This window comes from Bos indicus, chromosome 10 (genome assembly GCF_029378745.1).
Source record: "Bos indicus isolate NIAB-ARS_2022 breed Sahiwal x Tharparkar chromosome 10, NIAB-ARS_B.indTharparkar_mat_pri_1.0, whole genome shotgun sequence".
NCBI lineage: Eukaryota > Metazoa > Chordata > Mammalia > Artiodactyla > Bovidae > Bos > Bos indicus.
This window is the reverse complement of record NC_091769.1, coordinates 59898004-60358812: the sequence shown is the minus strand read 5'-3', so window position 1 is coordinate 60358812 and position 460809 is coordinate 59898004. Positions and strand designations below refer to the sequence as shown.

The 460809-nt window shown below is 39.7% G+C and overlaps 1 protein-coding gene, 1 long non-coding RNA gene, 1 other non-coding gene and 1 pseudogene across 8 annotated transcripts; 1 reads left to right on the top strand and 3 right to left on the bottom strand.

The window, feature by feature from the left end:
* Positions 1–9168: 9168 nt before the first annotated feature.
* On the bottom strand, positions 9169–9268 carry LOC139185482 (U6 spliceosomal RNA; annotated as a pseudogene).
* Positions 9269–53401: 44133 nt separating this feature from the next.
* On the top strand, positions 53402–106439 carry LOC139185283 (uncharacterized). The gene is made up of 6 exons (XR_011568900.1): positions 53402–53538; positions 95127–95264; positions 98240–98316; positions 101682–101752; positions 102388–102594; positions 106159–106439. It is a non-coding gene; the product is annotated as an uncharacterized lncRNA (long non-coding RNA).
* Positions 100326–442635, bottom strand: ATP8B4 (ATPase phospholipid transporting 8B4 (putative)). 6 transcript variants are annotated; one of them, XM_070797566.1, is made up of 29 exons: positions 389855–389945; positions 388912–389077; positions 377337–377404; positions 343916–343974; positions 306451–306564; positions 303487–303585; positions 298636–298697; positions 245669–245741; positions 237070–237140; positions 231873–231955; positions 220659–220817; positions 212878–212966; positions 211513–211709; positions 202781–202989; positions 198529–198572; positions 191592–191757; positions 181754–181942; positions 171156–171271; positions 166814–166978; positions 165722–165833; positions 161466–161571; positions 151197–151344; positions 148227–148410; positions 147348–147571; positions 121740–121823; positions 115475–115720; positions 110663–110801; positions 107262–107392; positions 100326–102520 (listed from the first exon to the last, which is right to left on the bottom strand). In XM_070797566.1, the coding sequence occupies exons 3-29, from the start codon at positions 377362–377364 to the stop codon at positions 102239–102241; spliced, it is 3579 nt and encodes a 1192-aa protein (XP_070653667.1). In that variant the 5' UTR covers positions 377365–377404; positions 388912–389077; positions 389855–389945; the 3' UTR covers positions 100326–102238. The 6 variants fall into 6 exon arrangements, with proteins under 6 accessions (XP_070653667.1, XP_070653670.1, XP_070653671.1 ...); XM_070797569.1 differs by having other exon boundaries at positions 389006–389077; XM_070797570.1 differs by lacking the exons at positions 388912–389077; positions 389855–389945 and adding an exon at positions 442190–442635.
* TRNAR-GCG (transfer RNA arginine (anticodon GCG)) lies at positions 110212–110283 on the bottom strand. Its single transcript has one exon. It is a non-coding gene; the product is annotated as a tRNA-Arg (tRNA).
* Positions 442636–460809: the final 18174 nt, after the last annotated feature.

Here is a 460809-nt window from a genome sequence, read left to right as displayed (position 1 = left end):
TTTCCTGTAGTTTTGATTTTGGTCAGTCTCCAGTTCATATATATATATGTGTGTGTGTGTGTGTGTAGTCCAGATTTTGCAATTATCATCTAAGGAACAGTTCAATCCACCCAGAGTCTCCACTATTTCTGAAACTGCAACACCCTGTTAAGTATCTTTTAATTTAAAATGATTCCACCTTCCCCCATGCTATTTACCCACGGTAGAAATTGAATCTGAGTTGTAAGTACATGAAAGAATTTATAGTATTTTCTCTTCTTCTGAAAATGTTTTATTCTTTCCTTAATAAAAAATTTTAAATGGAAAGATGACTTCAGCAGTGATGCTGCTTACTTCCTATTACTTGACAAAAGGAGCATGATGTTTTGTTGTTCTACTTTTAATGATATTAAGACTGATTGGCACTTGGTTGGAGATTTTCAACCAGGCCAGGCAGAAATCAGTACCTCAAGGAGGAGTTGAAAGTAGAATGTCTCTCAGTGGGCTGAGTCATTGAAAATGCACAATTGTGGAGCAAAAGAAAAGAAAATAAATTTTGATTTGACATATTATTTTCTGGCTTTTTCTGAGAAACCTGTGAACTCAGGTCAAGTTAGAACAGAAATAAAATGATGCAATTACTAGGAAAGACCCCAGAGAGCCCTTATATAGAAGAATTGTCAGCAACATTATGGAATACTTAGAATCACTGGAGTTTCCTAACAGGAACGGCCTTATTGGACCCCATATTCAGTGCCAAGAATTTCCTACAGGATATGGTTTTACTTTCCTGTGCTGCCTATTCTTTCCTTACTGGTAGGATGACATCAATAATCCCAAAGGTCCCATAGAGCTCTAATAGTCTGTGATTTATAATCACCATCCCTTCCCAACTGAGGCCATATCTTGAGTTAATAGCTGAACTAAACCAAAGCATGGACCTATTCTTTTCTATCCAGTACTCTTTCCACAAAGGAAAAGCTAACCTTTATTGAGTATGCTGAATATTGTACATGCCACATATAATTTAATCCTTACTTAGCCTATCATAAGGCAGGTGGTAACTCCATTTTTAAAATTATGAAATTAAGGCACAGAAAGCTAAACACTTTAGCAAATGCACCTCCAAAGCATATCTTTAATTTTTTTTTAATTTTACATTGGAGTATCATTGATTAACAACAGTGAATTAGTTTAGGGTATACAGAAAGATATTCAGGTATACATATATGTGTGTATATATTTTTCAAAAATTCTTTCTCATTTAGATTATTACAGAATATTGAGCAGAGTTCTTTCTGCTGTACAGTAAGTCCTCCTTGTTTATTTATCTTAAATATCTGTGTATGTGTCAGTATCAAACTCTCAGTCTATCCCTCCCCTTACCTTTCCCTCCTAGTAATCATAAGTTCATTCTCTGTGAGTCTGTTCCTGTTTTGTAAATAAATTCATTTGTATCATTAGTTCTAGACTCCACATATAAGCAATATAATCTGATATTTGTCTTTCTCTGACTTCTCTGATTATGGATGGAGGTTCATGACGTTCTACAGGACACAGGGATCAAGACCATCCCCAAGAAAAAGAAATGCAAAAAAGCAAAATGGATGTCTGAGGAGGCCTTACAAATAGCTGTGAAAAGAAGAGAGGCAAAAAGCAAAGGAAAAAAGGAAGGATATACACATTTGAATGCAGAATTCCAAAGAATACCAAGGAGAGATAAGAAAGCCTTTCTCAGCAATCACTGCAAAGAAATAGAGGAAAACAATAGAATGGCAATGACTAGAGATCTCTTCCAAAAAAATTAGAGATACTAAGAGAGCATTTCATGCAAAGATGGGCTCAATAAAAGACAGAAATGGTATGGACCTAACAGAAGCAGAAGATATTAAGAAGAGATGGCAAGAATACACAGAACTGTACAAAAAAGATCTTCACTACCCAGATAATCATGATGGTGTGATCACTCACCTAGAGCCAGACATCCTGGAATGGGAAGTCAGGAAGGCCTTAGGAAGCATCACTATGAACAAAGCTAGTGAAGGTGATGGAATTCCAGTTGAGCTATTTCAAATCCTAAAAGATAATGCTGTGAAAGTGCTGCATTCAATATGCCAGCAAATTTGGAAAACTCAGCAGTGGCCACAGGACTGGAAAAGGTCAGTTTTCATTCCAATCCCAAAGAAAGGCAATGCCAAGAATGCTCAGACTACCACACAATTGCACTCATCTCACACGCTAGTAAAGTAATGCTCAAAATTCTCCAAGCCAGGCTTCAACAATATGTGAACTGTGAACTTCCAGATGTTCAAGCTGGTTTTAGAAAAGGCAGAGGAACTAGAGATCAAATTGCCACCATCCACTGGATCATAGAAAAAGCAAGAGAGTTCCAAAAAAACATCTATTACTACTTTATTGACTATACCAAAGCCTTTGACTGTGTGGACCACAACAAACTGTGGAAAATTCTGAAAGAGATGGGAATACCAGAGCACCTTACCTGCCTCTTGAGAAATCTGTACGCAGGTCAGGAAGCAACAGTTAGAACTGGACATGGAACAATAGACTGGTTCCAAATGGGAAAAGGAGTATGTCAAGGCTGTTATTGTCACCCTGCTTATTTAACTTCTATGCAGAGTACATCATGAGAAACACTGGGATGGATGAAACAAGCTGGAATCAACATTGCCAGGAGAAATATCAATAACCTCAGATATGCAGATGACACCACCCTTATGGCAGAAAGTGAAGAGGAACTAAAGAGCCTCTTGATGAAAGTGAAAGAGGAGAGTGAAAAAGTTGGCTTAAAACTCAACATTCAGAAAACCAAGATCATGGTATCTGGTCCCATCACTTCATGGCAGATAGATGGAGAAACAGTGGAAACAGTGGCAGACTTTATTTTTGGGGCTCCAAAATTACTGCAGATGGTGACTGTAGCCATGAAATTAAAAGACACTTATCCCTTTGGAGAAAAGTTATGACCAACCTAGATAGCATATTAAAAAGCAGAGACATTACTTTGCCAACAAAGGTCCATCTAGTCAAGGCTATGGTTTTTCCAGTACTCGTGTATAGATGTGAGAGTTGGACTATAAAGAAAGCTGAGCACCTAAGGTTTGATGCTTTTGAACTGTGGTGTTGGAGAAAACTCTTGAGAGTCCCTTGGACTGCAAGGAGATCCAACCAGTCCATCCTAAGGGAAATCAGTCCTGAATATTCATTGGAAGGACTGATGTTGAAGCTGAAACTCCAATACTTTGGCCCCCTGATGCTAAGAGCTGACTCATTTGATAAGACCCTGATGCTGGGAAAGATTGAAGGCAGGAGGAGAAGGGGACGACAGAGGATGAGAAGGTTGGATGGCATCACTGATTCAATGCACATGAGTTTGGGTAAACTCCAGGAATTGGTGATAGACAGGGAGGCCCAGTGTGCTGCGGTCCATGGGGTCGCAAACAGACATGACTGAGTGACTGAACTGAACTGACTTACTTCATGTAGTATGATAATATCCAGATCCATCCATGTTGCTGCAAATGGCATTGTTTCGTTCTTTTTAATGACCCAGTAATATTCCATTGCATATATGTACCTCTTCTTCTTTATCCATTGATCTTTTAAAGGATATTTAGATTGTTTTCATGTCTTCGCTGTTATAAACAGTGCTACCAAGCACACTGAAGTGCATGTATCCTTTCAAAACATGTTTTTCTTCAGGTACATGCCTAGGAGTGGGATTCCTTAATCATATTGTAGCCCTGTGTTTAGGTTTCTGAGGAACCTATTTTCCAAATGCTTGCACCAACTTACATTCCCACTAACAGTGTAGGGGAGTTCCTATGACTCCATACCCTCTCTAGCATTTATTCTTTGTTGACTTTTTTCATGATGACTTTCCTTCATGGTGTGAAGTAATATCACATTATGGCTTTTACTTGCATTTCTGAGCATCCTTTAATGTACCTCTTGGCCGTCTGTGTGTCTTCTTTGGAGAAATGTATATTTAGGTGCTGGTGGTGTTCAGTCGCTCAGTCATGTCCAACGCTATGCAACCCCATGGACTACAGCACCCCAGGCTTTCCTGTGCTTTACTATCTTCCAGAGTTTGCTAAAATTCATGTCCATTGAGTCAGTGATATTGTCTAACCATCTCCTCACCCTCTGCTCCTTTTGCCTGCTGTCATTCCCAATATTAGCATCAAGGTCTTTTCCAATGTGTTGGGTCTTATCAGGAAGCCAAAGTATTGGAGCTTCAGCATCAGCCCTTCAAATGAATATTCAGGGTTGATTTCATTTAGGGTTGACTGGTTTGATCTCCTTGCAGTCCAAGGGAATCTCAAGAGTCATCTTTAGCAGCAGTTTGAAACCATCAATTCTTTGATGCTCAGCCTGCCTTGTTGCTCTTACCCCTTTCCATCAGAGGGCAGACAGACTGAAAACCACAATCACAGGAAACTAACCAATCTGATCACATGGACCACTGCTGCTGCTGCTGCTAAGTCGCTTCAGTCATGTCCGACTCTGTGTGACCCCAATAGACGGCAGCCCACCAGGCTCCCCCGTCCCCGGGATTCTCCAGGCAAGAGCAGTGGAGTGGGTTGTCATTTCCTTCTCCAGTGCATGAAAGTGAAAAGTGAAAGTGAAGTCGCTCAGTTGTGTCCGACCCTCAGTGAGCCCATGGACTGCAGCCTTCCAGGCTCCTCCATCCATGGGATTTTCCAGGCAAGAGTACTGGAGTGGGGTGCCATTGCCTTCTCCACACATGGACCACAGCCTTGTCTAACTCAATGAAACTAGGAGCCATTCCAGGCAGGGCCACCCAAGACAAATGGATTATGGTGGAGAGTTCTGACAAAACATGGTCCATTGGAGAAGGGAATGGCAAACCACTTTAGTACTCTTGCCTTGAGAACCAAATGAACAGTATGAAAAGGCAAAAATTAAGACACTGAAAGATGAACTCCCCAGGTTGGTAGGTGCCCAATATGCTACTGGAGATTAGTGGGAAAATAAGCCCAAAAAGAATGAAGAGATGGAACCAAAGCAAAAACAACACCCAGTTGTGGATGCAACTGGTGATGAAAGTAAAGCCCGATGCTGTAAAGAGAAGTACTGCATAGGAACCTGAAATGTTAGGTCCATGAATCAAGGCAAATTGGAAGTGGTCAAACAGGAGGTGGCAAGGGTAAACATCAATATTTTAGGAATCAACAAATTAAAATGGACTGGAATTGGTGTTTAACTCAAATGACCATTATATCTACTACAGTAGGCAAGAATTCCTTAGAAGAAATGGAGTAGCCATCATAGTCAACAAAAGAGTCCAAAATGCAGTACTTGGATGCAATCTCAAAAATGACAGAATGATCTCTGTTTGTGTCTATGGCAAACCATTCAATATCACAGTATCCAAGTCTATGCCCTGACCAGTAATGCTGAAGAAGCTGAAGTTGAATGGTTATGAAGACCTACAAGACCTTCTAGAACTAACAACAAAAAAGATGTCCTTTTCAATATAGGGGACTGGAATGGAAAAATAGGAAGTTCAAGAAATACCTGGAGTAATAGGCAAATTTGGCCTTGGAGTATGGAATGAAGCAGGGCAAAGGCTAATAGTTTTGCCAAAAGAACACACTGGTCATAGCAAACACCCTCTTCCAACAACACAAGAGAAGACTCTACACATGGACATCACCAGATGGTCAATACTGAAATCATATTGATAATATTCTTTGCAGCCAAAGATAGAGAAGTTCTATACAGTCAGCAAAAACAAGACTAGGAGCTGACTTTGGCTCAGATCATGAACTCCTTATTGCCAAATTCAGACTTAAATTGAAGAAAGTAGGGAAAACTGCTAGACCACTCAGGTATGACCTGAATCAAATCCCTTACAACTATACAGGGGAAGTGACAAATAGATTCAAGGAATTAGATCTGATAGACAGAGTGCTCGATGAACTATGGACAGAGGTTCGTGACATTGTACAGGAGGCAGGGATCAAGACGATCCCCAAGAAAAAGAAATGTAAAAAGGCAAAATGGTTGTCTGAGGAGGCCTTACAAATAGCTATGAATAGAAGAGAAGCAAAAGGCAAAGGAGAAATGGAAAGATATAGGCATCTGAATGCAGAGTTCCAAAGAATAGCAAGGAGAGATAAGAAAGCCTTCCTCAGTGATCAATGCAAAGAAATAGAGGAAAACAATAAAATGGGAAAGTCTAGAGATCACTTCAAGAAAATTAGAATACCAAGAGAGCATTTCATGCAAAGATGAGCTCAATAAAAGACAAAAATGGTATGGACCTAACAGACGCAGAAGATATTAAGAAGAGGTGGCAAGAATACACAGAAGAGCTATACAAAAAAAGATCTTCACGACCCAGATACTCACGATGGTGTGATCACTCACCTAGAACCAGACATCCTGGAATGGGAAGTCAAGTAGGCCTTAGGAAGCATCACTAGGAACAAAGCTAGTGGAGGTGATAGAATTCCAGTTGAGCTATTTCATATCCTAAAAGATAATGCTGTGAAAGTGCTGCATTCAATATGCCAGCAATTTTTGAAAACTCAGCAGTGCCCACAGGACTGGAAAAGGTCAGCTTTCATTCCGATCACAAAGAAAGGCAACGCCAAAGAATGCTCAAGCTACTACACAGTTGCACTCATCTCACACGCTAGTAAAGTAATGCTCAAAATTCTCCACGCCAGGCTACAACAGTACATAAACTCTGAACTTCCAGATGTTCAAGCTGGATTTAGAAAAGGCAGAGGAACCAGAAATCAAATTGCCACCATCCACTGGATCATTGAAAAAGCAAGAGAGTTCCAGAAAAACGTCTATTACTGCTTTATTGACTATGCCAAAGCCTTTGACTGTGTGGACCACAATAAACTGTGGAAAATTCTGAAAGAGATGGGAATACCAGACCACCTGACCTGCCTCTTGAGAAATCTGTATGCAGGTCAGGAAGCAACAGTTAGAACTGGACATGGAACAATAGACTGGTTCCAAATAGGGAAAGGAATACATCAAGGCTGTTAATTGTCACCCTGCTTATTTAACTTCTATGCAGAGTACATCATGAGAAACACTGGGCTGGATGAAGCACAAGCTGGAATCAACATTTCCAGGAGAAATATCAATAACCTCAGATATGCAGATGATACCACCCTTATGGCAGAAAGTGAAGATGAATTAAAAAGCCTCCTGATGAAAGTGAAAGAGGAGAGTGAAAAAGTTGGCTTAAAGCTCAACATTCAGAAAATGAAGATCGTGGCATCTGGTCCCATCAGTTCATGGCAGGTAGATGGGGAAACAATGATAGGCTTTATTTTGGGGGGCTCCAAAATCACTGCGTATTGTGACTGCAGCCCTGATATGAAAAGATGCTCTCTCCTTGGAAAAAAGTTATGACCAACCTCGAGAGCATATTTAAGAAGCAGAGACATTGCCAACAAAGGTCCATCTTGTCAAAGCTATGGTTTTTCCACAGTCATATATGGATGTGAGAGTTGGACTATAAAGAAAGCTGAGTGCCAAAGAATTGATGCTTTTGAACTGTGGTGTTGGAGAAGACTCTTGAGAGTCTCTTTGACTGGAAGGAGATCAAACCAGTCAATCCTAAAGGAAATCAGTCCTGAATATTCATTGGAAGAACTGATGTTGAAGCTGAAACTCCAATACTTTGCCCACCTGATGTGAAAAACTGATTCATTTGAAAAGACCCTGATGCTGGGAAAGAATGAAAGCAGGAGGAGAAGGGGACGACAGAGGATGAGGTGGTTGAATGGCTTCACTGACTCAATGGACAAGAGTTTGAGTAAACTCTGGGAGTTGGTGATGGCCAGGCAGTTTTGGCGTGTTGCAGGCCTTGGAGTCACAAAGAGTGAAACACAAGTGAGCTACTGAACTGAATAGCCTGCTTTATGGTCCAACTCTCACATCTATATATGACTACTGGAAAAACCTATAGCTTGGACTATACAGACCTTTCTAGGTGATGTCTCTGCTTTTTAATACACTGTCTAGGTTTGTCATAGCTTCCCTTCCAAGGAGCAAGCACCTTTTAATTTAATGGCTGCTGCTGCTGCTGCTGCTAAGTCGCTTCAGTCGTGTCCGACTCTGTGCGACCCCAGAGACGGCAGCCCACCAGGCTCCCCCATCCCTGTGATTCTCCAGGCAAGAACACTGGAGTGGGTTGCCATTTCCATCAACAGTGATCTCAGAGTCCAAGAAAATGGAATCTGTCACTGTCTCCACTTTTCCCTCTTCTATTTGCCATGAACTAATGGGACTGGATGCCATGATGTTAGTTTTGTGAATGTTGAGTTTTGTTTGTTTCCAATCTTAAGATATTCCTTTAATGTATTTGAGATTAAATGCTACTTCATTAAAAATTTTATTAAACATAGAGACTCTCTCAATATTAGTCAGAATAAATTGAAGAACATAAGAATTACTTTTGAATCTCTTTAGGTCAAGTAAACAATCTATTTATAAAAACTTTATAAGCATGTGGAAAAGTGTTGGTCAGTCATGTCCAACTCTTTGTGACCCCATGGACTGTAGCCCACCACACTCCTCTGTCCATGGGGTTTCCCAGTCAAGAATACTGGAGTGGGTTTCCATTTCCTTCTCCAGTAGGCATGTGGAGTACAAGAGGAAACTTTGAATATTGCATTTACCAAAACAAAATAGTAAAACTAAATTTAGTGACTGTATTTCAAAATTTTAAATGTCAACCAAACTCATTTAAAAAGCAATTATATGCACCCATGGCTGATTCATGTTGACGGATGGCAAAAACCACCACAATATTGTAAGTAATTATCCTCCAATTAAAATAAATTAATTTTTAAAAAAGCAATCAGCTTAAATGTATAACCTTCAATTGATTCTTCAAAATAAAACCATGGTGTTGTATTCTGCTTCTTAGGTAGAATAGTTTCTTTTAACAAAAAAAGTGCACATAGCAGTATAATGTCTGAAATATTAATTTTGGTAACTTACTTTATGTCACTCTGTTTCTGATATGTAAAATGAGCTTTCTTCTCAGCTCCTTACTTGGAAAGTGTATTTCATGGCTTAAAATTTTTATTTATTTATTTGTTTTAATTGTAGGTTTATTACTTTATAATATTATGATGGTTTTTGCCATACATCAATATGAATTGGCCATAGTAAAATATGGAGTGCTTCACGAATTTGTCTGTCATCCTTGTGCTGGGGCCACACTAATCTTTGTTTCATTCCAGTGTTAGTATGTGTGCTGCCAGAGTACTGAATGTTGTTTTAAGCCAGCTTCTTTGCTCTTCTCTTTTACCTTCATCAAGAGGCTCTTTAGTTCCTCTTCACTTTTTTCCATTAGAGTAGTATCATCTGCATATTAGAGACTGTTGATATTTTCCAGACAATCTTGATTCCAGCTTGTGATTCGTCCAACCTGGCATTTTGCATGATGTACTCTGAATATAAGTTAAACAGGGTGACAATATATAGCCTAGTCTTGGGCATGTGCTGTACGTGCTGAGTCGCCTCCGTCACATCTGACTCTATGTGACCCTATAGACTGTAGCCTGCCAGGCTCCTGTGTCCATGGCATTCTCCAGGCAATACTGGAGTGGATTGCCATGGCCTCCTCCAAGGAATCGTCTTACTATTCCCCTAATTTGAACCAGTCAGTTGTTCCATATAAAATTCTAACTGTTGCTTCTTGACCGGTATACAAGTTTCTCAAGAGACAGGTAAGGTGGTCTGGTATTCCCATCTGTTTCAGAATTTTCCACAGGGTGAAAATTTGTTTGTTGTGAGCCACACAGTCAAAGGCTTTAACATAGTCAATTAAGCAGAGGTAGATGTTTTTCTGGAATTTCCTAGCTCTCTCTATGGTTCAGGGTATGTTGGCAATTTGATCTCTGGTTCCTCCGCCTTTTCTAAATCCAGCTTGTACACCTGGAATTTCTTGGTTCATGTACTACTGAAGCCTGGCTTGAAGGATTTTGAGTATAATCTTACTAGTATGTGAAAGGAGCTCAACTGTACAGTAGTTTGAACATTATTTGACATTGCCCTTCTTTGGAATTGGAAAGAAAACTGCCTTTTTCCAGTTCTGTGGTTACTGCTGAGCTTTCCAAATTTGCTGACATACCGAGTGCAGCACTTTACTGTTAAATCATCTTTTAGGATTTGAAATAGCTGGAATTTTGTCACCTCCACTACCTTTGTTTGTAGTAATAATTTTAAGGCATAACTTGATTTCACACTTCAGGATGTCTGGCTCTAGATGAGTGACCACACCAACATGGTTTTCCGGGTCATTAAGACCTTTTTTTTGGTACAATTCTTCTGTGTATTCTTGCCACCTCTTATTAGTCTCTTTTGGTTCTGTTAGATCCTTATGGCTTCTGTCCTTTATCATGCCTATCCTTGAGTGAAATGTTCCCTTGGTATCAGCTATTTGTACATTTTATTTGTAATTGGAGATTAATTGCAAGTAGGCCACATCATTTTCAATTTGGGGTTGCAAAAGAACCCCATTCTGTGGGTTGTCTTTACATTTTATTTAAGATTTCTTTTGTTGTACAAAAGCTTTTGAGCTTATTAGGTCCCATTTGATTATTTTTGTTATCTTCATTACTCTAGGAAATAGACCACAAAAGATATTGCTACAGTTTATGTCACATAGCCTTTTGCCTATGTTTTCCTTTAAGAGTTTTATAGTATCCATTCCTACATTTAGATGGTTAATCCATTTTGAGCTTACTTTTGTGTATGGTGCTAAGAATGTTCTAAAGTCGTTTTTTTACTTATAGCTGTTCAGTTTTCCAAGCATTTATTGAAGAGACTTTCTTTTCTCTATTTATATTCATGCCTCCTTTATCTTAGATTAATTGACTATAAGTGTATGGATGTATTTCTGGGCTTTCTTTCCTGTTCTATTGATCTGTATTTCTATTTTGTGCCAGTATTATATTGTTTTGATGGCTGTACCTTTGTAGTATTGTCTGAAGTCAAGGATCCTGATTCCTCCAGCTCCATTTTTGTTTCTCAATATTGCTTTGGCTATTTGGGGTCTTTTGTGTTTCCATACAAATTTTAACATTTTTTTGTTCCAGTTTTGTGAAAATTGCCACTGGTAATTGGTAGGGATTGTATTGAATCTGTAGATTGCCTTGGGTAGTATAGTCATTTTGACAATATAAACCATTCCAATCCAAGAAGATATTTTAGTCTTTCCATCTTTCTGTGTCACCTTTCACTTCCTTTATTGGCATCTTAGAGCTTTTGGAGTACAGGTCTTTTGTGTCATTGGAAGTGAAAAATGAAAGTTGCTCAGTCGTGTCTGACTCTTTGTGACCCCATGGACTATACAGTCCATGGAATTCTCCAGGCCAGAATACTGGAGTGGGTAGCCTATCCCTTCTCCAGGGGATCTTCCCAACCGAGGAATCAAACCGGGGTCTCCAGCATTGCAGGCAGATTCTTTTCTAGCTGAGCTACTGGGGAAGCCCCTTTGTGTCCTTAGGTAGGTTGATTCCTAAGTATTTTATTTGTTTTGATGTGATAGTGAGTGGGATTGTTTCTTTAATTTCTCTTTCTGATCTTTCATTTTTAGCATATAAAATGCAATGGATTTATGTGTATTAATTTTGTATCCTACAACTTTATTGAATTCATTGAGCTCTAGTACTTTTCTGGTAGCATCTTTAGGATTTTCTATGTATGGTATCATATCATTTGCAAACAGTGACAGTTTTACTTCTTCTGTTCCAATTTGGATTCTTTTTCTTCTCTGATTGCTGTAGCTATGACTTTCAAACTGTGTTGAATAAGTTGTGAGCATGGACATCCTTGTCTTTTTCCTAATCTTAGAGGAAATGCTTCCAGCTTTTCACATTGAATATAATGTTAGCTGAAGATTTTTCATATACGGGCTTTATTATGTTGAGATATGTTCCCTCCATGCCTACTTTCTGGAGAGTTTTTGTCATAAATGGGTGCTGAGTTTTGTTAAAAACATTTTCTGTATCTATTGAAATGATCATATTCTGTTTATTCTTCAATTTATTGATGTGGTATATCACACTGACTGGGGCTTCCCTGCTGAGTCCCATGGTAAAGAATCTGCCTGCAATGTGGGAGACCTGAGTTTGATCCCTGGGTCAGGAAGATCCCCTGGAGAAGGGAATGGCAACCCACTTCAGCATTCTTGCCTGGAGAATCCCATGGACAGAGGAGCTTGCTGGGCTATAATCCATGGGGAGTCACAGAGTCAGACACAACTGAGCAACTAACACTAACTATTACACTGATTGATTTGCAGATTTTGAAAAATCCTTTCATCCCTGGGATAAATCCCACTTGCCCATGGGTTTTTGTTGTCACCATTTAGTTGCTGAGTCGTGTTGACTCTTTGTGACCCTATGGACTGTAGCCCATCAGGTGAATTCTTTACCACTGAGCCACTAGGGAAGCCCCTGATCATGGGGTATGATCCTTTGAATGTATTGTTGGATTTGGTCTGCTAATATTTTGTTGAGGCTTTCTGTGTCTATGTTCATCAGTGATACTGGCTTATAATTTTCTTTTTTGTAATATCTTTGTCTGATTTTGGTATTGGGGTGATGGTGACTTCATATAATTAGTTTGGGAATGTTCTCCCTTTGCTATTTTTTGGAAATAGTTTGAGAAGGATAGGTGTTATACTTCTCTAAATGTTTGATATTAATAGAATTTGCCTGTGAAGCCATCTGGTCCTGGACTTTTGTTTGTTGGAAGATTTTCTAATTATAGATCAGTTTCAGTACTTGTGATTGGTCTGCTCATATTTTCTATTTCTTCCTGGTTCAGACTTGGAAGGGTGTATTTTTCTAGGAATGTGTTCCTTTCTTCCAGGTTGTCCATTTTGTTCATATACGGTTGCTTGTGGTAGGATCATAAGAGACTTATTATGATCCTTTGTATTTCTGCAATGTTAGTTGTAACTTTTTTCATTCCTAATTTTATTGATTTGAGTCCTCTCCTTTTTTTTCTCCATGAGTCTAGCTAAAGGTTTATCAATTTTGTTCTTAAAGAACCAGCTTTTAGTTTTATTGATCTTTGCTGTTGTCTTCTTTGTTTCGGTTTCATTTATTTCTGCTTTGATCTTTCTTATTTCTTTCCTTCTACTAACTTAATGGGGGCGGTGGGGGCAGTGGGGGCGGTTGTTGTTCTTTCTCCAGGTGTTTTAGGTGTCTGCTCCTTGTTAACGGAATGCTATAAAAATGTCAATGAAGTTTCTGCTCTAATGTCTCATTTAAGGCCTATGTTTCCTTATTGATGTTCTGTCTGGATGATCTGTCTTTTGATGAAAGTGGGCTTTAAAGTCCCCCACTATTATTGTGTTCCTATTGATTTTTCTTCTTATGGCTATTAGTATTTGCCTTATATATTGAGGTGTTCCTATGTTGCTGCTGCTGCTGCTGCTAAGTCGCTTCAGTCGTGTCTGACTCTGTGCAACCCCATAGATGGAACCCTACCAGGCTCCCCTGTCCCTGGGATTCTCAAGGCAAGAACACTGGAGTGGGTTAGGTGCATATATATTTACAGTGTTTATTTCTTCTTGGACTAATCCCATGATCATTATGTAGTGTCCTTATTTGTCTCTTGTAACAGTTTTTATTTTAAAGTCTATTTTGTCTGACATGAGTATTGCTATTCTAGCTTTTTTTTTTTTAATTTCCGTTTGCGTGGAATACATTTTTCCATCCCCTCACTTTCAGTCTGTATGTGTCCATGGATCTGAAGTGAGTCTCTTATAGACAGCATATATACAGGTTTTGTTGTTCTATCCATTCAGCCAGTCTTTGTCTTTTGGTTTTTGTCATGCCAATGTCACACCATTTGTCACTCCAATGAATACTCGCCAGAACTATTGCAGCCAGTGTCTTTGTCCTCACAGTGAGCCACAGCCACTTCCTGCCTCTGCAGAAGGGATATTTGACCCATTTATGTTTAAAGTAATTATTGATATGTATGTTCTTACTGCCATTTTAAAAATTGTTTTGGATTTGTTTTTGTATGCCTTTTTTCTTCCCTTCCTCTTTTGTTCTGTTCTTTTGTAATCTGATGACTAATTTTATTTTATTTTTTTTTCTAATTTTATTTTATTTTTAAACTTTACATAATTGTATTAGTTTTGCCAAATATCAAAATGAATCCGCCACAGGTATACATGTGTTCCCCATCCTGAACCCTCCTCCCTCCTCCCTCCCCATACCATCCCTCTGGGTCGTCCCAGTGCACTAGCCCCAAGCATCCAGTATCGTGCATCGCGAACCTGGACTGGCAACTCGTTTCATACATGATATTTTACATGTTTCAATGCCATTCTCCCAAATCTTCCCACCCTCTCCCTCTCCCACAGAGTCCATAAGACTGTTCTATACATCAGTGTCTCTTTTGCTGTCTCGTACACCGGGTTATTGTTACCATCTTTCTAAATTCCATATATATGCGTTAGTATACTGTATTTATGTTTTTCCTTCTGGCTTACTTCACTCTGTATAATAGGCTCCAGTTTCATCCACCTCATTAGAACTGATTCAAATGTATTCTTTTTAATGGCTGAGTAATACTCCATTGTGTATATGTACCACTGCTTTCTTACCCATTCATCTGCTGATGGACATCTAGGTTGCTTCCATGTCCTGGCTATTATAAACAGTGCTGCGATGAACATTGGGGTACACGTGTCTCTTTCCCTTCTGGTTTCCTCAGTGTGTATGCCCTAATTTTAATTTTGTGTTTGATTCCTTTTCTTTTCTTTGTATGTATCTATTGTAGATTTTCAGATTGTGATTATCATGAGGTTTTGATATAGAAGTCTATATAAACAAGATTGTTTTAAGTTCCTGGTCTTTTAATTTCAAGTGCATTTCCAGTATACTATATTTGTGCTCTTCTCAAATTGCTGATTTTGATATATTTGTGTGCTGATGATTTCCTACCTTTACTGTATGTTTTCCTTTACCATAAAACTTTCCCGTTTATAATTTTGTTGTTTCTAGTTGTAGGCATTTTTTTCCACCTAGAGAAGTTCCTTTGGTGTTTCTTGTAAAGCTGATCTGATGTGGTGTTAAATTCTCTTAGCTTTTGCTTGACTGTAAAACTTTTGACCTCTCTATTGAATCTGAACAAGAGTCTTGTTGGGTAGAATATTCTTGGTTGTAGGTTCTTCCTTTTCATCACTTTAAATTTATCTTGACATTCTGTTCTGGCCTGCAGAGTTTCTGCTGAGAAATCAGTTGATAACCTTATAGGAGTTCCTTTGTAAATTATTTCTTGGTTTTCCTTTGTTTCTTTTAATATTTTCCTTTGTCCTTAATTTTTGTCAGTTTGATTACTATGTGTCTTAGCATGTTCCACCTTGGTAATATCATGCCTGGGTGTCTCTGTGCTTCTTAAACTTTGGTGACTCTTTCCTTTCCCATGTTAGGGAAATTTTTAGCTATTATCGCTTAAAATATTTTCTCAGATTATTTCTCTCTCATTTCCCCTTCTGTGACCCCCTATAATGTGAATGTTGGTGCTTTTAATGTTGATTTCTTAGGCTGTCCTCATTTCTTTTCATTCTGTTTTCTTCTGTTCCATGGCAGTGATTTCCACCATTCTGTCTTCCAGCTCACTTATCCATTCTTCTTTCTCAGTTATTCTGGTGTTGATTCCTTCTAGTATATTTTTCATTTCAGTTATTGTTCATCTCTGTTTGTCATTTAGTTCTTCAAGGTCTTTATTAAACATTTCTTATAAATTTATTTTTGATCTGTGCCTCCATTATTTTTTGAGATCTTGGATCATCATTACTCTGAATTCTTTTCTGGGTAGATTTCCTATCTCTACTTCACTTAGCTATTCTAGGATTTTATCTTGTTCCTTCTTCAGAAACATGCCCTGTGCTGTCTTATTTTGTCTAACTTCCTGTGGTTGCAATTTCCTTTCCTCCAGGTGCAGTGTTGTAGTTATTCTTGTTTCTGCTGTCTGCTCCTTGGTGGATGAGGCTGTCTTAGGGGCTTGTGCAGGCTTCTTAGTGAGCAGGACTGGTTCTTGCCCACTGGTGAGTGGAGCTGGGTCTTATCCCTCTGGTGGGCAGGGCTGTTCTCAGAAAGACTTTAAGCACTCTGTCTGCTGATAGGTGAGGCTGTGTTCCTGCCTTGTTGGTTATTTAGCCTCAAGTGTTCCAGCACTGGAGCCTATAGGCTGTTGTGAGGGACTAAGTCTGAAAGAAAGTGGTGGCCTCAAGGTGGGTTCACACCAATGAGTACTCCCAGAACTATCACTGCCAGTGTCTTTATCCCCACAGTGAGCCACAGCCACTTCCCGCCTCTGCAGGAGACCCTCAACACTAGCAGGTAGGTCTGGCCTAATCTTTTATGAGACCATTGCTTTTTTCCCAAGGTACTTATATGAATGAGACCTTGTGTATTCCCTCCCAGAGTGGAGTTTCTGTTTCCCCGAGTTCTATGGAATTCCTGTGATCAAATCCTACTGCCCTTCAAAGCCAGATTCTTGGAGGCTCCTCCTTCCATGGCCAGACCTCCAGGCTGGGGAGAATTATCTGAGGCTCAGAGCTTTCCCTCTGTCTCATTGTGGCTTTCTCTTTGTCTTTAGGTGTCAGGTATCTTTTTTGGTAGGTTTCGGCTTTTTTTTTTTTTTTTTTTTGGTTGATTGTTGTTCAGTAGTTAGTTGTGATTTTGGTGTTTTCATAGTAAGAGGTAAGCTCATGTCCTTCTGCTCCATCATCTTGTCTCTCCAAGCATCTACTCTCTTTCTTCTTGGTTGGTCCTTTGTCAGCACTTGAAAATAGGTCCTTGAGCACACAGATTTCACATGCATATATTCCCCCAAAATATACACTCTGTATCCTTGGGTGCTGTGTCCTCCCAAAGCATATCTTGAGTGCTTTTATTTTTTCTACCAGTACTGTCACTATCATAATCCAAGCCTATGCCAACTCTCACCTAGATTCTTGTAATCTAACTGCTCTATTTTACATTCACTCTTGCCATCCCTCTCCAGTTTCTCCTCTCAGTAACCAAAGTGACCTCTCAAAAATGTAAACCAAATAATGTCACCTTTCTATTCAGACTCTCCAGTGGATTTTCATTGCACTTAGAATAAAATGTATTAATAGACTCCATACCTTGGCCTTTGAGGTCCTGTGGAACCAGCCTTTATTTTTCTTTCTGATGCTCCCTCTTTCCATGATGTCATAGATGATGCTTATAAAATCCCTGTCTTCATATTCCCTAAACATACTGGTTCTGCTGGGCTCCAACCCTTCACACTGCCCAGCTGTTCCTCTCCAGCATCTTCCCATCTCATTATTCAACTTTCAGCTGGAATATAACCTCAGCAACATCCTTCCTGGCTGTGTAAGCTAAAGAACAAAGTGCCTAACCCCCGCCCGCCCAAGTCCCTGTCTGTGGCATTCATCTGTACTGCTATACTATTTTGTTACCTACACAGTTATCACTATCTGAAATTTTTTTGTTGTTGCTCAGTTGCTAGGTTGTGTCCAACTCCTTGCAACCCCATGTACTGTAGCCTGCCAGGCTGCTCTGTCCATGGATTCACCATATTATTTTTTTTTTGTCTCAACCATATTTTTTTTTGTCTTATCCACTAGAACATATACCCCATATGTTAGTCTAAGTTCCCAAAGAAGCAAGCACCAAGGTGAGATTAGATGTGCAAGGGCTTTAAGTAAGAAAAACGCCCAAGAGGGAAAATGGGAAGGGAACACAGATTTGAGAGAGTCACCAGAACCTGATTCAAGTGTGAACCTGATGGAAGGAGAGAGGGCAAGAAGGGAAGGTTGAAGTGAACTAGACTGCTGTACAGTCTAAGGAATGCTCAGTAAGGCCGTTGATGAGCTCTCAAGTCATAGTTCATCATCTTAAGAATACCATGTCTCCCAAGAATGGACAGTCACAGCCAGTCACAGGCAGAGAGCAGTCCATTCAAACTGTGATCTGCAACAAAGGATGCAGTAGATTTCAGAGTGCAGAATCTGTACTCTGAATCTGTACTTTTCAGAGTATAGAGGTGCTTGGTCAATTATACTACCATATTTGGAGACCTGTAAGGCACGTTTTTATGCCTGCCACACTTTATAAGAGCAAAGACTGCATGTGCTATCCATTCTCAGAGCTTTCATGATAGCTGACACACAGAAGATATTTAAGACATACTTATGGGACAAATAAATGAATAAACAAAAGAATGAAGAATCTTGCCCAAGATCACATAGGTGGAAGAGTTGAATTTGGAAACTAGTTTCTCTAGTTACAGATAACTAAGTGCTTGTTGTTGTTGTTGTTTAGTGGGCCAGTCATGTCCAACTCTTTGTAACCCCATGGACTGTAGTATGCCAGGCCTCCCTGTCCCTCACCATCTCCTAAAGTTGGCCCAAGTTCATGTCCAGTGCATGAGTGATGCCATTCAGCCATCTCATCTTCTGACACCCTCTTCTCCTTCTGCCCTCCGTCTTTCCCAGCATCAGGGACTTTTCCAATGAGTCAGCAGTTCACATCAGGTGACCAAAATACTGGAGCTTCACCTTCAGCATCAGTCCTTCCAATGAGTATTCAGGGTTGATTTCCCCTAAGACTGACCAGTTTGATCTCCTCGTCAAGTCTCTCCTTGACAAGGGGCTCTCAGGAGCCTTCTCTCGCACCACAGTTCAAAGGCGCTGCTACCAGTGTATACTGGTACACTTGTTATACTGTCTCTAAGACTGTTAACTAGAATAAAAGAAAATCAATTATGTACACTTGACCAGACCTTCATGAGATATTTACATCTCTTCTGAAACATTTTGTCCAAATTTTCTATCTATAAGATTTTTTTTTTGTTGGACCTGACAAAAAACAGAAAAGATTGTATCCATCATGCAAAAAAAGTGTTAACTTCCCTCCCTTATACCAAATGTGTTAGATGTACAAAGTGGAATATTGTTTTCTTCAAGCGTAGTTACAAAGTGGAGGGGAGAAAAAAACAGAAGACAATGCTCTTCCAGAAAGATTAAGAGTGGGCATCAACCCTGTTACTCTCAGTAAATGTCATGTAGAGAAAAGCAATGCATTCATGTTACCACTGTGTGATATGATAATCAAAAAGTCTGGAATATTTCTATAAAGGAGTTGAATTTTATCACAAAGGACAAACATCTAACTTGACCATCTTACAAAAATGCTCAAAAACAGAAGACACATCTTAAAACAAGCTTCAATGCATGCAAGGCAAGAAAAATAATAGAAACCACATTAAATATTTTTAAATGTTATACTTTGAAGCTGATAGCTTGAGATCAAAGACAGTGGTAAATTGCTTATCTAAAGTATCTTCTACTCAGAAATCTGGATGGCAAAAATAAACAACTTGGCTCTAGGCCTTAATCATTTTCCCTAAAACCAAAACAGAACAGTACTAGTTGTCCAGAGAGTCCAAAGCAGTAAGCAAGGAAAAGTACACTGGTGGTGCATAAGAGAACTTGGTTCAGGGACTTGTATGATGCAAAAGAGCTGGTTTTCTAAAAATAAATCATTGTTTCAAAACCCCGGAGCCTTCATTCTATGTAGTGACTTGGAACCCAGAGAAAAGAATCTCTCTTTGATTAGCCTTGGATCTTTGTTTTGACCCAAGGATCAGAAGGGCCACAGTACTTGGAGACAGGTGAGAAGAAATGAAGTAGAGAGAGATGATTAGTCATAAAAGAAGAGGTGGAATTTGTGATGGGCAGATAACTGATTTGCATAGGTAGAAATTAGGCAAGTGGGAGATGATTTAACATGGTATGAGAGGGAGAGAGGATGGCAGTCTGAATCTGATGAAGGGTTCTAGTGGAGACAAGGGTGTGAATGCTAATTTTGCACAATGCTGTTGTCTCTAATCTTGGTTTATATGCAAATTCATTGACTTCCACCTCAGAGTTACTAAATCAGGATCTCTAGGAATGGGGGCTGCAAACTTTTTTTTATTTTAGGATCAACAAGTGATTCGCATGGTCATCCAAGTCTGGCTGACTGGTTCAATTTGAATTTAAGGTCTCCAGTTAGTAGGAAATTAATGTCAGCAAATTCCACTGCCAGTATAAATACAGGTAACTGAAACCAGTAAGAATATCCTTGAGCTTACTTTTTTCATTTACTTGAAGACGTCTTTCTGAAATTTGATTTCATGATGTTGCATTCCCATCTCCTTTAAGTGTCATAAAGAAGAGTTTAGAGTCAGACTAGGGGTACAACTAAGTATTTCAAAGGGATGATAAATCAGAAAAGAGATGACTATCAAGCCAAATAAATGAAACTGATTCACATTTTTAACAGTTTCATTGAAATATAATTGACATACAAGCAAATGCATATGTGAGTTTTGACATATGTATACAGCTATAGTGGAGAAGGAAATGGCTACCCACTCCAATATTTTTGCTTGGAGGATCTCATGGACAGAGGAACCTGGCCGGCTACAGTCCCTGGAGTCATAAGAGTCAGACACAACAGTGACTACACCACCACCACCACCACCACAGAACCATCGCCATGATCCAGATAATGAACGTATCTATGACCCCCCACATTTTCGTTAGGTCCCTTTGAAATCTCTTCCTTCCGACTTTCCCTATTCCTCTGTCTTGTCCACAGGCAACAACTGATCTGCTTTCTATCAATTTAGTTTTCATTTTCTAGAACTTTATGTACTTAGAATCACTGAATGATCTCTTGTGTCTGGCATCTCTTACTAAGTATAATTTTAGATTCATCTATATTCCTATTTTATCAATAGTTATTTTCTTTCTGTTTCCTAAGCAGTATGTTATTGTATGGACATTCTAGCTTGTTTATTCACTGGGTGATATGCACTGGGTTGTTTCTGGGTTGGGGCTAGATAGGTCTCTTCATGGACAGGTACTTTCATTTTTCTAGGGTGAATATCTAGAACTACAACTAGATTATATGATAAGTATAACCATCACTTTTTAAGAAACTGTCAAACTATGTTCCAAAGTGATTATACCATTTTATATTCCTGCCAGCAATGTCTGAGTTCCAGTTCCTCCACAAGCCAAATACCCCTTGATCATAATAAATTATCATTTTTATATATAGCTGGATTTCATTTGCTAAAATTTTGTTTAGGATTACTACATCTGTGCTTAGGAGGGATATTGATCTGTAGTTTTGTTTTCTCATTTGTCTGTTTTTCGTGTCAGGATAATGCTGGTCTCATAGGATGAATCAGGAAATGTTTTCTCTATCCAATTTAATTTTCTGTAAGAGTTTGTGTAAATTTGGTATTATTTCTCCATTAAATGTTTAGTAGATTCATCCATAAAGATCATCTGTGCCTGGTATTTTCTTTGTCAGATATTTTCTAAACTATGAATTAAATTTCTTTCATAAAACTAAAGCTACTCAGGTTATTTATTTCTTCCTGAGTAAATTTTGATAGTCTGTATCTTTTGAGGAATTTGTCAACAGTGGCTTTAAAAGGCAGAAAACAGTAAAGCAGCACATTAGAAAATCTGAGATAAAATTATTTTCTATTCTTGGTCAAACAATTAAGCTTGGGCTTCCCTGGTGGCTCAGTGGTGAAGAATCCACCTGCCAGTTCAGGAGACATGGTTTTGATCCCGGATCTGGATAGTTCCCACATGCTACAGAGCAACTAACCCTGTGCACCACAACTATTAAGCCTGTGCTCTGGAGCCTGGGCGAAGCCTGCGTGCCTAGAGCCCATGCTCCGCAACTAAAGGTTAGCTCACTCTTTGTAACTACAGAATAGCCCTGGAGACCCAGAAGAATAAAAAACAAATAATAAGTAAAATTTTTACAAAACAAGCTTGAGGTAGGATAAAAATATTTCAGTCATGCAAGTTCGTACACTCCAGAAGCTATTGAGGGATATGCTCTACCATAAGAGGTTAAATCAAGAGAGGAAGACAAGATAACCCAGAAATGGGGTATCCAGCATAGGAAATGCTAGAAAACTAGTCGAAGTTAGAGCAAAAGGACTCCAGGATGAAGTGAATAAACTACTCATGCTTTTGTCAGTGAGTTCATTTGCTCAGTCATGTCCGACTCTTTGCAATCCCATGGACTGCAGCACACCAGGCCTCCCTGCCCATCACCAACTCCCAGAGTTTACTAAAACTCATGTCCATTGAGTCAGTGATGCCATCCAACCATCTCATCCTCTGTCATTTTTTGACTCTGTCTTCTGTCACGAAAAATAGAATTGAAAGAATTTTTTAGTATCTATTACTATATTGGGGAAAATTAATAAGTACATACATATGTAAAATAGCCAGTGGGAATTTGCTGTATGACTCAGGGGATGCAAAGCTGGTGCTCTGTGATAACCTAGAGGGGTAGGATGTGGAAGGAGGTGGGAGGAGGGTTCAAGAGGGAGGGGACATACATATACTTAAGGCCGATTCATGTTGATGCATGGCAGAAACCATCACAATATTTTAAAGTAGTTATCTTCTAATTAAAATTTTTAAATATTAAAAAATGTATATAGATAACTAAGCAAATAAAAGAATAAAGCAGTAATGGAGAAAAACAAAATTTTATAAAAAGAAATTATCATACTATATCTGCCAAATAATGAACAATATTTATATAGATATAATCCACTAGCACCACCTGTGAAGCCCAGAGCTATAATTGTTCAGTTGCTAAGTCATGTGCAAATCTATGCAACCCCATGGACTGCAGAACATCAGGGTTTCCGGTCCTTCACTGTCTCCCAGAGTTTGCTCAAATTCATGTCCATGGAGTCAATGATGCCATCCAACCATCTCATCCTCTTTTGTCCCCTTCTCCTCCTGCCCTCAATCATTCCCAGCATCAGGGTCTTTTCCAGTGAGTCAGCTCTTTGTATCAGATAGCCAAAGTATTGGAGCTTCAGCATCAGTCTGAATATCATATTCCAGTGAATATTCAGGGTTGATTTCCTTTAGGATTCACTGGTTTTATCTCCCTGCTGTCTAAGGAACTCTCAAGAGTCTTATCCAGCACCAGAGGTTGAAAGCATCAATTCTTCGGTGCTCAGCCTTCTTTATGGTCCAACTCTCATATCCATACATGACTACTGAAAAGACCATATTTTTGACTATATGGACCTTTGTTGGCAAAGTGATGTCTCTGCTTTTTACTACACTATCTGAATTTGTCATAGCTTTTATTCCAATGAGCAAGCATCTTTTAATTTCATGGCTCCAGTCACACTCTGCAATGATGTTGGAGCTGAAAAAAATAAAGTCTGTCACTGTTTCCATTTTCCCCCCATCTATTTGCCATAATGTGATGTCACCAAATACCATGATCTTAGTTTTTTTGAATGTTGAGTTTTAAACCAGCTTTTTCACTCTTTCACCTTCATCAAGAGGCTCTTTAGTTCCTCTGCTTTCTGCCATTGGGGTAGTATCACTTGCATATCTGAGGTTGTTAATATTTCTCCCAGCAATCTTGATTTCAGCTTGTGATTCATCCAGCCTTGTATTTCACATGATATACTCTGCATATAAGTTAAATAAGGGTGACAATATACAGCCTTGATGTACTCCTTTCCCAATTTTGAACTAGTTTGTTGTTCCATGTCTTGTTCTAACTCTTGTTTTTTGATCTGCATACAGGTTTCTCAGGACGCAGGTAAGGAGGTTTGGTATTCCCATCTCTTTAAGAATTTTCCACACTTTGTTGTGATCCATACAGTCAAAGTCTTTAGCATAGTCAATGAAGCAGAAGTAGATGTTTTTCTGGAATTCCCTTACTTTTTCTGTGATCCAATGGATATTAGCAATTCAATCTCTGGTTCCTCTGCCTTTTCTAAATCCAGCTTGTACATATGGAAGTTCTCGGTTCACATAATGTTGAAGCACAACTTGAAGGATATTGAACATTACCTTGCTAGCATATGAAATGAATGTAATAATCTGGTAGTTTGAACATTCTTTGGCATTACCTTTCTTTGGAATTGGAATGAAAACTGACCTTTTCCAGTCCCGTGGCCATGGCTGAGTTTTCCAAATTTGCTGGCATATTGAGTGCAGCACTTTAACTATATCATCTTTTAGGATCTGAAATAGCTCGACTGGAATCCCATCACCTCCAGTAGCTTTGTTCGTAGTAATGCTTCCTAATACCCACTTGGCTTTGCATTCCAGTATGTCTGGCTCTAGGTGAGTGACCAGATCATCATGGTTATCCAGGTCATTAAGACCATTTTTGTATATAGTTCTTCTGTATATTCTTTCCACCTCTTCTTAATCTCTTCTGCTTCTGTTAGGTCCATATCATTTCTGTCCTTTACTGTGCCTATCTTTGCACAAAATGCCCACTTGGTATCTCCAGTTTTCTTGAAAAGATATTTAATCTTTCCCATTCTATTGTTTTCCTCTATTTTTTTGCATTGTTCACTTAAAGCTTTCTTATCTCTCTTTTCTCTCCTCTGGAACTCTTCACTCAGTTGGGTATCTTTCCCTTTCTCCTTTGCCTTTTGCTTCTCTTCTTTTCTCAGTTATTTGTAAGGCATTATTTTGCCTTGCATTTTTTTCCTTTGGGATGGTTTTGGTCACTGCCTCCTGTACAATGTTGCAAACCTCTGTTCATAATCTGTCTCTCATATCTAATTCCTTGAATCTATTTGTCACCTCCATTGTATAATCACAAGGGATGTGATTTAGATCATACCTGAATGGTCTAGTGATTTTCCCTACTTTCTTCCATTTAAGCCTGAAATTTACAATAAGAAGCTGATAATCTGGGCCACAGTCAGTTCCAGGTCTTGTTTTTGCTGACTGTATAGAGCTTCTCCATCTTTGGCTACAAAGAATATTATCAATCTGATTTTGACCATCTGGTGATGTTCATGTGTAAAATCATCTCTTGTGTTGTTGAAAGAGAGTGTTTGCTATGACCAGTGTGTTCTTTTGGCAAAGCTCTGTTAACCTTTTCCCTGCTTCATTTTAATGGCATTAAATTTCTAATGTCAATTATTAAATGGATTGATTCACATAAAGGAATATTAAGTAGAGAAGAAACAGAAAAATTCTCATCTGACATAACTTGAAGTCAACAGATAATTTCTGTAAAGAGTATAAACACAGTATACAGAAAAATGAAGATACATTCCAGAATAGAAAACCAAAAAATAGTACTGGGCATATGTGTATAGCTTGGGACTACATTTTTCCTTTATAATCCTTATAGTACTATTTAACCTTTTAAACCGGAGAAGGCAATGGCAACCCACTCCAGTACTCTTGCCTGGAAAACCTCATGGACGGAGGAGCCTGGTGGGCTGCAGTCCGTGGGGTCACGAAGAGTCGGACACAACTGAGCAACTTCACTTTCACTTTTCACTTTCATGCACTGGAGAAGGAAATGGCAGCCCACTCCAGTGTTCTTGCCTAGAGAATCCCAGGGACAGCAGAGCCTGGTGAGCTGCAGCAGTCTATGGGGTCGCACAGAGTTGGACACGACTGAAGAGACTTAGCAGCAGCAACCTTTTAAACTATGTGCATTATTTTGATAAAAATTAAAATTTTTTCCTAGACTAAAATTATCACTAAATTCCACTACTACTATGGTGACAGGAAATTTTCTAATTAAGTTTTTTTATTGTATCAATACTTACGGATAATAATCCTCATAATGCTTATCGGACAAAGATCACAGTTTCTTAGCTTGTTACTTATGTCAGTTAGATATTGATGGGTAACAAACCATCCCAAGACTTAGTGGCTTAAAACGATTAACATTTCTCACAAGTCAATAGGTCAGTTGGATGCCTCGCCCCCTCATGTGTGTACAATTAGTGAAGGATCAAGTAGGCAGCTCTGCTGACAGAGGCGGCATTATCTCTTGTATTTGGAGTTTGCTGGCTCTTGGATAGTCTAGGATAGCTTTGGCTGGGACAATTGGATTTCTTCCATATAATCTCTTATCCTTTAGCCTATTAGCTGGACTCAGTCTCATAGCAGCCAGCAGGGTTCCAAGAGAGTGGAAAGGATGCAAGGTCTCTTGAATTCCAGGCTCATGATTGTCACAAAATTACTTATGCCTCATTTCATTTGTCAGTACAATTGTAATGCAAGTTCAAATTGAAAGGATAAAAAATAGATTTTATCTTTTGATGAGAAGAGCTGCAAAGTCACATTGCAAAGGGTATGGGTCACAGAGAATTATGACTACTTTTGCACTCAAGTCTCCTTTAACCCTCAAACACCCATTTTCCTTCCTACATGGGTTTCCCAACTCCATATACATTGTGTTAGTCCCTTCAAAATGTATAACAAGAGTACCACATATTTATTTCTCAATAAACTGGTACTTATTTCTCACAATTCTGGAGGCTGGTAAGTCCAAGATCAAGGCTCTAGCAGATCAATTATGAGGTGAGGACATGCCTTCTGGCTTGTAGACAAATCACCTTCTCGTGGTTAATATATAGGTCAATAGACAAGCAGGCTGCCTTCTCTAATTTGGAATAGATTCCTGCCTATATACAATGACTGGGAAGAAAATTAGATAAGCCTCACACTGTGTAAGACCATGACTCTAGGGTGTGTAAATCAAGCAGTTTCAAGGAATATAAGACAAATAAAAGAGAACAATAAAGGAAGGTAGGAGGGAATGAGGGGAGGAAGGAAAAAAAGAACAGAAGGAACGCTACTCCCTCTCTCACCCTCACTATGGATAAGGTCACTCAGTCTCCTTTTGGACCAAAATTATGAATGCTATTCTGGTCTCCCCTACCAAGAGGGTCCTACCTATGTTTCTTATGTTGGAAAATTCTCTTCCCCTGCCTGGGCTCCCCTCTCTTTGGGCCATATCAAAAGGGGTCTGACCTGAAGCACAGTGAAAGACTGCCTCCCCGCTGCATTAGGGAAGGGGTGTCCAGAGGCTTTCCTTCCTTCCTTCCTCATATTCCCTTCTTGTTGCATGAGGTTCTTGGCCCAAGGCACTTTGGACAATCTCATAAAAACTAGAGATGAGACATCCAAAATTCCTTTTATTGATTATTATGAGGAGCTGAATTCCAATCTTCAGAGAAATTTGGCCTTCCTGCCCTCCACTGGCTTCCCTTCAGGACAGAGAGAACCTATTACTGTGTCTCCCAAGCTCCCCTGCCCATCTGCTTTTGTTGAAACAATCTCTCTCGCATCTGTGTTTGATCTGCAATATTGCTCATTTTCTGGTAAAATATTTTAAAGCTTAGATATTTGTTTTTTTAGTGGCTCTTCTGTGAGTTCCATTCATTCTTCCTCTAAAGGTACCATCTTTTCTGTTACTTTTAACTCATGTGGAATTTATGCTGGATTGTGCTGTCACCACCAAAGGTTCTAACAGTCTGTCTTTTCCAATTTAAATGCAGGCTGTCAGTTGCTGAATGGGTTTAAGAGTCTTATGACTAGTAACAAGACCATCCAAATCAATCCCACTCCATAAGAGTAGAATTCTCCACAGCTCTGGTCAGTCTGGAGAGTTGGCACCATCTCAGCGCCCCCACACACACCTTTTTTTTTTTTTATATATTGCTCCAGACTTTTAAAGGGGCATTGCCTGTTTAGTCTAACCCTATACTTTGAGATATTTGAAAATAGTTGTAAAAAATGTGATGAAGATTAAGATGTTTTCAAAGTTTAAAATGTTCTACATGTCTCATAAATGACTTTTCATTCCTGAGTTGAAATATATTGACAGTTAAGAATCAATTGATATAATTAGGGAAAAAAGGAAGAAGAGGGGAGGTGGGCAGAAGATGAATTGTGCTGGCTGTTTGTATTGCCCATGCTGAATACATGAATAAAACAAAACATGATTAGGAAACCAAAAGAGACAGTGAAAAGTAACTTTGGCTCCAAAGCTATTGACCCTTATCTCCCCTTTCAGATGCTGGGTAAGGAAACCACAGAAAACCACATAGGTGATCCATGTCTGCATCTCTACACATTCTTTTCTTAAAGAAGAACCAGGTGTTTAAAATCATATATACATATAGCCTTCTCTCTGAATATTTCACACCACCTAGTAAACTCCCTGTAACTCCCATGCATTTTATTGGCCTCTTCGTATCATTTCCTTTGCATGTCTCTCACTAACCTTCAGGCTCTCCGTGCGGAATCTCTCAGAGTGGTGTGTCCATGTTCCCAGCTAGATGGGGAAAAAAATTAAGCTATATCAACCATAGAAGAATTTTCTGTGAAGTAAATTAAGCTTCATCTCAAAATTCTTCATTTGAATGAACTTTGCCCAAGGTTCTATACCTAATTCTGTATTCTTATTATTTTTCTTGAAAGTGCCCCTTTAAGTCATATAAGATTTAGGTCCCACAAAACCCAGATCTGTCCTAGACTCTACTTACCCCTGGATTTTCTCTTACCCATTAATTCATTTAAAATCAAAGTACAGTTGAAGTGAAAGTGAAAGTCACTCAGTCATGTCTGACTCTTTGCGACACCATGGACTGTAGTCTGCCAGGTTCCTCATTCCATGGAATCCTCCAGGCTGGAATACTGGAGTGGGTAGCTGTTCCCTTCTAAAGAAGTATCAAATTTAGTTTTTTATTTAAGTCTCTCCATCAAACAAAAAATTCATCAAAACTTATTTAAAAGGCATCTTCTTTTTCTTCCTGAGTTCTTCCCACACTTATATATGCTGTTGTATTTTCTTATCAATCAAAAAAAATCTAGCCCCAAACTAAAATCTTTTGGCTTATCCCTGTAACTTTATTGTCTTCCAAGTGGAGGCTTAAGTCAAGCTGGAGGACAGCTCTTAGTCTTTTCCAGTGACTCAGGACACTGCTAGTCTCCAAACAGAAGAATATAGGAAGGTGCCTTTTAAGATGTGTGTCTTTGTAGCTCCTGAAGGGCTGGATACTGTCTGCAATGTATCAGTTCCTTAGGACTCAAGTTTCAAAGTCTTTGGGAACAAAAATGTGGTCCTGATCCTAGTGTCAGTGTTTCTGCCCAGTAGAGAAGGCCCTACATGTGTAGTTTGGGGATAACTCTTGCCAGTGTTTACTCACAAGATGAGTCTTCACATACCTGAGTGAGTGATACCAGGGCAAGGAAACAAGGATAATTGGACAGGGAGTCTTGACCCCACCCCCACCCCCACTACTAACTACCTATGAAAGTGAAAGTGAAGTCGCTCAGTCGTGTCTGATGGTTTGCGACCCCGTGGACTGTAACCTACCAGGCTCCTCCGTCCATGGGATTCTCCAGGCAAGAATACTGGAGTGGGTTGCCATTTCCTTCTCCAGGGGATCTTCCCGACCCAGGGATTGAACCCGGGTCTCCCACCTTGCAGGCAGACCCTTTAACCTCTGAGCCACCAGGGAAGGCCCCTAACTACCTATATTGAGTCTGACAATCAGAGGAGTCAGAGCCTAGGGTTGAGCCTGAAGACCCTTGAATAAGGAGGAAAGTGAAAGAAGCAGATCCTCAGAGCTGTGTGTGGCTCCCTTCATCTGAGCAGCCCAAGTCTTCTCTTCACCTAGAAAAACTTGTAGAGTGCAGCTCCCACCTAATCCTCTCCATCTTAGACCTTTTATTTGGCCTATGCTTTTCACTGCCCCTGCACCCCAGTTGTTTTTTTTTTTTTTAAGAAACTTTGGATATAACCATGTAAAAATCAGGGTTAGGAGCACAGGCCAAGCAGTGCTTGTTTATTATATCTGGGTTTGGTCACTCATTCTGGTCTTGGGTTAACCTCATTAAGCTTCAGTATATTTTATAGATAGAACAGGGTTAGAATTAATATGGTTGTTAGAAACTAAATGAGATGTCTGTAAAGTCCTTAGCAAATAACAGGCCTTCAGTAAATATTAGCTATTGTGGTTTCTGTGATTACTTTTTTGGAAGTCTCCTAAACAAAATGTATCTTCAGGTATTTGACAGGGAAGAGTCAAGTTATATGGGCTTCCCTGGTAGCTCAGACTGTAAAGAATCCACCTGCAATGCAGGAGACCTTGGTTCTGAGTTGGGAAGATCCCCAACTCAGAGGGCATGACAACCCATTCCAATATTCTTTCCTGGAGAATCCCCGTGGACGGAGAAACCTGGCAGGCTACATACAGTTCAGGGTGTCACAAAGAGTCTGACACGACTGAGTGACTAAACACAGCACAGTCAAGTTATATACTGCCGAAGAGGATAGAAAGACATGCCCATTGACTGTACTTGCTATCCTTTTCCTAGACCACTAAGAAGCCCTGAGATGGGGGCAGGATGGGCTGGGAGGGCCAGACACAGACAGAGAAGAAAACGCATAGAAGACAAGTGTCTTGAAAGAATAGGAATCCTCAAGGGTCAGAATGGTCTAGGGATAGAGTTTAGATTGCTGATGACCATTAGTGGAGCATCCTTAATCTATACTGAGCACCATCCTCCGATTCCACAGGAGTTTCTTCCTCCAGATGATTATGATGAATCTCAAAGTGTGGAAGGCAGCAGAGAAAACTGGAGTCCAAAGAACAGGTTCTTCCTATTGGCAGCAGAGTCCTGGGTTAACTAGTCAAGTCAGATAAAATATATCCACTTATTCAAACTAGCAGGTTTATGGCATTTTAAAAATAGAGATTAGTCTATTTCATAAGAGGAAATTGTGAAGTGCTTATTTAATTCAATATAAGTACCACAAACTCTCTTGGCTAGAAGGCAATTTAAAGCCCATTCACTTCACTCCTGTTGTTTGTTAGATGATGTAACTTGAGGTTCAGAAAGGTCAAATGACTTGCTCATGGGTACATTGCAACTTTGACCAGATAGCCAAAATAAAATTAGCTGGGATAGACAAACATTGGCTTGGCTTTTAACTTTTTATTAATTCAAACTTGATCAGTCAAATTGGTTTAGAAATGTAGATACAGATTAAGAAATGCCCATGTGAGTGGAAAGAAAATAAAAAGACTTAGATTGTATTTATACTGCTTTTTCTTCTCTGAAAGATAATGTTTATAAAGACTTATTGATTCATAGACCATAAACTTTGAGAGAAGGTAGTCTTTTTCCCCTTCAGTCTTTTCTCTCTTTAAACATAGGAAAGTAACATGATAAAATACAGATTATTAGTGTCCTACTGTTCCCAGAACTCCCCTCCTCCTCTGTCCTTCAAAGAGCTGCCCATCTCTCCTCACCCCACTCCAATTAGGTTCTAAAGAGGAAGATCTCTTTCTTCCAGAAGAGTAATCAATCTAATTTAAAAAAATCCAAAAAACCAAAAACAAAAAACAAAGGGAAAATGGCCATAGACAGAGGACGAAGTAGAGAAAAAGTCTAGGTGGTGTGGGATGGAGAGGATAAATTTTGTCAAAGAGTTTGAGAAATATGTTTTAAGCTATATGTTTTGATCTTCAATAGAATCCATTTCTAATTACCTCTTTCTCTTTAATTGGACTACACTTCTTCCAAAGGGCACTGGTATAAAACAACCTCTCCTAAAAACGTTTCCCCTAGAATTCCCTTTTTATAAGGGTTACAAGCAATAGTTTGCAGAGGCCAACTTGTACCTGCTCATGAGCACATTATGGGCATCTCTTCTCAGTTCCATTCAGTGGCCTCAGATTGGTAGCTTGAAATTGCCACGGTGGGAGTATTTACACAACAGAAATTGGCAAAGACTACAGATCAGGGCTTTTCTCCTCTTAAAGAGACAGTTTACCAGCCCACCACTAGGGAGAAATATGGATAAAAGAATCCTCCCAATTCCCATGTTTTGATTTTGTTTTTTAATCATGATCGCTGTGTTTTCCCTTTGGACTCTCTCTGCTGAAAATAAATGCTTCTAAAAATATAGTATTGGGAACTGGAAGAAAAGCAATGGAAAACTAACTTCTCGGTTCTTTCAAGTTATAATTCCAGTGTCATTTGTTTGAGTTAACTTAATGTGTTAGAATGTGTCACTAGAGTAACAGAAAAGTAACTATCAATCCAGACACTTCAGTTTTCTTCTTTCAAAGAGAAAAAACAGCCTTTGTTCCAAGGTCACACTCCATACACTAGAACACTAGCAGCTGTTTCATGAGAGGCTAGAAGAATGTTTACAGTTTCATTCAAACCCATCCGTCACCATTACAATAAATACGTGCTATAACAATGGATAAATACCATCACTTTAGCATGTGAAAGATAGCATAGTTTTTCTTCCTTTAATACTTAAATTTATTATTAATATTATAGCACTCTATTAGGAATCTTGGCATCTATAAAATATCTTTTACAAGATTCTTATTTCTTGTTTGTCATAAATACCTAGAAAAAAATAATAAAATAACAGTTCATCTCACTGGAAAAATATACAAGATAAAATTCTGCACCCAATTTCAGTTAACTACAGGTTAAAAACTTGCTTGTATATAAGGTCCCTGTTCTCAAGGTATTTGCAGTCTCCTTGTGGAACTTTTTTTGAGAACTTTTGTTTAGAAATTCCTTAAGAATTGTAACATATTCAGTGCATAGTCTTAGTCATGGCATCTTCATCCTCTTGGGTTAGATTTAACTCATAAGAAGAAAAAATCCAGAGGTCATTTGTCACCAAACCATAAAGTGGGCAATGAAACTGGAAAAGTACCTTTTTTGGTAAAAAGAAGCAGAGAGAAGAATAATAGGACTGTTTTTCTGTCTGACTCATAAACTGGCTCTGTAGGTAACTCAAAACAAGGATTTCTGGAAGAGAACTGGGCAATGCAGCATCAGCAGAATAAGTGGGTATCTTCCACTCATTCATATAACAAGTGTTTGTGGGGAAATTGACAAGGGAGATGGCTCACCGGATGCATACATTTCTTAATTTCCACTAGTTTAGTTGAAAGAAATCACTCTCATTACTATATATCCTATTTTTAAAAATTAGCATCTATTCCTAAATATATATTTCTAAAAATTCTCATATAGCAGGCACTGTATTAAATGCTTTCCATGCATTTATCCAACCTCTGTGAGATAGATATCATTGTTACCTTCAATATATAAATGAAAAAACTGAAGTAGTTACAGCAGCAGCAGCCTGAAATTTGTAACATAAGCCTTTCTGATTCTCAGTCCTGTGCTCTTAACCACGGTTAAGAGATCTTCCTCCTGTCAATACAAGAAAATCACACACTACTTCCATCACTACATGAAAAGCCCCTAGAATGAAGCAGGTGAGAATTGAAATAGGAGTTCAAAAGCAGCAGGCACCTGTGTGGGCTGTGATACAATAGAATTGTGCAGAGGGGGCAAAACTTTGGCCCAACAGGATTGTTGTTGTTTAGTCACTAAGTCGTGTCCGACTCTTGCCATCCCACGTGCTATAGCCCTCCAGGCTCCTCTGTCCGTGGGATTTCCCCGGCAAGAATACTGGAGTGGGTTGCTGTTTCCTTCTCCAGGGGATCTTCCTGATCCAGGGACTGAGCCCCAGTCTCCTGAATTGGCAAATGGATTCTTTCCCACTGAGCCACCAGGGAAGCCCAAACAGGGTTAGGAAAGAGGAAAGAGGACTGGTGGCAGGCAATAGCAAGAACAGGGAAAAGGTTTGAAGGTAAGAACACAAAGATACTTTTGCTTGGGCAGGACACAAAGGAACAGAACAGATCAGGTAGAATGACATCAAAGCAGACAGTTAAGTGACTGTAGGTGAGTGATTGCCCAGGCAAACAGGGTATCTGGGGGAAAGAAAGAAACAAACAGATACCAGCTTTGTTGCTACCTAAACTTAGAGGCAGAAATCAAGAATAGCATCTAGGGCAGAGGTTCTTACCTCAAATTTCCCAGAGAAATTTGAAACATGTCCGAGGCCCATGACCAGATGGTCCCCCATATCAATGAATCCGGATTTCTGGGGACCAAGTCTCACTTTGTTTGTTTGTTTGTTTGGCTCATTTTGCTTTAAATTCCCCCAAAATGAAAGTCACTGGTCTAGTATCTTCAGTCAAACTAGATGAAAACAGATAAGGATGGAGTTCGTGTGTTTGAAACACAAGTTGACCATTTGAGAACTAGGCCACAAAGAGCGAAACAGACTGAAAGGTAGTGAAGATGCAAAAATGAACTGGTACCAAGAGACCAGCTGGGGTAGGAGAGCCACGACACAAGTGTACCCGGTGTGTGAGCGAAAGGTTTGGGTTCAAACCAACTCTGCTCACACCAGTCTGATGGAGAATCACACCAGATGCACAGAGTAGAGTGACTTGATAAAAGGACTCTACCATTTGTTAGCTATGGGACCCAAGCAAGTTACTTGACCTCTGTGAGCCTCGGTGCTCTCACCTGTAATGGGAGGGCTAATCCTGTCTGTCTGTCAGAAATATATTACACACCCTCGCTATAGGAGAAAGATTTTGAGCTGACAGTCCTCTCGGAGATGTCAGCTCTAAAAACAGGTTGAAACGGAATTGAAAGGTGCTCATTCCTGAGAACAAGGAGACAGCCATAGAAAAGTAGATTGCTGCCAGGTGGTAGGAAAGCACAGTCATTTTTTTTGCAGTAATGATAGGGAAAAAGAAGCATGACATTTTTGGAAGGCAATGTGGAAAAATATATCACGAGCCAGAAAGATGTTTATACCATTTTATCCAGTAATCCCACTCTTGGAATTTATCCTAGAGAAATAAATCAACAGAAGAAAAAGAAGCTGCACTGTATAAAGAACTATAATGTTGAAGAATGGAAACAACCTAAATTGCCAAATATAGGTCAATGGCTAAGTAAACTGTTAAACGTCTACTCAATGGAATATTAAAGCTGAGATTCAGGAACTTTGTATCTTATTCATCTTTTAATTTTTAAAAGTTCACCATTAATTATACAAAGAATATTTTAAGACATTCAAAAATACAGAAAAACTAGAGTCCCCTTGACCAAATGACCAATCTTAATTTCCTGTCTAAAGGTGGCCACCGTTAGCAGTTTGGTACAGACTCCCCCAGGCATTTCTTTAGTATATTTACACACATACACATATATACTTAACATATGCATATACACATATCTGGGTTTTCAAGGTGGCTCAGTGGTAAAGAATCTGCCTACCAACGCAGGAGACGCAGGGTTGAGAGACCCCATGAAGAAGGAAATGGAAACCCACTAGAGTATTATTGCCTGGGAAATCCCAAGGACAGAGGAGCTTGGCAGGCTACAGTCCATGGGGTTGCAAAAGAGTCAGACATGACTTACCAACTAAACAACAACAGCAGCAACAACATACACGTGTCTATAAAGCTGTATATTTTGTTTAGAGTGTGTGTTAAGAAAATGCCAATTTGCTGTTCTTGTTTTCTACAACTTTTTTTTCTTTTTATTTATTTTTTAATTGAAGGATAATGCTTTGCAGAATTTTGTTGTTTTCTGTCAAACCTCAACATGAATCAGCCATAGGTATATACATATATTGCCTCCCTTTTGAACCTCCCTCCCATCTCCTTCCCCATCCCACCCCTCTAGGTTGATACAGAGCCCCTGGTTGAGTGTCCTGAACCATACAGCAAATTCCCATTGGCTATCTATTTTACATATGGTAATGTAAGTTTTTAAGTTACTCTCTCCATACATCTGACCCTTGCCTCCCCTCTCCCCATGTCCATAAGTCTATTCTGTTTCTCCATTGCTGCCCTTATCTCCATTGCAGTTAAGTTCTTCAGTACCATTTTTCTAGATTCTGTATATATGCATTAGTATATGATATTTATCTTTCTCTTACTTCATTCTGTATAATAGGCTCCAGGTTCATCCACCTCATTAGAACTGACTCAAATGTGTTCCTTTTTATGGCTGAGTAATACTCCATTGTGTGTATGTACCACAAGTTCTTTACCTATTCATTTGTTGGTGGAGATCTAGGTGGCTTCCATGTTCTAGCTATTGTAAATAGTGCTGCAAAGAACAATGGGGCACGTGTGTCTTTTTCAATTTTGGTTTCCTCAGGGTATATGCCCAGGACTGGGATTGCTGGGTCATATGGTGCTTTTATTCCTAGTTTTTAAAGGAATCTCCATACCTTCTATAACTTTTAAAAAATGTGTTTGTTGGCTTGTTTTCTTACCAACAGCCTTGGAAAGTTTCCATGTCAGTACCGATACAACACATTATTTTTAAGAATGAATGTATCTCAGTTTATCTAACCATTTCCAGGATTGATGAGCAGTTTCGTGGTTTTCAATTATCAAGACTGCAAATGTTACAGTGAACATCCTTGTTTCTGTCTCCCGAAGCACATGTTCCTGAGGGCAGATTTGGATGAGTGAGATTGATAGTGGAATGGAGAGTGTCTGTACATTTCCCATGGTAATAGTTAAATGGATGCACTGGCTTCCTCTTGGCCAGCAAGAGAGGGCAGCTCCCATTATCCTATGCTCAAAACTAAAGTGGGTGTTATCAAACCTTCTAATATTGCCAGTCTGCAAAGTGAACATTGTAATTATCACTTTAATTTGCACTTCCTGACTTCTTGTTAGGGTTAACCTCTCGTCTGGCCAATTATATTTCTTTTTTAGCCTGTTACCCGTTTGTCACTTTTTGCCAGTTTTTCTAATTTATCTTCATTTTGATACTCCTGTCACATATCGGGTCAGTTTTAAGATGAGTGCTAAAATACTGAGTCAAATTATACTAGTAAAAATAATAATTAAATCCTACATGAAAACACATAAAGTATTTATGACATAGTATTAAATTGAAGGGATGGATATAAATTATGTGCAATATGAAATGATACCCATTTGAACATAGGCTGGAAGGGACCACTTAATAACATCAAAGCTTTTGAAATAGCAGTTAACATTTTTGTTTTTGTTTTTTAAAAAAAATTTTAGGAGTTAACATTTTTAAAGGCACATGACAAATGCTAAGTATTGATCAAAATGTTTTACATGTATTAATACCTTTGTTCCTCAGAACAATCCCTGTTAAATTTCTTTGAACTTGCTAGAAATCATAATTTATATAAGTGGCGAAGCCAGGATTTGAAAAAACTGAGAAATCTGACTCCAGAGCTTACATTCTTAACTACTATATTGTACTAATATAACTTTTAAAATTTTTCGTCATTTTCATGTTATAATTTATAATATAAAATACCAATAGAGAGATATTGCAGGGGGGACTTTTTAGTCATCAGTCTTCATGGAGTATATGAACCTTAGTAGTCATCATGGCCTTCTATTTTGCAAGTTGGTAAATTCTAGCCTAACAGTAATGAGTGTAGCCAGGTCCCAGGGAACTGAGCCATATAAACCAAACTCACAAGAGACTGACTAATTTATAAGTCAGAACTATGTCGGTTTTGTTCATTGATACTGAGAGCTTTCATTGCCAAGAGAAATGCAATACTCCCAGCAGTCCAAACTTGCTCTTCCTGCTGGGAAAGTCTAAACTGGAAACCAAATTAAAAAGTTACTCAATGAGAGCCGAGTAAAAGCAATGGGAAATGGATGAGCTTGGCAAGCAGTGTCTTCACAAAGTAGTTACAATGACTTTCAGTCCACAAACACAGGTGTACAAGAAAAGTGACTTTTTAATAATATAATTTTTATTCTTAATCCTCCTACCAAGCTACTGGGAAACTGAACTTCATTTTTCTTTTTCCCCTCTCCTCCCAGTGATTTCTGGAACACTAAGCAAAGCCATTCTGTGGGGATGGGGTAACATTATGTCATATGGTCCTTGATTCTCTACCATCAAGCTACCTAAGTTGCCAGTGAGATATTCTCTGTCACTTCCAGCTGCTGCCCACTGCTTGTGTGCTATTCACAGCAAACAGGAAGCTTTCAACTGCTGCCCAGACCCCTCTCAGGCCCGAGGCTGGCTGTCATTCCATCAGCCATGTTGCCTGTGCAGCCATTCCTGGGATGGTGGGGGTATTCATCCTCTCAATCAGGGACACACTGGCCTTTGTCCTTGCCTTCTCTCTCACTCATTTCTCAGGCAACACCAGGAGAAATGCCTTTCTTGCTGCTGCTAAGTCGCTTCAGTCATGTCTGACTCTGTGTGACCCCATAGACAGCAGCCCACCAGGCTCCCCCGTCCCTGGGACTCTCTAGGCAAGAACACTGGAGTGGGTTGCCATTTCCTTCTCCAATGCATGAAAGTGAAAAGTGGAAGTGAACTCACTCAGTCGAGTCCAACTCTTTGCGACCCCATGGACTGCAGTGCACCAGGCTCCTCGGTCCATGGGATTTTCCAGGCAAGAGTACTGGAGTGAGGTGCCATTGCCTTCTCCGGAATGCCTTTCTTAGGTGCAGTAAATCCTGCCTTCATGAATCTGGCCAATTTCTGTGCTCATTCAGCACTCATTTCCCTGTGACTTAGGCTTGTGTACCTATCCAAGACAGCTATGGGATACTTTCTTCTTGATGTACTGGTGGAGAGCTCCCCTGACATGAGCTCAGAGACAACTGTTAGCTTGGAGTTGGGGTACAAAGCTAGACATCCTATCCAGATCTAGATAGGAAAGAAAGAAAAATGGAAGGAAGTTGGGAGAGAGCAATGGAGGGAGGGAGCAGAAGGAAGGAAGGAAGGAAAAGAGAGAACGTCTCCAGATAGGCTTTCACATAACCTCATTTAGAGATCATCCAAGGCCTTCTCTATTCAGTGTTGGTACTTGGTTGGGTCTTCAGTAGCCACCTGCCCTTTTTCTGATGTTCGTAACAACTGTACAAAACCTCTGTCTTACCACTGTTACTTCTGACAGACATACTGCATTTACTTTCCATCATGTTTTCCTCCTGTTGCTGTCCCTGCAGATGTCCTATAGATAGCCAGGACCATCTTCTCACAGAACAGTTGGCAATGCACAGTGAAATGTCATGTGTTCCTGGTGGCTCAACAGAAGGGGAGCTGGAATAAAGCAATCCTGAGGCCTTGCCCTGAGGACAGGGCCTGCTTCATGGGTTTATACCCTGTGTCATCAAACATACTTGGTTGAATGTTCTGCTATCATTAAGTTCCTAATATTTTAACAAAAGGCCCTGCACTTTCATTTTATGCTGGGCCTCACATATTATACAGCTGATTCAATCAAAAGGTCATCATCTCTAGAGGGAACTTACGAGGTCTGCATTTAGACACTTGTCTCCAGGATTTCTGAGATAGGACGCTGTAGAGAGAAATCAGATTTTAACTGCATTAAGGATTTAGTTAATGGCTAATTTTGGTAAATTTGGTTAAGAAGTATCGATTCAAGTAATTTTTTTCAGTTTCAAAATTCTTTGGTTTTTTGAGTGATTTTAGTAATTATAAAAGTCCTGTTTGTGAGCTTAATGTGCATATCCTCTTCATTTATGGCTATATCCATACTTTTATTGATGGATGTAGCCTCACATATACAAACTGATTAGAATAATAGAATGATTGCAAACTATATGTTGGAATTAATTGAGACAACTGTTTTCAGAATGACTGGTGGTTTACTTGGATGCTGTCTTTCTATAGCCCAAAAGTCTGTGGAAGCCTAACTGGACCAATGCCATGAGCCACCTTAATAAGGTCATTAAATTTCTGTCCCAAGCTGATTTATGGATCAATAGGCACTCTTTACCATAAGCTTCCCATTAGCTGTGGCATCAGCCTGAGAAAGAAGCCTGACACCCAATCTTCAGGCTCCCTAAAATGTGGTTTAGAGAATCCGTTTTATCAGCCAGTCCCATTCCATTCCATCCTGTCATGGTTAATAAAATACCCCAGGAGTTGTAGATAAAATGATAACTTCATGTCACCAAAGAATTATAGTTTTTAAAAATATTTGTATCATTTCCTGTCAAGTGAATAACGACTCAGGCATGGAGACTGCAAATCAATGTATTATCCTGCCTGCTTGGGAGAAAAGGCACCATTCAAACTAATCCCTGTATTTATAGGAATTGACAGACAATTCTGTCTTCAGAGGAGGGTCTATGCAACCTTCCAGAAAACATGGAATGTCTTTCATCACAGAAGGAAGAATGTTGTGATCTATTTCCTGAAATAGTTTATGGCTCTTGGAGATGAGCTCTGGGTACCCAGCCCTTGGCTGACATACAGTGACCTCCCCAATAAGTAGCATCATGTACTGAATGTCTCTTGACACATTATGTATATCATGCATGTATATTGGCCACCAAACCAGGAAGGCCCTATCATCTCATTAGCACTGCTCTTCTTTCCTTACAACTGTTACTTAAATCTGTCAAAAAGAAAATAAGCGTTTTTGTTTTTAACACTTACACAGTCTAGGGTAGAAATGTGTTATGTATTATGGTCTGATGAGTGGTGTCCAATGACAGACTGAATTTAGGGAGTTACAAAATAACAGAAAGAACAGTGGGAGTCTGGAACCCATGGATTCAAGGATTATTACCCTCTGTCATTACCCTCTGTCTGTCCCAGGTATGTGTGCTAAATTGCTTCAGTTGTGTCCAGCTCTTTGTGACCCTGTGGACTATAGCCTGCCAGGCTCCTCTGTCCATGGGATTCTCCAGACAAGAATACCAAGGACAGGTTACCTAACCTCTTTGAGCTTCATTGTTAAAATATTAAAATCAAGGCAAATATCCAAGGGTATAAATGTACTAATACTCAAATTCATATGAACTGCTTCATGGGGTTGTTTTAAGGCTTAAAATAGATTTATCTGCAAAAACATTTGTAAGATAGTTACAAGTGGGTAGTCTTGAAAAAAACTGGTGATACAGAATTAAGACAACCTTGGAAGATTCTGTGTAGATTTTACTCATTCCTAAAACAGCGATACTCAATCTTGGCTGCTTTTACATTTCCCAGTGCCAAGACTGCATTCAGATCAATTAAATCAGAATCTCTTGAATTAGGATTAAGGCATCAGTATTTTTTAAAGTTCTCTAGGTGATTCTAGACAGATAAACTTGAGGATGACTCAAGGAAAAAGAAAACCACTTTCATGGTTTGCTTCCTATAGGCTGACCAAGCAGCTTAACAAATGATTTGATTATAGGCTCCATTAGGCACCTGGGATGCTTCTAGGCACATTGCAATTGCTCAAGAAATTTTTGTTGATAATCCACCCTTATGGCAGAAAGTGAAGAACTAAAGAGCCTCTTGATGAAAGTGAAAGAGGAGAGTGAAAAAGTTGGCTTAAAGCTCAACATTCAGAAAACTAAGATCATGGCATCTGGTCCCATCACTTCATGGCAGATAGATGGGGACACAGTGGAAACAGTGGCTGACTTTATTTTTCTGGACTTCAAAATCACTGCAGATGGTGATTGCATCCATGAAATTAAAAGATGCTTACTCCTTGGAAGGAAAGTTATGACCAACCTAGACAACATATTAAAAAGCAGAGACATTACTTTGCCAACAAAGGTCTGTCTAGTCAAAGCTATGTTTTTTCCAGTGGTCATGTATGGATGTGAGAGTTGGACTATAAAGAAAGCTGAGCGCTGAAGAATTGATGCTTTTGAACTGTGGTGTTGGAGAAGACTCTTGAGAGTCTTCTGCAAGGAGATCCAACCAGTCCATTCTGAAGGAGATCAGCCCTGGGATTTCTTTGGAAGGAGTGATGTTGAAGCTGAAACTCCAATATTTTGGCCACCTGATGCGAAGAGCTGACTCATTTGAAAAGACCCTGATACTGGGAAAGATTAAGGGCAGGAGGAGAAGGGGACAACAGAGGATGAGATGGTTGGATGGCATCACCGACTCAATGGACATGGGTTTTGGTGAACTCCAGAAGTTGGTGATGGGTAGGGAGGCCTGGCGTGCTGCCATTCATGGGGTCGCAAAGAGTTGGACATGACTGAGTGACTGAACTGAACTGAATCCCTCCAAATGACTATGAAGAGAGTTGAAAACTCTTCACATTAAGTCCATATTACAGCAACTTGTCCTTGTTTAGTGAGTTATTTGGGGTAACTTGGCAAAAGATGATAGTGCCTGTCAGAAAAATTAAAATGACTTTGCATGATAAGTCAGGTGGCGTGTTGACCACAACCACATAGAAATGAGTATGAAAGGAGGCAGGAAAGAAAGATGAAGCTGTGCTGGGGGCCCCGGCCAGCACATATGCATACAGCTTTCCTTGCCAGCTTGTGATGTGCAGCAGATGCCTTTGTTGTCTGGCTGATGGTGGAAGATGCCAGAAAAGTGTGAAAAGCCTTATGAATATGTCCTCTGAACATCACTGACAAGCAACTGGACTCCAGCTCTCCCATCTGTCTCCAGCAGAGTAGCCGTCAGCCTTCCAAGTCTGAGAGATTGGCTCTGTGATAAATCACTCAGTGGCCTGGGAAGGTCAAAAGTTTTCTCATGGTAGAGAGGTGCCTATGATGGCTGTGGGAGAGGGACAGGTTCTAGTGAGCCAATAGTCCCACACAGAGAACTAAGTAAAGGCTTAGGAAGGGTAAAACCTAGAGGGACTGATATAGTTGCACTGGGCTAGGAATTTTTTATATGTGATCACATTTAATGCTCAGAGCCATTCTATGAGATGGGTATCTTATTGTCTCTGTTTTTACAGATTCACACAGATTCAGAACTTAAGGTTCTGAAAGCTTAAATGGGTATCTACAGATTGCATGTCTAGGAAGTGACAGAATGGAGGTCTTAACAAAGTCAGTTATCTCTCAGTTTGTGTCTTCTCTATCATAAGGACCTAAGTCATCTAAAGGTGATCAGTCAACTAAGTCATCACTCAAGCCAAGTGAATCTTTGGGGTTTCTACCCATTCATAAGCCTTTCTCTCATCCTTGAGCTGCTACCTATGTTATTTTCATCCCAGAAAGTCAATCAACCTCCTCTGTGTCTGTGTCCTGTTACAGAAAGCCTTGCTACTTAGAGTGTGGTCCAGGAACCAGTAGCATGGCCTGAGAGTGTAGTATTAATACAGGTCAAGCTCCACTGCATTTTAACAAGCTCGCCAAAGGATTCATTAAAATGTACAAACCCTACCCAGAAATCTTTATCTGAAAAGGAGTTTAGATCAGTGATTCTCAAATTTGTATGCATTAGAATTACTTGGTGGTTGGGGGTAAAATGAAGACTTCTAGATCTTTTGCCCAAGGGTTCTAAATTGGGAGCTACTGGGTAGGACACGGGGAATATGTGTGTTTTAACAAAGCAGCCCAGCTGATTCACTAAAAGTGATCTGGGAAGACGGCTGTGATCAACATTGGCTCAGGAAGGTCATCCCCTGCCTTCATTTACAGATGATGAGACTGAGGTCAAGGAGGGGGAGGTGAGGTCATTGGTGATAGAATCAAATGAGAATGACTTCCTTGAAGCAGACTAACCACATCAAGTTCAATACTGTAGGCCTTGGAGAAAATCACTGCCAAGCCTCTGCCCCTTTTCAGGGGGTTTATGATTATATTTCTTTTCCAGTGGTTTATAATTCTGACCCAGATGCAGTTGATCGACTCCTTGATAAGAGAGGAACATTCTGGACATGGTGTTGGAGGAAACAGTGGGAGTCACTGGATCTCACTGAAATCTTTGCTTTCATAGACCCAGTTTTTAAAATTTGTTTTGTTGTAAATGAGTAGGGATTGTTTTGGCAAGGAAGAGTTAAGAAGCACAGAGACCTGAGTGAAATAGTAATATTCACACTTCCATCTGTATGTGCTTACAAATATGTTATCTCATTCAACCTTGGCAGAAACCCTGTGAGGTACCATTTTACAGCCACTGAACTGCAGAGTCAGGGATGGAACCTAGCCCTTTAGCTTCAGGGATCTCTCTGCTGTACAATTATCACCTTCTGGGGAGAGTTAGGAAATTCCACCTACAGACTGTAAGCAGTTGGTGGACCACAGTTTGTAAACCCAAGAGACACAATTAAAATCATGCTTAGGTTGTACTTTTATTACCACGAACATGGAAATTTAATAACATCCTTGGCACTTTATTGCATTCCTTAGGAAGAAAGGCAAGAAAAAAAAACATCTTGGGGTGCTTTTATTCAGAAACAATTCTTTTGGGTTTGACATGACATAGTCTGGAAAGCATAATTTTTGTTAAATCATGCTTCCTCCATTTATTAATCATGATACTGGGCAAGTCTTTCTAATATCTACAAGCTTAGTTTTTCTTATATGTAAAAAGTGTCATTGTGAGAATCATGCAGATACTTTTAATATGTAGTTTGACACAATGCTTAACGTACATATGAGGACACAATGGGACAATAGGAAGTGAACCAGGAAGTGATTTCTCACCAGATACTGACTCTACTGGCACCTTGATCTCCAGAACTCTGAGAAAAAATACCCAGTTTGTGGTACTTTTGTTACAGCAACCCACAAGGAATGAGATACCTTCTTTTATATGAGACATTTCCACAGGCTTTCTTTGTCATTTTTTAGGAACGTAGTCCCTCTCCTTTTTTGTTGTTAGTAGAATGTTCCTCATTTTTTTTTTATTATGTTTCCTTATGGTTAGACTCAGGTCATATATTCTCAGCCAGAACACTGCATAGATGATGATGTATCCTCCTCAAGATATCTCATGGAGCCACAAGATGTCCATCTACAGTAGTCATGTTGATTTTGATTACTCTGACAAGTTGTTCAGGTTCTCCACTATGCAATTACTGTTTTCTCTCCCTCACAACTGACAGGCAATCTGTGGATAGTTTTTTTATTGTTGTTCAGTCCTGTCCAACTCTGCAACCCCATGGACTGCAGAATGCCAGGCTTCCCTGTCCTTCACTATCTCACAGCACTTGCTCAAACTCATGTCCATTGAGTTGATGATGCCATCCAACCACCCCATCCCCTGCCACCCTCTTCTCCTCCTGCCCTCAGTCTTTCCTAGCATCAGGGTCTTTTCCAATGAGTCAGCTATTCGCATCAGGTGACCAAAGTATTGGAGCTTCAGTCTTAGTCCTTTGAATGAATATTAAGGGTTGATTTCCTTTAGAATTCACTGGTTTGCTCTCTTTGCTGTCCAGGGGACTCTCTAGACTCTTTTCCAGCACCATAGTTTGAAAGCATCAATTCTTCAGCGCTCAGCCTTCTTTATGGTCCAACTCCCACATCCATACATGACTACTGGATAAAACCATAGCTTTGATTATATGGACCTTTGTTGGCAAAGTGATATCTCTGCTTTTTTAATATGCTGACTAGATTTGTCATACCTTTCTTTCCAAGGAGCAAGCATCTTTTAATTTCATGGCTGCAGTCACTGTTCACAGTAATTTTGGAGCCCAAGAAAATAAAGTCTGTCACTGTTTCCATTCTTTCCTCATCTATTTGCCATGAAGTGATGGGACTGGATGCCATGATCTTATTTTCTGAATATTGAGGTTTAAGCTAGCTTTTTCACTTTTCTCTTTCACCTTCATCAAGAGGCTCTTTACTTCCTCTTCGCTTTCTGCCATAAGGGTGGTGTCATCTGCATATCTGAAGTTATTGATATTTCTCCTGGCAATCTTGACTCTAGCTTATGAGTCATCCAGCCCATCATTTCACATGATGTACTCTACATATAAGTTAAATAAGCAGGGTGACAATATGCAGCCTTGATATACTCCTTTCCCAATTGGGAACCAGTCTGTTGTTCCATGTCTGATTCTAACTGTTGCTTCTTGATGAGCATACAGGTCTCTCAGGAGGCAGGTAAGGTGGTCTGGTATTCCCATCTCTTGAATTTTCCACAGTTTCTTGTCATCCACAGAGTCAAAGGCTTTAGTATAGTCAACGAAGCAGAAATAGTTGTTTTATTGGAATTCCCTTGCTTTTTCTATGATCCAGTGGGTGTTAGCAATTTGATCTCTGGTTCCTCTGCCTTTTCTAAATCCAGCTTGTATATCTGGAAGTTCTCGGTTCACATACTGTTGAAACCTAGCTTGAAGGATTTTGAGCATTACCTTGCTAGCATGTGAAATGAGTGCAATTGTGTGGTAGTCTGAACATTCTTTGGCATTGCCCTTTATGATTAGAATGAAAAATGATTTTTTCCAGTCCTGTGGCTACTGCTAAGTTTTCCAAATTTGCTGGCATATTGAATGCAGCACTTTAATAGCATCATCTTTTAGAATTTGAAATAACTCAGCTGTGGATGGTTTAAGACTATGCAAATATTCTTCTCTTCATCAAATCTTTCCCACATACTTATTAGTTATTGATGTTTCTTGCCTGATGCACTCTTTACTATGATGATTCAAAAATGTTAATTTTCCAGCTCCCATTCCCTCTCCACATTTATAAGTTGGCTCTCAGTATTTTTTGGTAAGCATGGGCCCTCCATGCTCACTCATATTTATTCATGTATTACTAGTATGGATGCATGGCTTTTAATTTTTTTCAAAAGTTCATCATCAAACTTAAGTATATTGATGATCAAATTATTCCACGTTTGGCCAGTTAGAACCCTTTACAGTTACTACCTTGGTCCTTGTGACATGATCCCTTTTTTTTTTTTAATGCTTTCTTACTTTTAAGAATAGCAAGATGTTCCAGGCTCACATTTTACCTACACTTCCCCATCCCTGGAGTTAGCTATTTATCCAAAGAGCCTTGGTTCCTTTTAATAGATAATGGTATTAGAGACCAGGCTCTGGGTCTTAGGTATGATCATTGCTACTAAGTGGGTCTTTGGTTCTCAGCCATTTCAATAGGCAGAGCTAGGGAATAGTTACATGTAAATATACCTGTACATATACATATACCTACACAAACATGCATATAAACACAATACATAATGACAAATACTCATATGTTTGCTTGTGCATATTATATGCATACACATAATTATAAGAAAACATTGGTTCACACTGATTTCTCCAGTCTCAATTCATACCACTAAAGTTCTTTCTTGCCTTCTCTCATTCTATATTTGCATGTCCCTTCTTCCACAGTAGGAATTCTGACTTTCATCAACATTAACCCATTTGCTCAATCTATAAGGCATCTAAAACAATTTCAGAATTGCTTTGCTCATATTTCTATAATTGAAAAAAGTGCTAAAAAGAGTTCATAATTTGCAATTCTTCTCCACTCCTCATGCTCAGCTTTGGCCGAGATTGTGGGTATATGGTCAAAAAATTGCGTTACTAGCCACTATCCCCATATATGACACCCTAATACGTTAAAGCCCCAAGGATTACAGTAAGGAAATTTATTGGCTAAAGATCTAAATGAATTCAGGGTACCTAAAGAACCCATGGTTTTGATGTGTATTATTATGAGAGACCCACAGGTCTGCTCTATAATGGGGACTGGTGTCCCCATGTCCCCATGTCCTATGTTTCAATTCCTATAAAAAATACAAATGGAATTGATTTGGGCTCAGAGACTAAGAGCCATGCTCCTCCAGATTGGTTTCTCTTTGATGTAGTCAATCCTCCACTATTTGCAGAGTGAACCATAAATTTGGTCTTACTACACTTCTTAAAACCTGCAGGCTACCAACTCATCACCAAAGTGAGAATGTAGCTTCCCATCTCCAAGTTCAGCTTCCAGAGTTGAATCCATGTCCTCTGGACAGAGCCAGTATATTAACTGGCAGACAACTGGAGAAAGCACAGTTTTCCTATAACCATTCGGAATCCCTCCTTTGATGTGGGGTTACAGTTCTCTCCTGCATGCTGTAGTACACACAATTTCATCTGAATGAAATCCAGCTCTGATAACCCTGGGAAGCCACAACATGCCAGGAAAGAGAGATTTATACGGGTAGTTCTTTTCCACAGCAAGAAAATAATCAAGGTAGAAAAGATTGTCATTGAAACAGCAGTGCTTCCAAGAGCCTTCTGCTCTATGTTGGAGGTGGTCCTATTCAGTCTTGACCCCTTTAGTTACAGTCTTCTGTTTGTAATCAGCTCATGATGAATAGAGAGTTAATAAAATAAATGTTAAGTCCTTAATGACAAAGTCCCCGATGTGATTTACATTTCTCTTGACTTTCAAAAGTGACTAGGAAAGGACCATAGAGATAGTGTTGGAGTGTGGCAGAATCAAGTGAGGACTGGGAACAAGGGACTTTGTTCTAAATGCTTATCCCTGGTCTCAGAGCATGAATTTGATTAGTACACCTATCTCAAAATCCTGCCTTTCTTCTCCATATCTTTTTCCACCATTTGTTCCCTCTGTCTCAGAGGCACTTCCTAAGACAGATTCAAACACAAAGTTATGTTTGGCCCACCACTTCTCCTTCCACTTGAATTTCTACAATGTATAAGAATGTGAGCCATGCTCTCCTAGTTCACGTGATCTTTTATACCTGCAAATTACCTGGAACACAATTCATAACCCTCAAATATAAATGTAATGGTCTTGTTCTTCTTTCCAGTTCTAGCTGGCAGTAGCAATTGTAGATTGTGGTAGGCAGTATTGGAAATGCCACTCCTCTTTCCAATGATCTTCACTTTCTGTGTAATTCCCTCAAGTATGATCTGGATTTGAGGACTTGCTTCTAACTCATCAGATCAGATCAGTCGCTCAGTCGTGTCCGACTCTTTGCGACCCCATAAATCGCAGCACGCCAGGCCTCCCTGTCCATCACCAACTCCCAGAGTTCACTCAGACTCACGTCCATTGAGTCAGTGATGCCATCCAGCCATCTCATTCTCTGTCGTCCCTTTCTCCTCCTGCCCCCAATCCCTCCCAGCATCAGAGTCTTTTCCAATGAGTCAACTCTTCACATGAGGTGGCCAAAGTACTGGAGTTTCAGCTTTAGCATCATTCCTCCCAAAGAAATCCCAGGGCTGATCGCCTTCAGAATGGACTGGTTGGATCTCCTTGCAGTCCAAGGGACTCTCAAGAGTCTTCTCCCAAGACCATTCCCATAGAAAAGAAATGCAAAAAAGCAAAATGGCTGTCTGGGGAGGCCTTACAAATAGCTGTGAAAAGAAGAGAAGCAAAAAGCAAAGGAGAAAAGGACAGATATAAGCATCTGAATGCAAAGTTCCAAAGAATAGCAAGAAGACATAAGAAAGCCTTCTTCAGCAATCAATGCAAAGAAATAGAGGAAAACAACAGAATGGGAAAGACTAGGGATCTCTTCAAGAAAATCAGAGATATCAAAGGAACATTTCATGCAAAGATGAGCTCGATAAAGGACAGAAATGGTATGGACCTAACAGAAGCAGAAGATATTAAGAAGAGATGGCAAGAATACACAGAAGAACTGTACAAAAAAGATCTTCATGACCCAGATAATCATGATGGTGTGATCACTGACCTAGAGCCATACATCCTGGAATGTGAAGTCAAGTGGGCCTTAGAAAGCATCACTACGAACAAAGCTAGTGGAGGTGATGGAATTCCAGTTGAGCTATTCCAAATCCTGAAAGATGATGCTGTGAAAGTGCTGCACTCAATATGCCAGCAGATTTGGAAAACTCAGCAGTGGCCACAGGACTGGAAAAGGTCAGTTTTCTAACTCATAGAATACGGCAAAAATGATAAATGTCCCTTCCAAGATTACATTACAAAAGCCTGTAATTTCTGTCTTCTTCTCACTCTCTCACTTGTACCCTCATTTACCCTCTCACCTGTTCACTCTGGTGAAGCCAGCTGCCATGCTGTGAACTACTCTTCGAAGAGATACACAGGCAAAGAATCAAAGGATACCTCTGACCATTAGACACTGGAGAACCAAGGGTCTCAGTCTAACAGATTTAGTTCACAAGGAACTGAATCTTGTCAGCTTGGAAGTAGATATTCTCCAAATAAGCCTTCAGGTAAAACTAATTCCATCCTTGTGAGAGAACCAGAGTGGAGGACCCAACTAAGTCAGTCCCAGGAAAATTATTAATATAAGATAGTAAGTATTGTTTAAGCCACTAAGTCTGGGGATAATTCATTACACAGCAATAGATAACGAATGCACAAATTCTTACTCAGCTGTGCCACAAAGTTAACCTTGCAACACATCAGTTCATCTCACTGGCTCCACCTGCATTCTTTCACCCTCATAAATGAAGCTTATGTCAATCTGTGTACTTCCTTTTTTTTTTTTAATAAACATTTATTTGGCTGCATGGGGTCTTAGCTATAGGACTCAAGATCTTCATCACGTCATGGGGGATCTTTTACTGCAGTGCACAAACTCTCTAGTTGTGGCGCTCAGGCTCAGTGGTTGTGGCCTACAGGCTTAACTGCTCCATGGCATATGGGATCTTATGGGTTCTTAGTTCCCTGACCAGGAATTGAACTGGCATTCCCTGCATTGCAGGGTGGACTGTTAACCACTGGACCACCAGGGAAGTCCTTACTTGCTTTATAATGTCATTCAATTTCCATATTTTCTTGGCCCATTCCATAGGCTACTCTGCCACCATTCAAAATTGTTTTTTCTGTTGCACCTTAATAGCTCATAGCATTTTCTTTTCTTATCATCATTGAGCCTCATCACATTCTTCCATAGCAGATATTCAGTAAATAATTGTGTATTGATTTAAATGTAAATATTCATTTCATATCATTTACTTAAAAGGGTTATTAATACCTATTCTTTGGTGGGTGTTGAGAATGAATTGGTAAGTAAAAATATACTTAAGCCTCATGGAGATTACCATCTAGAGAGGGAGGCTGATATTTGCATTGGTAAATTACATAGCAAATGTGTTAGACATTAAGTTCCCTGAAGGAGAGGTAAAGGTGCTGTAAGAAAGTTAGAAATACTTGTTTTTATCTAGTTTAAGGGAAATCAGGGGAGATGCTCAGAAAAAGTGATAACTGAGTTAAGTTTTCAAAGGTGAGTGGGTATTACTTAGCAAAAGTGAGCAGGAGTTTGGGGATGGAGGGAGGAGGAAAGCATTCTAGACAAAGGGAACAGAATGTGCAAAGTAGTCTTTGAAGTACTTGAAAAGAGTTAGTGAATCTTGATATTGAAAAATAAAGAATGTGATATGAGATGAGTGGAGAGGTAGATGAGGGTCAGACTTGATTCTAATTCTAGGCCAACTTTGGAAAATGGTCATTTCAAGAATATCCAGAAAGTCTCTGAGCTACAACTACATTCTTTTGGTGGCATTACAACCCAGCAGATCTCAAATATGTTTTAGTCCTATTTTAGGGAGTTGTTTTTTGAAGCTTGCTTTGATGGCACCCTTGAGAGAAATCAAGACCATGAAAAAATGAAAAGACAATGGCCCATGACCATAAAGAGTATGTGTTCTAGTTGGGGACTCATCATGGAAAAACAAGCCTCTGAATCACAGTGACACAGTGCACATAAAATAAAACAAGCCCCTAAAATGCCAGTAGAGAACTCAACATTAAATAACCCTAGAGAATAAAGGGGAGATGAATGATGAGTAAATCCCTCTTAGTCTTGGTTCACTCAAAGCCCACTTTCAAGCCTCTCTGACTAGCTAGTGAGTATCAGTCCTTTCAAAGATGTCTATGGTACAGTCTGGATCATAAGAAGAGAGGAATTGATCTCCAAAAATAGGAATGAGACAAGGCTCTGTGAAACTGATTTAAGATGGCAAGTGAAGAACCAAAGATACTTGTAGGAAACTCTGCTGTTTAGTGATACTGGAATAGTTCTGCTCATTTTATTTGGAAATGATAGAGGATGGCAGACACATATGTGACTCATATGCCTGGCACAAGTTGATGGTCAGTAGACACCTGTTGAACAGTTTGGGGAGGGCTCATTCATCATCTAGGAGATCCTCACCCACTGTGAGGATAGAGATTTCCATAGGAGGAATTATATAGCTTATGGACTCAAGGTGTCTTGAAGCCCTGTTTAGGGATTCTGTCTCTCTTTTCCTCCCTGACTTTAAGATGCAGCCAACTTGTATGAATGACCCCTGCAGACTTCCTGTAAGGACAGGTCATATGGGTAGAAGAGACAATGCATGAGCCTGTAAGCCCTACTCATTAACTCTGCTTGCTCTTACGTGTGTTGGGATCTACCTCTTGAACTCACTCCTGAGTACTTGGGCCACCCCAACAGTCTTGAGTGATCCTGCCTGTAGGATTATAGGCTCAAGTCCAATCATCCACAAACCAAAAACTTAAACAGCAAATTCCAAGTGTACCTTACTCTTGAGCAGGGTGGGGGCGGGGGGGGGGGGGTGGTGGGTGGTGGTGGCGGGAACCCACATGGAATTTTTAGGTATATGCAGATTTTCAGTGATCAAAAATGGCTACCATTGGGACTTCCCTGGCAGCCCAGTGGTTAAGATTTCTCCTGCTAATGCAGGGAGTGGGGATTTGATCCCTGGTTGGGGAGCTAAGATCCCACATGCCTTGTGGCCAAAAAAACAAAACATAAAACAGAAGCAATACTGTAACAAATTCAGTAGAGACTTTAAAATGGTCTATATCCAAAAAAAATTTTTTTTAATGGCTACTATTTTAAAGCCCCAATGTCATTTCTTCTGTAAAGCTTTGTGTGAGCTTTATGCCCACTATGCCTCCATCAGATTTTGAACCTACTTCTACTGTTGTTCAGTCACTAAGTCATGTCTGACTCTTTGCAACCCCATGGATGGCAGCACACCAGGCCTCCCTGTCCCTCACTATCTCCTGGAGTTCACCCAAGTTCATGTCCAGTGAATTGGTGATGCTATCCAACCATCACATCCTCTGCCACCCTCTTCTCCTTTTGCCTTCAATCCTTCCCAGCATCATGGTCTTTTCCAGTGAGTCGGCTCTTTGAATCAGGTGGCCAAAGTATTGGAGCTTTAGCTTCAGTCCTTCGAATGCATGCATATTAAGGGTTGATTTCCTTTAGAATTGACTGGTTTGATCTCCTTGCAGTCCAAGGGACTCTCCAAAGTCTTCTCCAGCAGCACAATTCAAAAGCATCGATTCTTCGGTATTCAGCCTTCTTTACAGTCCAACTCTCACATCTGTACCTACTACTGGAAAGACCACAGCTTTGACTATTAGACATTTGTCAGCAAAGTGATGTCTTTCCTTTTTAATATACTGTCTATGTTTGTCATAGCCTTCTATTACAAGCTGAAAATATTATACAGTAGTAACAGGATTTCATGAAATCCTCTTTGAGGGTATTCCCTAGTACTGTGCCTGACACACGGTGGGTCCTCCAGCATTTATAGAATAAATGAATGCACGTTACAGTCATTTTTCTGTGGAAACAAAGCATGGGCTAACTTTAGAGAAAAAAACAGCAATTATGCTAAAGAACTGACTAGGGACTTCTTTCACCTCCCTGTTTGTCTCAGAAGAGGACATTTTTCTGTGAGGCAGGTACTTGGCCTCTTCTGTAGTTGCCACAGTGGCTTGGAGGGCCCCTGGAAGCCAGAACCTTCTCCTTTCCCATGCCCCATCAGAGCACGCTGGTCTGAGCACAGGTCCTGGGGCTCTAGGCACACATTCTGCAAAAATATCTCTCTCTCCAGCATGAGACCCAAGAATGACTGAGCATGACTCAGTGAGAGCCCAGGGAAAGTGAGGGCTGCTGTGGTTTCTCCTCTTCCTGTGGAAAGATCAGTTGATCCTGAGCCTGGGCTTCCCATGGGTGTGGGCTGCTAGCCTGATGCCTCTGCTCTTTTCACTTGGCTCTTTCCTCAGGGCCAGGATGACACCTTAGGGGACTCACATCTGAATCATATCAGGAGGTCAACAGGCAGGAAATGAGAGGTGAGTGCAGATATCCTTTCCCCCAGCTGAATGGATAACAGACCTGGTAGTCATAATAACCAGCAGCCCTTGGGCATGTCCGGTATGCCAGCCACTGTGTGGAGGGCTGCAATGCACAGTAAATGTTCACTCTTCCTGTTATTGAGTGCTTACTCTGTACCAGACACTATTCCAAGAACTTCAGAAGTATTAACTGTTTTAATCCTTAGCACAATCCCATGAGATAGGTTCTGTTATTACCATCACCATTTTACAGGTAAGAAAACCAAAGCAGGGAAAGAGTGATTAACTTGCTCAAGGTCACAGAGCTGCAATATGGTGGAGAGGACTTTGAACTCAGGCAGCCTGGCTTCAGAGCCCATTCAACTACTTAAATATTCAAGTGGTGGCTCAGACGGTAAAGAATCTGCCTGCAGCCCAATCTGCCTAGGTTTGATCCCTGGGTTGGGAAGATCCCCTGGAGGAGGGCATAGCAACCCACTCCAGTGTGCTTGCCTGGAGAATCCCCATGGACAGAGGAGCCTGGTGGGCTACAGTCTATAGGGTCACACAGAGTTGGACATGACTGGGCAACTAAGCATAGCACAGCAAACCTTGCAAAAGTCCTTGCAGTGGTTACTATTCCTCCCATTTTGCAGATGAGGAAGCTGAAGTTCTAAGGTTCTTAAATGACCAGGATGAGATATAGAAGCAATTAACTAGAAAGGACGTGAATTTATTCTGGTTCCAGAGCCTGAGCACATTCCCCAGCATCATGCAGAGCTGAAGCTCAAATTGGTTCTCTAACAGGAAATATTTACAAATTACTAGAAGGGCAGCATGGTTAGGATCTGTTCTTGAGAGATGCCAGGGCTACTGATTTTGTCCCTTTAGGATCTGCTATCCTCAGAATGACTGCTGCTACCACCCACAACAGGCCAAATGTCCCTCCTCAAAACCCTCACAAATAGGTGAGCGGTTCTGGCTCCCGGCTCCAGCCAGCATGTCTCTCTGAAACTCATTTCAGCACCCAGAAAGGAACTCAAGGACCAGGACATAGACTCTATCTGTGCTTCAACTATGGCTCTAAACTCATGCCAAATGAGGGGGTTGCCAAATGAGGACCCCTGCCCCGACCACCACCACCACGTGTGTAGTACTTTCCCTCTAAGTCCCAGTCTCCTCTGTTCTTTATTAAGGAGTGAAAATGGATAGCTGCCTTTTCAGGTGCCTAGTCCAAGTGCAAAATGATTCTAAGGACTAAAATCTGTAATTACTATTTGACAGGCTTGAGCAATGCCTGGTCTGTGGGAGGGTGTCCACAATGAAGATGAGAAGGAGCCACTTACTTACTTCTTGCCGGTGGGGGAACCATACTCTCCTTGATTCCCCTCCAGGCATGTGGTTCAAGTTATCTTGGCCAGTAACAGCAACTGGGGCCCAAGCTGCACTGGGTCCACAGGAAACTTCACAAAGGTTTAGGCATGGAAAGCATTTGGAGCTGTGTCGGTCTCAGCCATGGGGACAAGTGGGGTGCAGCCAGCAACCCCACTCTCAGCTGCCAGAGTGCAGGCAGAGGGCCTGCCTCCTTCCAGAAGGCATTTCCAATAAAGGAGATACATTTCCTTCATTTAGAAAGAAAACAATTCCAGATTGACAATGTCACAGCGTTTTTCAAGAGAAGAAGGAAACCATCTCCAAATGTCCTCAGTGAGCTCCTCTGGTGCATCTATGGATGAGGCTGGCATGGGGAGGGAGGTGTGAATTTACATGGAAAGTGAAAGGAGACCCCACAATTCCACCATCAGAACCTCCCTCCACCAGCTAAACGAGGCTTGTTTGGCTACATCATAGGCTATTAGGGCTTGAGGAGACAAAAAGGGCACTCTCCCTGTTTTGCAGATGAGAACACAAAGCCCAGGGATTCCAAAGAACTCGACCAGCAGTTAGGACAGAGCTGCAGCCAGAACCTGTAACTCCTAATCCCAGTCCAGGGTGTTTTCTGGCATATTCCCTTCCATACAACCATCGCAACTGAACACACATCTACTCATGTGTAGCTGATGCTTGAAAGCAATGGTTCTCAAACTGGATGCATGTTATAAATGCCTGGTGAGCTTTGAAAGAACACCAGTAACACCTAGGAGTCATACCCTGAGACTTGTATTTAGTGGGCCTGGCATGAGGCCCCAACACAGGTATTTCTAAAAGCTCTCCAGATGACATGTACAGGATTGAGAGCCCAAGATTGAGAGCCAGTACTTTAAGGAATATAAAGGTGAAAACAATGTGTTCTCTTTCTTCTAGAAATTCAGAGGGACTGGGGAATATATAAATAACATCCAAGCCCCCATGCAAGATGCTATAGATTGTCTAACAAAAATACAAATCTTGACTAACATTTTTCCGCAGAAGGTTAATCCAAGTAAATACTACTGTTTTTATTCCACCTGAGCAAAGCTTGCTCCCCTTTTCAGGCCAATCTCAAATCACCCCTCCTCCATCAAATGTTTTTAACAAGACCCAAAGACAGTTGGCATACCTCTTCTCTGAACTCCTATACTGCCTACAAACTGTAGGTAAATGACTCAGCACCAAGTTACATTTGATTTCTATTGTTATGCTGTAGTTATCATGAAATGGAAACTTCCATTTCTTCAGTGTATACTAGGTGCCAGCAATTCTGCTTTTTGCTTTCTGTACATTGCCACAAATATTCCCAGGAGCTCCATAAAGAGGGCATCAATATAGCTGTTGCATAGATTGAGAAAGTGAGGCTCAGAAATGTTAAGTATCTTGCCCCAAACCAGCTAGCTAGTAAGGACATATGAAGCTGCAAGCCTTAAAAGTTCTTTCAAATGCATCATTTTATGTTAAATATAAACACTATTCCTTTATTATAACATGTACTACTAATATGTTACTCTGCAAGCTGTAAACTTCTTTGTTCATTCTATTCTTTAATCCTGACTATAGCTCTACCTCTTGAGAAACCTATATGCAGGTCAGGAAGCAACAGTTAGAACTGGACATGCAACAACAGACTGGTTCCAAATAGGAAAAGGAGTACGTCAAGGCTGTATACTGTCACCCTGCTTATTTAACTTATATGCAGAGTACATCATGAGAAACTCTGGGCTGGAAGAAGCACAAGCTGGAATCAAGATTGCCAGGAGAAATATCAGTAACCTCAGATATGCAGATGACACCACCCTTATGGCAGAAAGTGAAGAGGAACTAAAAAGCCTCTTCATGAAAGTGAAAGAGGAGAGTGTAAAACTTGGCTTAAAGCTCAACATTCAGAAAATGAAGATCATGGCATCTGGTCCCATCACTTTATGGGAAATAGATGGGGAAACAGTGGAAACAGTGTCAGATTTTATTTTTGGGGGGGTTCCAAAATCACCGCAGACGGTGACTGCATTCACGAAATTAAAAGACACTCCTTGGAAGGAAAGTTATGACCAACCTAGATAGCATATTGAAAAGCAGAGACATTACTTTGCCAACAAAGGTCCATCTAGTCAAGGCTATGGTGTTTCCAGTGGTCATGTGTGGATGTGAGAGTTGGACTGTGAAGAAAGCTGAGCGCTGAAGAATTGATGGTTTTGAACTGTGGTGTTGGAGAAGACTCTTGAGAGTCCCTTGGACTGCAAGGAGATCCAACCAGTCCATTCTGAAGGAGATCAGCCCTGGGATTTCTTTGGAAGGAATGATGCTAAAGCTGAAACTCCAGTACTTTGGCCACCTCATGCGAAGAGTTGACTCACTGGAAAAGACTCTGATGCTGGGAGGGATTGAGGGCAGGAGGAGAAGGGGACGACAGAGGCTGAATGGCATCGCTGACTCGATGGACATGAGTTTGAGTGAACTCTAGGGGTTGGTGATGGAGAGGGAGGCCTGGCGTGCTGCGATTCATAGGGTTGCAAAGAGTCAGACACAACTGAGCGACTGAACTGAACTGAACTGATAGCTCTGCAGTCAGCTTTATTTGACAAGCAAGGGAATTAAGTCTGAAAAATTAGATAGAAGCTCAGGATCCCATGGCCTAGCCAGAAACCCAACTATTTTGATTGCGAGTGCAGAACTATTTCTACTCCTGTCATATACCATGTGTCAAGCTTTGTTCCTTGTTCACCTAAAGTCCCATAAGGGTAAAGACTGTGTTTTTATGTTTCTCCTGTATTCCCCATATGTACCAGATATGCAGCCTGTGCCTATATTAATTGATTTGCCAAGAAGTAGCAAGCATATCCTCATGAGGCATCCCGTCCCTAAGGACATGAATAACAGAATGCTTGCAGTACTCTGGGGACTGGAAAGAACTGCTGAGGAGGCATGACTGGTTTTTTCTAGTGCTATGACTAAGTCATGTTCTTTTTTTTTTTTTTTTTTAAAAGCCTTCCAGTCACTGTTTATGAAGGTATGATTCTCAACTATCTGCATCAATAGAAACAAAAAACTAATGTGAATTAAGTGACCTGCTTAAGATCATGAAATGAACCAATAGAAGAGAGAAAATTTCCATCTGCCTCCCTCCAAAGTCTCTGATTTGAATCCAAGTCACCTACCTATGGCATAGCAGTGTTTTTCACGTATGAAGTCAGAGCTGACCTCATTTCCCAAAGGATTCCGAGTGGTTTGCAATATGAATAGATACAAGTAAAGATAAAATATAAACAAATGAAGATAACCAAAGATGGAAAAAAGGGGGGAAAAAAGGTCAAGGAAAATATTTTATTAGAGAAGAAACATTGCCTAAAGCCCAAAACACTGCAGTGCATTTAAAATTGATCTTCTTCCATGTGTGGAGTTCAGTTGATGAGGTATTTTTAAGGGCTCAGTAATTCCTCTGGGGCTTTACTCCATGCCAGATATTGACCCAGAAGTATGATTAAAGCAATCAAACTGTAGAATTTATCCCCAGGATGTGATCAACACACTGTATTTATGCATCTGTGGTTAAAAGGGAAATCTGTCCTCCGAGACTCATGTTGCCAAAAGACCACGTCAATGCTTTGTGCAGAACAGAATTTTTATTTCAACAACTCTGAATCATGTCCATTCATTCGTTTAGAAAGTATTGTGACAATAAGTCATCTGCCAGGAACTGGGAAATGCACTAGAAATTCAAAGTCACATAAGACATGGACTCTTTCCCACAGGGCTTCTCAGTCAAGAGGAACAAACAAAATTTATAAGCCTCTCGGCTTATAAATTACCAACACAACTGTAATAAGACTCTAGAGGTGTCTATAAGGGGTGTAAATGCAGGAATGGGGACAACCACTTCACTGAGATTATCTGTTGTTTCTTATCTTCTAACACAATCTAATTACAAGGACACTGGGGTTCTGGGTGGAAGGGGCCATCCTCAGTAAAGCGTTGACTTGCTGAACAGCCCAGTATTTCTGATCTGCATGGATAGGCAGGCAAAAGGCAGCAGTTTCAGCTTAAAAATGATGGCCAGCAGGAAGAAGCTGGAAGAATGTAAAGGAATGCTGTGGCAAATATTTTTATCTAGATTATTGAGGCTGGTTTCTTGGCATGGCATAAGTGTTTTATTCTTGGCAATTCTCCGTATGATAAAGACATGTTCAAAATCAAATTCAACTTTCTAAAATGTTTCTTGAATGCATCCATCCAAGCCACCTATGATCACATTTAAATAAAAAATCTACCATCTTGAGAGAGATAAGAAATGATGTGTATGCAGTTATTAGAACAAAAAAACTGGAACCTAGTGACAAAAGTAATCAAATATCTTAATTCTTTGGATCTCTGGTGAGGACTCAAAAATTGGGAGCAACCTCTTCTGGCTGAAGAAAATGTTAATGGTTATAAAAAATTTAGTACAAATACTGAAGAATTTACAAAGCAACAGTTGCAAAAGCAACGTGCATATGGAACTTACTGTGGGGGGCAGTCCTAAGATGGCAGAGGAATAGGATGGGGAGATCACTTTCTCCCCCACAAATTCATCAAAAGGACGTTTAAATGCTGAGTAAATTTCACAAAACAACTTCTGAATGCCGGCAGAGGACATCAGGCACCCAGAAAAGCAGCCCATTTTCTTCTAAAGGAGATGTTTTATCAATGGTGCTGTATAGAAGGAAAAGTCTTGAGACTACTGTAAAAATAAGACTGAAAACCAGAAGAAGGAGGCTTAAGTCCAAATCCTGAGAACACCAGAGAACTCCTGACTCCAGGGAACATTAATCAATAGGAGCTCATCAAACGCATCCAAACCTACACTGAAACCAAGCACCACCCAAGGGCCAACAAGTTCCAGAGCAAGACATACCATGAAAATTCTCCAGCAACACAGGAACATAGCGCTGAGCTTCAGTATACAGGCTGCCCAAAGTTACTCCAAAACCATTGACATCTCATAACTCATTACTGGACACTTAATTGCACTCCAGAGAGAAGAAATCCAGCTCCACCCACCAGAACACCGACACAAGCTTCTATAACCAAGAAATCTTAACAAGCCACCCGTACAACCCCACCCACAGTGAGGAAACTCCACAATAAACAGAACTCCACAAACTGCCAGAATACAGAAAGGCCACCCCAAACTCAGCAATATAAACAAGATGAAGAGATAGAGGAATACCCAGCAGATAAAGGAACAGGATAAATGCCCACCAAACCAAACAAAAGAGGAAGAGATAGGGAATCTACCTGATAAAGAATTCTGAATAATGATAGTGAAAATGATCCAAAATCTTGAAATCAAAATGGAATCACAGATAAATAGCCTGGAGACAAGGATTGAGAAGATGCAAGAAAGGTTTGACAAGGACCTAGAAGAAATAAAAAAGAGTCAATATATAATGAGTAATGCAATAAATGAGATCAAAAACACTCTGGAGGCAACAAATAGTAGAATAACGGAGGCAGAAGATAGGTTAGTGAAGTGGAAGATAGAATGGTAGAAATAAATGAATCAGAGAGGAAAAAAGAAAAACGAATTAAAAGAAATGAGGACAATCTCAGAGACCTCAAGGACAATATTAAACGCCCCAACATTCGAATCATAGGAGTCCCAGAAGAAGACAAAAAGAAACACCATGAGAAAATACTTGATGATATAATAGTTGAAAACGTCCCTAAAATGGGGAAGGAAATATTCACCCAAGTCCAAGAAACCCAGAGAATCCCAAACAGGATAAACGCAAGGCGAGACACCCTAAGACACATATTAATCAAATTAACAAAGATCAAACACAAAGAAAAAAATATTAAAAGCAGCAAGGGAAAAACAACAAATAATACACAAGGGGATTCCCATAAGGATAACAGCTGATCTTTCAATAGAAACTCTTCAGGTCAGGAGGGAATGGCAAGACATACTTAAAGTGATGAAAGAAAATAACCTACAGCCCAGATTACTGTACCCAGCAAGGATCTCATTCAATTATGAAGGAGAAATCAAAAGCTTTACAGACAAGCAAAAGCTGAGAGAATTCAGCACCACCAAATCAGCTTTCCAACAAATGCTAAAGGATCTTCTCTAGACAGGAAACACAAAAAGGGTGTATAAACTCAAAGCCAAAACAATAAAGTAAATGGCAACAGGATCATACTTATCAATAATTACCTTAAACATAAATGGGTTGAATGCCCCAACCGAAAGACAAAGACTGGCAGAATGGAAACAAAAACAAGACCCCTATATATGTTGTCTACAAGAGACCCACCTCAAAACAAGGGACACATACAGACTGAAAGTGAAGGGCTGGAAAAAGATATTCCACACAAATAGAGACCAAAAGAAAGCAGGAGTAGCAATACTCATATCAGACAAAATAGACTTTAAAACAAAGGCTGTAAAAAGAGACAAAGAAGGACATTACATAATGATCAAAGGATCAATCCAAGAAGAAGATATAACAATTATAAATACATATGCACCCAACATAGGAGCACCACAATATGTAAGACAAATGCTAACAAGTATGAAAGAGGAAATTAACAATAACACAATAATAGTGGGAGATTTTAATACCCAACTCACACCTATGGATAGATCAACTAAACAGAAAATTAACAAGGAAACACAAACTTTAAACGATACAATAGACCAGTTAGACCTAATTGATATCTATAGGACATTTCACCACAAAACAATGAATTTCACCTTTTTCTCAAGCCCACATAGAACCTTCTCCAGGATAGAACACATCCTGGGCCATAAATCTAGCCTTGCTAAATTCAAAAAAATAGAAATCATTCCAAGCATCTTTTCTGACCACAATGCAGTAAGATTAGATCTCAATTACAGGAGAAAAACTATTAAAAATTACAACATATGGAGGCTGAACAACACGCTGCTGAATAACCAACAAATCACAGAAGAAATCAAAAAAGAAAGCAAAATATGCATAGAAACAAATGAAAATGAAAACACAACAACCCAAAACCTGTGGGACACTGTAAAAGCAGTACTAAGGGGAAAGTTCATAGCAATACAGGCATACCTCAAGAAACAAGAAAAAAAATCAAATAAATAACCTAACTCTACACCTAAAGCAACTAGAAAAGGCAGAAATGAAGAACCCCAGGGTTAGTAGAAGGAAAGAAATCTTAAAAATTAGGGCAGAAATAAATGCAAAAGAAACAAGGGAGACCATAGCAAAAATCAACAAAGCCAAAAGCTGGTTCTTTGAAAGAATAAATGAAATTGACAAACCATTGGCCAGACTCATCAAGAAACAAAGGGAGAAAAATCAAATCAATAAAATTAGAAATCAAAATGGAGAGATCACAACAGACAACACAGAAATACAAAGGATTATAGGAGATTACTATCAGCAATTATATACAAATAAAATGGACAACTTGGAAGAAATGGACAAATTCTTAGAAAGTACAACTTTCCAAAACTGAACCAGGAAGAAATAGAAAATCTTAACAGACCCATCACAAGCACAGAAATTGAAACTGTAATCAGAAATCTTCCAGCAAACAAAAGCCCGGGTCTAGATGGCTTCACAGCTGAATTCTACCAAAAATTTAGAGAAGAGCTAACACCTATCCTACTCAAAACTCTTCCAAAAAATTGCAGAGGAAGGTTAACTTCCAAATACATTCTATGAGGCCACCATCACCCTAATACACAAATCTGACAAAGACGCCACAAAATAAGAAAACTACAGGCCAATATCACTGATGAACATAGATGCAGATATCCTTAACAAAATTCTAGCAATCAGAATCCAACAACACATTAAAAAGATCATACACCATGACCAAGTGGGCTTTATCCCAGGGATGCAAGGATTCCTCAATATCCACAAATCAATCAGTGTAATACACCACATTAACAAATTGAAAAATAAAAGCCATATGATTATCTCAATAGATGCAGAGAAAGCCTTTGACAAAATTCAACATCCATTTATGATAAAAACCCTCCAGAAAGCAGGAATAGAAGGAACATACCTCAACATAATAAAAGCTATACATGACAAACCCACAGCAAACATTATCCTCAATGGTGAAAAATTGAAAGCATTTCCCCTAAAGTCAGGAACCAGACAAGGGTGCCCACTTTCACCACTACTATTCAATGTAGTTTTGGAAGTTTTGGCCACAGCAATCAGAGCAGAAAAAGAAATGAAAGGAATCCAAATTGGAAAAGAAGAAGTAAAACTCTCACTCTTTGCAGATGACATGATCTTCTACATAGAAAACCCTAAAGACTCCACCAGAAAATTACTAGAGCTAATCAATGAATATAGTAAAGTTGCAGGATATAAAATCAACACACAGAAATCCCTTGCATTCCTATACAGTAAGAATGAGAAATTAAGAAAACAATCCCATTCACCATTGCAAAGAAAAGAATAAAATACTTAGGAATATATCTACCTAAGAAACTAAAGACCTATATATAGAAAACTATAAAACACTGGTGAAAGAAATCAAAGAAGACACTAATAGGTGGAGAAATATACTGTGTTCATGGATCAGAAGAATCAATATAGTGAAAATGAGTATACTACCCAAAGAAATCTATAGATTCAATGCAATCCCTATCAAGCAACCAACGGTATTTTTCACAGAGCTAGAACAAATAATTTCACAATATGTATGGAAATTCAAAAAACCTCGAATAGCCAAAGAAATCTTGAGAAAGAAGAATGGAACTGGAGGAATCAACCTGCCTGACTTCAGGCTCTAATACAAAGCCACAGTCATCAAGACAGTATGGTATTGGCACAAAGACAGAAATATAGATCAATGGAACAAAATAAAAAGCCCAGAGATAAATTCACGCACCTATGGACACCTTATCTTTGACAAGGAGGCAAGAATATACAATGGAGAAAAGACAATCTCTTTAAAAAGTGGTGTTGGGGAAACTGGTCAACCACTTGTAAAAGAATGAAACTAGAACACTTTCTAACACCATACACAAAAATAAACTCGAAACGGATTAAAGATCTAAACATTGTAAAGATCTAATCTATACAACTCCTAGAGGAGAACATAGGCAAACACTCTCCGACATACATCACAGCAGGATCCTCTATGACCCACCTCCCAGAATATTGGAAATAAAAGCAAAAATAAACAAATGGGACCTAATTAAAATTAAAAGCTTCTGCAGAACAAAGGAAACGATAAGCAAGGTGAAAAGACAGCCTTCAGAATGGGAGAAAATAATAGCAAATGAAGCAACTGACAAAGAATTAATCTGAAAAATAGACAAGCAACTCCTACAGCTCAATTCCAAAAAAATAAACAACCCAATCAAAAAATGGGCCAAAGAATTAAATAGACATTTCTCCAAAGAAGACATACAGATGGCTAACAAACACATGAAAAGATGCTCAACATCACTCATTATCAGAGAAATGCAAATCAAAACCACTATGAGGTACCATTTCACGCCAGTCAGAATGGCTGCGATCCAAAAGTCTACAAGCAATACATGCTGGAGAAGGTGTGGAGAAAAGGGAACACTCTTACACTGTTGGTGGGAATGCAAACTAGTACAGCCACTATGGAGAACAGTGTGGAGATTCCTTAAAAAACTGGAAATAGAACTGCCTTATGATCCAGCAATCCCACTGCTAGGCATACACACCGAGGAAACCAGAATTGAAAGAGACACGTGTACCCACAATGTTCATTGCACCACTGTTTATAATAGCCAGGACATGGAAGCAACCTAGATGTCCATCAGCAGACGAATGGATAAGAAAGCCATGGTACATATACACAATGGAGTATTACTCGGCCATTAAAAAGAATACATTTGAATCAGTTCTAATGAGGTGGATGAAACTGGAGCCTATTATACCGAGTGAAGTAAGCCAGAAAGAAAAACACCAATACAGTATACTAACGCATATATATGGAATTTAGAAAGATGGAGACAGCAAAAGAGACACAGATGTATAGAATAGTCTTTTGGACTCTGTGGGAGAGGGAGAGGGTTGAATGATTTGGGAGAATGGCATTGAAACATGTATAATATCACATGTGAAGCAAATTGCTAGTCCAGGTTCGATGCAGGATACAGGATGCTTGGGGCTGGTGCACTGGGATGACCCAGAGGGATGGTACAGGGACGGAGGTGGGGAGGGGGGTTCAGGCTTGGGAACATATGTACACCCGTGGTGGATTCATGTTGATGTATGACAAAGCCAATACAATATATTTAAAAAAAAAATTGTACCTAAGAACAGATTGGTTTACTAATTTACCTTCTCTAGTCAAAACAATTCATGTTAGAAAAAAATTCAATAAAACAGTTTGTACTTTTTCTGTTAAAAAAAAAAGAAAGAAAAGAGAAATGTAAGCTTAAAAAAAAAAAAAAAGGAGGAACTTACTATGATTGATTCCAGCATATGTGTCTGGAGAACTCCCAAAGCAGAGCTTCATGGAAAATTGATACAAGCCTAATGTTAGCTCAAGGCATATGATAAGTTTTTCCTGTAGAAGCAAAAGCAGGTAAGGTAACTTTTAAAGATACTAATAGAAAATTTATCCTTGCATTAACTCATAGGTTGGAAGTTGGAAAAAAAACAAAACAAAAAAACTTTATCAGTTTGGTTCAGTCACTCAGTTGTGTCCGACTCTTGCGACCCCATGAACAGCACACCAGGCCTCCCTGTCCATCACCAACTCCTGGAGTTCACCCAAACCAATGTCCATCTAGTCGATGATGCCATCCAGCCATCTCATCCTCTGTCATCCCCTTCTCCTCCTGTCCCGAATCCCTCCCAGCATCAGAGTCTTTTCCAATGAGTCAACTCTTTGCGTGAGGTGGCCAGAGTACCAGAGTTTCAACTTTAGCATCATCCCTTCCAAAGAAATCCCAGGGCTGATCTCCTTCAGAATGGACTGATTGGATCTCCTTGCAGTCCAAGGGACTCTCAAGAGTCTTCTCCAACACCACAGTTCAAAAGCATCAATTATTTGGCGCTCAGCTTTCTTTATAGTCCAACTCTCACATCCATACATGACCACAGGAAAAACCATAGCCTTGACTAGATGGACCTTTGTTGGCAAAGTAATGTCTCTGCTTTTGAATATGCTGTCTAGGTTGGTCATAACTTTCCTTCCAAGGAGTATGTGTCTTTTAATTTCATGGCTGCAATCACCATCTGCAATGATTTTGGAGCCCCCAAAAGTAAAGTCAGCCACTGTATCCACTGTTTCCCCATCCATCTGCCATGAAGTGATGGGACCGGATGCCATGATCTTCATTTTCTGAATGTTGAGCTTTAAGCCAACTTTTTCACTCTCCTCTTTCACTTTCATCAAGAGGCTCTTTAGCTCTTTTTCACTTTCTGCCATAAGGGTGGTGTCATCTGCATATCTGAGGTTATTGATAATTCTCCCGGCAATCTTGATTTCAGCTTGTGCTTCCTCCTAGCCCAGCATTTCTCATGATGTACTCTGCATATAAGTTAAATAAGCACGGTGACAATATACAGCCTTGATGTACTCCTTTTCCTATTTGGAACCAGTCTGTTGTTCCATGTCCAGTTCTAACTGTTGCTTCCTGACCTGCATACAGATTTCTCAAGAGGCAGGTCAGGTGGTCTGGTATTCCCATCTCTTTCAGAATTTTCCACAGTTTATTGTGATCCACACAGTCAAAGGCTTTGGCATAGTCAATAAAGCAGAAATATATATTGTTCTGGAACTCTCTTGCTTTTTCGATGATGCATCGGATGCTGGCAATTTTATCTCTAGTTCTTCTGCCTTTCTAAAGCCAGCTTGAACATCTGAAAGTTCACAGTTCATGTATGGCTGAAGCCTGGCTTGGAGAATTTTGAGCATTACTTTACTAGCGTGTGAGATGAGTGCAATTGTGTTTAGTTTGAGCATTCTTTGGCATTGCCTTTCTTTGGGATTGGAATAAAAACTGACCTTTTCCAGTCCTATGGCCACTGCTGAGTTTTCCAAATTTGCTGGCATAATGAGTGCAGCACTTTCACAGTATCATCTTTCAGGATTTGAAATAGCTCAACTGGAATTAAGAATTACTGAATACTAGGTATATCAGGGAATCAGATAAAGTGGAGAATTTTAAAGAGAAGTGTGCACACTGTGACCAAAAACTAAGCTACCAGGAACTAGAAAGGCTGACCCTATGACTTAAGTATCTATGAGAGATAACACTGCATTAAGAGTACAGGCCACAGGGGAACCAGACCCCTGGGGTTAGAATCCCAGATCCTCCACTGTATGTCTCTGGTCAGATGACTGACCGTTCTCTCACTTGAATATGGGGAAAATAATGACACCTACCTCACTAGGTTGTGAAGACTGAGTGACATAATGCCTGTGAGGCTTAGCATAATAACAGCACTTCAGTTCAGTTCAGTTCAGTCGCTCAGTCATGTCCGACTCTCTGCGACCCCATAAATCACAGCACGACAGGCCTTCCTGTCCATCACCAACTCCTAGAGTTCACTCACTCATGTCCATCGAGTCAGCGATGCCATCCAGCCATCTCATCCTCTGTCGTCCCCTTCTCCTCCTGTCCCCAATCCCTCCCAGCATCAGAGTCTTTTCCAATAATTCAACTTTTCGCATGAGGTGGCCAAAGTACTGGAGTTTCAGCTTTAGCATCATTCCCTCCAAAGAAATCCCAGGGCTGATCTCCTTCAGAATGGACTGGTTGGATCTCCTTGCAGTCCAAGGGACTCTCAAGAGTCTTCTCCAACACCACAGTTCAAAAGCATCAATTCTTCGGCGCTCAGCCTTCTTCACAGTCCAACTCTCACATCCATACACGACCACAGGAAAAACCATAGCCTTGACTAGACGGACCTTTTTGGCAAAGTAATGTCGCTGCTTTTGAATATGCTATCTAGGTTGGACATAACTTCCTTCCAAGGAGTAAGTGTCTTTTAATTTCGTGGCTGCAGTCACCATCTGCAGTGATTTTGGAGCCCAAAAAGATAAAATCTGACACTGTTTCCACTGTTTCCCCTGTTTCCCCATCTATTTCCCATGAAGTGATGGGACCGGATGCTATGATCTTCGTTTTCTGAATGTTGAGCTTTAAGCCAACTTTTTCACTCTCCACTTTCACTTTCATCTGGTTACTAATTGTTAAAAAATAATTCAGCTGTTGTATCATAAGCATTCTCTCATATAATTCTCACAACCCTGCGTGGAATGTCCAATGATCCTCATTTTCATGGCTTGGGGCAGGTAGGTGTTAGCTAAACACCCCATGCGTGATGGGCTTTCTAAATGAAAACCGCACCCTGCCTTCTCCCTCCCCTCCTTTTCCTAGGCAGCCAGACTATTCATAATGTAGATAGTCTTTCACTTGTTTCCCCAAAGTCAGTCTTTCCCATGACTCTCTCCCCATCCTTTCCTCCTTTCTAATTCTCCATGATCCTCAAGCCCCTCCTTTTACCATAAAATATATATTTTTTTGTCATTGGCTTTTGTTGATTAACATTTTTTTCAAATTCTATTCTATTCTAAGTTACTATTAGATATTGGGTATAATCCCCTGTGCTATAGAGTAAGTTATTGTTGCCTATCTATTTTATTATGGTAATTTGGGTCTGTTAATCCCATACCCCTAATTTTTCCCTCCCCCACTCCCTCTCACCTCTGGTAACCAAGTTTGTTTACTATGTCTGAGAGTCTGTTTCTGTTTTATATGTGTATTGATTTGTATAATTTTTTAGATTCCACATGTAAGTTGTATCATACAATTTTTGTCTTTCTCTGTTTGACTTATTTCACTAAATATAATATTCCCTAGGTCTATCCATATTGATGCAAACGGTAATATTCCATCTTTTCTGTGGCTGAGTAATATTCCATATCTTCCTAAGTCAGTCATCTATTGATGGGTCTTTGCATTGTTTCCGTGTCTTGGCTCTTGTCAATAGTGCTTCTCTGAATATTTGGGAGCGTGTATCTGTTCAAATTAAAGCTTTACTTTTTCCAGATACATGCTCAGGTATGGGATTGCTGGATCCCATGATAGCTCTAATTTTTAGTTTTTTAAGGAACCCACATATGGTTTTCCACAGTGGCTGCACCATTTTACATTCCACCAATAGTGTGCAAGGGTTCCCTTTTCTCCACACTCTTCTCAACATTTATGATTTCTATATCTTTTGACGATAGCCATTCTGATTGATGTGAAATACATCATTGTGGCTTTTATTTGCATTTCAATAATAATCAGCAGTGTTGCACATCTTTTCATGTGCCTGTTGGCTATCTGTATGCTTCCTTTGAGAAAATGTCTAAGTCTTCTCCCACTTCTTGATTGGGTTCTTGGTTTTTTCAATATTGACTTGTATGAGCTGTTTCTGTATGTCAGATATTAACCCCTTGGTAGCATCAGTTGAAAAAAATTTTCCCATTCTGTAGGCTATCTTGTTGTTGATGATTTCCTTCACTATGCAAAAAATTGTAAGCTTTATTCGGTTCCATTTGTGTATTTCTTTTGCTTTGGAAGAGTGATCTTAGAAATTATTACTACAATTTATGTGAAAGACTGTTTTGCCTATGTTCCTATCTAGGAGTTTTATGGTGTCAAAGCTTACATTTATATCTTTAAGCCATTTTGAGCTTATTTTTATGTATGGCATAAGGGAATGTTTTAATTTCATTGATGTACACATAGCTGCCCAACTGTCCAAATACCATTTGTTAAGGAGACTGTCTTTTCTCCATTGTATATTATTGCCTCCTTTGTCACAAATAAATTGACTAGAGGTGTGTAGGTTTATTTCTGTACTCTAGATCAATGGCACAGAATGGAGAGTGAAGAAATAAACCTACCTGTATATGTATATATGTATATCTTTTTTGTGCCATGCTGTTTTGATTACTGTAGCTTTGTAGTATAGTGTAAAGTCTGCAAGGGTTATACCTCCAGTAGGCTCTTTTCTCTAGTTTGCTTTGGAAATTCTATGTGGCTCCATAGAAATTTTAGGATTATAGTTCTAGTTCTATGAAAAATCTCATGGGTACTTGATTGTTGTTGTTTAGTCACTAGGTCATGTCCAACTCTTTGCCACCCCATGGGCTATAGTATGCCAGGCTTCCCTGTCCTTCACTACCTCCCAGAGTTTGCTCAAATTCATGTCCATTGAGTTGGCGATGCAATCCATCCATCTCATCTCTGTCACCCTCTTCTCCTCCTACTCTCAATATTTCTGAGCATCAGGGTCTTTTCCAATGAGTTGGCTATTCACATCAGGTGGCCATAGTATTGGAGCTTCAGCATCAGTCCTTCCAATGAATATTCAGGGTTGATTTCCTTTAGGATTCATTGGTTTGATCTCCTTGCAGTCCAAGGGACTTCTCCAGTACCACAGTTTAACAGCACTCAGCCTTCTTTATGGTCCAACTCTCACATCCGTACATGACTACTGGAAAAACCACAACTTTGACTAGACAGACTTTTCTCAGCAAAGTGATGTCTCTGCTTTTTAATACACTGTCTAGGTTTGTCATAGCTTTTCTTCCAAGTAGCAAGTATGTTTTAATTTCACGGCTGCAGTCACCATATCCAGTGACTTCGGAGCCCAAGAAAATAAAATCTGCCACTGTTTCCTTTTTTCCCCTTGTATTTGCAATGAAGATGGGACCATATTCCATGATGTTGGTTTTTTGAATGTTGAGACTTAAGCTAGCTTTTTCACTCTCCTCTTTAATCTTCATCAAGAGGCTCTTTAGTTCCTCTTCCCTTTCTGCCATTAGGGTAGTATCATTTGAGTAGCATATCTGAGATTGTTGATATTTCTCCAAGAAATCTTGATTCCAGTTTCATCCAGCCAGGCATTTTGTATGATATACTCTGTATAGAAATTGAATAAGCAGGTGACAATATACAGCCTTGATGTACCCCTTTCCCAGTTTTGAACCAGTCCATTGTTCTATGCCTGGTTCTAACTGTTGCTTCTTGATCTGCATACAGGTTTCTCAGGAGACAGGTAAGGTGGTCTGGTATTTCCATCTCTTTAAAAATTTTCCACAGTTTGTTGTGATCCACACAAAGGCTTTAGCATAGTCAATGAAGCAGAAGTAGATGGGTTTGTTTTTTTTTTTTTTTTTCTGGAACTCTCTTGCTTTTTCTATGATCCAATGGATGTTGGCAAATTGATGTCTGGTTCCTCTGCCTTTTCAAAATCCAGCTTGTACATCTGGAAGTTCTTGGTTCATGTACAGTTGAAGCCTAGACTGAAGGATTATGAGCATTACCTTGCTAGCATGTGAAATGAGTGCAATTTTTGCAGTAGTTTGAACATTCTTTAGCATTGCTCTTCTTTGGGATTGGAATGAAAACTGACCTTTTCCAGTCCTGTGGCCATTGCTGAGTTTTTCAAATTTGCTGGCATATTGAGTGCAGGACTTTCTCAGCATCATCTTTTAAGATTTGAAATCGCTCCACTGGAATTCCATTACCTGTACTAGCTTTGTTTGTAGTTATGCTTCCTAAGGCCCACTTGATTTCCAGGATGTCTGGCTCTAGATGAGTGACAACACCATTGTGGTTATCCAGATCATTACAACCTGTTTTGTTATTTTGATAGGGTTTGTACTAAATCTATAGATTGCTTTGAATAATATCACTAAAATTAAAAATATTAATTTTTCCAATCTAAGAACTGGGATATATTTCAATCCTCTTTAATTCCCTTTACTAATGTTTTATAGTTTTCAGTGTAAATGTCTTTCACCTCCTTCAGTTCAGTTCAGTCGCTCAGTCGTGTCCGACTCTTTGCAACCCCATGAATCGCAGCACGCCAGGCCTCCCTGTCCATCACCAACTCCCAGAGTTCACTCAGACTCACGTCCATCGATTCAGTGATGCCATCCATCCATCTCATCCTCTGTCGTCCCCTTCTCCTCCTGTCCCCAATCCCTCCCAGCATCAGAGTCTTTCCCAATGAGTCAACTCTTCACATGAGGTGGCCAAAGTACTGGAGTTTCAGCTTTAGCATCATTCCCTCCAAAGAAATCCCAGGGCTGATCTCCTTCAGAATGGAGTGGTTGGATCTCCTTGCAGTCCAAGGGACTCTCAAGAGTCTTCTCCAACACCACAGTTCAAAAGCATCAATTCTTTGGCACTCAGCTTTCTTCACAGTCCAACTCTCACATCCATACATGACCACAGGAAAAACCATAGCCTTGACTAGATGGACCTTTGTTGGCAAAGTAATGTCTCTGCTTTTGAATATGCTATCTAGGTTGGTCATAACCTTCCTTCCAAGGAGTAAGCGTCTTTTAATTTCATGGCTGCAGTCACCATCTGCAGTGATTTTGGAGCCCCCAAAAATAAAACCTGACACTGTTTCCCCATCTATTTCCCATGAAGTGATGGGACCAGATGCCATGATCTTCGTTTTCTGAATATTGAGCTTTAAGCCAACTTTTTCACTCTCTACTTTCACTTTCATCAAGAGGCTTTTGAGTTCCTCTTCACTTTCTGCCATAAGGGTGGTGTCATCTGCATTTCTGAGGTTATTGATATTTCTCCCGGCAATCTTGATTCCAGCTTGTGTTTCTTCCAGTCCAGCGTTTCTCATGATGTACTCTGCATATAAGTTAAATAATCAGGGTGACAATATACAGCCTTGACGTACTCCTTTCCCTATTTGGAACCAGTCTGCTGTTCCATGTCCAGTTCTAACTGTTGCTTCCTGATCTGCATGCAGATTAGCTGAGTTTATTTCTAGGTAGTTTTTTTTATCTAATTTTAAATGAGATTTTTGTATATTTTTGCTTTCTGATATCTCACTATGTGTATAAAAATCCAAGATATTTCTGTTTGTTAATTGTATACTACATTGCTTAATTCATTCATTAGTTTCAGTAGTCCTAGGGTGGAGACTTTAGGGTTCTTTACATAGAGTACCATGTCATCTGAAAATAGTGACAATTTTACCTCTTACCTTCCAATTTAGATATTTTTAATTTAATTTTCTCATCTGATTGCTATAGCTAGTATTTCCCATATTGTATTGAATAGAAGTGTTAAGAGTAGGTATCCATGTTTTGGTTCTGAATTTAGTAGGAAGGCTTTCAGCTTTTCACCATTGAGTATTTTGCTGGCTATGCATGCTCATGCTCAGTCGCTCAGTCATGTCCAACTCTTTGCAACCCCATGAACTGTAGCCTGCCAGGCTCCTCTGTCCATGGGATTATCCTGGCAAGAATACTGGTGTGGGTTGATATTTCCTCCTCCAGGGGATCTTCCTGACCTGGAGATTGAACCTGTGTCTCCTAGGGCTCTTGCATTGGCAGGTGGATTCCTTACCACTGAGCCCCCTGGGAAGCCCAGGGGCTGTGGGTTGTCATAAATAGCCTTTGTTATGTTGAGGTATGTTCCCTCTATATCTACTTTGAGATTTTATCATGAATGACTCTTGAATTTTATCAGAGCCTTTTCTGAATCTATTGACATGATCATGTTTTTGTCTATGTTTTTGTTAATGTGGAGTATCACATTGCTTGATTTGCATATGTTGAAACATTCTTGCAACCCTGGAATGAACTCAACTTGATCATGGTGTATATTCTTTTTATGTTTTTTTTGTTTGTTTGTTTTTTGGATTTGGTTTGCTAGTATGTTGTTGAGGATTTTTGCATCTGTTAATATATTCCTCAAAGATATTAGCTTGTAGTTCTCTTTTATGGTAGTGTCTTGGTCTGGTTTTCTAATGATGGCCTTGTAGAATGATTTGGGAATGTTCCCTCTTCTTCAAGTTTTTGGGAATAATTTGAAAAGAATAGGTACAAGTTCTTATTTATATAATTGGTAGAATTCACCAGTGTATCCCTCCAGTCATGGACATTTGTTTACATATTTTTTAAATTACAGATTCTGTTTTACTTCTAGTGATTGGTCTGTTCAGATTATCTGTTTCTTCTTAAATCACTCCTGACAGACTGAAGGTTGCTAAAAATTTGTCCATTTCGTCTAGACTGTCCAGTTTAGCATGTAAGAGTTTGTGGTATTCTCTTGTGATTTTTCGTATTTCTGTGCTGTCAGTTGTTATTTCTCCTTTGTCATTTTAATTTTAATTATTTGGATCCTATGTCTTTTCTTCTTCAGAAACCTTACTAGAAGTTTGTTAATTTTGTCTTTAGAAAAAAACAGCTCTTGGTTTTTATTGATCTTTTCTATTGGTTTTTACCTCTATTTTTAAAAAATTTACTCTCTAATCTTTTTTAGTTTCCTCTACTGACTTTGGGCTTTGTTCTTTTCCTAGTTCTTTTAGATGGTAGGTTATGTTGTTTTACTTCAGACTAGTTTCTTGAGGAAAATCTGTTTCACTATGAATTACTTAGAACTTCTTTTGTTGCATCCTATAAATTTTGTAAAGTTGTATTTTCATTTTCTTTTGTCTCAGGGTATTTCTTGATTTCTTTGATTTCATCAATGTCCATTGGATTTTTCATAGCATGTTGTTTAATCTCCACATATTTGTTCTTTTCTTCTTTTTCTTTCTGTGGTTGATTTTTAGTTTTGTATTTTTGTGATCAGAAGAGATGCTTGAAATAATTTATATTCTCTTAAATTTTGAGGTTTGTTTTGTGTCCCAGTATGGGGTCTATCCTGGAGTACATTCCATGCAGGCTTCAAAAGAATGTGTATTCTGCTTTCTTTTGGATGTGTTGTCCCTGTTGTTGTTCAGTTGCCAAGGCATGTCTGACTCTTTGTGACCCCATGGACTGCAGCATGCCAGGCCTCCCTGTCCCACACCATCTCCCAGAATGTGCCCAAGTTCATGTCCATTGAATCAGGGATGCCCTCCAACCATCTCATCATCTCTCACCCTCTTCTCCTTCTGCCTTCAATCTTTCCCAGCATCAGAGTGTTTTCCAGAGAGTTGGCTTTTAACATCAGGTGGCCAAAGTATTGGGGCTTCAGCTTTAGTATCAGTCATTCATCAGAATCAATTAGTATTCAGGGTTGATTTTCTTTAGGGTTGACTGGTTTGATCTCCTTGATGTCCAAGGAAATCTCAAGAATCTTCTCCAGCACAACAGTTAGACAGCATCAGTTCTTTAGCGCCTTTACTTTCTTTATGGTCCAACTCTCACATCAGTACATGACAACTGGAAAGACCATGGCTTTGACTATGTGGACCTTTGTAGACAGAGTGATGTCTTTGCTTTTTAATACACTGTTTAGGCTTGTCATTGCATTCCTTCCAAGAAGCAATTGTCTTCTTATTTACTGGCTGTAGTAAAATCTGCAGTGATTTTAGAGCCCAAGAAGAGGAAATCTGTCACTGCTTCCACCATTTCCCCTTCTGGATGGGACTGGATGCCAAGATCTTAGTCTTTTTAATGTTGAGTTTTAATCTGGCTTTTTCACTCTCTTCTTTCACCCTCATCAAGAGACTCTTTAGTTCCTCTTCACTTTCTGCCATTAGAGTGGAATTATCTGCATGTCTGAGGTTGTTGACATTTCTTCTGGCAATCTTGATATCAGCTTCTAACTCATCCACCCCAGCATTTTGCATGATGTACTCTGCATGTAATTTAAATAAACAGGTGACAATATACAGCCTTCTCATTCTCCTTTCCCAATTTGGAACCAGTCAGTTGTGTCATGTAATGTTCTAACTGTTGCCTCTTGAACTGCATACAGGTTTCTCAGGAGAAAAGTAAGGTGTTCTGGTATTCCCATCCCTTTAAGAGTTTCCCACAGTTTGTTATGCTCCACACAGTCAAAGGCTATAGTGTAATCAATGAAGCAGAGGTAGATGTTTCTTTGGAATTCCCTTGCTTTCTCTATGATACAGAGAATGTTGGCAATTTGATTTCTGATTCCTCTACCTTTTCTAAACCCAGCTTGTACATCTGGAATTTCTCAATTCAAGTATTGCTGAAACCTCACTTGAAGGATTTTGAGCATAATCTTAAGTGCAATTGTCTAGTAGTTTGAAAGTTCTTTAGCACTGCCCTTCTTGGGAATTGGTATAACGATTGACCTTTTCCAGTCCTGTAGCCACTGCTGGGTTTTCCAAATTTCCTGATGTATTGAGTGCAGCACTTTAATAGCATTAACTTTTAGGATTTTAAATAGCTCTGCTGGAATTCCATCACCTTCACTAGCTTTATTTGCAGGAGTGCTTCCTAAGGTCCACTGACTTCACACTGAAGGGTGTCTGGCTCTAGGTGAGTGGCCATACCACTGTGGTTATCTGGGTCATTAAGATCTTTTTTGTACAGTTCTTATGTATGTTCTTGCCATCACTTCTTGATTTCTTCTACTTCTATTATGTCTTTACGGTTTATATCCTTTATGTGCCCATCTTTGCATGAAATATTCCTTTGATAGCTCCAATTTTCTTGACGAGATTTTTACTCTTTCCCCTTCTGTTGTTTTCCTCTTTTTTTTTTTTTTGCATTGTTCATTGAATAAAGCCTTCTCGTCTCTCATTATTCTCTGGAACTCTGCATTCAGTTGGGGGTACGTTTCCCTTTCCCCTTTTCTTTTCATTTCTCTCCTTTCCTCAGATATTTGTAAAGCCTCCTCAGACAACCATTTTGCCTTTCTGCATTTCTTTTTCTTTGGGGTGATTTTGGTCAGTGCTTCCTGTACAGTGTTATGAACTTCTGTCCATAGTTCTTCAGGCATTCTGTTTACCAGATCTAACCCATTAAATTTATTTGTTACCTCCACTGTATAATCATAGGGGATTTGATTTAGGTCATAACTGAGTGGCCTAGTGGTTTCCCCTGCTTTATTTAGTTTAAGCCTGAATTTTGCTTTAAGGAGCTGATGATCTGAGCCACATTCAGCTCCAGGTCTTGTTTTTGCTGACTGGATAGTCCTTCCCCATCTTTGGCTACAAAGAATGTAATCAGTCTGATTTTGGCATAAACCATCTGGTGATATCCATATGTAAAGTCACCTCTTGTGTTGTTGAAAAAGGGTGTTTGCTATGACCAGTGCATTCTCTTGGCAGAATTTTGTTAGCCTTTGCCCTGGTTCATTTTGTACTCCAAGGCCAAGCTTGCCTGTTATTCCAGGTATCTCTTGGCTTTTTACTTTTGCATTCCAGTCCCCTGTGATGAATAGGACATATTTTTTTGGTCTTCATCCTAGAAGGTCAGGTAGGTCTTCATAGAACTGCTCAACTTCAGCTTTTTCAGCATCAGTGGTTTGGGCATAGACTTGGATTACTGTCATGTTGAATGGTTTGCCTTGAAAACAAACTGAGATCATTCTGTAGTTTTTGAGGTTGCACCCAAGTACTGCATTTCAGGCTTTTTTGCTGATTATGAGAGCTTCTCCATTTCTTCTACAGGATTCTTGCCCACAGTAGTAGATATAATGATCATCTGAATTAAATTTGCCCATTCCCAATCATTTAGTTCACTGATTCCTAAGATACTGATGTTTATTCTTACCATCTCCTGCTTGACCACATCTAATTTATCTTGATTCATGGACCTATCATTCCAGGTTCTTAAGCAACACTGTTTTTTTACAGCATTGGATTTTACTTTCATCACCAGACACATCCACAACTGAGCATTGTTTCACTTAGGCCCAGCCACTTCATTCTTTCTGGAACTATTAGTAATTGTCCTTCACTTTTCCCCAGTAGCATATTGGACACCTTTTGACCTGGGGGGGGTGCTCATCTTTGGGTGTCATATCTCTTTGCCTTTTTAAACAGTTCATGGGGTTCTCATGGCAAGAATACTTGACTGTCTTGCCATTCCTTTCTTCAGTGGACCATGCATTGTCAGAACTCTCCACTCTGACCTGTCTGTCTTGGGTGACACTACGTGGCATGGCTCATAACGTCACTGAGCTACGCAAGCCCCTTCATCATGACAATGCAGTGTTCCATGAAGGCACTTTTGGATGTAGTTTCCTGTAGATATTAATTAAACCCAGCTCATCTATAGTGTCATTTATGGCCTTTGTTGCCTTGTTGAATTTCTGTTTGGATGATCTATTGATGTCAGTGAGGTGTTAAAAATCTCCTATTATTACTGTATTATTGTCTATTTCTCTTATGTCTCTTAGTATTTTATCTATATATGGAGATACTCATGTATTGTGCGCATGCTGTGCTGTGCTTAGTCGCTCAGTCATGTCCAACTCTTTGCAACACCATGGACTGTAGCCCACCAGGCTCCTTTGTCCATGGGAGTTCTCCAGGCAAGAATACATGTTAAAAATTATAATATCTTCTTGTAGTGATCCATTTATAATTATATAATGCCTTTCTTTTTCTTTAGTTAAAGCCTTTGTTTTGAGGTCTATTTTGTCTGATGTGGGTATTGCTACCTCAGCTTTCCTGTTGCTTCCATTTGCATGAAATATTTTTATTCCATCCCATCATTGTCATTCTGGGTGTGGTTTTTACCATGAAATGAGTCACTTACTGGTGGCTTATTGCAGATATTTGGTGTTTTTTTCTTAATACAATCAGCCACTCTGTCTTTTGATCAAAACATTTATTCTGTTGCTATGAGAAGTGATTATTGATTGGTATGTATTTTAGGGCCATTTTGTTTCATGATTCCCTGTGGCTTTTGTACTTTTCTTTGTTCTTCTTTTTTTCTGTTGTGATTTGATGATTTTCTTTTGCAATATGCTTGAGTTACTTTCTTTTGATTTTTATGATTCTATTGTATGTTTTTGATTTGGGTTACCATAGGGTCATGTCAGCAATACGTGAACCATGAAATTCCAGATGTTCAAGCTGGTTTTAGAAAAGGCAGAGGAACCAGAGATCAAATTGCCAACATCTGCTGGATCATGGAAAAAGCAAGAGAGTTCCAGAAAAACATCTATTTCTGCTTTATTGACTATGCCAAAGCCTTTGATTGTGTGGATCACAATAAACAGTGGAAAATTCTGAAAGAGATGGGAATACCAGACCACCTGACCTGCCTCTTGAGAAACCTGTATGCAGGTCAGGAAGCAACAGTTAGAACTGGACATGGAACAACAGACTGGTTCCAAATAGGAAAAGAAGTACATCAAGGCTGTATATTGTCACCGTGCTTATTTAACTTATATGCAGAGTACATCATGAGAAACGCTGGGCTGGAAGAAGCACAAGCTGGAATCAAGATTGCTGGGAGAAATATCAATAACCTCAGATATGCAGATGACACCACCCTTATGGCAGAAAGTGAAGAGGAACTAAAAAGTCTCTTGAGGAGAGTGACAAAATTGGCTTAAAGCTCAACATTCAGAAAACGAAGATCATGGCATCTGGTCCCATCACTTCATGGGAAATAGATGGGGAAACAGTGGAAACAGTGTCAGACTTTATTTTTCTGGGCTCCAAAATCACTGCAGATGGTGACTGCAGCCATGAAATTAAAAGACGCTTACTTCTTGGAAGGAAAGTTATGATCAACCTAGATAGCATATTGAAAAGCAGAGACATTACTTTGCCAACAAAGGTCCATCTAGTCAAGGCTATGGTTTTTCCTGTGGTCATGTATGGATGTGAGAGTTGGACTGTGAAGAAAGCTGAGCGCCGAAGAATTGATGCTTTTGAACTGTGGTGTTGGAGAAGACTCTTGAGAGTCCCTTGGACTGCAAGGAGATCCAACCAGTCCATTCTGAAGGAGATCAGCCCTGGGATTTCTTTGGAGGGAATGATGCTAAAGCTGAACTCCAGTACTTTGGCCACTTCATGCAAAGAGTTGACTCACTGGAAAAGACTCTGATGCTGGGAGGAATTGGGGGCAGGAGGAGAAGGGGACAAAAGAGGATGAGATGGCTGGATGGCATCACCAACTCGATGAACGTGAGTTTGAGTGAACTCCAGGAGTTGGTGATGGACAGGCAGGCCTGGCGTGCTGCAATTCACGGGGTCACAAATAGTCGGACATGACTGAGCAACTGAACTGAACTGAGGGTCATGTATGTTGGTCCATAAATATACCAACTTGCTTTAAACTGATAGTCATTCAAGTTCAAACACGTTCTTGAAGATCTATTGTTAACTGCTCTCCACATTTTGTGTTTTGATGTCCTATTTTATATATTCATGCTTATACTTTTACTGCTTATTGTAGTTATAATCACTTTTAAATTTTTTATATTTTTTAAATGTATGTACTGATTATTTATATAATCTTCATTCCTTACTTTATATCTGCCTTTCCTATAGTGGCTTTTCCTTTCTTATAGATTCTTTCTTCTTTGCTATTTAGAGGGGACACTTAAATATTTATTTTTAGGGTATGTTTAGTATTGCTGAATCCTTTTATCTTTTGCTTGTCTGAGAAATATTTTATCTCTCTTTCTATTCTAAATTATAATATTTCAGAGTAGAGTATCCTATGTTGCAGGGTTTTCCCCTTCAGGGCTTGGGATACATCATGCCACTCCCTTCTGGCCTGCAAAGTTTCTGCAGAGAAATTAGTTGATAACCTTATGAGGGTTCCTTATAAGTGACTCCTTGTTTGTTTCCTGCTGTCTTTAGAATCCTCTTTTATGTCTAACTTTTGCCATATTAATTTTGACATGTTTTGGCATGGGACTGCTTGGTTTGTCTTGTTTGAGACCCTCTGTGCTTCCTGTACCAGGATACATGTTTCCTTTTTTAGGTTTGGGAAGTTTGGGGCCATAATTTTTAATATAATTTTTATTTGGAGTATAGTTGATGTACAGTGTTGTGTTGGTTTCAAGTGTACAGCAAATTGGTTCAGTTATATCCATTCTTTTTCAGATTCTTTTCCCATATAGGCTATTACGGAATTTTGAGTAGAGTTTCCTGTGACATAGAGTAAGTCCTTGTTTATTATCTATTTTATATATAGTAGTGTATATATGTTAATCCTGAATTACTAATTTATCCCCCACAACCTTTCCCCTTTGGTAGTCATAAGTTTGTTTTTGAAGTCTGAGAGTCTATTTCTGTTTTGTAAATAAGTTCATTTGTATAATTTTTTAGATTCCACATAGAAGTGATATCATATGATATTTATTTTTCTCTGTCTGACTTACTTCACTCAGTATGACAATCTCTGGGTCCATCGATGTTGCTACAAATGGCATTATTTCATTCTTTTTTATGGCTGAGTAATATTCAATTATACTTATGTACCACATCTTCCTTATCCATTCCTCTGTCAATAGATATTTAGGTTGCTTCCAGGTCTTGGCTGTTGCAAATAGTGCTGCAATGAATATCAGGGTGCATGCATTTTTTCAAATTATAATTTTCTCCAGATATATGACCTTGAGTGGGATTCCTGGATCTTATGTTATTTCTATTATTAGTTTTTTAAGAAACTGCCATACTGTTATCCATAGTGGTTGTACCAATTTACATTCCCACCAACAGTTTTGAAGGGTTCCCTTTTCTTCACACCCTCTCCAGCATTTATTGTTTGTAGACTTTTGGTGGCCATTCTGACTCGTGTGTATACTTCATTATAGTTTTGATTTCCTTTTCTCTAATAAGTAGCAATGTTGAGCATTTTTCCAATATCACTGATGAATACAGAACCAAAAATCCTCAACAAAATACTAGCAGACCAAATCTAACAATATATTAAAGGATCATACACCATGATCAAGGTGATTTATCTATCCCTGAGATGCAAGGACTTTTCAATATCTGCAAATCAATTTGTGTGACTCACCACAGTAACAGACTGAGGAATAAAAACCATATGAATATTTCAATAGATGCAGAAAATCTTTTGATAAAATTCAATACCCATTTATGAAAAATATTCTCCAGAGAGTCAGCATAAAGAGAACCTACCTCAATATGATAAAGACTATATATGACAAAGAAAACATCATACTCAATGGTGAAAAGCTGAAAGTGTTTTCTCTCAGATCAGGAACAAGACAAGAATGTCCACTCTTGCCACCTTTATTCAACATAGTTTTGAAAATCCTAGCTATTCCAATCAAAGAAGAAAAAGAAATAAAAGGAATCTAAATTGGAAAAGAGGTAAAACTGTCATTGTTTGCAGATGACATGATACTATATACAGAAAATCCTAAAGATGCTGTGAGAAAACCACTAGAGCTCATGAGTGAATTTAGTAAAGATACAGGTACAAAATTAACACACAGAAATCTCTTGCACGTCTACACACAAACAACAGAAGACTAGAAACAGAAACTAAGGAAACAATCCATTTACCATCTCATCAAAAAGAATAAAATATGTAGGAACAAACCTACCTATGGAGGCAAAAGACCTGTACTCTGAAAACTATAAGACACTAATGAAAGAAATTGAAGATGACACAAACAGAAAGATATACCATGTTCATGGATTGGAAGAATCAATATTGTCAAAGTGACTTTACTACCCAAGATTCAATATCATCCCTATCAAATTTCCAATGGCCTTTTTCACAGACCTAGAATATTTTTTAATGTGTATGGAAACACAAATAATCCCAAATAGCCACAGCAATCCTGAGAAAGAAAAATGGAGCTGGAGGAATCAAACTCCCTGACTTCAAACCACACTACAAAGCTACAGTAATCAAAACAGTATGGTATTGGTACCAAAACAGAAATATAGATCAATGGGACAGGATAGAAAGCCTACTAATAAACTCATGCACCTATGGTCAATTAATCTATGACAAAGGAGGCAAGAATGTACAACGGAGAAAAGACAGTCTTTTCAATAAGTGGTGCTGGGAAAACTGGACAGCCATATATAAAGAATGGAATTAGAACATTCTCTAATATATTATACAAAAATAAACTCAAAATGAATTAAAGAGCCAAACATAAGACCAGATACTGAAAAACTCTTAGTTGAAAACAGAGGAGAACATTCTTTGACATCAATTCCAGCAATCTTTTTGGATCCACCTCCTAGAATATTGAAAATAAAAACAAAAATAAACAAATGGGACCTAATTAAACTTAAAAGTTTTTGCACAGCAAAGGAAACAATAAATAAAAAGACAACCCACAGAATTGAGGAAAATATATGCAAATAAAGTGACCATCAAGGAATTACTCTCCAAAACATACAAACAGCTCATGCAGTTTGATATCAAAAAAGCAAACAACCCAATCAAAAAATGAGCAGATCTAAATAAAGATTTCTCCAAAGAATGGATGGCTAAAAAGAACGTAATTTCTTAAATATGTTTTGATACCATTTTCTCTCTTCTCCTGGATTCCCTGTTATGTGTAGGTTGTCATGTTTTATATTAACCTGTAGATCTTGAATGTTGCTTCCTTTTTTTTTTCATTTGTCTTTCTGTCTGCTGTTTTAATTGGCTGATTTCCACTATCCTGTCTTCCAGATCACTGATTCATTCTTTTGTCTCATTTAGTCAGCTATCCATTGCTTCTAGATTGTTTTTTAATCGCAGAAATTAATTTTTTTGTTTGCTTATCCTGATAGTTTCCAATTCCTTGTTTTAATGATCCCTGTTTCTTTCAGTAATCCTTTTAGTTAGCATTTCTATTACCAGCTTTTTGAACTTGGGACCTGATATACTGGTGAGCTTTGTTTATTTGTTCTTGCAGGGGATTTTGCTTGTTCTCTTAATTGGGAGTTGTTCCCCTGCCTTTTAATTTTACTTGACTTTCTCAGTCTCTAGGAATTTAGGAGAAATAGTTAACTATTGTGCTCTTGAAGAGGTGTTTTTATGTGGGAGCATCACTGTGTAGACTGTGTGTGACCAATGTGTTGGATGCAAGACATAGTTTTGATAAGGATACGAGCCATGTCTTCCCTCAGAGTGTGTTGGCCACTATACCCTGATAGGGATGTGGTTGGTATTGGGGTATCTAAAGCCTATGAAGCGTGTGAGGCAGGACTTTTTCTTGCTCCATGGCTGTTGCAACCCTGTCAGGGACCAGATCTGCTCACCAAATGTTGGAGTAGAAATCCTGAAGTTCGGACTTGATCAGGCTCCATTTCCCTTGAATGCCTGCCCTGCCTCAGAGGAGGTGATCACTGAAGCCAGTTGAGGCCCGTGAGCTCACAGAGGACTAATGTGCTACCTGTGTAGCCATCTGTGGTTCCACTAGAACACAGCCCGATCACATCCCTTCTCCCATATGTTCATCTCAGATCTTTTACAAGGCTGTGGTGTAAGGGAGAGGGTCAAAGCACTCACTGGCTGGAAGACGGATCATGGCATGCAGGTTAAGGTATCTCCTGCTGCACCACCGGAGAAAGCACCAACAGTGGCCACCATCGCCCCACCTGGACAACACTCCAGGCTCCCTGGGCTCTCCCTGAGCAGCTAGACCAAGTGTTCCCCCTGGGCCCACCTGGCTCAGACCTCAAGCCAAGTTGCGGCATGGAGTGAGCAGGGCCAGAGCCTTTGTTGGGTTGGAGTGGGGACAGGAGCAGGGACCAAGGTGCACCAGTTCCAGTGCTACTGTAATCATTGACAATGCCTGCTACTGTCCCAACCCAGCTTCACTCCAGGCCCTCGGGCTATCTCTGACTAGCTATACCAAGTCTTTTCCCAGTGCTTGGCTGTCTCAGATCCCACACTAAGTTATGGTGGGGAGTGAACAGGTCCAGGGTGTTTGCCCCGCTTGGATTCAGGAGCATGGTGAGGCAGCAGCCACTAGTGCGAAGTTCTTTCCTCCCTGATTGTTGGCAAGCCAGTACTCACACATTCTTTGCAGGTAAAGTCTCGGCTTCCCCAGTCCTTTTGTTCCAACAGCTCTCTCAACAGCCAAGGAGACTTGTCTCCTCCATGTAGACCACAGGACTGGGAGGCCCAGTCTGTGGTTTCACCTACTCACTCCCCAAGGTGAGGGTTCATCTTTGTGGACCTATTCTCCCTCTTAGATCCCTCCCAGGGACAGAGGTTTAGACTTTATGTCTTTTCGCCATGGTACCCATTTACACAGGCTTCTCTGATGGCTCAGCAGTAAAAGAATCCACCTGCCCAGATCAGGAAGATCCCCTGGAGGAGGGCATAGCAACCCACTCCAATATTCTTGCCTGGAGAATCCCATGGACAGAGGAGCCTGGTGGGCTACAGTCCACAGAATCACAAAGAACTGGACACAACTAAAGTGAAATTAAAAGATGCTTATTCCTTGGAAGGAAAGTTATGACCAACCTAGATAGCATATTCAAAAGCAGAGACATTACTTTGCCAACAAAGGTCCGTCTAGTCAAGGCTATGGTTTTTCCTGTGGTCATGTATGGATGTGAGAGTTGGACTGTGAAGAAGGCTGAGCACCAAAGAATTGATGCTTTTGAACTGTGGTGTTGGAGAAGACTCTTGAGAGTCCCTTGGACTGCAAGGAGATCCAACCAGTCCATTCTGAAGGAGATCAGCGCTGGGATTTCTTTGGAAGGAATGATGCTAAAGCTGAAACTCCAGTACTTTGGCCACCTCATGCGAAGAGTACTCACTGGAAAAGACTCTGATGCTGGGAGGGATTTGGGGGCAGGAGGCGAAGGGGACGACAGAGGATGAGATGGCTGGATGGCATCACTGACTCGATGGACGTGAGTCTGAGTGAACTCTAGGAGTTGGTGATGGACAGGGAGGCCTGGTGTGCTGCGATTCATGGGGTCGCAAAGAGTCGGACACGACTGAGCGACTGAACTGAACTGAAAGTGACTTAGCATGCACCCATTTACATGGAGATCTTTCTCACAGGTTTGGTTGCATAGAAGTTCTGCCAGTTCCCATTAGTTTTTCATGTGGATTGTTCCACATGTTTTGACATATTTTTAATGTCTTTGTGTGGAAAGGTGAGCTCCACATCCTCCTATTCCACCATCTTGATACTGTTCATCAACTTGTTTATGCCAAGGAGACACAGGACTATCCCCACTAAGCACTAGTATTAGGGAAACCACCTTGACTATGTAGATGAGAGCTTGCCAGTCTTTTAACACCCCTCTCATCATCATCTTTGTATTTTAACACCCCTCTCATCATATTTGTCCATATTTTTTCAGCTTCAAAGTAGTCCCTTCCAGATCTTGACAAGGTTCTCAGGGAATATGAAAACATTTTAGAGATTACGGATGATTCCAACTTCCATTATCAGACCACAGATCACTTTAAAGACTACAGTCAGTCAAAAGAACCTGCAGTATAACTCAGAGAAGAGAGGAGGCCAGAAGGAAGAACACCTGTTTTCAAATATTTGAGATGCTATCATGAGGAAGAGACTGACTCAACATATTCTCAAAAGGTGGAAGCAGGCACTGGGTGGTGACTGGGGGTAACCAGATTTCAGGTTGGGAGAAGGGGCCATTTCCTCACAATGGGGCTGTACTCTTAGGGGACTGGCTGCCTTGAGCTAGTGAACATGGCATCCCTGAGAACACTTGGGCAGAGGGTGAATGCCACCTGTAGGCTTATTATGAAGAGGGTTCCTGCATGAAGTAGAAACTATACTATCCTCTGTTAGAATGCAGAAGTGTCACCTGGAACAGTTCTACAGATATTTAGCAGATGTCTGAGATAACGGCAGATGTCTGCCATAGATGTTTAGCAGATCTCTGAGATAACAGAGAGACTATGAAGGCCAACCTGGATAGGGTGTTTGATGGTGAAAAGAGTACAGACTGAGTGAAGGACGATGCTCAAGACAAACTACCCACCTTACAACACTGTCTCAATTATCACTGATATCCAAAGAAACATAGTTCCTCTGGAGCTTCCCAGGTGTCCAGGACTCAGGGAAGGCACTCTACACATTTTCTCCACCCCATGTCTTTTTTTTTTTTTTTTAAACCTGGGAGCCCTCCCATCCAGCAGCAAGTCAACTAAATGCCTCTGACTGCTCTATGGTGCTGTTTTGGAGAAAGTCCTCAGGCCTGGAGGATCAGATAGAAAGCCAAAAGTGAAAGCTAAGCAGCAGTTGATGAGTATATAATTGAGAATAGCCTTTGGGGGTTTAGATCTGATACCCTTGATTTCAGCTTAATGGGTGGATGGACCAAGGAACACCACCACAGTGTAGCTAAAAGGAGGAGGGTTGGGGATACGTGTGGAGTGATAAAGAGCACAAGAGACCTACAGGCAGCTTTGACTGGACACACATATCTCATCTTAGAACTTCTCAGAATGAGCTAATAATAATGATTACTATACAAAATAGCAAGTCAAAGAATTATTCAATGGATCTGGGTTTGCTCCACAGAAATTTGGAGATGTATAGAGCTGTGAAAAGAAGAGAAGTGAAAAGCAAAGGAGAAAAGGACAGATATAAACATCTGAATGCAGAGTTCCAAAGAATAGCAAGAAGAGATAAGAAAGCCTTCTTCAGTGATCAATGCAAAGAAATAGAGGAAAACAATGGAATGGGAAAGACTAGGGATCTCTTCAAGAAAATCAGAGATACCAAAGGAACATTTCATGCAAAGATGGGCTCGATAAAGGACAGAAATGGTATGGACCTAACAGAAGCAGAAGATATTAAGAAGAGATGGCAAGAATACACAGAAGAACTGTACAAAAAAGATCTTCACGACCCAGATAATCATGATGGTGTGATCACTGACCTAGAGCCAGACATCCTGGAATGTGAAGTCAAGTGAGCCTTAGGAAGCATCACTACGAACAAAGCTAGTGGAGGTGATGGAATTCCAGTTGAGCTATTCCAAATCCTGAAAGATGATACTGTGAAAGTGCTGCACTCAATATGCCAGCAAATTTGGAAAACTCAGCAGTGGCCACAGGACTGGAAAAGGTCAGTTTTCATTCCAATCCCAAAGAAAGGCAATGCCAAAGAATGCTCAAACTACCGCACAATTGCACTCATCTCACACGCTAGTACAGTAATGCTCAAAATTCTCCAAGCCAGGCTTCAGCAATACATGAGCTGTGAACTTCCTGATGTTCAAGCTGGTTTTAGAAAAGGCAGAGGAACCAGAGATCAAATTGCCAACATCCGCTGGATCATGGAAAAAGCAAGAGAGTTCCAGAAAAGCATTTATTTCTGCTTTATTGACTATGCCAAAGCCTTTGATTGTGTGGATCACAATAAACTGCGGAAAATTCTGAAAGAGATGGGAATACCAGACCACGTGATCTGCCTCTTGAGAAATTTGTATGCAGGTCAGAAAGCAACAGTTAGAACTGGACATGGAACAATAGACTGGTTCCAAATAGGAAAAGGAGTACGTCAAGGCTGTATACTGTCACCCTGCTTATTTAACTTATATTAAGAGTACATCATGAGAAACGCTGGGCTGGAAGAAACACAAGCTGGAATCAAGACTGCCGGGAGAAATATCAATAACTTCAGATATGCAGATGACACCACCCTTATGGCAGAAAGTGAAGAGGAACTAAAAAGCCTCTTGATGAAAGTGAAAGAGGAGAGTGAAAGAGTTGGCTTAAAGCTCAACATTCAGAAAATGAAGATCATAGCATCCGGTCCCATCACTTCATGGGAAATAGATGGGGAAACAGTGGAAACAGTGTCAGACTTTATTTTTCTGGGCTCCAAAATCACTACAGATGGTGACTGCAGCCATGAAATTAAAAGACGCTTACTCCTTGGAAGGAAGGTTATGACCAACCTAGATAGCATATTCAAAAGCAGAGACATTACTTTGCCAACAAAGGTCCATCTAGTCAAGGCTATGGTTTTTCCTGTGGTCATGTATGCATGTGAGAGTTGGACTGTGAAGAAGGCTGAGCGCCGAAGAATTGATGCTTTTGAACTGTGGTGTTGGAGAAGACTCTTGAGAGTCCCCTGGACTGCAAGGAGATCCAACCAGTCCATTCTGAAGGAGATCAGCCCTGGGATTTCTTTGGAAGGAATGATGCTAAAGCTGAAACTCCAGTACTTTGGCCACCTCATGCGAAGAGTTGACTCGTTGGAAAAGACTCTGATGCTGGGAGGGATTGGGGGCAAAAGGAGAAGGGGATGACAGAGGATGAGATGGCTGGATGGCATCACTGACTCGATGGACGTGAGTCTCAGTGAACTCCAGGAGTTGGTGATGGACAGTGAGGCCTGGCGTGCTGCGATTCATGGGGTCGCAGAGTCGGACACGACTGAGGGACTGATCTGATCTGATCTGATCATATCACATTCTTTTATCTTTCTATATCCAGTTAGGCTAGCTCTCAACCTCTAGTCTTTCCATACATCCCTTTGGCTTCTATAAAAATCTCAGCTCTTACTTGGTCCCAGGAGCCAGGAGAGGGCCTAGTCCTTGGTCCCTAGTGAATGTCATTATTTCCATGGCTCCCATGTCACCTCTGTTGGTGTCTGGCTCTCCCAGCTGGTCACAAACAAAGTTATAGGAACAAACACTATTGCTCTGAAGTCCTGAACCATACTGTGTTTTTTTTTTTTTTTCCTTTTTTTTCAGTTATGTATATATTTAATTTTTTAATTGAAGGATTATTGCTTTGCAATATTGTGTTAGTTTCTGTCATATATCAGCATTAATCAGCCATAGGTATATGTATCTCCCCTGACTCCTGAATCTCCGTCCCACCTCCCTCCCCATCCGACCCCTCTTTTAATCCCCATGTTGAGTTCCCTGCATCATACAGCAAGTTCCCACTATCTGCTTTTCACATGGGAGTGCATATGTTTCCATGCTGCTTCTCCAGCTGTCCCACCCTCTCCTTCCCTCAATCCATGTCCACAAGTCTGTTCTCTATATCTGCATCTCCATTGCTGCCCTGCAAATAGCTTCATTAGTATCAGCTTTCTAGATTCCATATATATATGCATTAATATATTTGTATTTCTCTCTCTGACTTACTTCACTCTGTATAATAAGCCCTAGGCTCGTCCACTTCATTAGAACTGACTCAAATCAAATACATTCCTTTTTATGGCTGAGTAATATTCCATTGTGTGTGTGTGTGTGTGTGTGTGTGTATACACACACACATACCACAGCTTCTTTATCCATTCATCTGTCAATGGACATCTAGGTTGCTTCCATGTCCTGGCTATTGTAAAGAGTGCTTCAATGAACACTGGGGTTCATGTGTCTTTTTCAATTATGGTTTTCTCAGGGTATAGGCCCAGTAATGGGATTATTGAGTCATATGGTACTTTTACTCCTAGTTTTTTAAGGAATTTCCATACTGTCTGTATCAATTTACATTCCCACCCACAGTGCAAGAGGGTTCTCTTTTCTCCACATCCTCTCCAGCATTTATTGTTTGTAGATTTTTTTGATGATGGGCCTTTCTGATCACTGTGAGGTAATACCTCATTGTAGTTTTTATTTTCATTTCTCTAATAATGAGTGACATTGAGCATCTTTTCATGTGTTTGTTAGCCATCTGTATGTCTTCTTTGGAGAAATGTTTGTTTAGGTCTTCTACCCACTTTTTGATTGGGTTTTTTGTTTTTTTGGTATAAGCTACATAATCATTTATAAGATTTTTATTTATAAAAATATTTTACCAATAATGTCAGTAATTCATAAAGATAAGAAACCATTCACAATACCTCAGGATAGTTTGTCATTAATGCTATACAGTTAGAAACTATTCCTGTTGTTCAAAACACATAGCTTTAGGAAATATAAACAATTTTGACCTGCCATATAGTATCTATGAATTACTTAGCTTAGAAATTTTGTTTTTATCTAGTTCAGACCAAGTAAAGTAAAAGTCGTTCAGTCATGTCTGACTCTTGGCAACCCCATGGACTATACAATCCATGGAATTCTCCAGGCCAGAAAACTGGAGTGGGTGGCCTTTCCCTTCTCCAGGGGATCATCCCAACCCAGGGATCAGACCAAGTAGGCACATTATAAATAAAAATAGGTACAGTTTCCATATGTGACTTAGCATGTGATCAGAATAGGGCTGAATGCCAGCCACAGTTAACAGTAGGGAAGCATCAGTCATTCATGCTTCTGTCCATTCTTACTGGTCAGTGTCCTTGCTGAACACATTGATAATGATTTTAATATCTCTCCCAATCACCTAATCATGATCCCAAATTAATTCTTTTTCAATCATTACTTAATAAAAGTGTCATCGTCTCAAGAAAGTAATACAGATTTTATTCAAAAAAGTTTCTGAGGATGTGTTAGAGTCAGTGTAATTCCCATCCAATCTCTGTCCATTAGTTTGTACTTACATATTTATACAGTGCTGCACACTGAGGGGAGCGGCAGAGAGGGGACCAGAAGTAAAATCATCAACATCAGAGAAATATCCTCCTTTCTGCTCATTCAGGAAGACAGGGAACATAGAAATATTTGTAACAAAGATGAAGCGACTACATTTCTCCTTGATCATTACTTCCAAAGTAAGTTCACCATCATATGACTATGCATCCTGATCCAGTAACATATTTTTTTTTATAAACCCAGGGATGCAGTTTATTAAAAATTTAAACTTGCCCTTATAAACTTTACTGGAACCAAACTTGAGATAGCCAGAGATTTCTGGCCAGCTCATCATGATTATTTTTTGAACTCTGGACATTTACGTACGCAGCTCCAAGCTGATTTGCATTTTTCACCAGTTACAGGAATGGATCTGCCAGGAAATTTTGAAACGTGAGGACAGATAGGCCGCTTTCTTGGTTAAATCATAGCTCCAGTCCTACAGATCAGCCCAGCCGGATCCTCCAGATCTTTTGCAATGAGCATTTTTAAACACATGGGTCATTTAATTCTGGCTTCCAGGCAGTTCGGCAAAATGCTTAGGCTACAGAATTGCAAAAGTTTATGAATTCTCACCAAGGAATGAAATGTGACGCAGTAGAGCACAGTGCAGACATTTAATACCAGATGTTAATGTAAAAATTGGAAAACTGTGGCCTCACATAATTATCTGATCCCTGACCCACAAAAGCCATTTACAGTCCAGAAGGCATCATCGTTTCTGGCTTCTTCCACTATTAAACTTTGTGTCTAATTTTTTTAACCTAAAATAGTAATTCTGAGTTATTTAACTGAGGTAACTAGATTGTATAAATCTCAAGGCATTTTGTGCGCATACTAACAGAGTAATATAAGTAAAAATTTTTCCTGGCTGTAAAAACCAGAAGTAAAGCCTTTCTGATTTGTTTTCTAGTAATTTAAAAAAAAAAAATAGTGTCAGGCACATTTTCCTTGTCTATACTCCACCACCATCTATTAATAACTTCATGAAATGCATAAGGGAAAGGTGGAAATCTTGCTAATTTTCATTGAAAAGAGAACACCTGAAATACACATTTCAAAATACATTGAACTTGTTTGCACTGCTTCCTTAATTCTGTATCCTTAAGCAAAATGATTGGTTTAGGAGGATAGACTGTGGAGATATCCCAGATCTCTGAGGAGAGCCTGGTGCCAGAATGAAGAACTGCGGCTAAGAAGCTACAGACTTGCTGTCACTCAGTGAGTTCAGCTCTGTTACTTCCTGTGTGACATTGGACAAAGCACTTAACCTCTCTGTGTCTTAGTTCCCTCTTCCTGAAAGTGAGTTCAGCACGATCACTCTGCCCACCAGACAGGGTTGCTGTGAGGCTCAAAGAATACACAAACTGAAAAATTCTATATAACTATGAAGGAAATAGCTCAAGTTCTGTTGTTTCCACTTGAATCTTGAGGAAACTGGGACCCAAAGAATCTCCTCTAAGCCCAGGGATAAGGTATTGAGAATTTTAAAGAGGCCCTCTTTTGACCTTGCATGAGTGTCTTACTTTTATTTCCTTATACTTTTGATACTAAAAATGGCAGAGAGGAAAGGAGTTGTAAGATCTCAGTGAATCACCAGTAAGAAACTGTGTTCAGCTGACTCAGCCAGAAGCACTACTCTGGGGTTTAGCACCTCTATGAGGTGAGACTGAGAAAAAGCTGGAGATAGGAGGACACCAGGGACTAGAGAGACAGAAGCCAGTGCCAGAGCCAAGCGCTGCCCTCGGGAGAGCATCCAGTTTGATCTTTTCCCCTTTCATTCTTCTATCCTCCCTTCCTCCCTCCCTCTTTCCCATCAAAAACAATTGCAAATACATAGCAGGCAGTACTGGCAGAACCAACTCATAGAATGTGTGAATAAGAAACTGTCTTTGAGACCATGCTGACCAATTTCTCCACTGATGAACTGACCCTAAGGTCTAGGGGAGTTGGGTGGCATGCCCCGCCTCACACCAATCAGTAGCATCACTGCCATAAGAAGTCAGAGCTCCTGACCCATATTCCAATGAAATTTTCTTTTTTTAATTTAATTTTTATTTTGTATTGGAGTATAGTAGATTTACAAAGTGGTATTTCAGGTATACAGCAAAGTGATTCACTTACACATGTACATATATCCATTCTTTTTCAGATTATTTTCCCATATAGATTATTACAGAATACTGAATAGAGTTCCCTGTGCTATACAGTAGGTTTTTACTGATTATCTATTTTATACATGGTTAGTGTGTTTATCAGAGAAGGCAATGGCACCCCACTCCAGTACTCTTGCCTGGAAAATCCCATGGACAGAGGAGCCTCGTAGGCTACAGTCCATGGGGTCGCTAAGAGTCGGACACGACTGAGTGACTTCACTTTCACTTTTCACTTTCATGTATTGGAGAAGGAAATGGCAACCCACTCCAGTGTTCTTGCCTGGAGAATCCCAGGGACGGGGGAGCCTGTTGGGCTGCCGTCTATGGGGTCGCACAGAGTCGGACACGACTGAAGTGACTTAGCATAGCATAGCATAGTGTGTTTATGTTAATCCCAAATTCTTAATTTATCCCCCACAACACACATCTCCCCTTTGGTAAACCATAAGTTTGTTTTCAAGTCTGTGATTCTGTTTCTGTTTTGTAAATAAGTTCATTTATTATTATTTTTTTTTAGATTCCACATACAAGTGATATCATAGACATTTGTCTTTGTCTGACTCACTTCACTTAGTGTCATCATCTCCAGGTCTTTCCATGCTGCTGCAAATGGTGTGACTGCATTCTTTATAATGGCGGACTAACATTTCACTGTATGTATGTACCACATCTCCTCTACAGTGAAGAGTCAGAAGCATTTTCTCTGAGATCAGGAACAGTACCAGGATGTCCACTCTTGCCCTTTTATTCAACATGGTTTTGGAAGTCCTATCTATGGCAATCAGAGAAGAAAAGGAAATAAAAAGAATCCAAACTGGAAAATAAGTAAAACTGTCACTGTTGCAGATGACATGATACTGGACATAGAAAACCCTAAAGATGCTACCAGAACACTACTAGAGTTCACTAATGAAATTTTCTTGACCTCACATTAACTATGCAGGAGGTTTTGTTATTTGTTTTTCAAATACAATCTAATATTTTTTCCTTTGAGGAGTTAAATTCATTTTGCAGGAAGTCATATCACCTTAAGTGATATTTATCTGGAAACTCTTATCTCCCTTCCTCTTTTTCCAGTCCCTTCTTTATCTCTTGCTTTCTTCACCTCTCTCTGTCTTTAGATCATAGATATATATGGGGGCAAATGAGAGAGAGAAAAATAGGAAACACAATTTGGTCTTTTTTTTAATTTTTATTTATTTTTTTTAATTGAAGTAAGTTGATTTACCATATTGTGTTAGTTTCAGGTGACTAGTGATTCAGTTCTTTCTTTTTCTTTATTACAAGATATTGAGTATAATTCCTCTGGTAAGCCATAAATCCTAACTATATATATATATATATATATATATATATATATATATAGCAGTTTGTTCATCCTATACTCATTTGTCCCTGTGCCCCTCCCTCTCCTCTTTGGTAATCATGTTTGTTTTCTATGTCAAAAAATCTGTCTTTTGTATATACATTCATTTGTAATATTTTTTAGATTCCACATATAAGTGATGATATGTAGTATTTGTCTTTCTCTGTCTGACATATTTCCCTAAGCATATTATTATCTAGGTCCATCCATGTTTCTGGAAATAGCAATATTTCATTTTTCTTAGGTTGAGTTGTAATTCATTGTGTGTGTGTGTGTGTGTGTGTGTGTGTGTGTGTGTATGCGACATTTTTTAAGCCAGTCATCTGTTGATGGGGACTTGGGTTGCTTTCATTTCTTGACTATTTTAAGTAGTGCTGCTATGAACATTGGGGTACATGTACCTTTTTTAATTAGAGTTTTTCCCTTTGGGGGCTATATGCCCAGCAGTGGGATTGCTGCAGCCAGAACTAGAGGGCCAAGATCTCAGAGTAGCTTCATGCATTCAAAGAGTCTCATATTCTACACTGTTTTTCTCCCCAGGGCATTTCTCATTTCAAATCATGGGACATGGAAATATGGAAGAAAATGGTGGCCTAGTGCTGTGGTAGTCTCACTGAAGCAGAGCAACCAAACATTCAGGACTTGAGTCATTACTGGAGAAAAGGGAACCAAGGAGAGGTGAGTCTGACTTTCAGCATGCAATTTTTGCTTTGGTGCTTTTTTATGTCTTCTATGTCTTCTCTCTATAAAAAAACATATTCAACCATAAAAAAATGAAATCTTGGAATTTTTATATATATATATACACACACACACACACACCCTGCCACATATTCTTTCTTTCTTCATCTGTTGATGGACACTTAGGTGACTTCCATATCTTGTCAATTGTAAATAATGCTGCTATGAACATTGAAGTGCATGTATCTTTTTGAATTGTGGTTTTCTCTGGATATATGCCTAGGAGTGGGATTGTTGGATCATATGGTAGTTCTATTTTTAGTTTTTTAAGGAAACTCTATACTGTTCTCTCTATAGCGGCTGTACCAATTTACATTCCCACCAGCAGTGTACTTGGGTTCCCTTTTCTCTACACCCTCTCCAGCATCTATTATTTGGAGGATTTTTGATGATGGCCACTCTGACTGGAGTGACATGCATCTTCATTCTGTAATACTTACCAGGGCTTCCCTGGTAGCTCAGCTGGTAAAGAATCTGCCTGCAATGCAGGAGACCCCGGTTTGATTCCTGGGTTGGGAAGATCCTTGGAGAAGGGAACAGCTATCCACTCCAGTATTCTTAGGCTTCTCTGGTGGCTCTGTGGGTAAAGAATCCGCCTGCAATGCGGGAGACCTGGGTTCGATCCCTGAGTTGGGAAGATCCGCTGGAGAAGGGAACTGCTACCCTCTCCAGTACTCTGGCCTGTAGAATCACCAAGGACAGAGGAGCCTGGCATGCTACAGTCCCTGGGGTCTCAGAGAGTCAGACACAACTGAGCAACTTTCACTTCACTCACTCTGACTGGAGTAAGATGATGCTTCATTGTAGCATTAATTTGCATTTCTCTAATACTTAGCAATGTTGAGTATATATTCATAAGCCTTTTGGCCATCTGTATGCCTTCTTTGGAGAAATGTCTATTTAGGTCATTTGCCCATTTTTTGATTGGGCTATTTCTTTGATATCAAGCCACATGAACTATTTGTAAAATTTGGAGACTAATCCCTTGTTGGTCACATGGTTTGAAAATATTCTCTCCCATTCTGTAGGTTATCTCTGTTTTGTTTATGGTTTCTTTTGCTATACCAAAGTTTTTGAGTTTAATTAGGCCCCATTTATTTACTTTTGTTTTTTTCTCCATTAGTCTATGAGATGGATCCAAAAGGATTGCTACCATTTATGTGGAAAAGGTTCTACCTATGTTTTCCTCTAGTAATTTTATAGTATCAGGTCTTACGTTTGGTCTTTACTCCATCTGAGTTTATTTCTGTGTGTGGTGTTAGATAATGCTCTAATTTTATTCTTTTATGCTTGGCTTTCCAGTTTTCCCAGCACAACTTATTGAAGAGACTGTCTTTTCTCCATTATATAATCTTGTCTCCTTTCTCATAGATTGACTATAAGCGTGTGAATTTCTCTCCAAGTTTTCTCTCCAGTTCCATTGATCTCTATATCTGTTTTTGTGCCAATACTGTTTCAGTTACTATAGCTTTGAAGTAGATAGAATGTGAAGTCTGAAAGGATTATACCCACAGTTTCGTTCTTTTTCCTCAGGATTGGGAAATTCTGGGTCTTTTGTGATTCCATATAAATTTAAGGAGTAACTTTAAAAATTTTTTACTTCTATATAATTTTTAAAGGTTATACCCCATTTCTAATTATTAAAAAATATTGGCTATACTCCCCATGCTGTGCAGTATGTGCTTGTAGCCTTTCTTACACCCAATAGTTTGTATTACCCACTCCTCCACCTCTGTATGACTCCTCCGAATCCTCTCCCTGTTGGTAAGCACTAGTTTGTGGTAACCACTATTTGTGAGTATGCCTTTTTTTTGTTATATTCACTAGTTTATTTTTTATATTCCACATATATCATATAGCTTTTGTCTTTGTCTGACTTATTTCACTTAGGATAATGCCCTTTGAGTCCATTCATGTTGCTGCAAATGGCAAATATTCATTCTGAATAGTATTCTATTGTATAAATATATACCACACCATCTTTATCCATTCATTTGTTGATGGACACATAAGTTGCTTCCGTGTCTTAGCAGTTGTAAATAATGCTGCTGTGAACATTGGAGTTCATGTATCTTTTTGAATTAGTGATTTGGGGTTTTCTGTATGTATACTCCAGAGAAGGCAATGGTACCCCACTCCAGTACTCTTGCTTGGAAAATCCCATGGACGGAGGAGCCTGTTAGACTGCAGTCCATGGGGTCGCTAAGAGTCGGACACGACTGAGCGACTTCACTTTCCCTTTTCACTTTCATGCATTGGAGAAGGAAATGGCAACCCACTCCAGTGTTCTTGCCTGGAGAATCCCAGGGACGGGGGAGCCTGGTGGCTGCCGTCTATGGGGTCGCACAGAGTCAGACATGACTGAAGTGACTATACTCAGGAGTGGAATCTCTGGGTCCACATGGTAGTTCTTTCAGTTTTTTGAAAAATCTCCATACTGTTTTCCACAGTGGCAGAAGCAATTTACATTCCCACCTATGGTGTACAAGGATTCCCTTTCATCCACATCCTTGACAACATTTCTTATTTGTAGACTTTTTGATGATAGTCATTCTGACAGATGTAAGATGATATCTCTTGTGGTTTTGATTTGCACTTCTTTAATGATTAGCGATTTTGAGCATTTTTTCATGTGTTTGTTGGCCATCTGCATTTCCTCTTCAGAAAGTTGTCTATTCAGTTCTTCCACCCATTGTTTAATTGGCTTGTATGGTTTTTGATGTTGAATTGTATGAGCTGCTTATATATGTTGGCTATTAAGCCTTTATCAGTCATATCACTTGCAAATATTTTTTCTTAGAAATATTTCTCCTAGGTTATCTTTTTGTCAGTGGTTTCCTTTACTGTGCAAAAGCTTTAAAGTTTAATTAGGTCCCATTTATTTATGTTTGCTTTTATTTCCATTACTCCAGTAGTCGGACACGAGTGAAGTGACTTAGCAGCAGCAGCAGATGAATCCACTTTTTTGAAATCAGGATCTGGTACACTGGTGAGTTCTGTTTCATGGAATTTCTCTTGCTCTTCTTATTGGGAGTGGTTTATGCATTTTCATTTTATTTAACTTTCTCCTAAATTCATAGAGACACAGAAACTTAGCTTTTGTGGTCTTAAAGGGCATTTTTATATGGGAGCATCACTGTGTAGACTGTGATATCTTTGGTGAAAGGGCTGGTTTTAATATGGACACCAGCCACATATTCCTTCAGGGTGTCCTGGCTGTGTTCCCCTTGATAGGGAGTGTGGTTGGCGTTGGAGGGTGTAAAGCCTGTGTTGGGTATGAAGTGGGATTTCCTCTCAGCTCTGTGGCTGTCACCATCCTGTCAGGGGCGGGGCCTGCTCCCCAGGTGATGGGGTAGAAGCCGGGCTGGTTGGGCCCAATCAGGCTCCATTCCCCCTAAGTGTGTGCCCTGCCCCCCACACACTCACAGAGGAATGATGTGCCGCCTGTGAAGGCCTCTGCAGCTCCACTGGGATGCAGCCCAAGGTCACATCCCTTCCCTGTCATGTTAGTCCCAGATCTAGTACAACATGATGATGTGCAGTGGCTGGGGCATTCACCAGTCTGGAGCTGGAGTCGGGGCTTTGTGGCTGCAGGAACTGAGGTGGCTGAGCTGCTGCCAGCGATCTGGGCCGCCTCCGCCTCCATGCTCAGCTGCAGTGTGGAGTGGGTGGAGCTGGAACACTGGGCTGGGAGGCTCACTGTGGCAAACTCTGGCAGCACTGCCCAAGCACACGCTGACAATGACCACTACTGCCTTAACCAGATCACATCCCAGAGCTGTCTCTCTGTAGCTATACAAATGTCACGGCCAGCTGGCCCAGGTCTCATACAAAGCTATGGTGAGGAGTGAGCAGTACTGGGGCGTTTGCCCCATTCAGACTGAGGAATGCAGCAAGGTGGCAGCTGCCAGTACAAGGCTCTGTCTGCCACGATCGGCACACACAGACTCCTTGGTACTGAGTTTGAGCTTCTGCAGCCCTTCTATGTGTCTCAGCAGTTCTGCCATTGGCCAACAGGGCTTGTCTTCTCCATGCTGTTCCCCAGGCCTGGGAAACCCAGACTGTGGCTCGAACCGCTTGCAGCCCTAGATGAGGATCCACCAATGCAGGACTTCTCTCCCTGTCAGACTCTTCTCAGGGGTGGGGGTCCTGACCTTATGCTTTTTTTCTGTCCTACCTTGTTAGGTGGAGATTTGTCTTGCAGCTTTGGCTGTATAGGAGTTCTTCAGTCAGTTTCCAACTAGTTTTCCATGAGAACTATTCTGTATGTAGATGTATTCTTGATGTCTCTGGAGGGGGAGGTGAACGCCACAGTCTCTCATTCTGCCATCTTGAGCTCTCCTTTGGAAAACACAATTTGTAATTGTCTATAAGAGCTCAAAACTTGGACAAAGATTTTAAAAACACAAGTTATCAACTTTAGTCCTAAATATAGAATTATTTTTTCTTTCCAAATAATCTGATAGTTTACATAAAACTAAAATTTTACTATTCCCCAAAATGGCAACCCACTCCAGTGTTCTTGCCTGGAGAATCCCAGGGACGGGGGAGCCTGGTGTGCTGCCATCTCTGGGGTCACACAGAGTCAGACATGACTGAAGTGACTTAGCATAGCATAGCAAAGCATCACCAACACCCTTTCATGCCTTTTTATCTTCAGGTTCAAAATAATCCTTGGCATTTGAAGGACCTTGCAATGGGTGTGTGAGTTTATTTGGATCTCATAGGGCCAAAGTAAACTGATAAATGTGTTTCTCTCACAACTATCCACATTATCTGTTTATAAACAGGCTTATTTAATTTGAACTGAATTTGCAAACATATACCATTCCTAATCTTTCCCATCCGTTAAACATAGGTTGACCTGGTTCATTTTGTTCTTGACTCTGATCCTAAGAATGAGTACACTTTCCCTAAGAGAGAAAAAACAATTAGTTGATCAATGTAACAAAGACTTTCCCGATGAGTTTCCAATAAAGAAACAACACGTCAAACACCAACAGTGCCAAAATATTTACTGAGAGTTTTCAAATCTTTCAAAAATGTTACAAAAAGCAAGCAAACACAGTGAAACTAATGACAAATTAGACACTAAAAACTAACATCTGGATAAATCTACGCAGGCATGCAGGAGAAAAGGGTAAATCTATAAGCATTAACTATGATTAAAGCACTGCATTAGGCTTTTTTATACATATCTCATCTGACCCCATTCAGGAAACCTTATCCCAGACATGGAAATTAAAGCAAAAAAACAAACAAAAAAAAGGATTGTGTGAAAGGATTGTGTGATCCATTAATTTCTTGCTAGCCTATTATCCGTCAAGCTCACCCAAGGGCCATCTGACTCTGTCCAGAAATATAACTTTAATAATTCAATAAAGACCAGATTAAATATTCTATAAAGTTGGAAACTGATTTGTAGAAAATTGATAAAACATGATTTTTGTTTTCTTATAGAGAAATTTACCTTCATGGTTAAAGTTATATAAAAATACCTCCAAGGATATTTCCCTTTAGGATACTTACCAAAGTAAGGCTCTCACTTTACAGTCTCATTTCATCAAGGCCTTTCCCACTGATTACTTAAGTTCCAGTTCTTCACATTTGCTCTTTTCAAACTCTTATTCTGATGATTAGTTAAATGGCACTTAACTAATCATCTATTCACTGAGAATTGTTTTTAATGATTAAAGAATTTGTGCTTTGACAATCCTCAACCAACCATATGAGGTAGGTAGAATATCCTCATTTTACAGAGGAAGAAACTGAGTCCCCGAGGAGGCACATTACCTGCCAGAGGTTACAAAGGTAAGTAACAGAACTGGAGTTTGAACATGAATATGCATGAATTCCTTGTACAGATACTGCACTGGTGACTCACACGTGGACTGAAATCTGGGCTGGTACATCTCCAGAAACTCAACACATATGTTAGAATTACGAGTATGACAGGTGAACAAACTAAACCTGCATACTTAAATAGCGATTAAAGAGATTGTTTGGTTTCAAATCTGAACTTTTCAAAATTGGAAATATCAAAAGTATTTGCAGATACATTAATTACATGAAATACTATCATCACAGTGAAATTTCAGTGCTTTGCCAAGTCCATCAATAGTTATGGATGACACAGAGTAAATAACTACTGAGTTTGTTATAAAAGTCATTGACAAGTACTTAGAATACTTTCTATCTAGAGTCTGTCTTTGACATTTCATGAACATGTCCCTGAGAATTTCTTGAATAAATTTGAACAAGTTGTCAGCCTACCCACTGTAAAGATGTTCAGTCTACTTTGTCTCCAGACTAGTAGAAAAATGTGGAATACCAGCAAGTTTTTCTTCTCTTTAGGCATGAAGGGGATCTGTTGTTCTGACTGAACACACAGGTAGAGATCGAGACTGGAGAGTAACAGGCTGCTGGTAAGTCTGAAAGCACCTTCGTGTACAATGTGCACCTCTAAAATCTTAAACATGTATCTTGGAAATAGCTGACCTTACATATAAGTGTTAATGTGTCACAAGGATGCTTTGCACAGCTGGGATATATACCTTGTGAATGTATCCTTTTATCCAGCTGAAGATCCATTCTCTGTGTATACAGATTTACAAGTGTTTCTCCATAAATGAGATTCTAAAGTACAGATTGATTGGTATCTAGGTTGATAAAAATCTTTGCTAGTATTTTGAGAGTTTTATCCACCAACTCATCAGTTAGGCAGTGCCCTCTGGCCAGGTTGTCAGTAGAGTGCATCTCTATCCAATGTGCACTGGCTGCTGTTTGCCACAGGTTTAGGATAAGTGAGGCCATCTACTCCAGCCTAGCCCCAGACCCCAAACCCTGGAGCCAGCTGATTTCAGCTCCAGCTGAAGTGAAAAGATGATTGTGTGGTTCAAATTCATCTTGACTCACAGTTTCACTGTTTTATCCTGGCTAAAGCTGCTCACTGTGTCTGTGGTTTTCTTACATAAATTTTCAATCCAGCTAGTGCTATTATACAGTGTCTTTTCCAACCCTGACGTTGGGGGTGGATTTTTAGCTCGCATGTTTTTTCCAGATGTGATAAGCTCGCCGTAGCCCTCTTGGTGAGCAAAAGCATATCCAGATCTTCGCGAGCTTGATCTCCGAGTCTGAGGCTTTCGGCTACGCAGGGGCCTTGCCTTCTTTTGAGCCTTCTGCCACTGGCGGATCTGGAGACAAAGGAGACCCAGGGTGAGACGGAGCATCCAAATGACAGACTCCACATAGTGGGCCACTTCCTGAGGTAAAAGCCTTTTCCGTGAAAACAATATCAGTAATAACCAAGTACTCAACTTCATTGCAAAATCAAGTTTTTTCACCTAAAAGCCAGGAAAACTGGATACTGGTCAGTTTTTATTTCTATGAAGAGACTATTAAGCAAACAAAAAGTGTTAAGACAAATTTCAGAATTGTCTCCATCTCATACATCCATCTTAAATGAACAGGAACATATTTTGCACAGAATGATTTTCTAACTTGCACCACCCAAACTCAGTCAGTATAACTTACAGTCCCATTTCCCCCAAGTAAGCCTTTCCTTTCTCTTTCAGAGGTTCTCTGGCTCCAAAAAGTTAGTGGTGACTGGACTAAGAAAATTTAGAAAATGACAGTCATAAATTTCAAACTCTTGTGACAGACCCAAGTACCATGAGATTTGTCATGGTTTTGATTTCTTGTGGGTTTTCTGGTGACCTTTTGAAAAGCTCAACATTGTTTGAGTGGGTTTGTAGCATCTCATTTCCCTGTAATGCTGAGGAGAGAAAAGATCCAAGGTTTGATGCTTAGCACCTTGTTCTCTAGATGAGCTGACTGGCCACTTGGATTCTGACCTTCATGTCAGGAGAAAGCCATCAAGCAGAAAATCATGGTGTGCATAAACATAGGAAGGAATGAGCATCATCTTCCTTCAGCTCATCCATCATTGTCTGGATTTACATCAGAATGAGCTCACAGGGCCAAAGGGAAAGGGCAAACATTAGAGGGGAATGAGTGAGTCATTTCAGAAGGAATCTCTTGGCACTTTGGCCCCAGACCAGGAAGGATTTCATGATAAGGGAATTTCTACATCAGTTCTTCTCAACATCATCAGCCTGGTCACTCGTCTCATCAGTATTTCCCCCTTCCCATGACGTTGGGCTTCCCTGGTGGCTCAGACGGTAAAGCGTCTGCCAGCAGTGCAGGAGACCCGGGTTTGATTCCTGGGTCGGGAAGATCCCCTGGAGAAGGAAACGGCAATCCACTCCAGCACTCTTGCCTGGAAAATCCCATAGATGGAGGAGCCTGATAGGCTACAGTCCATGGGGTCGCAAAGAGTCGGATACGACTGAGCGACTTCACTTCGCTTCATACGTGGCTACAGACGTGTGTCCCCTCTTTCTCCTTTTCTCTTCCTCTCTGGGTCCAGATCTAACAACATTGTGTTGCTTATACTCCTCTTTCCATGAAACACTGAAATATGTTCTGTTAATCCCTTGGCTTAGGTATTTCTAGAATCTATTCTTTCTGTTTTTCTTCTAACTGTACTTTTCAACCCAGCTATTATGAACACCACCTTCCCCTTGTGTTTAATAATGTTACTATTAATATATTTCTACAGATATTTAGAGCCCCTTCACCTCATACCTTATTTGTGTCTCTTTTACTACCCTTTACTTTCCCAAGTCAGTTAATTTCCATCAAGCTTCCCTTTGCCTTGGGAGCAAATGTCCAAAATGCTGCCAGGGGTTACACGGTAGCTCTGTGTTTAGTTTCTTAAGGAACTGCCTTGCTCTTCTCCATAGTGGCTGCACCAATTTACATTCCCACTAATAGTGCCTGAGGGTTCCCTTTTCTCCACACCCTCTCCAGCATTTATTGTTTGTAGACTTTTTGACAATGGTCCCATTGATTGGAGTGAGATGATACTTCATTGTAGTTTTGATTTGCATTTCCCTAATTCTGAGCGATGTTGAGCATATTTTCATGTGCCTTTTGGCCATCTCTATGTCTTCTTTGGAGAAATGTTTATTTAGGTCTTCTGCCCAGTTTTTGATAGGGTGGGTTTGTTTTTTTTTTTTTTTTTATTGAGTCCCATGAGCTATTTGTAAATTTTGGAGACTAATCCCTTATCAGTAGCATCATTTGCAATTTTTTTCTCCCATTCTGTGGGTTGTCTCTTCATTTTGTTTATGGTTTCCTTTGCTGTGCCAAAATTAGATCCCATTTGTTTATTTTTGTTTTATTCCCATTATTCTAGGAGACAAACCAAAAAAAGATATATTGCCGCAACTTAGGTCCAAGGCAAAACATTCTGCCTATGTTTTCCTCTAAGAATTGTATGATATCTGGTCTTACTTTAGGTCTTTAATCCATTTTATTTTTGTGTACGGTGTTAAAGAATGTTTTTTTTTTTTTTTTTTTTTACATGTAGCTGTCCAGTTTTCCCAGAACCATTTATTGAAGAGATTGTCTTTATTCCATTTTACATTCTTGCCTCCTTTGCCACAAATTGACCGTAGGTACATGGGTTTACTTCTGGGCTTTCTATCCTGTTCAGTTGAGCTCTATTTTCGTTTTTGTGCCCATATCATTCTGTTGCTTTATAATGTAGTCTGAAGTCAGGGAGCTTGATTCCTCCAACTCTGTTTTTCTTTCTGAAGACTGCTTTGGCTATTCAAGGTTGGTTGTATCTCTATAAACATTTTAAGATTTTTTTTTGTTCTAGTTCTGTGAAAAATACCATTGGCAATTTGATAAAGATTGTATTGAATCTGTAATTGCCTTGGGTAGTATAGTCATTCTGATAATATTGATTCTTTCAATCCAAGAACATGGTCTCTATTTCCACCTGAACTTGTCATCTTTGGTTTCTTTCATTAGCATCTTATAGTTTTCAGAGTACAGTTCTTCTGCCTTATTAGGTAGGCTGATTCCTAGGTATTTTGTTCTTTTTGATGCAATAGTAAATGGATTGTTTCTGTAATTTCTCTTTATTATCTTTTGTTGTTAGTGTATAGAAATGCAACAGATTTCTGTGTATGAATTTTGTATCTTGCAACTTTACCAAATTCAGTGATGAGCTTTACTACTTCTCTGGTACCATCTTTAGGATTTTCTGTGTATGGTTATCATGTCATTCACAAGCAGTGACAGTTTTACTTCTTCTATGCAGTTGTTGGAATGTAAATTGGTACAGCCACTAAGGAGAATGTACGGATATTCCTTAAGAAACTAAAAATAGAGCTACTATATGACCTTGCAATTCTACTCCTGGGCCTATATCTAGAGAAAACCATATTTGAAATGTTCACGTACCCCAGTGTTCATTGTACTGCTCTTTATAGTAGCTAAGACATGGAAGCAACCTAAATATCCATCAACAGATGAATGGATAGAGAAGATATGGTATATTTATACAATGAAATATTAGTCACTAGAAAGAATGAAATAATGCCATTTGCAGCAACATGGATGGAATCTAGAGATTATCATACTAAGTGAAGTTAGAGAAAGACAAATATGATATCACTATAGGAAGATCTTAAAAAATGATACAAAAGAACTTATTTACAAACAGAAACAGACTCACAGGCTTAGAATATTTAAGTTCATTCTCTAATTATGTTCACAATATTTAAAATGGAACTCTCTTCTTAAATTCCTTTTGAGGTTATTCATTGGTAGTTTATAAAACTAAAAAGATTTTGTGTACTAATATTTTGTATTGTAAATTTATGTATTTGATAACTAGCTGAAGTTATGCTTTAAATTTATATGCGTGCTAAATTGCTTCAGTCATGTCCAACTCTTTGCAACCCCATGATTGCAGCCTGCCAGGCTCTTTGGTCCATGGGATTTTCCCAGGCAAGAATACTGAAGTGGGCTGCCATTTCCTTCTCCAGAGGATCTTCCCCACCCAGGGAGTGAACCCGAGTCACTTACGTCTCCTGCACTGGCATTGACAGGCAGGTTATTTACCACTAACACCACAGCTATAACTATGTGTGTATACTTATCAAAATTACTGTTATCAGAGTGCTTTTTTAAATAATCTGTTCATTGTTTTAACTGTGATGATGTGGATTTATGGTATAGAGGATACTGGATGCTTGGGGCTAGTGCACTGGGACGACCCAGAGGGATGGTATGGGGAGGGAGGAGGGTTCAGGATGGGGAACACATGTATACCTGTGGCGGATTAATTTTGATATTTGGCAAAACTAATACAGTTATGTAAAGTTTTAAAATAAAATATAAATAAATAAATAAATGTGATGTTGACTTCCTATTACTGTTATTTGGTGCATGAATCTTATATCAATGTTTGAATTGTTTATTGGATTGGATTGTTAAGTGTGCAGTTTGCTTTGAGATTGTGGATGCTGTAGGTGCTTCAGAAAGGTAAGTCTATGGTTGGGGTTTGGGTTAAGTTAGGGGTTGGGCGGAAGAATGGAAGGGAAGGATAGACTGGGAGTTTGGAATGGAGATGTATACACTACTATATTTAAAACAGATAACCAACAAGGACTTGTGTAGCACAGGGGAATGCTTCTTAATATTCTGTAATAACCTAAATGGGAAATGAATTTGAAAAAGAATAGATGCATGTATGTAACTGAATCACCTTGCTGTATACCTGAAACAACACTTTAATCAACTATGTGCTAATATAAAAAAATACACAACTTAACTTGTAATTTATGACTCCTCACCCACATTTACTGTCGACAGTGATCTCCATTGGCACTCCCAGTGCTAGTACATTCAGATGTGGGCAGTTCCAGCTACCGCAATGTGATGCTGTGCACCTACCTGTAGGTGTTTGCTGATGAGAACTTCATTAGCTCTTCCCTGGACTTCTTGTCAGGCAGAGGACATGATTCCAAGAGCAAAGAATCAACCCCTCAAGTATCCATCAGTGCTGCAACATACCTGATCACTCAGAGTTGGGAATAAATCCACCTTCAAAAATCTGAACGCCACCACAGGCATAACTGAAGCCACTGTTGTTAAGAGAATAACAAGCCAGGTGCACTTCTGGGTCAAGGAATGTCGTGCATTTCCTATTATTAAAGGAAAATAAACACTGTGGTTATAAATCGAACTGAATTATTGAATTGATTGTTTAGATTTCCTAGAGAGAACACTGGGTATCTTCCCCCAGCATATAGTATGTTCAGTGGTGATAAGAAAAAGGCAAGAACAATGGTCAGATCACCCTTGGGAACGGCTTCATGGCTTGATCACTAGGAGACTGATAGCCAGAGACATGCATTGTCTGATCCAGGTTCAGTCCACCTTCACTGAAGAACAGCATTCTCTCATCCAGTTTCAGGATGCCTCAACTGCAAAGCAGTCATTAAAGCCACATTTACCCTTAAAACTACCATATCAAATGACACAGTAGATGTTCTAGATGCAGGTACAATCGCAAATGATGGTCTTTTCCACTGGCTATGTCATAAAAAGTAAGCTGTATCTATGACAGGATCAACCTTTTAAATCCAGGCAACAGCCTCGAGCAGACATGCTGATCTCTCTAATGTTCCCATGGATAGGAAGTCCTCAAGGTCCCAAGGTGATCAGAGATGCTCCTGGGTTTGTGAAAAGAGCATTCTCCACACTGGGAAACCACTGGTGCAGTCATTCAATATATTAGTTCTAGAGAATAGTGAAGCTCCTTCCCAAGCCTGGAGCCAGTGTTCTTATTTTATACTCACACCTCGTATCCTGGGCTGTTTGCCTAAACACAGCAATAGGGGTCAGTGAGGCAGACAGGAAAATTATACAGAAGATGTCAGCTGTACTTACATTGCCAAAATGAGCCTTTGTTCCTTTTGTTGGTTTTCTAGGGACATGATACATCCAATTATCCCTCCCAATCCTACAGCATTACCACTATTTGAATGGGCTTTAGGTGTGAGGGCTTGGCTACTTATTGGAATGTCTGCATTTTCTTTGTAGGATAGACACTGCCTACCAAAGACCACTTGATTCCAACTGCCTGGGCAGAAATGAGAAACTCCATAAATTAAATATCTCTGAGCTTCTTGAAGCTCAGTACCCACAGCCATGACTGGAAAAAACCCCATCACTTTAAAACCACACTCCTGTTTGCTGCTGGCTACTAAGAAAAAATTTCTTAAACCTCAGTGTTGATCTAACTTTTGAAAAGTCTCATTGGAACTCAGTAATTAATTCCTGGAATGGCATGTGCTTAGCTGGAGAGCGTGGTCACCACATAGACTACTTTCTCCAGTTGAGGCATTCCAGTCTCATTATGTATGTGCGAATGCTCTCTTAGGACTGGAAGTCTTCTGGTCAACACACTGAACTTTCAGATTTGGCACCAAAGAGAAAAGAAAAGGGAAAACTTAAATGTCTCTTTTTTCCCTCCTAGTATGCTTATTATTCACAACCATCATGTTTCTACATGGTTGGAACCTTTTGGTGGACAAAGGATTAACAGTTTATATTAAGTAAGAGTGGTGCAATTTAAATATTTCCAGGTACACAGAGCAAGACAAAAAATTGAATATAATACTCTTAAATGTATATATGCATTTAAATGGAATTACAATCTCAATTACAATTACAATCTTGGAAATGTATAACCCGATAGTTGCTCTTATTTTGCTTTCTCTATGAATCAGTCTTCTAATAATTGTTTTTCTTGACTCAGTTTCTTAACTAATGGATGCAGATCTCAGCCTTACCTAATCGAACTCAAGAAGGTTGTCACTGTGCATCTCTTTTCCACATTTCCAGGATGAACTCAGAAACATCTCTGTTACAGGCTTATTTCACACACACTAGAAATTTTAAAACTTCTTTAAAAAGTCTATTAATAGCCCCACTGTGTAAAACTCAGTGGCCTTTGCTGGGAATCATTTCGAAATATGGGGGGCAATGACAGTATACTCCAAAGGTAGACCAGACATATACTCTTGGTGGACTCAGAATATCAGGGGCTCAAGGGATTTTAGGAGGCCTTTTGCTACCCACCTGCTGTTCAAATCGCTTGCAGTGTCCCCAACCAGTAATCAAGTCACATTTTCTTTAATCATCATTATTCTGGTTAACATTTACTGATAAAGTACTATGTACCAAGCTGCATGCTAAGCATTTTATATGCATTATCTCATTTAACCCTCCCAAATTCCCTATAAAAGTAGGAACTATTAATATCCCCAAGTTTAGAATTGAAGACATTAAGGTATTAAAAGGAAAAGAAACTTGCCTAAGGTCACACATCTTATAAGTGGCAGAGAACCCTGGCTGGCTGGCAACAGAGCCTACACTTTGTGCCACTTACAGCCTACTGTCCAGCCATTTTTAAAAGACTAAATTATACACTGGGCTTCCCAGGTGGCACTAGTAGTAAAGAAAGTGTTAGTTGCTCAGTCTGTCCAGCTCTGTAACCTGCCAGGGTCCTCTGTCCATGGAATTCTCTAGGCAAGAATACTGGAGTGGGTAGCCATTCCCTTCTCCAGGGGCTCTTCCCAATCCAGGGATTGACCAGGTCTCCTGCACTGCTAGGCAGATTCTTTACCATCTGAGCCACTACCCACCTGCCAATGAAGGAGACATAAGAAATGGGGGTTTGATCCCTGGGTCAGGAATGTCCCCTGGAGGAGGACATGGCAACCCATTCCAGTATTCTTGCCCAGAGAATCCCATAGACAGAGGAGCCTGGCAGGCTAGAGTCCATAGCGTTGCAGAGAGTCAGACATGTGACCCCATGGACTATAGCCCACCAGGCTTCTCTGTCCATGATATTTTCCAGGCAAGAGTACTGGAGTGGGTTGCCATTTCTTTCTCCAGAGGATCTTTTCCAGGCAAGAGTACTGGAGTGGGTTGCCATTTCTTTCTCCAGGGGATCTTCCCCACCCAGGGATCAAACCTGGGTCTCCTGCATCGCAGGCAGACGCTTTACCCTCTGAGCCACCAGGGAAGCCCACTTAACACACACACAAATTATACACTTCTTTTCTAAATGAACGTAAGTTCCACAGGTGAACTTTGGCAATAAATGCTGGTTATAATGTGGCATAAAAGGGAGATCCTGGCATTTCTTTCTCTTCCCTCTATCATATACCTGAACTACATGGTTTTCAGGCAGCTCTGATATATATGTGCTATGCCTCTTATTTGAAAAGGGACAGAATACTGCATCTGCACTGTTAGGAAACTGTAAGCCTCCAGCTGTCTGGTTCAGTCAATTCCTAGAGACAGAATTACTGGTCATTCCTAGTCCCACCAAAATGAAGATACATTACAAAGACAAATGACATCTTGATACAAGGCCCCAGCAAATAATATGATTCACTTACCAACAAATGGAAACTGGTTTGGGAAGAGGCCAAAGATGCCATTACTGTGCATTGTAAATAAAATGGAGAAATAAGTGGCTATGCTGCCCCAGATGAAGACATGGTTAATGACAGTCCAATAGCTGGTATCCAAGGCTATCTGTAAATAAAGTCAAATGCCAAGGGGAGATTGTTGAGGATGAAAAGAGCATCATTTTACTGAGTAATGTCTCCTCAGGACACTTCTGTGAAAAGACAATTGTACCTGTCTAGTTAGCAGCCAACCACAGGCTCTACCACTTTCTGCACAACACAGGGGACTGATGTGACACTTCTGGTAGACAACTGACCTTAGGACTTGTACCTGCAGCCATTATATCTAACAATATTGAGTGAACATCAGGAAATAAAATGTTAAACTTTTAAATGAGAAAGCAGAGTGGCTTCTAATTTCAATGCTACTTTCCAAATTGCTCTCTAAATTTGTCTATTGGAAAACTTTTTCATAGTGAGAAACTGCAACATTTTAAGATCTGTGCATATATTTTCATTTCAGCATTTTGACACAGGTATAGTCTGTTTTATACCAATATTCTAGTTCATTTTGATTACCATTTCTGTTAAACTATTCAAATAATAACAAAAATCCTTAATCCACTTTTGGCATCAGGAGTTGGGCTTCATGGTGATCTGGGAGCATGTTCACAAGCCCTTCTCCCGTCCAATAACTTGTTATGGCAGCACAGCTGAAAAAGAGTGATCTGATATGGGCAAACTAAGGAAGCCACTAGTGAATATGAACACTTCAGTTCTCAGAGGAAAAATACGTAGGTTCTGTGAAACTGGGTCATTTGCAGTGATGTGGATGAACCTAGAGTCTGCCATACAGAGTGAAGTGAGTCAGAAAAACAAATACCATATATTAACTTATATATGTGGAATCTAGAAAAATGGTGCTGATGAACCTACTTGCAGGACAGGGACAGAGATGCAGACAGAATGGACACATGGATGTGGGGGAGGAGAGGGTAGGGTGAATTCAGAATAACACTGATATGTATAACACTACACCATGGGTAAAATAGATAGCTAGTGGGAACCTGCTGTATAGCACAGGGAGCTCAGTCAGCTCAGTGCTCTGTGATGACCTTGCAGGGTGGGAGGGAGGCTCAAGAGGGAGTGGGTATATGTATACATATAGCTGATTTATATTATTGTACAGCAGAAAGTAATACAACATTGTAAAGCAGTTTTATTCCAGTTTTTCTAAATAATTTTTTTAAAGTAGGTTCCAGCATCCTTATTTGCATCTCAGAGGTTCCAAATGGTCCAAATGAAAGTTTAGATTTCTAGCAGAGTCTCAGAAAGTCTCAGAGTCACAGATTTCCTGCCTGCCCAAGGGGGCTCTACCTACACAGGAAACAGACTCTTCTGCATTATAGAGGCATACTTCCCCTTCCCACACAAAGTTACTGTCCTTTAAAATGATGCCCCATAAAAAGAGTGTTAGCAGCCTCGATGAAACTGCAGGAGTGCCAAAGGGACAGCCTTTTCTTTCCTCAAGAGGCCTGAGAACAGAGAGCCCTGCCTTCCATACCTCAGCAAAGAAAGACTTGCTGGTTTCCCTGCTCATTCCTCAAGACAGCTGACCAAAATCTCTAGCTCTAACGTTCACCATCTGTCAGTTCATCACCATTAAAAGACACCAAGAGTTTGACCTGTGTAGGTATGAGTAGGCAAAGAAAAATCACAACCAATTTAAGAGGATTTGACTTGGGGAAAAAAAAAGGTAGTTCCTACAATGAAAAAGACAAGCACTATAACAATAATTTTAAAAAGTAATGAGAGCTCTTAAGGAGAAGCAATTAGATAATAGAAAAAAATTCTGGAAGAAAAAAGTGTTATTTCTGAATTTAAAAATTTAATAGAGAAACCAAATAAGAATAGTTACTGATTAGAACTGAATATTCTGTAAAAACAAATGGAAACATCTCATAAGGGCAAAAACTCTAAGAAATGGGAACCATGTGCAAAAACGATATGAGACATGGACGGTAAATCCATAGATGTCCAATCCATAGGCCCAACATTCAAATAATGGCATCCTAAAAAGAGAAAAAGTAGCAATCAAAGAAATGATGAACCCTGCTCTGTGACAGCAGCAAAGATTTTCAGATTGAGAGTGTACTCTAAATTATAGGCAAATCAATGAATGAAGTTACATTCTGGTAATATTTGTGAAGTTCAAGGATAAAAAACATAGCTTCTAGACGGAAGAGATACTATTTACAAAGGAAAGAGAATCAACCTATTACCAAGCCGTTACAGTGAAACAGAGATGTAGTGGAAAATCATTTACAGAATTCCTAAAACACTCTGATTCAAGTATCTTATGCCCATCTAATATATGATTTAACTGTGAAGATAAAGATTTGAACTCAAACATACATCTATGTACTCCTGCAGAAATTACTCATGCTTAGAGAGGAAAACATGTTAATGCCACTCTCAAAATGAGCTTATTCACAAAATTCCTGAAGTTTACTCTGTGCTAAAGACAGCAGTTTCTGATTGAAGCCATGATTTCATGATGGATGCCTTAGCTATGTCAGATACTTTCAATTCACTCTATTGTTTCCTCCTCTGCTACAGAATTGAACACAGGGGACCTAGCCATGGAGCGTTCACAAAGCATCAATATGCTTTATGTAGTTGTGAAACAGACAAACAACTCTGAGCGGAGAAATCTGGTTCTGATTTTGGCTGCTATCTGACTCTGAATTTTGAACTCCCAAGATGTCAAGTGTTAGATGGCTTTGGTATGAACTTAATGATACTCACTTAGATGGACCAAGGAATGGCAGAGATGTCATTTAAAAGCAGTATGTTTACATTTGACTCATTCAGTCTAATAAATATTGAGTCATGAAGAGAAAGTCTGGGGTTTAACAAGATCTTTTGTTGATATAAATAGCTAAGATTTGTAAAAGAGATTATTTATAGGATAGAAAAAGGACTGACCAAAGACAATTCAAACTCTGTAAAAATTAAGCCCTTGATTGATACTTTCCCCCTTAAAACACACACAAAGGCAAAGAACAGAGGTCACACAGCTTGTTGTATCCACCCAGAGGTACAGATTTTAATGGATTAGAAAGCTTTTGTGAACTCTAACTCAATATCTAATAGTATTGTCCACCATTTTCATTAAAAAAGAAATAAAAACAAACTCAAGATGTCCAACGATGATCAATCGATCATCAAAAATCATTTCTACCAGATGGGAATGTAAATTGGTGCAGCCATTATGCAAAACAATATGGCGGTTCCTCAAAAAACTAAAAGTAAAGTTGCCATGTGATTCAGCACTCCCAGTCCCGAGCATGTATCTGGACAAAAGTATAATTCAAAAAGATACAGGTTCCTCAACGTTCACAGCAGCACTGTTTACAGTAATCAAGACATGGAAGCAACCTGAGTGTTCACTGACAGATAAAGGAATTCAGAAGATGTGGCATGCACACACACACGTGCAGACGACACACTGGACGGCTACTCAGCGGTGAAAAGAATGGATAATGCCACTCGCAGCAACGGGGATGGACCCAGAGATCATCATACTAAGCAAAGTAAGTTAGAGAAAACAAATACCATATGATATCACTTATATGTGGAAAATAAATATGATACAAATGAAGAAATTTATGAAACAGAAAGAGACTCACAGACATAGAGATCAGACTTGTGACTGCCAAGGTGGAGGGGGTTTAGGAGAAGGACAGATTAGGATTTGGGATTATCAGATGCAAACTACAATATACAGAATAGATAAACAACATGGTGCTACTGGAAGAGGTATAACATATTCAGTATCCTGTGATAAACCATAATGGAAAAGAATATGAAAAAGAATATATATAAAACTGAATCACTTTGCTGTATAGTAGAAATCAGTACAATTCTGTAATTCAATAAAATAAATTAAAAAAATTATTCCTACCAGAAAAGCTTATATGAAATTGAGATTCAAATGTGCCACACACCTAACATTCAACCTCTTGAATACAGAAATGTACTGCAAAATAAACATTACATCTCACTATAAAACTAGATGCATGAAGCAGGGCACCCAAAGCCAGTGCTCTGGGACAACGTAGAGAGGTGGGGTGGGGAGGGAGGTGGGATGCAGTTCAGGATCGGGGGGACACATTTATGCCTATGACTGACTCATGTTGATATATGGCAAAAACCATCACTATATTGTAAAGTAATTATCCTTTGAGTGAAATAAATTTAAAAAACCTAGAAGTTACTAACTTTTACAGAAATCATGGGAAAGTTTCTATTATCATTAGAAACTTTTTCTCCCAAGAAGAAAACACAAGGAAGAATTAGTATATCAATTCTCTTTACATACAGTGTTCAGTCCCAAGAAGTGCCCAATTTACTGTGAGGTTTCTCCTAATTTGGAGGTTATAGACACAAAATGCTAATCTCCCACATCTGGGGATTTATGTTAAAACTTCCTGTTTCATCTCAGAATGTGTAGTTAAAAAGAAAACCCCCGTATTACAGGGGTCCCCAGCCTGCAGGATCTAATGCCTGATGGTCTGTGGTTGTTGTAATAATACTAGAAATAAATGCACAATAAATATAATGCATTTCTGAAACCATCCCCCCACCACCCTGGCCCGTGGAAAAATTGTCTTCCATGAAACCAGTCCCTGGTGCCAAAATGGTTGAGGACCCTACTAAGATTACTGTCAACAAATGAAGCATGATTTTACAAGATGTAAAGCCATCCAGTTAAGATATTTTCACCAGTAGGGTTACCTGCACGCTGACCACAATGACCAAAGACGTGGCCATGGTCACTGCAAAAGACTGGTAGTCTGCAGTGTGCTGTCCATCTTCTCCAGCCATGTTGTGAAAGGCCCCATAAGGGATGAAGAAAAGGGCTAATGAGGTATAGATTCCATGTGCCATACAGATGAAAAATTCATGCTTGTTAAAAAGTAGATTCAGCTGCCCAGGTCTGTAGAGCTGGGGATAATCCATGCTATTCTGGTCACTAACATCCTGTCAACAGAGAGTTACTTTAGTGGAGGAGGCTCGAGGAGAAGTTAGAGAAACTCTGAATTTCCTGTCTCTGGAAATAGCATGTGCATATCTAAACATGGCCTTCCCAGGTGGCTCAGTGGTAAAGAATCCACCTGCCAATGCAGGAGATCCAGGAGATGAGGGTTCAATCCCTAGGTCAAGAAGGTCCCCTGGAGGAGATAATGGCAACCCACTCCAGTATCCTTGCCTGGAAAACTCCATGGACAGAGGAGCCTGACAGGCTACAGCCCATAGGATCACAAAGAGTTGGACACAATTGGGCATGCATGCACTATCTAAGCATGCCCTAATATGCACTACTCATTACTTTGTTTTCATTCCCACAGTAACCCAAAGGATATTAAAATTATCCCTACTTTATATAGGAGGAACTTGAATCTCCAAGAGAGATTCATGAGAGGCAACACAGCTTTTATAACAGAACCAGAACTTGATTGCATGTGGATATTTGGCTTCACACTGAAGTTTCTTTTCTCTACTCTCCTCAGCTGCGCTTATGCTCCCAGAATTCTAGGACATCCAGTGCAGCCAGCGGGTCCTGGGGTTAGCTGCCAAGGCAGTGACAGGGGGTGCCAGTCAGAAAAGGCCCCCCTGAGTTCCCAACTTCTGGGGGAGGGTGAGCAGGAGGAAAGGAACAGGGAAAGAGGGAACAGAATGTAGATTCCAGGTGCAAGGGAGCTGAGCCTGCAGAAGTGAGAGTTCTACCCAGGGAGGGCTCCACAGGCAGCTACCAGGTGCTTAGGTTAAAGAATTTAGACAGAATGAGAAGGCATCATGTTTGGGCCCAGCCAGGCCCTGGGAGAAGCTAAAGCTGTGCTTCTCAAACTTAATGTGCACACTAATAACCTGGGGAACAGATTGCACTTCAGTAGGTTTGGGGTGGGGCCTGAGACTGCCTTTCCAACAAGCGCCAAAGCAGTGCTGGTGACCACACTGTGAGCGCCACAGCCAAACGCTAGAGCCGGCTCCAAAGCCAGACAATCCTGAGTTCAGACCCCAGCTCTGCTGCGTAACAGGTGTGTAGTCTTAGACCCGTCACTTAACCTGTCTGAGCCTCAGGTTCCTCATCTTCAGAAGTGCAAGCAACACCATCTCCCTCACAGGATCACTGTCATGATGAAATGGGTATGTATTCAGCAGAGTTCTTGCCATAGTTCATATAATTAAAAAACAAGATGCTTCTATAAATAACAACAAGATAATGATAGTAATAGTAACAACAGTGTTACAGTCTCAGAGTCAAGTGGCCTGGTGCTAGGCTGAGGTCTGTCACTGACCGTATAACTTTAGGAGAATGATCTTCTGAGTTTTAGTTTCCTCCTTATACAATAAGCAGTGCCATAGATGGTCACCGAGGCCTTCCAGCATAGCACCCCATGATCGGAAGATCATTTTAAGGGTCAGAGTAGACAAAGCAGAAAAGGATATGGGTAGACACTCAACTTGATGGCAATAAGGGGCCTTATTGTGTATACGGAACTTCCCTGGTGGCTCAGACGGTAAAGTGTCTGCCTGCAAGGCGGCGGACCTGGGTCAGGAAGATCCCCTGGAGAAGGAAATGGCACCCCACTCCAGTACTCTTGCCTGGAAAATCCCATGGACAGAGGAGCCTGGTAGGCTACAGTCCATGGGGTTGCAAAGAGTTGGACACGACTGAGCGACTTCACTTATTGAGTATACAGTTGACCCTTGAACAACATGGGTTTGCAGTAAGTGGGTTCACCTACACACAGAATTTTTCAATAAATATGTACTACCTGATCCACTCTTAGTTGAAACTTTAGATGCAGAACCATGGATATGGAGGGGCAACTCTACAGGTAAAGGAGAATTTTGGACTGTGTTGGGGTATGGGCCAAAGTGAGGGGGACCCCTAACTTTTGTGTTGTTTCAAGGGTCAACTGTATATTTTTTATCTATATCTTTTAGCTCTTAGGTTATTTCCATATCTTATTTACTATCAATAATGCTGCAATGAATATAGGACTGTCTATATCTTTTCAAATTAATGTTTTGGCTTTCTTTGGATAAATACCCAGAAGTGGAATTGCTGGATCACTTGACAGCTCTATTTTTAATTTTTTGCAGGATTTCTATACTGTTTTCCATTCTGTTCACATTTTCTGCTTAATCATAATTCAGTCTTGGTAGGATGTATGTTTCTAGAAATTTATTCATTTCTTTAAATTGTCCAATTTGTTGCTGTATAATATTAGTCTCTTATGATCCTTGTATTTTTGCGGTCAGTTGTAATGTCTTCTGATTTTGAGTCTTCTCTCTTCTCTTCTTGGTGAGTCTACCTAAAGGTTTGTCGACTTTATCTTTCAAGGAACCAGCTTAGTTTCATGGATCTTCTCTATCACTTTCTTAGTCTCTATTTCATTTATTTTTGCTCTAATTGTTGTTTTTCCCTTCCTTCTACCACCTTTGGGCTTTGTGCTGTTCCTAGTTCCTTGAGGTATAAAGGCAGGTTGTTTGAGTCTTTTCATGTTTCTTGAGGTTGGCATTTATTACTATGAACTTCCCTCTTGGAACTGCTTTTATTCTATCCCACAGATTTTGATATCTTATATTCCCATTTTAATTTGTCTCAAGGTATTTTTAAATTTCTTCTTTGATTTCTTCTTTAACCTATTGCTTTTCAGGAGTATGCTGCTTAATCTGCACATATAAGTGAATTTTCCAGCTTTCTTCATGTAAGTAATTTCTAGTTTATACCACTGTGGTTAGAAAAGATACTTGATATGACTTCAATTTGTAAAATGTATTAAGACTTTTCATAGCTTAACAAATGATCTTTTCTTTAAAATGTTTCACATGCACTTCAGAAGAATTTGCATTCTATTGCTTTTGGAGGGAGTATTCTACATTTTTAGAATATATAGATAGATATAGAATATACATATATTAGAATATATATATATAGAATATATAGATATAGAATATATTCTGTATATATTCCTTTTATTCTATATATTATTCTATATATACATGTAATAATGTATGTTCTTTTATATACATGTGTGTGTGTGTGTGTCTACACACACATTAGAAATGTTCCCTGGCAACAGTCATAAAAGTCAGGACACCAGACAGGAGTATGAGATCCTTTCTGGGTCAGGCTGATTACTATAGTCCCATAGGCTCCTTGGAATAAAAGCTATGACCAACCTAGACAACATATTCAAAAGCAGAGACATTACTTTGCTGACAAAGGTCCATCTAGTCAAAGCTATGGTTTTTCCAGTAACCATGTATGGATCTGAGAGCTGGACCATAAAGAAGGCTAAGTGCCAAAGAATTGATGCTTTTAAACTGTGGTGTTGGATAAGACTCTTGAGAGTCCCTTGGACTGCAAGAAGATCAAACCAGTCAATCCTAAAGGAAATAAACTCTGAATATTCACTGGAAGGACTGATGCTAAAGCTTAAGCTCCAATACTTTGGCTACTTGATGCAAAGAACTGATTCATTGGAAAAGACCCTGACGCTGGGAAAGATTGAAGGCAGGAGGAGAAGGGGACGACAGAGGGTGAGACGATTGGATGGCATCACCGACTCAATTGGGATGAGTTTGAACAATCTCTGGGAGTTGGTGAAGGACAGGGAAGCCTGACGTGCTGCAGTCCATGGGGTTGCAAAGAGTCAGACGTGACTGAGTGACTGAACTGAACTGATGGGACCAGGAATGCAAGTTTCTCTGGCTTCCAGAGTTAGGCAGCCAAGAGGTGTCCTCTGGGTGGCAGCCACAAAAATAGTGGCACCAGACACATGTACCAGCACCTGTTCAGGAGATACTGGTGATCTGAAGTCTGGCAAATGGAGCATGCAAGGATGGCACTGACCCTCTGTCCCTGGAGTGTGTTCCAGCAGACTCCGAGATGTGTGTGTTCAGCTGGATGCCTGCTCCCAGGCCGACACTTAATATAAGCTGGTGAGCCTCTGTGACTGGCATGATTTGCTATGTCTGCACTGGGCCCAGGAGCAACTGAGTCTGAGCACATGGGCCCATTCAGAACTATTTCTTAGATTGCTTCAGTCTTGTGGGTCTTGGAACAGGAGCCCCATTGGTTTGGGGGGGCTTATCTCTAGTTGCGGGTTTTAAGAGTTAAGGTGCTCAATGTGGGGTGCATACCCTTCACTCCTAAAGGAAGAACTTCAGGCTTTGAGTTTTCTCCTGGTTGAAGACTGCTGTGCTGAGGGTGGGGGTAGGATTTATGGCAAGATTGTGTCCCAGCCTCTCCAACTCGCTTCCTTGAGTGTGGTTCTCTTCTTGTTTGCTCAGTGTATAGTCTTCACTCAGACAGCCTTTAGGGTTGTTTAAGAGAAAATTTTTCCTTGTGTAGTTGTAGACTGTGTCCACAGCAAGAGGTGAGTTCAGGATCTTCCTTTATCACCATCTTGAACTCTCCCCTTTTTATATTGTTTTCCATATTGCACAATAACCATCTTTTCCCAGAAATTGTTTTATTTTTAATATTTTACCCCACATTCTGGGCAGCTACAAAGCACCAAGAAAAGGAACACTTGTAAACATGGGCACTTGGAAATGAAAGAGCCTAATCCTTTATATCCAATAAAGTCTTCAAGAGTTCATTGCTTTTTGTAGAATTTCACAAAATGAGTTGTTCACAATCTGCCTTTTTTACATACAAGAAGTGAGGCTTACAACTGACTACAAAGCTTCAGAATGGGAGAGCAGAATGAGCTCATAAAGTTAAGATTTATATTTTGCAATAGATGGCTTTGGGCCAGAAAATGAGGCCTAGCAAATGTATCTAACAACAGCCTGGAGAAAATCTGGTCTCCTTAAAAATACTTCAAAAATTTTTTTAAATAATACACTCTAACTGTGCCATGGAAACTCCTCTGGCTAGTCTTTCACTTCCCCATGGGCAGCCAGACTTTTCCCCCATCCAGGAAGTACCCTCCAAGGCCTTGAGTGTGCCAAGGACCTACCATTTTATAATTGATTCCCTCCCTTCGCTCCCCTCAAGCACATTGAGCTAAACTAAAGAAAACTACGCCCTTTCTCTCTCCATGGCTCTGGGGCTCTGTGTCTCCCTCTCCCATTGGCAGGGTGCTCCTCTGGCCTTGAGTTTCTGTTCTGAGTCGTGCTGGGCAGTTTCACCACAGATGCTAGCTCTTTGCACTCCAGCCAGCTCCATGATTTTCTATGTATCCTTACATGGTTCTCTGCACTCTCAGAGGCTAATACAGGATTCCCCAGTGTGTGAACTAGAGAGACTAGTTCTGAGGCATATTGGTCAGTTCTACATGAAAAATAAGTAAGTAAACGTAAGTCCTATGAGTTTGGGAAATTCTGGGCTACAATGTAATTAAAGAGACTATTTCTTGTAGGACCTCTCAGAGCCTTTAGAGAAAATAATGTAGAGTGTGAGTCTTTAAGACGATAGTAATCAAGCTCTGATCCGAGATCTTTTGGGGGAGTTGGAAGGGTTTTTGATCCATATGATACCTATTAAGGTATCGACTCCATTCTTAGGACTCTTTCCATGATTTGCATCTTCTCAGTTCAGTTCAGTTGCTCAGTCATGTCCAACTCTTTGCAACCCCTTGGACTGCAGCACGCCAGGCCTCCCTGTCCATCACCAACTCCCAGAGTTTACTCAAACTCATGTCCATGGAGTTGGTGATGCCATCCAACCATCTCATTCTCTGTCGTCCCCCTCTCCTCCCGCTTTCAATCTTTCCCAGCATCAGGGTCTTTTCAAATGAATCAGTTCTTCATATCAGGTGGCCAAAGTATTGGCGTTTCAGCTTCAGCATGAGTCCTTCCAATGAATACTCAGGACTGATTTCCTTTAGGATGGACTGGTTTGATCTTCTTGCAGTCCAAGGGACTCTCAGGAGTCTTATCCAACACCACAGTTCAAAAGCTTCTACTTAGAAGCTAAAAGCAACTAGAAGGCATCAACAGAGCAAAGTAAGTTACAAAGACAAAGGAAAACACATACCTGGTCAAAAATCCCCATGGCTAAAACAGGCAGCGATGTGTAGACAATGTTAAAAAGTGTAATGAACCACTGGTCATAGACAGTCTGAAATGAAATTAACACATCAGTGAGAAACAGCATGCATAGGTGTGAGAATATTCACTTTTAGGCTCTTGGACTAACTATCTCAATTTTCCTAAAGTGGATGGGAGTTTGGTGTTAGAGTCAGATAGACCTGAATTCTCCCCAGGCTCATTCTCTTATCAGCTTTGCTGCTTTATGGACGCCTAGATCTCTCTAAACTTCAATCTCTTCATCTCTAAAATGAAGTCATACTTTCCTTATAGAATTTCAGTTGGGGAGAAGGGCATCAGACATGTAGAACACCTAACACAGTGCTGGATGCACACAAGCTCTGGCCCCTCTGGGGGGTTATTTCACCCTTTAGGTTTTCAATGTCTTTTAATAAGTCCAATTACCTGAACTGCTAAGCAATAAGCAAAGGATCCATGAACATCTTCAGAGGGAGATACAGAAATGAACCTATCAGCCCCATCCTGTGTTCACATGGAGAACTTTTTTCTTGTGAGTGGTTTAAAGCAAGGTGGGCATGGAGCTAGCTGCTTGCTACACTGGATATAAATCAGACAATAAAAATACCCCTCACACCTACAGACAACAGTTCCTTGCATGAACCTCACTAAAAGTGAGGCATGTGAAATAGTCCTTATGCAGCTGCTGATGCTGCTGCTGCTGCTGCTGCTAAGTTGCTTCAGTCGCGTCCGACTCCGTGTGACCCCATAGACAGCAGCCCACCAGGCTCCCCCATCCCTGGGATTCTCCAGGCAAGAGTACTGGAGTGGGTTGCCATTTCCTTCTCCAATGCATGAAAGTGGAAAGTGAAAGTGAAGTCGCTCAGTCGTGTCCGACTCTTAGCGACCCCATGGACTGCAGCCCACCAGGCTCCTCCGTCCATGGGATTTTCCAGGCAAGAGTACTGGAGTGGGGTGCCATTGCCTTCTCCGAATAGTCCTTATATCTCCTTTGTATTAATAAGTACATAGACATGTAGAAACAGAATGGCAAAAGTATTATAGACCTTATCACAGGCAAAGGGAAAGATGAAAACATAGGTCTCCAGCTCCAGAGACTTCTCTGGTGTTCCAGTGATTAAGAATCTGCCTTGCAATGCAGGGGATGCAGATTCGATCCCTAAGATTCCACATGCCATGCTCCACAACTACTGAGCCCGCATACTCTGGAGCCTGTGTGCCACAACTAGAGAGCCCATATGATGCAACTGCTGAAGCCTGTGCCCTCTAGAGCCTTCGAGCCACACCAGAGAGCCCATGCATCATGATGAAGGATCCCACGTGACACAACTAAGACCTGATGCAGCAAAATAAATATTTTAAAAACAAATAATGGCAAAACCAATACAATATTGTAGAGTTAAAAAATAAAATAAAATAATAAATAAATAAAAACAAATAAAATAAAATATGTCTCCAGCCCCTAACCAATGTCTGTTCTACCACTGTATCATTCATTCATTCAATATTTATTAAGAAACCACTATGTGCCAGGTACCAGGTTCTCAGCGATGATAATTTAACATGATACAATCAGATAAAAATTCCTCATGAAATCTTCACTGTAACAAAAATGATTTTATATAATAAACAAGATATATAGTTGATGAGTAAATGACTGAGTAAGAAAGTAACAAATACTAGGGTAGAAAGAGGGTAGGAAATATGGAAGGGTTGTAAGGTGATTGGAGAGGGTATCACTAAAGTAACATTTGAGGAAAAAAATCTGAAGAAAATTAAGGATCAAAATATGCAGCTTTCTGGGACATGAACATTTCACATGGCAAGTAGATCACATGAAAAATCTGTGAGGCAAGAAAGTATCTGGCAGGTTCAGAGGACAGCAAGACAGCCCATTTGGCTGGAGCAGAGCACCCTACATGGAGTATCATGAATTTCAAAGAAATAATTACAGGAGGATCCTATAGAGGTAACTATGGATTGTTCCCTAAATAAAAGATGACGGCATTAGAGGATTTTGAGCACAGGAACATCATGATTTGTACTTTAACCTGATTCTCTGGATTCTGTGCTGAGAACAGACTAAAGAGGCACAATTGTGGAAGTTGGGAAACCAATTAGGAGGCTAGTGCAGTGCTCCAGCTGAGAGACGACGGTGACTGGATCAGATCATCAGTGGAAAGAAGTGCTGGAGTTTGAATATTTTCTGAAGCACACTTTCTTCTTAGGGAAATTCTGAAAGCAACAGGAATCTTAAATGCAAATGTTCCAGATAGAGAAGCTAAAGGTAGGTTCTGCATAGTTATATAGCTAAGGCAGTCTTTCAAATCCTGTCCTATACATGTAGGTAATATAGAAGAAAAAAATATTTCGGTGGCTTTATTGCTAAATCTGGATTTGGACTATTACATGTCTTTGCATTGCTGTTTGTTCTTGAGATGGGTGTATACTTGTTCAAGGAAAAGAGAAGGAAGCCAGTCTTTAAAGGCCAAATCTCAATCTGAAATTTCTGTTGAAGCTCCACAGGTGGTTTTATTCAACACTGAATAAACCAGACACTGTGAAAAATGCTGATTGTTGTATTCTCAGCAAGCTTAGTCCCTTGGTAAGAAGTAATGAGCATGGACATGTCAATCAATTCACGGAGACTTCATTCTTAGGGCAAAAAAAAGAAACAGAAAAAATGAGAACAGAAAAATGGAGGTGTGGGCTAGATGAGAGAAGGAAGGAATTTGCTTTATTCGCTGAGTATCTCAGAGAGTTGAGGCCTGGAATCTACATAGGAAAGACCTGCTCTATGTCATTCTCTTTGAGGGTATGCCAAACACCAGGCAGGAAAGCTGAATTCTACTACCAATAAACAGTGGAGACAGGATTTAGGCAAAGGGGCAACATTAGGGGCCACCATCAAGAGGCCTGTGCTTGTGACTCAGAATAACCATTTCTAGTAACCAGTTTTTAAGTTCTCTTTTGTTATCTGTGCGTGCATGCAAAGTCATTTCAGTTGTGTCTGACTTTTTGCTACTCTATGGAGAGTAGCCCACCAGGCTTCTTTGCCCATGGGGATTCTCCAAGCAAGAATACTGGAGTGGGTTGCCATGCCCTCCTCCAGGGGATCTTCCAAACCCAGGGATCAAACCTGCATCTCTTACTTCTGCTGCTTTGGCAGATGGGTTCTTTAGCACTAGCACCACTTTGAGGCTTATTAAATTCTGTCTGAACTCTGCTCTGAGGATCTGAAAGGGGGCCTTATGTCCAGTGATATGCTAGATGTTTAATAACTAGCTCTTTAAAAAAAGAAAGAAAAAGCCTGAGTTGTAACATTTACCAATTTTCCATGATGTAAATATTTCCAGTTCAAGCGGTCATATCACTGAGTTAAGAAGAGATGTGCCATAGCACACCACCGTATAGTATTTCCACCACATCAATCCAACAGATACAATTAACCTCAAGAGCATAATCAGCAGAAGATGGTCAACTCATTTAAAATTGATTCAGTGGGAGGAGAGGGTGGGATGATTGGAGAGAATAGCACTGAAACATATATATTACCATATGTAAAAATAGATAACCAGTGCGAGTTTGATGCATGAAGCAGGGCACCCAAAGCCACGGCTCTATGACAACCAAGAGGGATGGGATGGGGACGGGGTGGGAGGGGGCTTCAGGATGGAGGGGACACATGTATACCTGTGGCAAATTCATATTGATATACAGCAAAAAACACTCACAATATTGTAATTGTCCTCCAATTAAAGTAAATAATTTTTTTAAGTGATGAGTTTGAAGTAGTTATGAACTTTGTTTTCCATATAGTTTATTTAAATTATAGAATTTAATTTTCATTAACAGCTGTGTTTAACCACTGGCTCACATTCAACAAGCAGTTCTTGGGACCAATATGGGCTAACTCTAACATACCTCAGCCTATGTGTATGCTGGGAGCAAAGCAGTACAGACAGTGCAGATTCTAGAGGACCTGAGACTCCATGTGGCAAAAGAGAACCTGCAGAGGGCAGGGCAATTGCCTGGAGTGTCAGGCAACCATAAGAATAGACCAGAAAAGCTTGTCAACATTCCCTGGAAACCCCAGGATATTCTAGCCCAGGTATCTGGAACAAGCCTGGATTTATGGTATTCATATAAGACAGGAGCATGTGCCATCAATAACAACTGATTAATACCAAACTCCCCACTGAAGATGCACGTATGCTTGCTCAGTCATGTCCCACTCTTTGTGAACTCATGGACTGTAGCCCTCCAGGCTCCTCTGTCCATGGAATTCTCCAGGCAAGAATACTGCAGTGGTTTGCCCTTTCCTTCTCCAGGGGATCTTTCCGACTCAGGGATTGAACCTGCATCTCTTGCATCTCCTGCACTGCAGGCAGATTCTTTACCACTGAGCCACTTGGGAAATCCTATATGTGACAGAGACATGTGCCATCAATAACAATTGATTAATACCAAATTCCCCACTGAAGACAACAACAACAAAAACTAAGGGTGAAAAAGTATCTTCATCAAAGCCTCAGTGAACTAATGAATGGGGAATACCTGTCAAGGTAAGGGAGAGGGTAACAATTTAAGAACCACTTCAAGGCCTAGATGATGTTTTTTTTTTTTCCTCCAGAGACCGTGTTTATCTCTTTCTATCAGCTGCTGAGGTTGGGATGAAAGCCTGATGTTTTGTGGGCCAACCAGTCTCCTGCCGTAAACCCTAATCCCAGGAGGCTGTCCAGATTGGGAAGTATGTCAACAGGATCTCTACCCTTGACGGGAACATTATCCCTCTAGTCTCAGAAAATGATTAAAAGCAGAGGGTCCTGAGCTCCTCGTTGCCTTCTGTAAATCTTCAGCATCCCCAGGGCACATGGCTCAGAGCAGTGCAACCCTCCAGGGGCCCAGCCCACAGTAGAGTGTTAACAGAGTCGCAGATACCACCTCCTATCTGCCAAACTCCTGTCTGCTCAGCCTCTTTTTCTTCCTTCAGACAAACCAATGTGTCCAACGAGTCTATTCCTAGAAATATATGTCAGAATGCCTGCCTTCCTGCACCAAGAGACCTATGAAAACGCTCATACCAGCATTGGCTATAAAAGCCCAAAACCAGAAACATTCATGGCAGACACTGTGGTATACTGATATCATAGAATTCTACAAAATAATTAAAAGCAAGGAACTATATAACTATATCCAAAACCACAAATGAATCAAAAAATGTATATGATGTTGAGCAAAAGAAGCCAGACAAAAAAGTACGATTCCCTTTCAGTAAAGTTTAAAAATGTGCCAATCTATGTTGTTTAGAGGTTTATACTCATATGGTAAAATTATAAAAGAACATGATTATAAAATATCAGGACAATGATTACCTCCAGAGAGTCAGAAATGAGGTGTGACTGAGAAAAGGCAAGGGAGCTTCTGGGGTTTGGCAACCTTCTGGTTTTTTTCACTGGATCATGGGGATGTGAGTGTTCATTCTACAATTTGTTAAGCTGACATTTATATATTATGTACTTTTTTGTAATTTGTTATTTTTTACAATAAAAAGGGAAACACATGACCTATTCTTTAGTCACACTCTGATGGGACTTTGGGCAATGGAAGTATTTTAAATATCCTGATGCCCAAGCCATATCCAGGCCAATTAAATCAATATCTTTGGAGGTGGGATGATCAAAGTATCGATAATTTTAAAAATTTCTCTGGTGAGTCCACTGTGAAGCCAAAATTGAAATTTCACTTATCCTATCCAGAAAGAAAGCAGTAGCTGACACAAACCCTCAAGCATTTTATGATGGTTTCATATCAATTCATTTCATGATTGAAGCATGGAATATTTAAGAGTGGGAAAGCAATTTAATTGAAGTCTGATACCCCCAGGCAAAACCTCACTCTGTTGGATCTCTTTTTCCTCTACCTCATCCACCATCCAACTTCTATTCACTGAGGACAGATGATTTCCTCATCAAGAAAGAAAGAATCCGGAAAATTACGACAAGCTAAACTGTGAGTGGGGCTTCCCTGGTGGCTCAACAGTAAAAAATCCATCTGCCAACACAAAAGACACAGGTTTGATCCCTGGGTTGGGAAGATCCCCTGGAGAAGGAAATGGCAACCCACTCCATATTCTTGCCTGGAAAATCCTATGGACAGAGGAGCCTGGGTGGGCTACAATCCATGGGGTCCCAAGCGAGTCAGACACAACTTAGCAACTAAACAACAACAAAACAATCAGTAACTGATGGTCTGGCCTAAAGCGCCATGAACATCACCTCAAATTGCCTAGCATTAAACCTACAGTTATCTGATGGTAGCGTTTGTAAGCTGGTATTCAGATCTGAAGCCTCATTTCACAACTTGAGAAAGAGAGGACAGGAAAGGAAAATTAGTGAGAATAAAGTTTAAATGAGTTTTTACAATTTCTTGCAAGAGGGCTTGCTGCCACACAGAATCACAACAAAAAGAAAACAAAAATTAGCTGGCTGATATGTATGGAACACACTATGGGCCAGATGTTATTGACTCATTAAATAATCACAACAATCCTGTGCGGTTGGTGCTATTAACAGCTTCCAGTTTACAGATAGGGAAACTAGTTTGAGGCCCTGATTAAGTTAGGAGACTGCCCAATGCCACTGAACACGAAGATTTTCAAAGTGGTGTAGGGAACTTTTAGGAGATCCACAGTGTCAAAACCGTTATCAGAATGATGCTAAGACGCTGTTTACATTCCCTCTTTACTCTCATTCTCATATGAGTATATATGATGTGTGATGTCACAACCAACTGGATGCAGAAGCAGATGTGAGAACCCGAGTGCCTCCTGTTGTGCTAAATAGTAAGAACTTAAGTATAAAAACTCACTCTCTTCTCAAAACTAATTTATTTTGAAAAGTACCATAATTTTTTTTCACTAAAATGTTATTTAGATAAACACGTCATGGGTATGTTATTTTTAATAGATGTTTAACTTTCCTCCATTTTAATTCCTAATATATTGCCAATGCAGAAGACATGGGTTCAATCCCTGGGTTGGGAAGATCCCCTGGAGAAATAAATGGCAACCCACTGCAGTATTCTTGCCTGGAAAATACCATGGACAGAGGAGCCTGGGTGGACTATAGTCCATGGTGTTACAGAGAGTCAGACATGACTTAGCAACTAAACAAGAACAAGTGATACATATTGACAGAGTCCTGAGATCACAGCGTTGGAAAACGTTGGCCTATCAAGTGTCAGGACCAACTTCCAGTCCTGGTCCTCAGCATTCACAGCACTGAGCATGGTATGAAAACACTGCTCAATCCGTGGTATCATTTGGCAAGTTTCTTTAAAAGCTTCCCTGCTTATGTCACTTTGTGTACAACAAATACAATTCTGTATGCTGGTTTTTGTCATTTAAAATGATACCATTAGCTTAAAACCTTCAAGTGGTTTCCCATTTTACTTAGAGTGAACTTCTAAGGCTCTGCCCCATGCCTTAAGGCCCTTCCTCATCCATGCAGCCTACCTCTTCAACTTTGCCTCACTGCTCTCTCGTCCTCACTCACAGAGCTTCAGCTTCACTGACTATCTTTCTCTAACTTACCAGGCTCATTCCTACTTGCTATGCCCTCTGTCTGGAATACTTGAACCCCAGGGTATTCATATGAACATTTCCCTCTAAACACTCAGGTCACAGTTCCAGTGTTAACTTCCCAATGAGAACTTCTACAATACCCAGTGCTTTCTTAATAGCAATTCTGAAATTATCTCACTAATTTATTCCTTTATTATCTGTTTTCATCTCTCTGGAATATAATCTTCCCAGGTAGCTCAGCTGGTAAAGAATCTGCCTGGAATGCAGGAGACCCCACTTTGATTCCTGGGTCAGGAAGTTCCCCTGGAGAAGAGACAGGCTACCCACTCCAGTATTCTTGGGCTGCCCTGGTGGCTCAGACAGTAAAGAATCTTCCTGTAATGTGGGAGACCTGGGTTCAATCCCTGGTTTGGGAAGATCCCCTGGAGGAGGGCATGGCAACCCACTAGCATTCTTGCCTGGAGAATCCCCATGGACAGAAGAGCCTGGTGGACTATAGTTCATGAAGTCACAAAGTCAGACAGTACAGAGTGACAGAGAACAGCACAGAATATAATTTCCATGAAACAGAGACTTATGCACAGCGATAACTCCCGTATTTAGAGCAGTGTCTAGCCAATGATGGATGCTCTAAAAAGAGTTGTTGAATATTTTACAACTTTTTATAAATGTTAAACATTTAACTTTTCAGTAGACCCTCCCCTGAGGACATGCCATGGGCTTTGCAAATTCAATGTGTCCAGCCCTGGACTCATTCTCACAGTCCCTTAACCAGGCCTCTTCCTATGTTCCCTAAATCAGTTTCTGACACTACCACTTCCATCCCAGAGCCCAAGTCAGAAATCTGATCTCTCTTCCTCTCTCCAACACCCCACATTAAATTAATCCCAAACCCCACTGACTTAACCATGCCAGATGGGTGGAGTTCCAGCCCAAACCATTCTTCACTTCAGTTTGGGATGGGAATCCCAAACCAGGGATTCCCATTCTTTCCCTCTTCACCTGCTTCACTCTGATGGATCCCTGAAAGGTCAGCCCAGGGTCAGATCTTCTAGTAAGCCTTTCTGAGCTCTGCCCACTGCCATCTTCCATAGCTGGGTTCCAGGCCAGTAGTCCCATGACATTCCATACCTCACTGCTTCACAGCTGTCGACTCAGTAATTATCTATGTGCTGGTTCCCAGGCCCTCCCCACTAGACTTCAAGCTTCTTGGTGAAACTGCAGGATCCCATGGGGCTCCTGGGCATGGAAGCCTTTCCATGTCCCCCATTTCTTGTTTGTAGGGAACAGCTCCAACGTCTATGACCTTGAGTTCCAAAGGGAAGATTCCAGCAACTGTTAATCAGGAACAGGACACAGAGACAGGGTGAAAAAGAGAAGAAACAACACGGAAGCCTAGGACAAGGTCCTGGTTCCACCTCAAGGGAGTTTCAGTTCAGTCACTCAGTCATGTCCGACTCTCTGTGACACCATGGATTACAGCATGCCAGGCTCCGCTGTCCATGACCAACTCCGGGAGCCTGCTCAAACTCAGGTCCATCGGTGATGCCATCCAACTATCTCATCCTTTGTCATCCCCTTATCCACCTGATTTCAATCTTGCCCAGCATCAGGGTCTTTTCCAATAAGTCAGTTTTCTGCATCAGGTGGCCAAAGTATTGGAGTTTTAGCTTCAGCATCAGTACTTCCAATGAATATTCAGGACTGATTTCCTTTAGGATTGACTGGTTGGATCTCCTTGCAGCCCAAGGGACTCTCAAAGAGTCTTCTCCAACACCACAGTTCAGAAGCATCAATACTTTGGCACTCAGCTTTCTTTATAGTCCAACTCTCACATCCATACATGACTACTGGAAAAACCATACTTTGACTAGATGGATCTTTGTCAGCAAAGTAATGTCTCTGCTTTATAATATGCTGCCTAGGTTGGTCATAGCTTTTCTTCCAAGGAGCAGGCATCTTTTAATTTCATGGTTGCAGTCACCATCTGCAGTGGTTCTAAAGCCCCCCAAAATAAAGTCTCTCACTATTTCCCCATCTATTTGTCATGAAGTGATGGGACCAGATGCCATGATCTTTGTTTTCTGAATGCTGAGTTTTAAGCCAACTTTTTCACTCTCCTTTTTCACTTTCATCGAGAGGCTCTTTAGTTCCTCTTCACTTTCTGCTGTAAGGGTGGTGTTATCTGCATATCTGAGGTTATTGATATTTCTCCTGGCAATCATGATTCCAGTTTGTGCCTCATCCAGCCCAGAATTTCACATGATGTTCTCTGCATGGAAGTTAAATAAGCAGGGTGACAATATACAGCCTGTACATACTCCTTTTCCTATTTGGAATCAGTCTGTTGTTCCATGTCCGGTTCTAACTGTTGCTTCTTGACGTGCATGCAGATTTTTCGGGAGGCAGGTCAGGTGGTCTGGTATTCTATATCTTGAAGAATTTTCCAGTTTGTTGTGATCCACACAGTCAAAGGCTTTGATGAGGATCAATAAAGCAGAAGTAGATGTTTTCCTGGAACTCTCTTGCTTTTTCCATGATCCAGCAGATATTGGCAATTTGATCCCTGGTTCCTCTGCCTTTTCTAAATCCAGCTTGAACATCTGGAAGTTCACAGTTCACGTACTGTTGGACCCTGGCTTGGAGAATTTTGAGCATTACTTTACTAGCGTGTGAGATGAATGCAACTGTGCCATAGTTTGAGCATTCTTTGGCATTGCCTTTCTTTGGGATTGGAATGAAAACTGACCTTCTCCAGTCCTGTGGCCACTGCTGAGTTTTCCAAATTTGCTGGCATATTGAGTGCAGCACTTTCACAGCATCATCTTTTCAGGATTTGAAATAGTTCAGCTGGAAATCCATCACGTCCACTAACTTTGTTTGTAGTGATGCTTCCTAAGGCCCACTTGACTTCACATTCCTAGATGTATGTCTCTAGGTGAGTGATCACACCATCATGGTTGTCTGGTTCATGAAGATCTTTTTTGTATAGTTCTTCTGTGTATTCTTGCCACCTCTTCTTAATATCTTATGCTTCTGTTAGATCCATACCATACCTAGAAATGGTATGGATCTAACAGAAGCACATAACAATAACCGCAAGGGACATACATAACAATATCTTTGAGCTCTTTAGCTCACACTAAAATTCCCAACAAATGCAAGATGTCAGCACTCTTCCTTCCAGAGAAGACCACAGAGGCCAGATTAAAAGAACCAGAAAAATGCATCAAGAGATTACCTGAGACCAAGTTAATGGAGTACAGGCCCTTATATACCCTCACCCTTATCAGCACATCCCCGCTTTGAACCATTGCTATAAAACTCCTCACCAAATCCTCCCAGGTTGGGACACACAGTTTTCAAGGGCAGGAGTTCACTGTGTTCCCCTTTGCCTGGCAAAATAATAGAGTTATTCTTTACTACTGCACCTAAAATTCTGTCTCTGACAAATGGATAGTGCACATAAGTGAATACCCTCAATAAGGAGGGAAGGAAGGAAGATAGGGAGGGACAGAGGGAGGAAGAAACATGCAAAGATTCAAGCTTCAAGTCGTATGTTTAACAATTTTTTTTAAAAGGTGCATTTTCCTACTAATTATATTTTTTATGGAAATACAATCCTTTACTGCTACAACCAAAGATATTTGTACCCATTAAAAACTACTATACTAATAAAATCAATGGAAAATTAGAGCATGAGTTAAAGAACATGAAATACCTTGATGTAATTATGCATTTTCCTCATGAATATTTCATTATATCAACCGCTGTTTACTCTAACTCTAGTTTTGCCTCTACAAATGTCATTCATGAGTCACTCACTTTTAAAAAACACCTTCTAGTGATGTGTATTGATTTAGCACAGTTTAGGCTTTAGGGGCTTGAAAGAGAAAAAGGAGAATTAAAAAGCAGGCTTAAAACTCAACATTCAAAAAACTAAGATTATGGCATCGGGTCCCATCACTTTATGGCAAATAGATGGAGAAACAATGGAAACAGTGACAGACTTTATTTTCTTGGGCTCCAAAATCACTGCAGATGGTGATTTCAGCCATGAAATTAAAAGATGCTTGCTCCTTGGAAGAAAAGCTATGACCAACCTAGACGGCATATTAAAAAGCAGAGACATTACTTTGCCAACAAAGGTCCATCTAGTCAAAGCCATGGTTTTTCCAGTAGTCATGTATGGATGTGAGGGTTGGACCATAAAGAAAGCTGAGCACCAAAGAACTGATGCTTTTGAACTGTGTAGCTGGAGAAGACTCTTGAGAGTCTCTTGGGCTGCAAGGAGATCCAACCAGTCAATCCTAAAGGAAATCAGTCCTGAATATTCATTGGAAGGACTGATGTTGAAGCTGAAACTCCAATACTTTGGCCACCTGATGCAGAAAACTGACTTACTGGAAAAGACCTTGATGCTGGGCAAGATTGAAGGCAGGAGGAGAAGAGGACGACAGAGAATGAGATGGTTGGATGGCATCACCGACTCAATGGACATGAGTTTGAGCAAGCTCCAGGAGTTGTTGATGGACAGGGAAGCCTGGAGTGCTGTAGTCCATGGGGTTGCAAAGAGCTGGACACGATGACTAAGTGACTGAACTGAAATGACTAAAAATATTAAGTCACAAGCAGTATTTCTACTATTACAGGCTCCTTCCTCTCCCTGCAAGAGATCTCCAACTACTCAGAAAGTTATCCTAGTAAATGCTCCACTTCCCCTTTAAGTCCTTAGATACATTCAGAAAAATGTAAAGATCCCCTCTGATGACTAGGACCAGATGAGAGGGACATACTAGCCAGATCATGACCCACATGGACTCCCATCCATTTTCTCCCCTTCCAGGCATCCTCAAGCCCTCTACTACCTCCACTATCCCCATCTCTCTCTTCTGCTCATCCCCATTGTTATGGATTGACCAGATGCCCCAAAGAGATGGAAGGGGTAAAGGAGGGTGGAGGAGGGATTCTTTTGCAGCCTCTCGTGTGAGCAGCATTCTGGCCTGAGACTATATCAGACCACTGCTGACATTCTGATTTGGGGTGACTCAAAATTGTTTATATAAACAGGAATCTTGAACAAAAATATTTGTCCTAGGAACTGCATCCTCCTAGGGGCAGCCATACCACCTCTACTTCCAAATTTTCTGTTCTGCATGATGCTACTAATCTCTTTGGAAGCCTAAAAGTGTCTCTTTACAGATCAGAAAAAAAAAAGTGGAGTGTTCCTTTTCCCTACCTCACTGTTTTCCTATTTAGGGAAAGCTCCTCCTTGCTCCCTTCTCTGTGGGAGCAATTTATCAACCTTATCAACCATTTTATATAGAGTAAAAATACCCCAGCTACAAATTACAATCTAACAGCCTGGGGAACACAAAAGCTATGATTTATAGAATACCACATTTAAATAAACTTTAATAAGGATCTCAGACAGTTACAAAGGGCTTTCTATTCTGAGACCCTTGGCTTAGCTCCTTGTTCAAATGACAGGACGAAATACCTCTCTGGAGACATGTATTCATCCCTTTGCTGTGTGTTTCAGAGGAGAACTATATAATGATACATTTTTTTTTCTTTTTGGCCTTAAAAAACATTTGCCATTTAAAGAAAACACATTGTGGGATAAATATGAGGTGCTCAGCCTCAACACATCTGTTACTGATTTGTGTAATTAACAGAAACCCACTAGCTGGATCCAGGAGTAATGGCCCAAGCCTGAGCACCCACCCCTCCCTGGGTTTTCCCCAGAGCACATCTGGAAGGCGAGGTGGTGGCAGGGGAGTGAGGGGGGAGGCGGGTGGGGACTGCCAGCCAGGTTGAGATGGGCTTGCAGGTAACCAAATCCATGAAGTCATCCAAGCCTTAAGATTAGTCGCACTCTTTCACGTCACTTTCCAAACTTTTCATTATGAGTTTTCTTATACTGTTTGACAGAACTAATGTTTTTCTGGCCTTGACAAGATAATTGTTTCCATATCACAGCAGAACTTAAAAAAAAAAAAAAAAAACATACACAGCCCTGTATCTCACTGACAATGATAAATTGTCATCAGATAATATCAGAAGTACACAGTGCCAGTATTTGCATGGTTTCAAATGTGAATTTCCTAAACAGGGATTCAACCAATGGGTTTGTTTTTGTTTTTGTTTTTTTGCTGTGGGGTTTTTTGTTCGTTTGTTTGTTTGTTTGTTTTGAGGTGGGTGGGGGTTTTATCTTTATTAAAAGTCTTGAGGGCATAAGGTACTTTAAAAATAAGTTACGCATATAAATAGTATACATGAGCACACAGTGGATTCCATGAAAACCATGCAGGCTTTGATGACAGATTGGAATAAGGTATGTCCTTAGAAAGGATCCATGATTTAGTTTAAAGATTTATATGATCTTTCTCCAAATCCTCCTGCTCCAGAAATCTGGTTGGAAATCTCATCAGGAGAGATTATATTTAAATTGTCTTTTTAGTGGCAGTTTGCTGGCAGAAGGTGGCCTTCAGCTTCCAGATGATTCCAGGAGGCAGTTTGCCTAGAGGCAGGCCTGGCCTTTCTAAGGATCTGAGTTGTGGGAGACACTCCCTACAGTACAAGGTCTCTCCCTCTCAATAAGACAGTTCATTTTCTCCCATAGTCATAGTATACTGAGTGTTTCTGGATGTTTCTCCTTCCTTTAGATTCCAAACAAAGCAAACATTTGCCTGATTAGGGGTTAGGAGAAGACAGTTTTTTTCTTAAAGATATAGCCATTCTCTCGAAGGTCCTTGGAGAAAGAAACAACAACCCACTCCAGTATTCTTGTCTGGAAAGTCCCATGGACAGAGGAGCCTAGCAGGCTACAGTCTGTGGAGTCACAAGAGCCAGACACGACTTAGCAACTAAATCGCCACCACCATTCTCTCAAGTCTGTAACAATTCCAGTGGCCACTCATCAAGCAGAGCAGAATGAGCACTGAAGAAAAAGTCAGAAGGCATGGTGAATTCTGGTCTTTGCCTTGTCTATTGCTGATCCTCAGCTCTTAGGGAACTTGGATTCCTCCTCTATAAAATGAGGAACTAGACTCAGTATCACTGACATTCCCTGCCAGAGCAAAGATTCTACATTTCAACAAGGCACACACATTTTGTTCTGTATCCAGGCTGCTTCTCCCAGGAAAGGTCCACCCAGCAAAGCAAACAAAGAGAATTTGGTCCCTGCCCAGCATATTCTTTCCCCATGTGTCCAGAAACAGTCACAACAGAGGCGAGCCACTGAGGTTAAGCAAAGGGAAGTCCACAAGCCAAGTACAACCAGCCTGCAGCACACCATCCTCCATCCCAGTGACCTCAGGGCCACCATCTCACAAGCAGTGAGAGGTCCCACCCATCAGCCCCTGGGAACCTTGCACGTCACAGCTGAATGGGCTCACACATCTGCCCCAACCCACCTACCAGGAATCTACTGGAGCTCTCGTCAGAGAATAAGAGCCTAGACAAAATTCACCAGGCACCGAGAGACAGGCCAAGGTAGTAAAGAAACAGCATATGTCATTTCATTAAGTAATTAAACTAGTGTCTTAAAAGTCAGCAACATGTCTATGGACACACATCTGTTCACGTTTGGTCAGATGTTTTCAGCTGCAGAGTGGATTACTTCAAAGCAGTCTGTTGAGAGAGGCAGGGAAGAAATATTTAGGTGTTTATGAATCATGCTGAGATTGGACAGGGTTGGCCCCAAGATACATCCCATCCGTGACAAATTTAATTTTAAAAAACCCTTGGTGGAAAAATAAGAGAAAGGTGACTACAGAGTTACTTGACATCAGTTTCATATTTATGAAAATGAAACCATTCCCAGGCTGTTAAGTTCCCTGAGGGCAGGAACTGCATCTCTCTGGTTCATTCTCTTATCGCTGGAGGCCAGCAAAGCACTTGGCCCCAAACTGGCACTCAGTTTCGTCTTTTGAAATGAATGAGCATTCAGAGACTATAGGTTCTGTGCTAGAGGATGTCAGCGAGTCTCAGTCTTGTGGTGATTAAAGAGGTGACTGCGGATCAGGCCTGCCAAGGATGGACCTCTGCCCACATGCCTAATGTTACTGCATCTGCGGGGCCCTGGAGGTTTTATTACTACTGGCTCCATTTCACTGCGGAGCTTTCAATTCCACTGAAGCAATTTAGGAGAAGGATGGCAGGGGTGGGAAGACTTCAGACAGCCAACTTTCATTAACAGATTGGAAGTAAGCAGCTTTCTAATGGGTTCTACAGGCTAAGAAAGCCTGTCACCCAGCATGTGGCTTTGGAGGCCCAGGACAGCTCAATGAGTTCAGTGGGTGAAAAAGTGTCACTGAAAAAATGTCCCCTATTCAAAAATTCTCCTTCTATGCAGACTAGTGTCTCTCCCAAAAATGTTGTTTTCTTTTCACTTGCCTCATTTACAGCATATTGTCCTTAGAAAAACAGGGCTAAGAAAAAAAACCAAAGAATTTTTTCAGTTAAACCTGTTGTTAATCAGGAGTTTTTAGTGAAAAACAGGGAATGGAAAAGAGACCATGAACCCAACCAATCCCAATTCCACATCTAGGTTGCCCTCACAGCCAGTTCTTAGTAATACTAACACATCAGCCCACTCACATGTGGGTGGTATGCAGCATGCGTGTGTGCTTAGTCGCTCAGTCCATGACCTTCGGACTAGAGTCCACCAGGCTCCTCTGTACGTGGGATTCTCCAGGCAAGAATACTGGAGTGGATTGCCATTTCCTTCTCCAAGGGATCTTCCTGACCCAGGGATCGAACCTGCCTCCTGTGTCTCGTGCACTGGCAGGCAGATTCTTTACCACTGCGCCACCTGGGAAGCCCAGGGTAGGATGGGGGAACACCAGTGTTTTCATCTTTATAGAAGTACAACATCTGTTCTAAAATATACTTCTTGCTTTATACAGTAATACCATGCAGTTTATAAAAGTTATTTCTGAATGAGTTGATTTTAAGTGCAATTTTAGAAATTAAAAAGATATTTTAAATTCCACTAATAGCAGGTCAGTTGGAAAGTATTCAGGTGTGACAGGAGGGTTTTCCTCCTTTTAATAAAATATGTTATACCTTTGCTTCCCAGATGGCACAAAGATAAAGAATCCAGCTGCCAATGCAGGAGATGCAGGTTTAATCCCTGGGTCGGGAAGATCCCCTGGAGAAGGAAATGGCAACCCACTCCAGTATTCTTGCCTGGAAATTCCATGAACAGAGCAGCCTGGTGGGCTACAGTCCACAGGGTTGCTAAGAGTTGGATATGACTGAGCACACACACACTTAAAACTTTATACAAACCAGCCCCTGCATCCCTGAGGTAGCTAGACTTTCAGGCCTCCAGACTTCCACTTAATTTTGAAAATATTCATATTCTCACCTGAGATTTAATTGAGCCCCTGAAGTCACACCAAGTCCTCATAGATTTCTCCCTTTCCCTTGCTCTCCTATTAACTTCAAATTCAGTACTTCTATGAGACATATTTGTGCATGTGTCTATTTCCTAATGAGGAAATGAGTACTCTGTGGGTAGGGACTTGACCTAGTCATCATTTTATCTTCTCTTCCCAAGTCAGTAAACAAGCATTTTTACTAGCAACTTGATAATGCCATGTGACTCATGGCTATGGGCGAGGGATGAATTATTCAATTTAAAATGATAAAAATTTAAATGTTTATGAAATCAGAGTAAACAATTTGTAATAAATGTACATTTCTGAGTGCCATTAAGAAAAATAACATTTTTGAAGAATGTAAAACAAGAGGGATTTCTCAAAAATGTGATGATTTTTTTAATGAGAAAGTACAAAATGTTATGTTCTCAGATATATAAAGGTTGATATATATCCACATATATTTGTTTTTATAATAAGGACAAAACTTTGAGGATAGTGAAAATGAGTTTGTAAAAGTTTAGATGTAACCCCCTGTCCCTACTTTAGCATTTAAGACAGGGTTATTTCATCCCTAGACTAGAGCTAATTAATAGAAGTTTTTGAAGGAGAGGACCATAAATAGCTTATTCTTCTAGGAAAAATATTCTTAGCATCATATTGTGCTTTGTACATCTTACCACTTCAAAACATTGAAACTATGATAAATAGTTTTGAAACTCTCACCACAGAGACATCTATTCCAGAATTTCCCAAAGATGGGTTCCGTATGATACTTGTTCTATAGAACTTTATGCCTATTGCTTGGAAAAAAACAGGGTTCTATGCCAAGTGAGTTTGGGTAATAACACCAAATCTCATTGATTCTAAGACTATTTATCATAAGAGACAGCATAATCAATGCAAAGATTAGACCAAAGTGGGGATCTAACATTCTCATAAAGCTAAGGCAACAAAGGACTGAATCCTTAGTGTGAGAGTACAGAGGAAATAAATCTTCACGCAGAAAGGGACTGCAAGGAAATTTGCCTGTTTCAGCCTTGGCACCAGCTAAATGGAGAGACAAAAAAAAAAAAAAAAAAAATCTCCTGAAACCTGAATCTCTGATGGTATTCAGCAGAGTCTGCAATATAAATTCAAAAAAAAAAAAAAATCCTAAAACAGAGAGAAAGATCTCCGGGAGGTAGTGTCCTCAGGGACTCAGTGCATGCCACACAAATGCTCTCTAGAAAAGAGAGACTCAGGAGTGATGTGATCATGATGGCAGCTTAGGTCATCCCCAGCTTCAGTTCCCCTCACAAAAAGACCACCCAGCAACTGTCCACAGCCAAGAGAGCACTGTGAAACCCCAGGAATGGGAGTGAGTGCCCCACTGGATCACAGAGACCGAGAAGGATCACATTAGAAGGGAAAGAAGAACTACACTCTGACCCTGTCACCTCTCCCCCAGGCTGGCACAGCAATGCACCAAAAGGGTCCCTCTGGGCCTATGGTTTCTCCAGTGAGAGAAACAGAGCCCAAAGTGGATCAGATAGAGACGTAAGGGAGACAGACTTATAGCAATCAGCACTCAGCAGCACTGAAGCAGAGATGCCAGCCAGGGGCTCTGCCCATTTGCAGAGCTGACCCAGTAACCCCTTCTGGCCAGGAAATCTTGTTTGGTCCAGGCAGTTCTGCCTGATATGGGTACTCAGTCAACAAGCTATATTTGCTGTGTACCCCATTCTGTAGCCTCACCGGGGCAGAAGAGAAAACTTATAACCCCACCTAACTGCTGAATATAGCCCCCAGTCCCACTGAACCAGGAAGCCTGGGCAGTGAACCCAGGGAACCCTCCATCCTACAGCCTGTTTATACAGACCCCTAGATCAGAAGGCCTACCCAAGTCTCAGGTATAGCTTCTGACCCCATACAACCATGGAGTCAGAACAGTGACCCTGGGCAGCCTCAAAGCCCAGCCTGTGATACTATCCAGTCAAGGAACCCAGTCTGTAGATCCACCCTGAAGCAGAGCCCAACAGACAGAACTGCCCAACTGCTAAACACTGCCTATAACCCAGCCCACTCAGGGAGCTCAGCTAGTGTATCTACTCAACCATGGAGCAAATCACCTCTGGGTTCTACCTGATGAGGGAACCCAGACAGGAGCCCAGCCCAGCTTTGGGGTACACACTTTGGTCCCACCTAATCACAGAGAACAGCCTGAGGTCCCTCCAAACTTACAGCCCTGCAGGTGGCTCTACATAAACAAAGAATCCAGCCAGTAGCATCATCTGGTCAGGAAACAGTCTGAGATGTCATCTACCATGAGCAATCACAGAGCCCAGCCAGCAACAGCCCCCTGACCTCAGAGCACACGCAGGGACTTCACCTACTAGAGACCCTGACAGAACCCCCCACCTGCCCACAGAGCTGCCAGCTGGCCCATTTAGTACTCCAAGCTGAAGGAGATCTACGAACTGTCTGACAAGGAATTCAGAATAATCCTCTTAAAGAATTTCAGTGAACTGTAAGAACCCAGAGGAAACAAAAACTAAGAGAACAATACATAAACAAAATGAGAAGTTCAACAAAGAAATGGAAATCATCAAAACAAAAATCCTACAGCTGAAGGATACAATGACTGAAGATGTCAATAGAGAGCACCAACAAAGTGGAAGAAAGAATCAGTAAACTAGAACATAGGTCATTTGAAATTATCCAGTCAAACTCAATGAAATAGAAAGCAAAAATGATGATTTTCATGGGCTGGAGAGAGAAGGAAATAGGGAGTTGCTTTTCAATAGATATAGAGTTTGTTTCAGTTTTATAAGATGAAAAAGTTCTGAAGGTCTGTTGCATAACAGTGTGAATGCACTTTTAATATACTGAATGGTACATTTAAAATGGTTAGGACACTAAATTTTATGTTTATGTGTCTTAACACAATTAAAAATATTTTAAAATTATTTTTAAAAAGCTGACATAGACTATAATTAAAAGACCTACTTCATATGATTATTATAAGAATTGAACAAATACAGGTAAAACGTTTAAACAATGCCTGGCACATAGTAAGTGATAGTTAAGTGTTAGCTATAATTACAATCTGCTTTTATCCTTACTTGTTGGTATCAACAATATCATGACTCCACTTAGAAGATGACATCAAAGCATTCATGTCATTACAAGGGTACTGTCATTGACCTGCTGCCTTTTCCTCTCCAACAAGTTACTACTTGCCACTCTGCTGACAAGCCTATCTACTGTTGTGAAAATCCTGGACCTGGAACCTTAAATTCTCCACAGTGTGGATAGCTAATAAAATTTGTGAGATCAGTTTGCCATGTCCACCAAGAAGACACCTCTCAGACATCCCTTTCTGTACCTAAGATACCAGTTCCTGCAGACATCACAGTCTGACACATAGTAAATATTCACTGATTTGATGAAAGCCTTTGGTGGTAAGACTGAAGTATCCTGTCCAGTAGGTATAAACCTAAGTCTCAATTTGATCAAATCATCATAAAAGTTAGGGCAAATGGCCCTAATAGCAATCCAAGATAGCAATCCAAGATTTCTACTCAGTAGCCCAATTGGTCTCATGTGGTGACTCCTCCTCTGCTTAAAGAGGATATTCCCTGCCTTATTTAAATCAGCCAAGATCCAGCCAAAGCAAAATAAACCAGGGAAAATCCACTCTACGTCTTTTTTAGAATGAAGCTAAATATATATATATATATATATATATATAAAAAAATAACTAATAAATATTACCTGTGGCCCAATTAACTATCATATTATATTAATACAACTGAAAAAACATCATTCTACTTTCTGGAATCAATGCCATAATCACACTAAGATCTTAAGACACTGACTCCACAGTGTTAGTCAGGCTGTACTTATTTACACAGACCAGATGCGAAGCCTATAGAAATGGCCCTTGGTGCAGGTATAGTAAATGGCACCTGCAGGAGTGACTGGAGGCAAGTTGGAAGGACTCTCCTTGCTGGATCTGCCTCAAGAAACACAAGGAAGGACTCTAGAGACATCCTACAACACTGAAATGACTATACACCTTCTATGTGCCAGGTGTCATTCAAGAGTGTAGGCTGAGGGACTTCCCTGGTGGTCCAGTGGTTAAGAATCCACCTTCCAATGCAGAGGACCAAGGCTCAATATCTGATTAGGGAACTAAGACCCTACCTGCCATGGGGAGACTAAGCCCATGTGCCACAACAAAGATCCCTCATGCCACAACCAAGACTCAATGTATCCAAATAAGAATAAAAAAGTAAAATACATAAATAAAAATAGTCATGGGTGCACAACTCAGATATGCTTTCTTTCCTGGAGGAGTTCAGAGTTAAGCTAGATGAAATCATAGTAGACTGAGTTGATTGGGAAAAGCAATCCATTCTCCTGAAACAAATACCCCTCTTTCTCCTGACCTTGTCTTAGTGCATGTATAAGCCTCAGGGGCCAAGGTTTTGGCAAGGTGTATAAAGAGATTCTAAGCCCTCTGGAACAATTCTATTGGGAGGGGTGATAAGATGTTGGCTTAAGTGGCCCCTCTGCCTTAGAAAAGATAAGTAGAGTCTAGAATGGACCAAACAGCATCAGCAGACTGGATTTCACTATGGGCTCTGGGTTCAAAAAGCATATCTTCAGATTTTCTTCTGTATTGGCCAGCTCCCTGGTTCTCAAAATATGGTCCCCCACCTGCAGCATCAGCATCTACAGGCAACTTTCTAGAATTGCAAATTTCTGGGCTCTGCCTCCTACCTACTGAATCAGAAACTTGATGGGAAGCTGTGCTTTAGAAGCCCTCCAGGTAACTCCCATGCACATTAAAACTTGAGAACCACTGGTCCAGCTCAACTCACAACCGTCAGAAAGAATACAGAGGGCCAGTCCAGACTGACAATGGATTTAAAAGAAGGCCATGCAATTAACTAGTTTTCAGTGTAAAACATAATATAGGGTTGGCCAAAAAGTTCATTTGGGTTTTTCTATAAGATCTTATGGGAAATCTCTAATGAACTTTTTGGCCCACCCGGAATAACAAATAATAAAAAGGAGAAGACAGGAACACAGAAAAGAAACATGCTTAATTAAATCAACCATTTATGAAACCTAATCATAAATGGGTGATGTGCCTCATAGCTGAGTTTACATCAGGTATTCATGTCTTTAGTGCAATCATTTTTCCCCCTTGCTGTTCTCTTTCAAACTGAAAATACTGTTGAGAAGATTAAAAGTCTAGTTGCTTAACATCTGACTCTGCCAGTTTTATCAGATCCTGAAAGCAGAGCATAAAATCACACAAATGTAGACATTACAAGTCATTGAATATTCATTTCAATTTCACAGTTTCAACAAAGACAACTCTGATGGTAAACCTGCCTATCCAAGCTTCGTGTGTCTGCACATTCAAATCATAACTACTCCTCTGTGTCCTAAGAGGTCTAAGTAAGAGTTGACATCTCTTCAGTGTCTTATGATTTTTCAAAAGTCCCAAACATTTGCAGTATGAAAACTGGATATCTCAAAACACCACCTGGCAAATAGCCTTGTTTCATTCTCAAGGGGAAGAAAAGCCAACAGCCCAGGAGGGCACAGGCCACACTCACACTTGTCTTTGTTGCACTTAAGGTGGAATTATAAGCAGGTAAATATCCCCACCCTGGTGCCTTTTGGGGGGGAGTGCTAAGAAAACTTTTATTTCTGAGAAGGTAAAATCAAGACCACAATAAACTGGAAAATTCTTAAAAAGATGGGAATACCAGACCAACTTACCTGCCTTTGAGCTTGTGGAGGTGATGGAATTCCAGTTGAGCTATTTCAAATCCTGAAAGACGATGCTGTGAAAGTGCTGCACTCAATATGCCAGCAAATTTGGAAAACTCAGCAACAGCCACAGGACTGGAAAAGGTCAGTTTTCATTCCAATCCCAAAGAAAGGCAATGCCAAAGAATGCTCAAACTACCACGCAACTGCACTCATCTCACATGCTAGTACAGGAATGCTCAAAATTCTCCAAGCCAGGCTTCAATAGTACGTGAACCATGAACTTCCAGATGTTCAAGCTGGTTTTAGAAAAGGCAGAGGAACCAGAGATCAAATTGCCAATACCCCTTGGATCATCGAAAAAGCAAGAGAGTTCCAGAAAAAAAACATCTACCTCTGCTTTATTGACTATACCAAAGCCTTTGACTGTGTGGACCACAACAAACTATGGAAAGTTCTTCAAGAGATGGGAATACTAGACCACCTGACATGCCTCTTGAGAAATCTGTATGCAGGTCAAGAAGTAATAGTTAGAACTGGACATAGAACAACAGACTGGTTCCAAATTGGGAAAGGAGTACATCAAGGCTGTATATTGTCACCCTGCTTATTTAACTTATATGGAGAGTACATCATGTGAAATGCCAGGCTGGATGAACCACAAGCTGGAATCAAGATTGACAGGAGGAATATCAATAAACTGAGATATGCAGATGACACCACCCTTATAGCAGAAAGTGAAGAGAAACTACAGAGCCTCTTGTTAAAAGTGAAAGAGGAGAGTGAAAAAGTTGGCTTAAATCTCAGCATTCAGAAAACGAAGATCATGGCATCTGGTTCCATCACTTTATGGCAAATAGATGGGAAAACAGTGACAGACTATTTTGGGGGACTCCAAAATCACTGCAGATGGTGATTGCAGCCATGAAATTAAAAGACACTTGCTCCTTGAAAGAAAAGCTATGACCAACCTAGACAGCATATTAAAAAGCAGAAACATTACTTTGCCAGCAAAGGTCCATCTAGTCAAAGCTATGGTTTTTCCAGTAGTTGTGTATGGATGTGAGAGCTGGACTATAAAGAAAGCTGAGTGCCTAAGAATTGATGCTTTTGAACTGTGGTGTTCGAGAAGAGTCTTAAGAGTCCCTTGGGCTGCAAGGGGATCAAACCAGTCAATTCTAAAGGAAATCAGTCCTGACTATTCATTGGAAGGACTCATGCTGAAGCTGAAACTCCAATACTTTGGCCACCTGATGCAGAGAACTGACTCACCGGAAAAGACCCTGGTGGTGGGAAAGATTGAAGGCAGGAGGAGAAGGGGATGACAGAGAATGAGATGGTTGGATGGCATCACCGACTCAATGGACATGAGTTTGAGCAAGCTCCGGGAGTTGGTGAAGGACAGAGAAGCCTGGAGTGCTGCAGTCCATGGGGTCACAAAGAGTCAGACACGACTGAGCAACTGAACTGAACTGAAAAATCAAGACTTTGTTTTATTTGAACTGTCTAGAGATTACCAAAAATATCAACAAAAATATCAGAGTCTGCTTTTCGTTTTGGAGAATGTTATTATTAAAAGAGAAAATTCGGGTACAGGTGTGCCTTACTTAAGAAATTTCAACTTCTCAGAGAAAGAGAAAAATGTACAATACCTATTTTCTTTACCACAAGGATTCACTAATTTCCCTCAGCACATTTAACATGCTGCTACTGCTGCTAAGTCACTTCAGTTGTGTCTGACTCTGTTCGACCCCATAGACGGCAGCCCACTAGGTTGCTCTGTCCCTGGGATTCTCCAGGCAAGAATACTGGAGTGGGTTGCCATTTCCTCCTCCAATGGATAAAAGTGAAAAGTGAAAGTGAAGTCACTCAGTTGTTTCCGACTCTTCACGACCCCATGGACTGCAGCCTACCAGGCTCCTCCATCCATGGGATTTTCCAGGCAAGAGTACTGGAGTGGGGTGCCATTGCCTTCTCCAACATTTAACATAAATGCCAAAATTTAATTCATACTCAATTTTTATGAAATAAAATAATTGGAAAAATCGCTCCATGTATACCGTTGAAACCAGTAACTAAAACCAACAGGAAAGAAGAAATCTCCAATAATAGTTACTGTTACCATTTCATTCTCAAGAACAATCTTTTTCTTTTGTTGTTGTCTAAAATAGTGATGCCATTTTTTATACACAAATATATTTAAATGCTGTAAGTCTTACGTTTTACAGTTGATCCTCAGGATCAAAACTTTCCTGATATCCAAGATATGGGCTTAAGTAACCTTTAAGATGGCTATAAATAGATATAAAAATAGAATCCTAATTTACAAATTTGCTAATATTTCTTCCTTGCCACCAACATAACCTATAGATCATTTTTAGCTAATGAATTGCTATCAAAACAGCCTTGAGGTTGGAGTTTCAATTCCTTCCCCTAATTTGAAATATTTACAGTTAGTGTGTTGGGTGAGTGACCATCTTCCTAATAGATACGTTTCAACATTTCTTATTATTGTTTCTCAAATCCTCAATTAAAACTACAGCAAGCTTACCTGTCATCATACAACATTTCAATAAAAATATAAAAATGCACAGAAAGGTTGTACTCATTAGTTATTATGTAAATAAGCAAAAGATAAAAATCTAGCTAAATTATTTTTTTAGGTTGAAAGCTCAGGTCAACTATGAATTACATAATTGTCACACTGTCATTTGTATTAGACATATGAAAACGATCTCTATATATTATAAAGAACCATGAAGAACAGTCATCGACAATCCAGGGGATCTTATAAAAGAAAAAAAAAATTTTTTTTTTTTTTTTTGCTAACCTGGGCTGAGAAACCACAGAAGAAACCAAACCAGAAATGCACGAGTGTGAAGGCAAAATTCTTATAGAAGAAATAGCATAAGAATTTGCACATTCGGACGTAGGACCACCTTCCATGAACAAGGAGAAGCCTTTGGAGGTATCTGAACTGTGCAAATGAGTAGTCGCTGGCTAGGACTGCCTGCAGTCCTTCCTGGCCACTGATGCCGACGCCAATGTGAGCACCTACAAAGAAGAAGGACACTTTCACTTCCCAGACAAAGACACCTCTTTGGGGAAACTATCACTCCTTTTCTTTTTCTTTCTTTCTTTATAGCCATATGGCACGGCTTGGGGTATCTTAATTCCCCGACCAAGGACTGAACCTGGGCTTCAGCAGTGGAAGCACCAAGTTCTAACCACTGGACAACCAGGGAATTCCCCTATCAATCTTCTTGTAATACTATTATTTATTCATGGAAATCTTACAGCTATAGCATTTATCATTTTTCCCACACATTATCTCACGAAACACTCTTGATAGTTAGGTATTTATCCTAGTTTTACAAGAGAAAATTGCTCAGAAAGTTCAGTAACTTGAACAAAGATTTACAATTTGTGGCAAAACATAACATTTGGGACTATGTGTCTAGTGTTCATTCCTCTACACCACAGCTACTTACTTCTCCAAATAGTGATAGATACACAAATGATTTAATTAAAGACAGAGGGTTGTTTTGTTTTGTTTTTTTAATGAATGGTGGATGCATTGTACCTGAAAATATTCATTTTAGAACCACTGGGAAAATTAAATTTCAATGCAATTTCCATTATATATTGCCAAATGCTGAACTGGGCTTCCACGTCTGTAGTGTGCCCCATTAAGCAAATGTCTCCTTACTTTTGATCATGCTGACATCATTGGCTCCATCGCCAATGGCCAAAGTGACAGCATTTCTGTACTTCTTCACAAGCTCTACTACTTGGGCTTTCTGGAGAGGGGTGACTCGGCAGCAAATCACAGTCTTACACATGCAGGCAAGTTCCAGAAGATCATTCTTGACATCACTTTCTAGGGCATGGGCCTAGGTTATTTAAAAAAAAAAAATCCACAATAGAACAAGAGAGATGTCATTTGGGAAGCAGATTTCTTATTTTTCAACTGATTTCTAAACAGTTTAATTCATTTCAGTAAGTCATTGTTGACTCAGGGTCACACAAACAACAAAAGAAGAGAGTACTGAACGCCTACTATGTGCCAGGGAATTTTACCATAAAAATAAAAAACACAGCGCCCTGCGTGTCCTCACCGGTGCATTATCATGCTGTGCTGGCAAGGTACAGTTCAATGCCAGGGAAGCACCAGAATCCACTAAAATAAGGGAAAGTGAAGGACGGCCCATCTACCCCTTCACCAAGCTTAGAATGAACTACAAAGTGACGATTTGTTTGTTCTGCATGGTGACATTTTTGTTTCCTTTGCATTGTTGTTTTGTAATTTAGTGTTTATTGTTGTGGTTGTTGATGTGAGGGCAGATGAGGAGCAAATGATCCAGAGATCAGTCCTTGAAGAGCACAGTGACTGAAATCAGGAGAGTCCTGTGCAAAGGGTGGCATGCAACCTGTATCTCAGACAGGGTGCATCAACCAGTTCCACCCTTGCTCCTCCCCAAATACATCAGAGCCTTTAGACACACCAAGAAAGGACTGAAAAAGAGAACATAGTCCTTTGCAATTAACTATAATTTTTTTTTCTAGAAAATATCTCACTCTACATTATTTAGTAAATGCATTAAGAGAGAACAGGAACCCATCTAACCTTTGAGTGGGCATTATCTTTGAATGAATCTCTAGCAAGATGTTCATAGCCCATCACATTCTGGTCCCTACATTCCTTTTGAGGTCTGTCTTCTACCACCACCTTTAAGTTTAGTCTTTACTCCTGTCATGCCAAATTGCTTGTTTCTACAAGTTAACAGGTTATTTCCTGCCTCTGTGCTTTTGCACTTGCTGTTTCCTCTACCTGAAAATATCGCTTTCTCTAGGAATTCTTCCCTAAATTTCCCATGAGGAACTAAATGGGCTGCTTTGCCTCTATGCTCTCAAAGCACCATGTCCCTGCTTCTGTATAGTATTTGTCACAATACTGTGAGATTAGCTCTCCCACCAGATGACAATCTCTAAAACAGAGACTGTTCTCTTCATATCCTTATCCATCTTCAGGCTCTAGCACTATGACCTGGGCATGCTTAATAAATGTTAATGGGATGAAAGCAAAGATGGGTGAATGAGTATAAAAACATAACTCTAATGTAGAAAATTCTCATGTCAAGGCCTAGAATTTTTAGGGGAAATTGTGAATTAGCATTCTCAAATATAATTTACACTCTCTGAAACAGAAAGCTGGTAACTGGCTGTCTTGCTCAGAATGGTTCCCATCTCTCTCTTTTTTCTTTATTATCAACAACAAAAACAGACACAGACTGTGAGAAAAAAGATCCAGTTACACTCTGCAAAGCAGCAAGATCTGAGCAAAGTGAAATCACGATATTTTTTAAACTGACCATAGTAGGAGAAACACAGCCAATTCTCCTTAAATGAATAATGATATTTCATGGTTTCTAAAGCTCAGGCTTTGAAGCTGAGGGAATTCTTGAAGAGCAACTTCAACTTCAATCTTAGATCTTTCTTTCAACATATTTGGAGACAGAGAGAGAAAATCATGGGTGTTAACACCTGAGTGCCCTAATTGACCTCACACTGACCTCTCTGAACCTGAGAGAAAGTCACAGCACAAGTCTTTAGGGAATCTTTCCCAATCGTGGTCCCTGGGGAATTCAACGAAGGCCACCAGCTCCAAGTCCCAGCTGACAGGCTTAGAATTCTCAGTTGCTGCTCATTTGTGCAAGAGAGAAGTTCGTGTCATCTGGACAAACTTTCAACTAAGCTTGGCCTGCAGCTGAGCTCTGTAACTTTCCATGGTGTAGAAGACAACACATCGGTACGTCTGGAACCCAGCTGGACAATGCTCTAAACACTAAGAGCTAACAGACAGCTGATTACAAGGGGGGAAACACAATATACTCCTGTCCAACTTCTTCTGTCCTCTAAGAAATAGTCTACGAGGAGATCCGTTTGTTTTCCAATCTCTGAAAGTGAAAAATAATCATCAAAGCTGGAAAAAGATGTGAGATTAGCTCTTTGTGCATATAAATGATCATTTCACTAAAGTACAATCAGAGCTTTTGTTTTCTAAGTTAGAAACTCAGAAGAGCATTTTGATATTTGTTCAAGATTTGGAACCTGAACTACATTAAAAGCACAATGGAAGTTTATTCTATTACGACAAGAACCAGATTTCCTAATCAAAGCAAATTGTTTGGCATTGCTCTAAAATGCTGCTATTTAGAAAAACCACTAGAGGTATCTTAATGGCAGTAATTTGGTGTGGTAATTATATGAAGGTCAGGTTGTGCTCTGCAAATCACAAATGTTAGGAAGAGCAATAATTGCAGTACATCCATCCAGTTGCATTATTTTAATTGAACAACAGGAACTGTGATACTCTCCCTGAGAAAAGCATTTAAACAATACTGCTGAACAGTCTACAGTCATTAAGACAAGATTGATATTCTCTGAATTCAGCATTTCTTCAGATCCTCCCCTTTACTGTGATGGTTCAAGCAATAATGTATGAAATATATATTACAAGCTTCCCTTTCCTTTGCAAACAGGAAATCATTGTGTATGCCCTGTTTCTAGCAGTGTCATTTGTTTTGAATACACAAAAGAAGATTTCGTTATGACAGCAGAAAAGAACTCATTATTGGGGTGGAGAAAAAGAAATAACAAAAGCCTTAAGCGAACTCACCAAACTGTGGCCATTTATGATTAAGGCATAATCCCCTGTTACGGTTTCTTCTACAACTGAGTCCAGCTCCAGCGACTGCTTTTTTTCAAAAACTACATGTCCACTGGAAAAAATTCTGTTTTGTCCAAACAAATTTTCCTTTGCTTTCCTTAAAGGAGAACGGAGGAAGGCAAATCATAACAATGTATACAGAGCATACCTATCCACTCTAAGGAGAGGCTAGCCTAGAGGTGAATTCATTTCGTCACTATTCAGACAGACTGTTTCTTGCATGAGATTCAGTTTCAGTGAGCTAGCGGGATGATTTGTTGTGATGGGGGATACCATAGCAAATTTGCAAATTCCAGGAAGGAGGAGGGTAAACACAAGGAAACAGAATCATCTTGAACGTTTTAAATTACCTTAAAGCTAAATCATCATCGTGGGCTGGGTTGGAACCAGGGGCTCTTGATAAATCTGATATATAAGGTTACCTGAGCTTCATGGACTTAAGAACGACTGATCTGGCACATGATATTGTTAAATAATGGAAAGGGAAAGACTGAAGACAACTGATGAAATCTTCTAGGAATTCTGGGAAATTCTGTACATAAATTAATCAACTTGTAGAACAATGTAATACAATCCCACTTAAAACGGCAGCCTTCTGAGAAACACATCTTTTAGAAATTTGACAATAAAAACAAATAATGGCATTTACTGAATTGGCATAGTCATTATAATACAATGGGATATTTTAAGTGAAAATTGTACTCATTAGCTCCAACAATAGAGTAAGTCTTCTGAGAAAGGAGCTACAGACACCAAAGTGTAGAGGGCAGTTCCAAATGGAAACTCCCTCCAGTGCCCTAGATCTCATCAGCACTACAATAATCCTGCCCACATCCATCGCTGCTGTTTAAGAGGAGGACTGTATCGTGACTTAATACTCTTCCTTGGAAGTGGAATTTTATTCTTCTCTTCAAAATGGAAAGACAGTGCCTTTAAAGGGAGGAAAATTTCCTCTCCGAATCCCTTGGATAACAGGCTTTGAAGTAACATAGGGTGAGCTGACATGACTGCTAGAAATTTCAGTCACAACCAGGGAACCACACAGTAGGTGCCCCCAAAGATGAGTGGCAAAGCCCGACACCAACACTTCGGGCCACAGCATGCGTGTGCAAAATGAGCACCCAGGACCGAATGGGGAGAGAGGGGCCAGAAAATGGGGATTTTGTCATAGAGCGAAATGAAACGATCCCCCAAAGGCTCATCCTATGTTTAAAAAAAAAATTTTTTACTTAAATGGTTGTGTCTTTTTGTTTGTTTTTGTTTTTTGCTGTGGCTCCTCTGAAGGAAGAGAACGTTCACATTATAAAAACAACCATTTTAGCCCTCAGCTTTCTAATTATTTGAAAATGTACCACTAATTGTTTACAAGTTAAACTGAAACACACACACACACATACACACACACCTTCTAGCTCAACATCTCCTTCTGCTGTTCAAGACCAAAATCACAGCCTGCATTTAGGAACCCAAGGAACCCTGAGGTTACATGCCCTTGGCTCCAGGGGTGACATGCTATGTTTAGCAATCAGTTTGCAGAATGAATGAAAAAGATTCATAAAATCAGAGCGCTATGTGTGAAATTTAGGGAGTTAGGGTGGGGAGAGGGAGGGAGGAGTAGACATGAAAAATCATTGCTTTAAGTGGGAGATACAGGACTTTTGCATCAGATAAGTATGTAAGGGAATCCTCCTCACCATCATGAAAATTTACAGTCCCAGGTAATGAAGAAAGCAAGAGAGACAAGTTCCTCTGAAACGAAAATATTTCTCTGACAGGTTTGCAGAGCTCATGAATTAGGTCCTCAGAAAGCACCAAAGGGCCAACATCTCCTGAGGTATCCTTTTTAGTAAAAAACTTTAGTAAAGTTCTCACTTGCTGTATTAATGACTCAAACTCTTGTTTTCCCCCCAGAGAATGAAAACATTCCAAAGAAGGGTGAAGTTCATGAAAGTATTGGCTGAAATTCTATTTACTTAGGATTTTTTTTCCCCTAAACTGTCTTCCTAACATCTCACATGATCCCTTTTCCAGGCAGAAAAGGGACAGACAGTGTTTCTGGCCCTGCTTAAATTCCCACTGCACTCCCTCTGCAGAGCCTCCGTTTACCCATGCTCTATAGCTGTCATTTCTTTTTCTTCCTAGAACTTAGCTCTTCAAACACCAGCTAGTTCTCACAAAGCAATTTATTAGGAGGGGAAAAGAGACACATAACTCCCTCCAAGGAATATGAACTATACAATGAACACACAATGCTTTACCACAGAATGCAAGTTACAAATGCTAAAACAAAAAGAGCGCCTGTTTTTTCCAAGCTCTGTAATGAAGGGCAGTCTGTTACAATGCTGGCATACAGAAATGCGTTAATGTCTGAGAACGACCTTGGTTGGCATTCAGAGCCCCACACCAACCACTGAAACCTCACCACACACAGAGCAAAGCACAGCTAGGCCCATGTTGGTGTACATGCAATCCATAAAGTAAAGAGAGAGCAGGAAAAAGAATCGTTTTGTCAGGCTTCTTAAGGCACTCTGTATTCAAACATTAAAAGGACCTCTTAGAAAATGGATTGAAACTATGATATTGTGTTTAGAAGAATACAATTTTGACTTTGACATGAGCACTGGACTTGAAACCTGGAGATCTGGCTTCAGGCCCAAGGTCTGCCTCTGACATGTCATATGCCCACAGCTGAGTTAGCTGACCTCTAGCCACTTGATTAGCCAGTCACAGACCCATGGGAGAACCCAGGTCTTCAAATTTCTACTCCTCTGTCTGCCGCATCAAAAAGCTTACACATGGTTAGCCACAGGCTGCCTCTAGGCTGGGACAAAGACACAGTGCTAGAGCAGCAGCTAAGGGACATTATCTTGCCATCCAAGGAGAAAGTACATGAAATTCTGACATCAAGCCCCAGTTTCATCCCTTATTAACTGTTTAACCAGTAAGATACTCAACCCCTAAACCAGTATCTTTATTAAAATCTAGGTGAAAAAAAAATAAAAAAATAAAATAAAATAAAATCTAGGTGAATGGTACCAGTCAATCACACTGGTTGATACCATTACGGACACCTGGGCAACTCTACCAGGCTGTACTAGCAGGTCTCCAGTATTAAGTGCTCTAAAATTTTACAATTTACGATAGAAACGAAATATACTGAAACACTTTGGCAGGGTGGGAATTAGGAACAAGGGGCATTTTGTTTGGCCTGCATAATGTTTAAAAAGAATCTGTATGAATTTATGGACAACATGATGTTCACTTTCACCAAACCCCCAGCCACTAATGCCTTGTACAGCCAAGATCACACAACCAACATTACCTTTCTGACCCTGGAGCCATTTGCTTTTATGACCCCTCCTCATTCAAACAATAACTATCCACCAAATAGGTATATAAAAAAATGCAATACGCATGTTGTTGATTAAAGAGGAAACATCAGTTCCTAGGTATATCACTGGAATACTACTCAGAAGCAAGAGAGTCTCTTCATGGTTCAGTTAATTTTTCTAATAAAATATGTGATCAGTGCAACAAATATGAAACATGGATTTGGTTTGCTTGTAGGCCCAAGCAAACTTAAATCCTCAGTCTGCTTTTCTTTGGGCAGAAAACATATGTTATCAGTGAAATGTAATCACTGCAGAAGGAAATGGCAACACACTCCAGTGTTCTTGCCTGGAGAATCCCAGGGATGGGGGAGCCTGGTGGGCTGCTGTCTATGGGGTCGCACAGAGTTGGACATGACTGAAGTGACTTAGCAAAATCTTCAAAGAAACCTTCAGTTCAGTTCAGTTCAGTCGCTCAGTCGTGTCCGACTCTGCGACCCCATGAATTGCAGCACACCAGACCTCTCTGTCCATCACCAACTCCCAGAGTTCACTCAACTCACGTCCATCGAGTCAGTGATGCCATCCAGCCATCTCATCCTCTGTCGTCCCCTTCTCCTCCTGCTCCCAATCCCTCCCAGCATCAGAGTCTTTTCCAATGAGTCAACTCTTCGCATGAGGTGACCAAAGTACTGGAGTTTCAGCTTTAGCATCATTCCTTCCAAAGAAATCCCAGGACTGATCTCCTTCAGAATGGATCTCCTTGCAGTCCAAGGGACTATCAAGAGTCTTCTCCAACACCACAGTTCAAAAGCATCAATTCTTTGGTGCTCAGCTTTCTTCACAGTCCAACTCTCGCATCCATACATGACTACTGGAAAAACCACAGCCTTGACTAGATGGACCTTAACAGGGTTTAATTGTAGATTTCTGGACAGGCCCTTAATACTAAAGCAGCTATGGCAGCAAACTTAACCCAGGACTCAATGTGCTTAAACATTTTCATGACATTAAATTTGAAAATTTTATGTGACATTAAATTTGAAGCAAGCATCTTCATGATATGCATGAAAATACATCACTGTTTATGATGTAATTGAAACACACTTGATGGGTTTAAATACGAGCATTGTAGGTCATTTTCTCTCAAGAGCTGCCATCACTTAGATCAGCGGTCCCCAAGCTTTCTGGTACCAGGGACTGATTTCTTGGAAGATAATTTTTCCACAGACTGGGAATGGGGGGAGGGACGGTTTCAGGATGATTCAAGTGCGTTGCATTTATTGTGCACTTTACTTTACTTCTAGTCTAATGCTGCCACTGATCTGACAGGAGATACCAGTTCATGGCCTGGAGGTTGAGAACCTCTGACGTAGATCCTGATACACTTTTTAAAATATTTTTGCATGAACTCCCACTGAACTGAAACATGTAACACAAGAAAACTGAGTGGTGTAAATTTATAATTTCAATATTTCATCCCTAAAACCCTGGGTTAGATGTAAGAAGTCAAGAATAGGATTGTAGAGAGCACCTCCAGTAATAACTTTTCTTGGATGTTCTTTTCCCCCCTAATATAAGAAAATGCATACTATAAATATATTGATTCTTCTCATACAGAATTTTCTACTATGTACTGCCTCTCTGTCTTAGACTCTAAGAATGGGGTAATCTCCAAATCTTGGTTGAAATCAACATTATTTTCCAGCAAGTTAAGAAAAGTGGCCTCAAGAGACCTGAAATACTTAGGCTAGATGGAAAATATTTTTCTCCTTTGAATATATTGTTCTTCGCAGATAATCTTTTGGCTTGCTGTATGAACACTATTACAACTTCATTGTAATGAAGTGCCAGAAATAAGAAAGCAAACATGACCCATAATTCTGTCATCCAGAGAGAACCACATGAGGAGCTAGAAGGATAGGTATGGAGATAGATGCATATAGTGTTTTACACACATACATACATGCCTATATACACATATATGCATTTTTAGAAAAATAGATCATGTTATGCATGATATTTCACAATCTCACTTATCATGGACATCTTCCAATGTCAAAAAACACATAATTACTTTTAAGACTATATGGTATCTCATTGCATCTATATATCATACAAATTAACAAAATCCCGGTGGCTGGGTGTTTGAACAATTTCCAATTTTCTATTATAATAATTGATGCCACAATATCTATGTACATAAAAACACACATGCATGCATACTCAAACATACATACACTTGTCCATTTATTTTCTTAAGGGCAATTCCTACAGGTAAAAACGACTGGGTCAAAACTGTATACATATATAATTTTGAAATATATTGCTAGTTCACCCTCTAGAAAGTTTCTACCAACTTACTCTCCTGACAGTATATAAGAATTCATATTTCTTCACATTCCTTCCACATTACTACAGTTATGTCACCCACTTAGTCAACCACATGCACCTGGATAAAATCTTGAGGTATTAATTTCGGTTCCCCGCCCCTTCTGCAATCACCACTGCTACCACAGACGACCCTGTTTACTCAGAAACATACCTTGCCTCAGGAGGATGTGACAGAGCCAAACACAGAGAAAACAAGAATCAATATCTTGTTTTCTGAGTATGAAAATAGACTCTTGAAACTCAAAGCAGAATTGCCATCCTGAATTCCAGCAATCTGGAATTCTAGTAATTGGGCTTTTTGAAAGGGAAGAGAAGACTTTCTGTAAGTGTCAAAAAATTAATCCTTAAAGGAACCAGAGCATAAAATGTTGCCCTAAGTGATAGACTGGAAAAAAAAAAAAAAGACTCCTTTTCTCTGTTTCCTATCTAGCCTAAAGGAGAGCGACTGAAGAGGAGATTAGATGCTCACGAATCAATCACTAAAGAAGCCTAGGTGCTGCTCCCACTCGGGACTGGGAGTGGGTCGTTTTTGGGAATCTGAGTGTGCAACAGTAGTCACTGAAGCATGGTGACATGAAGGGGAGCAGAAGAAAGGGATTTCAGGAACAGAGGCACCATGTGAGAGCACTTCTCAGACACAGAGAAGTGAGGAAGAACCCCTGAACACCCATGTTTCCCCAGGAGGATGTGGAAGTCAGCCCACAGGGAAAGGAAGTGGGAAGTGCCAGATGCCAGTGGGGTAGATGCTGAGCCTCCGTGACAGTAAGGCAATAGCACGGCCTAGCCTTGAGCTAAATTTACTCACAGTGCCTACTTTAATTGTTCTGTCATAAGGCAGAAAAGGGGTTCAAGTCTAGTTTTAGAAAATTTTATGAGTTTCTGTTCTTGCCCAGCTCAGTATATTGCAGGCTGTGAAGTCAGACAAGCTAGAAATGACAGAGCCTCCTTCTTCCTTCACATCAAATCAAATTCTGAGTCCTATCCATTACACCTCCAAAACAGCTGTCAATTTCATTCCACTCTTTCCTTCCCCATTATTACAACCTCACTGCCTTTGTTTAACCCTCAACATTCCCAAACTTGAGTATTCCAACAGCTTCCTAAGGCATCTCTCCATACCATTCATTTTTTTCCTCAAACATACTTCATCTATCTGGTCACACGAGTGTTATTTCTAAAGTGTAAAACTGGATTTGTCTCTTTTCTGCTTAGAAGTCTCCATATCCATCCAATACCTTCAAGATAAAGTATATTCACTTTTGCTTATCACTCAATCACCACTTTTATCTCTGAGAAATTGTCCCCACCCATAACTCTGTACTACACTCTAACTACGACTTGACACTTGGTTCCTGAAATATAACATGGTGTCTTTCTCATCTGTATGCCTTTGTGTATGCTATTCCATCAAGCTGCAATACCGTTATCCAATGTAATCAACAGAGGAAGCGGATTCATAAAATGTGTAATGGGGGTCAGGATATTGTTTTCAGTATCTTAAGAAGGTTAATTAAAAGCGTAGTTTTTCTATGATGAGAATGCAAAGACTGTCTAATTCTTTAAAGTTGTGTTTTACTTTCAGCTACTTTGTATCAACCTAGTATAGCAAACCACTATATCACACTGGTTAGAAGCCACAACTGAAGATTACATGTGTCTTTGCCAAATAAAAATTAGAAAACCTAACTGTTACTGATACAATTTTATCATTATTATTTATATGATCTTAATAATAGACTCAAAAGTTTGTTGGAAAACTATTTTTTAAAAATTAATCCTTGTTGGTTGAAAGATTGGGAACAATGGCTAAGGAAAGAGGGCAGGAGGAAGGGAGGAAATACAGGAGGGAAGGCAAGAACGATGTTCAATGAATGGTCATAAAGCTTTAAGCTCTTATATTAATCCCTCAAATAAAATCATTTATAGGGTTGGTATTTGCATATTTTTCCATTTTACAAATGAGGAAAACAAACAGAGAGGTTGAATCAGATCAGATCAGATCAGTCGCTCAGTCGTGTCCGACTCTTTGCAACCCCATGAATCGCAGCACGCCAGGCCTCCTTGTCCATCACCAACTCCCGGAGTTCACTGAGAGAATAGTGTATCAAAAATCACTTAGCTAGCCAGAGCACAAAGACAAAATTCCAACTTCGCTCAAGTCAACATAGATTCTATACTTTTCCCCTTAAGCTGGCTGTCTCTACCTGAAATCCATTCTGCTGTAGTTGCCAACCTGGTGTCTGACCTCAAGGGAAGCAACCAGATGCTTCAAAAACTGCATTTTTAATATTATTTAAAGAGAGTAAGAGTACACCCATGGTGTTTTCAGAGAAATGTGGCTAGTGAATGGGTGCACAGGCTCTGTGGCCATGCTCCCTAGATTCAGCCCCACCTGAACCACTGACTAGTTGTAAAACTTTGAGCACATTATTTACCCTATGTGTGTCTCAACTTGCTAACTGCAAAACAAGGATAATGATAATGTCTTTCACTGGGTTGCTTTGAGAATGAAATGAGAGAATACATGCCTACTGCTTACTACAGTGTCCAAGGCACTGTCTCAAGTTCAGTCACTCAGTTGTGTCCAACTCTTTGTGAACCCATGGACTGCAGCACGCCAGTCTTCCCTGCCCATCACCAATTCCTGGAGCCTGCTCAAATTCATGTCCATTGAGTCAGTGATGCCATCCAACCATCTCATCCTCTGTCATCCCCTTCTCCTCTGGCCTTCAATCTTTCCCAGCATCAGGGTCTTTTCCAATAAGTCAGTTCTCTGCATCAGGTGGCCAAAGTATTGGAGTTTCAGTTTCAGTAACAGTCCTTCCAATGAATAGTCAGGACTGATTTCCTTTAAGATTGACTGGTTTGATCTCTTTGCAGTCCAAGGGACTCTCAAGAGTCTTCTCTAACACCACAATTCAAAAGCATCCATTTTCTGGCACTCAGCTTTCTTTATAGTCCAACTCTCACATCCATGCATGACTATTAGAAAAACCAGAGCTTTAACTAGACGGACCTTTGTTGGCAAAGTAACATCTCTGCTTTTTAATATGCTCTCTAGGTTGGTCATAGCTTTTCTTCCAAGGAGCAAGCATCTTTTAATTTCATGGCTACAGTCACCATCTGCAGTGATTTTGGAGCCAAAGAAAATAAAGTCTGTCACTGTTTCCATTGTTTCTCCATTTATTTGCCATGAAGTGATGGAACCAGATGCCATGATCTTAGTTTTCTGAATGTTGAGTTTTAAGCCAACTTTTTCACTTTCCTCTTTTACTTTCATGCATATAGTCAAAGCTAAATGGCACCCCACTCCAGTACTCTTGCTTGGAAAGTCCCATGGACAGAGGAGCCTGGTAGGCTGCAATCCATGGGGTCGCTAAGAGTCAGACACGACTGAGCGACTTCATTTCATCTTTCGCTTTCATGCATTGGAGAAGGAAATGGCAACCCACTCCTGTGTTCTTGCCTGGAGAATCCCAGGGATGGCTGAGCCTGGCGGGCTGCCGTCTATGGGGTCGCACACAGTCGGACACGACTGAAGCGACTTAGCAGCAGCATGATTTTTCCAGTAGTCATGTATGGATGTGAGAGGTGGACCATAAAGAAGGCTGAGCACCAAAGAGACTCTTTCGAATTGTGTTGCTGAAGAAGACTCTTGAGAGTCCCCTGGACTGCAAGAAGATCAAACCAGTCAATTCTAAAGGAAATCAACCCTGATTATTCAATGGAAGGACTGATGCTGAAGCTCAGTCCTGAGCCACCTGATGCAGAGAGTCAACTTATTGGAAAATATCCTGATGCTGGGAAAGATTGAGGGTGGGAGGAAAGGCAGTGACAGAGGATGAGATGGTCGGATGGCATCACCAACTCGATGAACATGAATTTGAGGAAACTCCAGGATAGTGAAGGACAGGAAAGCCTGGCATGTTATAGTCCATGGGGTTGCAACGGGTTGGACAGGGCTTAGTGACTTAACAATTATTAACTAAATTATTAATTTTCCCAATAGACTCTATAGACTCTATCATTAAATTTATAGAAATAATAATGATAAAATTATATCAGTAATAATGAGATTTTCCAACTTTTACTGCCAAATACATATGCGGTCTCCAGCCATAGCTTCTAATAAGCATGATATAGATATTTTCTACAGTGACTAAGACAGTGTAAAAATGTTGGGAGATTTGATCTACAAGTATTAAGGTTAAATGGAGACACAGTAAGGAAGCTCACGGTGCCCCACTGTTGTGTTGCGTGAGCTGTGTTGAATGGGCTGTGTTACCCCTTTCAGGACTAGAGCAAGTGGCAAGCCATTTGCCTCTAAGCCATTTGGTCAGACCCCAAATGGACTGAGTTTAGAGAAAGCAAAACTAGTTATAAGAAAGCACTTTCTAAAGTTCTGGGGAAATAATTAGGCAGACTCTTCCTCAACTCTCAGATTTTCCTTTCCCCTCCTTCCCTCTCCTCCTTCCCTCTTTCCTTTAACACTCACCTGAGTTCTTCTCTGACCTCCGCAGCTGTGTTCCCTGCTATGATGAACACATCATTCATGTCATCAGTCAGCATGTTGCAGGCATAGCCAATATTAATGGCAGTTTCTGATACAAAAGAAATCCCACTTCAGTTAGAACATTACTTAATAAGATAAGTATCTTTTTCCTAAGAGTTTTGAGTCCTTTCCATATTTCCTTAAGGCCTACAGGCCTCCTTACCTTCAGAGAGAGTATGATTCGTAATAAAATAAATACAAGAGATCAAGGAAGAAATTTAAAAATTTGCTAAATCCACACAAAAAAAATACCAACATCTATGAATCCTCAATATTCTCATCTAGTTTTTAAAAGAACTTTTTGATTTCCAAAAGGAGTATTCATGAAAAGATCCCAAGATCTTGTGATATAGTAAAATGTATACATTTTACTTGTATAAAATTTTACCAGAAGTCTTGAATACTGTCTTTGCAGAGCTGAAATACTAAGCTATTATACAATCTGATATAATAGACAAATTGAAAACTCCCCAATGTTCAGCTGAACAGCAAAAAAATGATTTTAAGTTTTTTAAATTCTCCCACATGCAACATTGCCATATTTCCATTAAGTGAATAGAAATTTGGAATTTGAATATCACCTCAAAAACAAACCAGGACTGCTGCTACTAGATAACTAGAGTATTACATGATATTGACCAATCCTACCTCTAATTTTGTATAAGTAGAGCCTAGGATAGGTAAGTACCCCTTCCATCTTCAATACAATCATTCAATTTTAATTTTATTAGTTGTTAGACTCTTGTGAATTCTATGGAGTCATTAGATTTGTCCTAAGTCAAGGAAGACAACAGATAAAACTTCAGCATATCCTTTGTAGAAACCACAGAAATTAAAGCTAAGTAGTAAACTTATAGGAGAAGGCAATGGCAACCCACTCCAGTACTCTTGCCTGGAAAATCCCATGGACGGAGGAGCCTGGTAAGCTGCAGTCCATGGGGTCGCTAAGAGTCAGACATGACCCAGCGACTTCACTTTCACTTTTCACTTTCACACACTGGAGAAGGAATTGGCAACCAACTCCAGTGTTCTTGCCTTGAGAATCCCAGGGACGGGGGAGCCTGATGCGCTGCCATCTATGGGGTCGCACAGAGTCGGACACAACTGAAGCGACTTAGCAGCAGCAGCAGCAGTAAACTTATAAGTATTCATAACTAATTGAATGGCTGTACACACTGATCAAGTGAAGTCTCTAACAACCCAGCACAGAGCTCAAGTCTCTGTGTTTTACGTTTTGTAGTCAGTGATTTGAGTAAACATATAGAGAACTGATTTATCAGGTCTGCAAATCCTCCAATGTTCTAAAAAGTAACTAACATGTCAATAGAATCTTAAAAATATGTATGCCAGTTAACTGAATATTTCTGGTCTACTGATGGCCAAGCAGAAAATCATGCTTGTTTCAACCATTACTGCTAGCATTAGACCCAAACTAAATTGATCCCCTTTTCTTTCCTAGGAAAGATGGTATTCTGAACCTAATGACTCTTTCTCTGATGACTTGGAGTTTTGTTATGCCTGAAAGTGGGTCAGCTCTTCGTGTCCAACTGCATGGGCAATCTTGGAATTCAGGCAAGTTACACTTGTACAGTTGTGGTGGCTGTTAAAATACCAAAATATTTTCATACCAGTTGATAAAAAGCTGCTTCCTTGAGTCTCTCCAAAGCCTACCCCTCCTCAAAGATTCCCAAACCTCCCTACCAAGAAGAAACTAAAGAAGTAATGCTGAAGTCTCCAATGTCCTGCTCCAGAGCTCTGCCACTCTGTGTTCTAAACTGACATCAGTGCACATACAAACCAACAGTTAAACATTTTAATACCATTTATGCCTATGAGTATAACTATTATTTTTAAGAAGTATTTGAACTGAAACTCAACTGACTCCACGGTGTACTACAGAAGATATTTGGTTCAGTTCAGTCACTCAATTGTGTCTGACTCTTTGCAACCCCATGAACCGCAGCATGCCAGGCCTCCCTGTCCATCACCAACTCCCAGAGTCCACCCAAACCCATGTCCATTGAGTCGGTGATGCCATCCAACCATCTCATCCTCTGTCGTCCCCTTCTCCTCCTGCCCTCAATCTTTCCCAGCATCAGGGTCTTTTCAAATGAGTCAGCTCTTCACATCAAGTGGCCAAAGTATTGGAGTTTCAGCTTCAACATCAGTCCTTCCAATGAACACCCAAGACTGATCTCCTTTAGGATGGACTGGTTGGATCTCCTTGCAGTCCAAGGGACTCTCAAGAGTCTTCTCCAACACATAGTTCAAAATCATCAATTCTTTGGCACTCAGCTTTCTTTATAGTCCAACTCTCACATCCATACATGACCACTGGAAAAACCATATTCTTGACTAGACGGACCTTTGTTGGCAAAGTAATGTCTGCTTTTTAATATGCTGTCTAGGTGGGTCATAACTTTCCTTCTAAGGAGTAAGCGTCTTTTAATTTCATGGCTGCAATCACCATCTGCAGTGATTTGGAGCCCAGAAAAATAAAGTCAGCCACTGTTTCCACTGTTTCCCCACTATTTGCCATGATGTGATGGGACCAGATGCCATTATCTTAGTTTGTGAGCTTTAAGCCAACTTTTTCACTCTCCTCTTTCATTTTCATCAAGATGCTCTTTAGTACTTCTTCACTTTCTGCCATAAGGGTAGTGTCATCTGCGTATCTGACGTTATTGATATTTCTCCCAGCAATGTTGATTCTAGCTTGTGCTTCGTCCAGCCCAGCATTTCTCTTGATGTACTCTGCATATAAGTTAAATAAGCAGGGTGACAATATACAGCCTTGACGTACTCCTTTTCCTATTTGGAACCAGTCTGTTGTTCCATGTCCAGTTCTAACTGTTGCTTCCTGACCTGCATACAGGTTTCTCAAGAGGCAGGTCAGGTGGTTTGGTATTCCCATGTCTTTCAGAATTTCCCACAGTTTATTGTGATCCACATGGTCAAAGGCTTTGGCATAGTCAATGAAGCAGAAGTAGATGTTTTTATGGAACCTTCTTGCTTTTTCAATGATCCAGCGGATGTTGGCAATTTGACCTCTGGTTCCTCTGCCTTTTCTACAACCAGCTTGAACATGTGGAAGTTCATGGTTCACGTACTGTTGGAGCCTGACTTGGAGAATTTTGAGCATTACTTTACGAGCATGTGAGTGAGTGCATTATGCAGTAGTCTGAGCATTCTTTGGCATTGCCTTTCTTTGGGATTGGAATGAAAACTGACCTTTTCCAGTCCTGTGGCCACTGCTGAGTTTTCCAAATTTGCTGGCATATTGAGTGCAGCACTTTCACAGCATCATCTTTCAGGATTTGAAATAGCTCAACTGGACTTCTATCACCTCCACTAGCTTTGTTCATAGTGATGCTCCCTAAGGCCCACTTGACTTCACATTCCAGGATGTCTGGCTCTAGGTGAGTGATCACACCATCGTGATTATCTGGGTCATGAAGCTCTTTTTTGTACAGTTCTTCTGTGTATTCTTGCCACCTCTTCTTAATATCTTCTGCTTCTGTTAGGTCCCTACTATTTCTGTCCTTTATAAGAGCTCATCTTTGCATGAAATGTTCCCTTGCTATCTCTAATTTTCTTGAAGAGATCTCTAGTCATTCCCATTCTATTGTTTTCCTCTATTTCTTTGCATTGATGGCTGAGGAAGGCTTTCTTATCTCTCCTTGCTATTCTTTGGAACTCTGAATTCAAATGGGTATATCTTTCCTTTCCCCTTTGCTTTTCGCTTCCCTTCTTTTCACAGGTATTTGTAAGGCCTCCTTAGACAGCCATTTTGCTTTTTTTGCATTTCTTTTTCTTGGGGATGGTCTTGATTCCTGTCTCCTGGACAATGTCACGAACCTCCATCCATAGTTCATCAGGCACTCTGTCTATCAGATCTAGTCCCTTAAATCTATTTCTCACTTCCACTCTATAGTCATAAGGGATTTGATTTAGGTCATACCTGAATGGTCTAGTGGTTTTCTCCACTTTCTTCAATTTCAGTCTGAATTTGGCAATAAGTATGGTTAGTTTGATAGTAAATTTTTGTTATATATTCGCTTTCCTCTTTGTATTTGAAACTCTTTCCTAAGTGGAGTACTGGGCAAATGTCTTATTAATTAAGCTTCCTGGTTCATTAAAATTTTACCACAAAAATGATCTTCCTCTTTTCAAAACATCATCATCTATTTTCAAATTACCTTGTTTATCTCCTGTTAGGACCCAGATCTTAATATTGGCTAGTGATAAGCTCGTAACTGTTTCAATCACACCATCTTGTAACTTGTCTTCTACAGCAGTGGCACCTAGTAGCTTCAGTGAAAAATAGAGAATACCTTACGTTAATGCATGCATATAATACCCATAACATCTATGGCTTTTAATCACAGAGTTTAGAGGTCAAAGTACATAAAGATGGAAATTAGGATGTGTTGATATAGCAAGCATCCTTTATGTACAGAGGTGGGCTGGGAAAACCCCCAGAAGGAAGTTCCCTAATCCAGGCAACTGGTGGGCATACCAATTAGTGCATAGATCCTGGAAGTTAGAATTTACATGAGGGATATGATATGCTCAGATAAAACATTAGCATAAATGATCAGAAGCCATTTGGGCTTATAGAGCCTCAAGAATCCCCCATCTGTCTCAAAGGAAATGCCTCATCTCAGAGTCAGGACCTCAAAATAAAAAGTAGAACCATTCTCTTCAATGAACAAATAGAACCATTCTCTTCAATGAACAAACCATCAGATGTCGTGAACTAAAAAGTGAAGGTTCTTATGCAATATTTCATCCAAAGATGATCAAGGTGTGATCCCTAGTACATCACAACCGCTAAACAGTCTAGCCACTGGGGCCCTAGGGAAGAGTGGTTTCTAGAATAAATCACACTCTGGACAGTACAGATATCAGCATCTCATGGCTCTAGGTTGGTTTAGAGCTGGATCCCCACTCTTCACAGCAAGTTTCCCTGTTCTAAAAAGGTGGGTCATACAGCATGGAGGAAGAAAAAACACAACATCAAACAAAACATGATATACCAGAGGCTGACAAAGAATAGGGAGTCTACTATCTTGGGGGACTTCCAATGGCATAAGCTACTGCTAATTGAAATAATCCTCTGGCCACATATGGCAAGCTCAAAGCCAACGTATAAAGCATGATTCAAAGTTTGAAAGAGTAACATCTGCTGTGTGTAAGATGATTTAGCCAGTGGATTATTCCCTTGCTAGATCTCTAAACACATACTATCCCTTGTGTAAACACAAACCATCATGCTTCTAAATGCATACCATCAAATCCTTTTCAATTTCTTCATACAGCCCTGCTATCCGTTCATCCCTCTCATCTGTGGAGGTATTTGCATCTTCAAGCATCTTATGCCACTCTCTGAAGTACTTGTCATCCAGATCTCTGTATGCAATGGCCAAGGTTCGAAGGCCTTCTCCTGCAAATTCCTGCCAGGACAGACAGAGACCTTGGAACCATCCCAAAACAATAATCACAACAATAAAACAACAAAAGTGATGACTAAGAAGTTATGCACTCAAATTCATTTAGCCCAAGAGCACAACTTAGTCCTCTTGACTCCAACTCTCCAACTTTTTAGTCCCCTTGGAAATGGGAGATGATATTTTTATTTTGTATTTTATTCCAATGGGACTGAAACATTCAAAGGACCTAGCATTCCCCCTTAAGACTGCTGAAACACCCACTAAAGGGTCCTCTTTGAGAGGTGATTAATGGTGCGCGTGACTTGAGGTAACCATTCGAAGCGACACGTTGGTTTCTCACCTACATTCTGCCTGAAGGAAGCACTGCTAGTGATGAGAGGGACTCAGCCTGTTTTGGGGCCATGGCCCTCAGTTTTCACGGGAGAAGAAAGGACCTTCAGAGGAGCCATGGCTCTCAAATCAAAGGAAGGGGGCTCTCACAAGGGGCTGCAACAGGACATCTCACCAAAGTCATGCTGCTGCTGCTGCTAAGTCGCTTCAGTCGTGTCCGACTCTGTGTGACCCCACGGACTGCAGCCTACCAGGCTCCTCCATCCATGCTTTCCCCCTAATAACACAGCGATGTCTAAAACTAACTCCCTCCTACTTGTGTTTATGTTTCAAGATTTATAATAATAAAGTAAATGTATTCAATAAAGATGAATAAATAAATGTCATGCAATAGAAATTCAAGGATATTAATTAACGTTATAATAATAACTCTAGAGGAAAAGTGAGAAAGGTAGGAAAGTTAATACAAATTTTCACTCCTGGGAACTAGTACTAGAAGTGGTGGTGGTTGTTGTTCGTCATTAAGTTGTGTCCAACTCTATGACCCTGTGGACTGCAGCATTCCAGGCTCCTCTGTCCTCCACTATCTCCCAGAATTTGCTCAAATCCATTAGAAGTTGAAGCTGACTTTTACTTTTCATCCTAAAACCTTTATAATATTTTTTTTTTGCTGTAGTAAAGTCTAATTTTAAAAATAAAATTGCTTGAAATTTTAAAGAGGTCATCAAGCCCAGTTACTTTTAAAAAATAATTTTTTTTCAAACTAGTACAGCCACTATGGAGAACAGTGTGGAGATTCCTTAGAAAACTGGAAATAGAACTGCCTTATGATCCAGCAATCCCACTGCTGGGCATACACACTGAGGAAACCAGAAGGGAAAGAGACACGTGTACCCCAATGTTCATCGCAGCACTGTTTATAATAGCCAGGACATGGAAGCAACCTAGATGCCCATCAGCAGATGAATGGATAAGAAAGCAGTGGTACATATACACAATGGAGTATTACTCAGCCATTAAAAAGAATACATTTGAATCAGTTCTAATGAGATGGATGAAACTGGAGCCTATTATACAGAGTGAAGTAAGTCAGAAAGAAAAACACCAATACAGTATACTAACGCATATATATGGAATTTAGAAAGATGGTAACAATAACCCTGTGTACAAGACAGCAAAAGAGACACAGATGTATATATCAGTCTTATGGACTCTGTGGGAGAGGGAGAAGGTGGGGAGATTTGGGAGAATGGCATTGAAACATGTATAATATCATGTATGAAACAAGTCGCCAGTCCAGGTTCAATGCACGATGCTGAATGCTCGGGGCTGGTGCACTGGGACAACCCAGAGGGAGGGTATGGGGAGGGAGGAGGGAGGAGGGTTCAGGATGGGGAACACAGGTATACCTATGGCGGATTCATTTCGATATTTGGCAAAACTAATACAATATTGTAAAGTTTAAAAATAAAATAAAATTAAAAAAAAATTTTTTTAATAAACTATCTTCTATAGAGTTAGTATTTAATAACAGGTCAAGTTTATCAGAGGATGATACTCCTGTTTTAGTGTCTCAGTCAACTGAGAGTCTGAAATAATACCTTGAGTGCTACATCCTTCTAATATGCAAATAATTCACTAAACATAGGAGACTGGTAGTTGCTAAGTGTTTCAGACAGTCACAATAGCTAGAAACATATGTTGAATGCTTATGCTATGCTATGCTAAGTCACTTCAGTGGTGTCCGACTCTGCGCGACCCCATAGACGGCAGCCCACCAGGCTCCCCTGTCCCTGGGATTCTCCAGGCAAGAACACTGGAGTGGGTTGCTATTTCCTTCTCCAATGCAGGAAAGTGAAAAGTGAAAGTGAAGTCGTTCAGTTGTGTCTGACTTTTAGCAACCCCATGGACTGCAGCCTACCAGGCTCCTCCATCCATGGGATTTTCCAGGCAAGAGTACTGGAGTGGGGTGCCATTAAATGCTAAAAACCTCCCACTTTGCACAGGCCTCTAGTGGCCACTTTATGGCCTTCTATACTGGAAGCATTTTTATAGCCATTTCTGCTCCTTTGGGCACCCCCATGAAGCATATCTTCTCTGTTATATTCTGGCTTATGGGACAGACACAGATTGGCAATCAGACACAAATTAAACTTTGACACACCCTAATTAGGAAAATGGAAAATCAGTGCCCACTGTGGTGATGTGGTTTAGCCCAGAGAGAGTATGAGAAAAATTATCCAAACTTATCTCCTAGACAGTTGGTAGCACTCTAGATGTTGCAATCACACTGTACAAGCCCTCCCTTCCAAAACCACCACCGGGTCCCCAACTGATCTGAAAATCTAGTTACTGCCTTATAATGATCTTTTGTCCTCTTAATTCCCACAAACACTTCTTTAACTTGCAACGCCCCTGGGCATTACTAGTGCTTTTCTCTCTGTTCTGCACAGCAGTGAATCAACTCTAAGATGACACTACAAAAGGGAACAGATGATTTAAGTTATTTAATTAGTGCATGAAACAAGTTGAATCCTAAATCAACATTTAGGATTAGCATGATCATTTCCTATCATTAAATCATTCAAAAACTAATACCTAAATATAAATTTAAAACCTCAGAATTTAGAAGTCAAAATGAATAAACTGAAAGAAGCAAAGGCAAATCAAATTGATACTCATAGAAATGTAGAAAGATCAAATTAGGTTTCCCATACTTTAGTATGAAAATCCAGGACCTTGGTGTTTGAGCAATGGCAAAATCAAATGCTTATGATTCCAATGTTGTTTTCATAAAAAAAAAATTTTTTTTTTAAAGGACCATGATGGCCTTCTGGAAGAGATTAAAAGAAAATCAAGAATGCTCTATTAGGAAGACAAAAACAATAGCTGTGTTTGTAACCAATATTACCAAACAATCATTCTTTAAACTTAAAGTCAGGCAGAGATTTTTATTTGTTTGTTTTTTAAAGATTCAGGGAAATTTTTTTTTATATTAAATATAGGGCTTGGCAAAGAAAATGAACCCTCAATTGCTTTTTAAAGGAGAGAAACCAAGGAGGAAATAAGAGTTCTGAGCAGTTGCCCTTAAATTTCATATTGTGTTTAACAGAACCTCAAACAAATGCTAGAATGACCCTTGAAATCTCAAGTTTTTAAATCAGATAACATTTATATTTTTTCTTAGACTCTTACTCTTTTGCAAAAAGAAAAACGTATGCCAAATATCATCCCTGCTCCCTTTAGGAAGCTTCTAGAAAGAAACTTTGCATAGTCTCAGGCTGTATGCATTTGCTAACTTCAACCCAGGGAACATTAGTGACTCATCATGATATATGACCTGAATAAAAAGACCCTTAAAGGAGAAAGTTGGCTACAAAGATTATTTTCCTCTCACCATATAAACATGACCCTAAACTATCCCCTGGGTGGAGGGGAGTAACCCTAAGAGTACCAGATAGATTAGTACCAGACACATCAGAACCCAAGGGAAAGCAATTCTCCAGTTCCTCTTCACTAAAACCAGTCCAGTCATCCAGGTGGAACAGCCCCCAGCTGTAAGGAAGTCAGAGCAGGTTTCCCTTGGTGTCCTGAGCCCATACTCAGTGGCTATTTCTCATCAGCTGTGGGTTCATCCACCTTGGAGTGACTGACCTGATGCTCAACAAGGCAGGGGGTGGGTCCATGTGCCAGTTTCTAAATGTTCACTGGCACAGTTTCCTGTGGAGCCATTCTCCACACACTTTCTATTTCAGAAATCAGATCACTTAGTTGATATTTTAAAAAGAAGACCTAACCACAGGAAGCTGCCAAAGGGCCACTGTGCTAACCTTACCGCAGGGGCACTTACACTGAGATGGTCTGAAGTCAAAGTCAGAAGGTCTTCATTAGATGGATGAAGTCTTTCAAACAGAATAGTGTCTGCTCCTTTGGAATAAAGCTTTATCTGTCCTTCTGGGTTTCGAACTGAAAAAAAAAGTTGGGAAAGTAGACAATAATCAATGAAATCCATCAAAATTAGACTCTCCTTGGCCTCCAGCCAGGCAATTTGGAAATGAGCATCAGGCTTTAGGCAGTCATAAAATACTCAGTGCCTTTGGTTAAAAGGTCATTACCTAAGTCACCTGACTTTACTCCTGTTTTGTTAATTTAGAAATATTCCATCTACAGGAACAAGTATTTTTGTTCTGATGTATACAACCTTCCTATTTTCCTTGCTTACTATTTCTGAAGGGCTGATACATTTAAATTTAAGCCTTCTGTATTGAGCAGAACTGAGAGCTTTGTTTGCCTGTCTCCTGATGTGAAATTCAAGAGTGACTATAGGAATCAGCTATCAGCATTATGCCAAATGATCACCATATGGAATTCAAGTCATTCAAAGTCAGGGTTTATGGATTTTTCTCAGCCCTTGCTGATATATTTCCTCAGTACCCTTACTCCTTAGAAAAGCTCTTTTACTCTTGGGTCATAATCCTAGCTACAAGCAGACTTCTCAGGGGGCTTTCAAAACTGAAGTTTCTATCTTCTTCCCACTAAAAGTCTGTGTTAGTAGGGCTGTGTTTTAACCTGCTCTCCCCACGTTTGGGAAAGATAGCCTTGATGAGGCTCCAATCCCTCATTTACAATCCTCAACTCCTCCCCTGGGTGTCACACATGTTGCTGTCAGACAAATCTTCCTTAAAGCCACAGAATACTTGACCTATATTTGTAGGCTTGGTTTTACATCTTGGCACATATCAGGCACCTAATTATTTATTAAACAGATGAATGATATAGAAATGTATTTCTCCCCTACTACATCTAAAGGTCAGATACAATTTAGGACAACTGCTCATGTCACAGCTTCATAGTTTGAACAGTGACCCTCACAAGCTTCATCAAGTCTAAGATTATTATATGCTTTCTACTCAGTTGTACCTTTTCTCTAAAAATAGAGTGCCTGATAACAGATGGACATAAATATTGACTACTATTAGTTTAAGAGGATATGAAGTTCAGAGCTTGATTTAAAGGAATATAATAAATACCACAGTACAATAAATTACTTTTCCCCATAACTTTTTAAAATTGAAATATAGTTGATGTACAACATTATATAAGTTACAGGTGTACAATACAGTGATTCACCATTTTTAAAGGCTACACTCCATTTATAGTTACTCATGCTAAGTCGCTTCAGTCCTGGCTAACTCTTTGTGACCCCATGAGCTGTAGCCCACCAGACTCCCCTGTCCATGAGATTCTCCAGGCAAGAATACTGCAGTGGGTTGCCATGCCCTCCTCCAGAGGATCTTCCCCACCCAGGAATCAAACCTGTATCTCCTGTAGCTCCTGCATTGCACATAGATTCTTTACCACTAAGCCAGGGGGGAAGCTCAGAAGTTATTCACAATATTGTAGAAGTTATTCTACAGTGTTGGCTATGTTCCCTGTGCTGTACAATATATCCTAGTGGGTTATATTATACATAATAGTTTGTATCTCTTAATGCCCTATCCTTAAAATTTCCCTGGTCCCTGTCCTCTCCCCACTGGTAACCACTAGTTTATTCTCTATATCTGTGAATCTGCTTTTTAGTTGTAGCCACTAATTTGTTGTATTTTTTAGATTCCACATTTGAAAGATATTATACAGTATTTGTCTTTCTATGTCTAACATTTCATTTAACATAATGCCCTCCAAGTGCACCTATGTTGTTGCAAATGACAAAATTTAATTCCTTTTTATGGCTGAGCAGTATTCCATTGTATATGTATACCACATCTTCTTTACTCATTCACTTGCTGATGAACACTGAGGTTGTTTCCTCTAATTTTTAATGACCCTTAGTCAAAACTTGATCTAATCCAATTTCCTCCTAGTTTGAATAAACCTAATGCACCCTAGAAACTTTTTTGTATTGGGATTTATCTATGAGTTGTCTTCTCTTCTAAGACCCATGGTCAACTTTCATAGTTTCTAGAACTTATGCAATTTTTCTTGTACTCGGCTCTAATGTCCACAGTGGGGAAAATGAGAGGAAAAAAATGCAATTTATATCTATTCAATCAAGTGGGAGGAAAACATTTACTCCTAGGAAAGGCTTTCTCTTTCTTCTCTTATACAGCAATTCAATTTAATTTCTCCCACATTTTCTTCCTTCTGTTACCAGAGCTATAAAGTCAAAGTGTGTATATCCTCCACTTGCTAGTAAAACTTCTCTATGACGGTTCATTTTTTAAAGTCCAAAGTAGGATATTGATTCTCAAACTTCTTGGTCTCAGAACCCCTTTACACTCTTAAAACTTCATGAGGACTACAGGTGGGTCCTATCTATCAATATTTACCACACTAGAAATTAAAACTGAGAAATGTTATTATATTAGTAGTCATGACACTAATAATATTAATCAAAATATAAGTATTATATAAATAACAATAAACATTACATATTTACATAAATGACACTTTTTCCAAAACAAAATAGTTTGGGGAGTGGCAAATGTTCTATATGATTATAGATCTCTTTAATATCTTGTTTAATAGAAGATGGTTGTATTCTCATATCTGTTTTCTATATTCAATCTGTTGTGATATCACATGTCATGTGGCTTTTGTAAACCTCTGTGACATACTCATGAGAAAAAAACTGACAGATAAATAACATTAGCAATGTTATAAAAATACTTTCGTCCTTATGAATCCTCTGAAAATCTTTCAAGTTTTCCTAGGGTTCCCCAGACCACTCATTGAGAATCCCTGTTCAAGGGAAATCACAAACTGATTATGAATTGTGCAAATTCCTTACCATCTCTTTGTCTCACCATCTCAATTTCTATTCTGAAAAAGAGATATTTAAACAACCTAACTTCTAACATCATTCCAGCTCTACAATTTCCTGATTTAGTAAACTTTTCCATATCCGATGCCTTCTCTTAACCCAGCATTAACTCCTTTAAATTTGAGTTTGCATAGTCCAATTTCATGGAATCCTGCTTAATTTTACTCACTGAACATTTCTTTTAGCAGCTCAGCTAGTGTTATATCCCTTTTCATTCAAGGCAGTTCTGCTAGGAAATCTTTAGGCTAATAAAATCTCAGTCCTTTCAGAAGTTAGCTTTTTAAAATAAATTTAAAATAACATAGCAGTTTTAAATGATTGAGATAAATAAACAGTCTGGACAAAGGTCACAGATTTTAATTATAGAATTTGTTCCCACTGCCTGTCCTTTAAATATTGGTGTTCTTCAGAGATTTACCCCAAATTGACTTCTCATCCCATCCTTCACACGCTCTTTGGGCTGTCAGATTCTCTTTCTGGCTTCAGCTATAGGATGGTTGCTCTAAATGTATATCTCCTGCCTAAATCCATTTCCAGTTCTCCCTTCTGCCTGGACATCTAACTACCAACTGGACATCTCCTCTTAAATGTGCCTGAGCACATTAAACTCAAACTGGAAACATTACCTATCACCAATAACTAATTATTCCTCCTATGTCTCCGTTGTTTTTTTTTTTTTTTTTATCTCCAGTTTTAAATATCAGCTTCACCATCCACTCAGTCTCCCAAAGCAGTTATCTGGTCATCACTCAAATCTCCTCCCCCTTCACCACCCATATCCAATTGAAACCAAGAGGTCTCTGCCACCTTCTCTCTTTCCTAGATTATCATATTAACCTAATTGGTTTTATTCATCCCAGTCCTGTTTCCCTCCTGTTTTCCTTCTATAACACAACCATCACACACAGGGTGAATCATCTTCACACTACTGTGTAGAATCCCGTAATTGCTTCCTTTTGCCCTTAATCAAGTCTGGACTCCTTTGTTGTTGTTCAGTCACTCAGTTGTGTTTGACTCTTTGCGACCCCATAGACTGCAGCATGCCAGGCTTCCCTGTCCATCACTATCTCCTGGAGTTTGCTCAAACTCATATCCATTGAGTCGGTGATGCCATCCAACCATCTCATCCTCTGTCATCCCCTTCTCCTCCTGCCTTTAATCTTTCCCAGCATCATGGTCTTTTCTAATGAGTCAGCTCTTCGATCAGGTGGCCAAAGTATTCGCGCTTCAGCATCAGCCCTTCCAATGAATACTGGACTCCTAATGTGGCAAAAACAGGAATCATGCAGATCTGCCCCCTTTTAGCCTATTTCCTACCCTGCTTCACCATCTTCCCCTGGATGCAACCATAAAGTAGTTTTCAGTTTCATATTCTACTTCAGCTTCAAGTTCCTAGAACATGGTAGGTACTTAATAAATATTTGCTTGATTGAGTTAAATTATAATCATGCAAAATATGTTGTAAGCAGTAGCTATGCTTTTGTGATATAAAGAAAAAAAATATTCAGAAATGGTTCCAGGTTTCTGCTGTAAGAGTAAATATAATAGTTATACCATGAAGGTTGATGAATAATTCTACTTGCCATATTTCAGTTGGGTTAGAAATGCCTGTCACATCTCAGTGTGATTTGTACTTTGATAATCCTTAAAAGGTTTAGAGTTGAATAACCTTTATATAAAGATCTTGTAAGGGCTTTACAAGGAGATACTGTAATTTATTCTTCTTTAATAATTACCTGCCACTTGGCCCTATTAATAACTATCCTTGAATTTTATGTTTTTATTTACATAATTAGTAAATATGTAAATAACTATTTACATATTTCCAAAACTATATAATGAGATCTATACACTTCTCAAGGTTTCCTAGATGGTGCTAGTGGGCAAGAACCTGCCTGCCAATGCAGGTGACCTAAGAGAGGCAGGTTTGATCTCTGGGTTGGGAAGATCATCTACTGGAGGAGGTCATGGCAACCCACTCCAGTATTCATGCCTAGAGAATCCAATGGACAGAGGAGCCTGACAGGCTATGGTCCTTTGGGTCGCACAGAGTCGGACACAACTGAAGCAACTCTGCAAGATTGCACCCATATACTTATCTATGAAGCATATTTTTTCAGTTCAGTTGCTCAGTTGTATCCAACTCTTTGTGACCTCAAGGACTGCAGCACACCAGCCTTCCCTGTCCATCACCAACTCCCGGAATTTGCTTAAACTCATGTCCATTGAGTTGGTGATGCCATCCAACCATCTTATCCTCTGTCGTCCCCTTCTCTTCCTGCCTTCAGTCTTTCCCAGCATCAGGGTCTTTTTCCACTTAGTCAGTTCTTTGCATCAGGTGGCTAAAATATTGTATCTTTTATACCTTCTGACAAAATTACTTACAGAAATCTATTTTTATTTAGAATAAATAAAAACCTCTGAATAAATCAGGGCTCTTGCCCCAGAATGAAAGTACCACTGGTACTGAAACTGTACATTCATGATTCAATGAATGATTATCTAAAACAGGCCTGAAGAAGGAGCAGACCTAGGAGGAGGAGGAGAAGAAATAGCAACAAATGTCTGAGACTTCGTGTTGGGGTGTTTTCCCCACCAAACCCGTGACAATCATAAGTCTGACACTGCTTTTTTTTTTTTTTTTTGGTCTTATTATCAAACATAGACTTGTCTACCCTAGTGGAGTTTCTCTTTCAAATTCCTCCTGATTAAAAAACAAACAGAACTGATTAAAAAACAGAACAAACATAAAGCCCCAAGCCTCCATGCATTCTGCGGTGGAACACTACCTTTCTTCATATGGGATCCATTAAGGCAAACATGTGACGTTTGTGGTTAGGCTGTGATTTCCCTTAATAGTGACTGATGCTGGGGAAAAGCCAAAAGCTTCCCTGTGTAGCAATCTTAGGTTTTGTCAACACCCTCAGAGCAAAGAGAAGCCAGTTTGGGGCCAACCCAACATCAATAACACTTCCCTGAAGCTGTAAATAGAAGATAGTCCCTGCTGATACAACATCAGGCCAACACCCAGAGCAGCATATGTGCTCATTAGTAACACTGACAATGACTGCCTACAGCCTGTTGTCAGAAAAATAAAAATAAACACCCTCAGATGATGTTTGGTTTTTACCTGCTGAGAGCAATCTCCCAGGGCTAGTTTCCAGTAGTAAGACACCAAAAGTCCTACTGTTACATACACACACGTTTTTCAGAGTAAAAATTGATTTAACATGTTGATCAGGATATTCATAAGTTGTAAAATGTTGGGTTAAATGTTATTTAACGGATATTCCTAGAGAATGTACTATGTGCTAAGCACTTTGCTTGGCCCTGGGTAGTTTATGAAGTTTAGAGCACAGTCCCTGCCTTCAGGTAGCATGACTTTAACAGGGAAAGCCGTGAGTATCACAGGACTGGTATCACACTAGTGCTTCGAACAAGGGGCTCTGGGAAACAAAGAAGAATGTGGTTATTTGGAAAGGAGGAAAAGAATCGAGAGAATGGGTGACACCTGAATCAATATTACCAGATGATTAGGAGTTTTCTGAGAAAGGAAGAGGAAAAGAGGAGAGGTCTACATTGAAATAGTCCATGCAAACAGTGTGAAAGTGCACAAGGCATGCTGAGTATCTCAGCGGAGAATAAAGAGTAGCTACGGATCTGCAATATGTGAACCGTGAACTTCCTGATGTTCAAGCTGGTTTTAGAAAAGGCAGAGGAACCAGAGATCAAATTGCCAACATCCGCTGGATCATCGAAAAAGCAAGAGAGTTCCAGAAAAACATCTATTTCTGCTTTATTGACTATGCCAAAGCCTTTGACTGTGTGGATCACAATAAACTGTGGGAAATTCTGAAAGAGATGGGAATACCAGACACCTGACCTACCTCTTGAGAAATCTGTATGCAGGTCAGGAAGCAACAGCTAGAACTGGACATGGAACAACAGACTGGTTCCAAACAGGAAAAGGAGTATGTCAAGGCTGTATACTGTCACCCTGCTTATTTAACTTATATGCAGAGTACATCATGAGAAACGCTGGACTGGAAGAAACGCAAGCTGGAATCAAGATTGCCGGGTGAAATATCAATAACCTCAGATATGCAGATGACACCACCCTTATGGCAGAAAGTGAAGAGGAACTAAAAAGCCTCTTGATGAAAGTGAAGTGGAGAGTGAAAAAATTGGCTTTAAAGCTCAACATTCAGAAAACGAAGATCATGGCATCCGGTCCAATCACTTCATGGCAAATAGATGGGGAAACACTGGAAATAGTGTCAGACTTTATTTTTTGGGCTCCAAAATCACTGCAGATGGTGACTGTAGCCATGAAATTAAAAGATGCTTACTCCTTGGAAGGAAAGTTATGTCCAACCTAGATAGCATATTCAAAAGCAGAGACATTACTTTGCCAACAAAGGTCCGTCTAGTCAAAGCTATGGTTTTTCCAGTGGTCATGTATGGATGTGAGAGTTGGACTATGAAGAAGGCTGAGTGCCAAAGAATTGATGCTTCTGAACTTTGGTGTTGGAAAAGACTCTTGGGAGTCCCTTGGACTGCAAGGAGATTCAACCAGTCCATTCTGAAGGAGATCAGCCCTGGGATTTCTTTGGAAGGAATGATGCTAAAGCTGAAACTCCAGTACTTTGGCCATCTCATGCAAAGAGTTGACTCATTGGAAAAGACTCTGATGCTGGGAGGGATTGGGGGCAGGAGGAGACGGGGACGACAGAGGATGAGATGGCTGGATGGCATCACTGACTCGATGGACGTGAGTTTGAGTGAACTCCGGGAGTTGGTGATGGACAGGGTGGCCTGGCGTGCTGCAATTCATGGGGTCGCAAAGAGTCAGACACGACTGAGCAACTGAACTGAACTGAACTGAAGGATCTCTTAGTCTAAGGAAATGGCTCCCAAACTGTGGTCCAAACAGTGACGCAGCAGCATCAGGAACACCTGGGAGCTTGTGCAACGTGCAAACTTTTATGCCCCACCCCAGACCTGTTGAATCAAAAACTCTAGGGCTGCACTTTAACAGCATTTAAAATCTGCATTTTACTTTATACTTATCTTTCCAAATCACATATTCGCCTATCTTCTAAATTACCAGGTGCTTCCTAACTATGATTCAAACTGTAGACGCCCTAAAATAATTCAATCATATTAAAAGAAAAGCAGAACAAGGGCACATAAAAAACACTATATGTATAGCTAGAAATACTATCCAAAGTCAGACAACAAACTGGAAAAAAATGTCTGCAAGCTACATCACAAAGGGCTTCTCTCCCTAATATATAAGGACTTCTGTAAATATAGAAGAAAAAAACCTAGCAGTTCAATAGCAAAATGAGTGAGGAGTACTAACTCTGTCCAGAAGGAAAATAAACATGTATCTCAAGCATAGGAAATAAACTCAACCTCATCCGTGATAAAAATGTACAAACTAAAACTACTGTTACATGCCAATTTAAAAACTGACAAAAATCTGAAGTTTGATGTTGATGAGGATATAGGGGGAAAGGCATTCCTACTATGGAGGTGGGATTGTAAAATGATATACCTGCAATGGTAATAACCATTTTGGCAATTTGGCAATAACCATCAAAATTAAAAACATGTTTATCCTATGACCCAACAATCTCATTTCTGATAAATATTCTGAAATAACTGCACATGTACAAAATGAAATATGTACAAGGCTACTCATTTCAGTACGTGTAAAAGCAAAAGTTTGAGGATAGCATAAATGGCCACCACAAAGGGACAAAATGAAAGTGTTAGTCGTTCAGTCGTGTCCAGTTCTTTGCGATCCCATGGACTGTAGCCCACCAGGCTCCTCTGTCCACAGAATCTTCCAGGCAAGAATTCCGTAGTGGGTTGCCATTCTCTTATCCAGGGGACATTCCTGAGCCAGGGATCAAACCTGGGTATCCTTCAGGGAGACTGAGCAACTAGCACTACTACTGCTATACTACGACTACAAGGGACAAAATAAATTTTGACTTAATCCATAGAGTGGAGATTTGCATAGTTTAAAATTTTTCAAGTATATTTTTTTATATACGGATAAGGAAACAGTTCTTAAAAGTACTGCTAAGCTAAAAAAAGCAAAAATAAATAAATAAAATCTGCATTTTAATAATTCTTCCTGGTGGTTTTGATGGAAGCTGAAGTTTGAGAGCCAGTAACGTAGGGGCACAAAGTAGACGGAGGTATCAAAAGCATGTGACCTACAACAGGGATAAAGAAGCCAGACTTTGGAGACAGACAAATCTGGATTCAAATATTTGCTCTGCATCTTACTGGCTTTGTAACAAGATACATGACAGTACTGGGAAAGATACTTAAAATCTTTGAGCTTTAAATGTCCCATCTCCTGATTGGGGGTGACATACTATTACAAGACTTGAATAAAATTTTTGTAAAGTGTTCAGTTCACTCACACTGGCATATAGCAAAAGATAGATAACAATTTTAATAAGAACATAGTTGTGACAAAGTTCTATATTAGACATGCAAAATTTGAGATAACTGTAGTATAACCCAGTGACAGAATCCAAGAGAAGCCTGAAAATGTGTATAGAGGCCTCAGAGAGAGACTGAAACTGAAGAACCATATGGGAAGGACACAAAATATAGGCAGTAGCTGCCACCATGTGAGTGGTCAAGATTATACAAGGAGAGCGCAGAAGAGAAAAGGACACCAACACTGAAGAGTATGATGAAGAACAGTCAGCTTGAAAAGGAGCTTCAGAAAGCAAGCACAGGACAAGGTGAGACCCAGGAGCCAATGCGGTCAAAGAGGCCAAAAGAAGAGTGTCAAGAGAAGCAGATTAACAGTATCAAATATCACTAAGTTTAAAGAGATAGAGATGATAATAGAGGATAGATAGATCGACAGATGGATAGTAAACAGATAAGGAGGAGGGAAGGAGGGAGAGGAAGAGGAAGGGAGGAAAGAAGGAAGAGGGGGGATGTCATTGCACTGGGTAGTTAAGAGGTGATGTCAAACTTCTGAGAAGGAATTCCGTCTTGAAGATTAGAAGCAGAAGCCTGACCATTATAGACTGAAAAGAGAAACCAAGATAAGGATCAAAAACTAACCTGAAAAATTAAGTTGTGATGGAAAGAAGAAAAATTGGGTGGCAAAATCAGTGGAGATCAGAATATGAACAATATCTTTAAGGAAACAAAGATGATCATAGAGTTGCAGGCTGAAGAAAGAAGTCAGTGATGAAGAAGAAAGTGAAGTTACAAGCAAGCGAGAAGGGAGTGAGTAAGGAAGGGCAATGGATGGGAACAGGTAGAACCTTTGGCATTGAAAAGGAACAAGAGCAATTTTAATCTGAAGCAGAAAACAGACTGAGTAAAATCGTAGCTTGGGGATGAAGAAGGAAAATGGGGGAAAGGGTAAGGTGATGGTGCTGGACACAGAACAGGCACTTGTTTCTTTAGTTCTACTCACTGCTACCGAGTTGAGGCTAAGCTGAGGATGACACAAGTTCAAAAAGTTAATACATATCACAACTCTCAGCACGTAACTAGAGTGACATCATCCTTGAGAAGTTTCCATATAACCACAGTATTATCAAAAGATCGAAAATACTCTCAGCCACCAACCATACCTATGACAGACATCCTTTTTCGGAAATTGTTAAAATCCAAAAAGGCAAGCAATTGATAAGTAACTAGTGTTCCCAATTCTTCTATTGTTATTGTCTCTGGGGTCCGAGACTTAAAGATGAACCCCAAATTTTTTGCAGCAGTCACTAGAGCGCCTTCATCAGGTGACTGAACTTGGTAAATCAGCTGTCCTAAAAGGAAAAGAAACAAGTGGATTAAATAACAAAAAGAAACAGATTATTAATATGACGATAGTAACATTCACAGAATAACCAACATCAATTTCAACTCATTCTATAAGACCCACCCCAAGTGTCGGCTCTAGAAATTAGACTTTTTCCACTCACTAACCAGCTGACCAGGCACCAGTCCTATGGAACTTTCAGGACACCATACATAACACCATGCATAAGAGCCCTGTCAGCTTACAGGAAAAAACTCATTCCTGAGCCTGCCTCCCTCCTATGTGGAAAGTTTCTTAGGTCAGAGACCGCACCTTTGTATTTTCAGTGACTAGAAACAGCCAAGAAAGTTTCACAAACTAAAACACTTAATATAAATTAACTCACATAATCCTCATGGCACTGAGGGAGGGATTATTAAAATTATTACAGGCATATCTCAGATACATTGCAGATTTGGTTCCAGACCACTGCAAAAAAGCAAATATTGCAATAAAGCGATTCACGTGAATTTTTTGGTTCCTCAGTGCATATAAAAATTACATTTACATTATACTGTTGTCTGTTATGTGTGCAATAGCATTATGTATAAGAATATACATACTTAATTAAAAAATACTTTATTGTGAAAAAAATGTTAATAATCTGAGTCTTAGGTGATTCATAATATTTTGGCAATAGTAACATCAAAAAATCACTGATCACAGATCACCATGAGAAATACATGTGTTTGTCACTAGTCATGTCTGACTCTTTGTGACCCCATGCACTGTAGCCTGCCAAGTTTCTCTGTTCACGGGATTGTCCAGGCAAGAATACTGGAGTGAGTTGCCATTTTTTCTCCAGGGGATCTTCCCCACTCGAGGATCGATCTTGGGTTTCCTGCATTGCAGGCAGATTCTTTACCAGCTGAGCCATCAGGTGAAAAAGTTTGAAATATTAAAAGAATTACAAAAATGTCACATAGTGACACAAAGTGAGCAAATGCTGTTAGAAAAATGGTGCCAATAAACTTGCTCGATGCAGGGTTGGCACAAATCTTCAATTTGTAGAAAACACAATATATGTGAAGTGGAATAAAGTGAAGCACAACAAAATGAGGTATGCCTGTATTTCCACTTTATACTGGTAAAACGTACGAAAATGTTATGCGACTTTTGCAAGATAACACACCAGAGTGATGATGCAGACATCCCAAATTCCTCTTCAGTCTGCTACTAGGGATCTTTTTATGAAAATACATCAAAGAAATCCCTTGAAATATAAGGAATCAAACCAAGATATTAATGACTGGTACCTGATATTGTGTATGTGCTGGAGTGGGAGTAAGAGGAGAGAAGAGAGGAAAAGAATGAAGTGCGGGGAAAAAAATAAAAATACACTTAAAACCCAGCATGAATAAAGTAAGCTCTTCTATATAAAAGTATCTTTGTATGTAAAAATAAATTAGAAAAAATTAGGCAGAGCTAGATCCATATTTACTGACTTATAATAATGTCCAAGATAAATTGTTAAGAAAACTGGTTGCATATTAATCTATGTACTAGAATTTTTTTTGTTAAAAAAAAACTACTTACATATCTATCCATATATATGTGCGTATATGTATAAGCAAGTAGAAAGTGTGAAATCATGTACACCAAATGTTAACATTAGTTACCTCTCTGCTGCTGCTGCTGCTAAGTCACTTCAGTCATGTCTGACTCTGTGTGACCCCATAGACGGCAGCCCACCAGGCTACCCCGTCCCTGGGATTCTCCAGGCAAGAACACTGGAGTGGGTTGCCATTTCCTTCTCCAATGCATGAAAGTGAAAAGTGAAAGTGAAGTCACTCAGTTGTGTCCGACTCTTCGCTACCCCATGGACTGCAGCCTACCAGGCTCCTCCGTCCATGGGATTCTCCAGGCAAGAGTACTGGAGTGGGTTGCCATTGCTTCTCCGAGTTACTTCTCTAGAGATTGAATTAAAGTTCATGGAAGAAATTACTATCTTTGCCTTTATAAATCTTTATGTTGTATGGCTTCATTTGCTACAATAGGCGTAAATTAATTTTTGAAATTAAAAAAAATTGAAGCAATTACTTCATCTATTATGAAATGACATGGTAACTTCCACTTCTGGAAACATGGTGGACTAGGTTCCAGGATCAATCTCCTCTGTTAGAACCAGCTATAGATTCTATAAATAAAAAGCATTTAAATATTTTTGCATGTACTCAGGACTGGCAAGAAAGCAGCAGTTGCTCAGGTCAAAGACTGAGGGAAAAAAAATACGGTTGGAATAAAGGATGCGCATTTTTGAAACTAACTGGTTTCCAGTATCTCAGGGCTTTGGTTAGAAAAGACATAGGCCAGGGAAAGAAGTCTAATAGGAGATCATTTCTTAAAACTGAGCACCCTCACTCCTCAAAAGGATGTTCTCTCAGTATGAAGGTAAACTGGAAAACAGTACCCATTTTAAGAATACCTATAAGGAAAACTGTCTATTTATAAGAGAAAAAAATATGCTGAAAATTTATAACAGAAAACTGACTTTCATGTATATTTGCATCCTAAATTCACAGATCACCCAGATATTGTGAATTTAGATTGAAAATATACATTAGTGAGTGACTAAGTGAAAGTCACTCAGTCATGTTTGACTCTTTGCAACCCCATGGACTACACAGTCCATGGAATTCTCCAGGCTAGATACTGGAGTGGGTAGCCTTCCCCTACTCCAGAGGATCTTTCCAACCCAGGGATTGAACCCAAGTCTCCCGCATTGCAGGTGGATTCTTTACCAGCTGAACCACAAGGGAAGCCCAAATAGTGTCTAAAGGAAATGCAAATCCTTTCTTGGAGAAACCAGTCTTAGCCTCAGAACCTGAAAAATTTCTACAAATGAAGTCCCAAATAAAATGGCCAAGATATAATTAGAACCAACAGAAAGAACAGAGAGAATAATATCCCTAAAAACTTTAGATATTGAAGTGATCAGAAATACTACAAACACTTAATGGATTTCAAAAAATAAAAGAGATAAAATTAACCAGATTTGAAAAAAGAATTAAAGACTTAATAGAAGTCAAAAACAGCAGATTAAATACTACTAGAAAGAATTTGTGTACAGGGGGAAAAATGGAGAAAATTCCAGAATATATCTGAGAGAGACAAAGAAAGGAAAAAAATCAAAGAATTATTAAAAGACATAGAGAATAAAGTGAGAATGTTACACACTAAAGATCCATTACAAAGAGAAAATGAGTCAGAGTCCATATTTGAAGAAATAATATGGCTAAGGAAATTCCAGAAGTGATAAAAGACAACATTCTATGGACTCAAGAATCTCAATGAATTCTAAGCAATACAAATATTTTAAAAATTCACACCTACACTAAGAATATGAAAGAAGAAGAAATCTCAAGTCTATGCCTTGACCAGTAACACTGAAGAAGCTGAAGTTGAACAGTTCTATGACGACCTACAAGACCTTCTAGAACTAACACCCAAAAAAGATGTCCTTTTCATTATAGGGGACTGCAATGCAAAAGTAGTAAGTCAAGAAACACCTGGAGTAACAGGCAAATTTGGCCTTGGAGTACAGAATGAAGCAGGGCAAAGGCTAATAGAGTTTTGCCAAGAGAACACACTGGTCATAGCAAACATCCTCTTCCAATAACACAAGAAGAGACTCTACACATGGACATCACCAGATAGTCAACACCAAAATCAGCTTGATTATATTCTTTGCAGCCAAAGATGGAGAAGCTCTATACAATCAACAAAAACAAGTCAAAACGAGCAAAAACAAGTCTCAAGTCAGCCTCTTGAGAAACCTGTATGCAGGTCAGGAAGCAACAGTTAGAACTGGACATGGAACAACAGACTGGTTCCAAATAGTACGTCAAGGCTGTATATTGTCACCTGCTTATTTAACTTATATGCAGAGTACATCATGAGAAATGCTGGGTTGGATGAAGCACAAGCTGGAATCAACATTTCCAGGAGAAATATCAATAACCTCAGATATGCAGATGACACCACCCTTATGGCAGAAAGTGAAGAACTAAAGAGCCTCTTGATGAAAGTGAAAGAGGAGAGTGAAAAAGTTGGCTTAAAGCTCAACATTCAGAAAACTAAGATCGTGGCATCCGGTCCCAACACTTCATGGCAGATAGATGGGGACACAGTGGAAACAGTGGCTGACTTTATTTTGGGGGGCTCCAAATCACTGCAGATGGTGAGTGCAACCATGAAATTAAAAGATGCATACTCCTTGGAAGGAAAGTTATGACCAACCTAGACAGCATATTAAAAAGCAGAGACATTCCTTTGTCAACAAAGGTCCATTTAGTAAAGGCTATGGTTTTCCCAGTGGTCATGTATGGATGTGAGAGTTGGGCTATAAAGAAAGCTGAGCGCAGAAGAATTGATGCTTTTGAACTGTGGTGTTGGAGAAGACTCTTGAGAGTCCCTTGGACTGCAAGGAGATCCAACCAGTCCATCCTAAAGGAGATCAGTCCCGAGTGTTCATTGGAAGGACTGATGTTGAAGTTGAAACTCCAGTATTTTGGCCACTTGATGAGAAAAGCTGACTCATTTGAAAAGACCCCCATGCTGGGAAAGATTAAGGGCAGGAGGAGAAGCGGACGACAGAGGATGAGATGGTTGGATGGCATCACCAATTCAATGGACATGGGTTTGGGTGGACTCTGGGAGTTGGTGATGGACAGGGAGGCCTGGCGTGCTGCGGTTCATGGGGTCGCAAAGGGTCGGACACGACTGAGCGACTGAACTTAACTGAACCAGGGAGAAAGGACTGATCACCTTCAAGTCACAACTGAACTAACAGCTGAACATGCAGTAACAGAAATAGCAGTCAAAATATAGTTAAATTTCTTCAGTGTGCTGAGAAAATTGTCACCTTAAACCTTTGCACACAACAAACATCATTCAAGAATACGAATGAGCCAGGGGAAGAGGGATTATGGGAGAGAAGGAATTGAGAGTTTGGGATTAGCAGATGCAAACTATCATATACAGGATAGATAAAAAATTAAGGTCCTACTGTATAGCCCAGGGAACTATATTCAATATACTCTGAAAAGAATATAAAAAAGAATGTATATATATATACACACATATATGTGTGTGTGTGTATATGTATATATAACTGAGTCACTTCACTGTATAGCAGAAATTAAACACAATATTTTAAATTAACTATACTTCAGAAAAAAAAAATTTTTAAGAATGGGATGAAATAAAGTTGTTTTCAAAGCTTTTCAGAGTTTACTACCAGTAGCTTCTGCCTAAAAGAAATTCTAAAGAATACATTTTTGACCAGCAGAAGCTCAGTGATTGGACAGCATTAAAGAGCATAGAAATAAGTAAATATATGAGTAAATCTAAGTAAACTGACTGTAAAAACCATAAAAATAACCTCTTGAGGGACTGAAAAAGAAAATATATAAATCAGGACAGGGTTTATTAGTATTTAAGTGTTTTAATGTCCTTATTTTGTTCACAAAGGCTTAGGCTATGTTGAGTCAATTATGCTAAAAGTTCTAGGCTATTAACTAAGAATACAAATAACAGTATATTATTTTCAAGGCAGTAGAAATAAAATTGAACTAAATCTATAAGACTGGAAGAGGCAGACAAATGATAGGGCAAATATAAAATACAAAGTAAGATGGTAGAAGGACATCTATCAGTAACTACAGTAATTATATATTAAATTGTTGCTGCTGTTGTTTAGTCACTAAATTGTATCTGACTCTTTTGTAACCTCATGGACTGTAGCCCACCAGGCTCCTCTGCTCATGGGATTTCCCAGGCAAGAATGCTGGAGTGGTTTGCCAGTTTTCTTCTCCAAGCCCAGTGATCAAACCTGTGTCTCCTGCATTGGCAGGAGGACTCTTTACCACTGAACCATAGGGAAGTCCATATATTAAATACTTAGAACCTAAACATATTGATCATCAACAATGGGTAATTGGCTAAATGTTCTATTTAAGATTTGGTTTAGTTAACCTAGATATTCTTTTAAATTTCAAAAATTTTGCCATTTATAAGAGATGTGTCTAGAACATTAAAAAAAAAAAGAATGGCAGGAAAGAGTATGGAAAGCTGAACAATGCAAATACTAACAAGAGGGAAACATCAATAACTACATTGGATCAGATAAAATAAACATCTATAACTATACTAACATCAGACAAAATAAACTTTAAGGCAAACGTGTTACTAGAGATAAAAAGAGTAAATATATATTGATAGATGTTTTCATTTAAAAAAAATTTAACTCTAAACTAGTATCTAATAATGTGATCTTAAATATACAAAGCAAACATTAGCAAAACAAAGTAGAATTAATGAACACACAATTACTGTGCATCTAACTACGCTTGTGGCTTCCCTGGTAGCTCAGCTGGTAAAGAATCCGCCTGCAACGCGGGAGACCTGGGTTTGATCCCTGGGTTGGGAAGGTCCCCTGGAGAAGGGAAAAGCTCCCCACTCCAGTATTCTGGCCTGGAGAACTCGCAGAGAGTCGGACATGACCGAGCAACTTTCACTTTCACTATACCACAGTGATTTAAATACATTCTCATTAATCAAGAAATCAAGTACTCAAAAGAATCCAGAGAGGGAGAAGATTAAACAATACCATTAAGACACAGTATCTAGTAGATATATTAAGAACCCCATTTTCAATAACTGGATAATGCACATTTATTTCAAGCACACACAAAACACAGAAACTGAATACATCTCAAGCCATAAAGCAAGCTTCGACAAATTTTAAAGGACTGATTTTAAGGCAATAAGAAAAATTTTCTAAATTTTTTATCTCTTTAATTGACATCTACCTAAATAGAAAAAAACTTGTATTGAAGCCTTTGTACCTTCCACTTCTCTGCTTCTGAAATTCCTGGCAAAGGGAATGAGAAGATCAACTTTCCCAAATGTCTCCATGAAACAAAGAGCACTCACTTAAAATAAAAGCAATACCCTCAGCTATAAATTATAGAGTCATGTAGTTTTAAGTTCATCAGATTTGGGTTCTGTTCTTTATCATAACTAACATTTATGTAAGTAAGGTTTATATTTTCCAGTGCTCTTGAACATACATGGATTTAAGTCATCTATCCTATAATTAGAGCTTTAAAAGGAGGAAAAAAATGTAATTTCCCCTTATTTAGTATTGTAATTCTTCACCGAGAATTTGAAATCTCAAAGGAAAAAACTGAAATAGTTGAAATGATACACACATTTACTTCTCTTCACTTCAAAATGCTTTTATATGGCAGAAGAGATTAGTCCATATCCACGAGAACAGGTACAACTTAGTAGTAATAATACTAAAACGTTAGTAAGAATGTAAAGGTACTAGAACTCTCATATACTGACAGTAGGAATGTAAAATGATACTCCATTTTTGGAAAATAGTTGGGCAGTTTCTTAAACACACCTATGCTATGATCAGGCAATTTCCATTCCTAAGTATTTACGAAAAACAAATTTGTTAACTTTTTTAAAGACGTAAAAATGTTTATGGCAGCTTTACTCATAATAATCCAAAGCTAGAAAATAACCTAAATGTCTGAACAGAGGGCTGGGGAAGAATAAAAGTGGTAAACATATTCATACAGTGAAATGTTACTCAAATTTTAAAAAATGGACTACTGACTGATATGACAACATGGATGAATGACAAAAACATTACATTGTATGAAAGAAGCCAGACACAAAAGAATACATACTGTATGATTCCATTTATATGAAGTATTACTATAAGAACAGGCAAAACTCATCTTTGATGATAAAAATCAGGATAGTGGTTGCTTGGGCAGTGGCTGGTGTTGTGGACTAGAAAGGAACATGAGTAATCTTTCTTGAATGATGGAAAATATTAATACTTTGATCGGGGAGGTGGTTACATGGGTGTATATAATGGTCAAAATTCATTAAACAATACACTTAAGATTTGTGTTTTATTGCATTTAATTATATCACAACAGACAGAATGGACTTTTGGGCACAGTGAGGGAGGGAGAGGGTGGAACGAAGAGAGTAGCATTGAAAATACACATTACCATATGTAGAATTAGATAGCTGGTAAAATTTTGCTATGTGATGCAAGGAGCTCAAATCAGGTGCTCTGTGACAACCTGGAGGGGTGGGAAGGGGTGGGCGAGAGGCTTATAAGGGAGGCAACATATGTTTCCTCATGGCTGATTTGTATTGAGGTATGGTAGAGACCAACACAATATTGTAGGGCAATTATCCTCCAATTAAAAATTGATTTAAATATTAAAATATCACAATATGAAAAAATTGTAGTGATACCATAAAAGAGGAATGAATATTTTCAGTGAACCAGAAACTTGAGAAATGTCTAAAAGATAAAAAGTAGATTTGATAAATGGATAAATAAGAAAGGAGAAAAACACAGTTCAAAGAATTTGAAAAAGAAAATTAATACAGAGTTAAAAGCAATGCCCAAAGTTTCTCCAAATCAGAATCAACAAAAGAGAAGAGCAGAAGTGATCTTAGGGGCACTAGAAATAAAATGAGTTGAAGAATTCCACTCAAGCTTGCCAGGACCACTTCGGCTCCTCCTCCTGCCAACTTCCTTCCAACAACAGGCGACAGTGATATTTGCCTCAAGATGAAACCTTGAAAATGTTCTTTTACACTAAGTACACAATCCACCTAAGGAACCTTTTATGGTTTTCATGCTGGGGCTGGAGACCAAAGCTGAAAACAGCCAGAAATAGCTTTAGAATCCCATACAGATTAGAGAAATTAATTAACAAAAGAAAGAGAGTCCATGACTGTGATACTTTCTTTTAGGCCAGACCTTAAGCACAACTTTCTCTGAAATGAGAGTTCTGACACAGAATCCTAGCACTAGATTTGAAAAAATAAGTTAAGCCCAGGTATCATATGAACTCCAGGAAGCAGGAAACTCCATGCCCAGAAGACGAGCAATATTTTGTGACTCTCCCCAACAATCTTGGGAGACAGGCCGTTATCAGAACCTACATTCACCAAGAGGCAAACTGGGATGCTCAAACACAAATAAGAACAGGCAATAACAAACAATAAAACATTTGAGAACAACATGAAAGTTAGACACAGAACTCTAAAAACAACATTTCATAAAATGAAACAGCAGAGGAAACAAAAGATTTCAAATTAAGAATAATTAATATCCTCAAAGAGATCTAAGAAAATATTAAAATAAAATCAGATAGCTATTTAAATAGAACTTAAAAAATGAAATAAATGAAAGTAGAGATAAAAAAAATTTACTTAAAGGCACTGTGATATCCTCAAATAAAAATGTCATTATTGGCATTAGTATTACAAAGATCAGTTTAAGCATTGTTGTATGCAAATACGGTGTTCAGTCATAAAAAAAAAAGTATCCCTTTTAACTGGTTTATCTAGGCCCTCATCTTTTTACTGTTCCTAATTTTTTTTTTCTTTTAAGTCTCTCCATACTTTTAGAAAACATTCAGTATACAAATAAATACAAAGAAAAGCTAGTAATAGGTAAAGCCCTTGTGCAATGCTGTATTTTGGATTAGAAAATCCTTCCAATTCCAAACATTTCAATGAAAATATACCTATTTAAAAAACGAGACTCAGACACACTTTGCACTTACCTGCACTATTTTCCTCTGACATTACAGTGTGGCAGAGTGCAAGTAACCTAAGGAATTCATGCACTTTGGGATCACCCAGTTCAATGGATTCCATCAAATGGTGGTCAAAAAATTGAAATGTTCTGTCTGCTTGAGGGCTGACTGAGAAACCCACAGTCTCTTTTTTCTGTAGGAGAACAACAACAACAAAACTGTAGACTTCATTCCAACAAAAGTCTTTTAAAATTCAAAAACACTTCCTCTAAGTATTTTTAGAGTTTGTATGACTTTTCAGCCTCCAAAGCCTGGCACTAAAATGGCTTTGTTTCCTCATTACTGTTAAATATCATCTTCTCATTTCAGAGCCATGTAAGCCTTCATTACCAGAGCAATAAACCTTCCAAAAGCATATGGGGAAGAAAAAAATCCAATGGCTATACAAATTCTCAAATATTTACTTCAACTCTAAAATACAAAGAAGCCCTAAAAATTAAAAGTTGATTTCAAAACCTACTTGATGGAAAAACTTGACCTGACTTGAACTCATTTTGGCAGCAATATCTGACCTGGAATAGTATGTGCATAATTATAGACCTTTTAAAGTATCAGTTCAGTTCAGTTCAGTCACTCAGTCATGTCTGACTCTTTGCAACCCCATGAATCGCAGCACGCCAGGCCTCCCTGTCCATCACCAACAGGCCTCCCTGTCCATCACCAACTCCCGGAGTTCACTCAGACTCACTTCCATTGAGTCAGTGATGCCATCCAGCCATCTCATCCTCTGTCGTCCCCTTCTCCTCCTGCCCTCAATCCCTCCCAGCATCAGAGTCTTTTCCAATGAGTTAACTCTTCGCATGAGGTGCCCAAAGTACTGGAGTTTCAGCTTTAGCATCATTCCTTTCAAAGAAATTCCAGGGCTGATCTCCTTCAGAATGGACTGGTTGGATCTCCTTGCAGTCCAAGGGACTCTCAAGAGTCTTCTCCAACACCACAGTTCAAAAGCATCAATACTTTGGCACTCAGCCTTCTTCACAGTCCAACTCTCACATCCATACATGACCACAGGAAAAACCATAGCTTGACTAGACGAACCTTACTTAGCATGAATTAGTATTTCAAGATATAAAAATATTAATGTGTTTGATTACTGAGTACTTCTCTGATCTCACTAAAGTAACTGCAAAATATTATGACAGAATTATGCCAGCCCAGGTTCAATGCATGATACTGGATGCTTGGGGCTGGTGCACTGGGACGACCCAGAGGGATGATATGGGGAGGGAGGAGGGAGGAGGGTTCAGGATGGGGAACACATGTATACCTGTGGCAGATTCATTTCGATATATGGCAAAACCAATACAATATTGTAAAGTTAAAAAATAAAATTAAAAAATTTTAAAAAGACAAAAAAAAAAGAGTTCTGGAGATAGACAAGGGTGATGATAATATGAATGTACTTCATACCATTGAACTGTACACTTTTAAATGGTTATGATGGCCAATTTTATATGGGCACTGTGCCAGAATAAAAAATTAAATTAAAAAAATAAATAAATAAAGTAAAAAAAATATTATGACAGAATTAAAATCAGGATCTTGAGATACTTGTACTCACACATTCACTGCAGCATAATTCACAATAGCCAAAAGGTAGAAACAACATTGGAGAAAACAATGGCACCCCACTCCAGAACTCTTGCCTGGAAAATCCCATGGACAGGGGAGCCTGGTAGGCCGCGGTCCATGGGGTCACTGAGTCGGACACGACTGAGGGACTTCACTTTCATTTTTCACTTTCATGCATTGGAGAAGGAAATGGCAGCCCATTCCAGTGTTCTTGCCTGGAGAATCCCAGGGACAGAGGAGCCTGGTAGGCTGCCGTCTATAGTGTTGCACAGTCAGATGCGACTGAAGCGACTTAGCAGCAGCAGCAGCAGAAACAACATAGGGCTTCCCTAGTGGTTCAGATGATAAAGAATCTGCCTGCAGTGCAGGAGACCTGGGTTTGATCCCTGGGTTGGAAAGATCCCCTGGAGAAGGGAATGGCTACCCACTCCAGTATTCTTGCCTGGAGAATTCCATGGACAGAGGAGCCTGACAGGGTACAGTCCATGGGGGCCACAAAGAGTCAGACATGACTAAGTGACTAACACTTTCACTTCACTTCAGAAACAAAAATAAAACATCCATCAAATGATGAATAAAGAATATGTGTTTTTATATATCTATATATACACACATACACACACACACACACAAAGAATATTATTCAGCCATAAAAAAGGAACCTTGTCTTTATGCTGCAACATGAATGAACCTTGAGGGCATTACATTAAAAGAAATAAATCACTCACAAAAGAATAAATATTGCATAATTCTATTTATATAAGATATCTAACACAGTAAAACTCACAGAAACTGAGTGTAAAACAGTAGTTTCCAAGACTAAAAGAATGGGGAAGTGGGGCATTGCAGTTCAATGAGAAACTACAGTTTCAGATGTACAAGGTGAAAAAGTTCTAGAGATCTGCAGTACACACTGTGCTCATATTAGTTTACTGTCCACTTCAAAATTTGTTGATCACAAAAATGAAAGAAATAGGATTAAAGATAGAACAAAACAGAAGATAATTTTAATATTAAATAAGATCTTTGTTAATTCACTGACTGATGAAAAGCATAAAATGTACTACTAATTTTTGACAGTTTATTACTCGAAGGACTAGACGTGTGATAAGGTCTTTGCAAGAACAACTGATGAGAAAATACTTTTCAAATACACTTTGTCTTGGAGACTGCAAAATAATATTTTAAATATAACACTTAATATATCCAAGTACTTGAGAATACATGCCAGTATACAAGGTAGTCCATTAGCTGTGTTTATTTCAGAATCATAGAGACTTACTTTAATCAAAGATTGTTTTGTTCATGTAAGAAAATTTAAAACCAACTACCCAATAGGAGAAAAAATTGGTCAACTCACTAGTATGAAGTAAAATATACACTGGCCTTAGAATTCCCTAAACCCCCTCCCCCTGACACCTAGGGAAGAAACCATGACTCGTAAAGATTACAGCCTGTCAGACTAGAAAAATAAATAGAAGGAATATAAATTGGAAAAGAAGTAAAACTGTCACTATTTGTAGATGACATGATCTGTACACACAAAGTCCTAAAGATGCTACCAGAAAACTACTGCTGCTGAGTCGCTTCAGTCGTGTCCGACTCTGTGTGACCCCATAGACGGCAGCCCACCAGGCTCCCCCGTCCCTGGGATTCTCTAGACAAGAACACTGGAGTGGGTTGCCATTTCCTTCTCCAATGCATGAAAGTGAAGCGTGAAAGTAAAGTCGCTCAGTTGTGTCTGACTCTTAGTGACCCCATGGACTGCAGCCTACCAGGCTCCTGTGTCCATGGGATTTTCCAGGCAAGAATACTGGAGTGGGGTGCCATTGCCTTCTCCAAGAGAAAACTACTAGAGCTAATCAATGAATTTAGTAATGTCATTCAATGATTAAGTCAACAGATAATTCTGAACTGCTATTTCTCATGAACCCTTCTTGAAACTGGAAGATATATTTCAGCCAAATAAAAGATAACTGGAAAAACAGTGGGAAAGGGAAAAGTAGTTAGTGGTAAGTACTGAATCTTATTACCTGAAGAACTAAATATAAAAGAAACAGATTAGTATTATAAAACAAAATGTATATGCTATATACATTGACTACATAGAAAAACTGCTTAAAAATTAGAAGATCCTGATGTCCTCATTTTAGTATTTGAAGGTCAGAAGATACCATTTAAAAACTCAAATCAACTAAGAGAAATCTATGTACACTTAAGATTAAAATGCATCATTAATAAAAATAGTAGGAAAATATGAGGGAAAGAAAGATAAACATAATAATTTTACCATTTTTCATATTAGGAAATTGATAGATACTCCTTACAAAAAAAGAATTAAGAGTATTACACAAACTCTTGAAAGTATACAGTGCAGAAACAATGAAATATTTTCCCAAATACTGTAAGAGAAGCAAACACATAGTCTGTAGAATCCATATAGAGAATTATTAAAAATTATAAAGTATAATCTAAAATATTTAATAGATCCAATGTAATGGCCCTAACTTGCTTACTAAAAAAATTGCATGTAAAGTAAAAGCCAATCCTATGCTGTACATTCTTAAGAGACATATCTAAAACAAAGTTATTCAGGAATATTGAAAAAAAAATGTGGGCAAATGCAAATCAAAAGTTAACCAGGAGACATAATCTTAATATCAAATAAGGTTGCATCCAAGACAAGGAAAATTAATCAGATAAGAGCACATTCATGATAAAAATATAACTACTATGAACATCAATGCACCTCACAAGAGCATCAATACTCAAAAATGAAGACTTCAGGCTATACAGGAGAGCTAGAGAGAGAGAGAAATTATCAGAACGCTTTATTAACCTCTTTAATCCAAACAAATAACATAGATAAAAAATGAGATAGAAGACCTAAATAATATAATTAACAAGGTAGAATTAAATGACAATACAGCTAATTTTATACCTTGAAGACAGAAAATACATCAACTTTCATTTTAAGGACCCTGGAACACTGACAACAATTGATCATATTAAGGCACAAAGAAAACCTGAATAAATCCCCCAAAGTAGAAATACAAATCTATTCTTTTATTAAAAATATTGTAAGGCAGGAGGGGTCCCAACCTCTTCAAAATGTTTAGTTCTTCTCATGGTTCATTGTGGATATTCAAACTGATATAACAAAAATAAAGATATTACAGGCCAAAATCCATGTAATAAAACTAATACAATATTGTAAAGTTTAAAAATAAAATAAAATTAAAAAAAAAACTAAAGCAGTGTTCAAAGGGAAATTAATAACCAAAAATTCTTGTACAAAAAAGGGAGAGAACAAATTTTTTTTACTTTATTGAAGTACAGTTTTTTTTTAATTGTCACCCTGTTTATTTTTTTAATTTTATTTTATTTTTAAACTTAACAATATTGTATTGGTTTTGCCAAATATTGAAACGAATCCACCACCGGTATACATGTGTTCCCCATCCTGAACCCTCCTCCCTCCTCCCTCCCCATACCATCCCTCTGGGTCGTCCCAGTGCACCAGCCCCAAGCATCCAGTATCGTGCATCGAACCTGGACTGGTGACTCGTTTCATACATGATATTATACATGTTTCAATGTCATTCTCCCAAATCTTCCCACCCTCTCCCTCTCCCACAGAGTCCATAAGACTGATCTATACATCAGTGTCTCTTTTGCTGTCTCGTATACAGGGTTATTGTTACCATCTTTCTAAATTCCGTATATATGCGTTAGTATACTGTATTGGTGTTTTTCTTTCTGACTTACTTCACTCTGTATAATAGGCTCCAGTTTCATCCACCTCATTAGAACTGATTCAAATGTATTCTTTTTAATGGCTGAGTAATACTCCATTGTGTATATGTACCACTGCTTTCTTATCCATTCATCTGCTGATGGGCATCTAGGTTGCTTGCATGTCCTGGCTATTATAAACAGTGCTGCGATGAACATTGGGGTACACATGTCTCTTTCCCTTCTGGTTTCCTCAGTGTGTATGCCCAACAGTGGGATTGCTGGATCATAAGGCAGTTCTATTTCCAGTTTTTTAAGGAATCTCCACACTGTTCTCCATAGTGGCTGTACTAGTTTGCATTCCCACCAACAGTGTAAGAGAGTTCCCTTTTCTCCACACCCTCTCCAGCATTTATTGCTTGTAGATTTTTGGATTGCAGCCATTCTGACTGGCTTGAAATGGTACCTCATAGTGGTTTTGATTTGCATTTCTCTGATAATGAGTGATGTTGAGCATCTTTTCATGTGTTTGTTAGCCATCTGTATGTCTTCTTTGGAGAAATGTCTATTTAGTTCTTTGGCCCATTTTTTGATTGAGTCATTTATTTTTCTGGAGTTGAGCTGTAGGAGTTGCTTGTATATTTTTGAGATTAGTTGAAGTACAGTTGATTTACAATGTTGTGCTTAATTTCTCCTATACATCAAAGTGACTTTTTAAATAGTCTTGTCAAAAATCAAAAACTTTGACTGTGCTAGTGAAAGTAGGAGAAAGCAGACACTCTTGTACATTGCTTGTGACAGGGTAAATTGGTGGACAAATGTATACATATAACTGATTCACTTTGCTGTATAGCAGAAACTAATACAACATTGTAAATCAACTATATTCCAACAAAAATTAATTTAAAAAATAAAAAAATGGATAAAACATGTGTTGGTGAGGGTAGGAGAAAGCAGGCATTCTTATACATTGCTTGTGACAGGGTAAATTAGTACAAATTCTAAAAAGGGCAATTTGGAAATATTGATCAAATTACAAATACACATACATTTTGACTTAGCAATCCCATTTCTAGAAATGGAACTTGTTAAGTATAGGATCCATGTGATATAACATGTATACATGGTTACTTTTGTTGCATTTCCTTTACAAGCAAAATGTTGAAAATATTATGAATGTCCATTCCTACCTCCTTAGATAATTTAAGAAACATCAATATAATAAACTATTATTCACCATAAAAAGAATTAGGGAGCCCTTTTTTTCCCACTGATATAGAAGGATCTTGATCACTGCTAAGGAAGAAAGTTAAGTGCAATAAGTATAGTTCACTACCACCTATGTAAAAAATTGAGAAATATATTTGATTGTATATAATAAATATCTCTAACAGAGGGGGAAAAAAGACAGTGAACTCTGTGATTGGGAAACCTGGATAGGAAGGAAGTTTGAACCATACGAATCTTTTTTTTTTAAGTTACATATTAAGTATATAATCTGGTCATAGTGGAAATTAGGCTTCTAGGAACTCATCATTTTTTTAAAGTATGTACAATTTGAAATTAAAAGTAAGAATGAACTTAATCACCTCCACACCTTAGTCATGTCAGTCTTCTGACCCAGGTCATCATGCACTTCACCTGCCAAAACCAAAACTGAGAATTAAAAATAGATGAAATTGAAACTAGATTTACACATTTAGTTTGAAGAAATATACTTGTTTATTAAAGCACCACTACTAGAGAACATTATGAGTTCAAACTTAAACAGTAACACTAGACATGGCAATTAACACAGAAAGATATTCATTTGCCCAAAACAGAACTAAAATCAGTACACATTAATACAAAATAAGTCATAATTCTGTTTTTCTGTAAATTTTATCATTCTGTTGTTACATTATCTATGATGTTTGCACAAGGCAAGTTTTTGTCTTTCACTTTGTACACACTGTTGGGGAATCCAAAATGGTATGCAAGACAGACCAACTCTCATCAGTGCTATAGTGTGGTGAGTACATCTTTGTCTATATTGGTCTGGGCCAGACACATCTTTAATATCTGTAATGGCAAGGTCAAATTAGCATGTAAACATTAGACAATGTTAGAGCCTTCTGTAGTCAGAGAACATAGCCACCCATGCGCCAAACATTTAAAAGTAACTATTCTTAATATACAGCCAATATGTACTTATTACAAATATATTGGAAAATACAGGGATTTTTAAAACAGAAATGAAAATCTTAAAAAAAAATTTTCATTCCTGTTTTATGGATGACAGAACTGAAGAACAGAATATAAAGTGACATGTGAAAGTCACTCAGTTGCATCCAACTCTGTGCAACCCCATGGACTATACAGCCCATGGAATTCTCCAGGCCAGAATACTGGAGTGGGAAGCCATTCCCTTCTCCAGGGGCACCTCTCAACCCAGGGATCGAGCCCTGATCTCCCACATGATTCAACTAAGACTAAAAAGTCAGCATAGTATATAGTAGTAGTGTTAGTCACTCAGTCGTGTATGACTATTTGTGACGCTGTGGACTGTAGCCCAACAGGCTGCTCTGTTCATGGAATTCTCCAGGCAAGAATACTGTAGTGGGTTGTCATTCCCTTCTTCAGGGGATCTTCCGAACCCAGGGATTGAACTCAAGTCTCCTGCATAAAGGCAGATTCTTTATCCTCCGAGCCACCAGGGAAGCCCATAGTAGGTTTTTAATTCAAATCTCTCTCTTTTCACTATTCAATACAAACATGCATACTAAGTCGCTTCAGTTATGTGCAACCCTTTGGACCACAGCCTGACGGGCTTTTTTGCCCAGGGGGACTCTCCAGACAAGAACCACAGGAGTGGCTTGCCATGCCCTCCTGAAAGGGATTTTCCCAACCCAGGGATCGACATGGCATCTCTTACATCTCCTGCAGGTTCTTTGCCACTAACACCACCTGAGAAGCCCCTCACCATACAAGAGTATGACCCAAAAAAGCACTAATAAAGAGTTACTGGTGGTTTTTCTGGGGCTCAGGTATAAATCTAGAATACAGTGAGGCTGCTATATGGGAGGAATCCCTGAGCTAGTGAATGAACCTCACCCAGCACCTGGAATTTAAATACCAAACTCACCATAGTTATATTCTACTCATTACCCCCTATGCTATAACTCTGATAAATGATAAAAGCAAACAAACTCTCTTTGTGTAAAATGGTGTTCTCAAAGAAAGCCTCTTCATAAGGCTGGTGATGAAGCAAAGAAAAACTCAAGTCTAAGAAAATGATAGATCTGAGAAAGAAAACAGAGCTTTAGGTAAATAAGAATGGACTATAAAAATTTCCCAAGGCCTGGATCTATGGCATAAACAAGACCAACTGTATGGGGGAAAAATGATTCTGGAACAATCTATGAGTTCTTTAGTAAGAATATATTTTACTGACATTATAAATTGGAAAGGCTTTATAAATTAAAGGTCTAAAGGGGTTGTTAAATCTTTCAGTTACTTTCCTGCCTTTTATGAGGGAAATTACAAGCTCTCAAAGATCATGGCATCTGGTCCCATCACTTCATGGGAAATAGATGGGGAAACAATGGAAACAGTGTCAGACTTTATTGTGGGGGGCTCCAAAATCACTGCAGATGGTGATAGCAGCCATGAAATAAAAAGATGCTTACTCCTTGGAAGCAAAGTTATGACCAACCTAGATAGCATACTAAAAAGCAGAGATATTACTTTGCCAACAAAGATCCATCTAGTCAAGGCTATGGTTTTTCCAGTGGTCATGAATATATGTGAGAGTCGGACTGTGAAGAAAGCTGAGCGCAGAATTGGTGCTTTTGAACTGTGGTGCTGGAGAAGACTCTTGCAAGTCCCTTGGACTGCAAGGAGATCCAACCAGTCCATCCTAAAGGAGACCAGTCCTGGGTGTTCATTGGAAGGACTGATGCTGAGGCTGAATACTTTGGCCACCTCATGAGAAGAGTTGACTCATTGGAAAAGACCCTGATGCTGGGAGGGATTGGGGGCAGGAGGAGAAGGGGACGACAGAGGATGAGATGGTTGGATGGCATCACCGACTCAATACACATTAGTTTGGGTGAAATCCAGGAGTTGGTGATGGACAGGGAGGCCTGGCGTGCTGCGATTCATGGGGTCGCAGAGTTGGACACGACTGAGCGACTGAACTGAACTGAACTGAATATCATAGGATTTGTAAATTTGGAGATTTGCAAAGATCTTGGGATATATATATTGTGAAAATCCAGGGACTTTTCTAATAACAGCCCCTGTGACAAACATCAGTTCAGTTCAGCCGCTCAGTCATGTCCGACTCTTTGAGACCCCAAGAATTGCAGCACGCCAGGCCTCCCTGTCCATCACCACCTCCCGGAGTTCACTCAAACTCATGTCCATCAAGTCAGTGATGCCATCCAGCCACCTCATCCTCTGTTGTCCCCTTCTCCTCCTGCCCCTAATCCCTCCCAGCATCAGAGTCTTTTCCAGTGAGTGAACTCTTTGCATCAGGTGGCCAAAGTATTGGAGTTTCAGCTTTAGCATCAGTGACAAACATATTTCAAATAAATCTTGGTCCCAATGTCTTAAAGTTTCCTTAGGATAATTTCCTAGAAGTGATATTGTTTCTATTATATTACCAATAAGTGCCATGGCAAAAGAATACAAAAGGCCTACAAAATTCAAAATGACTCCAATACTCCAACAAAATATTTTTCATTTAAACTGCTCCTGGGTTGTATTTATCAAAAGCGTCTGAAAATAATATCAAAAGAAAAAATTTTAAGAAAATGTTCTATTTTATTTAGCATCTTCATAATATTAATAGTGATGTAAGAAAAATGCACAATGTAACTTAGGCCGTGTGGAAGTCCAGGTTGAATATTATCTGGTCTACTACCAGAGAAAGGTGGGGCAGGTGTGGACAGAAGAGAAGTGAGGAAACCATGGCAACCAGGGGTTATGGGGAGTGGAATAGCAGAGGGAGGTCAAAAGACAGGAGAGCATGAAAATCAACTTATATTTCTCAGTTTTGCTCAGGATCAAATCTTACTTTAAAATATTTGGCAATGTGTGAAGTTTCCCATCAGGAGACAAAGGAAAGGTTTCTCTCTCTCTCTTGGATTTTCTTTACTTCCTGAGATTTTTGTACTGAGAAACTGGACACTCGAGTTCAGTGAAGTGATACTGGGAATCCAGAGGAACCTGACAGGAGCCCTCTGGAGAGCTTCCGTGCTCTCAAAAGGAACTGCCAACTGGACTAAGTCGGGGTGACAAGGGTCACATGTAACTAACTAGAAAGGCTGATAATCCCCAACAGAGCAGGTATCCTAACAAAAGCATACAAATAGGAACTCAATATTGATGAAACAGGTTGTCTGACCACTAAAGGTAACCCTGTGCAGTGTGAATTTTCAGGAATGAGTCATAAATTCTTATAAACACAGACACTAACATCAATTGAGGGCTGTTAGGAAGCAAGTATAAAATACTGCTTTCGTTGAGATAAATCAGGCTCTGAAGAACTCCTCCTCCCTGGAATATGAGTCTATTAAGCACCACAGATCACACAGTTTTAGCAACAAAAGGAGCCTTGGACAGTATCTAAACTAACCCTCATGGGGTTACATGAATGGTAACAGATCCAAAGCTTTATTTGAATTATTCAACATTCACCCAATAAATATTTAGCAAGTGTTTATTATGTGCCGACCACTCTGGTGGATGCTGGTGGTCTCCATATTAATAAGAAAGCCAGAGATTTTTTTATTTAAAAAAAATAGGGTTTCTTAATTTTTTTAGGACTGTTAACAATAACAACAAAAAGGAAAGGTGTATCTTACCATAGATTCTCCCATTAATGGAACATTTTTTAAAAGTCATGATGTTTTGAGTGAGGGTGCCAGTCTTGTCAGAGAAAACATATTCAATCTGGCCTAGCTCCTCATTGAGAGTGGTCGTTCGAGCTTCAGCAGGTGTTGCCTTCCTGGAGTAATACATCTTCCGATCCCAGTTTATAAAATAACTGTGTCCCAGACGAATTACTTCCACACTTTCATCCATTTAAATGGAAAAAAAGAGAGAAATACTCCATCAATCTCAGAACATAAAAAGCTTTACCAAAGCAAGAAGTCTGCTAATGTCTTCAGAGTTTAGAAGAAAATGTGAATGCTCTGTTTCAAGGTCCTAGTGATCTTCCGAGACATGTCAGCAGAAAATGTTCAAAGTCATTTCCTTGTAGCACCTTGAAACAATGGGCTGACTTGGCATAAAGCCTTCAGGAAAGTTCCATGCTTCTCTATTTACATTAAACAGGCCCAGGCCCAGTGGAGATTTCTTGTGTAGCCTACCAGTTATTTGATGCGGCTTCATTTTACCAAAAGAGGTAAAAAGGAGTCCCTCCATGAAGCACTAAGCGAACCATAGTAGATATTGAGTAAAAACAGGGTGTATTGTCATATTACTTTGCCCATTTACCAGAAAAAGAGCATTGTCTTATGATCTAGTGGTGATTTATGACTTTCCAGTTCCAGAAGTGGAATTTCTAAAGCCAAGAGTATAATATTTTTCAGTCTTTGTCATACACAAGGCCAGATTAACTTTCAAAAAAATTACAACAATGTAAGTTTCTACCATTAGATTATTGAAAATTATCTTTTAGTCTATGCCAAATCAAATGGCATCTTATTACTGTTTATTGCATTTCTTTTCTTATCAATGAATTGAATATCTGTTTCAAGTTTTATTGGCCAGTTATATGTCTTCCTGGAATTATCTAATTGCATTGCCTTCCTAGTTCATCTTTCCTATTCAGGTATTAGTGTATTTCTTATTGATTTATATATATGGAATATATATCTATATACATTATATCAATAAGATACACAGTTTATCATTCATCTTTTATTTCTGTTTCCACTATTTTTGACACAAAGAACTTCTCCCTTTTTAATCAATCAAATTTATCAATGGTTTACAGTTTCTGCTTATAGCTTCTTTGGGGGAATTTTTGCTTAGATAAGCCTTCCCTATGGCAAGATTATATATATATATACAGATATCTATACTTTTCTTCCAGTTTTTTAATTTTTTCCACATTTAATTCTTTCTCGCAATTAGAATTTTCTGAAGTATGACATGCATATGAGAAGCTAATTTCAATTTTTACCAAATGTATTCATCACTATTTGTTGAACAATGAATCCTTTCCCCTATTGTGTTAAGATGACTCCATGTCACATAAAGATTACTTCCTAACTAGAATCTGTTTCGGGTATTTCAATTTTGTTCCTTAATGTGTGATTTAATTTATCTCATGTTTTCATTATTGTAGCTTCATAAAATTTGGCATATGAGGTAAGAAAATCTTCATTCTCTTCTTTTAAAAAAATTCTTATCTGTAATCACTAATTTATACCTCTTGATAAAATTAATGTGTTCATCAAATAAACTTTAGAATCACTGTATCAACTTTCTCATAAAACTTACTTGAGACTTTTATTAAATTTATATTAAACTCAATTATTTGAAAAGAATGAATATTTTATAATAAATACCACTTAAAGAAGGATAACTCTTCCGAGGAGTTCAACTTTTAAAAAGTACTTTTATTGGTAAAGAGTTATAGTTTAGTTTTGTTTTGTTTTTGCACATAGGTCCACACCATAGCTTGACAGATTCCTTCCTAGACATTTTATCTTTTTATTGATGAGATAATTTTTAATTGCTTTGGTTTAATGTGTTTTAATAAAAGAAGCTTTCCTTAATATTAAAAAAAAAGTGATTATGTGACAAAATTCAACATTTCACTGAATTATTTTACTGAGTTTTACAGAGGTATTCTATGGATTTTCAAGGTTTATAATCACATTTTCTCTGCTCTTCCTCTCTAAAAGGTTTATTTTGGTTTCATGTCTCATTTTTTTTTAATATTTTAGTTTCATGACTTAGTACATTAACAAGGACATCCAGAACAGTATAAAATAGTAATGACAAAGCAAGGACTCGTAGCTTATTTCTGATCTTTGTGGGAATTAAGCTTTGGTTTTCTCATCTGTAAACTAAGTTGAAAGCAGCCTGATTATGCTAACTCTGAACATATATCTCCTAAAAGACAAAAGATGACACACAAGTTCTTTCTGCACATTAAATCCTATACATCAAATTGACAAACCATTAGCCAGATTCATCAAGAAACAAAGGGAGAAAAATCAAATCAATAAAATTAGAAATGAAAATGGAGAGATCACAACAGACAACACAGAAATACAAAGGATCATAAGAGACTACTCTTAGCAATTATATGCCAATAAACTGGACAACTTGGAAGAAATGGACAAGTTCTTAGAAAAGTACAACTTTCCAAAACTGAATCAGGAAGAAATAGAAAATCTTAACAGACCCATCACAAGCACAGAAATTGAAACTGTAATCAGAAATCTTCAAGCAAACAAAAGCCCAGGTCCAGACGGCTTCACAGCTGAATTCTACCAAAAATTTAGAGAAGAGCTAACACCTATCCTACTCAAACTCTTCCAGAAAATTGCAGAGGAAGGTAAACTTCCAAACTCATTCTATGAGGCCACCATCACCCTAATACCAGAACCTGATAAAGATGCCACAAAAAAGAAAACTACAGTCCAATATCACTGATGAACATAGATGCAAAAATCCTTAAAATTCTACCAACCAGAATCCAACAACATATTAAAAAGATCATACATCATGACCAAGTGGGCTTTATCCCAGGCATGCAAGGCTTCTTCAATATCCACAAATCAATCAACATAATACACCACATTAACAAATTGAAAAATAAAAGCCATATGATTATCTCAATAGATGCAGAGAAAGCCTTTGACAAGATTCAACATCCATTTATGACAAAAACTCTCCAGAAAGCAGGAATAGAAGGAACATACCTCAACATAATAAAAGCTATACATGACAAACCCACAGCAAACATTATCCTCAATGGTGAAAAATTGAAAGCATTTCCCCTAAAGTCAGGAACAAGACAAGGGTGCCCACTTTCACCACTACTATTCAACACAGTTTTGGAAGTTTTGGCCACAGCAATCAGAGCAGAAAAAGAAATAAAAGGAATCCAAATTGGAAAAGAAGAAGTAAAACTCTCACTCTTTGCAGATGACATGATCCTCTACATAGAAAACCCTAAAGACTCCACCAGAAAATTACTAGAGCTAATCAGTGAATATAGTAAAGTTGCAGGATATAAAATCAACACACAGAAATCCCTTGCATTCCTATACACTAATAATGAGAAAAGAGAAAGAGAAATTAAGGAAACAATTCCATTCACCATTGCAACAAAAAGAATAAAATACTTAGGAATATATCTACCTAATGAAACAAAAGACCTATATATAGAAAACTATAAAACACTGGGTAAAGAAATCAAAGAGAACACTAATAGATGGAGAAATATACCGTGTCCACGGATTGGAAGAATCAATACAGTGAAAATGAGTATAGTACCCAAAGCAATCTATAGATTCAATGCAATCCCTATTAAGCTACCAACGGTATTTTTCACAGAGCTAGAACAAATAATTTCACAATCTGTATGGAAATACAAAAAACTTCGAATAGCCAAAGCAATCTTGAGAAAGAAGAATGGAACTGGAGGAATCAACCTGCCTGTCTTCAGGCTCTAATACAAAGCCACAGTCATCAAGACAGTATGGTACTGGCACAAAGACAGAAATATAGATCAATGGAACAAAATAGAAAGCCTAGAGATAAACCCATGTACCTATGGACACCTTATCTTTGACAAATGAGGCAAGAATATACAATGGAGAAAAGACAATCTCTTTAACAAGTGGTGCTGGGAAAACTGGTCAACCACTTGTAAAAGAATGAAACTAGAACACTTTCTAACACCATACACAAAAATAAACTCAAAATGGATTAAAGATCTAAATGTAAGACCAGAAACTATACAACTCTTAGAGGAGAACACAGGCAAAACACTCTCCGACATAAATCACAGCAGGATCCTCTATGACCCACCTCCCAGAATATTGGAAATAAAAGTAAAAGTAAACAAATGGGACCTAATTAAAATTAAAAGCTTCTGCACAACAAAGGAAACTATTAGCAAGGTGAAAAGGCAGCCTTCAGAATGGGAGAAAATAATAGCAAATGAAGCAACTGACAAAGAATTAATTCAAAATTATACAAGCAACTCCTGCAGCTCAATTCCAGAAAAATAAATGACCCAATCAAAAAATGGGCCAAAGAACTAAACAGACATTTCTCCAAAGAAGACATACAGATGGCTAACAAACACATGAAAAGATGCTCAATATCACTCATTATCAGAGAAATGCAAATCAAAGCCACAATGAGGTACCATTTCATGCCAGTCAGAATGGTGGCTATCCAAAAGTCTATAAGCAATAAATACTGGAGAGGGTGTGGAGAAAGGGGAACCCTCTTACACTGTTGGTAGGAATGCAAACTAGATCAGCCACTATGGAGAAGAGTGTGGAGATTCCTTAAAAAACTGGAAATAGAACTGCCATACGACCCAGCAATCCCACTGCTGGGCATACACACCGAGGAAACCAGAATTGAAAGAGACACGTGTACCCCAATGTTCATCACAGCACTGTTTATAATAGCCAGGACATGGAAGCAACCTAGATGTCCATCAGCAGATGAATGGATAAGAAAGCAGTGGTACATATACACAATGGAGTATTACTCAGCCATTAAAAAGAATACATTTGAATCAGTTCTAATGAGGTGGATGAAACTGGAGCCTATTATACAGAGTGAAGTAAGCCAGTAAACACCAATACAGTATACTAACGCATATATATGGAATTTAGAAAGATGGTAACGATAACGCTGCATGCGAGACAGCAAAAGAGACACAGATGTATAGAACAGTCTTATGGACTCTGTGGGAGAGGGTGAGGGTGGGACGATTTGGGAGAATGGCATTGAAACATGTATAATATCATATGTGAAACGAAACACCAGTCCAGGGTTGATGCATGATACAGGATGCTCAGGGCCAGTGCACTGGGATGACCCAGAGGGATGGTATGGGGAGGGAGGTGGGAGGGGGATTCAGGATGGGGAACACGTGTACACCCGTGGTGGATTCATGTTGATGTATGGCAAAACCAATACAATATTGTAAAGTAATTAGCCTCCAATTAAAATAAATAAATTTATATTAAAAAAATAAATCCTATGTATCTAGTTCTATAAGTATATGACATACCTACATCTCCCTCTGCAGAAATGGTATGGTGTCAGTTCATTTTCTATTTAAATGGTAATACTTTTTTTCACACAAACTAAAAAAGCACACTGTAACTCTGTAGAATCATAAAAATAAATGTCATACTCTGCATGTATTTATTTTACGTTACCCAGTTACAATCTAATTTTAATTTCATTCCCACCCCACTTGCTTGTAAGTTCCTTGCTAGCTGTTCTAATCGGCTTTGCTCTTCCTATTCCATTCACTCAGAAAGCATTAGCACATATCATAAACTAGCCACAATGCCTGACCTGTCATAGGTAGTCAGTTAGTGTTGAATGAGTGAATCCTGACCCTTTATTCCCCAATTTCACCAGTAAGGACATTAAGACCTACAGAGATTGTGAATAACCCAAGGTCACACAATCACAGAACCAAGACTAGAATTCGGGCATCTGGTAAAGTCAATGCATACCAGACCTGGAGAGTGCCATAAAAAATGGCATTATGCATTGTCATAATGTGAGTAACTGTTCAATCACTTGACATTTTCATTTATTTAAAGGTAAAGCATCTCCCTAAAAATCTAAGCAAAATGAATGGAGAACAGAATTTAATCCTGTGTTATGGTTCAAGTTGGTGGAAGTATTCTTAATTAATTTTAATTCTTAGACCTTAAAATAGTCTATAGAGAAGAAGGTATCTTTTTTGTTTGGAAAAGGAGGATTTAGGAGAGTCACAGTGGAACATTCACCCCTTTGCTTTATAATAGCAGAGAAAAGGAGACAAATGTTCCAGAGTTAGTATAATCAAACTGTTTAGTGTTTTCTGCCTGGATGCTCAAAGAGCAGGGCTTATGATTTCCCCCATTCTGTGGCAAAATAAGCAACATGGAAACGAGTTTCTTTTGCTTTAGAAAAAAACACTCAAAAGCTAATTCCTTGGGAGTACAGCAATTACATTTCTTAAGATGGTGTATTAAAAAACTGTAGCTGGTTATATTTTAACACTATAGATAAACTGACAGCATAGAAATACCCTGCCAAAATCAACGTATTATGCTCACATGGAATTGTTAACCATTCAATGTAAATTCTGCACCGTTATCCTTTAGTGACACTGCACTAATTTATTCCTTGAACCTTTGGAAAATTTTGTAGAAAACCTTCATCCCTCCAATCAGAAATACCTGGACTTCTCTTTTTCCAGATCTTGGTATGAGCAACCTGAAATCCCCCAGAATGCTTTTTGCCTCAACTTTATGTCAGGCTGACCTCAGATCACTGTTCTTATTTGGTGAGGAAAAAAGCTCATATTATCTTCATCAATACCATGGCTTACCAACAGGTAGAAAATTCTAGTGTCTTTTGATGTCTTGGCTGATTAATAAATCATGTACAACTTAGACGTAGACACTGTGCCAAGTGTTAGAATACTTGGGTTTGGATCTTGGTTCTGTCCCTAATCAGCTTTACAATCCTGAGAAAATCATCTCATTTATGAAAGAAGTTCAACAGCAATAACTTCAAAAGATTTGGGGAGGGGGAGATGTAAATGAGATAATGTATGTGAAAGCACTTTATGTAAAATACAAATGTCTATTTTACATTAATTGTCTAGAGGTAAGGTGATATTATTTGGAGCAGAAAGTAACTCAGAAGTCAATTATTTTAATCCTCCCGTTTTACAGCAAGTATTTCCTAGGCAAACTAGGGCACAGAGAAGCCAAGTACTTTCTCCAAGGTCACACAGCTATTAGTGGCAAAAATATCAGAATGTGAACTTGGACTATTCCAAACAGGTTTTCTTTCTGCCACGGCAGGGAACACATTAGAAGGAAAAAGGACCTGGGAATCTTGGTCTTTAAAAAACAATATTAGAAATCATAAAATGAAAAATACCAATACACTTCAAAGAAAGAGTATATACGGAATATACTTCCTTTGTGAGGACACATGAAACTGCTCATGTGCAGATGGTAAGTCACTCTGAGCGTCTATTGTTCATTTCCACATAAAAGGAAAGCTATAAAAGCTGACCATAGCTCCTCTGGCAAAGAGCAAGATTTACTACAGACTTCATAATTGGATACAAGCATGAGAGGTCCTCAGAATCAAAGACAAGCCAGTAGGATACATTTTAAATAGAGCCTGCTCTGACCACAGTTCCAGAAGGCCCAAAGTAATTTGTGGTGTTGTGGCCACATGCCACTATTTCAAGTCAATTTCCCACAACTTGACATTTCAGTTTCCTGACTGCTATCCAAAATAAGGGTGGATTTTGTGCATTAAACTTCCCCAGCTTCATCAGAGCGAGGATTTTGGAAAGAGAGAAAAAGAAGCTCATAAAAATTAGTAGAGATTTAGAGCTGGTGATTTTGTGTATTGTTAAAATACTGGTGATGAGGAATGTCAAACAACCACGTCTCATCTTGGCTCCAGTGTCTTTGGGATTGTCCGCCTCAGTCTTGGCAGGATTAGGATCAAAATTGTCTCAGGTACAGATTCTAGGGCCAACTTGTAACTTTTATCAAGCACATACATAAACACACACACTCACAGAGTGCTTATGTATAGATAGACAGGCAGACCATTTTAGCCCTAGTTTATAGGACCAAATCTAGAAATGACAAATCAAGTTGTAGAGGGAGTAATAAGCCAAACTTCTTTTTCAACAATGAATAAGCACCAACAACCAACCATATTTCAACTCCTTCATATATTCACTGATAGTTACTAATAAAAATAGAAATAATTAATATTCACTGATCTCTTATAATGTGTCAGGCATTTGTCTAAGAGCATTATAGGTTTGCTTACTCTCTATACTACCTTTTAAAGTAGAACTATTACTTTCTCCATGTATAAAACGAGGACACTGAGGTACCAGGAAGTAAAGTAACTTGCTCAAGGTTATGGAACTAGGAAGTGGTAGCACAAGGTCTAAATCCTGGTATCTGGAGCCAGACTAGTACCAAGAAGGCATCATCTCAATAGATCCCCCCAAATATTTTTCTGTTTCTTTCCCAACATCAACCCAATTCTAATTCATTAGGTTGCATGAGACTACACGGTAGTCCATGTATTCCAGAGGAAAACATTCCTAAGAAACCAAATCAAATCAAGAAGAAAATAAAATGCATCTATTGTTAATTTGAAAATGTGAAACTTAAGCAGATTAAACAGCTTAGTTGCCTCATTTGTAACAGATGTGGCAGATCATGAGCAGTTAGAGACTTCTATCTCACTGCTGTAATTTTAAGACAAACAAAAATGATTACATAGAACACAGGCTTTTGACAAAATGGTTTCAAAGAACAAACTCTCATCTTACCTCACATATAATGAAATGGGTACCACTGTATTAAGGATAATAATATATGACCAGAATGTTAAGAATCCTGAGAATACAGAGTTCTTCTCTCCTTCATTCCAAAAGAGGAAAGTTCTGAATTGGTTCCCAACTTGATTCTCCCAGATTGAATTTCCAATCGCAAGAATAGTTCCCAAGCATATCAGAAATCCAAAAATCTGAAATGAGTATAGAAGTCCAGTTAAGGTTAACTTGAATCCCAACTAGTCATATCAACACAAGGCAATTACACTTCTAATTCCAATTGTTATTTGAAAATCAAGTTATACAAAGCTCATCTAAGTATCACTAATCATATGAGTAAAATGTAATATGCTTACCTTGGGAACTTGGCTAAATATTTTACATATACATTTTCTCACTTAATTCTCCCATTAACTTTCTGAGATAGGAAAAAACATTCACACTTTACAGGCAAAAAACAAAAAACAGACAGGTTATATAACTTGTTTATGGCCACAAAGCTAATAACTTCACATCCTCTATTTCTGAGGTATGCATGTGTTTAAGTGGCTTCCAAAGATTAAGGGCTTCCCAGGTGACGCAGTGGTAAAGGATCTGCTGCCAATGCAGGAGACGCAAGAGACATGGGTTCCCTACCTGGGTCGGGAAGATCCACTGCAGTAGGAAATGGCAATCCACTCCAGTATTCTTGCCTGGAAAATTCCATGTACAGAGGAGCCTGGAGGGCTACAGTCCATGGGCTCACAAAGAGTCGGACACGACTGAGCGCGTGGGTGCGCGCACACACATACACACACACACACACACACACAGAAGCACAAGAAGTACAAGAAGATGTCCTGACTTGCTCTAGTCAGTTCCAGTTTAATCTACTGTCCAGCTGTAATATTAACAGTATTCCCTTCTTTCACCTTCAAAAGCATCCTGGTAAATGAAAAATTATATGGTAACCCAAGGCACAAAAGCAAAAGGAAGAAAACATCAGTAATAAAAGACCTTCTCAGACTAGTCAAGTCTCTTGGCTACAGATCTAGCTACACAATGATTCCTTGAAGTCAACAAGAAAGATAAGGGTTAGTTAAAATACTGCAGGACATACACTAAAAATTTTCAGGTTGCTTTTGAGATTCAAAAAAAAAGTAGAAAGCAACCTCAAAATTTTTAGCCAACTCCTACATTTGCAAATACTCGATCAGTATTAGCGAAGCAGACATTTTGGAGGTAACAAGGCCCCAAATGCAAAATCTCCAAATACAAATTCCACAAGAAGAATGAAGATTTCTGAAAGAAATCTCATCAGAATGTAAGAAACATATTCAGATAATGATTGTGATATTGCCTAATTTTGTTATAATAACTTACCCATAGTACTAGAGTATTCATCAGTCTATCAATGCTTGTCCTCTTAAACTTTGTCTTACCACTGTTCTGCATTAGTTTAGTGTCAGGACCTGCAAAAGAAAAAAGGAAAGAAAAATAACTTTGAAATGATTAGATTATGTATTATTATTATTAATTCCTAAGAATATCAAACGTTCCTGAAAGGAAAATAACGTTTTTCCAAAATAATTTGAGTTTTATTAAGAGTAGGATTCTTAAGTTGTTTATGATGATGGAATTCCAGTTGAGCTATTTCAAATCCTAAAAGATGATGCTGTGAAAGTGCTGACCTCAATATGTGAGCAAATTTGGAAAACTCAGCAGTGGCCACAGGACTGGAAAAGGTCAGTTTTCATTCCAATCCCAGAGAAAGGCAATGCCAAAGAATGCTCAAACCACCACACAACTGCACTCATCTCATACGCTGGTAAAGAAATGCTCAAAATTCTCCAAGCCAAGCTTCAGCAATACATGAACCACGAACTTCCAGATGTTCAAGTTGGTTTTAGAAAAGGCAGAGGAACCAGAGATCAAATTGCCAACATCCATTAGATCATCGAAAAAGCACGAGAGTTCCAGAAAAACATCTATTTCTGTTTTATTGACTATGCCAAAGCCTTTGACTGTGTGGATCACAAGAACCTGGAAAATTCTGAAAGAGATGGGAATACCAGACCACCTGACCTGTCTCTTGAGAAACCTGTATGCAGGTCAGGAAGCAACAGTTAGAACTGGACATGGAACAGCAGACTGGTTCCAAATAGGAAAAGGAGTTCATCAAGGCTGTATACTGTCACCCTGTTTATTTAACTAATATGCAGAGTACATCATGAGAAACGCTGGGCTGGAAGAAGCACAAGCTGGAATCAAGATTGCCGGGAGAAATATCAATAACCTCAGATATGCAGATGACACCACCCTTATGGCAGAAAGTGAAGAGGAACTAAAAAGCCTCTTGATGAAAGTGAAAGTGGAGAGTGAAAAAGTTGGCTTAAAGCTCAACATTCAGAAAACGAAGATCATGGCATCCAGTCCCATCACTTTATGGCAAACAGATGTGGAAACAGTTGCTGACTTTATTTTTGGGGGCTCCAAAATCACTGCAGATAGTGACTGCAGCCATGAAATTAAAAGATGCTTACTCCTTGGAAGGAAAGTTATAACCAACCTAGACAGCATGTTAAAAAGCAGAGACATTACTTTGTCAACAAAAGTCTGTCTAATCAAAGCTATGGTTTTCCCAGTAGTCATGTATGGATGTGAGAGTTGGACTATAAATAAAGCTGAGTGCCAAAGAATTGATGCTTTTGAACTGTGGTGTTGGAGAAGACTCTTGAGAGTCCCTTGGACTGCAAAGAGATCCAACCAGTCCATTCTAAAGGAGATCAGTCCTGAGTGTTCATTGGAAGGACTGATGTTGAAGCTGAAGAAACTCCAATACTTTGGCCACCTCATGCGAAGGGTTGCCTCATTTGAAAAGACCCTGATGCTGGGGAAGACTGAGGGCAGGAGGAGAAGGGGAAGACAGGATGAGATGGTTGGATGGCATCACCGACTCAATGGACATGAGTTTGGGTGAACTCCAGGAGTTGGTGATGGACAGGGAGGCCTGGAGTGCTGCAGTTCAGGGGGTCAAAGCGTCAGACACGACTGAGCGATTGAACTGATGATGAAACAATTGACTCTCAACTGATATCTTTAACAATAATCCTGGAAACTGCAAGGGAATTGATCTCCTTAGAATAGGATAAATCCAGACATAATTTGTAGCTAAAAGGTTTAAGAAATGCTTTTTTCCAAAAATCTATGTATGGATGTGCTTATAGTTTGAAGCAATTAAAGTCAATCAAATGGAGGAATGATTTGGAAATGTTTACAAGAATGTAGTAATAAACACAATTCAGAACACTGAAGTCAAAAATGGAAAGTTAGGGGAAAAAATCAAATGCTGGATGTGTTTCCCAAAAAAGATTTTTGGTGGCTTTAATGGAGAAACTCCAAACAACACAACAGCAAGTAATTTAAACCTTTATTGGGTATTGCACACTGTTTATATGATATGCATTTTTGTAAGAGCAAGAATTGTCTTAAATATGGTGTTGAGATTTATTTCAAGTAATCCTTTTAAACCCCATGTTAAATATTTACTAACTGCCTTGTTCAAGAAATTCTAAGAATAATATTAGCTGCTTTAGAGGTAGATTATTAGATGACTAACAAAGACTATTAGATTATATTGCTAAGTAAATTCCTTATAAACAAAGATGCTCAATAGAAGTGATCACATTTTAATTATATCTGATTTCCCTAGTCTTCCCTCTCTACACCATCTTCCCACAATTACCACCAATCCATGTACCCACTTAATAGAGGAGGAGAGGGGGAAGGAGAGAAAGGAGAGAAAGGGGGTACACATGAAATTATACATCATTCTAGAAGTCAAGAAACAATGGGAACATTCTTAAAAGACTCCTTTACTTAAAAGACAAATTGGAGTAAAGACTGGGGTCTCATAACAATTCAGTCTTGAGTTAGAAATTGTATCCCAGTGTCCTTTTCCCAGCCAATGCTGGGCAAAGACCACCCACTTTTTCCCAGAATCGTTTATTAAAATCATCTGGACATTGAGGGTGGGAAGCATTTCTTTTAGTAAAGATCACAAAGGGCAAATAAAGTTTGTGATTGCTAAAAGCTGAAAATTGACAGACCAGTTTGGTGCTAAAAATTTACATTTCTTAGGCATACACACAGACTAGCAAAGAATCTGCTTAATGAGTTCTTAAGTACTTATTTAAATATAGCCACAGATGTTGAGACACACATCTCTTCTTCCCCTCATAGTCAAGATTTTGAAAGAATTTTCTTTACCCTTCAGCCTCTGATTCTTTGTCTCCAACTCATTTCTCAAGCTAGTTTCTGAGCCAATCACTCCACCAAAACAGATCCGGCATTGTCATCTATATCCTCCATGCCTTCTTTGACCTCTCAGCAGACTTCGACACTGTTGACTATTTCATCCTTTTGAAATACACTCTTCCCTTAGCTTCTGTTTTACAGTGTTCTGCTATTCCTCCTACCTCTTTGATAGCTGTTTCTTTGTTTTCCATTATGCTCACTCCTTTATTCTCAATCATTAAACAGTGAGACTTCTTAAAAATTAAGTATAGGCCATCTTCTTTTCCTTCTCAACCCACCTTCCCTGAGAAATCTAAGATCATAGCTCCAGTTAACATCTATAGACCAAATGTGTATCTTCAGCTCAGATCGCTCCTCTGAGCTCTAAACTTATATATTTCATTGCCTATATGATATCTTCCCCTGGATGTTTCTAAGGCCCCTCAAGTGGCCCTTGTCCAGCCTAGCTTCTGCTCTTTCTCCAGGGTTCCTTATCTCAATGAATGGTACCACTCTCCATTCAGTTGTGAAAGGTGGGAGAAACCTCAGAGTCTAATCTATCCCATGACTCCCACTCTAATGCAAAGTATCATCACCTCTCAACTGGACTGTATGTAGGAAAAGCCTAGCAACTTTGTCTCCTGCATCTGCTACCATCCTATGTATACACTGTTTTCCTGGATCCTATTGACCAACTTTAAAAATATTACAGGCAAAAGCAAAACTTTCCAGTTTAACACATACACATATCATCTGTATGAAAAACTGACAATGGCTTCTCAATGCTCTTAGGATAAAGACCAAAATTCTGAATACAGACCATAAGGGTCCTGGATGGTCCAACCTCTATCCCTGTCTCTAGGCACGTGCCCACTTCTATTCTCTAAGTTTTCCAAGTTCCACACTGGCCTTAAATTTTGCCTTTTTTTTTTCACCTCCCCAGCCTCATTCCCACCACAGGGCCTTTGCCTGTGGTGTGCCTTTTAGCTAGCTTGTTCTTTCCCCTCAGGTTCCTCCACCATACACTCTTGTGAGTTCATGTTCTTTTTCTTTAGAGTACTTTTCTCAGTTTGATATTATACACTCATTACTATAATGATTTAAGAGTAATGCCTTTCTTTCCTACCAGACTCAAATCACATGAGTGAAGGGACTACACTTTTCTTGGTCACATTCTTGCAAAAAAGTAAGTAGCATAGTGCCTGCCACACAGCAGGTACCCAGTAAGTAACTGTTTAATGAATGAATTTATTTATTAAGTACCTACAATGTTTTAGGAAATATCTATATGTGCTTTTCACATCTTATTATCTCACTAATGCTTAAAACAAGCCAATAAATTAGGTATTATTATCCTTAGGTCAATAACAATGAAACTGAGGATTAAAGAATTTAAATAACTTGCATGAGGTTTCCTTTTTTTTATTTTTTATTTTTTGGCCTGTAAGCATCAGAGCCAAAATTAGAACCCAGATACATCTAATTCTAAAGCTTTTGCTCTTAACCACGATTTTTAAAGCCATATGAAATAGTCCATTAATTCATTAACTCACTGACTCAATCAATATGTAAGACTATGACTCATTCAGAGTTCAAACAGGAAATAGATGACACACTGAACAAGGATTATTAGAGGAAGGTATATTTATAAAGAGACTCTTTACAAAAGTACTGGTGGGTGTATAGGAGGTACAGGAGAAGTAAAATGTTAACATAGTAACCAAGCACTTCCTAGCAATCAAGATGTTCTTCATCTACCCTAGAAGGGAGACATGAGGGGAGGGGTGGTTATTATACCCTAAAGGAGAGAGTTGTGTAAAGTTTGCAGCTTCTAAAGGAAGGGTGGCTTTATGTTGAGGGACCCAGCCAGCTTTAAGGGAGGCAGCTGGGGAAATAAATACCATGACCTCAGTCTTGTTCCTTTGATTTCTTCCCAGGGATCCCCAAAGACAGGACCAAAGTTCAAGGAAACCTATTAGTGTGAACCATACAGGTCAGCCTCCCAGGGCAGAGAGAAGAGTGTGAAGTGGTGACAGCAGATCTGCAGGGGCAAGTGGAATACAGCCAGCACAAAAACCTACTATGCACCAAGATGGTACTGACTCCTATGGACCCCTTACATGGATAAGACTTCTACCCTTAGAAACAGGACTTTCTCCTGTCATGAGTTAAAAGAAAAGCCATTCCAGGGAGGCATGGCCTAGCTGTTAATGTATATTATAAAATCTTCATAAATTATACATTTGTAAAGTAAACCATGTTTATGTCAACTACACTTCTTACACAACCCTTAAGGGCAGGTATAACTAGAGTACTAATACAGAAAGAATAGTTAATTTGTTTGAGATAACTTTCATAAGATCTAGGCGTTCACATGGACCTAGTTCCCGAAGTTAGATGTCTCAAGACTTAGGGTGCTGAGACACTCCTTTGTTCAACTCTAGCACTGACAAAATCAACCATTCCTCTGCCTGCAATTATTCTAATTAAGCTTTCTATTAATATTTGTGCCTAGATGAAAGTTAATATAGGCATGCTCTGCTTTATAAGTATATATAATAAATAAATGCTCTGCCAGTGAACATTAAGATCACATCACAAAAGAGGGTGATTCCCTATTTCTCCCTGCCAAGATCCAAGAGCAGTACATTATCCCAACTCTCAGCCTATGGAGCAGATAGTGTACTCTGAATTGATGTCAGAAGAAGGGAGAAGCAGGGAAGGAAGGAAAATAGCAATTGTGAGGCATTCTCTTCCATATGCACTGCCTCTCTGAGCCTTTATAGTGACTCTCTAATGTACTCATTCCCACATTACAGCAGATAAAACTAAAGCTTAGGACTTTTAAGTAACCACGGTTTAACATCCTTCAGCTGGCAAACAAATCTGAACCCAGATACGTCCAATCCAAATTCTGTGAACTTTCTGTTATACTGTTTCGGAGGGGGACCTGTTCAACTTACCACTCCACTTTCTTCTATGGAGGAGCATTTCCACACAAAGCCAACATGATGAAGGAAAACCTGACCCCTGCGTGGCTCGCACCAGCTGTCCTAACATAACATGCTATAGCTGAACCACTGTCCTGAATTAGTCATTCCAAACAAGATCACACAAATGCAAACAAAACTTTGGGTTACAGCCCACTCCTAGGATGATGCACTTCCACTTCTCTAATGACAGGGAACAAACTGAGGTGGTCTTTCCCATCAGAGGACCTTGAAGGGCTTTCCTGGTTGTCCAGTGGTTAAGAATCTGCCTGCCATGAAGGAGACACAGGTTCTATCCCTGATCCAGGAAGATCCCACATGTGGTGGAGCAACTATGCCTGTGCACCATGAGTACTGAGTCCGCACTCTAGAGCCCAGGAGCCACAACTACTGAAGTCCACACACCCTAGAGCCCATGCTCTGCAACAAGAGAAGCCATCGCAATGAGAAGCCTGCACACATAGAAACTAGAGAATAATCCCCACTCATCACAACTAGAGAAAAATAAGCAGCAGTGAACACCCAGCACAGCCAGAAAACAATAAAAAATAAATAAAATTATTTAAAAAAAAAATAAAAGAGACCTTCAAGAAATCTCTTCATTAAGCGTGACAATTGAAGTGGGAAGATAGGTTAATGTATAAGACTAGCATGCTTTTTCTCAATACAAGATGCAAAATAAGGAAATATATAATCAAGGGTTTATTCCCCTGACTAAAGAATAAAAGCATCTGATGAAAACATGATGAAACCAGATTCATTCCCAGATAAAATGACATATACTGCATCATTTCGAGGGATTTCTCAAGTCCTTATAATGGCAATGTCCCGACAGTGAGAGCCTTGCTAACACTCACAGCTGAGAGTATTTAGGAGGAATTCAAAGGATTTTTCTAGATTCGGAGCACTTTTGAGACTTTAATGAACATTTTGTTGTTGCTGAAGAAAGTCAGTTAAGAAAAACATTCCAATTTTGATTGCACATATAGTCAATGGGCCCAAAACACATCTTAATTTGGTGTCACAAGAAACAGGATTTTTAAAAGTCAAGGGCTAGCAATTGAAGCCATGAGTAAAAATTGAGAGGCTTTATGAAATGATGCTACTGCAAGCTTCCTTGGCAAGAAAGTGCCACCTTGGGCCCTTTAGAGATAAATTCAGTTCAGTTCAGTCGCTCAGTCGTGTCTGACTCTTAGCGACCCCATGAATTGCAGCACCCAGGCCTCCCTGTCCATCACCAACTCCCAGAGTTCACTCAAACTCATGTCCATCGAGTCGGTGGTGCCATCCAGAGATAAATTAGAGATAGGAAAAGTAATAGCAGGAAGAGTAAGAGATGCTCCCCTTCCTCCCTCAAGCCCTACCCCCACCTCCAGCCTGCACAGTCCTTCCAGAAGCTGCTGGCCTGCTGAGAGATAGTAGAAGAAGCTCTGAAGTATACACAGAAATGACTGCAGGATCTCTAACAAGGCTTTTCTTAAAGGACTGCTTGAAATTGGCAAACTACAAAATCAACAACAGAGCCAGGACTTTCTTTCACGCTTGTCCTCCACTTTAAAGGCAGGCTGATTAATACATATGATGATAGGGATGATTGAGATGGGGTTAGAGAATAAGAAAATAAACATTAGGTATCTAGCATCTGAGTAATCAAGGCCCATGCACTCTCAAGAGTAAGTTCGTGATGTCAGTGGTTCCTTACAGAGTGGGGCCAGGCACACTGTTTCCAGAGCAGTGGTGTCTTACCCTGGTGCTCTACACTCTGTAGTCAACTCAGAAGGGCACTTGGCATGCTCATCCAACCTGGAGAGCCACAGACTGTGCCCATGCAGTTCTCAGGAAGAGTTCACCCACTGCACCCTGGGAAGTCCACTGTACCTGCAAAAATAACCATTCCAAAACACCAGCTGGTATTTCTCAGGACACAGCCCCTCAGAATTATCTTCTCATTGTTGAGGGAGTGCTTGCTGCCCTTCCAAGACAGAACTCCGGTGAATTTATCTAACTTGTTGTTAGGCGCCTCACACACAACAATCCCTGTAAAATACAAGAAACAAACATCTTTATGCCTCACCTGGAACTCTCTTTAGAAGCCTGCAATACCGTTAGCAGCCTACTTCTCATATACAGTTCATTTTCCTTCTCTTTTCAACAGCCCAGTGTCATATATATGAAAAAGTGAAAGTGTTAGTCACTCAGGTGTGTCCAACTCTGTGAACCCCATGGACTGTAGCCCGGCAGGCTCTTCTGTCCATGAAATTCTCCAGGCAAGAATACTGGAGTAGACTGCCATACCGTTCTCACACACACACACACACAAAGTCAAGCTAGGAAAAATCACCTGGGGCAGGGCACAAATGTTGTGAAACATGATTTTCTGCACTGTCCAAATAAGAATAGAAACCCCAAGAGCCATGGGATGTTTTTTCCTTTAAAAACAATCACTTTCATGTTGATATATGGCAAAACCAATACAATATTATAAAGTTAAAAAATAAAATAAAATAAATTAACAAAAAAACAATCACTTATCTCTACTTTTGGTTTGAAACAAATGATTTTTGGAAAGATAAAGCAGAGGTGATCCTAAAAGTTTTTATTTCATCTTTTTTTTTATTATTATTTAATGTAACTTACACACAGGTTAAGATGGCATACTTCTAGTTTCACAACCAAAGTTAATTGGGTCTTTCTAGGCTCATAATCAGAATTTTGGGTTCCTACTATACTCCACCCCCAGGAAACCTGGGCCTTGTATTTGCCCCATGTGCCTGAGAATGCATGTGATTCCTTTCAGCTGTTTCATGCTTCTTATCTTGATTAGATTCAGAGTTCTGGGGACTCTCAGAGGCACATATAACTTGCCCCAAACTGTCCGAAAGATGTTTCTAGTTTTTTTTTTTTTTTAATACCAAGCCCATTCCAAATCAACCAATCAATTTGTTCAATTATTTCAATAAGAAAATACATTTTTAGGATGAGGGTTCTCTTGATAGAAAAAGAAACCAGAAATAATCTTTCATGGACTCTGTCACAAAGTATATCTATTAGATTTAAGTACATTTGCATTGCACATAGTTGGGGTTAACTTTTTGAGTACAAAGATTTGAAGGACAGAGGGAGAGAGGAAGGAAAAGAGAGGAAAGGAGTGAAAAAGATAACTGAGAACAGATCAAAACAAGATTCAAGCCAGCCAGGGGTAAGATTAGTGTGTATAAAATTCTCTCCCCAAAACAATAAAGATACATTTATTTAATCAGAAACCAAAAGGGTATTTTGCAACATAGAAAGCAACATTTGGAAAAATAAACAAGGGAAGTATGTCTTTAGCACTGACTGAAGGGAAGAGAGACCAGAACTTCCTACAGAACTTCCATATTGTACTGTTTACACCCCCATCAAACACCCTCCTGAACTTAGAGACTTCTTACCTGACTCCTTTCCTTCCCAGGATGATATGTTTTCCTTTTAAAGCTCACAGACATAGGTGATGGGAGCTTCTCTGGTGGCTCATACAGTAAAGAATCTGCCTGCAATGCAGGAGAGCTGGGTTTGATCCCTGGGTTGGGAAAATCCCCTGCAGAAAGAAATGCTACCCACACCAGTATTTCTGCCTGGAGAATCCCATGGACAGAGGAGCCTGATGGGCTATAGTCCATAGGGTCTCAAAGTTGGACACGACTGAGCAACTAACACTACAACAAACCTAGATGACAGCAACCAGTTTTCACATGGCCTGATCATTCCTAACCAACCAGACTGCTAAAGTTAATAGACCTTGCTTGAAAAAACAAAACAAACAAAAGCCTGAAAGGAATGAGAGACTCTAAGGGCTCAGGTTGCTTTTCCAAACCCATCTACCTTTCCCCAGAATCACTGAAATATTGCTGCCAAAACACGCCAACTGGGACACACACTGGCTTCTTCCCAGACATCTACTGCTAACTGTGAGTGTGCCGGCAGAAGGATTTGGATGAGGCTAAAAAATCCATACAAAGTCACTTTTTATATGAACAGGAATAGCTAAGTCCTCATTTGCTCCTATTATAGCATATCACAGATATTCAAAAGTAAGTGAAAACTGATTTCAACTGGCCCAAGTTATTTAGACAACTCCATTGTGGAAGAGGAGACTTTTTCTAAACTCTAAGAATTCAACATCTTTTTTTGTTGACCAATAATTAACATTCCCAAATTTTACAGAACCTTGAACTAGGCATCACCAGCAAAACCTAAATAAAATAATGGGTCCATAGCAACCGTTAAAGCTTATTCCAGATTCAAGACTCAATTTCTCCAGCTTCAAACTTGCCCATTTAAAAAAAAAAAAAAAAAAATGTGCTTTGGGCAAAAACAACAAGATACACAGTTCCTGCCAACAGGAATATAAAAAACAGGCTCATTTGATCATTTTTATTGTTGCAAGCAAAGACTGACATTGAAGCAAATATAGCCTTGAACATGCTGGCTGGCTCCTCCCTGGCCCCAAGGCTCATCCATTTCTGGCCTGACACCACGGGTGTGGTTCTAGACAGGAACAGGCAGTAAGGCCAAGGGGCTATGCCTCAGTTTTTGGAGGCCCAGCACCAATTCAGTCATTCTGGAAGAGTATGAGCCCAGTGGTTTAAGTACATACTAAATACAGGGCATAGTGAAAATAAAGTAGCATGAACAAAGCCAAGCTACTTTTTTTAATCTTTAGAAGTGCTCAGCTTCCCTCTTTTAGTCCTGTTAGCACAAAACACAAACTTCCCAATGTCTTTTCTTCCTCTTTCCGAAAGGGGTAAACAGGTTCCTTTTAATGGAGCACTGTATTCACTTCCGTATCCCCATAACCTATCATACTACCTACGTAATAGGAACTTAATAAATATTTGTTGGAGAGATGGATGGAAAGATGATTTCAAGAGAGAGATGGGAAGGTGATGTGGGTATCTGAGTAGATCTAAGATGAATGAAAGAAGTGGTGGTATATTTCCACGGTAACAATGATAAAGGGGATTGGAAGACCTAATGGTCTAACCACAGTGGGCCACTTAAGTTGGCCTAACTCTGAAGGGATACAAATAGATCTGAGAACACTGAAAATAAACTGGCAACTTCAAGCACATTAGAAGCAAGCAAAAATATATCCCTGCCATAAAGCACAATAAGGATTAGAGAAAAACTGTAGGACCCTGCTTCCCTTTGCTAACTGAGTCATAGAGTAAGTGGCAGGCAACAGTTTGACAATGGATGAGAAAACAGTTTAGAAAAAAGAGCATTGCTTCTCACATAGTTATTCACGGAACACGTGTACAGAGAACAAAATCATCTTTAATGAGCAATAAAACAACTGGGGGAAAAATCATGTCAATTATGAAGTATAAATATAATGAAACTAGTCAGTCACAGTTGTTTGCTTCTCTGAAAAAAATAGATGTGAAAGCAGATAGCAGTTCATCCAGTTTGCAATCACACAGAAATACTCGAGGCTCGTACCAAACAAAATCTACAAGATTTCACTCTGAGCCCTCTTGGCATTCTAAATTTAGTCAGCTGCATTGTGAGTTAATTAACAACCTACTATCATTCTCAAACTAAAGTGTTCCACTGTAGAGTGGAAATCTATAGTTTATCATGAAAATGGAACTCAGTGTCCCATATTTCAAGATTTTCCCAGAGTACCTGACTTTATTTCTTTATGGATATTATTACTGTTAGCAATGCTTCTTGATTATCTGCACTGCAACTCTTCTAGAAGACAATTAGCTATTGAATTAAACATTGTTGCTGTTCAAGAGTGCTCTAGCCAAGTGCTTATTAGAGTTTAGAAGACTGCCCTCTACTGTTGCCCTGATGATTGTGATAAATATTTTTTTCTTAGAAAAATGTCACCTTCCCATTTTCTAAAACCTCATTACTCTTCAACCGTAAGCCTCAGCTACCCATCATCATCACCATAATGGCCACATCAACACCAGCAGTAAAGAAAAAAGTTATTTTCTTCACAAGGCTTCTGTGTCTCACACAGTCACATCAGCTCTGCTACTGAGCTGTGCTTCTATCCAGGTGAATGAGAAACTGATCTGGCAAGTTTAAAAAGTCACAAGATTCTAACAAAGACTTTCTGTGTGTTTGGATTTTTTTTAACCAAAAAGAGATGCTTGTTTTTCTGTGTTTTAATTACACACATGCTCTTCTTTAGAAAGGACCACAAAAATACACAAAGATTCCTTAAATAAAGAGTCAACCTTTCCCTGCTTCACAACTCAGTATTAACAGTCATACAAAATATGTAAACTTGTCATTGTTGCAAAAAAACAGATCTTAGTCCAGTAACAATATGCAAAAGATTCTTAAACACATTTGGACAATTTACATCCGGGGCTTTCCCCAAGGCATAAGACTGACCAGTTTACAAATGTATAATTGAAACTATTTCCAGTTATTTATAAAAACTTGTCAATTCCTGAAAGACTTCAAAATGAAAAATCAAGATCCACTCTATTTTTATACTTTTTATAATATTAGGCCAAGTTATATATCATTTTTTATACAATTCAACAGACTACATATCAATTTTTCTGATGTTTGAAATGTATAAAAATATTTATATGAGAACTTTTCAAATAAATGGATTTACCTACCAAAACCCAACTCCGTCGTGCGTGTACTGGTTTCTATGTTTGGCCAACTCTTTTATAAACTCTTGTCAGGGATCCTGACATTCAAGATCACTGAGAACTTTGCTACTTTTAAAAAACATGGTGATGTCATCTGGGTCCTGGATGGACTCGATCTCCAGAATTTAATTTTGTACTTTCAGGTTTAAAGTATTCTTCAATTAAAATCTTACCCTGATCAGGAGCTAAGCAGTCTTGCTGATTCCCCTGACTCTCCAATGATGACTTTTTGTTTGCAATTTAGAGCCTCTCATTTAAGGCTTTGGAGAAGAAAATGGCAACCCACTCCAGTACTCTTGCCTGGAAAAGTCCATGGACTGAGGAGCCTGGTAGGCTACAGTCCATGGGATCGCAAAGAGTCGGACACGACTGAGCGACTTCACTTCACTTCATGTAAGGCTTTGCCAGTAGTCCTAGGTTCATATTCTACTTCTTCCACTTAGTTTACCATGTGACCTTGGGGAACTTATTCAATTTATCTGGGTCTCTGTTTCCTTGCCCATAAATTGGAAGTAATAGTAATCTCTTCCTCCTGGGGCTGTAAGGATTTAATAAAATAAAATGTGCAATGACTTAGCATGGTGCCTGGTACATAGTGACTACTTGTTCATGTGTCAACATCATGGGTAGGCCTGAGGATGAGTCCTTGTTCAAATCTGTCTTCTCCCCAGGGCTATAAGTGCTATGAAGGCAAGGCCTGGATCTGACTTGTTAACCACTGTATCTCAGGGCTTAGCAAATGCCTTGGCTTTGTGTGAAATATACATTTAGTAAGTAAAGGAACAGGTGGCCGAGTGAATGGATAAAAGAAAAAAAAAGCAAGAAAGAAAGCTCATGCCATGCCTTAAGAGGCCACCAACAAGTTACTGTCCTTAGGTTTAAGAGCAAAAGTGGGGAGGCAGGGAGACTTACAAGAGACATCCTAAGGCCCTACCCACCTCAGTTTTGATGCTTGCTGTTGTCCCCAGTTTGGAGTTCCCAATGGGGACTTCTTGGGTTCAGTTCAGTTCAGTTCAGTCACTCAGTCGTGTCCGACTCCTTGCGACCCCATGAATCGCAGCACACCAGGCCTCCCTGTCCATCACCAACTCCCGGAGTTCACTCAGACTCGTGTCCATCGAGTCAGTGATGCCATCCAGCCATCTCATACTCTGTCGTCCCCGTCTCCTCCTGCCCCTAATCCCTCCCAGCATTAGAGTCTTTTCCAATGAGTCAACGGAAACTCAGGTATTCAGCTACTTAGAAGATATGATATGTCCTTTTGATACAGGACTGGAACTGTAGTTCGGTGCTAAAGATAGTAGTATGACACAAATGGCAGGAAGTGAAGAAGAACTAAAGACCTCTTGATGAAAGTGAAAGAGAGTGAAAAAGTTGGCTTAAAGCTCAACATTCAGAAAACTAAGATCATGGCATCCGGTCCCATCACGTCATGGCAAATAGATGGAGAAACAGTGGAAACAGTGGCTGACTTTATTTTTCTGAGCTCCAAAATCACTGCAGATGGTGACTGCAGCCATGAAATTAAAAGACGCTTACTCCTTGGAAGGAAAGTTATGACCAAACTAGACAGCATATTAAAAAGCAGAGACATTCCTTTGTCAATAAAGGTCCATCTAGTAAAGGCTACGGTTTTTCCAGTGGTCATGTATGGATGTGAGAGTTGGGCTATAAAGAAAGCTGAGTGCTGAAGAATTGATGCTTTTGAACTGTGGTGTTGGAGAAGACTCTTGAGAGTCCCTTGGACTCCAAGGAGATCCAACCAGTCCATCCTAAAGGAGATCATTGGATGTTCTCCTGGATGTTCATTGGAAGGACTGATGTTGAAGCTGAAACTCCAATACTTTGGCCACCTGATGCGAAGAGCTGCCTCATTGAAAAAGACCCTGATGCTGGGAAAGATTGAGGGCAGGAGGAGAAAGGGGACGACAGAGGATGAGATGGCTGGATGGTATCACCGATTCAATGGACATGGGTTTGGGTGGACTCCGGGAGTTGGTGATGGACAGGGAGTCCTGGCGTGCTGCGGTTCATGGGGTCACAAAGAGTCAGACACAACTGAGCGACTGAAATGAACTGAACTGAACTGACACAAATCTCAGGAGAAAAAATACATGGTAACTAGAAGCAAAACCAAGACCTTACTCAGATTTGCCCAGACGTCACAAGCTAAAAGATACACACAGCAAAGACAGAAAGGGCATGCCTCACACATCTTCTCATCTATTAGACCTTGCCATAGCTAGGCAGGGCACTTTCAAATGTACAAAATGCTGACATCATACTTCTAATTTAAGCTAAAGGATACAGTGTGTGCTGTGTGCTCAGTAGTTCAGTCCTCTTTAACTCTTTTATGACCCTATGGACTGTAACCCACCAGGAAAGAATACTGGAATGGTTGCCATTTCCTCCTCCAGGGGATACTTCTGACCCAGGGATCAAACTCATGTCTCCTGCATCTCCTGCATCAGCAGGTGGATTCTTAACCACTTAACCATCTGGGAAACCTAAGGGATGCAATATCTGGTTTTACTTCTCATGACTGAAAGAGATTTTTTTTAGCCCCGAGAGGAAAACTTGAAATCTATTGATATCCCATTATGACAAAGGTTAAGAGAGGAGACCTAAAAGAGGGGATAGAAAAAGAATGGAGAAGTATCTAAAGAATCTTGATAGTACATGTGAAGATATGTTGTACTTCTACATACTTTGTATTGCAACTTGTCCTTAGAGGTGCTTAATGATAAACTTGATGTGATGTGTCATGCATGCTCAGTTGTGTCCAACCCTTTGTGACTCCATGAACTGTAGCCTGCCAGGCTCCTCTGTCCGTGGAATTTTCCAGGCAAGAATACTAGAGTGGGTAGCCATTTCCTCCTCCAGGGGATCTTCCTGACCCAGGGACTGAATCCACATCTGCTGTGTCTTTTGCACTGGAAGGGAGATTCTTTACCACTATGCCACCATAAACTTAATAAACTAATAATACAAAGAAAGTGATGAAAATAGAAAATATTTTAAAATAATAGAGAAAAAGAGAATTCAGATAGAGGAGATAAGTAAACTATTAAAAACAAAAAGTTGAAAGAGAAAGATGCAAAGAGAATAGTTAGAAATAATGCAAAAAGGGAGGAAATAAAAACGATGCCTAGAGTCATGAGAGAAATGCGTGTATATAGTAGAAGTACTGGTGTGTGAACGTGTATGTCACAGAGGTAGGGAAAGAATGAAATTAAAATTAAGGCTTAAAAAGAAGGAAATGAAAGAAAAGTTGAAGGCTATAAGAAAGTAAAAGCAATTGCGGGAAAGATTTGGGGTTTGTTAACTGTTCCAACTCTTTCAAAGACTTTTCCACATATTGCATCGCTCGTCTTTAAATTTGTCTGCTAAGAGGGGGGATTAATTTTTATATTCTATCGAATTTATTTCCCCTTAATCCCTCTATTCATTTTTCAGATGTTTTCTTGGAAATAGGAAATCATATTTTAATATGACTAAACCCATAGAACATCCTATTGCCTTGAATGTTATGGTAGATTGAAATTCAACCCAAGATTTAAGAATAAAAAGTAAATTTAGCAGAGATCTGATATTTAGCCCAGAAGTGTACCTGCCTCATAAATTTGGCATTACATGTTCTCTGAAAAGTGATCACAGTTTATGTATAAATGAGAGACAATAGAGGTCTGTGTTGCCTTTATTGGCAAAAACTATTATATATTAGAGGTTTTGTGAATCACCTATGCTATTTGAAGCAAATGCAGACCACAACTATTAAGTAATAATTATGAATACACTTTTAAAGTAAATTTTATTAAGTATTAATAAAGACTTTATCTGTATATATATACATCCACATACACACACACACACACACACACACACAGAGACAAGTCCTTTAACCTCTCTGGACTTGTTATCCCATCTGTGATAAAAGAATTATTTTAGGTGAAGAAGTATTTTCTGCTTTAGCCCAAGCAGCACCACTTGTATTAGTTTAAATTTCGGACTTCTGTGTTCAACTCTGTTTTGTTTGGAGGAAAGATTCTGCGGAAAGTCATTATAAAACCACCACAGCAGATGGTCCCTTTCCCAGCCACTGCCCTCCGAGAGAAGGGGCCCCAGCACTCTTGCTTTGTCTTGCAAGTTCCCATCAGGAAGCCTCCTCTTCACCTATCATTTCATACTCCACCCTCTGTCCCTTACCTTAGGCCCCTCCTTTGCTCTCCCATGTCTTTTTGGGGCCTGAGGCTGATCCTGTCCCCCACTCTCTGGCACCTGTGACCATTTATTCATGCATTCATCAAGGATTTGTTGAGCAATCACTCTGTGCCATGCTTTGTTCCAGGGACTTGGCATCTATCAGTGACCAAAACAGAGATCCCTGTTCGGCTCACACTGCAGCAGGTAGAGATAGATAATAACTAATAAGCAGAAAATAAGCACTTTGTAGAGTATGCCAGATGGTGATAAGTGCTATGAGAAAAAAGAAGAAGTCAAGCAGGCCAGGGAGGATGGAGAGGGGTATGAGAAGTCATATTGAGATGGCAGATTCTTGGCCCCATTCCTGCAGTTCCAAGTAAGAAATCTACCTAATCCAGTATGTCCCTTTATACACGATCCTGGAATTGACCTCTGGTCATGGGGTGTGGTAGAGACAGCATTCAACTCAACTCCATACTCATTTCCTCTCTTGCAGTTAGGTCAGGCCCATGTGACTCGTGTTGGCCAATGAAACATGAGAGGAAGAGCAGTTAAAAGTTAGCTTGTCTCTTTCACCTCATCCTTACTCTAATGTGCTCACCTTAAGGCCCATTAGTCTAGGCATCAAAGCTACAAGATGAAGAAGCCCATCCAACCTGCATCAGATGCGACATGAGGAAGAAATAAATTTCTACTGTATATGCCACTATGATTTCAGGGTTGTTTGTATCTAAATCACAGCACGGGCTATCTGTGCCAGTATCTATGAAAGAAAATAAGCTGGCAATTATAACATAATTTTCTGCTTTTTAACAGTAAAGTAAGCAAGAAGTCATGAATTTTTACCTCCTTATAGATTAACAGTGGTGTAAAGGTACACTTCTGCCAGGAAAGAAATGAGTAAATTACATTTAGGTTGCACTTTTAGGACTCTATGAATATTCCGTGACGTGTTTTAAGGAAGTATTTTGATTCATGAACACAATTTACTTTTTTGGATTCACATAACAGTAAAATTTCATTGAAAAAAATTACTTAGTAGAAAATGTGTAATTTATTTTAATCTAATCAAAATATTTCTTGGGCCATTCAGTTTCCTGGCTATTCCCCTGACTTAAATCTCAAACTGGAGGAATATTTTTTTTCTGTAAACATTTGTTACAATGGCACTCATTTAAGAAAGATTAAAATATTAACAGTATCCAGATGGAGTCTATAAGCAAATGCAAACCCCAAGCAATAGGAGCTCTAAGTTGTGCCCTAAGAAACTTTAAAATGTAAAGCTGCCTGTGCTCTAACTCACAGGATCTTGCTTGTCCATATTTTCCTTTAGTAGACTCCAAAGAAAACATTTAGAAAGATAGCCTCAAACTCATGAATATGGGTTAATAAATAAAACAAATCTGTATGGAAATATTGATATCCAAGTCCAGATACATAGGTGTACAAAGCAAGAGACCATTGAGGGATGGCCAGGAAGACCCCAAAGATTCTCCAACCACCTATCAGGATGCCCGAAGTCCTACCATTAATTATTTTTCCTTTGACTAGAAGAATTTTGCTACTCTGTGACAGCTTTGATAGAAAAGAACAAGACACAGATGGAGTAGAATAGGCAGGGGAGACCATGCTGAGGAGCGTGGGACTGGGTTGAATGATGTGAAGATGGTGAAAACAAAACCCTGGTCTAAAATACAAGGCGATAGTTGACAACTGATTAATAAATTATAATGTTCTTCTTGAACACCTACTATCTTTATGATATTATACCAGGCACTCTGAAAGACAGACATATATGAGGCAGAGTTACTGTCTTCATCAAGTCTGTAGTCTGGGGTTTGGTCTTTGTTATGGAGCCAGAGAACTCATGGCTAGTTAGAGCTAGTGTGGCCTGTTACTCATCCTCAGCAAGTCTGTATGAGGCTCCAGGGAGACCCAGGTCAGGCAAATGAAGGGTATTATAGGACCAGAGGGAACGAGGTCTAGAGAAGAGAAAACAAGGATGAAAGGAACAATGAACTGATACAGCCATTCTCCCCTTGTTAAACACTTTTACCCTTGAGCATGAGAGGAGATCACAGGCTTTGATGCTTGGAGAATTTTATGTCCTTCCACCAAATAAAAAGAAACATAAACTGAATTTCATATAATTATTTTGTTACATGGCTTTGTTACAAAAGCTTTTGGGTTTTGAGGTCTTTCTTTTTCAGTTTTAAACACTTACCATCAAACTTTGCAAGTCTGCTGATATCTGCTCCGAGTTCTGAGGTAACTGAGAGCGCGTGGCGCACTTTAAGGTTTGTTTCCCTGTGAAATTAATTGACATGACATGAACTTTTAAATGAAATAGCCCAACAGTATCTTACACAAAGCCATCAGGGGCATTTCCTCAATTTTAGCACATGCAAAATCCAACACAAGATATTCAAGAAACTCCCTCTGAATGTCATTCACACCTCCCACACTATCTCGGCAAAGTGGACAAGTCTTTGCAGACTCCTAAGAGTTAGCATTTCATCCACGGCACATCTCTGTAACAACAGTGATCTGTTTGGCTATTTAGAAAAACAGAGGATGTATTAATAATAAGTATGGTTGCATTCGAACATTCTTAGTATCATGCATGAGTTACAAAACACATTAGGAATGGGAACACAGTTGCCAGTTAAAGGAGGTCAGTATCACTCCAGAATCTGGTATCTATGCAGAAGTTTTACTGGTAAGAATGGTCATGGCAAATTTCACAGTAGCTGAAATTCAAATGGGAAAAGGAATACAGCTTTCTTTTTCTTGAAGAATCAAGCCAAGAATCCCATACACCTAGAATCATAAAACTATACAGGAACTAAGTAGATCACAAGGAGCTGGTCATCTTCTTCCAAGCAAGACCATGTATACATTGGACAGATGGCTGTCTGGTATTCATGAGATGACCATCAGTGAAGATTCTATGGCCATCATTCAAGTCTCCTGTTTAAGGAGTTCGTCATGTCAGTTTCCTCACTGAGTTCAACCAAATTCTTTTCTACCATAGCTTAAGAGCATCTGTCAGAGTTCAGTCTTTATGGAAATGTTTAGTAGTGGGTTCAGTAGTAGTGGGTCAACAAATATCGATTGAATACATACCATAGTCACCCATGAAACTCAATGCAGCCCTGAAGGTTACTGTCCTCTTGAGGAAAACAAGTGGTAGGTAAAAAAGCAAATATCACCTTTTGGAAGTGCATACCAAACCATGAAAAACTGAATTTAGAGAACTGAGCAGATACCTGCAACTTCATTAATCTAAACTTCTCCATGATTAAGCTTCACAATGATGTTATGGCAATGAGAACTGAATCCAAGGAATGCCCATTAGTCAAACAGCTTACTGCAGAAAACATTAAGCTGAATGTATAATTGAAATAACTTTATTCAAAAGTCATTTAGATCTTACTGATCTAAATCTACAAATTCTAGGAGGCAGAGATGAGTATAGACAGTCAAAAATAACTTCATAATTGAGGCAGAAACTGAGTTGGGCTTGATGGAAAAGAGTGAGACAGTGGTGTTGAGATTAAAGGACAAATGTTTGTCCTTTAAATGACTTTTCAAATAATTTAAACAATCACACCAACTGGACTAGACAGCTCTCATTCCTCAGCCCTATTCCATATATGCTGTCACTCACCAAAGTTCATCATCATGTTAATTTATTTCCTCAGGATTCTAATATCTCACTTCTATATTCAGACATGGAAACTAAAGAGGAAGAATAATCACACACAGGCCTCACTGATAAAAATTTTTTTTTCAAAACTCCTGATTTTTTTTCTCAAATAATATTTTTTAATCTGTAGATTTTATGTTTCATATTTTAAATTCAATTCCCACATTGTAAAGTTTGTGTACAGTTTGTCCTGAAGCTTTGTGTTTGGCTGCACCTGCATAAGCTGCTACAAATAGAATAAAGAATCTCATAGCCTGTGTCTATCAAAAAAAAAACAAACTACAAATGACAATATAAAATAACACATGCATAAAGGATCTGAATAGACACTTCACTAAAGAAGAAATACAGTGATAAATAAAAAAAAAAATTCACTGCCATTTCTCACTAGGGAAATGCAAATTAAAACCATAATGAGATACTACTACTTGCCTACTATCTAAATAATACTACTACTACATGCCTACTATCTGAACTATCTGAAATTTAAAAGATCGATCATACCAGGATAGAGAGTCACTGAAAATCTCATATACTAATAGTGACATCTAAAATGGTACAGTCACTTTGGTCAATATCTTGATAAATTTCAAAATGATTTTCAACATAAGAAACAATACAGAAAGATCCTTTCTACCTTTTAGTCAATTTCTCCTATGGTACCATCTCACGAAACTGTATCACAATACCACAACCAGGATACTGACATTAACAGTCAAGATATGGAACACTTTTATCAACACAAGGATTCCTCTGGGCTCCATTTACGGACATACACCTTCTCTGCCTCCTCCAACCCATCTTAAACTCCTGGCAATTCCTAATCTGTTATACATTTTTCTAATTTTATAGAAATGTTATATAAATGAAATAATATAGTATGTGACCTTCTGATATTTACTTTTTTCACTCAGTATGATTCTGTGAAGATTCATTCAGGTTACTGCATATATCAATAGTTCATTCCTCTTTGTTGCTCAGTAATATTCCACAATATGGATATACCACAGTTTGTTCAACCATTTACCTGGTGACAGACATTTAAGTTGTTTCTAGTTGGAGATATTACAAATAAAGTGCCCTAAACATTTGTATACAAATTTTTGTGTAAGCATAAGTCATTTCTCTGAGATAAATGCCAGGTAATGAAACTGCTGGATACAGGAGCTACATGCTTAGAAACTGCCACACTGTTTTCCAGAGTGATTGTAGCATTTATATTCTCATCAGCAATGTGTGAGTGGTTTGGTTTCTCAACGTTCTTGCCAGCATTTGGAGTTCTCACTAGTTTTTATTTTGGTTATTCTGATAGGATAAGTGGGAAGTGATACATCATTGTTGTTTTAACTTTAATATCCCAATGGCTAAAGTTGTTGAGCATCTTTTCATGTACTTATTTGCCATTTGTAAGTTATCTTTGGTGAACTGTCCTTTAATATCATTTGCCAATTTTCTAATTGGATTTTTTTTACTGTGGAGTTTTTAATATTTTTCATATATTCAAGATACAAGTCCTTTGTCAGATATATAGGTTGCAAGTATTTTATCCTAGTCTGTAACTTTTATTTTCATACTCTTAACAGAGTCTTTTGCACAGGAAAAAAAGAATTTTAACATGACCAAGTCCAGTTTGTCAAATTTTCCTTTTATGCATTATGCTTTTTGGAGCAAATCTAAGAGCTCTTTGACTAGCCTCAAATCTTCAAAACTTTCTACTATGTTTTTTCGAAAGTTTTTATAGTTTTATGTTTTATATTTGAATTGTTTCCTTAACAATTATAGGACTACTCAAACTGTTTCATACTGGATGAGTTCTGACCGTTTTTCAATGAAGTAGTCCATTTACTCTTGGTTGTTAATGTGTATAGAGTTATACACAGTATCTCCATATCTTTTTGATGACTTCAGGATCTATTATAATACTCCCTGGTTCATTCATGATATTGTTAACTTGTATCTTTTTTTTTTCTCCTTTCCCAGTCTTCTTAAAATTTGTCTATTTTACTGATGTTTTCAAAGAACTAGCTCTTTGTTTATTTTTCTGTATTCTTTCTCTATTTTCAGATTCATTGATTTTTTTTCTCTTTGCTCTTTCCTTCTACTTGCTTTGGTTTATTTTGCTATTTTCTAGGTTATGAATGGAAGATTTGATAATTGGTTTGAGGCTTTTTTACTCTTCAAGTATATACACGCATAGCTATAAATTTTCCTCTTAGCACTATTCTAGCTTCTGCCAAACCAAGGGTAGGATCACATAGGCTGATCTCTATTTGGATACCTCAGTACAGCAATGATTTAGAAGGCAGTGGTTAAAACCATGGGCTCTTTTGTCAGACTGCCAGGTTTGAGTCCTGGTTTCATTCATTAGAAGTCTGGGACAAATTCTTTAGTCACCCCAAGCTTTCGTTTCCTTGCCTATACAATAGGGCTTATAGTACCTATGTCAGGATTAAATGATAGAATCCATCTCAAGTACACACTTTAAAATGTAAGTGTTCAATAAATGTTTTTATGTCAGACAGACTAACTGAATCCATTGAAATGAAATTACTATATGGTCTAATAACTAAATTCCAAATTAGCATCTATGTCAAAACTGCATTCTACTTCATTTCTCTCTCTACATCCTCACTTGACCCAGTTCCAAAAGTTGCCTTATAAAGTAACACCAGTTCTTCTTTCTTCAAGAGATCTTGATTGCCATTCCTCTCATTTTCCTTAGAAAAGCACTTGAAAACAAATAAACAAAGAGACCCTTCCAGGGAATCTCAGTGAAGAATCCCTATGTAAACTATATATTACTCACATATATAGTTAGCTCATTGTTTCTGAAATAAATTCAAGAAAAAAGACAGAGTTTTCCCAAGATCTGCAAAGTAACTAGCAAATGGACTAAATGGGACTCCCCTGATGGTCCAGTGGCTAAGACTTCACCTTCCAATGCAGAGGGTGCAGATTCAATCCCTGGTCAGGGGCTAAGATCCCACGTGCCTCACAACCAAAACACCAACACATAAAACAGAAGCAGTATTGTAATAAATTCAATAAAAACTTTGAAAATGGTTCACATCAAAAAAACATTTTTAATGGACTTTGCAATTTAACAGTCTTATTTCTTCCAAGAATATAAAATGAAGGGTATTTTTTTTAGATTTTTTGATTGAGGTATAGTTGATTTACAGTGTTTCAGGTGTACAGCAAAGTCATTCAATATACACATATATTCTTTTTCAGATTCTTTTCCATTATAGGTTATTATATTTAATGTAGTTCCCTGTATTATACAGTAGATTCTTGCTGTTTATCTGTTTTATATATAGCAGTGTATGTATCTGTTAATCTCAGATCCCTAATTTACCACTTTGGTAATCGTTAAGTGTGTCTATATCTGCTTTGAACTAAGTTCCTTTGTATCAATTTATCAATTTAGATTCCACATTTAAGTGATACATGACATTTGTCTTTCTCTGAGTTACTTCACTCAGTATGACAATCTCAAGGTCCATCCGTGTTGCTGCAAATGGCATTATTTCATTCTTTTTAATGATTAATATTCCATGGTATGCGCGTGCATGCGCGCGCGCACACACACACACACACATTGCATCTAAGATTAAGGTTTAAGATTTAAGTTAGGTCTTGTTTCTAAAGCTATTGCTCTTAAATACATTGAAAACCAATCTAAACAATTATTTGAATTGTAATAACTTACCCATCAAGCTCAGCAGTTTCAATATAACAGAGACCATGTGGCTCACTACTTGATAGGAGAAGGAGATCAGCCTATTTTGAAAAACCATGATAAAGAATATTTGAGGGGGGAAGATTGGTTGAATGCCTTCAACACTGTATCACCCCTCCATTACTAATGAGTCAGCAGAGTCTTAGAAAAAAAGTGAGACATGAAGTCTGGCTCTACCTCTCTGACATATGCCCTGAATCAAAACCACCCTCTGCTTCCTTGTTCCTGCTTTGCACTCTCTTGGCCATCAGAACATAAGCAAGGGCAGGATATAGCATATAAATTAACAACCACTTTATTTTTTAATAGAAATATATAAAGTTTTTATATATTCCCATATAAAATTTATATCTTTTATAGAAACATATAAAATTCCATTTTCTTGCTTTGATAATTGCTCATGAAAAACATAAAATGTAATCCAATAAGTAAGATAATTGGAAATACTTATATGCACACACTTTAATTCTTCAGTTATCAGTTAAGAGCAGAGGGCAGGCAAAGAAATGGTGAAAGACAAAAGTGAATGAGCAGGAGAAAACTGAAAACAATAAAAAAAAAATGAGAGGCAAGGAAAGAGAAAAGGATTAAAGGAAAAACAAACTTGAAAAGATAAACAGGATGACAGGAAGGTTCAAGAGGGAGGGGACATATGTGTACCTATGGCTAATTCATGTTGATGTATGGCAGAAATCAAACCAATACTGTAAAGCAACCATCCTTCAATTAAAAATAAATAATTTTTTTAAAGATAAACAACAAAAAAAAGAAAAAGATGGTGGTGTATAAGAAAAGGGAAAGAGAAGAAAAGCAGGGGTTAAGCAAGAGGGCTGGATAGAATAGAAAACATGGTAAAAACAGAAAACATTCAGAGATGAAGACAGAGATAAATTATTCTCTTGGTGCTTTGGAAATGACTGATCATGATTCAGTTTTAGAATTCTGGTAGCTTTCTACATTGGGAAATTGTTTCTTTGAAATTTCAAAATTAATTTTAAAATAAAAGTTTTTATGAAATTCTTAAGGATTTGAATATCTATAAAGAACTGACTAAAATTATAGCAATTTATTTTGACATATTAGCCTAACAATTTTCTACCTCTAAATGTATGACTGGCATTCCAAAACTGCAAATTTTTCTTACCTTTGGTTTTTAAATACTAGAAATATCCCATTATCAAAGCCTGGAGGTTAAATTTAGAATCAAACTACTCATTTCATTCTCTCAAGTGTTTAAATTTTCAACTCAAAAATAGGCCAGGCGTAGCTGCATGTATGGGGGAATAGTTTTGTCTAAGTCATAACAAAACAGAACTGAAAAAAAAAAAAAAAAATCGGTGACAAACCCCTAACAAAATAAACAGGTTTGTACTATCAAGGTTCTTCAACTCTGAATGAAAAAGTCACAGACGTCTGTCAAGGCAGAAATTATTTACTTTCTGACTTCTCACAACATGACCAAAGCAAACTCACTCTGAAGAGGACATGTGAAGAGTATATGCCAGTTATAAGCCAACATTTTTAAAGTAAAAAAGTGTTATGAAAATGAACCTTGATTTTATTTCTCACATTTACATTACAATGAATAAAGGCATAAGGCACAACAGCAGTAGAGCTTCACACTCTTTGGCTTATGGTTCTCCTCCCTGAGTTTAACAGGATCATTTTAAACAAAAGCCAGAATTCTCTAATTGCTACCATCTGTGACTGAAAAATAGTTATGAAGTTTAGAGAAAGATAACCATTTGTACCTACGGTTGCTTTTCTTCAAAATTCTGCCTAGTAAGAACTATCCAATGTTACTGCGTAATTTTGAGCTCAGCTGCCTTAACACATATTTTCAGCAAATAAGGAGAGAGACTGTTGGCCACAGTGGCTCAGAACATGTGACTGAGGCACCACTGCCACCTGGTGACTGGATTATCTCCTGAGCAGCGACTCAACCTCCTAGAAGCAGAAAGTGTTAACCTCACAGGCTCTGGGCTAACTCTTACTGCTTTTTCTATACCCTGGGAAGCTGGGACTTGTATCTTCCCTTCATCTACCTTCCCTGCCTCCTCCTGTCACCTCCAGTGTCAACTTTTTCTATGTCCTCTGAACCTTCCTCCCGTTTTCCCACTCCCTAATCCCTGCCCTGCCTCCCCTCACTCTTCCTCTGTTCTCCCAGCCCAACTGCTGAGTTTGGGTATTTCCTTTTGCTAACTTCTCTCTTCAAGTTTTGTTCATTCATTGTAGCTGAAGAGCATGTGTGAACGAGCAGTGGCCAGCTGAGTCGCCATCATGCCGCCCTGCTTCCACACGCACTAGGTAGCCCTTTTGGAAAGGAAGGGCAGGAGAGCTGTAGGAACAGCCTTGTTAGTACTGGATTGCCCTCTGCTCTTTGGAGCAGGGAGTGGGGCAACACATGGGTGGTCTTAGGGTCCAACAAGCCCCAGTACTGTCAGTCTCAGGTCAGTCCTCCTTAAGCTGATCCCTTCAGTCTCTCTCAGGGACCCAATTCCTAGACGATCCAGAAACTTGTGTTTGAGTTGGAGGTGTTTATAATACCAATAGCCAAAATTTGGTGAGTTCTTACTATGTGTCTGGCACTATTCTATATAGCCTAGCCTTAATGCAGTATTTTATTTAACTCAAAGAAATCCTAAATGTATATCTTGGTGCTATCTCTACTTTACAGATGAGTAAACTGAGGCCCAAAGAGGTTCAGTAACTTGTTTGAGGCCACAGAGTAAGTAGGGCACTAGGGTGTGAATCTAGGCAATTCAAAGCCTATACTGCCAGGAGTACTAAATTGAGTGAAAACTTCTTTCCTTCAAGGATTTTATAGTTTAGTAAAGACAGAATATGATAAGGGTTCTAAGTATCTTATTAACAAAGTGCTATGGGAGGAATGCAAGTGAGAAAGGGGTATATCTGACTGGTAGCTAAGGAAGGGCTTCATGGAAGATTCCAGATGGAATGGAGGGCAGGTCCCTGTAGGCAGAGGTGTTAGCAGGAATGAAGCACAATAACAGAAACTGTGATTACTGGAACTCACAGTGGGACACGCAGCAGTTAATTCCAACCATACCCATCTTCCTTAGACTCTTATTTGTACTGGGTTGGCCAAAAAGTTAGTTTAGGTTTCCAAGTGACGTTATGGAAAAGCTCGAACAAACTTTTTGGCCAACGCAGTATTTTCTTCTGTCAATTACTGGTTCCTTTTCCCTGTGCTTTCCCAGGAAAGACTCAACTATATCTCTCAAGAATTGAGGACTGTTTTTAACACAGTGTCTCTTCACCCACCTTCCAAAGGTAACAAAAAGCCCAAGGAGCAGCTTCACGGAGAACTGAAACAAATATACCAGCCAGAGGACTCTTGAAAAGAATCTGCAGAACATCTGTAAGTTCTAAGAGCCAATGACACTAGACTCCTAGATTTATTAGGCATAATTAATGTTCGTTGAATTAAAGAGCCAATGAAGCTAAACCTCAAGCAATTATATAACATCTAAAAGCTGTGCAGCTAAGGGCTAACAAAACATTCACATAATTGTATCACTTTATTCTCTCAATAGTCTCTTTGGGGGATAATGTTGTTCCTACTGTGTGGATAAGAAACCTGGGAAGGTCATTTCCAGTCTGACAAGCACTGCTGCTGCTGCTGCTAAGTCGCTTCAGTCGTGTCTGACTCTGTGCGACCCCATAGACGGCAGCCCACCAGGCTCCGCCATCCCTGGGATTCTCCAGGCAAGAACACTGGAGTGGGTTGCCATTTCCTTCTCCAACGTGTGAAAGTGAAAAGTGAAAGTGAAGTCACTGAGTCGTGTCCAACTCTCAGCGCACACATGGACTGCAGCCTACCAGGCTCCTCCGTCCATGGGATTTTCCAGGCAAGACTACCTGAGTGGGGTGCCATTGCCTTCTCTGTGACAAGCACTAGATGAACTAAATTAACTCACGCAATGCCCATAGCAAGTCATGGTGAATCTAATAGAGGAACCCAAGGCTCTAAGAGCTTTAAAGCCACACCCATGACCATATGGAGCTTAAAGGGCAAAGCTAGAACTAGAACTCAGAACTCTGATCCCAAAATGCACAATCTTTCTTCTGGTTGGCTACAGAATGACTGGAATACAACTATAAATAAAACAGCATTTTGCTTTGCTAGTGTTCAAAATCAAAACTACAATGGTGAAAGAATATTGGGATTTGATTTGTAACCAAATGGAAAGATGAATTTGTAGAATTAACTGAAACATCATATTTGGATCTCCCTTAATTTTTTTAAGCCATTCTCAAACACGGAATTCTTCTTTATCATCTACAAAATTATCTCTTCTTTTATTCTTTTATAGTCCAAAAATAAAAATCCAAAATGGCTCATGTGGTATGAATAACTTATGGAAAAATATGTTGATATGGACAAAAATCAGAATTAAGTCATAAAAATGAAAATGTGTACGATTACAGTTAATATTTTTCTTTAAAATTTAAGTTTCAGATCCATTGTTCAGATCCAAATGTTCAAATGTATGTTGAACATTTCACATTTTTTTTTAAAGAGGAAGATTTATTTCAGCAATTAGAGTAAAACAAGTAACTCTGAAGTTATAAAAGTTAAAATAACTGAAAAGGCAATTCAACCACAAAATGGCCTCCCTAAAAGGATACCCTTTAAAAGGTGCTGAAAAACACTGGATGAGATGCCCTGATGATGGGTACAGAGAGAGACAAAGCCTGTCCATGGTCAGGACTGGAGTTTACATCAAACTAGTCCTTTCATTTCTTAAGGTGAAATTTTCAGTTTCTGTAGCAGAAGAATGCCTTTGTTCTAAAGCAAAAATTTACCATTGTAAACATCTAAAACACAAAGGCCATTCTGTGGAGGGGATGGAAGGGGAGCTTTTTCCAAATAAGCTAAACGACTAAATGTGAAATTCAAATATGCTCATGTCCAGGAAAAGGTTTATTTCTACCACCAGATAAGAAAAGCAAAACATAAATTTATATTAAAAATAAAAAAATAAAAGATGCTTAAAAAAAAAAAAGAAAGAAAAGCAAAGCAAAATAGGAAAATAGCACTGCAGTCAATTAAAGGAGGAAGGTAGGCATGGTTCCCAGGGACCAGGGTCTACCAGTATCGGGAACTCTGCAGTGTGGTTTTCTCACACCGTTTACTTGGTTCATCTAATGCAAGTCAGTCTCATTGTGATAACTGAATTATGCTGTCCATTTTTTCTTGGTCCTAAAATAAAAATAGGAGCTCTGGAAATTCAGTCCAGAAGTGTTTTAGATTTCTTAAGGTAAAGGGCAGTAAGGATTTCTTATCTGGAATACAGAGGTGAGTAACTCTTAACAGGCCAGCTAACTGGTCATCTCAGACAAGCTCCTTTCCTTGCTTAAAGTGACTTAAGTCAAGTTAGAAATTCTAAGTTTGACAGTTAGAGGCTATGCATTAGAATTGGGAGCAGCACTTCTAGCATCCAAGCCTAGAGGCTCTGACTCTGGAAGCCCAGGCTTAAGGTAATTAGGACAGGTCTAATGGAGGTAGGAGCTGCATATGGTAGTGGTAAAGAGTGGGGTTAAAACCCAGATGGAATTTAACTCCTAACCTTCCTATTGACAAGCTATCTGATGGCACTGCACCTCTATTTTCTTATCTGTAAATGGGAACAATAATAGTACATAAACTGCTGTCATTCGGCTAATGTGAGGATTAAATGAGTTAAGCTGTATAAAGAGCTTGTAATATTATCTGATATGTGGCATGTAGTCAATAAAGGCTAGCTATGGTTTTTCATGATCTTCATGATCTGGTTTCCCAGGCTCTACCTCGGTGCAGTAACTCAGAAGTGAGTCTCTTTAGCGACCTGTGATTGTTGCTCACCACATGTAAGCTCTCTGATAGCCTCTAACACCTGATGCCAGGGAGTAGGAAGGTATATTAGCACTTCTAAGTGATTATAGCAGTTCACACATAGAAACATTTATTTGTCCCTGAAAACAGCTTCATAGGTGCTGAGTAGCTGCACATGGAAAACTTTTTAACAAAGTGACCTAATCAAGAGGCACTTCAGTGTTCTGGCATTTGGAGGACCCCCTCACTTATCCAAAGACTAAAGACACAGAGCTATTAAGTGTAGGAGTCAGACAGACATGACTGGAAATTAGGAAAATATCATCTGCTACTGACCAAGCAGTTGGAGACCAGGCTTTAGGTCTGTGGGCTGAGTGGGCTTGCTAATACTTCGCTCCGGATAGACAGATTATCCAGCCATAGATGAAGCTCTCTGGAAGATAGAAATTACCCAGACCCTCCCATCACCCCCACCATGGGGATTTACTCCTATAAAATGAATGCTGTGACCAAGCAGGGCAGAATGTTCTCTCTGTACATAGACAGAGCCTGAAGAGAAAGGGAAGGAAGGAGGTGCCAGGTCATGCACACCTGTTACTGCCCCACACTTGACAATCAGAGAAGTCACTCCTGGGAAAGAGGGGAGCAAGCAAGGGGGTGCAAGATGCTCTGTTATTTTGTTGCTGTCCCTCCAAGTGAAAGCAAGAACAACAGGACCCAGGGAAGGGCTGGGAATAAATAAGCGTTTCCGCCCCATCACATGACCACAATGAAAAGGCTACATCTGCACTGTCCAATAAGAAAGCCACAAGTCACATGTGGCTATTTAAATCTAAATTAATTAAAATTAAATAGAATTTAACTTTTAGTTCCTCAGTTGCATAACCACATTACCAGGATTCCATATCCACAAGGTGCTTCTGACTGTTCTATATTTGGACAGCACATAAAACATCTTCTTCACTGCAGAAAGTGCTACTGGATAGTGTTGGGACACATGGATCACGAACTTCATGGGAACTCATCTAAATGTGGATTCATTTTAAACCAATGCTAACGATGTGTTTGTGGAAATGTGTTTGTGGAACTGGTTTCCTGCCATGTGATGCGTGCACTTATACTTGACTCCATGTTTCATTCCACAGAAACGTTTGCAATAACAAGCAGCATGTATACTGTAACACAGAAAATACAACTAAATTAAAAACAAAGACCAAGGAAAGTGCAAGTTAGAATATTAAGGCTTTAGAAGGCAAGTTGGAACACAGATACACTATGGGGTCAGAGAAATAAGCACTTCTCTACTTAAAGTGTGAACTTTTTTTTTTCTTTTTTTGACTTTTAAACAATAGAAATTTATCTCTGATAGTTCCAGAGGCTGGGAATTCCAAGATCAAGACACTCACTGCAGGATGTCCTCAACCAGTGACAGCCATCTTCCTTCTGTGTCCCCATGTAGCAGAAAGGATGAGGGAATTCTACGTTGTCTCCTCTCTAAGTGTGCTAATCCTACTTTTTTTACTTTATTTATTTTTAATTGAAGAATCATTGCTTTACAGTATTGTGTTGGTTTTTGCCAAACAACATGAATCAGCCATAGGTATAGATGTGTCCCCTCCCTCTTGAACCTCCCCGCCACCTCCCTCCTCATCCCACTCCTCTAGATTGTTACAGAGCCCCTGTTTGACTTCCTTGAGTCATACAGCAAATTCCCGTGAACTTTTTTTGAATGTCCTGTTCACTGACTAGTTGCCTTAGCATGGGTTGCTCTCAAGAATCACTATACACAGAAAATGACTTAATGAAAGAAAACTGCTTCTGAAAGTGACTATTTAAGAGTCTCAACTGAGTAGTTCTTATAAATAGATCTTGGAGCCGTTTATTTTATCCTGTGGGAAAATGTCTCAGATTTAATGAAGAACACAACTTGATAAATAAAATGGTATTAACACAAAAATTTTCCTCACTAATCTAATATACATTTGACATAAAGACTATATAGAATTTTTAATCCTGTTCTGAATAGCTTTTATATATATCCTTGCATTTAATATGACCTATAGTTAGTCACATATTTTAGTCTGAATTGACCCCTTGAATTTTATTAAGAGAACTGTAACCCAGGAATTTTGAAAACATAAATTATAGTGCATTTGAAAGACAAAGTAAAACCTCAAAAATAGCATTTAGTGAGAACATTCAGTCAACATTTTCTGATTGTGATTACTCAGGAGAGAGCATTCATTTTCTTCTTTCTCTAGCTAGTCTTTTCTCCTAAAATCCTGCAAATTAACAGCATTAATTCCATTGTTAAGGGACAGTATTCCAACTACGCAGGAATGAACTATTTTTAAAGTATTCTGGAGCATTTTAAAAGCTGTTATTTACATCAAACGATTTTAAATCTTTTTATCTATTAGGTTAAAAGACCCGAAAGAAAAAAATAAAAATAAAAAAATTTTTTAAAATTTAAAAAAATAAATAAAAGACCCGAAAGAAAATAACAAGGTGACAATCACTCAGCCTTGTCTGAATTATGTTATTGAAAGTAATTAATCAATATGTCCTTAAAAGTATCTTATAATTGAGACATTACAATAATGCTTCTTGGTATTCCCTCCTTAGTTATGCTAAATTAGTACAGATTTGCTGAATTTGCAAGTGTAAATAGTTTAGTACATATACTATTTTAACCTGAGATAAAGTCTTTAAACAATACGAAATACTCACAGCAACAAATTGGTTATTTTCTAATTTAATGATGTCTCCCACTTTGACGTTCATCCATTTTTCATTCTGCAGTCTAAGAACAAAAACAAAATTAATTTTTTTTTCAGGAATAGAGAAAAGAATCAAGAAAATGTATTCACAATACAGCATCATATGACAGAAGCAGCAAGTAAAACTTTTTTCCTAGAATGCTCAGTTCAAAGAGCCTTGAATAACAAAGTCATTTACCTGAGTGATGTGGGAACTAGAGAGAGGTCAAAAGAGGTCAAACGATTTGCCCAAAGACCCAGTGAGTTAGTCATCTCTAGGGCTAGACTCAAAATGCCTAACTCTTGGCGTGTACTCTTCCTACCACTCCATGGTGCCAGCTGTATACAGCAGCTGTTAACTCTTACTTGCAGAACATTCAAAAACAAAAAAGCTCAGCGGGAAGGAAAGGAATAACTTTAGTCATTAATATTCTTTTCAAGCTCTATGTTAATATAAAAACATTAGGGCTGTTGTCTCAGAAGTCTGTTTAACTGGAGGCAATATATGAAGGAGACAGAGGCAAGGGAGAGTAGTCCAGGGCAACAGCTAGAATGCAAGAGGAAAAGAACAAAAATTCTGGAAAGGACAAGAGCAGCAATCAATGACAAAAAAAAACTGAACAAGAAAGACCACCTACAAATCATCCACAGTATTCTGGCCAAAGGATAGGCTTGGTGGCATTCTAACAGCTAGGATGAACAGCTCAGAATTGAGAACACGGTCAAGATGTTACACTGTTTTCTTCGAGGTTCATGTATATAATGGAGTCCCAAGTCTACCTTCACCAAGTTCAAAGCGGTTTATGACAAAAAGCTGTTGTGCCTCGTTGGTCAGGCCCCTCTCAACAAGTTAGGCAGACAGCCCATCTGGAAACACACCACCTGTGAGTATCCATGATGCTGTTTCTGAAGTTCTCTGAAATGTAAACCAGCTTTGTTTTCTGAGTTGGAAACCTTCATCACACCTCCTTCCCAGCAACTTCTTCTAGGAGAGAAGGCTGTTACAAGAAGGGCAGGTTTCCCAACAAGTTAAGGTGGGCAGGTTAATTTCATTGTGAAGTTTTTGAAAAACAACCTAATTTACTTGTTTTATAGGCTGGAAAACAGTTTTAAATATTTATACAACTGTGAAATATACCTCACACTATCAACCCTGCTGGGTCATTTGGCTTAAACACTCAAAGAATTTCTCTTTAATACGACTCCAAGTACATGTTGTTCTGGAAAGTTTTCAACTGAAGCATTTTCATCTCTAGCCAGAATTCATTCATTTTTCCAATACCATACTTTTCTGCACTTTATCTAGTTTGTTGACAATGAGAGAACCTAGGAAGCCTTTAAATCTCATTTTATTTCTTTTTACAGGTATGAATAGATTATGTGTTGGTCTGTTTGTCCTGGGGTATCTACTTTGAGGCATTAGTGACATGTCTCAGGGAACAGTATCTCAGATAAAATAAGACCAGGACAGAGACCGTGTCTTTATTTATGGAAACTGCACTGCTACTGAATTTCCCTGAAGTCTCTATTGAAAGTTCCTCTGCATCAAGAAGATGCTGAGAAGACACTAACTCTCATTAGCAAACTCTTATTCCTCCTATCTATATACTCTAAGCTCTAGGAAGGACCACAACCTACCTCTTCCACCCAAATGGAAAAGTCAACCCAAGTTAAAAGGAAACTCTATAGGATCTCTTATACATTTCAAAATATACATTTGAGAGTTAAGTAACAACAGTACAAACAAGAGTTAAGTAACAGACAAGTAACAACAGCCACTGTTTGGGGGGAATAAATCAAAACCTGAGTTTTCTTACTTAATTCTAACTTGTTTTTCTCTAGTGTATTAATATTTCCCCCCATAAAACCGAAGCAACTGGAAAAGATGCTTTTAAAAGTCTGGTGGTATCCACAGGAATTACTTGAATTAACTGCTACACTTGGAACAATAGTGGAATAAAGTCTTTAAGAAAACAATCTGCGGAGGCGGTCCTAAGATGGTGGAGGAATTGGACCGGGAGATCACTTTCTCCCCCACAAATTCATTAAAAGAACATTTGAACGCTGAGTAAATTCCAAAAAACAACTTCTGAATGCCAGCAGAGGACATGAGGCACCCAGAAAAGCAGCCCATTGTCTTCGAAATGAGGTAGAAAAAAAAAATAAAAGACAAAAAGAGAGGCAAAACAGGTAGGGACGGAGATCCGTCCTGGGAAGGGAGTCTTAAAAAAGAGAGAAGTTTCCAAACACCAGGAAACACTCTCACTGCTGAGTCTGTGACAAGCCTTGGAACCACAGAGGGCAACATAATAGGTAGGAAAAATAAATAAATAATTAAAACCCACAGATTACATGCCCAACGGTAACTCCCCCAGTGGAGAAGCAGCGCAGACGCCTGCATCCACCACTAGCAAGTGGGGGCTGGGCAGGGAGGCGCGGGTTGCATTGCTTAGAGTAAGGACCAGGCCTGAATGCCCAAGGGAAACCTGAGGGAACTAACTTGGACTAGCAAACCAGACTGTGGGATAGCTACCAAGCGAAAAGCCCTAACCTAAGACAGGAATGGGAATTCAAGTGTGCCTTAGAAAGCATCACTACCAACAAAGCTAGTGGAGGTGATGGAATTCCAGTTGAGCTATTTCAAATCCTGAAAGATCCTGAAAGATGATGCTGTGAAAGTGCTGCACTCAATATGCCAGCAAATTTGGAAAACTCAGCAGTGGCCACAGGACTGGAAAAGGTCAGTTTTCATTCCAATCCCAAAGAAAGGCAATGCCACAGAATGCTCAAACTACCGCACAATTGCACTCATCTCACACACTAGTACGGAGAAGGCAATGGCACCCCACTCCAGTACTCTTGCCTAGAAAATCCCATGGATGGAGGAGCCTGGTAGGCTGCAGTCCATGGGGTTGCTAAGAGTCGGACACAACTGAAGCGACTTAACAGCAGCAGCAGCACATGCTAATAAAGTAACGCTCAAAATTCTCCAAGCCAGGCTTCAGCAATACATAAACCGTGAACTTCCAGATGTTCAAGCTGGTTTTAGAAAAGGCAGAGGAACCAGAGATCAAATTGCTGGATCATAGAAAAAGCAAGAGAGTTCCAGAAAAACATCTATTTCTGCTTTATTGACTATGCCAAAGCCTTTGACTGTGTGGATCACAATAAACTGTGGAAAATTCTGAAAGAGACGGGAATACCAGACCACTTGACCTGCCTCTTGAAAAATCTGTATGCAGGTCAGGAAGCAACAGTTAAACCTGGACATGGAACAACAGACTGGTTCCAAATAGGAAAAGGAGTACATCAAGGCTGTATATTGTCACCTTGGTTATTTAACTTATATGCAGAGTACATCATGAGAAATGCTGGGCTGGAAGAAGCACAAGCTGGAATCAAGATTGCCAGGAGAAATATCAATAACCTCAGATATGCAGATGACACCACCCTTATGGCAGAAAGTGAAGAGGAACTCAAAGGCCTCTTGATGAAAGTGAAAGAGGAGAGTGAAAAAGTTGGCTTAAAACTCAACATTCAGAAAACAAAGATCATGGCATCTGGTCCCATCACTTCATGGCAAATAGATGGGGAAACAGTGTAAACAGTGGCTGACTTCATTTTTTGGGGCTCCAAAATCACTGCAGATGGTGATTGCAGCGATGAAATAAAAGATGCTTACTCCTTGGAAGGAAAGTTATGACCAACCTAGATAGCATATTCAAAAGCAGAGACATTACTTTGCCAACAAAGGTCTGTCTAGTCAAGGCTATGGTTTTTCCAGTAGTCATGTACGGATGTGAGAGTTGGACTGTGAAGAAAGCTGAGTGCCGAAGAATTGATGCTTTTGAACTGTGGTGTTGGAGAAGGCCCTTAGAGTCCCTTGGATTCCCAGGAGATCCAACCAGTTCATTCTAAAGGAGATCAGTCCTGGGTGTTCTTTGGAAGGACTGATGCTAAAGCTGAAACTCCAAAACTTTGGCCACCTCATGCGAAGAGTTGACTCATTGGAAAAGACCCTGATGCTGGGAGGGATTGGGGGCAGGAGGAGAAGGGGATGACAGAGGATGAGATGGCTGGATGGCATCACGGACTCGATGGACATGAGTTTGAGTGAACTCCGGGAGTTGGTGTTGGACAGGGAGGCCTGGCGTGCTGAGATTCATGTGGTCTCAAGGAGTAGGACACGACTGAGCAACTGAACTGAACTAAACCGAAGACACCATCAGGCCCACTCACAGACCAGAGTGAGCCAGCTGCAGACCATGCCCCTCCGCTGACAGGCAGCCAGAGCCAGAAGGGGGCAATCACAGCCCCAGAGAGGCATTATCTACCAAACTGCAAGCAGACTTGGTTGCTAACTAAGACTTCCTGGGATTCTGGGCGGTCAACATCCACCTGAGAAGGTGCGCCAGTTGTACCCCCAGAAACCCGGGTGGCAGGGACGGGGGAGGTAATAAGTCACAGCGACTGCGCTCGCCAAACACCTGGTCACCTGAGCTGCTTGGACCTGGGAAGGGCACAAAATGCAGGCCCAACCGAGTCTGCGCCTCTGAGGACTACCCGTGTACCTGAACCTGAGCGGCTTAGACCTGGGAAGTACATACAACCCAGGGCCAGCCTCAGACAGTTCCCAGCAGAGCACCTAGAGCCTAAGCAGTGTAGACAGGGAAAGCACACACGCCATGAGCGGGGGCAGGCCCAGTGTGGCCGAGACACTGCGAGCACATGCCAGTATTATTTGTTCGCAGCGTCTCTCCCTCCCCACAGCACAACTGAACAAGTGAGCCTAAAAAAAATGTTCACCATAGGAAGGGGCCTATGAATTTTGAGATATATAAGCCGGATCAAGGAACTATTCAAAAATGAACTGACCCCACACTGCCCACACCACCACCAGAGAAAGTCCTAAATATATTTTTACTATTTTTACTATCATTCTTTATTTTTTTTTATTTTAAGTTCTCTATTACTCCATTAATTTTCATTTTTATAACCTACTATTACTTTGCAAAAAAAAAAAAAAGAGACTATTTTTTAAAGCAAACTTCATATATATAAATTTTATAATTTTTGTGACTTTTTTTCTTTAATATTGTATTTTTGAAAATCCAACCTCCACTCTAGATTTTTAATCTTTGCTTTTTGGTATTTGTTATCAACTTTGTACCTTTAAGAACCCAATCTTCAGTACCCATTTTTACTTGGCAGCAAGATTACTGGCTGGATTGCTCTCTCCCCTTTTGAACTCTCCTTTTTCTCCACCAGGTTGCCTCTATCTCCTCCCTCCCCCTTCTCTTCTCTACCCAACTCTGTGAATCTCTTTGTGTGTTCTGGACGGTGGAGAACACTTAGGGAACTGATTACTGGCTGGATCTGTCTCTCTCCTTTTGATTTCCCCCTTTATCCTCCTGGCCACCTCTGTCTCCTTCCTCCCTCTTCTCTTCTCTGTATAACTCCATGAACATCTCTGAGCAGTCCAGACTCTGGAGCGCACATAAGGAAGTGATTACTGGCTAGCTTGCTCTCTCCTCTTTTGATTCCACCTCATCTCATCCTGGTCACCTCTATCTCCCTCCTCCCTCCTCTCTTCTCCATGTAACTCTGTGAACCTCTCTGGGTGTCCCTCACTGTGGAGAAACTTTTCATCTTTAACCTAGATGTTTTATCAACGGTGCTGTATAGATGGAGAAGTCTTGACGCTATTGTAAAAATAAGACTGAAAACCAGAAGCAGGAGGCTTAAGTCCAAATCCTGAGAATACCAGAGAAATCCTGACTCCAGGGAACATTAATAGACAGGAGCTCATCAAACGCATCCAAACCTACACTGAAACCAAGCACCACCCAAGGGCCAACAAGTTCCAGAGCAAGACGTACCATGCAAATTCCCCAGCAACACAGGAACACTGCCCTGAGCTTCAATATACAGGCTGCCCAAAGTCACTCCAAAACCACTGACATCTCATAACTCATTACTGGACACTTCATTGCACTCCAGAGAGAAGAAATCCGGCTCCACCCATCAGAACACTGACACAAGCTTCCCTAACCAGGAAACCTTGACAAGCCACCCGTACAACCCCACCCACAGTGAGGAAACTCCACAATAAAGAGAACTCCGCAAACTGCCAGAATACAGAAAGGCCACCCCAAACTCAGCAATATAAACAAGATGAAGAGACAGAGGAATACTCAGCAGGTAAAGGAACAGGATAAATGCCCACCAAACCAAAGAGGAAGAGATAGGGAGTCTACCTGATAAAGAATTCCAAATAATGTTAGTGAAAATGATCCAAAATCTTGAAAACAAAATGGAATCACAGATAAATAGCCTGGAGACAAGGATTTAGAAGATGCAAGAAAGGTTTAACAAGGACCTAGAAGAAATAAAAAAGAGTCAATATATAATGAATAATATAATAAATGAGATCAAAAACACTCTGGAGGCAACAAATAGTAGAATAACGGAGGCAGAAGATAGGATTAGTGAGGTAGAAGATAAAATGGTAGAAATAAATGAATCAGAGAGGAAAAAAGAAAAATGAATTAAAAGAAATGAGGACAATCTCAGAGACCTCTGGGACAATGTTAAATGCCCCAACATTCAAATCATAGGAGTCCCAGAAGAAGTCAAAAAGAAAGACCATGAGAAAATACTTGAGGAGATAATCATTGAAAACTTCCCTAAAATGGGGAAGGAAAAAAATCACCCAAGTCCAAGAAACACAGAGAGTCCCAAACAGGATAAATCCAAGGCAAAACACTCCAAGACACATATTAATCAAATTAACAAAGATCAAACACAAAGAACAAATATTAAAAGCAGCAAGGGAAAAACAACAAATAACACACAAGGGGATTCCCCTAAGGATAACAGCTGATCTTTCAATAGAAACTCTTCAGGCTAGGAGGGAATGGCAGGACATTCTTAAAGTGATGAAAGAAAATAACCTATAGCCAGAATTACTGTACCCAGCAAGGATCTCTTTCAAATATGAATGAGAAATCAAAAGCTTTACAGATAAGCAAAAGCTGAGATAAGTCAGCACCACCAAACCAGATCTCCAACAAATGCTAAAGGATCTCTAGACAGGAAACACAAAAAGGGTGTATAAACTCAAACCCAAAACAATAAAGTAAATGACAACAGGATCATACTTATAAATAATTACCTTAAATGTAAATGGGTTGAATACCCCAACGAAAAGACAAAGACTGGCAGAATGGATACAAAAATAAGACTCCTATATATGTTGTCTACAAGAGACCCACCTCAAAACAAGGGACACATACAGACTGAAAGTGAAGGGCTGGAAAAAGATATTCCACACAAATAGAGACCAAAAGAAAGCAGGAGTAGCAATACTCATATCAGATAAAATAGACTTTAAAACAAAGGCTGTGAAAAGAGACAAAGAAGGACACTATACAATGATCAAAGGATCAATCCAAGAAGAAGACATAACAATTATAAATATATATGCACCCAACATAGGAGCACTGCAATATGTAAGACAAATGCTAACAAGTATGAAAGGGGAAATTAACAATAACACAATAATAATGGGAGACCTTTGTACCCCACGCACATCTATGGATAGATCAACTAAACAGAAAATTAACAAGGAAACAAAAACTTTAAATGATACAATAGACCAGTTAGACCTAATTGATATCTATATGACATTTCACCCCAAAACAATGAATTTCACCTTTTTCTCAACTGCACACGGAACCTTCTCCAGGATAGATCACAGCCTGGGCCATAAATCTAGCCTTGCTAAATTCAAAAAAATAGAAATCATTCCAAGCATCTTTTCTGACCACAATGCAGTAAGATTAGATCTCAATTACAGGAGAAAAACTATTAAAAATTACAACATATGGAGGCTGAACAACATGCTGCTGAATAACCAAAAATCACAGAAGAAATCAAAAAAGAAATCAAAATTTGCATAGAAATGAATGAAAATGAAAACACAACAACCCAAAACCTATGGGACACTGTAAAAGCAGTGCTAAGGGGAAGGTTCATAGCAATGCAGGCATACCTCAAGAAACAAGAAAAAAGTCAAATAAATAGCCTAACTCTACACCTAAAGCAACTAGAAAAGGAATAAATGAAGAACCCCAGGATCAGTGGAAGGAAAGAAATCTTAAAAATTAGGGCAGAAATAAATGCAAAAGAAACAAAAGAAACCATAGCAAAAATCAACAAAGCCAAAAGCTGGTTATTTGAGAGGATAAATACAATTGACAAACCATTAGCCAGACTCATCAAGAAACAAAGGGAGAAAAATCAAATCAATAAAATTAGAAATGAAACTGGAGAGATCACAACAGACAACACAGAAATACAAAGGATCATAAGAGACTACTACAGCAACTATATGCAAATAAAATGGACAACCTGGAAGAAATGGACAAATTCTTAGAAAAGTACAACTTTTCAAACTGAACCAGGAAGAAATAGAAAATCTTAACAGACCCATCACAAGCACGGAAATTGAAACCGTAATCAGAAATCTTCAAGCAAACAAAAGCCCAGGTCTAGATGGCTTCACAGCTGAATTCTACCAAAAATTTAGAGAAGAGCTAACACCTATCCTACTCAGACGATTCCAGAAAATTGCAGAGGAAGGTAAACTTCCAAACTCATTATATGAGGCCACCATCACCCTAATACCAAAACCTGACAAAGATGCCACAAAAAAAGAAAACTACAAGCCAATATCACTGATGAACATAGATGCAAAAATCCTTAACAAAATTCTAGCAGTCAGAATCCAACAACACATTAAACAGATCATACACCATGACCAAGTGAGCTTTATCCCAGGGATGCAAGGATTCCTCAATATCCACAAATCAATCAATGTAATACACCACATTAACAAATTGAAAAATAAAAGCCATATGATTATCTCAATAGATGCAGAGAAAGCCTTTGACAAGATTCAACATCCATTTATGATAAAAACTCTCCAGAAAGCAGGAATAGAAGGAACATACCTCAACATAATAAAAGCTATATATGACAAATCCACCAGAGAAGGCAATGGCACCCCACTCTAGTACTCTTGCCTGGAAAATCCATGGACGGAGGAGCCTGGTAGGCTACAATCCATGGGGTCGCTAAGAGTTGGACACAACTGAGCGACTTCACTTTCATTCATTGGAGAAGGAAATGGCAACCCACTCCAGTGTTCTTGCCTGGAGAATCCCGGGGACTGGGGAGCCTGGTGGGCTGCCGTCTATGGGGTCGCACAGAGTCGGACACGACTGAAGCAACTTAGCAGCAGCAGCAGCAGCATGACAAATCCACAGAAAACATTATCCTCAATGGTGAAAAATTGAAAACATTTCCCCTAAAGTCAGGAACAAGACAAGGGTGCCCACTTTCACCACTACTATTCAACATAGTTTTAGAAGTTTTGGCCACAGCAATCAGAGCAGAAAAAGAAATAAAAGGAATACAAATTGGAAAAGAAGAAGTAAAACTCTCACTCTTCACAGATGACATGATCCTCTACATAGAAAACCGTAAAGACTCCACCAGAAAATTACTAGAGCTAATCATTGAATATAGTAAAGTTGCAGGATATAAAATCAACACACAGAAATCCCTTGTGTTCCTATACACTAATAATGAGAAAACAGAAAGAGAAATTAAGGAAACAATTCCATTCACCATTGCAACGAAAAGAATAAAATACTTAGGAATATATCTACCTAATGAAACAAAAGACCTATATATACAAAACTATAAAATACTAGTGAAAGAAATCAAAGAGGACACTAATAGACGGAGAAATATACCGTGTTCATGGATCAGAAGAATCAATATAGTGGAAATGAGTATACTACCCAAAGCAATCTATAGATTCAATGCAATCTCTATCAAGCTACCAATGGTATTTTTCACAGAGCTAAAACAAATAATTTCACAACTTGTATGGAAATACAAAAAACCTCAATTAGCCAAAGCAATCTTGAGAAAGAAGAATGGAACTGGAGGATCAACCTGCCTGACTTCAGGCTCTACTACAAAGCCACAGTCATCAAGACAGGATGGTACTAGCACAAAGACAGAAATATAGATCAATGGAACAAAATAGAAAGCCCAGAGATAAACCCATGGACCTATGGACACCTTATCTTTGACAAAGGAGGCAAAAATATACAATGGAGAAAAGACAATCTCTTTAACAAGTGGTGCTGGGAAAACTGGTCAACCACTTGTAAAAGAATGAAACTAGAACACTTTCTAACACCATACACAAAAATAAACTCAAAATGGATTAAAGATCTAAATGTAAGACCAGAAACTATACAACTCCTAGAGGAGAACATAGGCTAAACACTCTCTGACATAAATCACAGCAGGATCCTCTATGACCCATCTCCCAGAATATTGGAAATAAAAGCAAAAATAATCAAATGGGACCTAATTAAAATTAAAATCTTCTGCACAACAAAGGAAACAATAAGCAAGGTGAAAAGACAGCCTTCAGACTGGGAGAAAATAATAGTAAATGAAGCAACTGACAAAGAATTAATCTCAAAAATATACAAGCAACTCCTACAGCTCAATTCCAGAAAAATAAATGACCCAATCAAAAAATGGGCCAAAGAACTAAACAGACATTTCTCCAAAGAAGACATATGGCTAACAAACACATGAAAAGATGCTCAACATCACTCATTATCAGAGAAATGCAAATCAAAGCCACAATGAGGTACCATTTCATGCCAATCAGAAGGAGAGGGTGTGGAAAAAGGGAACCCTCTTACACTGTTGGTGGGAATGCAAACTAGTACAGCCACTATGGAGAACAGTGTGGAGATTCCTTAAAAAACTGGAAATAGAACTGCCATACAACCCAGCAATCCCACTACTGGGCATACACACTGAGGAAACCAGAAGGGAAAGAGACACGTGTACCCCAATGTTCATCGCAGCACTGTTTATAATAGCCAGAACATGGAAGCAACCTAGATGTCCATCAGCAGATGAATGGATAAGAAAGCTGTGGTACATATACACAATGGAGTATTACTCAGCCATTAAAAAGAATACATTTGAATCAGTTCTAATGAGGTGGATGAAACTGGAGCCTATTATACAGAGTGAAGTAAGCCAGAAAGAAAAACACCAATACACTATACTAACACATATAGAAAGATGCGTTAAATAACGCATTCGTTTAGAATTCATTAAATTCGTTTCTAAATAACAAATGTAGAAAGATGGTAATGATAACCCTGTATTCGAGACAGCAAAAGAGACACAGATGTATAGAACAGTCTTTTGGATTCTGTGGGAGAGGGTGAGGGTGGGATGATTTGGGAGAATGGCATTGAAACATGTATAATATCATATGTGAAACAAATCTCCAGTCCAGGTTCGATGCATGATATAGGATGCTCGGGGCTGGTGCTGGGATGACCCAGAGGGATGGTATGGGGAGGGAGGTCGGAGGCGGGTTCAGGATGGGAAACACGTGTACACCTGTGGCAGATTCATGTTGATGTATGGCAAAACAAATATAATATTGTAAAGTCATTAGCCTCCAATTAAAATAAATAATTTTTTAAAAAAGAAAACAATCTGCAAAATCCCAAGGCATGCAAAGAATCCCTGATAAGGAAGAATCTGATATGGTCAATATGGATTCCTACTGGGATAATAAAGCAGAGAGATAAAGTGGAGAAAATCTCTCTCTTCATGCTAGATCCTTGTGCTCATTGTCCTCTGACCCACACACCCCTATTTGTATTTTCCCCTCTATTCACTAACTTATTAAATATTTCCAAAAATAATAAAACACTTAGAATAAATTATTTGACCATTAGTCTGCTAATGTCATCCAACAGGCCAAAAAAGCAGAAAATATTAATAATACCTATATGAACTCAGTCTCCCTTAGTTTATCTTACTCTACTTCTTTTCTCTTGCCACCTGTCTGCCCTCTTCCCAGAACATGTACCTTGGAGCACCTCTTCCCAAAAAGGCCCCTTTGTAACTCCAGATACCTCCGAACACCTACTCTTGTCCTTGGTCACCTATCCATCTCCACCTATCCCAATGCAAAGTCCTTTCCTAAAAAGCAGCACTCCAAACACTTGGCTTCCAAAGTCTATGACAAACGGCATTTGAATGGTAAAAACTTTCTGGGATGTGTATGTACACATTTCACAGGATATAATATAACCCCTGTGACCAATGAGCTACAGAGAACACAAGGCAACAATGTCATCTGACACAAAATTTTTCTGAACTTGAAACAAAATATTGTTTTGAAGGTACACAATCATGGGAGATATTTCCTCGAAACAATTATTATCCAAAACTAATTACCAATATGACACAAAAAACAGCAAGTGGTATTCTTTGAATGTTAACCCTGACCCTAGCACTATCCAGCTACTTCATCAATAACTGACACAACAACACATTTGTCAGTTTTGCAGATGGCCTCCTACCCAGAAGAGAGCATAACCCTTACAAAGATGATTATGATAGAAAGTTACAACTTGGGACTTCCTTGGCGATCTAGAGGTTAAGCCTTCATCTTCCAAAGCAGGGGGTGCAGGTTTGATCCCTGGTCAGAGAGGTAAGATCCCACATGCCCCAGGGTAAAAAAAAAAAACATAAAACATAAGTAATATTGTAACAAATGCAATAAAAACTTAAAAATTTGTTTTGGTCCACATCAAACAAATTCCTTAAAAAAAAAAAAAGTTATGACTTGAAGAGGCTACCAGAAACTGAACCAAGAAGAGGAGGAAGAAGTACAGAACATTATTTTGCAGAGGAGAAAGTAATGTTCTACAGATGTAATTAGGGTCATGAAAAAAAAAGGGCCTGGAGACATTGGTAATCCGTATGTTCTTGGTTAAGCCTCTCATTTGAATATATATCTACAGAACAATCAATATGTATAATACAATCAGAGGAGTTTCTTAATTTTATTTACTATTCTTTCTTACCAGGTAATTATAACTGCACTAACTAGGACCTCAGAGTACACTGCAATGAGCACTAAGGATCATAACTATAGAAGTACCAAACTTACTAACAAGTATAAACAGATAAAGATCTGCAAAGGAATTTAAATTGAATGTATTTTAAATCCCACCATATTTTCTTTTCCTACTCACTGCCACTACCACTGACCACACAACATCAAAGACATATCAAGGGCTGGAGGGACAGACAGGGAAATTTCCTTTAAAGCTCATCCTCAAAATATTTCTAGACTTCTTCTAAGATTTTTGGTTGGTATGGTCATTTCATTTTGTCATCATCCTGAAACAATAAAACGGACATTCCCTGACTTTCCATGTGTGGTGCAGCTGCTCTCAAGGCTCATGTTTGAAGCAAGTGTGCATCACAGCTCTGTGAAGGGAAAAATAGGATGACCTTTTGCACTGTGACAATGACACTTGGCTCCACAGACTCAGTATTTTTAAGCTTTGCTTTTACGTTTGTCAAGAAAAACCCTCCCATTTTAAGAGAGGATTTGCAGTATACAAACACTCTGAAAGCAAGTTAATTCATTGTACTGAATCAAGAAATTCCAAGGTTTTTAAATATGCTTCAGTATCACAGAATTGCTTCAGGTTTTGAAACTGACATAATTCGAAAACAGTTACGGTAATAAGTTAAGCTTTACCTTATAAGCCCAAAGCCAATCACCACATAATAAGCCAAACTTCAAGATAAGAACTCATAAAATTTAAGTTCTAAAGATGCCATAGAAGATATGGCACTAAACTGTCACAGAATAGTGACTAGAATTATTTTGAGGAAAGAAGTTTTAAAAATATACCCACTAGATATATATCCACTCTCAGAACATCAGAGAATCTGAGTTCTGAGAGAAGGTGATGAGAGATAATCACAGTATCTAATAATTATTGATAAATTGGCCTAAACCTAATGCTTCCTTTTTTAAAAAATGTGTATTTGGCTGTACCAGGTCTTAGTCACAGCACGCAGGGTCTTTGATATGGCATGTGGGATCTTTAGTTGCATCATGCAAACTCTTTGTTCTGTCACGTGGGATCTAGTTCCCTGACCAGGATTCGAATCTGGGCCTCCTGCATTAGGAGTGCAGAGTCTTAGCCACTTTACCACCAGGGAAGGCCCTGAATCTGCTGCTTTCTGATGAGGCATAGCATACTAAGAGTTGTTACAATTTGCTGAGAAACTGCCTGAAGAAATAAGAGTGAGACAGCACCTACCATTCTCCATGTCACTGAACTGTTCACACCAGAGGCTAGAAATCACCTGTTTACCTTGAGCAAGATCCCAAGTCCATTGCTGAAGCTTAAGGGACAGAAAGAGGAGATCTTCATTGGTCTCTTCAAGGCTCCTGTCATCCTTTCCACAATCTAATGCTCCTGACTGCCCATGAGCAACACAGATTATCCTGAAAAGACTTCCTCAAAAGCTTTGCTGTGGTACTACATAGAGAAGATAATAAAGAAGGCCTGTGTAATTGACTTCATCTAATTAACCAAACAATCCACATGAACGTGGTCTCTTCCTTAATCTCAAACCCATGTCAGCTCTGTAATATACAAAAGCATTCCTCTGCTCATACAGACTTTGTTTTATTCACTACTGTATCCTTGTGTGTGTTAGTTGCTCAATTGTGCCCAACTCTTTGCAACCCCACAGACGGTAGTTTCCCAGGCTCCTCTGTCCATGCAATTCTCCCAGCAAGAATACTGGAGTGGGTTGCTATTCCCTTCTCCAAGGGATCTTCCCAACTCAGGGATTGAACCTGGGTCTCCTGCATTGCAGGCAGATTCTTTATCACTGCACCACCAGAACCTAGAATAATGCCTAGTTTATAGTAGGCACTCAGTATTTGTTGAATGAATAAGTAAATTAATAACTATAGAATCATTACTTCTAAAAACGTTTGCTGATGATAGCATTTCCCTGAATGTCTAATAAGAACTATAGCAACGAACAATTTATTTAAGGCTTCCAGGGACTGTGTTGGTCCCTCAATGTACAAGGTTGCCAAATAAAAATAAGTGTGTGAGTGCTCAGGCATTCAGTTGCGTCTGACTCTTTGCTACTCCACTGACAGTAGCCCACCAGGCTCCTCTGTCCATGGGATTTCCCAGGCAAGAATAACGGGGTGGGTTTCCATTTCCTTCTCCTGTGGATCTTTCTGAGCCAGGGACCAAATCTGAGCCTCCTGCGTCTCCTGCATTGGCAGGTGGATTCTTTACCACTGAGCCACATCCAATTAAATTTGAATTTAAGATAAACAACAAATAATGTTTTAGTTTAAGTGTGTCCCATGCAACATTTTGCATATAGTTATATTAAAATGTTGTCATTGTTTATCTGCATTTCAAATTTAACTGGAGGGCCTATATTTTGCTACATCTAGCAACACTGGGTGGAGAAGGCAATGGCACCCCACTCCAGTACTCTTGCCTGGAAAATCTCATGGACAGAGGAGCCTGGTAGGCTGCAGTCCATGGGGTCGCTAAGAGTCGGACACGACTGAGCGACTTCACTTTCACTTTTCTCTTTCATGCACTGGAGAAGGAAATGGCAACCCACTCCAGTGTTCTTGCCTGGAGAATCCCAGGGATGGGGGAGCCTAGTGGCTGCCATCTATGGGGTCGCACAGAGTCGGACATGACTGAAGTGACTTAGCATAGCATAGCATAGCAACACTGGATAGTATCTTATCTCTTTTTTAATCCTCCCAGTAGCCCTAAGAGATGGTACTATTGCTATGCTATGCTATGCTATGCTAAGTCACTTCAGTCATGTCCGACTCTGTGCGACCCCATAGATGGCAGCCACTAGGCTCCCCCATCCCTGGGATTCTCCAGGCAAGAACACTGGAGTGGGTTGCCATTTCCTTCTCCAGTGCATGAAAGAGAAAAGTGAAAGTGAAGTCGCTCAGTCGTGTCCGACTCTTAGCGACCCCATGGACTGCAGCCTACCAGGCTCCTCTGTCCATGAGATTTTCCAGGCAAGAGTACTGGAGTGGGGTGCCATTGCTACTCCCATTTTATTAACTTTACTCAGAAAAAAAGCTGAAATTCATAGAGACTGGGACACTTGCCCTAGTCTTCAACATATATCAAAAATTCAAATACCCACATACTTTGACATTCTACTTTCAAATACCCACATACTTTGACATTCTACTTTAAAAAACTAATCATACCAATGCTCAAAGATGGATATAAAAGGATTTTTTTCAATATTTACTTGTAATAGCAATGTATGAGAAACCATAAGTGTCCATCAATAAGAATAAGTTAGAAATACCAGGATACATCTATCCTATCATGCCTCATCTTCTCACTGGAATACAGTGCAACTACTAAAAAAAGAAAAAAATAGATCTATACGTGGTAATGTGAAATACCCTCTAAGTTACATTATTAGGTTGAAAAGGAGTACATGCAGAACACTCATATGCATTGAAAGATTCTAACTGTGTTTTGAAGCAAAGATTTACATTTGCATTTGCCTGCAGTTATACCCATAGAAGACTTCTTGAAAGACACATGAGAAACTGTGCAGTGGTTGCCATTAGAGAAAGGAAACTAAAAGGAGAACTGGGATGTAGAGGAGATGCCATTTCATTGTATACTTTTCCAGTCTGTTTGAATTTTGGGCATTACACATATTGGTGTTTTAAAGGACAACTGGGGAGTAAAAATAGAAGAAAACTCCTCCAAGTTTATATGTGAGTGGCAAATCAGAACTGCAAAGTGAATCTGCCTGAATACAAAACCATGTTCTTAATAAATCTATACTCATTATTCTTTTTTTACTTTATTTTCTATGATAACTATGTATCGTCTATTTAGAAAGAGGATGGCTCCTAAGGAGCTGAAGAGATTCAAGCATAGCAATAGTACAGGCTCCCAGTGTTTAAATACAGCTGATTCAAAGCCAGCTTGCAGTCATGGTCCCCTGACACAAATGTCCAGTGGACAGCAGCAGTCTCTGGTTCTTTTCAATCCCACTGCTGTCAGAGCCACACTAAAGTAAGAGATACAGTTTGTCCCTAATCCTCTAACAGACTGGTGAGCAGGATCTCATTACACTGAGATTGAGCATAAGATGGCCATAGCCTTGTCTAATTCAATGAAACTATGAGCCATGCCATGTAGGGCCACCCAAGACAGACAAGTTATGGTGGAGAATTCTGACAAAATGTGGTCCACTGGAGAAAGGAATGCCAAACCACTTCAGTATTCTTGCCTTGAGAATCAAATTGCCAACATCCATTGGATCATCGAAAAAGCACATGAGAGTTCCAGAAAAACATCTACTTCTGCTTTATTGACTATGCAAAAGCCTTTGACTGTATGGATCACAATAAACTATGGAAAATTCTTAAAGAGATGAAAATATCAGACCACCTGACCTGCCTCTTAGGAAATCTGTATGCACGTCAAGAAGTAACAGTTAGAACTCTACATGAAACAACAGATTGGCTCCAAGTTGGGAAAGGAGTACATCAAGACTGTATATTGTCATCCTGTTTATTTAACTTATATGCAGAGTACATCATGAGAAACACTGGACTGGAAGAAGCACAAGCTGGAATCAAGATTGCTGGGAGAAATATCCATAACCTCAAATATGCAGATGACACCACCCTTATGGCAGAGAGTTAAGAAGAACTAGAGCATCTAGATGGAAGTGAAAGAGGAGAGTGAAAAAGTTGGCTTAAAACTCAACATTCAGAAAACTAAGATCATGGCATCCAGTCCCATCCCTTCATGGCAAATAGATGGGAAAATAATGGAAACAGTGAGAGACTTTATTTTATTTGAGCTCCAAAATCACTGCAGGTGGCGACTGCATCCATGAAATTAAAAGACACTTACTCCTTGGAAGAAAAGCTATGACCAACATAGCTTTGACCAATATGCTGCCTAAAAGCTGGACAGCATATTAAAAAGCAGAGACATTACTTTACCAACAAAGGTCCGTCTAGTCAAAGCTATGGTTTTTCCAGTAGTCATGTACGAATGTGAGAGTTGGACTATAAAGAAAGCTGAGTGCCAAAGAACTGATGCCTTAAACTATGGGGCTGGAGAAGCCTTTTGAGAGTCCCTTGGACTGCAAGGAGATCCAACCAGTTAATCCTAAAGGAAATCAGTCCTGAATATTCATCGAAAGGACTGATGCTGAAGCTGACACTCCCAATACTTTGGCCACCTGATGAGAACCGACTCATTGGAAAAGACCCTGATGCTGGGCAAGACTGAAGGTGGGAGAAGAAGGGTATGACAGAGGATGAGATGGATGGATGGCATCACTGACTAGATGAATATGAGTTTGAGCAAGCTCCGGGAGTTGGTGGTGGACAGGGAAGCCTGGCATGCTGCAGTCCATGGGGTCGCAAAGAGTTGGACATGACTGAGTGACTGAACTGAACATAAGACTCATATCTTTAGAATCTATTTATTTTGAAGAATGCAGATGTTTTCCTTCTTGTCCTCACTTCTTTTTAGCACCATGCTGATGCTGAGGCAGAACCACACACGGAGGTCAATGGTATTGCTCCCATTTTAGAGGGGGAAAGGGTAAGAAGAGGGAGAAATGATAAAATGTAATAATTCTACAGCATGGATAGTTTGATTTATAAATTTTATTAGAAAAAATGCAGTATTAGCAATGCCTTGCCTAATTTATACAAAGGTCTTCCCAGATGCCTCAGATGTAAAGAATCCGCCTGCCAAACAGGAGATATGGGTTGAGGCCCTGGGTCAAGAAGATCCCCTGGAGAAGGGAATGGTTACCCACTCCAGTATTCTTGCCTGGGAAATCCCATGGACAGAGGAGCCTGGTGGGCTACAGTTCATGAGGTTGTAACCAGTCAGATACAACTTGACTAAACAACAACAACAATTTATACAAATCCTTGTAGAGTCTTTTGAGCACTATTTGGATGCAGAAATACACACACTATTTTGAAAACAGAATGAACAATTCATTTACTAAGTTTTACCTGAGCAATAAGCCACTGTCAGTCATACAGAAAAACTATTATCTTTAATCATTTCTATAAACTGAAACATATCTCCTGAATGAATCTCCCTAGAGCCCATCTTCTGTAATTTCTTGGTAGAAATCCATTAGTAGATGGCTAATAGATGATGCAACCCCTAGGAAATTAGAAAAAAATTATCTCAAAGGAAGACTATTTCATCTGCTCTGATATATGAATGTTGAAGGAATACTTTCATTTGACCATGGAGCAAACAGTTATTTCGGTTCAGGTCACATTCCTGGGCAGCAGAGTCAGGAGGAAAATCTGCATGCAAGAAGTTTATCAGCAAGTTCTCTTGGGAATAATCCCTGTGGGGCAGGAAGGAAACCACTGGGCAGAGTGGGGAGCTGGACTGCTGCTGCAGCCACAATAAGGGCTCAGCCAACCCCAGGGGAGCTCTGAGCTGGAATGGGCCTCTAGAGTCGGATCAAGGGTTCCTGGCCTTTATACCTTAGCATATCCAGTCACTGGATGCAGTCTGGTCCCAGATACAGCAGAGACTTTAATTTAAAAAACAAAAACAAAAAACTGTTCCTCAACTGGGAGCAGTTCCCAGAGAGAGCTGACAGCTGAGGGCTGTGTGCGGGCAGCACACCCAGCTTGGGGAAATACATTCTGCATTCTGGAGGAGGAACTGGGGTGGCAGCAGAGCACATGGGAACTTTATCAGGATTGAAGGCCTATAGTCTGTTTTCCCATTGCCTCTAACCATGTTCTTAATCATTTTTCAAACATAGGGCCAAATTAAGAGAGAAGCAAACATACGTTAAGCCAGAAAAAACTAGTTGCTTACTATATCAAGTAATAATGCATGCCATATTGACACAGAGCAAAAGTGTCTCTAGAGGGTGTGATCTGGTTTGCTCTAGTCAGAGAACACAGCATCTCTGGAAACAGCATTCCTGACCCTGCAGCACAAAGAACAGCTGACGGTATCACTGAAAGATGGGGAGTTAATTTACTTAGAAGATTTGCAGTCATATTAAATCCTAAACAATTTTAAAGAAAATGTTAAAGTGTTACTTTAAAGTAGGCTCTACTATTTATCACTTTGAGTTCCTCAGAAACAGGATAGCATGTAGGTGAATTTTTCATTCAATCAAAAGCCACTGGCATGGGAGGCACTATCATCCTTCATTTAAGGAGTTCAAGATTGCTCCATACACACAACATGCGCATTCTGATTGTCAGGCACTGCACTGAGTGTTGAAGCTGCAAGTAGAATGAGATACAGACTGTGATTTCAAGAAACCTAGAGACTAGTGGGATATAAATATGGCTCTTCAGTAACCCCAATTCAATCATTTTTGCCTTCTAATACCTGAAACATGTGGATATTCTTCCACTCAGCATTGAGGAATACCTGTATTCAGGAGAATGACCTCAGTGTGAGATTATTTGCCATACAGCTGTCATCAAAAGCTGAAAATTGAGAAAATTGATAGGCCAGAGAAATTGTCTAATAAAGGATATATTAACTTTCATTCCTCAAGATATTCTCAGCTTTGTCCCCTTACACAGTGAGCTCATCAGAAAACTATATGCCTGGACTGTATTACTCTGGTCCCTCTAGACTTGGCTTCTCAGAATCATGACTTAAAGTCATGCCAAAAGATTTCAATCAGGATTTACTTGTGGTCATGAGGAAAGCATCTCCACTTTCTGAGATTTCAACCATTATGTCATTCACATCTTTCTCTCAGAACCAGGATAAATCTTATTGCTTGTAATTACTAGAATACATCCTTTCATTGGGCCATCGGTTCTGCACCCTAGATGCTTTCATTATGAGGAGAAACAAAGTTCAAGGTAATATTTGAACTTCATGAGAAACAAAGCCTAACGGATTGTTTTAACAAAAACTAGGAATTTTTAAAGTAAAGATTCTGTCCTTTGAGGATGACATTCTAGGGACAATCTTGATACTTGAGGAAAAAGAATACTATTTAGAATGGACCAGAAGTTGCAATTAATTTTTTTTGAATCCTTACATTTATCAAGAGGAGAATCTTTATCTTAAATTTATGAAAGACATGATATAACATAGTAGAAAGAGCCTATGTCATGAGAACCAGAAGACACAGACTTGGGACTAAGTCTACTACCAACCAGCCATGTCACTTGGGCAAGAAGTTCATCACAACTGGAATTTCCAACTATGATCTACATTAATTGGTTCATGCCAACTCCTCAGAATGCTTCTTTATACAGAATCCTAAGGATTTAAAATGTGATAAACCCATATGACATTTAAGCATGTATTATGATGACACCTATGAATTTTATACAAGTTTATGAAGAATTTTATAAACTATAAAATAATATATACCTTTAAGTATTGTGACTACTTTCTTATTACTATAAACCACCTCATTATAAGAATGGTACATTCAAATTTTTAAGTCTTCAAAAGAGCTATCTATATTTAGTATCTCCACTTCAAGATTGCCCATGCTTCTTTCTCCAATCAGAATTTTGTCTCAATCCCTCCATCTATAATCTCTCTTCATGATGTTAAATCCAAAGATCAGTTCTCAGTCTTCACTATACCCAGCACAACTAACCATTCCCTCCTGCTTCAAACACCTTCTCTTTAAATCCAGAGCACCGTATTCCCTTGGTTTTCTTCCTACTTCATTAGTCACTCCTTCTTAAGCCCTTAGCTACTTTTCTCTTCTTCCCATCTTCAGAACTCCTCTCTCTTCTATCTAGAGTCTGGAGTCTCACTCTAAGTGGCCAGATGACTCCCTCATATATCTTCAGATCAGACTTCTCCCCTAAGCTTTTTCTGCTCAACCTACATCTCTACAGAATGGTTACTATCTCACTAGAACTCTGGTTTCCAAGTCTAGTCAAAAACAAAACAAAACAATCAATGTCACAACAACATGCTTCTTTCCCAGTTTTTCCTGTCTTGGACCTCACCCCAAGAAAAGTCCTCCTGATTTCTCTCTTCACACACTTCCATATGGCAGCACGCCTATTGACTCTAACTTGAAAATACATCTCAAAGTGTGGGTATTAGATAATGTTAAAGTTAAATGAGTACTTCTATTTCATTAAGTGTAGTTATGGTATTTTGGCAAAATATATTATAAGTCCTTATCTGTTCAAGAGAAACACTAAAGCATTATTTACTGACAATGTGGGTATGACACATAGGGTTTACTTTTATTAATAAAATATCCCAAATAATAAAAAGTGAGAATGGATACAAAAATAGCAGAAACTTGATGATGGTTGCAGCTGGGTAATATATAAAAAAGAGTTCACTGTACGGTTCTATTTTCATGTGTTTAAAAATCCATAATAAGATATATTCCACTTATCTTCTATACTACTACCACGAGTTGATGATGGCACCATCATCATCTGTACAACAGGCATTGAAACATGTAAAATATCATGTATGAAACGAGATGCCAGTCCAGGTTCAATGCACGATACTGGATGCTTGGGGCTAGTGCCCTGGGACGACCCAGAGGCATGGTATGGGGAGGGAGGAGGGTTCAGGATGGGGAGCACATGTATACCTGTGATGGATTCATTTTGATATTTGGCAAAACTAATACAATTATGTAAAGTTTAAAAATAAAATAAAATTTAAAAAATAAAGAAAACTCACAATTTGTCATTACCATTCTACACTTGCCCTTCTCTGCTGTCTACTATCCACACACCAGCCAGAGAAGTATTTTTGTCTGTTATGCAATTCTCCTGCTTAAAACTAGCTTCACATCACATTTAGTATAAAATTGGAATTTTCCAACATGATCTATAAGAATTGGCTCTTGCCAACCCCTCAGATCTCCCCTTTATCACAATACCCTAGCTAGAGTAGACATCTTACTGTTAAGTTCATTCACACTTTGAGGCCTTTATACTTATTGTTTTTACCCAGATCTTGGTATGGCTAGGTCCCTCTCAAATCAAATTGCATCTCCATAAGAGAACTTCTTTGGTCACCTTGTTTATTTGGCTCCCAGATTTGAAGGATCCCTTTTATCTTTTTAATTGAATGAAAATTCTTTAAATTCTATAGTGCTTTATAATTTTCAAAAGCTCCACACATATGATTTCATATAATCCCATAATAACCCCCCTTTTTTAATCCCTTGTCCTTTTATTGCCTCCTCTCCCCTCTCTTCACTGGTAACCACTAGTTTGTTCTGTGAGTCTGGCTTCTCTTTTGTTTTATTCATTAATCTGTTGTATTTTTTCGATTCTACATATAAGTTACATCATAAAGTGTTTGTCTTTTTCTGTCTGATATTTCACTTAGCATAATGCCCTCCAAGTCCAATCATGTTGCTGTAATGGCAAAATTTTATTCTTTTTATGGCTGAGTATTCCACTGCGTTTGTGTGTACACACACACACACACACACATCACATCACATCACATCTTCCTTCTTCATTCGTCTATTGATGGACACTTAGGTTGTTTCCATATCTTGGCAATTGTAAACAATATTGCTATGAACATTGGGGTGCATGTATCTTTTCAAATTAGTGTTTTCCGAGGGTTTTTTGACTATATATCCAGGAGTAGAATTGCTGGGTCCTCATACTGTTTTCACAGTGGCTACTGCTACAGTTTATCTTCCCACCATCAGTGTAGGAGGGTTCTCTTTTCTCCACATCCTTGCCAACATTTTCTTTTTGGTGATAGCCTTCTGACAGGTGAGAGGTGATTTCTCACTGTGGTTTTGCTTTGCATTTCCCCGATGATTAGAGATGTGGAGCACCTTTTCATGGGCCTGTTTGGCCATACTATTTAAACTCATCTGCCCATCTCTCATCCTACTACTATGTTATTACCCTATTTTGTTTTCTTAGTTGCATTTATAACAACCTGAAACCATATTACTTATTAATATTTTGTTTATTGTCCATCTTCCCTACTATGTAGTTCACTCCTTAGGATAGGGATTTGTCTGTCCTGCTCATTTCTGTATCCCTAGCAGGTAAAACAGTGCCTGGCATATATAAGGGGCTCAATAAATATTAGTTGAATGAATATTTTAGTGGATTTGTTATTTACATAGTTACTCATACTGTGTGCTTAACACATTTAGCTCTAGGGTTGCAGTGAATAATAGTTCCATATGGCTACACCTGTCTGTGGGAAGGCCCTAAAAATCTAGTAGAGATTAGCACAAAGTACAGAAAGAGTAAATATAGAATGAATCCTTGCAGGGCAAAGGGTAACAGTTTAGAAAATAAAAATGTTATTCATTTTCCTCAAAGTGTGTACTTCTGAGTTACATTTCTTCACAGCTATAAGGCAAGTGGCACATCCCACAGGGATGCCAACTTCTTTCATAGCTTTACATTTCCAATTTTTTCACTATGACCTGTATCATGAATGTATGTTGCCAACTGAAAGAGTATGTGGATTCTGCTGAATTCATAAATATTGAACACCTACTACATGTCAAGCAGTAGAGAAGCACTGTGAATAAACCCTGAAGAGGCTCCCAGTCAAAGGGGAAGACTAAAATGGACCATAAAGTGCTGTGCTTAACTCTAGCTTGGTGAAAGGTACATGCTGCTACTGCTGCTGCTAAGTCACTTTAGTCATGTCCGACTCTGTGTGATCCCCACAGACAGCAGCCCACCAGGCTCCCCTGTCCCTGGGATTCTCCAGGCAAGAAAACTGGAGTGGGTTGCCATTTCCTTCTCCAATGCATGAAAGTGAAAAGTGAAAGTGAAGTTGCTCAGTCGTGTCCGACTCCTCGAGACCCCATGGAGTGTAGCCTACCAGGCTCCTCCATCCATGGGATTTTCCAGGCAAGAGTACTGGAGTGGGTTGCCATTGTCTTCTCCACAGGTACATGCTACAGGAATAAAAAGAGGATGCTGATAGTTCTACCTGCCTGAAATAGATACTGAAGGGTTTTCTAGAGATGGTTAACCCAGGAGTTGAGCCCTAATGGATGAAAAAGGGAGAAAGGAAAGCATAGCATTGCAGGCTGAAGTAAAGCAAGTAGTTACATGTAATTGTAGGTAATGTTAGAAAGACTGGCTGGGAGCTTGACTGGAGTAAGTACTTTGATGGTAAGGACAGAGTAGGGAGTTGCCAAGGAGTTTTTAGCAGAAATATGTTGTGATCTGAGTCGTTTTGTAGAAAGAAAACTGTCAGGAATATATTTGGCTCAGCACAACTCAATCCTGCTTAGAGAAACTATACATGCACACTACACTAGAGAAGACTCTAAAACAATCTCTCTCTACACCATATAGGGATGTCATTGTTTCCCACTGGAAAAATTTACTAGAAGACAAAATCTAAAATTTATTCTCAAACAGAACTCAAAAAAATACTGTAGACCAACAAATGGCAGTGAATAGAATTAGACAAATCACTAAAAAGAGAAATGATACAGTTAATATATACTTGAAAATGTAATCATCTTCACTTTCTAGAAAACAACATATTTTTAAAACAACAAGATATCTGTTGTGTATCTGCTATGCAAAACATCTTACGCAACTGGCCTAGATTTTCAAAATGATAATACTCAAAGTTCTAATGGTGTTGTGGAAAAACCACTTTGTTCAAATGGGAGGATAAATGGGCATGAACTTCCTAGAAAGCAATTTCACAACATTATTAAGAACCTTTAAAAAGGACAAAGTCTAGATTCCGTAGAAATACAGCCTGGTCAGGAAATACAGACAACCTGGATGGGAGGGGAATTTGGGTGAAAATGGGTACATGGATATGTACGGCTGAGTCTCTTCACTGTTCACCTAAAACTATCATAAGATTGTTAACCAGCTATACCAAAATGCAAAATAAAAGTTTAAAAAAAAGAAAAGAAAGAAACATAACCTAAAGAAATAAAGATACATATGAAACATTTCAAAAATGCTCCTCCCAGAATTATATAGTAAAACAAAATACTAGAAACAAGTTAATTTCCTAATAGGGAATGATCAATTATAGCATATCTATTATTTAACTACTAAAAAAAGTTTTCAAATAATTTTTAATGACATAAATGAGTTATATCAAAAGAAAAAAGTAAAATGTAAAGCTACTGCATGGGCTTTTTTGCATATATACAAAAAACAAAAAATACAAGGAATAATACTTTACTCCAAAAAGTAGAAATTTTGATTTTTCTGTATTATTATATTTTTAATTGATTAATTTTAGTCAAAGATTCACCTCTTCCGGGAAGCCTCCTCTGACCTCTAGACTAAGTACCCTTTCTTCAGTGTTTCTATGACAGTTCATGAAAATTCCCATCATCGTCCACATTATACTGAAATTACCTACTTGTTTCTCTCTCTCTCCACAAAATGAGAATTCATGAAACTAGAAATGGCATGTTAATCATCTCTGGCACACTGAAGATACTTAATATTTAGGGAACTAAGACAGACTTAAACATTTCTCTTTGGCTCAGAATAGCTATATGTCTGGTTTTAATAGTGCTGGAACAATAATTCAAGTGGTCCCAATAGGACTGGCTGGCTCTCTTGTGGAGCCCTATCCAGGCCAATAGTGTTAGGTGTAAGTAGGAACATCAACATTCTCCCATGCCACGACTTAGCACAATAACCTGAACTCCCAAACTAATCCACTCTTCCTGGAACCTGTAGGCCTAGCTAAACCCAGCTTCTGGTGAAGGTATACCTAATACATGCACTGCCCCATCCATTACTCCATGGGCCACAGCTCTGGACAACCTTGGAACAGCCAAAGACTTTGGGTTGAAGGTTAGAATATTAAATGGTAGTTCTATTTCTCATACTTTAGAGGCAAGAGGGGTGGGAAAGGCCTTATAATACAGTCCCTTTATTTCTCTCTGGCATTCCTCAAATCTCAAAGTCTCTAAAATTCTCTGACCCCTGGATCTACCTAGATGATCTTTTTTTTTTTTTTGTCCAGAGTAGACTCCAGTTTTCTCTATTAAGAAGATGAAAACGTTCCATCAGAAAGTTGCCCTTTGAATTACTTTCTGGAAAATATTCTACACTGTATGCTCCACCCAGCTCTTGGATGAAGTTTTTCTGTGTCAGAGCAATGACACACTGGTCTCACACTCCCCGGGCCCTCTATACTTTCTAGATATCAGGGGGATTCAGGCCTTATGGTTTTATTTGTAATCTGCTAATATATATCTGGCTTCCCAGGTGGCTAAGTGGTAAAGAATCTGCCTGCCAATACAGGAGACACCGGTTCAATCCTTGGGTCAGGAAGATTCCCTGGAGAAGGAAATGGCAACCCACTCCAGTATTCTTGCCTGGGAAATCCCATGAACAGAGGAGCTTGGTGGGCTACAGTCAATGGGGTCGCAAAGAGTCAGACATGACTCAGCAACTGACCAACAACAATACATAGGCAAGTATGTAAATAACAATCTTTTCTCTTCTGAACTTCTCCCCTAATCATAAGAGCCACTGCTGGGAACTGTGTTGTCGACTTGGTTAACTGGGAGATTTTTACGCTAGGGATGGTGGTCAATAATTACGTATCGTTTGAGTAGGACTAAAATTAGTTCAACATTATCAGTACCAGATTTGAAACTTCATACCAGACTGGCATGAACAAATTTGCATGCCAATTCTAAGCACTTATGCTGTGATACTTTGCACTAATTTACATATGCTATTACAATTTCTACCTTTTTAGACATCTAGTATTTGAAAATGTTCTCTACTTTAAAAGGCCTACACTGAATATTGTTTTCTTATCATTCTTTGTATCTCAATTCCAGTCTTCTTTCTTCTTTATTCCTAGAAGAAGAGTGAGAAGAGAGATACAAAGAAAGGACAAAATTTGGAGTGAATAAAAAAAGAAAACTCTGAAGTGATTCACCAGAACACAATTAAAAGGTCCTCACTGATAGTCTACGTATAAAAAGGAGTGATGGCATCTCTGTGCCTTGGCACCCAAAAGAATTAAGGCCAAAGGCAATAAAGAAAAGCAAAGGTCTTATGGAATTACTTTCTATAATGAAGTGTCAAGTGAAAAAGAGAAAGCACAACAGAAAACAGGACAGATGTGGGAAGTGAGGTTGCAGCATGTTAGTTACCTGAGGGGGAGCAAATAGAGGAAGCCAGGTCCCTTTTTCTATTTATTCTTTTTCTTACTCTTATAAGAAAATTAGGTTCTATTATTTAAAAAATAATAATAATCTATGTTTAGTACCCAAGTTTCAGAAGAAAATAGTAAGTGAAAGAAGGCAAATCTCCAGTAAAGGCACGGACCTAATAACTTCCATAGCTGTGACCCCAAAACCTATTTCTAATAACGCAAGTGTTGGCAGAGCTGAAGCCTCAAGGGGATTAAGTTTGGATGCTCCAGGCCCTGTTGACAGAGACGGTACACAGACTATATGGTAGAGGTCAGTAACTTCCAACACATATCTAATAACTGAGTCTAGAAAGAGAAAAAAAAAAAAAAACCCTCAGCTTTCCCCTTTTGGCAGAAAGCTTTACTTTTCTACATTTTAAAACGATTTACAGTTCATATGGTTTCCAGACCCGCTCTCCAGAAGCAAGGGCACAGTTCCCTGCCTGGGTCTCTCAGCTCTCCACATGTGATTTATCAGGCAGCCATCCAGATGAATATTTGATTTGAAAATGAAGCCTTAAATTTAGCAGTGTGAAGGGGGAAAGTGTGCCTGAATGCAAATGTCTGGAAGAGGGCAAGGTAACCAGACAGGCAAACTGGGTTAACAGGATTCATTAGCAGGCAATTCACAAAGTCCTGCTGGAGGGCAGTATCAGATGCAGACACAAGGAAGCCCATCTCCACAACCTCATCCCCAGTGTTGAGAGCCGCCTGGGCTCCCACATCTTTGTTTTTCTGACATGCTGCAACCTGGGGAGAGCTGAGAAGCAAACAGTAAGCATTGCTTCAAATGCTTCCTAGAGCTCTGCTAATTCAGAAATGAAGCCCAGATGGACCAAATCCTCTCCCTTTCTTTAATGTCAAGCACAGTCTCAGGCATCTTAAGGTGCAGCAACATCAGGGAGACTCCAAATAATACAAGGCATTTGGGTTAAAGATGGGGCTGACATCCAAAGACCCCACAGCAGACACCATTCTCCAGTGGTGATGACAGCAGACAATGATGTGCACAGAATATGCAATATGTGGATACCCCGCTTTCCCATATTAGTTGCAGGGAAGAAGAAGGATAGGGAATACTAAAAAGATATTCTGATCTTGCCTCAAAGTGAGCTGTTTAATTTAAATGAATTTAGTTCATCCATCACACAATTATTGAATCTCAACTGCATGCAGGATGCTGCTCAGTCAGGTGACGGAAATACAGAGACTGTCGCAGCTTCCAGTAACTTAAAGTGACATGACAGGCAAGCAGAGCAGGACAACTGCCTTCTCCCACATCTATCGTGACCCCCTTCCACTGACTTATCCTCCATGCAACAAACATGCACTTTTCGAAAAGCAAATCCTTCCACATATTCTCTCTGTTTTTAGGAAAACACTCAAACTCTCAATGCGGTCTTCAAGGCCCTTCAGGCTCTGACTTTGGACCATTTTCCAGCCTTGCTTCACACTGCTTTTCTCTCAGTCTTGCCCTTTGCGCTTCTGCCATGATCACATCCTCCTTTCTACCACAGGGCCTTTGAACATGCTGCTCCCTCTGTCTGTAGTTCTCCTTCTCATTCCATCACCCCACCCCGCATCTAATTAACTCCTAGTTGTCATAAGCTCTCAGCTTAAATTTACTACTCTTGCAAAAAACCCTTTTCTCAATTTCCTTACCTCTATCCACTTCCCCGCCACACATACCCAAAAAAACCCATGCTTCAGAATCATAGTTTTCCTCAGCAGCACCCGCCTTGGTTCATAATTACACACCACTTAGCGTGACTGCAGTGGTTCTCCCTTATCTGTGGTTTTAGTTTCTGCAGTTTTAGTTATTTGCGGCCAGCCACAGTCTGAAAACATCAAATGGAAAATTTCAGAAATAACTCATAAGTTTTAAATCATGCAGTGTTCTGAGGATCATGAAGAAATCTTGCTCTGTCCTGCTCCATCCTACCTGGTACATCAACCAGCCCTTTGTTCAGTACATCCCACCCTTTAGTCACTTAGTAGCCACCTAGGCTATCAGATCACTGTCACAGCACTGCAGTGCTTGTGTTCAAGTAATCCTTACTTTACGTAATAATAGTTCCGAAGCATGGGAATAGTGATGCTGGCAATTCAGACATTTTCTTACTGTGCCTAGTTTTAAAACTTTATCATAATTATGTATGTACAGGAAAAAACATCAGAGAAGGCAATGGCACCCCACTCCAGTACTCTTGCTTGGAAAATCCCATGGATGGAGGAGCCTGGTGGGCTACACTCCATGGGGTCGCTAAGAGTCGGACACGACTGAGCGACTTCACTTTCACTTTTCACTTTCATGCATTGGAGAAGGAAATGGCAACCCACTCCAGTGTTCTTGCCTGGAGAATCCCAGGGACGGGGGAGCCTGGTGGGCTGCTGTCTATGGCGTCGCACAGAGTCAGACATGACTGAAGCGACTTAGCAGCAGCAGCAGCAACTGTCCATGATTTCAGGCATCCGTGGGGGAGAGAAGCTGGTCTTGGATAAGGGGAGACTACTGTATTTTATTGGGCTTCCCTCATAGCTCAGTCAGTAGAGAATCTGCTGGCAATTCAGGAGACCCGCATTCGATTCCTGGATCGGGAAGATCCCCTGGAGAAGGAAATGGCAATCCACTCCAGTATTCTTACCTGGAGAATGCCATGGACAGAGGAGCCTGGCAGGCTACAGTCCATGGGATCCAAGAGTCAGACAGGACTTAGCAACTAAACCAGTATTTTTTTTTTTAAACCAGTATTTTATTAAGTATTTAACTAAGTATTTAACAGTACTTTATTAAGTCTACCCTTCTCACTAGATACTGTGTTTATGGTTGCAGAGACCATGTCTATTGGGGTTCACTGAATTTCTGGTACCTAACATTAACTGATGTAATAAGCATTAAAAATACAAATAAATTAAATGTAAGAAGACCATCATGACACTATGTGCTGTGATAGAGACAAGCAGGATTTGGGAGCGTCTTAACCCTGGGAACATCATGCTCTGAACTGTTTTCTGATACTTTCTGCTACACTTTCTCCCATTTGGAATACAATATTCTCATTGTTGGAAGATGCTATGGTTAAAATCCCTTTCTTCTTTCCCTAATATATTCTGTATCTTACTCTCATATCTAACTTTCCTCTCCCATCATCATCTTCTATTATTTATTACCATTATATTCATCCTTACATTTCCAGTATCCCGTTTTGTGTTGTCTTTTTGTACTGACTTCACTTCTTAAGATCTTCACCATCACCACAAAGGTGAAGAGAATCACAGAGCCTTAGTCCTAAGAGCTAGAAAGGACCTTGAATATCTGGCCCAATGGTAGTCAAACTTCAACATGCACAAGAATCCCATAAGGTGCTAACAGAGTCCTCTCCCAGACTCAGAGATTTTGATTCAGAAGGTCTGGGAAAAGCAGTCCTCAGACCTCACTGAGAGAAGCACTGTATGGTCCAGAAATGCTTGTGCTGGCCCCTCAGGGGCCACCATAGACAGTAAGATGGCAGCTGAGAACCCCAGCTGTACTTGTATATATTCTATACACTGGACTTCTATATAAGATTTCATTTGAAAGGGATCTGCTGGTTGGAAAAAGTTTTTAAATGACTGATATCCACTCCCTTGTTTTGTAGATGAGAAAATTGAAGTCCTTGCTCCTTAGTCACACAGCAAATTAGTGACAAAGCTGAAATAAGACATCAGCTTCCTGACACTAGACTGGTGGGCTTTCCCTAATAACCATACTGCTGTGCCATTCAATACCCCTATAATGAGATGTCTATACATGACAATGACAGTCATAGATGGACCACATTTCACAAAGCAGGTAGTTTCAAACATGAGAGAATGGATTTATGCTAATTCATCTATCTGTATTTTTCACCCAGCATGTTCTCAGGCTCCGGGTGTTAGTCACCTTTATGACCTGTGCATGCTCAGTCGTTCAGTCAGTCGTGTCTGACTCTTTGCAAACGTATAGATTGTAGCCTGCCAGGTGCCACTGTGCATGGGATTTTCCAGGCAAAAATACTGGAATGGGTTGCCATTTCCTCCTCCAGGGTATCTTCCCAACCCAAGGATCAAATTCAAATCTCTTACGTCTCCTACATTGGCAGGCAGATTCTTTACCACTTAGCCACCTGGTGAAACACAAGCTGGAATCAAGATTGCCGGGAGAAATATCAATAACCTCAGATATGCAGATGACACCACCCTTATGGCAGAAAGTGAAGAGGAACTCAAAGGCCGCTTGATGAAAGTGAAAGTGGAGAGTGAAAAAGTCTTGGCTTAAAGCTCAACATTCAAAAAACGAAGATCATGGCATCTGGTCCCATCACTTCATGGGAAATAGATGGGGAAACAGTGGAACAGTGTCAGACTTTATTTTTCTGGGCTCCAAAATCACTGCAGATAGTGACTGCAGCTATGAAATTAAAAGACGCTTACTCCTTGGAAGGAAAGTTATGACCAACCTAGATAGCATATTCAAAAGCAGAGACATTACTTTGCCAACAAAGGTCTGCCTAGTCAAGGTTATGGTTTTTCCTGTGGTCATGTATGGATGTGAGAGTTGGACTGTGAAGAAGGCTGAGCGCCGAAGAATTGATGCTTTTGAACTGTGGTGTTGGAGAAGACTCTTGAGAGTCCCTTGGACTGCAAGGAGATCCAACCAGTCCATTCTGAAGCAGATCAGCCCTGGGATTTCTTTGGAAGCAACGATGCTAAAGCTGAAACTCCAGTACTTTGGCCACCTCATGCGAAAAGTTGACTCATTGGAAAAGACTCTGATGCTGGGAGGGATTGGGGGCAGAAGGAAAAGGGGATGAAAGAGGATGAGATGGCTGGATGGCATCACTGACTCGATGGACCTGAGTCTGAGTGAACTCCGGGAGTTGGTGATGACAGGGAGGCCTGGCGTGCTGCGATTCATGGGGTCGCAAAGAGTCGGACACAACTGAGCAACTGATCTGATCTGATCTGATCTGAAGTCCTTTATGACATGGACCCTTCCCTAATTCTCTTCTGTCTCCCTCCCCTCGCATCCCCTCCCCTCATTCAATTAGCTCTCCAATGGATGACCTCTGTTAGAAGACAATTTTTCCATGATTTATCCTGAGACAATGGTATCTCTGCTACTAGCCTCCCAAAACGTGGGTTAAGATCCTCCCATGTGTGTTCTCCAGTTCTGTGGCCAGTGCTGAGTTTTCCAAATTTACTGGCATACTGAGTGAAACACCTTCACAACATCATCTTTTAGGATTTTAAATAGCTCAGTTGGAATTCCATCACCTCCACTAGTTTTGTTCGTAATGCTTCCCAAGGCCCACTTGATTTCACTTTCCAGGATGTCTGGCAATAAGTGAGTGACCACACCATCATGATTATCCAGGTCACTAAGAACTTATTGTACAATTCTTCTCTGTATGCTTGCCACCTCTTCTTAATATCTTCTGCTTCTGTTAGGTCCATACCATTTCTGTCCCTTATTGTATGCATCTTTGCATGAAATGTTCCCTTGGTATCTCTAATTTTCTTGAAGAGATCTCTAGTCTTTCCCATTCTGTTATTTTTCCTCTATTTCTTTGCATTGATCACTGAGGAAGGCTTTCTTATATCTCCTTGCTATTCTTTGGAACTCTGCATTCAAATGAGTATGTTTTTCCTTTTCTCCTTTGCCTTTAGCTTCTCTTCTTTTCTCAGCTATTTGTAAGCCCTCCTCAGATAACCATTTTGCCTTTTTGCATTTCTTTTTCTTGAGGATGGTCATGATCCCTGCCTCCTGTAAAATGTCACAAACCTCCAAGGATAGTTCTTCAGGCACTCTGTCTATCAGATCTAATCTCTTGAATCTATTTCTCACTTCCACTGTATAATCGTAAGGGATTTGATTTAGGTTATACCTGAATGGTCTAGTGGTTTCCCTACTTTCTTCAATTTAAGTCTGAATTTGGCAATAAGGAGTTCATGATCGGAGCCACAGTCAGCTCCTGGTCTTGTTTTTGCTGACTGTATAGAGCTTCTCCATATTTGGCTGCAAAGAATATAATCAATCTGATTTTGGTACTGACCATCTGGTGATGTCCATGTATAGAGTCTTATCTTGTGTTATTGGAAGAGGGTATCTGCTATGACCAGTGCATTCTCTCGGCAAAACTCTGTTAGCCTTTGACCTGCTTTGTGACAGAAGAACTATACAAAAAAGATCTTCATGAACTAGATAACCACGATGGTGTGATTATTTACCTAAAGCCAGAAATCCTAGAATGTGAAGTCAAGTGGGCCTTAGGAAGCATCACACGAACAAAGCTAGTGGAGGTGATGGAATTCCAGTTGAGCTATTTCAAATCCTGAAAGATGATGCTGTGAAAGTGCTGCACTCAATATGCCAGCAAATTTGGAAAACTCAGCAGTGGCCACAGGACTGGAAAAGGTCAGTTTTCATTCCAATCCCAAGGAAAGGCAATGCCAAAGAATGCTCAAACTACCACACAATTGCATTCATCGCACAGGCTAGCAAAGTAATGCTCAAAATTCTCCAAGCCAGGCTTCAACAGTACGTGAACCATTAACTTCCAGATGTTCAATGTGAATTTTGAAACGTCAGAGGAACCAGAGATCAAATTATGAACATCTGTTGGATCATTGAAAAAGCATGAGTGTTCCAGAAAAACATCTACTTCTATTTTATTAATTAACCAAAGCACTTGACTGTGTAGATCACAACAAGCTGTGGAAAATTCTGAAAGAGATGGGAATACCAGACCACCTGACCTGCATCCTGAGAAATCTGTATGCAGGTCAAGAAGCAACAGTTAGAACTGGACATGGAACAACAGACTGATTCCAAATCGGGAAAGGAGTACGTCAAGGCTGTATATTGTCATGCTGCTTATTTAATTTATATGTAGAGTACATCATGAGAAATGCCGAGTTGGTTGAAGCACAAGCTGGAATCAAGATTGCTGCGAGAAATATCAAAAACCTCAGATATGCAGATGACACCACTCTGATGACAGAAAGTGAAGAACTAAAGAGTCTCTTGATGAAAGTGAAAGAGGAGAGTGAAAGTTGGCTTAAAACTCAACATTCAAAAAACTAAGATCGTGACATCCAGTCCCATCACTTCATGGCAAACAGATGGGGAAACAATGGAAACAGTGAGAGACTATTTTCTTGGGCTCCAAAATCACTGCAGATGTTGACTGCAACCATGAAATTAAAAGACATTTGCTCCTTGGAAAAGAATTTATGACCAACCTAGACAGCATATTAAAAAGCAGAAACATTACTTTGCCAAAAAAGGTCCATCTAGTCAAAGCTATTATTTTTCCTGTAGTCATGTACAAATCTGAGAATTAGACTATAAAGAAAGTGGAGCGCAGAAGAATTTATGCTTTTGAACTGTGGTGTTAGTGAAGACTCTTGAGAGCCTCTTGGACTGCAAGGAGATCCAACCAGTCCATCCTAAAGAAAATCAGTCCTGACTATTCATTGGAAAGGACTGATGCTGAAGCTGAAACTCCAATACTTTGGCCACCTGATGGCAAGAACTGACTCATTGAAAGACTCTGATGGTAGGCAAGATTGAAGGCAGGAGGAGAAGGGGACAACAGAGGATGAGATGGTTGGATGGCATTACCAACTCGATGGACAGGAGTTTGAGTAAGCTCAAGGCGTTAGTGATGGACAGGGAATCCTAATGTGCTGTAGTCCATGGGGTCGCAAAGAGTCTGACATGACTGAGCGACTGAACTGATACTGAACTGATATTTGCATGAAATGTTCCCTTGGTATCTCTAATTTTCTTGGTGATCTCTAATCTTTTCCATTCTATTGTTTTCCTCTATTACTTTGCCTTGTTCACTTAAGAAGTCTTTCTTATCCCTCCTCGCTATTCTTTAGAACTCTGCATTCAACTGGGTATGTCTTTCCTTTTCTCCTTTGTCCTTCACTTATCTTCTTTTCTCAACTATTTGTAAGGCCTCCTCAGATAACCATTTTGCCTTCATTCATTTCCTTTTCTTTGGGATGGTTTTCGTCACCACCTCCTGTACAATGTTACAAACCTCTATCCGTAGTTCTTCAGGCACTTTGGGTGCTGCACCCAATACGCCAACAAATTTGGAAAACTCAGCAATGGCCACAGGGCTGGAAAAGGTCAGTTTTCATTCCAATCCCAAAGAATTTGGGGCAATGCCAAAGAATATTCAAACTACCATACAATTGCACTCATTGCACTTGGTAACAACGAAAGGCTCAAAATCTTTCAACTAGGCTTCAACGGTACATGAACCTAGAACTTCCAGATGTTCAAGCTGGATTTAGAAAAGGCAGAGGAACCAGAGATCAAATTGCCAACATCCCATGGATCATTGAAAAAGCAAAAGAGTTCCAGAAAAACATCTACTTCTGCTTCACTGACTATGCTAAAGTCTTTGACTGTGTGGATCACAACAAAATGTGGAAAATTCTTAGAGATGGAAATACCAGACCACTTTACCTGTCTTCTGAGAAACCTGTATGCAGATCAAGAAGCAATAGTTAGAACCGGACACAGAACAATGGATTGGTTCAAATTGGAAAAGGAGTATAATAAGGCTGTCACCCTGCTTATGCAGAGCACATCAGGCGAAATACCAGGCTGGATGAATCACAAGCTAGAATTAAGACTGCTGGGAGAAATATCAACAACCTCAAATACGAAGATGACACCACACTAATGGCAGAAAGCAAAGAGGAACTAAAGAGCCTCCTGATGAAGGTTAAAGAGAAGAGTGAAAAAGCTGGCTTAAAACTCAACATTCAAAAAACGAACATCATGGCATCTGGCCTTATCACTTCAGGGCAAATAGATAGGGAAACAATGGAAACAGGGGCAGATTTTACTTTCTTGGATTCCAAAGTCACTGCAGACTGTGATTTTAAAAGACACTTGTTCCTTAGAAGAACAGCTATTATGAACCTACACAGCATATTATGAAGCAGTGACATCACTCTGCCAACAAAGGTCTGTAGAGTCAAAACTATGGTTTTTCTGGTAGTCATGTATGGATGTGAGAGTTGGACCATAAACAAGGGTGAGTGCCAAAGAACTGATGCTTTCAAACTGTGGTACTGGAGAAGACTCTTGAGAGTCCCTTAGAGAGCAAGGAGATCAAACCAGTCAATGCTAAAGGAAATCAACCCAGAATATTCATTAGAAGGACTGATGCTGAAGTGGTCAATACTTTGGCCACCTGATGCCAAGAGCTGGTTCACTGGAAAAGAAACTGGTTTTTGGAAAGATTGAGGGCAGGAGGAGAAGGGGGTGACCAAAGATGAGATGGCTGGATGGCATCACCAACTCAATGGACGTGAGTTTGAGCAAACTCGGGAAATAGTGAAGGACAGGTAAGCACCGCATGCTGCACTCCATGGGGTCACAGAGTCGGATACGACTTAACAACTCAACAACAATGTGTATTCTCCCAGAGCACTTCATGCTTCCTTTTATCATGGCACCTACTGCTATAAAATAATAATCTGTTTGTCCACCTCCTTCTCTGGACTCTGGGCTCCCCAAGGGAAGGAACACGGGTCTTAATAATCCCTGTATCCCTGTATCAGCCCTGTATCAGCACAGTGGCTGGTACAGAGGTGTTACATAAATGTAGGCTTAATGATAGGTGAGTACTGCTGCTAAGTCGCTTCAGTCGTGTCCGACTCTGTGTGACCCCATAGACGGCAGCCCACCCGGCTCCCCTGTCCCTGGGATTCTCCAGGCAAGAACACTGGAATGGGTTGCCATTTCCTTCTCCAATGCATGAAAAGAAAAAGTGAAAGTGAAGTCGCTCAGTCGTGTCTGACTCTTCTCGACCCACATGAATTCCTGCCACTACTCTCAAAGCTCCTGTACAATGTCTACTTCATATCTCTGATGAAGCCCAGGAGTGTGTTGATTGACACACAGAGAAAATTAGATCCAAATGAAACATGCCCTGTTGCCAACACAGTCCCCTTCAATCTTCATTGTAGTCCATGCATTCTCCGTCATGAAGCCCTCTCTAATCTCAATTCCATTTCTCAGTGCTTTGCTTTTCTTCTTTACCCCTGGAACGCCCCCATACTGGGCTTAACACTGGAAATTAGTCAAGTTTAAAACCCAATACTTATTTTGAATTAATGTGTACTCTCTTCTAAAGCTTAGAGAAAGTACACTTTTCCCACATACATTCTTCATTTAAAATGCTAACAATTTCTTTCACATCTTTAAAAACTAATTCTTTCCCATCATCCAAGTCAATTCCTTCTGAAATGTTCAGCATCAGAATCTCAATTACACTTCCCCTCTCTTCCTTACCATTAGGAACTAGTCCACAATGCCACAATCAGAGTTTTTCTTTTCATGGGTTGCTGACAATATCACTCTTACAGCCTCCAAATTCCCAGATGCTTTTGAGTCTTTAATTCTAATTTAGAGATGATTATTCTTACTTCTATTCACACTGACCTCTCTTTCTCCTGTCACTATTATAATTTCCTTGCCAAAGATCAAGAAAGAAATTTTTAAATTCCTGACGTGGAATAAGGAACTAGATCTTGGTTTTTGAGAATACTGTTCACATTTAAAGGTGGTTTAATGTTCCCTGAATTACAGCTTTAAGGCCCCATTTCCACCCAGGCTCCCAAATCCTACTGAGGTTTTCTGTCACTTGGCATCAGTTTGTCTGTATACTGACAAAAAATTTAGAAAGCTGCTCATTCCTAATGAGATGAGTTGTTTTGCTCACTCACCTTACCTGTGAGTAAAAACAATGAAATGTGAGTGTATCCTGGCAATTCTAGAGATAAACCTATTACATACAGTATATGTATGAATGTATTTTATTGGGGGCAAAAATTATCTTTTATTTAACTCTGCATCCCCAGCACATAGCATTCTGCCTGATACAGAGTAGGGTTTAATAAATGCCTGAGTGAAAAGGAAAAAATGAACAAATAAACAAACATAGAACCTCTGGTTAAAAGCTAAAAAAACTGAGCATTTGCTTCCTAAGTCCACTTTAACAGTGGACCACAAAGTAGGTCTTACAACAGTAAATCATTACTCTCTCACAGTTCTACAGGCTAGAAGTCCAAAATCAAGGTGTATGCACAATGCTGCTCTCCCGACAGGCTCTGGAGAAGGATGCGTTCCACACCTCTCCCCCAGCTCCCAATAGCCTCAGGCATCCTTGATTTCGGGCTTTATAGCTCCAATCTCTGCCTCCATCTTCACCTTATCTTTTTGTCTATCTTCTTCCCTGCTCTTCTCTTATACACTTGTGATTGGATTACCAGGATGATCTCATCTCAAGATTCTTAACTTAATTATATAGGCAAAGACCCTTTATCCAAATAAGATCACATACACAGTTTCCAGTGGATCTAGCTTTTAGGGTGAGGGGAGCACCATTCAAGCCATGACAATAAGGTATAGTATGATCGCAATTATTTTTTAAATAAATAGTATGTGGAATAGAAAGAGAAAAGAAGAGGAGAAAACAAAGATACTCAGATATAAGAGAAATGGGAGCAATAAAATGCCTTCACAAGTTCATTGTAGTTAACACTGATCTGGATAGTAGAATCAAGAGAAATATCTATCCTTTCTTTATACTCTTTTCAAGTTGTCTTCATTTTCTACCCACAAAAGACAGATAATATATCAATCTAAAATGCATGGGAGAAGGGAACACATTGAGATTAATCTCAGAAGATCTAAAGCAAAATATCCTTGTAGTAGAAATGTACAGTCAATCAACAGTACGTAGTTAATTGACAAATGCTGTCAAAATTTTTCCTGGGTTTGGTTTAGACAAACCAGTAGGCTCTGACTGAAACCAAATTTACTTACTATAATATTATGATCTCTTTCAGCTTTCAGATTTTATCTTAAGCCTTTACATTATTAAAATTAATGTTCTGACATTTCCAAGGCCCTTGTGGTTTAGATTTATGTTTGTTTTTTCAAAAGAAATTCTAGATCTCTCCCCATGACAACAGAGAAGTGATGCATAAACCTATTTTTTTAAAAAGAGAAGCAAGTTTTAAATGTTACATAGAATGTGGTGTATTTTTAGCTTCTATTGTCATCTCAGATAAAGTGGGTACTAGCTACAGAAGAGCCTGATATTTTGATGAGCAGCTGCAACAGAGTTTGTGTTCAGAGCCAAGGAAGAACCAAATTACTTTGAGTAATAAAAGGGAGATAAATATGAGAAGCCCCAGAACTGAGAGGAGACTGGAGTCAGCTATACTGAGCACTGGATGGGTCAAGGAGAAACAATACAGGCCAACAGCCAAGAAAGAGAACTCTGGGGAATAAAAATGTTAAAATGCGATTTCGCATTGTTTGCTATGGAATTTGTGAAATAAACTTCCTCGTTTATACCCCTCACAAAGTCTTCATTCAACTCTACCTTGCTCTCTAATGCTTTCATCTACGGGAGCAGGGGCGTTCTTCAAGGGAGTTTTAAGAGGAAAAAAAAGTGGCTAACATCTGGGTTATAGAAACTTAAAAAGAAATTAGGAGATGCCTCTGAAAAAAAGCCCATGTGCAGAGTTTTGAAAGTGCTATAATTTCCCATTATTTCAAGATGTACCTCATTTAGGGAAATAGTCACCATTTAGAAATTCAATACTTAAAAAATTGTATTCATTCAATATAATAATTACAATTTTATAATGTAATTATAATGGAAATTATTATAATTTTAATATTTAAATATTAATTAAATATTATAATGGAAATGGATTACAATGGAAAAATCATTTATAAGAACTACAACGTCAAAGCTTACATACAAAAACCAGTATATCCCATCTGCAAAACTGACATGTAGACTCACCCATGAAATGATCGATCTAAGAGTTAAACTGAAATTAATTTGAGGGTGAAACTATTCTTGAGACTATTCTTTTACTCTGACTTAGCAGTGTGATCTAAAATTAAATCAATTTTAAACCATTTCCACTGAGTCCAAAAAACAGAGACTACTCCCACTAGCTTGTTTAATTCATTGTCATTTAAGCCCATAATAGTGTGTTTTATTAATACTGTTTTAAAAAAAAAGAAGAATCAATATTTTTCACCTCAAATTTTCTTTTCAAATATGCAGAGCTATTCATATAGATTCTGAATAGCTGTCCCCTAGACCCAGTAGTGCCAACATCACATAAATTATCTACAATGGGCTAAAGATTTTTAAAAACACTGAAACTTGGTGCTCTGTCTTGCATTTAACACAGAAGTTTCCACTCTGGTTGCAAACCCACGGGCCCTGATGAAGAAAAGATAACTCAATGCAGAGTTCATCCATTCTCCCAAGAAATTAATAGAATTCCAGAACCTTGCATGTTCCCACTCACCCAATTACAAGCAGCACACAGACACACTAAACATGCATCAGCTTCAGATTCATCAAGTTCAATGACCTCAGTTAGTTTTTGTTTAGGAAGCTCAAGGGCAAAAAGAGCATATTTAATAAGAAATAATAATCCACTCTTACCCAAGGCTGACATTTTGGATCATAATCCAACAAAGGATGATGACATACGTGAATTACCCCCTCCTGAGTCAGTTATTGCCAAGAATTCAACAGCATATGATAGATCTTTTGACCATAGGTCTACATACCTCTAATCTGGCAGTACAAATATGGGAAGAGTTCCTAGCTGCCGAAAGGATCTGCTAGCCTTCTGAATCACTACCCAAATTTCCTCAAGGAACTCTGCAAACCAAAACTGATGCATATGAGTGCCATATAGCTAGTAATTGCAATATAAAACTTGTATTCAAACCGTTTCAAATTATTGATGTTTGGGGATTTACATGTGTCACTAACACATTTTTCAAAGCAGAATGTTCTGGAGCTTTTTTTCATGTTGTGCTATGATTAAGGAAAGATAAACTTGAAACTTGATGGTGGTGGTCTGACAAGAAACCCTTGTTTCAGGAAACCCCCATGTGTGGTAGAACTGAAACCTCCCACGCTTTGGTCAACATACCCAACCTGGTCCTGTTCGCACTTAAACCGGGAAACTCTGACAAAACTTACTATCAGTGGACTAAGTAATAATCCTTCAAGCTTCAATTACTTAATATAGGAAATAACAGGGTCAGGGTAATCATTGTAGGTGGATTTGGTAAATACATCACAAAACCCAGTATTATGGAAAAGGGTAACTATCGATTTAGAAAGATCAAGAAACTATACTTTAAAATTAAAAACAGAGTAAATATCAAGCAGTGAGGAAATGGTCACATGAATTATAAGATATGAATTCAACTGAATACAGTCTTTAAAAACACAACACTTAGGGAGGCTTAACAGGGAGGTGGTACATATATAATTGTGGCTGATCTGTGTTGCTGTATGGCAGAAACAAACAAAACATTGTAATGTTTCCTCAATTAAAAATAAATTTTTAAAAATGTAACCCTTAAAAATTACATGTATAAAAAGAATAGAAAGAGATTTGGAAAATGGTAATGACATGGTGTGAAGTAAAAACAAGAATAAAAATACACATATATATACAATTATGAAAAATCTTGAGATAAAAGGAAAAAACAGAAAGGAAATATAGGAAAATAGTAACAATAATTACTTTTGGATAGTGGAAGCATGAATGTTATTTTCTCCCTTCTACTTTTTTCTGTCTCCCAAATTTCTCTTAATAAACATATGCTATTTTTATAACAGGAAAAAATACCAAATTAAAAAAAAAAAAGAAAGGAAATGTTCTCTTCTAATATCCAGTGGGAGATATCAAACTAGAAAATTTGATTAAACAAGGAGAAAATTTATTCCTACTGAATTAATACATTTGTTTTCATAATTATGCAGCATATCTAGGAATATCAGACTTGAAGAGGGAAGACAATACTCTGCAGTACAGAAAGCCCTTGTCTTTCCCTATACATACTCAGTTTCAAATGAAAAATGATTGAAGAAGATTGACAGGAAGAATCCCATGAAAGAACTTGGGAGATTTAAGCCAACTGTGCCAAAGCTTAGGAAAGTATAAAGTGGAATGTGTTACATAAAAAGTTGACGGGCAAGAGCTAACTGACATCTAGAGGAGTCAGGGAAGTATCCCACCTGAAGGAGGGCAGGGCCAGCTCAGATTCTCCTAGTGCAGAGTGTAAGTTCAGAAGATGCTAGGTAAGTAACAGATACTAAGAAAAAGTAGCACTGACTCAAGTTGTTCATAATAACACAAACCACAATGCCAACAGCCAGCCGAAGCAAACAGAGAATCCTGAGTTGAGAACCCAGAAGCCAGCCCCATGGCAAAGAGTTCATTTTCTTCTTTGCTGTTTTCTCATTTGTAACCAAGAGCAGTGCTACCCAATAGAAATAGAATTCCAACCACAAATGTGGGCCACAAAGGTAATCTTCAATTTTCTGGTAGCCACATTCAAAAAAGTTTTCAGAAGGTAAATTAATTTTAATGTTATATTTAACCCAGTGTATACAAAATATAACTTCAAAAAGTAATTTAAAACAAATTATTAATGATATGTGTTACATTTGCTTTTTGCTACTAAGTCATTGAAACCTGGCATACACAATGTACTTAACAACACATATGAATTTGAACCAGCCTCATTTCAAATGCCCAAGAGCCCATGAGGCTAGCGGCTATCTAACTGGGTAGCAAGACTTCCACACTCCTTTCCTTGTTCCAAACCCATATGACTAGGAATGTTGATGGGACAGGACAAAAACTGGAAGCTGCATAGATACATGAAAGTCAAGAAACAATTCAGCGCTGAAGACAACACATGTAACAAGAAAGAAATAAAAGATGAAAATGAGGAAAATTTAAATTTCTCAAAGAAAAGCTAGCAGAGTAATCATTGATTGGCCATATGTTTGACTAAAACTGTGAGCCTTACTACAAAAAAATGTAAATCAGCATTACAGAGTTATTCTTTTGTAAGGCTCAGATAGTAAAGAATCAGCCTGCAATTCAGGAGACCCAGGCTTGATCCCTGGGTCAGGAAGATCCCCTGAGGAGTGGGGATCTCCCCACTCCAATATTCTTGCCTGGGGAATTCCATGGACAAAGGAGCCTGGTGGGCTATAGTCCACGCAGCCACAAAAAGTCAGACACAACTGACCAAATAACACTTTCACTTTCATATAAAAAAAATTATACTATCATTTTTAAAAATCAATGGAATTCTTTCCCTTGGATGTCTTTTACAATTTGAGAGATACAGGCATAGAGATAGAAGTGTGGGTAAAGAAATGCCCTGAGCGACTTCACTTTCACTTTTCACTTTCATGCATTGGAGAAGGAAATGGCAGCCCACTCCAGTGTTCTTGCCTGGAGAATCCCAGGGACGGGGGAGCCTGGTGGGCTGCCGTCTATGGGGTCGCACAGAGTCGGATACGACTGAAGTGACTTAGCATAGCATAGAGGTTCTTGATTGTGTCTGCATAGTAGAATCACCATGGAAACTTGAGAAACAAAACACCAAGGCCTCCCTTGCAAGACTTGTAAGCCACTCATTTACTTGCTCTGGGACTGGGTGGGGCACAGATACAACACACAGCCCAGGCTGAGAAGTGCTAGATGGAATGACCTCTGTGGAAACCTTCAGACCATTCACACAGCCCCTTACCTGCCTGGGTGTTTCCATGGTGGCAGCTGGCCCAGGTTAGCATGCCCTGAGGAACCCTCATGAGAAACACTGGGTGTCTCTTGATATGTATTTCAAGAGGTAGAGTCAGCAGACAGCATTCGTAGCCTGGAAGAGAACGTTTTCCTCCCATACATCAGACACAGCAATTTCTACAACATGGAATCATTCACTCCTGCCTAGTTTTAACACTAAAGTCACCACAAGATCTTATCAAAGGTTAATTCAATACCTATTTCTTAAGCACTTTCACATAAGATGCAGAAGATTGGTCCTAAATGGAAAGGAACATAAGTAACAAAATTAAAACATGAAATCGAAAAGGAAGGTTATAAACAAAGAATCTTGTCTCCCTAATTATTGTGTGGCTTAGGTTAATAATGTTCATTAGCTTGCCCCATGCTAAGAATGTAGATGAGTAATGCTCCAGGCACTAAAAGTAAGGATATATATGCTTATTCACATACATATTATATTTAGATAAACTATATATATTGTGTGTGTTAGTCGCTCAGTCATGTCCAAATCTTTGCGACCTCATGGATTGTAGCCCGCCAGGCTCCTCTGTCTGTGGCATTCTCCAGGCAAAAGTACTGGAGTGGATTGCCATTCCCTTCTCCAGGGGATCTTCCCAACCTAGGGATCAAACCTAGGTCTCCTGCATTGCAGGCAGATTCTTTACCATCTGAGCCACCAGAGAAGCCCATGAAACCATATGTATATACATATATGTAAATTAGACTTCTAATCACTCATGACATAATACATAAATGTAGGCTTTGTGGTCTGATTACATCATCTCTATTTATTTTATATATAGTTTATATTATTAATTATGTTTATATTTCTATAATTATATGCAAAGCCCTTCAGATGCAAAATAAATAGAGAAGATGTGATCAGACCACAAAGTCTACATTTACACATCATGTCGTGAATGGTTAGAAGTCTAATTTAGGCTCTTACTTGCCATGGAACCCTGGACAAGCCACTCCCTTTCTAGGCCTTAATCTCAGCATCTCTAAAAAGAAGCACTATCACCACACCTTGGGGTTTTATCAGAATTAAATGTGGAAGCATGGAGCCCACACATGGTAGTTGTTGATTAAGTATGTGTTGAATCTGAATGTAAATGCCCATCTTCCTCACTTCTGAGAGCAGCAGAAGGGATACCTGAAGGCCAGAAGGAAAATTAATTGCCCAAAATCACATAGCAATCACTTACATAGACCATGTTTTCTGACTGTGCTTTCATCTCATCCCCTTCCTCTCAGGGATCTCCTCCCCAAGACTAACCTTGCCTCCCCTCCCTCCAGGACAAGCCGATGATGCCTCCCCTGCCCAAGCATGAACCTCAAGTTCAAGCCTTCTGCCAGAAGCACAAAGAGAAGCCACAGGTACCTGGCAGTACCCAGCCCAGTAAGACACTCATCTCCAGCAACATCCAGACACCTGTGATTCTCTACAGGCTTTTTACTTTAACCCTGTGTCATGACCCTCAGGTGCCTAAAATAGACCCCAAAGCACTTTCCTAATATTTTCCGTTAACACTGCCATGGGATTAAGCATGCATTAACTACTCTCAAGTCAACTTCCTTGAAAGCAGATCCTGAGATGAGGATTCATACACCAAGGATTCATTAGGAAAGCACTTCTGAGAGAAAATGGAAATGAAGATGAGAAGCACGTGGAAGGGGAAGAAGCCACGCAAGGGTATGACTGCAGGCAAAGTCCCACCTTCAGCCTGATTTCAACACGCACTTGCAGTGCAAATTAAACCTCAGAGCTTATCCAGCTCGAGCTAGGGGCACTGCTCTTTCTTACTCTTGCACCAATTGGTCATTGGTTCCAGTAGTCCAAGGGCAGTGCTCTGAAGAAAGTAGCAAGTGCAAGCCCTTTGAAGCAATGCAGAAAGCAGCCTAGGGTAAGCCCAGAAACACAGTAGTGGTCTGACACATCCCTCACAGCATCCTCTACAATCACCAGCTCCAAAGGAGGACTGAAAGCTCCCTGGGCTTTCTCAAATCTAAGCCCATTTGATATCTCCAACTTTGCAAGTTCCAAAAAGTGAAAAGCCAGTGTTGAAAGCCAGAGTACATTCTGTGAAGACCGCAACCCCAGCCACTGGAATTGGCTAGTAAAAGGACTCGGCAACATTTTACTGATAAAGCTCCTCTGGTAGATTGCCCTCTCAGCAAGAATACTTGTTACTACTCAGTTTGAAAGTTCAACAGCCACTCAGCCACTGTGCTAGGCTCAAGTGACACAGACATGATCAACAGAGATGGCCAAAGGAGCTCACAATACTAGATAATCTTAAAAATGAAAAATGCTGTGTGATTTTTAACCATATCTTAAAGAATACTCCATTCTCAGGACTGCCCTATGGTCCAGCAGTTAAGAATCCACCTTCCGATGGAGGGGACCCAGATTCAATCACAGGTCGGAGAACTAAGATCCAGTATGCCACAAGTAAGACTCAATGCAGCCAAAAATAAATAAATAAATATTCTGAAGAAAAGAACACTCCATTCTGGATATGTGCTTCTACCTTCAACTGTACAGAATCAGGAACAGTACTTTTCAAAATGTCACACATATCAAATTACAAAGAGATGCTACCTCAAAAGGAATTGACAAAAAGCTAAATGAAAGCACAAGACCAGTGCTACTTCTAATAACCATGACAAAGATTATTGTGTGGGACACATACAACCATCAGGTTTCTGAATATCTAAGTTACTGGATTACTCCCACGGCCTCCAGGTAGAGGCCTCAATATCTTTCACTGCCCAAATACAGTCACAAAATTTAACTGGTAATTTGAGATTCATTAAAAGATATACTGAAGCCTTTGAGTTAGACAAGGCTGTGGTCCTAGTGTGACTAGATTGACTAGTTTCCTGTGAGTATGGTTTCAGTGTGTCTGCCCTCTGATGCTGTCTTGCAACACCTACCGTCTTACTTGGGTTTCTCTTACCTTGGGCGTGGGGTATCTCTTTACCGCTACTCCAGCAAAGCGCAGCCGCTGCTCCCTACCTTGGACGAGGGGTATCTCCTCACCGATGCCCCTCCCGACCTTGAACGTGGAAAAGCTCCTATAAGCCCTCCGGTGCCCACACAGCCACCGCTCCTTGGACGTGGGGTTGCTCCTCCCGGCCACCGCCCCCTGGCCTCAGGTGTGGGGCAGCTCCTCCCGGGCGACACTAGTCAATCTAATCACACTAGGACCACAGCCTTGTCTAACTCAATGAAACTAAGCCATGCCCTGTGGGGCCACCCAAGATGGGCGGCCATGGTGGAGAGGTCTGACAAAATGTGGTCCACTGGAGAAGGGAATGGCAAACCGCTTCAGTATTCTTGCCTTGAGAACCCCATGAACAGTACGAAAAGGCAAAATGATAGGATACTGAAAGAGGAACTCCCCAGGTCAGTAGGTGCCCAATATGCTACTGGATATCAGTGAAGAAATAACTCCAGAAAGAATGAAGGAATGGAGCCAAAGCAAAAACAATACCCAGTTGTGGATGTGACTGGTGATAGAAGCAAGGCCCGATGCTGTAAAGAGCAATATTGCATAGGGACCTGGAATGTCAGGTCCATGAATCAAGGCAAATTGGAAGTGGTCAAACAGGAGATGGCAAGAGTGAACATCGACATTGTAGGAATCAGCAAACTACAATGGACTGGAATGGGTGAATTTAACTCAGATGACCATTATATCTACTACTGCAAGCAGGAATCCCTCAGAAAAAATGGAGTAGCCATCATGGTCAACAAAAGAGTCCGAAATGCAGTACTTGGATGAAATCTCAAAAACAACAGAATGATCTCTATTCATTTCCAAGGCAAACCATTCAATATCAAGTAACCCAAGTCTATACCCCAACCAGTAATGCTGAAGAAGCTGCAGTTGAATGGTTCTATGAAGACCTACAAAACCTTTTAGAACTAACACCCAAAAAAGATGTCCTTTTCATTATAGGGGACTGGAATGCAAAAGTAGGAAGTCAAGAAACAGCTGGATTAACAGGCAAATTTGGCCTTGGAGTACAGAATGAAGCAGGGCAAAGGCTAATAGAGTTTTGCCAAGAAAATGCACTGGTCATAGCAAACACCCTCTTCCAACAACACAAGAGAAGACTCTACACATGGACATCACCAGATGGTCAACACTGAAATTAGATTGATTATATTCTTTGCAGCCAAAGATGCTACGCTATGCTAAGTCACTTCAGTCGTGTCCGACTCTGTGCGACCCCATAGACAGCAGCCCACCAGGCTCCCCCGTCCCTGGGATTGTCCAGGCAAGAACACTGGAGTGGGTTGCCATTTCCTTCTCCAATACATGAAAGTGAAAAGTGAAAGTGAAGTCGCTCAGTCGTGTCTAACTCTTAGCGACCCCATGGATTGCAGCCTAACAGGCTCCTCCATCCATGGGATTTTCCAAGCAAGAGTACTGGAGTGGGGTACCATTGCCTTCTCTGGCAGCCAAAGATGGAGAAGCTCTATACAGTCAACAAAAACAAGACCAGGAGCTGACTGTGGCTCAGATCATGAACCCCTTATTGCCAAATTCAGAATTAAATTGAAGAAAGTAGGGAAAACCACTAGACCATTCAGGTATGACCTAAATCAAATCCCTTGTGATTATACACTGGAAGTGAGAAACAGATTTAAGGGCCTAGATCTGATAGATAGAGTACCTGATGAACTATGGACGGAGGTTCGTGACACTGTACAGGAGACAGGGATCAAGACCATCGCCATGGAAAAGAAATGCAAAAAAGCAAAATGGCTGTCTGGGGAGGCCTTACAAATAGCTGTGAAAAGAAGAAAAGCAAAAAGGAAAGGAGAAAAGGAAAGATATAAGCATCTGAATGCAAAGTTCCAAAGAATAGCAAAAAGAGATAAGAAAGCCTTCTTCAGCGATCAATGCAAAGACATAGAGGAAAAGAACAGAATGGGAAAGACTAGAGATCTCTTCAAAAAAATTAGAGATACCAAGGGAACATTTCATGCAAAGATGGGCTCAATAAAGGACAGAAATGGTATGGACCTAACAGAAGCAGAAGATATTAAGAAGAGGTGGCAAGAATACACAGAAGAACTGTACAAAAAAGATCTTCATGACCCAGATAATCACGATGGTGTGATCACTGACCTAGAGCCAGACATCCTGGAATGTGAAGTCAAGTGGGCCTTAGAAAGCATCACTACAAACAAAGCTAGTGGTGGTGATGGAATTCCAGTTGAGCTATTTCAAATCCTGAAAGATGATGCTGTGAAAGTGCTGCATTCCATATGTCAGCAAATTTGGAAAACTCAGCAGTGGCCACAGGACTGGAAAAAGTCAGTTCTCATTCCAATCCCAAAGAAAGGCAATGCCAAAGAATGCTCAAACTACCACACAATTGCACTCATCTCACACGCTAGTAAAGTAATGCTCAAAATTCTCCAAGCCAGGCTTTAGCAATATGTGAACCGTGAACTTCCAGATGTTCAAGCTGGTTTTAGAAAAGGCAGAGGAACCAGAGATCAAATTGCCAACATCCACTGGATCACTGAAAAAGCAAGAGAGTTCAAAAAAAACATCTATTTCTGCTTTATTGACTATCCCAAAGCCTTTGACTGTGTGGATCACAATAAACTGTGGGAAATTCTGAAAGAGATGGGAATACCAGACCACCCGACCTGCATCTTGAGAAACCTGTATGCAGGTCAGGAAGCAACAGTTAGAACTGGACATAGAACAACAGACTGGTTCCAAATAGGAAAAGGAGTACGTCAAGGCTGTATACTGTCACCCTGCTTATTTAACTTATATGCAGAGTACATCATGAGAAACGCTGGGCTGGAATAAGCAAAAGCTGGAATCAAGATTGCTGGGAGAAATATCAATAACCTCAGATATGCAGATGACACCACCCTTATGGCAGAAAGTGAAGAGGAACTCAAAAGCCTCTTGATGAAAGTGAAAGTGGAGAGTGAAAAAGCTGGCTTAAAGCTCAACATTCAGAAAACTAAGATCATGGCATCTGGTCCCACCACTTCATGGGAAATAGGTGGGGAAACAGTGGAAACAGTGTCAGACTTTATTTTGGGGGGCTCCAAAATCACTGCAGATGGTGACTGCAGCCATGAAATTAAAAGACGCTTACTCCTTGGAAGGAAAGTTATGACCAACCTAGATAGCATATTCAAAAGCAGAGACATTACTTTGCCAACAAAGGTCCGTCTAGTCAAGGCTATGGTTTTTCCAGTGGTCATGTATGGATGTGAGAGTTGGACTGTGAAGAAAGCTGAGCGCCAAAGAATTAATGCTTTTGAACTGTGGTGTTGGAGAAGACTCTTGAGAGTCCCTTGGACTGCAAGGAGATCCAACCAGTCCATTCTGAAGGAGATCAGGCCTGGGATTTCTTTGGAGGGAATGATGCTGAAGCTGAAACTCCAGTACTTTGGCCACCTCATGCAAAGAGTTGACTCATTGGAAAAGACTCTGATGCTGGGAGGGATTTGGGGCAGGAGGAGAAGGGGACAACAGAGGATGAGATGGCTGGATGGCATCACTGACTCGATGGACGTGAGTCTGGATGAACTCCAGGAGTTGGTGATGGACAGGGAGGCCTGGCGTGCTGCGATTCATGGGGTCGCAAAGAGTTGGACACAACTGAGCGACTGAACTGAACTGAAGCCTTTAGTTCAAATTCATCATGTAATTGCACATATTTTTAATATATTCCATATGAGATGATAATTTAAAGTAATGAGTCTGATTATCAAATATTCTCTGGGGAATTAGTCAGATCATATTGTCAGATCTAATTCCCAGTCAGAACTGCAAGGCTTGAGAAATTCAAGATAGGCAACAGTCCAACTCAAAGTTGGACTACATCAGCTTACAGACAGTCACCACCTCATAAGAACTTGCTCAACACCACAAAAGTACTCAGGGTCAGAACTAAACTCAAGTCTCTCTGAGCATGAAACCCAGGCTTTTAAACTCCATGCTATAGTGGCTACAATTCAAAACCTGCTGACGCTGGAAATGAACCACACGGTTCCAAGCATCTTTATGACTCTGTTTCTATAACTGTGGTTTTAGATTAAGATCATTTTTCTTCACTGTGCATTTAACACCATTTTCTAAAATAATCTAATAAAGGAAAACTATATTATTCATTGCACTGTAAATAATCAGTCAATATTTTACTTATAGAAAGAGATTAATTACTTTAATCCTACCAGTTATTGTCTAAGCTACCTAGCCCTTCTCGATGTCCATTTCTTAGAATTTTTCCATCTCAGGTGATTAATTCATTTTATGATATTCCCTTTAAAAACTACTTTCTTCACAGTATCCAAATGCTTCAAAATCATCAACAGACATGACTGATTGCCAGACTGAAGTACAACGTTACAAATTTACTTTGCCATATGTTATTATTAGAAAAAAAGGGACAAAGAAAGAGACTAAGAAACAATGAAATGAAGGTATAAAATTTACCTTTTGGAAAGTTTTCTGAAGGCGTTTTTGCTATTGTTTGTGTGTAAATACACATTTTAAATCATTTCAGGGTCAAGAACCATTCCCATATATATTTTTTCATTGATGGATGAATTTTACAGCAATTAAACATCTGTGTTATGGTGGACAATCCATCCTAAACTCAACTATCAAGTTGGTACAAAGTTCTTATCACTATATTTATATGTGTTGAAGTCTCTCTAGCAATATTCCCAGAAATTACCAAATTAAATCATTCAAATACTTACTAAACATCTACTACATAAAAGATATCATATGTGTGCCAGTTCCAAATAGTGTTAGATCTAGAAATGAAAAAGTAACTATAGCATGTCTGTATTCGACAAAGGAAACTCCAAAGGAATTTATTTGAAGTAGAAGTTGAGTGAGTAGCACAAGCATTTGCTGAACATAAAAGAGAGCTATGAAGATACAAAGGACTTACACTGCAATTTTTAACAAGTTAAAAGGGGGAAGAAACATATATTCAACTAAAAGAGAAAGTCACCAATGGTCAAGACCTGTTTGATGACCAGAAATCTTAAAAGTAACTGAAAGAATGTATTTCTTACTTGCTGTCGATGAGCACTTCCGATTGCCGATTATTCACCTGATTATCACTCTTGTGGCGAAACTGAAAATCAAAGCATTTGTGAAAAGATATATTAAATCAGTGCTCTGTGGTGAGCTAAATGGGGAAGAAATCCCAAAAAGAGGGGATGTATGTATACATATGTACAGCTAATTCACAATGCTGTAGAGCAAAAACTAACACAACATTGTAAAGCAAATATACTCCAATAAAAATGTTTAAAAACATATTAAATCATACTTTGTCAGCACAAATAGTGACACTGAAAATACTTTGAGTTCACCTGTTTGGAAAACAACATCAAGTCTAAAATGAGCATGACATGCTTACCTTAGCCCCAGCTCCATGTGTTCTAAATTAAGACCCTTCTCACTAAATCTCATTCTGGGTGTCACCAATGGAATAAGTCTGGCCACATGCTCTTCCAATTCCCACACGTTTTTAGCTGTCTTCTAAGAAGACAATGTGCCCTTTACTCTGTCACATAGTTCCAGAGAAAACCATACATGAATTTTGATGTCTTCAACAAGGAATGGGGGCTTCCATTTTTCTCACATATGTGCTCAATACTTTACTGAACAGCATCTATTCTGTTTTATGGATTTCTTTGAAGTCAAGCAATTACTTGTAACAACATGTATTCTTATTCTCCAGAAATTCTTATTGTTAACGGTGATCTTATGAAATACTGAACATTCAAAACAAAATCAAAATATAATACTGAACCCCATTTGGTGTGGATTCATGTTTTTATGCCCAAGTGATCCTATTTCTTATGCTATGTTTGCTTTGAAGAATCCACACATTATGAGCCTTCTACTAAACTAGTAAATGAGTAGCCATTCAGATAGGAACAGGCTAAATTAGAGATAAAATGTTATTTCAATTGATTAGGCTAAATGCACAGAGGAAGAGGCGATAGTATCAGGACACAAGAAATTTTGATTTCATAGATTTTAATCATCAGGATTATCACTTTTTCCTTAAAAAAAAAAAAACGAACATTGTATTAATAACACAGTATATAAATTGCTTCAATCAGCCCTTCCCCCTTTTCAACGTCCTTACCAAATCCATCCCATTCTTTCTGTTATGCTATGCTCAGTACATACAATTACACTGATTGCCATGTATAAGTAAATGAATATTACTAAGGAAAAAAGATACTTGGCATTTGTTAACAGGAAAAGAGTTTTATAACACTGGTAGAAGAGTAAATTAAGTCAACCCATCATTGGCATGTGAACTTGTCTCCAGCAATAAGAATGGAAACATTATTCTGTCCGAATACGTAATTTGAAAGGGGTGGATGTTCTGTTTTCCCCTCCATACCTACACCTCATCTTTCTACACTCTGCCCTGTGCCAGGGGATGCTGATCTATTTAATCCCTGCCTTTTGGCTGGTGATTGGGCTTGGGTGGTATTGACAGAAAATCACCAGATCAGAGGAGAGTAAAATGGGGTTATGTATTACTGGTTTCTTCTGAACTGGGTCAGCAGTGGGTGCTTCCTCTATAGAGAGCCCTCCACCTCAGCTCCAGGTCTGGTAACTGCCTCCTCCCTTTGCCCCTTCAGGTTAAGAAGTAGTACTGCCACCTTTGTTGCTACCCTACGCGCTTTTCCTCACTCACAACCCTTTTAACAGTGCCTTCATTATTCATCTTTCTCCAATCTTCCCCCATTCCACGGTGACATCTGTTTCCTGCCAAGACCCTAACTGATAAAGATATTCTGTTGTTAAACTAGACATATTATCATAAAAATAAAAAGATATTCAGATACTTAATATTTAGACACCTCTATATCTAACCTGAACAAGCTTCCCAGGTGGCGCTAGTGGTAAAGAACCCACCTGCTAACTAGGAGACATAAAAGATGCAGGTTTGATCCCTGGGTCAGGTAGATTCCCTAGAGGGGCATGGCAACCCACTCCAGTATTCTTGCCTGGAGAATCCCATGGACAGAGGAGCCTGGTGGGCTACAGTCCATGGGGTCACAAAGAGTCAGACATGACTGAAGCAGCTGAGCACACAAACTGACTAGCTGGTTGGCATCACAGAAAATCACCATGGAGTTCACTGCCTAACAGCTGAGCAACCTACTCTCCGAGCCTCAGGATGCTCAGGGTTTTCCAAGGGATCTTGCCATTGACACAGATGGAGCCTGGGAAGACTAGAAACAATTATCACAGGTTCAGAAGATATATAAACCTATCACTCAATGGCATATAGAGAGCTCTTGAGGCTAGAGCATGTGCAGTCACCTAGGGTGAAAATAGAATTTGTCTGAATTTAGAATGCTTGGTTTTCCCAAAACTGTTTTAAATCTGAATTTGACTGACTTCCTTTGGATTGTGGAGATTTCAAAACTCTCCATCATCTTATACCTTAATATTTACATTAGTTGCTTGACTTTTTTAATTACTTGATTTTTTAATTTCATGCAAAGATGGGCTGAATAAAAGACAGAAATGGTATGGACCTAACAGAAGCAGATGATATTAAAAAGAGGTGGCAAGAATATACAGAAAAACTATACAAAAAAGATCGTCATGACCCAGATAATCATGATGGTGTGATCACTCACCTAGAGCCAGACATCCTGAAATGTGAAGTCAAGTGGGCCTTAGAAGTATCACTATGAACAAAGCTAGTGGAGGTGATAGAATTCCAATTAAGTTATATCAAATCCTAAGAGATGATACTGTGAAAGTGCTGCATTCCATATGTCAGCAAATTTGGAAAACTCAGCAGTGGCCACAGGACTGGAAAAGGTCAGTTTTCATCCCAATCCCAAAGAAAGGCAGTGCCAAAGAGTGCTCAAACTACCACACAATTGCACTCATCTCACATGCTAGTAAAGTAATGCTCAAAATTCTCCAAGCCAGGCTTTAGCAATACGTGAACCGTGAACTTCCAGATGTTCAAGCTGGTTTTAGAAAAGGCAGAGGAACCAGAGATCAAATTGCCAACATCCACTGGATCATCGAAAAAGCAAGAGAGTTCCACAAAAACATCTATTTCTGCTTTATTGACTATGCCAAAGCCTTTGACTGTGTGGATCACAATAAACTATGGAAAATTCTGAAAGAGATGAGAATACCAGACCACCTGACCTGCCTCTTGAGAAATCTGTATGCAGGTCAGGAAGCAACAGTTAGAACTGGACATAGAACAACAGACTGGTTCCAAATAGGAAAAGGAGTTCGTCAAGGCTGTATATTGTCACCCTGCTTATTTAACTTATATGCAGAGTACATCATGAGAAACTGGGCTGGAATAAGCAAAAGCTGGAATCAAGATTGCCGGGAGAAATATCAATAACCTCAGATATGCAGATGACACCACCCTTACGGCAGAAAGCATGGAGGAACTAAAGAGCCTCTTGATGAAAGTGAAAGAGGAGAGTGAAAAAGTTGGCTTAAAGCTCAACATTCAGAAAACTAAGATCATGTCATCCGGTCCTCTCACTTCATGGCAAATAGATGGGGAAACAGTGGAAACAGTTGCTGACTTTATTTTGGGGGGCTCCAAAATCACTGCAGATGGTCACTGCAGCCATGAAATTAAAAGACGCTTACTCCTTGGAAGAAAAGTTACGACCAACGTAGACAGCATATTAAAAAGCAGAAACATTACTTTGTCAACAAAGGTCCGTCTAGTCAAGGCTATGGTTTTTCCAGTGGTCATGTATGGATGTGAGAGTTGGACTGTGATGAAAGCTGAGCACCAAAGAATTGTTATTGTTGCTTTTGAACTGTGGTGTTGGAGAAGACTCTTGAGAGTCCCTTGGACTGCAAGGAGATCCAACCAGTCCATTCTAAAGGAGATCAGTCCTGGGTGTTCATGGGAAGGACTGATGTTGAAGCAGAAACTCCAAAATTTTGGCCACCTGATGCAAAGAGCAGACTCTTTTGTAAAGACCCTAATGTTGGGAAAGATTGAAGGCAGAAGGAGAAGGGGACAACAGAGGATGAGAGGGTTAGATGGCATCACCAACTCAAAGGGCATGAGTTTGGGTAAACTCTGGGAGTTGGTGTTACACAGGGAGGCCTGATGTGCAGCAGTTCACGGGGTCGCATAGAGTAGGACACAACCGAGCAACTGAACTGAACTGGTACGATGAGCAGAGGATGCTGCTGCTGCTGCTCTGCTGCTGCTAAGTCGCTTCAGTAGTAGTCAACTCTGTGCAACCCCATAGACAGCAACCCACCAGGCTCCCCCGTCCCTGGGATTCTCCAGGCAAGAACACAGGAGTGGGTTGCCATTTCTGTCTCCAGTGCCTGAAAGTGAAAAGTGTAAGGGAAGTCCCTCAGTTGCGTCCGACTCTCAGCGACCCCATGGACTGCAGCCCACCAGGCTCCTCCATGGGATTTTCCAGGCAAGAGTACTGCAGTGGGTTGCCATTACCTTCTCCGGAGCAGAGGATGTGAGAATGCCTAATATCTACCAGTTCCTAAAACTTAAACAAAGACTTGAGATACAGGATAAATAATACTTTACTGAATGGAAACAGGTTTGTCTATCAATTCTGATCTTACCACTAATTATTTGTATGTTCATTAAGAAATCTTTAGTTCTTTATAGGTGAGAGTGTCTTCATGTATAAAATGAGGGAGTGAGTCTACTTACTGAAGCCCCGTTGCTATTACTATAAACAGTCCTGGCTCTATGACCTCTATATTAATCATCAAATAACCATAAAGCCTCTTATGGCAAATATTTGCCAAAATAACTTCATTCAAAAATTTCAAATGGATGTCTATTTTCTACGTCTGAGAGGTCACAACTGAAACTGAGACCACAGGAATGCTCAAAAGCAAATACTTACATAGTCATCTGTGGCATCTTTGACAGCTGTCATAGTTACCACTAGCACCAGGGGTACAATGGTGGTAAACCAAGTCAAGGAGGAAATTTCCGGAATCAGCTGAAACAAACATGTCAAGTCGTTTAGTGCTTTTAAGTTTCATAAATATAGCTTTCAGGTTTTGTCATTCAACTTTATAAGACAACAGAAGTTAATGAAATGATATTCAGTTATTGGTACAAATATAGAACATTCGATAATTTAAGTGTTTGCACTCAGATATAAGACACAGAAAAAAAGCATCATTGAACAATTGTCAGACTACCTGGCAAAAAGTTAAATTTTTATAGCAAGTTGAGAAGAAAGCTTCTTGAAGTCTTTCGCAAATGATGATCTTTCCCCAGGATGATAAATGTCACCTATCTTTTCTCCGCTTCTCAATTCAACTTTTCACAGTTTTACCAGCTCCTTACCAATTCTCAAAGAGAGAATCTTCGAGCACCTACCTTGCACCAGACACAATTCCAAATACTTTTTATATATGATATCACTCGATCCTCAGAGAAGTTTATCAAGTCAGATTCTGTACCAGAGGTGTTTTGCACACATCTAGAGTGTTTATATTGCATGTAAATAGTGCACAGCGCAGAATACACTGTGAATGACAGCCACGAGTCTGGAAATGCCTCAGCCCTGGGCACCATTTCCCTATTTTATTAAAAAAAAAAAAGTACCAGAGAAGTCAAACTGATTTAGCAGCCCAGAACATACACTGCTAAAAATTGAATCTAGGTCTGTTTGACTCCAAAGCCTGGGCCTCTACCTGTAAAGCCACCCACCTAAGAGAGACAGAGTGACAGTCGACATGACTCTCTTACAAAGGTAGTCATCAAGTGGGGTTCATTTTGGAGTTACTTCAGGGCCATCAGGCAGGGAAGGATGGGTGGAGATGGTCAGTGTATATTGATCAGGCCTCAACCAAACAGCACTATAAATTTTATGTAATAGCTTCCACATAAGATTTTAAAAAAAACCCTCAAAAGCCTATGAAGGACCAACAAAAACATCAGCCTGAGTGGCAGAAAAGCTGGATTCTAGTCAGAGTTGTATCATTAACACATAGTAAAAGCTTCACACCTCACTTAACCTCTCCAGATCTCATTTCTGCATCAATAAAAGACAGGAGATTATACTGAACCATCTTAAAGACCCCTTCTAGATATAAAATTCTGTGAACAGGAACCTTTGGTCATAAATAAGAAAACCCATTAGAGAAATTAGGGAAGTGGTGTAAAGGGTTCTATGAAGACACCAAAAGCAAATTCATGGGGGGAAGAGAAAAAAAGTCTCTTCCAAAATTGTAAGGTATACTTTCAGTGCTATTTTTTTTCTCTTGTTTAGCATCCAGTTCTTTTTTTTTTCTCTCCCTACTCCAGGAGGACTCCTCAGACCCTACCTGCTTACCTCTCAATGGTCTCACGCCCTCTTAAACTCTCTCTCCGAAGTTCTTTTCAACTCGCCCTCACAGTACTTGGCGACTATTGGTCTTGTGCAGGTATTTAGCCTTAGATGGAGTTTACTGCCCACTTTGGGCTGCATTCCAGAGCAATCTGACTCCAGGGAGACCTGGTCTGATGTACCAGGTCTACCAGCCTCACACCAACCCTGGGCTGGGCCTCCATCGGAAGGAGCAACCAGTTGTTTTCAACTCTTCCCTTACTTCTTAATACCCCTTTACTGTGAGTACACATAATTTTGATGGACTGATTCCGTCCAACTGGCTTTTGGACTTTGGCATGTGATCTAGGTCAAGGCAATCACTGCATTAAATTCCTGTGCCAGAGTGACAGGTTTGGAAAAGGAAGGTAACAGCATGGTCCAATTAAAGCTAATCCCAGGACTTTTTAGAGAACAGAAAAAGTGATTCATTTTCATTCTCTTTTTCTCCCTCTTTCCTCTCCCCACTGCCTCTCCCTCTCCTTCTCCCCCTCTGCCTCTTTTTTACATCAGCATTGAAGCCAGGAAAATAAAACTCTAAAGTTTTCAAGGATCACCAAGTAGAGAGGGTCTGCCTGAGAGTAAACGTGAAGGAAATTTAAAAAAAGAAAAGTGACATCCTGTTGAAATAGTTGTCATAAAGTACATTAAGTGAACTTAGATGTCTGCAACTTACAACCAAGATTCTTAAGACAGTTATTCTACTGAATAAATAGTTGTTTGGTTAAAGAAAAAATAGTGCTCAAGCTATAATCAAGACTGTACATATCCAGTTCATCCTCTTACCTCCTATAATTAATGCATAGCCCAGCAGATTCAGAATCTACCTGTTTGATGTGATTACTTTAAAATAAATATAAGGTAAATAACTGGCTAATATGAGCCACTTATATGTATGCTAAATCTTTGATTTATGCCTTTCCTCCCTGAAATATCAGTAAAATTTGAAATTTCACTTAGGTTCAAATTTCAAGTGGGAAGAAAAAGGAAGGTTACCAACTACCAATGAACCACTCAAAACTACAAAAAAGTCACAGTGAAATAACATATAGCATTTACTTATATATGTGTAAAAATATGTCATTGTTCTTAGATGCAAATAAAATTTGCCAAATTAAGTTCCACAAACCACTAGTCAGATAAATTCTTTGCTTCGACTCTGTCAATAACCATGCTGTGAATGTGATAGGGAGATAAAGAAAGGAAGCAGGTTGTGAACAGTAATTATTAGGCTCTGGTGTGGTTCAGATAAAGCGCAAGGCAGCATTTTAAAATGACCTCAGTGTTTAAAATGATGAATGTACTAGTTTTTTTACCCATTCCTATCCCTCCCACACTTGTGAAGAGAAACAGCAATAAAAACATCAAAAATCTGATAAGGCTGCTTTTCTATGCATGAACATTTAGATAAGCTAAATAATTAATTTTATCAAATTACATGAATACTCTTAACAAACAGATGATGAAGAAATACAGCCTAAACATTACCTGCAAAATCAGAAGGAAAAGGAAATATGCATTTGCCACTCTTTGGAACTGTTCAAATAAATTAATCGGCAAGAAGGTGAGAATGTTGTACTTGGATGTGTGGATACGATTATCCTGAAAAAGAAACAGCATCACATTAGTTTGGGGTGAGGCATGACTCATTATCAGAAACAGCTCTAAACTTATGAGACAGAGCATGAGTTATGCCAGAGCAAGAAAGATAAGCCAATTATCTAGGAAATTTTAAACTCTGTGTGGGCCAAGGGTTTCAGTTTTTTCAAGAGGACATGCTTCTGATACTAGGTGAAATTACCATTCAATGTTATAAAATCATCCGTGACTTAAAAATTTCTCAAGTGCAAAAGTCTGCCCTGACATTTTTTATCCTTATGTATTTACTCACTTGGCAGCCATTTCTTGAGAACCTACTGTTTACAGACACTGAGCTCGTGGCTGGGATTTGTGAATTAAAAGGAACTTCAGGAATCACTTGGTTCACCTTCCCAAAGCCATGACCCTTTAGATAACTCTGACAAAGGCCCCTAGGTCTATCTTTGAGAGTCTTCTGGTGGAAAACTGACCACCTTACAAGGCAGGTGTAATCCTGTTTCCATTTCAGGATGGGAAATGATAGAAAGGTCTTTATTATGAGAGACTCAAATCTGCCTCCCTGTAAATTTTGCCATGTGCCATCCATCCCTGGGGTCACCTAAATAAAGTCTAAGCCCTTTCCATATTGACAATCTTCAAATACTTGAGGGTAACTCACAGGACTCCCCTAGATCCTCTCCATTATGATCTAGGTGTTCACGAAACCCTTAGCCATTCTCCATGATTTTTTCATGGACATCTCTTCCTGATCAGCCTCTTCTGCATCCATCCCAACCTCTCTGCATCTCTCTTAAAACATGGTGTCCAAATGCAAATATTCATTGCAGATCTAGCTCAACTGGTCCACATACAAAAGAGCCTTTGATGTTCTGTGTTCTGGATTATTGTACTAATTTGCCTTAAAATTTCATTAGCATTTTGTCAATTAATCTCACTGTTTATTCACATTGTTTTGATGAATTAAAATCTCAAGGTCATTTCTTCATAAATCACTATTAAATCAGGTCTCCCATTCCTAAACATTCACAGTTTATTTTTTTAAGTCCTGATGATTTTTCACATATTCCTTTTATAAGAGTCAAATTAAAAAAAAATAATCTTGAGTGTGCTATCACAAAAGCACTAAATATTCCTCCCAACTTTATGTCATCAAAGAATTTCAAACACATGCCTTTTATATAGTCTTTCAAAACTATATAAAACTAATTCATTAAAAAGTACAGAGCTAAAACAAAAAAAATTTAATAAAAGAAATAAAACTATAGCAAGTTACCAGAGATATCTCCACAGATTATAGTTGGTATCTTTTTCAGGCGTTTACATAAAACATATTAAATATATTTTATTTAACAATTTATAAATCTAACTACATTCTCATGAGACTTCACTCTATCTTATTCACAAACATAGCAGAAGAAATTTGATGTGACAGATCTTACTGACACTCAGAATCAGCATGCCTAGAGAATTTCTATCCACTAATATCATAAAATGGAGATTAGTCCATATGATTTTTATTTATTTTTTATTGAAATATAGCTGATTTATAATGTTTTTCTAGTTTCTGGTATACAGCAAAATAATTAATATATTCTTTTTTATATTCTTTCCATTATGGTTTATTACAGGATATTAAATACAGTTCCCTGTGCTATCAAATAGGACATTGTTTATACCTGTTCTATATATAATAGCTTGCATCCATCCATCTAATCCATCCATCCACCCCCATCCTTCCCCTTGGCAACCACAAGTCTGTTTGCTATGTCTATGAGTCTGTTCTGTTTCATAAATAGGCTTGTTTTGCTGTATTTATTTTTTAATTAACTTTTATTGGAGTATAGTTGCTTTACAATGTTGTGTTAGTTGTGTGATATTTTAGATTCCACATATAAGTGATATCACATGGTATTTGTATTTCTTTCTTACGTATATGATATATGATAATCTCTAGTTCCATCCTTGTTGCTACAAATGGCATTATTTCATTCTTTTTATGACTGAGTAATATTCCACTGTGTGTGTGTGTGTGTGCACACAGGCACCTGCGGGGAGCGAGCTCCGCCCCTGGCAAAGGTCATGAAGAAGGAGGCTTGGCATACGCAAAGGCGGGATCAAGCCTCAGGAGTCCCCCTGGAAATTCTCGAGCAATCTACCCCCAAAACCAGAGTCTGCCTACTTTCTGCTTTGTGCTTTCACCTGTCCCCCACTACCTCTCTCTGAAAAAAGAGTTAGCTTACAGCTCCAGTTAATAATTCCTGGGTGTGACAGTGTTTCAACCTACAAACTCCCTTGGAAGTCCTCTAGCCTGCCTGAATAGGTTTTTCCGGCCACATGTGATTGCTCAGAGCCTCCAAACTGTGAGAGGCATGAGATGTTCTAAACTGTCTAAATACAGATTCCTTTGAGCAGTCAAAAGATTGATTAGAAATTGTATTGGTGAAGGAATTTTCACTTGTTGGGCCAATATTTGCTGCTAAGTCTCCATATCCCTTACCTGCTGTGTCCCTGGCAGTGTATTGATTAATATAATTGGTGTAAATAGTAGCTTTAATGTTTGTAACCTGGGACCCGTGAGTTAATTCTTTTTCTTGTTATAGACCACCACACCTTTGCTCTGTAGGAATGCAACTTTATCTAATGCTTTTTGGAGGCTGGCGCCTGACTTTAGAATAATCACCTTTAGAGGAAAAGGCCTCCAGGCCAGAAGATGATGCAAATCACCTAAACTTTTGCATATGATAAGTTTGCAGGAAGAAAGCCTGGCTTACTGCATGACTCTACCCCTTCCCCCATTATCCTCTATGCATAACTTAAGGTATAAAAACTACTTTGGAAAATAAAGTGCGGGCCTTGTTCACCGAAACTTGGTCTCACCATGTCGTTCTTTCTCTTACCTTCTGGCTGAATTATTCAGCCTCTTTTCTCCACTGAATTTCCTCACTGAGCTATCCTTATTCTATTACTCTTTATATCCTTAATTAACATTTAATTAAGCAGTTGTTTCCTGATCCTCACCGACGCCGTGCCCGCTTCGAATTCCCTGGATCCACCAGGGCTGGACCCCGGCAGGCACCTATGTGTATATACACATATATCACATCTTCTCTATCCATTCATCTGTTGATGGACATTCAAGGTTGTTTCCATGTCTTGGCTATTATAAATAGTGCTACAATTAACATTGGGATGCATGTATCTTTTTGAATTACGGTTTTATCTGGATATAAGCCCAGGAGTATGATTGCTGGATCATATGGCAACTCTATTTTTAGCTTTTTGAGGAGTCTCCATACTGTTTTCCATAGTGATTTACATTCCCACCATCAATATAGGAGGGTTCTCCGCACCCTATCCAGCATTTGTCATTTGTAAATGACAGCCATTCAGCCCGAGTGAAGTGATATCTCATCATAGATTTGATTCTTTAATAATTAGCAATGTTGACCATCTTCTATGTGCCTATTGGTCATCTGCATATCATCTTCAAAGAAATGTCTATTTAGGACTTATGTCCATTTTTTTGACTGGGTTATTTGTTCTGTTACTGAGTTGTATGAGATATTTGTATATTTTGGAAATTAAGCTCCTGTCAGTTGCATCATTTCCAAATATTTTCTCCCAGTCCATAGACTGTCTTTTCTTTTTGTTTATGGTTTCTTTGGCTGTGCAAAAGTTTTTAAGTTTGATTAGATCCCATTTTTTAATTTTTGTCTTATTTCTATTGCTTTGGGAGACTGATCTAAGAAAACACTTGTACAATTTATGTCAGAGAATTCTCCTCTAGAAGTTTTATGGTGTCATGTTTTTTTTTATTTAAATTTATTTATTTTAATTAGAGGCTAGTTACTTTACAATATTGTATTGGTTTTGCCTTATATTCAGGTCTTTAAGCCATTTTGAGCATGATGTGAGGGTGTTTTCTAACTTTATTGATTTATGTCCAGCTTTCCCAACACTATTTGTTGAAGAGACTCTTTTCTCCATTATATACTTTTGTTTTTGTCAAAGATTGATTGACCATAGGTGTGTGGGTTTATTTCTGAGCTCTCTATTCTGTTGCACTGATCCATATGTCAGTTTTTGTGTCAATACCATGCTGTTTTGATTACTGTCATTTTGTGGTACTGTCTGAAGTCTGGAAGGGTTATTCCTCCTGCTTTGTTCTTTTTCCTCAGAATTCCTTTGGTAATTCTGGGTCTTTTATGGTTCCATATAAATTTTAGGATTATTTTTTCTATTTCTGTGAAAAATGCCATAGGTAATTTGACAGGGATCACACTAAATCTGTAGGTTGTTTTTGGGTAGTATAGTCATTTTGATGTTAATTCTTCCAATCCAAGAGCCTGGGATACCTTTCCATTTCTTTGAATCATCTTCAATTTCCTTTATCAATATTTTATAGTTCTAAGCATCTGTCTTTCACCTCCTTGGTGAGGTTTATTCCTAAGTATTTTTGGATACAATTTTAAAAAGGATTATTTTTTTTGCATTCCCTTTCTGATATTTCATTGAAAGTGTAAAGAAATGTAGCCAATTTCTGTGTGTTAATCTTGCATCCTGCTACCTTGTTAAATTTATTTATCCATTCTAATAGTTTGTGTGCAGAGTCTTAGCATCATGTCATCTGTGTATAATGGCAATTTTACCTCTTTTCTACCAATTTGAATAGCTTTTATTTCTTTTTCCTATCTGACTGTGGTGGCTAGGACTTCCGGTACTACACTGAATAGAAGTAGTGAGAGTGAGTATCCTTGTCTTGTTCTATGTTTTAGCAGGAAGGCTTTTTAGCTTTTCACCATAGAATGTACTTTTGGCTATGGACTTGTCATAAATAGCCTTTATTACATTGAGATATGTTTCCCTTATGCCCACTTTGGTAAGAGTTTTTATCATGAATGGATGTTGAATTTTATCAAATGCTTTTCCTTTATTTATTGAGATGACCATGTGGTTTTTGTATTTTCTTTTATTGGTGTGGTGTATCATACATTGATTCTGTGTATTTTAAACCATCCTTGTGACCCTGTGATGAATCCAACTTAATGGTGGTATATGATCTTTTTTTTTTTTTTTTTTGGAGAAGGCAATGGCACCCCACTCCAGTACTCTTGCCTGGAAAATCCCACGGACAGAGGAGCCTGGTGGGCTACAGTCCATGGGGTCGCAAAGAGTCGGACACGACTGAGTGACTTCCCTTTCACTTTTCACTTTCATGCACTGGAGAAGGAAATGGCAACCCACTCCAGTGTTCTTGCCTAGAGAATCCCAGGGACGGGGGAGCCTGGTGGGCTGCCGTCTATGGGGTCGCACAGAGTAGGACACGACTGAAGCAACTTAGCAGCAGCATATTCATTTTATGTATTTGGGTGCTCCTATATTAGGTGAATATGTTAATGCATATACTATCCTCTTCTTACATTGATCCTTCTATCATTATATAGAGTCCTTCTTTCTTTATGGACTTTGCTTTAAAGTCTATTTTGTCTCATGAGTATTGTTACCCCCACTTTCTTGTCATTTCTATTTGCATTAAATGCCTTTTTCCATCCCTTCACTTTCAACCTATGTGTATTTTTTTGCCCTATTAAGTAGGTCTCTTCTAGGCAGCATATTGTAGACTCTTGTCTTTTTAACCAATCTGCCACTTTAAGTCTTTTGATTGAATTATTTATTTCATTGACATTTAAGGTAATTATTGATAAATATATATTTATTGCCATTTTAAACCTTGTTTTCCAGTTGATATTTCATTTCTTATGGTTCCTTTCTTTGCCTTTTTGCTTTTCCTTTTATGGTGAGATGGTTTTCCTTTATATTATATCTGTGTTCTCTTCTTTTTGGTTTTTGTGAATCTATTGTATGTTTCTAATTTGTGGTTACCTTCTTTTTAAAGTATATTAACACATTCCTATATCTAGTTGCTTTAAATTTGTAGTCACATAGGCTCAAACACATTCTTTTTAAAAAAATATACATTTTCTTTACATTCTATTATTCTCCCCCACCACATTTTGTTATTTTGATGCCCTTTTTTAATATCTTCATGTTTTTTCTTTGCAGTTCATTGTGGTTATCATAACTTTCATAAAAAAAATTTTTTTTTTAACTTCTGTACTGGCTTTATTTAAGTGACTTATTTCCCAGTTGTAATTTTCTCTTTCCTATAGATTCTTACTTGTTTTCTATTTAGAGAAAACCTTTCAATATTTTATTTTAGAATAGGTTTAGTATTGCTATATTCTTTTAGTTTTTGCTTCCTTGTGAAATTCTTTATATCTCCTCTATTCTAAAGGATAATCTTGCAGGGTAGAGTGTCCTGGGTTGCAGGTTTTTCCCTTTCAGAACTTTGAATATATCTTGCCACTCCCTTCTGACATGCAATGTTTCTGTAGAGAAATAGGCTGAAAGCCTTATGGAGATTCCTTTGTAACTATTAATAACTTGTTTTTTTCTTGATGCCTTAGAATCTTCCCTTTAACTTTTGCCATTTTAATTACAATGTGTCTTGGTGTAGTTCTGTTCAGTTCATACTGTTTTGGACCCTCTACGCTTCCTATAACTGGAATTCTGTTTCCTTTAGGTTTCATACTTTTAAGCCATAATTTCTTCAAATATGTTTTTGATCCCTTTTTATCTTTCTTCTCCTTCCAGGATCCTATGATGTGTAGATTGACATGCTTTATATTATTCCATGAAAAAGTGTGAAAGTAAAAGTATTAGTTGCTTAGTCATGTCTGACTTTGCAATCCCAATAAGCGGACTGTAGCCACCAGGCTCCTCTGTCCAGGGAATTCTCCAGGCAAGAATATTGGAGTGTTTGGCAGAAGGCAACACAATTCTGTAAAGCAATTATCCTCCAATTTTTAAAGAATTCAAAAAAAAAGAATACTAGAGTGGATAGCCATTCCATTCTCCAGAGGATCTTCCTGATCCAGAGATTAAACCTGGGTCTCCTGCATTGCAGGTGGATTCTTTATCATCTGAGCCACCAGGGAATATTACATAGATCTTGAATATTGTTTTCTTTTTTTTATCTTCCCATCTGCTATTATGATTAGATGATTTCCATTATTTTATCTTTCAGATCACTTACTTACTTTTTTGCATTATTCAGTTTGCTATTTATTGCCTTTCACTCAGTTTTCCTCTCACCAAAATGAGCTTTCTAATTTTTCTTGGTTCCTCTTCATAGTTTCTAGTTCCTTTTTAAAATAATCTGCATTTCTATCAATAGTCTTTTTTAATTCCTTTGTTATTTTTATTTTCTCTTTTTATTTTAACTCAGAGACTATTAGACTGGAAACGTCTGTTTCACTGTTTCTTTCAGGGGAATTCTCTTGATCTTTTAATTAGGAATGGTTCCTCTGCTTCTTCATATTACTTACATTTCTCTTACTCTATGAATTTAGGAGAAGCTACCGTGGTCTACTGTGGTCTTGGAGAGCTGTTTTTCTGTGGGAGTGTTCCTGTGTAGTGTACAAGAGTCTAATGTTTTTGGCTGCATGTGCTGTTTTCAGTACAGATGCCTGCCACATGTTTCCTCAGGGTGTGCTGTTTGTTATCTCTTTGGTAGAACATATGACTGGCGTGGTGATGACAAAAGCCTGCACTGGATATTGAGCAGGGTCTTCTCTTTGCTCTATGGTTGTCACAGTCCTGTTGGGGACAGGGCCTGCTCCACAGTTGTTGTCGTAAAAGCCCCCAGATCCATTTCTGAGCTGTGATATGAAATAGGCAGGTCTTTGGAGAAGGCAATGGCAAAATGCCAGTACTCTTGCCTGGCAGATCCCATGGACGGAGGAGCCTGGTAGGCTGCAGGCCATGGGGCTGCTAAGAGTAGGACACAACTGAGTGACTTCACTTTCACTTTTCACTTTCATGCATTGGAGAAGGAAATGGCAACCCACTCCAGTTTTCTTGCTTGGAGAATCCCAGGGACGGGGGAGCCGTGTGGGCTGCCGTCTATGGGATCACACAGAGTCGGACAAGACTGAAGTGACTTAATAGTAGCAGCAGCAGAGTTATGGGAGGAGCCACTGAGTATACCTCTTCCTCCAGAACTGTCCACCAGAGAGTACATTCTATGGTGTCACCTGTTACCTGTGATACAGGCTTACAAAGTACACAGTTCCACCTCAACCATGGGAATGGTTGGCCCTGGTGTTCCTCCGGAGCTATATTCACAAAGCCACCAGCACAGATCTGTAGGGGCAGCTCCACTTAAGTCAGGTACCAGGACCACAGTAGTTGTGCACCTGGACTTGCTGTGTAAGCTATGCAAGCAGCCCAGACCCAGACCCACCCCAGCGTGCATGTGCCTGCCAGCAAAGCCCACAGCTACTAATGTCAGAACTGCCCAAGCCATGGGAGCACCCACAGTCCGCTCGGATGTCCTGCAGCACTGAGTTTACAAAGGCACCAGTGGCTGGGGGGTAAATATGTGGATTACAAAGCCATGGGGAGAGGGCTCAGTTTCAGCCCTTCTTCCTACATCATGTAACACCTACAAATCAGCTCCGATTTCAGCCCCACCTCCACATGTGGGCAATCCACTGGCTCTTACACACTCCCAGAGCTCACAAAGGTGGAGCCACACCCACTGTGAGCATACCAATAATGGGGCTGCTATGGCAATCTTCATGCACCCACTAACAATAGCCCTTCACTTCCTTGGTAGGCTGGGAGTATGCATGTACTCCTTGGTTGCAGCCTGTACCACACTCCGTCCCCTTCAGGCTGTCTCCGTGCAGCTCTGTCCTTTGAAGCTCACATTTCGGCACTCAGCACCGCCACACACCATCAGATGCATGTCTAGGGCTGGGGATACCAGGGAAGTGACACAGGCTTCCTGTACTGGTCCCTCTCTGTTCTTGCCACAAACCAGCTGCTGTACTCTCCTCGAGCCCCTGAAGCTCCCTCTCTGTCCCAGCTGATCTCCCCACATTTGAAGGGCTTCCCAGGGTGAGGAAATGGTTCCTCTTTCACAGCTCCCTTCCAGGGATCCCATCCTGATTCTCTTTTTTCTTTCACCCTACCCAAGTATGTGGTGATCTTTCTTGCAATTTTGACATTCTGAGATCTTCTGCCAATGTTCAGCAGTTATTTCATGAGAATGGTTCCACATGTGGATATAGTTTTGATATATTTGTGGAGGAGGTGAGCTCTTCATCTTTCTATTCTCCCATCTTGACTGGAGCCTCCTCCCATGTGGCTTGTTTTAAATGAACCTACAATGATGCCTAGTAATCACTACTACCTGGACTATCCAGTCCATGGAATTCTCCAGGCCAGAATACTGGAGTGGGTAGCCTTTCCCTTCTCCAGGAGATCTTCCCAACCTAGGGATTGAATCCATGTCTCCTGCATTGCAGGTGGATTCTTTACCAGCTGAGCCACAAGGGAAGCCCAAGAATACTGGAGTGGGTACCCTTTTCCTTCTCCAGGAGATCTTTCCAACCCAGGGATCAAATCCAGGTCTCCTGCATTACAGGCAGATTCTTTACCAGCTGAGCCACAAAGGAAGCTCAAGAATACTGGAGTGGGTAGCCTATCCCTTCTCCAGTGGATCTTCTGGACCCAGGAATCAAACTGGGGTCTCCTGCATTGCAGGTGGATTCCTGACCAACTGACCTATCAGGGGACCCCAAAGAAAATACTATCATCTGTTAAATGACCATTTTTAACATTTACCAGGAATCAATGCATCCAGCTCTATGAAACAAGTTGTGGGAGAGTAAAAGAAGTGTCCAGAGAAGGATTTGCAGCTTCACTGGACTGATGAATCGCACTGTGCTGAAAACTGTCTGTAAGCTGATGATCACTATTTTGCACTGAGTTTTCTATCCAAAAACTTGACTGGGAAGGAAGAGCTGTTGATCACAACACGTTTTTCTAAAAAAAAAAAAAAGGGACTTGGAAAACTAATGGGAAAGAAAGCAGCTAAGGAGAAAACACAGTTAACCAAAAGATTCACATGTTCCTAATTCCATTTTACATTTTCCTGCTAAGTTGAAACTAAAATAGAAGTTAAGCCTGTATCTTACTAAAAGGATAGACAGAACATTTGCTGGGCCCACATTATAAACCCTGACAGGAATTATAAATTCTCCTATAAAACTGAATTCCACAAAGGTGAAGGGTAAACTGTATGGGATAGAGTGATAATACCAAATGGGGACTGTGACAATTCTGTTTAAATTGACTTATAGCAATGATGGTGTTTGTTCTACTGGCTTTGTTGTGACTTAGTCACAGATGATGCAAACACACATAGCTGACTGGGAACAAGGAACGAGGGCTCCCCCTCCTGGAGAATCTCCACACCCATTTACCTTTGTTTTTCAATAAAAAAAAGGAAAAACAATGCTTCCATTTCTACTGCCCTATCCAAGAATGTGACCATTAGTTAGACTGTGATATTTGGCCATTTCCTTGAGCCAGCCTATTGGCTAACTGTTATAGTGGACAACTCATTCTATAATATAGCATGGAAGAGCTTCTCCACTATCCTCTTTGCACTACTTTTCTACCAAGGACCACTAGAAATAACCCAACTTGGAAGAAAGGAGGAGGAAGTGGATGAGAAAGAAACCAAGGAGATGGGAGTACATGGAGGGAATCTGTAGAGCTTCTTTCGTGCTGACAGACATCAGGCTGGAAGTCACGGCTTTAGTCTGTTAGCCAAGTGGACTAGTCAACTGACCCCACAATGAGGTAGGTTTAACCACACAGACATAAGTAATCTGGGACCAGGACAGACCTTCCACATGGTAAGAAAGAGCTTGTCCCTAGAAAAGCATCAGGAACCACCTGCTTCCTTTAGGAAGCTCACTTCCCAGAGGAAGAGGGCAAAGCTGAGCTGAAGCAGCTCAGATATTTACCCAAGACGGATGCATCAGGGAAATAAGTCCACATCATGGGGCAGAGTGAGAAAAGGGGTGGACAGAGAAACATCGCCCCAGTAGAGACCTTTCCACCTGGAAGGCAACATCAGAATGAGGGAAAGGCACTGCTTCTCTGAAATACAGTAAAACAAAGGCCCTGAGATGAGCAAAGGTGGCACACCTGAGGATGTAAAAGAGGGACTATGAAGCTAGAGAGGTCAGCACAAACGGTAATTAGAGGAGTTTCTCACAATCAATACTACAGATTTTAGTCTTTACTGTAAAGTCTTAAGTAATCCTGATGAGGTTCTAATTTTAAAAGATTACCCTAACTACAAGGGGCAGTGGGAGGCGGCTGGGACAAAGATGGTGATGACAAAGAATAGATGTGAGAAGACCAGTGAGAAGGTCTTTCAATTATTTACAGATGAGAGATGATGGATGGCTTAGACTGGGATGGTGGCAGAAGGGTGGCAATGAAATAATAATAGTTTCTGGTATTGATTAAGCTCTTACTATGTGTACTGTTCTAAGAGCAACATCCTTATGAAATAGGTACTATTATCCCCCTTCTATAGAAGGGAAATCCAAGATATTAATACAGCAATATTAAGTAGTTCACACAAGATTGCACAGCTTATAAGTAGTAGAACCAGGATTTGAATCAAGTCTCTCTGCTTCCAAAGCCCATTCTCTTTACCACTAAGTGAAGTGAAGTCACTCAGTCATGTTCGACTCTTTGCAACCCCATGGACTGTAGCCTATCAGGCTCCTCTGTCCATGGGATTTTCGAGGCAAGAGTACTGGAGTGGGGTGCCATTTCCTTCTCCAGGAGATCTTCCTGACCCAGGGATCAAACTGGGTCTCCTGCATTGTAGGCAGACGCTTTACCAACTGAGCTACCACTGTGCTTCCCCAATTCATTGCAAAGCAGATGTCTCTTCTGCTTTCAGAGCAATCAGCCCTTGCTTTCTCCTATACTCTATTTCTGGCCTGCCGTCATTTTCCGACCAGAAGAAACACTATATGCCGACCCTCTCCTCTTGAGTCCACCTCCTCAGCAGGAGCCCCGTTTACCTACTGTCTAGTGTAGAACCACAGCTTCCCTGAACTCCATTCAGTCCCTCTCAAAGCTCAATGCAGGCAAATAGTTTAGCTAACCACTCCCTTAATTTAGCTCTCCAACAGAAGCAGCAAAAGTCTTTAACACTGACTACTTGGTGGAGGGGAAGAATAAAGTAAGAAAATGACAAATTCTTCAAGAAGGGGCCATCAAATAAAATATTCATAAAATGAAAAACATAATTTTTTATAATCTGATTTTATCGTGTAATCATATTGCTTAAGAAAACAAAGCAAATAGAAAGTAGCAGATACTGCTAAACTAGCAGACAGAGCATTTCAGGAGTTCGCCTCAATTATTCCACTGGCAAAATGGAGTAATAATATTTCTCATTACATTTATACAATCATTGTGCAGATAAGATGGTATCATAGACATGAAAGCAATTTTGTTAAGTTGAAAAAAAATTATAAATATACAAGATATTTGTGACCAACCCTCAAATAACCCAAATGGGTTTAGGAAATCCAGTGTCCTAGACAGGATAAACCAGTTATGCCACAGTAACCAACAATTTCAGAATTTTCATGGTTTAGCATAATAAGGGTTTGTTTTTACTCATACTACTTGTCTAGCATGAGCCAGCAGGGAGATCTGCTCAACATAGTTACTTATAATGGACCAACCACCATCTCAAACACTTCCAGTTGCATTAATGGAGGCAAAGAGAACACTCTGAATAGTCTCACACCCACAAGTTAATGCTTCAACGGAAATGCTCACAGCTAATAGACCAGAAAGAGTAACCATGTGTCCATAAGGCGGAAAGCCAGAAACACTAACAGACATCAATAATGGCTACCATAACCAAAAATGGAAACTCTAATATTTGAAGAGTGCAAGACATAACAGATACAAAAAGTAAAAATAAAAAACCAACCTCAGTGTTCCCAACCCAGTCCTGTTTCAATACCAAGTATAACAAGTATTTCCCCCTTTACCTCAGCTAACAGTGCCCCAAATTTCTTAGTCCTGTGATCTAGATTGACTCAACTCCGAACCATAACTCCAAGGTCAGGCCTGCTGCTGCTGCTAAGTCGCTTCAGTCGTGTCCGACTCTGTGAGACCCCATAGATGGCAGCCCACCAGGCTCCTCTGTCCCTGGGACTCGCCAGGCAAGAATACTGGAGTGGGTTGCCAGATTAGTTTAAATCAATTACATGCCCCACCCTTCTAATTACAAATTTGAATTCAAGGATTGGCACATGACCTACATCATGTGATTAAAGTCTTACTAATGTATCAGTTTTGGGAATTTGCTGGCAATATAGGCTTTTTCTCTCCTACTGAAGTCCAACCTGGAAGAAAGTAGCCTTAGGAGTCACTGACAGCATTTGGGACCGTGAATGGAGGAGGCTGCCAAGAACAAATTCTACACTGAAGATGCAGGGCCAAGAAACACTGAGAATGAAACCAAAGCAAGCCTCTTCTGAGAAGAACCCTACCTCTGAACTCTTTAGTTATATGATCTGTCCATGTCTTATATTGTCTATGTTAATTTGAGTTGATTTTTCTTTTACTCCCAATCAATCAAATCCCAGGTAAGAGTCTTCATAATATATAAAAGATCAGTTTACATTTTTATATAATAATTTACTTTTATCTCTATATTTGCCTTAAAGAGTGAGTCATGGAAGGCTGAGCCTAACCGCGTTTGGTGGTTTGTCTGGGGACACTGCCTGCATCTGTGAATCCCACAGGCCAAACCCTAGGAACTTTCGCAATGAGTACCAAAGTTTAAGCACTAGCAAAAGATCTTCCCAAATTTGATGAAACATTTTTATTCCATGACAGTTATAAAAAGTAACTATCAGGATCTTGAAGGGAGAAAGCCTATTTTTCTTACCAGAAGAGGAGGCAGATATAGTATTGTTATAGTACATCCTGGATTCCAGAGAGAGAAATAGCCCTGACTCCTAAGGGAGAGATTATCTTTAAACCATAAAATGAAAACCAAAAAGAGACTGTGTCCACAGACTACTTGCATTAAAAAGGAAGTGGCCTAAAGGCATTTGCATCACACGGAAATATGTGAAACGCCCATGTTTATGCAAAGATCCCAAAAGAATGCATGTATGGGGCAAGCGGGCGGGCGTGGAGATCCGGCGTCTGGCGCCTCACTGGTACCAGGGAGAACCACAACTCCTCAGTATTAGTCAAAAGTTGCCCAGTGAGGAGCCCACAGCGTTCCTATTTGGAAGGAATGGAGAAGTGATAACTACGGACGGAGGGTCAACACACAGATGAGGCTTTACTGAGAACCGCTAAATCCTTATCATCAGCACCAACACCACCACTATGAGCAGCTTCAGAACATTCTCCTAAGCTTGGGCTCCCCACCATGAACAAAAGCATGTATGGGAGGGAAAGAACGAAGGGATATGTCCCCGAACCTTTATCTTTACATTTAATTTAGGGTCTTCTATGTGTCAGGCACTGGATCATGGAGCCAGGACTACCGGTGTGAATAAACAAAGACCCTACCCTCTGAGAGGAAGTTTGCACTTTAGATGTAGGGAGAGAGGCAGACAATAAACTTGTAAACTGATAACACAAAATAAGTAAGTGATCAGTGCCAGAGAACAGTGAGCAACAGAGCAGGAGCACCTTTCCTGACAAGAGTCGCTTTAAGAAGCTGCTTGTTTGGCTTTCCAGGTTAATGCAACCTCAAGATTTCACTACCTGTTAAGAATGCTGGGGCACCTGTCCCCCAGGGATGCCCCAAACAGTGCTTCAGGATAGCAGAAAATAAAATAAAACATATGTGTGTGTGTGTGTGTGTGTGTGTGTGTGTATACACACACACACTCCCATATATATTTTAACAAAATATTCAAAAGTTAGGGTTTCCCAAAAAAATGGTTCCTAATGTTCAAAGTACAGATTGTCTTTATTATATATGTATACACATTCATGGACTTCTTTGGTGGCTCAGTGGTAGAGAATCCACCTGTCCATGAAGGAGACATGGGTTTGATCCCTGGGTCAGGAAGATCCCCTGGAGAAGGAAATGGCAACCCACTCCAGTATTCTTGCCTGTAGAATCCCATGGACGGAGGAGCCTGGCAGGCTACAGTTCAAAGGATCACAAAAAAGTTGAACACAACTTAGCAACTAAACAACAACAATACACATATTCATATAAACATATACATGAATACATCTATATAAATACATATATATGTAAGACTCCTCACTCCGTGGAATTTTCCAGGGAAGAATACTGGAGTGGGTTGCCATGCCCTTCAGGGGATCTTCCAGACCCAGTGATTGAACTCAGGTCTCCTGCTCTGCAGGCAGATTCTTTTACCATCTGAGCCACCAGGGATGCCCAAGTATTATAATTATATATATATATATATATATACATATATATATATATATAAAAGAATATTGGGAAGGTTTTCTTTTTACAAGACCCATATTCAAAAAGTTTGAAGACTGTCAGACGAAACACCGTCATGGTCAAAGGAAATGAGTGTGGCCCATGTGTCATGAAGGGCTTCCCATGTGGCACTAGTGGTAAAGAATCTGCCTGGCAACACAGGAGACTCAAGAGATGTAGGTTCGATCCCTGGATTGGGAAGATCCCTTGGAGAAGAAAATGGAAGCCCACTCCAGTATTCCTGCCTGGAAAATTCCATGGACAAAGGAGCCTGGAGGGCTACATTCTATGGGGTCACAAAGAGTGGGATACAACTGAGAGACTGAGTATGTGTCATCAAGACTTAGACACAAAATGGACATGCATGACTATGTCTATGATGGTGTTTCTGTGTCTCCCAATAACACCAGATAACAGGTGTACATATGACAAGCACTATGCTAAGCACTGTACATACATCATCTCAGGTGATCTTTAAAAGAGAAAAAAACAGTGAACTGTTACAATTTCAGTCCATTTTACAGATGGAGAAACTGAGGCTTACAGCAGTTGCAAGCATTGCTCATAAAAGCTATGTTTCATGGAGTTATGTATTCTCCCTAATGGTATGTGTTTCCTGAGAAATGAGTAAGAAACAAGGAATCTTTAGATTCCCTCTTGATCAATGAACTCATTGATCCTCATAGAACATTCTGCAACGGGTGAAGAAAAGAGCCTCCCTAAACTAAAGCACAGTGGACAATGCACACTAATTAAGTCAGCTGGAGCAGTCACTCTCAGTCTTTTCAGTCTAGGGAGAGCATCACAGGGCTTGTCTAGGGAGCATTATTTCCCATCTAGGCCTCAGAAACAGACAGTGGCAGCAAGCTTTCAGGAAGGCCTCAGTCTCACCTCAGAGCAAATCTGCCTGGCAGTGTCATAAACCTTGCTCTGTTTTCCACTCTCAGGCTTTGGTTTAGCGTTCCAGCATCTGAAGGACTATTCTAAAGCTAGTAAGTGGCTTCTGACTAGTAATTTATCTACAAAAAGCTAATATTGGACAATTACCAAGGGAACACATTAAATTTCCCTCTGAGATTAATTTAATCACACTAATTTTTTTTGTCTCCAGGGTGTTTAGACATGTACAATATAGAAGACTTTTAAACCATTCCAGATAAAATGTTAACTTTTCTTTTAAGATATCTGAAAAAGGACTAAAAAGACTCTTAAAATTATACAGAGGGAGAGAGATTCAGTATATGATTTATCCAGAGAGATATGAGGTAAAACAAAAGAAAAGCAGAGAAAAGAAAACAGAAATCAAAGGTTGTATTACAGTGGGACTCTCCCAGGGCATCCCTAAGCACTTGTTTGTCTCCTAGTGCTGGTTTTCCAAAGCTCTTCTGTGCCTCCACCTTGATGGTCTGATATCTGCTGGGAACAGGCCCAAGCTTTGGCTCACTGGCTCATCTCAGTCCAGGGCTTAAGAGGCTTTGGACAACCAGAGTGGGCATTTCTTTGAGGTGACGTGGAGTTGATTGCTGAACTACAAGGGCATCTTTGGATAACTCGGTGCATACAAACTGCTTTGTTTATTAAGACTAAAAATCAGTTCATGTTGTACAGTCTGGGAACGAGGCCAAACTTCAGGCAGGACCTCGGCATTTATGACAATAACAAAGGCACAGTGGAAAAGTCCAGTTAATGAGGAAGGCACCCCTGAAGAATTTCCCAAAGGGCCAAGGGGTTATAATAACACACTACAAATAGTATGATCCTTCCTAAGACTATCTCTTATACTAGGGTTCTGCACAAATAACACCAGCCCTGGGGAACTATGCAATTTTCTCCTGAAACCCTGAGGATCAGATGAGAAATGTGTGTAGCTCTGAGTTCCTATATTCTGGAGGATGCTGGGGCAACAAGGACCTCAGGTCAGATCACAGAGGTGTCCTCCTCCAACATTCCTGGGTTTTCCTGGTCTTTAGCCCATTCTCATTCAGGGGAGGCTGATAAACCTAAATTTAGACAAACCCACACTACCTGGCTTTATGATTTTTGTTTGTTGAGTGGTTTTTCTTTGGGAATAAAGGTGTTGAGAAGACAGAATAGGGGAGAAGTTGGCAAAGATGGAAGGAAACCTGTCTACATGGAATAGGGGAAGAGAGAGGCTTCAATAGCATTTTCTATCATTAAAACATAATTCAGTTCAGTTTAGTCACTCAGTTGTGTCTGACTCTTTGTGACCCCCTGAACCGCAGCACACCAGGCCTCCCTGTTCATCACCAACTCCCTAAGTCTACCGAAACCCATGTCCAAAGTCGGTGATGCCATCCAGCCATCTCATCCTCTGTCATCCCCTTCTCCTCCTGCCCCCAATCCCTCCCAGCATCAGTCTTTTCCAATTAGTCAACTCTTCACATGAGGTGGCCAAAGTATTGAAGTTTCAGCTTTAGCATCGGTCCTTCCAATGAACACCCAGGACTGATCTCCTTTAGGATGGACTGGTTGGATCTCCTTGCAGTCCAAGGGACTCTCAAGAGTCTTCTCCAACACCACAGTTCAAAAGCATCAATTCTTTGGGCCACATTTTGCCCCTGCACTTGCCCTCTGCAATGGCCCAAACTCTGAGGAGTGTGCTTCTCTCTGAATCGGAATAAATCCACTTCTTACCTATCAACTTTGTCTCTCATTGAATTCTTTCTGTGATAAGGCATCAAGAACCTGAGCTTCATTAGGTTTCAAAACCAGGTACCATGGGTTTTGGCTGTGTTTGAGTCCTGGCCACATGGGTTCAAGTCCCAAGCAGGGTTTTGACTGGGTTCCAGTTCCAGCCATGTGGGTTCAATTTCCAATCTGAGGTAAACAGTTTCAGTGGCACCCCTCAGGCTTCTAGGAAACGTTATGGTTCCAGACCTGAAGCAAAGCCCTCAACAGCCTGTGGTTTAGCTCCTTGAAGGCTGATAGGATGAGTTGTGCTCACCTCTGTGTACTTCACCCCTGTGCCAGGAGCAGAGTAATCCCTCAAAAATTGTTGTCCTCAGAAATTTCATTTGTAATAATACTTTTAAAATTGTAATAATAGTTGGGGGTGTGAAATAAATGCATGAATAAATAAATAAGTTTGCGATGATTCAGAGAAATCCTCTACCAGAAAAACGTTCACACTTACCATTTGCCTAGCAATGTTTCAGGCATGGGGTAGTAGGTAAGGGGGATACAGAGGCATTAATTTGCACCAAACATTGTTCTCTAGCCACTGTCCTCCATTACAACTCAAATACCCAGGGAAGACAACATATATTAATTTATAACATGTCAAAATGAAAAGTACATCCTTCCTATGAGAAAGATCTTGGAAACGAGAAAGCACCAGGCAGACATGGGGAGTAAGATCTGGGGAAGGAAACTTGAAAGCAGGAAATGGGGCATAGTCCACACATAACTAGCTTCAGTTGAAAGCACTTCACTTACTATTAGCATACACAGTAACTGAAGGAGGGGTTTATCACAACCTACAGTGCTAATCACATTGTACCCCCTCTACTCTGTGAATCCAAACTGGATTTCGCATGTGTGACTAAGCCCCACCATTTCCCTGAAAATACCACTGAAATATGCCATGCTTCTGTTGCAAAATTACATGAGATACTTTCTACATACGCCTTCTTACTCATTACAGACACACTATTGTAAAGAACAATGACAGGAACTATTGCAAAGGAGAAGGCAAGAACAGCAGGAAAGGGAAGGAGGAAGGCAGACATGCTGTATAAAGAAGAATTACACATGGAAGAGGACAAACCAAACCTCCAACTTCATATGCAGAGATTAAGAAAGAGCCTTTGGAAACATACGGATTACCATATGTAAAATAGATAGTCAATGAGAATTTGTTGTGTGACTCAGGAAACTCAAACAGGGGCCCTGTAACAACCTAGAGAGAGGTGGGAGAGAGGTTCAAGAGGGAGGGGACGTAGGTATATCTATGGCTGATTCATGTTGATGTCTGGCAGACACCAACACAATACCATAAAGCAATTATCCTTCAATTAAAAATAATTTTTTTAAAAAGAAAAAAAAAAAGCCTCCTTGCAAACCTTGTTTCGATGTCAAGAGTTCTTGGAGACATTTTCGCTTCAAATCTAAATCATATTCACCATAAAGCCACAACCATCCAAGTAGTAAGGACTTGGGCAAATACCAAGTGTCCCAAGAGATAATTGAGTACTAGGAAAATTGGAATCCTGAATCTGGAAGGTGAGTCTACATTTTACCAACTAAGTGACCTTGAAAAAAATCTTAAAACCTCCAATTGTCAGTTTTCCCATCTGTAAATTATGTGTAGTAATATTTACCTTGCACAACCAGGAAGATCATATGAGATAATGTGTATGAAAGTACTAGCACTGTGCTTCCTAATTAAATGCATTTTTCTTCCTCATTTGCTTTTGCCAAAACCTTCAGGGCACTTCTAACAGATATAAGAATAGAGGATCTGTCCAGTGTTTCTGAAACTCAAAGTGTGTATATGAATCATTTGAGGCTTTTGTTCAAATGCAGATTCTGACTCAGTAGTCTCATGATGCAGGCCAAGATTCTGAATTTCTAACAAGCTCTAGAGGAGGAGATGATGATGAGTAGAAGACTGCTCTTCAAGAAGCAGAGTACTAAAGAGCCTGTAAGTTTTGATAGGCACAAAACTTTGTAGTATAAGAAAGGGTCCATGTATTTTTTCAAAGAGCTGTGTAAATAATTTAGTGAAATTAATATAAATCCAAAAAAGTCCCATCTGTCAACTATAGATTACGAACCTCGAGTTAATACTTGATTTCACCATGAGACTATGGACCCAAATCAACATTAGAGCTAAAACGCTGAAATGCCTTAAACTAGGGCTTAGACCACAGAAAGAAAATGTCCTTTTGACTCAGCTGCAGATATTTTTTTGGATTTATCCTTCAATCCTTAGAAAAATACATTGGATGAAAATAAAAATGAGAGATACTTCATGCATTTTCAATTAAAGCTCAAGCAAATAAAAAGACCAGGTCAAGCATTAAGTTGGGGGCCAGGGGAGAAAGACTATGGCAGAAATTCCACAGAAATTTGCAGGAAGAGAAAGGGAGAGGAACAGGAGGAACCCTTTTTTAAAAATTATAAAATGCAAGAAAACTAACCCTCTGCATAGAAAATAACATATAGAGACTGACTAGATTCAAAAATTAATCATTATTTGTTAATAAAGCATAAGTTCAGAACTATTCCTAGTGTCAAAACACTTTCAGGTTTAATAAATACATGTAAAATTCACATTTGAATTAAATAAAAAGAAATCCAACTGCCTTTCATAATCAAAACATTCAATTCCAGAATAACCCAGAACATCTGAATGACTACATCATCTTCTCCCAACAGTTTAGGTTTAGATGGGCTTGAAGGGGATTGGTAATTGCCTTTTTGCGTAGCAAATGGTTCCTCAAATTCAGACAAGGATTAGGTTTCCAAATCAAGTTAGCCCATTTTTATACTATATAAACGTAACATGATATTTTATCACTTTCATATTTTTCAAAAGATATTTATTACTAACATCAGTTCAGTTGCTCAGTTTTGTCCGACTCTTACGACCCCAAGAACCACAGCACGCCAGGCCTCCCTGTCCATCACCAACTCCCAGAGTCCACCCAAACCCATGTCCATTGAGTAGGTGATGCCATCCAACCATCTCATCCTCTGTCGTCCCCTTCTCCTCCTGCCCCCAATCTTTCCCAGCATCAGGGTCTTTTCCAATGAGGCAGCTCTTCGCATCAGGTGGCCAAAATATTGGAGTTTCTGCTTCAACATCAGTCCTTCCAATGAACACCCAGGACTGATTTCCTTTAGGATGGACTGGTTGGATCTCCTTGCAGTCCAAGGGACTCTCAAGAGTCTTCTCCAACACCACAGTTAAAAAGCATCAATTCTTTGGTGCTCAGCTTTCTTTATAGTCCAATTCTCACATCCATACATGACTACTGGAAAAACTATAGACTTGACTAGACAGACCTTTATGACAAAGGAATGTCTCTGCTTTTTAATATGCTGTCTATGTTGGTCGTAACTTTCCTTCCAAGGAGTATGCATCTTTTAATTTCATGGTTGCAGTCACCATCTGCAGTGATTTTGGAGCCCCCCAAAATAAAGTGAACCACTGTTTCCACTGTTTCTCCATCTATTTGCCATCAAGTGATGGGACCAGATGCCATGATCTTAGTTTTCTGAATGTTGAGCTTTAAGCCAATTTTTTCACTCTCCTCTTTCACTTTCATCAAGAAGCTCTTTAGTTCTTCACTTTCTGCCATAAGGGTGGTGTCATCTGCATATCTGAGGTTATTGATATTTCTCCCAGCAGTCTTGATTCCATCCTGTGCTTCTTCCAGCCCAGCATTTCTTATGATGTACTCTGCATAAAAGTTAAATAAACACGGTGACAATATACAGCCTTGATGTACTCCTTTTCCTATTTGGAACCAGTCTGTTGTTCCATGTCCAGTTCTAACTGTTGCTTCCTGACCTGTTTCTCAAGAGGCAGGTCAGGTGGTCTGGTATTCCCATCTCTTGAAGAATTTTCCACAGTTTATTGTGATCCACACAGTCAAAGGCTTTGGCATAGTCAATAAACCAGAAATAGATGTTTTTCTGGAACTCTCATGCTTTTTCAATGATCCAATGGATGTTGGCAATTTGATCTCTGGTTCCTCTGCCTTTTCTAAAACCAGTTTGAACATCTGGAAGTTCACGGTTCACATATTGCTGAAACCTGGCTTGGAGAATTACTAACATAAACGTATTTTTAAAAGATTCATCTCTTCTTAGAAAATTATCTTCTTTACCCAGATATAATGAAAATGTTAACTGTGAATCTGTTTGTGTCCTCAGCCCCTCAGTCATGTTCTACTCTTTGCAACCCTATGGACAGTAGCCCGCCGGCTCCTCTGTCCTTGAGGTTCTCCAAGCAAGAATACTAGAGTGGGTTACCATTTCCTCCTCCAAGGGATTTTCCTGACCCCGGGATCAAACCCATGTCTCCTGCATCTCCTGCATTGGCAGGTGGATTCTTTACCACTGAAGAAGTCCCAATTGTAGTCTGCTGCTGCTGCTGCTGCTGCTAAGTCGCTTCAGTCATGTCCGACTCTGTGCGACCCTGTAGACGGCAGCCCACCAGGCTCCCCCGTCCCTGGGATTCTCCAGGCAAGAACACTGGAGTGGGTTGCCATTTCCTTCTCCAATGCATGAAAGTGAAAGTGAAAGTGAAGTCTCTCAGTCGTGTCCGACTCTTCAGGACCCTGTGGACTGCAGCCCACCAGGCTCCTCTGTCCATGGGATTTTCCAGGCAAGAGTGCTGGAGTGGGGTGCCGTTGCCTTCTCCAATTGTAGTCTAATACCATTTAATTTTATACTTAATATTACAATGTGTTATGCTATTATTTTTTTTATATAAGATAATGTTAAAATCTCAAGGTGACCACAAATCCCTGAGGAGCTAAGATCCTATCTTATACTTTTATAAATCTCTAAAGGATTTAATGAAATGATAAAAATTACTAATTACTCAATATAAGTCTGATAAACCCAATTTTCAAAATGCAAAATAATATGTCAAGGGAAAGCAATTCCATTTATCAGAACAAACATGAGCTAGTAATAAGTGTTAGCAATTCACAACACAAACAAGTAATTTCCAGTATATAACTTAGAGAAGTACATTTGCCAAAGAAAGATAGGTTCTAGCATAAGTACAGATTTTTCACATTTTTAGCATAACATCTTTGTGTGGTTCATTAACATTTCCACATTAAAGAGTGAGGGAGAAGAAAAAAAAAATCAAACATTTCTTTACCTTATTTTTCTCACCTAGAAAAGTCTGAACAATGCTTTCTCTGCAAAACATTATGAAGTTCAGTCTATTGTGCTTCTAATCTCAAGAATGTCTTGCTTATAACAATGGTGTTTTTGCAGAATTTGGCATACAAGAGTGTTTAAAATATTGCAGTATAGGACTATGTGGTTTGCAAGAATCATAGAAACATGATTTGGAAAACAATCTTTAAAGTTCAATTATTCATTCCAACCTTCTGCTTCCATATAAGTTATCTAAACCAGCACTATAATAGATTTAATATCTTTAAAGGCTTTCTGCTAATTAAGACAGAGAGCAATAATGTAGCACAATTAAACAAAAATTGGGTTGGCAGCCAGAAGAGCTAATTATAGAAACTGGAAACTAGCTAAGGCAACAAGACATAATGATTATGGCCCAATGGGAACCTGTTGGAAGGCATCTAGTGAAAAGGCACTGGCTCTGTCCTCAACTGTGTTGTGCTCAGTATTTTACTTAAGAACTTACATCAGGGATTCTTGAACTCAGTGGACATGAACTTGAGCAAACTCTGGGAGATAGTGGAAGACAGGGAAGCCTGGCGTGCTGTAGTCTATGGGGTCGCAAAGAATCGGACACAACTTAGCAACTGAATAACAACATCAGTAATTCTTAACCTGCTTGCTCATTAGAAACACATGGGTGGATTTCTTTTTTTAATATCACTGCATAGACTCCATCCCCCAGAGCCTCTGATTTGATTGGCCTATAGGCTTATATATCAGTGAAAATGAAGAAGGCATGCTCATAAGTCCACATGTGACACAGGACAGGAAGGTCTGTCCTACAACAAGCAAGATGCAGAGATAAATGTGGCACAGTCCTGATCACTAATAATGAAAATGAGGTTAATATGAGATTAATAGGCACCAACAATCACCGAAAACTAGTGCCAGCTTTGGTTGCAGTAATAATGCTTCCACTTCAAGCTGGTCAAATACCTTTTAGAATATTGCTTGACTTTGGAGCAACCCACTGTAAGAAATGATAGCAAAGTTGAAGCTCTTTGAAAAGAAAGGGAATTGGAGATGATTCTGGAGACAAGTCTACTTAGTGAGCCAAATATCAGAAAGGTTGTCATGGGAAACAGGAGATGCATTTGCTCTGCTTTGGCCTCAGAAGAAAAGCTAACCCAAAGGATAACAGAGCAAAGAAGATCACTTTGCATCAATCAGTAGACAAACTGTCTAATGGTCAAAGCTATACAAAGACAGAAAAGGCCCTTTTAAGAGAGGGATACAAACAGACTGGATGTGCCGTCAGTGAAAATTCTGTAGAAGTTGATGGAAAAGCTTTAAAGGATAATTCTACACTGAGATTCTGTGATGAACTTCAGCTATCTTCCTTACTGTACCAACCAGGTTTTCTCATCTGAATAAAATAACTCCTCTTCCGTGCATTTTCAGACTACTGGTGCAGAATGATGTCACCAACTGCAACATATATACATTGTACCTGGACAGGCCACAGCTATAATGAGGTGACCTTGAGTCACAGCAAACTTTACAACCAAAGAGTACACATGAAAACCAGAACAACCAGCGCTGCCAGAAATGTCACATCAGGATATTAGCAGGTAGAAATTTACATCACCAATCTAGATATAAGAATCTGCTGTTCTCTGCTCCAAAGAACAGTGTTTCACCATTCAAGCCAGATAATTCTTACAAAGACATACACACATTCTTATAGCTACAACATTCCCTACATGCACATAAATACACAACACACAAATATTTATATATATGGCTCCTTATCAATTCTTAGTATCATTTTTAAGTGATCTCCAGGTCTAACTTTAATGCCTAAATAGTTTACTTTTGTAAGAAACTGCATATAGAATGTCAGATATAAAACTCACTAGTAATCTAGTACTGGTTTTATAATAGTAGACATGAATTTGAGACTAAACTGTTAACACAAATGATTTGATTAATCTTTCAATTACAAAATATAAAATGTGATAGTTATTAACTTTTAATAATATGAATCACAGAAACAAACTGTTTGGTCCAGTAAAGAAAATTATAAAACCGGGTTAAAAACCACCTTGAGACTGTTGGGTTGGTGGTTTTTCCGTTAGCCCCTCAACTGTTACTGAACTTGCCCAATATTATCCACATGATTGATTTATGGATTACCTTCATAAACCACTGGCCAACAAAGGAAACTGCAGTTGCAGTTCTTGCTTCACACAGGAGGTTACTTTCCTTCCTGCTCCATCTTTTCATTTCTCAGCCTTAGCTTAATCTAGTCCACCAGAGCTAGGCTACAACAGAGCTCCAAAATTCAAACATCAAAATTAGCTTATTTTAACTCTTTTAATTCCAATTACATATTGTTTGAAAACTATTTAAAATTTTATATCATTGCAATGAATGAAGTAAAAGCAAAATAAACAAATGAAGCTAATTACGTGGCTTTACTAGAAACTTACTTCGTAGAGCAGACGGAACAGAACTAACTTATGAGGATGCTGAAATTATCTCACTCAAACCTGGAAGAAGTAAAAAGCAAACTCTTCAAAGTTCTAGAACTTAACTGGATTTTTAAATTTTCTTAATGTACCATTTTAGAACATTTAGAAATAGGAATTCAGAGGCTAAAACAAAAGGTTAAAACAGATCAACCAAATTAAGGAAACAAAACAAAACAAAAAATCAGACAAACGTTTAGCCAAATAACAGTATTTAAATAAAGCAGATGTCAAAATGATGACATATTTATACTTTCAAAGTCTTGAATCTATAATGAAAATGAATTTAAGGGATATCCAAAAATTATCTTTTCTCCTACAAGTATTTATAAAACCTCTGTCATGTAGAACACAGAATAATGGACACAGATATTAACAGCACACAAAACAGAAAGCGTTTCAATGTTTGCTAAAAAGTCACTGCTACTATAGTAACTCCCCAATACAAAAAAACGCAACAACCAACAACCAGAAAAGACAGCAAATGCAAGTTACTGGCACTTTCCACAACCAATTCCAACTTGTCACAGTGCCTGGCATCATCCATACTTTTTGGTTGGTACATAAATTGCTTTAATCATCAGGCTTCTTGGTGAGCATCTACAGCATGTTGGCAGTACAACTACGCTGCTCATGAAAAAAAGAAGAGAAAACCAAATTTTCCCAGGATTAAAACAGGACTAGGATGTGTCCCAACATGTAGATATCCCGAGTCTTCCAAAGAAAATGTTTAAAGTTTTACCTTCCCATGGCTTTCTGTACCTAGTCAAAATGTGAGAAAACTGACTCAAAAATCCTTCACTGCATTTCAGTGAGTCTGAAAGCTTAATACTATTTCTCTTTTTATTGCTTATTATTAACTGAGTAAGACCTTCTTTTCTGCATGTTTTTTCCCTTGCCCTCTGACTTCCAAAAAAATTAAACTGCTTTCTTCAGGTCCACCAACTGCTTCCATGTGATGTAAAGATATTCTGCTTCAACTTCTACGTTCATGAGCACCTAACTTCAGATATGGTTACGCACCACCCTGTACCCCACCCCACCCCAGCTTTCATCTCCCCCTTTCCCTGTTTTCCTCAGCACTCCCCTCTCTAACTGAGTGGGAGTTTCTATCCCTACACCTTTCAGCCATCACTCGTTAACAAGTTCTGTTTTTCTTCTAACTTGAAGTGCCTTCTTCCAATGGATATCCTTAATCTACTACTCTAACCCCACCCAAATTACATTCCCTATTAACCTGGGCATTTCCATTTGATTGTCAAACCTATTTAATCCAGAGGGCTACTAAAATCCTCACTTTGTGACTCCTCAGCCCCTTGAGAGCCTATTACCTCATATTCGAATTCTTTTTTTAAACAGTCAGGTCTCACCTACCTGAACTATAATTTCCCATGACCCATCCCCACCACCAATTAGATCAGTTTTGAGGATTTTGCTCCCATTTCTAACAAGTGGTGGTACATATAAACAAACATATAAACAAACAAGTCTCAAGTCATTTCCCATTTCCTCTGTTAACACTTCGTCAAACATCTTCACTCACACTGAGCCTTCATTTCCCTAACACAGGCCACATCACACAATTAGAATTTAGCATTACCTTTTGATTATTACCTATTATCAAATTCATTCTTATGTGCTGGTCTTCTCTACTTGAATAGATTACACACACTCCTTGAAAGTGGAAAGCAGAATCTATACCCCCTTTATAAATAACCCCAGCACTTCCCTGGTGGCTCAGACAGTAAGGAATCCGCCTGCAATGCAGGAGACCCGAGTTCTATCTCTGGGTTGGGAAGATTCCCTGGAGAAGGTAATGGCAACCCACTCCAGTATTCTTGCTTGGGAAATCCCATGGAAAGAGGAGCCTGGCAGGCTACAGTCCAATGGGGTTTCAAAGCAGAATATCTTTAAATCACATGGAAGAAGCTGGTGGACCTGAAGAAAGCAGTTTAATTTTTTTGGAAGAAAGCAGTTTAAATTTTTTGGACATGACTGAGCGACAAACACTTTCACTTTCAGCACTCAACACATTGCCAGTTTTAGCAACAGGGTCTTCTAGCATGCAGTTTGGGGCCCACCTAAAAATACTCTACACATTTCAGTTTCCTCATGTATTTTTACTCCTTTCAGCTTCACCTTTTTCTTGTACATCTCCTCAGAACCTCTTTGGAAAGTAATTAAGTCAATGAACACATGTTGCTAGGTCTAGAGTAGGTACATTGTGAACATACTGAATTTTAAAAATCATTTTTATCTCTATTTTTTAAAAAAGGAGACAATGAAACATTAATTCACCCACACACAGGAATAGAAAGTTTTACTGTTATGTCAGTCTGGTCTCAGAGAAACACAGACATGTCATTACAATGTGGGCCTAAAGAGGTCCAGTGACTGTCCAAGTTCACACATCTAGAATGATGGTGGGCCACAATCTCTAACTCCACTCTTAACCACTTATTCTGAGTTAAAAGACAAGTGACTATGTAAACATACAAGTCCCAGTCAGTGGGTGGGAGGGAAATGGAAGGGGCTCATGCTGAAGGGCATCTTGGTGATGTCATTGTAGCACTGACCGCTGAGCGTCCACCATATTGTCACACTGAAGAAATACTTTTTGGAAAACCCAAATGGTCATTGTTTTACCAATCACAAAACTCATAAGAGCAACAAGAGCTTCCATTTAGTAACCATAATATCAACAAGCCATCTCAAGATTCTAAAAATAAATTACGGTGTTCAAATTGACATTTGGGGAAGGAAGGCCTCCTTTAAAAGTATCTGAAACTACTTGGCTAAACTTTCACCAACTTCAAGCCAGGACACTTCCTTTTAGCTCAGGGAAAAAACTCTTTAGAAACTTCCCATCTACCTTTGTGCAAGAAATATTTTCAGATAAAAGCTATAAAGTGTTCACGTTTACTGGACTTTCTGAGTTGGAGGCAGGATAAGTTTCTCAGCACTCAGACAAGTTCCTCCCCCTTCTCAAATTCTGTCTAAGTTCAAGAGAATTGAACAGGGATATGTCTGTGCTGACGTAAAGAAAAATAACAGGACACAGTGGGAAGCAATGTTTTCCAATATTTCTTTATTTTTTAATAAAGTCAGAAAATAGCTATAATTAATCTAACACTTTTTCTGACATTTTTGACATCAACACATTCTAATACAATTACAGCTGTTTTCACTACTCCTACCGTTCACTCCGAACTCCTCCTAATAGGGATCGTGAGTGGCTGTCTGGCTCGTGCTTATGTTTTCCTAACGTTTTTAACATTAACATATTTTAATACAACTGTTCTCATTACTTCTATTATTCATTCCTATTATTAACCAAGAAAACTTTGAACTCCTTTCTAATGAGAAGAATAAGCCCAGCGCTTGGCTCACTCTTCCTCCACCCGGGTCCTGCTTTGTGTCACGCATCTTGGCAGTCTGAAGCCCACTTGCAGGTTTATGTTTTCCACCTTCCAGTTTTCACAATATCATGTCTCATTTGCCAATTAATTTTACTTAGAATCATTAACCTTGTCTTTTGTTTGTATTCTAAACCCTTTATCTTTTAAAAGCACTTTTGGTCATTTTTTAAGACTGTTCTATGCTCTATAAATTGCTTTGAAGCTTAAGGGTTTGTTGATAAATTAAGGTTTTTCTAGGTATTGAAATATCTTTTTTCAGCCTTCAAAGAGAAAAGTTTGCTTGGCCAGTCTTTGTGTTTGTGGAAATTATACCATTTATCTGTGCTTTGTGTAAATTTTTACCCCAAGTTCTCATCTACAAATGCTAAGGGTAGGATTTAAGGTCCTTCTTAGCCTCACATTTGTAAAATTTTGTATCTCCTTTATCTACCTTTGTCTTCAGAGTATAAAAACTTCACCAGCAGGTATGTAATAAGAGAAGGAGAGGGAATTCAGAGGATTTGTTTGATGGGTTTTCTGTTGTTACTGTTTTTCAAGATTGGTCAAATGAGCAGCAAGGTATCATGGAAATAAACAGGCTTTCAATTTGACCAATCTAAATTAGGATTCTACCTATGAGCTGTATGACTTCAGACAAATTACTAAATGGGACGCCACTTCATCTCTTGGGTTTTTTTTTTTTTTTTAAAGTCAGATAAAACATTTTTATTTTTTTTTAAAAGGAATCCAAATTGGAAAAGAAGAAGTAAAACTCTCACTATTTGCAGATGACATGATCCTCTACATAGAAAACCCTAAAGATTCCACCAGAAAATTACTAGAAATAATCAATGACTATAGTAAAGTTGCAGGATATAAAATCAACACACAGAAATCCCTTGCATTCCTATACACTAATAATGAGAAAACAGAAAGAGAAATTAAGGAAACAATTCCATTCACCATTGCAACGGAAAGAATAAAATACTTAGGAATATATCTACCTAAAGAAACTAAAGACCTATATATAGAAAACTATAAAACACTGGTGAAAGAAATCAAAGAGGACACTAATAGATGGAGAAATATACCATGTTCATGGATTGGAAGAATCAATATAGTGAAAATGAGTATACTACCCAAAGCAATTTATAGATTCAACGTAATCCCTATCAAGCTACCAACAATATTCTTCACAGAGCTAGAACAAATAATTTCACAATTTGTATGGAAATACAAAAAACCTCGAATAGCCAAAGCAATCTTGAGAAAGAAGAATGGAACTGGAGGAATCAACCTACCTGACTTCAGGCTCTAATACAAAGCCACAGTTATCAAGACAGTATGGTACTGGCACAAAGACAGAAATATAGATCAATGGAATAAAATAGAAAGCCCAGAGATAAATCCACGCACATATGGACACCTTATCTTTGACAAGGAGGCAAGAATATACAATGGATTAAAGACAATCTCTTTAACAAGTGGTGCTGGGAAATCTGGTCAACCACTTGTACAAGAATGAAACTAGAACACTTTCTAATACCATACACAAAAATAAACTCAAAATGGATTAAAGATCTAAACCTAAGACCAGAAACTATAAAACTCCTAGAGGAGAACATAGGCAAAACACTCTCTGACATACATCACAGCAGGATCCTCTATGACCCACCTCCCAGAATATTGGAAATAAAAGCAAAAATAAACAAATGGGACCTAATTAAACTTAAAAGCTTCTGCACATCAAAGGAAACTATTAGCAAGGTGAAAAGACAGCCTTCAGAATGGGAGAAAATAATAGCAAATGAAGCAACTGACAAATAACTAATCTCAAAAATATACAAGCAACTCCTACAGCTCAACTCCAGAAAAATAAACGACCCAATCAAAAAATGGGCCAAAGAACTAAACAGACATTTCTCCAAAGAAGACATACAGATGGCTAACAAACACATGAAAAGATGCTCAACATCACTCATTATCAGAGAAATGCAAATCAAAACCACTATGAGGTACCATTTCACGCCAGTCAGAATGGCTGCAATCCAAAAGTCTACAAGCAATACATGCTGGAGAGGGTGTGGAGAAAAGGGAACCCTCTTACACTGTTGGTGGGAATGCAAACTAGTACAGCCACTATGGAGAACAGTGTGGAGATTCCTTAAAAAACTGGAAATAGAACTGCCTTATGATCCAGCAATCCCACTGTTGGGCATACACACTGAGGAAACCAGAAGGGAAAGAGACACGTGTACCCCAATGTTCATCGCAGCACTGTTTATAATAGCCAGGACATAGAAGCAACCTAGATGTCCATCAGCAGATGAATGGATAAGAAAGCCATGGTACATATACACAATGGAGTATTACTCAGCCATTAAAAGGAATACATTTGAATCAGTTCTAATGAGGTGGATGAAACTGGAGCCTATTATACAGAGTGAAGTAAGCCAGAAGGAAAAACATAAATACAGTATACTAATGCATATATATGGAATTTAGAAAGATGGTAACAATAACCCAGTGTACGAGACAGCAAAAGAGACACTGATGTATAGAACAGTCTTATGGACTCTGTGGGAGACGGAGAGGGTGGGAAGATTTGAGAGAATGACATTGAAACATGTAAAATATCATGTAAGAAACGAGTTGCCAGTCCAGGTTCGATACACGATACTGAATGCTTAGGGCTGGTGCACTGGGACGACCCAGAGGGATGGTATAGGGAGGGAGGAGGGAGGAGGGTTCAGGATGGGGAACACATGTATACCTGTGGCGGATTCATTTTGATATTTGGCAAAACTAATACAATTATGTAAAGTTTAAAAATAAAATAAAATTTTAAAAAATTAATTAATTAAATTAAAATTATTTTAATTAAATAAATTAAATTATAAATTTAAATTATAAAAATTATTAAAAATAAATAAAATTAAAATTTAAAAATTTTTTAAATTAATTTTTAATTTTATTTTATTTTTAAACTTTACATAATTGTATTAGTTTTGCCAAATATCAAAATGAATCTGCCACAGGTATACATGTGTTCCCCATCCTGAACCCTCCTCCTTCCTCCCTCCCCATACCATCCCTCTGGGTCGTCCCAGTGCACTAGCCCCAAGCATCCAGTATCGTGGGGTTTGTGGAAGATTAGCTATATGTGCAAAGCACCTGGTTCACAACTACACTCACAGTTTTAAGAATATGAGCCATTATCCAGCTCTGTGACCTTGAGTAAATCACCTGAGACCTCTGTGCATCAATGTCTTCTTAAATAAAAGTGAGATAAGTAAAGTGCTCCCTTCATAGAGTTGTGAGATGAAATCAGTTTACTATAATAGAATGCTTAGAACCATGTAAGCACTTACATATGTGTAACCTATTATCATTATTAATACTAACTTTGTTACTGTCATCACAGTTAACCATACATCTGTCAATATCCATACTAAGAATATCAGGATTATTTCCTGAACTTATCAAATGCATTGCCCCGAGTATTAAGTACTAGCACTTTCATATGGCTTAGTTGGCAGGCTGGAGTGGTGTGTACTCTACAATCATAGTCATTCACACTGTTAGTCTTCTTGCTTTAGGTGCATCTGCATCTCCATATTGCATTCCCTGCATAACTTATCAGCAGCTTCTACACCTTTAGTATCACAGACTTGCTAACTTTTTGACATGATATCTGCTGCAAAAAGTAACTTCAGCCAATTTCTCAGTGTCTTCCTAAGCCATTTTCACTGATATCTTACTTTACCCAGTACTTTATAGGAAATCTAAAATTGACTGTGCATACTTGCCCACAAACATGTTAAAGAAAAAATTCATAAAAAAGGTTTAGCCTAGGATGTGGTACATAGTACACATCCAACATATACTACCTAGTCTTACCGTTATCAAACATTTATATAAATTATTTCATTTAACCCTATGGTAGATAATCCTCTAAGGAAAATGCCCCATTTCAAAGGTAAAATTAATGATGTGCAGAAAAATAAATATATTGAAATCACAAGTTAGTAAATGAGAAAGAGAGCAAAGGATTCAAGCTGTGGTTTATCTTATCCTGAAACATTCTCTCTACTACATTTGAGGAAGCTTCGCCATTTTTTCTTTCATATTTTTTATAATTTTCAGTTTATCCCCATCCCCCTTTCAGCCTTTAGGGAAGGATATTACTTCATCAATTATTAAGAGCATTCTCGCCGAGATCTGTTCAGTTCAGTTGCTCAGTCATGTCTGACTCCTTGCGACCCTAAGAATCACAGCATGCCAGCCCTCCCTGCCCATCACCAACTGCCAGAGTCCACCCAAACGCATGTCCATTGAGTCGGTGATGCCATCCTACCATCTCATCCTCTGTCGTCTCCTTCTCTTCCTGCCCCCAATCCTTCCCAGCATCAGAGTCTTTTCCAATGAGTCAGCTCTTCACATCAGGTGGCCAAAGTTTTGGAGTTTCAGTTTCAACATCAGTCTCTCCAGTGAACACCCAGGACTGATTTCCTTTAGGATGGACTGGTTGGATCTCCTTGCAATCCAAGGGACTCTCAAGAGTCTTTTCCAACACCACAGTTCAAAAGCATCAATTCTTAGGTGCTCAGCTTTCTTCATAGTCCAACTCTCACATCCATACATGACCACTGGGAAAACCATAGCCTTGACCAGACAGACCTTTGTTGGCAAAGTAATGTCTCTGCTTTTTAATATGCTGTCTACGTTGGTCATAACTTTCCTTCCAAGCAGCAAGCATCTTTTAATTTCGTGGCTGAAATCACTATCTGCAGTGATTTTGGAGCCCCCCAAAATAAAGTCTGACACTGTTTCCCCATCTATTTCCCATGAAGTGATGGGATCAGATGCCATGATCTTCGTTTTCTGAATGTTGAGCTTTAAGCCAACTTTTTCACTCTCCTCTTTCACTTTCATCAAGAGGCTCTTTAGTTCTTCTTCACTTTCTGCCATAAGGGTGGTGTCATCTGCATATCTGAGGTTATTGATATTTCTCCCGGCAATCTTGATTCCAGCTTGTGCTTCTTCCAGCCCAGGGTTTCTCATGATGTACTCTGCATATAAGTTAAATAAGCACGGTGACAATATACAGCCTTGACATACTCCTTTTCCTAGTTGGAACCAATCTGTTGTTCCATGTCCAGTTCTAACTGTTGCTTCCTGACCTGCATACAGGTTTCTCAAGAGGCAGGTCAGGTGGTCTGGTAGTCCCATCTCTTGAAGAATTTTTCCATAGTTTATCGTGATCCACACAGTCAAAGGCTTTGGCATAGTCAATAATGCAGAAATAGATGTTTTTCTGGAACTCTCTTGCTTTTTCGATGATCCAGTGGATGTTGGCAATTTGATCTCTGGTTCCTCTGCCTTTTCTAAAACCAGCTTGAACATCTGGAAGTTCATGGTTCACGTATTGCTGAAGCCTGGCTTGGAGAATTTTAAGCATTACTTTACTAGTGCCTGAGATCTGCACATTTTTTAAAAAACCCTTTTCCATTTGAGGTAATATCCTTTAAAGCTACGCGAGACTGAGCGAAAGGCCCATGGCTTCTGCCTTACCTAAAAGGATAGCCCACGTATGAAGTGCTTAAAAATCCTTAAAATCAGATAGATATAGATTCAAATACTATCTCTATAAAGAATAGCTCATGGGGTCACTTTTTGTTATTCTGCTTTAATCCATACAATAAGTTTATGAAATCACTACACTTATTATCTGTAATTTTTATCTGAATAGACTGAGGCTGAGAAAAGTCCTACAACTCATGTGTGGCCAGACATCCTATTGGGAGTTCCCAAATCAACACACCATCAGCCAGGTCTGGTAGGGACCCTTGTTCACTGTAGGAGGGCCTGGCTTATCCCCTTTGAGCCATGGGAAGGGTCATTAGACCCAGGACACTCATGCCCCTCTCTGCTCTGCAGCTTCCTTCTCTCAACTCTTGGTGTCATTCTTGGTTTTCCTAGACCTTAATGGGCTTTGTTTTTTCCTTAGTATGTTTAAACTCAGAGATGAAGCTGCCTTATTCCATCTGCTGCAGCTGCAGAATATTGTTCTACTGCCTTGTCACTGTTAAGAAGACCAATAGAAAACACACACATCTGTGTGCTTCTGTTCAATATCATGCAAGCTCAAGAAAATAAAAACCTCTGTTATGATTGGCATATTATTATTAATAGTAAAAGAAGATGAAGCAAGCATGGCAAATGGTTACTACCTATTTAATCTGTGTAGTGGGCATACAGGTGATATATTATTTCCTGTACTTTTCTCTAAGTTTTAAATATTATATAAATTAAGTAAAAATAACTATAAAGGACAGTATCATCTTACAAGTAACATAAAAAATATGGCTTTCCTTATACAGTCACTACTCACAGAATGAAAATACTTCTTACATATTGGAAAAATAAGGATATAGCCAAATATGTAAATGCATGATTACCCAGTAGTAGATTACTGAACTTTTCCCCCGAGATCTTAAAATATAGATTTCTACTCCTCTTATTTAGGATTTGGTGGTCAAGGCTTTCAAGGGTCATCCTTAAGAGTTAAGGAACTGGCTATAAAATGGATAGAAAGGCATGGGGCCAAGTCTAGTGATCACCAGCCAGGCTAAATGACCAGATGGCAGGAGGCTGCACAGAGTGGAAATAATCACCATGAAGAAAGTCATCCTCCCACTCCCACTCCAGGCTAGAAAGCACATTCATTAGCCTTCTGAGAGAGATTCCTTCTCTCATGGGGAGGCTTACTTTAACCAAGTTTATAAAATAAATGAATAAAATCAGAGTTGCCATGTATTATTCTAATGAGAAATCTGTCATAGAGGCAGTGTGCTGTAGAGAATCTCCCTGTAGAGAATCACAAGTTAGGTAATTAGCACAGCATGAGAAGAGGAGTGGTTAGCTATCTCTGTTGGTATTGAGCTAGAGCCGTTCAATGCTTTCATCTACACATATGGAAATGACCTCCCAAAAGGAACCAAATACTAAAAATAATCCATTGGCCAAAATTCTCTCTCCTCTAGCTAGTTCCTGGATGGACACTGCTAAAGTTTGTCCCAAGAAACTCACATTGCTACATCTTAATAGTCATCAAACCCCTCTGTGAATTCAGACTCTGGTTAATGTGCTAGTAACTCAATCATACCAGGTCTTATAGGCTGCATGTCAACCGCAGCATCAATTCTACCAATTATCTTTCTTAGAACTTATCTTAAAAGCCCATGTAGCAACTTAAGTTGAGTCAAGGAAAGAGGAGATTTTAATGAGAGTCGGACACGACTGAAGCAACTTAGCAGCAGCACCATGACATAATTCACAGTGTTCACCAGTGTATCCCAAGTTTCTAGAATAGTGCCAGTCACTTAGTAGATGTTCAATAAATACTTATGTAAATGAAAAAAAAAAAAAAACTTGCTTAAAAAAAAAAAGGTACTTCAGGGACTTCCCTGGTGGTCCAGTAGCTAAGAATCCACCTGGCAATGCAGGGGACACAGGTTGGATCCCCAGTCAGGGAATTAAGATCCCACATGCCTTGGGGCAACCACTGAGCCTGAGCACCACAACTAGAGAGTCTGTGCACCTCAACAAAAGATCCTGCACGACGCAACAAAGAGCCTGTGTGCCCAATAAATACTTTTTTTAAAGTAGTTCAGTACAAGCTTAAAGCTCACACATTTTAAATAATAATTCTCACTGCTCACTTGATAAATACAATCATTCAGGTTGGGGAACTTTCTCCTACATACACTTTTCCACATTCAGCCTGAGTTGCTTAGAGAAAATCCCCAAATGTTATTCATCCCCCATCAGCCACTTTCACCACTTCTATCACAAAGTACTACCATAGAAGCCTGTTTTCATAGTATCCTTACATTATTCAAGTGCCCAATGGGCACCAGAATAAACTAAGCATCATTCTTAAGAAGATACTTCATCTTATTCCCATACCAATATGAATACCAATCATTCTTAATGTGTAAAAAAATAAGTGTATAAACATTACTAAAATCTAAATTTATTTTTAAAAATCTGAAACATATGGCACCTTGCTATTAAAATGGGCCAACAAAGTTTTTAGTGAAGTCAAAGTTCTAGAAGGTATGAATCCTACTATCTTAAGACCTACCCCAGGTTGTGTGCGGGATATGTGTTTTACTCACTTTGTACAGGAACTTCTCATTATATTCACGGTCATTGGCTTTTACTATCCGTTCCACTTCTAAAGAGAAAGAGAAATCAGGTAAGAAATTAAATTTTCAACCAAAAGAAACATACGACTCATTAAACTAACATCACATAGGTTACTTTGATTGTCATCAAGGTTGCAAGAATTCTTTCTTTTGAAATTTGAAGGGCATTGGTTTTTTTCCAGCCTAAATGTTGGAACACGTATCGGAAAAGTCCCCAAATGGAAAGCTGAAGTGTTTTTCATTGTCTTTCTAACGCCAGCCATAAAGCAAAACAGTATGTGTCGCCAATTTCTATATCCCTTTCACTCCATAAAGACCCTTTCTGTTAACTTCAGGTAGTTTCTAAAAAGTTTCTAAAAAAAGCTATGTCAAATGCCACACTGGAAAGGAAATTTTGTTTTGCTATAGAATTGTAAGACGTAATATAGCCAAGCAAAACCATACTGAAGTGGCCAGTGAGGTCACTGACCTAATGGTTATGGAGCCAATGGTAAAATGTCTAAACAATCCATGCATAGTGAGAGGAACTTGACATCTTCAGGACACTGAGACCGGCCCTTAGCTGGAAATGGCCAAAAAAGTCAAATCTCTTCGGAAAGCAAATGCAGAATTCCAGCTCAAGGTAGCAACTTATGAAGATCTTGAAGTCATCTCCTCCCCATAGACACACCACATCAACAGCTATACCTGGAACAAGTTCCTCTGAAAAACACCTAAAAACTAGCTGGGTGATGCCCTTCACATCAGGCAAACAAGAGGGAAACCAATCAAAGCAGGTAGGAAAGTCTGAGACACAATCTCATCCCCACACAAAGGAGAAGGGAACTCAAAACCCAGAGCTTCAACCTGAGAAGCGAAGGGTTCATACCCCAACTTTCCAGATGAGTACCTGAGAGACAGCCTCCAAAGCATCTGCTTCAAAGACCAACAGGGCAGGACTACGGCAAACTGAAGCACAGCTCTTTAAAGTGCCTACAGGCAGACTCACCCACCCCAGGGCCCAGCACAGAAGCAGCCTTTTGAGAAGCACCAGAAAAAGACTCACATTCTAATTTTAAAACATTGGTCTTAGGGGCACGGACCTCTGGCATACTCCCCAGAGATGGCAGTTGGTGGATACAATCTCCCTGCTCTACCTCTGCCTTGATAATGCAGATGGGTGCCATCTTATATTTCTTCCTTTATTCTTTTTCTTTTTCTCCTTGTCTTCTTGTTTTCCTATTTCTATTTCCCCTTTTTATCTTCCAATAGGTGCTATCTTCGTACTCCGCCTCTACCACACTCCAGAGTTCTAGGATCCCCTGGAGGGGAAGTCCAAACACACTTGGTGCCCCAGTTTCTACATATGATGACCCAGTTTTTTACAGCTGCCACCCAGGGAATACTCCTTGGCCACTTGGCTCTGAAAGCCACAGCCTTGTGTTCCTGGATCCTATGGAACTGTAAAAATCAAAGATTCTGTTCTTGGCAGACTACCATCCTCAGGGCACTGCACAGACAGCTGACTAAAACACATTCCCAGTCTTTCTGAGAAAGAGAACTACATAAAACCTTGGGCCTGTGGGGCAGGCTTCTGGTCTGGCACTCAGGGGACTATACACATGCTCCCAGGGAATAGAGGCCGAGGGACACAATCTTTGCATTCTCTCTCTACCTCACTCCAGCTCACCAAGATCTTCAGAAAGGAGCTTATCCCTTCTCTGGGGCCCAATTTTTCTGTCTACTGCCAGCGGACAGCTCTATATCACCTGAAAGTAAGTACAAATAACAAACTAATAGGACCACAAACCCAAAGATTATCATATTGCAGAAATTAAAATTTGTAAAGGGCAAAACTGTGGGAAATTCTTAAAGAGATGGAAATACCAGACCCACCTTACCTGCCTCCTGAGAAATCTGTATGCAGGTCAGGAAGCAACAGTTAGAACTGGACATGGAACAACAGGCTGGTTCCAAATGGGAAAAGGAGTATGTCAAGGCTGTATATTGTCACCCTGCTTATTTAACTTATATGCAGAGTACATCATGAGAAATGCTGGGCTGGATAAAGCACAAGCTGGAACCAAGATTGCTGGGAGAAATATCAATAACCTCAGAAATGCAGACACCACCCTTATGGCAGAAACTGAAGAAGAACTAAAGAGCCTCTTGATGAAAGTGAAAGAGGAGAGTGAAAAAGTTGGCTTAAAACTTAACATTCAAAAAACTAAGATCATGGCATCTGGTCCCATCACTTCATGGGAAATAGATGGGGAAACAATGGAAACCATGAGAGACTTCATTTTGGGGGGCTCCAAAATCACTGCAGATGGTGACTGCAGCCATGAAATTAAAAGACGCTTGCTCCTTGGAAGAAAAGTTATGACCAACCTAGACAGCCTACTAGAAAGCAAAGACATTACTTTTCCAACAAAGGTCCATCTAGTCAAAGCTATGGTTTTTCCAGTAGTCATTAACGGATGTAAGAGTTGAACTATAAAGAAAGCTGAGTGCTAAAGAATTGATGCTTTTAAACTGTGGTGTTGAAGAAGACTCTCGAGGGTCTCTTGGACTGCAAGGAGATCCAACCAGTCCATCCTAAAGGAAATCAGTCCTGAATATTAATTGGAAAGACTGATGCTGAAGCTGAAACTCCAATATTTGGCCACCAGATGCGAAGAGCTGACTCATTGGAAAAGACCCTGATGCTGGGAAAGATTGAAGGCAGGAGGAGATGAGGATGACAGAGGATGAGATGGTTGGATGGCATCACTGACTCAATGGACATGAGTTTGAGTAAACTCCAGGAGTTGGTGATGGACAGGGAGGCATGGCATGCTGCAGTCCATGGGGTTGCAAAGAGTCGGACATGACTGAGTGACTGAACTGAACTGAACTGAAAGGGCAAAACAAGACAGTGCCCCAGAAACACCAGCAGAGCATGTTTCTGTAGTAAGAGTAGCAAATTCCTACTCCATGTTTACTGAACTCAGTTGACAAAAGAGTAATAATGGTGGAGCAATGAAAGTGATGGAAGAAAGATGAGTCAAGTAACAAACAGATGTCAGTGTTGGACTCTCCTAGTAACTGACCTGACCATCTCAACCTGGGATTCCCTTATCCCACAGCTCTCCACCTAGATAAGTGACAGATCGTAAAAAGTATAGGGATGTGATAAGAGTTTGATAAGAAGGTGATAAGAAGTAACTTGGAGGCACATATTAGGGATGAGGAAAGGAACAGCAAGAGAGAAACAAAGAGGAGGAGATAAGAAGGAGATAAAGATAAGGGAGATGAACAGGGAAAGAAGGAAGGTAGGAACATGTCTTACCACCTGTACCATGGTACAGGCATGGTACAGTACAGGTACTGCCAGGCATCATGATTTATAAGAACTGATTCCTATTTCCCAAAAGTCTAAGAGGAATCTAAATGTCTCTACATCCCCTGTGTTGGCTCAGCTTTCAGGTATGAAGTTCACCTCTGAGGACTGCTCCTGACAAACAGTACCCTGTCTTTGGTTATGACTGGACTCCTAGCATTTGTAGAGTATTTATCTGTTTGATAGCCACCTACATGACTTCCTTCTTTACCACTGAAAAAAGTCAGTTCCCTGTATAACTCTGAAATTGAGAACCCACCAGGAAGCAACCTCTCAAACAACCGCCCTCTGAAAGAACGATTTCAAACTCTGACTGTAAAAGCATAATCCTCTCTTTCTTGCTGATTCTCCAACAAAGAGCAAAAATATCAAAGCCCGAAATGAGGTTTTGCAGGCTAAAGAGACTTAAAAACTTAAAAAGCTAGATGGTGTTTTTATTCCCCACATCGACCCAGGCATAGTAAAACTGCTGACAGGAAAACAACTGATGTTATTGGCCCACTGGCATCCTGTATGTAATTTCCAGATTAGCTGTAAGTTAAAAATCAGATGTGCTACTGTGCTCAGTGTTATATGGCAGCCTGGATAGGAGGGGGATTTGGGGGAGAATGGATACATGTATATGTATGGCTGTCCACTTGAAACTTTCTCAACACTGTTAATTAGCTATACATCAATATAAAATAAAACATTAAAAAATCAAATGTGCTCATATTAACTGGCTTTAGTTTAGCTCATATACATTCAGTTGATGATCATTTTTAAATTACACATTTATATGAAGCACATCCAAGCACAGAATTCTATAGTTCTGTGTCTAGTTTTGCTTACTCTAAATATCCTATCCAGTGTCTCCATGAAACTACACTCCCTAAGGACTGAAAACAGCCATTTTCCAAAGTGGCCCAAGGAGTAATTTCTGTGCTGGGAAATTTTGGATCTTCTCCCTAGTGTTCACACTGCTCTTGCCCCTGAAGACTTTGTTAGAGCCAGGAGGTCCTCTCCTCTATTTATATCTGTGTGCTCGCTTGGTAGCTCAGTCATGGCCAACTCTTTGTGACCTCCCTGGACTGTAGCCTGCCAGGCTCCTCTGTCCATGGAGTTTTCCAGGCAAAAATATTGGAGTGGGTTGCCATTTCCTTCTCCAGGGGGTCTTCCCAACCCAAGGATCAAACCTGCATCTCTAGAGTCTCCTGAATTGACAGGCAAATTCTTTACCATTGTGCCACTTGGGAAGTCCCTATTTATTTTTAAATTCATCTTATTAAGTCTTCATCTTTACTTCTATACTTTCAGTAAGCATTTTCTTTCTGAACTGAGTCTTCATGAAAAAAATTCTGGCAGATTTTCATCCATTCCTTAAGCCCTGCAAAATTCTGGCTTTGGATTTAAATTCCTAGTTTTCTGCCTTTTACCTTTTTATGCTAGGCCTGAATTGTCTTTGTAGGAACTGACATTCTTCCATGTACTACAACAGTATGTGAGGGGATATAAACCCCTGTTGGCAATAAGTCACATCCTGCCAAGAAGAGGAAGCCGAGACCGAATTCCCCATAAACAATGCCCACTGAGAACTGCTCTGAGGTTCAATGACTTAACGCCTGCCACTTCATAGGCATCCTTCGAAATGGGAGAGTAATAAAAGGAAAGTGCTCACCAAGGAATTTATCATTTACCAAGGTAAGCTCATTCCTGCACAACTGGTGTCACTAAATGTGTCTGGTTCCAAAAAGAAGCAAAGTGATACACATGGATTATAGAATATAGTAAGCTAGCATATGTTCACAGTGAAATGAAAGAGCTCACTGTTCAAGATAACATGTCCTTCTACTTCCCTTTCCTCTCAGGTCCCACTGAAATGACAGAAAATATTTTTCTAAAGAATAAAAACATAACAGTGCTAGAAAATAAGAATGTGAGTTAGCAGAGGCTCATATATTTTAAAGACAGTCTAGAAAATAAAATAGAAATCAGATGGAATCAAGTTGCCCAAAAAAGAAAAACATAGGAACAATGCTAGCCAAAAGAATTAGAAGAGTGGTTTTTCACAATGGTGCCCCAGACAAGTTCCAAATTCAGCCAATAAATACAAAGATTGAGAGTGTGCTGTAGTTACGCCTATTAGCTTGGCAGAATGATTAATAGGGTAGCCTTTTACTCTAAGGGGTGTCCCAGTTTGGGAATACTTCCCTAGTGGTCCAATGGTTAAGAATCTGCCTTCCAAAGCAGGGGACATAGGGTTGACCCCTGATCAGGGAACTAATATTCCACACGCCACAGTGCAACTAAGTCCATGTGCCACAACAAGAGAGAAGCCCACTCGCCTCAAGGAAAGGTCGTACATGTCACAATGAAGACCCCGCATGCTGTAACTAAGACCTGAGGCAGCCAAATAAATAATAGTAATTTTTTAAGTGTCCCATGTTTGGAACATAAGTTATCTGATACCCTTAGTTTTGGAGCATTATCAAAATAATTAAATTGTAATTGAGCCACTTGGGCCCTCTTACACACACTGCCCTCACCCATTGAAGAGAGCAGGCAACATGCTCAGGGAGGAGACCAAGAGTGGGTGTTCAGGCCTAAGAGAGAAGCAGCTGCAAACCTCCACATCACCTACAGCTGACTTAAGCCCTAGTAAAACCTGCCTTCCTGGAGTAATTGTGGTGTTTGCCAGATTGCCTGACTATACCACAACATTACAGAATGATTATTCCTGCTCCTCCCAAATTCAAATGTTGAGACTTAATCCCTGATATGATAATATTTGAAAGCTTTTGGAAGGTAATTAGGTCATGAGGGTGGAGCCCCCACAAATGGGATTAGTGCCCTTACAAGGAGGCACCACTGAATCCTCCTACACTGTTAGTAAGAATATAAATTGATGCAGCCACTATGAAGAACAGTAGGAATGTCCCTTAAAAACTAAAAATTGATCTACCATATGATCCAGCAATCCTACTCCTAGGCATATACCTGGAGAAAACTATAATTCAAAAAGATACATGCACCCCATTGTTCCTTGCAGCACTATTTACAATAGTCAGGACATGGAAGCAACCTAAATCTTTATCAACAGGAATAAAGAAGATGTGGTACATATATAAAATGGACTATAACTCAGTCATAAAAACAAACAAAATAATGCCATTTGCAGCAACATGGATGAACCCAGGGATTGTCATACTGAATGAAGTTAGGCACAGAAAGAGAAATATCATAGATTGTTTATATGTGGAATCTAAAAAAAAGGTACAAATGAACTTATCTACAAAACAGAAGTACAGTCACAGATGTAGAAAACCAACGATGGTCACCAAGAGGTAAAGGAGGGGGGAATAAACTACGAGTTTGGGATTGACATATACACACTGATATATATATACATATATATTTTCACTTTCATGCATTGGAGAAGGAAATGGCAGCCCACTCCAGTGTTCTTGCCTGGAGAATCCCAGGGACGGGGGAGCCTGGTGGGCTGCCGTCTATGGGGTCGCACAGAGTCCGACACGACTGAAGGGACTTAGCATGTATATATATATGCTGCTGTTAAGTCGCTTCAGTCGTGTCAGACTCTGTGCGACCCCATAGACGGCAACCCACCAGGCTCCCCCGTCCCTGGGATTCTCCAGGCAAGAACACTGGAGTGGGCTGCCATTTCCTTCTCTAATGCATGAAAGTGAAAAGTGAAAGTGAAGTCGCTCAGTGGTGTCTGACTCTTCATGATCCCCATGGACTGCAGCCTACAGGCTCCTTCGTCCATGGGATTTTCCAGGCAAGAGTACTACAGTGGGTTCCCATTGCTTTCTCCATATATATATATATGGAGAATATATATATACATTATATATATTATATGTATATTATATATATATATAATAGATAAATAATAAGAACCTACTTTAGAGCACAGGGAACTGTATTCCACACTCTGTAACAGCCTACATGGGAAAGAATCCAAAAAGAAAAGAGTGGATACATGTATCAGATCAGTCACTCTGTCGTGTCGGACTCTTTGCGACCCCTGAATCGCAGCACGCCAGGCCTCCCTGTTCATCACCATCTCCTGGAGTTCACTCAAACTCATGTCCATCGAGTCAGTGATTCCATCCAGCCATCTCATCCTCTGTCGTCCCCTTCTCCTCCTGCCCCCAATCCCTCCCAGCATCAGAGTCTTTTCCAATGAGTCAACTCTTCGCATGAGGTGGCCAAAGTACTGGAGTTTCAGCTTTAGCATCATTCCTTCCAAAGAACACCCAGGGCTGATCTCCCTCAGAATGGACTGGTTGGATCTCCTTGCAGTCCAAGGGACTCTCAAGAGTCTTCTCCAACACCATAGTTCAAAAGCATCAATTCTTTGGCACTCAGCTTTCTTCACAGTCCAACTCTCACATCCATACATGACCACAGGAAAAACCATAGCCTTGACTAGACAGACCTTTGTTGGCAAAGTAATGTCTCTGCTTTTGAATATGCTATCTAGGTAGGTCATAACTTTTCTTCCAAGGAGTCTTTTAATTCCATTGCTGCAGTCACCATCTTCAGTGATTTTGGAGCCCAAGTAAATAAAGTCTGATACTATTTCCACTGTTTACCCATCTATTTCCCATGAACTGATGGGACCAGATGCCATGATCTTAGTTTTCTGAATGTTGAGCTTTCAGCCAACTTTTTCACTCTCCTCTTTCACTTTCATCAAGAGGCTTTTTAGTTCCTCTTCACTTTCTGCCATAAGGGTGGTGTCATCTGCATATCTGAGGTTATTGACATTTCTCCCAGCAATCTTGATTCCAGCTTTTGCTTATTCCAGCCCAGCGTTTCTCATGATGTACTCTGCATATAAGTTAAATAAGCAGGGTGACCATATATATATATATATATATATATATATATATGAATCAGCAAACTGAAATGGACTGGAATGGGTGAATTTAACTCAGATGACCATTATATCTACTACTGTGGGCAGGAATCCCTCAGAAGAAATGGAGTAGCCATCATGGTCAATAAAAGAGTCCAAAATACAGTAATTGGATGCAATCTCAAAAACGACAGAATGATCTCTGTTTGTTTCCAAGGCAAACCATTCAATATCACAGTAATCCAAGTCTATGCCCCAACCAGTAACACGGAAGAAGCTGAAGTTGAACGGTTCTATGAAGACCTACAAGACCTTTTAGAACTAACACCCAAAAAAGATGTCCTTTTCATTATAGGGGACTGGAATGCAAAAGTAGGAAGTCAAGAAACACCTGGAGTAACAGGCAAATTTGGCCTTGGAGTACAGAATGAAGCAGGGCAAAGACTAATAGACTTTTGCCAAGAAAATGCACTGGTCATAACAAACACCCTCTTCCAACAACACAAGAGAAGACTCTACACATGGACATCACCAGATGGTCAACACCGAAATCAGATTGATTATATTCTTTGCAGCCAAAGATGGAGAAGCTCTATACAGTCAGCAAAAACAAGACCAGGAGATGACTATGGCTCAGACCATGAACTCCTTATTGCCAAATTCAGACTTAAATTGAACAAAGTAGGGAAAACCACTAGACCATTCAGGTATGACCTAAATCAAATCCCTTATGATTATACAGTAGAAGTGAGAAATAGATTTAAGGGCCTAGATCTGATACATAGAGTGCCTGATGAACTATGGACAGAGGTTCGTGACATTATACAGGAGACAGGGATCAAGACCATCCTCATGGAAAAGAAATGCAAAAAAGCAAAATGGCTGTCTGGGGAGGCCTTACAAATAGCTGTGCAAAGAAGAGAAGCAAAAAGCAAAGGAGAAAAGCAAAGATATAAGCATCTGAATGCAGAGTTCCAAAGAATAGAAAGAAGAGATAAGAAAGCCTTCCTCAGTGATCAATGCAAAGAAATAGAGGAAAACAACAGAATGGGAAAGAGTAGGGATCTCTTCAAGAAAATCAGAGATACCAAAGGAACATTTCATGCAAAGATGGGCTTGATAAAGGACAGAAATGGTATGGACTTAACAGAAGCAGAAGATATTAAGAAGAGGTGGCAAGAATACACAGAAGAACTGTACAAAAAAGATCTTCACGGCCCAGATAATCACGATGGTGTGATCACTGACCTAGAGCCAGACATCCTGGAAAGTGAAGTCAAGTGGGCCTTAAAAAACATCACTACGAACAAAGCTAGTGGAGGTGATGGAATTCCAGTTGAGCTATTCCAAATCCTGAAAGATGTTGCTGTGAAAGTGCTGCACTCAATATGCCAGCAAATTTAGAAAACTCAGCAGTGGCCACAGGACTCGAAAAGGTCAATTTTCATTCCAATCCCAAAGAAAGGCAATGCCAAAGAATGCTCAAACTACTGCATAACTGCACTCATCTCACATGCTAGTAAAGTAATGCTCAAAATTCTTCAAGCCAGGCTTCAGTAATATGTGAACCATGAACTTCCTGATGTTCAAGCTGGTTTTAGAAAAGGCAGAGGAACCAAAGATCAAATTGCCAACATCCGCTGGATCATGGAAAAAGCAAGAGAGTTCCAGAAAAGCATCTATTTCTGCTTTATTGACTATGCCAAAGCCCTGGACTGTGTGGATCACAATAAACTGTGGGAAATTCTGAAAGAGATGGGAATACCAGACCACCTGATCTGCCTCTTGAGAAACCTATATGCAGGTCAGGAAGCAACAGTTAGAACGGTACATGGAACAACAGACTGGTTCCAAATAGGAAAAGGAGTATGTGAAGGCTGTATATTGTCACTCTGTTTGTTTAACTTATATGCAGAGTACATCATGAGAAATGCTGGGTTGGAGGAAGGACAAGCTGAAATCAAGATTGCTGGGAGAAATATCAATAACCTCAGATATGCAGATGACACCACCCTTATGGCAGAAAGTGAAGAGGAACTCAAAAGCCTCTTGATGAAAGTGAAAGTGGAGAGTGAAAAAGTTGGCTTAAAGCTCAACATTCAGAAAACGAAGATCATGGCATCCGGTCCCATCACTTCATGGGAAATAGGTGGGGAAACAGTGGAAACAGTGTCAGACTTTATTTTTCTGGGCTCCAAAATCACTGCAGATGGTGACTGCAGCCATGAAATTAAAAGATGCTTACTCCTTGGAAGGAAAGTTATGACCAACCTAGACAGCATATTCAAAAGCAGAGACATTACTTTGCCAACAAAGGTCTGTCTAGTCAAGGCTATGGTTTTTCCTGTGGTCATGTATGGATGTGAGAGTTGGACTGTGAAGAAGGCTGAGCGCCAAAGAATTGATGCTTTTGAACTGTGGAGTTGGAGAAGACTCTTGAGAGTCCCTTGGACTGCAAGGAGATCCAACCAGTCCATTCTGAAGGAGATCAGCCCTGGGATTTCTTGGGAAGGAATGATGCTAAAGCTGAAACTCCAGTACTTTGGCCACCTCATGCGAAGAGTTGACTCATTGGAAAAGACTCTGATGCTGGGAGGGATTGGGGGCAGGAGGAGAAGGGGACGACAGAGGATGAGATGGCTGGATGGCATCACTGACTCAATGGACGTGAGTCTGAGTGAACTCCGGGAGTTGGTGATGGACAGGGAGGCCTGGCGTGCTGCGATTCATGGGGTCGCAAAGAGTCGGACACGTCTGAGCGACTGATCTGATCTGATATATACACAGCTGATTCACTGTGCTGTACACCTAAAACTAACATAGCATTGTAAATCAACTACACCCCAATAAAAGGTTTTTAAAAAAAGAAAAGAGGCCCTAGAGAGTTCCTTTGCCCCTTCCATTATGTGAAGACAGCAAGAAGACAATCTTCCTATCTATGACCTAGGAAGCATGCTCTCATCAGCCCCCATATCTGCCAATACCTTCATCGTAGACTTCCCAGCATCAAGAACTGTGAGAAATAAATTTATGTTGAGCCACCCAGTCCGTGTATTCTGTTATAACAAACAGAACAGACTAAGACACACGGGAAATCTTCTATGTGAGCTGACTCTATCACTGAACCTCCTATTTAAAGGAGAGGCCTGACAGGAGAGACTTTGAAACCACACTAATCCATCTAGTCCTTCATTTGTAAATACAAACCAGCAACCATAAGTCACATAAGACATCTGAGAAAAACCAAGAACACAAAACAGAAGATTCAAAGGGGAAGAGATAATTCTGAAACAGGTGGGGGAAAGGGGTTGTTTTTGTTTTTAATTCTAATTAGTACCTTGAAGATATTCAAGAAGACATGGCACCCATGAAACAAGAGCAAGCTAATAGGAACAAAGAAAATACAGGACAAGGAAAGCTCCTGGAAATTAAAAATATTTAATGCATAAACTGTATAATAGGACAGAATGAAAACTAAGACTGAAGAAATCTCTTAAAATATATATGAAAATGACAAATGTAATGTGAACAAAAAAAACACTTGGGAGAAAAAACATAAAGATAGGGTGGGAGGAAATAAATAGAAGAAAATTTCTCTGTACAAGAATAAGACAGCTCTTCAAAGCAAAAGGGCCATCAAGTGGCAATCAAGATGAATGAAAATGAACCTACAAATATTCATAAAATTTTGAATTCTAAAAATAAAAACATTCAAAACTTCCAGAAGGAAAGAAGTTTTCCTCCAGAAAGAAGTCTTACTCCACAAGGAAAAAAATGGGTAGCCTCAGAGTTACAAGAACTAGACCAACATGAAATTTCTCATCAGCAACAAGGATGATAGAAAACACAGGAGTGATGCCTTCCAGTTTTAAGGAAAATATTTTGAACTTAAAATTCTACACCCAGTAAAATAATCAATCATGAAGGGACAATAAAAACATCTTTAAACATGCAAGAGCATTTACACACAAGATGTCTCCAAAATAACTACTCAAGAATGTACAAGAAGAATAACAGTTTAAGTATTTAAAGTAAAGTTGAGTGGAGGAAAAAATGAAAGGATAATGATCAGCTAGAGTCCATAATAAAAATAAAAATGCCTGACATGATGACCCACACATCTGTTCCAGGTGGACCACCAATTCTACAGAAAAAAGGAAGGCATGGCTAGTAGTAGTAGTGTTAGTCGCTCAGTCGTGTCCAACTCTTTGTGATCCCATGAACTGTAGACCTCCAGTCTCCTCTGTCCATGGGATTCTACAGGCAAGAATACTGGAGTGGACTGCCATTCCCTGCCATTCCCCAGGTTTGAACTGTGTTGCCGGCAAGATTCTTACCATTTGAGCTACAGGGAAGACCTTAAAAGGTAAAATAAACCAATTTCTTTGGGAAAGTACAATTATGTATTAGCTCTTGGCTAAAACAATAATTTCTCTAAGAACTCCCCATAAAGTAGTCATTGTTTGATACAAAGAACATAAAGTGAAGACTTCCCTGGTGTCTCAGTGGTAAAGAATCCACCTCCCATTGCAGGAAACACGAATTTGATCCTTGATTCAGGAAGCCCCACGTGCGGTGGAGCAGCTAAATCTAGGCACCACAACTACTGAACCTGCACTCTAGAACCTGGAACCACAGCTACTGAAGTCTACATGCCCTCGAGCCTGTGCTGCGCAACAAAAGAAGCCACTGCAAGGAGAAGCCCACACACCACAACTAGAGTAGCCCCCACTAGCAGCAACTAGAGTAAAGCCCGTGCAACGACAAAGACCCAGAACAATCAAACATAAATACATTGTTTTTTTGAAAAGAACATAAAGTGAGATTTTTAGAACTGTATTTTATAATAAGCCTAGGGATATCTCAAATACAATCCCAAGAGCCCAACAAGAGTTTCTGTGGGCCCAACATTCTGTAGTTTCTAAGGCCAAACATCAGTTCTCTGCTGAAGTGATGAAGTTCAAAATATATTTTAGGTTATTTAAATGAGCAAATGAACTTCATGTCCTTTGAGCAATCATCTTAATTATTATTCCTCTCTGGTGAAGTACAAGTCAAGAGTCGTCACTTCTGTTCCTTAAACCTAAAGTAAGAAACTGACTTCAAGAAAGAGATGAAGACAAATGTATATAAACATGCTTTACAAAGTATGTGAAGATGTGAGAGGGGCAACAGAGACTTGACTCTTCAAGGGAAATTATAAAAATGCCTCTCAAAAGTGTTTACCTGACCCTAAGCCCCCACCCTGTTGCCCCAGGGGACGTTAACTCCCCTGTAGGTCTAGCTATACTTACATATGGCCAAGCGGACAACCATGGAGAAAGCAAAAAAAACATGCAAGGCTGTATGATGATTGTGGTTGGCCCCTTTCACCATAAAAAGAACTTAAAATCTCATTTTATTACTGCATTTGTATAAAGAAAAATATATTACTATTCTATAATAAAACATTTTTATAGATTTAAAAAATTATTCCTCTCAACTGCACTTGTGCTAAACACTAAATGACTGTAAGGTTGAGATTGAACTTCCTAGGAAATACCTGGAAAGCTGCTACTCTGTGTTGCTAGCTGAGTATAGATGTATAAGGCAGAAGAGCAAGCTGGTAACAGTGTTAACATTCTTTTGTGACAGCTGAGGAGCCCACCAAAGACATGTGCTTGGATAGGAAGCCATCCTTCACCATTTCAGTGGGCAAGACAATAGCCATTAGCAGAAGCAAAATTATCTTAGACATTGTTTTTAATCTGCTGCAGAAGAGAGGCAAAAGAGGTCATTAACCCCTCAAAGTCCTTCTTCATACAGGGTGCTGGAAATATACTTCACTCCTCAAATCTCAGGAAGGCCAAAATAATTTGTCTGCCTCAATCAAACAAAATATCAATGAAGCACTCATGGAATGCTTATCTTTGAGCCATGTGCTTCCTGTTACATAGAGAAGATAACTAACTGAGGCTACCCCATCTATTTTATGAAATGATTATAAATCAGTTAAATGTTAGGGAACATTTATTAAAAAGAGTAACCTGAGTTTCGGAATATGACCTGGAGAAACCCCCTCCCTCCCTGAAATAATTTTCTTATAGGGCTGACAGTTTGTTTGACTCGGTTTCAGACAATAAAACCATATCCATTTATGTATTATGTATACTTGCCTTTCCTTACAGGAGGAGGAGATGCATCTAGAAAATCCCCAAAGTGTTATCAGATCACTAAGACATAAGTTTAAAAGATGGGAGGGACCTAAGACTACTCTGCTGGAAAATTTTAATTGTAAGCACAATGCTGTTCTCATGTTAGCAAGAGGTTTTAGACCCATAAATATGAGGTTGATAATGGGGACTTCCTTCATGGTCCAGTGGCTAAGACTCCACGCTTCCAATGAATGGGGCCCAGGTTCAATTCCTACTTGGGGAACTGGACCCCACATGCTACAAGTAAAGATCCTGCATGCCACGACTAAGACCCAGCGCAGCCAAATACATAATTTTTTAAATGAGTTTGATGAAGGAGCCCTCAGAAGAAGCCAAGATTGTGAAGCAAGAGACTTGAGATCTCCTTCCACCAGATCATCTGTGTGAGCACTTTTAACTCAAGAAACTCTCTTTACCCATGCTTCCTCAGTAATAGAATGCCACATTATGGGGCCATCATTAAGTGAGAAAATGTTTGCAAAGCACTTTATAAACAGAAAAATACTCAAAAATGCCTTTAATAAAAAAAATAACAGGTGAAAAAGAAGAAATCATCTAAGTTCATATAGTCAATGTCACTATTATTACTATAACTGAAGAGGGTCTGAAGTAATTTTCTGAATATTTTCAGTAGAAATTGGCAAATACCCATTGATTCTATGCTAGGTTACTGAAGGCAACACCCACTTCCTAATCTGGGCTCTTCTCTCTCATAACATGATAAATCACACATTATCCAGCTTCAACTTTCAGGAGACAAGAGAAGACAGGTCACTTAAACATTTTTTTTGTTGTTGTTGAGTTTGTCTCTGAACAGTGCATATTGTCTCCAAACAATGTCAATGTGACCTTAGTGTTTAAAACTAGTTAGTAAATGTAGCAATTCTGTTAACAAGACTAAGAGTAAGGGGAAGATTTAGGAGGTTTCCATTGGGCCCATGAGTGATCACAGCAACTATGAGCCCATAATTAACAAGCACACTGTCTTTCTTCATTTAACTCCAGAGCATTTTGTCCTTCACCAAATGCAGCTTAGAGGACAGTGTCTAGGCAGTTGGCTTTAGCTCCCCCAAACCATGAAATGAGGAAGCACCATGGAGAATTTGGGGGTGTCCCTATAAAATCCTGATAGCACAGACTAATATTTCCTCATGAAGGCTGGTCCCAGTCCAGAAGTTGAAGAATGTCTCCAAACATGGAGTGTCACTTGAGGTTTGAGGGTTGTAGGATTTGGGGTTGGGCAAAAATTCCCTCAAGCCAATATAATAACTTAAGCTTTTTCCCTTCTTAATGTTCTTTCATTCTTCACAATCTGGCCTGTGTGGTTGGGAGCCAAAGTAATTCATTAAAGACATGAGGAAAGAAAAATGAGCAGGGCAAGGTTTTAAAGACAATAAAAAAAAAAAAAAAGAGTTCCCCAGCCTTCAAGATTTCCTGATTTGACTCCAAGAGTACATTCCGATACAATTGAAAAATGTGTATCCCGAATCAGGGTTTTCTACTGAAACTCAGTGGTGACCTGCATCTGGGAGGATTTGTTGACATTTAAAAAGCAAACTAACGGGAGAATTGAGGGAAAAAAAAAAAAAAATCCTTCCATGATTTTTTAAAATTCTTGTGCTCTCAAAAGAGCTTGGAAACAAAGTTAGGGGAGTCAACAAATGCTAAAGGGCCCTGGGATTGTTTTCCTCTGGGTTGAGCCAATTTGCTTATCAGGTCCAGATATTTGGAAAACTTGATTTATTCAGAGATTTGTTCCTCTCATGACTTCCTACAGCTTCATGAAGAAATACAAAAATATTTTACTAATTCATTTCCCTTCGAGCATACATGAATTATACTATACACATTACAAGTTAAATCGATAGAATCTTCCCATGAGCCTCACCATGTGGCTTTCTTCTGTAAGTACACATTCACAACTGGAGATTTAAGACTTCACTGTAATACAGTGAAAAGAATAATAGCTAATGTCTACTGAGCACTCCTTAAAAGTTAGATGCTGTATGAAGCATTTCACATGCATTAACCCTCACAACAATCCTATTAGGTACTCGCTGTTATTAACACCACTTTACAAGTAAGAAAAATAAAGGCCTAGCACAATTATGTAATAGAATCTGATTTCAAACACTGAATGTAAAAGGAGCTTGGAAGAGATTCTAAGGAGATGGTGGGTGGTACCATGCAGAAATGATTAGAGAACTGCACATTAATGTACCCACGCCTGTGTCCAGAGGTCAAAGACGGGAAGATGAGACCTCTCTCAACAAAAGTGATGCTCCAGGGGACTTTCCTGGTGGTTCAGTGATTAAGGCTTCCTGCTGCCAATGCAGGGGTGTGGGTTCAATCCCTGGTTGGGGAACTAAGACCCCACATGCCCTGGGGCACAGCCAAAAGATTTTGTTTTCAAAGTGATACTCAAGGATGTACTTCAAAACACAGACTCCCTCCCAGTCAAACCTGGGGCCCTGTGACTCCTTACATTTCACTGCTTCCAGGCTTCTCTCTGCTTCACAGTGGAGTACCACCTCCCTCTCCCAGAGAACCTGACTGACCTCTCACTGGAGGCTTTCCCAAACCCCTGTCCAAAACTTGTTTTCTTACCAACCTTTTTCTTATGGATACAATACTAGAAAACTGGATTTTTATCTACATTCTCTTACAATTTGATTATCTACAGCAAAAACTATAGTGCTATGAACTATGCCAGGATCAGAATATTTCCTATATTTCCTATACAGATAAAAAATAGCTATATTTTCCCACAGCCTATCCATTCAAAATGAAAAAAAAAAAAATCAGAATCTACCCCAAGGATCACAAGAGCCTAGAAAAAGCTGAAGGACATTTAATTTCCCTTTGTGAGACACAGTCCAACTATTCAAGGGAAATCAAGCCACCTGTCACAAAGTGAGAGGAAAGAACCCCATGTGGGAAAGACAGAGGTGTGAGAAGGAAACCAAGGAGGGCTCTTATCTGCTTCACACCCCAGGGCTTACACAGGAAGCTGTGTTTCTCAGAGCTTGTGTTTGTCGTTTTGATATGTGTAGGGCTATAAACTGAGTTTCTTTAGTACATACTAGTTTCTGAGCCTTAATTTCCGAAACCATTTGGCAAATAAAATCTGCTGGAGCCAAGACTAAGTGATTTATTGCCGAAATATTTACTGAACTCCTTTGAGTTCAGTAAATATTGAGTAAAGGCTCTATTCTAGACAGTGAAGGAAAAATAAGTAAGCCAGCCATCATGTTCAAAGGTCATGTAAATGTGCACAGCAACGAAGTGGAAGAGAGGCCTAGAGGGCCACAGAAAGCAGAGTAAAGGAAAGTCAAGTCCAGGTAGGGGGTCAAAGTCATTCCCACCTATCCTGGGAAGCTCTGAAGGGAACTTAGGTGAATACAAACTGTGGAGTGTGGTAGGTTGGACCCTGTCCAAGCTGAGTCATAGTCATTTACTAAAAAGAGAAGGCATTTGGTGGAGGTGGTCTGCCACCCGAGATGTGGTGAAATATGGACTTTGCAAGAGGACATCTACAGTTCCTCCTCAGCTGTACCTTCTAGCAGAATATTGGACCAATTGAAAAGATGAAAAGAAAAACATAGGAGACTTGATTTCTTTACCTATTCATGAACCAGCCAAATAAAACACATTTTAAAGGAGATGAAAGACAGCCAGAACTTTGAGCAGAAAATAAGTCTGCCCATTTCTCCGCCCCTCTTCTGACCACACTCTGGTCCAAGCCACCTCACCTCTCCTCCTGGCTGTGGTAATAGCCTCCCCTTGGGTCTCCTCACTCCTACCCTTTCATCTATTTTCAACAGAACAGAGTGACAGTTCCAGAATTGCAGTAGTTTCCAATTGCTGCTCTAGGAAATCACCACAAATGTAATTGTTTAAAACAGTACCAACGTATTGTCTTATTATTATGGAAGTCAAAAGAATGAAAATGAATCTCACAGGGATAAAATTAAGCTGTTTCATCAAGACTGAGTCCCTTCTAGAGGCTCTAGGACTGTCTGTTCTTTGCCTTTTCTAGCCTCTAGAGGCTGCCCGAATTCCTTGGTAATATATGCATCACTCTGACTTCTGCTTTCATTATTACAACACCTCCTCTGACTTCTGCATCCCTCTTATAAGAAACCCTTTTGATTACAACGAGCCCACTTTTATAATCTAGGATAATCGTCCCATCTTAAAATCCTTAACTCCATCACATCTGCAAAGTGTCTTCTACCATGTAAAGTTACATGTTCACAAGTTCAAAGGATTTGGACATGGACACCTTTATCTTTGCAGGAGCAGGGCATGAATCTGCCTACCACAAGACTCATCTCTGTCCTCCACACAAAATGTCCAATTTTGTTCAGGAGAGAAGCCAGTTCTTCTAATGAAGCTTAAGCTTCAGCTTACCTCACTTGCACATTTCATCCCAACACCCTGGGTGTAGCACTAGAAATCTGTTTCACACTGTCTTGTTTTTTGATGTGCAAGATTAAAATATTTTAGCCACAAAGGCTAAGATCATTGTCTCAACTCTATTTCCTCCCATCACATTTTGCCTTGTATTAGACAATGCAGGGATAAAAGACTGCCAAGTTAAAAATACACCAAGTTGTGTTTAGCAGAATGTATTTATGTGATTCACTGTCACTTCTGTACAAAGTTACTGGCGGTCACCCGAAAGTAGGAATAATTCTGTCTCCATGGGGAATTACCTAGCATGGCAAGATGAAAGTGCAGAGCCCAAGGTCATATGGCAATATGACTGTGTCTGGTAGCACCTGGCACCCAAAGTATGTGAATCATGGAAGAAACAGGAGTTTGCAATACTGAGCCAGAAGTTAATCTGTTGAGGATTCTTCCCATCATCACACATGTAAAACTGTACATGGAAGGTTTACTTTTCATTAACTACTAGTCAAAACAAAATTTATCTCATATTAGTAGTATTAGGAGAATCAAATGCTTGAGTATCCTTGATACTATATATAATAAGCCTATCATATATTTTTCTCTTTACATGAGGATTAAACATATAAAATTTATTAATATCCCAGTGCTGACAGAGCACAAACCCATTTCCAATATTATCATATATAGTTAAGTACATCTGTAACAGCTCAGATATGAAGGAAACTTGATGCAAGTTTTCCCAAGGTTAACAATTCTAAATCTTTATATGACATTACGAAGTCATGAAGTTGCAGTTATTCTCAGTTCAATTAAGTCATTCAGTCACGTCTGACTCTTTGGAACCCATGAATTGCAGCACGCCAGGCCTCCCTGTCCATCACCAACTCCCGGAGTTCACTCAAACTCTCATCTATTGAGTCGGTGATGCCATCCAGCAATCTCATCCTCTGTCGTCCCTTTCTCCTGCCCCAAATCCCTCCCAGCATCGGAGTCTTTTCCAATGGGTCAACTCTTCGCATGAGGTGGCCAAAGTACTGGAGTTTCAGCTTTAGCATCAGTCCTTCCAAAGAACACCCAAAACTAATCTCCTTTAGAATGGACTGGTTGGATCTCCTTGCAGTCCAAGGGACTCTCAAGAGTCTTCTCCAACACCACACTTCAAAAGGATCAATTCTTGGGCGCTGAGCTTTCTTCACAGTCCAACTCTCACATCCATACATGACCACTGGAAAAATCATAGCCTTGACTAGACGAACCTTTGTTGGCAAAGTAATGTCTCTGCTTTTGAATATGCTATCTAGATTGGTCATAACTTTCCTTCCAAGGAGTAAGCGTCTTTTAATTTCATGGCTGCAATCACCATCTTCAGTGATTTTATTCTAGGCTATCATAATTTTAAAACTAATTTTAATGTGCTAGAGGAAAAAATGAATTATCTTTCTAGTATCTCTATAGAAAGTTATGCACAAAACAATGGTCATAAAAGACGCAATCAAAAAATAGAGCACCAAAAGTAGAGGAACAAAGGCATTATAAAGGTCTATCAAGTACTGATTTAATGAACCTGTTATTTTTCTGAATTTTGTGATATGCATGGTATGTTACGGATTTTCAAAATTGAGATTTATAAGGATTTGTTTTTTCATGCTAAATGAACATTACCTTTAATACTTAGTTTTGTATTAGTTTAAAGCTTCAAAAAAAAAAAAAAAATGGATCTAACCCTGACGACCCTCCCCCTTGCTCAGTCAGTCAGCTCCAGGCACAGCGCCTCTTTGTTGTTCCTCTAACAGGCCAGGCACACTCCCACCTCAAAGCTTTTACACTGGCTGGTCTCTCTGCCTAAAATCCTTGTTCTCCAGTAACTACATGATCCCCCTTCTCACTTCTTTCAGATATTTGCTCAACTATGTCTTTCTCTATTCAGCCTTCCCTGATTATCATTTTTAAAACTGCAAAACCTCCAGTACACAAGATGACTTACTTATTCATTTATTGTTAACTATCTCTCCCTGTCCCCCCCACAAGAATGTAAGCTTCATACAGACTTAAGAGTTTTTGATTTTTAAAATCTGTTTTGTTAATGAATTTCACCTTTTTCTCAAGCGCACATATAACCTTCTCCAGGACAGATCACATCCTGGGCCATAAATCTAGCCTTGCTAAATTCAAAAAAATAGAAATCATTCCAAGCATCTTTTCTGACCACAATGTCAGATCTCAATTACAGGAGAAAAACTATTAAAAATTCCAACATATGGAGGCTGAACAACACGCTGCTGAATAACCAACAAATCACAGAAGAAATCAAAAAAGAAATCAAAATTTCCATAGAAATGAATGAAAATGAAAACACAACAACCCAAAACCTGTGGGACACTGTAAAAGCAGTACTAAGGGGAAAGTTCATAGCAATACAGGCATACCTCAGAAACAAGAAAAAAGTCAAATAAATAACCTAACTCTATACGTAAAGCAAACTAGAAAAGGAAGAAATGAAGAACCCCAGGGTTAGTAGAAGGAAAGAAATCTTAAAAATTAGGGCAGAAATAAATGCAAAAGAAACAAAAGAGACCATAGCAAAATCAACAAAGCCAAAAGCTGGTTCTTTGAGAGGATAAATATAATTGACAAACCATTAGCCAGACTCATCAAGAAACAAAGGGAGAAAAATCAAATCAATAAAATTAGAAATGAAAATGGAGAGATCACAACAGACAACACACAAATACAAAGGATCATAAGAGACTACTATCAGCAATTATATGCCAATAAAATGGACAACTTGGAAGAAATGGACAAGTTCTTAGAAAAGTACAACTTTCCAAAACTGAACCAGGAAGAAATAGAAAATCTTAACAGACCCATCACAAGCACAGAAATTGAAAGTGTAATCAGAAATCTTCCAGCAAACAAAAGCCCAGGTCCAGACGGCTTCACAGCTGAATTCTACCAAAAGTTTAAAGAAGAGCTAACACCTATTCTACTCAAACTCTTCCAGAAAATTGCAGAGGAAGGTAAACTTCCAAACTCATTCTATGAGGCCACCATCACCCTAATACCAGAACCTGACAAAGATGCCACAAAAAAGAAAACTATAGGCCAATATCACTGATGAACATAGATGCAAAAATCCTTAACAAAATTCTAGCAATCAGAATCCAACAACACATTAAAAAGATCAAACATCATGATGAAGTGGGCTTTATCACAGGGATGCAAGGATTCTTCAATATCCACAAATCAATCAATGTAATACACCACATTAACAAATTGAAAAATAAAAGCCATATGATTATCTCAATAGATGCAGAGAAAGCCTTTGACAAGATTCAACATCCATTTATGATAAAAACTCTCCAGAAAGCAGGAATAGAAGGAACATACTTCAACATAATAAAAGCTATATATGACAAACCCACAGCAAACAATAACCTCAATGGTGAAAAATTGAAAGCATTTCCCCTAAAATCAGGAACCCAACAAGGGTGCCCACTTTCACCACTACTATTCAACATAGTTTTGGAAGTTCTGGCCACAGCAATCAGAGCAGAAAAAGAAATAAAAGGAATCCAAATTGGAAAAGAAGAAGTAAAACTCTCACTCTTTGCAGATGACATGATCCTCTACATAGAAAACCCTAAAGACTCCACCAGAAAATTACTAGAGCTAATCAATGAATATAGTAGAGTTGCAGGACATAAAATCAACACACAGAAATCCCTTGCATTCCTATACACTAATAATGAGAAAACAGAAAGAGAAATTAAGGAAACAATTCCATTCACCATTGCAACGAAAAGAATAAAATACTTAGGAATATATCCACCTAATGAAACAAAGACCTATATATAGAAAACTATAAAATACTGGTGAAAGAAATCAAAGAGGACACTAATAGATGGAGAAATATACCGTGTTCATGGATCGGAAGAATCAATATAGTGAAAATGAGTATACTATTCAAAGCAATCTATAGATTCAATGCAATCCCTATCAAGCTACCAATGGTATTTTTCACCGAGCAAGAACAAATAATTTCACAACTTGTATGGAAATACAAAAAACCTTGAATAGCCAAAGCAATCTTGAGAAAGAAGAATGGAACTGGAAAATCAACCTGCCTGACTTCAGGCTCTAATACAAAGCCACAGTCATCAAGACAGTATGGTACTGGCACAAAGACAGAAATATAGAGCAGTGGAACAAAATAGAAATCCCAGAGATAAACCCACACACCTATGGACACCTTATCTTTGACAAAGGAGGCAAGAATATACAGTGGAGAAAACACAATCTCTTTAACAAGTGGTGCTGGGGAAACTGGTCAACCACTTGTAAAAGAATGAAATTAGAACACTTTCTAACACCATACACAAAAATAAACTCAAAATGGATTAAAGATCTAAACCTAAGACCAGAAACTATAAAACTCCTAGAGGAGAACGTAGGCAAAACACTCTCTGACATAAATCACAGCAGGATCCTCTATGACCCACCTCCCAGAATATTGGAAATAAAAGCAAAAATAAACAAATGTGACCTAATTAAAACTAAAAGCTTCTGCACAACAAAGGAAACTATAAGCAAGGTGAAAAGACAGCCTTCAGAATGGGAGAAAATAATAGCAAATGAAGCAACTGACAAAGAATTAATCTCAAAAGTATACAAGCAACTCCTGCAGCTCAACTCCAGAAAAATAAATGACCCAATCAAAAAATGGGCCAAGAACTAAACAGACATTTCTCCAAAGAAGACATACAGATGGCTAACAAACACATGAAAAGATGCTCAACATCACTCATTATCAGAGAAATGCAAATCAAAACCACTATGAGGTACCATTTCACGCCAGTCAGAATGGCTGCAATCCATAAGTCTACAAGCAATAAATGCTGGAGAGGGTGTGGAGAAAAGGGAATCCTCTTACACTGTTGGTGAGAATGCAAACTAGTACAGCCACTATGGAGAACAGTGTGGAGATTCCTTAAAAAACTGGAAATAGAACTGCCATACGACCCAGCAATCCCACTGCTGGGGATACACACTGAGGAAATTGAAAGAGACACATGTACCCCAATGTTCATCGCAGCACTGTTTATAATAGCCAGGACATGGAAGCAACCTAGATGTCCATCAGCAGAGGAATGGATAAGAAAGCTGTGGTACATATACACAATGGAGTATTACTCAGCCATTAAAAAGAATACATTTGAATCAGTTCTAATGAGGTGGATGAAACTGGAGCCTATTATACAGAGTGAAGTAAGCCAGAAAGAAAAACACCAATACAGTATACTAACACATATATATGGAATTTAGAAAGATGGTAACGATAACCCTGTATGTGAGACAGCAAAAGAGACACAAATGTATAGAACAGTCTTTTAGACTCTGTGGGAGAGGGTGAGGGTGGGATGATTTGGGAGAATGGCATTGAAACATGTATAGTATTATATGTGAAAGGAATCGCCAGTCCAGGTTTGATATATGATACAGGATGCTCTGGGCTGGTGCACTGGGATGACCCAGAGGGATGGTATGGGGAGGGAAGTGGCAGGGGGGTTCAGGATGGGGAACACATGTACACCCGTGGTGGATTCATGTTGATGTATGGCAAAACCAATACAATATTGTAAAGTAATTAGCCGCCAATTAAAATAAATAAATTTATATTAAAAAAAAATCTGTTTTGACCACAGTTGTTTCTTTTCTGTTTTGAACAGTGTCTGGTGCGTAACAGGTATTCAGTATGTATCTGTGAAATGGCTGGCTGAGTGACTGGATGAGTGGATAAATGAATAAGTGAATGAATGAACCACCAGTCAAGGTTGAGATTAACATAAGACAACCAGCACTACCACAATGATACAAGATCAATCCAGTCAAAATCATTGAAATGTGATGTTTTAATTGGTTTATTCATCATATGAAGGCAGGTTTACAATTCACAGTAGGCTTTTCATTTCTGAATTATTAAAAGTATTTTTCTTTATAAAAAATACCATGTTTGGGATTACCTCATAAACTTTCAGACTTCATTCCACCATCAAAAGGAAATCCAGATTTCAAAATTAAGACTAGAAATAAAAAATCTTAATTTCCTTTAAATTACGAAGTTCTATTTGAACAAATAGTGAAAGTGATGTTTTTGAGAAATAGGTCCAACATCCTGCTGGAAAGTGTGGGATTCTTGCCATCCTGGGGAGTGAGATTTGGACATTTTTTTTTTCTAGTTTAATTTTATTTTATTTTTAAACTTTACAATATTGTATTAGTTTTGCCAAACATCGAAATGAATCCGCCACAGGTATATATGTGCTCCCCATCCTGAACCCTCCTCCCTCCTCCCTCTCCATACCATCCCTCTGGGTCGTCCCAGTGCACCAGCCCCAAGCATCCAGTATCGTGCATCGAACCTGGACTGGCAACTCGTTTCATACGTGATGTTATACATGTTTCAATGCCATTCTCCCAAATCTTCCCACCCTCTCCCTCTCCAACAGAGTCCAAAAGACTGTTCTATACCTCAGTGTCTCTTTTGCTGTCTCATACACAGGGTTATTGTTACCATCTTTCTAAATTCCATATATGTGTGTTAGTATACCGTACTGGTGTTTTTCTTTCTGGCTTACTTCACTCTGTATAATAGGCTCCAGTTCCATCCACCTCATTAGAACGGATTCAAGTGTATTCCTTTTAATTGCTGAGTAATACTCCATTGTGTATATGTACCACAGCTTTCTTATCCATTCCTCTGCTGATGGACATCTAGGTTGCTTCCATGTCCTGACTATTATAAACAGTGCTGCGATGAACACTGGGGTACACATGTCTCTTTCCCTTCTGGTTTCCTCAGTGTGTATGCCCAACAGTGGGATTGCTGGGTCATAAGGCAGTTCTATTTCCAGTTTTTTAAGGAATCTCCACACTGTTCTCCATAGTGGCTGTACTAGTTTGCATTCCCACCAACAGTGTAAGAGGGTTCCCTTTTCTCCACACCCTCTCCAGCATGTATTGCTTGTAGACTTTTGGATCGCAGCCATTCTGACTGGCGTGAAATGGTACCTCATAGTGGTTTTGATTTGCATTTGATGTTGAGCATCTTTTCATGTGTTTGTTAGCCATCTGTATGTCTTCTTTGGAGAAATGTCTGTTTAGTTCTTGGCCCATTTCTTGATTGGGTCATTTATTTTTCTGGAGTTGAGCTGTAGGAGTCGCTTGTATATTTTTGAGATGAGTTGTTTGTCAGTTGCTTCATTTGCTATTATTTTCTCCCATTCTGAAGGCTGTCTTTTCACCTTGCTAATAGTTTCCTTTGTTGTGCAGAAGCTTTTAAGTTTAATTAGGTCCCATTTGTTTATTCTTGCTTTTATTTCCAATATTCTGGGAGGTGGGTCATAGAGGATCCTGCTGTGATGTATATCAGAGAGTGTTTTGCCTATGTTCTCCTCTAGGAGTTTTATAGTTTCTGGTCTTAGGTTTAGATCTTTAATCCATTTTGAGTTTATTTTTGTGTATGGTTTTAGAAAGTGTTCTAGTTTCATTCTTTTATGAGTGGTTGACCAGATTTCCCAGCACCACTTGTTAAAGAGATTGTCTTTAATCCATTGTATATTCTTGCCTCCTTTGTCAATGATAAGGTATCCAGATTTGGACATTTTATAGACAAAATCTCTATAGCCTCCCAGGTGGTGCTAGTGTTAAGGAACCTTCCTGCCAGTGCAGGAAACATAAGAGATGTGGGTTCAAATCCCTGGGTCAGGAAAATCCCCCAGAGGAGGGCATGGCAATCCACTCCAGTACTCTTGCCTGGAGAATAACATGGACCCAGGAACCTGGTGGGCTACAGTCCACAGAATCACAAAGAGTCGGAAACGACTGAAGCAACTTAACACATACATAGCATTTAAAAGACTACTTAAAATAATAACAACGACAACAACCATTCAGTAGGTGCTTACTATATGCCAGGTACTGGCTCAAATGCTAAATTAAAGGACTGTTCTAAGGTGTGGATCTATGGAAGGAATATAAAGCATCTTTAAAAATAAATTATTATAATTCTATGGATGAAATTTTTCAATTAAGACAATTTTTTTTTATAAAACCAAAGTGTGACAATTAGATTATTACACAGTTGGAAATACTAAATAATAAAATGGAGAATTGGAACAATGTATTTGGAAATATGTTCTAAGACCAATAAACATGTATGACATAGAATGCAATTCTGAATACTATTGTATTATCCACTGGAATGAGACAGCTCAAAAGAGATATATATTTGTATACGTGTCATAGCTAAAGCTTAAATCCATTCTAGTAAATAAGACTGATTAACATATTAATTAACGATTATTTTCTTATTCAACTTAACTATTCTTTCTGCTCATTTCTTACTTCTAATCCTAACAAATCTAAAATATTTATCTAATGACCCAGATAATCATGATGGTATGATCACTCACCTACAGCCAGACAACCTGGAATGTGAAGTGAACTGGGCCTTAGAAAGCATCACTACAAACAAAGCTAGTGGAGGTGATGGAATTCCAGTGGAGCTATTTCAAATCCTGAAAGATGATACTGTGAAAGTGCTGCACTCAATATGCCAGCAAATTTAGAAAACTCAGCAGTGGCCACAGGACTCGAAAAGGTCAATTTTCATTCCAATCCCAAAGAAAGGCAATGCCAAAGAATGCTCAAACTACCACACAATTGCACTCATCTCACACGCTAGTAAAGTAATGCTTAAAATTCTCCAAGCCAGGCTTCAGCAATACGTGAACCGTGAACTTTCAGATGTTCAAGCTGGTTTTAGGAAAGGCAGAGGAATCAGAGATCAAATTGCCAACATCTGCTGGATCGAGAAAGCAAGAGAGTTCCAGAAAAACATCTATTTCTGCTTTATTGACTATGCCAAAGCCTTTGACTGTGTGGATCACAATAAACTGTGGGAAATTCTTCAAGAGATGGGAATACCAGACCACCTGACCTGCCTCTTGAGAAACTTATATGCAGGAGGAAGCAACAGTTAGAACTGGACATGGAACAACAGACCGGTTCCAAATAGGAAAAGGAGTACATCAGGCTGTATATTGTCACCCTGCTTATTTAACTTATATACAGAGTACATCATGAGAAACGCTGGACTGGAAGTAGCACAAGCTGGAATCAAGATTGCCGGGAGAAATATCAATAACCTCAGATATGCAGATGACACCACCCTTATGGAAGAAAGAGAAGAGGAACTCAAAAGCCTCTTGATGAAAGTGAAAGTGGAGAGTGAAAAAAGTGGCTTAAAGCTCAACATTCAGAAAACGAAGATCATGGCATCTGGTCCCATCACTTCATGGCAAATAGATGGGGAAACAGTGGAAACAGTGTCAGACTTTATTTTTCTGGGCTCCAAAACCACTGCAGATGGTGACTGCAGCCATGAAATTAAAAGACGCTTACTCCTTGGAAGGAAGGTTATCACCAACCTAGATAGCATATTCAAAAGCAGAGACATTACTTTGCCAACAAAGGTTCGTCTAGTCAAGGCTATGGTTTTTCCAGTGGTCATGTATGGATGTGAGAATTGGACTGTGAAGAAAGCTGAGTGCTGAAAAATTGATGCTTTTGAACTGTGGTGTTGGAGAAGACTCTTGAGAGTCCCTTTGACTGCAAGGAGATCCAACCACTCCATTCTAAACGAGATCAGTACTGGGTGTTCATTGGAAGGACTGATGCTAAAGCGGAAACTCCAGTACTTTGGCCACCTCATGCGAAGAGTCGACTCATTGAAAAAGACTCTGATGCTGGGAGGGACTGGGGCCAAGAGGAGAAGGGGACGACAGAGGATGAGATGGCTGGATGGCATCACCGACTCGATGGACATGAGTTTGAGTGGACTCCAGAAGTTGGTGATGGACAGGGAGGCCTGGCGTGCTGTGGTTCATGGGGTTGCAAAGAATCGGACACTACTGAGTGACTGAACTGAACTGAACAACTATAGAATAATGTGATATAATGTAGCTTTCTGATAATCTTATAAAACAGACTGTTTTAAAACAATCTGCTTCCCACTAAAATAGGATAAAATGTCAGGAAAACCCATTTATTGAGAACAATGATAAGAGATGACATATACAAAGCTGTTTGAAACTACCATGGAACAACAAAATCAGCCAGGACTTTAAGGGAAAAGTTTCAGCAGAGAAGAGAAATATACTGAGATGAACCTGATACTCTGTTCCTTTCCCCTGAGGCATGTGATAATTCCTAACCTGCCCAGAGATGAGACAATAATTAGAATTCAGAACCTGGCAGAAAAGAAGGGCCCTAGTAACATACTAGGTTTTGGATTGACTTAGAGTGAGAAAAAGCTAAAGCAAACAAGGTCTTATAAACACTGAAACCCAGCCTTAACTTTTCTCAGTCCCTGACTGGATCAAAATGACCTGTTCCTTCTGTTACCGCTTGCTGGAAGAAAGTAAATCTCCTGAAGAAAAATAACATCCAGACCCTCTGTAACTTTTTCATATGCAATGTATAGATTTTAATAATAAACTAGTAGGTATGATACAGCACAACAACCAACTATTGAAAATCAAGAGATAGAAAATATAAGCAGGCTCACAGATAATCTAGATATTGGAACTGTCAGATATGGACTTTAAAATAACTATGATAACAAGATGGATAGTTTCATTAAAGAACCAGTATATAAATAAAAGAAACAAATTGAATGTCTTATTCATCTTTTGTGTCACCAGTCCTCTGCAATAGGAACAACCCAGTACCTACTAAATAATATATAGGTATCTTAACTTCAACAAAAGCACTACCTCCTTTGTAGGCACAGTATATGCAGCATCTGGAGCCCACAATACTTTTAAGGAACACAAAAATGTTTAAATTTTCATTTAAAGTTAGAAGCAAAATGAATATAATAATAATGGATACATAATAATGAGTCCAACCTGGATTATATTTGTCTTTAAACCCTCACAACTGTAAAATTTAATTTTCAATATTTTTTGAAACACATAATGTGACCTTGGTCTGATCTTCCCACCCTGCACCCTGTGGAATAATGCATGTCGCTCCACAACCTTCACATTTTGGAATCAATAATAGCTTTACAGCCTAAATAAAGCCTCCAATTATCTACCTCTTTTGCTTACCATATTACCTAACAACCTAAAACCTGAATTAGGTATTTTACATATGAGCAACATTCTTTGTTGTTCATATGTAAAATATGAAGCACATATATGCTTTAAAGTGGTCATCTTTGGATTTCCCATTCAAGCTTACACCAAAAGGATGAATTACAAATAACAAACAAACAAAAAGAATAGATTGTAAGTGTGTTTTAAATATTTGAGTCAGTTAGCTAGAATTTTCCACATGCTGAAGACTGTGAGATTTATGTGGATATGGAGATAATAAATAGTAAAGCATATATCTGGGAGAAAATTCTTGGGTTCCCACAACACTTAATGGTTAGCTTGTTATATTTTCACATACATCATCAATGTCCCAAGCTTCCTGATGATGTTGTGAAAGTTTATATAAATATAAGTGCACACTTCTTAAATATAGATCTTAAATAACTCATTGAAGTAAGATATCACTTCTGCCTGATTCTCCCCCTGACAACAGCAGGCTGACTAGAAGTTCTCTAGTCTGTGCTCCTCTGGAAAACATACTGGTAGTGACGTTTGGTAAATTGTTATTAAGTTATCACTGCTACTGTAAACTTAATTGTATAAAGATATGTGTTTTTATTAAATCATTAAAAAGTTATGTGAAGTAAAGTTGGTACTACCTAGCATATCATAGGTGCTCAAAAATATTTGTTGACTGCGTGAATAGAGGAGTGGAAGAGAGAGGAGAAGAAGGAGAGGAGAGGAAGGAGAGGAAGCAAATGTGGCAAAATGGTAAGTAAATGAATACTGTAGATTGAATAAGGTCTCCAGCATCAACTGATGCCAAAGCTGACGCTCCAGTACTTCGGCCACCTGATATGAGGAGCCGTCTCATTGGAAAAGACCCTGGTGCTGGGAAAGACTGAAGGCCAAAGGAGAAGAGGGCGGCAGAGGATGAGATGGTTAGATAGCATCACTGATTCAATGGACATGAACTTGAGCAAACTCCAGGAGAGAGTGGAGGATAGGGAAGCCTGGCGTGCTGCTGCAGTCCATGGGGTCACAGAGAGTCGGACATGACTTAGCAACTAAACAACAAAGATCTCCAGTCTATAAATAGATCTATAAGAATTGATATAATCTAAAGATGTCACATTCCCAATCATGATGATGCAAATGATGGTGACACCAAAGTCAGTGCCTCAAGTCATGTGGCCATTGTAACAAGTCCAAGAGGAAGGAACTAGCCTCAGCTTTCTCTGCCAATTAGCACCACAGTGAATACAGACCCAACGATGTGGCAACATTTCACCTCATTACAAAGCTATTTACAAATGGGCTACTTAAAAGCTCATTACAAATAGCTATGACAGTCTGTAAAATGAAATTCCATATGAGGAAGATCAGCAAGTTGTATTTCCCATCAAGAGTGGTTCAAGTAACTAATTTATTAGTTTCCCATTTAAATATTATTTCATAGTATTTGCACCCAAGATGTTCAATCCAAAACGACTGAGTGGAATGACTTTCGGAACGGACTTTGGCCAAAAATCAATGTGATGACAAACTATTCTAAATCTAAAAGAAAATAAAGGAGTTTAAAGCCAAACACAATGTGTGAACATTATAATTAGATATCATACCAAAAATAAAAACAAGCTCCGAGACATGAGATGTGGGGACAGTTGGGGAAACTGAAAAATGGAATGTATATTACTTATTCATAAATGTTACACTTCTTGGATGTGGTGACAATACTGCAGTTAAGACGGAGAACGTCCTTGTTCTTAGGAGATCTGTGCTGAAGGATTTGGGGATAAGAGTCATGATGTCAACAACAAAAAATTTATGCGTATGCATGTGTTTGGGTGTGTGCTGGCGGAAGGGAGAGGAAAAAGAGGAAGTAAATGTGGCAAAATGGTAACAACTGTAGAATTTAGGTGAAAGGTATTTGGGTGTTTATCATTCTTCCAATTTTTTGTAAGTTCCAACATTTTCAAAATTAAAAGTTAGAGGAAAATATAAAAAAATATTATGTTATAGAGAAAAGTTTAAGGTAGAAAAGGTATCTGTGATTACAAGATTAATATTTAAGAGCCAGTTTCAAAATAATGCACACCATAGTTCCATCTGGGGATATGTGGATAAATATACATTAACGTATTAATAGAGGTCACTGATTGGAGCCCTCTAAATTAGACAACATGGCAGACTGGAGCAGTTATCTCTGGATTGTCCAATTACAGTTACTTCTATTTTCTTAATTTTATTTATAAAAAATTGCTTATTTTATACATATGCGTTCATATATACATAGAAATTATTTTTAAAAAGTGAAACTGAACTTACCAAAACCTCACAACAGTAGATTCTGTTGGAAACTTGTCCTTGTCAAAACTGGTTAATCTAATGTTTACATTATTAAGGTAATACCAGTGACTAGGTATAAATAAATCACTTTATTTGTAAAAGAAAAAATGACGACAATAATTCTAGACTCTTAAATAAGCTCTGGAAATATGAAACTATTGCCCCAGAGGGCATAACTAATGACCTACAGGTGCAAACTACACTGAGACAGATTTCAGCTCATTGTGAGACTGAACATTGCAATGAATGTGTCCAAAAAGGGAACAGACTGCACCAAGAAATAACTGCCTATCAAAGTAGGTTAACCAACTGTCACACATAGGATTAGAAGGAGAATATTAGATATACTCTAATCCAGCCTTTCCTCTCTAACAAGTCTGAAATAAAACAGTAGTAATAAACCAAATACACTTCCACTGAAGGAAAAACTACACAATAACATCACTGACTAACAAGGTTTAAGACAAGATTAATACTCTCAGGTCACAATAATGTATTTCTTAACACTAGAATACTATTAAAACTGTTTTGCTAGACAAATTACTCAACCAAAAACCAAATGTTTCTTGCCATAGTGAACCTAAATTATTTCTAACCATATGATCTTAGTTTTAATTGTTGGTGTAATCATACAATGGAATACTACTTTACAAGGAAAAACTGAATAACAAAATATTGATACACGCAACCACATGGAAATATGTCAAAAACCTTACACTTAGTGAAAGAAGACACAAGAATACATGCTGCATGGTTTCATTTATGTTAATTTCAAAAATAGGTAAATCAACCAAATAGAAATCAGAAGGTGGTTGTGTACAATGCAGGGAAAATGAAAAAAGGGGGCACAAGGAACTTCCTGGAGTGATAGAAATATTGTTTCTTGCTTTTTGAAAATTACAAATATACATAAAATTGTCAAAGCTCAAGGAGAACACTCAAGATCTATGTGGTTTTTGCTTATAAATCATATCTCCTTGAAATTAAAATGAATGCTTAAAAAAATCATATTTGCTTTGTATCTCCTGAAGAACTCAATACTTACCAAGTGATTTCTTCTTACTGCAGAACATTATTGCACTTGATTATTTTTCACCAGGCCTCACAGCTGGCCTATATAAGAAAACGAGATATGTACAAAACATTAGTATTTGAGAAACACTTGTTAACCAAAAATTCCCATCATTCAACTTTCTTCCTAGTCAAATCTAGATGACTAGGAAGTCATTAAGAGAACAAATAACAGACTCCATTTATGAGACTTAAATCTAACCAGACAGACACAGAAAACAAACTTATGGTTACCAAATTGGAAAGGGGGAAGGGATAAATTTGGAGTTTGCAATCAAAATATACACATTACTATATATAAAATATATAACCAACAAAGATCTGCTGTATAGTACATGGAACTATGTACAATGTCTTGTAATAACATATAATGGAAAAGAATTTAAAAAAGAATGTATTAATGTGTGTGTGTATATATACATACATATATATACGAATGTGTATATATGTGTGTATATATACATACATATATATACAAATGTGTATGTATGTGTGTATATATGTATATATATAGAAAGAGAGAGAGAGAGAGACCCAAGTCAATTTGTTGTACACCTGAAACAAACACACCATTGTAAATCAATTCTATTCCAAAGAAAAATTTTAAGACAGACAATTCTATATAAAAATTACCTATTTGTATTATAGCAGATATATGGAACTTAAAGTAAGAACAAGTATGAAATTCAATTTGGGATTAAAATGGAGCCAAATTTTCTAATATATCCAAAACCCTGTAAATTTGAATATTACAAAGGTGATGCTCCAACACCTGCCTTTTATTTAAGTGCCAAGTGTGATTCCTTCCAGAGTCACCCAAGTCCAGGAAGTGCAGATGGTCCCATATAGAATTAAATGAAGGAGGAACATGCCTAGACAGATAGTAATCAAATTGACAAAAACTAAGGACAGAGAAAACATTAAAAGCAAGAAAGGAAAAGCAACAAATAATAAACAAGGGAATCCCCATAAGACTATCACTTGATTTTTTAGCAGAAACTGTACAAGCCAGAAGGGAGTGACTTGATATATTAAAAGCAAAGAAAGGGAAAAACCTAAAACCAAGAATACTTTGCTCAGCATGACTCTCATTCAGAATTAATGGAGAAATCAAAAGCTTTATAGACAAACAAAAGCTAAAAGAATTCAGCACCATCAAACAAGTGTTACCACAAATGCTAAAGCAATTCTTTAAGCATAAAAGAAAAGGCCACAATTAGAAACAAGAAAATTACAAAATGGTAAAGCTCACTAATAAATGTAAACATATAGTAAAAGTAGGAAATCATCTACACACAAATATGATGTCAAAACAGTAATTGTGAGCAGAGGAAAGTACAAATGCAGGATACTTGAAATGCATTTTAAATTAAGAAACTAGCAACTTAAAACAATCATGTATACATATAGACTGCTACATCAAAACCTCATGGTAACCATAAACAAAAAATCTATAATAGATAAACACACAGAAAAGAAAAAGGATCCAAACACAACACTAAAGATAGTTATCAAATAACAAGAGAAGTAAACAAAAGAGAAAAGGAATTTAAAAAGTCCTACAAAATCAAACAACTTTAAAATGGCAATAAGAACATACATATCAATAATTATCTCAAATGTAAATAGATTAAATGCTCCAACCAAAAGACATAGGCTGGCTGAATTAATACAAAAACAAGATCTATATACATGTTGTCTGTAAGAGACCCACTTCAGATCTAGAGACACATACAGACTCAAAGTGAGGGGATAGAAAACTGTATTCTATGCAAATGGAAATCAAAGGAAAGCTAGAGTAGCAGTACTCCTATCAAGACAATATAGACATTAAAATAAAGACTGTTACAAGACACAAAAAGGACATTACATAATAGTCAAGGGATCAATAGAAGAAGATATAACAATTATATATGCACCCAACACAGGAGCACCTCAATATATTCAGCAAATGTTAACAGACATAAAAGGAAAATTGACAGTAGCACCTTGGTGGAGGACTTTAGCATTCCACTTAAATCAATAGAAACATCATCCAGACAGAAAATCAATAAGGAAACACAGGCTTTAAAAGACACATTAGAACAGATAGATCTAATTGACATTTATAGAGCATTCCATCCAAAATCAGAAAAATATATCTTCTTTTCAAGTGCATATGGAACATTCTCCAGAACAGATCACATCCTGGACAACAAAGGAAGTCTTGGTAAATTTAAGAAAACTGAAGTCATCAGATCAGATCAGATCAGTCACCCAGTCGTGTCCGACTCTTTGCGACCCCATGAATCGCAGCACGCCAGGCCTCCCTGTCCATCACCAACTCCCGGAGTTCACTCAGACTCACGTCCATCGAGTCAGTGATGCCATCCAGCCATCTCATCCTCTGTCGTCCCCTTATCCTCCTGCCCCCAATCCCTCCCAGCATCAGAGTCTTTTCCAATGAGTCAACTCTTCGCATGAGGTGCCCAAAGTACTGGAGTTTCAGCTTTAGCATCATTCATTTCAAAGAAATCCCAGGGCTGATCTCCTTCAGAATGGACTGGTTGGATCTCCTTGCAGTCCAAGGGACTCTCAAGAGTCTTCTCCAACACCACAGTTCAAAAGCATCAATTCTTCGGCGCTCAGCCTTCTTCACAGTCCAACTCTCACATCCATACATGACCACTGGAAAAACCATAGCCTTGACTAGACGAACCTTTGTTGGCAAAGTAATGTCTCTGCTTTTGAATATGCTATCTAGGTTGGTCATAACTTTCCTTCCAAGGAGTAAGCATCTTTTAATTTCATGGCTGCAGTCACCATCTGTAGTGATTTTGGAGCCCAGAAAAATAAAGTCTGACACTGTTTTCACTGTTTCCCCATCTATTTCCCATGAAGTGATGGGACCGGATGCCATGATCTTCGTTTTCTGAATGTTGAGCTTTAAGCCAACTTTTTCACTCTCCACTTTCACTTTCATCAAGAGGCTTTTGAGTTCCTCTTCACTTTCTGCCATAAGGGTGGTGTCATCTGCATATCTGAGGTTATTGATATTTCTCCCGGCAATCTTGATTCCAGCTTGTGTTTCTTCCAGTCCAGCATTTCTCATGATGTACTCTGCATATAAGTTAAATAAACAGGGTGACAATATACAGCCTTGACGAACTCCTTTTCCTATTTGGAACCAGTCTGTTGTTCCATGTCTAATTCTAACTGTTTCTTCCTGACCTGCGTACAAATTTCTCAAGAGGCAGATCAGGTGGTCTGGTATTCCCATCTCTTTCAGAATTTTCCACAGTTTATTGTGACCCACAGAGTCAAAGGCTTTGGCATAGTCAATAAAGCAGAAATAGATGTTTTTCTGGAACTCTCTTGCTTTTTCTATGATCCAGCGGATGTTGGCAATTTGATCTCTGGTTCCTCTGCCTTTTCTAAAACTAGCTTGAACATCTGGAAGTTCACGGTTCACATATTGCTGAAGCCTGGCTTGGAGAATTTTGAGCATTACTTTACTAGCGTGTGAGATGAGTGCAATTTGCGGTAGTTTGAGCATTCTTTGGCATTGCCTTTCTTTGGGATTGGAATGAAAACTGACCTTTTCCAGTCCTGTGGCCACTGCTGAGTTTTCCAAATTTGCTGGCATATTGAGTGCCGCACTTTCACAGCATCATCTTTCAGGATTTGGAATAGCTCAACTGGAATTCCATCACCGCCACTAGCTTTGTTCATAGTGATGCTTTCTAAGGCCCACTTGACTTCACATTCCAGGATGTCTGGCTCTAGGTCAGTGATCACACCATCGTGATTAAAAAGACAAATGAAAAGCTGCTCAACATTGCTAACTATAAGAGAAATGCCAATGAAAATTACAATGAGGTATCACCTCACACTAGTCAAAATAGCCATCATCAAAAAGTCTATAAATAATAAATGCTAGAGAGGGTATGGAGAAAAAGGAACCCTCTCCACTATGGAGAACAATATAGAGGTTCATCTAAGAGCTAAAAATAGAGCTACCCTATGATCCTGCAATCCAACTCCTGGGCATAATTCAAAAAGATACATGCACCCCAATGTTCACTGCAGCACTATTTACAATAGTCAAGACATGAAAGCAAACCAAATGTCCATTGACAGATGAATGAATAAAGATGTGATGTGCATGTGTGTGTGTATGGAATATTACTCAGCCATAAGAAAGAATGAAATAATGCCCATATGCAGCAACATGGATGTACCTAAAGAGTACCACGTACTAAGTAAAGTAAGCCAAAGACAAAAATCATACAAACATTATTTCCACATAGAATCTAAAATTTTAAAAGACACAAATGATCTTATTTTCAAAAAGAAAGAGACTCACAAAGAGAGCAAACAAACTTATGATTGCCAAATGGGAGAGGGGGTAGTGAAACGGATATATTGGGAGGTGGGGTTAACAGACACAAATGCTCAGTTGTGTCCAACTCTCTGCGACCCTGTGGACCAGGCTCCTCAGTCCATGGGATTCTCCAGGCAAGAATATTGGAGTGGAGTGCCATTTTCTTCTCCAAGATATACACACTCTGTATAAAACAGGTAGCCGACAAGAACCTACTGTATAGCACAAGGAACTATACTCAATATTATGTAATAACCTACCTATCAGGGGAAAGAATCTGAAAAAGTATGTGTGTGTGGTGTACATATATGTGTGTGTGTGTGTATATGTGTTGCTGCTGCTAAGTCACTTTAGTTGTGTCCGACTCTGTGTGACCCCATAGACGGCAGCCCACCAGGCTCCACCATCCCTGGGATTCTCCAGGCAAGAACACTGGAGTGGGTTGCCATTGCCTTCTCCAATGTATATGTGCTACATAATATATAAAAGTATATGTATGAAGTAAGCAAGAAAAACATAAGAAAAATGGGACTACATCAAACTAAAATACTTGCACAGTGAAGGAAACTATCAACAAAACAAAAAGGCCACCTACTGCATTTGGGAAGATATTTGCAAATGATACATCTGATAAGGAGTTAACATCCAAAATATACAAAGAACTTATGGACTCTGTGGGAGAGGGAGAGGGTGGGAAGATTTGGGAGAATGGCATTGAAATATGTATAATATCATGTATGAAACGAGTCGCCAGTCCAGGTTCGATGCACGATACTGGATGCTTGGGGCTGGTGCACTGGGATGGTATGGGGAGGGAGGAGGGAGGAGGGTTAAGGATGGGGAACACATGTATACCTGTGGCGGATTCAATATTTGGCAAAACTAATACAATATTGTAAAGTTTAAAAATAAAATAAAATTAAAAAAAAAAAGAACTCATACAACTCAACATCAAAAAAAAAAACCCAACCCCACTAAAAAATGATCAGAAGACCCAAAGAGACATTTTTCCAAAAAATACATATGGATGGCAAATGGATACATAAGAAAGATGCTCAACATCACTAATCAGCAGAGTAATACAAAACAAAACTACAATGAGATGCACCCCAATGTTCATTGCAGCAACACTGACAATAGCCAAGACATAGGGAAATTACCTAAATGTTCACTGAAAAATGAATGGATAAAGAAGATGCACTGTGTGTGTGTGTGTGTGTGTGTGTGTGTGTATACACACACACATAATACATACAATGGAATACTACTCAGTCATAAAAAAGAATGTCATTTGCCACAACATGGATGGATCCAGAGAGTATCATACTAACTAAATTAGAAAGAGAAAGACAAATAACATAATACCATGTATATGTGGAATCTAAAATATGATACAAATGAACTTAGCTAAGAAACAGACTCACAGATATAAAAATCAAGCTTGTGGTTGCCAGTGGGGAAGGGAGTTGACGAGAGATGGATTGGGAATTTGAAGTCAGCAGAGCAAGCTATTATATACACAATAGATAAACAAGATCCTACAGTATGTGTGCCGGCTAAGCCACTTGTCATGTCCAACTCTCTGTGACCCCATGGACTGTAGCCTGCCAGGCTCCTCTGTCCACAGGATTGTCCAGGCAAGAATACTAGAGTGAGTTGCCATGCCCTCCTCCAGGGGATCTTCCCAACTCAGGGATCAAACCCACAATTCTTATGTCTCCTGCATTGGCAGGCATATAGAGAACTATACTCAATATCCTGTGATAAACCATAACAGAAAAGAATATAAGAAAGAATGTGTATATGTGTATATATATAAAACTGGACTTTGCGATACTGTAAAAATTACATTACAAATCAACTAAATTTTTTAAAAACTACAATGAGATACCACTTCACACATGTCAGATGGCTATTATCAAAATGATGACACATAGAAAGTGTTGGCAAGGATGCAGAGAAAAGAGTTTTCTTATGAACTTGCACTATGGAAAACAATATGGAGATTCCTCAAAAAAGTAAAAGTAGAACTACCATAAGATCCAGCAATTTCACTTTGGGGTATTTTTCCAAATAAAAATACTAACTCAAAAGGACATTAAGCACCCCCATGTTCATCACAGTAGTATTTACAATAGCCAAGATATGGAAGCAAATAGCCAAGATATGGAAGCAACCTAAGTACCCACTGATAGATGAATGGATACAGGTGTGGTGTATATAAACAATTAAATACTGTTCAGCCATAAAAAAAAGAAATCTTGTCAGTTTTGATGACACAGATGGACCTGGAGGGCATTATGCTAAGTGAAAGAACAGAAAGACAAACACTGTATGGTTTCACTTATACGTGGAATCTAAAAAACAAAACAAATGGATAAATAAAACAAAACAGAAACACATATACAGAGAACAAACAGGTGGTTGCAGGGATGGGGAGACAGGGGGAAGGAGAACGAGTGAAATAGGGAGATTAAGAAGTGTAAACTTCCAGTGACTAAACAAATGAACCATGAGAATGAGATGCACTGTGTGGGGCACATAGTACTAATAACATAATATCTCTGCAGGGTGACAGATGGTAACGAGACTTATCCTGGTGATCACTTTGTATAGAAATATTGAATCACTGTGTTGTGCACCAGGAACTACTATAGTGTTATAGGTTAATTACACCTCAAAAAACAAGTAACAAACTCATAGAAAAAGAGATCAGATTTGTTATTACCACAGACAAGGGGTGGGAAGGGGGGGAATTGGATGAAGGTGATTAAAACATACAAACTTCCAGTCAGAAGATAAGTACTAGGCATGTAAAGCGCAACCATGATCAATGTAACAGTAGTGTATGTTACATACAAAAGTCATTAAGAGGGTAAATCCTATGAGTTCTCATCACAACAAAAATAATTTATCTATATGAAATTATGGGTGTTCATTAAACTTATTTTGGTAATCATTTCACGATGTAGGTCCAGTCATGCTATACACCTTAAACTTACACAGCACTATATGTCCATTACTTCTCAATAAAATTGGAAGAAAAAATAAAATTATTTAGAAATAAATAGGGGGCAGAATAATATTATGTTTCATTTTTTCCCCTACATGTGGTCTCAATTGTTTCATATGGCAAACTCCATTAAGGATTTAGAACGAATAAATAAAGGGCAAACAACGTCAGCCCCGTAGACCATGGACATGAACTCAGACACCTCTGCAAACACATGACAGTAAGGAGAGCTTCTGAATTCATATTCCCTAGGTTAGCAAGAGAAATGACTTGTTTGTTTGTGCTCAAAGATGTGGTGTGGCAGGATGCATTAAACACCCACGAAAGAAGAAGCTGGTCACTCAACTAGAGACCAGAAAAGAGGAAGAGCAATGCTTATGGCTTAGCAGTTACAAGAAAGGAGGATGCAGAGGAATTTCATCAACACCTATTTCTCCACTATCAATTTCTAGAATCTAAAAAGCCTGAACCATCAGCATTTCTCCCTGTTGTGCACCTAGATTTATAAGTTCCCATTCACTACAGCCAGGAAAAGCCATAGCCTCAGCAGTGCTGAGGGAATAACACCCACCGCAAGGTGTCCCTGACATGTAGGGCCATTAACACTTTCTAAGACCCACTGCTTTTCCAGGAACAAGTCACTAATATTGATGAATCCAACATGAAGATGAGGTTACTACTGCTGGATGCTGTGAGAAGCCAAGAGAGGTCCTCCAATATGACCCATCAATAACTCTTCTGTTCCTCTTCCAATGCCTTCTACGAACTGCTACAAGGCTGCCTAAAACAATCCTCCCCTCCCCTCACTGTGCCCCAGCCCTAGGCAGCAGACGCCTCCAGGACAGGCGGGCTGACCGGTTACTGCTTTCCCCTGCATTCCTTCATTAATAGGTTTCCCTGTTCCAGCCCTGACCACCCATAGACTTGGGTCCTCACTGAAGCCAGAGTGATATTGATAAAAGTTAAACAGCATTATGTCACACACCTACTTAAAACCTTTTAATCACCTCCTATTGGCCTTAAAAAAATAAAAAGATCAAATTCCACGTGATTCCGTGGCCCCTCTGCAACCTGGACCCTGCTAGTCTTTCTACTCTGATTTCTCATCACTCTCCTTACAGTCCCCATTCCTCCTCACACCCTCTCATGTCTATACTACAGAAACACTCAACTCAGCTTTTTCCATTTGAGGGCCATGATTCATGTTCTTTCCTCTGTCAGTCATAATCTAATACCCATGGTCAATCCTTACACCTGACTAATTTGTACCTATCTTTTCAATATCAACTCAAACTGCACTCCTAAGCACTTATAGGAGTTCTCCCCTGGCTCCCCAAATCAGAGATAGACCACTTCCTATGTGCTCCCATAGAATCAAGAACTTATCATCTCAGAGCCCCTATAATTCTAGAATTTATTTGCCTATCACATTAGCTGTTTTTCCCTTAGTCTACAAACTCCAGTGGGGCAGAGAACTGATCTGTCCAGACCATAGTTGTATCTTCCGTATTAAATGCATGACTGGCATGCAGCAGTGCTCAATAAATGTCTGCTAAATGAAAGAATGAATTTCTCAGTTTCTATGAGGAATGAAGTAAGAGCTTCCTGATACTAAAGGCATTTTCCTTTTAGCAACTCTCTCTTCCTAGACCCCAACTCCAAGTTCAAGACAGTTTTAGATTCTCCCAAACTGGGAACTTTGTGGCTTTCTTGGCCACTCTCTCTCTGGCTGGTTTCTATTCTCCTGTGTAACCCCACCTCCAACCTAGGAAGAACCTCAAAGAATGAGAAGTGTTTGGTTAGCAATAGGAAGAGTGTTGCAGGCAAACTGAATAGCATGAGAAAGGAGAAGGAAATTTGCAAATCTCTGGGAGGAGAAGGGCAAGAGGAAGCACCCTGACTCTAAAAGAAGATGCACAAAAAGGATTTTTTTTTTTTTTTGAGGAAAAGACTTTCTATGAGAAAAACATGGACAAAAGTAGGTTTTTATCCATGAGGAGCTATTTTTGTTCCAACAAAATTTCACAACAGATACAAAATGTGGACATAGGAAAGGATGAATGGATTCAGTGACAATGACACCTCGATCTGATGGCCCCATCTGGCCAATGGGTTTTAAGGCTCATCAGAAAGTTCTAAGTCAACTTGTTAGGGCTTGAAAACTCTCTGGAGACTAAGTTAACATATTCTGTTTTCACGAGCTCAGAGTCCCTCGAGCAGGTAAAAGGAAGAACAGTTCTTTAAGCAGGATGGCAAAAGGGACTCTCCACCCTGACAGGTGCCAATGAGAATGCAGGCTAGAAGAAGAAATTTAATCTCTCAGGAAGTTATTAGGAGTACTGGCCACTGGCCAACATTTTCTTCCTTTCTCCTTCTTGGTTTGCTAGATTGCTTTGAGGGATTAGCACTAACAGATAGCCAGTACACAGGATGAACTTAATATATATTTGTGCAATACAAAGGTAACTAAAGAGAAAATATCCATGTAACCCCTTCCATCTCTTATTTTAGACCTTCCTACAAGCACTTTTCATTTTAAAATCCCCAGACAATTAAGCATAAAGCAAAACCATATCCTTTCTAAAATTACCTTTAAGCCTTACAATTATTTCAATGCTTTTAATTTCTCTAATAACACCTTCCAAAATATCTTTAAAACTTTTTAATATAATGAATCTTTTTTAATTTAGTCATTTTTGCCTTTGTAGAAAATATGCTCTATTTCATATTTAATGCAGAGTGATAATATAATCACTGTTGTATGAATTAAACACTTCTCTGAGGTTTGTGAAAATTGTTCCTTATTAATGATCTTATCCAAGTGTTTTTACCCTCTAAAACATGTGGTTATAACAAAAATTAAGATTTCAAGTCCACGTTTCCTCCAGTCTAATCTTTTCTTTATAATAACAGCAACCCAGATAGATCTAATGGAGTATTCATAGTAATATATCAGATCCTAGTGTAAATTTGAGGAAGTAAAATTTAGTTCTTTTATTGTCTTATATTTATCAATTCACCAAAATACCCCAGCTGACACTCACTGATGTTAGAGAAAAGAAAAAGCCATCTTCTACTGAACTTTCAGATCAGTGAGAGTCTAAGGAAATAGACTGAAAAAAAAAAAAAAAGTGATAAAGAAGGATTTGCTAAAATAAAATATAGTTTAGGATTTTGAAATTCAACCATTTACAAGTGTTAAAGCAAACATTATTTACATAAAAACATTGTTCCTTTTTTGAAATCACCCAAAGCAGAAGAAGTGGAAGAAGGTAAGTCGCTGAATAGGTTTTATCTTACCCTTGCCTTCATCTCATGCAAGGGGTTAAGATGGTGGTTTTCATGTGTCAAAGTCTTGCTGGATTTTTATAATAAAGACAGGTCTGGGGAAAGTAGGAAGAGAGAGAAATGTAACCCAAATAATAGCTAGGCACTTTACCTATATTAATTCATTTATGTGAGTACTCTTTTGGAAAAGATTGAGAGTGATGCTTGCATGAAGAATTTGATTTCTTTTTTTTTTAATTTCAAGTTCAGGTTTTGAATCTTGGTCAGAAAATTTAATTCTTCTAATAGAAAAAAAATGGCAAAGTCAAAAGAAAATTCCAGTTTGTTTAGGGAAAATAAGAAGTTGATTTCAGATACCTTGAGATTAAGGGCCATAAAAAGACATCCAAGTTGGAAATGCTACTCAAGCAGCTGTCTGCATAAGGGGGCGTACGGGTCATATTATGATTCCTCACAGAGGTCCGTCCTTTACAATTAAAATGGGTACACTAGGGTACAGGTGACTCAACACTTTAAGTAAAGGATTAAAATGGAGTTTCTCTTTAAAGATCGGAGGCCATTCAACAATCAGGTTATTATAGTTAATTCCCCTTGCTCCAATTCCACAATCACCAAGCAACCTGCTGATAATAACTTGCTTTCCCACAGAAGTCTGCCTACAGGGAAAGAATACACTAGCCATGCATGCTGAAGTGAACATTCTGGTCCTCCTGACAGTTACATTGTACATTTTCAATTAATAAATTGTGGTTCATCTGTCTAGATCATCTGTCTCCTGAGCTATATTACTCTGCCCCAGAAATGTAGATCTGTTTTTGGTATGCTGTTGACTTATGGTCTAAAGTATACAGGACAAATGACCCACCCTGGCCATAATGAACTCACCAACAGGCCACCAAGGGCAGGGCCAGCTGATCTGCTCAAGGGGCAGCAGGATGTGGTAGCTGCAAGCTTGTCTTTTGGAGTCAAAGAAACTGACCTTGGATTCCTGCTTTTTCCACCAGCATTACAGAATCCAGGGCAGGTAAGCTGTCTAAGCCTCAGAACATACCTGGACAGGTCAATGGGAAAAGGAAGCTCATTATATAGCTATCTTGAAGGCAGTCCTCTGAACTTCCTCTGTCAAAATGTCTAAATAAACATTAGGATAAAATGAGGACAGTAAGTGTAACTCCTGTAAGACATTCTGCAGCAAAGGAGGTAACTGCAACTGGGTAATGAGGCTTTAAAGAGAAGATGTATTTACAGTGGGGATCCAGGGCCATAGCGATAAATTGAGGGAATAAAACCAGTGGGAAGAGAGAATGAAAATATGAGGAAAGGGGATAGCAAGACAAAGGAATCAGAGGAGACTGGAAAAGAAAGGGGAAAGGAAGGGGTGGAGCAGTTGGAGAAGGGACAGGAGGAGCAGCTGAAGCCAGGAGAGTAGGGCAAGCAGATTCCTGGCCGCTCTCCTTTCTCGCCAGAGTGCTGCCAGGGAGCACCCTCAGCCTGGCTTCATCTCAGGGTCAAGGGAGGAACCGGGGTGTGCCCGAGGAGGATCCTCTACATCCTTTGAGCAGTGCATCCTCTCCAGTTGTCAGGACTCAGCAACAAGACCCCAGAGAGCTTCAAGGAGCCCGACTCAGCCCTCACCCCTGTGAGGTCTCTAGCCCCCCCACCCGTCTGTTCTCCTGTCTCCATTCTGTTCTTGCCTCCCTCTCTCCCCAGCTCTGCCTCCTCTTCCTCTTGGGAGGCATGTCCTGAACAGGAGACACTTTCTGGAGAGCAGACCCCAATCCGAGCTCAGCCACTTTCTATCTAGCATCACTTTGACCAGGTCACTTACCCTTCCTAAGACTCACTCTCCGAATCTGTAAAAAAGAAGAAATAATGCCTTCCTCCCAGGGCTGTAGCGAGAATATACAGCTCACTCCATAAAAATGTGATCCCTCCCCCTCCTTCCTTCCTCCCCATCTGTCTTCTCTCCTCCTACTCCCTCCCCTTTTCTCTGCTTTCACTCTCTCAGTTTCCTTTCCCTGTTTCCTTCTCTTTCATTTTCTCACTAAGCCACTTGCCTTCTAACCCAACCCACCTCCTTTCTGAAGACTAATCCACCAAGAGAGAGGGGAGGGCTGAGGCTTAGGTGAGCGGGAGAACCCCTCTGCTTGAGCAATGCTGCTGCTGCTGCTAAGTCGCTTCAGTCGTGTCCAACTCTGTGCAACCCCATAGACGGCAGCCCACAAGGCTCCGCCGTCCCTGGGATTCTCCAGGCAAGAACACTGGAGTGGGTTGCCATTTCCTTCTCCAATGCATGAAAGGGAAAAGTGAAAGTGAAGTCGCTGAGTCTTGTCCAACTCTTAGCGACCCCATGGACTGCGGCCCACCAGGCTCCTCCGTCCATGAGATTTTCCAGGCAAGAGTGCTGGAGTGGGGTGCCACTGCCTTCTCCAACTTGAGCAATAGTGGGGGCCTAAGGATGGGAAGTGGGATGGCAGGATTAGGGAGTTAGCCCCTTCTTTCCTCCTCTGCTGTCCACCTTCTCTGGTCCTGCCCCTGCCCCTATTCTCCCTCTGGCCCTAGGTTCCCAGAAGCTCAAAAGCAAAGCTTCAGCGAGTCCTCCCACCTCTGGACATGGTAGCCTTGCAATCATATATGCTGGCAACACTGCCTATCAGCCCAAGAATATTCCCCCTGCTCTGGGCCTCTAAGGGATGGGGTCAGGGAGGGAGCACATCTCTGAGACTCCAGGGAAGGGATATTTTTGGTCCAAAAGGGAAATCTCAGCCTTGGGAGGTTAGAACAACGATGGATAAAGTAAAGAATAAGCCCAGGCCTCAGTCCTACATGTGTGCAGCTTTGACTATGAAGTGAGAGTAGGAGGTACAGATAATGTTCTCATCATATTTGGTGTCAGTGACAACTGCCAGCACCCATAGTGCTTGCAGAGCAAAGATACTGGGAAAAAATAAAAGTAAAAAAATTTAAGCCAGTCTGTGTATGTGTTTGTCAAAGTGATGGTTAGCACAGCCAAATGTATAAACTGCCTACCAATTATATCTAATTACCATGCCTCAACAATAAAGTATTTTATTTCCCATATAATATATATCAGATTGATGGTGTTGTGAGTTATTATGTCGACACTGAAGTCTGTTTATATTCTGTTAGGCGTGCAGCTGTTACCCAGCCACAGAATACTAAAGTGGTGGGAACCCTGCTTCCTTTTTCCTCTTGTTTATGTCCTGCTTATTTTCCAACAGTTTCCTTTTCTCTTTCCTTTCTCATCCTTTCCTCATCTGCTCTCACTGCCTCTCTTGTGCATTTTCAAAACCTTTTCCTCATCCTGCCCTTTCTCTATCAAACATGCCTCCCCCGGCTTCTTCTTTCCCCTTCTTCTTTCCCCTTCTCCATTAGCCTAGAGCCAGAGGACCAGGTTTGATCCTGTTAGTTCTCTCCTTCCAGCAAGTTCCCCTCCATTCTAAGCCCTGGTTTTCTCATCTGTAAACAGAGACAATCAGCTAACTCATGGGATCATTTAACAAACTGAGGTCATGCCTGTAAAAAAAAAAAAAAAAAATTAGCACAGTGCCTCTTGATACAAAGTTAAACACTCAAGAAAGGAAAGCTATTACTTTAATTTTTCTTAACTATATCCTTAACTCTATATATGTAGAAAACCTCCTATCAAATTTGAGAGTATCTCTACTGACATTCAGTCATCCAACACTTATCAGACACCTGTTCTACATCAAACTTGGGCTGGGTAGAGGGAGGCAAGGATCATTTCTTCAAAAGCCAGGAGTCTGGGGTAGATGAGATCATAAACATAGAAAGTTCAATATTGCAGGTCTATGTCAGAAGAAGGGACTGAGAACCATGGAGACAGAGGAAAGGGAGTCACCAAGCCTGCTTTGCAGAGTCAGCTATGATCTCACACATGGTAATTCCCAGTCAAGTCCTGAGTTTGCTCAATAAAACAAGGTAAGTACAGGCAAAAAGAACAGCAAGTGGAAAGACCAAGTATTGTGAAAGGGAGCAGTGACAGTCATGGAACCAGATTACAGGGAGCATGGAGGAGTGTGGTGTGAGGGGGCTGGCAAGATAGGTAAGAGATGGAGTCTGAAAGAAGTCATCATTGTCAGCATCATCACTCCCATCTACTAAGTACCTAGCCTCATGCTAAGCACTTGTTAAATGTAACCTCTCATTTAATCCTCACCAAAATATTATGGGCAGGAACTGTTGTTCTCCCATTTGATAGATGAACTGACACAGGACATTGTTACAGTCAAGATCCTGATAGATCCTCAGGTATTGGGGAGGCAGAAGTGTTCTCTCTGCAGAAAGGTATGCTTAGAATCTAGGCTCCTTTGTTCACTGTCATTGCTTCCTCATGTCCCTCTGTGTGAGTGCAAGCTGACAGAGTTTTTAGGAAGGTTTTACTCTCACAGCCAAGAACAGGAATGGCAAGAGATGGGGGATAATGACAACAGGCAATGGAGTTGGATTCTAGAAATGTGTCTGCAGTTCAAGTTGACAAATGTTAAAAATGGTCCATATGCTGGGGCGCAAAACAAGAAAGAATCTGGGATGACTTCTGAGCTTTTGGCTCAGGACAAGAGAGGATAACTAATGAAAATGACAACAGAGCAGTGAAAGGAGAAGGTAGGGGAGCAGGAGCAGGAATTGAGGTGCGGCAATAGTTAAGTTCACTTTGAGCACACTAGGCTTGAAACGCCTCTTGATCACTGAAAATATCCTCAGCACAAAAGAGAAGAGACCGATTTGTAGACTTGGAATCATCAACATATAAGGAAGCACTGAAGTCATGGGGGATGAATGATCTCATTCAGAAAGAAGAACGAAGAGAAGTGAGGAGAGGCCAGCGGGTGAGGATGAGTCAGGGAGAGGACGAGGACAAGGTCCTAGGGAACACCCAACATCAAAAGAAGGTTCTGAGAAAGATACACGGAAACAAAATGCTGTAGTTTTCCTCCTACACCCTCTTCTTCAGGGCATCCAGCACAGGCTGGTGGAGGGTAGGCAGGTGCTCAGCAAACTAACACTGAGTGAAGAAGGGGAGAAAAGAAAAAGGTGGCCTCAAATTAAGGAAGGACCGTTTCCAAAAATACAATGATTAATACTTAGTGTTTATATTTAACATTTAATTAGAATATTATTTGTCAATATTGCCAAGAAGTAAGACTTGAGGCATGTGCTACAAACATGGAGCATTTTGAGGTTACAGTATTTTCCTTGACATCTCTTGAGAAATCCTGAAAGCAAATACTAGTATCTGATTCCTATACATGCTCTGTAACCATCTAGTATACATACATTAAGAAGTTTTATTTCAAGGACAGTAACAGTTTCTTATTTGAAACAATAGGTTAAGTTTCTTTTTCCTACTAAATGAAAATTTCTAATGTATCATGTAAGAAAAAAATAAAATCTTTCTGAGCATAAAAAAATCCTCCAACAACACAAAAAAATCACTTGGCTCCTCATTTTTAAAAGATGCATCATGATGATGAAACAATATAAAAACACAAGACAGACAAATATAGGTCTCAAAATCCCTCTGAATTTACATTCCGCTGTAAAGGCAGGCAGGGAACGACACAGGTAAGGTGGCTGGTCTTGAACACAGGTGTTGGTAATCCCATACATGATACCCTATCTCCTCACCTCCTTATGATAAGTTTTCAGCTTCTATTTAATGTTTCTCACTCATCTCTTTTTTCTTCAAAACAGCTCATTGTTAACTAAGAAAATGAGACTCCCTCATGTCTATCAACAAAACAACTAGAAGAATCCATTTCTCTGTTCAGAGAAATCTCAGTACTAGAAACGTATCTACCCCTTATGCCTTAGAGGGAGACTTTAGTGACAAACTGTTTATGTCCAAAGGAAGAATTGATCATAAAATGAACAATATCTTGAATAGGTGCATCAGTTATGAGCCCTCTGGGGGAAAAAAAAATCTAAAACCAACTGTGGTCAAAGGAAGTGACAAGTATCCAGAAACCAAGAAAAAATGCTGCACTGACGCTTCTCCACTAGCCATGTAATAGATGATGCTAACAGAATCAACATTTGAACTTCAAAGGAAAAAAAGAAAATGTCCTATTTTCCAAATCCAACTAACTTCCCCCCAAAATTATTCTTTAATGAGAGGAGAAAAATGACTGTTTGCTAAACTTCAACACACAGAAAATAAAAACAAAAGAGTAACCCAGAGAAGAGAAACAAAAAGCACCAGAGGAGGCAGAGCTAACTCTCTCTTGGTCCCAGCAACCCTTCAGTGCTCCCCAGACTCACCTCAGCCTGGACCTAAGCCTCTCCCCACAAAAGGGAGATTTCCCAGCAATGCAGCAAGATCAAACAGGTACCCATTCCGTGACCATATCAGTGAGAACAATGAGAAAAGCCAGGCTATTCTGAAAGCTCTAGTAATTACATAGAAAACAAACTGGGTCTCTAGGGGACATTCTTGAAAATCTGAGATCAACTCCCGGAAAAACACTCTTGGCCGCTTACCACTACCGGAAGCTGCTCGAGGGTAGATCAGAAGTAGCATCTCATCAGAAAAGGAGGAAGGAGTTGCAGGGAAGCAGCCTCACTACCAGTGAAGCACAGAGGGAGCAAAAAACGGTCCTTGGCAACATACCAAAAGCCCAGAAGAGTTTCTCCTGGAAGAGTTGCCTGTTACTACTCCCAGGGCAGAACTGGTTAATCTTGGAAAAACAAAAGGGAGCTCCCTAGAGGCTGGCTTCCCCAGGATTGCTTTTTCTGTATGAATCAAGAGTTCAGAAGAACATAAGCAGATAAGGAAAGGGGTCACCATGGCTTCGAATTATCAAACTTTTATCAACCCTCAACTGAGGGAGATAAGTAAATATCTTTGGAGTTAGTTCCTACCTGTTTTTGCCAGAGTTGAAGGAATTAGCAATGTCAGTTTTTTTAAAAAATCATTAGAAGGGAACTTCAACTCTCTTATGGATGAAAGCTAAGCACATTCAAGCAACATGTAACATGCAGAGCAAGGACTTCTTTTTCCCCCAACATCCTTAATTTCAGCTCAGAGGAAGCAAACCATTAACCCTAAGGATGCTGAAGAACAAATGCACATGGAAACAGATTTAAACTTCTTAGTTTAGAATTGCTTAGAGAAGGTTCTGGTTGTTGTGCTTTTTTTTCTTAAGAGTGTTCTGGTTTTTAACATGGGATTAGATAAAAACAAAATATTTTGGTCCATGTCTATTTTGAAAGGATTAGGGCTACTTTTCAATATATCTAAAGCCATTGATGGGGTTTCCAGAAGTTACAACAGATTTGCAGTTAAGGACTGAAGCCAAATATATTTTAATCATCTCTCTCTAACCAGAGCAAGTTGATCCCCTGTGTCAACTCTCTTCTCAAACAACATGACACTGAGCCCTCAACTTTCCACTGAAAGCCAGATCAGAGAGAAGGGAGGGCCTTTCCATGCCAGTGCTCCACAGTCACAAAGAAAGGAGAGATTTCTTGAATCAACGGAAACAGAATAAAAACCACAATCAGAGAAAACTAACCAAACTGATCACATGGATCAAAGAACTGTCTAACTCAATGAAACTAAAAGACATGCCATGTAGGGCAACCCAAGATGCACAGGTCATGGTGGACAGTTCTGACAAAACGTGGTCCACTGGAGGAGGGAATGGCAAACCACTTCAATATCTTGCCTTGAGAACCCCATGAACAGTATGAAAAGGCAAAAAGATATAACATGGAAAGACGAACTTCCCAGGTCAGTAGGTGCCCAATATGCTACTGAAGAAACAACTCCAGAAAGAATGGAGAGATGAACCAAAAGCAAAAATAACACCCAGCTATGGAAGTAAAGTCCAATGCTGTAAAGAACAATACTTCATAGGAACCTGGAATGTTAGGTTCATGAATCAAGGTAGATTGGAAGTGGTCAAATAAGAAATGGCAAGAGTGAACATCGACATTTTAGGAATCAGTGAACTAAAATGGACTGGCATGGGTGAATTTAATTCAGAGACCATTATATCTACTACTGTGGGCAAGAATCCCTTAGAAGAAATGGAGTAGCCATCATAGTCAACAAAAGAGTCCAAAATGCAGTACTTGGGTGCAATCTCAAAAATGACAGAATGATCTCTGTTCATTTCCAACACAAACCATTCAATATCACAGTATTCCAAGTCTATGCCCCAACAACTAAGCCTGAAGAAACTGAAGTTGAATGGTTCTATGAAGACCTACACGACCTTCTAGAACTAACACCCCAAAAATATGTCCTTTTCATCACAGGGGACTGGAATGCAAAAGTAGGAACTCCAGACGTATCTCAAGTAACAGACAAGTTTGGCCTTGGAGTACAAAATGAAACAGGGCAAGGCTAACAGAGTTTTGCCAAGAGAACGCACTGGTCACAGCAAACACCCTCTTCCAACAACACAAGAGAAGACTCTACACATGGACATCACCAGGGGGTCAACACTGAAATCAGATTGATTATATTCTTTGCAGTCGAAGATGGAGAAGCTCTATACAGTCAGCAAAAACAAGACCGGGAGCTGACTGTGCCTCAAAGCATGAGCTCCTTATTGCTAAATTCAGACTTAAATTGAAGAAAGCAGGGAAAACCACTAGGACATTTAGGTATGACCTAAATCAAATCCCTTACATTTATATGGTGGAAGTGACCAATAGATTCAAGCAATTAGATGTGCATGAGTGTGTGAAGAACTATGAACAGAGGTTCATGACACTGTACAGGAGGCAATGATCAAGACCATCCCCATGAAAAAGAAATGCAAAAAGGCAAAATGGTTGTCTATAGGAGGCCTTACAAATAGCTGAGAAAAGAAGAGAAGTAAAAGGCAAAGGAGAAAAGGAAATATATACTCATTTGAATGCAGAGTTCCAAAGAATAGCAAGGAAGAGAAAAGAAAGAATTCCTCAGTGATCAGTGCAAAGAAATAGCGGAAAATAACAGAATGGGAAATACTAGAGATCGCTTCAAGAAAATTAGAGATAGCAAGGGAACATTTTATGCAAAGATGGGTACAATCATGGACAGAAACAGTATGGACCTAACAGAAGCAGAAGATATTAAGAAGAGGTGGCAAGAATACACGGAAGAACTATACAAAAAAGATCTTAATGACATGGATAACCACGATGGTGTGATCACTCACCTAGAGCCAGATATCCTGCCGTCTAGAGTCAAATAGGCCTTAGGAAGAATCACTACAAACATAGTGGAGGTGACAGAATTCCAGTTGAGGTATTTCAAATCCTAAAAGATGATGTTAAGAAGTGCTGCACTCAATATGCCAGAAAATTTGGACAACTCAACAGTGGCCACAGGACTGGAAAAAGTCAGTTTTCATTCCAATCCTAAAGAAAGGTAATGCCAAAGAATGTTTAAACTACCGCACAATTGCATTCATCTCACACGTTAGCAAAGTAATGCTCAAAATTCTCCATGCCAGGCTCCAATAGTACGTGAACCAAGAATTTCCACATGTTCAAGCTGTATTTAAAAAACATCCACTGGATCATCGAAAAAGCAAGAGAGTTCCAGAAAAACATATGCTTTATTGACTATGCCAAAGCCTTTGACTGTGTGGATCACAACAAACTGTGGAAAATTCTTAAAGAGGTGGGAATACCAGATCATCTTACCTGCCTCCTGAGAAATGTGTATGCAGGTCAAGAAGCAACAGTAAGAATTGTATATGGAACAGACTGGTTCCAAATCAGGAAAGGAGTACATCAAGGCTGTATATTGTCACCCTGCTTGTTTAAATTATACGCTGAGTACATCATGTGAAATGTCAAGCTGGATGAAGCACAAGCTGGAATCAAGATTGCCAGGAGAAATATCAATAACCTCAGATATGCAGATGAACCACCCTTATGGCAGAAAACGAAGAGGAACTGAAGAGCCTCCTGATAAAAGTGAAAGAGGAGAGTGAAAAAGCTGGCTTCAAACTCAACATTCCAAAAATGAAGATCGTGGCATTTGGTCCCAGCACTTCATGGCAAATAGATGGGGAACAGTGACAGACTTTATTTTCTTGGGCTCCAGAATCACTGCAGATAGTGACTGCAGCCATGAAATTAAAAGACACTTGCTCCTTGGAAAAGCTATGACCAACATAGACAGCATATTAAAAAGCAGAGACATTACTTTGCCAACAAAGGTCCATTTCGTCAAAGCTATGGTTTTTCCAGTAGTCATGTATGGATGTGAGATTTGGATCATAAAGAAAGCTGAATGCCAAAGAATTGATGCTTTTGAATTGCAGTGTGGGAGAAGACACTCGAGAGTCTGTTGGACTTCAAGAAGGTAAAACCAGTCCATCCTAAAGGAATCAGTCCTGAATATTCACTGGAAGGACTGATGCTAAAGCTGAAACTCCAATACTTTGGCCACCTGATGTGAAGAGCTGACTCATTTGAAAAGACCCTCATGCTGGGAAAGATTGAAGGCAGGAGGAGAAGGGGACAACAGAGAATGAGATGGTTGGATGGCATCACCGACTCGATGGACATGAGTTTGAGCAAGCTTGGGGAGCTGGTGATGGATAGGGAGGCCTGGCATGCTGCAGTCCATGGGATCCATGCTGCAGTCCAGAGTTGGACATGACTGAGCAGCTGAACTGAATTTCTTGAATCAGGAGTGATGGCTCCCTTCCTTACATGAGAAAAAGGACCAAGAACAGTCTATATGAAGAAGCAATCATTTCTTTTAAATATTTATAATGAAAAACTCCTTTGAATTAAAAAAAAATTTAAGTATAACCTCTATACCACTTTTTACCTGTCATATTGACAACTATTACAAGTCTGGTAGTTACCTTTGTTGAAGGATATTTAAGGAAATCTACACCTTCTCCTACATTGTTAATGGAGATAAAAATTGATAAAATATTTTAAAGGGAAATTAATGCCTGTCAAATATAGAAATGTGTATGTTTCCCTCTCTCAGGAATTTACCTTATAAGATGATCACAAATATGTGCAAACATACTATAAAAATGTTACAGTGCTGTGATGGCAAAAAATCTAAAAATGGCTTAAGTATAGGAAACTGGCTAAGAAAGCAGAGGTTCAGTTCAGTTCAGTCGCTCAGTCGTGTCCGACTCTTTGCGACACCATGAATGGCAGCACGCCAGGCCTCCCTGTCCATCACCAACTCCCAGAGTTCACCCAAAACCCATGTCCATTGAGTCGGTGATGGCATCCAACCATCTCATCCTCTGTCGTCCCCTTCTCCTTCTGCCCTCAATCTTTCCCAGCATCGGGGTCTTTTTAAATGAGTCAGCTTTTCACATCAGGTGGCCAAAGTATTGGAGTTTCAGCTTCAACATCAGTCCTTCCAATGAACACCCAGGACTGATCTCCTTTAGGATGGACTGGTTGGACTTTCTTGCAGTCCAAGGGACTCTCAAGAGTCTTCTCCAACACCACAGTTCAAAAGCATCAATTCTTCAGCACTCAGCTTTCTTTATAGCCCAACTCTCACATCCATACATGACCACTGGAAAAACCATAGCCTTGACTAGACGGACCTTTGTTGACAAAGTAATGTCTCTGCTTTTTAATATGCTGTCTAGGTTGGTCATAACTTTCCTTTCAAGGAGTAAGAGTCTTTTAATTTCATGGCTGCAATCACCATCTGCAGTGATTTTGGAGCCCAGAAAAATAAAGTCAGCCACTGTGTCCACTGTTTCCCCCTCTGTTTGCCATGAAGTGATGGGACCGGATGCCATGATCTTAGTTTTCTGAATGTTGAGCTTTAAGCCAACTTTTACATTCATAGAAAGGAGTACTACACAGCCACCAGGAGGGGGTCGAACTGGAGTGAAGAATCAGATGGTCTGGGTTCAGATCTGGCTCCATTAGTGACTCTGAGAAAGTTCTCAAACCTCTCTGGGCCTCAGCTTCTCCTCCATAAAAAAGTGATAATTATAGTATTTACAATAGAGGATTGTTGTGAATAAGACAGTGCTTGGAGCATAGTCAGTTCAGTTCAGTCGCTCAGTCATGTCCGACTCTTTACGACCCCATGAATCGCAGCACACCAGGCCTCCCTATCCATCACCAACGCCCGGAGTTCACTCAGACTCACATCCATCGAGTCAGTGATGCCATCCAGCCATCTCATCCTCTGTCGTCCCCTTCTCCTCCTGCCCCCAATCCCTCCCAGCATCAGAGTCTTTTCCAATGAGTCAACTCTTTGCATGAGGTGGCCAAAGTACTGGAGTTTCGGCTGTAGCATCATTCCTTCCAAAGAAATCCCAGGGCTGATCTCCTTCAGAATGGACTGGTTGGATCCCCTTGCAGTCCAAGGGACTCTCAAGAGTCTTCTCCAACACCACAGTTCCAAAGCATCAATTCTTTGGCGCTCAGCTTTCTTCACAGATGCTCAATAATTATTAGTTGTTATCAACAAAAGAAGTAGGCCTTTTCAGACTGACAGGGAAAGATGTCCAAGATGTATGTCATGTGAAAAGAACAAGTTGCAAAAGAGTATGTATAGGATAATCCCATTTAGTAAAAATATTTTAAATACACTTGCTGCTTACTGTTTCTTTCAACTAAAATATAAGCTTCTTGAGAGCAGGGACTTTTGTTCACTGTTGTATCACCAATGTCCGTGATAGGCATTCAATAAATAATTGTTGACTGAATGGATGATAGCAAGAAAGCTGAGCAAGAAGAAATAATAACTACCAGTGAAGATAGTTATTAATATATTAATAATATTTATATCATTAATACTATAATAATAATCAGTAGTATATTAATAATAAGACCTGGTGGGCCCTGGGAGAAATGTTTCACTGGTTCTTACCCTTTTGTACTACTTAAATTTTCAGTCAACCAATGAAAATGTAGTTCTTAGAAAACAGTGATTATTTTTTTTACATGGAATATCTTGAGATCTACGGTTGCCCCCACGAGCAGCACACAGATGAAGGAGCAAGTGATGATTTTCCCCCATAATCAGATAAATTAATGAGTCAAAAAGCAACTTACAAAAGAAGGAAAGCACAGAGCTCTTTTTTTCTCCTTGGCTTTCTATTGATTTTTCCAGTTATTCCTATAATCTCCAAGCCAGAGAGGCTCTGCCCTAGTCCATGGGAACCCCTTTCCTGTATCTAAACATCAACTGCACAGTCCTAACTTGGTATCTTCGCTCAGGCCATCCTCTCCTTTGGGGAGACCTTTCCCAACTTGTCCTTAAAGGACCAGATCACATCCTCCCTCCTCACTTCCAGCCTTTTCTGTCTTCCTAGCACCTGTGGTCCCTCCCTCATAGGCAATGCCAGAGACTAGGTTTAGGTTTGGTCCTGTCCACCAGCCCTTCCCCTCTCATGGCTGCTATCTTCCCTCCCAGCTTATACATTGCTTAAGGTAGGACTATAAGAATTGTGCTTTTTGTTTTGCAAGACCCCTCATACACATACATACACACACACACACACACACACACACACACACACGGTTTTATATTGTAAAGGAGAGAGTCAACGTTAAGGAGCTACATGTTTTGATTTTTTTTCCATTTACCCAAAAGTTTCTAACATTTTTGTCATCCTTCCTGTAATTTCAAGACTAGAGGTGTCTTTTTTCAGCTTACTAAGCATATTTTTGTTAAATGCTTCTAAGAGATCTAAACTGGTCTAAAACACTCTAATTATTCCTATTCTACCTAGTCTGAACTGATTAAGTTACAGTATTTTTTACTAACCAATGACACTGACAGAATGAGGAATCTTAATGGGAGGAGAAAGTATAGAAGGGCTTCCACGCCTACACCAAAACCACGAACACCTGCCTCATGTTTACCCCGTGCACAGAAGCTCTCATAATGCATGCTTGTGTATGTGTGTGTGTGTGTGTGAGAGAGAGAGAGAGAGAGAGAGAGAGAGAGAGAGAGAGAGAGATTTCTAGCACTGATTACTTACTTTGAAACATTCATTTAAAAATGCAAGTATCTTGCCACTGAATATTCTTTTAAGGATTCTCAATATTCTATTAAGGATTATGTCCTTAAAATCACAGAGCATCAAATTTATTTGTCCCATCAATTTAAGTCCCAAAATTCTGTATCCATCTTTGGAATATAAGCTTATAGGAGTTGCCACTATTCCTCTGCCAGGCTCTCATCACCCACATCTCCCCTTGAGTTTCTTCTTTTCATTTAGATCTGTGGTCAAAGTCACTGACTCCCAGAGGCCTGTTCTGGTCAACCTACCTAAAACAGCACACACACCCAATCAATTCCTATCCCTTATCTTCCTTTATTTTTCTCCACAGGAAAAATACTGTGTATTTTCTTGTCTTGTCCACTTTCTTCCTCCATAAGGTCAGCTTCAGGAGAGCAGGGACTTTGTCTTGTTCACTGATGTATACCCAGGCCTAGAATCATGCATAGTAGGTGTTAATGAATGCTGACTAAACAAATGGATAGTAATAACATATAGTTGTTTGCTGCTTAGTAAATATGTCTGCATCCCCCTCCAGAACATTAGCTCTTATCTCCTTCTCTGCTGTATTTTAACAGTGCTCAGCAGACAGTAATTTATTCATAACTGAATTAAAGCTGAACTCTGTCAAGCATAGTTCTCTATATCAGGGGTCCCCAAGCAGGAGGGTGAGCAGCGGGTGAGCAGGTGAAGCTTCATCTGCAGCACCCCCATCACTTTTACCACGTAAACCATCCAGCCCCGCCCCCAAGAAAAAAATGTCTTCTGTGCAACCAGTCCCTGGTACCAAAAAAGGTTGTGGACCGCTGCTCTATAGGACACTTTCCATTTCTATTAAACTTCCCCTTATATTGTGCCCTTAACTTCTCTCAGTCCACCTTATCAGTCCCCAAAGTAGTACCAGTTGGCAGACCTAATTTAAATAGACTTCACCACAGACCAGTAGTGATGAGTCAGATTTCAGAATCCTCCGTAGCTGCATCTTGAAGCATCAAATTAAGGGAAGGATGAGGAGGCAGCAAGGAGAAAGGATAGAGGCCTAGAGCACGTTGAAGGTGAATAAAGCAGGTGCCCACTCTTGAGGGCACCAACAGAGGTTCTACACTTTCTCTGGATAACCAAAAAAAGTGTATCTGTGCTCAAAGTAACAGGCAAAATAAGGGTTTAAATGTTCTGTTTTTTTCCTCTTCTAGGTACATATAACCAAAAGAATTCAAGACAGGGACTCAAACAGATACCTGTACACCAATGTTCATAGCAGCATTATTCACAATAGCCAAAAGATAGAAACAATCCAAATGTCTGTCAATGGATAAAGAGATAAGTAAAATGTATAAATATACAATGGAATATCATTCATTCTTAAAAAGGAATGAAATTCTGATACATGCTACAACATGGATAAACCTTGAAAATATACACTAAATGAAAAAAGGACAAATATTATATGATTTCACTTATATGATGTACCTAAAATAAGTTTAAAAAAAAAAAAAAGAGGTTACAGGGGCTGGGGGAAGGAAAGAATGGGGAGTTATTGTTTACGGTGTATAGAGATTGGGATGATGAACAAATTCTGGAGATAGTGATGATTATACAGAATTTTTAATGCCACTAATGTCACTGAACAATATACTTAAAATGATTAAAATGGTATATGTTATGTTATTCCCCTTAGATAATATTACCTGAACACAGTTTTATCTTTAATATTCACTGGTCAGCATGTACATTGATATACACATACATCAAAAGTTCTGTGTTTTTTGAAGGCCTTATTTTGCTTTAAAACCTTACTTTTTACAAATGACCTTCATGTTTGTAATCTAGAGTTTCCAAAGAACTTTCTCAATGATTGCCCTGATTGGTCCTCACAACAATCCGGTGAATTATGTTAAAAGAATTTTGATTAAATGCCTGAGCACTTGAGAGAAAAGTTTTTCTTTCCTCATTTACCCACTCTCTTGGTTAGTCCTCCAACTTCACACACATTTCCTCATAAGAAAGAGATGGAATTCTTTATACTTAAGATTCTAAATCCACACAGTTTTTCTGAAAAGAATAGCAGTATATTTCTTAGAACCTATGAATACGTCTAGCTTTACTACCAAGACAGCTGAGAGCTGGAAAACTACTGTTTTAAGTAAGCAGGTTGCATGTGTGCTCAGCTGTGTCTGACTCTTTGCAATCCCATGGACTGTAGCCCACCAGGCTCCTCTGTCCATGGAATTTTCCAGGCAAGAATAATGGAGTAGTTTGCCTCGCCCTCCTCCAGGGGATCTTCCCAACCCAGGGATCGAACCCATGTCTCTCATGTCTCCTGCACGGGCAGGCAGATTCTTTACCAAACAGAATAATCACCTATACATCAAGTGGAATGCACTGATCCATAGGTAGAAATCTACAGTTGGAAGAAATGCATTTAACGAAGATTTTTTCATTCAAAAAATGTAGATACTCTCTCTGATAGGCACTTTGTGAAACACAGAAAGATGAACAAAATGTGACTTTTGCTCCTGAGACCCCTGGTCAAATGCTGGGAAACAACAGACATGCAGATGCGAGGTTTCTACAAGGAAAGGGGAAAACAGCAGGCTCTGCTATTGAGAAAGAGACTGGAACAGGAATGTCAGCCACTTTGTATTGACTGAAATCTTGTTACAACAAAACAGGGGGCTTCGCTGGTAGCTCAGTTGTAAAGAATCCACCTGCCAATGCAGGAGATATGGGTTCAACCCCTGGGTTGGGAAGATCCCCTGGAGGAGGACATGGCAACCCACTGTAGCATTCTTGCCTAGGAAATCCCGTGGACAGAGGAGCCTGGTAGGTTACAGTTCACAGGGTCGCAAATAGTTGGACACAACTTAGCAACTAAAACAACACCACAGTGAAACAGACTAAGAGGTAACAGGTACCCTGGAATTTAGCCATTACAAGAGTTTTGAGCTATTCTCTTTCTTTGCTTGTTCACTTTTTTAATGCCTAGAAAGGAAGATTCAGCTGACTGAAGTAGCAAACCAAAACTTGGTGTCAGCCTGAGTGACAGGGAAGTGTCTCTGGCCTAATACTACAATTCGGACATACACAATACAAAAGGAAAGAAAATCAGAACAAATTATACCTTGACTCTATAAACAATACACCTGCTATGTGTAGACAACAAGCCATCTTGAACCTATTGAAGAATCTCTTTGAAAGACGATCTGTAGGTTTACAAACCTACATAGCAAAACAAGGGAATCACCGAGTTATAAACCATATGTGGTTGTGAAAATACTTAACTGCCTTCAGTTCAGTTCAGTTCAGTCGCTCAGTCGTGTCCGACTCTTTGCGACCCCATGAATCACAGCACGCCAGACCTCCCTGTCCATCACCAACTCCCGGAGTTCACCCAGACTCGCGTCCATCGAGTCAGTGATGCCTTAAACTCTGCTTATAAAATGAGGGAAATTAAAACCTTCTTAATCTGTCTAGATCAAATGAGATATTCACTAAACAAATAATAAATGAATATGAAGTATAAGTGCATGAGCAAATTGCATGTGCAATGACAGAACAAGAATAAATAACACAAAACCCAGTACTTGTCACATAGTCATTGCTGGGCAATGGTCAACGTTCTTCCTGCTATCTCTCCAGAATCTTCCCAAATGGCTACATTTCCCAGATTGGAAGAGTGGGGAGACCTCCAAATTCTGAGCTCTCCCCCATCTCCAGTTCTTCCCATCCTAATACAACCACCCGCTTTCCCCTCTTCTCTGTAGCATTTCCTTTCAATACACCATAAAACAGCACAAGAAACAGACAATTCTAAAGAATGAGCTCAGTAAGGATAAGGACAAGTCTTAGTTTTTCTTCCTACACTCCAAGGAATTGTTTGAAAACCACCACTCTATGAAAAGATTCAGCCAGTGAGAGAAGTGCTCTGAAAATGTTCCTGCCCCTCCATGTCCTTTTCTTTTCAGTGATTGAAACCTACTCACTTCCTATTCAGAAATGTGTTCACCAAATTTAGAAATCATACATACCTTCACAGTCTTTAATTTCAAAAAAAGAGGGAGAGTTTTCTAACCTCTTACAGTTTCATTTACTGCCTGGTACTTTCCGTGGTGTGTTTAGCTAAGTTCACCACAAAACTACAACTCAACTCCTCCTCCACCAATCTCCCCACCAATTACTCCCCCTTGGTCAGTTAACCTTTTGTGTAAGAAAGTAGGTTTCCTTACATTGGCCAACATCAACGACTAACCCATTACTGATAGTGTAATTTCCTATGTGGAACTTTCCATCCTCGATGAAGAGACACATGGTTGAGTTTTAGTTATTACTGAACTAACTCACAAAAAGAACAGAAAAGAAACCAGGGAAAGCAAGAAGGAAGACATTTCTTTATAAGTTAGGCCCTCATAGTGACCCAGATTTAGGAAGAGAAGAGATTCCTCCTCTACTATTAAAATTTCAGGAATTAAAAGTAAACTAAAAATATTATATATCCATGACTATACTAAAATTAAGCCGGTATGATTTTTAAAATAAGATACATAAATTCCTGGATGCTAAAAGTACTTCTGGGGACCAGCGCCTCCCAGTAATTTGGACGTCTCTTCAAGGGCTCTCCTGAATATCCCTTTCAGTGCAATCACTCAGACACAAAGCAGAACAGTGGGGTCCAGAAAGTCTGTTATTATCCAAGCCCACTCACCAAAACCAGGTGATCTGCATTTCACTTGTCCTTTCAAATGTGTTCTGAACCATGTGTTCCAGAGCTAGATGACCCAGCTCTAAACCCAATGGCCTAATCCAAGCCAGACAACTGGCCTCCTGAGTTGTAAAAGTCATTCTAAAGGTTCGTATCCAAATGCTCCACAGACAAAACTGGATCCTGGGTTAGACTGTTGGCACCAGTGAGAGGAACACTCCCCAGAACAATGTACCTCTTGAGATCAGGGGAGCATAGTGTCTTCTTTGAACACAATAAGTGACCAGGAGATATTTTGGGGCTCTGTTTTAAAATAGATCAACATCATAAGCCATTAAATAATAGGGGGCATTTATCTGAAAGGAGCCTCAATCTGGAAAGGATTCGATCTGAATGGTTTTAGGGTTCTAGTGGTTCTTGCACCTTCAAAACACAGGAGTAGCCTGACACTCTTTGACACTCACTCCAGCCCCACATTCTTCTTAGCAGGCTATCACCCAGCAAGAAAGAAGCATTATGGCCATATGGCTTCTAAAAAGCTCTTCCCTTCATTTCTATACCCTTTTAGCCTACCCTGCAACATCAGTAAGTATGAACGCTCCCTACTCCTAGCATGTCATTTGGAAAGTGCAGGATCAAAGTTCAAGATCAAAGAAATTCAGGCTCCTAATCAGAACTATCTCTATTTCACACATCTGTCACCATTTTCTAAGGCCCAGTTCTGAACCAACACCTCTGCAAGACATTAGGGATGCCAAGATAAACAAGACCTGGTCTCTGCCCTAGAAAGAATCTTTTTAGTGGAAGAGAAATAAGTTCTGAATAAGTCACTTTGATACAATATAATAGAAACTCTAAGAGAAGTGTCCCCGTTCCAAATATGCTTTGGAATATAGGCAGAAGGAGAACTTATTCCTGTGGATGTGGAAGCGTCAGGGAGGAACCTCTGGATACCACTTGAAGCTGAATCCCAAGAGATGAGTAGAGAAGATGTATGTAGTTCCATGAGCCAACAGTCCAAGAGGAAAATGTCACTGGTAGCTTTTATATCCTCTGTTCATCTACTACTCATCCCACCTCAAAGAACAGCTGCCCTCTACTGCCACCTGGGTTTTCATTCCAAATGGCCGGAGTCACCCATCCTACAGCATTAATGAATGTGGAGGACAAAAGTGAGTTAGTGATCACTTTCAGCACATCAGTAAAGGTAATTACTAGGCCCTGGGGGATCAGAAAGCAGGCAGGGGTTAGGCAGGAGTTGAATCCTGAAAGCCTCAAGTGCTGCCTTGGGCACTCAACCTCTGAGGAAAGCAAGATGGATGTGTTCTTACCTGCATACGGTGCTGACCCTGTGCTATACTGTAGAGTGTAAGGAAATGCACCCTACCATGAAGCTAGAATACTGCACAGGGGGCATGGTGCAGAAGGTGAAAGCTCAAGATGGAAGAAGGAAGGCCAAGCTATCTGAAGTGGCTGCAGGATTATCCCACCCTCTAGAGATATCCCCTAAGGGAGGTAAACAGACCCCATTAAAAGCTTTCTTTGGGAAAATATAAATTCCAGATGAACAATAACAAAGAGTACACCTCCCCCCCATTTCTGAACACATTCCCACAAATGCTGAGCCACCTTGAGGTAGAATGTGCTCCAGTCTCCAGGCCTAGGACCCACGCTGACTGAGTGTATGACACAGCTACTTCTGGTGCATCCTCATGTTCTTATGCATCCTTTTAGGTAAGGAAGGTGTTTTTTCAGAAGTTCCCTTATTGGTAAGCCAATGTTTCATCTGTATCTGGTCTTTCAAGGGAGTGAGTGAAGTGAAGTCGCTCAGTCAAGTCCAACTCTTTGCGACCCCACGAACTGTAGCCCACCAGGTTTCTCCATCTATAGAATTTTCCAGGCATGAGTACTGGAGTGGGTTGCCATTTTCTTCTCCAGAGGATCTTCCCGATCCAGGGATTGAATCCGGGTCTCCCGCATTGTAGGCAAACGCTTTACCATCTGAGCCACCATCTGTATCCAGTCCTTCAAGGGAAGCAGGCATGAATACATTCCCAGAAAAGGAGAATGAGATCTGGTGTTATGTCTCACCAGAGATCAGAGGGAAGAGAAAAATGATGGAGGCAGACACTAAAGTCCTGGCTTTTCCTAGCTTGGGCCTCAGCTTTCAAGAGAGAGTTGAGATATACAGAGGCACCTGGGAAATATGGTCGAGTGTCCTGTGTCCTCCAGCTAGACTTGGTGCCCTGTCCACCATGACACTCCATCCAGCGAGAATGGAACAGCAGGCGAGCACTGGAGGAGGACAGTGGCTTCAGGCACCTACGCCTGTATTCCTGCCTCCTGGCTGCTGATGAAGAGCAAGGTCTAAGTTAAGATGAAGATATTTCCTTGTACAAAGAGAATCCAGGGGATCTCATGAGGCAGGAAATAGATGGGCCCCAGGCTGAGCAACCAGAATTTGTTTCCTGTGGACAGATACTGCAAGATGAAGAGGAGGAAAAGCTGAACACTGTTCAGATCAGATCAGATGAGTCGCTCAGTCATGTCCGACTCTTTTCGACCCCATGAATCGCAGCACGCCAGGCCTCCCTGTCCACCACTAACTCCCAGAGTTCACTCAGACTCACATCCATCGAGTCAGTGATGCCATCCAGCCATCTCATCCTCTGTCGTCCCCTTATCCTCCTGCCTCCAATCCCTCCCAGCATCAGAGTCTTTTCCAATGAGTCAACTCTTCGCATGAGGTGCCCAAAGTACTGGAGTTTCAGCTTTAGCATCATTCCTTCCAAAGAAATCCCAGGGCTGATCTCCTTCAGAATGGACTGGTTGGATCTCCTTGCAGTCCAAGGGACTCTCAAGAGTCTTCTCCAACACCACAGTTCAAAAGCATCAATTCTTCGGCGCTCAGCCTTCTTCACAGTCCAACTCTCACATCCATACATGACCACAGGAAAAACCATAGCCTTGACTAGGCAGACCTTTGTTGGCAAAGTAATGTCTCTGCTTTTGAATATGCTATCTAGGCTGGTCATAACTTTCCTTCCAAGGAGTTAAGCGTCTTTTAATTTCATGGCTGCAATCACCATCTGCAGTGATTTTGGAGCCCAGAAAAATAAAGTCTGACACTGTTTTCACTGCTTCCCCATCTATTTCCCATGAAGTGATGGGACCAGATGCCATGATCTTTGTTTTCTGAATGTTGAGCTTTAAGCCAACTTTTTCACTCTCCACTTTCACTTTCATCAAGAGGCTCTTTAGTTCTTCTTCACTTTCTGCCGTAAGGGTGGTGTCATCTGCATATCTGAGGTTATTGATAATTCTCCCGGCAATCTTGATTCCAGCTTGTGTTTCTTCCAGCCCAGCGTTTCTCATGATGTACTCTGCATATAAGTTAAATAAATAGGGTGACAATACACAGCCTTGATGTACTCCTTTTCCTATTTGGAACCAGTCTGTTGTTCCATGTCCAGTTCTAACTGTTGCTTCCTGACCTGTATACAAATTTCTCAAGAGGCAGATCAGGTGGTCTGGTATTCCCATCTCTTTCAGAATTTTCCACAGTTTATTGTGATCCACACAGTCAAAGGCTTTGGTGTAGTCAATAAAGCAGAAATAGATGTTTTTCTGGAACTCTCTTGCTTTTTCCGTGATCCAGCAGATGTTGGCAATTTGATCTCTGGTTCCTCTGCCTTTTCTAAACCAGCTTGAACATCAGGAAGTTCACGGTCCACGTATTGCTGAAGCCTGGCTTGAAGAATTTTGAGCATTACTTTACTAGCGTGTGAGATGAGTGCAATTTGCGGTAGTTTGAGCATTCTTTGGCATTGCCTTTCTTTAGGATTGGAATGAAAACTGACCTTTTCCAGTCCTGTGGCCACTGCTGAGTTTCCCAAATTTGCTGGCATATTGACTGCAGCACTTTCACGGCATCATCTTTCAGGATTTGGAATAGCTCAACTGGAATTCCATCACCACCACTAGCTTTGTTCGTAGTGATGCTTTCTAAGGCCCACTTGACTTCACATTCCAGGATGTCTGGCTCTAGGTCAGTGATCACACCATCGTGATTATCTGGGTCGTGAAGATCTTTTTTGTACAGTTCTTCTGTGTATTCTTGCCATCTCTTCTTAATATCTTCTGCTTCTGTTAGGTCCATACCATTTCTGTCCTTTATCGAGCCCATCTTTGCATGAAATGTTCCTTTGGTATCTCTGATTTTCTTGAAGAGATCTCTAGTCTTTCCCATTCTGTTGTTTTCCTCTATTTCTTTGCATTGATCACTGAGGAAGGCTTTCTTATCTCTTCTTTCTATTCTTTGGAACTCTGCATTCAGATGTTTATATCTTTTCTTTTCTCCTTTGCTTTTTGCTTCTCTTCTTTTCACAGCTATTTGTAAGGCCTCCCCAGACAGCCATTTTGCTTTTTTGCATTTCTTTTCCATGGGCATGGTCTTGATCCCTGTCTCCTGTACAATGTTACGAACCTCACTCCATAGTTCATCAGGCACTCTATCTATCAGGTCTAGGCCCTTAAATCTATTTCTCACTTCCACTGTATAATCATAAGGGATTTGATTTAGGTCATACCTGAATGGTCTAGTGGTTTTCCCTACTTTCTTCAATTTAAGTCTGAATTTGGCAATAAGGAGTTCATGGTCTGAGCCACAGTCAGCTCCTGGTCTTGTTTTTGCTGACTGTATAGAGCTTCTCCATCTTTGGCTGCAAAGAATATAATCAATCTGATTTTGGTGTTGACCATCTTGTGATGTCCATGTATAGAGTCTTCTCTTGTGTTGTTGGAAGAGGGTGTTTGCAGAGACCACATTTTTCTCATTCTCGAGGTCAAGGAGACCTTCCTGACCACATATGTGAGAAAGACTCCTTGGAGGTCAAAAGAGAGGGGGTGTCACCTCATAGCAAATAATGTCAACCTACCCATAGGCCTTTTCACTAGACTCCATCTTGGCTAAGAGATGCACATGCACACATGGGAGGACCCTGAGATAAACCAAATAAGGACACAGATCTGGCGAAACATGATGATTGTCCAGAGGAAACCCAGAAGAAATGCCCCATATAAGTGATTCAAACTACCGCAAGGGCATGACTTCTTCTCTGAGCCCACCCGTGTGTATATCCATACTTACTCTTTTCCTCCTAATAACCACTTTGCTTGTTTCACTACTTTTTGCCTCTTTGTAGAAACTCATTTTCTGTAAAGTTGATGGGCCAGAGCCTTGTCACTGATCTCTGGTCCCTGGTGGTCTTGTGGCTAAGATTCAGTGCTTTCACTTTCAGTGAAGTCACATGACCTGACTTCAACCTGCAGCCAGGGAACCAAAATCCTGCTTCAAGCTGCTGCAGGCTGAGGTCACTCAAGTTCATCAGCATGGATCCAAAGTTCTCACCTTGTCACTGGCACAGAGGCAAATGAGTCCTCCTTTTCCCTAGATGCCATCTTGGAGCGGGGCAGGGAGAGGAGAAGAACCTAAGAAATCTGGAGTTCCTCTTAAGTAAGAAGCTGCACTTGCCCATCATGGCGTTGGTCTTGCTGTAATCTCCACCTATCCAAGCCTGAAACACTTGAGGGTCTGCAACACCCACAACTCAAGGTCTCACACACAGCATGGAATATAAGAGCCCAGGACCCTGTGAAGAGATTTCCTAGGTCTTGATGACCCATCTTGGGGTCTCACTTTCTTCATCCATAAAATAAGAGTCTCAGACTACAATGCCTAAGCAACCATCCTAAATCTAACATTCCATAATAACAGTGATAGGTACAAACTCCTAAATAGTTATACAGTACTTACAATTTTCTAAGTGCTTTATACATAGCCACTCAGTTCTTTCTTAAAACAATACTGTGACATATAAGCCTTTTGGGCCTCCCTTGTGACTCAGCTGGTAAAGAATCTGCCTGCAATGGGGGAGACCTGGGTTCTATCCATGGGTTAAGAGGATCCCCTAGAGAAGGGAAACGCTACCCACTTCAGTATTCTGGCCTGGAGAATTCCATGGACTGTGTAGTGCCTAACCTGTCTCTGCTTCTGTGTAATTATGCCTCCTTTCACTCCTTATAGGAGACGGTGTGAATTTATTCATCCCCAAAAACTAAGATGTGTCTAGTTCTCCAAGAATGTGCTAGGAATATAAACTCACTTCATTACAATCAGGTAAAGACAGACAGAAGCACCCCAAAACCTTATAACTTAATCCTTAACACCAATATCTAAAACCACTGATATACTTCAATAGTCTCATCTTCACACTGTTAGTAATATTAGGAATAATGCTAACATTACGTATTATGTATTAATTAGCAACAACTAAAATTAGTAATACCTTCAAAAAGATTATAAAATCATGCTGCTATTACTCTTGCATGTTCTCAGATTTTTACCCAATATCAGAAATAAAAATGTTTTGTTCTAGAAATTTTAACTGATTATATTAGACCAAACTTTTACATGGTTTATCAGATTTACTTTGCCCTTTAGGCTATTTTTTTAAGTTACTGCGAAGGAAAAAATACACTTATATGTACATTTATATCTCCAGCCCACTTTGCTATAGACCTGAAACTAATACAGTATGTAAATTAACTATACTTCAATTTTTTTAATTGCTGAATTAAAATGTATTACTAATCTAAAATTAAAAACTGATCCTCAATTCAGTTACTGTAAAACTTTGAAGTATATTTGGAACAACTTGGGCATGTGAATCTACTTTTCCAGTGGTAAATTTTATGAAATTTAACAGACCAAATATCTCCAGTGAAAATTAAGTGCCTAGATTGAGGTACATATATATATAAAACACATGCATGATTTTAAAGACTTAGTATGGAAAAAAAGAATGTAAAATATCTCTTTAGTAAATGTCTATATTTATTACAAGCTGAAATGGTAATATTCCAGATACACTGTATTGAATTGAATAAAATGCATTATTAAAATTATCTTTAATGATTAAAAAAATGTTAATGTGAAAAAACACTGGTTCTATGCCTAATGATAACAGTCACACTATAATAGTAATTGAGCAGCTGGCCTATGGTTTGCCATTCAGGAAGCTGACACAAAAATATACAATTTATTGACAACACTTAGACAAATACTGTACTATTGAGTAATTAGTATTCTATTTCCTGAATTCCATTATTTGCATAATGAAAAGTACAGAATTGACTATCCTAAGTCTGTGCCAGAGATATAAAGATTAATTAGACATAGATTCTTACATAGAATGTTGGAGTTTAGAAGGAGAAATAAAACATAAAATAAGTTATTATGACAAATTATGCAGCGATAAGTGCCTGTATAAAGGGAGAAAGAAAGTTGCAATAGGAAAGGAAAGAGAAGAGATTCATAATCAGGACAAACTCAGGATAGAAAATATTCGAGCTGGGCTTTGAAGGGTTGGTATGATTTATGTATATAACAAGGGTGAAAATCATTCAGGCAGAGAGAACAGCAGCAAAGTCAGAAAGAATCAAAAAACAGTATGGGCAAGAATTAACAAATACTGTGCTTCAGTCTGCCAGATTGAGCATACAGAAGACACTGAAAAAAATTAAGGAACAAAAACATAGGTTTACATTATAGACTCTTACAATTATATAGGCAAGTGGTAATAATCACCTAACTTAAGGCAATGTCAATGGAAATGCACAACAAAGTATAAATTCAAGAAGTATTCCAAAGATAGAAACAACGCTTGGCAACAGGAAGGAAAGAGGGAAGGGAAAAGTCAAAGGCGATGCTGAGTTCTGAGCCCTAATTCTAAGATAATGTTGGTGACCTTGACAAAAATCATGAAAAAGAAGAAAGAAGGAGTTCTGATCCATCTATTTGAGCCACATGTACTGCTGCTGCTGCTGCTGTTAAGTCGCTTCAGTCGTGTCCGACTCTGTGCAACCCCAGAGGCAGCAGCCCACCAGGCTCCCCCGTCCCTGGGATTCTCCAGGCAAGAACACTGGAGTGGGTTGCCATATGTACTAGCCTCAGCTAACTTATCACCAAGCAGGAGAGAATGTTTCGAACCCAACAGTCACTTTGTGATTCATCAGACATGAGGGTGAAGTTACTTTCTCTCACAGAAATAAAACAAAAGCTGCACGTGATTAGCCAGATCTTTCAGGAGCAAGAAAATGTTGAAGTGGGCTGTCTAGAATGACTCAATCTTAACTCAGAGCCTCAAAATCTAACCTTAGAGGAAAGTTTTAAAGCCTTTATGTTCCCCTCTTTAATCTTTAACTAGTTGAAACCTGAAAGCTATCTTTTCTCTTTTGAGATGTAGTTGTGACATATTTCCAAACTTTCAGTTTCATCTACAGTTAAAAAAAAAAGTTAGTGTGACATATTCTCAACTTCTAAATTGATCAAGGAGGTACTCTAGATTTCATCATTTCATTTTGCCCTCTGTCAATATTCGGAATAGTCTTTTTCCACATTGCTCTTAATCTCTAGCCACACCACCATCACTTGATGGTATTACAAATCAGAGAATCTTTCATTTTAACCTTATTTCCATGAATTGTTCTCACCCTGGTTTGTAGGAACTGATTGAGATACACCCAGAGCTTTTGACATGTCATATCTGTCCATCACATTGCTTTGGGTGACCTTTTCAGTATACATTTATCTATGCTCCTAGAGTCTTTTAAGTTTAAAACAATCTGGGTACAAATTGTATATTTTTCCAAAAGTGTGGACAGCAAACTGAAAATTCAAGTTCAAGAATTCCACACAGGATTGTTATCTAGCAACACAATAAGCAGATAACTCTACGCTGAGCAATGGAGTCTCCTTCCTGGACATAAATTTACGGATCATCAGAATTGAAACCTGACATATATAAAACTGTAGGTAAATACTGATGCCATTGGAGCAGAGCACCATAAAGAGAAATTTCTTAGGCTCCTCTTGTATTCAACTAGGAAACTTTTGGTCCAATTAAGGGAACACAAATGTAACTTCAAAGGGCTTCAAAAAGTGTGCAAATTTTCACTGATAAAAGTTTATCTCCTCGAGATTAAACTATACAATCCTCAGACATTTACTAATCCTCTCACATACGTTTCAATGAAAGGTGAAGCTGTTTTATTTACTCCAACCTTGAGTGTGGAGATTTTCTTCTTCTGAACTATTGATGTAAGCATGACATTTAAATACACATGAGTAGCAGCAATTCTATTTGAATATCCTGATTGTGTCAATTATCGTGATGCTAACCATGTCCATTCCACTCTGAAGTTTAAATAAACAGGACCACCTCTCTCTGCTCTTAGCAGAGGATTTATAGGGGCCATGTGTCTGGCATTCGGAAAGATGTTGGCTTGCTCTCAACAGTCATTACATATACAATATTGTCATATAATTTTCGGATTTTTCAAAGACTTCAAAGCTCACAACCTTCTGTGAACTTGCTATCTGGTTATGTTTATCATAGCAGGGAATAAAGGGAGAAGTGCTATACAGAGACTGTAAATTATGAGCACTTCACAAATGCATTTTGTATGTCTATAAAATGCCAAAATGTCCAAGAGAAAAATAGACAGGTTAGTTGGTCTACCACCCATAGAGGGAGAAAGCCAGGCTGGAGCAAATGTGACTTAAATATTGGTTTGAAAGGGCCATTTAATTTTTCCATGATCAAGATATTTTATCCTAATTTTTTCCTTTGCTAAATGAGTGATGTTTAATTGGTAAGTAGAAATGAATTCATTTCCTCTCCACTCTTTTCTAAAAGTGACCATATGTCCCATTTGGGGGAATTATCTTCATGACATGGTTCTGAGAACACAAAACAGGCCTTGTGAGAGAGCAGAGGTGGGTGAAGCCCACCCCTGCCACTTTGTAGCCAAATACCACTGGGTAAGTTGTTTTTCCTGTGGTCATGTATGGATGTGAGAGTTGGACTGTGAAGAAGGCTGAGCACTGAAGAATTGATGCTTTTGAACTGTGGTGTTGGAGAAGACTCTTGAGAGTCCCTTGGACTGCAAGGAGATCCAACCAGTCTATTCTGAAGGAGATCAGCCCTGGGATTTCTTTGGAAGGAATGATGCTAAAGCTGAAACTCCAGTACTTTGGCCACCTCATGCTAAGAGTTGACTCATTGGAAAAGACTCTGATGCTGGGAGGGATTGGGGGCAGGAGGAGAAGGGGATGACAGAGGATGAGATGGCTGGATGGCATCACTGACTCGATGGACGTGAGTCTGAGTGAACTCCGGGAGTTTGTGATGGACAGGGAGGCCTGGCGTGCTGCGATTCATGGGGTCGCAAAGAGTCGGAGACGACTGAGAGACTGATCTGATCTGATCTGAAGTTACCCTTTGTGTCTCAGTTGCCTTATCTGTAAAGGATCCTGCCTTATCAAGCTGTGAAGACCAAATAAGATAGTATGTGTATAGTACATGGAAGGCAATGGCACCCCACTCCAGTACTCTTACCTGGAAAATCCCATGGATGGAGGAGGCTGGTGGGCTGCAGTCCATGGGGTCGCTAGGAGTCGGACACGACTGAGCGACTTCCCTTTCACTTTTCACTTGAATGCATTGGAGAAGGAAATGGCAACCCGCTCCAGTGTTCTTGCCTGGAGAATCCCAGGGACGGGGGAGCCTGGTGGGCTGCCATCTATGGGGTCGCACAGAGTCCGACACGACTGAAGTGACTTAGCAGTACACAGAAAGTATTCAATGAGTACTATTATTATAACTGAAACACTAGATAGAAGAAATAAAAGTTTATACTTTTCACCTCAGGGATTTGGCCTTGAAGGACCAACAGAAATTATTTTTGAGAGGACTCTGAATTCTCTATTCCCATAGATCCTGTTCATACTTTACTAGAACACTTGGAATACTGATGTCCTCCTCTGCATCAAGCACTGAAAGAGGTTTCTCATACATATTATAGACATAAAATCAAGCAAAACGTAATGTCAATTTTTCCATGAATACTTTCCTGTTTATTCTCTCATTATGTTTTGTTCACCCAATAAGCACCTGTTATGTGTCAGTCAATGGGCTATCCAAATGTAGTTGTCCAATATCCCTGGCTCTTACCAATCAATGAGTAAACTTTTCTAGAAAAGCAACATTTAGAGAAAGGCTGAGATACCCTATGCCAGAATGTTCTAGGAGGACTTATTCCAAAGGATGGAGAGTTATGCAACTACCTCTCTGCCGGGAGCCGGTGAGGCATTTCACTCATGACAAAGGTCATAAGGAAGGAGGCTCGGCATTCGCAAAGGCGGGATCAAGCCTCAGGAGTGCCCCTGGATATTCTCGAGCATCTACCCCCCAAAAAAACAGTCTGCTTACTTTATTGCTTTGTGCTCTCACCTCTGACTTTACTGGGAGCTGTCCCCCACCACCATCTCGCTCTCTCTGTCAAAGAGTTAACTTACAGCTCCAATTAATAAAGTTCCTGGGCAATTAGGAGTGTTTAAATCCAAACCCCTCAGATAGCTCTCTAACTTGCCTGACAAGTTTACCAGGACTCCTAGAGCTATGCATAGGATTGTTTACAGTCTCCCAGCCTCGAGAGGCACGGGAAGCTTAAGATATTCAAATAGCTTAGAGCCTCTCAGAGAGTTAGAAACTGTCAGAATAAAACTAGTAAAAGATTTCATTGATGAGCCAATGCTTGTTGCCAAGTTTTCACATCCCCTGTATTGTATCCTTGAATGTGTATTAATTAATATAGTTGGTATGTAGAAAAAATAAGTAGTGGCCTTGGTGTTAGCAACTTTAGACCCTTAAGGTAATAAATTCTTTCCTTTGTTGTAAACCCATTACACATCCGCCCTATAGGAATGCAATTTTATCTAACACCTTCGGAAGATGGTGCCAAACCTTAAAATAATTACTCTTAGAGAAAAGTCTTTGTCAAGAGTCATAAAATGTTAATAGGCCTTCTGGCCAGAAGATGATGTAAATCACCTAAACCATTCCTATACGATAAATTTGCAGGAAAGAAACCCCAGTTTTTGATAAGGATCAAAGACTGCTGACTTTGCATCCCCTATTATCCTCTATGTGTAACTTAGGGTATAAAAGCCCCTGTTAAAAATAAAGCTACAGGCCTTGCTCGCCAAAGCTTGGTCTCCCGATGTCATTTTTCTCCTTAACTTCCAGCTGAGTCTCCATCTGGAGCACAGAGGTCCTCTGCGACCATTTATTTGCCTGGGCTTCTAAGACCCACTTGAGAAGGTGTCTAAGGTGGGGCACCTTCCTCTATTCGAGAGGGCGCCTGCGGCCTCCATGGTCAGAGCTAACCTGGTGTCACAGGTTATATTGATTTTCCACGTAAACCAAGCTACTCAGCCTCTTTTCTCCACTGAATTTTCCTACTGAGCTATCCTTATTCTATTCCTCTTTATATCTTTGGTGAATATTTAAATAAATAGGTCGCCGAAGCCGTCTCTCCTTCGAATACCCTGGATCAGCCGGGGCTGGACCTCGGCACCTCTCTGTGCAGTGCTGACTGAGGCGAGCCACTGGGCCTTTGTATGACTGAGCATCACAGTGCATCATCATGACTCAAAAGTGATCAGTTACCAAGTGACATTTAAACATCTTGACCAACTACCAGCAGCATTTTGCTTCAGTTATTGGAAGCTCCTCAGAGTGAACATGGTCCTGGGATAAGATCTGAAATCATCGGCTTCCCTGGTGGCTCAGACGGTAAAGTATCTGCTTGCAATGCAGGATCCCAGGGTTCAATCCCTGGGTCAGGAATATCCCCTGGAGAATAGAATGGCAACTAAGATTCTTCGTGGAGAATTCCATGGACAGAAGAGCCCGGCAGGCTACAGTCCATGGGGTCACAAGGAGTCGGACAAGACTAAGCGATTATCACACTTTCGCTGCTTCTGAGGGTAAAAACACATATTGCCAGGAAGTACACAGCAGAGAGGCACAAAAATAGTGTCATTTTTAGTCACTCTGCATCATGAGTGTCTGCTGTCTCTTCCCTGTTGAGAACGCTCACCAGGTTTCTCTCATGAAGTGTTGCCCATGCTCCTTAAAGCTGTACACAGGTTTAGAGGTGGGAGGGGCACCATTTTAGAGAAAGTAACGGAGAGGGACTGAAAGGAGTCTAACATTTATTAAATGTCAAATGCCACTTTAATGATCTTTCCACTGTACCACACCTTGTAGCAAGATTTAAAGATTTGTCGGACATGACTGAAGCAACTAAGCACATTCTTCTGCCAAATTTCCCATTGATCACAATTTAAGTATCAACACTTTGGTAAGACTGAGCATAGCCTGCCAACTGCAATGCCCATCTCAGTATCACTGACAGCATCTATCACTTTTCTTCCTTTTAAAATCTATAAACCGTGCTAGAACACTGTCTTTCACACTGGAGGTGAGTAGACTAGTGCAACCTCTCTGGAGGGCAGCCCGGCAGTGTTCCAAACAACTTATACATGTGTTCCACCTTGGGACTTAATCCTCCCATTTCTGGGAATGTTCACTAAGAAATGATCAGCAATGTGGCAAATATGCATACATACATATATATATACATATTATGTGTGTGTGGTTAGCAAATCACAAGGCATCCTTAGTTCATTTACAGATATGAAAAGTGAAAGTGTAGTCACTCAGTCATGTCCAACTCTTTGCAACCCCATGGACTGTAGCCTGCCAGGCTCCTCTTTCCATGGAATTCTCCAGGCAAGAATACTGGAGTGGGTTGCCATTTCCTTCTCCAGGGCATCTTCCCAACCCAGGGATCGAAATTGGGTCTCTGGTATTGCAGGCAGATTCTTTACCCTCTGAGCCACCAGGGAAACCCTATATAGGTATATCAGTTCAGTTTAGTTCAGTCGCTCAGTCATGTCCGACTCTTTGCGACCCCATGAATCACAGCACGCCAGGCCTCCCTGTCCATCACCAACTCCCAGAGTTCACTCAGACTCACGTCCATCAAGTCAGTGATGCCATCCAGCCATCTCATCCTCTGTCGTCCCCTTCTCCTCCTGCCCCCAATTCCTCCCAGCATCAGAGTCTTTTCCAATGAGTCAACTCTTCGCATGAGGTGCCCAAAGTACTGGAGTTTCAGCTTCAGCTATATATATATAACCAAATGAAATGCGTGTTCACTAGGCAGGTGGCCACACTAGTACACCCTGAAAGGCACTGTTGCCCACCTGCTGGCAGATACTAGAATTGAAGATACAATGCCAAGGAGGAACCATCATGTAAGAAGTCAACTGAATTTCACTGACTGCAAATATCCCAATTTCAAATCAGAAATTAGAAAAAAAAGTTATCTTTAATCACTTTGTCACTTTTTACACATAGCCTTTTCTCCCTTTGCCACTCCTATTCCTTCCCCATACCAACCACTGAGAGCACACCACCTTCATTTCCCAAGAAGTCTACCTGCCTTGTAAATCCTTTCTTTCTTTCCAAAGTCAAAGTAGGCATGAACAGGACTCAATTGCTGGTATGAAGAAAATTGTGTGAATAAATAAATGTATCCATTCTATAGATTAGTCAATGCTACTTTGAGTGACTCTGATGTATCAGAGTGAAACTAACACTGCAAACATTAGACAGTTCTCACTGCCTACCATCATCCCACAAAACCTCAAGCTTGAACTTGAGAAAATCCATATTGCCCTAGACTACACATATTACGGGAATAAACTTCATTTAACCACTATGTTCTAGGTAAAGTATTTTTATTAGAAATCACATTTTATCTTGAATCCTACAGTTCACATGCACAGTAGGATATTTTCTGCCTGATGGGCAGAAATTAAACTTGGGAAAAGCACAAATTGGTAGCTTCTTGCACAGAAGATAACACAAACAGTACAGAAAGATTATCCCCTGGGGGTTCTGAGAGGAAGTACCTAGAACCTTAAAATCCAGCTTCCGCTATCTGGGCTCAGCTTCCTCTGACCGCAGGCTCTTCAACTCAGCCCCTACCCACAAGATCACAGGGCCAGTCCAGTCCTTTTCTGATCCTGCACGTCTCCCTCTTACTGAGACTAAGTCTCAAGACTCACACATTTCTGCAGAATCTACCTCCTTATACTCTTAGTGTTTATTTAATTACCTGTAGTTTTCTGTTTAATGATATGTCCTCTCCTTAAGACTCTAAGCTCCCTAAGAACAGAGACTATGTCTGTCTCATTCACAGCTTTATCCCCAGTACCTAGCACAATGCCTAGCATATTGCTGGTGTTTAATCAGTTTTGTTCCTGGGTTATTGTGACTTATAAGAAGAAAAATAGGGACTTCCCTGATGGTCCAGTAGCTAAGACTCCATGCTCCCAATGCAGGGGGCCTGGGTTGAATCCCTGGTCAGGGAACTAGATCCCACATGCCACAACTAACAGTTTGCAAGCTGCAACTAAAACCTGATGCAGTCAAATAATTTTTTTTAACTGAAGTATATATGTAGTCTTCATCCCTGTTACTGGCATAGAGCTCCTAAAACCCTTGCAATTTCCTAAGTGATGAGAGTAATTGAGGTGGCTTGTCTTTTGTTATGAGGTGACTTTTGGAGAGCATCTAACCATGGGGGGCTTGTTGCCAATAGAACCTGCCATCTAATTAGACTGTTGTGACATTCAGTCCAACCCCAAACCTCCAAGTACCGCAGAAGTTGGGTAACTTTCTCTCCCACATCCAGCCTCTCCCTGGAATACACCCCTTGAAAACTGGGGATCTACTTTGCTCCTATCAGGCAATCCCCCACCTCCAGGGACTGAAGTCCAATCTCTGAGCATCCTTAGGCATCCAAATTATGCTGGCTTCCACCTCTCTGAAAGCTCCACTCTGCTCACTTCCAACAGCTGCATCTTTCCCCTGGTGCAGGCCTCATCTCCTCACAGGCTGTATTTATCTACCAGTCTCACTGGAAAAGTCTCACCAATTCTGGGAAAGATTGAGGGCAGGAGGAGAAGGGGACAGTCGAAGATAAGATGGTGGGATGGCATCACCAACTCACAGACATGAGATTGAGCAAACTCTGGGAGATAATGAAGGGCAGGGAAGCCTGGCATGCCACAGTCCTTGGGGTTGCAAACAGTTGGACATGACTTAGTGACTGAACAACAACAACACTGGTTCTTCCTTATCTTGCCTCTTTTAATACCAATAGAACTCCAATTCTCAGTGTGGAGACCTCAAGAGAGAGTCCAAGCAAACAGACCCTCAGAGTGTCCCCAAATTCAAGACCTGAGATAGTACGGAGAAAAATATCGTGATGCAAGTTGCCAGTGTAAAGAAAGTTATGTTGAATCACCCACTACAATGTACTAAACTGTCTGAAACGCCAACAAAAGACTCAGAAAGAGCATTTAAACAGTCTACTTGGGAACATAGTTTATTCACAGATACATACATAAAATACTTTAAAAAATTCACAAGTGAAACAAAATAATATGCAGTTAAAATAGTGCAAATATTAATAGAGGAGGAAGCAGCCAAGATGGGAGGGTTATAGCCAAGATGGTAGAATACAAACACCCTAAGCTTACCTCCTCCCAGGGGCACATCAAAATCACAACTATTTACAGAGCAACTATATAAGAATGACTTGAAGACTAGCAGAAAATATTTTAAATAAGAAAATACAAAAAGATGGGTAGGAGGGGTGGAGACATGGTATAGCCAAGACTCATACCCTCAGGTCGGCAACCACAAACAGGAGGATAGAGAGAAGTTCTTCCCAAAGAGTGAAGGCTCTGAGATCCATATCTGGTTCTCAAGCTGGATGGGGCAGGGGGGATGGGAGTCCTACACTGGGAAGATGAGCCCCAAGCACTGGCTTTGAAAGCTAGCAGAAATTGTGTATGAGATAGCTAGAGGGTTGTAAGAAATAGACGCTCTGCTTTTAAAAGATAAATGCAGAGAATTCTCTGGTGGTCCAAAGGTAGACAGTCTACCTCGCAGTGCAGGGGATGCAGGTTCAATCCCTAGTTGGGGAACTAAGATCCTACAAGCCGTGGAACAAGTAAGCCTGTGTGCCACAACTAAAGAGCCTATGTGCCACAACCACTGAGCCTGCACGCTCCAGAGCCCGCACGCCATAAATAAAGAGTCTGTGCACCACAACGAAAGAAGATCCTGCAACGAAGAAACACAGCCAAATAAATAAATATCTTTTAAAAATATATAAATAAATAAAAGGTGAATGCAAAAATCTTACACACTTTAAGACCCAGTACAGAGGCAGTAATTTGAAAGGAGACTGAGTCATCCCATTTCCTGATTTTGGAAAGCCTCTCAGAGAGGCAAGAGACAATGAGGACTTCCCCTGTGGACACTGGGGCTGGCAGCAGCCATTTTTGGCAGCTCATTCTACAACAAGGACACTGGTGCTGACAAGCACCATTTTGTAGTCCCCAGTCTAGCCTGTTAGTGTCAGGAGCTTATCCATCCACTAGCAGCCCATCATCAGTCCCAGAGCTCCTAAGATCAACTAGACAGCTGCTCAAGGACCCAGCCTCACCCACTGGCAGGCCACCACCAAACCAAAGAACACCCAGCCCATATAGCCAGGCACCCTGTGACTTAGCTCTTCCCACCAGTAACCAGCAGCCTCAGCACAAGGCAAGACCAGTCAGTTAACCAAGAAGGGGGCAAGCTAGACCTAAAAACACAAGAGACCCAAGTTTGATCCCTCGGTTGGGAAGATCTCCTGGAGTAGGAAATGGCAACCAACTCCAGTATTCTTGCCTGGAAAATTCCATGGACAGAAGAGCCTGGTGGGCTACAGTCCACATGGGGGTCACACAGTCAGACATGACTGAGAGACTAACACTTTCACTAGAGCATATAGCTCTGGTGACAAGAGGGGAGTGTGAGTCTGAGCCTCAAAAGCCCTTTATGTCAGAGACATGTCTGTTTCTCCAAGATCGTGAGATGTAGACAACCTACCTAATACATTTGCTCTGTGAACTCAGGAGAAGAAAGGATGAACACGGTGAGAAGTTTAGCAAAGAATTAGAAAATATAAAGAAAAACCAAACAGACTGAAGAATATAGTAAGTAAAAATTTTTTTAATTACACTAGAATGAATCAACAGTAGAATAGATGACACAGAGGAATGATCTAGTGAACTGGAAGACAGAGTGGTGAAAAACTACGTGAGCTGAACAGGAAAAAAAAAACTTTTAAAAATGAGGACAGTTAAAGAAACGTCTGGGACAGCATGAAGCATACAAAAATTTGAAAGATAAGGGTCCCAAAAAGAGAAGAGAGAGAAAAGGGTAGAGAATTTAATAGAAATAATAGCTGAAAATTCCATAATCTGGAAAAGGAAATAGACATCTGGGTCCAGGAAACATAGAGTTCCAAACAAGATCAAGCCAATGAGAACCACTCCAAAACACACTGTAATTAAAATGCCGAAAATTAAAAGATAGAATGAGAATCTTAAATCAGCAAAGGGAAAAACAATTGTTTACATACAAGGGACTCCCACAGGTTAATCAGTGAAAGTTTTACAGGCCAACAGGAGTGCCAGGATATATGTAAAATGATGAAAGTAAAAAACCTACAGGTAAGAATACTCGACCCCACAAGGCTAGCATTCAAATTTGCAGGAGAGAGAAAGGGTTTAACAAGTAAAAGTTGAGTTCTGACCACTAAACCAATTTACAAGAAATATTAAATAGACTTCTCTAAACAGAAAAGGAAAACCACAACTAGAAATTCAAAAATTACAGAAAGAAAAAATCTTATTGGTAAAGGCAAATGAAGAGTAAGAATAACAGATTAACCACTTTAAAGTGAGTAGAAAGGTTAAAAGACAAAAGTAGCTCAACCATTTATATCAACAATAAATAGTTAAGGGATACACAAAAAGAAGTAAAATATGATGTAAAAAATATTAAACATGGGCAAGAGTGAGTAAAAATGCAGCATTGTTAGAATATGTTTGAACTTAAGAGATTATCAAAGAAAAAGTATATAAACACACACACACACCCCCGTGGTAATCACATATATACCTCATGATAACCACAAACCAAAAATCTATGAGAGATACACATACAAAAAATATAACACTAAATACAGTCATCAAATAAGAAAAAAGAGGGGAAAAGGGAGCAAAAAAGAACTATAGAAACAATTAACAAAATGGCAGTCAGTACATACCTATCAATAATTACCTTAAACATAAATGGACCAAATGCTCCAACCCAAAGAGAAGCAGTGGCTGAATGCATAAAGAAAACAAGACCCATATATATGCTGCCCACCAGAGACTCACTGCAAATCTAAAGAAACACACAGACCGAAAGTGAGAGAAGAGAAAAATGTCTCCCATGCAAATGGTAACAAAAAGAAAACTGGGGTAGCAATATTTGTACTGAAAAAAATAGACATTAAAACAAAGCCTCAGAGAGGCAAAGAAGGAATTACAAAGTGATCAGATCAATCGAACAAGAAGGCAAACAACTGTAAGTATATACGCAAGCAACACAGAAGCGTCTAAATACACAACACAAACATTAACAAACAGAAAGGGGGAGGTCAACAGCATCACAATCAAATTAGGGCAATTTAACATCCCACTTATATCAATGAAGAGATCCTTCTCAACTATTCTAAAAAACTAAAGAAGAAACACTCCCAAACTTACTTATGAGGCCAGCATCATCCTAATACCCAAAACAAAGACATTACCAAAAAAAGAAAAAAGAAATTTAAAAGTCAATATCCTTGAAGAACAGATGCAAAAAAACCTCAACAAAACTTTACCAAAACAAATTTAATAATGCCTTAAAAGAATTATACACCATGATCAAGTGCCCCTCCAGTAATTATACACCCGCCCCTCCAGTAATACAATGATTCAATATCCACAAATCAATCAACGTGCTATGCTGTATCAACAAATTGAGTAATAAAAATAACATCTCAGTAGACACACAAAATTAAAAATCCACTTTCAATAAAAACTCTGAATAAAGTGGATGTAGAGGGAATTTAGCTCAAACTTACGAAAGCCATCAGTTCGCAGCTACCACCACGCTTCACAGTGAAAAAAGAAAGCACTTCTGCTAAGATCAGGAACTAGACAAGGCTATCCACTCTGTCACTTTTATTCATACTAGTGACAGCCCTAAAAACTGCAATCAAACAAGAAAAAGAAATAAAAGGAATCCAAATTGGAATGAGAGAAGTAAAACTGAAGGATACGTGCACCCCTATGTTCACTGCAGCACAGTTTGCAGTAGCTGAGACGTGGAAGCCACCTAAATGTCAAATGTCCATCGGCTGAGGAAAGGATAAAGACGGCGTGGTACATATATGCATTGAAATGAAATAATGCCATGTGAAGCAACATGGATGGGCCTGGAGATTATCACACCAAGTGCAGAAAGTCAGACAGAGAAAGACAAATATATGATATTGCATATATGTCAATTTTTTAAAAAAATGATACAAATGAACTTATTTACAAAGCAGAAAACACACTTAGAAAAGGGAAGAATGGGCGAGGAAGGACAGAATGGTAATTTGGGTTTGACATGTACACATTGCTAAATTTAAAATAGATGACCAAACAGAACCTACTGTATAGCACAGGGAACACTGCTCAATACCATGTAATAACCTAAATGGGAAAAGAATTTGGAAAAGCATAGATACATATGTATAAATGAATCACTTTGCTATATACCTGAAATGAACACATTGTTAATCAACTATAGAAGGGCTCCTTTCAACAGCTCTTGTAAGGCAGGTCTAGTATTAATGACCTCCCACAGCTTTTATTTGTCTGGGAAAGTATTTCTCCCTCACATCTGAATGACAACTTTGCTCTGTATTCTTGGGTGAAAGCCTATCTTTCAGAATTTTGAGAATGCCATTCCACTTTCTCTTGGCCTAGTGGATTTCTGCTGAGAAATCTGCTGATAACCCAATGAGTTACTGTCCTTTACTCCTGGCTGCCTTTAAAACGCTTTCTTTTACTTTTGACCATTTTAATATGTGTCTTGGAGAAGGTCTTTTTGCATTGAGATAATTAAGTGTTCTCTTAGCTTTAAGGGCTTGTATACACAGTTCCTCCCCCAAGTTTAGAAAATTCTATCAGCTATTCTTTCCTTAAATAAACTGTTCCCTCTTCATCTTCTCTATCTCAGATATCCATTCCCCTAATGTTGCCCTTCCTAAAAGAGTCAGCTCTCATGGGATTTCCTAATTTTCTAATATTTTCTCTTTCCTTTTCTACTTATATCATTTCTTAATGTCTGACTCTGAGTTTGTTAATTCTCTTTTACATGTATCTGCTCTATTTCCACTGCTTTCCAGTGCATTCTTTATCTCATTTATTGCATTTTTCAACTCCAGAATTTGTTTGGTTCCTTTTCAGAGTTTCAATCTCTTTGATAAAGTATTCCTTCTGTTCATTAATTTTATTCCTGAGTTCACAAAACTGCCTTCCTGAGTCTTTTTGTAGCCCACTGAGTATCCCCATGACAGCTACTTTGAATTCTCTATCAGTCAGATCACAATATTCCATGACTGTAAGTTTGCTTTCTAAAGGATTGTCACTTTCTTTTTGTAGTACGGTGTTATTGTTGTTCTTCGTGGTGCCTGATGAATTGTTCCTCGCTGGGGCATATGAATTTAAGTGATGATCTGGGGCTTCCCTGTTGGCTCAGACATTAAAGGATCCGCCTGCAATGCAGGAGTTCAGTTCTGTAACTCAGTCGTGTCTGGCTCTTTGCAATCTCATGGACTGCAGCAAGCCAGTCCTCCCTGTCCATCACCAACTCCTGGAGTTTACTCAAACTCACGTCCATTGAGTTGGTGATGCCATCCAGCCATCTCATCCTCTGTCCTCCCCTTCTCCTCCTGATTTCAATCTTTCCCAGCATCAGGGTCTTTTCAAATGAGTCAGTTCTTCACATCAGGTGGCCAAAGTATTGGAGCTTCAGCTTCAGCACTAGTCCTTCCAGTGAATATTCAGGACTGATTTCCTTTAGGATGGACTAGTTGGATCTCCTTGCTGTCCAAGAGACTCTCAAGAGTCTTCTCCAACACCACAGTTCAAAAGCATTGATTCTTCGGTGCTCAGCTTTCTTTATAATCCAACTCTCACACCCATACATGACCACAGGAAAAACCAAAGCCTTGACTAGACAGACCTTTGTCGGCAAATTAATGTCTCTGCTTTTTAATATGCTGTCTAGGTTGGTCATAACTTTTCTTCCAAGGAGCAAGCGTCTTTTAATTTCATGGCTGCAGTCACCATCTGCAGTGATTCTGGAGCCCAAAAAAATAAATTCTGTCACTGTTTCCCCATCTATTTGCCATGAAGTGGTGGGACCAGATGACATGATCTTCGTTTTCTGAATGTTGAGTTTTAAGCCAACTTTTTAACTCTCCTCTTTTCACTTTCATCAAGAGGCTCTTTAGTTCTTCTTCACTTTCTGCCATAAGGTTGGTGTCATCTGCATATGTGATATTGATATTTCTCCTGGCAATCTTGATTCCAGCTTGTGCTTCTTCTAGCCAAGCATTTCTCATGATGTACTCTGCATACAAGTTAAATAAGCAGGGTGACAATATACAGCCTTGACAGCAAGGTTGAAATGGATGAACCTAGAGTAAAGTCAGAAAGAGAAAAACAAATATCATATATTAATGACCTGGGTTCAATCCCTGGTTTGGAAGATCTTCTGGAGAAGGGAATGGCTACCCACTCCAGTGTTCTTGCCTGGGAAATCTCATGGACAGAGGCGCCTGACAGGTCCAGGGGCCTCAAGAAGAGTCAGAGGACAGAGTGACTAACACTCAGCCTTTTTTTTTTTTAAGAAATTACAGTACTTTCTTCTGTTTTCCAGTAGGTGGTGCTATAACACAAGTTTTTGGTTTCTGTTAAATGAGCTGCCCCTGGTTGCATTCAACCTTTATATATAAATGTACAGATGTGTGGAGTTATCCAGCATCCTATTGTGTTGACAGAGGCACCTTTGTTGATTTGTAGTTGCTATATGGTTGTAGATTGAAAGGGGCAGAGAAAGGCAATCCTTTACTTCACTCAACTTTCAAGAGTGGGCACTTTCTAGCCTCCACCTCTTTGAGACAGGTGTGCCTCTGTGCCTTCAACTATTGCTTCTTATGCCTCCGGGGTCACTGCTGCCTTGCTTCTGCCACAACCACTGCAGTCACTGACATAGTGGGCTCTTCCTTCATATCCAGCATCCTCTGAGTTGTAGCTTTTACTGCCATGGGGGAAGGAGGACACTGGTGGGATGGTTGCCAAGGTTGCACAGGCACCTCTACCTCTTAGGTGCTATAAGGCTCATGGGCTCCACATTGCAGAAGGAGGTGGAGGCTGGATTGTGGGCAGCCCAGTGGCTGGAGGAATGGGGTCCTTGCCCCATTGCCATTGTTGCCAAGTCACCTGTGGCTCTGGCGCTGCTGTGATTAGGTTAGAGTCATGCACAGCAACCTCATCTGTTGCTGCTAGGTTCTCTGGAGCTGTGGAGTCAGCTGCCATGGTCAGAGGGCAGGGCCTGAAGATGCTGACTTTGCAGTTCCCTCGGTTCCACTTCTATTTGTTCCCATCACCAAGCTTTGTATGTACAGCTGTGTGGAGTTATCCAGCATCCTATTGCGTTGACAGAGGCACCTTTGTTGACTTGTGATTGCTATACGGTTGTAGATTGAAAGGGGCAGAGAAGCAATCTTTTACTCCACAGGTTACCGATGTCTCCACAGTCAGGGCCCAGGGAAGTCTTTCTAATCTCTTGTCATCATGCCCAAATCCCAAGATTTGTTTGGTTGTTCCACTGGAGCAGAAGCTGCTGCATACCATGAACTGTAGCAGAAGCCCCTGGAGTCATATAGTGACAAGAAGTCAAGTGGGAAGTGGGAAAGTTACTGGAGGTAGAGTATGCGTTAGCACGAGACTGAGGACTTCTGGAGGTCTTAATTTTTTAAGGGGGTGGGGAAGTGTGATAAAACTGTCTGGGTTCTAACTCTAGTAACCTTATCATATACTCATGGTATATGGACAGTGGACAAAGACCCTCTCTTGGTCCTGGCAGAAAAAGAGGCCAGCAATGAAGTATCACTTCACATCAGTCAAAATGGTCATCAGCAAAAACTCTACAAATAATAAATGCTGGAGAGGTTGTGGAGAAAAGAAAACCCTTTTGCACTATTAGTGGGAATGTAATGAAAAAGGAAAAAGACTATGATACAGCCGCTATAAAGAATGGTATGGAGATCCCTTTAAAAAAAAAAAAAACAAACTAAGAATAAAAATACCACATGACCTACCCAATCCCACTACTGAGCACATACCCTGAGACAATCATAATTGAAAATGACACATATTCCCCAATGTTCATTGCAGCACTATTTACAATAGACAGGACATGGAAACAACCTAGATGTCCATTGACAGATGAATGGATAAAGAAGTTGTACACACATACAACAGAATATTACTCAGCCATAAAAGCAAATGAATCTGAGTCAGTTGAACTGAGGTGGATGAACCTAGAGTGAAGACAGAAAAACAAATACTGCATGTTAATGCTCATATATGGAATCTCCTTGGAAAAAAAGGTATGACCAACTTAATGTCAACTTTAATGTCAACTTATTAAAAAGCAGACATTACTTTGCCAACAAAGGTCCATCTAGTCAAAGCTATGGTTTTTCCAGAAGTCGTGTATGGATGTGAGAGTTGGACTATAAAGAAAGCTGAGCGCCGAAAAATTGATGCTTTTGAACTGTGGTCTTGGAGAAGACTCTTGAGAGTCCCTTGGACAGCAAGGAAGTCCAACCAGTCCATCCTAAGGGAAATCCGTCCTGAATATTCAATGGAAGGACTGATGCTGAAGCTCAAACTCTAATACTTTGGCCACCTGATGCGAACAACTGACTCATTGGAAAAGACCCTGACGCTGGGAAAGATTGAAGGAGGGAGGAGAAGGGATGACAGAGGATGAGGTGGTTGGATGGCATCACCAACTTAATGGACATGAGTTTGAGTAAACTCCAGCAGTTGGTGATGGACAGGGAGGCCTGGCATGCTGCGGTCCCTGGGGTTGCAAAGAGTTAAGACACAACTGAGTGACTGAACTGACTGACTGATGGAATCTAGAAAAATGGTACAGATGAACCCGTTTACAGGGCAGGAATAGAGATGCAGACAGAACAGACTTGTGGACACAGTGGGGGAAGAAGAGGGTGCGATGACTTGAGAAAGTAGCATTGACATATATATACTTTCATATGTAACACAGACAGCTAGTGGGAAGCTGCTATATAACACAGGGAGCTCTACCCAGTGCTCTGTGACAACCTAGAGGGGTGCGATAAGGGGAGATCAAGGGAGGGGATATATGTATACTGATGGTTGATTTATGTTGTTGTACAGCAGAAGCCAACACAACATTGTAAAGCAATTATCGAATTAAAAATAAATTTTTAAACAAAGGAAAAAAGGACAAAGGCTACACTTTACCTGAACTCCACACCGCTTTTAGAAGAGTTTGATGCTGGGTGACGTGTCCTGGTAAGCAACAAGAGCGAGCTTCTGTGCAAGATGGGTGTCATGTCTGGGATGAGCACAGGGTATGTGTGTGCTCAGTCATGTCCGACTCTGTACGACCCCATGGACTGTAGCCCACCAGGCTCCTCAGCCCACAGGATTCTCCAGGCAAGAACACTGGAGTGGGTTGCCATGCCCTCCTCCAGGGGATCTTCCCAACCAGAGATTGAATCCATGTCTCTTACGTCTCCTGCTTTGGAAGGTGGCAGGAGTGGGAAATTTGCTAGGGTTGGTTTCAAGGCATGAGGCTGTTGAATAAATCAACAATTACTTGAGGGTTCTGAAAATCTTAAAGGGTAAGACTTCATCTAATAGCACAGGCTCTAGAGAGCTCACGTAGCCTTCTGGGTTGGACAATGACTAGTTGAAGAGAATTATTTATTGGAAGCTGTGTGTGAAGTGGGACTGAATGAGGAAAGTAGAAGCAGGGGACCCATTTAGGTCCCCATGTGAGGAACGACTAGAGAAACAATTGAAAGAATAGGAAGGAAAAGGAGAGGCTGAAGAAAGACTGACAGCACATGCAGACAGAGGACTTGGAAGACTGGGAGAGAAAGGTTCTTTCAGAAAGAAGAGTAAGAAGAAAGTAAGATTTCAAAAGTGTCTATTCTGATTAACTGGGAACAGGATTTGTGTGACCTGAATTAGAGTTATCTGGGTGGAGTGACGAGGAGAGGAAAGAGACTATGAAGACTAAGAGAGAAAGCTGATGCTAGAGTTTATTGTTACAGATCATCTGTTCTAAAAGAATAGAAGGAAAATGAGACGATCTGGCAGCTGGCTGGAAAAGAAAAAAGAATTTTTTTTTTCAAATATAATTGGAAGCTTGAATACAATAGAAAGAGAACAAAAGGGTAAGAAAGATGAATATACGGAACTTTCACTGATATCTAGGAGACTCCCCAGAGTAATCACAGCAGCAATAGGTGAACTGGCAAGTTTTTAGGCAGCAAAGCCTAGGATGTGCTGAGCCAGGCTGTCATTGCAGGTCCTGACTCGTCCATCAACTGACCCTGGAAACTTAATTACTCACAATCCATATCCTAATGTGTAATGTGGGACCAATAATCATTTCCCTGTATACCCAGCACTGTTCCTGAACAACACTAGAAACTCATTAAATATCCCTTTGGTTGATTACCTTGCAGAGTAGTTATGAGAATATAAAAAAGAAGAACAAATGTGGGAAGGTTTCAGAGTGCTATAAATGTCATTATTCAATGTTATTTGTCAGCGTAGATCAATATTTATCATGTGTTAATGTCATAATATGACTTCATTTATTCTAATTCCTGAACTTAAGATATACATGGAGTGAAACAACATACCTTTCATCTCTAGGGGAAATTACTTACAAATAAGTTTTAATATGTTTAGGGCAATGGTATCTAAATATATCCACTTGCATAAATTGCAAGAGAATCAACAGCAGAACATTTCAAAACTGTACTTAGCTGTACTTCTGGAGATTCTCTGATTCTGTAGTTCTGAGGTCAGACTGGGGGTGGGGGGATGGGGGGGCAGTGTCTGTACTACTTAAAGTTCCTAAGGCAAGGGAATGGCCAAGATGGCAGAGTAGGAAGACCCCAAGCTCACCACCTCTCAAGGGCACACAGAATTTATAACTATAAAATTTACAGAGGAACTATTGATGGGAAGGACCAGAATCTAGCAGAAAATAAGCTTCTACAACAAAAGAGATAAAGAAAGAACCACAATGAGAGAATAGGACCAGCAAAGTCATGGTTTAGTCAGATCTATATACACCCCTGGTGGGTGACTCACAAACAGGAGGATAATTACAATTGCAGAGTTTCTCCCCAAAGTGAGGGGTCTGAGCTCCATATCAGACTCCCCACCCTAAGGGGTCTTACACTAAGACAAGCCCCCACAACATTTGGCTCTGAAAGCCAGCAGGGCTTACTTCTGAGAGTGCCAGGGGGCTCTACTCTTAAAGGATGCTTACAAAATCTCACATGCTCTGGGACCCAGGGTAGAAACAGTAATTTGAAAGAAATCTGGGTCAGACCCACCTACTGATCTTGGAGGGTCTCCCAGAGAGGTGGGAAGCCACCTCTTCACCTTGGGTACACAGACAGTGGTGGCAGCCATTTTGGGTCAGGGGTGGGGGGTGTTCTACCATGCAAACACTGGTGCTGACAAGCACCCTTGAGCTTATTAGCATCAGGACCCAACCCTGCTCCTGCCCACCAGAGTGTGGGCACCAGTAGGGCAATGCCTCAGGCCAAGCAACTAGCTGAGTGGGAACATAGCCCCAACAACCAGCAAGCAGGAGTTGTCTTTAAAAGTTCTGAGCCCACAGCCACAATGGGACATGGTGCTGTCCATGAGAAGGCCCAGGACCTGACTCCATATACCAGTGCATAGACCCTAGGACCCAGCTCTGCCCACCAGTGAGCAGGCAACAACCCCAGGACATCCTGGGCCCTGATCTCACCCACAGGTGAGTGGGCTCTCACCAAGGACCAGCCTCAGCCAACAGTAGGGCAGGCACGTGTTCTGGGACCCTCTGAACCACAGCCAGCTGCCTCGTGATCCAGCCTCATCAATCAGTGGCTAGCAGACTTCACTCCTGGCAACCAACTAGGCCAGGAGCCAGTCGTGCCTACCTGATCACCCATGGTAGTCAGCTCACTACACAGGACCCACACATGCCAGGTGAGTGACACCTCTAGAACACAGGGCTCTGGTGACCAGAGAGAATTATACTGCTGGGACATGTATGACACACCCTACAAAAGGTTAAGAAATGTAAACAATCTACCACATTACAGGAAAAATCATGTTCCAAACAAAGTAACAAGATAAAACCCCACAAGAGTGGTATGATCTGAGAAGAGTGGGAGTGGGATGATCACCAGTCCAGGGTCGACACATGAGACAGGGTGCTCAGGGCTGGTGCACTGGGATGACCCAGAGGGATGAGATGGGGAGGGAGGGAGGAGGAGGGGTTCAGGATGGGGAACACATGTACACCCATGGCTGATTCATGTCAATGTATGGCAAAAACCACTACAATATTTTAAAGTAATTAGCCTCCAATTAAAATAAATAAAATTTTTTTTAAACCCACAAGAACTAAGTAGAGATAGCCAATCTGCCCAACAGAGTTCAAAGTAATAATCATAAAGATGATCCAATAACTCAGGAGAAGATTGGATGAACAGAGTAGGAGTTACAAGTGCTTAAAAGAGTTAGCAAATATAGAGAAGAACAAAACAGAGATGAATACAATAACTGAAATGAAAAATACACTAGAAGGAATCAACAGTAGCTTAAATGATACAGAGGAACAGGTCAGTGGAACGAAAGAGTAGTGGAAACCACTAAAGCGGAACAGAAAAAGAAAAAATAGAAAGAAGTGAAGGTGGTTTAAGAGACCTCAGGGACACCATCAAGCATACTAATATATGCATGATGGGGGTTCCACAAGGAGAAAAAAGGGACTGAGAACATATTTGAAGACATAATGGTTGAAAACTTCCCTAACCTGGGAAGGGAAACAGACATCCAGATCCAGGAAGTAAAGACGGTCCCAAAGAGGATCAACCTAATGAGGTCAATACAAAGACACATTTTAATTGAAAGGGTAAAAATTAAATATAAAGAAAATATTAAAAGCAGCAAGGGAAAAGAATCAAGTTATGTACAAGGAAACTCCCATAAGGCTATCAGATAACTTTTCAGCAAAAATTCTGCAGGGGAGAAGGGAGTAGCATAAAATATTTAAATAGATGAAAGGGAAGAACCTACAACCAAAATGTTCTACCCATTAAAGGTTTTCCTTCAGATTTTATGGAGAGACCAAAAGTTTTACAAACAAAAGCTAAGAGTTCATCACCACTAATTCACCTTAACAAGAAACATTTAAGGGAATTCTCTAAGGAGGGAGGAGGAGGGGAAAGAGAAAGAAAGAGCTTCCTGGTAAGGGGGAATATTTAGTAAAGATAGTAAATCAACCTTATGCAAAATTAGTAAAAAGGTCAAAAGACAAGAATAGTAAAACCACCTATATTTGCAGTAAGTAGTTAAGTGAAGTATCTCAGTCATATCCAACTCTTTGCGACCCCGTGGACTGTAGCCTACCAGGCTCTTCCCTCCATGGGATTCTCCAGGCAAGAATACTGGAGTGGGTTGCCATTTCCTTCTCCAGGGGATCGTCCCAGCTCAGGGATCGAACCCGGGTCTCCCTCATTGCAGGCAGACACTTTAACCTCGGAGCCACCAGGGATTCCCGTAAGTAGTTAAGGGACACACAAAACAAAAAGATATAAAATATGATGTCAAAACAGTAATTGCGGGGGAGGGACATAACAATGTAGAGTTGTTAAAGTGCATTAGAGATTCTGAGATTAGTAACTTAAAATAACATAGATAGCTACATAAACCTTATGGTAACCACAAATCAAAAACCTATAATAAAGACACACACAAAAAAGAGAAAAGAATCCAAAATAACAGTAAAGATAGTCATCAAATCATAGGGAAGAAAGCAAAAGAAGAACAAATGATCAAAAATTAACTACAAAAGCAATCCCAAAACAATTAACAAAATGGCAGTAAGTACATATGTATCAGTAACTATATTAATTGTAAATGGACTAAATGCTCCAGTGTAAAAAACAGAGTGGCAAAATGGACATAAATACAAGAGTTACATATATGCTGCCTGAAAAAGACTCACTTCCCATCTGAAGACACACACAGATTGAAAGTGAGGGGATTGGAATAAGGTATTCTAGGCAAATGGAAATCAAAAGAAAGTCAGAGTAGCAATACTTTTATCAGACAAAATAAACTTTAAAACAAAAACTGTAAAAAGAAACAATAAGGGACATTACATTCATAATGATCAAGGGATCAATCCAAGAAGATGCTGTGACAACTGTAAATATACATGTACCCAATAAAAATATTTTTACCCAAAGCAAATATCAACATACATAAAGGGAGAAATTGACAGCAACACAGTAAGAGTCGGGGACTTTAACATCACACTTACCTCAATGAACAGATCAACAAGACATAAAATCAATAAAGAAATATTGGCCTTAACACATTAAACCATTGACTTCATATATATATTGGTCAAAATCCATATATATATTTATATATAAAACTCCATTCAAAAAACAGCAGAATACACATAATTTTCAAGTGCACACGAACATCCTACTGGACAGAATGTTCTAATCGACATCTAACCCAACATTCTAATAGGCCACATAATAAGCCACATAAATATTCTCAATAAATTTAAGAAAAGTGAAATCATATCAAGCATCTTTTCCAACCACAGTGCTATGAGACAAGAAATCAACTACAACAAAAATCTGCAAGAAAACACACACACACACAAACACACAGAGGCTAAACAAACAACCTATGGTCACTGAAGAACTCAAAAAAGAAATTTAAAAATATCTGGACACGAATGAAATGAAAGAACAATAATCCAAAATCTATGCGATGCAGCAAAAGCAGTTCCAAGAGAGTAGTTTACAGCAATACAAGCCTACCTCAGGAAACAAGAAAAATCTCAAGCAACCTAACCTCACACCTAAAGGAACTAGAAAAAGAAAAAACCAAGTTAGTAGAAGGTAAGAAATCATAATGATCATGGCAAAAATAAATGAAATAAAGACTAAAAACAATAGCAACTAAGATCAATGAAAAGAACTGGTCTTTGAAAAGATAAATAAAATTGATAAACATTTAGTGAGACTCATCAAGAGGGCCCAAATCAATAAAATCAGAAATGAAAAAATTACAACACCATAGATCATTGAAAATTATTGCAAACAATTATACACTAATAAAACAGACAGCCTAGAAGAAACGGACAAATTCTTAGAAATGTACAATCAAGAAGAAATAGAAAATATAAACAGACCAATTATCAGTAATGAAATTGAATCAATGATTTTTAAAACTCCCAGAAAACAAAAGTCCAGAACTAGATGGCCTCCCAGGTGAATTTTACCAAACATTTAGAGAAGAGTTAACACCTACCATTCTCAAACTATTACAAAAAATGCAGAAAAAGGAATGCTTCCAAAGACATTTACAAGGCCAGCATCACACTGATAGCAAAACCAGACAAAGATACTACAAAAAAAAAAATGAAAGAAAGAAAATTATAGGCCAATATCCTTGATGAATACAGATGCAAAAATATTCAACAAAATATTAGCAAAATGAAACCACCAATACATTAAGATCATACACCAGATCAAGTGGAATTTATTCCAGGGATGCAAAGATTTTTCAGTATCTACAAATCAATGTAATAAAACCAAATTAACTAACTGAAAAATAAAAATCACATGATCATATCAGTAGATACAGAAAATCTTTTGACAAGTTTCAACATCTATTTATGATTAAAAAAAAAAAACCTCTCAACATGGTGGGTATAGAGTGAACACACCTCAACATAATAAAGTCCATATATGATAAGCCCACAGCTAAAATCATACTCAACAGTGAAATGCTAAAAGCATTTCCTCTAAGATCATGAAGAAGACAAGAATACCCACTCTCACCACTTTTATTCAACATACTATTGAAGTCCCAGCCACAGCAACTAGACAAATAGAGAAATCAAAGGAGTCCAACAGGAAAGGAAGAAGTAAAACTGTCACTGTTTAAAGATGACATGATACTATACATAGAAAATCCTAAAGACACCACCAGAAGCTACTATAGTTCATCAATGAATCTGGTAAAATCGCAGAATACTAAATTTATATCTGGAAATCTGTGCATTTCTATATACTAACAACAAACTACCATAAAGAGAAATTAAGATAACAATTTCATTTACCATCACATGAAAAAGAATAAAATACTTCAGAAGGAGGTAAAAGACCTGTGCCCAGAAAACTATAAGATACTGATGAAAGAAACTGAAAATCACACAAACAGATGGAAAGATACACTGTGTTCACGGATTGGAAGAATGACTATTGTTAAAATGATCATATTATGCAAGGCAATCTGCAGAGTCAATGAAATCCCTATCAAATTACCAATGGCATTTTTCACAAAACTAGAATAAATTCTAAAATTTCTATGGGAACATAAAAGACCCCAAACAAAGAAAACAATTTTGAGAAAGAAGAACGAAACTGAAGAAATCACACACCTGACTTCAGACCACACTACAAAACACTATGGGACAAGCACAAAAACACTGACATTGACATACAGATAAATGGAATAGGATAGAAAGCCCAGAAATAAACCACACACTTAGGAGTTTATGTCACAGATCAACTAATGTAAGGCAAAGGAGGCAAGAATAGACAATGGAGAAAAGACAGTCTCTTCAATAAGTGGTGTTAGACAACGTGGACAGCTATGTAAAAGAATGGAATTAGAACATTCTCTAACACCATATACAAAAATTAACTCGAAATGGATTAAAGACCTAAATGTAAGACCTGAAACCACTGAACTCCCAGAGGAAAACAGGGGCAAAACACTCTGACATAAATTGTAGCAATATGTTTTGGATCTGTCTCCTAAAGCAAAGGAAATTAAAGAAAATAAACATGAGACATAATTAAATTTAAAAACCTTTGCACAGCAAAGAAAACCACTGACAAAACTAAAGACAACCTACTGAAAGTGAGAAAATATTTGCAAACAATATGACCAATAAGGGGTTAATATCCAAAATAAACACCTCATACAACTGAATATAAAAAAAATTTTTTAAATGGAGGGATGAGGAGGAGGCTCAAGAGGGAGGGGATATGAATATAATTACAACTGATTCACATTGTTTTATGACAGAAACCAACACAACATTGTAAAGCAATTCTCCACCAATTAAAAAAAAAATGTTTTTAATGAGCAGAAGACCTGAATAGACATTTCTCTAAAAACAACATACAGATGGCTAACAGGCACCTGAAAAGATGCCCAACATCATTAATCAGAGAAAAACAAATTAAATCCTCAATGAGATATCACCTCACACCAGTCAGAATGGCCATGATCAACAAGAACACAATTATCAAGTGTTAATAAGGGTGTGGAGAAAGGGAACCTGCATACACATTGGTGCAACCACTGTGCAAAATAGTACGATAATTCCTCAAAACACGAAAGAAAAATAGAGCTATCATATACCCAGCAAGTTCACTGCTGGCAATATATCTGAAAAAAATAAAAACACTAATTTGAAAAGATACATAAACCCCAATAGTCAAAGCATCATAATTTACAATAGCCAAGATATGGAAGCAATCTACATGTCCATCAACAGATAAGTGGATAAAGAAGATGTGAGATTATGTATCAATTGATAAATACAAATATACACACAAACATACAGTGGAATAGTACTCAGTCACAAAAAGAATGGAATTTTGCCCTTTGCAGCAACACAGATGGATTTAAAGGATATGACACTAAATGAAATAAATCAGAGAAAGACAAACACTATGATATCACGTACGAGTAGAATCTAAAAAATACAACAAAACTAATGAATCTAACAAAAATAAGCAGACTCAACAGATACAGAGAACAAATTCATGGTTAACAGTGGGGAGAGGAATGGGGGAAGAGCAAGATAGGGGTAGGGAATTAACACGAACAAACTACTATGTATTAATATTAAAGAAATAAGTTATAAGTATATATTGTACAATAGCCTTTCCTGGTGGCTCAGACAGTAAAGAGTCTGCCTGCAATGCAGGAGACCTGGGTTAGATCCCTGGGTCGGGAAGATCCTCTGGAGGAGGGCATGGCAACCCACTCCAGTATTTTTGTCTGGAAGATCCCCACGGACAGAGGAGCCTGGTGGGCTACAGTCCATGAGGTCACAGAGTCAGACACAACTGAGTGACTAAGCACACACACACACATATTATACAACACAAATATAACCAATATTTCATAATAACTTTCAATGGAGTATGCTGCTGCTAAGTCGCTTCAGTCGTGTCCGACTCTGCGACCCCATAGACGGTGGCCCACCAGGCTCCCCTGTCCCTGGGATTCTCCAGGCAAGAACACTGGAGTGGGTTGCATTTCCTTCTCCAATGCATGAAAGGGAAAAGTGAAAGTCGCTCAGTCGTGTCCGACTCTTTGCGACCCCATGGTCTGCAGCCTACCAGGCTCCTCCGTCCATGGGATTTTCCAGGCAAGAGTACTGGAGTGGGGTGCCATTGCCTTAGTATAACCTACAAAAAATTTGAATCACAATGTTGCACACCTGAAACTAATATTGTAAACCAACTATATCTCAATTTTTAAAAGTCTATGTCCAGCCAAACAGCCCACCATGCATAAGAGAACTCAAAGACATTTCAGACAGACAGGTTCTAAGATAAATTAACTGCCATGCTCCCTTTCTGGGAAAAATAAAATAAAAATAAATTTGTTAAGGCAATTCTAATGTGCAGGCAGCTTGGGAAGTACAAACGTTTTACAAAAGGACTGATGCCTCTCATTCCATTATTAGACTGTCCTCAAAAGAGCGAAAAGCCACCAGCATCGTTTAGAACTCTACCACAGAAGGAACTGTGGGTCAAAAATCTCCACCCCAGTATCTGTGAGCCCCTGGACACTCCGGGTTCACACCTCCTCCCAGGCCCCACCTCTTTTGGTTTTCTAACCCCCTTTTCCTAAAAGCTGCCTCTACTCCATCCCTTGGGGTTCTGCCCTTCTCCAAAACCAACTGCAGCAAGAGCAGCCAATCCTCTGCCTCTTCCGGCTTGGCTATCCTTGTAGATAATTAGCACACAGGCCACTTCCCTTTTAAGGCATGTTAACTGATGGTTACCACAAAGGTAGGTGGGAGGAGAAAAAAGTAGGGGAGAGAAAAAGGTTCCAGACTCCCCAACGCCTTACCGTCACAAACTCGGTTCATGGATTTGGCTTCCCACCAGAGAGAGGAGCCAGAAGGAAATTACAGTGGTGAAGAGCTGATGGCGTCAAGATGGCACCCGTGGGAGGAAGATGGACTCCCGGCCTCACAGGAGACGCACTGACTCTGCTGCTATACGGGAAACAACTTCCTCTCCCCCCTCCCCCCCAAAAAAACCCTAAAAACTGTCTAACAACTCCTACACATCAGGCAGAAGCAGGGAAGGCCCACACGAAAGCGGGTAGGAGGGCCTGGGTTGCAACTCTGCCATGAATCCTACCTCCGGTGCTGCAGAGCCCAGAGTTGGGAGGGAACTCAGACCTGGAGCTTCTCCCTGAGGAGTGAAGGGTTTGAACCCCATATCTGGCACCCCAACTTTTTAAGATTTGTGCCTTAGAGACCAGCCCCCAAAATACCTGGCTTTGAAAACCAAGCAAAGTCCCGCCCAGGAATCCCACAAGGCAATGGGGGAAGCCAGAAGCAGCTCTTAAAGGCCCCGTGGGCTCGGGCTCACCGGGAGGTGCTCAGATCTGCTGTGAATGAGACTCACCTGCTAATTCTAAAGCTTCTGCTTGAGAGACAGGCATCTAACTGAGCACACTTGAGCTTACGGGCAGCATGTTGAGCTCTCCCTCTGCCTCACTCTAGCCAGTGAGTGTGATCTTGTTGTTGTTCTCCTTTTCCCACCAAGCACCATCTCTCTGCCTCATCCCAGCTGGTGGGCGTCAACGTCACACTACCCACTCCGCTCCAGAGCCCCACTGCCCCTACAGGGGACCTCTTACTCACATTTGATGGCCCAGTTTTTGTGGCTGCCACAAGGGGATTCACTTGATCACCTGTTTCTGGAGGGCAGGGGGCTTTCAACCCCGGGTCTCATGGGACAGGAACCGTCAGAGACAGTTCTTGACAAGCTACTACCCCCAGGGCACTGCACAGACAGCCAACTGACACACAACCCCGTCTTTCTGTGAAAGAGGCCTATTTGCTTGCCCAGGAGCTTTGGCCTAGGGGCAGGCTTCTGCTCTGGCACACTTCTAGAACCCCAAGACACTGTCTTTGCAATCTCACTCTGCCTTGCTCCAGATAGCTGGTATCTCCTAGAAAGGAGCTCGTGCCCTTGTCTAGCACACCAGTTTTTTGTGGCTGCCACCAAGGGACACCAGAGGGTGGCCAGTTGGCTTATACCTATGGGTCCCATAGGTCTGTAACCAACAAAAGAAGACTTCTTAAACAGCTGCCATCCCCATGGCTTGGAGAGGAAATAGCAACCCACTCCAGGATTCTTGCCTGGAGAATCCCCTGGACAGAGGAGCCTATCACGCTACACAGTCCATGGGGTCACCAAGAGTGGGACACAACTGAGCAACTAACACTTTCACACTTTCATGCCTCAGCCCAGCCAGAGCTATCATGCCAGCTCATCTCAGTAGCCAGCTAGCAAGTGGGAGGCAGAGAAAGAACAGGATGAAAAGTAGGGGAATCCTGCAGTTTGATACCTGGCGTAGAGTTTCTAGGCCTGTTCCCAAGCCTTCAGATATGTGGCTTTTGGCAGTAAGACTAATTTTACACTTGCCTGGCTATTGGAATGAGCCTGCAATTGGAAGATACTTAGTTCCTCTAGCCTAATAGGGTCACAAAAGACAATAAGTGATATTAAATAGTACTTTTTGTGAGATTTGCTAAATTAATCAGGGTATGGTATTACCTCTATAATTTCTGAAAATAGTTCCCAGCTCCTAATCTGAGTTAGAATGAATCCTGCTGTTTAGTTTACTTTTCAATTTTGTCCTTTTTTTAAAACTTGTTTTTAAAATCAGGCTCAGACCAAAAACTGAAAGGAGTTAAGATCATTCTTAGTAGAGAAATTTCAATTAACTTTAGGTTTAAAATACAGTCTACTGAATCTTAAAATTAGTTTTAATATTTGCCCTGTATAGCATCTTGCCTGACTTGAGAACATATAGATGAATTCAGGCTTCCATATTGGCTCAAGGGCAAAGAATTTCACCTGCCAATGCAGGAGATTTGATCAAATCCAGGTTTGATCCCTGGGTTGGGAAGCTCCCCTGGAGAAGGAAATGGCAACCCACTCCAGTATTCTTGCCTGGAAAATCCCATGGACGGAGGAGCCTGGCAGGCTACAGTCCATGGGACTGGAAAAGAGTCAGATGTGACTTAGCCACTAAACAACAACGACGACGACTAATAGATTTATTCAGGGTCACAGCCTGTCTGTCTCTGTCTGTCTGTCTCTCTCTCTCTCTGGTATATTAGATTACTGAAAGATGAAGAGGATTCAGCATGAGATTTTTTTTAAGTTAAATTGATATGATCTGAAGAGTAAATCCATTTAAAAGATTTCTGCACTGGGCATGCTCCACAGTTCCTTCCCGGCAGGTTTATCCCTTTCTAGACTTTAGAAACCTTATTCCTAGGACGTTACTGCCATCTAGTGGAAATTGTATTAAATGCTCTCTCAAGGCAAATTTCCTTCCCTACTTTCTCTCCCACCACTCTAATCAGCCATGCATTTCTTTTTCTGTTCCTCTAACTGATAGCTGCCTCCAGTGCACCCAGAATAGAAAACGTTTGGTCAGTCACTAGGGCCGTCTTTGAAATATAGGACTTAGTGCCAACCAAACAGTTCAATCGCTCAGTCATGTCCGACTGAGACCCCAAGGACCGCAGCACACCAGGCCTCCCAATCGATCACCAACTCCAGGAGTCTACTCAAATTCATGTCCATCGAGTTGGTGATGCCGTCTAACCATCTCATCCTCTGTCGTCCCCTTCTCCTCCCACCTTCAATCTTTCCCAGTATCAGGGGCTTTTCAAATGAGTCAGTTCCTCGCAACAGGTGGCCAAAGTATTGGAGTTTCAGCTTCAGCATCAGTCCTTCCAATGAACAGTCAGTCTGATTTCCTTTGGGATGGACTGGTTGGATCTCCTTGCAGTCCAAGGGACTCTCAAGAGTCTTCTCCAACACCACAGTTCAAAAGCATCAATTCTTTGTCGCTCAGCTTTCATTATAGTCCAACTCTCACATCCATACATGACTACCAGAAAAACCATAGCCTTGACTAGATGAACTTTTGTTGGCAAAGTAATGTCTCTGCTTTTTAATATACTTTCAAGATTGGTCATAACTTTTCTTCCAAGGAGCAAGCGTCTTTTAGTTTCATGGCTGCAGTCACCATCTGCAGTGATTCTGGAGCCCCCCCAAAAATAATGTCTGTCACTGTTTCCACTGTTTCCCATCTATTTGCCATGAAGTGATGGGACTGGATGTCATGATCTTAGTTTTCTGAATGTTGAGCTTTAAGCCAACTTTTTCACTCTCCTCTTTCACTTTCATCAAGAGGCTAGTTCTTCACTTTTGGCCATAAGGGTGGTGTCATCTGCATATCTGAATTTATTGATATCTCTCCTGGCAATCTTGATTCCAGCTTGTGCTTCTTCCAGCCCAGCATTTCTCACGATGTACTCTGCATATAAGTTAAATAAGTAGGGTGACAATATACAGCCTTGATGTACTCCTTTCCCAATTTAGAACCAGACTGTTGTTCCATGTCCAGTTCTAACTGTTGCTTCCTGACCTGCATACAGATTTCTCAAGAGGCAGGTCAGGTGGACTGGTATTCCCATCTCTTTCAGAATTTTCCACAGTTTATTGTGATCCACACAGTCAAACTCTTTGGTGTAGTCAATAAAGTAGGTGTTTTTCTGGAACTTTCTTGCTTTTTTGATGATACAATGGATGTTGGCAATTTGATTGCTGGTTCCTCTGACTTTTCTAAATCCAACTTGAACATCTGGAAGTTCATGGTTCATGTACTGTTGAAGCCTGGCTTGGAGAATTTTGAGCATTACTCTGCTAGCCTGTGAGATGAGTGCAATTGTGCAGTAGTTTGAGCATTCTTTGGCATTGCCTTTCTTTGGGATTGGAATGAAAACTGACTTTTTCCAGTCCTGTGGCCACTGCTGAGTTTTCCAAATTTGCTGGCATATTGAGTGCAGCACTTTCACAGTATCATCTTTTAGGATTTGAAATAGCTCAACTGGAATTCCATCACCTCCACTAGCTTTGTGTGTAGTGATGCTTCCTAAGATCCCCTTGACTTCACATTCCAGGATGTCTGGCTCTTGGTGACTGATCACACCATCATGATTATCTGAGTTGTGAAGATCTTTTTTGTATAGTTTCTGTGTATTCTTGCCACCTCTTCTTAATATATTCTGCTTCTGTTAGGTCCATACAGTTTCTGTCCTTGATTGTGCCCATCTTTACATGAAATGTTCCCTTGCTATTTCTAATTTTCTTGACAAGACCTCTAGTCTTTCCCATTCTATTGTTTTCCTCTATTTCTTTGCATTGATCACTGAGGAAGGCTTTCTTATCTCTCCTTGCTATTCTTTGGAACTCTGCATTCAGATGGGTATATCTTTCCTTTTCTCCTTTGCCTTTCACTTCTCTTCTTTTCTCAGCTATTTGTAAGTCCTCCTCAGACAACCACTTTGCCTTTTTGCATTTCTTTTTCTTGGGGATGGTCTTGATCCCTTCCTCCTGTACAATGTCATGAACATCTGTCCATAGTTCTTCAGGCACTCTATCAGATCTAATCCCTTGAATCTGTCACTTCCACTGTATAATTGTAAGGAATTTGATTTAGGTCATACCTGAATGGTCTAGAGGTTTTCCCTACTTTCTTCAATTTAAGTCTGAATTTGGCAATAAGGAGTTCGCGGTCTGAGCCACAGTCAGCTCCCAGTCTTGTTTTTACTGACTGTATAGAGCTTCTCCATCTTTGGCTGCAAAGAATATAATCAACCTGATTTCAGTGTTGACCATCTGGTGATGTCCATGTGTAGAGTATTCTCTTGTGTTGTTGGAAGAGGGTGTTTGCTATGACCAGTGCATTCTCTCGGCAAAACTCTGTTAGCCTTTGCCCTGCTTCATTCTGTATTCCAAGGCCAAATTTGCCTGTTACTCCAGGTATCTCTTGACTTCCTACTTTTGCATTCCAGTCCCCTATAATGAAAAGGACATCTTTTTGGGGTGTTAGTTCTAGAAGGTCGTGTAGGTCTTCATAGAACCGTTCAACTTTAGCTTCTTCAGCATTACTGGTCGGGGCATAGACTTGGATTACTGTGATATTGAATGGTTTGCCTTGGAAACGAACAGAGTTCATTCTGTTGTTTTTGATGTTGCATCCAAATACTGCACTTCGGACTCTTTTGTTGACTATGATGGCTACTCCATTTCTTCTATGGGATTCTTGCCCACAATAGTAGATATAATGGTCACCTGAGTTAAATTCACCCATTCCAGTCCACTTAATTCGCTGATTCTTAGAATGTCGACATTCACTCTTGCCATCTCCTGTTTGACCACTTCCAATTTGCCTTGATTCACGGACCTAACATTCTAGATTCCTATGCAATATTGCTCTTTCTAGCATGGACTTACAGCCAACAGAACAATATTTCTATTCAGTTAAAAGTGATTTGGCAGAACCACATGTAAGAGAAAATTACAATTTAAAAATATTTGTGTGAATAAAAAATAATTAAAAAAAATGAAAAACAAAATGTATATGGTATGCTACCTTTTATAATAAAGAAGGAAAAATTTTAAAATATGTGCTTACAGGAATTCCTGAAGGTCCAATGGTTAGTGGCGCTTTCACTACCATGGATGGCCCAGGTTCAATCCCTGTTTGAACTTTGGGAACTAAAGGACTTTGGGAACTAAAGTGCTGCAAGCTGTAGGGTTCAGCCAAAAAAAATGCTTGCAGTGTTGTATATCAATTGCATCTCAATCAACCTGGGGGAAATACGTTTGCTTATTTTTAAAATGAAATGCAGAAAGAAAAAACAAGAAACTAATGGGACTGATTACCTAAAGAGAAAAGAAAGAAATGAGTAGAAAAGATACAGAAAACAATGGAAATACTCTGATTATATATTTGATTTTTGAACCCTGTAAACATTTATATTTTTTAAAGATAAAATTAAACCAACATGTTGCAGGGACTCTAAATTGAACAGAAAAAAATCAACCTGAGCATGAGAACATCAATAATATGACTACTTACAAGAAGAAAAAAACTATTACAAATAATTTTCTAATGTAAAACTAACTTTCCATCCTTAGGGAGTATTCTAAGGATAATAAGAACTGTGAGAAAATCTTGAACCTGGTAAGTTTATTGTTGGCAGCAGTAGTAATTCTGAATCTAGTTTTGTGTGTATTTTAAAATGCCAAATAAATATATTGATATTGTTGGAAACAAGTTTTCCAGGAGAGATTTTTTTTAAAGTCATGGAATGGGGAAGAAGATGCAAACTGTAAGGCATTGGATTAAGAAATTGGTGGTATTATTACAAATCCATGTTTTTTAAAAGTACTTATTTCCACCTATATGGGAATAGAATCTAAAAAAGAGTAGATATATGTATGAGTGAAGTGAGTGAAGTCTCTCAGTCGTGTCCGACTCTTTGTGACCCTGTGGACTGTAGTCCACCAGGCTCCTCAGTCCATGGGATTCTCCAGGCAAGAATACTGGAGTGGGTTGTCATTTGCTTCTCCAGGGGATCTTCCCGACTCAGGGATTGAACCCAGGTCTCCCACATTGCAGGCAGACGCTTTAACCTCTGAGCCATGAGGGAAGCCTAATATATGTATACTCCAATAAAAATATTTTTTTAACTTGCAGGCATTAAATATATAATAAAAGAAATTTAAGTATGTATTTCCTAGGTTTGTCTGTTGAAAGAGCTTAGAAGCAATGAGTCACCTGTAACAGGGAGTACACCTTATATCCTGATCTCAGTGTCCAAATGTTACAGTCCAATGGAAGGAAGCAGGGTCCCATGACAAAATAACTGACTCCAGGCTGGAGTCAGGGTAATCCTGGAACATATTCTCATTTCAGAGCATAAGAATGTGCTGAAAGGCTGATCATTCTTGTTGTTATTTAGTCACTAAGTCGTGTCCAACTCTTTTGTGACCACATATGGACTGTAGCCCACCGGGCTCCTCTGTCCACGGGATTCTCCAGGCAAGAATACTGGAGTGGATTGCCATTTACTTCTCCAGGGGATCTTCCTGACCCAGGTATGGAACCTGTGTCTCCCACCCTGGCAGGAGGCTTCTTTACTACTGAGTCACCAGGGAAGCCCCTCAACGGCTAAGGGGGAAAAATGCAAAAGGACATAGAAGCCAGCCAAGATAGACAGCAGAAAATAATTACACATTAAACTCTTTGAAAACCCATGAGTGTATACCCATCCTTAAAAAGAAAGGAAAAAAGAAATGAATGCCAATGAATGCATGCAGAAGGAATAATAAAAACAAGAGATCATTATTCTAGAACCACCTTAGGAATAATAGATTCAGGCAAGAATGATTAAAGCATGCTAAAATCATTCAGTGAAACAGTGGGGCATAAAAGAATGCTTATACAGTCTGAAAGTATCACTCCACAGTGATATAGATTTGTTACAAAGGAAAATATACCTTTACAACACATCTGGCAGCCAGCACTTTGACTAAGTGATTGAACTTAATATGGGTAAAAATCAGCAGGCTCCTCTTGATAAGACACACTGAGAAGGATTCAACATCGTCCCTGTGATATTCCTTCCCAAAATGCCTGGGCTGAATCTATTCTTAAGGAAACATCAGATAAATTCAATTGAAAAACATTGTACAAAACAACTGGCCAGGACTCCAAAAACATCAATGTCATAAAAGACTAAAAGTGACTGGAGAACTGCCCTTGATTAAAGGAGACAAAAAGAGACAGATAATTAAATACAATGTGTAATCTGTGATTGGCTCTTAGATGATTAAAATACTATGAAAGACATTATTGAAATAACTAGGGACATTTAAATAAGTAATTATCTTAGGAAATAATATTAAATATAATATCAGATCATAGAATTGTATCAATTTTAAACTTCCCATGTGTTATAATTCTATTCTAGCCAGATTAGAGAATGCTCTTTTTAGGTGATACATGACGAAGTCTTTGGGAATAAAATGTCACAAAGTCTATAACTCTCTCTCAAATGGTTTAGCATGGTCTTGTTCATTAATATGGGCTTCCCAGGTGGCTTAGCAGTAAAGAATCTGCCTGCAATGCAGAAAACGCAGGTTCGGTCCCTGGGTCAGGAAGATCTCCTGGAGAAGGAAATGGCAACCTACTCCAGTGTTCTTGTCTGGGAAATCCCATGGACAGAAAAGCATGGCAGGCTACAGTTCATGGTGCTGCAAAAGAGTCAGACACAACTGAGCAACCAAACAACAAACGTGCTCAGTTGTTCAGTCTTGTCCGATTCTTTGTGACCCCATGGACTATAGCCCACCGAGCTCTTCTGTCCATGGGATTTCCCAGGCAAGAATACTGGAGTAGGTTGCCATTTTCTACTCCAAAACAGTAAACTAACATGCATTAACAAACTAGTGTGTATCTCAAAAATATAAGAGGTCCTAAAAAATGATTCTATGCTTAGGAGAGAATGTCATGATTGGTTGCCATGGTGCCCAAAAGGTTCCTATATATTCTCTGGAGCATGTCATAAGCATGAAACATGTAGACACAAAAGAGCAAGCTACAAGCTAGAAGATAAAAAGGAAATCCCAGCACCATTAGTTGAGTCAAAACGTTTTCTTAGCTAGCTGACCTCCTCCCTTGCAAAGAAATGAGGACAAGATCTGTTTTTCTAGTTATGACGACTAATAGTACTTTTTAAATATTTATTTATTTGGATGCTCAGGGTCTTAGTAACAGCATGCAGGATCTTCAGTCTTCATTGTGGCATCCAGGATCAATTGCAGCATTCAAACTTTTAGTTGTGGCATGTGGGATCTAGTTCCCTGACCAGGAATCAAACCCAGGCCCCCTGCATTGGGAGTGCAGTCTTAGCCACCAGGCCACCAGGGAAGTACCATGACTAACATTGTAATGAAACAAAAGGCAAGTGTGTAGGGGTATATGTGTATGTGCTTTAAACTTTCAAGAACTCTGATCATGCCAGAGTCCACTCAGATGGGTAGGAAATAGCTGTAGAGAAGAGCTCTTTAGAGTAAAGCCACTGTAAAAAAAAAAAAAAAAAAATGCGTGGGCAGTGTGAGGAACACTAGTAGAAATGGAAACTACATGAAAGAGTCAAATGAAAATGCTGGATTAAAAAAAAACATAATACCAGGAATAAATAATTATTTAGATAAGCTTATCACAGCTGAGGGGGAAACTCAATATATGAAGATAGGTCAAGAAATTCCCCCAATTGAAACACAAAGAATTAAAAAAAGAATGCATAAAAAAGTGTTGAAAAGTGTCAGATGGCCCAGTAAATGAGTAACTGGAGCCATAGAGGGAAAGAGTAAAAACTTAGGGCAGAAGAAATATTTGAAGAGATAATGACAAAAAATTTTCCAAAATTATGAAAGACACCAAACCATAGATCAAAATTTCATAGAACCCCAAATAAGATAAATTAAATACCATACACACACACACACACATACACACCAGTAGTCTGATTACTAAAAACTAAAGATAAAGAAAAAATCATGAAGATAGCCAGAAAAAAAATCAATTACATACAAAAAAAAAAAACACACACACACAAAGATACGGAATAAAGGAGTCATGCTCAATCCTATTTGTGTACTCACTGTACAGACTCTAGATATCGTCAGCTACCTCGAAGGAGGAAGAAGTATAGTCACAGATTACTGGACAGTAGGAAAAAGGGAGGATGGGAGCATGCCCTGCAGCTTGGAAGGCATATTTGTGCAGTAGTTCACTTGCATGGTCTTTGGGGACAGACAAACTTTAATTCCATCCTGAATGTCATTGACCAGTCGTGTTCAGTTTTCCTGTCTATCAACCAGAGATAATGAGGTATACTCTGGATGGGCACTAAGAGAACTATGCTATGCTATGCTATGCTAAGTCGCTTCAGTCGTGTCCGACTCTGTGCGACCCCATAGACGGCAGCCCACCAGGCTCCGCCGTCCCTGGGATTCTCCAGGCAAGAATACTGGAGTGGGTTGCCATTTCCTTCTCCAATGCATGAAAGAGAAAAGTGAAAGTGAATTGGCTCAGTTGCGTCCGACTCTTAGCGACCCCGTGGACTGCAGCCTACCAGGCTACTCTGTCCATGGATTTTCCAGGCAAGAGTAGTGTGGGGTGCCATTGCCTTCTCCGACTAAGTAGACATAAAGCGCTCAACAGAGGGTCTGGCATAAAGTCAGTGCTCCGAATTGCAAGCTGCATTATTAGCATAAGTTTTGCACCTATGTCTTAATGAAAACTTCCAAGCAAGTGCAGAGGCTTCAATAAGCTGTCTTGGACTCATCTCAGTGGTCTACTTCTATCTCCTCCCTGCAATATTTTCAACATAGTCTGTGATCAGACCTAACAGCTTTATGTCCAAAAAGCTTTCAAGGAAAATCCAAACTCTTCTACTTGCCATTCATGGTAATTTCTATGCTTTCAGTCATTCCTACTAAATGATGTAACTTAAATTCATCATGGACTACTCTCTTCAATAGAAAGTACATTCTTTCATCTTTGAAGATTCTAAGCAAAATTTATATATGACCGCATGTTACTAGGGGTTTCCAGGTGGCTCAGTGGGTAAAGAATCTGCCTGCAATATAGGAGACCCAGATTCAATCCCTGGGTGGGGGAGATCCCCTGGAAAAGGAAATGACAACCCACTCCAATATTCTTGCCTGATAAATCCCATGGACAGAGGAGTCTGAAGGGCTACTGTCCATGGAGTGGCAAAGAGTCAGACATGACTTAGTGACTAAACCATCACCACCAAGTTACTAACAGCAATTGCCTCTAAGAGAATCTGAGGGACTTGGGTTCAGGATAGGAGGAGCATTTACTTTGCACAATTTTCTACTCGGACTTTTACTATTCTTATTTTTTTAACCCTGCTTATGTGCTATTTTAAAATAAAAATGATCTTTAAAATTACCAGGAGATAAAAGAAATACAGCAGTTAGAAACTATGCACACCAGAAGGCAACAGTGATATCTTGAAAGTACCAAAAAGATTAGAACTATTCATACCAGAATTCTTTACCCAGTGAAAATACCATTCAGAAATGAAGGTTAAATAAAGACTTTTTCAGAAAAACAAAAGCTGAAAGAATCTATTTCCAGAAGACCTATAGTTCAAGAAATGTTAAGGAGAAGTTCTTCAGACAGAAGGACCATGATACCAAACTTGGATCTATACAAATAATCTTTCCACATAAGTATGGCAATTATAATTTACTAGTGAATAGAAGGTAGTTACCCCTAACTGCTGTATATAGTAGTCAGAACTCAGTAGAGACATTGCAATCTGAACAAATGGAAGAGAAACATAAGACAAGCCAATTAATATGTAAGGTTGCAGTCTCCCCTGGAGGCATGGGTTTGAATCCCACTGGAAATGGCAACCCACTCCAGTACTCTTGTCTGGAAAACTCCATGGATGGAGAAGCCTCATAGGCTACAGTCCATGGGGTCACAAAGAGTTGGACACGACTGAGCAACTTCACTTTCTTTCTTTTCTTTCTGACAAGACTATCTTTAGGGCTTCCCAGGTGGCACTAGTGGTAAAGAAATCACCTGCCAATGCAGGGGACACAGAGATGCAGTTTCAGTCCCTGGGTCAGGAAGATCCCCTGGAGAAGGGCATGACAGCCCACTCCAGTATTCTTGCCTGGAGAATCCCATGGACAGAGGAACCTGGCGAGGCTACAGACCATGGGGTCGCAAAAAATTGGATACAACTGAAGTGACTTAGCACGCACACATGCACACCATGCCCATAGTCCCTTTACAGGAAAAACTGCCAAGTTTCCACAGCTGAGTACCTATACAGTGACGGTATTTTGAATTGGGAGACTCCATCCCCCTCTCTCTTCCCACCTCCATGCATCTCCATGAATAAACAGAGCTGACTGGACCAAGACCCTGCACTTTATTCAACTGCAGTTATCTATAGGCTGGACAGCAACCTATGGATATTTGCTTTAAGAATTCTATACGATTGTGTATACAAGTGATTTGTTTGGGCTACCAGATTGTTATCTCAAGAATATGAGCTAGATATTTGGTGTCTTGTAATAACCTATAATGGAAAAGAATCTTAAAAAAGAATAGATACATGTATAACTGAATCACTTTGCTATATAGCTGTAACACTGTAAATCAACTATACTTCAATAAAAATATGAATATAAAAAAAGATGAGCTATAAAATTAGGGGTGTAATTGAGCAAGAAGAGAGCCCATACTGAAAGATTTGCAGGGAGAAGAAAATAACCACATGATATAAAGTAATAGAAGACACCATTTGAAGTAGAATCCATGCAGTGGGCTGCGGGGCAATAATTTGAAGATCTGAGAGTTTGTGGGAGGAGCACCATTTAACCCACAACACTTTATATACCAGTGCCTATAGGAGTCATAAAACTGGGGGTGTAGTCCCTACTCCACAACTGACTTGCCGTATCTGACCTTCAGTACATTGGCTAACCTCCCTGGATCTCAATTCACTGACTTGAAATAAGAATAATAATATCTGCCCTACCAGTTTCACTGTGAAATAGTGTTCACCTAGTACACTTTAAATAAATGCTAAATGAATAAATTAGCAAGTGAATGACTGAATAACTGAATTCATGTGGAGGTATTAAGTGTGCCATATCAAAACAGATTTGGAACTCACCAGAAGGTAAGGGCTGAATATTTAGACTTGGGAGCCCTCATCATCAAGAGGAATAGATGAGGCTACCTAGAGAGAAGGAGACAGAGAGAAGAAAGAGTTCCAGAAAAACATCTATTTCTGTTTTATTGACTATGCCAAAGCCTTTGACTGTGTGGATCACAAGAAACTGTGGAAAATTCTGAAAGAGATGGGAATACCAGACTACCTGACCTGCCTCTTGAAAAACCTATATGCAGATCAGGAAGCAACAGTTAGAACTGGACATGGAACAACAGACTGATTCCAAATAGGAAAAGGAGTATGTCAAGGCTGTATATTGTCACCCTGCTTATTTAACTTCTATGCAGAGTACATCATGAGAAACATTGGACTGCAAGAAGCACAAGCTGGAATCAAGATTGCTGGGAGAAATATCAATAACCTCAGATATGCAGATGACACCACCCTTATGGCAGAAAGTGAAAAGGAACTAAAGAGCCTCTTGATGAAAGTGAAAGAGGAGAGTGAAAAAGTTGGTTTAAAGCTCAACTTTCAGAGAACTAAGATCATGGCATCTGGTTCCATCACTTCATGGCAAATAGATGGGGAAACAGTGGAAACAGTGTCAGACTTTATTTTTGGGGGGCTCCAAAATCACCGCAGATGGTGATTGCAGCCATGAAATTAAAAAACGCTTACTCCTTGGAAGGAAAGTTATGACAAACCTAGATAGCATATTAAAAGCAGAGACATTACTTTGCCAACAAAGGTCCTTCTAGTCAAGGCTATGGTTTTTCCAGTGGTCATGTATGGATGTGAGAGTTAGACTGTGAAGAAAGCTGAGCACCAAAGAATTGATGCTTTTGAACTGTGGTGTTGGAGGACTCTTGAGAGTCCCTTGGACTGCAAGGAGATCCAACCAGTCCATCCTAAAGGACATCAGTCCTGGGTGTTCATTGGAAAGACTGATGCTGAAGCTGAAACTCCAGTACTCTGGCCACCTCATGCGAACAGTTGACTCACTGGAAAAGACCCTGATGCTGGGAGGGATTGGGGGCAGGAGGAGAAGGGGACGACAGAGAATGAGATGGCTGGATGGCATTACCAACTCGATGGACATGAGTTTGGGTAAACTCTGGGAGTTGGTGATGGACAGGGAGGCCTGGTGTGCTGCAATTCATGGGGTTGCAAAGAGTCAGACACAACTGAGCGACTGAACTGAACTGAATCAGAAGGTTATGGGAACATTCCTTTCGTGTGAAGTCTACATGAAAGTCCAATGTGTGAAAAATACACACAGAGCTCCTCTGTCTGGAGCTAGATAAGGTCCAAGAGCCCTAGTCCCTGCTCTGTAATCACTTCTCAGCAGCTCCTCAGAAGTCCTCAGGCTCCGCTGAACAGTTGGGAAACCACTGGGTTAAATCAGTGGTTCCTAATGTGTAGTCCCTGGACTGTCAGCTATAGCATTTCTGGTAACTTCTTAGAAATGTGAATTCTTTGGCTCCACCCAAGAATGAATCAGAAATTCTGGAGATGAGGCTTAGCAAGCTGTGTTTTAGCATGTTGTCCAGGTAATTTTGACACTCATAAAGTTTGAGAACCATGTAATAGGAAGGCAGACCGTCTGCCTTTGAGGACTTCCCTCGTGGCTCAGTGGTAAAGAATCTGCCTGCCAATGCAGGAGACATGGGTTCAATCCCTGATCCAGGAAGATTCCACATGCCTCAGAGGAACTAAGCCCATACACCACAGCAATTGAGCCTGTGCTGCAGAGCCCAGGAGCTGCAACAAGAGAAGCTACTGCAATGAGAATCCTGGGCACCACAACTACAGAGTAGCCCCTACTCACCACAACTGGAGAAAATCTTGCACAGCTACAAAGATCCAGCACAGTCATAAATAAATAAATTTTTAAAATAAAATAATTAGGAAAATTTTTTAAAAAATAAATAAACCTTCTCCAATACTTTGGCTACCTGGTGCAAAGAGTTGACTCATTGGAAAAGACCCTCCCTGATGCTGTGAAAGATTGAGGGCAGAAGGAGAAGGGGGTGACAGAAGATGAGATGGCTGGATGGCAACAATGAACATGAGTTTGAGCAAACTCCAGGAGACAGTGAAGGACAGGGAAACCTGGCCATAAAGGTCAAAAAGAGTTGCACATGACTTAACAACCGAATAACAACAACGAAGAACATTTGAGGTTGGGACTCAGGACACTGGGGCTTCCCAAGTGGCATTAGTGGTAAAGAATCCACCTACTAATGCAGGAGACCTAGGTTTTGATCCCTGGGTCAGGAAGATCCTCTGGAGAAGAAAATGGCAACCCAGTTCAGTATTCTTGCCTAGAGAATCCCATGGACAGAGGTGCCTGGCAGCTACAGTCTATGGGGTCACAAGGAGTCGGACATAGCTGAAGCAACTTAGCACACACACTGGGGACATGATTGGATTTGGGAACTGCCACTTGGAGTCTTTCTCTAAGACACCAGCAGGGATGGACGGATGAGGGTGAAGCATCAGGAAAGTCCTGACCAACGCTAGCAGGTGTCAACATGTGCTCCAGTTACCATGTCTATCTCCTGAATTCTTCTTGCAGTGACTCAGAATAGATCAGAAGAGAGTGAGGATTTGCAGTAACCTAGTGCTCGGAGAAGGCAATGGCACCCCACTCCAGTACTCTTGCCTGGAAAATCCCATGGATGGAGGAGCCTGGTAGGCTGCAGTCCATGGGGTCGCGAAGAGTTAGACACGACTGAGTGACTTCACTTTGACTTTTCACTTTCATGCATTGGAGAAGGAAATGGCAACCCACTCCAGTGTTCTTGCCTGGAGAATCCCAAGGACGGGGGAGCCTGGTGGGCTGCCATCTATGGGGTCACACAGAGTCGGACATGACTGAAGTGACTTAACAGCAGCAGCAGTGCTCTGTGGGGCTTCCCTGATGGTTCAGCTGGTAAAGAATCTGCCTGCAATGCAGGAGACCCCAGTTCAATTCCTGAGTCAGGAAGATCCCCTGGAAAAGGGATAGGCTACCCACTCCAGTATTCTTAGGCTTCCCTGGTGGCTCAGATGGTAAAGAATCCGCCTGCAGTGCAGGAAACCTGGGTTCAGTCCCTGGGTTGGGAAGATTCCCTGGAGGAAGACATGGCAACCCACTCTAGTATTCTTGCCTGGAGAATCCCTATGGACAGAGAAGCCTGGTAGGCTACAGTCCATGGGGTCACAGAGAGTCAGACACAACTGAGTGACTAAATACAACAGAGTGCCCTGTGAAGAAAGTTTAAGAAAAAGAGGAGTCTAAGAGTCTGCATTGAAGTGACTGGTCAGGAAGGAACCAGACTCTCAATGAAGGTAACAGGCTCAGAGGACATGGGAGCATGAAAGAGGAGGGAACTAGGTGGCTTCATTAAGGGTGTGGGGTGAGGACGCGCCATGATTGAGACCTCAGTGATGAAACAATCCTGACTTAATATCCAAGAGATTTGGTTGTAATTCATGTATCACTGTTGAATTTGTATTTTTAAATGTTCAAACTTACATAGAAACAATATCTATAGACAAAAAAAACAATAAAAGTTGTATTTATTCTGCATTCAAAAATATTTGAAGTTCTATCTTTTGTATATGTTGGTATAATATAGTCTTCTTCCTTCCTTGAAAAGGTCTATACTTTTCTTTTGGTGTATATTTTTCCTTTTTGTGTATATTTTCATGGTAAAATACACATAAAATTAACCATCTTAAACATTTTTGAGTAAACAGTTCAGTTATATTTGCCTTTTTAATGCTGAAAAATGTCCTTTTTTCATGAAATAGTAGTAAAAACAGACTATAGTTGGCTGGGGGAGCTAAGTTTTCTTGAAAATTTTTTAAGTTGGTACTTTATTTTGAAATGCTACTGGACTGAGAAAACCAGAAATCTGTGACCCATTACCTTAAATCCCTTAAGTTGGGATTTAGAGGGACAGAGAGTTCAGGGGTGGAAATAGGCAAGAACAGTCATACAGAGAGGAATATGCAGGGCATTTTTTTGAAAGGTATAGACCAGATTCATCAAAACACAGTGCGATTACGTTTTGATCCATTTTCAAATGCTTAGTGCCTAATGCTGTCCGGTTCATAGGAGAAACTCAACACAGATTTGTTAACTGAGTGCAGTGAAAGTTCAAGTCAGTATCAGAAAAGCCAGAAAATAAAGTTTGAACTTCATTTTATAAACCAGAGCTGCCACCGCAGATGTTTCTAGAATGCGTAACCAATGTGCTAAGCTACCAATCTTCTCCCTCCACCTGGGAGCCAGATAGGACCCAGGGCGTCTAGCCAGCTCTAGCCTAGATGTGTTCTGGTATGCTGTACAAATATGACAGTTGTCTATAGACACCATGAGTGGAAGTGGGTGGGAAACGATGAGGCAGTCACTGAAGATAACTGGGCATTGGAGAGAGGATTGATGATAGCAGCATTTCCACGAAGACCATCAGGCTGGTGGGAGACCACTAAGCGGAGCCCAAGTTGGAAGGTAGAATCATTGGTAAAAAGAGTTCTAAGATATATATAACAAACATTAAATATCTCTCCAAATTTATTTCTTCTCCCCACTTCCTTTTTAATAAGACCCTGATTTTTCCATAGTATGGTGTACATGGAATTGACTTTACCCTCAGCTCCATGAATGAGCCCTGACTGGCTTAAATCAATCAGTGCTTCTCTTCCCCCATCCCACAAAGACAGACACATATCCCAGGAAGAGCTTGCTTTCTTCTTTATCTTTCCTTCTTTTCTTTTTTTCTTTCCTTCTTTCTAATGAGGACTTTTAAGGAAAAGTTTCTTACATTTCTGTCTGAAGTCAGCACAGGAAACAGGTCACTCTAAGGGGCTGGCAGCCATCTTTGGACCATGAGGGAAGAGCTTACCGGAGAAAGGAGTTGATGGAGCAGAGAAATGGAGAAAGGGAAACTTGGTCCAGATCTCAGTACTTTTAAGCCATAGAGGAAGGCTTACCTGAAGCCCTGCCCTGGACCCTGAGTTTTAAATTCCCATGTCTGCTTAAGCCAGTTTGGGTCTTGTTTCTCTTTCATTTGCCACTGAAAAACCATGGATGCACAAGGCTAAAGTGATCCTCAGAGTAAGAGAGGAGAAAGTGGGCATTTGGGGCAATCAAGCACTCTGAAGAAGGAGTGACTGTTTAAGGACAAGACAAGAGAGGTCGGTCGAGGAGGCTATGCTGAAGTGACTGGTCATGAAGGAACCGGTGGCATTGGGCTGGAAAAGGAGGGCTGGATCTAGCTTTAACATGAAAAGAAGAGGTGCACACCTGAATGGTTTCTGTCCTGGCTTCTGCTTTAACACTACAACCTTCCCCTAAGGGATAACCAAGTCCAGGGGATCCTTCCCCCTCTTACCCCCAAGGGAAATGATGCAACCAGTCATTCGACAATAGCTGGTTTAGAGCTATTGTCTAATGAAAAAGAGAAAGGGTTGTTGCAACAGGTTCAGGGATTTAAAAAGGAGGATTAAACAGAAATGAGGGAAGGGGAGTTTGTGATAGGAGGTGGGGGGAGAAAACTGCTAAAGAAAGAAGAAAATAAGAGAACAGCGTAACACATTGCGGTTAATAAAGCAATGGGCCCAGGACCAAACAGATACACCAATTCCCAAATCTGAAGCATCACTTATCAGCTGTCTTAATTCACCTCTCTAAGTGTCCCTTTCCTGTCTATAAATGAGCTTGAAAATTCCACCTTTAGATGACTGTGAGGCTCCAAAAATATCATACAAGGAAGCCCATAGCAGAGAGGGGTAGGCATTCATTACTCCTGGTTGTCGCATAGAATAAAATGAATGAAGAGCAGGAAGACAGGCGAGG

Coding starts and splice junctions, on each gene's coding strand:
- ATP8B4 (XM_070797570.1), bottom strand. CDS start 377,364: ATGTTCTGCAGTAAGAAGAAATCACTTG. Junction 148,411..151,196: donor TCATAAATGGCCACAGTTTG/GTGAGTTCGCTT, acceptor TAAATAACCTAG/GCCCATGCCCTAGAAAGTGA. Junction 102,521..107,261: donor TCCCAACTCTGAGTGATCAG/GTATGTTGCAGC, acceptor CTTTGTCTCCAG/ATCCGCCAGTGGCAGAAGGC.